Below are 568,224 nucleotides of genomic sequence, written 5' to 3' on the forward strand. Positions count from 1 at the left end.
TAGGGTTGAAACAAAAAAAAAATTCACCCCCACTTTACGTGTAGGGGAGGTACCCTCAAAAAATATAATTTTTAGAATTTATTGTACGACTTTGTCGGCTTTATTGATTTATATATCCATGCCGAATTTCAGCTTTCTAGCACTAACGACCACGGAGCAAAGCCTCGGACAGACAGACAGACAGACAGACAGACATGGCGAAACTATAAGGGTTCCTAGTTGACTACGGAACCCTAACAAAGCCTCGGACAGACAGACAGACGGACATGGCGAAACTATAAGGGTTCCTAGTTGAATACGGAACCCTAAAAATGGCTATAAGTTTGCTTAAAAGAGTTGAAAAGTACCTTCAATTCCTCATAGAATCCATCATCAGAACTCAAGCTTGAATAAAATATGCCTTGAAAACCTAACTGCTTCACAAATATGCGATGAAAACAAATTGGCAAACGTGAACTATGCGGCGTTGAAGAGTTCCATTCTGTTCATCATCAGCAGTTCCGCTTCATCAAATGTCACTTCTACAAATTTAAATGCCTGATTTGATGATGAAAATACTAATATCACTATATGTATGCTCTTCACATTTGAAGAGTTCCCTCGATTCCTCATGGATCCCATCATCAGAACTGAGTTTGGACAAAACGACGGAGTTATGAAGTAACAAACATAAAATAAAAAAGTTATCAACCGAATTGATAACCTCCACCTTTTCAAATCTTGAAGTCGATTAAAAAACTAATGTGACGGCCAGATATGCAGGAGTCCGGCGAATATTCCTGATGGCGTCTCTTTCATTTTTCTTGGGTAGCGAGAGCGCCATCACGAATATTCGCCGAATCCCGATGAGTGGCTGCACCCTGATACATATACATATTTATGTCCTGTGTAATAATACGTTTAGACACTATTTTGACACATTAATATGACATTTTTCAATAAATAATTTCTAATAAATTATAATGTAAATAAGATTAGTGATGTAAATTGCTAAAATCTCTACATTTTCACAATCTTCATATTAATCTATTTACATCTAAACATGAATGGATCAAGTTATGGCAAGTTACCAATCCAAATTTCTAAAACATACCCTTCAAATTAAATAACTGATTAATTATGCATGTGTTTTGTATATTGTTTTTCTAGGCCTCAGGTGCCGTGTATCTTATTAGCCCAGTAAAAGTTGACCCGCGGCTTGTGAAATATCGGATTGGCACAGATATCGTAGAAAACTATCGCGTTCGAATCATGGACCCGATTAAGGTTTCTCCATATTCATATGAGGTTTCTTTTCCTTCAATTCAAAATTGTATAAAACAGGAACAATGATGTATGAATGAATGAATGAACAAGACAGCCTGTAATCGTGTAAGTCTCAGAAGTCTCAGAGAACAGAACGCTTGCGAAAATGTCATGTATGGAAAATCTCATAGTTATATGCTATGTTACGTACCTACAAGTCCATAGATTGTGATTTGTCTATTAGGACTTAAGAATGAGCTTAAGCACTAATTTAAAATAATGGAAATAATTCTAGTTCATAGAGGTACATTATATATTAGAAGTAGAGTCTTAGTAGAGTTCAGAAATTTTATTCTACGGACAATAAGTACAGGTAGGTAGGTAGACAATAATACGGACAAACTATTATTCATCCTAGATATCTTCTCATAACAAAGATTATTCTTAAAACAAACTAAGTATTGTTACCATGACGTATTTGAACACACCGCGAACTTATGCTACTTAGGAGCCGTATTTAGAGACTTGATTGCCTTGAAATCTATACAGCTGTAAGAAGTAAACCTAGCGACCTGAACTGATACGTAATATGCTTTGTACTTAGATCTTAGATAATCATCAACATTCCTAAGCATTTATGGAACAGGGTATGCGTTACTCAACGCCATTCAATGTAATGGCATAAAAAAAACTACTTAGGTTCGATGTTCAATTCAATAGGACATAGGCTACCTACATACTTTTTACAGTTCTAACAGCCTTTTCTTGCCTAGTATTAGAGTCAACCTGCTTGCGTCTTCTGGAAACACTGGGATGGTGTTCATACGGCATCCAGAGGCTTATTAGATAAATGTATACTAACACTATGGACATGGTCTAAACTAATTTATTGAAATGAATTGAAGAATGAATTCAATTCTATAAAAAAAAAAATACTAGCAGGAAAAGCCTACTTGCTAACCTATTCGTCATTCTTATTAATTTGTAGACCTATAACCTAATAAAAATTGTAAAGGTAACCAGTGGATGTAAAATAATCCTTTATACAATGTCGTGCCTTATCCCGTTAAACGTACCCCGTCCCCGATCCGTGTCTAATGCTTCGATTCAGACAGACATTTCGTGGGAGCGCTCTGTATCCTATTGTGTTGAGATTAATCACCGACCATTTGTTTGTGCCGCATCACTTAGAATGTGACAATGCATTTTGATAAGTAATTTGATTTTAGCGCACGGCCACCGGCGGGGGCGGCGCCCCGGCTGGCTCAACGCGAGTCGTCTAGTCGTTCAGACAGCGAAGGCCCGTGAGCACGTCGCTGCACTCGCCCGCGCTGTAAACGATAACGCGCCCTCTTTAAATTCACTCGAGTACAATCGACTCCATTCACATTACGGAAATTGCGGCGTTGCGTTTAAACGCAAACTCATCGAAGGTCCCGAAACCGGCTCCACGACCATATTATCTGAGGCTCTGAATTCGGATACAGGACGCAGTGGTTATGTGTAAATAAACAGTGGAAGTGTTTCTAGACTGTTAGTGAAACGATGACTGTGTGACGGAAGACTTTCTCGCGAAAGTGTCTTGTGATGTTTCAGTTGTTTGAAATGTGAATTGTTGAATTGTTAGCTGGTGTTTTTTAGGGCCATGGCGGGTGCTAATGGTGAGGATGTAGAGGAGGCGCCGGAGCGCAAGCGCGGGCTGAGCGGGTCCATGTCGCTGCGCACGCGCAAGTTGGGCCGGAGGCTCTCGCGCAGTATGTCCATAGTGGCCTTGAAATTGCCGGAGAAGGCGCAGAGCATAACGCGCTCCTCCTCCAAACTGATGCGTTCGGGCAGTCGAGACAAGAAGAACCGCTCCTTCGAACTCTCTATTATACTTCCTGATAAGACCCAGAAACAGGTAAGCCATTATGATACATAATACCTACCTTTATTTCTTGCTTGTTCTTTTTTATATGAAATGAGATTAAGGACTACCGGCAAGTAAAATAATCAGGTGGATATAACTACTGTTTACAGTTACCATCAGCTAAACACCTGTATGACCGTAATACCTATATTTATTTGTCTATTATAGAGCCAACAAAAAGTAGATGTAATTCTGTTGAATTAGCTGGAAATACAATTGCGCAAGCTGCACAATCATCTCCATTGAGTCTATTGACACTATCTATGGTTACGCCTCCCATTATATTGAATTATGTTGAGGCCCCGCTGTGTGGTAGCAAAAGTTTTCTTACACCACAAAAAATTCTTCAAGTTTTGCAGCTTAATAACTAGGTAGATACGGTTGACATGATTCTAGGATAAGGTCATCAAGATAGTGCAAAAAAACATTAATTAAATCGCGACTAAAAACCTAGTTCCCTTAATAATCAAAAACAACGTCTGAAAGCGTTGATTAACAAGCAATAACACGATTGTGGTAGTCAACTAGTCACAAATTGCCGAAGTTTTACATACAATTTAATACGCAGTGGAATCCACAGGAAAGATTTAGCTGAACGCTGAACGTGGCTAAACATACTATGAAAGGTGATTATGACTATAGGTAATGGTCGTTTCTGTTCTGACTCATGAAATGATTTCGAAAATGGCTGATGGTATCTTTTTAAGGTCGTTGTTGTAACCTTTACCGTATATTATGCAGCCAATCACGACTGATTCTTGAGATGTAAACCCGGATTATTAGTATAAGTCGGTAACTTAGTGTTGTTTCCTGTAAAATCTCGTTTTAGTCGAAAGGTATCACTGAATAAATAAGGTACTACTTATTAGCATAAAGCAGCAAGTAAAGTAGGATACGTCTTTAATGATAGTCGAGTTTGACACATATACCTTGGTATACCACAGGTACCTTGTGTTCGTGTGCATTTAATGTGGTATACTAGCTCATTGCAGTTCTGATCCCTGGGTGTTTCGCCACTGCACCACTGTACGTCGCCCACACTGCGGATTTCTCCATTGATAATATAATAATGAGTTGCAATTGGCTTCGTGTTCGAATCCGTCGTCGCGCATTGTTTGCGTTTGTCATTGAACCGGGGAATTGTGCGTTTTTTATAGCGCTGTTCGCTACCGGCGTATTGTTGTTATTCTAACCATACAGGTTTTACTAGCTTTTAATTTAGATCGTTGCGAGTACACCTCAATATTGTGGCACATGTCCACAATCCACATGTGTCTTTCCGCGTGACCTAAATGAAATGAAATCTCTTGCGGTTTGCGGTCGCCGCTCGTGTCGTCACGAAAGATCATGGTAACTAATTAATTAAACTTACTTTTTACCGCCTCCTTAACATTTCCTCGTCAAAGGACGGTATCGGTTCCGGTAAACGAATTAATTACTGTCGGTTAACACGAGCTAATTACTTGAAACTGCCGGAACAATACTTAAATGCTTTCCTAGCGTAAATAATACAAGGCTACGATCGTGAATCTGAATGTTACAAATACCTCCAACATAGTTGTTTAATTTTTTTGGCTATTGGCTTTATGTTTTTGTCTAAGTTTTTATTAGTTTGCTCGACTCATTTGTTAAGAGTGTTCAAATACTTAGAAGAACGTGTATCTTAAAGACCTTCACCTGCTTAAGGCTCTGTGTTATGTTCGGGTATTTATTGATTGCCAACAGAGATGCATGGGCTGAAACATTCGTCATACATGGACAATACAAAATACAGTTGTCTTTGTTGAACGAATGTGGCGCACTGCGCGAAACATGTGACATAACGGTTTTGCTCAACTTTCTCAATTAGATCCCGCTTGGTAATGACTGAATAATATTATATTATAATAAATAAATTACAGGTCTGCTCTTTTCAGTAGTGCGATAAACACTTGTAGCAGTAACAAAACCTAGTATACATTTACAATGAGGGGGTATGTAAATATTCAATCATTGAAATATTAAAGTGGCATTTTACATAATGGGACATAAAGACGCAGAAGTAAACCAAACAAAAGTTTCACTTCGTTAAAGAAACCGGTATTCTAATTAACTCCATTTTGGAGATAATCAATGATTTATTTTTTATCTGATAAGGCTCCGACGAGTGTGTACATTCGCCTTAGGGCCTGTTTACATATTGATTATGATTAGTGATTGGTATGAGTTTATACATTTGCTACTATACGCAAGTATAGGGACCTATTATCTCGGACGATCGATATTCGAAATGTCATTTATAAGTCATAGTTTTCAATTGTTTGGCGAATTTAAATATGATGTCCGTGGTACACAACGCTATTAATTATATTTTACGAAAAAAAAAAGGTACCTACTACTACTAAGGAAGTTTACGGAGTTTAAAAAACACCGTGTATGAAAACACTTTCAAAGAAGACAGGATGATTTTTGAGTGCATGTTTGTACATCGCTTACCATCAGGTGATCCGTCTGCTCGTTTGCCTCCTTAGGTCAAAAATATACTTTTTTTTTTGGCAGGCTTAGCAACAGGCTTTTTAGGCAGCTGAAACGACTCATCGGTCTTTGACAATTGAGGTGGATGACTTTACAGTTGAAAACGTGGCATGTGGCTTCCCTTTTTAATACTTATGTAATTCTAGTTAGCTTTATTCGCATTTCTTTTGACTTACCCACTTGTTTCGTTAACCTTAAAATACATAACTAAACTATTATTCAGCTTAATATATTTATCGGAATAACGTAGGCGTATCAGACGCCATACCAAATCAAGCGTCGCGGTTCAATGTTTTACGAAGCTATTCAATAAGCAATTGCCACCAACGTGCTATTTACGAGTTAAAGGCTAATGAGGAAGATGCCCACGCACTGCAGCTAATGCAGTGGTGCAGTCGGAGATCCAGGAAATGGCGCACATAAAGACGCTATATACAGCTCTGGACTCAATAAATGAAACTGATATGAGCAATCAGGTCAACAAAGCAGAAGAAATAGATAAACAGAATGCGAATGTGGGATGGAATCGGCCATGAGTACGTCGACCCAAAGCTCTGAGCTATCTTACAACATTAAAAAATAATATTCCCCACTATCTACACGTGTAAGAGAGGTATGATTTTTCTAAACGGAATATTCTATACTACATCAACTCAATTCAAAATAGTATTTTATTGTATAAATAGTTATATGTATGTGGTATATAATAGAGAGCTTTTCGAGTATCTTGCTTAGGCAACGAAGCTTGCTACTTACTAATTATGTTTTGCAGTTTCTCAATTAAAAATAAATAAACAAGCTCTTGTCTGCATGTTTAATATTAAATGCTACATTTTCGACAGTATGATAATAAATTGAAAGTTGGTTATCCTTCTGTATACATTCGTTATTTAATCCATTATTATGAGAGAGATCTAATATAAGCACCATGAAAGAAAGTATAGACCGCTAATGGCACTTGTCTTGACAATTTCCATTAAGTGCGTAAATGGGTACTTAGGCCTTAACCTTATAAAGGTATGTTTTTATGAGATTACTTATTAATATTGTGAAAAGTTCTACAAGCTCAAGATTTTTAAACCTAGGAATGTCGACTACATAACACTCGTAACCAGGATTATATAGAGTCAACTTTGAGATTACCGCTGTACGTCAAACCCTAACCCTACCCTAAGATGATTTTAATAGTTATTTGTACAACAAGAGAGCAAAGTTTGATATTTCTTCGAGTGCTTGTTTTGAGTCCCGTACAAGCGAAAGATTCTATAATATAATATAATATAATTTAGAATCTTGAGCGTAGTAAGGGACTCAAAAGCGCACGAGATGTAAATAACTTTGATCTCGTGTAGTACACAAAAAATTTCACGTCATGTTTTCTGAAGGTATTCTAAGAATTAACTTTAATTACCGCAATAAAACAAAACGAAAGAAATTTCAATAAAATAATACGAAAATTATGAATTAACGAACGTCAATTGACAGTTCAATCGACAACTTGAAAAAAAAAACTTTGTAAGATATGGTCCGAATTGCGGATACTGCTTTTGGTCAACAATAGTAGAGATCGTTAAAAGTAGTTAAGTAGAATTATTTACTGCGTTAAAATTGCGTAAATATGTATAAATTCATTGTTTTGATTGTGTAATAAAATACGTAAAATATGGCTTGTTTTTAAAATTTTAAACTTTTATTTCATTCATTCATTATTACGAATTAAGACTCGTAGGATATGTGGTATTTTGGAACGATGCGGTCTGACTTATTTCGGGGGTCTATTATAAACCTTTAATATACCGTTGAATTACGTATGCACTTCTTTTGTCTCTTTCTTTTTGCTAATGACGTGAAAGAGACAAAGACAATAGAATCCAAATACTTCAAACTTGTATTAGGCCCCGCACGTTGAAATGACATTCGAATATAAAGGTCACTTGAATGTTATTTTGTCTCAGTCAGTGAGCAAAATGCGATTTTGCTCACTGTTTTAAGCAGCAAATTACCCTTGTTCGAGCTGCTGACGTGAAAAATTAATTAAAGTCACTTTCATTTCTTTTGGTCTATGCCTTATCATTCATATTTCAAGATTAAAATGTTTGAAACAAAACATATTTTATTCTAACTGCTGTCAGTTTACTCTATCTAATTCTGAATATGATTGTGTAGTTAGCTTTAATTCCAACTAAGCGTTGCGAAAAGCTTATCTGTTATGAAACATAAAAATGTAAATAATATTTCAAATAATCTCCAGCCATATTACGGAAATGAGCTAGAGGTAATTATGTTGTGTGCGATTACAAGTAGGCACATTTCGGGTAAACCGACATTTATATCTGTAAATAATACATACGGGAGTAAAACGCAGTAATTTTAATCATTATATTCGTAACAACAATAATAATATATGTACGCTGAATAAAACCACTGTATGTATCGTAAAGAAAAACACGTTTGCAAAGTAAATAACCGAGCTTTTCTTTTAAAAAATGCCACTCTCATAAATTTCGTATTTTTTCATTCAGTTATTTCTAAGGTCCTGCGATCCTGACTAGAAATAACACAAAAGTGGCAAAAAAGGTCACGCAAAATAAGAAACGCACAACTAATAATTACCTCACATAATACATACACTGCTATAGCATACATCACACAAATGGCAAGCATTTTTAATTCGTCTAAGTCCGTAGGTGAAAGTGATGTCGCAAGCGACAAATTGTATAAGGTAGTCGTGGTAGCGTGTACGCGTGCGACTTGTACCGAACACTCAATTAGGAACATGCGCGAAGGTGGCTTCAAGTACCGGCACGGAATATCAAAAGTATATCGGTAGGATTGATCATTATCTGTCATGTCATGTATGAAAGGAAGGCACCCAATACAGGGTCAGAGTATCAGGGTATTTAAGTCTGGTTTGCAAAGCGGCTTTTATAATTAATATCTGACAGCTGGTTGATCGAACTTGGCTAACGAAGAAGACTCGTTTAGTCAATTATACCACACCACTACGTACATTATCTACATTTTGAAATTGTTGCCGCTTATTGAAATCTTGTCTTTCATAACGTACGAAACGTTATTAAACTCAACCATTTTTACATGGATTAAAACTTAATAGAAAATCGTACGAATACAGACACCTATCCTTTCTTGTAAGAAACGAGTTTTTGATATTTACGTAATTAGAGGAGATAACTATATAATAAAAATAATAATAAATAATATAGCCATAAGCTAGGTATATATCTAGGGTAGGGAACTGATACGGGACAATGGGGTAGTAATGACGTTCTATGGGCAGGGTTTGTGCAAAGACAATTTGCTTTGCTGTTATGTCCCTTTGTTTAGTTACATAAGTAAAAAAACTGGTTACACATTGTGACATTTCAGCGTATTTTGCAGCGGTATCAATACACGGGACAAATACGGGACGCGATCCTTCAATACGGTGACAGTCCCGTATATACGGAACGTATGGCAACCCTATATGTGACGTCCCACGGGTAAAGGTACCTTATGGCGGTAGGCGCTTACGACGCATAGCAGCGTGTTCGTATAGGAGCGTCGTGAATAACAGCGTAAGCGCCAGCCGCCATAAGGTACCTTTTCCCGTGGAACGTCACAATTATATATCCACTTAGATTTTAATGCGAGCTGAAAGATAAATATTTTACTACTTTTCTAATAATTATACAAGCAGGTCTTATATTATCATATCTACTTTCAATGTAGCCTAGGCAAAATAAAGTATCTGTATGGTTTATAGGATTAAAAATAATGGCACGTGTACTCCATCACGTTAATCTACGGCACATCTACGGTGGGTGCCAAACTATTCGAAACGATTCGTTTGATCGTTCTAGTCCGAATGGCATTCCATGAATTTCATGTTGCGAGGGGGAAAGATTTACGTAGGTGCTTTGTGACATTTTGTAGACTTTATTACAATGTAATACGGTTTAGTAATGCCTTTGATTATAGTTATTAGTAGGAATTTAGAGTGGGAATATGAGTAGAATGGACTACTTTTAGAGTTACTACTGTTTGTAAACACAGCCCTCATTGATATTGGAGTGATGCCATTTCGTTTCATCATTGTGCTATGTTATCAAACATCGTATAATTATTACGTTTGTTAATAATTATCACTAACTTATACCTACAAGAAATATTTTAATATAGGCATGTCACGTATGTGGTGTGACTGTATAATACTGGGTATGGATGTGAAGGATGGGAAGAGGAGAGGAAAAGGAAAGGTGTACCAAGGAAAAGGTGGATTGGAAGGAAGGGATGTTGAAGAGTGAATATTATGAAAAAAAAGAGCGCTCTCGGTCGTCATACGGAAAAAAACATGTTGATATTAGAGTTCCCTGTGTTCCTATAAAATAATACCAGACTGTCTACCGCAAAGTGAGCTTCCTGCATAAGCGAAAGAGAGGTAAATAGAAGGAAATGATTTACGGAAGGCTTCATGTAAGGACTTCATTGTAACTCGATTGTAAATGAAGCTCAAAATTAAGATCACAAGAATACTACAGTAGTGAAACGTTAACGGCTACTATTAGTTTTCTACTATAACAATATAATAATAATAATAATAATAATTCAGCCTATATACGTCCCACTGCTGGGCACAGGCCTCCTCTCATGCGCGAGAGGGCTCGGGCTATAGTCCCCACGCTAGCCCAATGCGGATTGGGGACTTCACATACATCTTTGAATTTCTTCGCAGATGTATGCAGGTTTCCTCACGATGTTTTCCTTCACCGAAAAGCTGGTGGTAAATATACATAACAACTATCATATGCTAACTAGCATATGTATCATATGCTGGTGGTAACAATATATATTAAATATTCTGATGCCTCATATCTAGTTTGATGAGTAATGCTGTATAGGGTTTCCCTAAGAGACTTTGGAGAATCAGGCATTTTGACATTTGCGTCGCAATACATTTATGAAAATTTATTATATGTGCAGAAAAACAAACACCAGTTTAAGAAATATTGCAACATACACAACAGAAATACTAGAAACAAAAACAAACTTGTACCTACTATAACTAGACTTCATAAAATAAGTAAATCATTCATCGGCCAATGTGTTCGTTTTTACAATAAAATTCCTTTAGATTTTCAAATTTTGCCATTAAATCAGTTTAAGTCAGTCATCAAACGGAAGTTGTGTAAAAAGGGATATTACAAAATCTCAGATTATGTAGAAGACCTTAACCCTTGGAGTTAATAAGTATGTGTATAGTGTAAATAGATAACTTAACTTATTTTTTTAGTAAATAGTTAAGTTATCTATTTTTTAGTAAATAGTTAAGTTAGTATTTGACGTCATAAAGTGATTGTAAAATCCTATTATGAAAATAAAATGATATATGATATATGTATCTTAAAACACCCATCGTTGCCTGTTTGTATATTTTTAATGCTGACCTTATAAAGGGCCTCCAATTACATAAATTAGAAAAGTATTAGTGTTGCCCAGACGTCACGATACAATTAAGAAAACGGGTTAAACATATTTTAATTATTGAAGTTGCACTAGCAATGTTTTTATTCTTAATGTAAATACACTTTGTAACTGTTTTCACTAAACGTGCGCGCTAGCAATTCCTTATTTATAATGTTGTTTACATCGCTACAGCTACAAAGCAATGCAAGTAGCATCGCTAAAAAACCAAACCGACCAAAAGCAAGCTCTAGCCTATGCGCCTGCGTCCTATAGCGAAGATCACTTTTCTGCAGATACGTATCGAGGGAACCGGTCCCCGGAGTCTACAAATGCGACTGGATATGTTGGTGTTGCTATGTATGTAGATTTATATACGTATGGTGAAATCTCTTGCCTAAATGGCAGGGAAAAAGCATCGACGAATTTGTGAATGATGGGCTTAACTTAGACTTGTTAGTTCACGTTTATGATTTATTACTTTAAATCTATAGTCTAAAGTAGCAATTGGGGATTGGGATCTTGGGATAGCTATAGGTATACATATATACCTTTTTTAAATTTAGTAGTAACTTTTCTTACATTTTTTCGTAGTATAAAGCCTGACTAGTAATATATGATCACGCGTCATATTGCGGAATTTCATTGGAACTAAATTTTTCATACTAAACTGAACTGTCACCATATACATAAGAATAAAAGCGCCCTCTTGACAATGATCATATATTTCTGGTCGGGCTTTACCTATGTATTTTTAATTTATCCATATGAATTAACATTAATATAATTTCTTAATATTTTTGTGCTTACTCAAAAAGTCGAAAGGTGGTACAAATTTGGTAATAAACTATGTAGTATGTAATATTAATTATAGTAATGAACAGTAGTACAGATACTTCTGTACCCCTAGTGTAAATAAATTCGATTTCGAAACGTGACGTACGCGTTTGCGTTTAGTCTCATTTTGTATTGGATTTAGAAAGAGCGCGCCAAGCGGGACGTTTTGGAAGCTCAAAATCCTAGGTATACAAAATTAGACTTAACGCAAACGCGTTCGTCACGTTATGATGTCGATCAAATTTACACTAGGGGTACAGAACTCGATAACCGACTTTAAGATTTCAAAAGAGGAGGTTATCAATTCGGTTGTTTTTTTAATGTTTGTTACTCCATAACTCCGTCATTTCTGAACCGATTTTGAAAATTTTTTTTTGTTTGAATTTATATATATACAGATTGGTCCTGTTTTTGTCAAAACTCAGTTTTGATGATGGGATCCATGAGGAATCGAGGGAACTCTTCAAATGTGAAAGGCATACATATAATGATTTTTGTATTTTCTGTAACAAATCAAGCATTTACATTTAAAAAAGTGACATTTGATGAAGTGGAACTGCTGATGATGATCAGAATGGAACTCTTCAACGACGCATAGTACACGTTTGACGATTTCTCCTCTTCGCTGTGTTTATTAAGTAAATTTTATTTAAACTTTATTGCACAATACATGAAGAGTAAAAATGGCGAACATAATGCCAGAAGGCATTAAATTAGATCTTCAAGACTAACTTTTGTCAAGTTTGAGTTCTGACGATGGGGTCCATGAGGAATCGAGTGAACTCTTCAAATATGAAAGGCATGCATATACTGATTTTTGTATTTTCTTTAACAAATCAAGCATTTACATTTAAAAAAGTGACATTTGATGAAGTGGAACTGCTGATGATGATCAGAATGGTACTCTTCAACGACGCATAGTACATGTTTGGCGATTTGTCTTCTTCGCTGTGTTTGTTAAGCAAATTAGATTTTCAAGACAAATTTTCTTCTATCCTATTTAGTTTTTTTAATAATTATCTGGTGCTTTATTTCATGCATGGTGTGAAATAATTTGTCTTAAATACAGTCGAATACCCTATTGCGGGTATCTTACCAGTCAACCATAGGGCAAATCTGAAATGTGTCAAGGTGGGTGCAGTGGCAAAAAAAAAACATGTTACTTCCTTTTCTACATAATTAGGCGTAGAACGCTGTCTTTTTAATTTCATTGTATGAAATCTTAAATCAACAATAATCGTTCTTTCACCGGTCTCCCTCATTGAAGTCGGTTTTTTTTCTTAAAAATTATTTTTCACGTCTTTGTACATGTTTATCGATTTTTTTAAAGCGGGATATGGCAATACAGGACAAGGCGCGTGCGCTCAGGACACGTTAAGGGCGTCGGTCACTGTGGTCCTATAAGTAGCTTTATCTGTTTTTTGTTTTAAAGATTTACAGCTGTCGTGTAAAGAGTTGTTTTAATTTAATAGGGAAACTGCAAAAAATTTACTTCCTCGTAACTTATTGCACGAAGCAGGTCTCGCTTAGCAACGTTGCAGGTTGCCGTCTTCATTATAAATATCAATATCATTAGATCATTACAGATGAGGTACAAATATAACTTAGTAGGTATGTACTTATTTTAAGCTGTGTATGTAACTTTTCATCCAAAGACTGCAAACAAACTGAAAATAATTTTATATAGGGAATTCAATTGTCTCGTTTTGGACACAAGCTGAATAATATTATGTAAACATGGGTCGATTATATTTAGGGTTGCCATACGTCCCGTATATACGGGACTGTCATCGTATTGAAGGGTCGCGTCCCGTATTTGTCCCGTATATCGATACCGCTCTATAATGTCTAGAGAAGTGGTCTCATTCATCTCTGTCTGTGACTAAAGAAAGGGACATAACAGAGCCAAGCTGTTTATGTATTTGCATTTGTCCCGTATCACTTCCGAATAATTATGGCAACCCTAGTTATATTGGTAATGTTCGCCGTTAACAAAAATCCCAGTAAATGTCATAAGAGATAGGGATACTCGACGAAATTTTACACCCTCTGTAAGTTATTTTCCGGAAAATAACCGACTTGTACGAAGACTACCTTTGTCAATCAAGACATATATTGAATCAGACTGTTTTCGTGTCCTACTTCCCAACCGTCCTTCTTACAGTTCTTACGTCACAATTCTGCGGAACTTGAGACGATTTTCGAAAATTAAAATTACAAGCAATAAAAGCTGTTGAATTTTTGAGAGGTTTGCTCTGATCTTATAAAATTATGTAAACAGTGAAAGGGCAGATTGTATTTTAATTGACGTAAGTAGGTAAGTACTTAATTTCTTGTTTCCAAGGGAAACCGTAGTACAGGCGTGTGGGCTTTATAGAGACTTGTCACCTTTGTGTCATGTAAAGGTATCATGAGAACCGGTGCGTCACAACACAATGACAGACCATCACACCCGCGCAACAATGTGAAAGATAACATAACTCGGTTTGTGGGCAAGAAAGGTTTTTTAAATACAATTTTTGCATCGCATTTTAAATGATTCAGATTCCACGTCGTTTGTTACATAAAAGGTCAAGGAATGTATGAAAGCTTGCTTGGGAGCAAACCGCTGGAGGTTACACAAACATATTTTCAGATCTAATTTCATATTGCACATTGAGTTTCTACAGCGTGAAAGTATAACTTATAAATACTAAATTTGAATAAAACTTAAAATAGCTTATATAATAGCCCGTTAGGGTATTACCCGTTTAGTAAGCATCAGTAATTTTGAATGACGTTTTTTACCGCCAACTAAAATTTTTATTTTCATTTTGTAGATTGTTGTCGACATGTTGTCGAGATCTCCACATGGTGTGTTTGTTTCGTGAATAGATCCCATAATTGGAAGTAGCGACGCTGTTGGTGCATTTTGTTCTAAATTTAGTTCAGCTTTCGACGAAGACAACATATTGCGTAACTAATGGATTTATTTATTTTATTAATAACTGTAAATTTATCTGATAGTTTTCAGGACGAAGTTACGATAAATTCCTTCATAATCGAGCTAACGTCGGTGATATTCTTTTGTTATGCAAAAATATTTTGATTTCGTACTTTTGGAAAGTTCTTGAAAAAAGGGTTACATAGGCACATACCTACTTTTAACGTTAAACAATTCATTTTAAATATTTCGAACAATTAAATTACACGTACCTATATGAAAACGTGCGTTAAATATGGTTTATAGGGGGTAAACAGTCAAGAGTAATTACGTTCTCGAACAAGTATTAAATAATTCAAGTCGTTGAAATGAACTCTGGCTTACGACTCTTCAAGTCATGTCATGTTACTTATTATTCATGGCTCAATGAGCTGTCTAGGCTGCGACATTATTTAGTGAAGATAAAGGTGTGATAATGTTGTGTTAGGTAGATAACGATGCGATATCATTTTAGGAAATATAGATAATTATGCTTAATTGGCGAGTAAGTATACTAAGTATTCATTTTATTGTATGTTTCCTTAACTACGTAGTTTTTATAGGCAGAAAACTATAACGCTCTGTTAAGATTCCATCATATAGGGTTTTTAAAATTTTACCTACCTTAATATTATATTAGTCTTTCCATGAATTAAGTAAATTACTTTCAACACGTCATGTTACAGGTACATATCAGTTATTATAATTGCACTGTATTTGCAAAACTTCAACTCGTAATCACCGAAAATTGAATTATCAAAACACCTACCTACCATTAACCATTTTCTTGAATACGAGTACACACTCACGTCAGCTTAATTGGTTAAATTACATTACGCGAAATCGCTTAATGTAATGTCACTTTACGGCCGGGAAAGTAAATATACCTATAAACATTACAGCTGAGTACAGATGTATGTATTAGGCCAATTTGAGTTTAGTTATTCGATCTGTTTCCGATATGATACTGATCTGTCAGTGTCAACAGTGTTTTTTTTTTAAACCAAACTAAAACTCGAATTGGCCTTATACAGTTTTGTCCTTTATTGCAATTGGATAAGTAGCAAATTTGTATATACCTACTTTGTACTCGGTGGAATTTGTGAAGCACGTGTGACATCAGCCATTTTGCAGACCGTCTTTACCGAATCGAAAGGTTTTAAGAATATTCACGAGACTCTTATAACGTTTTTGACAAGCGGAACCTACGAGCAACCAGTGTTCAACGTTACACTGAACTGATTTAATTTACCGGTCCATTATGTCACCTGCTGCCGCGACCCTTTAAATACGTAATGTAAGTATAACGAGCAGGGATCGGAAACCGGTATTTTTTGTATGGGAACGAAAACGGTATTTATTCGTTCTTTGTTAATTATTCCCTTTCTAATTGGGCAATCTAATAATACGAAGTCGGTATCTAAAAACACAACCGAGTCCTATATTTAGAGTATAAAATAAACCGAAATATATGTTTATTTCAAAGTTTTTCCAAAAAACCGGTTCCGATCCCTGATAACGAGGCATCTAATAATGATGTTACATAAAATTGATAGAGGCTCAGCCCGCGATACATGCCGTATGTATGCGTACAGTCAGCGTCACATTAAGTTGTAGCTTATTACGGAAATGTTAAAAAAATGTAATGTATTTTTACGTGTTAGGTACGCAGTGGAAGTTTATCATAATTACCTTTAAGTAAACAAAAAAATAATTACAAATATATACATATGTAGATGTTCCTGCCTATATAGCTGTGTGCGTTTCACTGACCAGAAAAAGTTAAAAAAGGGTCCCAGGCATAGTACGATTTATCGACTACATACGAGTCAATATGATTTCAACCTTAGCACTTCAATTTAAGGTTTAAATCTGATCACATTTTCCGCAAATGAGACCCGTTTTTAAATGAATCCCCAAATCTTAACAATATATTTGGATTTTTTGGGAAAACTTTACAGAAGGCTGCCTAATTACTACAGTTTTCTTTATACTAAACTCCATGAACCTAATGAAGATTAATCAAAAGTTGCACAAGTAATACACATTTACATGAATCTTAATTGGTCAAATCTCTTGAAATTGTCTGCACCGATTCGTTAGAGTAAAAATTTTGCATGCTTCTTCAAGTAAAATGTACGCAACGCATTCGCAATTACTGTCCACCTAAGTTCATCACTACATTTTTGTAGTCTTTATCTTTAAGTCAATTACGCTATCAAAACGCACGAAACAGCTACACATCACCAATATGTAGCTGTATGTGACGCTGTCTGTACCCCTAAACATAGGCTTCGACGTAATCGATCACCAAACCAATCGAGAGGAAACACTTTGTAGTCCAGCTGAGCGTGAAATCGACATTGCGGCGGTTTTCAGGGGCGCCCGTGTGGGCAACTTTATAATGCTCGACCTGCTAAATTCAGCGGGCCTTTGTTTGCTTTTTGCAGCCTATTAAATTAGCAAGGTCAACTGAACTTTGAAAAAGTTGCATATTTCACTAGCTAGAGTAATTTGAAAGATATCAATCTCCATTTTGTTGGAGTTTGTATGGCAAACATATTTAATTTAAATGTGACTGCAGATTATTAACACCGAAAAACACTAAAGTCGTATGTACACACATGTCACTCATACAGGCATAGAGTCAAACCAAGATAAGTTGGCAGCAATTTTGACAGCTCAGATAGTGCAAGTGTTATTTTAAACGTCAAACTTCTATGTAATTATGACGTGTATCTAACACTTGCCCAGGCTGGGCTATAAAAATCGGTGCCAACTTAGCTTGGTTTGACTCTATTTTCGCAGTGAGGTTAACCCGTTCTGCACAGCATCTGGTGTGGTTCGACCTTTAAACCATTTAGAGCTGCGTCGTGCAATTTTATTATCAGTTATCAGGTTTAAGTAAGCAGTTAGCTGTTATTAATGATTTTTTATCACTTCGCCCGAGACCAAAATTATCAAATATACCTTTTAATTTTATTTTTAATTTACGAAATTTCAATGTATCCGAATGTTTGAATTAATTTGCTATAATTATATGTAAATCTATAATAGGTTCTAATCTATCTAGATATAAGTTATATCTATAAGACTAAATATTTGTACATTTGGTAAATCACAGAGCACGGTATCAACTTACTGTTATCTGTATATAACCAGTGTTTCACAAATAAAATATTACTAACTTAGCCTATGAGCATCTACCGCTGAAATTAGACCGTAACGATATGAAAAAAAATATAAAAGAAATATTTTACGCGTATTTTAATATATTTTTTAGCATGCAGGCACTAACTCCTAAATTTAACCACCAACGGAATAAGAGCGTGTACATTCATAATATATCAGCGTCGTCAGCTAGTTAGACACGTACATAAATATTTTATATTTTACTTTAAAATTCTTCCTTTAAAAATATTTTTTTTAATTTTAAACTTCGTTTATTTTAACAAACTGTTGTTTACCATTACAAGTTTTAGCACGCATAAATAAATTTAATCCTACAATTCTTTGAAACAGAACAGGGTAATGCAAATAACAGCGTGCATTATCGGTAGGTACAGCATACATATTAGGTTTTTAGAATTTGGGTACATCGTTCATGATGAGTGCGTTCAAAATTGTCTGTTTAGTGTACGGCAACCAGAAGCCAATTCGATCTTTATGATGTTGTCATTAATGGTTACGGGTCATTTGGTCTGTCAGCTGTCAACAGTGATGTCAAATTGACTACCTACATATTTGAATACTACTTTACTGACAGCTGGGGCTTCTTGAATTTTATTATAATTTAACTGTTTAAGACAGTTTAATACAGTAACATACTATAAAAAAATTAATATCGTTATTTTATTTCTATCTGCGTTACAAACTCTCGGATTTTTAAGGCGTGCGTGGGGATATAGATTCAGCACGTAGAGGCCTTTGGAAAACTATGATGTCATGTAGATCGCCTGCTGGAACCCATTCACGGGTACATAAATAGATACCCGTAAACCGGTTTTAGCAGGCATTGGTTATATTATTATTATTTTGGCAACAAACTATCCATTACCAAATGGATAAAATATGATGTTACAAATTTTATCATTACACAGACGAACATCCGTGACGTCATCCCGCTAACAATGTATTTTACCAGCCGTCGACAACCTGTGTTGCTGATATAATTAAAAAAATATGCCACCCTGAAATAGACGCATGCCACGGAGAAAGCGGCACGTTGAGTCTGTTACACTCCTTTTGACGTAGACGAAATTCCCCTCGGCAGTTTTGGGTCACAAACATAGTTTCACACAGGGTTACATGATGACAGGATTTCGCCTGATGTTGTTGGAATTTTAATAATTTAGCGGAAAACTAGCACAGAACGTATAACTTTTCGGTAGTATAATAAAATTAAACGATGCACCTAAGATTGAAGATTGATGGTGGTAATACTTGGAAGGTTTTAGGGTTTGTATACGTAGACACGAAACCGCTGAAATACCGTTTTCAATGTGTATTGTTTTCGGTTTATTTCCGTTGGAAATATTTAATATTTTGATTTTATAACAACAGACAGGAAGTAAAAGTATTAGAGTTCAGGTATAGATAATTTACAACATTCTATATATATATTCTATATATATATATATATATATATAATTAGCATATATATTCATGGCGACTGTATCTGGCAACCCTTGCTCCACATGTTTACATACATAACAAAATTATACTGTTTTGTGTAAATCGCTGGGATATAGTAACATGTATCGGTGTTACATCTTATTTTTTGACATTGACATATTTTCTTGCTCTTTATTTTGTAGTGAGAAACATTTGAAACAATTAATAATGGCGTCCGATTTCATACGCTTTCTCTTTCCATTTTGCTCGCCTTTATGCAAGGTTAAGCAGGAGGAAATTCAACTTGTTTTAATGACTAGTCGTGACATGGCAAGATGGCAACCATGATCGTTGTATTTGTTAAACATGCATGGCGAAGTCAGTCAACTTTGCTGTTCGAGTAAACATGACAAATATCTATAAACAAAAACAAAGCCGTATTTATTTATTTATTTAATCTTTATTGTACAATACATGAAGGTACAAATGGCGGACTTAATGCCTTAAGGCATTCTGTACCAGTCAACCAATGGGTTAAACCAGAAAGATTAAGTAGGTGCAGTGTCTTTTAAAGTAAATGAATTTGTAACCGAGACTATATATGAATATAAACTATGTATTGATAAACTTACATACATACATATATATGTATTGTGACAATATTTCTGCTGTTTAAAACCCTTTAAAATATGATTAATATATTTCGTCAATCGAATTGATCCCATTATATTATTGAACCAGTACCGGTTTTAATATTATGTATTTTCAGAAAATTAGACTAGACCTAGACTTACTTAAAAACTATATGCCATTCGCGTTAAATTGTGTTAATTGCAGCAAATGTTAAGTGTCAAAAAATGGTACAGTTATGGAATTAGGAGAATAATGTCTTTCTTAGTATTCGGGTCGTTAACAACCATGCAATTTGCATAAGTAATGAATATCATAAAGATGGGCAAGGCTGCAAACACGAGCAATGCGGCCAGGGCTATATTCCTATCAGCACTAGAAATCCAGTATAAGATTGATATTTAATTACTACTAATTTTGCTGGTGTTCGTTCACCCATAGTCGTTATGAATATCTAGGTCTACATTATACTAGGTTGTCTGAGGCGATGGGTTATAGTTGATACGAGTATTAAGGTGCAGGGTTATGATCGTAAACATCCTTTGCTATTGCTACTGAGAAAGGTTTAATCATTTGTCGATGCTACTTCTGATTAGGTGAGGTAATACATTCTGAGCTCTTGTAAATAGAACGACACGATATGGGGCATGGGCTTTTTGACACGATTCTGTGGCGCCTTAGGATTATTTGTATATTGATTGAAGGACATGGATTGTGTTATATAGGTATGAAAAAAGAAATAAACAGGAACACACTTTACTATTCAGAAAAGTTTATACTTAGCACTTTTTGGTCTTTTTATCTTCTTCCTCGCGTTGTCCCGGCATTTTGCCACGGCTCATGGGAGCCTGGGGTCCGCTTGACAACTAATCCCAAGATTTGTCGTAGGCACTAATTTTTACGAAAGCGACTGCCATCTGCCCTTCCAACCCAGAGGGTAAACTAGGCCTTGTTGGGATTAGTCCGGTTTCCTCACGATGTTTTCCTTCACCGAAAAGCGACTGGTAAATATCAAATGATATTTCGTACATAAGTTCCGAAAAACTCATTGGTACGAGCCGGGGTTTGAACCCGCGACCTACGGATTGCAAGTCGCACGCTCTTACCGCTAGGCCACCAGCGCTTAACAGCGGACTTTTTGGTCTTTTTATATGATCAGGAATACACTGTTAAAATAATTCGGGTTCGTGAGCACGTTATATATATAGCTACGGAGTCGTGTTCAATAGTTGATAGTACTTGGCGAGCTCACTTTACTTTTTACTACAAATATGTTTGGAGCGAGGATTGATGGAAGCACTTAGACGACCATTTGAGTTACTGTTAGAAAGTGACTGAGAGGTTTGTATTTACCTAATCCGCTTAAAGTAAATACTTTTAATCACTTAATTCAAGCCACAATTTTACTGATGCTAATATTGAAAACCTCAAGTCACGTTGCTGACGTTGTCTATTGATTTGTTTTTAACCTCAAAAGGAGGAGAAGTTTTTTCAATTCGATCGATTGCTCTTTTTTTTGTATTTGTGTTATGTACCTTAGAACTCTGTCATGTGTGATCCGATTTAGAATATTATTTTTTGATCAAAAGTAAATAATTCCAAGTTGATCCCGTTTTTTTTTCAAATCCAGTTCTGATGATTAGGTCCGTGGTCCGTGAGAAATTGAGGGAACTGCTCAAAAATTCCAGTATTTTTAACTTATTACTATACCTCCTGAAAATACTGACGAGCTGACGGATGAAAAACAAGTGAATCTATTAAGGTTTTGTTTTTATGTTTAAATTTAAGCAAGAAACTTTAACTAAAATTTAAAATACCTATACGTCATGTTTGCTGTAATCATGTGTAATTTGAATAGCATTAGGAATATATGCGGCTCAAGAGTGACAAAAAAAAATCAACTAGGATGTAATTTCAGTAGTTAATGCCAGTCGACACCTCCTTCGCTGACGCATCTAATATTACGAGTAAAATATGTTTGTGTCAGGACTCTCGAGATCATGCGCTCTAGATTCTAGAATGTATGAACTAGGGCCGCTTTTGCAATGACTGGAATATAACTTGAGTTAGTTGGTTTAATCTTGAATAGGAATGTGACGTGAGGTCGTTATACGATGACGTAATATGATGTAATACATATATAGACTAATGACTAACTCGGTAATAAAATTAATAAAGGCGTTATTAATAAACATCTGTCAAATCTAATAAACCATTGATAATCGTTTGTCTCTATTATCAGTTATTTTGACATTTACGTTTGTTAGAAAGAGACAAATTTAACAGGGGGTTATATTAGCTTGAAAGAAAAATTGTACGCCGTTAAACGAGCCATATTTGAATAAGCTTATAAAAGAAATTGTGCGCGCTGGGACCCCATGTACCTAGAGTTTCAACCTCTATTTTGTCACTTAATTTTTCAGATATACCTAGTACATTCACCAGTAGTATCTTCCGTCGGGTAGCAGTCGCACAATACATATTTAAATACATGTTTGGAATTGTTTTTAGTTGCAGTTGGTTTTGCTAGTCTTAGTTATAAAAAAAAAAATTACTGCAGACATTACTATCATTCAAAATTATCTTAAATCTAAGAATCTAATTTAATTTTAGTATCTGCAGCGGACCGCCATCGCCCTCCTTTCCCTCTCTTTGTCGCTGTCGTCTTTCAAATCCTCAGTAATCACATGGCCGAGGTATTTGAACTCTTTAACCCTTATAAGCTGGATACCACCCGGTGCGGTCGCCCTGATAATTAGCCAGTTAATTGAGTATCTGCTTACGTATGTTTTTGATGCTAATAATGGCTAATGTCATGACCTCTCATCGATGCTATCATAACTTTTGCAACCCATTATGATGAGTCAGTGATGCAAGCTATTGTCTTTCTTTATCTTTAGGTACGACCTACGTCAAAGATATGTTTACATTTTTGCACCCTTTTACGTCTTACGTCGTTATAAAGAGAAAAAAAGTATCTATCTACACATATTTTAGGTATCGATCGAGCATCATTATGCAAGGATCCAAGGCTATATAAGTTATCATTTGACATATAAATCATAGTCCTCGATTAGCATTTCCTATTTATGTTTTTTTTTAGAATTCTACATTACCCGCATGTTGCATATAATATAATACGCACGCATGTGACTGTACATATAAATAGTCGAATCTTATTAATATGATATGATCATTTAGCAAGCATTATTGCGCTAATTACTGTGCTAGTAACTTTCCATGGAATTCCGCAAAGAAACGTGTTAAAAATAGTGTTTATGTTTTCTTAAACGGTACTACATTTCATAATGAATTCATTAGAAACAATTTTTTTGTTGTATTGTTTTATTCCTAAGTGCTGGCACAAGTACTAATGTAATGAGTCTAAGTATGTTCATATGGATGGGTTTCACTGCCATTTCTTGTACCTAAATAAACATGTTTGTAGTTCAACCAGCCAAATCCAAGTTCAAGCGTCCTTAATATGTAGTTCGCTGTCCCAATATATCTTATCAATAAAAATCCTAATACCTAGTTTTATTACCTACTTATATGTATAGTGCATTGATTTACTAAGTTGGCATCGGGCCCTGTCTGTGTCTTGGAATAGGTACTAACACTAACAGCAATATTTATTTGAATGACCATAGATAGACCGTATCTCGTTACAATAAGGTTTTCAAATGGTCAAACTGCAATGTCGGTTATTGCGAATTTAATTTATCTCGTCAACGGATGTTGGCGAGTCGCAATGTGATAGCATTCTATTAAAGTTATTTTATCGACTGTTGGTTAAGGTGAAGTAGGTTCAGACTTCAGGGTAGGGTTTGGAAATATTAAATTCATTATACGACTCTTATTTTGTATTTTTCTTCCTGAAAACTTAAATAATTTCATTTTTAATTTATTACTATAGGTTGGTCCACCTACTCGTAAGCAGGTACCGTAGTGTATAGACATTTACATCTAGTTTATAAAATACAATAGATTATAAATAGCAGAACAATCCAATTAAATCTAAATATTTATTATTATTTAATGTTATATATTCATTTATGTATCCTTTTACTCCTCTTTATATGGGCTCAGATTAGTTATGAAAAAAAAAACTCGGGATGTAGGCGCGGATAAATCCCCACCACTCCATATATTTTTACAATCTAAGCAGTTGTCGCCTTAAATAACTGGTTTATCAAAGAGTCAAAAACTACTAACACAACGACGTGGTGGAACAAAAGGCTAGAAAACCTCCGTAGGTCTACACGTCGCATATTCAATCACTCGACCACACCGAATGAGTGGGGAAGGTATGGTAGAGCGTTGACTGAATATAATAAACAAATCAGGAAGGCAAAAAGAAGGTCATGGAGAAGGTTCTGCGAAGAGATTGCCCAAACTCACAAAGGAGCGAGAATTCACAAAATACTCTCCAAGACACCAACCAACTATCTCGGTCTCCTCAAAAGACCAGATGGCACATTTACGAACACAGAAGAGGAAACTCTGGACTTGCTCAGAGGCACCCACTTTCCCGGTTTATATTCAACCAGTAATACACAACGTTGCGCCCAAAGGAATCCTCAAATCCACAGGGCAAGCAATATCGACTGGAATTTGGCAACTAACATCTTTAGACCAAACAAAATTAAATGGGCATTGGAAAATTTTAAACCATTTAAATCAGCGGGAGAAGATGGAGTGTTTTCGGCGCTTTTACAGCAAGGACAGGAGCTCCTCCTCCCGCATCTGGCCAGAATATTCCGAGCAAGTTACGCGTGGGGAATTATACCAGATAAATGGACTCGGGTCAAGGTACGATTTATACCGAAAGCAGGGAAAAAGGACTACTCACAGCCTAAATCCTTCAGACCTATCAGTCTAACATCGTTCCTACTAAAAACGATGGAAAGAATAGTCGATCAGCACATTAGAGGCAAATACCTGGTGGAAAGACCACTAAGCGTAAACCAACATGCTTACCAAAAGGGAAAATCTACGGAGACTGCCCTACTCGACCTGGTTGACAAGGTGCAGAAAACCCTAGAGGACAAGCAAACCGCTCTATGTGCGTTCCTTGATGTAGAGGGTGCTTTCGACAAGACGCCCACAAGAGACCATACTCAATGGTGTGAAATCAAAGGGAGTTGACGAAACCACCACCAGATGGGTACATAACATGCTCTCGAACAGAGTAGCCACTCTGACCCTCAATACTATAGAGCATGAATTTTATACCACAAAAGGGTGCCCACAAGGAGGCGTTCTTTCCCCTCTATTATGGACCCTAGCAGTGGACCAACTTCTTGCGATTATGTCAGGCCAAGACTATGACACACAAGGATATGCCGACGACCTTGTAGTCATTATCAAAGGCCCTTGCCTCCACACGATATCCAACCTAATGCAAGGAGCTCTAAACACAATATTCAAATGGTGTAAAGAAAATGACTTGTCCATTAATCCGAGCAAGACTGTGATAGTACCATTCACAAGGAAACGAAAGCTCGGAAAACTCACAGAACCAAAACTTAATGGACAAATAATACCGTTCTCAGACGAGGTCAAGTACCTAGGGGTCACTTTTGACCAAAAGTTAACTTGGAACCCTCACCTGAGAAATATTATACAAAAAGCAAAAATGGCCATGTGGTCATGCTGTCGAATGGCAGGACCAAGATGGGGCATAAGACCCAAAATTGCTATGTGGTTAAACACAGCGGTAGTGAGGCCCATTATTACCTACGCCTCCGCAGTCTGGTGTAACAAAACCAGCCAAAAGACGGCAATAGAAACTCTAAACAGCCTGCAACGCACGGCTTGTTTAACAGCAACAGGTGCCTTCTCCTCGACACCGGGGGCGGCCCTAGACGCACTGCTAGACATTATACCACTCCACTTGCAAATGCAAAAGGAGGCCAAACAGTGCGTCTATAGAATATGCACGCTAAACAGGCCGAAATGGCGCTCTCAAGCATTAACCAAACTAAAGGCCTGGGTTTTTGCAAATAGAACCCTTAGCATGCCCACGGATGACACGCACACAGAATGTCATTTTACTAAACTGTACACAGTAGAAATTCTTCCTAGAGACAAATGGATTAACGACCAAATGTACGTCGAAGAGGGAAGCCATATTTGGTACACTGATGGTTCCAAGAAAGGCAGTGATGTAGGATGTGGGATCTATGGTGAGAGACCTAAGTTCAGTGCTAGCGTCAGCATGGGCACACAGGCCTCAATCTTCCAGGCAGAAGTCTACGCCATCAACAAATGTGCGGAGATTAATCTGGATAGAAACCTAAGACACCAACATATCTACATCAACTTAGACAGCCAAGCTGCTCTTCTGGCACTAGAATCCCTGGAGTCAAACTCGAAACTAGTCCAGAACTGTAAAACAAACCTAAATGCACTGGCTAACTCCAACAAAGTCATACTTAGATGGGTACCAAGGCACTCCGACATTAACGGAAACGAAGAAGCGGACGAACTTGCTAGAAAGGGCGCAGACACACCCCTGGTCGGCCCAGAACCGTTCTGTGGAATCACAAAACGGGATGCATATTCTCTGCTCAGCAACTTAGAAAAAACAAGAGCAATCGATTGGTGGAAATTCGTCAAAGGACAAGAACACTCGAAAGCTCTAATCAAAGGGTTCAACAACAAATTTGCTAAGGAGCTCTTAGAGCTCAAAAGACATAAAACCTGCGCGGTGACCAGAATATTGACTGGACACTGTACGTTGAACAAACACATGTTTCAAATTGGGAAGAAACAAGACGCGACATGCAGGTTCTGCCATGAGTCAGAGGAGACTGCAATGCACATTCTCTGCTCCTGTGGACCACTAATGTCAAAAAGAAGTACCCACTTAGGGCGGCACGTATTGCAACCCTATGAGGTACAGAACATTACGGCCCAAAGAATCTGGAATTTCCTGGATTCAACGGGCATCAGTAATGAACTTTAAAGGGCTGTCACAATAGATCACTACCTGGTCGACGTGGCACTCAAAGGCCCGAAACCCCAATAATAATAATAAACTGGTTTATATTTTGAGCGCATAACTATCAATTGTACTAATATAATATCTGGTATTATGCTACTTTTGCAAAAACTTTATTTGTGACCGCAGCCCACAAAACGTCCCACTTTGTCGTTTGCCGTAAGGACGAGATTTGCTTGAATCTTTATACGAATAACCTGACAAGTCGACTCTATGGCAGGCGACAAAGTGGGACGTTTTGCCGGCTGCGGTCATATTTTAAGAAACTTTTGGGTGAAGTTATGACAAAAACATAGAAGATTTCCTCAAGCGTTAAAACAAAACGAAATGAAATAAAATTTAAGGAGTAAGCTGAAAAATAAAAATCTGTATAATACAAGAGGTACCCGTGGTAATTGCTGGTGGTAAGCTAAGCTGGGAATAACCGAGCCAATTGATACGATGTATGGCATTTGTAACAGAGGATCTACCGAAAATTTTGTAATCTGCTCCGCGCTCGAATAGGTATGCAAGGGTTATAATAAGGCATATAACGGAATCTCAAACCTCTGAGGCCCTTCCGCGCAATTCGCAAATTACGGGGATCTTTCTCTTTTAGTCTTACTAAGACGTAATTAGAGTGACAGAGAAAAATTCCCGCTATTGACGAACGCTATTGGCGGTTATAGCCCAGGACTCAGGAGTGTAAGTCAAAATATTCTTAACTTACATTTTGCAAAGTGATCACAGTATTTTTATGACATCGGAAAACTACTACATAGTTCGAGTAACTCCAATATTTTTGAGGAAGATAACGCACGTTCCTTGTAACTTTACGTGAGCTATCTTTATTTTGTACTGTGTGTCATATTTAACGTTAAAAAATATAAGTTCAATTGAGTTAGTTATCTTGATTACCCAGGTAACATATATAAGTAGTATAGTTATATGTATAAATAATAATATATAAATTCGTTAACTAATATAGAGATCTATCTCGAAAATACTTAATTTATGATTTTGAAAGTTTCGAGTAATAATGGTATGAAAGTCTAGAATAGTTATCATTTTACTCTTAATTTCTATCATTATCCGCCCGTTATAGTAAACTACTTTATATAAACCTCTTTTACTTGTATATTACACTATTAAGAACGATCTTAATAATTAGGCCACATATCGCTATAAAATCGATCGCTATAAAACAAACTAATACATAAACGTAAATAGGACATGGTCGTAGCACTGCTGTTAATAATAAACACTAAATCCTCACTCACATAAATAAAATGTAAACACTTTCTCGATTATCTGTTACTTGCCACTTCTTAATTACTCTCAATCGGGACTAATGAATGCCATTAAAGTCTCGTAGATATATGTAGCTGTGTAAAGGTATGTAATTATTAATTAAATATCATTAATTATATACCAGATGTGATTTAGTTACCTATTCATATCCTAAAACCAAATTAAATCGAATTTACCTCGGACATAATATTTTCAAATAACTAATAGATAATTTCATTCAGTTCATGGCTACACACAGATATATACTAGGTACCAATTTTTAATCTCCGACGCAAAAAGAGGGGTGTCATAATGTTTGACGCGAATTATGTCTGCCTGTCTGTGGCATCGTAGGCCTCAAACGGATGGACCGATTTTTTTTGTGAAAGCGAATTTCTTGCGGACTTTCTTAGCCACGTTTGATAAAAATCGATCCAGCAGTTTGAATAGTATCAGCAGTTTTCCTAAATGATTTTATAGTGTAGGGGTTTTTCTTAATTTCATTGTTATACAAAAAAAAATTGCCTTTGTAAAAGAGTTAAAACTATTCATCCTGTGAGGTGACCCTGTCGGGTGTAATAGTCAAATAATACTCACACATCCAGGATTTGGTCAGCACCTGCCCTCTAGAGCCCCATAAACCGCTGTTTAATTGTCATTTTATATGCAGTTGAAATGATTTATGGTTTTCCCTCTGGTGCCAAATGTGCTTCAGATCACCGCTTGAAATAGAGCCGAGACGTCGCTCATTGTTTTGAATCATTAAACAATTTCACAAATAATCATTTAGGTAATATAAGTTATGGGTATGTAGTGCCTGGTATGAAATCTCAAAAGGAAGCAGTAAATATGGGGACCCTAACTACAGATGCCAATTCGATTACAAATATTATGCCACTATACAGCCGAACTTTTTTCAAGTACACAGGATAATATTAATTGGAATGTTAAATAGATTATGAGTTTAAATCTAATTGCAGACGACAATGATTCGTTAATAATGCAATAGTTAGTACAGTGCTAATTAAAGCCAATTACCATTTGCCCGACAAAGTCGTTTTACTTACGAGTACGACAGCGCGTGTTAACACCAGGTGAAACTGTCGCAAAGGTTGTATTAACATGTCTAATGTAACCCAATTTACATAACTCTAACAAAGGCGTGTTGTATACATTCTAGATTCTCAGTGTTATGTTAACTTCACTTTCATTGAGTTTTACGTGGGAACGCTCGTGCGAATGTTTAATTCAATAATACGAGTATGACGTGATTCAGCCGGAAATCGTACCTTACAATGCAAGACAACAGATTTTGGGCGCTATATTGTCCAAAAAAAAAACTTAAACGGAGTATGCACTATTTAAAAAATTATAGCACAAAATAGACTTACAAACCATACAGAAATTAATTATTACAAGTTTTTTATTAACTTGCAATGTACCTATGTATGTACGGGTCTAATCTTGCAAGTTAAATTTGATCAACTTCCCGGTTTCCGATGAAGCTGAAAATTTGCATACATATGTAAGTCTGGTGACAATGCAATATTATGGTACCATCGAGCTAATCTGATGATGGAGACAGGAGGTGGACATAGGAAATTTGTGATAAAACAATGCAAACTAATTGTGTTTGGGGTTTTTAGAACTGGCGAAAGAAAAGTAGTCAGCGATAAAAGCTTGTACCAAAAATTATTTTTTTCGCCAAAATCTTATTATCTCTATGATAAATGTATACCTAAGAAAATTTTATTACATACATCGTCAATGTCGACTTTTTTGCGGAGTGCATATTTCATTGTTAATGATTTGCAAATACCTGGAGTTTGATTGTGGCTCGCAATATCAATTAGGTTCATTAGACAATTAAGTAGATACAGCATCGGCATAATAACGCAATAATTTGTAAATAAAAAGTCTATTTGACTGATGTATTTGCTAAATCTCAACCTTTCACACATCCTAATGATTATGACCAAGTTGAGTATTGTTTCGCAGTTCCCACATGTGCCGGTAAACGTCATCTCGGTAGGTAGTAGATTGCTAAATTACAGCATTGTTTGGACGTTTTTTAGCAAGTTTCATAGTTGGGCATCAGTCACAATGACATGGTACGTTACATGCTCGTTGCGACGTGAACAATGGTGCCAGTGGTGCCAAATGCTTGGCGAAACGTTGCCACAACAACAAGCAAGCCAAAATTGAAGTATGTATTTGTATTGCTTTGTCAACATTCAGTTATCAAATCAAACGATTCGCATGAGAATCTAGATAACGATGACTTCGAACTTCGAATGTAATGCGTTTATCCATTAGCAAGGATGAACGAAAACAAGATTAATAGCAGATATTGATTAGTGACCCCTAATTTTACAGTTTAATACTAATTACAATCATTTAGAATAATCTATTAATTAAATGAGTAACAGTATATGACGGAAAGAAACACAATGGACGGTCAAAACAACAGGTAGAGTTAGGTATTTAATCGCAAAGTATAATGATGAAACTTATATAATATTGTCTTTGATTACCGCGATTACTCATAAAATATAACTATGCCAACGTTTGAACCCTTTACATCCTCTGAGACTGCAGAGAGTGAATATTATTTTTCGTCATCAGTCTTCGTTAACCATTAACAACGAATCATGCAATTGCAGACATTAGATCTGTACCCCTAGTGTTAATTTGATCGACATCATAACGTGACGAACGCGTTTGCGTTAAGTCATTTTGTATTGGATTTAGAAAGAGCGCGCCAAGCGGGACGTTTTGGAAACTCAAAATCCTATACAAAATGAGACTTAACGCAAACGCGTTCGTCACGTTATGATGTCGATCAAATTTACACTAGGGGTACTGATAACAAAAAATAATGCTATACATTCTGAGTGTCAATAGGTATATAGGGATTGAGTGAAAGCAAGGCCGGTTCGGAAATGTGTTGAATAAGGAAGCTACGGTGCACGCGACACGCTGCACGGCGGTCATCGACTAAAATAGACGCACGGATTTGCATTTCTACTATTTGACCGAAACAGTTTTGGCAAAATTAAAATTAATTTGCTCGTCTTAAACACGCCGTCAATACTTATTTATAAATTTAACGGCACAATATGTCAACATATAAAAAATGTTTGAGGATACAGGTGTCGGAAATTCGCGGTTTTCGCATTGTGAACTTGTTTACACAACCTTTGCAGCACTTGCTATTTTATGTTTCTCTGGCTTGTAAACATTTACTAGCCACGGCTAACATTAGTATGCTGATTCATAACAAACATAAACGTACCCGCATGTCGGTTGACCTAGTGAAATGCAAACGTAACGAATACCAATGGTATTAAAGAGAACAATTTTATTCATAATTATTAGTCATTGTTTAAAATAAAAAGGCGTATCTATTGTCTACCCTGGTAATGTAATAAAATCTACTTTGCTACTTATATATGTGATATTTTACATAATTAAGTCTTATTATTTTTATCATCAATAACGCGGCAATGCTACTATGAAAAGTTGTTCAACAAACCAGTTATTAGGAATTTTCTAGTTAACATTTTAGCTTACTTTTATTCCGACCAATATGGATTTAAAATTTTAAATCAGGAAACTGGTTTCACGTTTTGCGTAGCCGATATTCTTGGTTCACGGCCGTCGAGCCTGCATTATGATAATCAAATCTCACGTGATGAAAGAATTTGAGTGCCAGTTAATATAAATTTACGATAACGGTGACTCGTATATTGAAAATACGTTTTTTAATCAAGCTGTCACTCTTGTGACATTAGAAATGAGTTCGTGTCACAAGAAATTCCATCTATTTAAAAGTTTTCGATAAAAATTTCACATACTACCCGCATGAATACATAATAGAAGAATGACGTATTGCGTTATCTATTGGAGTGCATAAATCCTGAAATCAAGTCGTAAGGAAGCATACCCTTATCTTATATTCAATAATTATTTACAAAAATGATAACACATTTCAAGATAAGGTAAATTATTTCGCTCATGCAGGCACAATAAATAAAAAGTGAATAAACAATGTATAAAGTTATTTTAATTATTATTAGTCCCAGACTTTCATAACTCAGCATAATTTAAGCTCTAACTATAGATAAGATAAGAAATAATGTTAGTGTAATAGGATTAAGCTACAATTTATTACTTGCAGATAGTGGAACAACGAGTAAAATTATTTCTACAAATAATATTATAAGTAACTAGGTATAGGTACCTATTATAAATGTAAAAGTTGTTATCCGTGGAATTTGGCAAGCTGGCAATCCTGGCCACCTATAATCATGTATGATACCTTTTATTCTTGTAATCATAACATACCTGATATTAATAAGAGCTGTACGTGAGCTTCTGAGGGGCGAGTGTATCGGTTCATTGACTGCCGCGCGAACAAAGTCGCAGGCCGCGCATAGTAAATAAAAGCTTATTTTGATGAAAGGATCGAGCACTGGCTTGAATCATCGATTACAAAACTCACACGAGTATCTCAACATTCTGAACCTTTTCGTCGCGCTCCACATTTCACAATCGGGGTCAATACCGGTTTCAGCGATTCATAAAGTGTATATTTGTGTACAAATGCATATTAATTAGGCGATAATTTAGTGACGTGCAACATGTAATACTGATATAGGAGCTATTGCTATAGGTATAATTTTGCGTCTGATTCGAAGTACGTAGTATGTGATAATATGCACAAATATCTTTCTTTATCTAATGTTTAAAATAATAAATATTCTGCCATGATAACTTCGCTAAAATTAGTAATTTTAAGGAATATTTTATTATTATTATTAATTAGGTAAGTACACTAGAAACAAAAAACCGGCCAAAGGCGTGTTTAATGACAAAAGGTATTTTTTTACTATCAATCACCAGGCCTAACAAATACAATATAACGTCTTTAGGACTTAAAAGTGTACTATATTACGAATCTTCAGTCAATATCAATATTATATCTTAGTGCGGATGTAAGTGTTAAATTCAAATGTCAGTTACTTACATTTTGTATTGTGTCTTACTCCCACGTGCGACTTGTTGGTCACCTCAATGCAAATGTCTAGATTCCTTTTATGTCTTTCTTCTTTTAGTCTGCCACAGAAAACAGCCTGCGAAAGTGGGTCTTGACGAATTTAAGGAATTACCACTGTTTTGTGCATTTCGTAGGCGGTAATTAATTAAATTTCGAATTTGCTTCTAAAAGGGAATAGAAAGCAGGGAAAAATATATCAAACACATCCTAATCCTACCTAGGCTAACTTAATAAGGAATCAGTCTTTTATCCATTAACATCTATGAATTATGTAATAATTAGAACGAAAGTTCTAATAAGCAGGACTTCCTAAAAACTCGGAAAAATAATAAACAGGGATCATGACGGAGTAAACAGATATGTTGCGCCAATCCTGCGGTATAGTATAATATCATACCGGAAGCCATATAATTCAGGGGCATATATTTTTTTAACTAATAAATGTAAGATTACTGTAAGTATTGTAGGTCAACTGAACGTAAGAACATTCATTTTTTATTATATTTTAATACGAAAGATGATAATGAATGAAAATTTTACAATTATATTTGTGCGTAAACCGCAAGTTTTCTAATATACTCCAAAGACATAATCTTCATAAACCGCACGCAATTACTTTCACTTGAGAAGAAAATACTTATATTAGTGTAATAAAATTCAGCAATTACTTTATAAAAGACCGTTTAATCTAGTAATTTTCTTTTATCAGGATGATTACGTATTAGTTTCATTTTACAATGGTTGGTGTTTCATTAAGCTTTAATTCAACCGTCTGGATTCTTTGTGTTCTTTAATTTCCAAAGCTTGGTTTTGAATGCGAGTAGGCAGCAGACATTCGGTGATTCTTGTAAATTATTAATAAAGTGCACTTTGCGTTTATTGAATAAACGTTGTTTCAGACGAGTTTAAGTGTCGTCAGTAAAATAATAAGAGAATTTAAATAGATTTTCTTTCCAATATTTTCAAAGCGAATTGTCTTTCCACAGTTAACTGCCTTTTCGTTTGTTTAGGTAGTTATATAAAGCTGGTATGTATATGAAATGGATGAAAAGATTAAATTAAATTTATCAAAAATATGGTTTAAGATCGCTTCTATATTCTGGACAAATTGACTTGAACCAAATGCGTGTAAGGTAAGATGAACGGCTAACAAATCCTTGTGATTGTTTATCATAGAAATACAAGGAATTATAATTATTTATTATAGAATTGATTCATAATCAATCATATGTTGTTATTACACTGACATAGGTTATTCAAATTTAAATGACTACTATATCTATGATCATATTTCTCATAATCATCATAATCATTCTTTATTGCAACCATGGTACAGTATAGATGGTATACATAATATACAATGTCTCACATGGACCCTGCAAGGGCTCAGCATATAATATCTTACTCATAACTCATAACATATTATCATATTATTATCAAAATTATCAACTTATTTAAGAAAGTCATGAAGCACTTCTTATATTACACATGAGATCACTAATAAATGTCAAACAAACTATGACAGTCTAACTGTGGCCCTAGACATTTATACTTAACTAGGTTGGTGGAAAAACGAGAAATGTCGTATTTTGTAATGAGATTACCGAGCAGACATAAAACAAAGTCGAATTTACATCTCAGGTTCTGTGAGATCATTGTCCGACGCAATTGGATCATTGCGCGGATCATGACTGTCGATACGTTCTCGTTCAGCCCACGTAATGTTACCGTTGTTTTAAACGGCTAGGCTGATTGGTAATAAAAACAGTCGCGACAAGGTGCAGCGACTTCGTACTGTCAGATGTTAGTATAGGTTGATTATAGAGCGCCTGAAAAATGACGATTTATATGCAAAAATTAATTTTATATTTCTTATTTTAAATCATTTGTTTGTTTTCTCACTTAACAATTAAAAAAGTCTGTTTTTCAAAAATCCTTTAAAACACGAATAAGCATTCTAATTCATAGCGAATCTTATGGCAAAACCCGGATTATCTGACATTGACAGAGAGACAATTGCGTTTCGTTTCGTTTTCTGCAAATGATTGTCAGCTTGCAGCAACTTCGCCCTGTACCAAAATTTTTAAAATAAACGGTGTTACTCTTGTCTGGATGCCTCTGACCGTACATCGTATTTATGGCGCTGCATGCCCAACAAACTCAAGTGAGTTCATGACCTTGTTTTATGGTCTCTTGAATAACTACCAAATGCAGTGTATAAATAGTAAGTCTAAAACTAGGTGCAGATTCTCAGTTTTTAAAATTGTGTGGCTAAAATCGTTACTGTATTAGGTAATACTAAACTGCAAAGCCAGCTATTAAATAAATAATGATTGATTTATAGAGATTAAAGTTAACGCCTGACCCCTTATTTCCTACATGCTTGTGTTTTTCATATAAATTATATTTGTATTTGTAAAAAACATAATAATGAAATTTCAGCAGACAATGCGTCGGAGAAAAACGATTTTGGAATAAATGTAGATTACTGGTTCTGAAATTTTGATTTATGAATCATTAAATAAATAGAAATAAATGCTGGATATATGGGAATATCGACTACAAACAATTATTGCTCATAAATCAAATAAACTGACTACTGTTTGTTGTAAGTACAAGTGTTTATAAATATTATATTTGTTTTCATTGTCGCTAGATTCACAAATGTAAACGATGCCAAAGTACTTTATTCATGAGATGCATGGAGCTAGCATTGCCTAGACGTTTTATTTCACGAAAGCCAATATATTTCCCGAAATTAGACTTTAATATGCTAATAATAAGAACCATGGTAACGGTAATCATGCGATAAAACATTTATACACGAGGCCGTGGCACGCTCCTCCTGGCTGTCTTTATATCAGTAGTTTGGCACGCGTTGACGAGTCAAGTTCTTTGGTGAACCAGCGTAATGTGGTACGAGGGCCGATTGAAAAGTTTGCAGCCTTAGTATTTTTTTTTATTACTTTATGTAGCGGAATTCTAAGGCCATTACACCACTTATGAAGAAGCTTTCCTCTAAGCCTTCAAAATAGATGGCCAGCTCGCGTAGCCAACCTGCTAATCGTTAACGCTCCGTAGCTAACGAAACGTAACTCTTACTGTGGCAGTAAAATGTAAGAGTAATCGAGAGAGATGACTACGCTACGCTACGGAGCGTTAACAATTGGCATGATGGCTACGCGGCCAGGCCATCCACCTCAGTTTGGACCTCGACGTCACGTAAAAAATTGTATTGACATCTGTAACTAATATATGTAAGTGCAAATCGCACTCATTGGTCGCCCTAAGCACTTGACTCGCTTACGGATGGCAAGCGGTTGGACCGACATGCTGCGTAAAGGTGTTAACAGTATGTATTGCTGTCACAGGCGTCTCTGTTAACACACTTATCTACTTAAACAATCATACGCTACACGGGTCCCCTGTCAAGTGCAAGACAACAAGTAAATATTGACTAAAATAAATGATAAGTTATAATTGTTATGGATTCCCATGTAGCGTAAACAATAACAACAATAACGAGAGCTTTGAATTATTGACGGAACACACAACGCTAGTTAAGGTTAATTATATTTTCACTTCATTTGTTTCAGAACGCTTTTATTAATAATTAAATTCTATTTATTAAATTTATGAAAGGATAATTATCATCCTTTAATAAATAGTGCGCAAGACAAGACACAAATTTATTCTTTAGGGAGGGTGACAAAATAACTCAACGTGCATCTTTATTTTTCCGCGCTAGCTAGTATAATTAAAGTTTTAACTAGAATGAAAAACAAAATTGGATTTGAAATGGGATTTGAAATGTCTCGTAGTTTTGTAGTATCGACATATTTTTTGATCATAAGCGTATTTTGTTTATCTCATGTGTTTTAACATGTGCCTCGTGATGTTCAAGATTTATTTTATTGAGCGGCAAATAACGGTCATTCACAATCGGAAAAACTGGCGTTTTTACTGAGGATATTATGAAAGTTAACGATTTAGGTAAATACTTTTAAGACTGTTGTAGAATGTTTTAACGCCGATAAGAATAAAGTCTATTTATTGACTTTGACGACCAGCTGTCTAGCGTAGTGGGTAGTGACCCTGCCTATGAAGCCGATGGCCCGGGTTCAAATCCGGGTAAGGGCATTTATTTGTGTAATGATCACGGATATTGTGTTCTATGTATTTATAAATTAATTATTATATATATATATATTGTTCTCTAAGTACCTGACTGTGGAACTTAAGCAATTTGACTTAATGCCCATGGCAGTCACATCAACCTTTACTCATATTAAAAAGTTTTTGACCTATAACAACTTTGCACCTTTGCTTAGGGAACATTCGAATATGTATATCAAATCAAATCAAAAATAATTTATTTTCAGGCAACAAACACCCATACCATACAGATGTTAGTCTACTAACACATAAATTTCATAAAACTAAACACTATTTTTGCGACAGAATGTTCAACGTGTACATATAACTAATTAAAGAAATACTAATAGTAGAAAAAAAAAATAACTCTTTGATATCGAGACCTAATTCGTTCCTTTAATTGATGTATTACTAATATTTCGAGCCCTGCGAATAATAGCAATGAAGTAGTATTGCTTACCAAAAGTACGAGTAATATATTATTCCAATGAATTAACTATTTCATAAAGACATGCCGGCCAAAATACGACACGTGTCGCTGTTATCCTCAAATATCTTTTGTTTCTCAACAATAATAAATTATTCGAGAGACCAACCGTAAAATTCCATACAATAAACAATGTTATTTCCAGAGTAAAATAGAAGTATAGAAAGAATGTTCGAGAATTTATTAGTGTCTTGAGATATGCAATCTCATTTGCTTATGTTGATTTTTTGCCCTAAAACCGGCTAGATTACGTATTTCAATTTGCAACTTCGCGACGAGGGATGGGCAGCCTGTCACGAATGATGTATAGTCGATCTTCTATATTAAGTAATATTGAGATGACTTGTACTGAATTAATTTAGTAAGCATAAGCAACTTAGAACGTAACCGATGTGTAACTTATTCGTAGGACCACCGAACTTCTTGAAAAAAATGTTTTAGAATGAAAATGTTGCAACCCCGGTACGCTTTACCACAACACAAAAGAAACTATTGTCGCTCAGACTGTTTTTAAGAGGGGGTTAACTCAAAATTGTAGTTTTCTTTATTGAATTTTTACACGTCTTAATCACGGAAAAATCTCAAGGAAACTAGATATATTTGCAACGAATCTACTTAAAATAGCTTAGTGCTATAATATATTGGTAGAGATTTGATGAGCAAAATTTTGAACACAAGTATATTTATAGAATAATTAAGGTAATAGGGAAAAACCCGAAAAGTTTTCCGCCGCAAGTTTAGCGCGGCGGCGCGCCACATCTTTTATTTCCTATTCCTATTTTATTTGTAAAGGAATAGGAAATTTTGGCCTTTTGCGAAACCTGTCTATACAATTGTTATTTATAATTGCTTCTTGCTTATGTGTAGACTGACTTAAAAGACGATATATACAAATAGTTTAGTAAAAATATTTCGTCACACAGGGCATTGTGCAATGCGGAAACAGGTTAGTTAGTGAATTGACCGATGCTTTCGTGATTGGAGTGATGCCTTAATTTTCATCACGCGATCGACCGTGAATTACCGTAATATCTGACCGTTGCATGTGAAGATGCGAATCGATCCATACACGCGAGTTTTGTGTTGGAAATACGTGGTAATTAGTATTTTAACATATTACAGTAATTAGAGCAAGGGGAATAAGAAATGAAGTCGAATGCCGGACGAGGTGTTGTTTGTTACCTTCATACATACGTACTTGTAACTGTTTGAATACAGCACCGCCATCATTAACCAACATACATATGTCGGCGGCCGATCGTAACAGGCAGATCGTGAAATTCCTAGGCATATCGTGAAACGTGAAAATCTTTCTCTCGTGTGCTAGGGGGGGGGGGGGCTCCTATTTCTGAACAGTTTTCCCATCGGGCATCTGAAGCAACCTAAGGAACCCTTTCTACCTATCTTTTGTTTAAATGTAATTACCGTCAAAACATTACACAGGAAAAATACGATCTGCCTGGTCTTACGATCGGCCGCCGACACCATAGTCCTACTGCTGGGCATACCATGGCTCTTCTTACGGACTAGGAACATTGAGCTATGGTCCCCACGCTAGCTCAAAGGCACAAAAGGCGGGTGGACCTTTACACTTTACGCTATTTAAGTTAGTGTGACGATCTATACATATTCCATAGGAGCGCCATAGATGACGTAGCGCACATGGCATAAAAAGTTAGCACAGTCGAGCTCTATTTATTATTTTCATATATATTTTCACTTCAAATAAACTGCGACTGATTGATTTGCACGGTGATTCCTTGGATCGAACTGGATAGGCAATTTTAAAGAAGCACTAAAAACCCATTTCAAAACAGTTACTTTGGCTCAAAAGCTTGACCGGTTTCCGAGTTAATGCAAAACACCCATGTCCTGACGGTTAAACTGAAGACCAGGTAATATGAAAGACAGTCAATCACCGTACAATATTGTGTTTCGTGTCCGTTTTCTTAAACAATATGACTTACTACGGCGCCACTTAGCGAGGTATCTATAACTGTTTACTTATGTGTGTGTTTTCGCGAATATATGTTACTGTGTTATGGATATCTTTTATATATTTATATTATATTTATCTAGGCTTCCTAACCTACTTGGTAGTGCTTGCTTTTTCTTCTTCTTCTTTTTTTCATCCTGTTACCCCATGCTGGGGTGTCGAACCATTTTCTTCCACTGACTCCGGTCCTGGGCAGCTTGGGTAACCTCCTCCCACCCCATCCCCAATACATCCAACTCTTGCTCCATGGAACGGCGCCAAGTAGCTTTAGGGCGACCATGTTTCCATTTTCCGGGCATCTTCCAGGTCAGAGCCACCTTGGATAGGTGGGTGTCAGGCTTCCTGAGGATATGCCCAATCCAATGCCATTTGCGCGTTTGGATCTCCTTATGTACGGGTGCTTGTCCGGTTATTCTCCATAAGCGAGCGTTTGTGATCCAGTTAGGCCAAAAGATGCGCAGAATTTGCCTTAAGCATTTGTTCACAAACACTTGGAGTTTTGTCATTAATGCTTGCTTACGAAGCATGAAGTCTCGGCGGGTTATATTGCTGATGTCTTCTATTTATTTGTACCAATCTATTATATTAAATATCGTCGTCCAGTATCCACAATACAAGCCTTATTATTGAGATTATTATGGGGCTATGTTTAAAATTGATCCATTATGCTTATTTTTATTATTTATAACGCTCAACTATAATCTATACATGTACATATATCACTATTTATAGTACTCGGTCTCAAGCATAGGACAAAGCAAGTTGTAAAATACATATATGAAACAGAGATCTTAACGACGCGGCATAAAAGCGCATATAGGTAACAGCTTTCTACTGACGTCAGTCTTTATTACACTTGTCTCTGATTGAATGTAGTCTGCGTGTTACTCAACTTTGGCCGGTTTGGAGCCAAGGTAAGATGTGCTTTGCATTTATAAGGCAATCGAGCAATGTCACGTCGCCAAAACGTTTGTGACAAAGACTTTCGCTCTGGGGTGTCATTCTAATAACAAGTCCGGGCGAAGTTGAAGTCTCAGGGTCGCCAATATAAGTGGGGTCTTTGACTACGAATTGTTTTCACGTATTTGGAGTTCATGGTGTACAGGTTAGCCCAAAAGTGGACTCGCCTGGGCCAGCGCAACCGGTGGTCTACATGGCCGTTATGGCAGACAATAGAAATCAATTGAAATAATTCAACGTTTTATTGGTCGTCACATTCATAATTAATGTTTACATTTCGTTCTGATTATTTTACAGAAACGTGTATCTGTTCTATTGACATGAGTATAACGTGTACATACGGCTTATAGCTGAAACATTTTTGAAGGATTATAGTATGGGATACGTTAAAAGTGACTTCTTAAGGAATCGCTTACAATTAGGCCGAGTGGAGTGTACACCTGTTTGCCACCGACGGGCTATAAAATTATTAGCTATAATAGGATAAGTACTAAAGGTTTAAAAAGTTTTAAGTAAAGGCTCTTTTTCCCATAGCTTCCCAAACGCTATTGCTTCTTCATTCAAATAAGGGTGACCTAGTCATCTATAGTAACTATGACATGTGTAATCGGATATAATACTAACACTAAATAAAATTGCTGCAAGTAACTAAGTCTTACGACAGGTTCACTTCGATCGGAGCGTTGCGCAAGCGACGACCTATATTTAAATTAAAGCGATAGGAGAAATATGGCTTGTACGTTCCATTACTTCCATTGGAGTCCCATCGAAGACAAAGTAGATAAACACAAACCATCTATTTCAATACACATTCAAAGCAGTGTTAATTACGTAGGTATATCTACTTATCTAATTGTTTGTAAATAACATTAAGAGTCTCTGAGTCATTGAGAGAATCTCAAGGTTGTCTGGAAGAGATCGCTGTTTAGCGATAATTCCGCCTGTTGTTACCTACCAATGTATATATTTTCTCAAATTATGTATCTGTTTTTTATGTAGTGTGCAATAAAGAATTTTATTATTATTATCTCCTTTATTTATCTTTTTCTCTCAGATTAGGCTTTTTACAATATGTATATAAAAGTAAAATATAAAAACACTTACAAAACAATACAAAAGATATAAACACATTATAAAAAACCTAACCTAGGGTGCCGCCAGCAGCGGGGCAAGGCCCAAGCTGCCGGTGGTCAGGGCCGCAGGGAGAGGAACCGCCGGACTATCCGCGCCGTGCTCAAGATCACCGCCTTCTGCATCTGACCCTTGATCCAACCACCTAGCGAGAGTCTCTCAAGGTGTTGTTCGAGACTCTTCGCTATGAGACCGTTCGCTGAAACGACTATCGGGACAATGATCGTCGAATCAACATCCCACATGGCGGTTATCTCGTGAGCCAAGTCTAGGTACTTACTGGATTTGTCCTTCTCGGCTTTCACGAGATTCTCGTCATGGGGGATGGTGATGTCGACGAGCACGGCCCGGCGTTGCGATCGATCTATTATCACGATGTCAGGCTTATTGGCTACAATAGTCCTGTCAGTGATAATAGATCGATCCCAATAGAGCGTGGTACGACCATTTTCGAGAACTGGCGCAGGTGAGTACTTGTAGTACGGTACTTCGCGGTCCACAAGGCCGTATAGAAGAGCAAGTTGCTGGTGAATAATCCTGGCTACGAGATTATGTCCGTGCAAGTACTCGCCGTTAGCAAGATGAGAACAACCGGAAATGATATGCCTGAGTGACTCACCGGGACGGCGGCATGCCCGACAAATGTCGACCGTACCGTCCTTCAGGATATATTTCCGATAGTTGTTCGTCATCATAACTTCGTCCGCAATTGCACAGGCAAAACCCTCGGTTTCTCCGAAGAGGTCCCCGAATCGTAACCAGTTCACCGACGCGAGCAGGTCCACGTCGGATCCCGTGAGGGCCTTGTAGAACCGCCCGTGTAGCACCTTACTCTCCCATGCCGCCCTGCGATCCGCAGTACTTAGTACCACAGGTTTGCGCCAGTTCTCGTTTGCCAAGGAGAGCGGCGTGAGGTTCCTGTCTACTGCCACCACATCACGATGCATCCCACACTCGTTGTTAAGGAAATAATTCCTGAGATTGCACACCTCGCGGTTGTGGAGATCTTTGGCGTTTAGGAAGCCTCGATCTCCACACTTCCGTGGGATGTACAATCTCATAACTGACGAGCGTGGGTGCAGCATACGGTGTGTGGTGAGCAGTAGTCGGACCCTCCGGTCCAGGGCGTCCAGTTCGGTCTGAGTCCACCTTAGTATGCCAAAGGAGTATGTGAGTAAGGGCATTACCCAGGCGTTGAAGGAGCGCACTTTGTTGCCTCCTGACAAAAGATTATTATTATTATTAGATTATTATTAAGAATAAGTTGAGGGTGAAATTTTTAGTCTTTAATGTTTATTTTTCTTTGATCCCATGATGGAGCATCATAGTGGTTACCATAAGTAGTGGACTAATTGTAGCTCATTATATGTGATTCATAACTCTATCCATTCAGTACAGTATCACCTCAACAATGCTGTTTACATTTTAAAATTACTGCAGCATGAAGCATGGATTACACTTGCATTAAAGGAACGGCCACATTAATAAAGTCAAACTTTACTAAGCTGCACAGTTATGTATCTTGTTTGAAAGAGATCTACCACAGCTATTACAATAACTGACAAAGAAAGACCTATAGTTAAAAATTACCGCGCATTCTAACAGATAGATATTACTAACGATAAATTCAGTACAATTTTGTAACGTTTAAACTGTTGCTATCTTTTCAGACATTTCCCTGGGTAAATACTTAAATAGTGAGTCAACGGTATGGCCGATCCTTTAGAGTTCAACATACTGTCTTCGTCAATTCGCGTTGCTTATAACGTGTATCATAGAATCGGTGCAAACAAACATACGTATACTTGAAATATGGTTATCGAGGTCCATATGAACATTACATTATTCAATTAATCGTGACGTTTTTGAGTAGGGTTTGCAATTCGGATCATAAATGTATGACATTATCCACGGATCTTCCCATACATTTCAGATCTGTCGTGCAAACCCTAGTCAGGAGCTATTATGGCAAACGGTAATGTGATACAAAATCGATTTCAATGAATGTGTAGGATATACTGGACATCTGTTTTAAAGAAAGCAACCACGAAATCACAAAAAATGGCTTTCTTATGGAAAACATTGACATCTGTAATGATGAAATGTATGAAACAGTCATTTTTGGGGCATATTTAACCTATAAGTTCAACTCGCAGAATATGCCTAAGGGTAGGAAACAGCCTGTATCTTATATTATTTTCAAGACACCAGCACGTAAAAGCTCTCTATATTCTATAAAAGTTGCATTTATTCACAAGAGTGGCATAGTAATTTGATGCAGCAGAGTATTGTTTTCGAGCTCCCGATATATGGACGCAGATGGGTGAACGAGACGCATGTAACTGCGTCAAAATATCGGGAGCTCGAAAACAATATAAAAGGTAATCACGGTCCATATCCAGGACGATTTAAGTATAAGGAAACCTGAAGGAAACAATTTTTGCATCAAATTACTGCTGCCCGCCTGATGGTAAGCAGTTTGCAACTCCAGAGAAGTTACATGCGCATTGCCGACCCTAACCCCCCCCCCCCCCCCCTCTCGTTGAGCTCTGGCAACCTTACTCACCGGCAGGAACACGACACTATGAGTAGGGTCTAGTGTTATTTGACTGCGGTTTTCTGTAAGGTGGAGGTATATACCCAGTTGGGCTCTGCTTTAGATCTAATCTCAACACACACAAAGCGAGATGACATTCACAATGCCCATACCTCACTTTTGGCCGTAGTTTTTAAGGACATACCCGGGTCCAAAATGTTGGTGGAATTGACTTCATTTAATAGTTAATTTGAGATGTTTTACAGGTAATATTTCCCTGGCGTTGGTGTGCTTTCGGTAGAACGCGGCACGGGAGTATAATTTCTTTCGTATTAATCTCTTTACAAGGCGGTATAGCATGTGATGTGGATTCAGCGGATTCACGTTTCACAGAAGCCTTAAAAGCTTAGAGCGAGAAAGGATGAGGATAAAAATAGATTGATACTGTCGGCGTAGTCTGACATGGGTTTAATTACGTAGGAAGATTTGTTATTATTTAATCTAGGGTATTGTAATTATCGCAGTCTCACATTTCTAAAATGAAAGCTTTTAAAACTTTGCCACAACAATTTTTTTTTATATTTTTAAGTAGGGACCTAACTATCAGTAGACGGAAATGATTTCTCACTACTTCTGTTAAAATATCTACTACTTATTCACAATATATAGTACTAATTGCACCGGTTATAAACATTTTCTTGACTGACACAATATATAGTACTCAAATTATGTCGGGCAGGAATTTAACAGATGTATAGAACGAACTACGAGTAAATTGGGGAAAACCATGAAAAAACAGGTCTATGAATAGCATTTCTTTTTAATTACGCAGGTCTCGCTGCCTCTTCAGTTTAGTTGAGGGGGGCAAAACTACCGCTTAAGCATGCCACCCTTTATCACAGCTTCAGCGAGTGTTGCCAAGCTGTGTAACAATTCCATGTCAAGCAGAGGCGAGCGTTCGGCTTTCGTTCTCGATGCTTATCGTTGATACTTATCATTGTCATAGGACGTCTTTCAACATGAACTACTTATACTCTGTATCTTTAGGTATTTAATTAAAGTAAGTTAAAGTTAAATACCTAAAAATACAGAGTATAGGGCCAAATTCATGAACGCTTGTAACTTGTACCAATAAAAAAAATACATTTATGCTTATATAAAAATATTACATTACAAAATCTTTGAATATCCAAAATCGCTATGCAAAAATGTTACAAAAAGGACGATGTGATTTTCAGGTTGGCTTCATGGTATTGAAAAGTATACGAATTATGGTATGGTATGCTTTGTCCGATGAATATTAATAAACAAAATAAAGGAAAAATTGTTATTGTTTTAATTAAAAAAAAAAAATTAATGCTACTCTCGTCTAATATACTTTTTCCTCGCTTAATTCCTCTAAGTATCACTAAGGCAAAATTCTAGAATCAGACCAAGACAAGTGTGCTATCAAAATAGTACACGTAAATGCAAGTGTTATTTTAAACGTCAAACTTCTATGACATAAATATATTAATAACATATATATGCGTATGCTATCAAAATGGTTGCAGACTTGCCATGGTCTGACTCTACGACCCTTCCCCAACGGGTTCGCCTCAGTCGACGCCATGTTCGAATAACAGCCAAGTGTGCTCTAGTGCTCTCTAGTCTCAGCTTGGCAAGGTTTACCGGCGCCCTAATGAGGGGGCACGTTGCAAAACCGCAGCCTCGAGAGCATTATTTGTTATTCAAAAGAACGGAAAATAAATTTCCTAACTCTGTGTGGCTGCCCATTGACTGAAAGGCATTGAGCTTTGTTGGTGGTACTTAATAGTTAATGTTTACGTTACGTGGTTTAGATTGCAATAAGGAGATGATTTAATACAGGTGTCTACATACTTTGGAAAAAAGAGGACAGAAGACTTTAGACGGACGAGGGATAATAAAGTCTTTTATATAAAGATTAATGCAGTGATCAAAATTATCCATTAATATGCTTGATAAACCTTGAAGAGGAGCTACAGTAGCATAGATTATTTATTTTGGATTTGGCGTTATTTTTCCCCATATCAATAAAAAACAACGGTGACTAGGTCAAGTTTGTCGATAAGTCAAGACAATATAAAGCTCGGAAGAAAATGATATTTGCGTGGCTATCGGCTAGCTGATGACTTTGATAACAATAACAATGCTTGGCCGAGGCCGGTCGTTACCGCGTTACAGCATAGACAAATACTATAAAAAGACTGTTGTATACTTATTATAGCCCACAAAATATGGCCATAAAAGTTTATAACAAATTATCTAATAATATAAAAGACATCGAACGGATTTATTTGGTAAAGATGCATTGAGTTTGTACGACGGATCTGAAATGTGTGGGAATATACGGGTATCCGAATCCGAATAATCCCGATAATATCATACATTTCGGATCCGGATTGCAAACCCTAAAATTACTGCATTTAACGGTGTACAATTAGATAGATTATATATCATAAATATGTACATAGCTGTAACAGCTAGCCCATTTCAGGAAATTATTGCTTGTATCGCCAGTCTTAGAAAGTTTCAGTGCAACATTTGGTTGGATGGACTACACATAGGTACACAATACAATAAATTGACAACATGTTGTAACTTAGTTTATAGGATTGAAAAAGAATCTCAAAATGTCTACCCCACCTATTTGTTATTTTATGCAGTTTTAGAAAAACTCCTTAAAGTCCTCCCGGGTAGGTTCCTATTAAATTCCTATGATATATATATATATGTACATATAAGCTGACTGTTAGATGTATCAAATGCAAATAAAAAAGTATTAAATTCTCAGAGATTGGATAAAGCACACGTTACCTACTTAGTACATTGTTCTTGGTTTAAAAATAGCCTTTATAAGAAAATTGAGTTTGTATTAATGAAGGCAGTAATTCTATTGGTAAATGTTATATTGTGACATATACAGCGTATCAAGGCCCTCAAAGTCCGTTCCACTCGGATGAGTCAGCCTCGCCCAGGTTTCGATTTCCTAGTATTATATGTCTAACGTTTATTCAATGCAAAACTCATGTTAATTTTGATTTTAAGTAATACAGTGAGTAATTGACCGCTTTGTACTATAAATATATTTGTGGGAATAAGAATAGTTTAAAAAATAATGAGGAAAACGATTTTGTAAGAAACCTCAAGTGGAGTTTGGTAGAAATTGCAAATAATGTAAACAAATAAGACAGATTTTGTTAGCATTTAACATATAACCTAAAATTCTTACGAAGGTTGTTTTCATCGAAATACTTATAATCAACATATATTGATATTAATAAAATATTTAAGTGTATAAATTTTGATAAGGTCATGCTTGTCTTTAAAAAGTGCGAGATTACGAAGTATGAAGGTAAATTTGTTTGTTTATTTGCAATTTGTATTGAAGTTCACTTTACAGTCAGTATGGAAATAATATGACCAGCTAATAGGCTCTCGGTAATGCGGCACCTGTCCAACAATCAGAAAACTTAGCTGTCCTACTTTATAATCCGGCAGGGGCGACAGGTTTACATTTCCCGATATTCAGAAGATAGTAGAAGAAAGCTTACTTTTCAGGTTTTATCAATCTGGCTCAGATACTCGGGTGCCTTATCATTATCACGGTAAATAGGTAGTTACTATGTAATATGGCATATAAAATAAACGGTTTACCTATACAATATATTAATCAGGTGTATCGCGATTAAATTGATTAATCTATACATATTTCCAACACTTTGTCACGGATTCCATCGTCACATAACCGTCCGACTCCGACGACGACGTCGGTAAGACCGTCTGACTCTGACTATTGCAGTAAGTTAGGTACTCATATTAAAATAGCGATCTAATTTAATTTTGACTTTGGGTCTTTCTGAATAGTCTGCAACAATTTCCGATAAGGGTTATATAATATTTTCGATTACGTTACAATTACCGACACTTCAAAAAATTGAGTCCTACTTAAAACCAGTAATGCAAAAAGATCAACTGGTTTTATTTAAACCTATTTTATCCACTGTTGATTGGCTCCTTAACTCCACAGCAAAGCAACCGCAAGAAGCCAAGGTTTACTTCGTCATTAATGATTTAATGTATCATCAGTGTACCTACAAATGTAAATGCACACACTTGGATTAAGAAATTATTATGATTGAAGGTGTATAAATAAAATAAAATAATTTTTATGTAAGTAATACAACTGTTTATGCTTATTAACATAAGACATAACATATTTGCATGAAAAATTGTTTTTTTACAAAAACAATCCGTTGTTTTTGTGCGTGTCTAATGAAGTCCATATTTTTTTAATGGTAATCACCATCAAATTCGTCCTACAGCGGCAAAGGTGATTTTATAAATAAATAATGTGAAGGATTCGCACGCGACGGCTTTAGATTTTTTGCTTCGAGTCGAGTAGATTTTGAGCATATTTTTCTGTGAACCACATACCTTCCATTCATTTGAATATACCTTTGCATTAAAACATCGACTCTATTAAGACATGTTTCATAAACATGAAGTAATCCCGGAAAGCAACGCACTTATTCAACGCAAGAACAAGTTACACTACGCAACAGTGTCACGTCACGCACTTCAATAAATTTTTCTAACATCAAGTAAAAACCATAAAACGATAGCTGTGTCGAAAAACAACAATGTTACAAAATTGTACAAGTACGTGCCGGTGGTTAAGGAACCAGAAAACGAAATCGCAGCAATGAGAGCGAAACCTATTTAGCGGAGCAACATTTGGCTGCACGAGCGAAGGTACGGAAACACGAGAAAGTGCCCCGCGGTTGACAAAGGTCGGAAGTTCTATCTAACGACCCCTGACGGCGACCAAAACCGAAACAGAGGAGACGAATTCGCAATGAACGATTTCTAATTTCCACAACGATGTTACGAACAATGATGTATTAAATAAAACAATAGCATCAGAAGTGATTTCGAAGCTCGGGGAGTGCAACGGTCCTCGACGATTTTATTTCTTTCGGTTGCCTACTTATGTCTCGTGATTTATTGGATAGGTAGTCAGTACTCATATTGTATCGGCAAACTATTGGTTAATATTTTCCCGTGTTCCGATTTTACTTATGAGTCTTATGACTTGCAACCTACTTACCATATTGGCAATAGGTCGAGTATAAAATACTACATTCGCTTTAAATTTGTTCTAGGTGACAAAGTTAATTTATTTACTTGATTTACGAAATGATTGGTATTGTCCGTTGTTCTTTTATGTCTGATTGTGGTGGCCAATCTTAATATCCCTTTATGCCTAAAGGGCTCAGCTGCCCTCAAGGGACCTCAAGTTCCCTTGATTGATCGAGCCCGACCACCAAGTAAGGAACCACCGGCACCATCAGCTATCTTATTCTGACCCAATGTTGCAAAAATTGGAACTAGGACCTAAAAATTACACTTTTTGCACTAGTTTTATTTACCATCATAATCAGAATACAGTTTGTATTTGGAACAAAAATAAGTGGTTAGGCACAAAATTCTTAAAAATCTAAAATGTGTGTAGGTATGGTAAAAATGTCGGCCAACGCTGTAGGTGCCAATGACAAGTCTAACCTAACCCGGACCTGTATCGGCAGCATTTGTGTCAAAGTGTCACGTTGTAATTAAATGACGCTAAATAACGATCGAAATGTAGTATTAAAATCTTAAGACGACTTCTAAAGTAAACACAATCCGTTATGAAGTATAATAAATGATGCCGGTTCTTGTGAAAGACAGTATATTAATTAGCTAGTTAAACCTCTTGCTTGAGCCATGATTATGGGAATTTCTCATTTTCATATAGTCGATGAGTTCTGTGTCGAATTTAATTAGTACAAACAAAACTAACTACTTACTTTGACTTTAAATACAAACAGAAGTCACAGTGTTACGATTAAAACAAGTTGAGGAGCAAGTGTCGAAAATTTTCCAACTGATAGCGAAAGTTATTAAAAACACAATTTCGGTAAGAGTAGCATAACATTAACACCGTACGATAATCATTGTTCCCTTTCCCCATAATATGTGTGTCACAGCAAATAAAAAGTGAAAAGAAATGCAAATATTAGTCGTTAACGAGTATCACCGGCTGGGATGTAATTCACTACACCTGCCAGGCGTATCTATTTTCATGGACCACTCTAAGTGTTATATCAAGACCCTTAACACCATTACGTAAACGAAGGTCACGCTTATAATGGGTTATTGAGTTAATTAACTCGCTGAGCGATGAAAAAATTGGGCGCGGGCTGCGGCCACGCACCCATATGTTCTCGTATTGATAAAAATGTAATTATTTATAACATCGCGCTAGAAAAAGTGTGTCAGTTGGCGTCTGGCGACATTCGTTTGTGCGTGAGTTACTAAGTTTTTTTTGCTAAGGTGTTATTTGATAAGATTACATTCTTCCTTTTTTATTTAATTTATAGGCGCCTTTTCGTTATCAGTCAAATAGGTGCATGCCACCACACAGTCCAAAAAATACAACAAGCGTAGATTAAGCGTAGCGTATAAAAATTAGCTAAATCTCTCCCCAACTTTTAAAAATCAGCAAAAACTATACTTTTTATTTCTGCCGTAAGTTACCATTTTAGATATTGTATATATGTAAGTATAAATATATTATATATATATACTTTTATAATTTGTAGAGTCGTTGGTATGAGTCAATCGGTCCTCGCTAGAATTACGATTGAATATTTATTTATGTATTAGGTATTGTTTTAATACTTATATAAGTAGTATTTAGTATTGAATACTCTACATATTTAGCACTTCCTTGCGTTACCTGTTGACTTTTGTATGAGTTCTACATTTCCTGCTACCTAAAGGTTGTCTGGAAGAGATCGATTTTTAGGGATAAGACCGCCTGTTGTTACCTGGTTTTATTTTTCTTTAAAATTTATTTGGAGTCTTGTATGTATGTAAAATGTATAATTGTTGGTGCAATAAAGAATATTTACTTACTTTTACTTATAAGCGTAGTTACTTTATGTATGTATGTATGTATGTATATACTTTATTGTACATAGAAATAAAAACACGAAAAACACAGTTACAGAGTAAATTAAATACAACAAAGGCGAACTTATCCCTGTATGGGTACTTTATTATTTAATAGGGCAGACACTTTAACGGAGATTCCAAATGAAGTTCATTTAAAGCTCTATCAGACTTTACGATCTTTAGATTTCTGAAATTTTTTAAATATTATATTTATAACTAAAATTTAGCCTATCAGATATTGAAAGTCATTCCATCGTTAATTATCGCATACATAATAGTACATTACGATACAAGTGCGAAAAATAGGAAATTCGAAACGAGTGGCGATAAATTAAAACACGACCGAAGGGAGTGTTTTAAATCGACACGAGTTGCGAATTACCTATTCGCACATGTATCGTACAACGTTTTACAGTACATATGGCCCTTTAAATGTTCGACACAGTAACATAATATGCTACTTCTCGCACTAGTGCTATAAAGTAGCCCCATATGTACTGTAAATATTATTGCCGCAGAAAAGGTCTTTAGGTACCATTTGCCAGTAAGAAGCGTAATCAGGATCAATCAGGCACCTATCGATATTGGATCACACACGGACTCGTGCACATGCGGATGTGATCGTGTCCCGCGGAAGGCCGGGCCCATTCCCAGCATTACCAATATTACCATCGCTATGAGCGTCGCAAGCATTCCACTCAGCTAAACCAATGTCCCATAATATCATTGAAATTCTGGTCTGATTATAACTAGGCCTAATGCCAGTAGGTACCACAGAATAAATAATAGTACTACCGTACTGAAATGACACTTCCTACAAAACTGAAGTTTGACATCGATTCAGGGACAAATCGTGCGATCTATTTCTGATGCATACATTACTACATTAATATTAATACATGGTTGTCAAAATTCAAGTCATTATCTTGTATCTGTGGTTATGCACGCAAAGAGACGTCAAGTTGTGCCAACCCTATAAAACTGCTCGGAATGGAGCAGAGAATGTCCGAACGCTCGTGTCTCCCCACTGTCAGTAGATAAAATTTGTTAAATAAATATGTATAATTTAGGAAGTTATCCAGGCCTAGACTTAAAAAAATGACTATAATTTTACCCCAGGTAACTAAAAGATAAATAAATAAAATGTTAATTAACGAAAAACACAGGCACACACAAATTAATGTACCTATCAGCTACATTCTACGTCACTCATGTTCATGAGTCATTTTAGGTCTTATCCACTGGTTGAAGTGAGACACACACTCTCCAGCAGTCGGTATTCGGTACCCAATAACAGCCAATGGCCTGAGCCACTATGATAGTGTACTTTCTACGCCAGACACCTATTAGGTATGCTTTTATTTATTACCTGCTCATATGAGGAAGCTGGTCGCGTTGCAGGTTTTCAAATTGAAAGTCCAATTTTGCTTTACTATTAAATACCTAGTTGAGTCGTGATTAAAAATGTCAATATCTATTAATCAATGTAAAATGGATTCGTCTCATAAGTCAACCATGCCCAAATTTAGAAACTTACTCGTAGGCCCCTAGGTACTTGGAATGGTGCTTAGAATTTAGGGGAAGGGTGAGGGGGCTTCTCCATCTCAAAACCATTCATTTTTTTTTTTCATTTCATTTCGTTTATTTATAAACACAACATATTTACACGTCAAACAGTTCAATTAATCGCTTTTCATTATACATGTAACACTTTATCTTAAGATAATTAATTACATTAGTAGAAATACACTTAGGTTAAGTTATTTTTAAAATAAGCCCACCAAAAAATAGGAGGTTGTTAATAATAAATAACTATCCACCTAAGCACATTTAGTTTTATTAATGATTAGAGTTACATTATACATTTATATATATTCTTATTAATTATTTATTTTTGGTATTTGATGTGTTAGGGTCAACGGGTTGGTCATTTGCATAAACTCTGAGACAGTGTAACACGCCAGGTCCATTAACATTGTCTTCAGTTTTTTAGAGAATATTGCGTTGCTTTTTGCCTCTTTTATGTTTAGGGGGACATGGTTATATATGCTCGTTCCGACAACGCTGAGCGCTGCGCGGGCCTTCGCCAGCCGTCGGTGCGGGGCTATTAGCAACGGTTGCCTACGCGAGGTCCTATTTAGCGTTTTGTAGTTCTGTAGGTTCTCGCGTATGTAGTTACAAGCTGTCAGTATATATATACTTGGCAAGGTTAAGATCTTATGATTTTTAAATATTTCTTTGGCAGGATGATCGAGTGGTTTCCGATCGATGATGCGCAAGGCTCGTTTTTGTAATTTAAAGAGTCTTTCCCAGGTGGCCGATGTGGCCCATAAATCAATTCCTTGAATTAAGACAGAGTGAAAATATCCAAAGTAGGCTTTACGCAGATTATCGGCAGACAGGGTGGGCGCGAGTCTGGACAGAGCGTAGCACGCCGAGGACAGCTTGTCGCACATGTGGTCAACGGCGTGCGCGGCCCACGTCAGCCCGGAGTCGATCATGTACCCCAAGTACCTAGTGGTGTCCACTTGGGGAACGGTGATATCGTTTACTTTTATACTTATTGGGGTGTGTTTTTTTTTTAATTGAAAATGAATTATATTTGTTTTATCAACATTTAGTAACATACCATTTGCCGAAAACCACTCGGCCATTTGATGCATTACGTGTGTAAGTTTAAATATTAAGTTATCGAAATTATCGGCGTTGACTATGATGCAGGTGTCATCGGCGAACATCACATATTCAGGGTAGGGACAAGCGGCTGTGATATCGTTTACTAAAATCAGAAACAAGTTATTGCCCATCACAGATCCTTGAGGAACAGCCGAGCATCCAATCGCCTCCAGGTTAGACTTCGTATTGAGCACGTATGTCGATTGTCTGCGATTCCTTAGAAACGAGGCGATTGCGTCATGAAAACTTCCGCCGAAGCCATAGCGGGAGAGTTTGGCTAGTAAGAGTGAGTGGTCGACCATCTCGAAGGCGCGCGACAGATCGCAGAACACCGCATTGCTAGATTCTTCAAAATCAATCTGACCCTGATGTCAACGACAAAAACATTAACCATCTACCAGAAATTTAGAGCGTAGAAAAATATGAAAAAAGTTATACTTCATAAGTTTATTGAGACCTAACCTACCTTGTTAGGTCTCAATATGACACGTCTAACAAGTGTGAAATACCTAGTAATCGTGTTTTTTTTATTTGCTTAGCAATGACTAAATGGCCGAACATTTATAAATGCATCCATTGACACGTCTTGGCATTGAGTAGCAAGGGTTTCCTGTCGGCTTGTAGTCTGTCGCATGATAAACTGCAATTGCAACTATTGCGATGCGTTTAGCATTTGCTAACAGACCTTTCGTGTCGTGTGACCAAAGAGCCGGTGTTTCAAACAGTATTTAGCAGAGCTTAATATAACTGCGATATGCTTGCGTGGCGATGGACGGCTGTGTGTAGTGAAGGTCTGAGGTTTTGTGAGAGAATGGATGATAGTTGTTCAACTGTAATAATTTAGTCTTGTAAATGTATAATAATACTGTTAATGTACTTAAGTTTCATGGCGTATTAGTTACAAACTGTAATGTCATGTAAACGTGTTTTCGATAAATAAATAAATAACTGTTATAAACAAATAATGTTAATATGCGATCATTACTTTAGGAACCTATTAGAATAAGGGGTTTTAGACGAAGCTATATAATTTAATTTGTTCATTTATCTCATTATTTGTTGGCTCATCCGATTTTGTCATAGCCCTAAGTAGGCGCCTAGTCATTAACTTGCATGTTAGCTTGTCCTGTAATTTGTAGTCATTAATATTTTAATAAGTTATGTAAGTTACTAACACATATATGGGTTACACGTGTATTATACCTGAAATAACTGATAATTTGAATTTAATTTATATTAAGAGGGGGTTAACGCAAAAATGCAGTTTTGACATTTAATTTGAAGTTTTAATCCCGGGTTAAGTGACCGGGTTAAGTGACATGAAAAAAAACACTCGGAACTAAACAAAAACAACCGTAAAAGGTTGAAGTTGTCTCGATAGAAAAAGTCACAAATATATGCCTAATTTTCATTTCATTTCAATTATATATCGTTACCCTGCATACTATACAGATGTAAAATCGACAGACTGTTTTGTACAGAAAATTACAGTCAAGGCGTCTCCAGTCGTTAAATACTCCAAGAAATTTGGGGGGGGGGGGGGGGGGGTGTAAATGAAAGTAAAAAAAAAGTTTTGCAAACTATATCGTGGCCAAATGTGGTTACTTTGAGTATTTATATTTTTTATAATTTTAAGATAGTAATAAATAATAGTTACAAATTATTTAAGAAAGTAGGCAAAAAATAACCATTGTCAAAATGGCATCATTCCTATTTGACCTATTAACACAGCTTTGCCCCTTCGTTTGATTTTTTTCGATATTTTTCTTTATCATAAGAATTACGAATTTTTAAAATTTTGTATGGAAATTGTTGTTCTCTCCTACAACTCTTAAAAGTCAAACAGATGAGCATACCTAACTATAGTTAATATAGATCAAATTGTGTAAACATATTTTCTATAATGTCAATATTCAGAGAAGAAAATGGGTACTACGTTTGTTTGGATGGGAATGGTAGGGATAAGCGCTCGTCCTCTATCCTAAATTTTATTTATAGCGCCATCTATTAGATGATAGCGGCAACAAATGGTTATAGGCGCCTTTTCGTTATCAGTCAAATAGGTGCATGCCACCACACAGTCCAAAAAATACAACAAGCGTAGATTAAGCGTAGCGTATAAAAATTAGCTAAATCTCTCCCCAACTTTTAAAAATCAGCAAAAACTATACTTTTTATTTCTGCCGTAAGTTACCATTTTAGATATTGTATATATGTAAGTATAAATATATTATATATATATACTTTTATAATTTGTAGAGTCGTTGGTATGAGTCAATCGGTCCTCGCTAGAATTACGATTGAATATTTATTTATGTATTAGGTATTGTTTTAATACTTATATAAGTAGTATTTAGTATTGAATACTCTACATATTTAGCACTTCCTTGCGTTACCTGTTGACTTTTGTATGAGTTCTACATTTCCTGCTACCTAAAGGTTGTCTGGAAGAGATCGATTTTTAGGGATAAGACCGCCTGTTGTTACCTGGTTTTATTTTTCTTTAAAATTTATTTGGAGTCTTGTATGTATGTAAAATGTATAATTGTTGGTGCAATAAAGAATATTTACTTACTTTTACTTATAAGCGTAGTTACTTTATGTATGTATGTATGTATGTATATACTTTATTGTACATAGAAATAAAAACACGAAAAACACAGTTACAGAGTAAATTAAATACAACAAAGGCGAACTTATCCCTGTATGGGTACTTTATTATTTAATAGGGCAGACACTTTAACGGAGATTCCAAATGAAGTTAATTTAAAGCTCTATCAGACTTTACGATCTTTAGATTTCTGAAATTTTTTAAATATTATATTTATAACTAAAATTTAGCCTATCAGATATTGAAAGTCATTCCATCGTTAATTATCGCATACATAATAGTACATTACGATACAAGTGCGAAAAATAGGAAATTCGAAACGAGTGGCGATAAATTAAAACACGACCGAAGGGAGTGTTTTAAATCGACACGAGTTGCGAATTACCTATTCGCACATGTATCGTACAACGTTTTACAGTACATATGGCCCTTTAAATGTTCGACACAGTAACATAATATGCTACTTCTCGCACTAGTGCTATAAAGTAGCCCCATATGTACTGTAAATATTATTGCCGCAGAAAAGGTCTTTAGGTACCATTTGCCAGTAAGAAGCGTAATCAGGATCAATCAGGCACCTATCGATATTGGATCACACACGGACTCGTGCACATGCGGATGTGATCGTGTCCCGCGGAAGGCCGGGCCCATTCCCAGCATTACCAATATTACCATCGCTATGAGCGTCGCAAGCATTCCACTCAGCTAAACCAATGTCCCATAATATCATTGAAATTCTGGTCTGATTATAACTAGGCCTAATGCCAGTAGGTACCACAGAATAAATAATAGTACTACCGTACTGAAATGACACTTCCTACAAAACTGAAGTTTGACATCGATTCAGGGACAAATCGTGCGATCTATTTCTGATGCATACATTACTACATTAATATTAATACATGGTTGTCAAAATTCAAGTCATTATCTTGTATCTGTGGTTATGCACGCAAAGAGACGTCAAGTTGTGCCAACCCTATAAAACTGCTCGGAATGGAGCAGAGAATGTCCGAACGCTCGTGTCTCCCCACTGTCAGTAGATAAAATTTGTTAAATAAATATGTATAATTTAGGAAGTTATCCAGGCCTAGACTTAAAAAAATGACTATAATTTTACCCCAGGTAACTAAAAGATAAATAAATAAAATGTTAATTAACGAAAAACACAGGCACACACAAATTAATGTACCTATCAGCTACATTCTACGTCACTCATGTTCATGAGTCATTTTAGGTCTTATCCACTGGTTGAAGTGAGACACACACTCTCCAGCAGTCGGTATTCGGTACCCAATAACAGCCAATGGCCTGAGCCACTATGATAGTGTACTTTCTACGCCAGACACCTATTAGGTATGCTTTTATTTATTACCTGCTCATATGAGGAAGCTGGTCGCGTTGCAGGTTTTCAAATTGAAAGTCCAATTTTGCTTTACTATTAAATACCTAGTTGAGTCGTGATTAAAAATGTCAATATCTATTAATCAATGTAAAATGGATTCGTCTCATAAGTCAACCATGCCCAAATTTAGAAACTTACTCGTAGGCCCCTAGGTACTTGGAATGGTGCTTAGAATTTAGGGGAAGGGTGAGGGGGCTTCTCCATCTCAAAACCATTCATTTTTTTTTTTTCATTTCATTTCGTTTATTTATAAACACAACATATTTACACGTCAAACAGTTCAATTAATCGCTTTTCATTATACATGTAACACTTTATCTTAAGATAATTAATTACATTAGTAGAAATACACTTAGGTTAAGTTATTTTTAAAATAAGCCCACCAAAAAATAGGAGGTTGTTAATAATAAATAACTATCCACCTAAGCACATTTAGTTTTATTAATGATTAGAGTTACATTATACATTTATATATATTCTTATTAATTATTTATTTTTGGTATTTGATGTGTTAGGGTCAACGGGTTGGTCATTTGCATAAACTCTGAGACAGTGTAACACGCCAGGTCCATTAACATTGTCTTCAGTTTTTTAGAGAATATTGCGTTGCTTTTTGCCTCTTTTATGTTTAGGGGGACATGGTTATATATGCTCGTTCCGACAACGCTGAGCGCTGCGCGGGCCTTCGCCAGCCGTCGGTGCGGGGCTATTAGCAACGGTTGCCTACGCGAGGTCCTATTTAGCGTTTTGTAGTTCTGTAGGTTCTCGCGTATGTAGTTACAAGCTGTCAGTATATATATACTTGGCAAGGTTAAGATCTTATGATTTTTAAATATTTCTTTGGCAGGATGATCGAGTGGTTTCCGATCGATGATGCGCAAGGCTCGTTTTTGTAATTTAAAGAGTCTTTCCCAGGTGGCCGATGTGGCCCATAAATCAATTCCTTGAATTAAGACAGAGTGAAAATATCCAAAGTAGGCTTTACGCAGATTATCGGCAGACAGGGTGGGCGCGAGTCTGGACAGAGCGTAGCACGCCGAGGACAGCTTGTCGCACATGTGGTCAACGGCGTGCGCGGCCCACGTCAGCCCGGAGTCGATCATGTACCCCAAGTACCTAGTGGTGTCCACTTGGGGAACGGTGATATCGTTTACTTTTATACTTATTGGGGTGTGTTTTTTTTTTAATTGAAAATGAATTATATTTGTTTTATCAACATTTAGTAACATACCATTTGCCGAAAACCACTCGGCCATTTGATGCATTACGTGTGTAAGTTTAAATATTAAGTTATCGAAATTATCGGCGTTGACTATGATGCAGGTGTCATCGGCGAACATCACATATTCAGGGTAGGGACAAGCGGCTGTGATATCGTTTACTAAAATCAGAAACAAGTTATTGCCCATCACAGATCCTTGAGGAACAGCCGAGCATCCAATCGCCTCCAGGTTAGACTTCGTATTGAGCACGTATGTCGATTGTCTGCGATTCCTTAGAAACGAGGCGATTGCGTCATGAAAACTTCCGCCGAAGCCATAGCGGGAGAGTTTGGCTAGTAAGAGTGAGTGGTCGACCATCTCGAAGGCGCGCGACAGATCGCAGAACACCGCATTGCTAGATTCTTCAAAATCAATCTGACCCTGATGTCAACGACAAAAACATTAACCATCTACCAGAAATTTAGAGCGTAGAAAAATATGAAAAAAGTTATACTTCATAAGTTTATTGAGACCTAACCTACCTTGTTAGGTCTCAATATGACACGTCTAACAAGTGTGAAATACCTAGTAATCGTGTTTTTTTTATTTGCTTAGCAATGACTAAATGGCCGAACATTTATAAATGCATCCATTGACACGTCTTGGCATTGAGTAGCAAGGGTTTCCTGTCGGCTTGTAGTCTGTCGCATGATAAACTGCAATTGCAACTATTGCGATGCGTTTAGCATTTGCTAACAGACCTTTCGTGTCGTGTGACCAAAGAGCCGGTGTTTCAAACAGTATTTAGCAGAGCTTAATATAACTGCGATATGCTTGCGTGGCGATGGACGGCTGTGTGTAGTGAAGGTCTGAGGTTTTGTGAGAGAATGGATGATAGTTGTTCAACTGTAATAATTTAGTCTTGTAAATGTATAATAATACTGTTAATGTACTTAAGTTTCATGGCGTATTAGTTACAAACTGTAATGTCATGTAAACGTGTTTTCGATAAATAAATAAATAACTGTTATAAACAAATAATGTTAATATGCGATCATTACTTTAGGAACCTATTAGAATAAGGGGTTTTAGACGAAGCTATATAATTTAATTTGTTCATTTATCTCATTATTTGTTGGCTCATCCGATTTTGTCATAGCCCTAAGTAGGCGCCTAGTCATTAACTTGCATGTTAGCTTGTCCTGTAATTTGTAGTCATTAATATTTTAATAAGTTATGTAAGTTACTAACACATATATGGGTTACACGTGTATTATACCTGAAATAACTGATAATTTGAATTTAATTTATATTAAGAGGGGGTTAACGCAAAAATGCAGTTTTGACATTTAATTTGAAGTTTTAATCCCGGGTTAAGTGACCGGGTTAAGTGACATGAAAAAAAACACTCGGAACTAAACAAAAACAACCGTAAAAGGTTGAAGTTGTCTCGATAGAAAAAGTCACAAATATATGCCTAATTTTCATTTCATTTCAATTATATATCGTTACCCTGCATACTATACAGATGTAAAATCGACAGACTGTTTTGTACAGAAAATTACAGTCAAGGCGTCTCCAGTCGTTAAATACTCCAAGAAATTTGGGGGGGGGGGGGGGGGGGGGTGTAAATGAAAGTAAAAAAAAAGTTTTGCAAACTATATCGTGGCCAAATGTGGTTACTTAGAGTATTTATATTTTTTATAATTTTAAGATAGTAATAAATAATAGTTACAAATTATTTAAGAAAGTAGGCAAAAAATAACCATTGTCAAAATGGCATCATTCCTATTTGACCTATTAACACAGCTTTGCCCCTTCGTTTGATTTTTTTCGATATTTTTCTTTATCATAAGAATTACGAATTTTTAAAATTTTGTATGGAAATTGTTGTTCTCTCCTACAACTCTTAAAAGTCAAACAGATGAGCATACCTAACTATAGTTAATATAGATCAAATTGTGTAAACATATTTTCTATAATGTCAATATTCAGAGAAGAAAATGGGTACTACGTTTGTTTGGATGGGAATGGTAGGGATAAGCGCTCGTCCTCTATCCTAAATTTTATTTATAGCGCCATCTATTAGATGATAGCGGCAACAAATGGTAAAGCTCAAGACAACATTCAAGACTCGATGGCAACGTGTCTTCACTATGTAATAGCGCTCTGCAGTTATATGAACTTTCGCTAGGTGGCGCTGTAGTCAATAACTACAAAAAGTTGCGACAGATGTCGCCTGGAGCAAGTAGTAATAAATAACAGATACATAAAAGTTCTTTGATTTTAAATAACATTTTAAATCGTTGTCGTTTTACCAGACAAAGTGCTAATATAAAAGCCACACAAAAGGGCTGCAAAAACGCGCTTTTAATTGCTTATATAAATATACGGACTGTGGTTAAAAATGCATTAGGTATTCATTATATTAAACGAATGTTGTGTGTTTATTTATGTCGGACCATAAACAAGAGCCAAAAAGCTGTTTGTTTAATTTTTCATTGATATTTGTTAGTTTGAAAATTAATGGCGCCATACATCCTATAACTGGAGCAAAAAAACATAGTTTTAATTAGTTAATAATATTGAAACCAATTGCAGTAGATTTCATTCAATACATAGAAAACATAAAGGACGAATTGGACATTCAACTTTTAAAGCATAAAGCGGTAGAAATTTGGAGTGGAGTTACGCGCATGGACAGAATACGTAACGAATATGTCAGAGGATCTTTCAAAGTAGCGCTAGTAGCAGATAAACTGAGAGAAAGTAGACTACGCTGGTATGGTCACATTATGTGCAGAGATGATAGCTACTCCGTGAAAACTGTACTCAACATCAGTACACAATCTAGAGGAAGAGGCAGACCACCAGCCACCTGGTCAACTGTGCAGAAGTATTTAAAAGCCCGAAAACTTACACCAACGATAACACAGGATAGATTATCCTGGCGCCGATGCACAAGGAGGCCTGACCCCAGATAAACAGGGATGAGGGCAGGAAGAAGAAGAAGACTTAATAGTCAATATTTTTAATGAAATACCGACCGATAAGACCTCCGAACCTTCAAGAAAAGAGCACACTCCCATTTTAATTAGCGCACTTATATTATAACCCCTCTGGTGTTGCAGGTGTCTATGGGCGACTGTAATCGCTTACTATTCGGCGATTCGTCTGCTCGTTTGTCTCCTATATCATAAAACAAAATGTTGAAATAAAAAATAAACTTTGCTTATTCACATGTATGGGACATTTGGCAAGCAAACGGGAAATGTTTTACTGCACTCAACCCACAATTTTAACAATTACATTACATATAATTATCAAGTTGTGCAATGATATGAATGCACAACACTTGCTAACAGGAAAAAAATGTGTGTTCGTTTGTCATCAACTTGTTGTCTCATTGTATGGCTTAGGTTCCCCTACGGTGACGCTTTGAAAGAGGTAACATGTTTCAACCAGATGTCCCAAAACCTTATCCCTGCGAGTTTGTCACGTGCAAAAGGAATTGTTAAAAAAGGGGTCATTACCTTCAGTCTTCACAATTATACTTTATTTACTTGCTGAGGTTCATATTTCAAAACAATATTTGTGTCTCGTCCATAAAAACTGGTTAAGCCGTTTAAGCAATAAATAAACGTCGAGTTTTTAAACAGTATCGATGGCCATAACAACAAAAATATTGAGACAGGATGCTAGACATAATTGTGGTATTTTTAATAATCGTATATCCGAGGACCTTGTTGTCAATCACTCTGCAAAATCTAGGTATTGCATTTTTTCCTTGAACAAAATATTCTGCGGTAGTTATTCCTGGATTGATTACATTCCTACAGAATAATATTTCTGGTAATATTCACGCTCGACGATAAAAGACGGATGAAAATAAAATATAATCAACTTCCATCTTTCTGTCATACCAAACCGCGTCGGGCGTGTTAAATCGACTGCCCCTTGTTCGCTGGATCTTTTTTTCATTTTTTTCCTCGTTGAAGATGTATCAGGCGCATTATCCTGGAGGAGGCTTGTTTTGGGCGCGGCGGGGAGGCCGAGGAAGGAGGGAGGTGCGCGTGCACATAACTCGGGACTGACGTCACGGCCCTCGGTAAAAAAACTCCTTGAACCCGCTCAGCCAAGGCCTTCGAGCCTCCTGCATTTACATGTTATTATATTAATGCGTTTTGCCCGTCTCGTTATATTCTGCGGACGGACGCCATTGCATGTCTATTTCTCAAGAATCTAAAGATTCCAGCATCCATTTAAATTTTCGAGCGCTTATAGCGATTATAAATAAGAATGCCTAGACAATTTATAAGCTCCAGACGTACGAAATAATAAAACAGGTTTTAGTGGCAATAATGTAACGTCTTAATAGTAAATCCGTCGACAGTTGTGCAACTTAATCATAACCCAGTTAGCGGGCGTGAGCCGGCAACAACCACGTTAACATTTTTAACGGTAACAAGGTACCTTCAACGCGTCTGTGGGCTACCTGTTGGTTTAAGTTCCTTCTTAAAGCAATTTATAGCTTCCGTGACTTATCTTTAATAACTTCTATGTAAGTTTCCTGTTCTACACGTACATGTAGAACAGGAAACTTAAAACGATTTTCGGTACTCACTATTCACAACCCAGGGTACCTAGTAAAATTTACACCGAATATTTAAATAATTTGTCTAGGCCTCTAGGGTGAGTCTGAATGTTTCGCGTCGCACTTACACTCACGTCGGAAGAAAACGATAGGATATCAACATTAACGACTTACCTACGAGATTATTGAAATTTATAGACTTTGTATACCTACAGCGCGTATTTTTGATACGACCACATAATCAAAGGGCAGTTACTTTAGGCTGTAATTAACACACTTTCATAGGTTTTATAAAAAATGGACGACTTTTATTTTTTCATACAAAATAATTCAGAAAGCAATGTATCACTACTTTCTTTTAACTCAAAACGTCTCATCAATGACGCGTTGTCACAACTGTCCCAAGTGATCATGATGTAGTGAAGACTAAACTAAAAAAATCTTTCAGAATTGTTATATTATAAAGCACTAAAACCTACGTCTAGTTTAAGTTTGAGGTTATATCAAAAGTACGTAACTTATTATGTTCTAATTCTAACAAATATAGTTATACATATTGACGAGCTAGCAGGATTCATTGGTCTGAATTGATGAATCATTTTTCATTATTTTTCACCTGCCTCGTGCAAACTTTACTAATTTTCTTAAAACTTAAGTACTTAGTTCCTACATAACAGATAGCACCGAACAAACAAAATTAATAAAGCATTTTTCTTTGTTTTCAGACTGTAGTATGGGGTAACGCTACAGTTGCCGAAGTTGTCTGCGAGCCGTTACAAGAGACCGGCGCGGTAGTAGCAGGCCTACCATCTGGGCCCCTCTCGACGCCGGTATCGGTTACGCTTGGTGGGCCCCTGCCTTCCCCAGCCAGTTTACCCGCGCCGCCAGCCCCTCCAGCAGCCTTGCTGTTTCTAGGGGGATCCAAGGCGCCGGTAGACGCGAGGGCACCGGCGGCATCTCTGGAAGGGGAAGTGCTTGTGGTGGAGTATCAGCCCCCACAGTGGGATGGGAAGAATCTGGATACGTTTATCGCCTGGGAAAAGATTTATGGTAAGGCTATGTACATAACTGCATATTACTCATAAGAATATTTCTTAATAGATTAATAATGTTTAGTAACAAAATTTAAACACGATTTAACGAGCACAAAAAAACAAATAATAATGTTTACAATGGATGCTCCATCCAAAGGAACAAACACGCTCGAATAATTCGCGATAAGATTTCTTCAATGAAGCTATATGCTATTTGTACTTATACACAATTGGGCTGCAAGAACTTTTAACTTTCTTCAATTGAAGCCACCTAATGCCTCGTCAATCAGCTGCAAACGAAGCACGTTCAGTATTCCGACGGCGTCTGTTTGTAGAAAGCGGTTTGGCAATAAATGAGACGCGTACGCACGCTATTGTCCGGTAATCTTTCGCAGAAGTGCCTTGTATGCAAACCTATTGTAGCCGCCGTGACCATCATATCGATATCACAAATAAGGTTTTATCCGCGGCTTTGTCCGCTGCGCTGTGTCTGCTGCAAACAAATTCTTATGGCCGCCCGACACCTAATACGCGAACTATATATGTAAAATCTTATCGCGAACGGAGGTTACGTGGAATGTGAATCCGTTTCATCATAGTTTACTATGAAAAAAATAAACACCTTTGAGTGAGAAAAATATGGACTTTTTCATTATTTATTCGCTAGGTACTAAGTGTGGAGCGCCCATTAAACTTTCCCGTCACTTAGGACATTCTATTTTTGTACTCATGATTTTAACGTCTCAATATGAATTAAATAAATTGCTAAAGCACATCGAAAATCAATTATAAGCTCCATAATTAATAACTAATTGACCCATCAGAAACGTGAAGTTGTTTGATCATTGTGTTAACTAACAATGCTGTTATGTAAACCGTTTATTTGATTAGCATTAAATGTTTCCCAATCAACTCAGATCCATACGTGAGGAGTTCAAGGAGTTTAAAAGGTCTGGGTTATTTATTATCGACCTATGATTAAGCGGAGATGTTCAATGCAAGGTGAATAAGTTATATGGCAATTATATTTGGCGTGGCGTTTGATCTGACCTTTCCGACGCCCACAAATCTTTCAGTGACTTGGTATTGGTAGATCAAATGATATGCTATGCATATACGATTAGCTGTTCCGTTCGACTTTAAGTAAGGTTACATTACATAATATGTATGACACCCGCTTTCTCTTTTATTTCAGCTGCGACTTTATTCTCAGCGGTGGAGCTTTATGGCAAGCCTCTATTACGCGCTGCCGTCATCACGAAAGAGGAATACCATTTGTTGTTCTACTACCTGGAGTCCGTATCGGAAGCCAGCGAAGCTCTCACGGAGCGCATGAGGAAATACATAGACTCCGGCTTGCTTATTAACGAAGGCAAAAAACAGGACGACACTATTTCAGTATCATCAAAAAAGACAGAGAATGAACCGGAACAAAAGAGCATTCTAAAAGAATTGCTCCAAGAAGGAGTTTTGTCTCAAAGAGATATTGACGTTTCTTCGGAAATAACGACTTCAGATTTCCATGAGCAATCAACTGAAAGTCGTAAATTCGATGATAATGAATCTCTTGTTTCCTCGGCCAATACTAGTCTTCGTAAAGTTATCGTTGATATTCCCATAGATTGCAACGAATCCGTGGCCGACAGCTCTATTATAGAAACCAGTGACAACGTGACCACTGTGACCATCAGAAGTGGCGGTCAATGCTGCGCTGATCATAGGATCTCCGCTGATGCTAGTGAAAATGTTTGGGCAAACGTGAGATGGGATTTTCTCAATCCTACAGATTTTGGTTACGACCAAGTGAGAAGTGTGCAAAGAAGCCGATCAGATTCTGCTCTCACGCCCTTAAGCAGGCGACGAAATGAAGAGATCTATGAAAGATTACGAGACGAAGGTGAATCTTGCGGAAGCATTACTCCTTACGAATCTATTGAAGATTTATATGACTGCATTAAGAACGCCCAGTATACGAGCGCGGCTGCCGAAGAGTCCTCGCCTTCGACCGAGAGTCAGTCTGAACCGCAATTTCCCGACTTCTTTGAAAAAACCAGCACTATCCGTCAGAGCTCTGCGAGTAGTGAAAAAAGCGGGGACTCTTCCGTATTTCCGTTTTCGAAATGCGGTTCGAGTGATTCCGCGGGCGCTATGACGTCTTGCGAGTCCACCAGTGGCATAAGTACTTTTGCTTCGAAAAGTATGCCCGAGTCGTTGAAGTGTAGAGAGCTGCCACCGCCGCCGGCGGAGGGCGATGCTACTGAGAGTGCGATCCTGCTGAAGCAGCTTTTCACTGGAGAACTGATGGATGCGTACAACGAGTTTCTGTCGGCATATCCTCACGCCCGCGCCCTGTTGCGGAGAAAAGCGCGGCGCGATGAACACTTCACCGCCCTCGCCGACATCAGACGAGGCGCTGCAAAGTACACCATTGGTGACTATCTCCAACTTCCGGTAAGTTATTTTGCATTCCTTTTAACCTTTGTAGGCGTTGGCGTTTCTGAAAGTGTTCAATCACATGTCACATACTTGCAAGTGCATGTGTTACGAAAGCAAGTGCCGCATTATTCTTTGCTCTTGACCTTAGTTCGGCTCGATAGATGTTCGTGGCGTGTAATGAACGTGTCAAATATGGTGATTACGTGTAATCGACGGGAGAACGAGAACAATGCGTCGGAGAGCGCCGACCGAGCTGGATTGATTTAGATTGAGCGTCGGTTTAATCGCGCCGCGCGACAATGATCCGCTGCGCCGGAATAAGACCAAGAAAATGAATTGTATACCGGCTATGGACACATCCTGAAGTCGAACGAAACGTTAAGTATCTAGTACATAATTCAAATAATCGGTAGGTACGACAGACTTATCGCTGAGCACCATCATAGGCCTTGTAGTAGATAATGATTGACATGAGTAAATTGGTGATTTTCCAGTTTTTGAAATTATTTTACTTGTAAATTTTTAACCCTTACAATGGTAAACTGCTTCTACTTAGGTCATACCGAAAGTTTCTATACCTAATCTCAAAATCTATAGTATATATAAAGAACATTGTTTTTCTTAACTTTTTTTTGACAATGCGTAGAAATTTTCTTTACGATAGTCCATCAAGTGGTTATATTCTCTTTTTATACATCTTGAAAAGTACAGAGTCCATTTTTTCTCAAGCACTTTTTGTATGAAAGTTGGGCCCTCAGTGGTTTTGTATGGCGTTTGTAGGGTGTCTATTTAGAGTCATGTTTTCTAACGTATACGTCATACGCATGTAGGATTTTAATTACTTGCCTATATAGGATTTTTGTATCTTATCAGGAGTGTTACTGTTGATCAACGTCCTTATCGTTATATTATATTAATATGAAAGCGACTTAATTATAAAACTTACCACAAACAGTTGCATAAAAAATATTGTCTATAAGATAATACTCAAAGCAAAGGTATACATAAATATGTTGTCGACGTAGAAAGTCGATACATTAAAAATGATTAAAATTTTAAAAACGATCGGCGAACAATTTTTCAAACTATCAGCATTCCTAAAATGTCAAATCACACCCAAATCATTTGTAGGTACTTAAAAAAATAGGGACAGTTAGATTTTAGACAAAGAACAAAAACTTTTTCTTACACTGCGTGATCTCGAAGTGCCTTATTATACAGTAGAAACTTTCAGTATCTGCACAAATACCCAGCACCTAAAAACAGTGTTTATTACTTTGAACTAGTAGAATATTAATTAAAGTAATTCCGCTATACTGCAAACAAAGGCTTAGTTTAGTGTGTAAACTAACTTTTTTGTATGAGACGAATGTTTGGCCGAATTTAAAATTGTTTTTCTCTCTCTCATTCTATAATAGGTTTGATAGATTACATAAAATGCATCATTGTATATTTTATATATTGACAAACTTTTAACCGAGTAATTTTTCAATGGCACTGTACAAAACTGAATATAGATACGTCCGGTACGGGGTTGTGATCTTGCGCAGCCGTGATCCAGCGCGGCATGAAGACATGCGCTCGCGCATTCAATGCTAATCGGCCGGAAGAGTGTGATGGCGCTTTGTCTCCCTGAACATCGCGTTTCAGATTACACCACAAACGTACCTAATCGAGGTTTAACTCTGGTGGTAGCACCCAACTTCTAAATTACGCGGAGTATTTTAAACCCTTCGACATACTCTGCGAAGTGAATATGTAGGTATGTAGGTACTAGGTAGGTACTTCAACTTTGTATGCATTTTGTACGTATGTACTTAAGTCGGTTAAGTCTGATCGGTAGTCAAGCTGTCATTCCAATACATTTATTCGGTTGGCGTTTGTCTATAAATATATGTACGATTAACGTTTTTGCTGCGGCCCCAGGTGGCTGTGTAAACTGCGCGTCACTATCTAAGTGTCTTAAATAAAATTAAAGAGAAATATATTTTTGTTGTAGATGAGGTCTGTATTATTCCATTTATTAATTGGGACAATTGTTGTTTTAACTGACTGATAAATGCACAAAAAGTTACAAAAATGTTTTATACATATAGGCGCATTATCAGTAAGGCATGTTACCTTAAAGATGGTTCAATAAGGGAGGTAAAGGTAATCAAAAACCTATCAAAAGGTTGTACGTTGTTTCATAGACTACATTTTCGGAGAATATTGGTTCATAGAAAATGTTTCTCATATTTTCATTTCATAGAATGATCATTTTTCAGAGCTGTTACATTATAGAGTCTCGTTTTGTATATGTTTTATTGTTCAGATAAGTAGTTTTTAGAATTTCAGTTCATAACGTTTTAAATCAAATATTATTAATCCGTATAGTAATTAGTTTGGATAACACTTGTTTCAAAGCCTGCATATTCGTAGAATGTTGTTTCTCATTTTATCAATCTTAATATTTTCGTTTCATAGAAGACTCAGTATCTCAATACTTATTGTAACATACATTACATCCTATATGTTTTTATTCAAAGAGAATTAAACTGTAGAATCTTCATATTATCATCTAATTACAATATATTCTAATTGTATTATTCTAAACAACAATTTGTTTCCGTGGGGGTCGCACTTCTAACCTAACCTAACCTACTTTTCTGGCAACCGTTTGTTTCCGTGGGGGTCGCAGTTCTAACCTAACCAACTTTTCTGGCAACAGTTTGTTTCCGTGAGAGTCGCAGTTCTAACCTAATCTAACCAAATTTTCTGGCAACAGTTTGTTTCCATGGGGGTCGCAGTTCTAACCTAACCAAACCTACTTTTCTGGCAACAGTTTGTTTCCGTCCTTTTTTGCATTGAGTAAAATTCATTTAAATGAAGTGCAAAAGTTCTGAAATAATAATATTAGAAAAGAAAATACTTGAACTAAATATTCTATGAAACAATTCCTGTGAATCAACAATCAATAAAATCTGTAGCTTCTGTTTAATAAATTTAAATGTAGTGTAAAAGTTCCGAAATAATAATATTTCAAAAGAAATTACTCGAACTAAATATTATATGAAACAGTTTCTATGAAACAACAATCTATGAAATCAATGTTTAAGAAATAAAAATACCTGAAACATAATTGTACTGTTTGATAAGTTTATGAATTAAAAATTTTGAAAAATAATATACTTTGAACTGGATGTCTATAAAATATTTTTCAACGAACTAAATATTCTATGAAGCAATAATATTGGAACTGAAAATGTATGAACAAAATAATATTCGAAACAATTTCTGAGAAACGAAAATCTATGAAACTTCTGTCTATAAAACAGGGTGCCACCCTATCAAAAACATGAATGTGAAATGAGTGCGAAGTGCAATATTAAATATGTATATGCATCGTTGTTGACTTCGCCGGCAAAAGAATTGAGATCTATATTGGTGCCAAGTTCTAGTTCACTTGGGATGTAATCAAAGTTCAAGTATTGACTTACCTTTTGATGGGATATCATTACTTTTTGTACAGAAATTATAAGTATGCATCCTGATTGATTTCGAAACTGAAATTCATTTGCTATTATAAATTCGATCGCGCTTAATGTGTAAATAAAACAGCTTTTTGGAAAATATTACTTATCGTAAAAACATCACTGTTTCCTTATCTTAGGTTCGTAACCACACAATGCCCAGCTGGATGCCAAACTTCAACTTGCTAGGACAACTGGACGTGTTAGTCAGTCAGTTAGTGAGAAAAATCCCGATTTTTAGATGTTTATATCGGTTTGTAAGCAAGATTCAGGAAATTTGGGGTTACAGTCAGCCTTAAGAGTCTTAATAAATAAACTTAATTTCATGTGTTTATATTTAATAGATTTTGAGTTACTTAGGGGTCAAAAGTGGCTCCAAGTAGTTCGTGTAATGTAACACACAGCCGCTGCGTCGCCAGTTCTCTTCTTGGCTTGACACGCTGCCGCGTGTCTAAATAAATAAACGTGTGTCTATGTCTGACTATACTTTTTTGTGTAATAGGTGGCATGATTTCGATTACCAGCGGTCGAGCAAAGGTCCATTTTAATATTATGTTTTGATCTAATCCATCTTTTCTAAACTTTAAAATCTTTTTTAGGTGGGGTAAGAGAAACTAAGGAATAAGACTAACACTTGTAGGGAAAGCAGTTACTTAATAAAACAGTTAGTAAATTTAGTTTTTAATATCTTAAAGTATCTGTATACTTTAAGATATTAAAAACTAAATTTAATGATAAATTGATACTACTTAAATAATAGTAAATGCATAAATATAATTAACTTTACAGTATATATGGTCCTACTTTTGCGCACTACTGCATAAATTAGCACATTATGTAACTATGTCGAAAATTTAAAGGGTCATATATGTACTGTAAAACGTTGTACGATATACGACGAAATAGGAAAGTGCGAAAAATAGGAAATTCGTAACGAGTGGCGATAAATTAAAACACTACCAAAGGGAGTGTTTTAAATCGACACGAGTTGCGAATTACCTATTCGCACATGTATCGTACAACGTTTTACAGTACATATGGCCCTTTAAATGTTCGACACAGTAACGTAATATGCTAATTTTCGCACTAGTGCGGTAAAGTAGCACCATATGTACTGTAAATAACTATTAAATAGAAGAAATTTCTCGTAGAAGGAATTTCTTCATACGGTTTATCTTGCCACGAAAAAACAAAGTATGTTTCTCTTACCCCACCTGACCCCTACTATACTTAATTGGATTTGACAATATTGAATATAAAATACCATAAATACAAGAACGCTTTAAGAGCTTGTAAGACTCATGTTCCTCTCTTTGTTCTCAATGTACGAACAGAACATTCGTGATTCCTATTCTATCAACGGGATTCCACATTCAATGATACCTTAGTTATAAAACGCTAAGCATAAGCATAGGGTTGCACATGAGTTCAATATTAATAATATAATAATGCAGTGACATTGCGACGGTCGTCGCTCGCGTCTAACCTTACGCTAGCTTAGAAGCTAGGGCCTTGCCAACAGTCGATGCTGCGCACGCGGTCGGTGCAAAATATCGCCGATTTTAGAAGCAATTTTCATATTTGTAGTGTATGTGCAAAATTTGTTACAATTTTTGAAAGTGCTTTTTAGACCTATGTTCGTGATTTTTTTCTATAGAGCGAAAGTTAAAAAAAACCTCAGGATTTGAATCGATTAAACCCTTCGAGAAAAGCATCATGATTGCTAAAATTAAATTTATGGCAGCTATATTGTGATCCGAAAAAGCGCTACGACTTTTTAATAACTCCGTTTTCTGACCTTAAATTTACCGAATGAGTTAGCCGTACAAGAACGGAACTATTGTTGACATTTCAAATATTGTTAACGATATTCTGATATTTTGAGAAACGGACAAAGACCCTTGCAAGAGTCATCGCTTCCGATCGTTACCCGTCCGACAACGGCAGGATGTATGTAATAAGTTAATTAATTTTCATTTGTTGTTAAAAGGCTGTCAAGATTATAAAAAGCATATACTGTGGCAAGCTGTTTCATATAAGCTGATGAGGTTATTATGATTCACCGATGTTAACGTACCATGCTTCAGAATTTGAGCATTATTTCCAAAACTAACCATGTCGTCCACGTCTTTCACTTCGTCGAAGTCTTGATTTGTATTTAATATAAAATAAATTCGCTGTAGACCCGGTTATAAATGTAATTTAATCGAAAATAAACGGTTCAATCCACTGCAGAATTAAATAGGTAAACTAAAGGCGAATGCATTTTATTTAATATTGGAAGTTACATCAAAGTCAATTCAAAAATTGTGTTATGTCTCGCACGGAAAGATGATTTGTATATAAGAGTTCTCTAAATTGAGAAAATAAAAAGGTCAATGAGAGAGTTATTTGAAAGGACTTTTTGATCAACCAAAAGGGTAAAATAAGTTTTTACCATTCAGTCATTTGTTTAGTTGTGCTGAAGGTCACGAGAATCATAACCAACCATCATACTTCCACAAATATGACAAAACGTATGGCCTAGCATAGTAGAAACTATCAAGCCGCATGTCAAGGAAATAAACTTAGAAACGTTGAAGCGAAGTGTATGGCAATCCGGCCGCAGCGCGCACCTGCCACTTTGCACCATCTGACACTTGTCGTATAAACTATAAGTAACTAGTAAATACTCCAAAAAAGTGGAAAAAATATTGAGGTAAGCGTTTGACAGCCCTGAGGTGGCGCGTTTGATGGCGCGATTTGCCCCTCGCAGCGCTAAACCGATCTGATAGTGCGCCGCTAATGCTCTGTCGCCTTTGCACTTCATAGCCCGTGTTCATAGTGAGAAGCATGGTGTAATATTGTAACTCGGACGTTTCCTTGGTTTTTCTTAAGTATGTTTTACTTTACTCATATTTTGCAACAACTTATTAAGCAGACCTATCTTCTTAGTCTTAGTCGGTTACTTACCAATTTGTGTTACTACATAACTTACTCGCCATGGAGCGGTATTCAGATTTTTAAATTTGTTAGGTTTTGTCATGAATATGATTCTTCAATCATAAATATCACTATTGATAGCTGACAGATCATATCCATTACATTCGATAACAAAAACATACTATCTGAATAGACTTCCTGGTCATGTAGAACTTGGAGACGCCTTGTATGTAATTTTCTGTACAAAACAGTCTGCCTATTTTTACGGAGGAGGGGCATGTCAAATGAATGGCTATTTGTACGTAACGTACAAATACCATGTCAGATAAACGTCAGGCCATACAATACATATGGCCATTGGACGAGGTTTTCGACAGGGGTCATTTAGACCCTCTCCCTCTATGTTATTTGACCAAAATATCTGCGGATACAGGAATACAATACTCTACTAAAATAGGCAACAACGTAATAGGTACTCTTGTACATACGATTTGGTACTGTGTTTGTTTATAAAAAATATAACATGATTTTGGACAATATACCTATACAATATCTGAAATTGAAGACAAAATTATGCATTCATTAGTTTTGAGTGTATAAGGCTAGAATCAAAGTACTATAGGTATAATTCAGTTTTGACTCTTTAAGTGGCATATGTCGGTTTTGAGTTGTTTAAATTTTGTTTTTATTTCAATTGATCAAATTTGAAATTTAAATGCATAATCGATCGGGAACCGACAGCCTACCACTCCAAGGGATAAGATATAGATCGTGTCATTCACGAAGACGTGTGCCTTGACTCGTATTGTCATCTTATTAAAGGTTAGATTTGACAATTCTGCGCGTCAACGTGGATGACACGAACTTTAGCCCTAAAATAATATACAAAGTATCATGTTAAAATAGCTGTAAGCTATAAATTCATAATTTCTCATGTATTCTGATGAGCACACCTTTGCATCGCACAGCGAATGCTCGGGCGTATACAAATCGAGCCACTTTACGCAAACCAATATGCATATTGAAACGTGTGATAAATGTCGCACTGAACATTTTAAATTGCCACTAAATGCCTACACAATATCTTATCCTTAGCGATATCATTTGTAAAGAGTCTGTTGCGGAAGAATTTTTTGTAGGCTTTAATTTGATAGGCCAGCATATATTAACATTTACGGGTCCCTTCGTAGCTGTCGGTCAATCACAATTTGACGGATTAAACTTGAAACGACGTAAGTGAATAGATATGATGTGATTATCGATTTTTTTCTCTATTATTATTAAAACTTATGAAACATCTGTACAGCCGGCAGGTACAATAATATCCATAAAAACTGTAGATGCGTAGGTAAGTAAAAAACTATATTTATATTATAAAGTAAGTACCTTTTCAATTTAAGTGTTCTACCTACTGTGATTTCACTAAGAATATAACTCATCTTTATTATTATTTTTATTTCCAGACGGAACAATAACTTATGAAGAGTAATTTCTTATTTATTATCTTTAATAGTATTACATTTACAGCTAACTAGTTATATTAGTGTTTACAGTACTACCTAGTAAAAAAGTAACTGGTCCAGCTTTATAATTTGCGCTTCAGTATGTCCGTCGCGTCTTCGAAAAACCTAACCGTCCAGTTCTCACATACCTACTTAATACGACTTAATAAAAGCTCATTGCAGCGTAAAACATGATTATTCAACATTTCCGTCAGAGGTCATAGTGCCGGTCCGTACTATCACTACGTGTATGCATCATGTCAGTGTCGCAACGTTTCCATTTCAACTCTACAAGTTCTATAAATTGTGCAATCGTTTCGGAGATTCCACTCGTTTGAGTTTTCCACCGACTGGCAACATTAATAACAGAACCAGAAGTAACTGTTACCTCGTATCAAAATCGTAAAAGTTAAACGTACGCCGATTATTTTAAGAGCTTTATCCAAAATAGAATTGAGTAGCCAACTTAGACTGAAGTGTAAGCATATACACAGTTTTAAGGTTGCGATATATAGAGATTTACAGGGTTTAAATTGATAAAAATGTTTCTGATTACGTAATGTAGACACTTGCAGTTAAAAGATAAGCGTTATCAGTTTAAATCGGTTCCGTTATCTGTATCTATAACTGAGTTTTAATGTAACTTCCGAATTCGGTCAACACTCCAACACTGATATTACTTAATATTTTGACAAGGAATGTTCTGATAACGTTTTTTGGTTGGGTCAATATACCGTAATTTTTAACAAACGATCGATTCTGATGTAATGTCTAAATTGCGGTTATGTATGTTCCTTATCATGGCTAGGGTTTTGTTTGTTCTATGCGTAAAGCATTACATCTGGCAAATAAAACGTCCGTAATAAGCAAACAGCGGCAAAAGTGAAACCGCCTTTACATAAACGGCAAGAAGTTGCTCTATTTGTACAACATAAAAAAATCCAAAAAGCAAAATAATCCGAACTCGGCGGCACATCTCGGTAAGTGTGAATAGTTATCATTGCGCGTGCGCGCGGATGGAATGCTAAACGCCGTGGCTAGATGCCGCCTGAAGAGACATTCCTCATTGTCTATGTGCGACTCCGCGGCTATTAGTAGGATAAGTGAGGTTTACACGGTCGAAATGCCAGGCTGTTCACGGCATTGTTGAACTATTTATAGTTGGGGCTTGGTTAAAATGACTCGGGGGAGTTTTTAATAATGCCCTGGTTACGATATTGAAACTAGAATTATTATTAGTACCGAGTACGGACCAGCTTGATATCTTATCATTTACGAATTTTACGATACAATATATATTTTCATACTCTTTTCGTTTTAAGACTAACTTTAATTAGGTGTCAGAATATTCAAACGATTTCAAAGAAATTAACTATGCACCTACCTACTTTGTCATCTATGTTAGTATTTGATTTTACTATACTCCAACGAAAAAAAAATCATTATTCCAAATGATATTTGGGAATGGGAATAGCTTCTGCTCGTGACTTCGTTTGCGACTAAAACTACCCTATATTCTTCCCTGAGCCCTGAACTATCTCCATACCAAATTCCATCTAAATCAGCTCAGTGATTTTATCGTGAAAATGTAAAAGACAAATAGACAGAATTACTATGTATTTATAATATAAGTATGAGTACCTAGGGATCTTTGTCGTGTAGTAACGACAAAATAGGATTAGGTACAGTCGGCACACACATAAAAAATTCAAATACCTATAGATATTGGATCAAGCAAATTACCTTTAGCTTTGCCTTGAAAACTCACCGCACTGAGGACATTGCATCAGAATGAACACGACGCGATGCTATTCTGGGCACCTATAAATAGGGGTTATAGGGTTGTTGTTCCGCAAGCTTTTACGCAGCGGCTTACGTGAGCGAATAACTCGCGATGCAACGCGGCGCGGCGCGGCGGCCCAACGGCATTCGCGCTCACAACGAAATCGCCCACGTATGACGCTTCTATAGGTATCAAAGGATTGATTTGAATTCACCCGCGCCGTGCCGCGCCGCTTCGCGTTCGCGAGTTATTCGCTCATGTAAGCCGCTGCGTTACGAGAGCATCGTCGTAGTTTAGGTGCTTGCATACTGTAATCAAAGAGAATTTGAAATAGAGGTAGATTGTCAAAGATAATTTTGTAGTCACAGTATATTTACTGCCATCTTTCGACACATGATTAGAACTTTTAGAACGCCATTTGACTTTAAGCCTTATTCTTTCACTGATATGTGATAAAATTTGTTAAATATCAAAAAGTGGCGTACTATTGTATTTTGGCGGCAACAAGTATTTTATCTTAAAATGATGTGTAAATTTTAACACAGTAACAGAATAAATAATAGTACTACCGTACAGAAATGACACTTCCTATCCTACATAACCGAAATTTGACAGCGATTCAGGGACAAATCATGCTGTCTCTTTCTAATGTATGGGACTATCGCTTTCGGCTATTTGTCTGTGGTTGTGTACGTAAAGGGACGTCAAGTTGTGCCAACCCTAATAATTGCTCTGAGCAATGCAGTGCCGAACGAAGCCGAGAATGCCCGAAAGCTCTAGTGTCTCGCCACTGCTCATGTATAGTTGTTACGATCACAAGTTGATACTTGTACTGGTATTGCTCGAGGCAATGCTCTCGGTAACACTAGGAATTCAGGCCTAGGTATCGTTTAATCGCGTTTAACTCGTTTTGACGGCTGTTCTGCACCATAAAGTTAATAAAATGATATCGCAATGAAAGACGACAATGATGTTGATATCTGCATTTAACTTTACTTTATATTATCAAAATGGAATAAACATGATTATCGTCGGCGTCTGTTCATGTGGATGGATCCATTAGAGCTTATTTTATGATGTTGATTCTTGTATTAACGTATTTACAGTATGGTAAAGCGCATTGTAGTCGTTATGACCCTGTAATTAATCAAGCAGTCAGTACCTACATTGCTGGCCCTCGGCAATCGTAATTGCAAAAAATGCAACTGAGAAAATGTTGTGAAAGATGAGCCTATAAGTACGTGTAATTGATCCATTGCGGGTGTTCTAAACTAGCTTGTTTCTTTTTGTTTTCATTTTTCACGTAATTTTAGACGTAGAAAAACGAATATCTAACGCAACTTTTCCCAGAAAAACTTTAATTTAAGCCAATGACGAATAGTGCAGGGTGCGTAGCCAACGTGCCAATCGTTAACTCGCACGTCGTCACTGTCACACTAATATGGAAGAGTGATATAGAGAGAAGATTATGCTACGCTACGGACCATTAACGATTGGCACGTTGTCTAAGCACCCAGATCTGATATAACTCGCAGTGCTCTCACCACATCCGACCGGACGTTCCTGGCATTGTCCAATGAGAAACAGATAGTAAATTGCCGTAAAGTATAGCCTCGTAGTATTTATTCGAAACAAGCCAATTTATTCCTTAATTAAATGTGTGTACGTTTAATAGTTTTATGGTAGCAAGTGCTTATTAGTAACAAGTTCGTCCTTTTTGATAAAATCAGGAGCAAAAAAAAATACTTCATTTATAGATTACCTTTTTTACGGGTGTAGTTTCAAATGGTCTAAACTCCCACAGAAGGGTATTGATAATAAATAATATAATAAAATAAACACCGTGTAAACGCACTGGCTAACAATCTAATAAAGTATTACGAGTGTCATTATAAACTCTAGAAACGTGAAGTTACGATCTGGTGTCCACTGGAGACTACGAAGTTACGGGTATAAATAGTAAATGATGAAACAGAAGCGTACCGCCGCCGCGTGCTCGTTCAAAATCCTCTAATACAATGCATTTATCACACAGTTTTATTGGACCGCGCTCATAGCGTCGTCATAAACTCATTTGTGTTTTGATATAAATTTTCTTGTTATTTCAAAAGCATTTCTGTAAGATAATGTGGATTTTTTTAATTTAAGTAAAATCACGCCGCTGTATACGTAAGTAGATAGTACTGGGTTTTAAAAGAAGAGAATTTTAGTAACTCTGAGAGTATACAATATACATAAGTATTTTTAACAAATGCACATGAAATGTGTACACGGTTGTATACTTAGTTTAACTAAATAAAATTTGCTCTATCTAAACCTAAACTTTAAATAAAGATCCTGCACGTAAAAGTTACCAAAAAAAGGAATACATATAGATTATACTTACAGATATGTACATATTACTTAAACTCATACAGTTCGACATTATGGCGGCATCTTAGCTCTAATTAGGAACCTAAGAATTTAAAGCTGCGATACTCATTAAGTTTAATTAACCCATCTTAACTTTGTATCTTTCTTACCTAACATCATTTACCAGAGAATTTCCATATTTATCTCCATCAGGTTTTTGATGTAGGGCATCAAATGTTTTTATTCGCATTCCCGAGCTCTTATTATCATCACGTTCTGACCGCAGGCAAGCGATCGTCGGAGGCGAACTAGTGTGAATTTGAAACCCTGTAGCGTACATTTGTTACGGATCGCTAGCTCAGACTTACGCTAGTTTATTTGAATCGAGGTCTAAGTGTGTGTTGGTAATTGATAATACAGGGCCCGGTCGGTGAGATGTGCGTGCGTGTGCGTCGCGTTTCCTTTTGCGGCTAGATTTGCGATGTGATATGCCAAACCTAACTAAAAATAAACGAAACTTAACCGGCCTGATAGGGCTCAAGCATGCTGACTATTTCATTACCAGTATTAGCTTATCGTGTGCTACCTTACGTAATAATTAAGCTAAGAATTAGTAGCATATTAAAACAAACATTCCTTACATGTAATTGCCTAATAGTATTATTAAATAAACTTGAAAAATAAAGCTTTCTAAATTGGCTGAAAGTTCATCAATTTTTTTTGGTTAATTACAATAATTACTTATACTCCCGTTGCATGACAGTTCATGATTATTATCAATCCCACAAGAAGTTAAGAACCGCATAAAATTTTATTAGATCGCTTTTGGTGAACTCGCGCTATTACGCTTTTCGTCACGCGCATTACGAAATCTCACATCTTAATTCTGTGGCCCTAGTGAAAAAGGGTACAAGTCTCTGGCAGTTTAGGTGTATAAGGGAATAAGTGTTACGTGGAACTTACACCCCTTTACACCTGCGCTGCCAGAGACTTGTACCCTTTTTCACTAGGGCCACAGAATTGTTATTTGCCTGAAAAAAAAAAATATCGAGGCAAACATTTTTTCTTGTAACAGCTTCAGCAATAAATATTCTCGTTTTGTTTTGTTATTTATGCGGTTTGCTGATATATTTGATGACGCACTACTACAAGTATTTTTGGATCCTCCTTTATATTTTTATATTCAAGTTTGCCACAATAGGTACGTTGAAATTGATATTTTAGGTGTAGTTATAACACAGGATTCTATAGTCCAAAATGCACGTTAAGTTAATGCGTAATGTTTTATAGTCCCATGAAAATCACATAAACTTGATAGAAAGGAATCGACTGAGAATAGATTTATTTTATGAGCTTCGGAATGGCTATGTAAAAGTACGCAAGCTGGCTAGCCCAATTCGACTTGTGTTTAGAACGTGCTGTATCCATAAACACGGTACATGGACACATGGACAGGTACATACAATAAAGTTTCTAGAATATATAACGGAATATACAATTTAGTTTCCTTACTACGTATACGTTAATTAAAGTAAGGAAACAAAATTCGAAAGTTATATATAAAATATTTATTATTTAAGTATAAAAGCGGTTTTATAATGTTAATTACGAAGATAATTCGGGGTTATCAAAGGGCGCGTTATTAGAAACGTCGCTTACGTTTGTATCGTTGTTAAGCCGGTCGGTACCGGAGCCCTAATGGCGAACTTCGAAACGCCTAACGGTCCAGCCAGCAACACTTGTTGATAAACTTTTCATCGAGGAGGCAATAAACGCCTTTACGAGCGCCCCCTTTACGGCCGACGACTGGGTTGTGGTCGGCATTAAATAGCTGGCGGGTTGGAAATGCGACATCTGAAATGTCTCTGGCCTAGACACGAGTGTGAGGGCTCTGCCAATTATTGCTGTAATCTTTAGTACTTCCTTAACACTTTATTATTATAGAGATCGTTATTAAGTCGATGATATTTGTTGTCATTATAGGCAAACATTTTGAAAAACTAACTTTCAAAGTAGTAATTTAAGCAAAACAGCTGAGTGTCGTTATTTTAGACAACATAAATCTTACTATACACGGTGCCCATGAGCATTGCGAGAAATTTTAACAGTATATTCCTGATCATATTTAAACACTGAAATGTCCTATAAACTTTTTTGGAATTCGCCTAATTTCAGAGTTAAGCCACTAACAAAAAAAAACATCTTATTGTTACTTAGTGCACAACGCCTTTTTGATGGCAATGTTGCCACTATGGGACCTATTTCAAATATTCTTATTGATAGATGTCAAAAAGAGAAGTAACACTATGCAAAAAATAGGTTTAACAAAAAAAAAAAAATTCTTTTTGAGTTACAGTTTTATTTACAAATAACGTCTACATTTTATGTACGTACAAAAAATCAAACAAAAACAGAAATGCGTGGTTAAAATCTCTCGGGATCCTCGTGGGCACCTTGTATGTAATATACATACACTATGTAATACCAACATGCTTTCAAGATGTACAACTGTAAAAGATCATTTGTTTTTTTAAAATTACCTATGATAAAAAAGTGGCGGTGACATAATCGGACAGACAGACGGACATGACGAATCTATAAGGGTTGCGTTTTTTTCCATTTGGCTACGGAACCCTAAAAACTAGTTCTAACGTCAATAGGATTTGGAAGCCTAACCACTTTTAGAAAATAATATAAGAGTAGTTGATGATGTTTTGCTACGATAAAGTACTTAGATAGAAATAAACCTATAATTTATTTTTGTACGTGTTTTACTCGCACGTAAATATTGAGAGATAATTTAGTTACACACTAGTACTCAGAAGATCCGCATTAACTTGTTTCTTCGTTTCCTTATTACTCAGAACGGGACCATTTCGGATGTGTGCCATGCTAATGCAGCAGCTTTTACTTGCTGCAACGGAGTCCTAGAAGTGCGACTCGTCAAGCGTGGTATTAGCAATTAGTGTGATCGCCAATATAGCTGGCACCGGTGCGTGTGCTGCGCTGCCCCTCCCAGTTCTGCTTTCTACACGCGCGATTTCACTGGCACCGGCGCCGAGCTGCTTTTTGTACCACACGCGATTTTTCACAAATACCTGCCTCTGCTAGGCACCTGTTACGTAGCTGACAAATCCGTATGAGTCTTACGAAATACTTGCGATATTATTGCGGATAATATACATAGACGTAGCAGACAATAGTAGTGCCCGGTAGTTTTATTGTAAGATAAGATTATAAATAGTGGTGCGGGGCTTACAATAGAATTCTTTGCGCCCTGCACGCGCCAGCTTTATCGGCCCTTGCTCAGGCTTTCTTGACCGGCGCCCGCCGGTGACTCACTACTGACTAACGTATTGCGTATTCATGCTTGTCTCTCAAATTTCAGGGCTATCAAATTTATTTTTTAATGTTCTATCTAACACGTACAATTTTTGTCGCGAGTTTCGACATTGTGAAATATTACAATGCTCGGGCGAGGCGAAACACATTCCCATAGAAGCGTGAATGCTATTTCGAAGGTCTCGGAGTTGGTTGTGGAAGCAATCAGTCACGTCATGAGGACGTCGTCAAATCGCGCCGTTCTATCGAGCAAAGGCGAGGAAGTAATAACAATGTATGCGCGTCATACAATGTTACTCCCTTTCTCTTTTGGATGACGATGATAGTGGTGGGAGGGGACTTGATGAACGCGATGCATTTATAATACCCGGATCGTAGTAACATAGAACTTGAAATTTATTCAATCTTGTTTATCTTCTGATTAGCATAAGCTATCTCGTGCTCAAGTTCGTCGCATTTAAATCGGCCAAAGGTTTCCCTTCTATTCTGTCGATAGCCATCGAAATCAACAACCGTAATTTATCAGAAATGTCTAAATCGGTGATATATGCATGCATTTTATTTGTAAAATTGTTTTCAACGCTAGTGACATAAATTAATAGCTGTTTATATGCTTTTTGTGTACTTTGAATTCATCATTAAAATAGATTTGAGAAGAATGTCGATTGTGTATTTTTTACAATCTAACGCTGTTTGAGTGAAGTTTCATGTCCAAGGATGTCTACATTCTTTGACAAAACCATTTTTTCTTCCTCTTTTTTAACCCGTCTATTTTTCATAACTTTAGACATGTATACTGTACAGGTTTAATATATAAACAAAACTTCATGTTTATGTGGATTGTTTAACTTAAATACAAATTAAAATAATAAATAAATATTATAAGGACATTCTTCCACACAAATTGACTAAGTCCCACGGACATACTTAGATACATAGAAAACATCCATAACTCAGGAACAAATATTCGTTATGAACACACAAATAAATGCTCTGACTCGGATTCGGACCCAGGACCTCTTGCTTCATAGGCAGGGTCACTAGAGTCACTACACTCACTCACTAGTCACTACCCACTAGGCTACTTAAGAGGCCATTGATAATAAAAGCCGTGACAGAATGAGGGACTATCTTGTGTTTTAATAGCATTTGGCCTGATATTTTTTCTGACGATGTGCCACGTCAATAACACGTCATTAGTAAGTACTATACAAAATATCAGTATTCGTTTGTTTTTGTTTCTGAAAAAAAAAGAAGAGATTTTTCATGATTTTTTTCGTTTCAATGGAACGAATTCTTTCTCGCTTTACACGTGTGGTATATTTAGTTGAGATGAGAACCGCGATGTCATTATAAACAGGTTAACACTCCATATAAAAAGAGAAAATACATGAGTCAATATTAAAAAATATGTATAAAATATCTAAAACTGAGACACCTCCAATATTTTCAGAAATAATACCCATTTTAATGAGCATATATTTAATTCAAGCTTTTTTGAAAAGTATTGATACATTATTTGTCTTTTTTTATATGAGGTGTAACGTGTAAAGCAAGAAAAAAATATTCCATTGAAACTGAAATATTTTGAAAACGATTTTTTTTTTATTCAAAAATTCAAATATAAGATGCGAATGCTGAAATTTACTGTAACACTTACTAAAGACATGGCACATCGTCACAATAAAGAAATCAGACCGAAGATGGTCCCTTATCCTGCCATGGCCTTTAATGATAAATCCGGTTAACTTGCAAATATGCCACGCTCTAATGGAAAGTTTGGATAACAATGCAATGTAAATAATATTTTACGTACCCTTTGTTGTGCCGCAAAGTAGAGTAGAGTAAAGAAGAGGTTCAAGAGATTAAGTATATTTAGTCCTTTGCCTGTTTTTATCTAGTTTAGGTAGTTGAATAGCAATAATTGCTATTCAACTATTGTACGCCATATAGTGAAATGTTAATAAAATTAAAAGTACCTAGGTATGGATTTTTGATATGTTGAGGCTATTCATGTTTTTACTTAAGACCGGCAAAATGCTATTATTTAAAAAATACATACATACACAGTACAGACATTTTTATACACATCTACTTTTCCTAAAAAGGCGGTTAGGTAGGTATGAGGTATGTTATTTAAATGTAGGTAGTTAAATGTTTTGCTACGAGTATAAGATACGGTTAAGTTTGGGTAATGATTGACCTATAAAAAAAGACGATAGAACCTGTTATGATGTTAGTCAATTTGTGTAATAATGTCTTACAATATTTATTTTTATTATTATTTTTATTATGACGATGAATGTATTGATTGTAACTATAAAGTAGAGTACAGGCACCATCAGCTCAGATATAGCGGACCGGCCAAAGTGCTCATAAATATCTGAACATGCACTTTAACGTGTTGATACCTTATATAGTTGTTCAGATATTTTTGAACACGTAGGCCGCTCCGATACATCTAATGGCAAATGTACATGGAGAGCCGGCTTAGCTGGATAAAATGCACACAATTTCACTTGAAGAAAAGGATTAAGGTGTTTATTCAATTACATTGTAGAAACCGATTTTGACTACTTTTATTCCTGAGCTACTCTCTCCTATTTTGACTAATAAAAAAATACACATTATACGATCGTATTGATTTTAAATATAATGTGACTCAGCTCGAACAATTTCCCTACAAATAAATGCAAAAGTAACTCTGTCTGTCTGTCCTGTTCTTCACGCATAAACTGCTGAACCCATTAAGATGGTTACGGAGATTGTTTGAGGTCCGGGGAAGGACATACAATAGTTTTTATCAATCATCATTATCATTCCACGCAGATGAAGTTGGGAGCAAAAGCTAGTACAATATAAAATCGAAGCTTTTTTGCTGAGCCGAGTTATATGATTGAACCAGTGGTCCGGCCGGTACAGTTCCCAAGTGCTCATTATGATGTAGACTAAACACGCAGCGGAAGTTCACTTGTTCTGATTGTGCTGTTCTGTGCTCACGCAACGTCCGCTTCATTGTGCTCGGTTCGCTCAGCGCGAGCGCGGAGCCTTTATGATGAGTTGGCAAAAAATATTAATCCGCGGATTAGGGTACTTGGCTAACGCTAACGCAGACGAAAACGCGGCAATGAAACGTAGGTCTCATCTAGGGTTATTGGCTTTTTAATAGATTCACATAGTTGCTTTTCTTGGTTCCGTAATTAATAGGAGCACGGCTTATTTAATGAGGTAGGCATATTAAAACTGATTAAACTTCTCAGTTTGGTAAATGACATGAAGTTATGACCAGGGATTTAATTCTCTAGGTTAATACTAGTATTGCTAGTGTTTAGTAGTTATGTAGCCCAGTACCTACCGCTTTTTTATTGCTGAATGAACAATTCGTTTCAGAAATAACATCATAATCATATCTGATGTATTGGTAATTAGAATAAGTAAGCGAAATTAGAGATCACTACGAGATAAGCTAAAGTTAGTAGGTGAATAGTGTGGGATTAATTGCCCTCCCTTTCGTTATTTTTACTCTCTAGGCATCAGTTTTAATGGCGATTACGATTTTCCACTTCATAACGAAAGGACGAGCATACGTCACTTTTTTCATCGATCGACCATAAGAGATGGACGTTTTATTTCCTATCATTGTCGTGCGATAAGCGTGACCTATAAGACGTCTGCAGAATGTACACTCAATTCGTTCTCCTCGAGTCTCGATACATCTGAACGTGAATCAAATGATCAACATTTGAAAATACTGCGTTTTTATTTTGTAAGCGAAATGTTGAAAGCGGAATCTTCAAAGCTAATGAAACATTTCCGAATAAACACGAAACGAAAGGTAAGCAAAGCTTGTCTCATGTCCGCAAACATTTTTGGGATGTTTTTGTTTGCACTAAACTAATGGCTCAATATTGTCGGTAGTGTAGAAACTTTTTACAGGCGAGCTTATTGTTTGGTCCTTCACGAAATTCATAAATTCAAATTAGGACTCGTTTGGAGCTTGAAGGCCGTTTTTTGATCAGCGTAGCGTAGGCGGAGGATACGTCAATGACCTGCAAAACTTGCGGACCCGCATTCTACAGGATTTAGCTTTAATAATTCAATCTGTGACTCTTCACAACGCCATTATCAGCGTGGATACGGTAATTTGGTACCTAATAATAGTCTGGAAGCAAAGCTATTCAGGCGCGGAATGTAGGCCCGCGTCCTCCGTAGGCAGGCTCCAGTACTTACAACTGGATTTATAATTCGAGCAGAGCTGTGTTCCTCGCTGGAAGGCTTGTCATTTACAACTAGTTCCGTGACCTCGCTAACGCATTCCCGCGCCTGCACCTAACTGTACTTTCCCGTTGACTTAATACCGACTTTGGACAAAACCTGATCTTAGGCAAGTGCACGTTATAGCGTGGCGATCAACTGTTGCAATTTAATTATATTTGGTTGAGTATGCGAAGCGGGTGCGTAGATCGGAATGAGGCAGGCGATGCCGCAGCCGCAGGGCTCCGAAGCGGCCGCGGCAGCCGCGGCTGGCTGCGGCGCGGCGCCGGGGCCGCGCATTCCTCCCGAAGGCCCCCGAGCCGGCCCGAGCGCGCCCGAGTGCAGGCGCCCGCGGCCCACTTCACACCGGTGCTTGCGCGAGCGCGGCGATCACGTCTCGTCTGTACCTACGCTATCCGCGCGCTGTCAACAAACTTCTCTCCAACGAAAATAGTTGACGGCTCAACTTTCGAGTGATCCTTTCAATATTGACTGGTTTGTTGTGTTGTGTTTGACCTCTGCAAGAACTCGTATCAGTTCAACATTGACTGTGTGAAGGAACCGTGTTATTTTTTGTTTTCGATCGCGTGCGCTCAAAGCGAGTTGTGGACGTGTGTGACTGTTTCTTACATGGAAAGTGCTTGACTCAGTGGTTCCCGCCTGGTCTTCTGGACCTGGATTTCCTCTTCACGGTAAATAGGCATCCATTCGGGGCCCGGTCTCGTGCCTCGAGCGTCTTGTGGTTGCTCAGCGGGTGGTGACTCTATGGCCTCAATTGTCCACGTTTTGCGTGTGCCGTTAACTTTTAATTCCTTCTAAATTGTTTTTTTTTGCAAGTGGTTCATGATTAGTTCAAATACCAAATAGTCTCTCTCGTTTTGTGTTGAGGTGTTTTCGTGTTATTATTGTTTTGACATGTGATCATAGAGCTCCTAGCTCAACATCCGAATTGGCTGTATTTAAATTCTAAATTTTATACTCAAAACAAAATGGTCAAAACAACAACTGTGTAGTATAAAATCAACCCCATTTACGCGTGCTCAGGTGCGAACGAATCAGGATGCGTTGATGTCTATTAGACCCCAAACGCTACGCTGAGCTGAGTTGGCTCTCAAAAATCAATTTTCATCGAGAACAATAAAGTATGTTAATAGTATCTCATTCTACTTACGTGTTGGCATCGTAATCAGTACAAATCATCCGGTTAATTACTGGTTTTGTTCTGTATTATGACGTCACAAGGAAACTAACTATGCTAACTTTTGTTGAATAATAGTATGTAGTTATGAAAGATTCAGTCATTTAACCAGTAATATTCCATAGCATTCTATTATATCTTACTACTGTTAATATATTAAATCGTGTGGTAGTATAAAAATGGTCCTTCGAGCCTGATTTCTAAGATTTTCAAATGTACAAGTTCTTAGAATTTACTTACGGGAACAAGATTCATTCTTTCAATATCCGTACTATTTGCATATGCCGTGCGAGTCTTGTTTACGGCATTTAAAAGAGCAAATCTTGTGTCCATTTAAATCCAATAAGGCATTCCGAACAATCTTGAACGCCCGGCCTGTATATTTGTGGTCTTGCTCAAATATTTATACCTGTGAGTCAGCGCAATCAACACGGGTCCGAAAAAGGTCGCCATAATTATGCCCACAACTTGGCCGGACTCTAATGATATCCTTGCAGCAACCTTTGTTCAACGCGTCATTTTGCTTACATGCAGCCCCTGATGCAGAAAATCATGTGTTTAAATCCTGCGTAAAAATCAAAAAAATCGAGGTTTCGTACTCGACTGTTTCCTCCTTCAAAACTTTACCAATGTAACGAAGTTTTGAAATCTAATTGGAGATGAAGTTATCTGTATCGGACTGTTTAGCTTTTTGGGCTAATTGGTATCGGTCTTAAATAAGTACCATGCTTTTCTTTACGGTCTAGTCAATTAGGCCGTTTTGCGATGTCAGAAGTGCTCTAGCGCTTAAAAAAAAAATAAAGCAAAACAGTCCGATACAGTTATTGATAATCTTAATCTGTGTTGAAAAAATCATTGCTATACGCTAGGGTCAAAAACCGCGGAGGAAACAATCGAGTACGTTTGTATGGAGAAATGACCATCACTGGTCTTGCCTATTTACGTGATTCTAATTATTTCCACGCTGTAACTAGAACCTTAAAGCTGAGAAAATTGTCTCGGGAAATTCTTATCCCCCAGTGGCGAAATTCTGGGGTGAGTCTTTTCCCCATTGGGAATAAGAAAAGTATCAATCTGAATGAACAATAAATAAGAAAGTGATGAGCAAAACAGTTAGATTGATTATAAAAAAACTGTATGGATTTGAATCAAACTACAGTCACATGAGACAGATGATACATTACAGGGACGACAAAGTGTCAAACATATGTATACACCTTAATATATGGGCAATAAGGTCGCGTATACATATTATTGGGACTTTGATCGTATCGATACTTTTAGACGTGACTGTACCTACTACTGGACGGCTTGTTATATATATTGGCTTTAATTAATTTGATTTGCATAAAGCCTTGTTGCCCTGCTATTACGTGGTTGTTGAGGCAGTCAGCGCTTCAATTAAATGTGGAGGCATGCCAGTTTTAATTGGGGCAGGAAATCATTGGGTTTGTACACAAATTATAACTGGCTTATACATGTTGACTTCGTAAGGAGACATGATTACTATGATGACCTATTTTATCTTATTAACTATGGATGAAATATCTTATGATGAGGTAGGCTATAATAAAGGCTATAATCAGTCTCAAAATTATCTAAACAAACACCTTAAAATAAAATAGAGTAACTTGAAAATGCTATAATGTTTGATGCAATACGTTGCGTTTAACTTTGGTACTAGCTCTTAAACCACTAAAAAAGGGAATATTATCACTACAATTGTTAGATATCCGAACAGTCTAAATATTTCCTTAATATCAAACATTATGTAATGAATGAATGAATGAAATTAATTTAATCCAGAAAATTATTTACATATACATTATACGTTTACACATCATACAATTACATTACATAATAAAATAAAATAAAATAAAATAAAATAGCATCCTAAAATTTAAATAACAACGTAATGACACTAACAATTGTTATTTAACTAGATATAATCGTATTAAAGCAAACCTGCATGACATTTGGCAAAAATGAACGTGTCTATAGATCGTGTCATTCAAGATGACGCACAAATTTGTCAAATCTAACCTTTAATGGCATGACAATACGAACCAAGGCACGAGTCCTCGTGAATGACACGATCTATCAGCGAAGATATAAATATTAGCATAGAAAAATCCACAAATTCCAACATCTTAACGCCAAAAATTTGTTTAAGTTTGTAGGATTCTTCTTCTTCCAAACAACTTTGTGCTATTATAATAAAACTTATAATCGTTAGGCAAGGAATCATAAAAACAGCCTAAAAATGGTTGCTGCTTGTATAATAATAACCAGAAGGCAATATACCATTATTTTATCTTGTATAGCGTCATGGGACCAAACATAAGGTCAGGTGCAAACAGGTTTACCCAACCGTCAAAATAAAACGTGATTATTATAATAGGTTTTATTTCAAACTCTACTATCTAAGGGAATAGTCATAGGCGCGTATTCATTTTAAATTCATGCTTAATTTGATGATATTTTGTGTGAATTGCAATGATTTTTTTCTTCTCCATAAACTTCTTTCGTCTTTGTCCATAAACTTATACACGGTGTAACATGAGGAAACCGAAAGATTTTAACAGTGTAATCCTGATCACATTTAGAGACTAAAATGTCATATAAACTTTTCTGGATTTCGCCTAGTTTCAGAGTTAATAGCAATAAAAAAAACATATTTTTATTGTCAATTAGTGCAAAACGACTTTTTGATGGCGATGATGGCATTATGGGGCGTAGTCTAAAAATCCTTCTTGGTAGATGTCAAAAAGTGACAAATAACCTTTGCAAAAACTAGGTTTTACAAAAATAAATTAAAAATTCATTTTCAGTGCCAGTTTTACCATTAACTTTTTATGTACATGTACAAATACATTCATAAATTTGGGGAGGTATAAGGACCTCACGTGTATTTTTCTACAGTGAACGAATCTAAGAAAAAATGTAGATACTTTTACTCGATTTCGTTAAACATAAATCTTCACATCACACTTCAAAATAGTGAGTATTTTTTACGAAATGTTTGAGCGCGTATAATACATCACGTTCATAACGAAAATATGAACATAAGATTTACTATGTACAATACTGTTAATCTCAAAATTAGGACGAATAAAAAAAAACAAAAAAAAAATGCACGTGAGGTTATGTGGGGGCCCAAGAACCTCACCAAGGGGGAGGGGGGAGTCAAAAAGTAGCCGATAAAACCACGCGTGATTTGTGCACAAGCCCAAACTTATATAACATTTTCCTTCTTTTGGCCTCAGAAGTGCGTGGTTAAAATCTTTCAGTTTCCTCATGTTACACCGTGTATACTTAGACTGAAACAAAATTTAAAGCTTTGCTTTTTGCACAAAAAATTTGACACGATATTATACACCCATAATAACTCTTTCAATTTTGAGACTATAAAGTATAAAATTTAAATATTTTTCAACTGTAAATACGGCAGATATGTTTTTTCGAGTCAAAATACTATAAGTTAGGTATATGCTTTAATCAGGCTGGGACACTTTCGCAATACATTAGTATGGATGGGCAAAACATCCACAGAATTCCGCTCCCACCACATTCAACCGGCACCAACATAAAGGTAAAAGGTTAATTGCAAATACCAATATTTCGACACCGTGGCATCCGGTGCAGGATGCGGTCGCCTGCGTGTAAATGTGTTGACTTAGTTATCATCTAGACACTAAATTACTTCGTGTCCTGTATAGTAACTGTAGGGCATATGTACATATTCCATTGATTTTTCAGTCCAAATACGCACGAATATAAGTGTTTTTGAAGTTCATATTAAGTTAAAATGTTGCCTTTCTTTTTGTAAAAGTTAAAATATTAAATTAGAGATTTATTTTCATCATATGTAGACAAAATATAAGTACCTATATCAGATGATAATCGGTTTACACTTATACTTACCCTGGCACTTAGATAATGTTTTGTTTGTCATGTACCTACGTTGGAACTCGCGGTTCAGATCGTATTTCCTTAGGTATATTAATATCTGTATCCTTAGGTATTATAAATATCTGTGAGCTATCTACATTGTAAGTTATATCTTGCAATTCCGTACAGGTTCATTCGAATATGCAACTAATAATGACGTCCGCGCAGCCGACGCCCGACTCCATGGGAGCGTGCGAATTATGCATTCAGTACCAATTTACGATAGGGACATTAAATGTTCGTATAATGATGCGTTCCATTCTGGGATGCTATATGAAAAATGATCGGCTGTTCGTCCTATGCTTCCTTTTATCTTATTGTGTGTATCCAATTATTTCATCTTCGAGTAGTAAAAAACTTTTGCTAAAAGTCAAACTAATCACATCTAGTTTTACTTTACTAGACGCCAGCGGTCATGTAATTATCGACATGTTGCTATTTAAAATGCATGGAAAGCCTTCATTTTTACCATGTATGAAATGGGTAGGTACAAAATTGTCCCTCTGTATTCTTGAATACTGTTGGTCGTGTAATCGCGGTTTCCTTTCTAGGAACGAGTAAGTATTGGATAGGAGATGTTGTTAGTGTTAATAGCCGGGTAGCGAACAGTGGTTGGGTTTGATTTCTATCCTCCATAACATCCGCGCTGACCGTAAAGCGGCAGTCACAGTGGATTGGACGCTCAGGAACAATGTTTGCTGTGGCTCTAGTTGAAGTCCCGGGACTTATATCCATTTCCACTAGAGCTACAGTTTGTATCTTTTAGACAGTAGATTCGTGTAACAGAGAGGCGGATTCAAAGTACAAGCAAGCATATTCTAGAGAACAGTTATACGTATGTTTAGCGCATCCCAAGCATTCTTAATATGTATGGACAATCTGAATGGTCAACTGTAAAACCAAGATGCAATGACAAAATAAATGAATGAGTTGCAAGACGGGACAGGAACACGACGTTCTATCAATACATAATTTTATAGTGCCTAACAAAAAAAAAATAGAACAATTTTATACAAATCAACGACGACAACGATGCTATAAATATCGACATAGAATACATCAATAACCCTTAAACAAATGTCTACTCTAATCATACAAATTATACATTAGATGTATCAGGCTCCCTTCAAATCCCGGCTTCCAGTCTTAAGCGGCCGATAAGCAAAGTAACGCGATTTGCAAAAAGAGATCAAACTTTAGTGCTCCTTAGCCGGCCAGCTCCACCGTAGCCTGTTTGACCGCAGCTTTAACGGGCGCGGCTCAGGCGCAGCTTTCTAGCGCTCCCGGACCAGTCGGATCCGGCGCCGGAAGATCTAATTATAACCTCATTACCGCCCCGACACTTGTGCATACAGCTTTCCGTTTCTCTTTCGTTAGACAGTCCGAACGTGCCATATTTGTTTGCCTTTGTTACACTATGAGATACTTTTACCTTCATTTTTACTATCATTAGGGTATTATCTTAACACGGATTGTTGGCAGACTTAGATTTTACTTACCATATGTGTCTTAGTAGATGTGTATCTTCGTAAGCTCCGAATCATTGTTTTGCTGCATTAACCTATTCTCTCATGGCTTTAACATTTTATATCTCATTTTACTTTTACTTTATGACTCAGATTTAACGATATTAGCTTCAAGTGGGACTCCAGTCTCTAATTTAGACATTTACTACTATATAAATATGACCATGACCTCATAGACCACTCCTATAGACCCGTATCGGTGTTATGTTATAATTCTTCAATACATATATAATTTAGTGTCAAGAAATGAATTAAAACTTGCTTAACCTAAAAAGGCTTGATTTGTGACTTAGTTTGATTCGATTTTGATAGATGTGAAATAAATTACCAGTAGTAGAGCCCTAAAAGTGTAAACTATACGAGTATTTCTGCATTAACAAGTGACAGAACGCCTTAAAAAATCCGTTGAATGCAGTGAATGAAAAGATGCGAATATAGAACATGGCTGGCTCTCGGCACTGGTCTAGTAAACAGGGTTAGTGTATAGGGCTTCACGGCACACGTGGACCTGACGTCGATGCACTCGTCATGCTCGGGTTTACTCACGCGTAACGTAATCGACGTGGCGTAGTTTTTAATCATCTTCCCTTTGTAGATAGCATCTTACGTCACAAAGGGCCTGGCCGGATTGTCATAGTAAAATTGTCCCTGGCTGAAATTCAAATATTCTTATGCCCGTTTGTTTGGATTATTATAAGATATTTTTACTGAATTTTATGCCCTAAATGCTGCCTAATGCTAAAATAATGTACTTTAAAAATGTCTTTAATTATTTTTAAGGCCCTTAATTATTTTTAATGTATAAATGTACCTTAAATACATAGCATAAAATATTCGAAGAAAAAAACTGACTATTATTTTTTATTTCTTTCGCAAACAGTAAGCATTAGGGCATAATATTCAATAAAATTATATGTAATAACAATACAAATAAATGTGCATAAGAATATTGGATTTTCAGCCAGGGGCGATTTTTCTATGGTATTCGGGCCTGCCTTTTAGATCCCTGAATACTGTTTTTATTGGACGATATTATTTTATATAAATCTATGCAAATGTGTAAGCATATTTATGTCTTGTGTACAATCTTAACGTCGAAACTGCCGAGCCGAATTTGGGAAATAAGTTGCCAAGCGATTCGTTTTCATAAGGTGTATAACATAGGTTACACTTTAAATCGATTTTGAAATAAAGTCTTTTTTTAAGAGATCAGTAGTCGGTCGAGCCCGAGTTATTCTATTATACATTGTGCTTGTTTATAGGTACTTGGAAAACATAATAAAATCTATTAGCAGATGACTTTTGGCAATGCGTGTGTCTATATTATCTAGTCAGATAAACATGTTATAAAGAATCAATCAAAATCTTTCATGATATATGTATTTGAAGAAAATATCTATAGGTACTTTTTTTATGTTCGAGCTGTGTTTGAAGCACAATAAGGCATAAAATCATGTTACAGAATTATGAAACGGTGACATGATGTTATTCACATACAAAAAGGTACGTATCAGAGACCGTCGTTAACAACCAGTTTTATATTCATCAGCACCTATAATCATTCAATTATATTGACATCATACAGTTTTTAGTAGTTCTTAACTTTCTCTGCTTTCATTGTTGTCTTTTGATAATTTTATTAGACCATGACCAAAACTATCGATGTGTGAAGGACAAATGTCGAGGCGAAATTCCATTAACCAAAACAATGGCTACCGCAAGCTTGCTTCATCATACAATAATGGTTTAAAACTAATCAGACCAGTCTCGTTTTTGTCCCATCGATCTCAGTCAAGACTCATTGAGTATTTAGTTCTCGGCTCGTCATTGACCTAAAGTGTTTTCTCGGGTTAGCCTAGAGGTTATTTAGATTAATTACCCACGAAAAATTTCAGGTCCTATGTTATATTTAATTCGTTGTATTACTTAATTAGGTCATAATTTCTGTCACAAAGGTTTTGCCTGATAAAATGTAATATAAAGCTTTAAATACAAAAAAAAGTGCCATGATTTGAAAGCTTGTTTAATACTGATCATAACGTAATATACATAATTACTTTGTGATTGTCGTTAGACGCGAATACGCGGCTGGATTGAGAAAAAATTTACTTTATAAAAATCAGTTTTACATTGATAAAGTAGGTACCTACAATTGTTTATTTGTTATAACCTACTTTATTAGAACGTGATTTTATCATCAGCATTTAGATCTCCGACAAGTCTGTACTTCGGCCAATACCCTCCAAACTTAGTATCCAATGAGTAGGTTTGGTAAAGCACGTACAGTTGCAATTTTGGCAATACCAATACACATGAATTATTGTATATTTTTAGAAATATAAAAGATCCAGCTTTTGTTTTATGTTAGATTCAACCATGTAAAAATAACTTGAACAGGTCGCATATATTTTGCATGTTTCATTATAACATTTTTTCCGAATACTACATAGAATTATGCAAAACTGAGACAGCAAATCACCTTAAATTATATTGTAAGTAATTCAGCATTAAATAAGCTTTCAACACATATATATGAATAATAAATAAGGAATCTGTATCCATAGTTTTTTTTATCAGTCAAAACCATTTTAACAGAACTTATGACCTGACTTCTAGTCTTCTAATCTTGAGTGATATTTTTGCACTCACTATGAAATGATGTTAGTCTTTATTTAAACATGGCAGCTCAATAAGTAAACACTCCGCAGAATTGAGAGCGCCCTAAATTGATTTTAAATGGTCATCGGTACAAAATTGGTTAATTACTATTCTTGTTTACCGATAAGCCTTCAAGCTGTCGCTCAATACGCATTAGAGTAATTACTCAAATGATGTTATTGTAAAGAAACCTAAAAAGTTGAGCACAATTTTGGTGGAACAAACGTCCATTGATCACTTACGCGTACCTAACGGGTTACATAACACAACCTAAACTGTAGATTTACTAAATGATGCGCTTAATAACTGCCGAAGTTTCCAAATTATTGATTATTTCGGTCACAGTCGAGGGTTTTCAAGTTTTTTTCTTGCGACATTAATCAAAATATCTGTTAGTACCTATGTTGCTCCGAATAGAAACAAGTCCGTTTCACAGGCTGTGTCGTTTAACACATGACCCAAATTTTATGTTTGGTGTCTGAGAGTGGGCGGAGTTAAAATAGTGTTAGATAAGATAAGTGGTTAATTATCAAATTTCATGCGTCTCTGGTAATTTATCTGGGAGTAAATAAAAATTGGGACGTTATCGTTTACGACACACCGTTTCATAGCCCTCTCGTACATACGCTACGTGTGAACCGTGGGTAGACTAACTAAACATTAAGTTTGTTAAATATCGACGTTTAGAAAAGCTTTGAATATGTTTATTACCTTCCGTTGAGTTCAAACGGATTAAACAACTCATGATAGACTCCACTGCATTACAATGTAGATAAAAGCAGCTAGAAGGAATTTTTATTGATCTCAAAAAGGGAGCATAAAATTTTATTATTTTAGAAAAGAAAGGCGAGGCAGTTAACTGCCACTGGGATGTAAACATGGGATTTTCTCGAAAAAGAAAAGAACTGCTCTAATTTATTACCAGTCAACACAAGACAAATATTTGTTTCTGTGGTTCTGGTATTTGAAATTATGTTTCTTCCCTATTACGATTCAAAATACAAAAAGTGGATATCATTAATCGTGAAATATTGTAGTTGCAGGTCGAAACGATTCTGGAATTATGATCTTGTGAAATTAAAGTAGCATTCCTGTTCCATAGTGATTCAGTATTTGGTCTTATAGAAACTAGACTAGAATGTAGGTAGTATTTTCCGCGAAATGTTCTGAATCTAAACTAATCGCCGAAGATTTGGATCACAATTTCTGACCCTTTTATGGTTATTGGTCAATTTAATCTAGAAGTATATAGCTAAGTTTCATTGACCTACAAATAACGTTGTCCTTCCGCTACTGCCTTATCGGGTGACTCGGAGAAAGTTTTACACTATAGATCTAACTGATTTGATATTAATTCAGGCACATTCACTTTTTGTCTTTGAGTTATCTGATAAAAACTAGTAATGTAAATCACGTTTTCTAAAACAAAACAATAGAAATGTTAATTATTATTATTACTAGATATTTGGATAGTAAAAAAGTAAAAATGAACATATAATCATCGTTAAATACGACGTTGAATGCTTAAGTGTTTAAAGCAGCGACTGGGTTAAACGCTCCTGGTAATATAGGGAACAGTTAGAAACATTTAAATAACATCGTCACGCGGCGGCTAATAGATATACAAGTAACAGCTAACGGGTCCGCGCCCTTCATACCACTCTCAAGGTACGAAGGTAGTCCACTCCATTCCGTGCCTTTTGACAGCCCATAATCGGCACCAATGTTTACACAAACTGAAGTGGCGGAGCATAAACAAGCCTCGCGACCGTGTTGACGCAACCAGTATTCAGACCAAACGTGGTTCACGTTCACGCCCCAAATCTAAATTGAGAACTTGGTAGAGACCCTGGCGAGAACTTGCCTTTCAGTTCGCAACATGATGAATTTAATGACATGTGACATTACCATTGTTTTACACAAATTTTGTGCCTCTGCAATAGAATATTAGAACAATGTGAAGCGAATTTAACAGAATAATCTAAAGCTACTTTTGCCTCATTAAAAATCTATAGGCAACACGGAAGAACTCGCGGAAGTTTTTAATTTGTGAATTTATTTTGTGAACACTAAAATAAATTGGTCGTAATCCCCGATCTTTAGAGATTATTTATTTACTTTTGCTATGGAGCATTTTTCATGTGGGCGCGGGTGAAACGTATTGTGAACGGTTTAATCTCGAATATTTAAATATAAAGAAATCGTAAATAAACGAAAAGGGCTTTCACTCGCGTCTCGTGACTCAACTGCGTATTTAAGTAAACGATTCAATGTTCTTTCTAGAGATCACGTAAAGAGGTTAAGTTCAAAAGAAAATGCTTCTCTAGGTGTTTCAGCGTAACACTTCACGATACTTAGTCAGGTTTGCCGTACAAAACGTGAGCAGGCAATTTAATGCATAACTATTGTACTTTTAAAATAGTAATGCAAGGTTTATGGGCTTAAAATGTAATTTCAGACTGTTTAGTCATTTTTAGTGACTATATAATATACAAAAGCAATCAATCAAGTGTGTGAATCAGTATATATCCGTGTTCCGCGATAGTGTTGTACTAGATGTCAAATAATGAAAGTGATACTACGGTTACGATGGTATTTAAAATTAATAATACCAAGTTTTATTGTAAAAATTATATATTACATAATTCCCTAAACAAATTCAAAATAAAGGAAGGCGTGAATAATGTAGCCTACCATGCCGGGTGCATCTATTATTTGTTAGCTATTCGTGTAATTGCAACGGTTGATAGAGCGCATCGTGACACGGCAGGTCAGCAGCGCCGGCCGGCGCGCGTCGAACGGCGCGGCTCGGCGCGCGCGCAGGCGGGCTGGAGCGTGACGTCTGCCACCCGATAGCCCATCTCACGACCGACCCACTTACATCTCAAGGTCACCGCCTGACCTCCTACTAACTTCCGTAACCTACCCACTTAAACACGGATCGGCCGCCATTTCTGCAAATAAACCCCAAAACATCCCAACAAAGAACGTTGACCTGACAATTTATTCCCTGCCATGTTCGGCACCAACATAAACGTCCAAACAAAACTGGCATCTCTTGACGTAAAAAATAAGTTCATATGGGAATGAGAATGATTTATTATTCCGAATGCTTCATCGATCATCTACAACACAGTTGAATTGGTCCGTATCGGGAGGACGTGCGAGGCTTTTTATTCACTATGCTCACCGCACCGTATTGGGTTCCGAATATTCCTTCCATATCGGAATTAATCAGCTTGACAGATCGCCATGGGGAAGTTATTCAATAAATGTAGGAATCTTGCGCAAACGTCTTCTTAAGATTTTGGTCATCATTAATTGAAAATATTGTTTAAAGTAAAAGAGTTCAATTAAAATAAATTACCATTTCGTCGTGCTCGGAGACAAAATTGAGTTAAACGGTGGGTTACATTACGTAGTAGTTAAATACGGTCGGTCGTGCGGCGGCGTTGCTGCGGGACAGATCTGCAGATAGGACGCCAATCAGAGCGTGCGGCGGTATCACACGGGCTTTCTGATACGTATACACGAACACAACACACTTTCTAATCTGTGCCTTTGTCATTGCACTCGTCTATTAGCTAACTTGTCACCATAACAGACTTTCGCCAATTGTTTTCACGCTACATTAGATTCTTTCACGGTCTTCCTACTTATATTCAATTTGAACACACGTCACGCTATTTTGGGCCGTGTTGCATCAGTATAGATTCGCGAAACTTTTATGGGACAGAATAGTTAACCATTGACGGAGATCCGGTGACTCTTGTGGGGTTGTTATTATTGAAGATTGTTTGATCTAAAGTGTGGTTAGTCAACCGCTGCACAGATATTATATTGCCAGTTTATCCAGTACTCGGTCTCGATACGAACCCGATACGGGTTGTTTCCTCGAGTGGGCCGTGAAATAGAAGAGCGGGCTGACAAGAAGCTTAGCCGCAATCGTCCTCTTGATAAGGTGATGTGGATGCGTGTGTTTTAGAAGTGCGGAGATGTGGTAGGCACGGGGCGGGGGCCCGACCGGTCCGCGTACCGGTTTGCGTCGCCGGCTTAGGACTATCCGTTTTATGAGCACAGCCATGCTCCACAAACGATGACCACCGCTACCGACCCGGGCTGTCGGCCACCATCCCTCCGGCACCAACATTGTTTATAACAAACGCCATCGACAAATCAGTAATAACTTGAACGTTATGAGCAACCTACGGGAGAGACAATAGTAATTTACAACCCATAAAGTATGCATGCTGAATTTTAATGAGCTCGTAATTGTAAATCAGAATTTCCTATAGGTACCTCCTATAAATTATCACTTTAGAAAGCACTTAACATATGTTCAACGTCTTGCGGCGGCGGTGTTTCATCATATTACTAGCAGAGGTTTAAATAATTTTCTTGCATCGCGTTTGTTTTAGTTTATGTAAACAGTTCTCGCTCTTGACACAGGTGGAGCGTCAAGATGTAAGAGGTAATGGGCCCGGTCACATAAGCTTAACGCGATTATTTATTTGCAAAAACCAAAATCATACTTATGTAGAGCCCTTTGAGCTGAATAATTTTCGACGGCGATTAGCCACGACAAGTATCATTAGCGGTTATGGTATTAACCCAGATCGCGTCGGAGACAGTCACCGTGCAACATTTTATTTGAAAGTTTAAATTAGACGTTTGCGCTCGGTAACGATAAGTATGCGTGGCACGAGCGAGTTGCAAAATCGTAGCATTGTGTTGAATGAATACTGGCACTTATAGTATCAATCCATATCTCTGGTGACACGTTATTGTCTAAATTGCTCAGGGGAGTCGAATGTGGGGCGACGCGTGGTGGTGTCGACTGAAGTGTCACGCAGCGGTTTATTCACGACGAACACATATATCTAGCGGCCGATAACCATCTCAAGAACATAAAATGTTAACGCAAATATAAATCAAAATATCTAATGAAAAATTTGACCATGCTTCATGTCTGAAGTCATCGCAGTTTTGACATTGGGCTGATTAAGATAATTTTTAAGTTATTTATCGTATGGCTTCGTTACATGTCACTGGATATAAAGTGGTAGAGAGTATAAATTATAGTAAGTAACAACTTAAAATTTAAAATTTCGCCCTACTCAGGTAAGCCACCGCTTCTTCAGCCAGGATATTGAAGTCGTTCACATGGCCCATGTGTTTTCTGAGGGGACATTCCATTACTATGTGTTCGATGGTCTGGTCTGGATGCCCAGACTCGCAGGCAGGAGAGGCGCTCCAGCCCCATTTATGCCAGTGGTGTGCGCAGTTAAATTCAATTTTTAAGTTAATATGCAGCTTTCGCGTAAGTATAATACGTACCTGGCTTCACCTTGAATATTTTTTTCTCACACCTTGTACCTAATATTTAATTAATAATATTATTGCCATCAAGTCTATTTGAGTAATAATATCAAGAACTTACTCAAAACTTGATATATTTTTTTACATATATTTGCTATAAATACATACAACTTAAAAATTATATGCAAATACGTACGAATACCTACATGTGACTATATGTATTATTTACCATGGGCAAAAATGATATGTTACATTTCAATTTATTGAGTTTAACTAATATCTGGCCTAATAACTATAATAGTAAACGCTATTATTTAAAAATTAACAAAGTAGTCACAATTGCAACTGTCTTCGTGGCAAGATGAAAAACGACCAGAATTTTCACAGATCGTTTCTATTTTGGCTGTCAGTAGTGGCCTTGTGCACTTCTATTTCGAAGGCGCGTGGCAGTGGCAGCTTGCCACGGCAATGTTTTGGATACTCGAGACGTGTTCGACGGCACACTTTCAAAGCTTCTGCCGCCGCCGCGCCGAGCCCTCCGCGACGGAAAACGAAACGCGCCCGCAACTTAATTACTACTATATTAACTCGGTAACTAGGTTAACGAACCTAAAGTATACTCACCATTACGTGTGAAAAAACATCTGACATCTTTCAAAACCTTATTGTCTTAATTAACTTACTTTGCGCCAAATAATACTGCGAACAACTCTGTTTATGGACCACGCCAGTTCTGTTCAATCGCGTTTTGCCATTTCCGGAATTGCGTACGGGTCGTCACGGTGTGCACCTAATGTGAATGAAACCAAACAAAGCCAAATCGAGTGCCAGTGATCGTTTCAGTCCAGTGACATTACCAGCGCAAATCGTTCGACGAACCAAATCTGTGCACGCGTGGAGTTATGATCACACGTCAAGCGAGGCCGTAGGGTTCACCGCTGGGATCATATTGGATATACCTACGAGAAGATTCGTCATAGTGAATGTTTGGTTGTAGGATTTCGATGAGGGATAACCCAACACGATGGGTCGATCGTACGCGGTGAGCGGCGGCTCGTTGAGCAGTGGTTAGCAACGATGTTCGAGTCACTGGTGTCGCGGTTGACGTCGCCGCCGGTGTCGCGGCGGCGACACACGGTCCACGCGGCGCGCGAGGTGTGCAGTGAGCCCGAAGAGGATGAAGCGCCTGTGCAGCGCCGCTCGCGCACCGCCAAGCAGCTCCTCGACAAGCGGCGCAAGGCGCGCCTGTCCTGCGCCGACCTCACCGCTGCCACCAATGCGGAGCCCGAGCGCACCTCGCGTATGGATGCGCTGAAAGCATTCTTGCCTCTTCGACAATCCAAATCCCTTGGCCGCCTCGATGGTCTTAAAGAGGTAAGCAACATTTTCTTGTATATGCAATCTTTAAAACTGCGACATTAGCAAGTCAAAAATGTCTAGTTTTCTCAAATCCAATCCTGCTTTCTACATTATTATTTGTCCACTCGAATCGAATCTGCAGTATACATGTATAATAAACGTAATGAAATTTCTGGGGCGACAAGCTTGCACAAGAGACACGTTAACATTTTACGGCTCCGTTGATTTATAAATGTGTTCTTATGATGTAAGAAGCTGTGACATTACACACCTGCGTCGGAAGAAAATGAGAAATCGCGTGTTCACTTCAAGTGCTTAATCGGACTTTCCGATAGTTACGGCTTGCTTTCTACTGTTTAACTATAAAATTATGATAAGGGGTTGAGTTAATAGACTTAAAATACTTAGATACAACTGCACCAAAGAGACAGATTAGCATAGTAAACACTAGAGCTAAGCGCACTGACCTTTCTTAAATCTAAATGCATAAAGAGGCTAACTATTTAGATGTATACAGAAAACCTTAAGTCTTCGCGTTGCAACTATGAAGTTCATTTCAATGAAGTTAGAAGCATATTACTTGTTAAAGTTCATCTTTGACGAACATAAAAGGAGGTCATGCTTAGCTAAACCGACATAATCTTGATGGGGTTAAACGATAGTGGTGTCTAGGCGCACATAGAGTAGAGCGAGCGGCCTTCACTGCGCCATGCGCTCTCGTCGGCCGGCCTCGCGCACCTGTCGGCCCTCCGCCCCCCGACCCGTCCCTCCACCTCTTGCACAATCAATTACACCTCACCATTACAACTCTAATAAATGCCTAATATAAAATTAGCACGAAAAACAAGTTTAACGTCCATTCCGATATCCCGTCGAGTTGCGAAATGTTTGAGGCGTTCGTTACTTCTATGAACTATGACAGGTCTGCTTTGGAATAAGACAATACCAAATAATACAAGGGAATCGACATTTAACCGCGTGACTCGACGGAACACTGACATGTACCGTGATGCAATATGAATTAAGGTGCATGGTCTCGGCTTTACGGATTATGAGATAAGTATCAAACTAAAGATAGGCCTCTAAACTACGCCACTTTACATGTTTAGGTATTTGTTAGCGTTAAGCGTATCATACCATAATATTTAAGTTATCAAAATATTTTATTATTTTTAAATTTAATCTTTCCTTATGTGATCCAGTTTCTTATAAACAGCTGCATGAAGTTTCGTACCTCGTGAAATTTACGATGGCACGATAGGTCCATCTACATCTCTTTGGGCAATTTAAAATTTGATCCGACTCACACTTACGTCTACCACCTCCGTAATAGAGCAGGTCTTGTGTAACACGTGAAGCTCCTAGTGTGAGCTTGCTCGAACAAACTCGTCTAACCTTTTATTTTTTAAATTTGTAGTTGATATATATGTTAGGCACAATGAAGCCTTCCTCGTAGTACGCCCGCGAGACATTTACCTATTCTGCATTTCACGTGTTTTGCTGAATAGAAAAGTAAAACGGAGTTGGAAACGGATATACGTGTAGCAATTTTAATTCGACTACACCGATCTTCATTTCCTTATTCAGTTTCGAGGTCAGCTGCTAAGGCTTTCAAGTAAAATTGAGGACAATATTTGTGACTTTTAATTTATTCTCATTTACCTCGATTCTGTAATTCTACGTCTATCTTACGTGGGTGTGTTTAGAATCTTCTAAATTTCTACAAAAATATGAAGGATTGACCTCTTAAATGAACTAAGAGTAATACTCTCAATATAGAGCTTTTGTTTTCGTTCTCATTAAATATATATTAGTATGTCATGCTCAATGTACTATGGGAATTCGGCGGTCTGTAGCGTTCATTGTTTAATATTAATAAGAATAAGTAGTTTAGACACAACAGTCTGTGTTATGTTGTGGTTGTTGTCAGACATTACCAAGTTAGTAACGTTGCTCTATCAACCAATTAATACTCGTATATAACCCGTTGAAGGTTTTACATTCATAATTACGTTGTCAATCAATGTTGGCTGTCAAAGATCGTTCTAGATCTGTTTGCGAGGACAAGACTGTCAGTAAAGTTCAGAGGGAGCGCATGCGCGCAGGAACCGTTACAACACATGGAAGGCTCGGATACTGTGCGGATAGAGCAAGAATGCGCGATTGGCAGGTAGGGGCAGGTCCGCCCTGCGCCCGCGTTGGTAGCAGGTACACTCACACACTCACGGGTGTATACGTGTTGTTTGCCTATGTGATTTACAGACAAATGCAATGTCGGTGCGCGCATCTGGGATGTTATTCCAAAAGCTGGTTCAACCCTCAGGCGAACCTGTATAAGTGCGCTCTTCAGTTACGCATTGCCGTTACTGATCTCGAAATCTCAGGTATACTGGTTCACGCATTTGGCTTGCCTACACTTATAGTAAACAATATAATACACGGCCTGTTCGCCGCTTTGTGAACGCATCTCTATAACGTTAACGCCTTTTGTCTGTCGCTCAGAATGGGAACATCTGCGCCGTTAAAAAAGCTCTTATTAAATTAGATGTACCTGGATCAAGTGGTAATTATTATAGCATACACGCTACGCTAGATGCTTTTGATTGCTTTGTTTATATTTTGATGAATATCAGTCGTTGCTTGAACATGTATACGGGTTTATTGTATTCAAGAACTTTTCTCACTAACCTAAATAACTCTCATGTCTATGAATTTATTTGAGGTTATTACCAAATAAGTACTCTTTATAAAGAAAACAATGCAGAAAATATATTATTTAAAAATAGAGATGACAACAGGTGAGTTCATCGCTGAAGCCCTAATTTAATTAGAAGAAATGTATAATAACATATATGATTTATATTTATATGATGCTATAAGACTTTATATATTAGATTTTACATCAATAATAAAATATGAGACATAAACATTAAAATTCATAGCAACATATCTGCATTAATAATGAGTTTAAAATTAAACTAAATGTCAATGTCAGAAATATAACATTGTCACTGCCACGTTTATCTTTTTTTCTCATGATGGTAACTATACATTAAATTTAATATACAACTCAAATGTTTTTTCAGTAACAATAGCAGTATGCACCAGCAGCACTTTGATATTTAATACATTATGTACATAGTAATGTGAAACTTGTAATATAACCAAGTAACGAGACAATTTAATTTGTTCTTTTACCTGTCATTCAAATGGATATTAAGATAAGAATAATCCGTCGACTTATAATAAAGTTACTTTTATGTGCATTCTGCCTCAGACGCTAATGGTATAATCTCAGGATCGATACAATCAGTTTTATTTCTTAATTAGTGTTATTCAGTTAAAGCATGTAGAAAAACCCACGTCAATCTTTGTTGTACGATTAATTACAAATGCGTCAAATGTCGATATTAGCCGATTGATTTTTTTTGCGATAACGACCTATTCAAGACTTGTTCCAGCGATGTTATCTCCTTCAACCGACGTCAGCCAGTTTCGCGTTCCAATCTATTATTTATAATTTGTTACACCGTCCTAAATATTTTTGAATTGTCACGGACTCAAGAATGTCCACCATTGCCAAATTTGTTTTGTTTCAGTATTGTATTGTCAAGTGGAATGTATATTGTAATGAAGCGTCTTTGATATTGTTGAGTTGTTTAAAGGTTTTTGTTCATCTGCCCGTGTCATAATTCAAAATAACAGAGGTGATTGCGGTGCTTAAATTTGTATATGCATCTATAGTATTATCTTTTTTTATATATGATTTATGTCAGTCTTTGATGGTAGCCAGGCAGCAGTTTAATGCATTAAGTTTATTGATCGTTTTAGTCTTATTCGTCCAAGTCCTTTACAAGTAAAGGATTCGCGGAATGCCTCAGAATGGCATCATCGTTAAATTTTGTTTTGGGTTTTTTGAGCGTGATTAGCTTTTTGTTGCAAATAGCTTAGCGAGTTCTTCGTAGAAGAGGGAGCAGAAACCATAAAATACAAAATATTTTATGGTTTCTGTCTGCAGTACCTACTAAATTCTAGAAACTTTTCTTTTTGAGTTTTGTCTTGTTATTATGTTCGCTTCTAAACCTGTTTCATTGGTAGGTTAAGATAGTTTTTATCAATCATTAGCATACATTTTTAGTCAGTTAAAAATGAGCAGTCAAACATTTTATGGTACTGTGATAAAAATACTAATATAAATCTGTATTAATATTATTCAAATACGATTATTTATATAAAAATGCAATTTTAACTTTTTGTTTTATTGCGTTATGCTGTAAAACAAATGGTTACTCAAGATTTGTAACTTTTAATTTCACGTTATATAACCCAGTTTGGCCGAATAGAATATCAATAGTATATTGGTAGATCTTTTCAGTTCAGACGTATCCGTGGCAGGTTAGCGCGACACCCGTCCTCCTTGGCTGAGGAATTCGCACTCTGGACACCCCACCATTATTCCCTCCCCACCACCCCCCGCCCCGCGCACGCGCGATGTGCATACCGAGGTTATTACACTCCACCCGCAATCCATCTCGGCGCGTACGCAGCGCGGCAGCACACACCTCATTGTGATGCATGCTGATAATCGGAAACTGATCGATGTTAAAGACTGTTAATTAAGACACAAACTTGCGTTGGTATGGGACTCAATGTTCATTGCGTCAATTTAGCAAAGTCTTAGATTACATGAAATAGGACCTAGTTTAAGTTTGCAGTCCTGTACATCGAGATCTTTAAGGCAAAAAAAATAAAGTTTCATTATCAGCGGACCCGGGTACGTCCTTAAACTTCGTCCACAGGAGAGGTATGCGCATTGTGAATGTCATCTCGCTTTGTGTGGTAGGGCACAGCACAGCGGATGTCATTCCAGATCTAGAGCAGAGCCCAACTGGAGAAGTACCTCCACCTTACAGAAAACCGCAGCCAAATAACACTAGACCCTACTCATAGTGTTGCGTTTCTTCCGTTGAGTAAGGTTGCCAGAGCTCAACGAGGGGATAGGGTTGTTAGGGTCGGCAACGTGCATGTAACTCCTCTGGAGTTTCAGGCGTACATAGGCTACGGAGACTGCTTACCATCAGGCGGGCCGTATGCTTGTTTGCCACCAACGTAGTATTAAAAAAAAAAGTTTGTTGAAGTGTCTTTACTTTGTCGCAAGCATTCTTGATCTAAACGAGGTTTACGTTAGAGTAATGTGATACGGGCATTTGTCACATTTTAAATGTAATTTTTGTTAAAATTTAATCTTAATCTAATCTTTCGAATATTGTTGTTAAGTAAAGTGCTTTATTCGAATATTACGATATTACGAATCTGTCCGATTAGCTATTTCTTAGGCGCGCCCTTCAGCTTAAACGCCATCGCTAAGTATCAGGCCAATTCGAGTTTTAGTTATTAGATCTGTTTTTTTAAGGGATGATTTTGAGTAACAAATATATCATATGTCATATCAGTCATTTGGATTTGATTTGTAATGTTTGCATTTTCCTCGCGTTGGTGTGGTGAAAAAAAATGTTTTACTCGGTAGCTTAGTTTGTTTAACCCTCGTGCCTTGAAACTCTCGCAACGCTCAAGATTCCACTTTTCGAACCACTCGCTACGCTCGTGGGTCAATTTTGGAGTCGCTTGCTCGGGTGTCAAAATTAGCATGTGGAGTTAAATAACAATATCGCCCCCTTGTGAAATAAATATCTACTAGGTAAATAGTTGGTGCAGTCGATTTCACTGATACATAATTTGTCGGAAGTAAAAGGTTTCCAGCTCATCAAGCTGCGACTTGCAATATTTACTTAACCAATAATTACTCCCTAATTTACAATACAATGTGTGTAATTTCTACCTTATCGTAATTGTAAATGCGGCCTTGTTGCGTCAGTACCATTGACTCCTAAGAGCTTTATCGAACTTCGTCCGATATGGTAAATTAATAACAATAATCAATTCACTTAAATGTAATTAAATAATAATGGACGTTGAAATAATGGATGTGCTGGGAATGGTGAGATAACTTGTAAGTGAACTGGTGACGCAACAATGGATGTCCGTGTCGACGCGGCCGTGCTTTACTCCAGTCATATGAGGTGGCCTGAACATTTTTCTGGCTATGTATTGAGGAACCGTAACCGTTTGACCAACTGATAATAAATCGGTAAATAATACCGATGGAAATAAGATAAAAATAGTATATTTTTCATGTAGGCATATTACAATGCGCTTATTAACGTCGAATTAAGCTACGCCGGCTCTAACCCTACACCTCTGATCCGAGTATATTTAAGTACCTCTTAAATTGTAGGAGGGTATCCAAATATGGGACCGGCAAGAAACTCGGCAGGACCATCTTTTCAAAACAATATGGAATAAAAAAAAACATAAAATAACATACAGAAGGTACTTTCTTATAGAAATTTGATACACTTAGATTGCTAGTGCAAGACGTTATCATTGCCCAACATCCATTGAGAGAGAAACCAAATAACCTTGAGAGAGTAAGGGTGTTGGTTTTCGGCAAAGTAATTTATCTTTACTGTAGGTAATATTTTGAAATGACACAGAATAAAAATATCGAGTAAATAAAATGGGAGCGATTTTGATAGCCCAGACCGTGCAAGTGTTCTTTTAAATGCCAAACTTCTATGAAATTATGGTGTTTAAATAACACTTGCACTGTCTGGGTTATCAAAATTGCTACCAGCTTCGCTTGGTCTAACTTTAGTGCCGATGTGTCTGTTTAAGATTTCAAGTTATTGAACCTAGGCAAATACAAATCGCATTAAAGTGTGGTGTCAAAAATGACAATTTCTGACTTGATCTGGGTCTCAAAATGGACTTATAAGCAGCGGGCATTAATCTTCTTTGATTGGAGTAAAGGTGCAATGCAACACGGTCTGCGAGTCTGTGCGACCCGCCTCACGACAGGTGCGGCCAATCGTGTGTCATTACGTCCACGGCTCCCTCTTACCGTCGCAACACCAGTGACTAGTAGTTTAATACATCCGAGTTACGACACTGGATGTACAGAATACCCTCTTTTGTATCAATGATCAAACGATTATTAAACACTGATTTTGGTTGTACCGTCTCATAAAAACAACATGTGTGTTAAGAGTCCTTATTCCTACAGACGAGCGTATTTTGTAAAATGCTTCCTTTTTCATTCAAGATTACGACGTAACTATTAGTATTTATTCAAAAACTGGTAACGTACTTAAATAATCGTTTCCTAAACTAGCGGCTCCAACAGTTCAAATTTTCATTTTCTCTTTTAAACCTCTTTTTTAATGAGTTTTTTTGGGAGTCTTTTCCAAATTTTGCAGTGAGATGTGGCGTTTCGGTTCTCAATTTTGCTGTAAACAAGAATCATTTGGTACATGAATGACTACAATTTGATTCAACATATCTCGTACGAGGGGCTGGAATGATTAACAATCGAAGATTCATTTGAAAAAACTGATAAAATACCTTCCGAGTTTTCTTCATTTTTTTGGCGAAAACAGGGTTTTATTATATTTTTTTTCCGCAAATGGTACGCATATTTTGCTTTAAAAATAATATTATAGCAAACTGTAACTTTATGTTAACCTATAAAAAAAAAATCATAACTATGGGACCTACATTGCCGTAAATTTATATTTTTTTAAAACACGTATAAATCACGCAGCAGCGACGCCCCGCTCTCAGTCCGCGCGGAGCGCGCTTAGAGGATGGACCTGTGCTCGATTGTCAGGCATTCGTTGCGATCGTAATCAGCTACGGAGTTCCGAGAAGTGCTATATACTGCGATTAGAAAATCTTAATAAAAGTTCATTTTTTACACTATGCATAACAGACTCTCGCTTATTGATGGATTTTCAGTGGTCCTTTTTTTTATACTACGTCGGTGGCAAACAAGCTTACGGCCCGCCTGATGGTAAGCAGTATCCGTAGCCTATGTACGCCTGCAACTCCAGAGGAGTTACATGCGCGTTGCCGACTCTAACCCCCTCCCGCCCCTCGTTGAGCTCTGGCAACCTTACTCACCGGCAGGAACACAACACTATGAGTAGGGTCTAGTGTTATTTGGCTGCGATTTTCTGAAAAACGCATTTTTACTTGAAATTACGTTAGGGTTTGCATTTGCATTATTATTTTTGACCCGGATGAAGTCCAAGTTCTCATGATGGAGTCAGGAGTTGGTCACCAGAACTCCTAATCTACTCATTATAATCCCATCGTGTTTGGGCTCAAAAGATTTGCCCTGACGAACACCATCGATCTAGATGAGGTCCAGGGTCTCATGATGGAGTCAGGAGTTGGTCACCAGGACTCTTAATCTACTTATCATAACGCCATCGTGTTTGGGCTCAATAGATTTGCCCTGACGAGCACCATCAATCTAGATAAAGTCCAGGGTCTCATGATGGAGTCAGGAGTTGGTCACTAGAACTCCTAATCTACTCATTATAATTCCATCGTGTTTTGGCTCAAAAGATTTGCCCTGACGAGCACCATAGATCTAGATGAGGCCCAGGGTCTCATGATGGAGTCAGGAGTTGGTCACCAGAACTCCTAATCTACTCATCATAACTCCATCGTGTTTGGGCTCAATAGATTTGCCCTGACGAACACCATCGACCTAGATGAGGTCCAGGGTCTCATGATGGAGTCAGGAGTTGGTCACCAGAACTCCTAATCTACTGATCATAACTCCATCGTGTTTGGGCTCAATAGATTTGCCCTGATGAACACCATCGATCTAGATGAGGTCCAGGGTCTCATGATGGAGTCAGGAGTTGGTCACCAGAACTCCTAAACTACTCATCATAACCTCATCGTGTTTGGGCTCAATAGATTTGCCCTGACGAGCATCATCAATCTAAATAAAGTCCAGGGTCTCATGATGGAGTCAGGAGTTGGTCACTAGAACTCCTAATCTACTCATTATAATTCCAACGTGTTTGGGCTCATGAGATTTGCCATGACGAGCACCATCGACCTAGATGAGGTCCAGGGTCTCATGATGGAGTCAGGAGTTGGTCACCAGACCTCCTAATCTACTCATCATAACTCCATCGTGTTTGGGCTCAATAGAGTTGCCCTGACGAGCACCATCAATCAAGATCAGGTCCAGGGTCTCATGATGGACTCAGGAGTTGGTCACCAGAACTCCTAGTCTATTCATCATAACTACATCGTGTTTGGGCTCAAAAGATTTGCCCTGACGAGTACCATCGATCTAGATTAAGTCGAGGGTCTCATGATGGACTCAGGAGTTGGTCACTAGAACTCCTAATCTATTCATCATAATGGTAATTTGATGGTGCTTGTCGGGGTAAATCTATTGAGCCCAAACACGATGGAGTTATGATAAATAGATTACGAGTTCTGGTGACCAACTCCTGACTCCATCATGAGACCCTGGACTTCATCTAGATCGATGGTACTCGTCAGGGCAAATCTTTTGAGCCCAAACACGATGGAATTATAATGAGTAGATTAGGAGTTCTAGTGACCAACTCATGACTCCATCATGAGACCCTGAACATCATCTAGATTGATGGTGCTCGTGAGGGCAAATCTATTGAGCCCAAACACGATGGAGTTATGATGAGTAGATTAGGAATTATGGTGACCAACTCCTGACTCCATCATGAGACCCTGGACTTCATCTAGATCGATGGTACTCATCAGGGTAAATCTTTTGAGCCCAAACACGATGGAATTATAATGAGTAGATTAGGAGTTCTAGTGACCTACTCCTGACTCCATCATGAGACCCTGGACTTCATCTAGATTGATGGTGCTCATCAGGGTAAATCTATTGAGCCCAAACTCGATGGAGTTATGATGAGTAGATTAGGAGTTCTGGGGAGTTCTGGTGACCAACTCCTGACTCCGTCATGAGACCCTGGACCTCATCTAGATCGATGGTGTTCGTCAGGGCAAATCTTTTGAGCCCAAGCACGATGGAATTATAATGAGTAGATTAGGAGTTCTGGTGACCAACTCCTGACTCCATCATAAGAACCTGGATGGACTTCATTCGGGTCATAAATAATAATACAAACCCTAACGTGATTTCAAATAACACTGAAACTCTATAGCACTAATGTGCGCAAACGATTGGCATCTTGACTAGGCAGCATGGGTGCGTAGCCACCATGCCAATCGATACGACAACGAAACACTATCTGTCTCTCTCTCGTACTAATATGCACAAACGTTTGGCATCTTGGCTGGGCAGCATGGGTGCGTAGCCAACATGCCAAACGTTTACGATACGACAAGGAAACACTATCTGTCTCTCTATCGCACTAATATGCGCAATCGATTGGCTTCTTGGCTAGGTATCATGGGTGCGTAGCCAACATGCCAATCGTTTACGATACGACAACGAAACACTACTGTCTCTCTATCGCACTAATATACGCAAACGATTGGTATTTTGGCTAGGCACCAAGCAAGTGTGTGGCCAACATGCCAATCGTTTACGATACGACAACGAAACACTATATGTCTCTCTATCGCACTAATATACTTTATTTATACCTGCAGTCATTTACTAACTTCTTCATTTTCCATTGGTGTGAAAGAGACAGAATAAAGAGCAAGGGTTATAGTACACTCTGTAGTCTGTACACTTAGTAGTAGTGTACATAAAAAAAAACTACTGTGCATATAAAATAAAATAAAGAGTGCCCATATGATATCATATAACACTAAAATTAATGTTGCTTGAAATTATATTGAAAACTATCAAGATTATTCTAGTCTGCATTGAAACGCGCGTCGCGTTGCCGGCGCTCGCGTACCGAGCGCCAACGCCATCTATCGAGCGTTATTTCGTGAAATCGGAGAACGCTCCAAGGATTAAGGGCTCTTAACTGTAAAATATTGTTCAACTTTGAAATATAAGGCATCGGAAGGTTATTATACAGTAAAAAACTCTATAAGATTGATAATCGCCTACCTATTAATTTGTTATTATATATTCGTACAAATGTAACTATTTTATTTTATTGCATTCAATTTAAAATGTTTTATTATTTCTTTAAATATATCGCACAAAATGTTTTAGGATTGATAGTTATTGGTACATAAAAAATATATTCCTTAGATCAATCCGTCCCAATGAAAGATTCGTTTTTAACTACTTCAAAACTCCACGTTTGTTCAAACTGTTTGTAAAGTGGAGTTCAATAAAAATCCAATAATGTAAATGGTTCGTATATATTTCTTTAGGTTAGTTCTTTTGATAGCATTACAGAATTTATGTAATCCGGTCGAAATTTCATGGTTTTAAATAAATTATATTGTCAGTACCAGAGAAGAGATGTCAAGAAACAAAAAATCTAATGAGTCGATAGTAAGATCCACAACGCAGGCTTCATCAATATATATACGACTATACTCGTACGTAAACAAGCAAAAAACATCCACAACACGCTTAACATTAACCAATTTACCATTTAAGGACCACCATGATAAATATAAATGCTTAGTTAAAATAAAAATAAAGCGGCCGAAAAGCTTAAAGTAGCTTAAAGCTAGTAGGGGTCTCGGCCCCGAATACATTTTCAATGCCTTTTGGGATTGAGACGATTGGCCCGTGGGGCGGGGTCCTAATGCTCTATCACTTTTTAAAGAGTTATCTAAAAGGTTGGTCGACTTCACAGGTGACCGAAGAGCTGGCAGCTTTCTTGCACAACGTATTAGCATCGCAACACTGCGGAGAAATGCTGCCAGCACCATCGGCACCATGCCACTCGCTCAGGCTATTATATTAATATATGTTTATTTAGTACTAATATTTCAATTATCGCAACATTTCTAAAAATGTTTGTTACCTATATATCAAATCCTTACAAAATCTGTCATGTATGTTAGTTTAGAGTGTTTTTTTTTTAAATTTCTATTGAACTCTAGTTTAACAGCAAGTGACGGATTATTCTAATTGCCATATTAATGGCGTCGTTTATGGATCTCGTTAGTGACGTTATGAATAATTACTTAAGTCATTTGGAGTTGTTAGCGCATTTCAGTAATACAATTACTGATTTGTAATAGACCGGCAATCATCCAAATAATCGGTTTAGAGTTCTCGGTATAGAAGCCTTAATTGGGTGATTTGCACAAACTCGAACGGCATGATTCGCGTAATTATCAATAAAGATTACGATCATAACATCATAGTAAACGGTAAGTTCCTGGCACAGCTCTACAGCAGCCTTAAAGTTGTATGGTTACATCGGCATCTCAACGGAAGCACGTACGCGACTTGATTAATGTCTTTTCCCGTGAATCATACTAACTGTTTTTCTCGTGATATTTAGTTAAACGATTTTGTTTATTAATGTTTAACTTCTGAGAACTTTATCGGTATACTCTCCTCTTGGGTAAGGCATTTATTTCCTCTTTGCGCAACCTCAATTCAGCAAAAAGAAATTGTATTGACATTGGGCACTTGCCCTACAGATTTTAATAGAATAATCTTGCCTTTTTAGTTCTAATATCTTTAATCAACACTTGTGCTATATTCGGCCTCGTTTGTGAAATAGATAATATCTATTTTGGCTTATAGATTTTCCCGTAATAATACGGAAAAAATTAACAAATTATTTATTCAGGAAAATAAAATTATAAGGTTTTTTTCTTCTGCAAAACCGCAGGAAAGCCATTTATTTGCGATGTCGACACTCGAAATTGCTACGAGTAAGTATCTAAAACTGCAGTTTAGATTTAGATACACAATTCAAATCTATCAAGCGGTAGCGGTGAGTCACACTTCATATTCAATTGAAGGGTTATTCACTGATTAACTATTATGCCATTCTCCGCGTAACGGGGTTTGTTATGTTTTACTACGGAAATAACGCTGAGACCTCATGAAAGATGCAAAAACAGCCTCGGACGTGTGTTCCCATTGCACGTCGGTTGCATGCCCTGTTGTTTCTAGTTTTTGACTGAAGATCCGTAATAACTATGTTTATTGAAGAGTAAACGTATACTGGTTTAGCTCAATCCTTCAATTTACCAATGCTCGGTAAATCGTCGAATGGCGCAAAAGTACGTGAGACCGCAGTACTTTTTCCGGCGGTTTTGTCTCCGCGAACGTGGGTTTTGTGTTTTGTCAAACAGCCTACCTTGCATCATTCACAGAAGGTTCTATGCAAATGTCAAGCAATTTCCATATTACGTAAATTGCCTCTCGGTCGGATGCATTATGGCTATTATGAGTGTCTCGGTGTTTTTCCGTTTTCATCAAAACAATAGGGCTGTGTGCTACACTGTAGCATGGTACAAAATTGCACATCCTCTATTACTGCTTATTGAACATGATTTCAAGGAATTAGTGAGAATTTTAAATTGATTAATGAGCAGATTTACCTTATGTATACAATGAGTTGTAGTAGATGAATCTTTGATACTTATTTGATTTGATATTTGTTCTGGCCGAAGAGTATCGTGTTTCGGAGGTTCCGGGTCAAACTGCCGAATCCGATAAAGACCAGACGATTCAACGGAGCCACGCTGTTTTGTCGCCAAAATAGTATTTAAGTAGTTTTTGAAATTTAAATGTATGTCAGTTTGTAAGGTATGTATGTATGGGCCTTTGTAGCCTGATAATAAACGATTTTTTATGAGGCTTTATTAATGTAGCTATTTGAGATTTACAGAAGTAAAATTGATCATTATAAAGTTTATTTATTCATTAAAACGATCCTTACCAGGGCGCTTGTGTGATTTGGATCCATTCCAAAAAAAAAATGTTTAGGTACCCAGTAATATTTGTAACAGATATCTATTTTAAGACGATGAGCTAGTTGAGAAAATATTTCACTTTGTGCATTCGCTACAATTTGGCTAATACTGAGGCACCTAGTCATTAGAATCACGTGCCGTTAGCGACAACCCTACTGTGAAGGAAATGTAAAAAACCGTATGTTATTATGAAATACGTTTGGAGATACGACTTTTTATTTTAGCACGGTAGGTACCGCGTGGGCAGCACACGTGCGCGCTCGCTGCGTTGCGACACTCGGAAGTGGACTGTGTAAACAAGAGATAGGCTAGGCCTCCACCCACCGTCCGCCGCAACCAACTAAAAGGGCGCGAACACACTTCATACTAAAACCTACATAAGCCCTTTTTAACTGAACATCGTTTGCTACCCTATACGTTACGTAACATATTAGCGCTAGTTAGGACTTACCTAACTTTCTATTGATACTGGTGATTTGGTATCGCTTGGACGTTATTTGTTGACCGGAGGCTAAGTCATTGAGCTGCGCACGCCTACGTTCGGTTACGTCTTTTATTGTTAGCGTTTACGTTATTGCAAAATTTTCACCTAAAATTTTATGCTAATTGATTTGACCGTTTCAGACGCTATTCAATTAAACTAAGCAAGCGTACTATTAAATAAACATCATGCTGGTTTGAGTTTGTTTACTTTTGTACGAGGTACAGTTACACTACATCCATTAAGTATTCCGTTGTAATATCTGCCACTGACATTGGCACACTCGACGACGCGTTGTAGTTTTAACTGTTTATCAAAGTTATTTTTTCTATAATTTATTGGTGTTATTCTTTAGAATTTTAGTATAAAGCGTTGAGATATGTTATGATACTATGTACCTACATACCTATACATCTTTATGTAGTTTGTCCTGATAACATTGTCTGATAAGTACTACTAGATCTCGTTCAAACCAATTTTCGGTGGAAGTTTGCATGGTAATGTATATAATTTTTTTTTTAGATTTTTCTTTCTGTTATTTTAGAAGTTACGGGGGGGGGGGGGGGGGGGGGCACACATTTTACCACTTTGGAAGTGTCTCTCACGCAAACTATTCACTTTAGAAAAAAATGATATTAGAAACTTCAATATCATTTTTAAAGACCTATCCATAGATACCCCACACGTATGGATTTGATGAAAAAAGATTTTTTTGAGTTTCAGTTCTAAGTATGGGGAACCCCCAAAATTTATTGTTTTTTTTCTATTTTTGTGTAAAAATCCTAATGAGGTTCATAGAACCAAGAAGTTACCAAGTTTGAACAGTATAGCTCTTATAGTTTCGGAAAAAAGTGGCGGTGACATAATCGGACAGACAGACGGACATGACGAATCTATAAGGGTTCAGTTTTTTGCCATTTGGCTACGGAACCCTAAAAACAGGTGTTGCCTCCATATATACTAACGCGTTTAATTCTACTTCTCTCAAAGTGCCTAACTGCGGTTTTACGGTACCTCTAGTGTAAATTTATTCGATAGCGAAACGTGACGTACGCGTTTGTGTTAAGTCTCAATTTGTATGGGATTTTGAGTTTCCAAAACGTCCCGCTTGGCGCGCTGTTTCTAAATCCCATACAAAATGAGACTTAACGCAAACGCAGACGTCACGTTTCGCTATCGAATATCACTAGGTGCTCTGTACTATAGTTTTTTAAAGAAAGTCGTAATGTTACTTAAAAACTCATCCTATAGGTATTTTAAAACTGTTCCTAAGTGAACAAATGTTTTATTATGGTAAAATGTTGTTTTTTTTTAATACCACGCTGGTGGCGAACGAGTATACGACCTGCCTGATGGTATGTATCACCGTAGCCTATGGACGCATGGAACATCAGATGTTACATGCGCGTTACCGACCCTTTAAAAACCTGTACACTCCTTTTTCAAAGAACCCCATACTGTAGTCTCTCGGGAAAACCTCGGCAGAGAGTGCTTAGAATAGCCATACCATTAAATATAAATAAACTTGCGTAGTACATGCGTTTTTGCGTCTAAACATGATAATTTATTCCAAGATACAATTACAGCTACAACATTGCGTATTCCATAAATACTAAATACATACAAATAGTATATTGCAGTTCGCCGTGTCTCTTGTAGTAGTTTGCTTCGTGTCAGGGCGACACTACTACAATAAGTATGCTTCTTTAACAATGTCGACAATCATACGCGTATGTAAATGGTTGTATAAGTACAATGTATTCGTGTTAGAGCTAGATGCAGTCACATGACCATTTTACGAAGAATGTGCATAATCAGTCGTGCATCTTAATCATTTGTTACATGGCTGTATCTTAGTATTCTAGAGGCTGACGGGAGGATGAATCAGGCATGTAAAATGTAGATGTTGCCGTCGCATTAGCTGATTACGAAGCAGATAACTGCGTGAGTGATTTTACTTGGCCTTCCTGCTTTGCGCTATTTTGGTATCGATTACTTACGATTTTCAACCATATTTAGTTTGTTGGAATTTTCCGCAAGCCTAGTTTACCTCTTGGATATAGTAAATTATTCTGGACGGGAAATGTTGCAAACGGATATTCAATGTAGAAAGTTATAAATGACGTTGCGTTATGGGTCGCGGAGTATAATTTGAATGCGATTCTTTTAATTATTTAGGCACAGCTTTTATTTAATCAATGGATGTCATTTATGAGTCAGTTATTGCTATATTCCAAATAAAATGTTATTTATCACTGCATAGTGTTTAGCTGAGTACTTCCATGGGGAACTTGAAGACTGTTGGATTCGCCGGTTTACATGATAACTGTGCGCACGTAAGGAGCGCACGCGCAATCCGTGGGAAACCAATCACTGCGGATCAATGGGGGCGCCGATCACACCGCCAATATTCCCGCCGTACAGTTATTGAATTATCTATCCATTATTTACCAGTTTCCGTTATAAAATTTCAATTTACATAATGTTCAGGTTAATCTGAAAATTGAATTTTTTATTTTTTACTAACTGCATGCGCAATGCGCTGTACCCGGTTTATGGGGGAAACGAAGGAAGAACGTTTGAGTCTTATTGTCTTTGTGAAAATGTCTTTTTACGTAGTTAAGAATGTACATATCAATACATATAATGATTTTATACTGTTATTATCGTTTTGAGGGATTAAACCCGACCAGACTGCTATTATATCGATTCGGTCACTTAACGAGTAAAAATAGAAATTACATGTAAGATTATAAAAATATGTGGTAGTTGAAATTTGTCTACTTTAAAGATATTAAAATGTTTAACTAACATAAACGGTAGTAACTTTCCATTCGAACACATCGTGCCAAAAGCAACGAAACCTGTTGGTGGCGGTCGGTCTACTACTAAGTTAGAGTCTTAAGTATGAACAAGGTATAAACTGTCGGTTGTGAAAATTTCCCATCGGTTACACTTTTCCTGTGCCACGTAACTGCGCATTTTTTCCGCCGTGCCTTACTTTCTAATGATCGACTCGTTAGGGCTCGCCCGCTAGTTAGCCACTGTCGCCTTATTAGTACTTACTGAAGGCAGTTACGCAGTGAAAGTGTTTTTAAAAAGGCTCTTATCTCACGTCCATCGTAACGAATGTTACATCTATATCTACCCATATGTCTGATAATAAACAACTGCTAATGACCGACCATAAAAATAAACAACCCATATTTAAACGTAGGCATTATCGCATCTTACTATTATAGTCCGTTTTTAGGGTTCCGTAGCCAAATGGCATAAAACGGAACCCTTATAGTTTCGCCATGTCCGTCTGTCTGTCTGTCTGTCTGTCTGTCTGTCTGTCTGTCTGTCTGTCTGTCTGTCTGTCTGTCCGAGGCTTTGCTCCGTGGTCGTTAGTGCTAGAAAGCTGAAATTAGGCATGGATATATAAATCAATAAAGCCGACAAAGTCGTACAATAAAATCTAAAAATTTAATTTTTTTTAGGGTACCTCCCTTACACGTAAAGTGGGGGTGAATTTTTTTTTTTCGCTTCAACCCTAGAGTGTGGGGTATCGTTGGAAAGGTCTTTCAAAACTAATAGGGGTTTTCAAGAAACATTTTTTGATAAAGTGAATATATTCGGAGTAAATCGCTCCGAAAGAAAAAAAAAATGTGTCCCCCCCCCTCTAACTTTTGAACCATAGGTCCAAAAAATATGAAAAAAATCGTGGAAGTAGAGCTTAAGAAAGACATTAAATGAAAACTATAGCGGACATGATCACTTTAGCTGTTTTTGAGTTATAGCAAAAAGTTTTCCCTTCATAGTAAAAAGACTTACTTTAATTAGGTACTGATTATGCAAATTTGCCTATTTGTTTAACTCGGGTGAAAGGTACCGTGTCATCCCTTGGTTAACAATTTACTATACTTTAAGCTCCAGTTTAGCTTATTGTGACGGAAGAGTAACTACGGAACCCTACACTGAGCGTGGCCCGACATGCTCTTGGCCGGTTATTTAGCATTAGAAAGAAGGTAAACGTTTTGGATTTTCGTGTGTTTTTTTATAAAAAAATACTGAAAAATAAAACACGGCAAATATGTAACAATTATAAATCATGTACGATCGTTTATATTCTTTTGCTTTCATAAGTAGTAGTTACTGAATTTGAAAACCGTTTTTCAATAGGGAATATTATGCAAAATTCTGCGTAGGGGGCGCCACTATCACAATCCGAGGGTCTACCGCCAAACATGATAATCAAAATTTCGTTATCTAACCTTCCTAAGCCTTCTTGCATATTCGACCGATGAAGAGGCAGATAACGGAATTTCGATTTTCACGTTTCCCGGTAAGCCCTTTGTAAACAAAACGCCTTGATGCATCAATTTCATATTTCGATATCTGTGAAAACTTGTCAAACACAGTTTAAGGCACAGTATGTATAAGTTACTCTATGGTTTATGAAAGGTGCTAGTGCTGTACTCTGGCGGCAGAACATTGCAGTAATACTCCCTATTATTATTTTTTATAATTGTTTACCTTTTTTCTAATGCTAAAAAACGAACTATCGACACGAATACATTGTAAGGCGTTTAAGACTGAACGGGGCGTAACATAAACTCAGAAATTTATTTTTATATAAAATTTGTTAATATGTCTTAGAAAACAGTAACTAGTCTTACAACCTGGTCTAATGTATCTAACTGACACATGTTGATAAATTTACTTTCAGGCGCATACATTTAAAATATATAATCCAAGAAATAGAAGTAATTAGAATAATACAGTATATTATTACGTCCATTAAGTTATTACAATGATAAGATGTTTTCATTAAATAAGCTTTTAACACCCCCAGTTTAATAAGAGTTGAACATAATATGGGTAATTTTCTCCCCAGGAAATCTAAGTTCAATTAGGGAATAAACATTTGCTAAAAGAATTATTTATACAGAGGCTTATACCCCCAGGAATAGAATTCGTTACACCGAGAGAAGTCTTCAGATTATCCAACTAGTCATGTTTCCTTGATGACTTCGGCGAAATGTAATATCAGTTTATCCCCGCAATCGGCTCAGGACCAAAGGATATTATTATATATGGAACCCCGCAGGGTACCGCACAATTACTGACGTTTTCCTAGATCGGAGCTATGATCGCAGCACATTCAATTTACTATTAAGCATTAATAGAATGCTTCGCATACTGACGTTTAATGCTGTAACAGTATCGCAGGGTTAATATGAGTTACTTAGTTGCTGTCGGTAATCCCGGTAATCCCGGAGATTGCGGGGCGGTGGGCGTGCGCGCGTTGCTTCCGCGACAACGGCACTCGCATACCGCGCTGTGTCATCACTACAAAATAAACATTATGACGGTATTCGCGGAGATCGAATATTAATATAATATAATTTAGTTTGTGCAAAAATCCATTTATCAGGAAGTTAATTGATATTAGCTGATATGAATTATGAACTCGCCATTAAATAAAAATAATGACACTCCTGAGATTTAAACAAATTACACTAGTTTTTGTGAAAGCGACATCTCTTAAATTAACAAAGAGAGAAAACCGATTTACCTATGATTCAGCTACAAATATTACTCGTAGGTATTCATGTTTGTGCATACATCAGGAACTACGATATGGTATAAATAAGAATAGGACCGCATTCGCGGTGAACCTCGAGCGGTGATTTCACGTTCACGGTCACGCGATTTTCTACCGTTACCAACGCTAACGCTATCGAACCCCGTATCATATAGTACGAGTAATAGAATTGTTCTATAATACTTTTCCAAAATTAATTTATGCCACACGCGTATTATTATCATGCATTCGCTTGCTACGGTTGTATACACACAATAAATACAATTTTGAGGGTCACGGCATGAGGTGCATGCTTCAAAAGAAATGTATATATTCATAAGGAGATATATTTCTTTTTTTACACTACGTTACTGTGATTTTTATGTCGGATTGCTTAGAAATGGTAAACATCACAGATCTTATCGCTATAGTTTTTATGGTTGGTATTCCGATATTTCCTACAGACCAAAAACTTATCTCGCTGTCTCGACATGCACTCTGTGACGCGACAAATTGACAAGGACCTGTCTAGCCTAAGATCCCATCACATCAACCAAACACCATGTCTAATTCTACCATATTTCACTCTTCCACCATTTTAGCCCACACCATGATTAATGGACGCGTGCCTCGAACGCTTTTTCAGTGTTTATTTGAACTTTTGTTATCGTGAATTACTGTCTTTTTTCCATGCAGCGAGTATCTTCGCATTGCATTTACATGTTTACGAGTCGCCCCGGTAGGTGGTCCGGTGCGATTTGTCCGGTGAAATGGTAACCATTTGCCAGCCAGTTAACCGAACACCATTAACTAAAAGAGGCTTGGCTGCCATTAATACTCATGCCGATTCCCATGCCGAACGTATTTTATCATCGATTTATCCTGAACAGCTCGCCAATGAGTTATCTTTCCTCTATCAGAATGCTATGAAACATAATAAGGCTGCATACTTTATAGCCGTTAGGATATTGTTAATGCCGGTTATGAAATAGTTCTATGAAAAAAGAAATCCTGGATTTTCTACGTTTAAATTTACCATACGCCTAGTAGTGTGATTTCGCATCATATTCCTAAACATATGCGGTAATCAGCCCGGAACTGACAGCGGCCGGACTTATTGTTTGCATTTTTTGTTCGTTGCTGAAAGAAAAGCCGATGAAAAATCGGTCGTGTGGGTTTTAAAAAACCTTTCAAATTATAAAATTAATATTCACGTGTTTAGTTTTAACGGACTGTAAAGCTTATTAGTATGCAAAGTAGCAACTTTAGTAATGAATAATTATTTACATACACATTTAGAATTTGCGCACCTGCGCGGTGTAGCGTCCAGGATCTTCGATTGGCAATACTAGCAAAGGGCAAAAAGCAACAATAAGTCTATTAAAGATAGTGCTGGTGTTGCGTGGTGGCGAGGTGAGGTCGCAGGTCGCGTTGCATCAACACTGCACTTTCGATGCGCGAGTGAAAGGCGCATCCCTACTAGGGCGCGGCAGGTGCCTGGGATCTAGACCAAATATTGCGATGGAAACTTGGATTTTGTTATCAACTTCTTTGATCGCTAGAGTTGGACTGCGATAAGTTTTCATGCCAAATGCTACGTCAAGTATGAAGCATATATGTAATAAATGTATGCAATATTTACCTACTGCCAAAGTGCAAAGTTAGCGTGGTCAGATTTTACCTACGGTCGACACAAATACGTGAAATAAACAAAAAAAATCTAGTAAACCGAAAGTATTTGAATGATTCATTATTTACTACTCCTTATTTAACTTATCCTTATCTTCTTTTGTTTGTAGTGTCCACATCTATGAGGTCCCGTGACCAAGTGCGCTTGTCCACCAGACATAACAAACCTTTCTAAAGCAGTTAATTAATGCTATTACAAACGATTTTTGACGTCTTTTTGCAGTGTTCTTAAATCGCATTTAATACTCTCGTTCGTTACCACTTAGGTAGGTAGGTACCGTAGGTACTTATATATTTTCAGTACCCCTTGCCTTTTAATGTCAGCTACGTTCACTGTACGTCAAAACCTTACTGTAGTTTTCTGAATAACCACATAATTAAAGGTCATTATCTTTAGTTTTGCTTTCGAAGCAATACGTACGACAAAAAAAGACTCGCTACGAGTAAGAGCTGTAAGAAGCTTAGCATCAATCGAAGCGTCACGCGCCGCAATCAACTACTACACGAGTCCTTCCCATTACGCATTCCAACAAAGATGCATTTACATAAATCTGTTTACATGTAGAAACACTATCGTGTTTTATGATCAACAGGTTTCCATACCTACTGCAGTCTATTATGTCTTACCCAACGTTGTGGTTTAGCCTCCACAGCTCAATTGCGTCGGTTACCGTGTTCCAAGTTCGTGCGCCTTACCTCTCATTATAAGGAGCTTATTATTTCCCGAGGCAGTTTCATTAGTGACATTCTGTGATTACGAGGCGTTCCTGAGGTGCAACATGGAAAATTGTCGCGTACCGCGGCAGCAATAACGGGAAACGCTCTGAGGAAATTACAATGCTCGCATTGATGCCTGCTACTTTCAGCTAACAGAACTCCAAGTTAAAGTCGACTACCTCTCTCTTGTCTTATTATTTTCTCAATTATAAATATTATAATTTATAAAAAGTAGTTTATTTGATCTTTCTCAGGTTTGAAGCTAAATATATATATGATTCATATATATATCGGGCGAGATTCGCTCTGGCGTGGACGCCACATCCATCTGATAACATGTGCTCATCTGCTAGACACAAAGAAACTACTGTGAGAAGGGCAGCAACGTTAGAACTGAAAGTTCATGTTACATGAATAGCTTTAAACTCAAAATGATTTAATCGATCAAGACATAAAGTTGCTTTTGGTCCATTCAGTTGTTACGGAATTTAGGGATGACTACCTGCACACAAAATGTGTTGTGTTTTGTAAGATGATCCTAATCATTACAGATCTTTCTAGTAAAATCATTATTATAAACAGCTAGGGGTACTCATCAACGTAACTTAAGTAGGCATTCATGCTATGCTGGAGCTCTACAAAAAATATCTGACTGGACTCATTCAAAGCCGACATGTTATTATGGACTTGATTATGCTTAAACGATTACGTCTAACTGAACAGGTTGTAGTAAAAAAAGCTTGGTATATTTCTTGTAGTACATATGTGATAAACTTGTTGATTTTAGCATACTTAAAAGACAATTAAATATTGCGCATGTGCAATTTTCTATGAAAATACCCATTTACCAATAAGCATCAGCTCTAAATGGGTGAGTCCAATGTCGCCAGAGTGAGTGCTATTATTATACCAAGCGGGCTAGAAAGCGATCAAGTCACAACTGAATATCACGTTAAGCGCGAAGGATAAGTACACGTGTCATGTAATCGTGTGATCAGTCCGCTTTCACGTATCAAAACACTGCTCGTGGAAGTGGAACCCACATACTTAGGGTTGACGGATAGTCGAGGAAAGTTGCTACGATTGTCAGGTCTCCGGCAAACACTGTAATTGTAACCGCCCGGCCACGACGGCTTGATCGCCCTGTCGTGTGATAGGATTATTATCCGCTATTTGTAAAGGAACTGATCTGATATTTTAATCCGCGACACCAGTCATCATGTCCGAACCGATCATCTTTGGATAGAGAAATTTCCCCGTTAAGATCTACCTTGCGATTACAAAAACAAATCTCTAGAATCAAATCGGTCAGTGACCAATGAGTTTCCATTGTTGGTATTCGAAGACGAAAGCGACAAAAGTGAAAATTATTACGGATTGCGTAATATGATGCCGTCGGAGTTTTCAATATCACGCTTACTTGCAGCGTCGCGTGTGTGGCGTCACAATGCTAAGAAATCTTCGTGTCATCTGACATCAATCCATTTGTCATCTTTGTCTATCGTTCGTTTTATTTTTACCATGCTAGGGCGGCGCTATTTTCAACGAGATCCAGGAAGTTACTTTTAACCAGAAAGGAAATTTATGTTTACAAAATATCTAAACAATCTGCTGGGGTTGATTGGTTGCATTACTATATGTCGTTAACGATACCGATCGAAGGATATATTTGAGTCATATTTTAAAGGAAGCCTTTTATACAGAGGGCAGTAATTAGTGGTAATCGATCTCTCAGTTTACGCCCGTTCGTATATGGTATGGGCGGGGCTGTGCGGGCACAGAGAGTGCATTCACTCGCGTACTCCTGCGCGGCTAATTTCTCTATCTTTAGCCCGCGGTAACTGACCGCCACCGCCAGCTCTGCTACCGACCAAAGAGAAACTGCATTAGATGCGTCCGGTTTATGTGCACACGTCAAGTGGGCAAGCGAATTACTTCCCGCTTGATATCGATCCGGCTCCAACTCAAACGCGAAGTGGAAAGGGTCACATCAACTGATTACATTATACCTACCTATTGTTTATAAAAGGATGGTATAAGATACAATTATTCTGTGTACATGCTCAAATAATATATAATTGAAATATCCTACTCGTACTTTTTGTAAACGTCCTTTCACATCCATACTGATGCTGCATAGAAATACGTATAGTTAAACGGGATATTTTGGTCATATTGGTTTAGTGGTATGGTATATCATAGTTATATTAATGTTTCTGACTGAATAACGATATGGAAAAAATTTACAACTGTATATAACAGCAATAATCTCACATAACACCATGTTCCGCAATTTAGTGCATTGCAACGGTTCCAAGTAAGTACAATGCAGGTAATGTAGTAATGTTGGCTTCGGCTATTTTCTAACTAGTGCATTTACTTAGCTCCTTCGTTCAGCGGCTGAGCCTTGCACGCACGCTTCACTCAGTTAATAACGTATATAATTCCCGTTTCATATGTTGCATAGAAATTATTAAACAACAAAATATTTACACCAGTCAGTTTACTTTCGCTCGTCTAAGCGAGAGTAAACTCCCAGTGCGTATTAAACTCTATAATAGGAAAGTGGCTTGTTTTCCTGTTAAACGTGTAAAATTATGTACTCGTATGTACCTAACCAGAAATCCAGGCAATGCTTGCACCAAGATAATAAATCTTCTAGTTTCACTTTATGAGTTTCCATACGTGACAGGTGCTCACATTTCCTCGTAGGCACTATATTTGGTGTTTCAATCAGATAATAGGCTGGTATTAACGTCTCGAAGGCTTTTACGTAATCGCGGTATGCTTCTCATTCATCATCTTATCTGCCCTGAAGTATTCCATTAGCGTTTAGTGGAAGCATTTACAGAATGCGGTTTCAAAACTGGCTTAGGATTTATTTGTTTATGATAGACTTTTATCAATTATGGAATTAATTGTGAACATGATTTATGGATATTGTTGATAGACCTTTAGCTTTAGGTAACAAATCAAACAACAATTAGCTTCCTGGATTAAACAGATTCCTCGAAGCAAAATTAGGAAAGATTATTTTTAATGACCTGCGAGTTACGACCTGCTTCCAGTTTCTGTTTGTTGAAAATTCAGTTCAAACACGTAAAAGTTTATTACATCACATAACTTTCTCTAATGTTAGTTAGACGATAAATTTACTAAAATAACTATTGCGCTATATCCTTCAAGATCGTATCGTGAGCTCAAAGAATAATATTTGGTTTTCATGTAGAATCAAGCATAATATTGTAATAGAAAAAGTTTTGGGCACAATTTTAATTTTTGGTACAAGGTTTTATTCGCTGACAGTTCTTTTCTCTCCACAAGCAACTAATACTCATCGGGACAATTCTAACAACCCCAAACACGTTTGCGTTGTTTTAGTACAGAGTTCCCATCACCTCCTGTCTCCATCATCAGATCAGCTCCATGTCATCATATTGTATTGTCATCCGATTTACATAGGTATACAAAATTTCAGCTCAATCGGAAATCAGGAATTGGGTCATAGCTTCCAAAATTTAACCCACACTAAAGGGGCCCACTGATTACCCAGTTCGCCGGACTGGTAATCAGTGAGCCCCTCGTCATATGTATTACATACTAACAGGGCAAGTTAAAAAAAAGCTTGTAATAAAAAAAACCAATGTCTTTTTGGTTTACTTTGAGTTCAACACGCACAGATGAAAATCGTTATATTATCCTAGAATTATATAGATAAGTTAATACCACCACTAAATATTATTAATTTAATATTTTTCAACAATTGATTTTCATGCGAACGACGTTCACAAATTAATATTTCTGTGGGTATCAGGCAGTTAGGTATTACAGCTCTATAAATTTTCTAACAGAAGCAGTAAATGAAGATGTGACATTATTTATTTAAATTATCACCGGAGGAATTCAATTATCATGATGACTAAAAGTCAAATCGCAATAAAATGAAAAATCAAGTTGAAAAGTTTTGTCAGTGCACCGCGTCTGGGCGGTTGCAAAATGTTATCTGCGCGGTGTTATAATAAAAGTTACGCAGCATGCTCATTGAAGCAAAGTAGAACATGCAATTTTATGGCATAGTGTAGTGTAGTGAGTATAAAGCATACATTATACACAATTATATACATTATATAGGTAGATTCATATTATTTTTGAAGTTATATTTGTAAAGCATATATTCTCAGAGTTGCAATGAAATGTTGACATGACTTACTTGATTACTTCAAATTAGGTCCGGAAATACTACGTATCCGGTGCGATGAGTGAAGATAACATGTAAAGGAATTTCATATGACCTTATACACCTAGGCCTGTAAAGCAACCTTCTTTTGTTTTTAAACGTCAAATTGTGACACAACGTCTTGTCATTTAACCATCAAACTAGTAAATTCGTAATTTGCTTTAAGCTGTGTAAGCCTTCGATTAAAATAAAAATACTATTTTTATTTATTTCGAGAGACTGCAACCCTTCGTTTCCCGGCTTCTATAGTGATGTACTATAGATCAATAACAATAGTCCAAATAGTCGTCCTAACGGATATCCTTGGCTTTGTTAGTCTATAAAATATCAGCGTTTACATCGGTCACTTAAAAATTACGACAAGTTTCAAAATATATATTGTAAATATAAAATCAATAATACACCCAAGCTATCTTTATAATTTTACATGCATTTAAATATTTGAAATGGCTAACCTGTATCATATCTAAAAGGAGCTAAAAGTTAGCCTAAGCCAGGTTACCTTATGCAATTTGCACGTGTGTATTCAAAGCTTGCTAATATTATTGAAATATACTCGTAATTATGCACGTGAGTTATATTAAAATAGTAGGAATATATATTCCGTCACGTGGCTACAATATTCTCACATGGGATTTCCTACTGTAATTCATAACACCAAGGTAGTAAACGTTTACTGGTCTAACAGCGGATGTTGCGTGCTATGTTAGCTTACTTGCGAAAGTGAAGTCTTACTTACACACGGTGATTTATACTTCCCATACATTTTATGAATTGCCTCGTTGACTTGGAGCTTTTGATGGCGCCCAATAGAGCTTGAGGTATTTAAGTAAAGACGCGGAACGTGTGGCCATAAACGTTCCTAGCTTGCGTATGCGCTTTAGGATGCCCATCTTACTACATATTTTATAAATGTAAAACGCTTACTTATGCTTGCAATGTCAAAAGCTTATTGACACAACTGCATGATTGTAAGGGGTAACATTTTGGCACACAAGATGTGACTAAATATTATGGGTCCCAGAATGTTAGAGTATAGATCGTCTCATTCATGAAGGGACGTGCCTTCACTCGTATTGTCATATTATTAAAGGTTAGGTTTGACAAATCTGCGCGTCATCGTGGATGACATGAACTATACTTTTTAAAGCGGAAACTAATCCAAGGAGGAAGTTCGTATGAATGTGCCTTAACGTGTGCCTCGTGGACGAAGTTGCGGGCCGTCACTAGTTTGCCAATAAAAGAGAAATAACAAGATGCAGTTCAGACTTTCACATTCTAATTAAAATAACGCTTAGTATTTAATGCTTGAAATATTTTAATTACTTGTGTAATTAACGTTTAATGTTTTTGATTACAGGTAAGCATCGTAATATGATGATATAAGATTATGCGACGACGGTAAGTTTAGTTTAAGGAACTTAGGAGTTAAAGAAGCAATAAAGTGGTGTTCAGAATAAGGAAACATAGGTCAGAACGGTACGAGTATGACGGTCTGCAACTTAACTATCTAGTTGTATTTACTGAGCATAATTTATTACGGCAATGGTATTACGTCGGAACCGCATCAAGAAGCCTTAACGTAGTTCTCCCGAGGTTTTCTATTGGGAATTGCATTCCATAGGTATTGCGTTATAGCAACAATAGTAAATCGTTATTGAAAGTTGTCGGACTAATCAAAGGTGTATCAACATTAATTGTTTTATCACAGGAGGAGCACAACAGTATATCGACAGTGTAGCGGTTGTGATAATGCTCCATTTGTAAAACAACAATTGTTTAGATTGCTAATAGTGTACGAAACTAGAGACAACAGTGACGGGCCGACAGGGCGTCAAACATACCAAGAACTGCAGTAGACCTATGTACTTCTATATTAACTTAATGTACGATTCCTACCGACCGGCTGGAGTCGGGCCGCGCCGGAGCGCATTTTCAATGTGCCTATACATTATGTATGGCAGAAGCATTGCAGTGTGTCTCTGTCCGGACTCCGGACTCCGGAGCCATCCGCGTCCACGAGCAGCCGACCGACCGGTACAGTCGCCATCAGAGATATCGGAGCGGCCGAGGCACGCACTCTAACGCCTTGGCAATAGAGGTGTGTTCAGATATTTATGAGCACCTTTACCGCTCCGATATATATCATGACGACTGTATAAATGTGAAATTCATATCATATCATATCATATCATTTATTACATTGAATCATGTTCATTTGTACATTTTGGTCTTAAATATAGTCAAGCAGGTACATGATACCCTGCTAGGGTGTACAATTTAGGACTTAAAATTATAAATTATAATTTACATTAATTCGATCTGACTCCGCCCATTCGGTGGGAATCGTCCTTAATATCAATAATAGCGTAGGTACCAGGACTCCGTCTAAGCTAACTTGGCACCGATTTATATTGCACAAACTGCAGTTGCCATACTTTATCTTTGCTAATGCCATGCAGATATGATCATACTATTACTTATTCTGTAATGCAGAGTTAGCTTGGTCCGACTCCAAAAACGGAATACCTTAAGTCCCATTCCGCCATTAAATTACGCGCAGAAGAAATAGTACCATAATGACTATGGTAAAATATTTTTTTGGATAAAGGTGACTTCTGAATCTTTAAAATGTGAGATTCATTTGTCATACACATATTTCTTTCATTTAAATGTCTTAGTCTCATTTAAACGTGATATTTGATACTGACATTAAGGGACTAATGAGTGAGAGAACACGGAAGCTAAAAGCAAATTTTTTTGGCTGTATTTTTGTTTTTGTGTTAGACCGCCCATAGCCCCCCCATACCCTCTGATCCTGTTTTTTGTTCCATCCAAGATGGTTTATAACTTAGTCGTTTTTAATCAAGCTTCCCTTTCTAAGAATATTAATGACCCGGAACGTATTACGTATATTATTGATTTGGTTACTTTAACGCTCCTCAAAAGACTTGGGCAACTAAAATTAAATTGATTTGGAAACAAATGTAGCATGATGGCACTAACGACTGGTTCTCATCTGCCTGAGATAATGCCCATCACCGTCTCATTACGACACATAAGAATATTTAGATACGGCGAACGGAACGGTGCTATTTATCTCCGTGTTAGAAAGTTCTAGGACGTAATTAATATGGAGATGAAAGGTTATTATTTCGATAGAGACTGTACCCGACGGAGGTCGAAAGTAAACATATCTAAACGACAGTATAAGAGAGTGTATAGATATTATTGATGTTATGTAACGGTTACTTGAGATAGCGGGATTTCACGGTCCTCGTTCCAGCATTATCAGAGAAAGTTCGTTAAGGAATGCGTAGTGGAAAGGAATTTGTTGGGGACATTCGGGAATGAGGCATCATGCGCGTGGTCGTGAGCGGCCGTAATGTCCGATAAGTGTCCGTTTTTGTGCGTGCGCGCACGAATCGATTGACATACGGCCGTAAATCTGAAACGATCATAAATCAGGTGGAAATTGCTGACGAGAAATCATGACGTTTAGTCGTTCTTTAACCCACTGCTATTGAGATTTAAGTTATTTTAATTAAAACAAGCGAGTTTAAGAGAAAGTTTGGTATGGATAATTGACAAGGGATGGCGACAAATATCTGAAAAAATATTGTTTATTTATCTTGTACAAGTCATTTCAATTCACTTGGGGTCTATTTGACTAGTTAGAGTCATGACATGACTAATCATCAATAACTTAGCTATTTAAAAAAACCGGCCAAGAGCATGTCGGGCCATGCTCAGAGTAGGGTTCCATAGTTACTCTTCCGTCACAATAAGCTAAACTGGAGCTTAAAGGTAGATTGTTAACCAAGGGATGAACTGTGGGTGTACGTCTTTTTACTATGAAGGGGAAACTTTTTGCGATAACTCAAAATCAGTTAAACTGATCATATCCGCTATAGTTTTCATTTAATGTCTTTCTTAAGCTCTACTTACAAGATTTTTTTCATATTTTTTGGACCTATGGTTCAAAAGTTACAGGAGGGGGACACATTTTTTTTCTTTCGGAGCAATTATCTCCGAATATATTCACTTTATCAATAAATATTAATTTGTTGAAGACCCCTATTAGTTTTGAAAGACCTTTCCAACGATATGCCACATAGTACGGTTGAAGCAAAAAAAAAATTTTACCCCCACTTTACGTGTAGGGGAGGTACCATAAAAAAAAAAAATATTTTTTTAGATTTTATTGTACGACATTGTTGGCTTTATTGATTTATATATCCATGCCAAATTTGAGCTTTCTAGCCCTAACGACCACGGAGCAAAGCCTCGGACAGACAGACAGACGGACATGGCGAAACTATAAGGGTTCCTAGTTGACTACGGAACCCTAAAAAGGCCATGTACTTATAGTTACCACCACATATAAGTTAAAAGGGAGACGTGGTGGTATTATCAATAGGGCTTGTCATTCTAAGGAGCCCTAATCCTTCTAAATACATTTATTTTGATGCCATGAAGGTAAACCAATACACATAAACGTCATGGTATAATGGTTTCTGTTCTGTTCTGTTTGTATATAAACACGTACCTACCAACATCATTTTATATTCAGTTTAGTCAAGTGCTCTTTCCCATGTCTCTTACACAATAAATTCAATATTGTACCGCGTTTAAAAAAAAAACCTTTTCATCATACGGGCATTTAGCTCGGATAAACGTGCAGTAATTACAAACGGAGTCAGGAAATTACTGGAAATGCGTGCGTAGTTTTTGCGCTGCCATGAGTGCGCGCCGAACATGTCACAGAAACAGTGAAGTTCTTGTTCAGTAGCGTAACTCGTTTTATTTTCGACGAACTTAAAAAAACGAGGTTCTTAATTCAAAAATTGCTCTTTTAAGTAATAATTAACTGCATTTATCTTCTAACAATCCATGGAAAGTCGGTCTTCGTGTACTCATTTTTTTATGTTTCTTATTCCAAAATAGTACATTACGATACAAGTGCGAAAAATAGGAAATTCGAAACGAGTGGCGATAAATTAAAGCACGACCGAAGGGAGTGTTTTAAATCGACACGAGTTGCGAATTACCTATTCGCACATGTATCGTACAACGTTTTACAGTACATATGGCTTTTTAAATGTTCGACACAGTAACGTAATATGCTAATTTTGGCACTAGTGCGGTAAAGTAGCACCATATGTACTGTAAAATATGATTTAGATGCCATTGCTAAATTGGCAGTGCGTCTCGAAAATAAATCTCAATCGAAAAAAAAGGAAGATGTAATTGCAAGGTGTCAATGTGCTGTCCGTGATACACTTCTTGTGCCGCGTATGTGTCTTAACGCAAGCACGCTGTTAATTACGAATAATCAGCCAACTGTCTCCTCCAGTGATGAAATGTGATGAAAAACAGACATTGCGTAACGCGCCATTAAAACCATTTCTTTACTTACGTTACGCCTCATTTCCCGAAGTCAACTAAAGAGATAATAAGCCACGTAACAATCGTCATAGCGAGTGAACTGGTTAGAGATCAATTAGGAACTAAGAGCGAGAGTTCGGTATCGAGTGATCTATCGTAATAGTTAACAAATATGTGTGTCACTGTCGTCAGTACACGCACGACAAAGCAGAAATGAAATAGTACCTATCATGGTTTTTTGTTGGCCAAGCGGGAGTCGGACCCCCGCAAAGAGGGCATTGTAATTGTAACACGTTTGTGTAAAGGATCGTAGTGCTAATTGGACGATATTTTTTCGTATTTTTTCAATGACGAAATTTACATTGTACGTAGTTTAGCTGTTCATTTCGCTATTAAATAATTTCAACCTTTATGATCGCGAAGAAAGAAACGTTTCATAGCCGCTAAGTTTAACAAACAAATAGGTATCCGAAAAAGTTGACTAATTTAATAATAGGTGAGGGATCAGTTGGCAAACTTTAATTTAATTTGACAAGAAACATGAAATTATCCTTAAAAAAAAGTGCAGCCATTGTCAACAGCAAATCAACGACACTAATTGAAGGTTTTCTTCCGAGTACGGAATTTCAAAAATTAAACATCTCATGAGATTATATTAGTGATATTATGTATTATCCATTACCGGCATTACATAACGGCTATGATGTTCACGAAGCCCCGCGGGTGTACTTACGGCTGTGCTTGATCGTAATATTGTTGTGGTAAACTATTAGTTGCAGCCAAGTGATATAGCTGATTAGTGATTATTATCGGATCAACAATCACGCAGGCATGACGGTATAAAGATCCCTTAGAAGTAACATAGATCAAAGACTAATAATTCAGCACATTTACTATTTGGTATTAGTTAACGGGCTAAGTACTTCGAGCACCACAGGGAAGGGAGACGGCATACATACTATTTCCCCTCTGCCAAAGCATTGGCACAACTGTGCCTATGGCGGTACATGTTGTGACTCGTCCGTACACAAAAAGAGATCGAGGTGTGCAAGATTTGTCTTTGACGTGTGTCATTTTCTATGTATTTGTGTCGTCATTACAGATTGGATTTTGTATGTAGTGAGTGAGAAGTGTGACTGTGTGCACGTTTCCTCCTGCAAAAAATGGCAGAAAGATTTGTACGGTGACATATCACTTAGGCTCCTCCCTTCCGACGTGTCGGAAGCCGGTGTTGCTCGAAGGCTAAGTATTTAGTAATACTAAATTTCATTTAATATAAACATTTCATTTTTGGAACAAAGTTTTGTCACTGACTGTACTTTTCTTACCACAGCCAATTAATACTCATCGAGACAATTCTAAAAACCCCAAACACAAATGCGTTGTTTCATCAGTCATCCATCACATAGTTCCTATGGCCACTTCCTGTCTCCATCATCAGATCAACTCGACGGTACCATAATATTGCATTGTCAGCCGATTATTATGTATGCGAATTTTCAGCTCCGTCGAAAATCAGGTAGTTGGTCAAATTTAACTTGCATGATTTAATCCACACTAACAAACATACATACTAACAGGGCAAGTTAAATAAAAGCTTGTAAAAATTGGTTATTATTAACTTATTATCAAACTAATCAATTTAAGGTCTTCGCACACTATATCAATTCTACACCAACTCAACTCACTTTTGGTTCAGCTTAGTGGACGACGCGTAGACCACCCGACAGTTACCTAAATTTTTACATTGTACTGTAGGACATACAAGATAAGGCTTTAATTTCAATATTTAATTTTGAGTCGAGTGGCTGTTGAGTTGCAATAGTGTGCTAAGACCTTTAATCAAACGAAATTTATAGGTATCTGATTGCATTAACGTGATATATAATTATTATTATCTATATTTGGGACTACATAGTAAAATTTTAAACTAAGTACCGTTATTTACTATTCTTTGAAAAAGTTTATTATTTGACTTTCTGTTAGGCCTTAAAGTGGGTAGAGTCTGTGCAAAAAGAAAAGAGTCGTGGAATGTATGGGGCCTTGGGGCTTGGGGACCAATACATTCCACGACTCTTCTTTTTCCGAACAGACTAACCTATTTGTGATCGAAATGAACGACGATTTAATAGTACTTATTTATTATTATTATGTGTATCTCCTTGGATTTCACGGGCCTATAAATCCCGGTCTTTTGATAGGCTTGCGTGGGGATATAGATCCAACACGGTCTATGGATTGAAGTTTGGGAGGACAATGAGGCTGGGTTATTGCAAAGACGTCCGGACACCTGCCATAACAATGTTTTCACTAGTTATCGAGGCAGGCGGTGACTCGCCGCCCACTAGATGGGCCCCTGAAAATGCCGTCGTGAAGACGACCAGGAGCAACACCGGTGTGAGCGGCTCAGGGGTGTCGAGAGGTGTACGCCGCTTTCTACCCAGTGGCTGATAACAGCCACTGTGCCAACTCGCGTCCTATGCAAGTTTTCACTTCCACCCCTGGAGCATTTAGCTCTAACGACTCCTCTCTGGACGGCCAATGAAGGCAAACCAGAGCTGAGAGTCCTGCGGGTCCCCTTGGGGTCCACTCCGACCGATGAAGACACGCCGGAGACGGAGACTCTGACCGACTCTCGGGAGTACTCGGGTCCGTGGGGTCGTTACTCCCCAACAGCTCGCCACAGGCTGCCCTGCGGTTTTATTTATTATTATTCTTTTTATCTTTTTGTTACTGCTATGCACGGGCCGAAGCCAAGTGCATCTCAGGTAACTCTATGTTACACCTTCATTTGTTTGTTGTGTAGCTGGTTGTGCAGACGTAGGGATATTTGAGGTTTCATGTGTCGGTATATTAAAGTACATCCACTGTATATATTTTTATGTTATACATATATTTGTGCTGTTTTTTTTCCTCTGTTCAGGTTCTCCATTTATATTTGCTACCCTTATACATATTTCTTCCTTACGGTAATTTCTACTACCTGAAGGTTGTCTGGAAGAGATCGCTTTTTAGCGATAAGACGGCCTGTTGTTGCTTAGTTTTTAAATGTTAACTACTGTTTTCGTTGTGCACAATAAAGAATATTATTATTATTATCCACATCATACATATTATAACTTACACTAAAAACATTTTAAAATAAATATTGATATATACAACAATTATGGAGTACCTATAACATTGACTACATATATTGCATCACAGTGAGATTACCTAAACTTAGCCTAAAACTAATCTTATACTAATCTAAAATTATACTAATTCAATTATAACTACAAAAACTAAGTACCTACAATACTTCACGGAATTTTTGTTATTAAAATTTATAAAAAGCTACAAAATATAATTTAATTGAATAATTTATTTGTTTTGTTTATTTTCTGCCCATTATTTTATTTTTGTACTTTTCACTTTTTGTACTTACATTGTTAACCAAGGGATAAAAGGCACCCATTTATGCCTTTCACCCGAGTTAAACACTCTACTTGTCATTTTAAAATTTAAATACGAGCAGAGTAAAATACATGTGCATAAAAAAACACAGGTAAGTATAAACTTCAGTAGTATTTCTTTAGGGTACTTTATATTAACAATTTAGGTAAGAATATAGTTAAATATTTATGGAATGGTGAGGTAATTATCAGTATGGAAAATGTACATCAAATTAAAAACCGAAATTTTAATTTCTTGACGTAAAAAAGGGAAAAAAACGTACTTAGAAAGTACAGTGCTCTAGAGCAGAAACATATCATTTTCTGCACCCTTTTTAAAACAACACTGACCCGCTTTCAGAGTATAAGAATTGAAAAATCACTTACATAACAAAAACTTAATTAAAAGGAACGTACTATAAATCATCGTGCTGTTGTTATCGATCTCACGGAGTATTCCTCGAATTCCGAGATTTTTATCATGTAAGCAATTATACCGAATACTGTAATATTCGATTACATAAAAACAAGAGTCTGCATAATTTTCTCTGGTCTCGCTTGGCTGCGATAAATTTCAGGTTCAGACGCCACTGGGTGCTATTGAATGTAACAAGAATTCCTGTTCCTTTAATTTATTCGCGTTAATAAATTCTCCTGTATTATGATGCCTTGCCTAAGCCGTACTAACAAAGGTTTTATTCGACAATAGTTTATAGCTAAAGTTTATACAATGTGGCCCTAGTAACCCGACAGACTTTAACCACGTATTCCAGTGTTACGAAAGCAAAGCTTCAGTGCAACGATAATATATGAACAATGTTTCTTTTATGGGCCTTATTAGTCAATCAGTATTATAATTCAGAACTCAGGAACGCGTGTGATATTCGTTTGATTATGATGATTTTATGACTTGGAATGTTAGGAATATCAATACATCTCGTAAACTAAGCATTTGTCTCCTAAGGGCGTTTTCAGAAAAAAAATACCCAGTACTTTCTTTTTAAAACACAACAAATTTTAGGTACTTCTACTCAGAATCATGAGTACTATCGGTTTAAGCAATCAGTTTTGTAACGCAGTTAACCATACAAGTTCTATGGACCGTTACAAAACTGACTAATACATTTTGTAGGGATAATTAAGATAAAACGGGTACATATTTTTCTGTAAACCTCCCTAAACGCTGTGCCTAAACGTCACTGTAACTTTTTTCATACTAACTGACATCTTAAGTGCATCACATGTTACGGTGGTTGATTAACGTATATTGGATCATTAAGGCCCACTGTGTATAAAGTAAAGTAGTCTAACTAAAGACTTCTGATAGTGAATGTTGAACCGATCCAGGGCCGGTTCTTTTGTTTGTTTCCAATCTCGATTTCGTCTCGTTACTTATTAAAAAGTGAAAGTGATCCCTTTGACCGAAGCAAGATTTATGTCGCTCGTTAACCGAAGTGAATTATCAATATCATTCATTTGAGAGATAGGTCGAAACAATGACGTCAGAGATGGAGTTATCTGGCATAGCTGCCTAATTTGTAATGACGCAATTCTCTTTGAATCATATTACGACATGGGAATTAATCAATCTCACGAGAATAGTGCTGCGATCAGTACATTATTGTCTTGTCACTATGTTAGCTCGGTATGCGTAATTAGATACATTACAAACTAGGCTGATTTGAACATTATTAAGTTAGGTATAAACCTAAATGAGATGTTGCTCTGAAACAATACGTAGCTTGGCATCATTAGTATCATAAAGGATCATGAAATTAAGGGCCATTGAATATTTGTATTTAACAGAATAATACTTAAAATAATTAAATAATTAGTCCAGATATAACTAATAGGCGTTTTAAGATGCTCAAGTGTTACTTACGAGCTTTTCCTACCATTCGGGCATCTCATTGACATATATCTAAGGACGGGCCTTACGGGCATTTAGAATGGGGCCAATACAGCGGTGTCACGCACACGAATTCGCCAATCGTGCATCTAACACCACAACGCGATTGGTTGATGAGTTCACGCGCGCGATTGGTTGCAACTAGTTGCATTCGACTACACGATTGGCTCGAATTCGTGAGTGACACCACTGACCTAGCACCATTCTTAGTGCCCGTCAAGTCTGTCCTTGGATATTTGTTAATGCTATGAGTTCATTTTTATGTGGAGTAGCTGTTTGTAAAATTTTTGAAAGTTTAACATATTAGTTTATTTTGAAATGTATCATTCAGGTAGGAATAAATATACATATGGAATCATTTAGGTACGGTAAAAACATATATTTCAATTATTTTTTAAATTAAGCCCAATCAAAATAGACTTAGGAACTGACATAGGAATCATCATTCGACCGGAAAGGTATAAATACCTATTAGATATTCACATGCTTGATGCTTGAGGAAATCTACCTGCATTTTCTTTTCTTTTCCATGATACAAAAGCAAATTGTTTTTGATTTAGTTTGGATGATTTGCTTAGCTTTATCTCTTATCTGCCACAAGACACGTCATTGATTTTGTGACGTCATACTTTTACCTTTTTGTCATTTTAAGTTATCTGTGTTGACCATTTAAATATATAGGTACCTAAAGTTTGAACTTTGAACTCTTGTTTCTCCCACACTCGCATCTTAAATTTAATATAGGTACTACGGATAGTACGGATGCTTTATATTTGTCATGAACGCGGGCATGTTAACAAGAATAAAACCGTTGAATTTGATAGTTAAATTGATACTGATATCATTAGTTAATAATATTAATTTTCTAACTACGTACTTAATAACGTATTTTGTAAATTCTTTCACCGGAAAACGGCGTTTTATAATAGACATCAAACAGTCCGTATAAGGCGTTCGTGGAATAAAGATGATCCACCATTAGTATCTTATCCACATACCACCAGAGACAAAAAAATTATACAGACAATATATCCCCAATAAAAAGTCGCATGCCTATTAATATCGTTCCAAAACCGTTATATTATTTCGTTCTTTAAAAACCGGTTAATTCATAGAACGCGAACTTAAACATTACGTTACTCTACTACCGGGTTACCGTAAGAAGAGGGAACGTAATTTTAGGGTTAGCGCGGAACGATATAATACGGGTTACTCTCGACTTTCGGAAACTCTCGGTTAAGAGGCTGTCAATACCTAAAGCGCGCACACTGTCTATTTCTATAGGAGTAAATGAGATAGCACTGTCGCATGTTACTGGGCCTGGGCAAGGGAATAATAAGAAAAATATTTATATAAAAAAGTGGATTATTAGTGTAATATATTACTCAACAGCGGTTTAGATATAAATGTTTCGAAATTGTGATTTTAATTGCAGACCCATAAGTCAAAACAATAAAGACATAAAACCGTTTAATTGTGATTTTAAGACCAATCTTTGCAATTATTTTCTATCGAGCCGATTTCGTTCAATCATGTATCGAATACAACCACGGTCTTTGAAATATAATTAATATGAACATATATTTTTCTTACTTGACTAAAACAAATAGTCTTTCTTAAAAAACTGTTTAAGTAACATCAATTTCAAGGACATTGGGTGTTGACAGCCTCTTAAATTAAACTCGTTGTCATGCGTGAAAGAGACAGCGATACTTGTTCTATCTCACTTAGATATTTTTAATTTAACTGGTCAATTTCGTTCCACAAAAATGGAAGGTGAATGAATATGGCATACACCGGTATCTTAATAGAACAGTTCTTTAACCGGTAACCGGAAACGGAAACGAAATCCGAGCCCTGGTGTGTTAATGGCAGCAGGGTAGCATTTAGAGAGGCCTTATTTGTTTTCCCGTGATTTTCCCTTTGCTTTTCATTGCTCTATAGATTTCCTTGTGCTAAGGGCTTCTAGGTCTGAGACTTCTGATACTTCTTAAGGTGACAACAATCTACAACAACGATGACCCGCGTGATTTTGTATGAAAGCCGTCAGTTTTGATTATTTACTAGTCTCGGATCAGTGAGTGTATATCTTATTAGCATAATATGATATTAATATTCCATTAAAGTCCGTCAGGAGAACCTGTACGGGTGTAAATATAATAGGTATGCAATTCATTCTCTCCTACGTATGAAAGACAATACGTTGCCTGTAATATTGTCAAGTAAATTGTACTTATTTCTCAGTTCAATGATAACTTTTATTTTTAAGTTTATGGCTTGATCTATTTTTTCACTGACTGCCATGACAACGTCCCATTATTATTTGGCATATCAGTAAAATGTCACAACATATTTAAATGGCATTCTCTACCAATCCCAAAGGCAGAAAATTGGCTGAAATATGGATGGCTGAATTTATCACATTTTATCGCAAAAATAGAGGATTCAGCGATAACTTAATACAAATATAATTAAGATTCAACTATCGGTGCACATGCATGGTTTCTTGCAAATTTGGCTCCGTGTGATACAATTCGATTAGCTTATCATACATAACATCCATTAAGTATCATTGTTTATCCAATGTGCTTACAGTGGAGATGTCGTAGACATTAATCAGAGAAGTGTGTATACATATGTATATCCAATTTGTGTACCTAGGTGGATAGGGGAGACCGACGTGAGTTAAAATAGGTAAGTTGAAACAACGTCAATTTAGAGACATACATCATTGTTATCGAACTGGAAAAACGATGTTTGGACTCGTCATTCAAGCCGATTATAAATACTGCAAAATTCCTCCTCCGTCTCCCCTACGAAAGTGATACAATTATTTATAAAACATTTGATCCTAATAAAAGATCAGTTATGTTAACTACGGTTCCGGCACACCATCAGTGTCACAGACATCGCTCATAGTTCCCTGTATACTGTTATGCATTCGCCCGCGGCGGCCACATTAGCTAAAACATTCGCCAATTAGACGAGATGGACAGGATAACGGCGGCATCCACTAATAACTATTACAGTCTTATCTCCCTTTAACATCAACTTGAAATATGAACTTTAAAATATACCGTTAAGGTCCCTTTCAAACTGTCAATGAAGTTATTTAAGAACTAAATCAGTTGGTATCTAGAAAGCCATCAACTAATGGCCCTAACGGACGCGGTCGTGACGCGTCATTTCATTGAGAGGTTAATTCGGTTATTAAAACATTATTAGCTTAGTTCCCTTAGGTTAAGTGGCGATCAGATTACGTCATGGAGCTTTGACTGCACAGCATTACCAGACGACGATGCAATCACAAGTTATGTAGCGAGGTTTATTTTTGCAGGTTATCTATTTCATGTCAGTTTCAATAAATATAAAAGCTATCGTGCCCCCTTGAAAGAACATCATTAATAGGTTACCTATGTGAATTTTTCAATGAATACCTTGACCAAAGATCTTGATCAAAGGTTTAATATAATTCTTATTTTAATGTATGACGATTTTATTTTGAAAACGACTACGACACATTCACATAAAACAATGATCAAGGCGATATCAATTCCTTGGCTTGGCGTATAAAGAGCACTGTGATTAACCATGCTTACCTACTCCCTAGAAGTAGGCACCCGTGTTATTTCCCATAGCATCTCATGTCCATAACATTGTCTCCGGTCATTGACCCTAATCACTTTGTAAATACATAATGTCTATGTCGGTATTTATTGATTACGACTACATGAAAATAAATGTTACCCTGACCCACCCAATCGCAGTCTCTGACGGCCGGATGACTAGACGTGCACGCTGCATGCATAATCATATTAACCCGCTGTCGGATAACAAACACCTACATAAACTTATGAATTATCTGAATACTAACCTTGTTTCATCTTCAACCGGTTTTACCCACGGCTAGAATCAATAAGTGCCACAAGTGCCACATTCAGTTAAGTTTGCGCTGTAATTGATATGACTAACGTGTATAATATAATCACATGTATAGGAATTAGTCTAGTCCTCTCTGTCATCCATGTTATAATCTTCACGTTGATAGATTTATCAATAACATTTCATCTACGCGAAAACTCGATGACTTCTACTAAGCTATTATTACAAGCCTAACCTGGCCCAGCTTAATCTAGCTTATCAAGATCTAAACACTGGGAGACTGGCAATGATCTTATCGTTCTAAGTATGTCTACCACATTATTAATGTTGTGGTCTACAAGCAAAGTGATCTTAAATTTCTTCATTGCAGTGATCCTTCTTTGCTAAACCATGAGCAATTACGTAAAGCCACCATTGCAATAATTTCATAATCTTAAATATGATTTTGCCAAGAAAAGAAATGTTTTGTTTGCCAATATTGTAGATGCCTATCGAGTTGCATTTGTTAAGAATTAATAGAAAAAACCACCAGGGGTAACAATGCGATTGTACTATAATACAAATACAAAGTAAGTACATACAATGGTTATCGATGATATTACCAATAATATTAACGAAGAATCCTGTTGGTACGTGTACGTCTTTTATAGTCATTTATTTTCCACTTGTTACTTTATAGTAGGTACTCATCACAAATTTAAATTAAACAGCACCGTGCCTAGCCGCATTCCAATGTTCAAGAACACAATAGATATTTAGTAATAATAATTTCGTCAGCTAGATACCTACTTATTCGCCTTTTGTGTATTCATGAGCTAATTAATCTATACAAAGTTATTCTATCGTCATAACCATCGGTCAACGGCGATATCCCCTTCTAAAGTAGCGTGCTACAGTGCGTACGGTCGTGACTGAACTCCTGAAATGGGCATATCGATGTCAGTTTGTGTGGCCGCGAGCGTGCTCGTCCTGTTCATCGTAGTAAAGCTTTATTTCTTAAGTAATAGAACACAGTTTCTCACGTCTCTTGACCTTGACGGTGATGTGTACGAGTGTAAACAATCGATGGTAGTTGCGCCGGCGACGACCTACCGCGCATGGCTAATGCGCGCGCACCATATGGCATAGCGATGAGGGATGTTATTGCTGAACTATAGCCTTACCGACTAGAAAGCTATGAAAAATTGGTTCCTGTGGTTGGTTTATTACATCATTATAATTTGTTTATAACGTCAAAGTTATTAAATTTTCTTAACTGATATATTGTTTATTTTCGTTTTAGACTGTTCAATATTCAATAATGTAGAATCATTACCTTCAACAGTACTTATTACCATCGGCAACTAGCTCTTTATTATTTTATTTTACGAATATAAAATTATGGAATCCTAAAACAGAATCTTTTGAAAGTAGGTAATTATTTGTAAACGGATTACAAATTTAAGGATGCCGCTGAAATAATGTTGTGTTTTCCCCATAATCTAAGCTTCTTTTAATGTTTTCCAAAAGTCACGTTTTTCTTTAAAGGACCAAGTACAATTGTTCCCGAATGACGCCAATTATGTCAAATTAGAAATTCACTTAAACCAGCGCACAGGTAACTGCTCCATAAACTAAAACATATTTTGTTTAACTATCTCAGTCCTTTACAAACCAAGAAGAGTGGTGAAAAGAGATTATCATGCTCGTTAAAGTGAGGGCGAATTACTTAGTGAAACAAAGCGCGCCTTGAGGACTGTGGGACGACGAACGGTACCTTTGCATAAACAAAAACTAACAATAGAGATCAACAATCTCCGAAAGTAGTAGGTATCGCAATGGCACGCCCCGCCCATTGTGACCCTATCAGAAAACTCTTCCTTTCATGAAAGTAGCATGGCATTGATTAAAATCTTGTGCTTAATATCAGAAATCAATCTTCGTTTAAACAAACAAAAGGATCCCTGGAATCATACATCATATCGAGGTTAATAGAACGTACTGCATATCCTCAAATGAACGGGCTATTATTAATGATTATCATTATATTAAAGATCATGACGAGGCTAATATCACTTAAGATTGTCTGCAATATATCTGTAACAGTAGTATTCTCTTAATAAATATTATTATGAGTGCGGTGCGATGTAACAAAAGATCTTACTCGGTGCACGGGGTATCGCGTGCGGTGGCCGCCGGAGTGCCAGTCACGCACAATAGGTATGTCTTCTGCGTTGGAGCTATTCATGTAATGGACGTGGAATAGAAAATTTGATAATATCGTAAATAGCTCGAAACCATTTTAGACCATATCAGAGCGACCTATTTCTAAACTCCTGATCACACCTATTACTAGACCTTTATCTACTTACTTGCTGCTAAACGTGAAAATTGGAAACTCTCTTGAAACTTCTCGTGCTAAAGTTTCTTAACCGTCGTGACGACGGCGGTATTTCACAGGCGGTATTCCATTATGTTTTACAACTATTTAACCATTTTGAAACTTCAATACTAAGTGGCACTTGCTAAATTCTTGCTTTTCAGGGTGACTTAAGAGCTTGAGAGTTGAGACTTGTTTAAGAAAATGGAACCATTTTCGATATTTTTTTTACATCCAAACAAACTGCAGGCCACTTCACGCGAAATTATATTGTATCAGCATCAGTAATATATGCCACGTAGATACAGTTATTAGACCATCCGTAAATCTTATCGTCATGAAATAAGATCTTTGGTAGACCTTGTTTAGTTACGTGTACTTTTAGGAGAAGAAAACTTACAATTTCTAAATATTGAAATAAACATTAGAAGCGAAGTTCATTATCTATATTACTTTTCCTACAGCGTATCATGTCACAAACGACACGTGCCAAGAAGTGAGTTGCATTACCGTGACCTGAAAAGTTAAAATCATACGACAAATTGGTCAGCAATTTATACCATCCATGTTTCTATAACATTATACTGAAGTATCAAAATACTACTATTGCAAATTTGCATTAAAAAGCAATTGTCAATTCAGCACGTAGCGAGTATTTCACTTGACGGGTTTGGATATGACACATGTTTGAGTACTCGTACAGTGAATAATGAACGTGAACAGAATTTGAACCAGTAAAGCAGGCAAAAAACATCCGCGACGAATTTCGCGGGGTTTAACCGTAACAAGCTTTTAAGGTTGACTGATCATAATATCATAACTGTATTTAATTCATAACAAATTCATTTTAGATATGTACCTATTCTGTAGATAACCTCAATCTTTTCATTCATTCCTCATTAAATATCCTTAATCAATTCAATTTACTTACGAGTTTTAAGTTTGTAGGGTTTTATTAACAGAACACCATCGGAAAGGAACAGACGCAATAACCTTTAAAAGACCAATAAAATTTTAACTGAAATGGTTTCGTAATTGGAGTCGAGAGGAGCTTTAAGAATAAAATGTTTTGTTCGTAGTGTTCCCCGGTGCCGGGTAATCGAATTAACGATGGCAGACGGCCACTGATACAATTTAACTGCTTAAATTCAATAAGACAGTTGGGGTCAATGAATCCAGGTTATTCTGTCAAAGTTACAACCATATTTCATTCTCTCTCATTATTATCGGGGTCAACACACCTACCAGAGTTAGAATCAAGTTTTAAATTTACTTGTAATGGTTTTTATCAATGTCAAAATGGATAACGTTGACAGAAATACGATAGCGAAACTAGAGATAAAAAGTCATATCAGGTTAATTAATTTACTAAAAGATTGTATCTGTTACCTAATAAGAAGTTATTCAATCTAAGCAGTAAAGTTGCCAAGTAAGCACAGTATAGGTGAGTTTTCGAAGTGTGTCACAACTCTGACGACGTTTCGACACCGCGGTATTAGTATAGACCAGTTCAAATCATAATGATCACCCGTGTTATGCAAATTAACGCGGTTATTTAAATTGGCTAAAGGCGAGTCCAGACGAGATGATCAAATCGACCGATTTGATCAGGAAAAAAATAGCGTCCTACTCATGTAGCGTCCACTTGTAGTTACACAATTTAATCACCAATTTTAGGTTTATGGTGATTGGTGAGATTGGAGCGCAAACTAGCGTCGAAAATAGGCATTCTTTCCGCATTTTCATTTGATCAGTCAAAATCTTTGAAATTGAGTCAAGTGAGATCGGCGAGCCAACTTTATTTTTGCGTCCACACCACCTGATTTGATCAGGCAATTTAATCAGATTGGGCAGAAATTCTCCCCGTCTAGACTGGCCTTAAGCAAGCCTTATTATCTTCCTGATGATTACATTTATGATAATTATAACAAAATAAACAATTCTTTGAACCTCTCCATATTTTATTTTCTTTGCAGTAATATTATTCTTATTCAATGATTGTCATTTTTATGATGATTTAACAGGATATACATGATGATACTCAGCCCGTACTCTTTAAGGCGCTTCGTTGTTTCTGATAGCTAAGGGCTTGTACACAAATTACGCGAGGTTCGATAGGGGGGGGGAGGGGGATCAACGAAAAATCACGACAGATCACGTTGAGGGAGGGGGTGTATAAGGAGACCTCACGTGTACTTTTCTATAGTGAATGAAAGTAAGAAAAAGACAAGAACCTCACCAAATAATCACCAAGGGGGAGAGGTGGTCAAATAGTAGCCTCGCGTGATTTGTGCACAAGCCCCAAGACACTTATTTAGTCACTACACATAATGACATGCTATGGTGCTATTTACACATATAATAGTCGGTCAGCTGCAGAAATAACTGTGCCCCGCCCGCCCCCCTTACAAACAAATTTATATGCTTTGGGGGTAAGTTATCTCTGCAGTTGTCTGTACATACCTAGCCCAAATGAAAAAAAGTTAAAACCTAACTAATTTAAGTTAACCCATGAGTATGCGCGTTATATGTTACGACAATGATTTTAGAGCGTGTAATCTTGTTTAAAAATATATCAAGTGACCCGTAAAACTTTGTCGAGTAGTTGGCCAACGCGGTGTAGTAATCTAGAGGAACAAATCTAGTCGGTCGTGGCGTGAGGTCTCGTGTTATGAACGCTATCTGCGATTGACCAGTTGATACATGTGACATACTCCACTTCGCGCCGCTGGCAGATTTGCTTCATGTGTACATATAAGTAATATTTCTTAGTCTATCACTGAGTGCTGAAGCCCTACCCACCCGACTGCCGTCCCAATAAACTCAACCGTTTACTTTATTATGTTCCCCTCTCATTTGTTATTGCATTGATATGTTACACAAATGATTTATATGCCTTTTGTCATTCGCAAAGAACGATGACCTACTATTACCCACAGATTGTGTTTCATATTGTTTTCAACTGGCAGCTAGACGAGTTTTTGTTTGGCTGGTTTATTTTCATAGGATGACCATTTGTTTGATATTAGTGAAAGATATTTGCTACTGCAATACTTTGTGCTGTCACACATAAATAATTGAGTCATTGTTGGTAAAAACTGAAGAGTACTTTTACTCTTTGCTTTGGTTTATTTATATAATATCGCAGGGTGTTAGCGACCTATATCAAATACACACGAGTCGTTTATAATATATAATAATTACATGCATTGTTGTGTGAATGGCGCCCACATAGTAATAGTAGTAGTAGTAGTAAAACTATTTATTGTACAAAAATGAAAACAAAACACGAAAAAAATCTCTGACCATTAGTACAAGGGCGAACTTATTCCGCAATTATAGATACTAGACAGGTAGTTAATTTTTGATGTAGTTTTTATGATGCGACTGGTACATCTCTTATAATCATACAATCATCTCGGGCCGGTTGTTGGTCATGTTCATGTAGTATCCAGAAATTACCTAATTAGTAGGTAGATATTTTTCTTAAACTACATTCAAGAACAATTAATAAATGTGTGTGCCCACAGCCTTATAATGAGCTGCTACGTCCCAAATCATTATTTTTAGTGTAACGATTGTGATGCACAAGTGAGTCTTCGTTATTTTAAGATTAAACTCGCTTAAAAATCCTGTTTCCCTTTCCATATATGACAACTGCATTTTAACAGTATTAGCAGACGAGTTTCAAATATGAAGGACACTGTAACCAGTCAGACAGTAAAAAAACTTCCAATTATGGAATACCTAGATACAAAATTAGCCGACGCAGGAGGCCTATGCAGCCGGCTAGATGTGTCACGTGGTACCGGCTGCGCGGGCGCTCGACGCAGCGCGCGCTTTGCCCGGTGCAGTTTATACGGAGTTGTGCGGCAGGTCGCACGTCCGTGACGGTGTCAACGTAAACAAGGGTCAACGTGACCCGCCCTAGTGATGTTCTCGTGCTAGTGACATTTCCATTGCTGCTACATACACTAAGGACTTATGATGCATGTAAGTATCATAATCAAGTTGAGTTTTTTTTTCGTGGGTTCTAATCAATAATTGATAAGGTAATTAAAATTTAAATTATAATAAAAATATTAATTAGATTAACCACAGGTTTACAATAATGACGAATAATTAATACAATTTGAATTCAATCAAATTTTCAAGGCAAGGTTGCCTACAATTGATTTAATTCGCTGTTAACTAGTTCTTTTCGATTGAATAATGTTGACATTGCTTTACGTCCTGTCATTGCAAGAGTTAACACAATTACCTATTCATTTTGGTTTCAATACAATGTTAACTTAATGTCTGTTTCTTATCTTTTTATTAACTCCTTTAATGGTCATTAAAGTACCCACCTATCATATTATTGAATTATTTATTTATTTAATTTATTTATTATTGAATGAATACTACTATGTATATTTATATTATATCATGCTTATAACTAACGTTTACAAGTTGATACATGTAGCATATTTTAACAATAAATTTGAAGGTAGCTTCCTATTTAGGTATACTTCGACTAGTTTAATCTTATTTATTACCGTATGAAGTGTTATACCAATGTATAAATTGCATATAAATGTTTGTTTTTGGATATCTCAACTCACAATAACAATATCTTAACAATGAATTAAGTCTCGTTCTTTTTTAAATTTCTTTGAGTACCTATATTGGTAAACTGCTTTTCATTATTCTCAAACACTTTTTACTGGGTATCGCTTTTTACGATTGTCTCGGATTTCATTCATCTTTCCAACAGCAATTCATACAAACTATGAAGTTGTGATAATCTCCTGACTTTCATTTAAACACCTTAAAAAGACAAACGGTCTTTACCTGGACTGGACCTCATAAAAATACAACATAATTTCTTAATGAATAGGCTAACATCAAGCCGAGGTAAATTGGCCTGCTTCGAGTACTACGGTTTGTTTAAGCCTTACCGCACCTTACATAAGTTATTAGGCAGGCCCCGATTCCGAGGCAGGTGAGTCGTGCATTAGCGGCTCGCATCATCTAACTCCATTTAAAAAATATAACCTAGCGATTGCAATATACCTAATGCTCATAGTTGATATTGATAAAGCATGTCATGTTTTCTTGAATCAGAAACAAAAAAACTTGGGTATCCCTGTAGTAACTGTAAAAAAAGGATACGGAGATTATTGTAAGTGCCGCCCCGTTGAAAGCCCTGTTGAATTATTGACGCGTTTATAAAAGTCCATGCTCCAGCCCAGTCGGTTGAGAGTGTTGAGACGAAGTCCGACAGCTATCAGCTGCACTGACTCCAATTTAAAGCCTAAATACCACACAATGGACATTTATTTGCGGTTGGCCTTAATGCCCCGAGATTATGTGAGTATCGACGAATTTATCCATACAAATGTAGGACAGAATTTTGTGCACGAAATGAGTAAGCCGCTCATGCTTATTAAGGGCCCGCCCAACTAATATCTATCAATCAGTACCTAGAGGGCATGAATTATTCATTGTCATTGTGCTTCTCATTATAACTTCTAATTTGGAATCGAAAGCGTTTCTAATCCCTCTCTCGTAAAAGTCGAAGGAAGTTATGTTAATGCAATAATAAAGGCTATCCTAAAGCTATGTATTATTAAACTGAAAAAATAGTCAAATCGGATAGTTAACGCGCCACTACTGTCAAGTTTGTTTATTTCCAACTAATATAGGGCCATTAATACTCTGATTTATTTGCAGAAGCGTGTTTGAGCTAAACTTTAAAATTCCACACGATATATTACGGTCATTAGTTTGAAACTAAAGACATAAAAGTATCTGCGTCTCAGAACGGCACTGACATCAAAAAATGGGCTGACACTAACATTATGGCGTACGCCTCTAAATTATCGTTTCAAAACACGTGTTAATTTATTTAATCGCTTCTTTTGAAAATGATGAGACTAATGAAACACGAGGCGGTTGTAAAGATGCCTCTCCAGAACATGTCATTAGCAAGTACGAACAAAAAGCGAGCAACGCGCACTCGCGCAGCGCTGCCATCGGCTCCGCACGCTCCGCTTATTAAAGAAACGATAATTAACTTCGATACAGCATGTGTCATCTGAAAGGACGACAGGATCTCCTAAATATGGCCATCGCATCGGGACTTCATCTGTCACAAATAGCGCACCATTCCTACCATTACTGTCATTATCGTGCTCCAAGGTTATAATTTCGTATAAAAATGCAACCCAACTCGATTACAATGTTGAATCGAAAACTTGCTCTATATAAAATGCAAGTACTGTAGGTATTAGGCATTAAATTTCAAATATCATATGCCATTATAGAAATAATGAGCGTTGGTGTACATACTCGAGACATGTATGTACAAAAGTGCGTTGCATCATGCATGGTAATAAGAAGACATTACAAAATTACCCACCATTGTTCTGTGTTCGCGGAACAGTGTTTCTTGGCGCGCCTGAGCCGATCGAGGGTCTAATAGGACTCAGATCATTGTGCATCTCCGCCGGTTCCCACCACACATCACGCAAAATCTCAAAACATCGCGTAGGAAGTGTTTAGCACCCTGCGAAATTCTATGAAACAATGTTCGACGTATTGGAGCGTTCCACTAATATGATTTTGCTTAAGACACCCATAGTCACGTAATTGTGAATACTACAGACGTTGCTTTATATTTTACGTGATGACTTACAAAATGAGCGTGGAAAAGATTATTTTCAAGAAAAACCAACATTATTTTCATGGCTCTACGATTCTCATAAAACTAAACTTCTATTGACAAACAATGAATGTTCGCCAAAAGGTGACTTGTATGACATGGAAGGATGTTAAATGGTAGCAGTTCGTGTCCGAACAGTAAGTTGAGTGACCTCCTGACGTAAGCGCACGTAATGGCGCAGTCATTAGTTGACGTCCTGCGGTGACAAAACGATTCTTCCTCCCAAATAGTTTTGTAATGAGCAAAGGACACCAGAATGTCAGCCGAAATACAAAAAGCATCAAAAAGTTTACACTGATGACAAAGTCCAATACGTGAGGGATCCATGGAATCGACCTGTCGAGTGAAGAATGTTTATGCTGGCGTTAGATTGAAAAGTCGTCATCACCTAAAGAATAGACGCATTGTTAATGGGCTTGTCCATTGGCACCTCCTGCGAAAAAAGTGCCGCTAGTTTTCGCACTTGTTTCATTGTTGTTATCCTGCTGGGGAAGAGACGTGCCTATCTGAATGGCGCGTGGTCTGATATTCGGGGAGGGTGGCACGTCCGAAACCCGTTCGGCCCTACGTGACCATGGTCGGGAAACATGCCATGAACTTACCTCACACCGAGTCGACTAAAAAATGATTTACATTTCAATGATAACATACGCAGAACGCTACGCTACGAACAGCACTTTTTTCTATATTAATTCTTTGTCATAACTCTACATTAGTATAATTTGGTACCTCCGCCGTAGGGATGCAGGCTAATTGTAGCTGTTCACGGTCCGTGCGCAGCTTTTGAACCGGGTATTCCGGGAAACGCGGCTTTGTGCGCGGGCGCGGGGTGCCCCCGGGAGGAAGTAATAATACCCACTATTACTGTATTACTACACTTTGCAACAGCTCCAGGCGTGACTCGTGTTGCCGTTTACTTTCCGCCATTTTGCAGTAGGAAGTCATTTGCGGGTTGCGGGCCCTTTAACAAATTAGTCAGACGATGACAAACACGTTGACAGCAAACATGGTCTCGTCGCTACGTCGTACTTACCAAATATTACACAGTCTTATTTTAAAATATTTATATAATAAACTTTATTAAAATATGTATTCCTATTTGTACTCTTATCTTATTCCTTAAACGCACAGTTTATACAAGTATGGACGTGGGACAGTTAAAATTATATTCTATTCGAATCATCATCTTGACAGCTTTGCGCAATCAGCACTTCTGTGAAATTGTTTCGATTGAAAAATACAATTTTATACAATGAAACTAAGGATTATTGGCATCTCTAGAGGACAATGTGTATTAAAAATTTAAAAAGTAAGTGCAATTTAACCATCAAAAGATTTACTAGGTATAGACAGATAATTGTTTCGAAAGAGAAACATCTTGACCGTTTTTGATTCATCGACACGTAACACCTAGCTGACATAGTCATTTATCAACGCGCCGACTAATCTGAATTTAGTTGTTACTGCTTGATAAGATGCCTTACATAATAATCTCTTATGTCTAATGAAAAGTAGGGCGCCATCGACAAATTTGATGACCTGTCGGCATGCCATACTGGGCTACGAGCACAACACTGATTTGGTGAGCTTCACGATGAGTAGCTTCTTGTTTTTCCTGTGAATTTGGACTTCTTTTTATTATTATATTAGAGCGATTTTGTAAAAGGGTATGTCTATTAGACCGGCCTTAGTAACCGACCATATTCTAAAAAGATCCATCTCGGTGTTCACACGCACATCTGGTGCAACCCTTTAAAAAAGTCAACACTACAGTATAATATTTGTTTTATGTTTTGCTCGTTATTTGTTTGCACTTAGTAATCAAGTAATAATTGAATACATAAATCATGTTTAAAACAGTGAGCTGCTGCTGTGTGTATAATTGAATTAACATTGCGCAAGGAGAAAGCAGGAAACTTGCAAGTAACCAGAAGTTCAATATTTTACAGCGATATTAAAGTTTCTTGTTGTACAGTACATTATCTTCCTAAGGGTTTCGAAATTCAATGAATGAACGAAAAGTATCTCCTCATCTATGCAATTTATGTGCTTTGATTAAAGTAGGTACATTCATCTAAGTAAGCCCTTTCATCAAAAATTAGACCACCAGCGAGTTCTAAGTAGCTCAGTGTGATAGTGTAAGATTATGCGCCTGTCATCTTTTAAATTGGACATTTAAAGCAAGTAAACCGCTTGCCTGATTCCCGGATCTATGTAGCCCCTATAAATGCATCATAAGTTGACACAAAGCGGATCAAATATTTAATGCTTGTACTTTTTATAACCAAAACCTTCCCTAAAAAGAATATATAAGTAGCAATTCGTCTAAAAATGTATATACTTTTAATACGATTATAAAACGTGACAACAAGCCTTTTCCAGCGTACTGTGAACTTTAAAGTACGGTTTGAAAGGCCAAGAAATCTTCCAATGAACGAACGGTTGAAAATCATTTTGTAATTTTCTAGGGCATACAAATATTTAATGTCTCTTGTAATCAATCCAAAAATGGGTTGCACAACCCAAATGTCATGTTCAGACTATGTCACAAGCCGTACATTGACCGCTGGGGTGACTTGAGCTGTCTCCAACTCGCTTTAATTAGCACCTATACACTTTAAAGGCTATGGTCACTGGCTGTTTAAATTTTGCTTTTGCGTCCAAGCTTTAAAAGCTACGGTGGCACCACGACCTTTTCTGATGTTGTAACACTACTCACATAAATAGTGTTGATAAGTGCACCTATGAAATAATTGTGAGTGTCAATTATCCAGTGGGTCTCAATTTCGATGACCTCAGGATAGATTAGAAGTAGTTGCGTGACGGAATGGGGGCGGAGGGCCGAGCACGGGGACGCCTCCCGCGCCTGGCTCCACATTCTCCCTTGGACTTATTTCAAATCGTCTCCAACATGATTGAAGCACTCTATTGTTAACACGATCGTTACGTAACCTGATTTGGAGTGCCGTCACTCAAACTAACATTTTCAAAAGAGATGGTTTTGTTAATGTGTAATGATGCGTATTCTTCGTGCTTGCCATTTAATTGTTAAGCAATAGATATGTCCCTTTAACCTATGGACCAATGAAATGTGAGTTAAATTATGAGTATATTATTGCGATAATGTCTTGCAACTTTATTTAGTAAACATTATCAAATCACAGCTCAATAAACTTCATCAGAGTTTACTTGTTCAGTTTTGTCGATAGAACACCATAGCAATTCTCATGTTAATGACTTTCTACAATCATCACGATTTTATCTTTAATAATAACCTAGAGGTTTAATTTCTTGCTTGTCCATCTTTACAACAAAACTATCACACATTAAATAAGGCCAACGCTCTGATTTGATCACTCATAGGTACATGGAATGACCGACAATCGAGAACAAGGCGAGAACCCGAGATGCATCTTATTTCATTATCTATAGGTAGCTAACTTGCTTCGAGCCGCCCTGTTGGAAATTGGATGTGTAGAAAGCATCGTTAGTTTAAGTACTTGCCCATAAGCGTTGTATCCCATCATACTCGAGTAAAGACGAGCGTTGAGATATTGAAACTTTATAGCCCATCAACATCATCCTCCAAAGTATCTGTCAACATCTCGCTTTAACAACCAATTTCAAGCTCCGTCGCTTACTCATATTTATTTTATTTTCAAAAGGCATTTTTGAGAGCGCTATATGGAACGAGCAATTTTTATGCGTTCCATTTATACAGAATTTTAATATATTGCTGCTGGCAGTTCATTTGAGAGATTGTTAAATTTCGTGAGGTCATTTTTTCACATTCTTTCGTTTGAAATGTGGAAGAGAAGAGGCAGCGTATCGAAGTAAGAAGGCCGATGACCGCGATCTCCTGCGTGGTTCGGCCCAGAATGCATTATTCCGAATCACCGTGGTCCTACATCATTCCCAATCGGAAATTCCACGTTCGATGTCTTCTTTCGCAGCTTTCTTTTTGATTTATGATATGATTGATCTGCCTTCAGTGCATGGCAACCCTTGCTTCAACTTTTGACACGGTCGTTCTTGCTGAACTGTATCTACTGAGCACTTCGCACAATGGAGTACGGGTATTCTCTAACCTGTAGTCGATAATTGAACAAATTAACCAAAGTTAGTACCTAAATGAATAAGCGCTTTGTACAATGCTTGGTTTTATTACTAGTTCACTGTTCTTATATCCATTGCAAAATAGGTTTTAGAAACTAAATCATACGCGAAGCGCGTTTTATAATTTCTTAATAGTAGAATGTACCTTTTCTTTGCGTCATTACAATGGACGTAAGTATATATTTAATTCATAAGATTCATACTTATATTCAAATCGCAAATGATTCATTCGCATAAAATGTAGCTTTCTTTGACCTTTCAAGACGTAAACAAAAATCATCCTTTAATAAGATTATTATGATACAAAAGTGAAATGTATCTATCACTGAGCAATATCAACGAGGTTTGTTTTCACTGAAGATGACTCGGCATTTTATTTGGTATAGTATTTGGTATCACTTTTCAACAATGAGGCGAGGCAAAGTATGTCGTCGACATCACGCTGGGCCACGACCTTTATGTGTGATCAAAATGCTGATAGGAAATTTAAAATAACACATTAATGTTGATTATTTTTTATACCGTTAGCATTAGAAATTGTTCCGATTTTTGTATAAGTAGATTAAAGATTTGCGACGTCCAGCATTGGCCAGGTACTTATTGGACCTTTTCGGATTAAACCTTGCTCTATTTATCGCGTTCTGCGAATTTCTGTATGTTCTCTTCACCACATTATTATGTACCGTTAACAATTGCGAGGCAATTTTACTTGAATGCCAGTGTCAGATAATATTTATTAACGGCGCCTTGAAAGTTTATTATAAGTGAAATGCATTCGTTTCTTAATTATCCAGCCCGCGCTTTATGGCCGTATTGATTATGATTCAGATGTATGCATTATTTAGTCCTTTGATTTAGTACTCCAGAGTATTTTGCTGTTGCCTATTTTCGACCATACATTAAACATAATAACGGAGTCATATATTTAGTAGCATTTATTGACATTTTCCTTCACTCTAAAAACTAAGCATATATAGTAAACCTATGAGGGGCTGGCACCAGTAATGGGATGGTATAGACAAATCCTATAAAACAAGTATTTGCCATCAGTCTTTAAACGCTGGCAACATTTTACCATAAACAAGAGAGAGAACAAGATGATATTTGTTCGTTTGAAAATTAATGGCCCCATGGATCAAAAAACCATAATTCTAATTTGTTAATAATATTGAAACCAATCGCAGCAACTTTCATTAAATACATAAAGGACAAATAGTATATTCAAATTTTAACGCATAAAGCAGTAAAAAATTTCAGGTGTCTGAAAATATCAAAAATACTCCAAATTTTCTCTTAAATGTCCCATGATTGGTGTCGTTAACATAGGTATATGTAGAATGATTTGAATCTTATTTTATCCTTAGAAACTCAGTTGAAATACGAAACTTCTACCTGTTGCCGGATTTTTTATAGAACTGGACTTATAAACAGAACCCTTTTAGAATTGATCTGCTAGTGTGATAAGTAAATTTTATATTCCCCGCTAAAAGGAGATCCACAAAAATGCGTATCCAATTGCAATAGTACATTTCGATGCTAGTGCGGAAAGTATGTTATTACTTCACGAGTAACGAGAGACTCGGGACGAGTGAAGAATGACATTTCCGTACGTGTATCGAACGCCGTTTTTTAATACAGTTGCGAAAAAATAAGAAAAACAACAAGTACTTTTTTTATGCATGTTCTATAAGACATAAACAATCGTAAATATAAAATAGTATACTATTATTACCTAAGTATCGTTATTTACGATTATTTGTGTATCGTATATTTAAATTGTATGAAAACAATATCGAATGTTGCCTTTGGAAACTTAAAACTTTCTTGCAGTAAGAAAAAACGCCTCTGCTTTGACAGGCGTTTCGGCAGCTATTCCGTTCCATTCAGAAAACTTATTAAGAACAGTTTTTCAATATTCAATATATAAACGTGTTATAATGATGAAGAGGTAAGTAATAAAATATGAAATATGCTTATATTTATTATTTTTACATTTACAGTAGGTGTTTATGTTCATTACGACTTTTAAAGGAAACTAACGTTAACACTGATCAATAAGTAGTCATGAATTGGAAAAGGTGGAAAAGTAAAAAGCACTATTTCGCGAGATGCAACTTTCCGCACGCTAAACAGCTACGTAAAGTAGCACTTTTAGAGCAACTGTATTAAAAACAACATTACCACATCATGTATATATCGTAGCGATTATATATTTTTATTTTTAACGCAGGCATGTTTACACGCGAATAGCACAAAATCATTAAGGCCAATTCCTGTTCTTGCAGGCAGATATTGCGATAATTTTGCACCTCTGTAACTATGCAAATTGATTGGTATCGCAACATGTGCTTAATCTACATACTCATTAGGCTAACTAATCAATGGAGCATGCAGCATTATGTCGCTATTATTCATAACTATGTTTTTTGCATGAGAACTGGTCAAGAATCAGCCTTTACGCTTTAGTTAAGCTCCTTGTACTAAACTAAACGGTTAGCTAGCATAGTTAATACTGTAATAGATAACGTATCGGTTTACGTAAACCATAAACGTATCATTACGTTAAGTATCAAGTCTTACACTCGGTCAATTATATCAGTAACGGGCGTAGAATTAGACCAAGCTAAGTTGCGATGTTGATATGTCAGACTGAGCAAGTGTTATTTTAAACATCAAACTTCTATAAAATTATGACGTTTAAGTAACCCTTGCACGGGCTATCAAAATCGCTGCCAACTTAGTTTGGTCTAACTCTAAGCAATATTCCGCTTTAATTTTACAATACGCTGCGCTTTTCGAGTTTTTATACCGAGGCTATATCATAACAAATAACAATGTCATGGACAATTATCGGCAAATTATCGGCAGACTAGTGTTGTCTGTGGTCATCATTTATCTTTTACTAACTATTAAATTATCCCTATAAAAGAAATAGAAGGAGGACACTGACTTACCGTAAACAGTCATAACAAGTATCAACATTAACTAGCATATTTACTCAAATTTAATGGTAAACATGAAGAGGAAGGCGTGCCCACTAACAGCGGAACCATGGTTGAAGATAAAGATAATTTTGTAAAAAGCGTAGACGGCGTAAAAAGCACGAGCATCGCACGCGCGCCGCGTTATCTAAGTTTTTGGACAGTTCACTTCTTATCTTAAAACTTCTATACGTCCCCACTTACTCTAAAGTAAACATTTGAGTTAGAAAGTGCAGTTCCGTGTAACATGTCCACGGATAACATTTACTCGTACTTGGCCGATGGTGATGCTCCGATTTCTTAGTACTTACACAGAAATAAGGTGAAATGTGTGCTTCACACACAACATGATTGGAGAGCAAACATATCATACGTACTCTAAGCGCCTACTTAGCCTGCGGCCCAATTTTATATCACGTCGGGAATTTCGAAATTATTTTCTTGTATATTATTACTACGGATCACTAAACATATTGTTGGGCACTTATTTTGTTCAACTCGCACTGCATTAATTCGCAATAGTGGATTTACTTAAATTCCCCACGTTCATATTGTTAATAATTTGGCAAGGTATGTTTCTAAGAAACCCTACATTCGTAGTTTAAACCTATGTTTATAGTTAAGTAGCGTAGGTACCCGAGTGTTCAGTGTCGTTATTACTCGTGTCGTGTGTAATCGCGATCGTGTAACGGTGCCTTGTCAGCTCATTGAAACGAAAAACTCCGTGAACTGACGGTTATAATCACCAGGCACATAATGACAGACTCTCGCTGCACCTAACAGCTCATAATAGATCGATACCGCTGACAGAGTAAGAATTGAATCACTAGTCCTAATTTAATGGCCTTAATACAACAGTCCAGCCAAGCCACAGCACTGTATAACATATATTTCTAAGCTGAATAACTGATTGTTAGCGTCCATCCGTGCGTAGCGTAGTTCAATTTTATTAAGAGGATGTCTCATGTAATAAAATAAAGGTATTATAAAATATCACAATGATAAGCAAAGCTCGCTGCGACTTCTGAGAACATAATGGAGTCAGATAGCACGTAACTCGAAGTGTAATGTTGCCCGTGAGTCAAACGCATAATTTTACGATCCACTGAACACGACTCCATTCGAATCAAAGTCACTTGAGACCCTGCCTTAATTAGATTCTTATAATCAACAGTAATGCAGCGCTGTATTTGCCATTTAACACAGCACTTGCGAATAATCGCATACCTTAACTATTGCACTACCTACTTTTATTCAAATGTCATTGATTGGTCATCATGGTGTGATTCCTAAAATTATAACGGACTTGAATAGGCGTTGTGCTTTGTTATTGAATAGGTAAATAGTAACAATGACTGCTAAGAGTCTCACGGTCCTTTATCCTGTTATAATAAGGTAGCATTGTCGTGGACACGGTCGAAAGCCCTCCGTGAGTCGGGAAGTCACCCTCAGGACCTCGCTGCTCATACGATGCGATGAGAATTTAGATTACAATTGTTACGTTTCAATAGGCAACATGGGTAATGAATGATAATGCTTGACGGATATGAGATTACACCATCATTTTCTTTTCTTTTTTTCTTTTGACTCGCAGATACCAATCATCGTAGATAACTTACATGACTTTTTAATATGAACTGTTGGGAGGCGCATTTGTTTCGTAATGTTTTAAGTTTATACATGCTATTGTTTCTTGCCGAGAGTTGATGAAACGCTGTTTATTTTTAACTTGTACTGTACTCAATATAAATACCTTATCATTTGTACGCCCTTAACCTGAATGTAACTACGTATAAAGGACACATATATATTTAGATCCATTTCTGCCCATGAGAAAAAACGCTCCGAGTGAATTCGTTTTACGCAAACCCTCTGCATCACCACCTAGCGGATTCGTTTATATCATGAAAATATACTGTATACCTACCTGTATACTGTGTACCTATTAGGGTAGTGGCACTACAAGACGAACAATTAAGCGACTACCCCAATTTTAGGATTTGTTTTCTATTTGTTAGAACGCGTTTCCAGTAACTTTTTTTATATGATTCAACATATACTCAAGTTGAGATTAAACGACTCCGAAGTATCTTATCATTATTCAGTATTTTAATAAAAATAAATAAGTGCCACAATAGGCCAATTTTCCCAGAAGATGAAAAACGTGCCCTAATTATGAACAATTTTGTCCTATAGCTGAACCAATATAAATGATATCCTCCAGTATAGAAATGTAATGTAATGTAATTTAAGTAAAAACGTTCATCTTATGAATTACTTCCTACAACGTGCGTTCAACTTTTGGTCATGATTTGGGGAATGATGAACTGAATTTTTGAGTGTACGTTTTTTAGGAAAGGCTAAAAGTTGAACTAGTAATTTTCCTCGTTTAAGTATTAGACATAGATAGAAGTAGATGATCCAACTCAAACAAACCTTAAAATAACCGCGTTAGACATAAAAAAGTTACGTTCCACTTTTGGTTAAAAATCAACTATCAGCAGATTCATTTGAGTCATGAACATGTTATCTACCTTTTTTTTCGAGAATTAATGACGGCATTTGTAAAAACTAGATACTGCTATCTATAGGTTTATACGCACTATATTGGGTCCATTACTTTAACATTAAATTTCTCTTATTTTATTTTATTTATAATATATAAAAGAAAATAGTAAATAACGAAAACTGTAGAAAAAAATATCTAGAATGTATACGAAGCAAAAGGATATCAATTGTGTATTATTCTATTTAATACGCAACTAAAAGTTTATGTTTTGAATCGACCATTTTAATAAAATTTCCATACAGACGAAGCGCGAGTGAAGCGAATTTTTGGCGCGAAGCATGTACGCGGGGACCGCTCACGATCGCATACAAGTACTCTTTATAAAGAAAACAGTACAAGAATACAGAAAATCAGGAAGAGGGAAATAACAGGCGGTCTTATCGCAAAAAGCGATTTCTTCAGAACATTCATACTTAGATTTATTTTCTTCGGGAAAGAGTTACAGTTTTAGTAAAAATTTCTACTAAGCGTCTAAAGTACGTCAGGATTGGATAATTTCGATTTAAAGCCAAACGTTTTTCTTCTGGGGGTCGGTCATTTTTTGGTGCCACTAGCATATACCTTTACAGAGAAAGCAGCTGCATCCGCATTTAACACCAACAACGCGTCTTTGTTGTTATGATGCTATGAACGTACACTATTTTGATAATACAAAATCTGTAGCAAAAATTTAAATGTAACTTTGCTTGTTTCAGATCGAGCGGTTGGCCCAGTACGAGCGATTGGCGGGCGGCGGTTGCGCTAGACGCCGTGCCGCGCGCCTGTCGGACCTGGAGCGCGTGCAGGACCTCTTCCCGCACGACTACCTCGCGCTGCACGACGCGGACGCACCGGCGGCGCTCGCCTCACACCATGCTCAGGTAATCTCCATATTCATCTACTGAATTACGACTAAAATAGCGCTTTTCTAAAACAAATTACTTCTTTACAACATATAATCTCTTTGGATTTCACGGGCCTAGAAATTCTGGTCTTGTGCTGGGCTTACGTGGGGATATAGTTCCAACACGTAGAGCCCCTTGGAGAGCTTTAATGTCATGTATAACGCATGCTGGAACCCGTTCACAGGCGCAACAATAGGTAGACGCCGATGAACCGGTTGCAGCAGGCATTGAGACTATCGTAGAAAAAGTGATCTATATTTTTATGATTAAACTTTCTCGCTATTATTAGTTATATTTAGCCCCAGCACCATCGATAAGGCTAGATTAGCTTGCCCAATCGCTTTGTTTTAAACTATAAGTTGTAAACTATCACCCGTTTAATCATTTCATATAATTAAAAAGAGGACGGCAGGTTTTATTCGAGTACAAAGTGTCTCGCATTTAATAAATTATACATGCACAGCTACTATTCCTTTTTTTAAATTTAATTCACCTAAAGAAAGAAAGAAAGAAAAAAGAAAGAGAACAAAGTAATCGGTTACACGTTACGGGAGCAAAGTAGTAAATAATAATAAATATTATAGGATATCATTACACAAATTGACTAAGTCCCACAGTAAGCTCAATAAGGCTTGTGTTGAGGGTATTTAGACAACGATATATATAATATATAATTATTTATAAATACTTAAATACATAGAAAACACCCATGACTCAGGAACAAATATCCGTGCTTATCACACTAATAAATGCCCTTACCAGGATTTGAACCCGGGACCATTGGTCACGGAATCACTACCCACTAGGCCAGACCGGTCGTCAGGTTATATAATCATCACTAAACACGGGAGGTCGTCAGTTCAAACCACCAAACCTCATCACCGCTCAATGATTCCGATAAAAAAATATAACAGGGTCTATAGTTATGTCCAGTGTTTTGGACGTTGTCAAATTAAGGGAGATATATTAAAATTGGAAAACAATAATATCAATAATCACGTTTTATTTAGGTCTCACTTTGATAAAAAAAATATAACTGCAGGGTCTAAAGTTTGTTAAAAAAAATATAACAGCAGGGTCTAAAGTTATGTCCAGTGTTTTGGACGTTGTTAAATTAAGGGATATTCATTAACATTTGAAAAACAATAATATCAATAATCATGTTTTATTTAGGTCTCATTATAGCTCGCAATCAATATCTCATATGAGGTTATTTATTATTTTCAGAAATCGAAAAGCCTTCGCAAGAGGCCAAGTTTGGACATCGGTGGAACAGTCAGCGCGAGCACCACCTCACTTTCACCTCGCACCTTCATTATGGAGGCACCTGTTCAGCTGGGCCCCTTGGGAAACGCGTCCCCACCGCTAGATCGTCATCTTTTCCTGTTCAGCGACTTGTTGATAGTCGGCAAGTCGCGAGGAAGCAACTGCTTTAAACTAAAGGAATGCGTCAGATTAGCCGAGATGTGGATATCGCTGCCAGACGGCGACGACACCGGCTTCCTGATCGGATGGCCGACGCTCACTGGCGTCGCCAACTATCTTGCCACGTACCCCACACAAGCTACTAGAGATACCTGGTACAGGTATGACTAGTTACATTTTTATTATTGACATCAATATCCTTAATTGAAACAGGACAATAACTTACCTTACTTACTTACTTTTTACAGGAAAGTTCAAAATGCTTTAACTGCTCAGCTGTCGACGGAACCAAAGTCAACTAACATCCAGATCTTTTACAAAGATTTAACGTCTTCAATTGAATTCGTAAGTACAATTTTATATAAATATTTGGAAGAGTAACAGACATTCTGTTGACAAATGATTTTAACATTCTATTATTAAATTCTAGTGCAAAACTGTATCCGTGGGTCCGGAGATGAGCGCTCGCTGTGTCGTCCGTCAAGCCTTACATGTATTGCAAAATGGCGGAACAGAGGGAGATGGAGATGCTGAAGCTGAAGGCGAGAATGAAGGAGATGGAAGATGGGGAGCAGCGAGTGAATTTGCGCTTTGCGTGCGAATTTCAAGAGATGCTCCACCAACTCCTCTGCAGGGTATCGAGAGACCACATGCCATACAGGTAGGAAATCTGAAAAACGAATCCTTTTTGTATAGTATCTCAAACAGCGCGAGGACATTGCTCATGTGCGTAATATTTATCTTTAAAACTTTGTACAGTACCGAGATATTAAAACATATTGCATTATCAAAGTATTTAGCTCACTGAGTATGTTTTGTTTGCCCACTTTATCACTTCACAATAATTTAACATTTTGGATTGCAATCCATTTCGCAGATTTGTTCTTATTAATAAAAATCATTGTTTTTATTTTATTTCCAGATGTCTAGAATAAGACAGACTTTATCAAATGAAGACGGTTTCGACTTGGAACATGTAAATGCCAAGAACAACCCGTGTGGTTTGGTTTTCGAGTTAAGAAAAAAGAATCAGGGATTAAAAAAGTGAGTATTTCTTATTTAATTTTTATAACGTATGTTTACGGCGCTTGTGATGTTTTGTAGACAAAAGGCTTATGGAACGCTAATTCTCAGCAATTTATAAGATATGAACTGTCGTAAAATCGAAGACGCCAGGCTGATGCGTCATAAGTAAGAGATACCTTACTTATGACTCATTCATATGTAAAGACACAAAAACCTTCCTCTTTATGTGGTCAAACATCGTTATGTTTGATAGCATCTAAAATCTACCCACGTATAAAAATTTGTGACCTACGATCACTATGACTCCCATGAATCGTCGCAAACAGTATTTCATCATGTCAAATTAGAATGCTCATTGGGTGCTATTAAAGAACATAGGTCAGTTTAAATTAGGTCAACCATCAGGTATTCTTAGTTTAACTTCTTAATTTCTATGTTTAGTATAGGGGAGAGAGTCGGCTATATCGTACTGCCGGTTAAATCGTACGTACACCTCTTCAACTTCTTCAACATTTATTCAGCAAATAGGCCACAAGGGCACTTTTTACACGTCAACATGGAATTTACATACAAGCAAAAACAAGCATATCAACAATTATAAAATACTACTCATTGAAAATATTAATGCAAACTACTTAAAAGTATTATTGTTTAAAGAAAAAGTAAGTGAATTATTATTATTACTTAGAGATGTATAAAGTCTCTAAATGTCGAATTACAAAGAGTAACAAAAATAATAATAATAAGATTGTCTCATAGCGAAGAGTCTCGACCAATACCTAGAGAGACTCTCCTTAGGTGGTAGGATCAAGGGTCAGATGCAGAAGGAGGTGATCTTGGACACGGCGCGGATAGTGCGGCGGTTCCTCTCTCTGCGGCGCTGACCACCGGCAGCTTGGGCCCTGCCCCGCTGCTGGCGGCACCCTAGGTTAGGTTTTTTATAATATGTTTATATGTATTTGTATTGTTTTTATATTCATATTGTAAAAAGCCTAACATATGAAGATGAATAAATAAAGGAAATAATAATAAAAAACAAACAGACTGTACCACCTATGACTGTAAAACATTTGTTAAAAATAAATAATTTTGAATTTTTGAATAATTTTGAACAGATACAAAAAAAAAATCTAAAATTATTTAGAGGTGTAAATATCTCTAAATGTCAGAACTAAATGACTTTTATCAAATTATTCTTAGAGATGTATAGAGTCTCTAAGAGTCAAAATTCCGTATAATTAAAACATTCATTAGGATAAAACAAACGTACGAGAACCGAATGAGGTGTCTCACTGTAATTATACTCAAAAATAAAGTTAGCTTAAACAGACCAGTCTCCACAAACAGCACCCGTTCACGAGTATGACGCGTATCTCAGCCATCGCCTCCCTCAACCTTCATTCGGGAAAGTGGCACTAGTTTTCCATTGAACAACCTAGTTTATTTACACGTAACCACCAACAGTGATCTAATGGAAATAAACCCAATAATCTAATCAGAAATGGCGAACGGCTGCAAACAAACGAAATAGAAAGAAATGATGTTCATCGGACTTGACCTAACTTTTAATGTGTGTTTGTACCTAATAGTGGTACGATATAACTAATTCGTAGGCTAAATCGTACCAGTTCTTCCGAAAAAATGCATTTTTACTACGTTAATTAAATCCCAGAATGCTCATCTTTATAATGAATGTACCCTAGATACTGAACTTTTATATATACAGTCAATCACATTTGTAAATACTTCCCGAAACAAAATAGTTACTTTAAGTAAAAACTGGTACGATATAACCGACTGTCCCTAAAGTAAAAAATCATGTCCCTTCCTAACGCATGGCACATTCACTTTTTCGTTCTAGACCATGCCTCATTTGCTCAGAGCAGCCGAGCGCACCCGGACAATTGAGTTATATGAACCACTTTTTTATAATATGAACAACCTGTAGCATAAAACAATGCTTGTCAATAGCGGCAGTATCACGCCGGGGCGAGGGTTGCGCTTGCTGCGGCGCGGCGGGCGGCTGTTCGGCGTGCCCCTCACGCGGCTCTGCAACGGCACCCCGCCGCCGGCGCTCCTGCACGCGCTGAAGAGGCTGCGCGCGGTGGCACCGCTCACACATGGGGTCTTCCGGCGGAGCGCTAACGCGAAGGCCTTGAGACTGCTCAGGGATAAGGTATTTTGCGCTTTTAGTTGGAATTTTTAATTGACCATTTAAGAATAGAGTTTATCGCAGAACAACAGTAGAGATCGAGCTCGTTAAATCTCGTCTAGTTTACAGCTGCCTCTGTCCTAGTTATCCCACGATATTGATACTTAACTCCTCTTTGGTGTCTAGAGACTTCATCTACATCACCTTTCCTTTTTATTAGCTTTCCTTCTCAGATTTTATTACCTATTAAAAGCGAAATGTTAAGATATACTTTTCTCTATTTTATGATACCTCGGCAAATGTATATTTATTTAAAATTAAAATTTTGTTAAGTACTGACATAAAATATGTTTTTTCCAGCTGGATACCCTTGGCCCTTGGGCGGAAGGCTCCGCAGAACTAGACCGAGCACCTGTTCTACTATTGGCTGCTTTAGTGAAGGAATTCTTCCGTGCCCTGCCCCAACCGCTTCTATCTGCTGATCTGTACCCATCCTGGCTACAACTACTCGGTGAGTCGATCTTAAAAACCAGTATCAAAGAGAACTTGAAATAGAGGTGGATTGTCAAAGAAAACTTTGTAGCTACAGTAAATTTACTGCCATATTTCAACACATGATTAAAACTCCACCACCAACGCCATTTGACTTATTGATTCACTGATATGTATTAAATTTCTTAAATATCAAAAAGTGGTGCCAGCTAATAGATCGAAGGCCAAAGGTATGGAACCATTGTTTCGAGCGATGGCGCCATAACCTATGGGTTATGCCCGGTAAGATGGTGTCACTTTTTGATATTTAACAAATTTAACACATATCAATGAAAGAATAAAGATCAAAATCAAATGGCGTTCTAAAAGTTTTAATCATGTGTCGAATCCACCTCTATTTCAAATTCTCTTTGCCAATATACATAATTATTATTTCGATGGATGTTTATATCGTGTCCGAGACCTTGGCATTACATTACAACTAGTGCAATAAATAAGTATACCTCAAGGCGATCAAGAGTTCTATTACAAGACAACACATTAATACGCAATATTTTAAGGGCGCTGAAGAATGTCACTTGATGTAAAAACAGTGCAATAACTTAGCATATTTATTGTTACAGGTTTGCCTCAGGCGGAAAAAGTCAATGCCGTACGCTCGTTATTATTGAAGCTGCCGAAATCGCACTACAACATGTTGACTTACTTCGTGTGCCTGCTTCAAGCCATCGCCAAGAAGTCAAACATTAACCTCATGTGCCCCATGAACCTCGGCGTGTGCGTTGGCCCGAGCCTTCTGTGGCCAAACACTCCCTGTGACAAAGCTCCCAAAGCAGTGCCAATGGTCGTAGAACTTTTAATAGTGAAAGCTGAAGCTCTTTTTGGCCCACAAATATCTGGTCTTCTGGGAAGCGGCAGCCCGGAATCTTCAAATGCATTGCTCGACTCCGGCGCAGAAGAAAGCGATAGTCTTCATTCGGTTGGAATTTCACTTGACTCAATGGAACTATCTTCACCTCGCAAGGAGAAGTTATCCTTAAGCCGAGATTCCGGGCTGACACTGTCAGAAGACGATTCAAACAGCAACGGAGGAAACAGTCCAGCGCCACGCAATATACTGCACAGCCTATCGGCCCCAACGTGTAATCTACAACAGGAGAACAAAATGGTATCACGATACTCTGCAGAAACCCACAATGTCAACGGGCTCCCTCAGATGTCCCACAGGCAAAATCTATATTCGAACAAATCAGAATTATATAACACAGTCAATGACGAGCTTTACACGACACCCTACATTGGTGAACGTTATGTTCACAACTCGATTAATATTGGAATCTCAAATAATATTGACGAAAGAAATTACGTTGCCAAAACTGCTGTCAAACGACCGACTGCAAACATTTATAGTCAAAGTCCCGCGAAGTATATTACAGGTCTTGAACCACAAAAGCCACCGAGAAGCAACGTTTCTAAGGCTGCTCGTACTTCAAAGGTCTATAGTATGTTCTCCGAAACCCAGGATTTAGATAAAACCATAACTAATAAGAATTTTAACAGAGCTAAGAGTTCCGATAATCTTTTAGAAGTCAAACAGGAACCGATGGATAATAAGCGCGATCTGGTTTCTAGTCAAGAAAATATTTTGTACAGCAATTTGCACGACCTCGCCATGTTTACTGAGAGCATACAGCGACAGACCCAGTATCAGGCGCATGCTGATATACTAGCTAATACAAATTATTCACGAGTATATACTGGGTGGGAAAAGAAAAGTGCAAACTACAATAGCAAGCCAGAAAACATATACGGACAAATGGCAAAGAAGCCTGGAGAATCGTCTCAAAATAACGATGGTAGTGTAACACCGGCAGCCACCATTTTTACAAGAAATGACTGGTCTCGTCAAGCAGCGAGGACGAAAAGTTTAGAAGTTAGTGAAGACGGGCAATCTAACAGCAGCTCTGAAAAAGTTCGAAACGGCAACTACGACGTTATAAACAACGCGAATAACTGCCGCAAACGACGCTTCGATCCCGCCCATATGTGCAACAAAAGTTGTACGGCGTCACCAGTAGCTGACAACAGAGCACGAGAAAAACTTATAAACCCTTTACAGAAGGTATATTCCTACGTGGATAACATCCATAATTCGGATGAAAGCAAAAAATCCAGACATCGCAACTATAACAACAACAAGTTGAATGCCTCAAAATCGCTAGCAAACATTATTCTGCACAGCGATTCCAGCAGTAGCGACACGCTGTACCAGCCGCAGAACTCATTTAACAGTCGATCGACAGAGTCCCCCGCCAGTGAGAGCTCGTTCGAGAACTGCTACACGACCCAATATATCGAGCCCCTTTACACTTCCGTTTACAACCGTAGGCGGGACATCTTCCACGAAGAGAAGTCGAGCAACATGTTTGCGTCAGACATCTACAAAGCTACACCGACGGCGGTGAATCCGGAGTACCACACGTCCGAACAAGAACAAAACAACAACAAGAAGCCGCCGCACATGCCGCCGCCGGTGCCGCCGAGGAAGATGGTGTATCAGAGAGTACTGAAGAAGTTCCCACCGGTTCACGTAAACAAAGACGACAAGGCATCGAGGTCCAAGTCCGTACCGCCGCTGTACAGGGACCCGCCCAATGGTGCTGACAAAACTGACCAAAACGTTTTAGCTTTGGACTGCTCCGAGTCTGACACCGAGTCGGAGTCCTACGTTTAAATGCTGCTTGAAGCACAAGAAGGTACCTATTCTAAATGAATGTTTGAATCGCACCGAGTCAAACCTTGGTGAGTTATCGAGCTGTCATCAGAAATATTACAATGTTGTAAAATGAATATTGATATTAACACAGAAATGTTGAAATAACTTACTTCTGGAAGTAAGAAAATGTACGGGAAATTAGAGTTTCCTAGATATATGTATCTCTAATTGCGGTTTAGTGAAAAATCACAATAATCAAATTACTATTACTTATTGGGCTACTTAACTGACATTGAAGGATATTATTCAACAAGATATAATAATATAAGTATGTTGTCTTTTATATAGAAATCTTTAATAGTTCATGTCATTTTAATATACATATAGCGATGTTATATTTTAGCAGTATCTTGTGAATCCCGCCTGAAGTATCTTTTGTGACCATAACCCGAGTAGTTTTGGTGATGTATTTCCAAAGACGTAAGATTAGTTTGCAAAGCTAATATAGTAAATCGATGTTTCTTGTGTGAATGTACCTCCCAATTTGTAGGGACTATTGCCGCGGGTTACAATTTTATAGATTTTACTTGTCGTATCTTCAAAAAATACGTAAACCTATGATTTTTATGTGTCATGTATATCGTAAGAGAAATATTGAATATATTTTATTGACTTAAAGGTAGGTAACCCTGTGTATATAATGTAAGTATGATTGTACCTATTATAATTTACTAAAATACATTAAACAATTTTAATGATATTGAACTCTTAATGAATGTTTTTCCCCACATTTATTACCCAGCACGTGTTCGTATAGAGTATAAATATATACGTACTCATAGAAGGGCGCATCAAAGAAGTTGCGAGTTATCGCACTAGCAACTTTTATTTAATATAATTACAAATAAAGTAAATAAACTCACTCGTATGCGGGGTCACAATCATGTAAAAGCCAAGTGTACCAAAAATTGTTTTAATAACACGGCTTATTATAAATATATCATATCTGAAATCATGTTGCGTACTCGCGTTGTTTTGATATCGTTATGGCCTGTTTACATATTTTATAATCTCACAATTAAAACTAATCAATGTAAAAATAGGCCATAAAGATCATCAGAAGATCGTCATTTCTTCTTCGTAGGCTTAAAACAATGCCGTATTTTTTTATCCTGGTTGTTTCTACCTATTAACTCGACATGGCTGCGTTAAACTTACCGAGTAGGTGGTACCTAAAAAAAGGCTTCTGTTTGGTATATCGGTTTACTGATCGTGGTTATTTAATAAATAAATATTCCATTTATTTTTACCTAATATCTGATGTGGGCCAGCCCAGCAAGCTCGCCCGAATTTCACCTTCCCATACAAACGAAGTTTCATTCTCATTATAAAAATACGTGTTGGATTGTAATGAAATTTTGCACATACAATGACATGGGGGTATATCTAGTCCTGTAATTAAATTATATAGCTCCAGTTTATAAAACAAACAAAATAGAGCAAAAACAAGTGTAGCATGAAAAACTTACTGTATTTTTTTAAACTATGGTATCTACAGTATAAACTCATCATTTGTAAATATAAAGATTCAGAGCAATCTAACTAGTCCTTTCAAAATGAAAGCGTACTTAACTACGTTTGCATAGAGAACCGAGCTTGCTGGGGACTCTTAGTAAAAAACCAAAACAAAATTATAGTCAATAATATTTATTATAAAAATAATTTACATTTAAGTGCAAGCTTAATTCATCACAGTCGTATTAATATTTCCACAATCATAAAATCATAATTTAACATAAAATGCCAGCTTACCAGCTTACATTAGTAGGTATGCTTGAGCCACATAACTCAGACCAAAGCAGCTAGCTCATCATTAGGGTTCCGTAGTCAACTTGGAACCCTCATAGTTTCCCCAGGTCCGTCTGTCTGTCAGTCCGACTTTGTTCAGAGCTCCATGACTGTTATTGCTATATATATAGCTGCAGCTTGGCGTGGAAAGTGGAAAAACAAAAACAAGAACAAATTTTTGGGGTACCTTCCCTATTGATAAGTAAATATTTGCGAAAATAATCGCTAAGACAGAAAAAAACGTCTCCCCCACCTCTAACTTTTGAACCATGGGTCTAACAAATTTGAGCAAAATCGTGAAATAAACACTGTAAACTATAGTAAACATGATCGGTTAAGCCATTTTGAGCTATCGTAAAAAGTCTCCTTTCTTAGAAAAAATTACAATATATTTTTTATTCTATATCATCTATTTACAGACATTAAAGTAAACATTTGCTGGGGCCTCTCTTTAGGCGTACAAGGCCTGTGTTGAGAAATACTTAAGTACACAGCGTAAGTAGTCCCTTTTGCTTGTAATTTACCTACATGATAGTTACTAACAGCCCCTGTTCAAGGCAGCTTATTATGAAGGACGGGTAACTTAACTACGGAACCCAACACTGCTTGACATGCTGTTTATTTAATAGAAGTCGTCTTACCCACCGTATATAGGTATAAAATTAACAAAGTCTAATAGTTCTCTTAAAAAAATAAGTTTAGTTAAGTACTTAATTATCTATTTGCTTACGCATTAGCATAAATATTCTCAACATGTAAACGAAGCCAATGATATATTCTAAAATCATCCCCATATTATCTCAAATTTTCTCCTTTCAGAATCGAATTTTCACAATCTTGTTCTTAACTGTTTTTAATGAGACCTGACAACAAAAAAATTACAGTACCAGTACCTATCTAGTCAAATAAACTAAGCAGATACCTCTGTCACATAATTATTAGATTCAACATATCGCTCCAGTTAAATGTATGTATACTTACAATTATCTGAGACAAGTATTTTTGTTCGACAAGTTCTTTACGTTTCCAAGTTAATAATAGGAGCTCGAACGAAATATAACTACCTAGTATCAATAAGTACTTTCGTTGACACACAGCGAAAGCTCTTGTAAATTAAACTAAGTTTAACATGCAGCTCAGAGGCGGTAGTACAAAATACATACTCTTTTGCTGTCCCCTAGAGTATCCTCAGATTATATAATTTTTTGTCATCTGCTCTGTAGACAGTAACAGTTACAGACATATTCTCCTTACGAATACATTACATCACTTTGAAAGTCATTACTTATTCTTAACTATAATCTACGATTTAACAGGGATCGTAACGGTGGTGTCAGTTGAATTCGCGCTCGGCCTTTTATCTCTCTCGACCTCTTCAACTACAGGCACATAATTCCATTCCTGCGTTTCTCCCGTTCCAAACAAGATGAAGTAAAGTGCCGAAGCGATGTAAAGCGATGCTCCGGTCATGAACACCGGTCGCCATTCCGAGAAGCCATTCTGTAATTGGGTATACAATTAGAATTAGCTAGCCATTGATCGATTATACAAACAAATAATTAACGATGAGAAGAGATTAGGTTTGTGTAGGTTCTATTAACTTAATCGAAGAAATATAATATCTCTATATATATATATATTGCACGCCGAGTAAGGTAATTCTAACACCGCCTTGTCCAGGGGTATGATATGTAATAAGGGTAAAATTATTATTTATTGGCACACAAAACAGGTAAGGGTAAGGAAACACTTGTATGAAATTCTCATAGGTAGGTACATACTGTGCTTTTTACCCAGAGCAAAATAAAATGTTCCTCTTACCTGACCACACCCTTTTTTTAGGATGTAGGTATAATTATGAGACAACAAGTAGGATAATGTCTGTGTAGTTAAGTAATTAATAACTTATTTACGAGCTCTAGTGCAACAACCATGTCCAAGCATTCTCGTACAACTAATTCATTTCAGTCATTTAGACATAAGAGCCTCAGTAGAGAGTGCAGTTTCGTACCATTTAGCGTTGAAACTCTAGGTCTACGGTGGTGCACAATTTTTTTGCATAAATTGCGGAGCGTCTGGTTGACGTATCTAATTGGTAACCGAAGAGCTGGCGGTTTCCTCGCACAATACCTATATCAGCATTGCGATACAATGAGGAGATGCCGCCGACATCTTTGGTAGAATGCCTCAAGGGTCTTTTTTTAGATTTAAGCTAGTTACAGTCACACAACTGTATAATATCCATTATGTATAGTGTAACGTTGTTGTAAAAAAATAAAGGCGTGACTTCTCGCGATTTCGTCAATGAAGCACTCGTTAAGGCACTTTCATACGAACTTCCTCCCTAGATTAATTTCCGTTTGAAAAAGTACTGTTTTTTTTATTTACTACGTACTGGCAAACAAGCATATGGCCCGCCTGATGGTAAGCAGTATCCGTAGCCTATGTACGGTTGCAACTCCAGAGCATTTGTCGCCGCCCCACATAACCGCCGTCTTACACGCGGCAGGTACAGATGGATTGCATCGATTCCTTGTGCCCGACAAAAGGGAATACGCCGTCTCCGTTAGAATGCCAATGGGCCCAATGGTAACTCTTATTCAGGTCAGGTCATGTCTCATATATTAGTATATTAGTCATCAGAGTACACTACACGTAGAAAAAAACTGGTGAATTTTGTTGCATAACCTTACCCCGCTCTTAGTGAAATGCGCTGTGACGAGTGGCGTTACGAATCCAGCCGTATTTCCGATTCCGTTCGCAATTCCATACAACGTTCCTGCAAAATTCGGAGCCAAGTCCTGGTGGTTCACCAGGTTTGTGAGTGTTGCTGCCCCGTTCGAGCCCATGGAGAAGGTGATGAGTGCGACAGAGAGGACGGGCGCACAGCCAGTGTAGCCAAGGCCGATGAGTAGGAGCCCTGGCAGCACATGGGAAAACAGGCAGAAGAACTTCCTCATAAACGTTGTGGATACTACGTTCTGTTTCACGATTCTGTAAAGGAATTAATATGATAACCTTCAGTGCAACTAACGCTACTTGCCAACGCGTACATTATACCATATATGGAATTCCTGATTAAGGTACTAGTTGAACATAGAGCAAATGCATTTATTATTATATAATTACTAAATTACAATGTGACATGTTATTGAACCTTCGCTAAAGGTCTCCGTTTTGACTCGGGCAAACTACTTTCGTATTTCCGGATATTCTCATCTACTGATCGCAATTCTCAACTGATTCTCGCGAAATGAGGTAGAATTTAAATAGAATTTTGCTGTTGTTTAGTTTTTAGGAAATGTAAAAAAAATGGTGGAAATTGGCATAAAGGACTTAAGTGCCATTAGCATCTATGGCACTTGAGACTATTGCGAGCATTTACTTTCTAAGCGCCTTTTGTGCTTTTATTGTTTGACGATTATCAATGAAAATGTGATTTACCGTAAAATTTTCATTCTGGTATTTAACTAACGATCACATAAATAACGATCCTTTTGCCTAAATTGTGAATTGAAAGTACCCGCAAGAAATACTATACGTGTATACTATATGCTTAGTGATGTTTTGTAAAACACACATGTGTTTTACTTTTCTTATGATTTTAAAATACATTTTTATTGGTTCAAGTAGACAAAACCGTAAGCAGTTATGTATTAGTCATATGACTATAGCAAGCCAGACAAAAGCAGCGATTTACAGCTGTGCATATAAGTAGGCACACTTATATGTTATGCATAATACTGAAGTGTTGAAATACAGTGCAATTGCTAACATTTGAGACTGTTATGAAGTAAAATCTTAGGAATAATGAAGTCGAATAATTTTAGCAGTCAGGCGATTGCAACCAGTTCTAGTTGGTATTTTCAAATATAATGTTTCGTAATTTTTCTTAAATGTTATTAAAAAAATGATTGGTACACACTTGATAATGCACAATTTCAAAACATAATTGCATAATGTAATGTAATTATTGTAGTCATTTGTTCACCTGTCACCGATAGCTCCAAAAACCAATGAGAAGATCATTCTAGCGAGATATGGCAGCGACGCTAATGTGCCAGTGGACGTCAGGTTGAAGCCCAGCGCGCTCGACACAAACTTGGGTGCCGCGGTCATTACGAAGTAGAGGCCCCAGTTGCTCCCGTAGTGGAGAACAACCATCGCCAGGAACGGGAATGAGGTGAGAATGCTCTTGAATGGGGGCACGACCTGTAGCAAAATGAATAATTTAAGAAACCAAATGTACATACATAGGTATATATCCAAATTATATATTTTATAATTGAGTAAAAGGACCTAAACTATAATGAAACCGGTATCAACAAAACCTTTTAAGGCATCTATGTATGTAAGTACCTACATGGAAAAAGCTATACCTACATCAAATGTTCGACCAAAGTTCAATGTAAACCAACCATTATTAAAAAATTTCAACCCCTGGAATACCTTGAAATATGTATTAGACTCCATTTCACAGTGAATCTCGTCAGTTAAATATGAGTTCACAAACCACGAAGTACCTACATTTCCTAGTTTTACAACATTTGCATTTTACAACAGTAATGCACTTTACGTGCTTTGTTTTCAGTAGAAACATGATAACACTGCCTTAGTTAACACTATAAAACAAAGCTGACAGATAAACTGATGTTAATGCGCGTTAGGAACTACTGGTTGATAATAAAATCCCGCTACCGTAAACAACGTTTCCTTTATTACATATATTATACGTGACAGATAAACTAGTTATTACCTAACTTATTTATTGTACTACAAACCCAAACAAAAATAAGGATTATATGTATTAGCTTCCAACATTCAATTGCCCGAATTGAATAGGGCCCAGCAAGTGGATAAGTAAATATATTAATTGCCTGAAAACACCAAGTATTGTAAATAAATTCATATAGACGTAAGTAACAAATGTCATGCCCTTCTTTTGCAAGTAGGTATAACACGTCGACTCGGAGTTATCACAATGATTGTCGTTGTAAAATATTAGGCCGCCCTTGTCGAAAATCAGTCGGTTGAAGTGGTAGGCTCACCATAACATTTTCCGTCATGATCATGATGCAGTTCGTCGCTTATCAGATAAACGCTGTTTTACCTTGTTTCTTATCCTATTTTCGTTGCTGATGGGCTGGCTTCTAGTGTGTATTTTTATTTCTAGACAGATGCTGCCTGTATATAGGCGCCCACGGCATCACACACTAGACTAGAGTCAGACCAATATAAGTTGGCAGCGGGTTTTGATAGCCCAGGTGGGGGAAGTATTATTTTAAACGAATTAAACGTCAAACTTCTATGAAATTATAACGTTTATTTAACACTTTTACCGTCTGGCCTATCAATTCAAAACCGCTGCCAACCTTGGTCTGACTCTAATTCAATCGTGCTTTACCGTGCCTTAGGATATTTGTGTTTATATGTAGATTCGATTATATGTTTACTTTTATTCCTTGGCGGACGCTGCACAGGCGAATCACGTCACTCAACAGACTAATTCTTTAATACCTTACCTTATTATGTGATTTTTGCTGCACTTTGTCGCCGATGGCTTCAAGTATGTACTTCTTTTCCTTGTCGGATATGCGGGGGTGCTGGACGGGCGAGTCATACACTAGCGCCCACCACGCCACACACCAAACGAAAGCAATGGCTCCTGCAAGCAATGTAAAATTATTTGTTTATGTTTAAAGCCATTGCCTTGGATACTTGACACATAACACTGGATTGGACTAAGGTAGCGTAAACGGAGTATCTACAATATAGATACCAACTGAAGATTTATCCGTGTAATCGGACCAGAGTTCTAAATTAAAAGATAGTAGTTCTAAGATCTAAGTTTTAATATACGTATGTATGACCACTAGATAGTTTCCAAAAAATGCTATTTTTGATAAACACTTTTCTATATACTACCTACTCCCTTATATAGGTAAGCCATCGAATTATAGTCAAATAATTAGGCACAGCGATTGAGCTGGAGAGAATGGAGATTTAAGGTAACTAATTAAACTACATTAACTACATAATCTTACATATACGTTTTCATATACTACGTCATATTTAAGTTTAATGAAATTAAGACCTTTCAAATCGAATAATAAAATAAAATACATAATCCTCTCTTCTTCGTCTTCGTTGAATGTCTAAACTGTTGACGCGCTTTTTTTTTTATGGAGGATAGGCAGGCGTTTGACCACGATCACACCTGATGGTAAGTGATGATGCGGTCTACGGTGGAACACGCTTACCTATGAGATACCTATTTACTCTAGCCTTGAAGAGATTCAGATACAACAAATACATAGATTTAAATACAGTAAATATTGTTGTCGTAGGTTCAATTAAAACAGAGCCATAAAGTACTACGAGGAAAATTACTGTATTTACCTGGAATATAAAAAGCGTAATCCCAGCCGAAATTCTCGATAAGAGGTCCAGTGAGCGACCAAGTGACCACTGTGCCAATCGCGCCGCCCAGCAGCGCGCTCACAAACTTGCCCTTCTCCGCAGGCGGCGCCCAGTGCGCCACTAGGGCGTGGAGGGCGGGAAACAGGAAACCCTAAACAAAAAAAACAACTAGGGATTATTTCATTATATTTATTCTCGTATTCCGTGCAGCAATTAATTATTTACTAATTGAACACTACGGGCCTCAACAAAAAAAAACATTTAAAAACTACCAAACTGCAATCGTCTATGTAAAGCAAAAACTGGGCAGCAAAAAGAAACGAAATGGGATGGCTTAAACGTAGTGACGTGATTTGCACATTCACGCGCACCTTTAAATTACTTTGCAACAGTACGTGGAATAACACATTGTGTTTTCCTTAACGGTAACCTTCAAATTATACTCTTTTAGGAGCTTTAGCTCCGTCACAAATCAGTGTTAAAACATTAGTTAAATTGGCACACCATCTTAACATGTTAATCAAAATGTGGGCTAACTCTTTTGATAGGACTTTTGGAAATTATTTCTACGTCTCGAATTTACACATCTTACTAACTGAAACGGTAAATTCCATGGACTTCCAGACGCCTAGCCATATACTTAAAAAAACTATTACCTCAATAAAATAAACGAGTAAATGTTTTCTAATTTGCATAATCATTGATTACGCAGCACGGTTAGTAAACACGATGTACGCAATACTTTGACAAAATACTTACTGCGGCTAGTCCCATGACGAATCTAGTTGCAACCAGCACCAGGTAGTGCAGTCTTGCAGCTTGAGGGGTCAGCGTAGTCAGGAGGGCGCTGAGTAGCATTGTGAGGAACACCACTTTCCTGGGGCCCCATAGCTCTGCCGCAGTCCCTCCCACCAAACAAGTAATGGCGTATCCCCAAAAGTAGCCCGATAATACATAAGCCTGTTGCTGCGCCGTCCAATCAAATGTTATCACGCCGTCTGGCTGTTGATGAAATAACGAATGTCAAGTTTTTTACACGGAACTGCTAATTCGTTTTTTAACATTGAAACTTGAGCAAATCGATAAGGTCTTCTCGCTTTAAGTACCTAATAAAGTAAAAGCAACTCGGTGCGTAGCCAACGGAACGAAAAAAAAAATTTGCTCTCCCATAGAAAATGTCGAAGTCAGACAGCCAAAATGTATCAAACAGTCAATTTTTTTTCGCGATTTCAGGATTGGTCCCATAGTAAAAGTTGCTCAGTATGACTTATATATTCACCCCGTAAATTATTGCAGGTGACTAAATAAACAACCTGTATACTACATACTTACTCAGTTCGTAATCACAAAACAAAATCATTGCGCTAGCTATATTATTATGGTTATTAGTGTTATTCCATGAAGATTTTAAATAAGCTCTATTAGCTTCTCCTGGTGTAAGAATAGAAGATAACGTAAAGTAAATCAACAGTAAAGATAAAATCTTAATTACACTAATAATCTGCACATGATGACCCTTAGCGCGGTGTTATTTATCGGCCGCGTTAACATTCACGTGTCTTTTTGCAATTTATACGTTATAGACAATCTTGTCAAACACAAGCTAGATAACACATACATACATACATTAACATTAATATTACAGTACCCATAAATTAATTTGGGTGGTCATAATAAATATCCAATTATTTAGTAGAGCAACTGCCGTTGCAAAGTAGTAGTAGTAGTAGTAGTAAAACACTTTATTGTACAAAAAGAAACATAAAACAGGAAAGAACACATATCATTTTTACAAAGGCGAACTTATCCCTTTCAGGGATCTCTTTGAAATTGGGTAAATTGCGTACAATATCTAAGTATGTCACAATAACTACACTTGAAACTACAGTATTGTTTTGTATTTAAAATTACAATTTAAGGTTACGACAAAACAAAAATTAGTGGTTTTTTTTCTTTTTTAGGGTTCCGTACCCAAAGGGTCTAACGGGACCCTATTACTGAGATTTCGCTGTCCGTCCGTCCGTCCGTCCGTCCGTCTGTCACCAGGCTGTATCTCCTGAACCGTGATAGCTAGACAGTTGAAATTTTCACAGATGATGTATTTCTGTTGCCGCTATAACAACAAATACTAAAAACAGAATAAAATAAAAATTTGAGGGGGGGCTCCCATACAACAAACATATTTTTTTTGCCGTTTTTATAAATAATGGTGCGGAGCCCTTCGTGCGCGAGTCCGACTCGCACTTGCCCGGTTTTTTAATTATCTCCCATAAGCATGCAAATTCGCTTTTCAGAAAGTAGCGGATCAAACAAGTTTGTCAGTAAAAACAGGCGGGAATTTCAATTTTTTTTGAGACGATAACCCTTGGCACCTACATTTTTTTTAATTTGCTGCTTTTTTTCTACTGACGGAACTGGCTTGACAGACTATAAGCTTAGTCTTTAGTGCATAGTATAGAGATATTTAAGATGTAAAAAATGAGCACTATCACGCCAACAAACCTCAATCGCAGTTGGGCGAGAAATATAGTCGTAAAGTACGAGTAACACAATTGTAGTTAATAATAAATAAATTTAAAAATATGTAGTTATATATTATAGTCAAATTAAATTGGCGTGACTAAGTATACATCTTCGTTTCAGGTGTTTATTTTTAGGTCATTGTCAGTAAAAAGAAGAACGATCTAATTATGCAAATTTTAAATTAAACAATGCTCAATTTATAAACGGTCTTCACCGCGGTGAGAAACAGTGTCTAATTAATGATTCCGTAGAAGTAAAATAAACGTTTTAGTGTCGACATGCTAATGACACTCTGTGACTTAATTTTAAAGATGATGTGTACCAGGACAGTGGATGAGCACTCGGAAATTTGTAAGTTAGACATTACAAAATTTGAAGGCTAAGTTGATCAGTGTAAGGTTTCCAAATTTATTTTTATCTTACAATTGCGACCAAATGTGTTACCGGTTTTGTTGTTAGTCGCCACAATTCAATACTGATCGTATGGTTTAATTAGAAAATATTAATATTGCAATAATTTAGTATTTATACATATAAAACTGGTATATTCATATTTCATATTCCTTTATTCATAAAATTTAAAAAAATTACATGTCAAAAGGGTAATTCATATAATTAGGCCGATGTCTATTGAATTACAATACATACAGTCATACACCTACATCTCCTGCCTCCAAAGATCATGTGCTATAAAAGTACATGTTATCAATTTTTAAAGTTGAACATTAGTTCTAAACAGCCCATATAGACATGAAGGCAACAAACAAGTCCAGTATTCCCATCATATACATAGCACTCGCCTCATGAGCGTATATTATTATGATCTCTGAACACGTACTACTACTACTACTACTAGTACTAGTTTGCATAAGGCGATGATAATAAGAACCCCGCCGTTACGAGCGAATGGTCAGGTATTGTCACGTCGAAATTAGCTGGTGGGTACAATGATTGTATTGTAGAAGGTTACAATGATGCTCGACCGCTTACCTGGCGGAGCTGCCGCTTGGTGATCATTGTTGAACTCATATTGTCCAGCAGCGCGCTGTCGTCCGTCACTATGGCTTCGCATTCTGACTTCACTCTGAAAAATACAGAGAAATTAGTGAGAGATCGCTACCGTTTATTTTTATGGCACCTTGGTTAAAACTGCATATTTGTGACCGCTGGCTGCAAAACGTCCCACTTTGTCGCTTGCCATAAGGACGCCTTGACAGATTATTCGTATAAAGATACAAGCAAATCGCGTTCTTATTGCAAGCGACAAAGTTTTGCCGGCCGCGATCACATTTATTCTTTTTATTAATTTCAATACAGACATGAGGAAATAACAAAAAACGGTACTAGACTGATTGCGATTGCGGTACAATCTAATCTTGGAAAAGTTTAGGTATAGACCAAATTTTTTAGGATCTAAATCGTATCATGTTTAACTCATTAGATTCTCTCTCCGTCTGACCTTTAGAGGTAAACCGAAGGAAACCTTACATACACTTTAAAGGTACATATGTAGTTCATAACTAAAAATTACAGTACTCGTAAGGAAAGCTTAGGTAATAAGATTTCATAGACACCAAATTAAAAATGCAAAAGAAATGAAAGAAGAAAAAAAATGTATCTACAGATTAGTCTCAGAGTCTCAATGCGCGCGGATTGGAAATGGAATTATTGCTTATCAGAACATATATAATCGTTCAACACGTGAACTACTTTCGTAAATATTAAATGAAAAACCTATTCAAACGTGTTAATGAACAGAGGTAATACATACCTACCTAACATAGAAATGGTACTAAGAAGTGTACTCGCATAAAAAACTTTATTTTTTCCTGTTCCTATTAATATATGACAACAGTGTTAAGACAGGGTCGGGACTACATGGAGGCTAACGGCCCGATTCGAAGAATGATTAAGACACGTTTAAGATATTGGAAAGATCTTTAAAAGATCGATAACTAAACGACATGTCAAAATTGACGTTTATTTCGATTCCGCTGTGATCTCAATAAGATCTATCTACGATATTTCTAACGTCAACGTGACATTGGTTGCCCGAATCGAGCTGCTTCTGTCAATTATACGACATACAAACGATATCTAAATGAGAACTGCGTTAGCGAGACGCACGGTAACTAAATGACTGATGATGATGATTCACATATTCTGAGGTCAGTGTACATTAGAATTGGCCTCATAAATTTTGTCAGTTGCGCGTGCATTTCGCTCGTAGGTACCGTCACGTCTGAAAATATCGATACGAAAAAGTTCCACAAATATGTATACACTACCTTAATATATGGGCAATTTGTGTATACATATCTTTGGCACTTTTTTCGTATCGATATTTTCAGACGTCACCGTACTTATATGTAGGTTGTATAGGCGCGAGGAAAATGAACAGGTGACTGACATCATTTTGATGTTTGATGATCGTTTTGATGTCACAATGGAAGTTTGCCTCATTTTATATACAAATACAGAATCGGAACCGGGAACTCCCGGTTCTTGCCATACAGACTCAGTACCGGAAGCATTCTCTATTCATTAAGCCTTACTCGGAAATCAAAAAGTAGCCCGCTTAGGATCGATAAGTATGGACAATGTAAATTTGAAGTAATTACAAAAGGACTTAAAATGGCATGCTCTTAGCTCACAAACGGAGTTTTCATTTCGGAGTAAATGTTTTTACTACCTTCATTCATTAAATATGAGCACATAGATATATTTACAAATTAATCAAACTAGGTACACATATTAAATAGGTAAGCATGATTATCTTTTCTATATATTTGCTTGGGCATCATCGGACAACTGAAAAAATCTATAAAGCGCAAATTTTGTTTTACATTATGACGCAGCATAACGTCCAATATCTACCTAGATATTGGACGTACCTAGGTATCCCCATTTCATTTACCATGGCCGGATTCCACTTGAGACGGTCATTAGGCGTAAACAATGCGAGTAGCGACAACAAAAGATACCCGGCAAACTTATTTTGCGGCGTAAGAACATGTAACTGTCCAGTCTTGATGTTTACGCCTATTATTTGACCACACGCTGGCTTTGAAGAGCAGAGCTCGTAAAACAATTGTTAATCAACATTATGGTTATCGTTGTGCATTTGCAAGTGAAATCCCACCATGATAAATGAAATGGGGTATGTATGCTTCTTACAGTACATTAGTGGAAATGAATTTTATTCACAAGGAAAAAAACCTTGTGAAAATGTACTTTACAGCTTCCGTAAATGCTATCTTTTTCCTTTGGAACTGTTCCAGTGATAACTGATTTACCTTCAAGCGATACTTTTACTGAATACGTTAAAAATCGTCACGTGCATGGCCACGGTCGAGCCCATATCTCATTGTGAGTCGAGGCCTTTGTCAATTGCTATGATTGCACTGCTGTACAAAGTTAAATGTGGGTACCACTATCATTTCCATCCATCGATTTAAAGACCCGGGTATTTTAAATCGATGAGAGCAACATTTATATACATACAGTACTATAAAATGACACTTACGCTTACATTGTTGATCTGTTTATTCATGACAAATTTGAAATCACAACTATCATATTCTGCAGCAAGCTCGGCCGAATTTCACGTTCCCATACAAACGGAGTTTCCTTCTCATTTTAAAACAACATATTGGATTGTAATGAAACTTTGCACATACAATGACATGAGGTATATCTATGGCTAAAATCAGTTTATACAGCTCCAGCTTATGAAACAAACAAAACTTAAATTCGATCTATTTTATGGTATCTGAAGCTACATAAATAATTACAGGCATAAATATAGGTACTTTATCATATTTTAAGTACAAAGTTTAAGAGCAATCTAGCTAGTCGTTTTAAAATGAGAGCGTAACTACGTTTGTATGGAGAATCGAGCTTCCTGCGGACTCATGACACTATCCGTGTGATCTGGTTATACCTATGGAGATTAATAATACAGAAGATATAAATAAAATAAATAAATACATATTTTAGGACATTATTACACAAATTGACTAAGTCCCACAGTAAGCTCAATAAGGCTTGTATTCTAGGTACTTAGACAACGATATATATATAATATAATATATACATATTTATAAATACTTAAATACATAGAAAACACCCATGGACTCAGGAACCAATATCCGTGCTCATCACAACGAATAAATGCCCTTACCAGGATTTGAACCCGGGACCATCAGCTTCATAGGCAGGGTCACTACCCACTAGGCCAGACAGGTCGTCATAACTATATATAAATAATATATGGGTGCATGTTTACTCACGATGTAGAGTTTTTGTCATCAGGCACCATGGCGATGATGTTGACGCTCATGTTGACACGCATCATGTAGTTGACCCAGCACGCGAAGAACATCATCATGGCGATGTTGAATCGCGCTGGCACGAAATCTAGGACAAAGAATAATCGTCATTCAACTATCTATCGTGTGCTATTGTTTTTGCAAAGGTTAAAAGAATAATAACTTAGTTTTTACTTACTACTTAGTTGTTTGCTATAGTGTAGTCGCGCGATTATTGCCTCGTATTAACATTATTATATTAAAACGCGTTTTGTAAGTTTTGTGTATCAACTATCGTTAACATGGTTCGAAATGTTTTGAATCCTAGTCAAGCCTGTTAAGGTGTTAATATATTAATATCTGTTGTCCTCGGAAAACATGTAAAAACTCTTATGGGTTTTAATGCGCCCGAGATAAGATATAGCTAGATCGATTTTTCGCCCCCGAAAACCGCCACATAGCAAAATTCATTGAAATCGTTAGAGCCGATTTCGATATCCAAATTCTAATACATATTAACATAACTCTAACCCTGCATTTAGTTTCTGACTAACAGCGAGTAAAGGATAATATAGCAAGGGTTCATCTGCCAGCGTTGTAGTAAATACACTGCAACATTAAGTATGCTGAGGCAAGCTCCTATTTAACACACATGAATATTAAATTTCTCCCTTATATTTGCAACTCAATTTCTTGGTTTTTAAGTCTAAATTCAGTGCTTATTGGTATTTAATGTCACTTCGTCTGTTAACTGTGCCATTTCATGTGATGTTGAATAAAAAATTTCTATGTCTATATACCCGAAATATATAAATATATAAGAATTGCTCGTTTAAAGTTAAATATATTAAATTTACGATGTATAACTTCCAAACCCACAGGAGTTCTCTCTTAAGTAGGGACTAAAATTTTTACGATTAGAGCTGGCACTCGGTAGAGTTAGTGACAGTACTTATGTGTCTTATCATTTACAGTACAATACAAAACTATAACTCACCTCACACCTCAATACAGAAACAATACAACGAATACAGCGCATTAAGAAGAGGTAAACAACAGCTGGTCTTATCGCTAAAAAGCGATCTCTTCCAGACAACACACACATTTACACATTAACATTGACATTTAGTTTAGTGTTATAAGATTAATGAAAAAAATAATATTACCCAGAGCGAATTATGCATTAATATGTATATTGCTTTTTACTCGAAACATACTTCACTACCTGCTCATAAAAAACATGTATGGACTACATTTTGACGACCCGTTTGGCCTAGTGGGTAGTGACCCTGCCTACGAAGCTGATGGTCCCGGGTTCAAATCCTGGTAAGGGCATTTATTCGTGTGATGAGCATGGATATTTGTTCCTGAGTCATGGGTGTTTTCTATTTATTTAAGTATTTATAAATATTTATATATTATATATATCGTTGTCTAAGTACCCTCAACACAAGCCTTATTGAGCTTACTGTGGGACTTAGTCAATTTGTGTAATAATGTCCTATAATATTTATTATTATTTATTATATAAAATATTAAGTACTTATTGAATCAAAGTAAGGATCCTATATTATTCTATCACAGATAGAATCCTCCTAAATAGGCAGATCCCTTTAAGAATAATTATTTTAACATTTGTTGATAATTTTGATGTTTCTGCTGTGTCGACGGTGCTGGTACAAATTACTAACTTAAGAGGAAAGGGGACGGTCGCTTCTTAAAACAAACATCCCCATTTTCCTCCATAAAATATTTTTATATAAATTGATGCATATTAACCATAGCTGCACCCTACGTTTGATTTTTTTCGTTTTTTTTAACTTATTATTAAAATTAGGTGCGAAAAACCGATGTGATACAATTTTTTAAACGCTCCTAACACTTATGATAATTAATAATTCGAAAAAATCGTAGGGGCATAGCTGTGGTTGATATAAAACAAATAGTGTCAAATATTTTCAATAATGTTGATAACCAGAGAGGAAAATGAGGACAATGTTTGTATGAAAAGGTGATTTCGCGCTGGTCCTCCGCTTTCGTGTTAAGTAGACACGTGCACATGCAGTATCGAAAAACGTTGGTTACAAATATTTTGTGTGAATGTGTGTAAATAAACCCATCAATATTTTTATGTACATAGAACATTACTGAAGTGGGACTGGGCAGGCCATATACGACGTATGCACCCACAGAGGTGGGCTAAACTAGCCACAGAGTGGGTGCCACAACGTAAACGCCGGCATGGTCGGCCTAAGAGGAGATGGCGGGATGACCTGGACGCATTTCTCAGCAACTGGACGGATGCTGCAGTTCATCGGGAAGATTGGAAGTCTAGGGGGAAGGCCTTTGGCCAGCAGTGGGACACTTTATAGGCTCGTTAAAAACAATAAAAACATTACTGTAAAAATTTGATTGATTATTATGTTATGACTATGATATATTGCACAGACAAAGTAATTAATATAACGGTATAACGCTGGTGCCTTGGACGGCCACTAGTCTGGGACGCCACATGCGTAGACATCGCGCCGTCCGTCCCACCTTCCGGGCACCTACATGGATGCTGGTCCTGCGTCCGCGGCGGAAGAGCTCAAACGCTGCAAATACGCCACCCTCGGCAGTGGTTAAATTTTTGAGGCGTTTGGGGACTTTGGGATCGAAACGTTGGGGCCGTGGGGGCTAAGCGCGCGTCGTCTATACACGGGTAGTAAGTAGATCGTAAGTAGCTGACACACCCACAGGCCGAATACACCACCGCCCTGCTGGACAGAATGTAACACATGAACTAGGGGAATAAACAATTTCTATTGTATTCTATTATATGTATACACGGGTCGATTCTATACATGGGCAGCAATTTGGCGGACAACTTTTATTTATAACATTATTTTAAGTTTATTTTAATTTATTTAATATTAAGTTTATTTACATGAATTTGTTGTTCTTGAATAAAATACTTTAAATTAATATAATTCATTAATATGATTTCATATAACATAAACAATGATTTTATATCCCTCTGACATAATTTTGAATAAGCATAGGCGTGTTTTATTAGTTTTAACATAATGAATCACTAAGTAAATATTTAGTTTCGCTCCTAAGACTTTACCGCTAATGTTCTGAATCGTTATACATAGACAGTGTATGAATAATACATTCCAAAGTAAATTGTAGAGAAAGCATGTAAGTAATTAAGAAAACACAAGCCCCTGTTGAGTTTGAAGCCCTCTGTTGTCTTATTTGTTTTATTCGTCATTTATGAGCTGAAATGCACGATTTACTTAACCACACAATCGTAAAGTATGTCCTCTTGAAGGTTGTTTCCTCATTGAGTCGTTTTTACTTTGCGATATGATGCAACTTGCTCCAAACATAATAAATAAATATCTTCACATAAATTATTGAACTTCCTTTTTTGGACATTCTAATAAGTTACTGAGGTCAGTGGGCCTACATCGAACACCGAAGTTTGCAAATCGTGAGCATCTTTTTGTTTTACTCCAATTAAAGCGTAATTAGAGTGACAGAGAAAGATGCCCGCAATTTGCGAACGGTGTTCGCGGTAGGCCTTCAGTTCATGTTAACATCACAATATGGCTTCGTGTATGCGGAAAAGTACGTATTTGGTTTTAGCAAATAGTTGGCGGTCAAATTGAAATAAGTAGGCGACCTCGTAGAACCTGAAAGTAGTACCGCGTCAACACTTATGCAGATGATAACTTTCAATTTGAATGTCAATATTAAATAAATATCGCCTTAGTGCGATGTACTCACATTATGTGAGTACATACCTATACTTACATATTAGTATTTATGTTGAAACCTGTTATTGAAAATGCTAAGAAAAAACGTAAAACCGTCTCAAGTTTTATTTCAATTACAAATAACGCGTTATTATTTGGGTTATTTCCTTTAGTGAATCTCATACTACAACTATATTTTAGCATTAGAAAGAAGGTAAGCTATCTTGACGTGTCTTTTTTGAAAAACAATTTGTAAAATAAGTCACTGAAAATGTAACAATTATATAGCAAGCACATTTATTTGCATTATTGTGGTTTATTATCTGCCTCCCTTTTGCTTAAAATGCAAGAGTGATGAAGATGCAGATAACCAAATTTCGATTTTTGCGGTAAGCTCTCTGATATGATCTCAACCAGATCTCAACTATGTATATCTACTCGCAAGTGGTAGTTTTCAGAAAATAGTGTACCCAATTAGTGTGGGTCTTAAGACAAGTGAATTTTTTTTATTGACAAGAACAATATACATAATGGATATATACAGATGATTACTATAACTAGCTTATATCTAAAATAGGCCCTTGAGGCATTGTACCAAGGATGCTGGCGGCATTTCCTCGTTGTATCGCAATACTGATACGTTGTGCGAGGAAGCCGCCAGCTCTTCGGTCACCAGTTACGTCAACCCTAGGTCCATGGGGTCCCAGCGCGCACAAGTTTATTGGAGAAATCGCGAAACGTCTGGTAGACAAGTTAACTCTCTTTTGTGATGATAATTAAGCATTAAATTTCAATAAAAACTTTGTTTTGGTGTTCATTTAACTATAAGTGATATTACAATGTAAAACAAAAAGTAAGTAGATTCCCATCAAGGTTTCATGCTTATCTAATTGTCGTCACAAAACTGACAGCGATTAGATTTTCTTAACTACTCACGCTAATTGGGTAGGTACACTATTTTCTGCTAACTCCCAAATACGAGTATTGTCTTGTTTGCTCGCTTCGGAGGACCTACCGCGAGACATGTAAATCGAAGTTTCATTATCTGCTCGTCTATCGTTTGAATAAGCAAGAGTGATAGACAGGCAGATAACGAGATTTCCATTTTCGTGTTTGACGGTAGGCGTTCAGCGGTGGCAGCATGGTTCCATTTGTCACCATGCCTGTCACTTTCAAACAAGTATGTCAGCGCGAAAGTGACCGGCATAGTGACAAGTGATAAAAATGGAACCATGATGATGATGATGAGATCCCTAATTACTAGCGAAAGGATTTCATTAGTGTCAATGATTATTATCAACATTTTGCAGGTGGCCAGTATCATACCATACTATGCATAAGTACAAACAAATCGAGTCGAAGCGAAAGCGAAAGCCGGTTATTGAAAATATCGCTTGAACTAGATGTTTACCATCTACTAATTGTCATAGGAAAGGTACCGAGTGAAACTAATCAATTAATTTTGCACTTATAAAAAATGTACGATGTGACCACTGATCTGACCATGGAATACTAAAAAATAACTAAGTCACGCTATGTAAATGACTATTAACTAGGGTTTAGTTTTTTTGATAAATAATACATTTAATGAACTCAAAGCAAATAATCAACTCTCTATGGTGTAAAATTTAAGACGAAAGTGGAGGACCCGTTCGAAATCGTCTTTTCATACAAACGAAGTCCTCATTTTCCTCTGTGGATATTAACATTATTGAAAGTATTTTGAAACAATTGTTTGTATATCAAACACAGCTATGCCCCTACGTCTGATTTTTAATTATTAGAAGAGTTAGGAGAGATGAAATCTGTTTTCCCACCAAATTTTTAGAATAATCATAAAATCGATAACAGTCAAAAGTAGGGGCATAGATATGGTTAATATACATCTAATTATGTAAAAATATTTTCCATAATTTCAATATCCAGAGAGGAAGATCGGGACTACGTTTGTATGGAAAAGCGGCCATCCCGTTTCCTCTAAATATAAGTAGGTACCACTAATTTAACTTCATTGCGTACGTAGGACTTGTTGTTACAAAAGATGTGCCAGATTTCTGCATATACATATTATTTATTATATAATACACATGAAAAACTCAAGATAAGTTATAAAAACAAACAGCTGATGATCTACTTTGATCTGTATCCTCTGATAATACCTACTTGAACAAGATAACGTTGACATCAATTCGAGAACCTTTTATATTTTGTAGTACGGATAAAAATGTATATTTGTAATTTCTTGGTATACCTAAACAATGTGTTGTTGTTATTGAATAGTGGATTGCAGTAAACTAGATAAAAATAAAAATTAGTTCCTACTCCTTTTAGCTTCTCGCGGGTCACTATTAAAGTCGAATCTTAGGAACTCGGGAAATCGAAATCGCTCGAATATGGAAGAGCGATAGAGAGGCAAATAATGATGTTCGATTTCCCAATGTTGGCTTTAGGCCCTGAGTATTGTCAAAGGGTAGGTACCTAACAAAATGAACACTAGTTGATACTCTGCATTACGCAATCTGCATTTGTAATCGGTCATGGCTTATTTTAGATTGTCGTGCTGAATTTTGATGGTTCATTGGATGTCTCTTTGCAAGGCAAATTTATTAATATATCTGTTCTGATTATTATGTCAGTATGGTAATATTTTATGAGATAAAGAAAATATCTTATTTCATTGAATTTCATGAATGTAGTGAGTGATTACGAGTACGTATTGTAGGAAATTGAACTCACATTGAACTAACTACTCAGTGAACTCTTTCTAAAATAGACTAGATACACATTTTAGAACATTAAAAAGTGCTAAATAAACACACGTGCTGCGATATACACGCATCAGCTCCAAGAGCTGCTAGTGCATCAAATAAAATAATAAGGATTGTTAAAAAAATCATACGCATTGTCCCCATATTTTCCTATGTGAGTGTGTTTCAGAACGGTTATATCTTCCTAATACCTACCGTAAAGTAGGTTATTACCAGTTGCAGCAAAATTTAACAGGATCAGATTCATTTTGGTTAAACCAATCAACTGCCAACTCAGAAGTTCCTTCTGTCGTGAATATTTATTTATACTGTGAATATATCGGAATGGGAAATATTCTTCGGTAGTTCGAAGCAACCGTAACAATATTTAGCATAAGCGTTTTGTGCAACTGCTCATTTAACTATATTATAGCTGACATTAGTTAATTCCCAGTTGTCTATCTGAGTACATCTCCGACAAAGGATTCAACTGATTGAGGCCCCATTGTCATGGCCATGATTACAACTCTGTAAGCAAGAAGGTAATTCGTACGTTCTAATATATTGCAATTGTTTAGAGATCCAGTTACGAGGCAAGAATGAGATTCTTCGTACCATCTTGTACCATCGTTTGCATCTTTAGCGAGTCGTAAAACAAGTTTCTCGACAAGGTAAATTTGTTATGGGTGACATCGGGGTATTGACCGAAGAACAGTGAATGCAAAAAACTAAAAAAATAGGGCAAGAATTCAATGCATCATGTATTGTGTCAGTTGTTTTTTTATTGTTAATATGAAAGACCTTGCCGATAATCATTAAGTAGTTCATTACAAATATATCGTCTATTGATGGTCTTTAGTAGGTACACGTATGCGTTGTAACTTAACTACGTTATGATTATGATACCAATTTTAAATTCAATGAGTTTCCTGTAGGCAATTAAATTCAATAAAAATATTAATTCAATAGTCTCGTAGAACTTATTACGGCTTCTTTGCTAGGAAGTTCACTCTAATTGTAATAACAGGTTTTGAATTTGATCTGGGTTTGTTATAAATATGATCAACACACAACAACAACAACAAAATCTCACTGTCAGCTTTCAACAGTGACATTTCTTCAACCGGAAACGTCACTGTTAACAGCTGACTAATCATATCAAAATCTTTTCTAGGCTGTTATTACAATCAGAATAAGCATGCAGGCTCCTTCCTAATAAAATTTTCCGGTTCCTTTTAACAGGAAAAAACTATAGATGCGTAGTCATCAATTAGCTAAGCAGATTGCTAGGTGTATGACATCTGAATCCATTTATAAAAGGTCTAAAGGTATAAGAACAACGTTGGTCAGCAATGAGCAACTATAATCTGATTTTTATGGAAGAACTTAACCGCAGGTACTTCTGTTATCGATAGTGATGAGACACATTAATTAATAATATGTTTATTTAATTTAATTTTAATAATTTGGCAGTGCATTTGGATCAACTTTTTCTACATTTGCGTATGTCAAGGGTATATAAACCGGTCTGCGGTTTTCATCCTCTCAGCTCAGCCAAACATACGGCAAGACTTTGCATATTCAAATGCTGCAGTCACGTAGCTAAACAGAATCAGTCATTCGCGGCATGGTGTCTAATTGAATGAGTTGATTTGCGTAACGGTGCGGTGGTGGGTCTGGAAGGCTCGAGCTCGGCGTCGGCGTCGCGCCGGCGGTGAAAGTGCAGGAATGTGCGCCCCGGCGCCACACGCGCATCTTCCTGTTCACCTAATTGATTGGCCGCAGCGCCAGGTCATTAAGTTAGAAACAAGGAATACTTGTTATACCCCCATGTTCTGCACCACTTTTGTTCAATCGGCTATTTCATGGTAACAGAAGCAAAACACTGATTTTATCTGAATGCATTGTTAACCAATATGTTTTAATTGCATTTCGTAGTGTTACAAAATAGCCTTTGATTTATTGGCAACAACAAGAAAGCTAATGTATTATTTATTATTTTGCTGGCTGCAAAACTAACAAGTTTCTGTTCTCTTGGTTGGCACCCATTGAACTGTGTTTATCAAAATCTATTTAATTAAAATGTATGACAAACGTGCCTAACATCAAGATATTAACTATCTTTACATCCTCTGGAATTTATTTATTTCACTTATATCAAAAAATCCTGTCCTTGAATTTGTGGTACAAAAGACATCAACGGGACTTACGAACTTGAATATTGCAATAGTTGAAAACTGACACGTCAAAACTAAACAAAACACGGAAACCTACACGACAAAACAAAATATAACGCTTTAAATATAATACTAGTAAATACGTAAAATGGCAACCTTTTATTAAGGTAACTTATTAAAATATCAAGAATAGATATTGGGCAGTGCAAATATCAAAGTAAACTAATTCAAATACGTATTGAGAATGTTGCATTTGATGACTCATGTTTATGAATGTGAGCGCTATAAAAAAAACACCGGAGGATAAAAACCTTATTGCGCTTCTGCCCCACTATGACACTTACGCTACAGTGCCCAGCACATGTGACAGATATCGGATCAGACACTTGAACTTTCAAATAACTAATTACGCTTAACGGTGCAACCTACTTACCTTACACTTCTTGTTTGTTTTATGGTTTGCGAAGATATGTTGGTGACAACATAAGTAATTAACCAGGCAGCTAATTTAGGGTAGCTTAAAAAATAAATACTTAAATATAAAAAATAATAAGTTGGCATATCAAAATCGGAGTTTTATAATATCTCAATATCAGATGTATTCTAATGTACTTGCAGCTAATATTTAACTCAAAGGTCTAGAATAACGCTTGCGCTTAGGCAGGAACCCAAAAATTATTATGATAAATGAAATACTATTATATTTTAAAATATTAATTGACAGCTAAGTAACATTATTATATGCCTAATAAATGCTGCTATTTCAAATTTTAGATGGCCAAAAAATAATAAGCCGTAATTTAAGTACTTACCTAAAATGTTTTTCGTAAAATGTTACAAAAAGTTAGGTTTCCAATTAACTAAGTTTATATTGTAAAGAAACAAGTTACTTACATAAAAGTAGGTAGCTTATTAAAATTGGGTTATATGTAGATATACATTTAGCGTATGATTGGCGATTACTTTACAATAACCGCCCGCGCCCCTAGGTCCCTTCTTCAGTCACTTCTACAAGTCCCTTCAGCACACGAGCCGAATTTTAAGAGTTCAGAACTAAGATAAGAATGAGATATTGTTCAAACGAAGTCTGTAAGTGGTACAATTTTAGAAACAAATAAAACTGTTTGATCTAATATACTTTTATCTGGGGTGGTTTTTTTTTATCCGGGAGTATCAAAGTGAACGTCCACTTGCTAACATTGATAAGCGGATAAGATTTTGTATCTAATAGATAAATAAATTACGTAATAATATTAAGAAAACAAGTAATACAGTCGCCATGAGATATATCGGAGCGGCCGAGGTGCTCAAAAATATCTGAACACGCACTCTAACAACTTGACAATAGAAGCATGTTCAGATATTTTTGAGCACCTTGGCCGCACCCATATATCTGATAGCGAGTGTACAAAGTAAACTCCCTTCTTGTTTATACGAGGAGGCGTATATTTACAACCAAGGTGATAAATGTGTATACATCACCGTAAAAAACCGGTTTTAGTGAAAACGCGTTTTCCCTAGTTAAAAGGCCTCAATGAAAACTAGTTTTAACTGGGATTATTCATTCAGAATTAGTTTACGCGAAGTCCCTGAATAAAAATTAGTTTTCATAATTATTCAATATTAATTTTAGTTAAAACTATTTTTCATCGTGGCCGAAAAAAGCGAATTTCATTGAGATACTGAGGCACCAACCACAGTTATTAGACTGATCAACGTCCTGCAGCAGAGATCTATGAAACATCTATGAAACTTTGGTGAACGCTTTAACCCTAAATCTACACCTACAACCTTAGTCACTATTATCAAAGAGAATATGAAATAGAGGTGGATTGTCAAAGAAAACTTTGTAGCCACAGTCAATTTACTGATGATTAAAACTTTTAGAACGCCATTTGACCTTGATCCTTATTTTTTCACTGATATGGGTCAAATTTGTTAAAGATCAAAAAGTGGTGCCATCTTACCTGGAATCGACTAAAGGTTGTAGCGCCATCGCTCGAAACGATGCCGCCATACCTTTGGCCTTTGATATATTAGATGGCGCCACTTTTTGATATGTATCAAATTTAACACATATCAGTGAAAGAATAAGGATCAAAGTCAAATGTCTTTCTATAAGTTTTAATCATGTGTCGAAAGATGGCAGGAAATATACTGTGACTACAAAGTTTTCTTTGAATATCCACCTCTATTTCAAATTCTCTTTACTATAGTGAAAATAATAATAATATAAGGTTTTTCATATTCATATGTTATATTCAGTACAAAGTGGCACAAAATTCCAATTGACATTAAATTTACATAAAAGCAATCGATTAGATGGTTGTTTGTGCTACAAGAGGGCAAAGTTAGTTTTTGATACGAGTGGTAATTTTGAGTCCCGAGGAAGCGAATGATAACTAAATAATTGAATTTTGGGCGTTACAACGGATTCGAAAGCTAGAGGTGCAAAAAAAGCTTGGGCTCGTGTGGCACATACAACTTTTCACCGCAGCAGTAACCCATTCACGCATAAACACACCGAACGAAACACCCAAGGCTGAACCCTTACACTTATACCCACAACCATACTAATTGATATTAATTACACATCGCAATTTAAAATCTAAAACCAAATGCTCACTGTTTTTAAGCATCAAAGCGACCTTGTTCGAGCTGCTGAGGTGTAAAAAAACTTTTTAATACAGAAGTACACAAGTAAGTACTTGGCTAAAACCTAAGCAGCACCTGATTAAAACTGGTTGCTTTAATACTTAAGCCTGATTAGGAAATGTTGTTGATAGTAATGCTAGTACATGGGCTGGCATTTACATGTAGCTAATGTTAAATGATAACTAAAATTAAATTATGTGAAGTAAAGTGCTAAAGTATTCAATCCCAAAATCACCCCGTAAGCCTTAAAGGTGAAAAGGGGATGGACGAGGCCGTTAGGGGGAAAAGGGGGTCGAAGTTTGTATATAAATTCTACAAAGATACCCCCAGATACGTATTTCAAGATTTCCAGTAAATCACCCCCAGCCCTTTAAATTAGGGAATTGTCATAAGCAACTAACAAAAAAGTGAAATCCTACCAAAAACATTTTCATGTAAAATTTTGCCAAGACGAAAACATAAGGCTCGCACTGTGAAAAAATCTCTTGTAGAGCCCAGCTTCTAACACTACAAGCCCTAACTACACAAACTCTACAAGTCTACATCTTAGTCAAAATATGTTGCTTGGCAGTTACGTTATTACAAGAACTATTCTATAATAAAAATCGGGCAGTTCGTTTTACTCGCGCACCGAGCGTTCCGTACAGAATTATCTTCGTATAACAATAAAGGCGAAAGACTATTGATCAGAAGTACCTATACTAAGTATAATTGTGTACAGCGCCATCTATCGGCAAATTGTCTAACTAATTTGCGCGATGTGCACGTATGTTGGTTTTTCGAGGATAATTCTCTATTATGCGAACTGATTTCAAAAATTGTTCTTTTATTTGAAAACGGGTGTCTTTAATGTAATGTGATAGAAATTTCAAGTGTAATATACATGTAAAGTTGGTTAAATTGCAAACAGAATTCAGAAATGTTTTTTGTTAATTAAATAAAAAGTTACCAAGATCAAGAGGTCTGATTATATTTTTCCTGTAAATTTAATAGTAATTTGTGTAAAAATATATAAATAAGGTCGTATTTTTTTCAATTTCCTCCATAAATCTTTTTTTTTTTTTTAATTGTAAAAAATGTTTTGGAATGTACAATTTTAATTCTTTTAAAATGATACCCCACTTGACCTAGTCACTAGACTCTGAAATTTTGCCCCCTCTTCATATTGGGCATTTTCCATAGTTAATAAAATATAATACTTTCAATGTGTCTGGGTTAGCGTTGTTCACAACAATTCCAAATTTCAAATAGATAGCTTAAGTGATTCTCGAGATATTTAGCGTTGTGACAGACGGACGGTCGGACAGAGTTGCACCATAAGGGTTCCTTTTGTACCTTTTTGTTACGAAACCCTAAAAATAAAGAATAGTGAGTAAATTTTTCACATTGCGCCCATGTGACAGTAGCGAAACGGCCAAGATCCATATTTTGACTAAGGTGTAGAGTTTGTAAAGTTAGGGCTTGTAGAGTTAAAAGCTTGGCTCTACAAGGGATCTGACAACTTTTTGACAGTGCGAGCCTTATGGTTTCGTCTTGGCAACATTTGACATGAATTTTTTTTTGGTGGGTTATTATTGTTCTGTCTTGTACAGACAGTATCCTAAACTGAGGAACGTCGTTTCAAAACCGGACATGCGTCAAGCTAACAAAAACAAACTGCGGTGTTTGTTTTTTGTTCGAACTTTTTCATCGAGCAAAATGACTCGGTCTCATCTTTGCAAAATGAGTTAAACGTTTAGGTACTCCCTGCCGATTGACCTCTTCAAGGTAACAGTAGCTTATTAATTATTTTTATTTAAAAATCTTAATCTTGTTCGTGGAAGCTATGCTGTTAACTTACCTTGCTTTAAACGTCAAATAAATAATACCGAGTTAAGGTCAATGTTTCGACATTGTACATAAGTAAGCGTCTTATTATGAAGCCTTTATAGCTTTAGAGACTGACTATAATTATATCTAATTATATATAAGTATAGGGTTTCTAAATTAAGACAGTGCTGAATTTGCAACAAGATCATTCATTACAAGTAGATGCTGAATTAAAAACCATGCGTTACATTCGTATACCTATAAATCTTGCAATAGTATCTATTATATTTTTTTAGACACCAAACAGTCATATAAACATATCAAAAATGCAATACAAAAGATGTACCGCAACAAAAAGATTATATGTACCTACAACAAAAAGACCTGGAGGTTCATTTCATAATTATAAATTATGTTAAGTGAAATAAGTAAAGTTATAGCTAATGCATATTTATATATGTAGGTAAAACATATTTTTATTTAGTATCAGCTTTCAAATTTACTCTAAATGCTTTAGATTTCTATTATTGTTCTTGTGTTTTTATTTAAGGTGGGCACATTCTATGTAAACACACTCATTTTATGGGCATTACGTCAGCGAGAGGCTCGGCATATGAATTGGGCGGGGATTCGTGACGGAACTATGCATTTAGTGATTTTACAGTTCAGTCAAGGGCAGCAGCGATATCTAGCATTACGAGTAGAGTGAGCTCAATAAAGAATTTTTGAAACTGTTAGATTTTTGTTATATCTATGTTATATTCAACCAGCATTTGTGACATTCTTAACCAATGGTAAGCACCTACGATAAGTATTACTTTATTTGTTCTTAAGTCCTCTCTCTCTCTCACACACACACACACACACGTACACGGTGTAACACGAGGAACCCAAAGATTTGAACAGTGTAATCCTGATCACAGTTAAAGACTAAAATGTTTTTTTCTGGAATTCGCCTAGTTTCAAACCAATTTTAAAAAACATCGTCTTATGACGACCGGTTTGGCCTAGTGGGTAGTGACACTAGTGACCCTGCCTACGAAGCTGATGGTCCCGGGTGCATATCCTGGTAAGGGCATTTATTCGTGTGATGAGCATGGATATTTGTTCCTGAGTCATGGGTGTTTTCTATGTATTTAAGTATTTATAAATATTTATATATTATATATATCGTTGTCTAAGTACCCTCAACACAAGCCTTATTGAGCTTACTGTGGGACTTAGTCAATTTGTGTAATAATGTCCTATATTTATTTTAATATTTATCTTTGTATTGTTACTTAGTGCAAAACGCCTTTTTGATGGCGATGATGCAATTATGGGGCGTAATCTAAATAACCTTATTGATAGACGACAAATAGTGACAAGCAAACTTTGCAAAAACTAGGTTTTACGAAAAAAAATGAAAAATTAATTTTATGACCCAGATTTACCAGTAACATTTACTTTTTTTTTGGCGAAATTTACATAGTCACATTTTTTTCCTTCTTTTGGCCTACAAAATGCGTGGTTAAAATCTTTCGGGCTCCTCGTGTTACACCGTGTAACTGTGTGTTTGATATAAATATTCCCTCAACTCAACAAAAAATTAGACAGATACTTAATATATCTCCAAAATATCGAAGCTTTCTTAAAAATATCTAGAGTCCTATTTCTATTTAGGTACCTACAATCGGTGTAGAGCTGGCGTTATAGTAAAGCAATTTTTTTTTATATTAGGTCTGGTTATATCTAGAAGGTAAAATCTATAGAAAGAAAACAAGAAACTATCAATAAGATTTGCTATTTTCATAACAACCATATTCGAAACACACTATATAAATAAATGAAAATCAACTTTTGCACACTACATTTTCCCATTTAAAATGTTACAATACGAGTAGCTTACAATAGGTAATATCTCAACCTGTTCTTTCATTCTTGACATACATGACACCTTGTCAATATGAAACCAGATTCATTAAAATCATTAATAATTTTCATATAAATTGGTCTATACTTGATACCTGGCTATGAGTTATCAAATGTCTAAATTAAATGAATTAGACTCGGCTTTACGAGTGTATTAGGTAGGTATGCTGTCTTAAGTGCGCTTTATCTGCGCCCATTTAATGACGCTATTAAGTAAAACGGTCGTGTTTTAAGCTACATTTGACTGGTCATTAGCGCAAGTTTGTCGCGTTTCCGCCGCTCGCAATTATTCGCTGCAGCTCATTCGACAATAGTCTAATTTAAGGCTCAATTACGGTAAACACGTTAAACTCATTAAAGAAGATGATACCTGCAGGTTATTTATATCTGTGTGTAGGTTAGAAATTCTCGCGAGTAACACCAATTAGGTAGCTAACATGTTCTCGCGAATACCTCTATCCCTTGCCATAGTTAGTATTAGCAATAATAGTATTATATAATTATATATGTATTACGATTTTGACATTTCAAGTATCTTATTTTTTCAGACAATACCATAAAAACAAAAGTAGGTACGTATATAAAATCCGACCTGCGCAAAAATACCAGGCTAATTCACCTTGTTTTTATACTCCAGATACAATTAATATGTATGAAAGTACGATTGGTCCAATTTGTTCAACTTATCCGTCATTTTAATTCATAATTGTTACAAAAGCAGGATTATTGGGAATTAATGCCGTAGTAACTATTTATTAATCTGTGTTAATCCTCCAAGTCCAAACGTCACTGATAATCGCATGCGCAATTTTCAATACATTGCGGTATTTGATCGATCGATTGAATTCATTCATCCTACTTAGCCAGCAATTATCTAAAATAACATGCAAGGTCTATTAAATTGGGCAAACAAAATTTTAGTTTCAGTATCTGCAATATACAGATAGAGTAAAAAAGGAATCAACAAACAATGGGCTAGGAAATCGGACAAGCTAAATACGATGTTTTCAGTGTTTTTCAGTAAGTACAATGGAATAAAAAAATTACGCAATTGTCAGCCTTTAGTTTACAATTACATTGAAAATCGTTAACTTAAGTCCAATTAAAAACCCATTCATTGAAGGATTCACCACTAATTATCTGAGAATCATCATTATCTGTATAATTTGCGACAAATCCTAGACCTAGTTGAGGTTGAACATTAAATAATGATCATAGTTATGTGTCTACATACCAAATACTTTGATGTGGAACTTCATTTTGTAGAAAGGTATGCACTTTGCGGAGGTAACAAATGCCGCACTGAACGAAGGTTGTATTTGAAAGCACGCACGACGCCGACGCAAAACTCGTGGCGAGCTGCGCGTACGCTCGTCGGTCCGCTACTGCGGCTGTGGCACCAGCCTGCGCACCACCCAGCCCTCACCTCGCGTGCCACTTCAAACATCCGATGCTAAGTTATCTTACTGCGATTTCCCAAGTTATATAAACAAACATCATTGATTATCTAGTTAACAAATATCTCAATAGATTTAAATGTTGTAGATTTCTTATCTCATTTACATGTTATAACGTTATGATACTTATGAAGAATGAAAATTATTCATCGAACAGCTGTAGGTAAACACCGTTATGTTAATATGGATGTCATGTTGTGCATATTGTTTCAGTGTAAATAAGAATGGTAGGAATGAATGAACAATTATGTACTCGTACGATAACTGCGGCAGGTAGGTTTTCTAAAACTTACATAGTTGTTTACGAATAGGTAGATATATTAAAAGCATTAATTTAAATCTTTTTTATTATGTATAAACGCCAATTTAGTTTTGTTAATTAGGGGTTTCTGTATGATATGTACTTCTATACGTATGTAGTAGGTGAGGCCTAACATTTATTTTTTAATTTTCTTTTCACTTCGCGTCAAAACACCTAAAGATAATATAATGAGTAGAGGGTTTCGGATAAAGTATTCAGAACCTAAATATTACAGGTTTACGGCAGATGCCTAGAAATATATTTTACCTTATTATTTTATGTGCTGTATGTTTCCCAAATAATAAAATAAATATACAAATAGGTATTTATGAACTGAACGTAAAGAAAAGGAAAATTGCAAGGTTAAGATACTCTAAAGGCAGGCAGGTACCTAAGCCAATTTGCATGAACTGATACCAATTCCGAGTAAAATTAGTGGCTCAGTGTGCTGTAGATGTCGCGATAAGCTTCATCATCTTCCTCGCGTTGTCCCGGTATTTTGCCACGGTTCATGGAAGCCTGGGGTCCGCTTGATATCTAATCCCCAGAATTGGCGTAGACACTAGTTTTACGAAAGCGACTGCCATCTGACCTTCCAACTCAGAGGGTAAACTAGGCCTTATTGGGATTAGTCCGGTTTCCTCACGATGTTTTCCGTCACCGAAAAGCGACTGGTAAATATCAATCGATATTTCGTACATAAGTTCCGAAAAACTCATTGGTACGAGCCGGGGTTTGAACTCGCGACCTCGGCTTGAAAGACAGTACACGCTTCTTACCGCTAGGCCACCAGCGCTTCAAAAAATACTTACCATAAACTCACAATGGTCTTAAACGCCATATATTATTTTCGCTATTTTGAATATTTTCCAAAAAGAAACGTCAAAAGAATCGTTTAGTTTCAAAAAACCGGCCAAGTGCCAGTCGGACTCGCGCACCAAGGATTCCGTACAAACCTGTAGGTATATAACATTGACATATATCTAAGGACCAGCCTTACGGGCACTAAGAATGGCGCTAGTTCAGTGGTGTCACTCTCGAATTCGAGCCAATCGTGCAGTCTAATGCAACTAGTTGCGACCAATCGCACGCGTGATGCGAACTCATCAACCAATGCACGATTGGCTCGAATTCGTGTGCGTGACACCGCTGTACTGGCCCCATTCTTATTGTCCGTAAGGCCCGTGTCAATGGTATATAAGTAAAAGTTCACCCATCACGACAATCGAGTCATATCAATTATTAAAAATATTTTATTATATGATGTAACTAAAAATTTACGTTTTTCGCAATTTTTCCTTTATCTGTGCTATAATATAAGACGTTGCTTCGTACCAAATTTCAAGATTCTGAGTTCACGGGAAGTACCCTGTAGGTTTTTATTCCCTTGCGAGTGTCGAAAATGTTCGGCATTAACGGCTGTATCTTTTAATTGCGTTGGCTTAAAAGTTTGATTTTCTCACAGCTCCAAAAGACTGTAGACTTGAGTATTGGATATAAATTCTAGCTTGATACCTCCACGCGTTCCTGAGAAAAAGATTCTTGACAGACAGACAGACAGACGGATGGACAGCAAAGTGATCCTATAAGGGTTCCGTTTTTTCCTTTCGAGGTAGGGAACCCTAAAAACGAATACTCATAGTTTAGGAACGAATATTGCGACGTTCTCTATCATAGGTTAGTACCGAGAAAATTGAAATTTCGATACCTGCCTCTCTATCCCTCCAATATACAAGACTGGTGCAATATACAAAAAACCGTTTCATGGTAGGCCCTGAGATTTATTAGCTCAAGAGCGAAGTAATTAATTCTGTTAAACTCTACTTAAATCTAAGTCCTTAGGTATATGGAAGCCAATATACCTAACCAGGTACTCTACTTAGCATATTAGTCATATTACTCTAATACCTATACGGCCACTACCAGTTTTGACAATCACATACGCTCACGTCCACGTATGGGTATATGCATCTCGTTCGTACTGGTACTGGCATATTAGTGCAAGCGAGATGTACAGAAAGTAAGTTACGTGGAGCTGATCGAATGTCAATATCGTAACTGGTGATAGCCGTACTACAACCAAGCAAACAAAAAGCTAACGCATTGTAATTCCACATCAATTCCTAGTTACAGATATAAATGGATCCTTCTTAGCAGAATCCAGTTTTTCCAAGTTATAAATAAATGCAACTATGTAGCTAGCCTAACTTTTTCCAAGTTAAAAATAAACGCAAGTGTGTAAGACGAAGATTAATAATAATATATCTTGTGTTTATTCGTATATTGATCATTTTCGATTCATTAGTCGAGTCCGCGCTTGCTGCCATCGTTTACGATGAACCAGCGAGGATTTGAAGATGATAAATATAGCTTATTTTGATTTGCCTGAACTTATATGTTCAATAAGCCAAGCTCGGTTATATGTATTCGAGTCCAGGCAGTATTTAGGCCCAATATCTCTATTTATATATACATATTACAACATCGAACGTGTAAGTTAAGACCAGAAATAGTACATTGTGCGACGAGGGAGGTAAGTTAAATTTTGCAAACGAGGTCTTTCGATGCACAACAGCCGCAGGCTTTAGTGCATTACAGACTCGAGTTTGCAATATTCTTACCCCCAGTGTTACACAAAATTATTTTTTAGTGAAATAATGAATTAGTGACACAATTTCAAAAAATGCTATGGCTCCCTCGGGAGTAATACCTTTTTTTTCACAATCCATAACTCCCACGGGTACAATTAGTTAGTCTTTCAGTATACATACCTTGATGAAATATGATCTTTTTCGAGCAAGTGTGATGAAAAAAAATGAAGACTGCGATCTGCGATATTCCTGTAAATGACGCCACTTCTTATTTTGTAAAGTACTTTGACCTCTGTCTACACCGTGTCAGTACTAACTGCCTTTCCATACAAAAACAGTATCAGAATAGGAAATTCCGGGATCTCGACATACAGAATTAGTGCTAGTTCCATAACTACCCCCGGCACCGTTGTCAAAGTTCAGTTCAGTTCAAATTTAGTTTATTCATGTAGGCCTAGCAACACGCACTTATGAATAAGTAGTAAGAAGTATTATACAAGTAAATAGTGTAAAACACGGTTTACCCAAGGTTTAAGGTTTCATTCAGAATTTTAAATTTTGACCTCCTTAATGTACCTACTTATTACACATTTTGGTAAAAAAAATACCAGTCTTAACTGTTTATTTGTCTCTGGTACAAGTGTAATGACTGATGCCGACACGTATTTCTCGGGAAAAGAACTCAATCACATAATTCTTACTCGAAGGCGCCTGGCAGTCGTCTTTTTATTTGTTCGTCGATGTGAGTCATTTTATCACAAGTAGGTATATACCGTCGCCACCAGAAATATCGGAGCGGACAGCAAGGAAGTCAAGACAACCCTCCTCCCCTGAGCCCCGGCTGGGTCTAGGACATCAGTGGCAATAAAGTGGCCACTTTTTGATATTTAGCAAATTTAACACATATCAGTGAAAGAATACGGATCCAAGTCAAATGGCGTTCTAAAAGTTTTAATCGTGTGTCGAAAGATGGCAGTAAATATAATGTGGCTACAATTTTTTTTTGACACTCGACCTATATTTCAAATTCTCTTTGATTAAGTATAGACTAGCTGGCAACACTATACATAAGCGACCGGACCCTTTATAGCGTATGTTCGTGAAAATCCTCATTAGGGCTTGCAATGTACAAATAAATAAATGAAATAAGTAACTTAATAGTTTATTGTTAAAAGAGCAATTAAAAAATAAATTTCTAACTTCCATTTTTATAAATAATACAGTACACTTTCAAAAAGGTACATCAAAAATACTCAGATACATAGATATGTAAATTAAATCATCAAGAATTCATGCTATTTATTTCAGGAATTAAATATGTAATACCTAGTTGGTTACTAAGTTTTTTATATCCGTTAAAACAAATGCTACCGAAAAAATAAAAAATTACATAATGTGGTGGATTTGTGAGCTATAATTATATACCACACATAACGCTTATCTCGTCGTATCTATAATGAATTGGGGCCTAAAAGAGAATCGTATCGCAGTAATTGCGTTGCACAAATGTAGGCACCCGCCAAACATGATTTTGAAGTTGCTTGAAAACCTAAAAATCAACAAACAATTTGTTTATCGCACAATTAATAGATACAATAGTACTCAGAGCTTCGATGACCGCAAGAGGTCTGGAAGACCACGCACCGTTCGGACCCCAGCTCTAATAAAGGCAGTGAAGGCGAGAATTGCAAGAAACCCCGTCCGGAAGCAAAAGCTGTTGGCAATACAGATGTCTGTGAAGAGAAGCTCCCTAAAAAAAGTTATCAATGAAGACTTTGGACTACACGCTTACCGCAGACAAAAAGGTCATTTGCTTATTGGACGATTAAAGACTATGAGGCTAGAGAGAAGTCGCGTGCTATTGAAGCGGTACGTACAAAATGGCCAACGAAAAATATTATTTACAGATGAAAAAAAATTTACCATTGAAGAATGGTGTTACCGCCAGAATGACAGACAGTGTATGCAAAAAAACAGTCAAGAGGCGATTGCGGCTGTTCCGAGAGTGCAACGAGGCCATCATCCCTCTTATGTGATGATTTGGCTGGGTGTGCCATACTCAGGGCTAACACAGGTTGATTTCTGTGAAAAAGGTGTGAAAACTGGTGCCAAAGTTTACCAGGAAACCGTTCTCGAACCAATAGTGAAGCCCTTAAGCCACACCCTATTTCAAAACCAGCCATGGGTCTTTCAACAGGACTCAGCTCCTGCACATAAGGCAAAAACAACTCAAGCCTGGTTTCGAAGGAACAAAATTGACTTTATTGCCCACGAAGACTGGCCGTCCTCCAGCCCGGACCTTAACCCCCTGGATTATGCCATATGGCAGGTTATTGAGGAGAAAACCTGTGCTAAACCCCACACAAATCTTGACTCCCTCAAGCGGGCCATAGTTAAGACAGTGACGGAATTAGACATGACAATCGTGCGTGCCGCTATTGATGACTGGCCTCGTCGTTTGAGGGCCTGTGTCAAGGCCAGAGGATGCCATTTTGTATGATATTGTCATATGTAATTCCTGATTTTGTGTTCTTCATTTTAATATATAGTTTATTAAACTTTCGTTCGTATATTTTATGTAGATAAAGATTATAGCAGTAATAGAATTTAGTAACCAACTAGGTACAATTGCGACCAAATGTATTACCGGTTTTGTTGTTAGTCGCCACAATTCAATACTAATCGTATGGTTTAATTAGAAAATATTAATATTGCAATAATTTAGTATTTATACATATAAAACTGGTATATTCATATCCATATTTCATATTCCTTTATTAAAAAAAAATTACATGTCAAAAGGGTAATTCATATAATTACGCCGATGTCTATTGAATTACAATACATACAGTCCTACACCTACATCTCCTGCCTCCAAAGATCAAGTGCTATAAAAAGTACATGTTATAAATTTTTAAAGTTGAACATTAGTTCTAAACAGCCCATATAGACGTGAACGCAATAAACAAGTCCAGTATTCCCATCATATACATAGCACTCGCCTCATGAGCGTATATTAATAGGATGACGCGAACAATATAGGTATACTATACTCCTACCGCGCATTATCATTTTCAGTTAGGTATTGCTAACAAAAAGACTTTTGTACGCAAGACTTGCTTAAACATTCATGCGGCGTTTTCAAGCAAAAGACAGACACTGTTTGCTTGAAAACTTGTTGTCGATAAATGTATTCTTAACTACCGCATTATTGACTGAAAACAGCACAAATGATTTGGCTATGTTCTAACCTTTCCACCAGGGGTAGACTGGAATATATGTTATTTTATAAAACTGCTTGTGATATTGGGTTATTCCGGCTAGTTACCACCAAGTTGTTAGCAGTGGTAACTACTGGGAATTTTTTCCCCACCTTTTACCACTGGTAACTGGGAAAAAAAAATCCCACTAGTTACCACTGGTAAAAGGTGGGATTTTTTTTTCGCAGTAATTACCACCAAAATTTGATTAGCATTCAATAGTAATAAAAACAGTTTAAATAGAGAGTGCTTTGATCAATAATTAATTAAAAGTTATTTAATTATTAGTTTAATTATAAGTCGATTAGTGTTTCAGTAACCTGCCTTAAAATCGATAAAAAAAACCGTCTTTGACTGATTTGTTTGTTCGTTCATAATTGTAACGTTATTTATTGAAAGGGACTTATTGTCGATGGCGCTTACGCCATTATCAACGATGCTCCTATATAAATACAACGCTCCGCTACGCAGTGTAGCGTAAGCGCCCTTGACAAAATATCCAGGTTTCATAGATGACGTCACAATTCATTCAATTTACAATTAATAACATAAATGCTCTCATGCTCTCGAGGTTGATAGCAAAAAGGAAAAAAAAACATATAATCTAATGATTAATATAATGTAATAAATAATTCCAAATAAAACAAAATAAAATATATATTATACGTAAAAATAAATATAAATATATTTTTTTAACAAACAACATTGATTGAATTGCTATCGGCGCGTAGCGATTAAAAGTTAACACGTAATATAACTCCATGCATGTTGTAGGACTGTTATCGCCAACTGCTGGGCGAGCTCGGCGGACGTGTTGACCGCTCAGACCAACCAGTATAAACGCGTATCTCTGGCGCGCTCTCTTTATCAATGTCTCGGTCACGTTATGCTGGTCTGCGCGACAGCCCGGTCCGCCCGCGCTCGCGCGATGACAATTTCACTGTACTACTCGTATACTTAGCTGACCAGTTGCCAATTCACACAGTACATATCCACTTTTTTCTTACAGAAATAAATAGGTATTAGTACATTACGATACAAGTGCGAAAAATAGGAAATTCGAAACAAGTGGCGATACATTAAAACACGACCGAAGGGAGTGTTTTAAATCGACACGAGTTGCGAATTACCTATTCGCACATGTATCGTACAACATTTTACAGTACATATGGCCCTTTAAATGTTCGGCACAGTAACGTAATATGCTAATTTTCGCACTAGTGCGATAAAGTAGCACCATATGTACTGTAAAATATATTTATTGCTATTCGTGCACTATGTAAATAATGTATATTATGATTGCTTGTATATCTGTATTTCTATGTAAGTGAACTGTAATATACATACTTTTGGAGAAATAAATTCTAATTTAAATTATAATTTTATCCAAACGTTAATTTCTCTCTTAATAATTTGTTTTTTTGTTTTTTTTTTGCACTTGCACCGGGTTTAATATTTTTGATCACTCTTAAGGCAGTTTCCTGAAAGACTAATCGACTTATAATTAATTAACTTATAATTAATTGTACTTTTAATTAATTATTGATTAAAGCACTCTCTATTTATACAATTTTTTTTTAATATTGAACGCTAACCAAATTTTGGTGGTAACTAGTGGGAATAACCCGTGATATTCGCTATGTAACTGTGTGTACCTAATGATTTGCTTTTATTACATTTTATTTTAGCACGTTTAATAACATTAGTATAAGGAAAAAATAATTAAACTTATTAATTATGACTAGTTAGACATAATTAAATCGATATCGGACGTATATTATTGTAACTTTTATGAAAATTAATATTTATGAAGCATTTGTATGTTGAGCAACTATAGATCTTCATTCAGGCCACTTGAACTTGCATCCGTTAACACTTGCATTAGTTAACCGTTAACACAGGGTTTAATTGTACTAGTAACTCTGGGTTTAACCGGTTAACCCCTAAATGACGCAAGTGGCCCTTAAGAGTATTACCGCATTTGTAAACGCCGAATCGGCTATGCCACACTGCACACGAGCTGTATCAGCTATTTCGTGACTAATAAATTCTAAATTTCTTATTATTTTTTTATACATAAAAGCGGGTACCATAGACAATATGCGATTTTTTTTTACTGTGACTTAGAGATTCTGGTACGGAATTATGATAATTTCAGCTCGTGCCTGGTGTGCCTAAGTCAATTAGTCTGAAGTATAAGATGAAGAAGAAATTTAGTATAAGACATCATCTGCTTGTGCTGATGCGACATCGATAAATGCGTCAACATCCAAGTACAATCCGTGAAGTACTAGTAAATGGCGAAGGTAGTTTACACTAAACATTATTACACCACAAAACACTATTTAAGTACAAAGAACAAACAGATTTACATTGAAGGTGGGAATTAAACTAGAAACAACAACATTTTCTATAGTAACTACATTATACTCTCATTGACTTACTATTATCATCCGCTTGGCACAAATCACTCCAACTAATTGTGAATACTGCAGCAATAGCTCTTCAAAGTTACTTTTCTTACTTTTCCTCTTATAAGTCTTATATGGCATTACAACACCTTTGGCTAACACGGGTACATAATTAATATCGTCAGCTTTCGGATGGTTGTCATCAACACTATCAATATCCGGGTCTAGTCTAGAATATGGCGTTACTTCGAGCTTAGGAATACAGTCCTTCAATGGGAACCATTTATAAGTCTCAGGGCACGCTAGATCGGAAGGATAGAAGTTGCCCTTGTACCGCATCTTCTTACAGGAGTGGATGTAGTAGCCCATGTAGTAATACTTTAGCGCGGGGCTGACTGACTGCAGCTGTCTAGTGAAAGCTATCTCCCTGGAAAATAAAAATACAATTGGTTATCTTGGTATCTTCATAATCCAGAAAATAATGGGGTGCTAAATCCAGAAAATAATAATTACATTTCAGCACACAAGATGTTGTCGTAATACAATGATAGGACAAATTAATGTATGTAGTCACATGAAAGGCAATTCAATCTGGACTATTTTAAAGGTGGGAACTCTTCTTTGGTACTAGGGGTTGCAAACTAATCCATGCATTAGTTAAATTTTTTTTTGACCCTCTGTTTTTCTATTTGGAGTTATTTTAATTTAAGGATCATTTCCTTTTTATTTAACACATATTAAAATTATGACATAAATTGACTAAGTATATAACAGTAAGCTCAATAAGGCTTGTGTAGTGAGTACTTAGATTACAATATATATAATACATAAATACTTATGTACATCGGAAACAACCATGACTCAGGAACAAATATCAGTGTTCATCACACAAATAAATGACCTTACCAGAATTTGAACCAGGGACCATCGGCCTCATAGGCAGGGTCACTACCGACTAGGCCAGACAAATAAATAAATAAATAAAATTAAATTTCTGCATTGTTACCTTAAAGCTCCATAAGTGCCCAGTGTAAGATGTGTATATGCTGGGTCATAGAAGAAATAAACTGATGAAACACACTTGGGTAATATGTCTATAACGCCAACCGCTATGAGCTTTCCGTCAAGCCAATATTGTTGATGGAAAGAGCCATAGCCAAATGGGGGCGCAGATTCACTATGTTCTTCCTAAAATAATAAGAAAACGTTAACGGACAGTACACACTAAGTCCTTAATGAAACTATGCTTTGTACTGTAAGTACAAGATAACAATACATGTACTTAAAAAAAACAGCTGGGTAATTCTTATTCTTATGTGTTACCTGTAAGAATAACATATATTTTTAAGAAAATAAGTAAACTCACCACCGCACGTGATAATATAAATATAAACATGCGGTACTCGGTAGAAAATTATCGTTACGGCTGGTAGCCTTTTTATGTTTTTTTTTAACAGCAACACTGTTGCAACAAAGGAGAAGTTTTTTCGAAAATTATCTCTTTGTGTTATTTTGAAAAAATAGACTTAGAAGTCAATACTAGTTTCACGTTTTTTTTTGTGACCAAGATATACCTCATACATTCGAGATTAAGCTAATTATTTAACATTTGCAAGCACAAAGGTAAATTTTAGATAATGCCGAACATGTTCCAAATTGTCACGACCGTGGCTTCAAAATTCTGTCACCGCCACGAACTTAGAGTCCACGTTCGTGACATATAGACACGTGGTCGTGACATTCTTAATTAGTGTGATTACTTTAAAGGCATATGCACTCTTTAGAAATTGATTTTAATTAGCTGATTATTTTTTGTTATTGCCCGACTGCCAAAGCAGAAAAATGGTTTTCGCGTGTATGGATGTATGATGTGACGGATTTCAACGTATGAGCTGTGATTAGATTTGTCGTAGTCATGGGAGTGACTAAGGCTCTGTTAAAATCATTATATAAATCAAAACAGTTGAGTTGGCCGCCAAAATGTCACGACTGAGGGACACTTTGTCACAACCGCGATTATGTACTCATTTTATTTACCTTCCCTGAGGGTATTAAGCTTGACAGTATGCATCAAAAATTTGCTTTTTGTATGTACTTTTGATATACGTAACAATATACGAAAAATAAAAAAAAACTTTTATGAAAAAAAATCGGGACTCAGTTTAAGGAATCACCCAGCCAAGTACGTCAGATGTTGACTTGTAACAATGTTTTTTTACACACATCCCAAAAAAATAATCTTGATAGACAGACAGGTGGACAAGGAGGCAAACCTAATTTTATGGTTCCTTCATGCTCAAATAAAACAAACCTTGTGGCCTTACTAAGATTAAACCTAAAACTGCTATTACCCTATTAGTATAAATTAGGAAGTCGCTACTACATAATAGACCAACCACGTAATTGTTCACGCAGCTTAATTTAATTTAGGTCGCTTAGGGTGAGTATAATACTTACCAGCAATGGGCTCTGCACTAAAAAGCTAAGAAACTTTGTTGGTGTACATTTTTCAGGTTTGTCATTATGTATGATTGTCTGATACTTGGCATAAACTTCACAAGTCTCTTTCATAGTTGCCTCCCATTCAGGGCTTGGAGGTGCAGTTCTTACTAATTTTATCTGAAAAATAATTATTAATAAAATATCATTTATTTTTCCTTCTACATTATATGGCTAGTTGGATATTCCCTCAATCAATGCTTTTATGTTAATTATATAATAAAATTGAATTATGATACCTCTAGTTTGTGTTTGACATCATTGGGTAATTCATTTATAAAGTCCTCTACTTCTTTTTCCTTATTTTTATTTATATTGGACAAAGAGTTAATATCAATCCCTTTTTCCTTAAGTTTCTCCATTTTCCTCTCCAATCTTAATTGCTTTGCTTTTTTATTTGGAGCTTTAGCTGGGTCATACCCTTCACCTAAATAAAAGTACAGGCGATTAATAATATATATTTTTAATATGGAACATAAACATAACCCATGTAGAAAATTGAATTTCATACCTTTTTTCATTTCTTTAGGCTTACTCTTATCTAATGGATTGCTTACTGCCGTGGAAGCAGATGCTATTTTTACTTTTGGTTCATCTGAAACATTTGAAATGTAAAACTTAATAACATGTCTATTAGTATCAGCTGAACTGATACCTAGGTCTCTCTGCAACTTGTTATTATAAAACATTAAATGTTTTCCTCTTATTAAGAAACTTACTTCTCTAATTAACTTTTTTAGGATTAGTATGAACATGGTGCAAGAAAGCATGAACAAGGTAATCGCTTTTGACGACCAGTTTGGCCTAGTGGGTAGTGACCCTGCCTACGAAGCCGATGGTCCCGGGTTCAAATCCTGGTAAGGGCATTTATTCGTGTGATGAGCATGGATATTTGTTCCTGAGTCATGGGTGTTTTCTATGTATTTAAGTATTGATAAATATTTATATATTATATGTATCGTTGTCTAAGTACCCTCAACACAAGCCTTATTGAGCTTACTGTGAGACTTAGTCAATTTGTGTAATAATGTCCTATAATATTTATTATTTATTTATTTTATTTATTTATTTATTTATCGCTCCTTAGGCAGCCCAGTTCTTAAGATACCTACTTTAAAAATTTCATACTCATACTCATTTGTCAATAGGCGGGTCCACACAGAGCGAGCATACGTGCGAGTCAATTTCCTTGCATACAACCGGCCAGTGTAGACATGCCTCAGCCGAGGTGGCACGCTCAGGCGAGCAAAACGCGCGCGCCGCCTCGATCGAGGCACAGAGCGCTTTGTGCACCCGCCTAATGAATTCAAACTGTTGTTCAAACTTTTGTTGGAAAACCCTCTGTACTCAGTAAATGAGTTCATGGAATTGACATTTTGATTCAGAAATTGTTTTATTCTTATTGTTTTTATTTATTGACATTGTTTTCTTTATCATACAGATGATCCTTATTGGGAGATACCATTTCATTGTTTTTTTATATTGTTGTGTGTTGACGATTCTTATTGGGAGATATTATTTGTGTTCTTTTATTAATTTATCGTTTTTATTTTTATTGTTCTCGTATATTCGTAAGTTTTGACATTGTAAATTTATATTTTGGATTTTGTAAGTATTTACCTACTTACTGTAATTCTAATTGTATTGACAATCCTTATTGGAGCTATAATTTTCTTTCATTAGTACTGTTATTATTTTCATTTTTATTTTATTTTGACGATCATGATAGAAATTCTTATATTTTTGACATCAATGCAAATTTATTATGTAATTGTCTTTCATGAAATAAATCATCTAATCTAATCTAATCTAAACTGCATCTATATTCGCTAGTACCTTAGACAAAACTGTAAATTCATGTTAAAAATAATGATGGGCCGTCTTGGACACCAGTAACTCACTGCATAAAGTGCCCAACAATACTCTTCATGCTTTTATTAAGTCCTTTTGATCCTAAAACTCAAGATTTTTCTTGCTCAATTTAGCTACCAACTAAATTGAGTTATTTTGTTTGTCTAATAATATATTCAGATTCTTAAATGTCATACCTTTAGAATGGTCTTGGTCTTTAGCATCTTCCAAACCCTCTTCGTCATCTGCCTTTACAATGTTGCTAATGTTAATTTTCTGTGGCACATTTGTACTCTCCAGGAATTGTTCCACCCCCTCTGCCATGTCAGCCTCACTACTGCAAGTAGACATCTTCCGATTGCCATCCCCGGTGGGCTCAGATCTCTCATTTGTATCTTGTCCCACTACATATTTATTGAAACGCTTCAATACTTTCTTCTGAGACTTTGTAGCTTTAAATTCTAATGCTCTACACCTGCAAAATAAAATACATGGTAATATCTAACACGCTACTACGATTAAATTCAGTAGAGAAGAGTTTTACCTTATAGTATACATAGGGCAGCAAGTAACATCCATAGTTGGCTTGTAACAATATTTTCCACATCTTCGCCAGCCTCTATCAATGAGATCTTGATAGTCGCTAACAGTCATGGAATGTGCCCACATACCTACGAAACCAATTGTTTTTAGAAGTGTCACACATTTATTTCACGAATGCAAATTTCTTATACATGGTGCAATAAACGAATATTATGATTACATGACAGACCATTACTCACCATGGCTGAAATGCGTATTGGAACTTTTGCAGTAGCCACATCTATCCTGGCTATCAGCATAATATTCTACAATGCTATGAAACATCAAGATATCTTTTACAAGGACGAAATTAAAAACCTACAAATAAAATATAGTTTCCTGCGGCGAAGACAAGGCAACTCTAAAGACGTTTTTTTTTCTTTAACTACTTTTACAAAGTAATATTAAGATATTCTTTGGCTTCTCTACTTCCCTAATAAAGTATCTTATTTTAGTCTAAGTGGAGTTTAAACGAACTTATTATTATTTTTCTTGCGAAATGGTCTCCGATATTTATTAGTTATATCAAAAACGCGAGTGTCAAAAGTTATACCAAAACTGTCTCAAAACAAAATTGTCAATGTCACCCATGGCATGGCATGTGTCAATTTTTTTTTTAATGAGAACTAGAGCGAGTGAATTCATTTTAAATTGGCCGCTTGGGTGGCTGTTGATTAAGTAATAAATAAATAATTAATAAATATTAAGGAACATCTTACACAGATCAACCTAGCCCCAAACTAAGCAAAGCTTGTACTATGGGTTCTAGGCGACGATATACATATACATATTTATAAAGATAAATACATACTTAGGTACATAGAAAACACGCATGACTTAGGAACAAATATCTGTGTTCATCACACAAATAAATGCCCTTACCGGGATTTGAACCCAGGACCATTGGCTTCATAGGCAGGGTCACCACCCACTAGTCCAGACCGATCGCCAAATTAGTCTTGGTGTTGATGTAGCGAAAGGTCAGCAGCCTCAGCAGGAAAGTTTCTACTTATATAAATTTTAACCCTTTACGTACAGGTGGCGAACGGAGTCGCCATAAAGTACGTTTCCCAGCGAACTGGCCGAGTCGGAGCGCGTTTGTAAGGCCGCAGGCCGGTCGGCTCCTTGCGGATGCGGAGGGTTCTCTGGGCGGACTTCATCGCTTCTCCCATACAAAATGTATAGGCACATTGAAAATGCGCTTCGGCGCGGCCCGAGGCCAACTGGTCAGTGGGAATCGTAAGTGCAAGCTAAGAATGCTAAGATCACATGGTATAGTTAATAGTAGGGAAATGTACCACGTCGAAGGTAAACAAGCTATTTACGTCGGAATTGAAGCTGATGGTCCCGGGTTCAAATCCTGGTAAGGGCATTTATTCGTGGGATGAGCATGGATATTTTGTTCCTGAGTCATGGGTGTTTTCTATGTATTTAAGTATTTATAAATATTTACATATTATATATATCGTTGTCTAAATACCTTCAACACAAGCCTCATTGAGCTTACTGTGGGACTTAGTCAATTTGTGTAATAATGTCCTATAATATTTATTATTATTTATTATATTTAATTGCAGATGATATTATTTGGTCACATGTCCATTGCCGACTCTTCAAAAACCTGTACCTATAGCTAGCAATAGTTATTTACCCTTTTTTGAAGAACCACAAGTTAACTGAAATTCCTAGTATAAGTATCTAATATATATAGTACCTACTCCTTGTGAGTATTGTATTTTTTGACCTAGAGTCAGGCCTTGAGATAAGTTGACAGCGAGTTTGAGAGTCTAACTAGACAGTACAGGTGTTATTTTAAACGTAAGAATTCTATGAAATTATGACGTTTACTTCTTGCACAGGCTGGGCTATCAAAATCGCTGATGCCAACTTCAGCTTGGTCGGACTATACCTACTTAATCCATTGTAATAGCATTTATTTATAAAGTACCTATTCTTTATTACTTTTAGACTATTTATAATTTGTTACACTTTGTCTGCAGAAAAAACGCGAAATTCAAAATCGCAACATACCGTCTCCTTTTCTACTGAAAAATTGGTTTTCAAGTTAACTGATAATGTAATAAAACGATTTATTTCGATCTTAGTACATGATTTATTGTATTGTTGGCAATCTCACTTCTTTTGCTTGTATTTTGTGACCACCAAAGAAACTGGTATTTTTGTGTTGAAGTGAGGGTCTATTTCTGAAAAAAAAAAAATATACTAATGCAGGACAGCTTGTGGCGAGCTGTTGGGGATTAGCGACTCCACGTAGCCGAGTGCTCCTGGGGAGTTCTGTCACTCGAAGGTGGGTGGGTGGGACAGGATTCTCTGTCTCTGGCTTGCCTTAGCCGGCTATCCAGAGTGGAGTTGCGAGAGGTTATTAAATAAGTATGATAAAGTTATTACCTACATGCCCACAAGCTATTAATTAATGTCCACAGGAGAGAAAACTTGTGTGTTCGTCAGAGCTGTATCGTTTCCATTTATTGCCCTTAACTTTAGTATGTCTATAGGAGGAAAAACGTGAACACAGTTTTGTGTTTGACCCATACATCTATTATCGCTTTTCACTCTCTCAAGGCATGATTTTCGGGATAAAAACTATCTTATGTCCTTCCCCGAGACTCAAACTATCTCTATATCAAATTTCAACTAAATCGGTTCAGCGGTTTAAGCGTGAAGAGGTAACATAAGAGACAGACAGGCAGACAGACACACATTTGAATTTATAATATTAGTAGAGTCATTTTAATGGACACCAACCTTCCTCCACTATTGTGAAAAGAAATATCGTATTACAGGAGCCTTGCGCGTTAAGGTGCGTACACACCAAACCAACGAACGCCAACGAAAGTTTTTCAGTGTTGGCTGTCACATGTTCGTTGGTTCTCGTTCAGATGCGTACACACCAGGTCAACGAACGCCAACGAATGGGTTCCGCTGGCCTTCGTTGGATGTGTCTGAGCGGAAAGCGGATTGACAAACGCCAACGATCGTTAGTTGGCGATCCGCAGCGAGGCGGCAACATCAAAGGATTTGAAGCAATTGACCCAACGCGGTGTGGACTGGATGCTGAAGGCCAACAAACGAAAGCTCAGTTGAATCTATTGAAGTGGCAGAGTGTAGTGATTATATATTAACCTAAAAAATATTAAATTAAAACTAAAATACATAAACAATGAAGAAAAACAAAGAGTGGAGTAACAATGACATGTTTTTGTTAATTTTTAGTAGCGTTGGCTACCGCACATCGTTCTCTAAACGCATCTTCAAGAACCAACGAACGTTCGGGAACGTGCGGTTGCCAAAGCCGAATATCTTTCGTTGGCGTTCGTTGGTCTCATGTGTACCCAGGCAAATGATACCACCATGCAGCGGATTGCCGGCACACGCTAACGAACGATTATGGAACGGTCGTTGGCGTTTGTTTAGTCGTCCAGACAGGGCCAACGAAGGCAGGCGAAATCCATTCGTTGGCGTTCGTTCGCTTGGTATGTACGCACCTTTACCTAAATGGAAAACATAAAGTTGAAATTTACACTACACCTTCATGTGTGCTTTGATGTGCATTGTATGGTCTGCAATCTTGTTGCCTAAATCGAAAACTTAACCCTGATATATATATGTATATGCTTTTCGCTCCAATAAACATGAGGCTCCTGTCCTTTGTGTCCTTACAGTACCTACCTACCCGCACTCTTCCTAGGTCAAGCGATCACGAGTCAGGCAGCGTAGCCAACATGCAAATCGCTTACCTTCCATAGCAATCGAAATTCAACTGTCACTCGCTCTAATATGGAAGAGTGATAGACAGACACAAAGCCAGAGCCGAACCTAGGGTAGAGCGAGTAGAGCAGCCGCTCTAAGCGCCAAATGGTAGGGGGGCGCCAAAATGGCAAATGTGAAAAATATCTATAGATTTGTAGAAAAAGGAGGAAATAAATTCTTACGAAGTATCATCTTCATCCACTTCAACAATGTTTGACATTATGGACGCTGTTGGTTTTACGCGATTGACAGGTCTACGAGTACTGGAACAAAGTTTACTTTGTTACTTTATTTGCGTCTGGAGCGTGTGGAGCTGGGATGGCTTATTAGTCGGCTAGTCAGCCAAATCCATAAGTGACCACCCTGCAAAAAAATCTATAGATACATATAAATTTTTGTAGAACCTTAACATTTAGGTTACATTCGGATGGTCAGCGCAGCAGCTTTGTCTAAGTACGGATGCATTTAAAAACAATCGTTTTACTTCTTGTGTCACACTAGTCATCATAATAACTAAAAGATACTGGAAATAGCCACTTTTGTCAGGAACAACCTTTATTTATTTAAATTTTATAATAGCGTACGTCGGAATGATAAACTCATCCCTCAACTGATACTAAATATCTACAAAAAAGGCCCATATTACAGCTCAATATTAATATATAACTAAATACCAATAAATATACGAAATATCACAACTAATAACTTATTTACTACAAAATTAAAAACGCTATTAATTCAGAAAGCCTACTATTCTGTTGCAGAGTTCCTGGAGGATAAGTACCTAATGGAAGAATTGTTATTACCCCATTGCATTTGTTTTAAGAACTAGCTTTAAGAATTATTTTTACTTAATATACTTGCTATACCCTGTCAGGGTCCCTGTGATACTTTAATCTTTGTGACAACATATGTACCATGGTTTGCAATAAAGGAAATAAGGAATAAGGAAATAAGATTTTCTCTGCCGATTCAAATATTTAAGCGAATGGTCGTGTGAAGTCCCAATTCAACTATTTTCTATGATCTTTACCAGATAAGCAGCATATTATCTTGTTGGGGGTCTCCCCAGGTTTTTTCCCGTGCGTAACCAGTCAAGAGCCAATCCCCAGCGGTCATCGGATGCACGGGCAATGTGATTATGTACACATAGCATAGTAATAATTCGCCTGCGGATTATCTCATTCTTAATTAGTTCTCGCAGGGAAACTACTTTAGTCCGGCTCATTTTCCCATAAAATACAATCCCACCCAGAAGAAAGCCTGAAACTTTACTTGCACGTAGTTTATGTAAGCATGAAGATGACCTTATATGCTTTGGTTAAAAAAAGCGTAGCGCCCTCAAAAATATGGGCGCTGTGAATGCACACTAGTCCCATGTTTAAAAAAGCGGCCAAGTGCGAGTCGGACTCGCGCATGAAGGGTTCCGTACAATTTAAGACGTATTAAAAAAAAATCTTCTTACTAGATCTTGTTCAACATTTTACCACTTTGGACACACATTTTACCACTTTGGAAGTGTCTCTCGCGCAAACTATTCAGTTTAGAAAAAAATGATATTAGGAACCTAACTATCATTTTTGAAGACCTATCCATAGATACCTTACACGTATATGTTTGACGAAAAAAATTTTTTTAAAATTTTATGACGTATTAAAAAAAAACTACTCACTAGATCTCGTTCAAAACAATTTTCGGTGGAAGTTTGCATGGTAATGTATATCATATATTTTTTTTAGATTTTTCATTCTGTTATTTTAGAAGTTACAGGGGGGGGGGACACACTTTTTTTCACTTTGGAAGGTTCTCTCGCGCAAACTATTCAGTTTAGAAAAAAATGATATTAGAAACATTAATATCATTTTTGAAGACCTATCCATAGATACCCCACACGTACGGGTATGATGAAAAAATTTTTTTTATTTTTATTTCATGACGTATTAAAAAAAACTACTTACTAGATCTCGTTCAAACCAATTTTCGGTGGAAGTTTACATGGCAATGTATATTATATATATTTTTTAGATTTTTCATTCTGTTATTTTAGAAGTTACAGGGGGGGGGACACACTTTTTTTCACTTTGGAAGGTTCTCTCGCGCAAACTATTCAGTTTAGAAAAAAATGATATTAGAAACATTAATATCATTTTTGAAGACCTATCCATAGATACCCCACACGTATGGGTATGATGAAAAATTTTTTTTTATTTTTATTTCATGACGTATTAAAAAAAAACTACTTACTAGATCTCGTTCAAACCAATTTTCGGTGGAAGTTTACATGGCAATGTATATCATATATTTTTTTTAGATTTTTCATTCTGTTATTTTAGAAGTTACGGGGGGGGGGACACACATTTTACCACTTTGGAAGTGTCTCTCGCGCAAACTATTAATTTTTAAGGTCCGACCGAGAACGCTTTTTTTGTCTCGGCCGAGACCGAGACCGAGACCGAGATTCAATGGGGTTCTCGGCCGAGACCGAGACCGAGACCGAGAATCCATAAAATAGAAAAAAAAGACGAATTTTGCACTAAAAATGTTTTTATAATCAAAATTCGACGATTTGTCAGAAAAAAGTTATCATAATCAATTCGCTATTAAATAGTATTTTTAGGGTTCCGTAGTCAAAATGGCAAAAATGGAACCCTTATTGTTTCGTTATGTTCTTATGTCTGTCGGTCTGTACGTATGTCACAGCCATTTTACTCATAAACTATACGATATATTTTATAACCAAATTTGGAACGTAGGTGTAGATGTATTATGTAAGTCGATTCTTAGTTTATGTAACTAAAATAAATAAAAAAAATGCGGCTCACCAGTAGTAAGGTCTTTAAAAATACATAAAGGTTTCTAAAAAGGCTTTTTTGATTAAGTAAATAATTTTGGGACTATACGATATATTTTATAACCAAATTTGGAACGTAGGTGTAGTTGTATTATGTAAGTCTCTTCTTATTTTAAATGTTACTAAAATAAATAAAAAATATGTGGCTCACCAGTAGATAGGTCTTTAAAAATGGTAAATTTAAAGGTTTCTAAAAAGACTTTTTTGATTAAGTAAATACTTTTGGAAATAATCGCTCCAAAAAAATTGTTTGATCCCCTCTAACTTTTGAACCGGGAGAGCAAAACCATTTAAAAATATCTAAATAATAAATCTTAGCCAACAATTATTCAGGAAAATTATTTTGAATTTGGTCGGTTAAGCCATTTAAGAGTTATAAAACAAAACTGATCTTATTAAAACGACGAAAGTGCCACTAACATACGCTCTTTTGCTTGTACGGCTTTGTTGGATTGTGTGAAGGTACGGAACCTTCCATTATGCGTGGTCCGACACGCACTTGGCCGGTTTTTTTTCAGTAAGGATGTGCACAAAAAGAGGTACAAAAACAATAATCAAAATAAAGAGTTCTATATTGTAACCAAAAATCCGCCACAGGTGTCGTTTTGTACTTTCCTACTGCTTTGCTTTTTCCCGTTAACACAAATATATTTAGTATCAAAATATCCAGTGTCATCTTCCACTAACAACAAGTCAATCTAAGCTACATCCCGATAACAATATACACTCATTTATGCATCAATAACAATAACCACAAAACGAAAAGACCCAAATGAACAAGTCATTACTTGCAACCGCGCCTATCCGATCCCAACACTTAGTATTTGATAAGTAATTGACGTAAAATGTGGGTACGAAACCAATCAAAATCACAATAAACGTCACAACCAATGGGTGGCTTAGACCCAGGCGCTCGTGCGCGGAAAATTCAAATTCACCAATGATAACTCTTTGCCTAGTCTCGGTCTCGGCAAGAATCTCGGCCCATTTTGGCCGAGAGCCGAGACCGAGATCTCGGCTCGATTTTTGGCCGAGAATGCCGAGACCGAGACCGAGACCGAGATCTCGGTCGGACCTTATTAATTTTAGAGAAAAATGATATAAGAAACCTCAATATCATTTTTGAAGACCTATCCATAGATACCCCACACGTATGGGTTTGATGAAAAAAGATTTTTTGAGTTTTAGTTCTAAGTATGGGGAACCCCTAAAATTTATTGTTTTTTTTCTATTTTTGTGTAAACATCCTAATGCGGTTCATAGAATACATCTACTTACCAAGTTTGAACAGTACAGCTCTTATAGTTTCGGAAAAAAGTGGCTCTGACAGAATCGGACAGACAGACGGACATGACGAATCTATAAGGGTTCCGTTTTTTGCCATTTGGCTACGGAACCCTAAAAATACAGACCGAAACATGTCATATAGTCGAAGCCAAACCTATGTTTATACTTTTCCACTTTACTCCTTTCTGATACGGCGAAAAATGTAATCATATCTTTGGCGTCGACAGTACATAGTGACTAAAAACTCGTAAAAAAACATAAATTTAATAAAATATACATTATTTTGTGCTTACCTGTTTACAGCGTTCCAAGGCTGAACGTGGGTCTCGCCCCATATCAGAAACACCATCCCAGACACAAATAGCACCGTAGCATGAAAACACCACATGTTCTTCCATACGTATGCATAGTTCTAAAATAACGACGAAGCAAAATACAATTATTTTAATTTTTTCGAAGCTCCTAAACTAAACTAACCTTGTTGAGCTTTTTCAAGGCTGCATTGCATAGCCAAAGTCATAGACGCAGTGGCAGGTAGATTATATAGATGATAAATGCTACGGGCTACGCGTAGCACTCGTAGAACATGCGTATTGAATGGATTAGGGAGCGTATTCAAACTTTATAATCTGGAGCCAGATTCTGTTTTAATAATTTGATAAGGTTTTCATGTTGTTTCACATATAATTAGCTGGGTGCATATAGGTTATATACTCTACATACGAGTATTTTGGCTAATACTTATTTCCACTAGTAACAAAAACCGGGTCAATATATATATTATAACATGGTAACCTTATATTTTGTAACCACATGACCAACTAGATACGAAACCATTATTCCTGGAGTGTTTCCGATTATTTTGATCACCGTATGCAGGGAGTTAACAAATGTTGGCGACAGTTCCTGTAAAATAAAATAGGATACTAGCAAGTGTTATTATTATTTTAAGTTCCGTAGTCAACTAGGAACCCTTATAGTTTCGCCAGGTTCGTCTGTCAGTCTGTCCGTTCGCGGCTTTGTTCCGTGATCGTTAGTAGTGCTAGAAAGCTTAAATTCGGCATGCATATATACAGCCTGCAGTTACTCTGACGAAGTCGTAAAATAAAAACTAGAAAACAAAATTGTTTTAGGGTGGCTCCGCTATACGAAAAATGGAGATGAATTATTTTCGCTTCAACCCTGTAGTGTGGTGGTGGTCGTTGGATAGGGATTTAAAAAATGAATATGGGTCTTCAAGAACCATTTTTTGATGAACATATAATATTCGTAAATAATCGCTCTGAAAGAAAAAAAATTGTGTCCCTCTAACTTTTGATTCATCGGTCTAAAAAAATGTGAAAGTAAAGCTGCCGTTGTGGAGTTTTTGCAAAAAGTCTATTTTGACGGACTGATAACTACGGAACCCTACACTGAGGATGGCCCGAAATAATCTTGGCCGGTTTTTGCTATGACATTTCCGTATGCAGAAATAGTTTTGACAGGAGAAAACATTTAATACGTTTTTAAAATTATTAGAATTGCAAGTTTATTTATTTAATAAAACATTAAATAAATGAAATGTTAAAAACTGTAAGCCAATTTTAATTTGTATAGAGCCACCTCTTTGACGTTTGCACGTTTGTTGATGAGATCCTGTCGTTTTATGTTTCGTCTTAAACTAATATAAAATGCTAGCTGCTAGGATGATCTGAGCAGGCATCCCAAAATCTATGCTAACTGCCAAGCATAAGCAAGTTCATCCATCGTTCAAATTATAGTCACCTACTTTATATTTATCTTTATTTTATAATGGTGTTATTCATAAACGTCTGTCACCTCTAACAAGCCGTTGATAATAACAAATAATAATTCGTCCCTAGCTGTCAATTTCATGTTTGCATTTGTTAGAAAGAGATAAAATTTAACAAGGTTTGCTAAGATTTATGAGCAAGGGGTAAAACAGCGGAACTCTTACGTAGCAAAGATCGAAGGTGAGATCAGTACCCGCAGCAGTGAGAGCCACTGCCGTTGTGAGCAAAATGGGCCCGGGGATCTGCACCACGAACCACGTGCACATTATCAGCAGCCCCGGGATCACGTGAGCTTCAACAGAAATGTGAACACATTTGCTACGATACTACTCTAACTTTCCTAAATACAAAAAGCAAAATGCTTAAAAAATCTAAGGTAATAATAACGTTGTATCCATAATAAAATAATAAAACAAACCATTCTCCTATTAAGGCCAGTCCAGACGGGCTGATCAAATCGACCGATTCGATCAGAAAATAACGTTTTTCAGTTTAACTCACATATTTGATTCTTAAGAGGGAAGTATAGCAATCGATGGTCCATACAAAAAGAGAAAACATTTATCCACTTCTAAACATGTTTTTATATTTTTTAGTATGTTATTGACACAATGCATAACATGCATGCATGTTGTTATAGCATGTATAATAATTATAATATCATTACTTATAAGCGCCTTGGTTTATTAGACTGTAAGCTTATTTGTGAATAAAATCGAAAATAAATAAATGTTAAACTAAGTTTATAGGTTTTCCTTTTTTTTTTTCAAAATTTTGTATAACATTTTTTTAAGCGAAACATATAAAGCTAGAATATATTACGCTGAAGCAATAGACATCATTTTATTTAGTGGAAAACGTTTTCTCCCGAAATGGAATTTCATAAAAAAGTACCGTTATTTCGTTAGATTCAAAAAGCTATTCTTCCCTCTTAACTTACATCTATATTCACTCGCGTTATAAATGTTTACATACTATGTACAAAGACTGCTAAAATCGTGAACCCTTCCATAGCTACGTTTAGACGGGTAACATACAAAAGGATAATTGTAATCAAATTAATCACATTTTTCAGGCCTGCTAACTACTCGTACTATTTGATTGGATATGTGTGATGTGCGTGGTACAGGAACTAAAAGTGACGTCAACGCACGGTATGAAACAAAATAAATATAATCAATAAGCTACTTACACACAACGATAAAATATTTCCTTATGTGCCTTATACGTCTTATACTAGAGTTGTATTTGTACCAGTGAAAAGCATGTATGATGAGGGCTCCAAGCACCAAACGTAGGAAAAATGGCAGGCCTGTCAGCGCTGATGCCTGATAAACAATATAATTGGATTTAAGTTACGGTTTCCTGTAAATATTTAACAACCTCACCCAATATTTTTTTACCATTGATACTCTACTTTGCCTCTAGCATATCTACACCTCTATTCTACAACAAGGTGAAGGGTTAAGGCAGATTACGTGACCGAATAGCGAAAATAGCCCACGCGTAACCTGTAACAACTCTACCTTTACCTCTAGATATTTTAGGGAAAGGAACTTACTTCCACCTGAACTAGGTTTGTTTTTAGGGTTCCGTAGTCAGCTAGGAACCCTTATAGTTTCGCCATGTCCGTCAGTCTGTCCGTCCGTGGCTTTGCTCTGTGATCGTTAGTGCTAGAAAGCTGCAATTTGGCATGAATACCTAAATAAATCAAGCACGGTAAAATAAAAACTACAATTTTTTTTTTTCGTTTTAACCCAATGGTGGGGGTATCGTTGGATTGGTCTTTCAAAACGAATATGGGTCTCCAAAGACTATTTATTGGTAAAGTGAATATTTTCGGAAATAATCGCCCCGAAAGAAAAAATATGTGCCGCTCCCCTCTAACTTTTGAACCATGGGTCCAATATACTTATATGAAAATGAACGTAAAACCAGAGCTTAATAGATACTTTCAATGAAGACTAATAGCGAAAATGATCGGTCCAGCCGCTTTTGAGCTACTGCAAAGTCTTTTTTCTGCAAAGTCGTTTAGCTTATTCCGATATAATGGTAACTACGGAACCCTTCACTGAGCATGGCCCAACATGCTCTTGGCCGTTTTTTTCTTTTTTAAATCGTAATATCAATGTACTTACGCTGTATATGTCATATTCAATAACTTCAGAGTAATATATCGTTCCGTGTAGGCACAAAGATATAATCATCCAGGCGTAGCCAAAGTTAAGGCAACATAAAGACCAGAAACTTTTCGATTTTAATATCAGATTCCAGGGAGTTCGTGCATTTGTAGTCTAAAAAAAATAGGTACTTTACACGTATCATCAAGGCTCGAACCGCTTTTTTCTTCATACAAAAATACCGGTATTAATACGTTCTTTTTTGTTGTTTGGTTTATTATTTAATTTTTAATGGGACAATTTAAAAATACAAAATACAAAAGCAATATTTTAATATTGGGCTACCTCGGTGTTTAAAAAAAGACGGTTCCGAGCCCTGCTTATAATACAGCAGACCCCAAAAACTATTACTAGCATTGGTGCCCCCTATGCCTAGGTATTCAGGAATTAGCAAATTAGTGTTTAGATATATTAAGTACTACCTATAACCTATAATATAACATTAGATGTCATCATCATTACAGCTATTTGACGCCATTAGTCCAATAGGTATTTCCAGATACCATTAAATATGTATTTGAATCGTTCATTTTGCCACCGGAAGTTTTAGATGGATATGATGGTTGGATTTTTTTATAGCAGCCAATTTAAATCGTAAAGTATTTTCACTTAGCATGATTTGATGTCAGTTTGTCTCAATTTTAAATTCTTTTAGGTGTTACAGAAAACACACTGCGAGGACAATTATTTACTTACACCGTGTTTTTATTGAATTCTGTTAACTTCAAGGTATGGCTAAGTACGTTTAAGGAAACTAATAAATGTTGCATATGCGTTGTTGTAACACGGAGTTAATTAGAATACCGGTGTATTTGAGAAAGTTAATTAAAGCTCAGGAACGCACCCTTGAAATTAACGGAATTAAAAAAAACACGGTGTATATTCCACATTACTTCATCAATCACACCTCAAATTTTTGCACTTAGCTACCAAACATCCTGTATATTATAAATACAGTATCTGCGTCGAGGAAAGTGTTTTTACAAACGTACCTTTATAGTAAATATAGTTCCTATAGTGTTAGTCAAATATGTGAGCTCCTCCACTGAAATAAAAGTATGTCTGCTAGGGTTGTCCGTAACGGTGAAGACCCAGGCGATTGACCACAAGATTTGCAAAGCTCCAAACGTGTAGAATCCAGTCGGCCATGTCGAATAATAGTGAATAGCGGCACACGCCAAGAACGTGAAACATGTGCCCATTGTAATCCCTAGAATTTCATTTCATTTCATTCTTTATAGCACCATGATAATTACAAGATGTTAAAACATTAAAAAGTATCTCATATACCCGGAACGGGTATGGCGATTACTTAAAACTAGGAGAAACGCTATTAAATATTAAATTAATAAAACATAAAATATAAATATTTAACATAGTAACATTAGTTAGTGCAAACATCGATATCATTTTAAAAATCGTCTACCGTATAATAGCTTTTATTCATAAGAAATGTAAGAAAACTTTTTTGCAACGTTTTGTCCCTCTCTTCTGACCTAATGTAATTTGGTATATTGTTGTAATATATTGCAGCGGCATATAGGGGGCTGTTCCCGGGGTAACGATGCTGCGGACGAGCTTGCCAGGCAAGGATCGGGTGCGGGGGCGATTGGTCCGGAACCGATTCTTCCGATACCGTTTAGCAAGGTACGCTCAATGCTGCTGGCACGTACAGGGAAACTACACACAGAACACTGGCTGAATCAGACTGGATGCAGACAGGCAAAAGAAGCCATGCCTGGCATCAACGGAAAGCTCACAAGGGCGCTCCTTCAACTAGGGAAGGTCCGACTGAGTATGGTAACCAGTGTCATAACAGGTTATGGACTATTTAACAAACATCTTTTCATAACAGGTGTCACAGACAGTCCCTTATGCCGAGGATGCATGGTGACAGAAGAAACAGCCTCTCACGTGGTGCTGGAATGCAGCGGAGTGGCCCCATACAGGGCAAAACATCTCGGATCCCCGAGAGACCTCCCTGAGGTCCTACTCGACATCAAAGGTTTGATAGGATTCCTCGAGGAGTTGGGCTGGCAAGAGTAGCCAACCCTCCACCCCCCCTTGTCACGCAAAATAGGCGCCAGTCGTCGAGTTGCGGAAAATCGCCCGAACTACAATACAATACAATAGGGGGCTGTTTCGGAATAATTCTAATTTTGGTGCAGGTAGTTGAAGTTTGTTTTTAACTTTTGAATTGGTTGCGTTTGGAACAGGTGCATATTTATCCTCACAAATAAGGCCTTGCATTACCATGCAATAATATTTTTGAGAAAAGGTTGGCATCTTTCTCTGTTATATTTTATCAAAAATATGCGTATACACCTTTCTGCATTACAAATAAGTCGTGTGCATCAGTACTATTACCCCACATCACGATACCGTAGCGCAACCAGGAATGGGCATAGGCATTCAGACAGTGCTGCAGCGAAGTTTATATTTTTACGGAGTGTAAATAGTGCATATTGAAATTGGGATAATTTTATTTATTATTTAAAACGTGAGCTTTCCAATTCAAAAAATTATGTAGGGTTGTATGGGATCAAGGTACATAATGTCTACTAGAGGACTGGAAAATATTCACGGTTCATTCATTTAGAAACAGGAAAAGGCGGCACTTGAAAGAGAATTCGATACGATAAATAAGCCATGACTACGTATCTGAATATCACTGAATATCATCTTGGCAAAGGCCTTACCCTTTTTATTGATGGAAAGTATTGAATCGCATAATGCTTGTCAGTTACTACCCTCCTTGCAAATTGATTATTTTAAAATAATTCAGTGTGATCAATCGTTTTACATATTGACTTACCACAGTAAGCCCACATGAAGTAATTTCGCTCAATCGGCGGCACCCAATGCCTTAACACCTGCACCATGCTTGGCTGCATAGCACCCTGTCTTCAAAATGTAGGTAATACATTCGTTAATTATGCAGTCATTAAAAGTTTTAATTAAATACTAATAATAAGAAATTTACCTTAGTGGTAAGCAAATTAACTAACCGCACAAAATCCTGTTATTATCCTTACGACATACAAAGACCAGTAGTTGTAATAAGATGAAGCTGGCGTGAGGCAGTTCAGGACCCCGGAGATAAACCCCGCGATGCCAACTATCCACGTAGGGCCCAACCTGAGTACACGAATAAATCTAAAATCAGGATTATTTCTCAATTTCATATCTTATATTCAAGCACACATTGAGCTTCGCGCGTAGAACCGATAACTATTAGGACAGAAAGATTTTTCGTACGACGAGATTCCGGTAGTGGCGATGTGGGAAGACTTCGGACAAGGAGATCTGCTCAAGATAACAGAAAACCTTCTGGAACATCGCACAACCAATCTTGGTCAAAATTAGGAATGTTCTTATCTAATATTTACTCTTTTGCAAGTAAGTCGTGAAACGTGGAAACTAATAGAATCAAGCAAAAGGTTGTCAACTTATCACCTGTCTCCAATAGTATGGAAAATTGGAAAGCAGATACAATAGCCGATATGGTAAGCTGAGAAAAGTTGCGCCAACATCATGTCGTCCCAATGCATTGTGTCCATGAAATTCTAAAAATGTGACAGAAACAAAGTCAAGAAAACAAAACACAGTCTAAGAATTTCCTAAACGCTATGAAAGATTACGGTTCTGAGCTTTTGAGGTTTTGTTTCACTCTTTCTGAATATAAAGTCTGAGTATAAAGTTTTGGCAAGTAGGTGAAGAGCGCTTACACTAAATGCGTGTAGTTAAATATTAAAAGGCAAGTAAACATATATTTACGGGTTGGGTGACATCATTTAGAGAAAATGATATGAATAATCAATCAAAAAGAAAAGTCATTCATTTAAATGACATATTTTAGAGGATGGATTCTTTTTGTTAAATTACGTCCGTGTAATACTCCTACCCTAGCTCTACCTGATTTTGCACTTACATGATGGACACATTGCCTCTCATGATATATTTTTTTTCTTTATTTATTTTCCTTCTTAGGTTAGGATTTTTACAATATGCATATATAAAAGTAAAATATAAAAACACGCAAATAACAATAAGTACAATATACATATAAACACGTTATAAAAAATACAAACCTAGGGTGCGGGGCAGGGCCCAAGCTGCCGGTGGTCAGGCTCGCAGAATGAGGAACCAACGTAGGTACTATACGCGTCATATCCAAGATTACCGCCTTCTGCATCTGACCCTTGATCCAGCCACCCAGCGAGAGTTTCCCTATGTGTTGGCCCTTCGCTATGAGACCGTTCTCCTGACACGACTATCGGAACAATGATCGATTGACAATCAGTAAACATCCCACATGGCGGTTATCTCGTCACCAAGTCTAGGTACTTGTTGGACTTGTCCTTCTCGGCTTTCACGATATTCTCATCAAGAGGGATTTTGACGTCGACGAACACGGTCCGGTCGTGGTGTGTCAGCTGCGGTCGGTCTATCATATTATTTTAATGTCTTTAAATTTTTAAGTACCTACAGACATTAATGATTCGAGAATAAGTCGTTACCAACTTATTGTTAAACATATGAAGTTTTTGGACCAAGAGCATAGATAGTTAGTAACTTACAATTTTTCGGACGCTGCCAAATCTAGTAAAGCTTATAGTTGTATCATTTTCTAGTTTCAATTTGATTAGTCTTGTCTTCAATTTAGTCATATCCACAATATGGACACAAATATTATATCGTACAATGTAAAGTAGAAAATATCCTAGAAATATCATGATTCCCACCTGTAGACAAATAAATTAAAATTACATTTTAGATATTTTATGATTATTAGTTAGGTAAACTAGCCTATTAGTCAATAGGCATACCGAAAACTGAATTATCATTATTCATTATTTCAATTATATTTGGTAGTCGGCAACGTCATTAATGAGATTATCGCAATGTCAAGCCAAGAGACATGTACATGAAACATTTACTTATCAGTGCATGAATGAACACTACAATCAACTTAATAATTTAGAAAGTATCGTCTCCTTGAACACGTAAATCTATCATACAACTTACTAGAGCACGGATTTTAAAATTAAACATTGCCAAAGGACTATCAAAATATTCAAATAAACATGTTGAAATTGCTGAATTCACTCAGGCATGGCCACGTAGATGAGACACACGTGCTTGTTATTGGACAAAGTAGGTTTTTTTTTTACATAATACAGGGTGAACGCGAACAACCAAAAACACTTTTATCTTCCTTAAGTCCATCAAGTGGAATCTATAACATACTCGTACCTTCACGCCACTTGGGTTTTACTATTATTAAAAAAATTGTGAGTGATTTGAGGATAGGTTGTTTATGAAATTAAATCCTATATACATGTCATATCGAGTTTATTCAAATTTAAATTTTCATCAATAGAGATAAAACAGATAAGAAAGCTTATTAATACCGATCATATTTCCGCATGTATTTAATTAAGTAAATATTTTAAATAGGTTACGTCATATTATTTTGTCACACTAAATTTTGACTAAAATGGGTCACGAGCGGTCAACACAGCAGACGTTAACGTCACATAACGTAATATCTTAGGTAACATCCGCAACAACGGAATATTAATACATAAACGTGCCGATGACATACACATGTCTTGAATTCAACAGTAAATCGTCCACTTACATTGATAATGTATGTGCACTCGCATGTGTATCAGCTTTAACAATAACTTAAATACCTCATGCTGTAAAAATGTCGTATTAATAAATAGCATTGGACCAATTACATAAAATCGGAACGAATAATACTGGGTGATATTTTTATAGGTGATGCAAGATTTGTACTAATTTTTATAATAAAATTTTACAATAGTAGTAACTCTAAGATCACATTAAAAACATGCTAGCGAATAATAACATATCTAAATGTAGTTTATCAGGGACAAAAGTTGATGACACGAACATTACCAAATTTCTAGGATTGCATGTAGACAATAAACCAACATGCATTATATAATTTAAGAAAAAGCTTACCGCTTACCATGCCTTTGTAACGTCAACTTTTAAGGTACGGTATAATATTTTTGGGCAACTCTACAGACCGAGAAATGGCATTTATAGCTCAGAAAAAGTGTGTTAGTTCTTTGTGTGGTATTAGCGTTTAAGATTCCTGTAAGCCTTATTATCCAAATCTTAAGATTCTAACCCTTCCAAGTCTATATATTTATGAAATGTATGTTTCTGTGAAATATAGCTCCCATTTATTCTTAGCTTAGAGCATTTAACCGACCGGAGTCGCCTTTAGGAGCTTACCCCTCTGTCGAAAACCTCGGCCAAAGGTCATACTCACGTCATACTTATTGTATGGAGTGACGTTTATCTGACATGGCTATTTGAACGTTACCATACATTTGACGTTCCCCTTCCCCGCAAAAATCAGGATACTATTTTATACAGAAAATTACAGACAAGGCGTCTCCGGTTGGTAAATGCTCTAAGATTCTATTGTACCCAAGACAATGCTATTCCGAAAAAATGTGATCGTAATGGCTCTAAGAATATTTAATAAATACCACAAGACATACAATTACTACAGTTCAATCAGTTTAAAAAAGCCTTGAAACTGTTTTTAGATCGAACGAGTTATTACTCAATAAAACATTTTTTTAGATGATAAGGATTCGTAAATAATATATCTATGTAAATATCTATTATATTTTGACATACATGCTCTCAAAATTTCTATGCCCTATAACCTATGCTGGGCAAATTAATAATACTTATAGTATTTTGTAAAAAAAACTTATGATTGAAGCTGTAATAGTTAGTATAAAACACGATGTTTTTTGGAGATTTTAGGGTTGCTCTTATAACATAATATGCTGAGATTAATGCGTACAATCGCCTCCATAAATCTTGTATCACCTATAACATTAAACCGTTTGTAGTCTAAAAATACGATAACAGAGGAATGTCAAGCTCTTACATAAATTTGTTTAATATAAACGATCACCCAAAAGATAAAAAATATAGTAGGATATACATTCGAGTTTCGATGGCAGCCACATTTTTTTATATTCGCTGGGTTGCTTACAATAATCTAGCCAGGGACTTAATTCTCAGCATCTGCACCAATGATATATTTATCAACATCAATCTTACATTGATTAAAACGTGTGTGGTTGAGATTTTTCAACAATGTTACATCACACCCACAGAGAGAATAATCTCTACTTACCAGTGTGACAAAAGTAAAATAATACAGTTTTTTTTTTCTATTGTCGATTACGTATTTGAGCGTAAGCGAAGCGTTGATAATATCGCAGTTGCCTAAAATTTGTATGAATCTCAAAGTGTTGAGATTTTAGTCCTCTCAAGCCACGGGAATGAGCAATCGGTACTAAATAAATCTAAAACTACATCACAATCCATTTGGTCACGATTTGGTAAAATATTAAATAAATGTAATCACAGTCTGTTAAATTTTATACTCGTATATGAATAAATTATTATTTTGTCAGTTAAATATTATCTACATTAAACATCATTTATACATTCAATCTTTCTAAACTTTCTGGTAAGCACCTAAATAAAATATAATTATAAATCTACAGTACAGATATAGGCTACAATAAATATGCATAATTTGTATTTTACTTCTTTATAAATGCCTATTAATAGTATATTGATGCTAATCATCTTAGACTGAGTACACTGTTACTGTTATCGACACAAATAAAAAATAATAATACTATTTTTAGAAAAATAAATACAAGAGTGGGTTTAGCTACTTTAGAAGGAATAAATCGACAGTGTTTTCCAAGGCTATCCACTTTTTGTGAAAACAGGTCAAATGGCAAGTAATGGCTGAACTTCTTTATGATTCAAAGGTATCATAAATGAAACATACCTACTAAATGATACCTAGCCTTATGATTAAAGTCGATTCATGAAATCGGTTTATACTCCGATACCGTTATCATATTTAAAAGTCCTATAAATAAATCTAAATTAGATAAACATTTTTTCTAAATATTACTAGGAACTAATTACACTAAGTGGAGTCTCTTTCGCATCTTTGAGATCGATCTTCTTTGATTTGCTATCTGACTCCTCGTCCTTCTCTTTAGGAAAGTTCCAGTCTTGAGTCTCTCCAGTTCCAAAGAATATGAAGAAAACGGCTGCTACTATGTACACCGAGGCTCCGATGAAAAATACCGGTCGCCACTGCTCAAAGCCATTCTGAAATAAGACAAAACGGGAATCAAATAACGAGATATTTACAAAATGTATCTGCTGCGTATTTTAATTGTGGTCAACAAAATAGCCAAACAGCTACAGACTAAATCGCTCTTAAATACGGAAAACAAAACTATTATTGCGTAAACTTGTTCAGAGGTGCACTAATACCTTTTTAGGGTTCCGTAGCCAAATGGCATAAAACGGAACCCTTATAGTTTCGCCATGTCCGTCTGTCTGTCTGTCTGTCTGTCTGTCTGTCCGAGGCTTTGCTCCGTGGTCGTTAGTGCTAGAAAGCTGAAATTTGGCATGAATATATAAATCAATAAAGCCGACAAAGTCGTACAATAAAATCTAAAAAAATAATTTTTTTTAGGGTACCTCCCTTACACGTAAAGTGGGGGTGAATTTTTTTTTTCGCTTCAACCCTAGAGTGTGGGGTATCGTTGGAAAGGTCTTTTAAAACTAATAGGGGTTTTCAAGAAACATTTTTTGATAATGTGAATATGTTCGGAGATAATCGCTCCGAAAGAAAAAAAATATGTGTCCCCCCCCCTCTAACTTTTGAACCATAGGTCCAAAAAATATGAAAAAAATCGTGGAAGTAGAGCTTAAGAAAGACATTAAATGAAAACTATAGCGGACATGATCAGTTTAGCTGTTTTTGAGTTATCGCAAAAAGTTTTACCTTCATAGTAAAAAGACTTACTTTAATTAGGTACTGATTATGCAAATTTGCCTATTTGTTTAACTCGGGTGAAAGGTACCATTTACTACACTTTAAGCTCCAGTTTAGCTTATTGTGACGTAAGAGTAACTACGGAACCCTACACTGAGCGTGGCCCGACATGCTCTTGGCCGGTTTTTTTATAATTAATTTTCATATATTATAGTTTGATTTATCGTCATTTTGAATAACGTAATAAAAGGCATACTACTATACTTGTATATGTATATTATCGAATCAACGACATACAGAATGTTATTCTTGGTATAGTGGTTATAGGATAGGGTATATACAATATGTCTTTATACCAGTTAAAAATATATGCAGATATAGGCATTATATCAATTACGGTTTAGATTTAATCATAACATAAAGTTGGCTAAGAGTGTAAACCTGCCAAATCCAATTTAAAATTGATAAATTTGTACTTTTTTTATAGACATTAAAGTTAAAAATGATCAAAATAACAAAAATTGATTTAAATGGATGGATGGATTGATTAGGAGATTTTGGATGGATTTAAGGTCTACACTCTTAATCGACGATAGCAAAATCAACGTATAGTAATAAATACATTATAACAAGCAATAATATATGAAATGGATTTTTTTAAAACATTACGCACTCCGGTTCAGATATCAATTAATTTTACAAAAAAACAAAATGTAAGAATATTTAATATAGACAAGAAACATTGGATGGGATAGTTAACTCACCCCACTCCTTGTAAAGTAAGCTGTAATCATCGGGGTGAAGAACCCAGCAGTGCTTCCAATAGCATTGGCAATGCCATACAAGCTCCCGGCGTAATTCGGTGCGAGGTCCTGGTGGTTCTGCAGGTTGGTGAGTGTCGCCGCGCCATTGGCCCCCATCGACAGAGTGATCAAGGCAACGGACAATGCCGTCGAGCACCCCGCGTACACCAGCAATATTAAAAACACCCCAGGGATTATGTGCGAGAACAAACAAAAGAATTTCCTAATCTGTGTCGTCGTCATAAGATTTCTCGCCAAAATGCAGTCCCCGAGCACTCCAAATATCGCTGATAGGAATAATCTGGCCAAATACGGTAGAGCTGATATGACACCGGCGGCAGAGAGCTGGAAGCCTAGCACGCTTGACACGAACTTTGGCCCCACGGTCATTATAAAGTACAAGCCCCAGAGATTTCCGTAGTGCAATATAACCATGGCCAGGAAAGGAAGCGATGTCACAATACTCTTGAACGGCGGGAGGCCCTGAAATCGAAATTTATTAGTTAATATTACAACACATTTTGGAACATCTCCAAAAAAGATGTCTCACGTAAGATAATAAAACTTCTTAAATGGCCTCGATTTATACTGCAATTTCTTTTACTTGTACATTTCCTTGAAGGTTCGATAATAAAAGTAGGTCAATGCAACACGTCACATAAAATGTGGATTTAAAGTGCGCGATCATAAATGGCAGTTTTTTTTTGCCCTTAAACTTGCTTAGTTAGAAATAAGATCTTGAATTTAATCGATATACTAAACCACTCCGACGAATTTATCTGTACCAAAACTACCAAAGTAACAAGATTATTATGCATCTACATTATCAGTTATTTTCTGTTTTATTCCGTAGTTACAGTATACATTGGTCACCTTTGATTTCTTGACTTTGTCTCCCAGAGCATCCTGAATGTACTTCCTCTCTTTATCACTGATTCTCGGATGTTCTGCCGGTGAATCGGCCACAATATACCACCACACTGCACACCAGATCAGAGTCAACACGCCTGGAACGTAGAAAGCTGAGGCCCATCCGAATTTCTCCACTAAAGGACCAGTGACAGACCAAGTCATCACAGTACCCATGGTTCCTCCCATCATTGCGCTGACGAATTTTCCCTTTTCTGTCGGTGGCGCCCATCGTGCGATTAAAGCGTGGAGCGCCGGGTAGATGAAACCCTGTAATAGCAAAATGTTAGATAGTTTAATGCAATGAAGAATTATGACTTCTTAATATGACCGCAAAAAGAAGAAAAGTACCTACTTCTCCTATAACTACAGCGGTGCAAACATTTTCTTGCAATTTTTCGTATTTCAATATGGGATAGGCCGCCATCTAGTGCGGTTTTTCTTTAAACTGTACAGTGTTATCTCCTGTCTAACAGGACGTATTAAATAGATTAGAAGAAATAATTATGACCCCTATGTTGTCTTACGCAACTACAGACACGGGATAAGGAAGTACTTACGCCAGCAATCCCGAGTATAAACCGTACGACGACAATAGCGACATAATGCAGACGTGCCGCAGCGGGACTCAGAATGGTCAACAGTCCGCTCAGCAGTGACGTTATTAGCACGACGTAGCGCGGGCCCCAGCGCTCCGCCGCCATGCCGCCCACTAATGACGTCACGGGGTAGCACCAGAAGTACGAGCCGAGGATCATGGCTTGTTGCTCAGGGCTCCAGTCGAAAGACCCGGCGCCAGGTATCTACAATATTAAATAAGTTATGAAAACTCGAGGAAAACCAGAGAGACACATTATATATAGGTAGAAATATACTTTGGTAAGTACATAACTAACTGGTATCTTCATCACGCCTCTTATTATAAATTCGTCATTTAAAACTATTATAATTCACCTTGTTAATGGGCTAATTAGGCTTGTTACGATAAAAATCAAACAAAATTGACGAGCAAATTAGGTACATCATCATCATCATCATATTCCATAGCTTGACAATAAAGCTATATTTTCAATATAACAATAACAACAAAATGACGGATTAACAACGTAATCTCATTCAACTGGAGCATTCTAGAATAAATATAATCAATCTTACAAAAAAATATTCAATTTAAAAAGTATGCGGATTCGATAAGCCGATCATGGAAACCCGTTTTATTAGTCTTTAAATTAAATTCCAACACCATCAATGTTTATTACCTTTGGGAAAAATATTTTGAGTCATCAATGTTTACGTGAACATTTTACTTACTGAAAGTGTGACTAAAGTATTGTTCTTTTAACAAAACAAACCGCAAGTGGGTAATATGGGTTACCGGCCTTAACACTTGGTAATCTCCATTATTTAAGTGACACAATATTGTAAGTGCTGCACCGATAACCCTTTGAAAAAATACATACAGGTAATATTACTTATTATTACCTAATGTAACAAGATTATGGTAACATTATCACCTAATTAACGTAACACAATTAAGTATAATGGTTCCTTATTTTCCACCCATTTACCTTCTTAGCGATGTATTGTTACTATTTATTTACTGCATTAGATACTTTAGTACCTAAGTATATCGTACCGATGAGTTGCTGAATTTTAAAATCAGAGCTATACCTGTTGATGCAATTGCACATATTTGTATCTCGTCGTGTTTATTGAGTTGAGTAATAAATAGAGTATCGAGTAATAAAGTAGTAGACATAAAAATAGAAATTAGTATGTATCTATGTTTATTTTCAACAGAACATTTATTTTTCACGCCACACGAGACTTACAGGCCAAGTCTATCGCGAGAACCACGGTAAGGGCATTAATTTGTGCGATGAGCACGGATATTTCTGTGGCCCTAGTGAAAAAGGGTACAAGTCTCTGGCAGTTTAGGTGTATAAGGGCATAAGTGTTACGTGGAACTTACACCCCTTTACACCTGCGCTGCCAGAGACTTGTACCCTTTTTCACTAGGGCCACAGATTTGTTCCTGATTCATGAGTGTTTTCTATTTGTACATTATATTTATCGTTGTCTGAGTACCCACAACACAAGCCTTCTTGAGCTTACTGTGGGGCTTAATCAATTTGTGTAAAAATGTCCAAAATTTCTTTATAAAAAAAAACTATAACTACTTAAACGAAGTATTTTTTTTAAGTGGACCGTTTTTATTCGTTTTTTTTATGTGATAGCGACGATAACGACGAAGACGAGCCGCCTGAAGGGAAGCGGCCATTGTCGCCCATGGACACGAGCATCATCACAGGAGCCACTTAATGCGTTGCCGACCGTTCAGAACCCAAAATATCCGCTTCTTGAAGAATACCATGTCGTAGCGCAATGGGAATACCTCAACAGGCAACTCATTCCACAATCCCACATTCTGCACGTTCTTAAAAAAACTCGTATCAAAAACCTTAAAATATCTTTAATGACATGACATCATTGTAAAAAAACTTAATTTATTTTGAGCACATAACAAGCCTTGCAAAAAGGACTAAAAGACGAGTTGAAAAATCGAATGACAAATTCTAAAGTAAAAGGTAGAATTAGCTCACGGTATTTTACCTGTCTCGGAGCCTGTCTGACGTCCGCGATGTCAGCGTGCCTTAAAGTTTCGTTCCTTATTGGATCATCTTTAGCGTTACACTGAGAATGTGACCTGGAAATGATATAAAAATCCATTAATAAAAATTTCAAGTAGAAATAAACATTGTAACTTAATCTAGCCTAAATACATTCCGCTGCTCTCAAGCATTGGTAAGGGGGATTGTGATTCAAAAATTCTCAAACACCTTTGAATTACTTCGAGGATGTATGCAGGTTTCCCCACGATGTCTCCTCTTAGTCCTCTTTATCGAAAAACTAGTGGTAAAAATCAAATGATATACCGTACATAAGTTGCAACAGACTGATTGGTGCAGTCGAGCTATTAAATATCGATAGGGACAATGTGCCAAAAATTGTATACATATTTAATACCTTACAAGACAGGATTCGAACCCCCTACGTACTGGCCTGAATTAGCTATGAATCTTTTGTCTTTATCTGTCATTTTCAATTCAATTCAATACGTTTATTTTAGACACAACTGTCCATATACACAAAACGTAAAAGTAAAATTTAAAATAAAATATATAAAAACTAATCTAACACTCAAAATACAAACACATCCAAGTCGAATAAATTGAGGTAACATTTAAAAATATAAATAAAATAGAAATATACATTCAAAATTCAAAAATATATTGATTAATATACACCGTGTTTTTATTGAATTCCGTTAACTCCGGAGTATGCTCGGGGTATTGGTAAGTACGTTTAAGGAAACTAAATGTTATAGTTATTTAAAAAAAATATATAATATTTTATTTTATTTTATAAAAAGTAATTCAATGTTACATGAAGCGTTGTTGTAACATGGGCATTACATTCATTTCAACCAAGCAATTGAAAACTGTGACATATCAATGTAATTTCGAACATCGATCGTCCGAGATAGTACTTATTTTTGGTTGCAAATGTACACACTCGTACTAAACACTAATCAATATGTAAACAGGCCATAAGGCAAGTGTATACGCTCGTAAGGGCCGTATAAGATAAAAATAATTTATTGATTATCTCCAAAATAAAGTTAATTAGATTACCGGTGTCTTTGAGAAAGTTACTTAATTTAAGTTCAGTAATGCACCCTTGAAATCAACGGAAATCAAAATAGTGAGAAAAATGAAAATTAGTATTAAAATTAAAAATATTATTATATAATTATTTTGACTTACTTATTTGTAAGAAAGGGATAAAACATAATCAAAATCAAAATCAACATGTTTATTCTGTTAATAGGCTTAAGCTAGCACTTTATATGTCATCTTATAACTATATAATATATATTATATTTTAACATAAATACATCCTTATCTTCTAAGAATTCCTTGACAGTATAATAAGCTTTTTGTAAAAGTCGTCGTTTCACAATTGACTTGAATTTGTTCATTGACAATTTCGTTAAATTAGATGGTAACTTATTATGAAAGCGCACACTGTTCCCCATAAATGACATATTATTTACTCCATTTAAACGGAATCGCCAATTTATTTTTATTCCTAGTATTAAAATTGTGTATGTCACTATTCAATTTATACATGTCAATATTTCTTCTTACATACATTATATTTTCGTAAATATATTGGGAAGCAACAGTGAGAATATGATTTCTTTAAGTTTCTCTTTAAGAGGCACTATACTTTAACTAAATCCCGCCCGTAAAGTTTTATGAATAAGGGGGGTTTTACGATATCATATCATATTATTTATTTTATCAGTAATATCATACATTGTCATAAAGTCGCGTCAGCTGTGAACTGTGACAGTGCAGTGCACAAGTCAATGTCACAGTTCACAGCTGACGCGACTGTATGATAATAGTATAGATTTAAAATAAAATTAATTGCAGTCATAATAACGTGTTTATTACCTATGTAACAGCATAAATCATGACATCTAATATAATATTTTATTTTTACACTTTGACTTCGACTTCGATAAAAATATTATAACATAATGGGGACTCCGTGGATTTTAGAACCACGTCGAGCATCCAAAAGTCCCAAGCCTAATTATTACGTAGGAAGGCATTATGTATCATACATCTCGCCTAGAGTTCGATATGGTCGAATGTGAAAAAAGTTTTCCGGGGAGCCAAAATAAAATTGGCATTGTTTTATTTGCCATTATTTTTTGAAAAATGTGGGCTAGAAAGACCATTCTTTTTTCATAGAGCAAGACCTTTTTACCTTCTATTCCGGGTATATGAAAACGTTTTAGTACTTTTATACTATTTATTAAAAAGGCGGTATTTATGCAAAATTTATCGGAACCAACTTTTTGATTTCTCCCAATTGAACAGTACAAAAGAGACAAAGTTGTATTTAGACTTCCTTACACTCAACATTTTGAATATTGTTGTAGGCATAAGGTCTCAAGTTCAAATCCAAAAAGTAGTTTTGTAACTACAGTTATAGGCAAAACGTCATATCTACTGATAAATACCTACTCGTATCTCACAATGTGTCTGCATTTTAGATGCATAAAGTCTCAAGTCACTTACCGCCATGTACAAAATCGAAACGTTTGAGAAGAAAACTATGGAAAAAGACGGATTTGAAAATAATGCTTTATGTCTCACGGAAATATGTAAAATTTACAAATCTGACCTTATGTACTTTCTGAGATGGAAACTAAAAATGATAGAAATGCATGAGTCACCTTATTAGAAAGAGAATGCGCTATTTATTACCTTTATGTTAAATTGTCACTTTGGTCGGATGTTCACATCCGACGTTATGGAATTCGTGTCGAGACATATACGGGCAAGTGAACATGATGATTTATACAAATTGCTAATTGTTCATCCATACGGGTGTAGGCAATTACACTACACTTTGTAGCTTCAACTAAATACCAGTAATTATGAAAAATATTTACCTAGAGGTTTTTCATGCGAGTAAGAACATTATCCCACAGGTATGAAATATTACGAATTATTCCGCGTAGGTAACTTACGTGGAAATTATTCCGCAGTATAATTATTTTTGAGTTTATTTACATGGGGTCAGGTAACGAAATGATGTCCAGTCGCCATCAGATATTTCAAAGCAGCCAAGGTGTCTAAATATTTCTGAGCAAGACTAAATTACAATAAATTCTGCACACTGCAAATGCCATTTATATCATAACTATTGCAATGGCAAAAAAATATAAGCACGGTTTTTTCAATAATTTCTTTGCACACGTCCAGTCGAAAATATCTGATCGCACAAAATGTCAAACGTATCTAAGCAATTAGGGCGCTCAAAAAGATCTGCGCATTAAAGCAAAATATACCTTTAGCTTTTGCATTAAGGTTAAATAAGATAAGGCAGCCTGAACAAACTATAAAGTGAATTTCGTATTTTAAATTTAGACAATTCACGAGAAGAGTAACGTTTACGCTTCTTGCGTGTCAGCCGTTGATTTTAATAATGTGAGAATAATAAGTATCAGCTATTTGGAATGCTTGGTTTTTGTCACCGTAAATTAAGGTTCGAATGACTAGGATTGTATAAGTTATTACGAGGTAGTGAGTGTTTCCGATTTATCCAAGACATAAAGTATGCATTATAAGTTTAATAGTAATACTAGGCTATCATAGCATATTAAAAGGTATGAAGAAGTTTATACAAGCACGAGCATTTGAGTCACTATTTTGATGGCTATTTTCCACATAGTTGCATTTATAAGAAATGCAAAAACACGTATAAGTGTAAGAACATAAAGTACAATAATATAGGTGCTTAAATAATAAAAACATTTCCTTCAAGTAACGATAAGTAGAGTATTTGTACGGGTACTAGAAAGACATAAGTGGTTGAGAGTTAATGTTACCTAGTTAGGGTTCCGTAGCCAAATGGCAAAAAACGGAACCCTTATAGATTCGTCATGTCCGTCTGTCTGTCCGTTTATCTTATCTTTACTCGTAACCAAAAATATGTATACATAACTTTATTGCCCATAATCCCATATATTAAGTTAGTGTATACATATTTTTGGCACATTTTCCATATCGATATTTTCAGACGTGACTGTAGCACACTATTAGCTAACCAATTATACGACGAATAGTAAACACATACAGTATAATGCAAATGAGCAGATTTTTGTGAAAGCCCTTAATGCTTAGATATGTTTGACATTTTGTGCGATCAGATATTTTCGACTGGACGTGTGCAAAGAAATTATTGAAAAAAACCGTGCTCAGATTTTTTTGCCATTGCAATAGTTATGATATAAATGGCATTTGCAGTGTGCAGAATTTATTGAAATTTAGTCTTGCTCAGAAATATTTGGACACCTTGGCTGCTTCGAAATATCTGATGGCGACTGTCCAAAGCAAAGTGACTAGCACATGAGAGCAGGCCTGTGCCCAGCAGATGGGACGTATTGTATAAGTTGAATTATCCAGTAACCAACAACACAAGCTTATTGAGCTTACTCGAGGCCTAGGTCGATCTGTGTAAAATTGTCTTATAATATTTATTATTGTCACTTTCAATTCTAATTTTTACAGATTATTGTATGCAACTATTGTATTGTTAATTAATAAAAAATAAATGTACAAAATGTTTTCTTAACCACCTGAGTAAATATTTATAGTCGACGTATTGTTTAAAATATTATTAGACATGTCTACGAGCCACGTTAAATAGCGGCGTACCAACCAGTGACGAGGCGTTCATAGAATTCGAACTGTGACAAAGAGCCTCTACAAACCTCCCCTATAATTGCATGCATTTGCGTCTCATTGCAGCATTTGATTGATCGATTGAATTCATTGCAGATTGTACACACTCAGGCGATTATTTAAAATCGCATGCGGCTTATAGCGAAGTCTGTAGAGGCTTACATTTTCAGAACCTGCAGGCTTTACTGATTTTAACTTACGTGGTATTGCTCTCGACTTGCGGCACCATTGCGATGATGTTGAGGCTCATGTTGACTCTCAGCATGTAAGCCACCCAGCAGCTCGTGAACAGCATTACCCATACGTTAAACCGCACGGGCACCACCCCTGTCAAACGAACAGCCCTTTAGACACTAAAATAATAAAATAACGCTTTGTAGCTAAGCTACAAAGCTACAAAGACTCCAAAGGCTCGCATGCGCGGCCACCACTGGCTGCACGAGGTCCACTCCAACTGCAGCCATGGAGGTCATGTTAAACCTTCCACCGCTGCACCTACACATACAGCAAGAGGCCAGTCTCTCAGCGGTAAGGTTGCGAACCCTTAATATATGGTCTAACAGCATAGGAGCTCTCCACACAACATGCCTGGAAAAGGTATATGACGAATTTCCAGTGCTTAGGTCGGGCACGGATCGGATTCACAAACAAGCTATCTTTGACAAAAGGTACAAAATACAGTTATATGAGGACGACAACCACGAAGGACTCAATCTCCGGGAGCTGAGAATCTTCACTGATGGGTCCAAAACAGACAGCGGGTCGGGCTCCGGAACCTTCTCAGAAGACCTGAACATGTCAATCGCCACACCGCTAGGAGCCCATAACTCGGTATTCCAAGCTGAGTGCATGGGCATCTTAAACGCGGCGGCTGCCATCATTGCAAGGAAGGTAGTAGGATCCTCCATCCGCATACTCTCCGACAGTAGAGCAGTCTTAATGGCTCTAAATAGCCATATAATTACATCCAAACTTATACACGAATGCCACGAACGACTAATGGAGGTATGTCATAATAATAATAAGATCACTTTACAATGGATCAAGGGACACAGTGGATCCCGGGGTAACGATGCTGCGGACGAGCTTGCCAGGCAAGGATCGGGTGCGGGGGCGATTGGTCCGGAACCGATTCTTCCGATACCGTTTAGCAAGGTACGCTCAATGCTGCTGGCACGTACAGGGAAACTACACACAGAACACTGGCTGAATCAGACTGGATGCAGACAGGCAAAAGAAGCCATGCCTGGCATCAACGGAAAGCTCACAAGGGCGCTCCTTCAACTAGGGAAGGTCCGACTGAGTATGGTAACCAGTGTCATAACAGGTCATGGACTATTTAACAAACATCTTTTCATAACAGGTGTCACAGACAGTCCCTTATGCCGAGGATGCATGGAGACAGAAGAAACAGCCTCTCACGTGGTGCTGGAATGCAGCGGAGTGGCCCCATACAGGGCAAAACATCTCGGATCCCCGAGAGACCTCCCTGAGGTCCTACTCAACATCAAAGGTTTGATAGGATTCCTCGAGGAGTTGGGCTGGCAAGAGTAGCTAACCCTCCACCCCCCCTTGTCACGCAAAATAGGCGCCAGTCGTCGAGTTGCGGAAAATCGCCCGAACTACAATACAATACAATACAAAATAACGCTTTTGCTTGAAAAGCTGAGAGGTTAGTAAATCTAGCAGGAAAATAAGTTACAAAACTTACAAAAAAATTAATACAATGGGGAAAATATGCGAATGGTTAGAAATGCTTTCGGGCAAGGAATCTATTGAGAAAAAAATAAGTGGTAAAAATTGCAAATAACTGAAATCGCAACTTGGGAAAAACGATTTCCAGAAATACAGTAGGTAGAAGCTCAAAGATGACACACAAGTTATAACCCCTTACTGCATGTAACAAAAAATATTTGTTGAAATTTGAACTTTAATAGCTGCCAATAGAGTTGAATATCATATCCGCCATATATAGCTTCGTATGTGGTAAGGGGATGAAATTGACATTTATTTTATTCTACAAAAACATGCCTAAGCACAGTAAAACTTAATATATACGAGTATCTGTTGTCGGTAGGCCGAGCTTATTCATAAGTTATTTGCTTATTTGAAAATTGATCAATTCAAGAACATAACAGCTATTGACACTTTGTGTCTTATACGATAGGATCCTACTTAGATTATCTATTATATATAGGTACCTAAATTTTAAATCTACCTACCTACGGAAAACGAAAAACCAAGAACCTGATTTTTTGTGAGTCAGTAATTATATCTTCAAAGAATGTAGGTACTTTAACAATTCAATTATCATGTTGAACTTAGTGGATTCTGCTTCACCTACTGCGGAAAAACCTGCCGTAGAAAAACGCAGATACTTAATTTTTTACACGTCATCGTCATGCATATGTAAAATGTTAAAGAGGATTATTTATTACATTAAATGAATGATATATTTATATATTTTGATAGATTTTGATATACCTTTATACATTTCGTAAATCATAAGCCCTATTACCTACGTTGGGTATTAAACTTACCAATAACAAATAATGTTGCTTTCTTATTATTCACTTCAACAGACTTCATAAAATTCATTTTGTAAGAGTCGATATATTAAAGTAAAAGTAATACAAAACTAATCCAGTACTTGTAAATATAAATGTGTCATATTTAATGACATTTGATTGTAATTTGACACTGGATCAACTTTAGATTCATTTCAAAAAAGGTTTTAGGTGTAGTTTAGGTTAAAAACATTGATTTCTGCCTGAGCATATTTGTGTACCAGAGGGTCGAACAGCAATCACGTCAAAGCATGTATATTTTTGTTATCAGTTATGTCAAAAAAAACGTGAAAACGACACAGTAACATTTTAGGTAACCAACTGAGAGTGCCGAAAGGGAGTGTTATCTTTTTATGCTTACTTACCTACACCTGATTAATGAACAGGACAAAGAAGTAAGATCCACCTTGAGAATTATGTGACATGACATTATGTCGATCACCCAACCGTACCTAATGGTGTGCAGCATCATGTCTCTGGCTTGGATTTGCAATTATTATAATGCCTGTCTACTGGAAACTTAGCAGGTAGATCATTTTCACAACACGCAATATCTTCTCAGTATTTTCTGTGTGACCTTTATATTTAGACTAAAAAGCTATCTTGATCCGATAAATTCCAAAATATTGATGATCTAATGTACACTACAAAGATATTTTTTCGAATCTTCGTCAGGCTAGCTAGACTTTGCTGAGTCAAATGCAAATAAGCGTCCGATTTTGACTTTCACCAGATGGTGAAAATCAACCACACCACTACCACCGCCAGGCACCGTCCTCTTGACACACACTTATCAGCGTAGATAAGCCCCCCTTTTTGGAATTCATAATATTTCCGACCATTATTTTTTCTTTAACTTTAGTTATTAGCCACTTGTACCTGTGGTATCTTTTGTTTTATAAAAAGTCGATTAGTTACAACCACCGTGATGGGTAAGCTCGCCGCATGGGTATCAATTATCGTGTCCGGGGAAAACCATAAGAACATGTAAAAACGCCAAAGTAGTTTTTTGTCCCCGGAAGTTTGTCTTGACTACTCGGTTTTTATAGATAGGAACCCTTTAATTACAGTCTCAGTACGTTCCGTTTGCACTCATCATTCTCATCACTCAATATCGGCATGAAGAGGACGCACCGAAATTGGCAACCAAACTGAATTGTTGGCGCCGGGCAACGCGGGTAAATAAGTACTTACCTAGATGTTTTATTTCAGTGACTTATTATCAATCCAGCCAGCAGGCCAATCAAACTGTGCATAAAGTACAAAACTAATAAAGGCTTCTGTTTTATAAACATATTTACAAAACAGCAGCATGCAAGCATAACATTTCTATTTATTAATTATTTATTATTTGTACAGTCCCAGACTTAATTGTTGAGCTATTCAGGGTAAAATTTACATTGGATATTTCATACCGTTAGTATTGACACTATTGACAACCAAATTAGATTGAAGCCTTATATCAGCAATTCAAATCTGTGACGACTGTGAGTACCTAACAGGAGTAACAGGCCAATAGGGAACGTGCATGAACTGTAGGAGGCAGCACAGGAGCCGTCAGATTTATGGCGCGAGGCGTAAATGTGATGTTTATTGTTCCGATGTAGGCCACAAGATGGCAAACCTACTATGCACAAGAAAACTCGTGACGTGTAAATGTACACGTTTATGGTTCCGATTCAAGCCACAAGATGGCAGACCCTCCAACGCGCACGGTCCCTATACGAGTTTTAGTTATAAGGTCCGATTCCAATATGATACTGATCTGTCAGTGTCAAAAGTCACGTTTTTGGTTGAAGAAATGCTTGTAAGTACGTTAAATTCAGTCTCCTATACTTAGAAACAATATGAATATCGAATATCCAAGTTAACACAAGCACAATGTTGTACAATTTTGACTCATAAAAATGTAAATCTTATATTATTAGCTGCAATTGGAACCGTGTCGTTTTAAATCGCAAACTCTGCAGCATTTAATGTCACCGAGTATCATATATGAGAATTAAGAAGACAAGACAATAATGTGCCTTATATATGTTGCCTTACGTCTTGCCAAAACGACCCAACTGGCGTTTTCGGTTTTACCGTTGCGTGAACGAGGTTACACTCTTTTATGTTTCCATTTGTTACAGTTACAGCTTTTACAAATATAAAGACGTTATATTTTTGAACCAAAAATATCTTGGAAACGTGAGCTAACGTGCGTGAAACCATGATAATGGTCGCAATGGTATGCGTAAATAATTTGCGTAACATAATCAAATTCCTGCCATATACTATCCTTTGTGCAGTTGTAATTTTTCTGTCTCGGGAAATTTTAAGAATAACGTATCGCATGTCTTCAATACAGAATGTCAAGAGCTATGCACAATTGCGCAGTGGCACAGTTATGCCTGCAGTATTAGTAATTAGAATAAGGTATAGATAGGTCAATTCCAGAGATAATTGACCACCCCTGCATAGAATTCTGTATGCAGGGGACAACAGCGGACTTACCTAAAATAACGATTAACGCCTGGTATAAATCATAAACTTATTTTAATTGCTTAATACCTATACTTCTCTATTCAAGGTTTTAATTTTTCTGAATTGAAAAAGTACTTACCCACAACTGAATTTAATAAAATACTTAACTACAGTTGCGATCAGTCCGGGTTCCTCACAATATTTTCGTTAGCCGTCGAGCAAAGGATAAATCTCAAATATTGGGTGCATGTGCAATTGTGCATACCTATGTCGTAGATGGGTTACCAGAAACTCAATTGTACAAGATGGCGCTTGAATCTTGGACCAACGGTCGAAAGCAACCAGCAAGCTCGGTTCTCCATACAAACGTGGTTACGCTCTCATTTTAAAACGACTCGCTAGATTACTCTGAAACTTTGTACTTACAATAGGATAAGCTATAGCTAGTCCTTTAATTAGTTTATGTAGCGGAAGCTAAAAAAATACAAAAAAATATTATTTTTCATACAAATCCTGTTTTTTCGCTATTTCGTTTGTTTTATAAACTAGAGCTATTTAAACTAATTGAGGACTTGATATACCGTACGCCATTATATGTACAAAGTTTCATTACAATCCGACTCGTAGTTTTAAAATGAGAACGAATCTCCGTTTGTATGGGAAGGTGAGATTCGCAGGAAATTCGGCCGAGCTTGCCGGGGACTCTTAAAGTCACATGATGTTGTTGATAAATAAATTACTAAGCAGTCAAAGTAGATTTTTTGTGTTGGTAACCTGTTATTTTTTATTTTTTGCTTACATGACTTGTCTCCTTAGAAATTAAAAATAAAGCTGTTAAACAAGTTTAAATGCAGATCAACAGGTTTATATTTCTACTTATAACACGCAACCTCATTCACAAAACATTTTGCCTCAAGTGTGAGCTTGTTCGTCCCTAGTATAGTTTGACTCTTAGATTTAACAAATTGTGACACACATTTTTATTGCTGACTGTATTTTTTCATTTGCATCTATCATGTACTTCTCGAGGCCTTTCTATTGAGCTTTAACTTGTATTTGGGTTTTTCCATGGAGGAGTTAGTTTGGTTACCTTCCAACTGCATTATCAGTTCAGCTTCATTTTAACATATTATTGCACTGTCCTCGGAATTACGGATGTAATGTAATCCAAATTCAAACTGAAGCAGACATCGGAAAGTGGTTTAAATTTTCCTGATGTGAATGAATCACAACATTTGAAGCTATATACAATTTTTTTAAATGATAATACGAAATCAGAGATCAGGCTTATACAAGAGCTTCAAATGATGCGATCGGAATGCTATTGGAATAACACACCATCGCACTGCCACTGCTCGTCTCTTTTGCGATCAAGTTCAAGAGCAAACCTGCTTTTGATCTAGAAAACGGAAACGCAAAAGTGGGCTTGTGTAATCAAGTGACTTTCCTCTTCTTCTTTTGTCCAGCTAAAGGTATTTCGATGTTTCGATCTCAGCTGTTTGCAATTGTTGTAACAATGACATGGCATCTACAAACGTCGCCGATTATCGAATGCGATTTCCGTAACATTGCGGTATTTAATCGATTGAATTGCTTTAGAAAGAAATATAATATTTGGTTTTATTTTGCTTTATTGCGTTTATTGCATGTTTATTGGTGTATTAATCGAAGGATTAGTAAACCAGGCTTACACTGATTAGGAATTTTTTTATCAAGTCTTATGAATCAAACGCCTAACAAACATTTTAAAAACCTTGGTTCCAGAATCGAGATCAAACCTTCTCTCTCTTTTTTTTGTATTCTCACACTCTCTCTTTTTAGTATAAGTAGTGTATTTTCTATTATTAACAGAGAAAGTCCCTTGAGGTCTACCCCTTGCAGCTCCCTCTTCTACTTCTCCATTTTACACTCTCTTTCTTCTTTTTTCCCTCATTCCTTCCACGTGTCCAAACCATCTCCACATACCTTTCTCAATTTTTGTCACCTAAATAATAATATTAAAACCAACATTTCCCACCTAACTGATAAATTGTCTTCATTGTTTCAGCTTTGTTTAAGGAAGTGCGTCATATTTTGCAAATACATATAACTTCATTCTAAAAATATGTTAATTACGTGAAACCTTGTTACCACGCCTAATTAATTTTAATATACGTTTATTTTCCTATTATATTTTAGGAGCTAAAATAAAGAACTGATTTTGTACTTATAGTAATAGGCAATAAATTATAATTATGATGAAAATTAATTATATTAGGTAGTGAAATTAAGCGGAAAATTAATTCGTCAAGAAAGTAAATACAAACCAATTAGTAGGTACCTAGAATAAAACATATCGTCCGTAACTCCAATATTGCAAAATCGGCTGTTTAATTACCACCCTCGCTTCCAAAAAGAACACGGAAATATTTTTACATAATAATGTGGTATAGACGATGCTAAAAATAACTTTAATTTAAATTGATTGAAATAATGATTTCTCTCATAGTCACGTGTGCAAAATAAACTTAATTTACAAGACATTTATCATTTATTGTGACAGCTCGTCACGTGGAAACCCACTGGACTGTCAAATTCACAATATACGCTCTAGGTAGGTACATTATGTAGTTGAGAGGGCGCGTAAACCCAGGAAATTAGAAAGGAATAAAAAACCGGCCAAGAGCATGTCGGGCCACGCTCAGTGTAGGGTTCCGTAGTTACTCTTCCGTCACAATAAGCTAAACTGGAGCTTAAAGTATAGTAAATTGTTAACCAAGGGATGAAACGGAACCTTTCACGCGAGTTAAACAAATAGGCAAATTTGCATAATCAGTACCTAATTAAAGTAAGTCTTTTTACTATGAAGGGGAAACTTTTTGCGATAACTCAAAAACAACTAAACTGATCATGTCCGCTATAGTTTTCATTTAATATCTTTCTTAAGCTCTACTTCCACGATTTTTTTCATATTTTTTGGACCTATGGTTCAAAAGTTAGAGGGGGGGACACAATTTTTTTTCTTTCTGAGCGATTATCTCCGAATAGATTCACTTTATCAAAAAATGTTTGTTGAAGACCCCTATTAGTTTTGAAAGACCTTTCCAACGATATCCCACATTGTAGGGTTGAAGCAAAAAAAAAATTCACCCCCACTACGTGTAGGGGAGGTACCCTCAAAAAAATTAAATTTTTAGATTTTATTGTACGACTTTGTCGGCTTTATTAATTTATATATTCATGCCGAATTTCAGCTTTCTAGCAATAACGACCACGGAGCAACGCCTCGGACAGACAGACAGACAGACGGACATGGCGAAACTATAAGGGTTCCTAGTTGACTACGACTACGGAACCCTAAAAATGGCATCAAATCCGTCGGCTATATCACTAGCAATTTCTTACTGAAATTATACTGCAATGGAATGCAGGATAAAAATGTACAATTGAAAATAAAGGAAAATTAGACATGTTTTCGTTATTTTCCATCACACTTGCTCGAAAAAGATCTTATTTCATGCAGGTGTACTGACAAAGGCCTATATTGTTCCCGCGGGAGCTACGGATTGTGAAAAAACCTATAACTCCCTAGGGAGTTATAGTTTTTTTATTATGTCACTTATTCATACAAACAAGAGTAGCATTAATGAATTTTTCTTTTAAAATACTGACATTTATAATTTAATATTTTTGTTTATGTTTATAATAATTTAAGTTGATTAATTTAATAGCCGCTTAATAGTACATTACGATACAAGTGCGAAAAATAGGAAATTCGAAACGAGTGGCGATAAATTAAAACACGACCGAAGGGAGTGTTTTAAATCGACACGAGTTGCGAATTACCTATTCGCACATGTATCGTACAACGTTTTACAGTACATATGGGCCTTTAAATGTTCGACACAGTAACATAATATGCTACTTCTCGCACTAGTGCTATAAAGTAGCCCCATATGTACTGTAAAATATTTTTAGATAATTTTCAGTCGTGGCTGAATACCGAATAGGTCTGTGCCTTCGATGCCTAACCTGTCAAGAAATTACAAAATGGCGGACGAATGTTTCATATGCCACCGTCTTTAAAAATTATCTCGCTTAAAATTTAGTTTTTTCTTCGCAAGTGTGATGAAAAACATTCTGTGTAACTCCGGGGGTAAAAATATTGCAAACTCGGGTCTTTAATTCCCTCCAGCCTCCAGAATTACCACCCTCGTATCCAAAATTTCACTCACCCCCCTCGTTGCACAATGTACTATTTTTCTATCAAGACAACTCTAACCTTTTAAGGTTTTTCTTGGAGTGCGCCCTCGGAGATATACTTGATCTAGTTTTCGTATGATTTTTTTCACTGCATTTTTTCTTCATTAAAACGTGTAAAAATTCAAAATATAAACTGCAAGTTTGCGGGAGCCAGCTAGTGGACACAAAATATAAGCCTCTTGAACGTCATGGCCATGATGAAACTACAAGTTTGTCCGGTCACGCACATAGCTGTTCAACACCCCTGGGGAGTTAAACCACTATGTGTGGTATGTCCACACACACAGCGGCACCCTTCGTCCTTCGTCTTTTTGCGTCGGGGGTTAAAAAACGAGGTTCAGTCAAAACTGATCGTAACGTTTATGAAATTCAAGTCGGTAAAAAATTTAAAACCACAAGACACCTTGACTTTACGCAAAACCACAAAAGTCTAACTTTCTAACAAGTACCTACATAGGCAAACGTGACGACGTTACCAAACGTATTGTCTAACCTAACTACGAATATAGTTAGTAACGGCACCAATCATAGAGTATTTGTGATTTTTAACATTTCACTGATACATACTTGTAAAATGTTTACCGATTTGCGCGTTGAAAGTTGAATGTCCTTTTCATATTTTATTTTTTCGCCGTGTTAAATGAAAGATACTGCAATTGGTTTCATTCAACATAATTAACACAAAACTATGTTTTGTTTTCTCCAATCATGTACAGTAGATATTTACATCTAGGGAAGAAACCAAATTACAATACAATACAATACAAATATACTTTATTGCACACCTCAATACAGAAACAGTACAAATAATACAACACATAAAGAAGAGGTAAACAACAGGCGGTCTTATCGCTAAAAAGCGATCTCTTCCAGACAACCTTTAGGTAGCGGAATTAAAAAAAAAATGTTATTAATAAGTTTTTATTTGTTTCATTTTCAAGTAATCATTAGTAGTCTACATAAATAAATAGTAGTAGTCTCCAAAAATAAATTATAAACTGAAATAAATGTTATATAATTAATATACTAATAACTTGGTAACTTTTTCTTTAGTAAGTATATGACATCAATTTCAGTTTATGGCGACCAAACCGAAATTAATGAAACGTCAAACTTAGACAGCTGATGTATGACTCTGGTTTAAATTTATATGTAGTAAAATGTTGCCAATGTTTAAAAAGTGGTGTTTACTTATTTTACAGGATTTCTAATTTATGTTTCATTCAATGGTTTCATTATTGGTGGCACGGACGAAAAATGCCACCATCTTTGATTTGTTGCGTTTGTGTCAGTTTATTTTTAGTATATTACGTACAATACGTAAAGTGTTTAGGTTTGACAAGTCAATTGCACATATATAATAACACATTATGAGATACACGATGATCTTATCGACAAATATGATACCTACCTATATGTCAATCACTAGCTTTTGTCCGCGTCTTTATTTGCGCGAGATGATGATGATAATGAAGATTGATAAAAACTACTATATCCTTAAAATTATCTACATACCAAATTTCGTATCAATCGGTTCAACGGTTTAAGGGTAAAGAGGTAACACACAAAGTTACTCGCATTTATAATATGTGACCGCGGCCGGCAAAACGTCCCTCTTTCTCACTTGCCATAAGGACGCCTTGTCAGGTTATTCGTATACTCGTACAAGCAAATCTCGGGTCGTCGGAATTGGGTATTTGACACATGTTGAATATTATAACAAAAATTAGCTAAATGGATAGAAAATGAGCCACCTATTATAAAAAAAGTGGAATTTATAAAGACATATTGAGATTTAAAAAAATACAAGGCTTAAAGTCTCAAAAAACAATTTTTACTTTCAAAAAGAATAAAGAGAAATGGTACCATTCGATTCCTTACATTTTATTAAACAATAAATTGTATGATAAATTGTACAAAAATTCAATATTTCAGGGTCAAATAAGCAATTTTCTTGATCTTGTATACATTGAATAGGACAGACTAAATGTGACGTCACATTACAATATCATTTTGTTAGAGGCGTTTCAATCGTCAAGTGCGAGCGTCAGACTTTAACTCTCATTTCCGACCTTTGTGTTGCTTAAATGCCATGAGAGAAAATCAAGATCGATTGACATTATTTACAAAAAATTGACAAGTTATAGCCAATTGATTGTCGTGAATTTTTTTGAGCAGGTTCAATAATTATGTGGAATTTTGTGCAGATTCAGTTTTTGGCTTTTTTTTTTACAACATAGCGGTGCATGATTGACTTTGTATTTTTTCAAATTGCTCTCATATAATTTATCTTTATTACAATAATTAACAAGGTACGAGTACGTTTTGAATAATATACTTAGCAACTAACCTAACCTAACCAGCACAAAATTTTAATTTTGTTACGATTTGTATTCCATATGTTATGTATATATACATAAGTACCTGTCGAGTATTATTTTAGTCCGGTTTTCATTTTCATAGATAACTACCATTGTAATGAATCAATCATGGAGTCCTCATTTTTAACAATGTATAATGTATGTATAATTATCGTTTTAGTAAATTATTTCTTAATTTTAAACGCAAACATATGATAGGCTAATCAAACAAAGCATTATTTCCAATAGTGAATTCATTCTTTTGTTCATATCGTGCACGTGTCAAGCACATTATTAAAATAATAATAAAAAAACTTTTTCACCACACCAACTGATAAAGGCCCTCTTGATTGTTCAAAAACTTTTGTGTGATGAGCATGGATATTTGTTCCTGAGTCATGGGCGTTTTCTATGTATTTAAGTATTTATAAATATTGATATATTATATAATATATATCGTTGTCTAAGTACCCTCAACACAAGCCTTATTCAGCTTACAGTGGGACTTACTAGGAAAGGTACCCAACTGTCCGGTTCCGATTTGATTTATATTTATATATGTTATAGAGTAGTCTAAAATAACGGACACGTATTTTTTTTTAGCTGCCCAAACTCAACCTATTGCCCGCAGATTTGCTCGTAGCTCAACTGCCGTAAAGTTAACATTATTCAGAGCATTTTGTACCTCATTTTATACGAGTAGCCTGTGGGTTAACTACACGCAGAAACAGTACAGCGCGTTGCGAGTGCAATACAACAATGCTTTTAGGGTGCTGATGGGGTTGCCTCGCTACTGCAGCGCATCGTTAATGTTTGCGGAGGCGCGCGTGGACAGCTTCTCTGCCATCATGCGCAAACGCGCCGCCTCGCTGATCAGCAGGGTGAGGGCCAGCACCAACAGCATCCTAGCAATGTTTGCAAGCAGGTTGGATGGTGCGTATCTGAACCACTGCAGTGCGCTCCATGTATTCGACAATATGTAATAATAATATTGTATACTAACACTAGACGTAAGATAAGTAGGTACTAACATGGTTATGTAATTTTGGCAATTTTTTATATCTAATTTTAATGTAATCAGAATACTGTTGTTGAATTTTATTAATTAACTTATTTATTTATTTATTTTTTTGTAATGTAGTGTGTTTGTTGTATGATCCCAGATGGTCGAAATAAATGATAATTTATTTATTTATTTATTGGGAGAAATTGTCCTCCAAAGTACTAAAAAGTTACTAACTTCTATAGAAAGTGATGCTCAAGCAACTTGCTAGTTAATGGCTGGTTTGAGTATATGTTTAAAAGCAGCAAAAAATAGTGAGTACGTGTTTTGTTATATCGGCTAAAACTCATTTTTTTAAGCAGATATAACAAAACACGTGTACATTATTTTTTCCTGTTCTCAAACATATACTATATTTATTTATTTATACTATTCATTATTTTTTATTATACATTACTTCTTGTAGTAACGAAACAGCCAAGCCACATATTTTGACTACGGAGCAGAGTTTGTGAAGTTAGAGCTTATAGAGTTACAAGCTTGGCGCTACAAGACATCTGACAACTTTTAGATAGTGCGAGGCTTATGGTCTCGTCTTGGTTAAATTTTACATGAAAATGTTTTTGATGGGATTTCACCTCTTTGTAAGTCGCTTATGACAATCTTCCATCCCCTAATTTAAAGGGTTGGGGGGGGGGGGAAATCCTGATACATTCTCCATATAAACTTCAACCCCTTTTTCCCCCTAACGCCCTTTTTCACTCCCTTTTCACCCTTACGGGGATTTGATTGATGTTGGGATTGAAAAATATTCTATATCCTTCCCCACTACAAAAACTATCTAAATGCCAAATTTCAACTAAATTGGTTCAGTGGTTATTGATTCCCCATACAAAATTCCACCCCCCTTCTCACCCTCTTAGGGGCAAAAAATCTCAAGTGTTTGAATTTTTTTGTTGTTTGTGTACTAATACTATTCTACATACCAAATTTCAGCTTCCTAGGACATCAGGAAGTATCCCAAAGGTTTTGATGATCATCAGTGAATGAGTGAATCAGTGACGAAATCAGAGTTTTTTAGATATGAATAAAATCGAAAGTATGAGAGCTATCCAAATGAATTTTCTTATGCTTAGTAAGTCCACTATTGAGCTATTTAGATTATATTCCGAGAATTTTGTTTATCCGGTATAATCCAAACCCAGGTTATGAGAATTCAAAAAAGCGGCCAAGTGCGAGTCGGACTCGCCCATGAAGGGTTCCGTACCATTTATGACGTATTAAAAAAACTACTTACTAGATCTGGTTCAAACCAATTTTCGTTGGAAGTTTGCATGGTAATGTATATCATATATTTTTTTTAGATTTTTCATTCCGTTATTTTAGAAGTTACAGGGGGGGGACACACTTTTTTTCACTTTGGAAGTGTCTCTCGCGCAAACTATTCAGTTTAGAAAAAAATGATATTAGAAACCTCAATATCATTTTTAAAGACCTATCCATAGATACCCCACACGTATGGGTTTGACGAAAAAAGATTTTTTGAGTTTCAGTTCTAAGTATGGGGAACCCCCAAAATTTATTGTTTTTTTTCTATTTTTGTGTAAACATCATAATGCGGTTCATAGAATACATCTACTTACCAAGTTTGAACAGTATAGCTTTTATAGTTTCGGAAAAAAGTGGCTGTGACAGAATCGGACAGACAGACGGACATGAGTGACATGACGAATCTATAAGGGTTCCGTTTTTTGCCATTTGGCTACGGAACCCTAAAAACGACGAAGCGCTTCGAGAAAAGGTAGGTAGTGCCCTTGCCCACTACCGTGCCCTCAGCTTATCTGTAGCTTATAGCTTTATTCTTGGGTACTTAATTTTACAGCGCATTGGCGCCGCTTAGCTGTAATGCTGTAAAATTGTATCTCAATAAATATCTCAAAATATGTAATAGTACATTACTATAGAGGACGGGAAACGAAGGGTTGCAGGCCAAGTATATAGACGGCCGAGCGTAGCGAGGTCGGCTAGGGATACGCGGCCGGCAACCCCGTTTCTCGCCGAGATTTGTATAGTGCTTTTCTCAAACTTGCAATGAAATAATTAAAAAAAATAGGATGATGATGATGATGATTGTTATTATTACTTTCGGGTTAATAAAGGGGGAACGAAAATTTGATTATTTTTACGCTACGACACACGGTTTAGGAGATACAGCCCTATAAAGATTTCTGCATGTCTGGATAAAAGTAGTGAAATTTTTGTTCCCCTTAGAATCCTTAAAATAATATTTAACAAACACAAAAAAAAAAAGAAAAAAAAAACATAATGGCAGAATTTTGCTTATAGGTTTTTTATGGTTGAATGCCAAGACGTGCCATAATTTGACGTTTAAAAACTAAAGAAGGTTGCCTCACAGGCCTAGGTGTGTAAGGCTGTATGAAATTCCTTTACATAGGTATCATCTTCACTCATCGCATCTGATATGTAGTATTTCCGGACCTAATTTTTTGGGGCTTTGTCAAAGAGGCTTGTGGATGCGACTGGGGACCGTAGGGTTGGCAGCTTCCTCGCACAGCGCATTAGTATTGCAATCCAGCGGGGTTATGCTGCCAGCATCTACGGCACCTTGCCGAGGGGTGAATTTTTATTTTAGTTTAGGTTTTACTAAAAAAATGTATTATGTTGTATTGTATATTGTAATTACATAAATAAATATATTTATAATGAATGACATAATTGACGTAATGTAAATGTATTGTTAACTATTGTAATCCTTGACATGTAATTTTCAAATTTGAAGTAAGTCATGTCAACATTTCATTACAAGTTTAAGAAAATTATAATACTTAGCTCATGAAGATAGAGAGTTTTTATTACAGAAAAAAACGTATGGTTATTCATAACTGTACCCCTACTGTAAATTTATTCGATGGCGTAACGTGACGTACGCGTTTGCGTTAAGTCTCATTTTGTATGGGATTATGAGTTTCCAAATCCCAAACTAAATGAGACTTAACGGAAACGCGTACGTCACGTTTCGAAATCGAATAAATGTACACTAGGGCCTCTGATTTATTATGTAAACTTTTGTATAAAAAACAGTTGATGTTGTTCTAATTTATTGTTAATAATATAGGTAGGTGTTATGATACGTCATAATTTGATAAGCTGGATAGGACTGAAATTCATTTCGAAACCACTAGCCAATTTTTACTTTGTGAAACATACTTATTGAAGAGAAGTTTCAGAACCCCTAGTGTAAATTAATTCGATAACGTGCCGTGACGTACGCGTTTGCGTTAAGTCTCATTTTGTATGGAATTTAGAAACAGCGCGCCAAGCGGTACGTTTTGGAAACTCAAAATCCCATACAAAATGAGACTTAACACAAATGCGTACGTCACATCCTCACGTCACGCTATCGAATAAATTTACACTAGGGGTACCTACAGATCAAATAAAACATCATTATTCCGTTTTCATTGATAGTGTACCTACATATGGCTATAACGTGTGATTCCGTTACGTTACCTAGAAGCATTCAGTGTAACAAATCGCACCAGTTCAATGTCACGGGTATTGTGTGACCTCTGTCGTAAAAATATACCTACTCTTTTGATTGTGTACATACATAATACACCTCACAAATATACCACTCTGACTCATTTGGAAGTATTTTACTATGTAACTTAGCCGCGTTTTTTGTGAAATTAACGTCAATGTTTATATCACAAAAAAACTTTAATCTTACATATTTACCATCTATACTTTTTAGCAGTTAACAAAAAAATCGGACATAGTATCATCACACAAAATCTGAGATACCTTACCGGATTTGAAACTTGTTTGAAACTAGATCCAGGGCGTCCTAGACATGGTCACTTCTCTACCAATACCGTTTAAATACTTTAAATGGGCAGACCATACGTCGTTAAATATTAGTGTCGCTTCCAAGAAAACAGTCCCACTTTTTGGCAGGACGCTTTAACAGGTTATTCGTATAAGATAGTAGATCTCGCTAGTATACAGGATGATTCAGGAGACGTGAGCGGGATCAAGCCTGCATATTCGGTAAATTATCAGCAACTTTTTCGTACCAGTATTTGTGAGATTAACGTTAATTTAATTTTTACTGTTCAAAAAAAAGAGTTTTATTTTATTTACGATATTTATGGTCACCCTCTTTGTTTTATCCATAATAAGTGACAAATTGAATGTCATCGGAGTGTGGTTACTTTTATAAAATCGTATCTCACTCAAGTGTGACATTTTATTTTCTTCATAATCAAAGTGCTGTCATAACGGTTAAAGAGGTTTTATCTTTGTTAATTAATTGTTGTAGGGTGTCCATGATTGTAGATAATCAAATTCGTCCTTAAGAAAAAGTTAAATAACAGATAAAAAGCGTGATTGTTTTACTTAAATATGATGGTGAACGATTCATTAACATTTACTGATTGTGTAGTCTTAGTCCAGCTCACGTCTCATGAATCACCCTGTATAGTTTGTCCTTGAAAATAGAGAGAGAGTATAGTGTCCGTGTAAATTTTGTTATGACATTTTCCATTGATTAAAACGTGTTAATAATTCAATACAAAACTATTTGCGTTAGCCCCTACTTAAGAGGGAACTATACCACGTAGTGATCATCCATATAATAAGAGAAAACGTTTTTCCACTACATGGATGAATGAATACAGATTCACTCAAGTTACTGATAACCAGGGGTCGGACAAAAAGTGCGAATGACGTCAAACCACTTATAGGATGATTTCAAATAGTATTTTTGATTTTCATAAACAATTATCACGTATCATTTATCAATCTCTTTATTGACATCTTTATTAAACGATATCGCCACTTGAAATGAGTAAGTATGTTTTTGACTGACACATAGTCAATCAGATGAACAGTCAGCGTCAAATACTTCGTAGCAGTCAAAGTGGCCAAATAGTTCGGTACACCATACTAAATATATGGTGTACCGAACTATTTGGCTACTTTGACTGCTACGAAGTATTTGACGCTGACTGAACAATAAATTGACTTCGTTATTGTTTAGCTATTGTATCCTCACGATTATATTTAGCTAAAATTTATATTTACTAATATATAAGAAAACGCTCTAAAATGTCATCTTTACTCGAATATTGTGGCAATTTTCCGTTTTTGGAGGTACGTGACAAACACGTATACTGCTAATCTTACCTACTGGTCCCACTTTTGACTATTAAACCTATTTATCTGAGGATCCCACAGACTTGTTCTAACTAATTTCAAATAATTATACCTTATGGTAACAAGTTTCGTGAAATTTATTTTATTCACTACATCACCCTACCACCTGTATTAATAATTCCATGGATTTATTTACGATTATTTTGTTACTTCATTAATACTACTTTGTTACTACATGTCACACGGAAGTTTAAATACAAACTCAAACATCATCCTGTGTGCAAGATTAAGTACGTCATTTTTACGTCATCCGCACTTTTTGTCCGACCCCTGCTGATAACTTTATTGTTACTAACTGATAACTGTGTTTTCCGCTTACTGCTCCTAGACTAGCTACTTCTTATTATTAAGGTAGGGCACTCAAGGTCTATTAACACATTACTTATGTTTACATTATTTTTTGTACAAGACTGTTTGTTGCCTAAATAAATTAAAAAAAAAAAATCGCATGAGAGGGCCTACCGAAAACACCGAAGTTCACAAATTGCGAAAAATCGGGCGGGTATCTTTCTCTTTTACTCCAAGGCGTACTTAATTATAGTGACAGAGATAGGCTCTCTGATTATCGGTTGTGGAGATTTACGAATTTTCTGTACACAGTATGCATAGATTGAATGCTACATTAAAATTGTTATTAATGCGAGTTGCAACTGTTACAAAGTAAACTACAAGAACTGTGAGTACATCTCTCAAATAAACTCAAACAAATAATAGCTATATGTGGAAGACCAATAAGAAATTAGTAAGTATCATTTGTATTGTCAGCGGAAATATTTATTAGTAAATAGCTATGTACTTATATACTTATTGTAATCCTATTCGAGCATAACTACTTGGTAGTACCTACTATTACATACGTTCTTAAAGCGTATCGATGTTAGCCATACATAACAGTACCCCTAGTGTAAATATTTTCGACAGCGAAACGTTACGTACGCGTTTGCGTTAAGTGTCATTTTGTATGAGATTTTTGACTTTCCAAAACGTCCCGCTTGGCGCGCTGTTTAAAAACCCATACAAAATGAGACTTAACGCAAACGCGTACGTCACGTTTCCCTATCGACTAAATTTACACTAGCGGCACAGAACTATCGTATCGAAGCGGATAAGAATCCAATAAAATCACGTTCGCTATTCGAGGGAATTTCTTTTATCGTCAGCGGTTCTTACAAGCGTCAACATTGGCCAGTATTTGATAACATGAGAGAGCACAGCGGCAAAACTGTTGACGTTCAAGCACCGGCTTAGTTCTACTCGAAACTCACAACACCATTCATTGAATGTTATGTTATGATATATCCGGACATCGTTATGTGAAAAATTACGAACGTTTAGTGGGTCATTTTCAAATTATATGACTGCTGCGGTCAGACTCAACTCAGTCAAACTTTTCATACATTTAGTATGGTTTGAAGGAGTTTAGACGCAGGCACAAATCTGAAGAATGACCCTAGTAAAAATTATTAACGAGGGAAAATTATTTGAATTAAAACTACTTAAGATTGGTATTCCGTCTGTCCAATATTTTGGTCTAATGTGTATTTGCGTCACACATTTTGAGAACTTATCAGAAGTCGACCGGTACATATCTCCGCATATTTTGCCGTGAAAAAGACCTGGAAAAATAGAAACCACTGAAGAAATCCGCCAAGTCGTCCAGCTCCTGGAAGAGGGGCGTAGTCAACGTTCAGTAGCTGCCGCGCTGAATTTAAGCCAATCTACAGTTTGCAGAGTTTACCAGAGGTTCCAGTGGACTGGATCCTTTACTTCAAGACCAAGAAGCGGCCGCAGAAAGTGTACATCAGAGAGGGACGACCACTTCATTGTCACACCATCTCTCCGAAATCCATACCAGACAAGAGTTGCCATCCAGCAGCGTCTGCATGAGGTACGAGGAGTGGCGGTCAGTGAGTGGACAATAAAAAGAAGACTTAAGAAAGCGAACTTGACGGCCTGCAACGGGGCTCAGATTGCTGGCGCGACACCGTACAGTCGGAAGAGAGTTTGCTGAAAATCATATGGACTGGACCATTGAGCAATGGACTCCAGTTCTCTTCTCGAATGAGTGCAGAATGTGCTTGATTGGATGTGACCGAAGAGGAAGAGTCTACAGAAGGCTAGAAGAACAGTTTGCTCAATGTTGGTTCTCCGAAAGGGTCGCCTATGGTGGTGGATCTGTAATGTTCTGGGGCGGCATTTCCTGCGACGGGCAGAGACGGCTGGTTTTCGTGCCTGGCGGGGGCCATGGTGGTGGATCGACCGCTGCCAAGGACATCACTGATATCCTGGAGGAACATGTTGTTCCTTATGCCGGTATTTTTGATGAGGGGTTCATTCTAATGCAGGATAATGCCCCGTGTCATACCGCTAGGGCCACTGCAGCCTACCTTATCGAAGTGGGTATAGACACCAGCGATGAGCCCAGACCTCAACCCCATTGAACACGTGTGGGATTACCTGAAAAGGATAGTTCGGAAGCGGAATCCTGCCCCGGCCAATGTTGAGAAGCTGAAGGGAGCCTTGCTGGAGGAGTGGGACGCTATTCCTCAAGATCACATAAAAAAAATAATTAGGTCTATGAAAAACCGCTTGATTTGTGTGAGGAGGGCTAGGGAGGCAACACCAAGTATTAATTTAGTAAAAATAATTTATTTTTGTACTAATAAAATAACTTTTATTCTTAACTTTCCTGATTTATTTTTGGCACATTATGGGACTACTTTCAGTTTTGTGATTTTGTTTAGTCTCCAGAATCGAAATTTCATTGAATCTATTTTCTAATGCGTTACATTATAATTGATACCTAAATTTTCAGATTCGGGTATAGAATTACAAAGATATTGGGTGCGGAAGAAAAAATGCAAAATGATGCAATACTTTTGCACGCGAGTGTATATCTTAGTTTAACAAAATACTCAGCAGCAGAAGTAACTAAACGGGTGAGATGGTCAAAATGATCTAAACACGCTCTTATTCCCTTTAATCATAAAGTTGTGCTCAGATCAATTAGAAGAATGCAAAACACCTCGCCCGCCGTTCCAACCCGGAAATTATGATTTTCGAATTTCAAAACCAAATAGGCCTAAGAAATAGAAACATAATATGAAGTGCATCATCGACATATCATGAACCTCCCATTTCTAAGACATAAGTCGTACCTACTACCAAAACACTAATTAGTTTGAACAAACGATGTATCGACATCGGTCATCGACGTAATAGATTGTTCGTCAAGTTTTAACAACGTGCATTGTAAAAGATATGCGCAAAATGACATTGTGGTAATTCTTTGTTATATTCCAAATTTTATAATAGGTACGAGTATCTACATATTTCATTTAATTTTAAATCGCTACATTGTCAATAGTCTTTCCATTACTTAAAAGTTATGTGATTGTTACCGATTGTGTCTCGTCCACCATTAGGTCTGACAAATTACCATTTAGTAATTCCAACTTTTGCATAAAAGTAATCGGAAAACAATTATAAAAAAGTACTTAATTAATTTGAAAACCTAACCCTTTTTAATGGCTGTTAATTATTCAGAAGATTTACCTAAGTTAAAAAAAACAATAATCCCACACAGGCAAATGCTTGTTTTCTTAAATGGAGTCAGAGCATACTAGGTAACTAAATCACTTAACAGGTGCTATATTAGGAAGACCCATAAATATCTAGGTATCTACAATGCCATTGTCGCTATAATTTCAAGAGCTAGATATATTTATTTCAATTTACACGGTTGATAGTGCCAGGTACGGCTACGTACTAATAGGTTTGTATCGGGTGTGCGGTTTGCTACTCGGGTATAGTATAGCGCAATATTTACGTAAGCCTGCGCTTGAACTTGGCTCTGGAATATTCCGCATAAAATATTGCCGAAGTGAAAGCCAGAGCAAACCAAGCGAACTGCTTCCAGAATAAATTTCCAATGGCATAACACTACAACCTTCCCTACAATATCTGTACAATAGATGATGATAACTAGGTAAGTAAGATGATGTCATGTGCCGGTATATACGATGTTTACTCTGTTTTTTGATGACCTTAAATATACTTGCCAATTGACAGTTTTAATTCTTATTATTTGCAGTTACTATGAGGTAACACGCGGTTTTATTAAATACCAAGTCGGTGGCACACAAGCATACGGCCCGCCTGATGGTAAGCAATCACCGTAGCTTATGGACGCCTGCACATGCGCATTGCCGACGCCGAACCTGTTTACACCTTTTTTGAAGAACCCCATAAGTAGCCCCGAGGTATCTACTAACTATACTTAAATGAACAATTCCGAATACTGATTAAATAAAACCTTATTTACTTACTTTCAATTCACCAAAACAAATAACTGATAATCCGTGTTAACCGAATTTATGTAGGTAATATGTTTATCATTAACATTCGTTTACCGTAATTTATCTGTTTGGAGAGAGTGGTCAGGCATTCTCAGAAATTTTGCTCGCATGTTACCTCATTATCATTAAGGAAATTGACCGGATTTATCCATATTTCTCTTTAGTATTAACAAAGGCTGTATGCGAGTGCTGATTCTAAAAATAACGATGTGTAGAACTCGTTACATGCAAACCCGTTCGTTAAAAGCAGTTACGGCGAGCAGGGCAGCGACATCGGGTTACTAATTCCTATGTCGACCTAAGAGCACTTCTACATTAAGACGAAACGAAAGTGGAGGAAGGACCCACGCGAATTTACTTTTTCATACAAACTTAGTCCTCGTCTTCCTCTCTGGATATTAACATTATTGAATATATTTTGACACAATTTGTGTGTGTAATATATCCCCCTATGATACGTATGGTTTTTTTTTCTAATTTTTGGTTATTAAATTAAATTAAAATCTTTATTTCAGGCAACTAGTGGCCCATAAATAAATACCTTAATACTGACATACATATTATAACAATATATCTTAACACTACAAATCACATTATTATAAAATTTAGGAGCATTTAAAGTTATTTGTATGAAAACAATTTTGACAATAATCAAAAAATCGAAAAAAGTCAAACGTCAAACATAGCTATGGTTAACATACATCAAATTATATAAAAATATTTTCCATAATGTTAATATTCAGAGAGGAAAATGGGGACTACGTTTGTATGGAGAAACGGCCGTCCCCTTTCCTCTTAAGAGAAAATAGATGCATATTAACGATACTTTTTACTATGTTTTACTTTTTTCGATTGTAAAAGTTAGAAGCGAGAATCAGATTTCATATTTTTTTTAATGCTCCTAACCCTTAAGATAATCAAAAATTCGAAAATAATCAAACGCAACGTAGGAGCATAGCTTTGGTTGATATACTTGATATACAACGAATTGTCAAAAAACTTTCAATAATGTTAATAATATCCAGAGAGGAACATGAGGACTACATTAGTATGAAAAGGGGATTTCGCTCGGGTCCTCCACTTTCGCCTTAAGAGTCACACGAACCTAACTGCCGCCATATAATCGGAGTTACGGTATCTTAAAAAGACATATCGAGGGCTTCATGCTAAAGGGGCGTATAAGCAAGAACCCTACTTTTCAGGAGAGACAAAAAACTGAATAACTTTTGTTACAATGTACCGATTGTTCTACAATTTTGCATAGAGTATTTAAATTACTGTCTGTTTCATGTGTCATGCTTAGTTTCGTTCTACGTATTCTAAAAAGCAGTAATTATGTAGTTACGCCTCTTTACCACGACAGTAATTTCCGACATATAGGTTGAAATTTTTTGAAAAATACTTGAGATTTATGGTCGTATAATTCATTTTTTTTTTCTATTCGATAATTTAATCATGAAAGGTGGAAATACTGTTAATAATGCGAAATACTTTAATTTTACAGTAATTTAGTCATCATTGTGTAGTTTCTTCTATTTTTTCTGATTTTTATACGCCCGTCTGGGCTGACGAATCTATCGTGTAAGTATCCTTTATTTGTGGCCGTATAATAGGGCGCCAAATTATATTTTGACTAAATATTCATAAATTCATCTAGATTTTACCATTAAAATGATTCCTGATGGTTTTGATAGTGTCACAACTGTCCACGAGATTAAGCAATGTCGACTCGAGCTGGTTACCGATTGGGTAAGTAACTATTTTGAATTGCCACTTTGAGCATATCAGTGTTTCAATAGCCTCCGTGGTCTAATGGTTAGAACGGTTGTCTCTCGAATCGGAGGTTCCGGGTTCGAATCCCGGTGGGGACACTGTCAAGCAAAAGTCGCTTTGTGACTTTGTGAGACTATTCCCGGTTTGGCTAGGACATTGCAGGCTGAATCACCTGATTGTCCGAAAAGTAAGATGATTCTGTGCTTCGGAAGGCACGGTGTAAAGTCGTTGGTCCCGGCTGCTATCTATCCGGTGGTGCTCGTCATGAGAGCCATGTCACAGGCCTTTGGCGACTCAATAACTCTAACACCAGGGTTTTTAAGGTACATCAATCTTACAACTCACACGATAAGAAGAAGTGTTTCAAAAGACAATCACGTCGCTTATTCTGATTTTTGCCTATAATAGCAGTCGTTTAGCACTTCGCTGGGAGCTAGAGTTAAGACGTGTGGGCTTACTTAAGAAAACTGACTTAACTGAATTCCAATAAGATCATTTTTACTATTTGTGATAGTAGGTAAATGGTAGTCGCTCAAAAGTCGAGTAGTACAAAACGATTTAATAGAAAAGAATAAAATTGAAATTGGTAGTAAAGGATGCATGGAAATTGCTAAGACAACACAATGACTGCTTTACTAAAAAAGCAGTCAAGAAACAATCAAACGATTAAATTTAGAGTGCATTAACTAAAACAAAAGGTTAAAGTTAAAACGTATCAAAACTTGTATTCAGACAATAAACATTACTCCTTCTTTAATGGTACCACTGGTAACAAAATTATAACTACATATCTTAAACAATAAAATATTAATCAAAACTTCTAAACAAATAAATACGACATCATTCGATGACGATTCATTTCATAAAAAGAAACAATATTAAATCTTCTGTACTAATAAACCTAAAAGTACTTTAGCTAACAACTTAACTCATGTACGTCTCCATCAAATTATAACAGAGGAATGTTACACTTAAGAATTACTACCACCCCGACGGAGGACGAGTGGCTACAGACATATGAGGTAATCAGCCCGCAGCGCACGCAGTGGACCTTAAACAGCTTTGACTCCTTCAAATCTCCAGGAATGGATGGGATCTTCCCTGCGCTTCTTAAATGGGGCGGGAAGCATCTCACTCTGAAGCTGACCATCGTTCTGCGCGCCTGTCTGGCTCACCGGTACGTGCCGAAGCAATGGAGGGAGGTCAAGGTTATCTTAATACCGAAACCAGGTAAAAACGACTACTCGGACCCCAAATCCTTCAGGCCCATCAGCCTGACCTCTTTCATGTTGAAAACATTAGAGAGGTTGTGTAGAGAGAGGGTGCAAATTCATGTGCCCTTGCATCCAAACCAATATGCCTACAGCCCTGGCAAATCTACAGAATCGGCACTTCACGCAGTAGTAAGTAAAATTGAGGTGGCGGTCAAAAACAGATCCATGTGCTTAGGAACCTTCATAGATATAGAAAGGGCTTTCGATAGGACCAGGTTCAGTAGCATTACAGCAGCGCTGGTAAGACATGGCGCGAATGCAGTTATGACAGAATGGATAAACAACATGTTGAGCCAACGAACCATCAAACTCGGGACGGGCGAAACACAGCAGGCATTAATGGCAAAAGGATGCCCCCAAGGAGGAGTCCTATCGCCACTACTATGGAACCTTGTGGTGAATGACCTGATCACCACACTAAACAATAATCACTATTACACAATCGGCTATGCTGACGACATAGTGATACTGACGAGCGGCAATCATGCAGGTACGGTATGCGATGTTACCCGCTCTGCACTAGCCATCGTGGAACGCTGTTGTTTTAACAATGAACTCTCAGACAATCCCAACAAAACTGAGCTGGTTATGTTCACCAACACTTCCGCCTGTTCGACACTGAACTCCAACTATCTGCGGAAGTAAAGTATTTAGGGGTAATACTTGACAGCAAATTAAATTAGAGCAATCACCTAAACTGCAAAATTGACAAAGCCACAGTCGTAATCTGGCAATGTCGTAGGATAGTGGGTAGAACCTGGGGGCTAACCCCAAAGATAACTCTATGGCTTTACCAGGCAGCCATGCGACCAATAATAAGCTACAGTGCGATAGTTTGGTGGCCACGCACCACACTATCCGTAGTTGAAGCTGAACTACAACGAATCCAGAGGTTGGCCTGTATGGCGACCACGGGCTGCATGAGGACAATACCAACCGCGGCCCTGGAAGCCTTACTGAGCCTGCCGCCGCTGCACCTCTTTATACAACAGGAAGCGCTAGCTACGGCGGTACGTCTCAAAAAATCTAATCTCTGGAGACCACCTAGGGTACCACACACCGAGATCCTCTACGAGGCGATAGGTAAGGAACCGCTAATAGAAGCGGTGACTGACAGGATACCCAGACAATTCGTCTTCGACAAGAAATTAAGATACAGTTACACGAAGAACCTCGTGAAGGACTCAACCCATGAGAGCTGAGAATCTTCACGGATGGATCAAAGACAAGGTCAGGTGGTGGCGCTGGAGTATTCTCAGAGGGCCTAAACATACATATCTCAACACCACTAGGACTTGACTAGGTGCCCACAACACAGTCTTCCAGGCAGAATTGGCATCATAATGGCAGCACACGCAATCGCCTCAAGGAAAGTATTGGACTACTCCATCCGCATACTCTCTGATAGTTGGTCAGTACTACAAGCTCTGCAAAGTTATACTTTGACCTCAGGGCTAATCTACAAATGCCACAAAGCTCTGTCAGAGGTAAGCACCACCACCAGCTTAACTCTGCAGTGGATCAAGGGACACACAGCAACTCGCGAGGGAACGATGCGGCCGACATATTGGCGAGAGGATGTTCGGAACTGAGGGTGGCAGGACCGGAGCCAATTATACCTCTGCCTTATGCCTGGCTCCGGAACATGCTGCGACACAACACCAAGGTAAAACACCAACCGTACTGGTCTAACCTAGGCACGTGCAGGCAGGCGAAGGAAGCCCTCCCGACAATCGACCCCGGTTTGTCGAGGAGGCTGAGACAGCTGAAGAGGCCACAGGTCCGGCTTTTGACTGGGGCCATAACCGGCCACGCCCCACTAAACAAACACCTACTAACACTACGTGTTACAGAAAGCCCCCTCTGCAGAGAGTACTTGGAGGCAGAGGAGACAGCCGACGTCATTCTTGAATGCCCAGGGCAGAGCCATCAGCATCAGAGCGCTCCACTTTATTGTTATTATTCGCACGAGATGCACACCATACTGTAACGCACTAGACACTGACTGAGAGACAGGAGGCCCTAGTGCGCTTACCCGCTTGACAGAAAGGGATAGCAATATGCGGCAATCAAGGACGCTGTCTCCGCGCCCCTTTGGCCCGGCATTATTTGAAGGCCAACGTAATTTTTGTACGGTCGTATGTTCATACGCCTCTTTGCCGCGACGCACTTTGAGGATAGTTGGTAAAAGTTTATGGTCGTATGTATGTACGCCTATATAGCGTGACACTATTTGGTGGTTCGCACTGTCACATGAGAGAAGTATGTACGTACGCCTTTATACTCCGATGAATATCGGGGACTGAATGAAAATATCACTTATACGCCTTCAGTACGGCTTTTTGGAACGACATAAAATTATGACTGTCTGTTATACGCCAAATGATTTTTTAATTATTTACTTAACTAATTGTTATGATAAAATTATGAAAAAAATTGTGCTTACGTATTGTTACAAGACGAATACGATGCCGTTAAAAACGAAAAATGGCATTTTTGCGTATACGCCCCTTTGGCCTGAAGCCCTCGATATGAAATAACATCTTCGGGTATAGAAGCGGTTTCTTTCTTTCGGCTTCTGTCTTTTTTCGTGTGACTCTTAAACGAAACTGGAGGTCCCTCACGAAATCGTCTTTTCATACAAACTTAATACTTACTCATTTTCCTCTCTGCATATTAACATTATTGAAAATATTTTGACACAATTGGTTGTATATCAATCCCAGCAACGTAGGGGACGTTTGATTTTTATCGAATTTTTAAATATTATACGTATCCGATAAGATAGCGGCATTAACTCCGCTCTATCGGGGCTCGTAAAGTAATGCACTTTTAATCTACCTAGGTTGCCCTATAACGGCCTATAATACAAGTTTTCGATCAGTTGTCAGACGGCAATATTTGTGTGCTATCATAAATACTCGTTAAGATAATAAGCCAACACTATCTGAAGCACGTAAAAATGATAACTATATGTGACTTTGGGTCTCAACTCCCGATATAGTGTTGGATAATGTGAAAAGGCCCTTAGACCTAAATGTGAAAGCTATGGTTTATAAGTTATATAACTATCGGATCAATGACTTATGGCAACGACAAGTGCTTACAAGAAAAACTATGTATATCTATATCTATCCAACTAGGAACCGTTTAAGACAAGGAATTTACTAACTACCTAGTTTTTATCTTATTTACGACCGCTTTGTTTCTAGGTAGGTGCCATAACAAGGTTAATAAATCATTTGAAATGCAATACTTTGTATGAGATTTTAATTTCTTATGTGACCAGTTTTTTTTTTTAATTTATGTTTTGCTTCAAAGAAAATAACATAAATATAATTCATATAATTAGTGAATTTAACAAGATGTTCTAAACGAACGTCCTATTCATTTTGTGTATTTTCATTCATCAGTCATTAGCTCATAACATAAAATAATGAAACAACAGTATAGTTGCAAATTATTTCTGATTTATGATTACTCGATTCTTATTTCTAAACACTAACATAAACAACACTTCGTTAGTGTAGGTAAACAAATTACGTATACATACATATACCTGCATATAAAATAATGCCCTGTGCCCCGATCGGCGAAAGATGGGTCCGGTGACACCTGTGACACTTCGAATGACGTTTCAAAAATCTATTTTTGATATAACCTTGTAACGACGTCTTGTTACACCGATATTTGTACGTGCCTAAAACAAATGTCACTAATAGGGGTCCCGATGGTCACCTTTCAGAGCCTACCAAGCACTTCCGGAAAAAAACTGACGTGACTTCACTTTTCTGTGTCTACCAGTAAATTTGTAACTGCTGCCATAACTATTATTTCGGTATCAGATGGGTTTAATCGGCCCCCCTTTTTCGAAACGAAAGTGGCCTTCTTTTTTGTACTTCGGCAAATTCCGCCGTGACAGACTATCAAATTCGGACTTAACATCATTTGTATGGGGAAACCATTGTGCATCGCGAATCAACTATCAAGTCACTACGAAATTTTGCAGTCGGCTCTTCTACCTTCTATTGAGGTTCAATATTACCTCCAATGAAACTTGAATCATAATTAAATGTCACAAAGTTGCTTTTGTTTTGTTTCGTTCGATTTTAAAACAAAACAAATTCAACTCTTTTCATATACCATTAATTCTGAGATTTCTGAGTATTCTGACTACCAATTTTCCTTGTATGGTGGGTCGCACAGGCGGTTACGAATGTGCGTGAAATGAGGGTTGCAAGTTTATATGAAAATTATATACATATTTGGAATTCTTATATATAATTGAAAATACTGTTTACATTCTTATGTAAAATAGCAACTTAGGACATCATCACCCCCGCCATAAATTTGTTTATTGTGTAGCTGGTAAACATAAACATATTTAGTTCGATTTTCTAATAGAACTATTTATTATTATTTGGACAGTAAAACATCGGCGCTTAGATTACTGGTCCAAAATGTGGCCTATAAACAAACGAAACCGTATATGTACCCCTAGTGTAAATTTAATCGACATCATAACGTGACGAACGCGTTTGCGTTAAGTCTCATTTTGTATAGGATTTTGAGTTTCCAAAACGTCCCGCTTGGCGCGCTCTTTCTAAATCCAATACAAAATGAGACTAAACGTAAACGCGTACGTCACGTTTCGAAATCGAATTTATTTACACTAGGGGTACTGTACTGGCTGGGTGCCTACCTAAAACAGTGTAAAAACTCTTAAAAAATATTTTTATTATTAAACGGGTATTAAAAATATACCCGTAATATACCCGGGGCTGGCTCGGTCACCTAGAGAGGATGGGAGAGGATCGTGCCGTGAGAAGAGCGTATGTGGGGCACCCGGGTGGAAAACGTCCGTCTGGGCGTCCCAGATACCGCTGGAGTGACGAAGTCCTAAAAGACCTGTTCGCCCTCGGAATACCCAACTGGCGTGAAGTGGCGCAGGATAGGGCAGAGTGGCGCTCTCTTGTGTCAGAGGCCAAGATCCTGTTTGGGTCACTGAGCCAGTGAAGAGAGAGAAGAGAGAGATTAAACGGGTATTGAAAATAATTAAATTTTACATTGAATTGTGACAGCGACACGGAAATAAGAAAAAGCTGATTATAGTATATGTATAGGTATAGGCTTCGCGATAAGTTGCCACAGATCTATCGTCCCACAGAAAATTTGAATTTCGCTTTTTACTGCCAAGGTTGTTTGACCGTATACTTACACATTGAAACATTGAAATATGCAATTAGAATTCTATACAAAAATTAAATTATTGATAGGCAGTAATAGTATTTTTCACCACGCCAAGTGGTAACGGCTCGCAACGCTCAAGATTCCACTTTTCGAACAAATCGCTATGCTCATGGTTAAATTTTGGAATCTTTCGCTTGCTCCGGTTATCAATATTAGCACGAACGGTTAAACAATAGTTTTGCCCGCTTGTAAAACAAATAACTATAAACTATAAGTCGTCGACTTATATTATACGTGTCTGCGTGTAATTATGATGATGATTGATAAAAACTACCCCATATCCTCTCCAGGGCCTCAAACTATCTCAATACCAAATTTTATCTACCTAAATCGGTTCAGCGGATGAATTGTGTAGAGTTAACAAACAGACCGAGTTACTTTCCTATTTATAATATTATAAGGGATTACGTATTACGGCGAACGCACACATTGCTCAGAAGTTAAATTTTATACATATCATATTTTTTTATAATCACAACACAAAGGAATTCAAATAAAAAAAACGGCCCAGTGCGAGTCAGATTCGCGACCAATGGTTCCGTAATCAACTAAAAAGAAACGATCCACGGTTGACCTTTCTTATAGATTTTCCTGCTATGGGTTATGATAAATTTTCTGCCTTATTTCAAATTTTCAGGCCTAGTAGTTTCGCATAATAATAATTGATATTTCACACGATATAGTATGCACATTTTTGTTTTATTTTCTAGCCCCTCAAAAACACGTCTTTGGGTCACCAACTTACATATTTTTCTTATATGTAGGTACTAAATTTCAACTCAATCGGTCCAGTAATTTTAGACCAAATTGCCTGTGACCGACGCGCTGGCAGACAGACACACAAAAAAAATGTTTAATAAATGTACCGTTATTTTATTATTTTTTTTTTCATTTTAATTACGGAACCCTAATATTTACAAAATTATCTTTTTGATTTCGAGTATTATACTCGTACATTGCCGAAGGAAAACTGATGGCGGAAATTTACAAGTTTGTTACATATGCCTACATATATAGGTATATATCCCGAGCGAGTTTTGTATTGTAGGTATTAAGACAGATAACCTGTTTATTAATTTTAGTGCTTCTAGAACCTCAAAAATAATCAAGTTTTTTTCATTATAGGGTAAACCGTCTATAACTGACCACCTTATACTAAAATGGCCAAAATATGAATTCTATTAATTTATTCACACTATTCAAGTTTATAAACCAAATAAATCAGAATACATTATTCTTTATTGTACCCATGGTACACAATGTCTCTTCTCACATGGGCCGGGTAAGGGCACAGCATAACTCAAACTCACTTAAATTACTCATAACTCAAAACATATTACCATATTATTAGGAAAATTATAAATTTGACTAAAAACATCAAGATCATGGAACATATATGAACATTAGAGCTGAAAATGTACTTGGATTGTGTGAATATTAAAGGGTTTATGCTATTTTGTTCACTTTATGTATTGTCTCACTTTCAGTTCTATAGGAACGGTTGAATAAACTTTTATTCAGCTTTGCCCGTTCATAAAGTGCAGCAAATCTTACAAATCCATTTTCACGCATTTTTAGAAATGCAATTGGTTTTTAACGGCACATTAAAACAACGACGATAATATAATACATACATAAAAATAATTGCCTAAAGGATTCTTGGAACCTAACTACTTTTATACACTGACTTTTTAAAGGATTTTTAACTAATGTGTGAAGTACAAAAGTTTACAAAAGTTTCGAAACACTTAATTAGAGTCCCGCAAATAGGTTAAAATAAAAATAAATTAAAACTGTTAACTTTTTGAAGCCTTACTTGACATATAAACTAGGGCATGTATTTAGAGCTAAACAAAAATACCGGTAATGTAAAAAGTATGGGATTAGACAACAAATACAGTTAAAAAAAAACGAATAAGTATTTAAGACTCACCTGTAAACTTTTCAAAAGTTAAAATAGCCATTTCGTTGTCAAATAACTATCAAAGTTCAATTTGATAATTCACAATTTATTTTCACAATACCACGCTCATTTCACGATTTGTTAAGCAGTTTGTAGGTAGGCGCCGGCGCGGAGTTAGCGATAGAATGCGAGCGCTCAAAGAGTCTGCGCAAACGCAACAGTGATGCTTAGCTTGGCGACAACCACCGCGAGGTGCGCCTGCGGGGGCTGATTCAAACCGCTTACAGAGCGCAACAGATCGACCACTAATTTGTGATCTACGATTACACATACCTGTAGTGGGCCTTGATGTCAAGTTATAATTATAAAACAAGTTTGCAGTCAACACAATCTTTGTAAATATGTTTGGAGGTGTGTCAGTGAAGAGGTTTAGTAATAAAAAGACGTATGTTAACTAATAATTTTACTAAACGCATCTTTTTTGTTCAGAGTTTGTTGACGTCATGTTGTCACGACGTTTCCGCTTTAAAACCAAAACTCAATAAGATTTGTTGAATAATTACCAAGAACCAAATTTTTGCAATTACTTATGGAGACCGGTACGCACTTCCGTGTTTGTAGATTATGTGTACCTAATGTTTATTTATCATCCAAATGATGGTGAAGTTTAAGTTCACTGACAATTGCGAAGGGATTTATTTATAGGTAAGTTAGTATTAGGTATTAATAGTAGTGTATTTGAATGAGTAGGTACTTTTGAGTATTACTCAGTGCTGAATCGGTTTATATATCAGTAGAGATCTCTGAATAGAATAAAAGAGAATAGGAATAGAAATGTAGCATCGTCCACTGTATATAAATAGGCACAAGGTTATTGGTTTTAATCCTATCCTATAAGATTTAGTAACGAACGACCCTAGTCGATACTTAACCCACGAATCAGGAGGTCCCGATCCCGAGTTCGAATCCTAGTTGAGGTATTTATTTGTGTTTATTACAAACATTTATTTTTGAGTTATGCATGTTTTGCACGTTAATATGTATATAATTATATATTATATACACGGTGTAACATGAGGAAACCAACAGATTTATAACAGTATATTCCTGATCACATTTAGAGACTAAAAAGTCATATAAACTTTTCTGGATTTCGTTTAGTTTCAGAGTTACAACAAATGAAAAAAACTTCTTGTTGTAACTTAAATACAGTCGAATAGCAGTAGTGCAAAACGCCTTTTTGATGGCGACGGTGCCCTTATGGTACCTTTGCATAAACTAGGTTTTACAAAAAAAACGTTTAAATTCATTTTCAGTGCCAGTTTTATGCCATAACATTAACTTATGTACAAATATATTCAAAAATGTTTTTAGCGAGATTTACTTAAACTCATATAAACTTTTTTCCTTCTTTTAGTCTCAGAAGTGCGTGGTTCAAATCTTTCGGGCTCCTCGTGTTAGACCGTGTATATCGTCATCTAGTAGCAACAACACAAGCATTATTTAGCCTACTGTGGGACTGGTTCCATCTGTATAAATTTTTGTAATATTTATTTTATTTATTTCTTTTTAATTTTATTAACTCTATATTCCGGTAACTAAATCGAAAGTCGCGCGCATTGGTCATGGGCATGGGCATTGAGCATGGCACGACATGCTCTTGGCCAATTTTTTTAACCGACTTCAATTTCATAGAAGGAGGAGGTTCTGTATTCGGTTGTGGCGGTTTTCGGTTCGGTTCGGTTTTTTTTTATGTACATTCACCGATTACTCCGAGACCCGTGGTCCGATTTGAGTAATTATTTTTTTGTTTGAAAGAAGTCACCTCCAAGGTGGTCCCATATTCATTTGGTTCTGATCTGATGATGGGATCCATGAGGAATTGAGAGAACTCCTCATTTTTTAAAGGCACGTATATGGTGATTTGGGTGTTTTCTTCAGCAACTCGAGCATTTTCTCTCAAAACCATTAATTTGATGAATTGGATCTGATGATGATGATTTTTCTTGATGATTCATGATGATGATTTTTTTTACGTACCTACGTTCACCGGTTACTCCGACACCCGTGGTCCGATTTGAGTAATTATTTTTTTGTTTGAAAGGAGTTACCTCCAAGATGGTCCCATATTAATTTGATTATGATCTGATGATGGGATCCATGAGGAATTAAGGGAATTCCTCATTTTTAGGGTTCCGTAGCCAAATGGCAAAAAACGGAACCCTTATAGATTCATGTCCGTCTGTCTGTCCGATTATGTCACAGCCACTTTTTTCCGAAACTATAAGAGCTATACTGTTCAAACTTGGTAAGTAGATGTATTCTATGAACCGCATTAAGATTTTTATACAAAAATAGAAAAAAAAAACAATAAATTTTGGGGGTTCCCCATACTTAGAACTGAAACTCAAAAAATCTTTTTTCATCAAACCCATATGTGTAGGGTATCTATGGATAGGTCTTTAAAAATGATATTGAGGTTTCGAATATATTTTTTTTCTAAACTGAATAGTTTGCGCGAGAGACACTTCCAAAGTGGTAAAATGTGTTCCCCCCCCCCGTAACTTCTAAAATAACAGAATGAAAAATAAAAAAAAAATGTATGATATACATTGCCATGCAAACTTCCACCGAAAATTAGTTTGAACGAGATCTAGTAAGTAGTTTTTTTAATACGTCATAAAATTAAAAAAAAAATATCGAACCCATACGTGTGGGATAGATACCCCACACGTATGGGTTCGATATTTTTTTTTTGACACCCGTGACACCCGTGGTCCGATTTGAGTAATTATTTTTTTGTTTGAAAGGAGTTACCTCCAAGATGGTCCCATATTAATTTGATTATGATCTGATGATGTGATCCATGAGGAATTAAGGGAATTCCTCATTTTTAGGGTTCCGTAGCCAAATGGCAAAAAACGGAACCCTTATAGATTCATGTCCGTCTGTCTGTCCGATTATGTCACAGCCACTTTTTTCCGAAACTATAAGAGCTATACTGTTCAAACTTGGTAAGTAGATGTATTCTATGAACCGCATTAAGATTTTTATACAAAAATAGAAAAAAAAAAACAATAAATTTTGGGGGTTCCCCATACTTAGAACTGAAACTCAAAAAATCTTTTTTCATCAAACCCATATGTGTAGGGTATCTATGGATAGGTCTTCAAAAATGATATTTAGGTTTCTAATATCATTTTTTTCTACACTGAATAGTTTGCGCGAGAGACACTTCCGAAGTGAAAAAATGTGTCGGCCCCCCCCCCCCCCTGTAACTTCTAAAATAACAGAATGAAAAATCTAAAAAATATATATATGATATACATTACTATGCAAACTTCCACCGAAAATTGGTTTGAACGAGATCTAGTAAGTAGTTTTTTAATACGTCATAAATGGTACGGAACCCTTCATGGGCGAGTCCGACTCGCACTTGGCCGCTTTTTTAATGAAAAGTCACATTTTTGTCCTCACATTATAAAATACAAATAAAACCAGCCAAGTGCGGTCAAAGCAAAGGGCCAAAAATCTCGTAAATGTGACGTTTGTGACCATCTGGCGACACTGGATCATTCGTTCTATACTTACCTGAAACGAATGAACACCTTCGCGCAATTCATACCATATTCGATTAGTTTGATAGTATGGAAGAAACAAACTGAAAACATAGCCGCGTTCGTATTAACGCTTCCAAATTTGGCTTGGCACCGACTTCAAACATATCAGTTGTTAACGCATATAGATAAGATAATGATTTATTTTATCCTTTTTGAAGTCGGTTTATCTTTTTTTAAAGTTTTTATTTATTACATTATCTTAAATTTTGTTATGCTGCAGTTAAGGTTTATTATTGCGTTGCGCAGTGAAATTCGTTAATAAACCACGAAATCAACTTCCCTACAAAGTACAAGAGCCACAATCACGCCCGTGGGGTTTACTCTACGAAGAGCCACGCAAGTTGAAGTTGACCTATAAGTTATTTTCTTATTTCCCTTTATTGACTATTTGCATCGTCCGCACTTCAATGGGTCAGGGTCTCAGGGTAAACTGGTCATTCCCATCTACTTACTACGTGGCCTTCATAAAACAGCAATATAAGTAATTAATTATTTGTTTATCCGGATTTTATGAGTAAGTGGTTGGGTATTATTTATTAATTTGAAGTATAGCCTCACTGGAGCGAAGCCCGCGGCAGCAGCAATAGTCCCCAATCCTTTTCTTACCGTGCCACTCCTGGCACTTTCGCTTAGCCTTGATAGATTTTTTTAATCGACCTTCTTATATAAAATTATAATGGCCTTGTCCATTATCTAATGACTTTCCACGGCTTTTTACGTTTAGTCTTTTGTTTTAATGATTAAGGTTACGCATACAATTATAAAAAGGAAATGAGCATGACTCATGGATAATAAGATCGTCATATTCTAATAGAAGATTCGTGCTCTATATTTCTGCTCTCTTCTGTTATAAGAATTTAACAAAGTTCGATTATATTATTGATTTTTTTTTCATTTCTTCATTTCCTACTCATGCTAAAAATAGCTTTAAAGAGGTTGTCACACTAAAGTAGTTTCCGCATACGACACCCTCGTGTGATAATCGCCTAAACCTTGTTTTTACGCCTGTCATTGGCATTTGTGCAAATACGCGAACCCGCATGTAGGAATGATTATGCTGTTTTAGGGTTCCATAGGCAAACTGGCTATTCTTTTTAGACAGTTTTGCTAAAACGGATAGCCAGTTTGGCTATAGTTTAACCCTTATAGTTTCGTCATATTCGTCTATCCATCCGTCCCGTCTGTCTGTCTGTCAGTATGTCACAGGCATTTTGGTTGAAAATTATAAGGTACACATGTATAGGTAGGTACATATATGTTACTTAATGAAATTCGGAGACTGGAAGTAGCCCGACTTGTTAACTGCTACTTGTTTAGCATACCGCACCACAGCGACAGCCGAAAACAAAAACATGTTCTTCTCTGCCGTGGTTACTTAGATATTCATGCATTTCTCAGTGGATACGCCGAGTTGCTAAGGAGCTGCTGACACGAAGCGTTTTACACGTGAGTCCATCGACTCAATCAGAAGGGGCAGGACGCCCGCTTCAAGTCGTTCCGGGTGCAAAGTCTGCCCATGGTAACCCAGCCAGGAAATGCTACAAGCATGGGCACGAGCACGACTGCACAACATGTTCGCAACGGGAAGGGAATAGTAGGGAACGGTTTGTTTATATTTTGAGTTATAGTTTTCACTTGCAATTTTATTTTCAATTTGTATATAATTTGTCTAAATACATTATTAATCAAATTATTGTAGATATGATATTTTTAGAGAGGCGGCACTCCATACGTGTGGGTAACTAAAAGTGAAAAAAAGTAAATCATAGTAACACACAATAACTACAGGGATTTGGTTGTTCCGCAAATTACGTACCTTATTTGTCACCAGCACTTAGACCACAAAACGAAAATGCCACAGTTTTGGCATTTTCAAAATTCGCATAATTAACGCAATTACCTAGCTTATTTGTTTTACAAGGAGGCAAAATGTTTGTTGAACTCCTCTTGCTACTATTGATAGCTGAGTAAGCGAGTGATTAAAAAAACGATACAAGTGCGAGTCGGACTCGCCCACGGAGGGTTCCTTACAAATCTAACTTATTTTTTTATATTACATGTTTATAATTTCAGATTTTTTCCAATATTACTTGCCAAATTTCATAGTTCTTTTTCAACGGAAATTATCCTATTAATTTTGATTCCCATGAGACAGTCGCAATAACGTTTTTTGCGGCATAAACAGCCGAATCATTTTTTCACCGCTTTAAGAGACTGTTGACCTGAAAATATGGTTTTAATTTCAACTGGTTACCTCCGCGCGTTCCTATGAAAAGGGTCTTGACAGGCATACAGATACAGACAGACGGACGAACAACAAAGTGATCATATAAGCGTTCCGTTTTTCCTTTTGAGATACGGAACCCCTAAAAAACATAGTACCTACAGAATCAGAATCAGAATCAGAATCAGAATGCTTTATTTGTAAAACATAGGTATAAATAGGTCTTAGGTATACATTTTGAACACTATGTTTCGCCGGTCGGCATACAAATGTCAGAAGAAACGAAAATCTAATTAAAAATTGCACAATGTTGTAGCTTATAAAATAAAACAATTAAAATGAGTATTACATTACAATTAAATTAAAATACAATTAAAATACAGTTCAAAATTCAAATACAATTAAAATACAGTTCAAAATTCAATAAAATTAAAATATATCATTAGTCATGGTTATAAATGTTATAATTACTATTTATGTCATAATCATCTAGATATTCTTTTATGGAGTAATATGCTTTATTTACTAGGAATTTGAAAACTTCTTTTTTGAATGTATGGATGTCCTGTAGTTTCCGTATGCTTTCGGGTAAATTATTATAAATTCGGGGTTCCATTCCAAATATACTTTTAGAGAGAAGAGCTGTTTTATATAGTTTATTTTTTATGTTGTCAATTTTACGTGCACTGTTAAATTTTGTATATTGACTTATATTGCTTTTCACATACAATGCTGTTTCATATATATAAAGCGATGGAAGAGTTAATATTCTGAATTCAGTAAATAAAGCTTTACATGAGTCAGTTATGTTTAAACCACATACGGATCGTATACATTTTTTTTGGCTTTTAAATACTAAATCTCTGTCTGTTGAGTTTCCCCAGAAAATTAGCCCGTATCTTAAAGTTGAGGTGACGTAAGCGTGATAGGAAGTTATGACAGCAGATTTGTTAACTACTTTCCTAAGATGATGGAGGGCATATGAAAATGTACTAAGTTTCTTACATATATGGTCAATTTGATATTTCCATGTTAATTTATTATCTAAGCTTAATCCTAAAAATTTTGTAACGTCAGTTTCATTAATTGTATGTCCATTATATGATACATTTACACCCGTCACTTTGTCTATTCTTTGCTTAAAGTGCATTATTTTGGTTTTCTCTAAGTTTATGCGAAGGTTGTTACTGTTCAGCCATTCAATAAGCGATTTTAAGGAATTGTTTATTTTTGTCTCGTAAGTCTGTAAGTCTTCTCCTGTGAATATGACGGTGCTATCATCAGCAAAGAGAATCATGGGTTCCTCGATAGCTAATGGGAAATCATTTATATAAATGAGAAATAAGAGTGGTCCTAAAACGCTGCCTTGCGGGACGCCTGTTTTTATTTCTCTGAGATCGGATAAGGCCTTTACTTGATTTTTGGTCTTGACGCATATATGGTCCAGTTGAGTGTATTGCTTTCTCCCGGTTAAGTAGGATTCAATTAAACTAAAAACATTTCCCCGGATTCCATACCTGTATAGCTTAGTCAATAGTATTTTATGATCAACAAAATCGAAAGCTTTGGTCATATCCATATAAAGAGCGCTTACGGGTACCTTATTATCTATGTTAGTCATAATAGTATTAAGTAGGTCATAAATTGCCATATTGATTGATTTTTGTTTACGGAAACCCTTTTGTTCCTGTGAAAATAAATTATTGTTCTCAAAATAGTTGTTGAGATTATTATATATAAATTTTTCGATCACTTTTGAAAAAACCGGTAATAGAGTTATTGGTCTGTAATTAGTAATCGACGATTTTTCGCCCTTTTTATATAGTGGTCGCAGAATAGCTACCTTAAGTTTATCGGGAAACCTGCCATGTTCTATACACAGATTTACTATGTGGCTTATTGGCGATGAAATTATATTCGCAACTTGTTTTATTATTATTGTGCTGATGCCGTCATAACCGGTACTATTTGAGTTTTTTAAAGAGTTTATTATTATTCGGATATCATCAGGAGTAGACGGTTTCATAAACATAGAATTGGATGAGTTATATGTCATAGTTGTCCTAGGATTACTTAAATTAGCATTCGAATTATTATAATTATTAATGGAATTACTGTATGTCTTATTTGATTGGTCTAGTTCGCAGATATCGGTGAAGTAGTCATTAAATACATATATTAAGTCCATATTATGTTTATGTGAGGATGCGTTTTTTGAGGGCCTACCGCGAAAAACTAAAATCGACTTTACATTATTTGTCTCTCTATCGCACGAATGCGGAAGAGCGACAGAGAAGCAGATAATGATGTCAAAATTTTTATTTTTCGAGTAAGGCCCTCTGTATTAGGGTTATCAACTTATCATTCACTTCACATATCCTACTCTGTTATCTTCCTTAATTCAGAATCCTACATCGTAACGGTGTAATCGCGTTTAAGAGCTTGTTGCACCGTTTTAGGGTTCCGTAGTCAACTAGGAATCCTTATACTTTCTGCATGTCTGTCGGTCCGAGGCTTTGCTCCGTGATCTTTAGTGCTAGAAGGCTAGAACGCTGCAATTTGGAATCGATATACTTACTCGTACTTACTTATAAATCAATAAATGCAACAAAGTGGTAAAAAAAACTAGAAAAATGTTTATACGATCACCGATTTCTACGAAAACGGCACGGCCTAGCAGCTTCATTGATGTAGATATCAAGATAAAGGGGCTTAACTAAATAAACTTTCAATAGCGGATTTCTCAAAAACTATACAAGTTATCGAAAAACTTGACTAAATAAAACTTGTAACAAATTTAATCAACTTTATTTTTGTATATTTGAGCATTCGTTGCCTGGCCTAAATTAGAGACAATTATTAAAGATATTCTGCTATTTCGTGAAACGGAAAACAACTCTAGCTCGTCTCGACGTCGGGCCCGTTGTAACGTGTGGATTTAATGGGCCATTTAGGATGCCAGTTAGCACGACTGAATTAAGTAAGGTGTGTGACGTATTTAAAATTTTCCGTCTCATTCTACTGACGTAATGCGATCCAAAATATATAACGAAAATTGAAATTTCGTTATCTGTCTCTCTATCGCTCGATTATGTAAGAACGATAGAGAGGTAGATAACGAAATTTCGATTTTCGTTTTTTGCGGTAGGACCTCAGCTGCTGTCAAAGTGACAGATATGATAACACCGACAACTGAACTAACTGAACCGAAAACAGTGATAAGCAAAATATACGCGCTTAGTAAATTCTAAAGTTCAGTTTTGATTAAATTCGTAGCATGATAAATGATAATGTTGTGATAACAAATAATACTAATCTATACCTACGCAGAGTTTATTAGTTGTCTGATACGCCGAACGAGTTGTAAACCATATCGCTAGCGCTGTCAAAAGTAAGTTTGTTATGACATGATTAAACTGTGATAATATACCTTTGCACTGTTATTCAGTCTCAGTGTCGTTTGGGAATAAATAATATATCGTGTGTTTTTTGTACCGCTTCTTGGAATTTTTATTTTCTAGAAACATGTTTTTAGGTCGTCTAGCACAAGTTACTTTAAGAAAATCGATTCAAGTTTCGCCAAAGTTAAACAGAAGTATGGTGACCGACGGGAATACTATATTAGCCGAAAGTTTAAAGAAACAGGTAAGATACAATGATTTTTTTTATAATTAATGTCTAATTTTACTAAGCTATGACTAAATAAAGGTTAATTTTGTCTTAACAATGAACTTTGTCCATAATCATAAAAAAAGTCGTGTTGTTTATTACTAAGTAGTCATGCTTGTTATCAAGAAGTGTTATATATGTAGATATAATAAGAAACTGTTTTTTAAATTACAAAACATGAAATGCTTTTAAATTTAAATTATTTTTTGATGTAAGTACCTACACTATACTTTGTAAGTTATTATGAACAAATCTAGTGTACTAGGTAGTATTCCATCATCTATAAGCATAATCAGTTCCTTTGAAAGCATTACTGGTGAATGAGACAAATAACTGCATTTAAAGCTACTTCTGAGGAAACCTGCAGCAATTTGTTTTAATTCCACTCCAAAGACTAAGAACTAGTGTAAAAACTACACAGGAAGCAATTAATGTTGTGCCTATGTAATTTCAGGGTGTAGAATATGTATTTGGTATTGTGGGTATACCCGTAATAGAGACCGCAATGGCATTCCAAATGGCGGGGCTCAAGTATATTGGAATGCGCAATGAACAGGCTGCTGCTTACGCTGCACAGGCTATTGGATATCTAACAGGTACAAGATTTTCTTGGAATATGATTTCTAATATTTTTACAAGCTTTTATATTCTCTCACCTGTCCCGTTGTCTGTAATCAAATCTTGCAAGCTAAATTTGATCCACTTTCCGGTTCCTGGTGAAGCTGAAAATTTGCATACATATGTAAATTGAGTGACAATGCAATATTATGGTACCATCGAACTGATCTGATGATGGAGACAGGAGGTGGCCATAGGAACTCTGTGATACAACAGCCGAACCTAATTTTGTTGGGAGTTCTTAGAAGTGTCTCATTGAGTATCAGTTGTCTGTGGAAAGAAAAGTACAGTCAGCGATAAAAGCTTGTACAAAAAATATTTTTTTTAAAAACACTTATTTTAACCTTATCTAGGAAAGAATTACCCTTTTTTAATCATGATTAATTGATTATTCATGATAATTAAGGATTGCCACTGACTGATTTAAACTGTAAAATGTTAATTAGGTTCTTACTACTCTTAAGATAAGATAAGATAATACTTGGCACAGATCAGTGTTACTTTAAGATGTATTTGAATATTTCCGTAAAGTTCAGAATGTCAGGTAATTCCAAAAACGGACTCTACTATGAAAGAATTATGGGTGAGTTTTGGAATTAAACAACATTAAGAATTGGTCAGAATTACTCAAATACACCTTACTACAATAGGCATGGCATGGTTCAGGTCATTTATTATCTCATATTGATGTTGAGAGGAGACGACTTTCGTGTGATATGGAGGCAATCAGTTGAGAAGGAGGCTGGCTCAACTGAACTCTGCTGGAAAGAGCTGGAAGTAGCCACTTAGGATTGTGACAGATGGAAAATCTTCTGCGAGCCCTATGTCCCTAATGAGGGATACCAGGATTACATCATCATCTTTGCTATAGAACTACATATTTACATTTTATAATATCCAAAGGATGCCTTACTGAATGACTAGTATACTTGTTGAAACTGTAGACAATTTTAATTGAACACTTAATTATTTAAATATGAATTACCCTGCTGCTCTACAGGAAAGCCAGGAGTATGTCTGGCAGTATCCGGTCCAGGATTGTTGCACTGTGTTGGTGGCATGGCTAATGCACAGGTGAATGCGTGGCCGTTGCTGGTCATTGCTGGCTCCTGTGCTGAGGACCATGAAGGCATTGGAGGGTTCCAGGAGTGGCCACAGGTATAAAAATGTGGGAATAACTGTATTGAAAAGAAAAAATATACAAATTACCCAGTTTCTTCTTCCATTTTTACAGAATTACCAGTATATTAGGAAGACCTGTTATTGGCTTCATAATTGTATTCTAGTTATAAGTCTATACTGTTTCTTAAAGCTGTTGGTCTTTTAATAATATAAAATAAATTGTCTATCCACCCATCAATATTTCACATAGTTTTACCTATGTGAGTGTGGTACCTATCAGTATGCATATCAAGTTTAATTGATGACCTTTAAATATAATGCTAATCTTGCCTTTAGGTGGTAACCAGAAGGACAGATATGATAAAGTATCTTAAGCTATAGTTATTGATTTAGATTAGTGTTATCTAATGGAGATATTATACAATGAATGTAAAAATAAGCAATGTTGGGAATATGTTTTTTGTTTTAAATTGCAAGATATACTTTTAGGCATGCAACTGATAATCGAACTAAAATAACAATCCTAAACCTTTATGGTTAAATCTTATATTAATGCCAGAAAGATTTAGACAATAAAGGACTTTTCTTACATATAAGTGCGTGTAAGTGAAGTCTGCAATAAAATATATATTTAGCATCACCACCACATTTCATTGCAGATTCAAAAGTCACACGCACTTAGCCGCTGCCTAACAATCAAAGTTACACTCTCATTTTAAAGCGACATGCTAAAATAAATATAAATAATAAACTTGGCAATCTTAAATTAACACATACCTATTATATATTTGATATTCGTTTATGTTGCAAAAAATTGCGAGTACAAATTTTACTTATGTTCTGTAACTTACACTCTCTCTATTTTCCTTTTATTACAATTTCTGCTATTGCATCTATAGGTAGTCAAAAACAACTTGTCAGTCAGTAAGAACAAAGAAACCTCATCCCTTCCTTTTGCTTTCTTGTGCCCAGCGTAAGACAAATTAATCATTATGTTTATCTTTGAAATGAGATAGTCCTGGCCCAAAATATACTAAACTTTTTTTTACTTAATTCCTCAGGTGGACTCGTCGCGCCTGTACTGCAAGTACGTAGCGCGGCCGCCGTCGGCGCGGCTGATCCCGCTGCACGTGGAGAAGGCCGTGCGCCTCGCGTGCGCCGGCCGGCCCGGCGCCACCTACCTCGACATGCCCGGCACGCTGCTGCTGGTGAGTGTACATGTGTCAGGTGGGCTCGTCTGTACAGCGAGTACGTAGCGCGCGAACAGGCGTTTTCAGCTTAACGCCATGAACACTAGACCACGGAAACGGTCTGGACGTTGGCCGCATAATCTGAAAACGCTGGTTCAATTCCGGCCTCGGCGACTTGGTCACCTTTTCTTTAGTATATGACAACTATTTCAGTTTATAACTAAGGTATATAATAAAAGATTTAATACTTAAAACACATCGCCGCCGCGCATCGGACGGGCCGTATGCTTGTTTGACACCGACATAGTATTAAAAAAATACATATCGAAAAATATTTAATAATAGTTATTTACGATACAAGTGCAGAAAATAGGAACCGACCGAAGGGAGTGTTTTAAATCCACACGAGTTGCGAATTACCTATTCGCACGTGTATCGTACAGCGTTTAACAGTACATATGGCTCTTTAAAGTTTCGACGTATGCGCTGTCAGCTCATTCCCGCACGCGAAAGCCCGGGAAAGTGGCACCATATCATATGTACTGTAAAATAAATTGATTTGTTTTACAACCTTTCCTAGTTCAAGATGAAAGTTCCCATGCGTCAAACGTCAAACGCCCGGATGATTAGAAGTAATGGAACCATCACGATAAAAAAAATAAGATTGTAGAAATCGCAAATAGCCAACCATGGACTGCATGGGCTGCATTACTCCTTTAGCATTTCTTTATTAAAATAATAAGTCATATTTTTTCATAATCCCTTTTACTTTCAGAGTGAAGTCGAAGAAGAAAAAGTGCCCGAACTCTACAACGCAGAAACCGTCAAGCTAGCCCACCCCGACCCAGCGTTAGTAGCTCGCGCGGCCGAGCTACTGGCCACAGCGGAGCGGCCTCTAGTCATCGTAGGCAAGGGGGCTGCCTACGCCCGAGCCGAGAACGCGCTGCGGAAACTTATTGCCGACACTGGGCTACCCTTCCTGCCTACTCCCATGGGTAAGTCACTAGTGAAATTAGCTGGGACATTAGTTACTTGCTAATTAGGGTTTCTGGTTTCTCCACCATTTTTAGGAACCCTAACACTATATGATGTTACTATAAATGTTGTATTGACTTTAAAAAGAGCCCTTGAAGCCTGCTTGCAGAATAAATTTTGAATTTTGAATCAGTTGCAGAAAAAGGTGATTTGACCTGCATAGAAATTTATATGCAAAGGTGCTAAGTTAATTGCAACTGCAAGACAAAAGAAGTGTGTTTATGTCAGATTATAACGCCATATTAACTTGCTACCCAGGTAAAGGCGTAGTGCCAGACACTTCCGCGCAATGCGTGTCCACCGCTCGCACACAAGCGCTTCTTAAAGCTGACGTCATACTGCTGCTCGGCGCGCGGCTCAACTGGATGCTGCACTTCGGCCAGACGCCGCGGTTCGACCCCAAAGTCAAGATCATCCAGGTAAATACTTCAGTGTCTTCTGAAAGCGCGTGTGATAAATGAGTCCACTGATCTTTAACTGCGTCATCATCGTCCTAATGTTGTCCCGGCTTTGCTGCGTTATCAACTTTGCCAAGGCTCATGGGTGCCCGGCTTACGCTTGGCAACTAATTTCTGGAATTGGCGTAAGCACTAGTTTTTACGAAAGCATCCGCCATCTAACTTTCGAAACTAGAGGAGAAACTAGGCCATATTGGGATTAGTCCGGTTTCCTCGATCACGATGTTTCCCATTTTGTATAATTAGTTGACCTATTTTTCTTTACTTTTCTCATAAATTCATATAGGTAGATAAGCGTAAAATAATGTATAATGTTATTTAATATTATGATATAAATCTAAATCATCAATTATTCATGACACCAATGCTTCACAGCTAAAGACGTGCAAGTTACGGAGAATTTCCAAATAGGTTGGAAAAGTTATCTAACATTACACAAGAAATAGAGAAAGTTTCCATTTTTCAAAGAAATATTTCACTCCCCATACAAAATGATGAAAAGCTACTGAAATTATTCTTAGGTTTTAAGTTTCACAGCTAATTGACCCATATACTTTTAGGTGGACATTAGCCCTGAAGAGTTCCACAACAGCGTCAAATCAGAAGTAGCAGTGCACTCTGACATCCAGCCGTTCGTTGAAGCGCTGTCGACTAAACTGGACGAGAAGAAGTTCTCGCTGTCTCCCTCGCACGCCTGGTGGCAGGCTCTTGCTCAGAAGCAAAAGGCCAACACTGAGTTCGTCGCGGTAAGGATTTAAACTATTCAGAATGTCATTTTAGGACGTTGCGATATTAGGGCGATATACTTACCCCCTTATTCATAAACGCCTACTAAAGTAAACAAGCCGCTAATAATCGTTTATCCCTTTCCGACGTATTGGTAAGATGGAAAGGGACGAACGATTAATAGCGGCTTGTTAACTTTAGTAGAGGTTTGTGAATAAGGGGGTTATTATATAGTATTTCATACAATCGTGATATAATAGAGAACGTTTCAGTCGAGTACAGTGTTTAGGCAACGAAGCTGGCTGGCTATCACTATTGTATACAATACTTTTTCTATGAGTCATCTAATATAATTTTTTTTTACTATAAAACCTAAATAATTCATGAAAATTTGTAAGTATCTCAGTAGACAAAATTATTAATAACTTTAATAAGATTAGAATTGCTAATTCGAATTGTTATTGTGGTGCGACTCTGTCCATCCGTCCGTCTGTCACATCGTTAAATATCCCGTAAACTGCATATTTTATTCTATTATTACTGACATAAATGGTTTAACAGACTATATTCTTTTATATATATAATTATTATAGCGTTACCATAGATCCTAAAACAAAGATATGCTACGAAGTCTCAAGCCTACCATGCTCACAACAGTCACAGCACAAGTCTTCGGCCTACCGTGAACATCGAATGGTCGGTATCTGCCTCTCTCGCTCTTCCGTATTCGCGCGGCAAGCAGATACCGTAATCTCGATGTTCGCGGTAGGCCCGCTTATCGTGATTACTGTGTGCGATTGTCCCATTAGGGTATTAAAATATAACAAATAACAGTACTTAATAAAAATATATTGAATTGATTTGTATAATTATAAGTAAGCTATTTATAATCAGTCACAGACAAAAAGGGAACAAAATATGCACCTAGGACTTGTGGCTTCCTGAATTTCCAACCTCTGCAGTCGCCTTATCCTTTTCCAAGATTTCTTTTTCCTCCGAAGTCGGTTCTACGTGTTCCGCAAATGACGAATGATTTTTCTCCACCCACTCTACAAACTCCTTAGCCAATTTTACAGCAATTCGTATCATCAGTTGACAGTCTATATCGCCTTTATGTGCGTCTTCTGGCTTACATTTCAGTACTCTTTCGTAAATGTTCGTCAATTTGTAGCTTTTTGCAGGTCTATTTTCCTTTTTAGCCCAAGGGTATCCGTTATTTTTCTTTACTCTATCAGCATTTGCCTGTCTTAGGTCATCCAAGCGTTTCTTACTTCCTTCTGGTGAATCATCTAAATTGGAATTAGCAAGTTGGACTGTGGTATTTTCTATAGCCACTTCAATATCTACAGATTGTTTTTCTAATATGTCATAAAAACCATAATAGGTATCCGCACACATAACATCTTTTGAAAATGTCTTGCCCTTTAGATGTCTTTTTAATATCGGGAAATCAAAGTTGAACCCATTGTGTGCGACCAAATATACTGGCTCAGTTAAAATGCCAAGAAAGTTGTCTATTACATCGAAACAGTCATCAAAATATTTTTCTGGTTTCAATTCGGCGATTTTGAAGCCTCCATTCAGCAGCTCTTCTAGGCCTGGGTTGAAGCAGAGCGTAAGTTTGAGTTGGACTCTTGGAACAGGAGGTGTATTTTGATGCCCAATAAGATCGCAGTCTTCGTCCGAAAACTCGTAAAATTGTCCGGAGTCTATGAGGTTGTCTCTTCTGACCGCCGCCATGCTCAATTCCGTTATATATTTGACATTTTTGTCTTTGGGATCATTTACTGTCCCTAAGTCCAAAAACACGTACGTACCGTTTGATGCCATTGTTTAAACTGTTTACAATTTTCGCTGCGCCCAGACTTGCAATGTTGATAGACCATATAAACTAACAATCTTATGTATCTGAAAAAGATGTATTTGTTCGAAATTGAGACCTAGCTCATAGTATTAGGGTTTAGAGTCGCATAGAGCTGGTATTGAGATATGGCCTTTTAGCTAAAAAATATTGCAAATGAGGTCATCGTGCTATGCGTCATTCCCGTGAGAGGGATCGGGGCAGTCAAGTACATCTGATAAGATTTGAGTTTTTGACCTTATGTCTGGGAAGCAGAGTTCAATATTGTACATATTTTTAAAACATGACAAGGAGGATAATGATTGCAAAACAATGTGAAAATATTGTAAAGCAACTACGAAAGAAAGTACTACAAAACTGAATAAAATGAATAAATATTCTGAAAATAATACCTTCCGTAGTTGCTTTACAATATTTTCACATGATTATGCAATCATTATCCTTCTTATCAAGTTAAGTAAATATATATATATAAGCTTAGTTCATATAGAATTGGCACATAATTAGTAATGTTTAAAAAATAATAATTCCATGGCGGGAAAAAAATTGACAATTACAGTTCAATCACCAACCTTCACAGTATTAATGGTGAAAATATTATTTTTCTAGCTTTATGCATTTTAAAGCTTTCGACCATGAAAATTGAGAACAGGAGATTGATCGTGCACAAATACTTAGAAAATTCTTATCGATCCCGGTCAAAGACAGCTAAGTCGCTTAAGATGCTAAAACCTAGTATTTGTAGGGTCATAAAACGTTACAAGGAGACTCTATCAGCCGACAGGAAAATACAAACTAATCGGAGGTCTGGGACAAATAACAAGATTTTCGGAAAAAATGTCCCAAGGTCACTCAAACAAAATTCAGGACGGTCTAATTACGATTTATCCCAAAAATTCAAAGAAACTTCTAGAATGATAAAGATGATTCACCTCAGAGGTGGCTATAAGAGCTATCGAGCAATAAAACAGCCAAATCGGACTGTTAAACAGATCCGACAAGCTAAAACACTAGTTCGACTATTGTACGACCCAGTATTGACAGAATTCGAAGGTTGCTTGTTGTTGGACGACAAGACGTATGTAAAACTCGATTTTAATCAACTACTCGGTTCGGAATTTAATTTACCCGAAAAATATAAGTTCGTGAAACTTGACAAGTTCGCATAAAAACATATGATATGGCAAGGAATTTATAATTGTGGCTGTAAGAAGTCGGACCTTTATATTAAAGAGTCCTTAGAGAAATGAGTATTGCCATTTATTAGAACCCATAACGGTCCTGTGAAATGTTGGCCAGATTTAGCCAGCTGCCACTACTCAAAAAAAGTTTTGGCATGGTATGCTAATAATCAGGCCAATTACATACCCCGCGAGGTGAATCCTGCGAATTGTCCCCAATTTCAATCTATCAAAAACTACTGGGCAATTATGAAAAAAAATAAACAAGACTAGTCAAATTGTCCAGGGTATCAATTCATTGCGATCTACAAGAAATCAACACGCCAAAAATGGATTTGTTAGCCGTTCGCCTGTCGACAAAAGTGTTGTGCAGTAAATGACGGGAGTCCATTATGAAAACACATTAAATGTATAAATACTTGAAAGCTAAATACATTACTATTTAAAATTCACCATTCATAACTTTGTTATTTTATTAACTTAAAAAAATAACAATCTTCTAGTGCTTACCAATTCTATATGAACTATGCTTTATATATATGTGTATATATATATATATATATGCGCAATATTGAACCCTGTGCCTATGATATTGTTTATTTATTTATAAGAACAGCTTTGACACCAATTACACTTGTACAAACTTGTTATGGTCGGTATAGTACCGACCATAACATCGCATTATCAGCATGGTTCCAACATGAGCTCAACGAGGGGGGAGGGTTTAGGGTCGGCAACGCGCATGTAACTCCTCTGGAGTTGCAGGCGTACATAGGCTACGGAGACTGCTTACCATCAGGCGGGCCGTATGCTTGTTTGCCACCGACGTAGTATTAAAAAAAAACTGTAACGTGTTACTCTCCGCTTGCTTTTTGATTATTACATATTAGATTAATTCAAAATAAATATATGATTCAAATTTGAAATATATTGATAAAAAATTAAACTAGTCAAAGCTTAAAAAAATGTAAAAACAAAAAACATTTTGTTGAGTCGTTATCACAGCGTACTCACAATGGTCTTAAGTGCCATATACCCTAGTGGCACTTAACCCCTTTATGCCAATTTCCACCATTCTGAACATTTCCAAAAAATTCTACTTACCTACTGAACTTACTCACAAAATTTCACCAGAAACGGTTGAGAATTACGACCTGTACTTAGAGGAGAATATCCAATCATACGAAAGCAGTTTGCCCCAGTCAAAACGGAGACCTTGGCTTACTCTTCGGTCAACAAGTCTTCATAAACCAGAAAATGAATTTTTAATTTTATTCACGTCATAGGTTCCTAATATCTTTCTATGATACGCCTGCTGTTGCAGTATCCGAGTAAAACAGCTTAAACTTATCAATTTATTTCCCAGGCTCAAGCCAACGACGTGTCAACTCCACTGAACTACTTCGCGGTATTCAAGGCAATACAAGAAGCCATTCCCAAGGACTCCATCATCGTGAGCGAGGGCGCCAACACGATGGACATCGGGCGCGGCCTGCTGCTCAACGACTTGCCGCGGCATCGCCTCGACGCCGGCACCTTCGGCACCATGGGGGTACTGTGAACAACACACTACACTGGTTCAATGTTTACTTGACAATTAATCAATTATTACGTGAATACGATGGACATCGGGCGCGGCCTGCTGAACAACGACTTACCGCGGTATAGTATTGATGCCGGCAGTTTTGGCACCGTGGGGTTATAGTTAACCATTGATTTACTGATTTACCTATCCAAAGGTTTCAGTTTATGCAGTAATTCCTCTTAAAAGTTGTGAACAATACTCTGCCTCTTGTTGCATAAGTGTTGTCACCAATGTCACCATACATTTTCCAGCAACCGTTTTTTTTTTAACGGAGTAGGCACAAATGTATAGGGAGCGTGCGTGAGCTGTCGGCAAAAAATTTTAGACTTCAGAAAATCTGTTCAATATTCAAAGCCTTAAATCGGTTGCACATAAACATATATGTAATGATCCAAATTACAATATCGATATTTAATTCCTTTTTGCCCTCTTGGATATACCCATGCCCATTTTAGCATTGTGATGAGGCGCTGTTTTGATAACAGGTTGTTTAGATCAATATACTTACTTTACTGTTTAGATGTTGTCTTTAAAGCAATAGACATTTTTAATGCCTTACATTGACATTCCAAGTAAGCAATAAGTTCAGAATATTTAGGAATATCCGAACCAGTCAAACTTAATATAAACAACTATTCATCAGGTTTAAATTTCAAGGCACACGAACCCATTTTTAGGGTTCCGTAATCAACTAGGAACCCTTATAGTTTCGCCATGTCCGTCTGTCTGTCTGTCCGAGGCTTTGCTCCGTGGTCGTTAGTGCTAGAAAGCTGAAATTCGGCATGGATATATAAATCAATAAAGCCGACAAAGTCGTACAATAAAATCAAAAAATTTAATTTTTTTGATGGTACCTCCCCTACACGTAAAGTGGGGGTGATTTTTTTTTTTTTGCTTCAACACTACAGTGTGGGGTATCGTTGGAAAGGTCTTTCAAAACTAATAGGGGTCTTCAACAATCATTTTTTGATAAAGTGTATATATTCGGAGATAATCGCTCCGAAAGAAAAAAAAAATGTGTCCCCCCCCCCTCTAATTTTTGAACCATAGGTCCAAAAAATATGAAAAAAATCGTGGAAGTAAAGCTTAAGAAAGACATTAAATGAAAACTATAGCGGACATGATCAGTTTAGCTGTTTTTGAGCTATCGCAAAAAGTTTCCCTTTCATAGTAAAAAGACTTAATTAGGTACTGATTATGCAAATTTGCCGATTTGTTTAACTCGCGTGAAAGGTACCGTTTCATCCCTTGGTTAACAATTTACTATACTTTAAGCTCCAGTTTAGCTTATTGTGGCGTAAGAGTAACTACGGAACCCTACACTGAGCGTGGCCCGACATGCTCTTGGCCGGTTTTTATTATTGATGCGGAGAGAAATGTCATGTTTGCAGTTTAGGTTACAGTGGCAAGCCCTCCTACCCGCACGGATATATAGCGGGTCCAGGTCCCGAAATATAGCGATATTGTCTTGTATGTAAGGTATTTTGTACGGTGTACAGGTGGGCCCCGGGTTCGCGGTGGCGGCGGCGCAGTGGTGCCGCGACCGCGCGCCCGCCACGCGCGTCGTGTGCGTCGAGGGCGACTCCGCCTTCGGCTTCTCGGGTGAGGCGCGACCCGCACGCAACTAGATACTAACCGAGACAAGAACACAGACGAGTACTGTCGACAAATATCTGAACACGCCTCTATTGTCAAGGCCTTAGTGCTTGTTCAGATATTTGGGAACACCTTGGCTGCTCCGATATATCTGATGGTGACTGTACATTGAAATTGTTATATGATTAAACTATGTGTGAGCAAGCAGCAGATTTTTTGAAAATTCCAATATTTGTTTTGCGAGTAGGACTTAAGGACTGTCTCACCCTTGGTCCCTTGAACCTTTTTTTAAGGCAGTAGTGGCGACTTTCCTGCATACATAAAATAGGATCCGACGCCAATAGTTTGATTAAAAGGCCAATCATGGGGTAACTTGCGCATCCAATTATTTTTGTAGGTGTAACATACTCGAGGGAGCTAAGGCTACTTCAGGTATTATACTGGGTCTTACAGATTTATTTATCATTGTGCAGGAATGGAAATCGAGACGATGTTCCGCTACAAGCTGCCCGTGATCATCATCATCGTGAACAACAACGGCATCTACAGCGGCTTCGACAAAGAGGTCATGGCCGACATCCAGTCCGGCGGCGACCCCGCGCAGTGGTAAGTTCCTACCAACGAACTATAATAATTATAGCAGCCTTACTAGTGCTCAAAAATGAGCCCACGTGTGTTGTACCGCGAGCGACTCAACTGTACTTGCACGCAGTTCAACAACGCCAAATATTGTAATGCCGCGCAAGAGGTTGAACATATAGAACTTGATTTTAGCTAATCATAACTTTTACTAACAAAAAAACAAATTACAACAAATTATGTAACAAATCATGTAATTGTTAAGTAGTATTGTAAGCTGGGGGCGAGGTATATTTATAAATAAGGGATAACGGGGAAAGGGGGAGATGGGCGAATGTGTGCCAGGCGTGTCTGAGGTTCTGTGAGATGATGGATGATAGGCTTTCCAGCACTTGCATGTGATTATTAATGAATATCTGTTTTTTATTTTATATATGTTTTGTATTTGTATAGTCTAATTATTCGGTGTATTGGCATATGCTGTAATGCCGCGTAAATATTTGAAAAAAAAAAAAAAAAAAAAAAAAAAAAATAACTGTCAATACATCTCGTAAATATCGGCAGAGTTGAGGTCGCGCACACAACATGACAATAACAACGGAAATGTACAATTGGTGTTCTTTTTCGTGAGTGGAACTACATATGTGGCCGCGGCCGGCAAAACGTCCCACTTTGTCGCTTGCCATAAGGATGCCTTGACAGATTATTCGTATAAAGATACAAGCAAATCTCGTCCTTATGGCAAGCGACAAAGTACCGGTCGCGGTCACATGTAATAATTTTATGGTGCTACTCAAATTACTATGCGCGACATGATAAAAACATGGTCACAATCCTTGATTTAATGACATTTTAAACCATCTTTTAGAAATGGCTGTTTTATAAAAGTGTTATTATAAATACGATGAAACATCCGCCATCGGGTTATTCGCTATGTGCACGACTGTCACGCAATCTAGCGTCCGCAAGTCTAGGGGAAAACATCTTCTTCTTCTTTGTCCTCGCCTTTGTCCCGCTACACGGGGTCGGCTTTCTTAACCATGCCACGCCATTTGTTGCGGTCATATACGTCATTGCATTCTAATGAGAGAATTTTCATGTCCCTTTGGACAGTCGTTAGCCATGTGGCTAGCGGTCTACCACTTCCCCTTTTGCATGTTGCGATGGAAAGGCACTTCTTCACGACATAATCATCTGACCTACGCATCACATGGCCATACCACCTGAGTCTGGTCTCTGCGAGTTTATCAGCAATCGGAGCCACAATTCACTATATCTTATAAAACTACTCCAAAACTGGACGGATTTTCATACGACTTTAATCTATCGATAGAATGATTCTTGAGGAAGGTTTAGGTATATAACTTGTTAAGGTTTTGTGTAAATTGGTTGAAATATAACGATGTTTTCGGAAAAAAACACGCTGGCTGGAGGTTTAATCGAAAACGCTGCCTAATCCGTTTGAGCTATAACAACACAATGTATGGTGGGGTTGTCTCTCTTTCATGGGTCTACAATAAAGTCCGCGATGTTGAATGTCTATCGTTTTTACTATACCCATTCATAACTTCTAGAAAAAGATCACATTATATGTGGCATTTGCAAAGCTGTTGCATTTACACGGAAGCAGTATTAATAATTATCAAATTAAATACGTTAGTTATATTAAGCATTTCATACAGGTCACAATGGTCCCTTACACCATACAATTTAAATGAATATTTCAGGAATAATCGCAAATAAAAGTTTCATATCATGTCATATAACTTGTACGAAATGTTAAAGACGCTATCCGCAGTTAGTTCTAGTTTTTACCACCTTATGCGCTGGGATCGCTTTACTTACCCCCACCATGCACTTCGCACGTATCCAATAGATTTTCAAGTGAGTGATCTGTCGATACCCCCCGTCAGGGGGGTATGAGGGGCCGCTACCGCCTCACGGCTGCGGCGGCTGTCGCGGGTCGCTTCCCCACCGACTGGTGGGGTGGTCATATGGCCGTCGTTTTGGGGACGGTGTGGGTAGCTGGTGTAGATTTTCAAACACTTTATCTACTTGTTATTCCAGCACGCCGCCCACCGCGCTGAGCGTGCAAGTCCGCTACGAGAAGATGATGGAGATGTTCGGAGAGACAGGCCACCTGTGCCGCTCCGTGGCCGACGTCCAGCAGGCCATCCGCGCCGCCGTGGCCGTCACCGACCGCCCCAGCATCATCAACATCCTCATCAACCCCGCCAGCAGCAGGAAGCCGCAGGCCTTCAACTGGCTTACCGAATCTAAGCTGTAAACTTACCGAATCTAAGCTGTAAACTTGGCAGACTGATTTCTAACCTACCAGATAATACCAGGTAATAGATACAAAAACTATATGTAACGACTAAGAAAAAATCGTGCCCACCGAGTTTCTCTATTATATCTAGTACAATCGCCATGAGATATATCGGAGCGGCCAAGGTGCTCACAAATATCTGAACACGCCACTATTGTCAAGGCGTTTAAGTGCGTGTGGTGACATTAATGGCACATTAATGAATCTTTGATAGCTATTTAATACCCGGGTCCACATTGAGCGAGTAAACGCGCACGTCTACACTGGCTGTACTATGCGTGAGGAAATTGCCTCGCCCGTATGCTCGCTCTGTGTGGACCCGACTATTCGCAATCATATTGTAAACGTTACCTGGTCCAATTTTTAACCTACATGTTTCAATGCACGATTTATGGATTATCTGGGTCGGATATTAGAATTAAATATTGAAATCAGAAATTTATTTTACTATTGTACTTTAGAATCGCAGGCTGAGATGAGATGTTTTGATACATTTTTTACTGTACAGTGCAATTTATGTCACAATTAGAGTTAACACTTTTAAAAGGTGGTTGTAAATTATGTATATCTTTAAAGATAAGAACAATGGTGCAATGTATATTTAATTATGTTAAGGATAACCAGACATACATTTATTTATGTTGTTATGGAATTTTAGTCAAATACCGTATTTATAACGTTACTAAACAGTCTCATAATTTTATAAAAAATTAACACAACTAAATGGAAGACTCCATTTTGAAAATGTTGTTCTATTATATTTTTATCAGTGGTTTATTTGTATAATATTCATGACGTAATAAATCATATTACAGGTGTAATTCAAAACCTTTTATTTCATAAAACATGATCTGTATATATAATGAAGTAAATAGATACATTATTTATTTATGTTACAAACTAAATCCCTGTATTTCTTCATTCAACTGTTAAAGCAAATGAATTGTGTGGATATTCCAACTTAATTTGGTCTGGTCCATCTTCACATTTTGCTTAGACAACCAATTAAAAAGTTTTCTATCACAGTTTGTGCTGAAACAAAGGAAAATATATTGTTAGATTGGCTAGAGTATTCCAAAAAAAAAAACTATTCACTACAATATACCGTTTTTTAATTCTGATGATGAGAGATTATGTACCTAACAACCTTTACTTTGGGACTAACCACAAGCAGATGTTTGCCGATGTCTTTCAATGCAGAGAAATACTGGTGCAACCATTAGGTGGGTCCACACAGAATGAGACGCCTCGCGAGGAAATTGCTGCCTGAAGCAGCTCGGTCTGTGAAGACGTGCCTCGGCCGCATCTCCTCAGGCGAGGCACATCACTAACCGAGCTGCTTCACGCGGCAATTTCCTCGCGAGGCGGCTCTTTCTGTGTGAACGCGCCTATTGCCAAAAATCTATACAAGTCACAGTAGAACAAAAGTCCATTGTCTGACTACAACCTCGAAGACCTCTACAAACTTGGGCTTTTCTTAAGGCGAAAGTGGAACAGTGCGAAATCACCTTTTCATGCAAAAGTAGTCCTCATTTTCCTCTCTGAATATTCACATTATTGAAAATATATAAACACAATTTGTTGTATATCAACCACAGCTACGTTTGATTTTTTCGAATTTTTAATTATTAAAAGAGGAGCATGAAATATATATTAACAACACTTGTATGAAATCTGTTTTTCGCTTTTTTACAATAACCAAAAAATCTAAAAAATATAACAGCTGTCTTATTATACATCAAATTATGTAAAAATATTTTCCATGATGTCAATATCCAGAGAGGAAAATGGGGACTATGTTTGTATGGAGAAGCGGCTGTCCCCTTTCGTCTTAACGTGGCGACTTTAAGGCAAATTGAAAAGTCGCTATCAATAGTATCAATTAGAGATCTGAGGCCGCAATGTACAGAACGTCGTACAATAAAATAAATAGGACCGCAAAATTTTACAGGGTCCACAAAAAAGGGAAAAAGTCACCTAAAAGTTGAAGTAACTTACCCAGTTTACTATTGTTAGTAGTGCTGAGGGTATATGCATCTTGGTCATAATCGTTAGTGAGAGTAAGGTCGGCCCCGCGGATCAGGAGCTCGTTGCAGGTGTAGGGGAAGTCTGCCGCTGCGGCGTACATCAGAGCAGTGCTGCCAGACTGAAAAATAACAGGAGCTTGATTAGAGAACAATTGTAACGATTTTGAATCTGAACTGATAAAAATTAAACCTTTATTTATTATTTTAATAAAATAATAACAACACTCTTAACCCAAGGAATCTCTTAACTGACCAGGTGACCACTGAGAACCCTTAAATCTATGGAATAAGGTGTACAAGTTAAAGAGTCCCCAGCAAGCTCGGTTCTCCATACAAACGTAGTTACGCTTTTATCTTAAAACGACTAGCTAGATTGTTCTGAAACTGAACCTGTAATAGGATGAGGTATATCTAGTCCAGTGATTAGTTTGTGTAGTCTGAGATACCATAGTTTAAATAAAAAATACAGTGAATTTTGTTTTTCATACAAAAATTACTTTTGCTCTATTTCGTTTGTTATTTAAACTGGAGCTATAAAAACTAATTATAAGACTAGATATAACTTATGTCAATGTTAGTGTGGTTTTAGCACAAAATGTGAACCAGTTTAAAAATAAATTAGACAAGCATATTATATCTACTACTCGTTCATGATAACTATCTTTATGAATACTGGATACAGGCAGGCAGTTTGACAACTGATGCCAAACTGCCTGCCTGCTTATTAAATAATAATAATAAAGTTAAATTACAACCCAACGCGTAGTTTTAAAATGAGAACGAAACTCCGTTTGTATGGGAAGGTGAAATTCGGTTGAGCTTGCTGAGGACTTAACTGAGTAGAAAATGTTATAAAAAAGTATTTAAAACTAGTTTAACAACTAAATTCAGAGGGTAAACTAGTGTCTATACTTATGTATATGTCAATAGAAAGTGTAATGTCCTAGGGGCCCAAATATTATTTTACTCTGAGCTGTACAGAGCTCCATTTGCGACTAGCAGTTTCAAAATAAAGCATTGTCAAGATTTTGTTACTGACTAATAACCTTGCAATTATAAATTACAGTCAGAATTAACTCTGGGATGTATAGGGGACAAGGCATATTAATAAGGAAAATATAGATAGATGATAATTACCATTTCAAACAAAAGATAAATAAATTGCAAATGACTTTTTTGAACCATCTGCTAGAGTAATTGGATTATTAACTACTTACATCATCTTGGACATCAGCATCTGCTCCCTCATTCAACAGAAATTTAGCAATGTCATGGTGTCCACCAGCGGCAGCCAAATGTAGTGCTGTCTCCCCTTCGGGCCCACGCACGTTGACATTGGCCCCGCTCCTGCAATATTTATTTTATTTAATTTATTTAAAAACTTTATTGCACAAAAGAAAAACTTAATGTACAAAAGGCGAACTTAATGCCATGAGGCATTCTCTACCAGTCAACCTTAGGGCAAAGCAGAAAAGATTGTAGGCGTACAATACATTTTAGTAAATAAATAGTTTGAGTTGGTCATTCTCGCTAAGTATGCATATGAGTTATCCATTCAATTTAATTATTTGCACTGATCATGTGAGGTGTAATTATGAAATTCAATGATTTAATTGTGTTATAATGATGAATAGGTAAGTAATAAAATATGAAATATGTATATTTTTATTATTCTTACAGTTACAGTAGGTTTTTACATCCATTACGACTTTTAAAGGAAACTAACATTAACACTCACTCATATAAGTAGTCATGAAATGGAACAAGTATAAATTAAAAAAAAATTGAAAGTGCACTTGTGCGCGAAAACCAACTTTTCGCACGCTAAACAGCTACGTAAAGTAGCACTTTTTGAGCAATTGTATTAAAAATATTTTGTATTATTTTACTATGTTTTTGTACAGTCAACATCAAAAGTAGCAGATGAAACAACGCGCCAAAAGTATCTGACATTCCAGATTTTTTTTCGATATATAGATAAATTTCTAAAATTCGCGCTCAAAAGTATATCTTTTACAGTCTTAGTTATTCTATATTAAAGACATCACTTTTTGTTAAGCTGTTACCAATTAAATAAACTTAAATAACTACACGGTTTACACTTTAGACCACATTCATACTGTTAAGCAAATTGTCGAAAAATTGTATATTGCATTCATAGCCTACAACAAAGCCTTTGACAGCTTAATCCATGATCGAATTTGGGATAGTCTACAGCAAAAAGGAATACCTCAGGTCTATATAAATGTTCTAAGAAAGATATATTGCAACAGCAGTGCCAGAATACAGCTAGAATCAGTGGGGAAAGAATTTCCAGTACAGAAAGGAGTCCGGTAAGGCGACCCTATTTCACCTAAGATCTTCTCTGCTGTGTTATAAAGCATTTTTCGAAACTTGAAATGGGAAAGCAAAGCCATTAATATAGATGGAAAACGGCGCAGTCACCTTAGATTCGCCAATGACTTAGTGTTGATGGAAGAATCACCTAGAATACTAGAATAGATGGTAAGAGAATTATGTCAAGAAAGCAATAATTTCGGCCTTATAATGAATAGTAATAAACCAAAGCTCTTAACTAACAATGTTACTAAACTAACTCTAACAACTAAGGTATTCAACACCTGCATACTTCCATGTATAACAATGGGATGGTTTGCTTGACGTGCTGGGAAACCATTTGAACATTCATGATGCTCAGTTTGGCTTTAGGCCGGGCTTATCTACTGAAAGCGCAGTGTTGTGTCTCAAGCAGACTGTCCATTACTACACCACTCGTAAGACGCCAGTCTTCGCCTGCTTCTTGGATCTGTCAAAAGCTTTTGACATGGTGGCATATGACTAGCTATGGCATAAGTTACGCGAACGTACCAGCGTACCTCGTGAGGTCACAGCTTTATTTAAATAATGGTACGGCCACCAGTCGAATACTGTAAAATGGGCCGGCGTGCACTCTGACGTGTATAGGATGAACTGCGGGGTTAGGCAAGGGGGGTTGAGCTCACCTAAGCTGTTCAATCTATACATGAACGAGCTAATCGAGGAGCTCAGCAGTACCTATGTCGGATGTCACGTAGACGGGGTGTGTGTTAATAACCTCAGCTACGCGGATGATATGGTGCTGCTGAGCCCCTCGGTTGGTGCACTGCAGAGATTGGTGAAGACATGTGAATCATATGCAGTTGCCCATGGGTTGAGGTACAATACCTCGAAAAGCGAGGTAATGCAATTTAAAGCCGGACCAAAATCATACAAAATGACACCTGTTACCCTTTGTGGTACCGCTTTAAAAGTTGTACAGAAGTTTAAGTACCTTGGCCACTGGGTAACAGAAAACATGTCAGATAATGATGACATGGAGAGGGAGCGCAGGGCGTTGTGTGTTCGTAGTAACATGCTGGCCCGCAGATTTGCTCGTTGTAGTACTGAAGTGAAGTTAACGCTTTTTAAAGCATACTGCCAAACATTCTACACGTGCAATCTGTGGGTCAATTTCACGCAGCGGACATACAACGCACTGCGCGTGCAATACAATAACGCGTTTAGAGTGCTGTTTGGGCTGCCGCGTTACTGCAGTGCGTCAACTATGTTTGCTGAGGCGCACACTGATAGTTTTGACGCAATAGTTAGAAAGCGGTGTGCGTCATTACTAAACCGTCTTCGCAGTAGCCCAAACAGTATTCTAAGCGTGCTGGCGCAGCGCTGGGACTCGCCTTTGTTCGCGCGCTGGGTACGGCTGCACGCGCCGCCGCTCGCCGCACCGCGCCGCTTTTAATTAATGTTTATTATTATTTTTATTTTTGTTTGTTGTTATAGGTGTCACTAACATAGATTTATAAGTTTTACTGTGCTATGTACTAACACTAATATGGATTGTATTATTCGAATTAAAATATTGAATTGAATTGAATTGAATAACATATGGATGCGAGACATGGCCTCTCACAAAAGCACACAGAGCGAAACTTGCGTCATGTCAGCATGGAATGGAGAGGAGCGTTTTAGGACTAAGGAGAAGAGACAGAGTAAGAAATATTGACATAAGAGAAAAGACCAAATTTACAGATATTTTACACAGAATAGACCAATTAAAATGGAAATGGACGGGACATATGATGTGCTCTAAAGAAGGAAAGTGGAGCAAAGAAATAACAAACTGGTACCCTAGAGGAAATAGTCGCAAGAAAGGCCCACAGTTCTGCAGGTGGGAAGACGAAATAACTCTAACAGCGGGACCGTTTTGGAGAAGAGCGGCTATGGACAGGAACCACTGGGGAGATTTAGAGGAGGTCTTTGTCAGGAGGCAAACTGAGTTGCGAGATATAATATAATGTAAAAAAAAAAACTACCCTATCTCAGAATAAAGGCTATTTTATTAACTACACGGTGACAACTTAGTGATGTAAAATTGTATTTTATGTAAAACTCATTCAAAATTTCTGGTTAAAGACATTTATTTACTCAAAAGAAATTTACATTTCACTTAATGAGTAGGTTGTTTACAATATTAGACAAAAAACAAATTTAAATATGTCAACTTTTCAATAACCTGCTATAAACTTTATTTGTTTGAAAAGAACTGTTTGTATATTAAATTTAATCATATGTTATTGAGTCTTATGTATAATTATCATCTCCTACACAATTTCTCCATTTGCCAAAAAAATTGATATGACCTAAAGAAAGTTAATTAAGTCAAATGAAAACAAACAAAGGAAGTGTAGACAAAGACTTACCAAACTAGGTCTTGACAGCTGTTGAGCTGGCCGTAGCTCGCGGCCCAGTGCAGCGCCGTGAGCCCGTGCTCGTCCGTGATGTCCACGTACGGCTCCAGCTTCACGTCCTCGCGCGTGATTTCGCCGCGCCCGGCCTTCGCGTGGAAGCTGCTGTCCGGTTGGGGCAGCTCTGTCACCCGCGCCTGCGTATTGCCTGCCCGTACCACGTAAACATTAGAAACTTCCAGAAAAACAAGACAAGACAAGACAAGACAAAGCATTTATTGCAATCATATTAAGTACACAAAAATTACATAATATGTACCCTGCAAGGGCGCAGCAGTCTTATAACTAAATAACAATCTAGTACAAAGATTTAGAGACAATTATTTGAGATCACAGGCAGTACTTAAGAGCTAAGTTACCTACTCATAGCATAGGTATTAATTTAACGTTCCATTATCAAAAAACTCCTGCAGCGTATAGAAAGATTTGTCTTTTAGATGTGTGTTAAGTGCTTTATTGAATAATTTTGAATTTTCTATTTCTTTTATTGACTGCGGAAGTTTATTAAAGATTTTTATGCACATCATGTGTGGTCCGGAGTGAAATATTTTTAAGGTAGAAGTGGGCAAGGAAAGGAAGTTATTTTGGCGGAGATTTAATGGTTTTGCATGACGGTCTTTTGCTTGTAGGAAGAAAGAGCTGTGTAATTTGACAAAAGTGCAAACTTCAAAAATATATAAGGAGGTAAGTGTTAATATTTTCAGGTTTTTAAAATGTGGCCGACAACTTTCCCTTGGTTTTATGTTCGCTAAAATTCGGATGCATTTTTTTTGTAGAATAAATAAGTTATTGGCATTCGTACTATTACCCCAAAGGAGTATGCCATAGCGGAGTATGGAATGGGCGTAGGCATAATAGGCGGAAGTGGCAGTTTTTAAGTCTGTTGTTTTTTTTAATTCTAATAAGGCATATGAAAATCTGGATAGTTTATTGCTTACTTTCTGTATGTGGTCTTTCCAATTAATGTTTGTGTCGATGGTTAATCCTAACAAGGGAAATGTATCAGTTTGTTCCAGTTTAATGTTGTTGTATGAGAAATCTATATTTAACGGTTGTCTTTGGTGTGGTCTGAATTGCATTAATTTTGTTTTGCTGAAATTCAATTGTAGGTTATGTTCGGTTAGCCAAGAATCTATTTCAGTCAGGATATGGGTGAGACTAGAATTAAGATTATTATTATTTATGCACGGAAATACTACTGAGATATCATCTGCAAATAAAATACTAGGTGTATTGATGGAGTAGGGCAAATCGTTGATGTATATAAGGAACAGTAAGCAACCTAATACACTACCTTGTGGAATGGACTGAGTAACATTTACTCTATTTGAATGTATGCGTGAAATTATTCCTGTGTGGTTGTTATGGTGCTCTATTTCTACAAATTGCACTCGATTTTTGAGGTAAGAGTCAAACCATTTATGTACAAACCCTCTTACCCCAATACCGTACAATTTCTTCAACAGAACATCATATGATACCCTATCGTAGGCCTTGCTCATATCCAATAATACGCCTATAGCATATTGTTTATTATTTATTATGTTTAATATTTTATTGATATAATTATAAACTGCCAAAGTTGTGGAATGGTTTTTTCTAAATCCGTTTTGGTTTTCGTTAAATATGGAGTATTTTTCACAAAATGTGTAGAGTCGTTTTGACATAGCGGTTTCTATGATTTTGGAAAAGGTTGGTAAAAGAGCTATGGGGCGGTAGTTATTACAGTCAGTTTGTTTGCCTTTTTTGTGAATAGGTTTTATGATGGATAGTTTAAGCGAGTCTGGAACTATGCCTTCGAAGAAAGATTGATTTATTAGGAAGGCTAAGGGTGCGGACAGTTCGTCTGCACACTTTTTTATAAGGACAGGCGGGAGTTCATCATGTCCAAAGCTACTCTTATTTTTCAGGTTTCGTATAATATGACGAATTTCTATTTCAGTGACTGGTTGTAGGTAGAACGAATTTGGAGTGGGGTTGAGCACAGGGCGTCCGGCTGCGTTACGCACGCAGGGTCCATCACCTGCTCCTACCGATACGAAAAAATTGTTAAAGTAGTTTGCTATGATACTGGGGTCATCTGTTATACTGTTGTTAATGTTTAGTTTAATATTTATTCTGTTCTTTTTCGGAAGTTTATTAGTCCGTTTCTTTATCATATGCCACATGGTTTTGGTGATGTTATTAGAGTTCTTAATTTTATTAATATAATCCAGCTTTTTAGATTTTTTTACAGTATTTTTCAGCAGTTTTTCATAATGTTTGTAGTGTTCATGTAAAATAGGATTATTTGTTTTGGTGATCAGTATTTTTAAGAGACGTTTGTGTTTACAGGAAGTTTTTATACCTGTAGTTAACCAGGACTTTTTATTCAATTGTTTTTTTATTTTAACTTGCGTTTTAGGGATACAAGTATCTAGATTTTTTTGTATAGTAGCTGTGAAGGAGTAAAAGTTTTCATTGATGTTATTATTGCTGTCAATAATAGTACTCCAGTTAATTTTAGATAAATAAGACTTGAAAGCACTAATATTGTTCTCTGTAAATTTCCTTTTATTAGTAAACCAAACTTTGCGATCTTGGTTATTGGTGTTGTTAGGTATGGTATATATAACGCCTTTATGGTCTGAGAAACCGTATTCGTAGACAGAAACAACATTATTTTTATTATGAAAATTGGTAAAAAGTAAGTCTATACATGTTGAGCTTGTATCTGTAATTCGTGTGGGCTCGTTTACTAATTGCTGGAAGTTATAACTAATCAAGAGGTTGATTAGTGAGATTGAAAGAGCAGATTTTTCTAAAACGTTCACATTGAAGTCACCACCTATGACAACGTTTTTGGTAACGTCTTTTGTAACTATAATCTGCAAGAGGTTTTCGAGTTTTTTATAAAATATGTTTGGATTTCTTTGGCTGTTTGGCCAATATATAACTACAATTAACATATTTAAGTGTAGAATTTCAGTGGCACAAACTTCGAAAACAAATTCTATGGATAAGTCGCTTATGTCTTTACGTTCGATAAAAGGTATGTTATTTTTAAGGAACACACACACACCGCCACCTCCGTGGATGCTCCTATTAAACTTGGAAGTTACTTGGTACTCTTCTAGCTGTAATAAATCTAGTTTTGCTGCTGTAATCCAGGTTTCTGAAAGGCAGATGGCTTGTATATGTTTATCTTCTTGAGTAACTGATTCTATTAAGTGGCGTTTATTGTTCAAACTGCGAATATTTTGAAAAATAATCTTAAACTCACTTAAATTTACGAAAATTATGATTATGAGGACGAGTTCGGAGATTGTGAGAGTGTTTTCGCTGGTCTTGTGAATGTGTAGTATTCTGTTCAATTGTGTTATTCTGCTCATTATTTTCATTATTCTGTTCGGTTACGTTTCCGTTATGGTTGTTAGTCGATTCTTGTGATGGGTTTCTTAATGCTACTGTGGTTTTGTTGTTGGAGTGTCCTTCATGTATCTTACCATCTATTAACAGGATGTTATCTTTAAATATAGCATGATGTCCGTTTCTCCGTGCATCAAGAAGTACTTCTCTAATTCTTCTTTTTTCTTGCAAGGATTTATCATCTAAAAATTCCGATATTCCTAAGCCAGTGTTTTTGAAAAAGTGGCCATTTTGAATCAGGTGTTTTGCCATCTTTTTGCTCAACAGTTCAACTACTATTGGTCTTTTTGGTCCTTTTCTGCCAATTCGTTTTAAGTCTTCTATATAACCGGCGATATTGACATTTAAAATGTCTTGAAAGATGTGGATAACGCGGTCATACAGGTTGTGCTCAGTTTCCCAATAGTGCTCAATCAAACCAAAGATAATAATTTTTTTGCAATTTTCAGTAGAGGCCATAGTTTGCAAGTGTTCTGTCTGTTTCCATTCATTGGGATATTTAATTTTTTCCTGAACTTCTTTTAGTTCTTTTTGTATCTGCTGATTTTGCGCATTCAAGTTACATATCTGGTTATTCATTCTATCTATCTCATCTTTCAGGTTTTTTTGTTCTGTGGAAAAGATATTACTGTTTTGTGTTATATCTAATTTCATTTGGGATATTTCAGTGGTAATTTCCGACATTATTGCCATTTTTATTTCCGAAACCAGTGCAATTTTATAATGGTCCAGTTTTCTATCAAGAAGTTTCTCAAATTGTTCTATACATATCACATTATTTCCTGGAGAGAGCATTCCTTGTGGAACAGTACCGCTAAGATTTAGCGATTCGTCCGGTAAAGTATCACCTAATACACTTACTTCGGAGGTATATGACTCATCAAGTTTTGTATTGCACTCGTTCTTCTTATTAGGGCCAAGTGCGGCATTGACAGGATGATTCTTTGTATGTATATATGTAGATAGCTTTTTCAAGCAATCAGGACATTTCCAGTTAGATCGACGCTTTTGATCTGGCGCGTAGAATGATTTGTATCTCTCGAATGACATATTGATACAATTTAGGTCGTATTCTTCGTAACATTTACAACAACGCAAATGTAGTTTTTTAAGCAGTGGCTTTTTGCAGTGCGCACACTTCACTGAGGATCCCGGCGACATTTTTTTTAAAAGGGCTTGTAATTTATAGTAATAGAAAGCAAAGTTCACCAGAGTTCACGTCACGGGCTACGGCGATTCCTGGAAATCGCGCACGGTTATAGCAAGGAATCCGCGCGCATCTTCGCGGTCGGAAGGGCCTAAGTGCGGCAATTTTTGAAGCCGCTTACGCGTTTTCTTGTGGTAGGTATATGAATTTGCAATCCGTTCGAATCTTTTGGCTATTTTTGTTATTTATAGTTTTTCACTGCTTTTTATCAAACTCACTATTACTAAAACTAAATCACTGTGTTATATGGAACATATTGATACCAGTTTCAATTTACAAAGCTCACTTTTAACTGTTGTAATTAATAAATTAAGACGGAGCGTTTAAAAAATGCTGTTTACGCGCTGTCCGCTTGCGCGACCTTAGAAACTTAGTAAACTTACAGATATAAAGGAAATAACGTTACCTCGTTGCAAATTAGTCAACGCGGTGCATTGAACGGATTTGTACGGCGTAAATGCACTTTTTCTGATTCCATTCAAATTAGGTGCCCATCGCTGGTATCCCCCGCTACCACTCTTGCTACTGTCTTGGCTTCCGGAATCGAATTCGTATTTGTAACTGTCGGCATTGTCTTGTTTTTCTTGTTTGATATCAATATTTTTCCCATCGTATTTTAGATAAACAGCTTCATCCATTTTTGTGTTGCTAATAATAGATGACAATGACGTATAATGATTGACAGCTGACAGTTTGATTTTTCTTGGTGGGTTTTAGACATATTTATAAACGATGGTTGAAAATTTTTTATTGACAAGAACAATATACATAATGGATATATACAGATGATTACTATAACTAACTTATATCTAAAATAGGCCCTTGAGGCATTGTACCAAGGATGCTGGCGGCATTTCCTCGATCACGATGGTTTACACTATGTAAAAATACTCATAGACGGACGTACCGGACCACGACGTTGATATCTGAGGGCCTACCGCGAAAACCGTAATTCGCAAATTGCGGGGATCTCTCTTTTACTCCCAGGGTTATGACCGCAAAAATCGAAGTTCGTCAATTGCGGGCATTTTTCTCTGTCACTCTAATTACGTCTTAATGAGAGTAAAAGAGAAAGATCCTCGGTATTTGCGAATTTCAGTTTTCGCGGTAGGCCCCCTGTTTTTCACTCTCACTCATAGTTGCATCCTTAACGAAATTGATCAGAGGGCCTACCGCGAACCACGTTCGACGTGTTGCCTCCCTATCACACTTACGCACGAATTTGCAAGTGCGACAGAGTGGCAACACGTCGAACGTAGTTCGCGGTAGGTCCTCAGACTTCAAACCACTTCAAACAGTATCAAGACAGGTCGCCGTCAGGTACGTCCGTCTATTGTTGCTTAAAGTGCCAATTACATCCACACTTTATCAGGCCTGATATCACCCGATTTCAGGCCATTTCGCCGATTTCTACCATGAGAGATTTCACTCCTTTTAATTTAATTCCACACTACATAATCTTGCTCTATAGGTAGAACATCAAAATGTCAAAGTTAAAACTTCAAATTCAAAACAAACGATTTCTATGTATTGTAAGTAATATGTAAATGTGAATTATTATATCGTTGGTTTACTGTTATTTTATTTATGTAAACAATCGTTTATCTGATTATTGATTCAATAAAATTAAACCAAATCAGTCCTCACGATGTCAATAAAGTCAGCTGATGCACTAACAAATAAGTTGCAGCAAGATCTGCTGAATGAGTTGGTAACAACAAATCATCTTCTGCAATTAATGTAAGTCGCTGTCTATATATTATTAGTTAAGTTTATTCTTTCATCGTGCAACGAAAATATTATTTTCTCTGTGTTTGAATTCTACTGTCAATACTGATGCTCTCTCCAGTGCTTTCAGTGAACCAATTTTATTTATTATTTAAGTAACTTACCGCTAAGGCATAAGTCGGCATAATATCATGTTCATTATGATGTATTTTCTAGCTCGCAAGAATTACAAGAGATCAAACAATTAACAAGACCTGGTGGAGAACTAGAATTAAATGTCGCCAAAGTAAGTACTAGTCATAAATAATTGCTTTATTTAAGGCTTATTATATTATACTACACTTGAAACAGTATGTATGGTGATAAAACTTACATAAACACATTGAATTGAACTCACAAACTGCCTGGGCATCAAATATTGGATGAAGCATTAACTTATATATTCATAAAGAATGGCCTTACAGGCAATGAGGCCAGCACACTGGTGAGCACACAAATACGAGCCAATGGTGGAGTCCAATGTAACTAGTTGCGACCAATTATGTGTAATGCGAACTTATCAACCAATCGTGTTGTGCCATAACACTAGTGCATGAAATAAGAATGTTCAGTCGGAATTATAATTATGAACAGGCCTAGTACTTCAAAAATAAGTGAATCATAGAATGGAAATCCTCATATGATAGTCATGGCAAATTTCAATCTCTAACATTATTGAGAGTTTAATAGGTATCTATTTCGTAGCACTAGTACTATCTCAGTTATTTAATAAATCTTAACACCTGAGTGTCCTCTGATTCAGATAATTATTTTGTATGAAATAATTACTAAAGATACTGACTAACACTCAGCCTTTTTGGTTAATTATGGACAGATACTTATAGAATGTGGGCCTATTAGAATATTTTTTTAAATAATATATTAATTATGCCTTCTGGCCAAAATAGCTGTAAATATATATATGAAACAGTTATGTTACTGTTGAAGTGTTTGATTTAGGAAAACGTTGTAAAGTTTCACTGAGAAAAGATTCAGCCCCTAAATGATTGAAAATGTTTTATGCTTTTGAAGTTAGGTGGAGGGTAATACGAGTATGCTGTCCTCAAAACTAAAAGGTAGCTATATTCTTCCAGAGTAGACTTTAACATCTTTTAGTTTGAGGAGAGCAGTAATTATATTATCACAGAATAGTTCAGGGGCTCCCAATCTTTTTCAGTCCACAGTGTACTTACTAGTTTAAAATTTAAACTCAGCGCCCTGACCAGCCTAACCTAGCTAGGCTATAGAACATGGTGAGTAGGAATGCTTCACGGCTCCCCCCTTTACTGTCTATGGTGCACAGGTTGGGAACCCATGGATTGGTTAATACAAAATACAAATTACTCTGCTGCATTTCTTAGCATCTAGTGCTTGCCTTTCAGAACACCACCCTAACAAAACTACTGGCCGATATGCATCATATTGATTTAGACAAACTACCACCAGTTGCCCGAATGCAAATAGACTTGAACCATCCATCAAATCAGAACCAGTCTTACGAGGAACATGACACATTTAGGAATAACTCCACTATGGAAGAAGATAAATAAAGACAACTCTTTGAAAATAACTAAGCATAATTATAGGATAAGCAACAAATAAATGACCCAATAATACTTAATAAGTTTTATTCAAACAACCTTAGCACATAATTCATATACATCACTTTCAACCATCAATAAGTAAGTTAAGTATAAAAAATCTTCTATGCTAGTGTAAACATACAAGGCAACATGCAGACACGTGCCACATTATAAATATACTTTTCATCAAAACATTTATAATATATTTATTTACTACAGAACATTAACTTAATTAGGCATTGACACTTATTAATTTTTCTGCAGTTCTTAATACATAAATAATTTAACACTAACTATAAATTGACCATTACAATCAATTTGTATGTAAATAGTAAAGTTACATAAACCTTGAAAAAGCAACAGAAGAGTAGGTACAATAGAATCTAAAATTCATCTAAACAAGACTTAGTAAATAGTTAGTAGATCTTCGAAGTTATAAGCCATGGTAACAGCTTACGGACTAGACATTCTCAGTAATTTGGTGTTTTGTTAGTGTTGGAATAAGGCCGCTTTTTCCTTGAATTTGAGTCTCCGGGCGGCTTTTTCCTCTGCCTCCCGTCGCTTTTCTTCCTGTTCTTGGATGATTTCGTCGTGGAACTTATTGGTCTTGGCGAGCTCCTCGATCTTGGCTTCGAAGAAGTTCTTGGCGCCGTTTACGCCGACCTGGTCGACGTCGATCTCGGTGAGCCGCGCGAGCGCCTCCAGCCCGGAGTTGTTCTCCAGCTCGCCCGCTCGCGCTTTCCTGAAACACCACACTAATATTAAATCTTTGATTAACTATAAGATCTAAACGTGTTACTAACGTCACCTACAAAGTATCGTAATCTTATTAGTGGGGTCGTTATAGGACAATACCAATATTTTTTTCATTAAAGCATGAGACTTGGCACACTTGTTACTAAGGTGGACCAGAGTCGAAAACGCCCGGGAGGCAGCGGGAGACACCCCTCTAGGGGGGAGGGGGAGGGGGTGAAGTTTTCCTACGCCGCGCGCACTGTTGGTCGTTATAACTACTAAACTATAGCTACTAGGGCAAGTGTGGTATCATTTTCGGATAAATTAAAGATGGTCAATCATTTTCTAAAACAAAACAAACACCTTTACATAGAAATAATTGAAATACGGCCCAAAATCTAAAATCTTTTGAGTAAAAAAAATCTTTCAAGGTCAATAAATTTTTAATGATTACCGATATCGGATTAAAAAAAATATATTTAAAAAGGCGCATTAATACAGATTCCAAAAATATAAGTAACATTGCAAATATTTAAGAAAAAAATTGTTTAAAAAAAAATAGAACACCGCGCGGCAGAGTCGTAAAAAATTCTTAGCCAATTATGAACATCAAAAAGTGTCCTGTAAGCTGTAACTAATAAGGATGGAGTTTTCATTAGATATAGTATATCATCATATCAGCTCATATATGTCCCCACCGAGGGGCTCGAGCCTACCCTGCATTAGGGTGATCGGGCCTTAGTCGATCACGCGAGCCCAGTGCGGGTTGGTCGACTTCACACACAAGCTTCGAGTTTCCTCGCAGCCGTGTGCAGGTTTCCTCACGATGTTTTCCTTCACCGTAAGAGCGTCGAATAAACGTACATATGAAATCGAGATTCGAAAACACATTGGTATGCGGCCAGGATTCGAACCACGACCTCCCGCACAGGAAGTAGCGGTCTTAAGCATTACGCCACCGACGCTCTCTATATATAGTATATAGCTCAATTTTAATAATTATTTGATAGAAGACATTTTTTATCGTGTGTATAAGCATATTTAAACTTATGGCTCAGCTGGGCACGATTTCAAGTGACCCAAAATCTATAAAGAAATTAAACAAACAGTATAGAATTTTACTTAAAAATGTTTATTATTTACATTGTCCCCCACAATCGCAAAGCTCCGTGCACTTAAGTTGCCGCTGAAAGCACCGGCACCTCGAGCCGCCGCACCTCTTTTTGCATCTGCACCGGATCATTTCCAGGCATGCATCTGCAGCTACGGGCAAGTCTGTCCAAGTAGGTTGCCAGCTTTCACTGACTTTTCTCCATCCCCAGTTAGATGGACAGGGAAGATTTTGATTCGGTGACATCTGCCCCATACATGGACTGCTTGGAACACTGCCCGCAGGAAATGCTGGTATAGAGCAGCTTTCGTCGGAGGTATATTCTCCAATTGGCGGTCTTTTTTCGAGAATAGGTGCTTTCGGGCGGTCGGGAGGTCGTGGTTCGAATCCTGGCCGCATACCAATGTGTTTTCGAATCTCGATTTCATATGTACGTTTATTCGACGCTCTTACGGTGAAGGAAAACATCGTGAGGAAACCTGCACACGGCTGCGAGGAAACTCGAAGCTTGTGTGTGAAGTCGACCAACCCGCACTGGGCTCGCGTGATCGACTAAGGCCCGATCACCCTAATGCAGGGTAGGCTCGAGCCCCTCGGTGGGGACATATATGAGCTGATATGATGATATACTATATCTAATGAAAACTCCATCCTTATTAGTTACAGCTTACAGGACACTTTTTGATGTTCATAATTGGCTAAGAATTTTTTACGACTCTGCCGCGCGGTGTTCTATTTTTTTTTAAACAATTTTTTTCTTAAATATTTGCAATGTTACTTATATTTTTGGAATCTGTATTAATGCGCCTTTTTAAATATATTTTTTTTAATCCGATATCGGTAATCATTAAAAATTTATTGACCTTGAAAGATTTTTTTTACTCAAAAGATTTTAGATTTTGGGCCGTATTTCAATTTTTTTCTATGTAAAGGTATTTTTTTTGTTTTAGAAAATGATTGGCCATCTTTTATTTATCCGAAAATGATACCACACTTGCCCTAGTAGCTGTAGTTTAGTAGTTATGACGACCAACAGTGCGGGCGGTGTAGGAAAACTTCACCCCCTCCCCCTCCCCACTAGAGGGGTGTCTCCCTCTGCCTCCCGGGCGTTTTCGACTCTGGTCCACCTTAGTAACAAGTGTGCCAAGTCTCATGCTTTAATGAGAAAAATATTGGTTCCCATACATTGAGTGCACCTAAAAACCCCACTATATAGACGATGCTTTATCTAATGTACATACAGTACGCGTAAAGAACTAATGGCTAATGGTAGGTACATGCGAAGACTATATTCATTTATTCACTTAAATACAATGCAAGTTTACAGTATGTCATTACACCAAAGCACTTACACGCTAAATTATTGATTATACATAAAGAGAAAATATGTCAGTGAGAGAAATAGTCAAATAAGAAATTACAATTGTTTATCGTTCACAAAAAATAATAATAATACTAAATAAAGATAAATAAAAAAAATACTAATAAAACAAATCATAATTCATTCAAATTATTTAGGAACTGTTTGGCAATACAACATAATTGGGCAAATTTTCCGGCAAACATGTCAGCCTCCTCGTACTGAGTGAGCATTAAGTGCAGTAAAGATATTGCGCGCGCGGTAGGAGCGTGTCGAGCGTGGCACGTGCGAGCGGACACGCGCTGCAACAGGCCCGGCCGGCGGCGCGGCGCCACCGCCACGCAGTTCATATCCTGGGGGACTCTCACCGGAACCACCAATCTGATCCTCTCTAGCACAGCTGGGCAGTCCACTCTGTGGTGTACGATAGAAAGATAGTGGACTAACAACAACAACTTCCTCCTCATCCGAAGCGTGTCTAGCCCAACCATCCCGGAGACAAACAATGAAGGGTACAGGTATGGATAATACCCGTAGGCTTTGCGATACAACCAGCGGGCGAATTTACGCTGTACTCTTTCCGCCATCAAGGAGTATTTAGCCTCGTAGGGATCCCAAATAACAGCCCCATATTCCAACCTACTACGGACATAGGCACTGTATAGAACAACAGCGACTCCGACATGGAACTGCTTCGACGCCCTCATGACGAAACCTAGGGTTTTACTAGCCTGCTTACAAATACCAGTTACGTATTTATGGAAATCCAGTTTAGTATCTAAGACTAAACCTAGGTCCCTAATTTCCTCCTAATTATATATAAACTTTAATTTCAATATTTTGTCTTGCAAAGTCGTATCAATAAATTTGGCATGAGATAAGATGGGTAATTCTCTAAAAGAACTGTCCAAGTTCAAATATAGTCGGTAAGTAATCATTAATATTAGCCTTTTTAGCATCATATAAAGAAGTTGCAGTACTAGATTGGTCTAGTAACTACATTAGTTTGGTCAGCCACCATCACGGAAATGGGTACTTTCTAGGCGCTATTATTCATTCGATACAAGTTTCCCTGTCAATGTCAAGTATATAAGTAAGTGATAGCGCTCGAATGACAGCCAGCGTGTAGCACGCATACTAAAGCTAAATGTACAAATGTGGTCCAATCCTTGACCGTTACGTGAGCGATATGTTATCTGTGACCTGCTTAACGTAACATCTTGAGGTCTTATTCAGGTTTACTAAGAAACTCTGAATTATGGCAAACCGTGTGCAGTAAGCTGCAGAGAAAACTGAGCCCGCAAACAAAATTGCCATTTATATAACAATCATAATAAATTCATGTTAAAGTTAAATAAACTATAGCTGGAATTTTGCGTAAAACAAAGCACAAAAGATTTTAGGTATATGTTTTAGTCGTAAAAGTCTATCTGCTTCGGCGTCGCTGTTGTATAGCTGCTCGAATGTCTAACAAAGTTGCAGGTACCTGTAGATAAGCATGAACTCCCGGAAGCTGATCCTGCTGTCCTGGTCCTCGTCGACCTCGGCGATCATGGCCTTGAGCCCGAGGTGCGTCTGCGGCGCGCCGAGCCGCTCCATCATGCGCTTCACCTCTGTCAGGTCCAGGAAACCGTCGTGGCCTTCATCGAACCTGTAAACCAAAACAGCTGCTTAGAAATGTTTGGTTTATGATGGCATATCTGATGTTTAAAGCGGTGAATGGTCATGTCAATACAGTACAAACACAAAAATAATCAGTGTCTGTCTGATAACTGCCGATTTCTAATATATATATATGTAGATATTTATGTAAGTATATTATACGTTTAAGTTTATGATTTCATTATATTATATGTTTAAGTTTATGATTTCATTATATTATATTAATTAGTAGGTATTTAATTTGTAAAAAGTAGGTAGTGATATCTTATTCTCAAGTAGGTACAGTCAGCGTCAAATACTTTGTAGCAACCAAAGTAGCCAAATAGTTCGGTACACCATATATTTAGTATGGTGTACCGAACTATTTGGCCACATTGACTGCTACAAAGTATTTGACGCTGACTGTACAAAGCCTGCACCTAACAAAAGTATCTTTTTGACCCAGTGGTGGGCTGGTAGAGAATGCCTTAAGGCATTAAGTCCACCATTTGTACTGAATATTTTATGTGCAATAAAGTATAAATAAATAAATATTTTTTTTATAATCAGTTTACCTATGTATTAAAGTACAAAATCAGAAACTACCTCCGGTCCTATATCTTACGTGAATACCTTCTTTTGTCCTTTTAAACATTTTAAGAAAATGTAAACAAACAAAAGCACGTGACTCAGTTATACAGCCACTGATTTAAACATACATACCTACATTAAATAAATTCCCAAAATAACAGACTACCGTTACTTCTAATAGGATTGCCTTTTACGTATACATTGTAGAGTAACATATAATATCAGTGAAAGTAATAATTTCGTACCTATCCTTATAAAATACAAAACTACGCCTAAAAATACCCTCGGGTCGTGATTCCATATTTTGTATTATTAAGATAATAGCTATTAACATCACGACGCCGACAATAGTGCCGTTAATAATATAACGAAAAACCGTTACCGTAAAATGCTGCAACTTTGCCATTTAAGCTCAATTTTGCCTATTTCATTTCAATTACGATCTCTCGAATTTGCTTAGTTTTTTCTTGTTTTTTACCATTTGGTAGTAATTTTCATTATTCTGGCAACACATATTTCATTTTTTTACAATGGTAACTCCATTGTTGCTCCGCCAGTTACGTATCATAAGTCGGCGTGAGAGGCAGCATTTTTTTAGTGTCTCGCAACTTTTGAATTTTTATCTACGAAAAAGGTGTTCTTTGAGAAGTGGTAACGTCCCAGGGTAAGCAAAGACTGTCTATTTCCCGTAAGTTTAATATTTTCAAGAAAAGGACATGATTTCAGCATAATAACGTACTAGGCAATATTGGGCAGTGTTTTGGAAACTTGAATGACACAATTTTGCCTGGGTCTAGGGCTGTCACTGTCAGCTGAATTTTATAAATGTACAGAAAAGAGTAAAAATAAGCTTGTCTAAACTGCTTAAATGAGTTTATTTATTACAAGCTTTTTATTAACTTGCAATGTTTATTTAAGTCAAATCTTGCAAGTCGATTTTCACCGACTTTCAGTGTGGGTACCTTTGTAGATCTGCTGACAATGCAATAATAAACTAACGTTAACAAAAAAAGCTTATATTAAAATGAAAATTATAAAAAAAAACTTATTGCAATCTGTTATTATATTTTTATTGTAGTTACTTGCAATTGTATTAGTTTGTATTATAATTATGTTGTATGTTTACTTGTAATTGTCTTTTTGTTCAAAATTTGCAATCTAATTTTCAACCACTTATTAGCGACCAATTGAGGTGTTTGACATACTTATGTAACTTGGGTGACAATGCAATGTGTATGGTACCATCGAGATGGTCTGATGATGGAGACCGAAAATAGCAACTTCTAAACTACACATAATAAACCCACTGTGTTTAGGCTCATTTGATTTGTCTTGCGGTTATCTTTCTTATCGAAATCTGGGTTGTCAGGTGTCAGGTCGATTACAATTGGAGTTCAAAGGTGATGGGTGACTAGAACTTTACAATGAAATAGAACTTTACACTATAATAATGTATTGAAAATTAGCAAAATAGTGTATCTGCAATGTACTTGTAATAAAAAAAATAAAATAAGTTCAAATTATTAAATACTAAAAGAAAAAGAAATCAAACAACATTATATTACATTTGTTTGTTGATTATTTTGTAACTAACAATATAAATAGATTTTTTAAATAATAATAATTTTTTGGCACAACCCTACAGTTAACGATATTTTTGTATAGAAAGTTTGTGGAACCTGCTACAACTTTACCTATTGCATGTGAAAAAAAAAGTATTAAGCTTATGGCAATAATTTGACTGTCAGGGACAAGCATAATGTCTCATGCACAAGAGTAAATATTATTGCAAATAGCAACACCTTATTTATGGAGATATCCGTCTAGGCAAAGTTACGTCTTAGGCCTACAACTTTGCCTGCCACTTTGATTGCTTGTAAATCGGAAATACAGTATGATTAGGTAATGAGATTTGAGTCTTATCTGGTAAGGCATAGGGTATGTTTTCCGACTAATACTCATGAAACCCATAATGAAAAATAGGTTCACAGATATATGAAAAAAACGTCAAAATCCAGGCAAAGTTGCAGCGTTTTACGGTACGTAATTATCTAATAAGAGCGTCATTGTAGAAAGCGCCTTTGTCCCGTGAATACTAATTTTCTATAATGCAGTTTGTGTACGCGGCTAATAACGTCACACTTTCGCCCACTTCCCACGGTTCATCACGATCCACGTGAATCTGACATCTAGACTTGTCTTTGAACTGTTCAAGTTAATATTCAACATCATAAAAGTTCACTACTTAGCTTACACTTACATTCTTAAAATGAAAATACTGTAGCTGTAATAACTTCTGGCTAACAAAAGCGTTACTTTTTGTGGGTATGAATAAATCAATTACCTACAGTTGTGTACAATTGCAAATATAATTTCTATAAAAACGTAAAACCCTACGAAAAAAATATAATTGTAATTTAGAATCTTTCCTATTATTTCCAATCAAAGCTTTACATCTAAACCCAAGTCATCCAGAAAAAAATAAACTTTTAAGACGATCTTCGTCGCAGAGTGTACTGCTATTATATTGCACACAACTGTATCTATCCATCCACCTTTATATTTTGTCTATATATTTAAAAAAAAAACATTAAGAGGATATAAGGCCACGGCCGCGCCGATTCTCCATACAAACGTAGTCCCCATTTTCTTCTCTGGATATTGATATTATGGAAAATGTTTTTACATATTTTGATGTATATTAACCATAGCCCCAAATGTTTAACACTTAGTTTTTTGTGTAAAAATTAAGAGCGAAAAACTCTACAACAGATCACATACATTTTTTTTAATACTCCAACTTTTACAGTAACAGTAACAAAAAAGTCACAACATAATGGCATAGCTGTGGTTGATATACAACAAACTGTCAAAATATTTTTAATAATGTTAATATCCAGAGAGGGAAATGAGGAATACGTTTGTATGAAAAGGTGGTTTCTGGGCGGCCGTGGCCTATCCTCTTAAGATTGATATGTAGGTAAGTATTTATGTTTAGATTGACAAATTTTATTGAACAGCTGCCTACATTTCTAACTAACGAGTCGAATTTATATTTGAACTAGCGACCCGCCCCGGCTTCGCATAGGATACACAAATCCTTAACAAATTATGCAACCTAAACCTTCCTCAAGAATCACTCTAATGATATGTGAAAATTAGTGAAATCCGTGCAGTAGTTTCTGTGTTTAACGCGAACATACATACAGACAGACAGAATCGGCGGCGGACTTTGTTTTATGGTGTAGTGACAGTGACATAAAATAAATTTCATTCCAGGGATTTTCCCTTACGTAAATTGTTCATGGTTTTTAATATAATATATATCCTGCATTATTTATATATTATTACTTTAGTAGTAGTAGTTTTAGTAAAAGTACTAAACTTAAGTACAAGTACAATTATGCCATGTTTACGTATTTTGTCATAAAGTCCCTATAGACGATAACAACACCCCGTCATTTCAATAATTAGGGTTGGGTCCAATTAACAAAATGTCTTGGTTGCACTGACGCGACAACCTAGAATTTTCGGCCAACCCATATTTAAAAGTTTTGTGTTTCAAGTACCGTAACAATTGGGTATAGTTGGCTGGCGCTTGCTCATAAATATGCGAAACACGGAGTTTTGGTTCGTTTTGTATCCATTCGGCCGGTAATATGAATGCTGAGTTTTTCCAACCGAAGCAAAATTAGTTCCACCTTCTGCCAAAATTAAAGTTAGCAAAACAATACGCTTCAACATTCAGTTTAAGTATGTTTATAATATCTAAACTGTACATATACGTGTATTCATACTTATTCAAGAAATATAAATAAAATTTCTCACACATGTGTACCTATTTATAGATAAATCGAATAATTTTGTGTGCGGTATGACCCGAGAGTACGTATGAAAAAGGTCACTGCGCTGGTCCCCTATTTCCTTTGCAATAAACAACGAACATTGTATCTCCTGTGAATGCGCGAATAATTCATTTTAAACTCGTGTCATATTGACCCTGAGACTGAATTATTGATGTAACATTGCGCCAAATTCAAAAGAAAAACCTCTCACCTCATCTGAAACTAGTACGAGATAATCGCCAACTAGGTGTGTGGCTCACTGTTACATAATAACCGGAATGAGGATGAATTTAGAATATATATTTACTAACACAGACATATGCGCTTTTTTCTTAGATCTGTTAGCGTTCTAGAATATAGGTAGTTCGTTTTTAGGGTTCCGTAGTCAACTAGGAACCCTTATAGTTTCTCCATGTCCGTCTGTCTGTCCGAGGCTTTTGCTCCGTGGTCGTTAGTGCTAGAAAACTGAAATTTGGCATGGATATATAAATCAATAAAGCCGACAAAGTCGTTCAATAAAATCTAAAAATTTGTTTTTTAGGGTACCTCCCCTACACGTTAAGTGGGGGTAAAATTTTTTTTTCTTCATCCCTACATTGTGAGATATTGTTGGAAAGGTCTTTCAAAACTAATAGGGGTCTTCACCAACCATTTTTTGATATTGTGAATATATTCGGAGATAATTGCTTCGAAAGAAAAAAAATTGTGTCCCCCCCCCTCTAACTTTTGAACCATAGGTCAAAAAAATATAAAGAAAAAATCGTGGATTTAGAGCTTAAGAAAGACATTAAATGAAAACTATAGCGGACATGATCAGTTTAGCTGTTTTTGAGTTATCGCAAAAACTTTCCCCTTCATAGTAAAAAGACGTACATCCACAGTTTATCCCCTGGTTAACAGTCTACTATACTTTAAGCTCCAGTTTATCTTATTGTGACAGAAGAGTAACTACGTGTCCGTCTGTCTGTCCGAGGCTTTTGCTCCGTGGTCGTTAGTGCTAGAAAGCTGAAATTTGGCATGGATATATAAATCAATAAAGCCGACAAAGTCGTTCAATAAAATCTAAAAATTTGTTTTTTAGGGTACCTCCCCTACACGTAAAGTGGGGGTAATTTTTTTTTCTTCATCCCTACATTGTGAGATATTGTTGGAAAGGTCTTTCAAAACTAATAGGGGTCTTCACCAAACATTTTTTGATAATGTGAATATATTCGGAGATAATTGCTTCGAAAGAAAAAAAATTGTGTCCCCCCCCCCTCTAACTTTTGAACCATAGGTCAAAAAAATATAAAGAAAAAATCGTGGATTTAGAGCTTAAGAAAGACATTAAATGAAAACTATAGCGGACATGAACAGTTTAGCTGTTTTTGAGTTATCGCAAAAACTTTCCCCTTCATAGTAAAAAGACGTAAATCCACAGTTTATCCCCTGGTTAACAGTCTACTATACTTTAAGCTCCAGTTTATCTTATTGTGACGGAAGAGTAACTACGGAACCCTACTCTGAGCATGGCCCGACATGCTCTTGGCCGATTTATTTTTTATTTATTTTTAGCATTAGAAAAAAGGTAAACAATCTTGACATGTCTTTTTATTGAAAAAAGCTTTTTAAAAATCAGTAACTTACTTATGAAAGCAAAAGAATGTAAATAATCATATATGATTTATAGTATAATTGTAACATACTCGTATTTGCCGGGTCTTATATTTCAATAAAAAGACACGCTAAAATCGCTTACCTTCTTTCTAATGCTAAAACAACGAAGTGAGTTATAAGAGAACATACAAGTTTCTTTAACTTCCGGCTTTGACAGTAACACCGCAATTTTCCGCCCTTGACCTCGACCTTTAAGCTTTCTCGCAGGGGCGTGGGTTGCGGGAGCGCTTTAGAACAAACAGTTACCTCCAGCTTTACACTAGAGTCAGACCAAGCTAAGTTGGCATCGATTTTGATAGCCTAGCTATCATAATTTCATAGAAGTTTGACGTTTAAAATAACACTTGCACTTTCTGGGCTGTCCAAATTGGTCTGACTATAATGATGCGGTGAGCGAAATTTGATGGCGGGTAAATTAGTCTTCAGAATAATGTTAAAGCAAAATTAAAACAACTTGAGTGTCTACGTTCTACCTGAATTAACTATGTAGATTTCAAGATGTTATCATGTTTTTAATCTGTGTCCCAACACAGCTACAACTTAATACAATTTTAATTTATATTAGGTAACATAGCTATACTTGACGCGGCCAATGATGTTCCGTATGACAGTTCCACCAATTCGCTTTTGGATAGACTTAATTTAATAAATAATTGTTCATCAATTAGGTTTTTATTTACAGTATTTTTATTACTTAATTGTTACATTTCTGAATAACGTGTTATAATACCATAAAAGTTCAAACACATTTGACATGGACAGTTACTCCATAAAAATTAACAGTGATAGAGGGATTATCATTGGCCGCGTCAAGTATAATTATGTAACAAAACTACAGGTGGCTTTACTAATAAAAATGCAAACACGTTTCTAGTATGTAGGACAGCGTGTTCTAAGACAATGAAAACCTAATAAAAATATAGATAACATAGCTACATTGTTACAAATATTTTTGAAAGAACTGTATATTTGACTTTTATAGTAGTCGCATAGGTGTTAATTACCGTAACTAAAAGTGCAACTCGACACATGTTAATGTAGGTAACATTAGCATGTGTGTCGTGTCGGGTCAAAGTTGCAGTTTGTCTCACGACCCAAGGTGAGACCAAGGCGAACCAGTTTTGCCGGTGTTGCCGCTTACATTAGATGTTATGCCTTAGGTTATGTATCATACAGTTATCCTGATATCCCTGACAAACTCGCGATTCGAGATACGCCAAGCCGGCATGACATGCAGTTTTTTAAACCAATTGCGTCTTTGAATTTTTTTTGGATTATTTCTTATTTGTAATGTTACTTTATTTTGTTTACAAATTGCGTTGCGAACGAAACTGTATGTACAGTCAGCTGCAGAGATAACTGACCCCGCTGCATATAAATTTGTCTGCAGCTGACTGTACACTTGATCCGACCGTTTGATAAGGTGTTATTAATATAGACGTAAAAGTCTTGACGGTATCTAAGTATGGAATTAATTGCTGTTTTAGAATAAGCGCCTTACATCACTTACACAATTATATATTTACAATTAAGAAAAATTTTGTGAGCTGACGTTACAGTCTTCACTAATCTAATGGTTCAAGGGATTTTAGGCAATTATTTATCGCAAAGTTATCGGTTTAATCCGATACCAATATCTGCATTAACCGATAAGTGCGCAAACACGAAATCAATGGTTTTGACATAAATGGATTAGAATGCCGATCGATGAGTCGTACCTACGTCTTCACCATTATTATATAATTGCCTTTGTTCTACATAACCTAGGTCAAACTACACACAGAAGGTTAAACAACTAGGTCTAGTGGTAACATTAAAATTTTAGGAATGCTTGGAGCACGAACGAAGTTCAACCGTGTAACATACTTTAATCAATCAATCGATCGTACAATTATTTTTATTAAAAGTAAAATGAGGTAAGGCTAGTCGCGGTAGTACATAATATATGTTATACATAGGGATATTATTATTTACAGTACATATGGTGCTACTTTACCGCACTAGTGCGAAAATTAGCATATTACGTTACTGTGTCGAACATTTAAAGGGCCATATGTATATGTACTGTAAAACGTTGTACGTTACATGTGCGAATAGGTAATTCGCAACTCGTGTCGATTTAAAACACTCCCTTCGGTCGTGTTTTAATTTATCGCCACTCGTTTCGCACTTGTATCGTAATGTACTATTAGCTGTTAGTTTTATTAAATATCTAGCTTTCCTGTTGACGATAATCAAGGAAAATTGAGAAGCATCAGATAACCCCCATTTATACAGGACACAAATATAGACACTTACATATAGGGTTACTGACATGTCAGGAATTTTGGCCGTTTGTCAGGAATGCGGCCGGAATACGAAAATGTCAGGAATTTGAATAAAACAATATACTTTTTTTAAATGTACCATTTTACTTACTTACATTAATCAAAAACAAATAATTATCAAAAACAAACAAACAATTAAACAATATGAAAAAATAACAAATGACAAAACTTAATCAATAACTTAGTTGATATTAAATAACATATCTTAACTCATCCCCCCTCACCAGGAAAAATATTAGGAATCAGGTATTTTGTCAGGTCATACGGGTCATACAAACCTTGAATGATGTATCTGGTAACCCTACCTACATAAGCTATCTAACTTAAGAGAAACAGAATTTAAATAAAATTTTCAATTATTTTCTGGGTTAGAAGAGAAAATCTCTTTGGTGACCCAAAAGTACCTAATTAATTCCCGTAAATTATTAGTACCGACATTGCAAATACAAACCATTATATAATTTTAAAATCAATTTTACATATAAATTAAAACTAACCAAACGTCTCGGCGACAAATAGCATGAAATCATATTTCATATCTTTGGTGTTTAGATTCATTGTACCATTATCTAGATAGCTAATCAACACAATTACTTAACAAACACATTCATTCCGGGTGGATTGTTTAAAATACTACCACTTTTGTTTATACTGTACGCTGTTTCCAGACAAAGCCTACCTATTTGTTTTAGGCAGAAGTTATTTTACTTTTAAATAAACAGCCACATACGCAATGTGTTGCGAGACATCTACCTTCCTGGTTTTCAATTTCACCTGTCACAAACGGAGTCTGGTTTTTATTATGTTCTCTGACGATTTATTATCTTGGATTTTTAACTGTTACGAGGATAGGAGATGACCGCTGCTTCATACAAACATAGTCCCCATTTTCGGGTTATTCCCACTAGTTACCACCAAGTAATGAAATTTATTGTATTAACTGTAAATTGAATTATTTATACAAACGAACAAACAAATCGGTCAAAACTGACAGAACTAATTTCGTTCTTTTATTACAGCTACTTCATTAAGTACTTATAAGTTATAAAACATACACAAAAAATCCCAGTAGTTACCACTGGTAACAACTTGGTGGTAACTAGTGAAAACAACCCCTATTTTCCTGTCTAGCTATTGATTAACGTTTGTATGGAGGAGCAGTCGTTCCCTTTCGTCTCAAGTAAAGAACAAGATCAACTAGGTACAGTTATTAGTATGTAACAGAGTATGTTAAAATGAGTACCAACATTGAAGATAGTCAACAGTCAATAGTGATGAGATGGTACCTATTAGGCTGCGAGTATATGATGCTTAAATAATTTATAGCATAGATTAAATGAGGTCATAATGACACGTTTCTAACTTCGTGTAAATTATTATGAAAATCAACACAACATGTAAATTACTAGGGAAAGTGCATTGCATCGTGATGGATACGTTAAATCTAACAACATTATCATTAAATGCTAACGGCCCTACTAGTAGAAACTATTTAATCTTTCTGTACGTAAGTATACCTACTTAAATCTTAATGGAATGTATATTATCATCATTATATATTTTTTACATTTTTCTGCGTTGGCTGTGTTGAGAGCTGTGGTTTAAATAAAACAGTTTATTTATATAGATACCTCTAGCGCAGTTCCTCAAAGAGAATAAAATGTTTATAAATATAGCGAAGGCATTCGCTGCGGGAGATATTTTTGTTTACGCATTAGCGCGTGTTACTACTTCGGTTTGTATGCGGTTAGTATTATTTAGACATTCAGTTTGTCAATATAAACGATTCAATATATTTCACGTGTAATCTTTCTTAAACCTTGCGTAAATAAGTACCAGAGTTAATCGTTTTAATGGCTCACGTAGTCACGATGTGTTAAAAGTTTTAGGTGATCGTGTTATGTTGTAGATAGTGTGTGTTTAATGCGCCTTAGCTTTCATCTAGACTCGTATGTTGCGAGGGATTGACCATTTATTGTTACTATCATGCCCTGCAAACTCGACAGAAAGCTAGTTAAATTGTACAAGCTTTCTATTATTGTAACTGAGTACCTGCAGTTGAAATAGGTAGGCATAGAGCATAGAGATATTATATCACTTTCAATACGCACTCACCTCCTAAATAATACCTACATGAAAATAATTAGTGATTGAAATGATACTATTAAGTTCAAGTAATATTAAGTAATAGCTGACTTTTATCTTCGCTGTAATATGAATACAATATATTAACAAAGGGTAGGAGTTAAAACAACCTAACCCCAATTCAGTGAAACCTAAGTTCGGGCGGGTTTGCCTTTAATCAGAAATCCGATCTCAAACCAAATAAGGTTATTTTTAACAGTTCTGTTCGACGGCTATTTCAGATTCAAGTTCCCGGTAACCTGCATTGTAACACTTGTAACGTAATTCTTGGATGTTATTTATTGTCAATTTTAACATCTATAGCACTATGTTGCAGAATATAGCGATGAGTTTTGTCGCATTGCGCTGCATCAGACAGCAAGCAATTTCAACTTATGTTAGTGCCCGTACAAACATTGGCGACTGGCGACTATGTAAATAATATTATGCCGAATTGATTAAATAATTTTGTTTAAGGTAAATTTTGTGATGAAGATAGCTGCTGCAAGGTATAGGATAATATTTTAGGGGACCCTAGTTAACTAGGAACCCTTATAGTGTTTAACCGTGTCTACTTAAACGAAAGGATGACAGAAGATTGTAACTTGACCCTCTTAGTTTTAATTAGTAATTATTATTAACCATACAAATATGAAAAATTATTCTAATAAATTTTCATTTATTTCTTATAATTCTCAGATAGATGATTCATCTGCGTAATTTAAAATGGTAATTTTATGATTCTATTAAACTTGCTAAGGTGTTAACCGGTGAATCAGTTCCTACTTGCAAGACACATTCACATATTCGCGTCATATTTCTTGACTAACGGCGAGTATGGCTAAACCGACTATGTATTATATAAACATATTGATATTCTAATATGATCATAATAGAAAGAAAAACCATACTGTACAAAAAACCTTTCACAATCTCAATTTTCCAAGCTTAAATTCTGATACAATAGATTTTTAACATTCTTCAGTCCTCATTAATGCAATTACAAATAACGTAATCTGTTCTTAACTTAAATCGACTTACGACTTACATCTTGCCGTAGGGAAGAAGCTTGTAAGTCAGGGCATATCTCCAGCGATCTCACATGTCGTGCGAGATTCCAATTCCAACTTTATTGAAACCATCGACAGACGAATACGCGTCATAATATTGGCAGTCATCTGTTAACGAATCGGGTCAGTGGCAGTAACCGGCATCGACACGCCCGACCATCGCCTCCGTCGTCGTTAATCCAATTCGCCTGCTGGTGGCAAATCAGGTCATGTTTGAAGAAACGGCCGGGTCTACTAGCATTGGCTTTGCTGTTTGTGATGCCGAATTCGCACTAAATTGCCCCTCAACTGGCGTCCACGCGAGTTTAGTTTTACTTAATTGTGACAGTTAAAATAAATAAATAAAATATACTTAAAATAAATTATTATTATAGGGACATTCTTACACACATTTACTAAGTCCCACGGTAAGCTCAAGGCTTGTGTTGTGGGTACTCAGACAACGATATATTAATATATATCCAAATACTTAAATACATAGAAAACGTCCGCGACTCGGGAACAAATATTAGTGTTCATCACGCCCTTACCGGGATTCGAACCCAGAACCATCGGTTTCATAGGCAGGGTCACTACCCACTAGGCCAGACCGGTCGTCAAAAGTCAAATAAAGCTAAACATTTTAGGTTTACGCTGAGCTGCCTGCTTCTTATATTTTTTTTAAAATACTACGTCGGTGGCAAACAAGCATATGGGCCGCCTGATGGTAAGCAGTCTCCGTAGCCTATGTACGCCTGCAACTCCAGAGGAGCTACATGCGCGTTACCGACCCTAAAGCCCCCCCCCCCCCCTCGTTGAGCTCTGGCAACCTTACTCACCGGCATAATATTGTTAATTCAACTTAATGGTGGGCTGTCCACTAAGAACATAATTAACAATATAAATAATCTTATAGTTAGTAGTTAAGTACCATCTTCTTAATACTTTTTGTTCTATTCTCTACTATCGTATAATATTTGCTATCCTGATTTGCCAGACGTTTGATATTCAGGATAAATATAGTACTCGTAGCAATCTCGGCAACCTTGTCAACCTGTTAGAGGTAATAGTTCGTGTCATTCATGATAACGCGCAGATTTAACCTTTAATATTATGACAATATGAGTCGAGGCACACGTCTTCGTGTATGACACTATCTATAGACCGGAATTCATAAAACTCATCATTATCCAGGTTCATCTCGCACGGTCAGCTTAACACGCTAATCGCAATATTAACGTATTAACTAAACGTTTTAGTGTAGGTGCAATAATACATTTACCATACCATACCATAGTTTACTTTTTTGTACATAGTGTTTGTTTGTCTTTATGTTTTACTTTTGACTCTCAATTGCTCAAAGGTTGACTGGAAGAGATCCCTTATAGGGATAAGTTCGCCTTTGTATATTGCAACCATTATTATTTTTCATTTTATTGTATCTTTCCCTGTCCCTTACGTACAATAAAGTGTTTACATACATACATTTTGACTAAGTATACCTATATATCGCGTTCTGGAATCGAAACGTATATATCAATATGTTTTCACAACATATAATTTCCGTCGGCTATTTACTTATCCTCACACTACAAACCTACTCGCAACACCACAAGCATTTTTGCACCTTATTACTATATATTGAATAAATCAAAAACGGAAATGCTGTTCAATATTAAAGAGGCTTATTTATTACCAATGTTTGTTTACTGTCCTGCTAGTTAAATTAATGTGATGCGCTAAATTTATTCGAGTTTACATCATTATATAAACACCATGTGCTTCAACATGTTTCTTCACAGCGCGTAGCGATCTATTAAAATCAGAGTTTTACTAAAATATTCATAAAATAAGGTAAGTGAAATTAGATAATGTTATCTAATAAATGTTTGAATATTCAAATTCAATATTATTCTGTACAATTTTATTATAATTTAGGTTTTAAGTAGGTCGCATAAATTGCGGAGCTATACGAAAAGGTCATAGAGTTATAACGACAAATTAGAAACCCAAACGAACAAAGCTCGTTCGTTATTATAACTTTATTAACTTTATTTTATATTCTGTACCCGTAGGAAAACCTTTTAAGATTTCGTAGTCAACTATATAATCCTTATAGTTTCGCCATGTTCGTCTGTCGGTCCGTCCGCGGCTTAGCTCCGTGATCGTTAGTTAGTGCTAGAAAGCTGCAATTGGGCATCTACACACAAATCATGCATGTTAACAGAACGGTAAAATAAAAAGTACAAACATTTTTATTTTTGGGTTTTTGAATTATTTTTTTCGCTTTAACCAATGGTGTGGGGTATCTTTGGATATCCACTCGTAGGTCTTTCCAGACGAATAATAGGGTCTCCAACAACCATTTTTATAAAGTATTATATTTTCGGAAATTATCGCACCGAAAGAAAAAAAATATGTTCCCGTCCTGTAACTTTTGAACCATGGATACAAAAAATATGAAAACAAAGCCGCTGACGAAAACTTCATAAATACTTTCAATGAAAACTATAGCGAACGCAAGATCGGTCCAACCTTTTTGAGTTATTGCAAAAAATCGTCTCTTCTTAGTAAAAATCCGTAAAAAGCGCTGCAAAGATAGTCCCTTGTATTGTAATGTACATTATACTTACTAATAGCCCCCGTTTAGCCTATTCCGACAAAATGGTAAATACGAAACCCTACACTGAGAATGGCCCGACATGCTCTTGGCCGATTATTGTTATTAGTCCAGTTTTATCAGGGAGCAACTGACCGGCCGGCGGCGGCGGGGAGATACGATATGACGTCTACATCCTACCCGGTAGCACATAGATACCGATTACTAATGTGTGTGTATAGTCAATTTTTCAGTCTTAAACTATAACTGCGGGCTAAGCACGGTTGCATTTTTATCGCCTGTCACCATGCCTGTCACGTTCTAACAGGTATGTAAGTGCGAATGTGACAGGCATAGTGACAAATGATAAAAATGCAACCATGCTGCCACCGCTGGTAGTTATATGTTAACGGCACCAATCATGAAACACTTAGATAAGAGAAAATTTGGAGCGTTTTTGATATTTCACCGACAACTGTAAAATTTCTACCGCTTTACGCTTTAAACGTTAAATGTCCAATTCTTCCTTTATGTTTTCTATGTATTTAATGAAAGCTACTGCAATTGGTTTCTATAGTAATAAACCAATTAAAACTGTTTTTTTTTGCTCCAGTCATGGAATGTATGGCGCCATTAATTTTCAAAATAACAAATATCAATGAAAAATTAAACTTAAGCAGCTCTTTGGCTCTTGTTTATGGTAAAATGTTGCCAGCGATTAAAAACTGATGGTAAATACTTGTTTTACAGCATTTGTCTATACCATTCCATTACTGGTGCCTGTTTCATTATAGGGGTGTTTACTATAGTGGCGGTAATAAGATACTTATTCTATTTATTTTCATTTTTCATGCTCTGAAGGTGGTTTATTGTTTAATTATGAAGCGGGTTGAATTTCAAATTAAATTAATATGTTTCTACTTTAAGGAGGTTTAATTTCTAACTGCTGCATTTTTTAGGGTTTCGTAGTTACCTAGAATCTCATAAAGTTTCGCCATATCCGCCTGTCCGTCCGCGGCTTTGCTCCGTAGTCGTTAGTGCAATTTGGCATGAATTACATCAATCAATAATCATGCAAGGCGACAGAACAATAAAACAAAAGTACATTTTTTTAACCCCATACCTCCCATACAAATTGGTATTTTTTTATGCATTGACCCAATAGTGTGGGGTATCGTTGGATAGGTCTTTCGAAACAATAAGGGTCTCCATACTCTCCACTTCGTTCCTTATGCTTGTAATGTACGGATATTCGGCTCCTTGGTGTAAGTCAAAATTGTCGAAATTTTCTGTAAACCGATCTGTCACAAAAATACACAAATTTAAAACTTATTTTTGTGAAATTTAAACTAAAATGTTGTTTTCTTTGATTATATATTAATGGCCGAGTGGATATGACGTCCGACTTCCCGGACTCCGACTTCGCGAGTTCTAATCCTGGCTCAAATTTCGGAACTCATGTACGAAATATCATTTGATATTTACCACTAGCTTTTCGATGAAGGAAAACATCGTGAGGAAGCCTGCATACATCTGCGACGAAATTCAGAGGTGTATGTGAAGTCTCCAAACCGCATTGGGCTAGCGTGGGGACTATAGCCCAAGCCCTCTCGCGCATGAGAGGCGGCCAGTGGGACGTATACTTATAGGCTGAATTATTATTATTATATATGTATAAGCTTATTTTACAAGCAATCTTTGGGGTACTGTCTTTTTGATAGACGTACGGTATTATTTTCAACGATACTATAATTTGGACACTCAAATAACGATAAATCATACACTGAGCATGGCCCGACCTTCCATTCAAATAGCTAACTCCCGATTCTATAAATACCTAACAATCCTTTTATCGCAATTAAGTATTTAAGCTACCTAATACTGCAACTCTGTACTTACTAATATTTAACTTTCCTCGTATTCGAAATGAAAAGTAGTGTTTAACTCGGGTGAAAACACCCGTTTCTGACTCAAACTCCTCTTCCTCGCGTTGTCCTGGCATTTTGCCACGGCTCATGGGAGCCTGGGGTCCGATTGACAACTAATCCCAAGATTTGGCGTAGGCACTAGTTTTTACGAAAGCGACTGCCATCTGACCTTCCAACCCAGAGGGTAAACTAGGCCTTATTGGGATTAGTCCGGTTTTCCCACGTTTTCCTTCACCGAAAAGTGACTGGTAAATATCAAATGATATTTCGTACATAAGTTCCTAAAAACTCATTGGTATATACGGATTGCAAGTCGCACGCTAGGCTACTAGCGCTCTGACTCAAACCATTTCTGACTCAAACTCTAACTATACATCGTCGGGAATTGGCGCCTTTGATCCCTTGGTTAACTATTCTTTATTTACTATTACCTTAATTACCTACACTACTTATAGTGCTTATTATTGTTGCCCATAGGAGAACTCAGTAGTCACTATACAAACATATACGTTTCATTTCACACCCTTAGTTTGTGAATTGTGAAATAAAAGTAGGTATCATATATGTTAATCCAGATGATTGACTTGTGTGGCACATAGAAGTATTTTGGCAAATATCATGAGTCATAGCTAAGTCATTATTGTTTACATTCTTACCGGGAACAGACGTGAACATTATGATTCTTAAGTGAAGAATAAGATATACATTTACAATGCATTATATATAACAGAGCCTACCAATAGTCTATACAATATTTATACATACATTATATCGCGTAGTCGGTTCCTATATATATATATATTTATTTATTTATTGGAAACACGTTTACATGACATTACAGTGTGCCATGAAAGTAGTTACATTGAAATTACATTATGATACATGTCTTATATGAATGTCTATGATTCGAGGTCGTCTTTCTTAAATGAACGTATATCTTGATATGCTGCTGATAGTGAGTTTTATGTAATAAATACCAAAAAAAAGTGAATCTTTGAACAACTTTTACGACTAAGTATGTTTCGCTATTACCTATGAAAAATTAGCTTCACATTCACATTTTATGTAACTTGGCCATTTCGTTATCACTACGTAAAAGAAAGTAAGTACCGAAGTTAATATCTTATGGGTGGGGGGTCATTTATACCCGTTAACCTTTAATGCAGAAAGACTTGTCGAGCTATCAAGCACAGTTGTATGGAATTGTATTGCAGTGTAAGGCCTACTTGGCAGTGTAAGTCGAATAAATACATACATATAGTGTCATGTATATTCTCTGTCGCATATTGGATTCCGCGGGTTCCTAGTGTTACGTTACGTGGCTGCATAATCCCATTGCGCAGCAAGCAGCGATATTTGTAACAAACTAGTGTATTTTTGACCCCAAGATCCGTTACGCCTGCGCGGAATCTAAGAGTATACTTATATACAGTTTTTATTTTTGATATAACAAACATAAACTAGACTTAGGTTTTAGAACTATAAAAGAATACTAATAGACTGTTTAATTTAGTCTTAACTATCAGAGCATAATTAATTTTTGAAAATATTTCGTGCGGCAAAGTATTTTGTATTTACATCGTGGTCACTTGTGACAGTTGTGACGTCGCGTCATTAACCCTTTACCTCATCAGCCGGGCTAGCACATGATTGGCGCCACAGTATCTCGCGGCGAGATAGACTACCCGTCCCTCTTAAATTAACATAGTTGGCAGACCATATATGGTTGCAGTAGGCCTAGCACACGATGGGCGCGACAGTATCTCGAGGCGAGATAGACTACCCGTCTTTTTCTAAGTATGTTAATTCAACGTCACATCACATATAACATTCAACTTTATTGACAGCTATTAAAGTTCAAATTTAAACAAAATATTTTTATGACATACGTTAAGGTGATGCGACGTTTTGAGTTAAAACAAAGTAGTGATACATTACGGCCTTTGATTATGCGGTCGTATCAAAAATACACGCTGTATAATAGGTCGCTTAAAAGTTCAATTAACATGGCTTAGTAAGCGTTTGGATAACGCCCTGGAAAGTGTTAACGCGTGTAGCTGTTTATTTCTATTGCTTTTCGAGAAATCATCTCAACGAACTAATATAAGTGTGAACCCCGATCACACATTTTCACATAATTATTGTAATGTAATGGATCTCAAGGTCTCTACTAGTTAAGGTGACTTGCGACTGCTCGAGTGCGCAGAGTCTGTGGGAATAACAATCCGGTGCAATATTGCCGCTGCATTTTGCAACACTGACACAATACGTCTGCGAATGCCTGCGAAACGGAGCGCTTTCCCAACCAACATGCTTATTGTTTCCTATTTAAAAACCTTTTTTACAAACTTGGAAACTATGAAATGGCGGCTAGATTTAATTAGCTATCAAATTGTTTTTCGATTCCGGCCACTGTAACAATGACCGCAACTGTATTACTCAATTTTGAGGAAGTTCAGAATAAATTTATTGTTATAACAGGAAATAATGGATCATTGTGGCGTGTAAAGTCCTGGGTTTGGTGCTTAATAGATGTTAATTTTATGTTCGAGGCAGTGTGCAAAACATGTTTGTATTTGATGATGATGATACCTACACGACTCCCTGACACTCAGGTCTAGATGAAAGCGAAAAACGTTACAAATTCCCAAGACCCTTAAACTGGAACTCATCAAACGTGAAAGCTGATCCCATAATAACTAATAACTAAGGGATTTTGGTTTTCACATAACGTATCAAATAGCTAGTGAAATTAACATCACATAAAGTTGCAAATTGACTTTTATAGTTATACGGCAAAATGTATGTACCTACTACCTAATACAGTCGCCGTCAAAGATCTGTTTATACTTTTGCACCTTCCCCGTTTGTAATACGGCGGCGCAAAATGTAGACATTTCTTTGACGTCGAAATTGAATCAAAAGTAACAAATAATGTCTACATTTAGCTATATGCTTTAATAAATTAAATTAAAATGTACTCGTACTTGTCTGAAATCCTGAAAATTGTGTACCATGGTTACTGTCAATGACGCGGTTTCATGAATGACATTTCTTGTTTACCCGGTATACAGTGTGATACGAGGCGGCTAATCTTATCGGATACGAAGCCGTTAGTTACGTAGCTGCGTAGCTTCGGCCATTGCATTGACGAGTTCTGCGTACCTGTCGTTTATCGCTACTTGTAAATATGACATATTTTCACTGTTAAAATGACACATTAATGGTAATATTATTGTAATCGAACGCAGGATATTTCAAAATAAAGTGATATAAGTATTAAAATACACGCTGAGTCACCGAGTCGATGGAGATGTCAACTATTGGGTCGCTTCCGCCCCGTAGTGGAATTCGAAGATTACAAATTGATCTTAATTTGACATCACTCGCAGTGCATCTCGCTCGTACTCAATATTGATGCAAGTGTAGTGCGCTGAGCTGAGGGTCACATCAAAATAAGATCAATTTGTAAAGTCCGAATGCCGGACCTGTGTATGTTCACAATTTGAGAGGAATTGATAATTTACCCACAAACAAATGGAGCGTTTCGATCAATTTAACGCCGACCGCATATGGATGATTGAATGATTGTGGCTATAAGCGAAGTGCGAAAGTAAGGTCCGGAGGCATTGTGTCTAGACTTTAGCCAATTTAATACGTGGCCTTTATTCGTATTTGTGCTCTACATTGTAATGTAATGTAGTTGTAAAGTACCTATACTCCCAGCCAGCACAAACCTTCTGAGTAAGTTTTTTATAATAGCAGTCACAGAAACGAATTGCTGAATAAGACTACCGTAATTAGCTGATTTGGCGCTTACTCAGACGTTACTCAAGCAATTTGGGCACAAAATTATACCGCTAATAGCTGAGTAATAGCAATATAACACATGGATAAGTTTTGAATAATTGTACGACAAGCTGAGTATCTTCTGCATAAAAGCATTTTGTTCTTTTATGCAAGTATTACAGCTCTGTTATCCAGAAGATGAATGAATGATGAATGAACTATATGCTTAGTTCTTCAAAGCTCAGATATTCAGATGATACACAGCTTTAAGCTTATTTCAGAACATTTTATCAAGAATTTATTCAAATTAAATTTGAAGTTGACATAATCGAACACAAAAATAAATTAAAAGTGCACGCGTTGTTTGGTGAGTGACAGCTAGCATCAGAAAATAAATGGCCAAATTTTAATGTCCTAGCGGTAAGTAAATAATTTTATACGCTATTTGTGCTTGAAATAATAAATTCTAGGTGCGCATGCAACTTTACCGTGTATTCATATATACATTTCGTGCAAAATTTTTACGCGCTACCTGATTAGCCAGGTTTTTGAGAAATAAACAACATTTCGTCGTTGGTTTGTTTTTACGAGTGAAATATTTTTTATGTTCTTATACCATTTGAGGGTTCAAAAGTAACCTTGTAATACTTTTTACAAGAATATTATACCGATTTTGTTATCATAATTGAGTTTTCGAGTATAAAATTTCTCATCATTTAATAGGTTATGTTATTCATTATGGCGACGCTCATTCTGAATAAAGTCTGCTTGCACAGCGGCTCCTCTTCTAATGTCTGCTTAACAGACCTTATGTGTCCACTTATTCAGATGTTCTCTGGTTAAAAGTGTTCTGCCCACAACATATTTTCGATAACTGTTCTATAATCATACACACTCGTAATATAAATCAAACAATTAGGATTCAGTCATAAAATAAATAAAAACCCACAGTATAGACCTAGGTCTATATCTTTGTTAAGTATTTGTTTTTTTTTAGCTCTAATCATATTCAGATTTATTATTAGTTAATACTTATTCAATATAAAAAGTGTTACGACACTAAAAATTACAACTAACGTAATTAATGTAGTACAGAATAAATAAGTAAGTATAGTAGGTTTTAACTACTTACTACACCTCTGTAGTGTTTAGGTACTCTCCTCGGTTCGGTCGGTGCGGGCGCGCGGCATAGGTGTGTTAACCCCCCCGCCTCCCCACTCGCTCCGCCGTAAAACACAGTATAGTCAATCAGTCTGCCATCAGAGTGCATGCGTACGGCCGTTTGTGGAATATCCTACCCCTAACCTACCCCTACCCTACCCCTACCAAAACCCTAAAAAGTTTTTGCATGACGTCTGTTATGTAGGTAACAAGTTTAGTCATCATTTACCTTTTATAAATGCTCTAGCCGGAGAGTCACAGATGAAGCACCTTATTCTTACATTGACTATAATATTTTCTTTGCCATCCCTAACTATAGGAATTCCATTTTCAAGAAGACTTTGAGTTTCTGCGACAAAATCTTCTAAATACTGACTAAGGTTCTTTGGTTTTCCTGATCCATAATAAATTCCAACTACAAGAGGCTCTATTTCTGGTTTTTCGCAGATATTGCAAAGAATTGGCCAAAATTCTTTTTTCGAACTGTTGAAAATAGGTAAGCCATCAAAATTCAAATTTAATTGTATAGATTCAGGGATTTCCATCCATACAAAATTTATTATTTCTTTTAAAGGTTCAATTAGTCCTTTGTGCCAGTATTCTCCACCGTCAATTTTTTTTATTACGACATTTCTCTTAGTCTGTAATAATGTTCTCGGGTCTACTGGCAAAACTCCTGGCAATCTGTGATTGACGACAGCTAATAATTCCCTTAAGGCTTCTAGAGAAATGTTTTTATTTATGGCCCATTGTTTTAAGTTATTAAGAAATATTAAATTTTTTTCATATACCGTTTCACTTTTTTCAAAATTATTGGAACTCGCATCACTATCTTCAGACCTCTGAATTGATTCATAATCTTCACACAATGTAGATTCATAATTATTTATTACGGAACCCGTTTCTATGGATTGTGGTCGCACTTGATTTGTACTTGGATCAGATGAACTGGAAGAACTTCCTTCAGTCGTTTGTGGATTAGCACAAATAGATTTTTTTATGTTTTCATACTCGCGCAAGCACTTTCTTCGTATGCCTCCTGTTCTTTTTCTATTTTTCCATGAATTGGAGATGTTTTTAGCATTTTTTTTGATAGGCGGCATATTTATTTACACAACACATTTAACGCGCACGAAATCGAAATGTCAAACTACTAGCCGCATAAATGCTGACAAATATTACAAAATAGTTCTGCTAGCTTAAAATATGTCTACTTTTCGTGAATACTCAGCCAACTTCTGCATAAGAATCTGTTACTTTTGCTTTTACCCCAGTTAGCTGCACATGACAGTAATTTCGTACTTAAAGCGGCATAAAGTAGTTATAACAGCTACCTTAAATTCTGTTAACTAACTACATGCTTCATAACAGGAACCACACCCTACTTTATACAGTAGCTGTGTAACTGTCAAGATGTGGTGTGTAATACAGCTAAAAGAGAACAGAACCTCAATTATTCAGTACTTTGCTGGATAATAGAATCTTATACCAGTGTTATACAAAAGGTTACACAAACTCTTGAGTAACAGGTCTATTTATGATGACTATTCAGTTTTAAGAAATAAAATCGGCAAATTACAGAACTAACTCAGCTAATAGCATTATCATAACAAAAAACAACTTTAATACAGAACTTGGCAATACACACAGCTTCTATACATATATAATAAAGCTTAACCCTGCATAAGGTTAAATTGTTGGCCAGTTATATGACTTGTGTGCTGCCTGGGCTGTTCTTTAGTTATTAAAACGTGTATTAAACAGTTTACTTTAAAACAGTTAATATTTATTTATGAAATCATACACCCACTTAGTGTAGTGTATCGTGAAATTCAGTTATATCCTTGTAACAAAAACTGGAGGCAAAATATTTTTTTAGATCTATAAGTACGTATTAAAAACAAGATGGTTTAATAAAGTCTCTTCGCTTGAGGTCACAACATTGCAAGTAACCACTTTTGTTACTTAGTACAAAAAGGAAAAGTTGTATTGTTAAGTCAAAGTCAAATAATTTATTTGCCATAGGTATGCGAGTATAAATGTACAAATAAATCGTATTTACATTTGAATAAAATTTACATTAAATTATTATTTACAAAAAATACATTATGTTATTAAATACATCCGCACTTGACCAGTCAAAGATTAATTAATAAATTAAATTAAATTATCCTTTTTAAACAAAAAGTAACAAATGAACAATACAAAATGAAATAAATAAAAGATGTCAATTACTAAATGTCAATTTATAATTTAAAAATAATTCTAATCTAGTGCAAACAAAATATTCATCAATTGTATAATAATAGTCTGCTTTAAAAAATGTTTCAGATTTCTGTCAAATGTGTTTATATCGCTACAGTGTTTAATGTCATTTTTTATTTTGTTGTATAGCATAATGGCTTAATTAGGTATTTATTAGTGAGTAGTTTGTTTTACGATGACGGTCAAAAAATTCTAAATCTCAATTACCTGGTCTACTTTTTTCCCATAGATCTTTTTACCTGCATGCATTAATTCATTATCACAGTACGAATGAAAATTGCATGGCGATACTAAGTAATAGTACATTGTGCAACGAGGGGGGTTAGCGAGATTTTGGATACGAAGGTGGTAACCCGAGTTTGCTATATTCTTACCCTCGGAGTTACACACTTGCGACGAAAAAACTAATTTTTAAGCGAAAACCGAAATAATTCTTAGATAAGGTGAAATATCAAACATTGGTCCGCCATTTTGTAATTTCTTGACAGGTTAGGCATCGACAGCACAGACCTATTCGGCATTCAGCCACGATTGAAAATTATGTAAAAATATTTTAAACGGCTCTTAAATTAAATAATTTTAAACATAAACAAAAATATTAAATTATAAACGGTCGTATTTTAAAAGTAAAACTCTATTAAGCTACTTGGTTTGTATGAATAAGTGACATAATGTAAAGAAAGCTTTAACTCCCAGGGAGTTACAGCTTTTTTCCACAATCCATAACTCCCGCGGGAACTATATATATGTATATATATAGGCCTATATATATAGGCCTTTGTCCTTCAGTACACCTGCATAAAATATGATCTTTTGTGCAAGTGTGATGAAAAGTCAAATAACTAATCAGGTATCATTGTATTCGCCTAACGACGCTATAATAAATAGTGCATAATAGACGATATACATTTTGTAAGGTGATACAAAAACTATTTGTTATTTATTGGTGTTCGTAAAATAATAGATAACGAAATGTGCAAGTTGACCGATAGCAGTGAATCATTGTTGAGTCTCACTCGACGCACTTTACCGCAAACAGAACGTACGTCTATAGAACATTTGTTATGATTAAGTTGAGTGACTAATTTCCGAGTTGTTGTAAATGTCATTAAGGCGGTGATACATACACAGAGTTAATGACGTCAGGAAGTAGGCATAACATAATTTAACAGTACTCCCCCTTAGGAAGCAATAAACTTGTCCGTCTGTATTTTCCGCTGGAAATGAAAAGGTGAATGGCGAACGTTTCTGATTTCTGAAGTGGTACGTATTCAGAGTTAGGGCATTATCCGTTAAATAACTTATGTATAAATAAATAAAGAAAGTATAATTATGAAAATACTTAAATTAAATCATACAAAGTTTAAGCCCATCAACGTGCTCACTAGCGCCACTGGAAAATAATTGTGATTGTTTAAATTTAGCGATAGATATTTATAAAAGAGGGCCGCTACGTACTGTATTTTATATTTAAGTACTTTTTGAATACATCAAAATAGTTTTTATGTTGCTGGATTTGTCGATCTACGAACTCAAAACAAAAACGGCCGTTTTAACTTTGGGCGCCTAGATTGACGAATCCAGCAACGTATAAACTATAATGATGTATTCAAAAGGTACTTAAATACAAAATACAGCACGTAGCGGCCCCCTTTTTTAAATATCTATCGTTAAATTTAAATAATCACAATTATTTAGCAGTGGCGCTAGTAAGCACGTTGATGGGCTCTTAAGGTCCAGGTCCAGAGGGCCTACCGCGACGTTCGACGTGTTGCCTCTCTGTCGCACTTGTACATTTGTACGTAAGTGTGGTTCGCGGTAGGCCCTCTGATACACTTCCTACGCGTTGAATATACGCCTCCAAACAATATTTAATGCAATTATTTAATTATTGTTGACAGCGGTGTAAATATAGTAATGGCAAAACGGGCCATTAGCCCCCATTCGGTAAACAAATAGAAACATCCCAATAAGTAATATGTTGTGACAATATTCGAGTGATCGCTTATTTATGATAATTATAATCAAAGCTCGAATTTAAATACATACTTATAACATAACTCACGCGTATGGTGTCGATATGGTGGCGGAAGTATTTGGGATTTGAATTACGTCATACTTCCGTTTTAAATACTTATAAATCTGACTAAACGTGACAGCAGGCTAAATTCTAAATTTAAAAACAATAATTGCCTCTTGTCACTCGCGGTTTGTATGTTGTACCGTTTGTATATTAGATAATGAAAGTTACTTTTATTTACATACTTAGCTTTTTTTTATTTTACGTAAAATATGCCTGAATATGAAAGTCAAGGAGGCAACTCATAAGGCAAGTATAATGAGCATAAGTAAATAGATGATCACGAATCACGAATGCTTATTATTTTTTTAAGAGGAAAGAGGACGGCTGATTCTCCATACAAAAGTAGAACCCATTTTCCTATCTGGATATTGACATTTTGAGAAATATTTTTAAATAATTTGATGTAAATTAACCACAGCTATGCCCCTACGATCGACTTTTTTCGATTTATGTATTTTTTTTAAAGTAGGAGCGAATAAAGTATTTCATACAAAATTTTAGATGCTTCTAACTACTATAATAATTAAATATTTTAAAAAATCACACGCGCTTTATATACAACAAATTATGTCAACATATTTTTAATAATGTTAATATCCAGAGAGGAAAATAAGGACTACGTTTGTATGAAAAGGTGATTTCGCGCTGGTCCTCTACTTTCGTCTTAATATCCAAAGGAATTGAAGGAAGGTTAATGTTACATTGTGGTGATAGTAGGATAAGATAAATGTGATTATGAACACTAATGTTACAATTATATGTTTTGAAACAATGCAATACTTTCATACCTATAGGTACAGGTACCTAGAATGTGAAAGATAAACTAAAATGCCGACTACTTCATGCAATGCCGAGCCCCGTAGAGGCCAATTCCGTGAAAGGATTTGCAGTGAAGTTTATTGCAGTGACCGTGAGAATCCTGGATGGTAATAAGTTGGCTAATGAAAGCCAGTCAATTATTTATTCTCAGCTCATCTCGTAAACAAAACATGCGGCATGAGTGAGTATGCTATTCATTCATTTGTCTCCCACGATGAGCTACATTTTGACTTACGCTGGTAGGTATTAAAATAAAATTACTGGCTAGAAATATAAAGGCTGATTGGATTTAACAGTAACGCCGTACCTATATTTAGCCGCGTCCTAAGATTGGCCTATGTTGGCTCAATATGTATATAATAGCTAAGTAGGTATAAGACGCTGACTGCACTAACTAGGAATTATTTTTTTAGGATACTAGTTAGGATGCTAGTTAAGACGACTGAATAAAGTAAGCTACGTGAAGTGCTTTAGCCATAATCTTCGTGGATTACGTGGGTCATGTCATACTGAACAACGGTTACTTTACTACACGGGAGCAACCACAAAATCACGAAAAACATAATCTACCACGTCATGTGTCACTCATGTGTATTGGAAGTCCCATAGAAATATGGATATATGATCAAGAAATGTATGAAACCCACCGCCAAATTATTTTTTAAGTTTGTTGGCTTGATTCCATACTAAAACTTTCAAAGAAGGTACTCATGGGAATAAGGCCCTTTCACCTAGCAGATTGGGTAAGGGTTAAAAAACATCCTATAGTTGTTAGATGATAATACTTATTTATATTATTGTAATATTATAGGTTTCTAATTATCTTCTATTGAGTGAATAAAATTACTCAACCTAACCTAAATCCAAATTTAAATTTCAGTTAAAAAAGTAGGTTGCAGATATTGGGGATTCTAATAGACGATAATTGTACATTAAGTCGCGGATACGTCACAGTCTTAAAAATCTTAAATGTTAGGTAAGTATGTATTATTTTACAAACCTACAAATCTATACAGATTTATCATCTTGAATGAAAAACATCTCTAAGCAAGGGTATACAGCTGTACTAGGCCTTGCGCACAAAATAAAAAAAATAATGATAAGTTAGCAATTATTTTAAGGACTCCGGCGGGTTTTTGCGGTTCTTCATAGGCTTACCCACGTTTAACTAACGATCGTATCTTCCTCGGTACCTCCTTATCGTTCATAAGCATGCAATAGCATCATGGTAAACTAACTAAAGATACTGCTTTGTTTCTCAGACTTATGCTATACAGTAACCGACTAACGAGAAATGTTTTATCGAGAAGTAACATAAACCCGAATAAAAATCTTGAAATTACGGAGTTGCGAAAATTATTACTTAGACACGCAAATTAGAAATTTTTAAAGATTTTAGGTATTAAGTACCTATATGTATGATCAATTGATCATTGAAATAAAGTATATTGATTAAATAAGTAAAAAACTAAATTGTAAACAGGTAAGATATTAAAAAACGACATACACTGAACTTAAAATCTCTTCCATTTTGGGAGCTCAGTATCTGTATTGTAGCTAATTTAAATTCCTCAGTACCTACAGTACTTAGCTAAAAAATAAAACTGTAAGAGAACTAAGAAAAATGCAAATCGAGCCGGGCAGGACAACAAAACACTTACTTGTTGAAGGTCAACTCGTATTGTTTTATTTCTTTCCTGGAGAACTCGTGAAATTCCGTGTAGACATTGACGAATCTGTATTTGGGTTTGATTTCGAGTCCTTCCTCGAGTTTTTCGTTTATTTCTTGTCTCCGGGAGAGGATACCGCTGAGTTCATCGGTTGCCGCCATCGCGTGATACCGTGTGTTTGTCGCGGGGTCGTGAGGCTGCGCTCTCTTGGGAGGCCGTGCTAGTACTGGGCCGGCTGTGGCGTAGTCAGTGCTCGCGACTGCCCTCCGCGGCCGCGGGGGACGCTTCGCGCCACTCGAGCCCTAGATTTTAGCAACTACTTACGTCATACGGTGGGCTGAAAATTGAATTTAATATATCAATACACTTTCCTATAATATATTTTACTAGATATTATTAAATCACAAAATGATACCTAGTTTTTTGGTTAAGGAAATATGTGTATTTTTTTATGTAAGTATGGAGTATAATGAGCATATAGGGAAAATCAGGTTCTCTCTGAAAAAAAAGTCAAAAGTGATGAAGAGCTGAAAAGAAAAACGGTAACCTAAATCCCACAAAATCTTTTTGGGAATAATCCACATTAAAATATTTCCATATGAAATATTTTAATAGACTTTTTAATTGTATTTTTAATATTAAAAAAGAATCGAATAGGTAGGTACTTACTTTATTGTTAAAATAATTTTGTATTGTTTTTTATTACTTACAGAAAAAAACAATTAATTAGTTTTATTTATTATTTAAGTAGATTAATTTAACATTTAATTTTATTTTATATACGTTAAGTTGCCTCATTATAATATATCTTTTTACTTAATTTTGAGCTTGGTATCCTCTTGGTTATGAAAAAAAGATTTTTTTTTGCCAAACTAATGGTTCCATTTCCTTTTTTCACATACCTTACCTACATAATATATCTACGCTGGAAAGGAGAAATGGGATAAGCGACACGCAGCTAACTTTACAGGGGAGCCATAAAACAGCAATAATTTCTAAATAAAAATATATAAATATTCGTAATGAAGACGAATTTCTTCAATGTAATTTTTTTATGGTTATAGTGATATGTTCTATATCATCTCATAATTATTTTACCTTTAATTGGGTTATCTTAGAATTTAGTGTCGCAGCAAAATGATCGTAAACATAAATTTAGATAAAATTATCTTACCGACATGTTTAACAAGAAATAAGTCAGGTAAAAAAGTCCAAGCTAAATTTGTCATAAGGATTAATAGAGCAAAAAATATCTTATTGCAAAATATGCTTATTTTATAGTCAAGTAAAACAACATATATGTAAAAATCGACATGAAACCAATCAAGATAAATTATCTAATCACTTTTCAAGAACAATTTCAAACTCGAAAAAACTGCTTATGATACAATAGACATATTCAACCTAAATAGGGTGCATCCTATGAATTTTATTGTTATCATATCAACCACAAGGAAATGATTATCATAATAAAAAAAAGGCTAAGAAATTCGTTAGTGTAGCTTTATTTCTAATTAGTAATAGTAGTAAGTAAAGTCTTAAGATCACATTAAATAAGTGACCCTTTTCTATTTAAGATCAAAATTGCTTACTAACTGTCAAGTAATTTATATTTATTGAATACATACTACATTAAAATAACTCTCCTAGCTTTTTTTACGGTTCTTCCGACCCGAAAAATGTCAAGCTAATTATAACATACCTATAAGAATGGGATATTTCATATTTGAAATAGTTATAATCAGCCGGCTATGCAGCCTAAGGCCAATATTGGGGTAGGTTATGTCGTCGAGGGAGAGCGTTGGTGATATGCTTCTCGTCGCTTCCGTGTCGGTTTTCGTAAAATCTTTTATCATGCAAGGTCGATATCATCCCACGATGTAGTTTGCTCGTCGATTCGACAGGTTGGTTCTTCTTCGTCTGATTCGCTGTCGGTTTCGTCCAGTTGACATATTTCTCTTGCTGCTTTGATGAACTCGCCTTTATCGTCTGCCATGTTGAGCCACTCAGAGGGGTGCCTGGTGTAATACTCCATGTCCCGTGTTAGTGAGTTTACCCATGTGTAGATTGGTCTGCCGACTTTTAGTTTACTGGCTTTATAGCTATATGCGGCTTCTAAGAGGTGCGGTTTTGGGCGTCTAAGGATGTGTCCTAGGTAGCACATTCAGTTAGATAATTTGTTAATCTGACAACAATAAATAAATTCTCAAAAGGCTGAAATCACTCGTATTGTTGTCAAATATGCTGTCTTTCTAGTCAGTTTCATATCCCACACTAAAAAAAAATCGCTTTTGATACATAACTTTCAACCCCTTTTCATCGCCTTAAGGGATGATTTTTTAAGAACGCTGAAATTAATTGTTATATTTCTAAGAAGTTACAAATTATTTGTATAATATACAAACTTTCAAACCCCTTTTTAACCCCCGTAGGGAATGAATTTTCAAACACGTGAAATTACTTTTCTTATATTCTAATATTAAATTAAACATAATTCGTTAATTGACATATTATGTTAAAAATAATTAATTACTAAATACTGACTGACCCCATGCGACATTCCCATGGGATCTTTAAAAAATGGTTACATTACCGGGGGCGAATAAGTAATTAAGTAATAACTTGAAAGGTAAAACAAAATTAACAGGGTCTCTATTGGTTCCCATAAATTTTTAGTTCCGATTTTCTCAGTCCATAACGTTTTCTACCATAATTTTTATTAGTCATATTGTTAATAGTCATAAAATTAAACGACATAAATTGTAGATCCGATTTTTGCAGGTCATCATTATTGTTAGTCATAATATTTGTCGGTCATAATATTCAAAGCTCAGATTCTATATCATTACATAATGTAGAAGGTAATAAACTTGTTTATAATAATTGTCGTAAGGTCTATTTTCGCAAGGTATAATTATTTTCGCTCTGAGGGACACAAGGTAACTAACGAACCTACCTGGGGAAACATGATTTTTTGTTTGGCTTACTGACTTTACCTCCGTTTCCTATATTTCATGTAACTTATTAATCCATTTCGTGCCGCCAACGAGTCGACGGAGCCCCGCTTCGCGGGACTCCTATTTTCGCTCTGAGGGACACAAGGTAACTAACGAACCTACCTGGGGAAACATGATTTTTTGTTTGGCTTACTGACTTTACCTCCGTTTCCTATATTTCATGTAACTTATTAATACATTTCGTGCCGCCAACGAGTCGACGGAGCCCCGCTTCGCGGGACTCCTATTTTCGCTCTGAGGGACACAAGGTAACTAACGAACCTACCTGGGGAAACATGATTTTTTGTTTGATGATTTTTTGTTTAGTAATTAAAACTATATGAATAATAACCATTAGTCCGTTAAAATGTATGCCTTAAAATATTTCTGAATAATAATGCATAGGCCTTAGAATGTTATACTAATCAATTTTATAACTTTTGCGATTATAGTATTTAATATTATAGAATGATAATGTTCGAACTATTAAACGTTATGCTTAGCAAAAATTATGACTATTGATCTTTATGTTCTTTAATTATATGGATATCAATTTCTGACTATCGAAATTCGGAACAATAAGAATATGGGAAAGAAAGGGATCCCAAATTAACAATAATGATATTATTTACGATTGAGTAGGTATAAGTACGATACAACTTTGATCCTACCTACATATCTTAATTTGTACAATATACACTACCATGATGTCTATGTCTACATACGCAGCTTTGCCTGGCTTGAAAAACTGTGTCAGTTCTAGCAGAAACTTCCACTTTTGTCTAATGAGCTGTACAAGCGGTAGAGACTTGAGATAAACCGCCAACAAAATAGAATGAGCTGACAATTTTGTTTTAATTTCTCATGCTCTGAAAGTGGGTCGTTGTTGATCTAAAAAGTATGCAGAAAATGATACGTTTTTGCTCTGGAGCACTGTAATTTCTAAGTACGTTTTTTTTTCTTTTTTAAACGATAATCAATTAAAATTTTGGCTTCAAATGGATTTGTTCCATAAATAACGATATTTTTACCTAAATTGTTAATTGAAAGTACCCTCAAGAAAATATTACTTAAGTTTATACTTAGCCGTGTTTTTATACTGCACATGTATTTTTCTTTCCTTGTATTTGAAATAAAAAGTAGTGTTTTACTCGGGTGAAAGGCACCATTTCATCCCTTGGTTAACAATCCACTATTTCGCTTCAACTCAATTGAAAACCCAGATTCATTGCATTCATTGCGTATCTCTTACCTCTTACTCATTCAAAAATTATTGAACTTTTGATCAGTGAGTAAAATTATGGAATAGTACATTACGATACAAGTGCGAAAAATAGGAAATTCGAAATGAGTGGCAATAAATTAAAAAATTAAAACACAACCGAAGGGAGTGTTTTAAATCGACACGAGTTGCGAATTACCTATTCGCACATGTATCGTACAACGTTTTACAGTACATATGGCCCTTTAAATGTTCGACACAGTAACGTAATATGCTAATTTTCGCACTAGTGCGGTAAAGTAGCACCATATGTACTGTAAAAAATATTTCTTTCCATTTATTCATTTCAGAACCATGATTACATTAAGGTGTGAACATGTGTGCATGCATGGCTAACCTTTCAGTAACGTAAAGTAACAGATATCCAGATGCAAGTGAAAAAATTGCAAGTGTTAATCATATAAAAGTTTTACATGTATATACATATATATGACTGTACCTGAAAAAACTTCTTAGCCTCTAAATTATTTCGTACTAATTTTGTACCATTTCGTACTTTGTCACAGTGACAATAGTATGAAGTCCTAGGCGACTTTCAATATGAAATGACATATTCATATTTAGGATGGTTGACCCAGTCCCAAACCAGTTAAGGACAAATTTTGACTTTAAATCGTTGTTATTTAAAACTATTTGGACGTTTACTTTTAGTTTATTTTTTATATTGTATATTGTCTAATTAAAAGTCGAGATAAGAAAAAAAAACACAGAATTACGTTCAGGTTTTTTTTATAATATTTTTAAAATTCCAAAAACGGGAATGTACCTAAGTTTGACCAGCAGGCCCCAGTAGTTGTTAAGTTTTGTACCCAAAGTTGACCAATTTCAAAACAAGGCAAAAATAGCAAAAAATAATAAAAAGTAGCTTGTTTTTTATGATCAACTTTATTTAAATTAGAAGCAATATCTTTTTTTTAATTTAGATCAACAAGTTTTCATATTCAGTCTTAGCAATCACATTGAATGGGGGATTTTATATTTGCGGCATGTTTCTCTATTTTTTTTCCCAGAATGTATTTCTTTTACTGCTTCGTAAACGTCGTCCTCACTATATTGAAAGAATTTCTTTTTTGGTGGCATTTTTTAATCTAAAACAAGCAAAGCAAAGAATAATGTTTTATAAGGCTTGGTCAACCATAGGAGCTTTTTTTTTGTACGTGGTACCAAAGTCAAACCACTGGTCAACTTAAGGAACCACCACGATTTGGACCTTAAAATCGTGAGAGGTGGTATTAAATATGCCAAAGCTATGAAAATCCAGTTAAAAAAAGAAAATAAAAAATAAAAACCATATAGCCAGTCGTTGACCATCTGGTCAACTATAGGAAAACCAAGAAAAACATGCACCAGAAGTTAACCAGTTTAAAAAAGTCATGAAATAGGGTAGTTATATTTAAAACTACGTTGAAGGCGAGAAGATAAACATTTAAACTTTACAAAAAACAATCATTACAATAAGGTTCATTCAAAAACAATGCCAATTAACAATAAAATAGGCTTACCTGTCAGAACACGTGCCTAACTGTAATGGCGGCAGATCGGCAACTAACGGCGACGAGCGGAAGTAAAATGATAGTGTAGGCTACATTTTTTGTCTCATGTCATCGGGAATGTGATTGGTTTGTCAGTTAAAGTTGAAATAACATGTAGGCAACTTAAAAAATACCAGATAGTGGCGGGAATTCTTAATATTGACATTTGAAGTCGCAAATGGTCAACTACCGGTGCGTGGTCAACTACTGGGTCAACCATCCTAATAATTTTGTATTTCAATATGAGTGACATTCGATATGAAAGTTGCTATATTATTTGGTTTATTTCGACCTTATATATATTGTTTTTAATTTTATACTTATACATACAAATGGAGCTTGGAAGCCGAGGTGGGGTAGACCTTTCTCTGATCAAATCGGGAAAATCCTGAAGAAAAGCCAGGTCAAGAGCACCCTAAACTGGCGAGCGTGTATGAGGAATGTTATGGAAGTGAAGGAAGCGAAAGAGGTATGTTAGGATCGTAGTAAGTGAAAGACCGTGGTCTTTGCCTACCCCTCCAGGAAATAGGCGTGATTATATGTATGTACGTATATATTTATTCAATAAAGAAAATAGAAAACGTCGTCATTCATAGAAAAGTCCATATTATAAGTACAATCAAAGAATTTAATTTCTGTACTATTTAGTACCTTCTCAAGTTGTCACAGTGACAATCAATATGAAAATCGCTAGGGACCTAATACTATAGTGTCTGTGACAAGGTAAGAAATGGTACTGAAATTAAATTCCTTGTGTCTACGTAAGCTTTATAGGCTAAGAAGTTCTTCAGACTATTCTTGTAGACGTAGAATTTTATATCTATGAGATCTTATTAGTTATTATATGTGTGAGCACATCTATGGTCTGGCCCGACATTCTACATTTTTATGAGTTTTATTTTATGAGAGATAAAGATATTTAATATAGTTATAATGAGTATTGTAATCATTATACCATCGTAATAAAATCTTACAATGGTTTCGTACATAATAACCGTACCGATTCGTAACTTTCAATGTATATGTATAAATTCGGCGATAGGTATATGCATTTTTTTTCTTTTTCTCTTCTCAACAGTTAAAGTTTTGGCAGGAACCTATTTTTATGTCAATCTTAGCACTAATTATAATTATACTTAAGTGTAATTTTTGATACTTATCCACTGTTGTTAGTTTTTAAGCATCAATCACAACTTTGTCGCAAGTGGAGTTTGCCTTTAAGTAATTATTACACTACTCAATTATCGCAAGTGGAGTATGCCTTTAAGTAATTATTACACTACTCAATTAGGATATATGCATTTACATGCAAAAATTAAATTACTTTAAGTTTGCATAGGTAGTAAGCATTGGTGTAAATAATTGTTGGTAAACCTTAATAAATAAATAAAAGGAGGCGGAAGGGCCAAGTTATTATGGCGACGCCGGCGCGCACTTTTTGTATATTCGGAAATCTCGATGTGATTTCTTACAAATTGATAATTTCAAGGATGTCTTTATGTATAGACATCTTTGAAATCATATTGACATGTTTCAAGGTTAGCATATAATATACTTCTTTAATGAAATATTCCAACCATCAGGCGCATATATTAACAATAAGACGGAGGCATTTTTTGCCCCACAATATAATACCATGACGCAGGCAGGCGTATGCATATGCAATTATTATGCATATGCGCTATGCGCAATATACAGAGGGCCTACCGCGAAAAGCGAAATTTCATTATCTGCCTGTCTATCGCTCTAATGGATATGCGAGCGTTAGAGAGGCAGATTAAAAAAAATTCGATTTTCTCTTTTCGCGGTAGGCCCTCTGATAGTAGTGATAGTGCGCATTCGCTGTAAGTATTTTTGTTAAGTAAACATCCCTAAGGCGTATATCTAAGAAGTCTTTCTTTGTTTCTTCTATATGGTGTCGATTAATACTCCTAATAAATTAAACTCGCTAACTTCTTCTGTACCAATTTCAGATGATAAAGCTGATCGATCAAGAGCATCTGTGTGGCATAACTGAAATTTGTTTTTTTTTTCATGGTATTGAATTCCAGGGAGTGCTCGACATGCTCGCGGCCAGGTTTTTTGCGTCAAAAAGAGGCATTAGAGTAGCTGCTTTTTCTAACTCTTTTGTTTCAAATGAAGACAGTAAAAAAATGCAACTAGTTATGAGTAGTTGGGTGATGGGTGAGACAACAATTTTCGCGACTAACGCTAAATGGCATGTTTAAATAATTCCATGAAAACGTTTCAATTTTCTAATTGTACGTAATTCCTTCGGGACCTGTAATGATGAAATTCAACGCCAACTACGCCCATCGCGACACAGCCATTGGGTAGTTGCATTTCGACAATATGAAGAGACACACGAGGTATGTTTTGTAACATATTAATTAATAGTGGTTTAGATTAGCAAAATGTTGGGGTGTCTAAATAAATAAAATAGTTTGGGATTAAACGTGTCGATGATTAAAGAAAACGGGCCGTAAGACTTAATAAGATATATAGGAATTAACAGCTGATCATAATTAAGTTCATGGTTTACCGGCAAAAATGTATTTAGCCGTCGATCTTTTTTATATTTATGAATTAACCTCAGTATAACTACATAACTTTATAAAAAAACCAGTATTCCCAACAATTAAAGAAAGAAGCGACACGACAAAATTCGGGAGTGTTATCGAATATTGGTGGGTCAATAGGTGAGGATTAATTTAATGTATTTTTTTTAGAACTGGAAGCGTTGGAGAAGCTCTGCCTCCTGATTTAGAGAGCAATAAAAAACTTGAATCTCCGAAGAAAAAACCAAAACGAGGGAGAAATAATATTATAAAAGACTACCTTATAGACTACACATCTAATTCAAATCTACATGGCCTCAAGTACATCGGTGAGAAGGAAAGAACTTTTGTGGAAAAGTAAGTGACTGTGTAGACATTCAATGCCTACTATGACTAGTCAACCTTTAACAGTTATGTTTTTGTTTGATATCAGATACCTATAGTTGAATATTTCTGATATGATCCACTTCCACTGGCCCCGGCTTGGAAAAATCCATCTACAAGTGCGTGTTAATAAGTCCGCCTATTTTATAGTTTAAGGTGCAATAGACCTGAGAACGGAGTTTTTGAAATGTTGTACTTACCGGTTTCTTAGATCCCAATATGGTTGCTAAAAATTTTATCAGCAATCTTGAGGCCTTTCTTCTAGGGCGTTCGGTGATTCGAATCCTGAGTATAGACTTTCGCTCTAGGTATAGAAAAAAATCACGGATATAGGTCTAAATTGCACTTTACAAAAATTTAATAAATTTCGCACAAAAACTAAAATTATAAAAATAGTTGCTAAAAATAAACAATATTATGTTTGATGGAACTCAGTGATTACTTTTTGTATTATTAAAACACACAAAAAATAATCAAATACATGATATCCGCGGTGCCGAGCACGCACATCCATCTCGCTCACGCTTACGCTCAGTAAGAGTGAGAGAAGAACACGAATCTACCCACACTATTAACTGACAAAAATAATATTAAGCTCCACCAACGGTCAGTTAAGTAGGAGTAAAGGAGACAGACTTGAATCACTGCCTATTACCATTTTAGGGTGTTCTGGATATTCATGTTCACGTGCTGCGTGGTGCTGTGCGCGGGCCTCATACAGAAGGTGTACATCAAGTGGAATGAGAGCCCTGTCATCGTGAGCTTTGCAGAGAATCCGATGCCTGTTTGGAAGGTAAAGCAATCAAAGGCTACGTACATGTAAGTTATTAGTAGATCACTTTTGTCCAAAAGGGGTTTCTCAAATATTTTATTTCTTAAATACTTATGTATTTTGTTGTCCAATCCAGATTAATCGGGAAAAAAAATATTTCTGTATAAGTATTGCCTTTCTGCTGCTACACTTTGCAAGAAGTAGAATTAAAAGGCAACATGCTTGGACAAAACCTAATTCAACCATTTTTTTTATCCCGCTAGTGGGAGGAAAAGAAATTAAAGACACAGATAATCTATTACTGCAATTAACACTCAAAATATTTCTTTTATAAATAGATTCCCTTTCCGGCTGTGACGGTGTGCTTCGAAACAAAAGCCCAGCAGTCAAAATATAATTTTACAGAAATCTATCACTTGTACCTCAACCATACAGGCACTAACAGCACGGGAAACACCACAGAACTCACCGATGAAGAGTAAGTAAATCTAATTAGGTAGGTATAAATTTACCACTTGTGTGTGCGTGAATTTGCAATAAAATATTGATCATTGAGTATTGAATTTGTAAAATAACGCATGATTTTAAATGATTATCATGAAAACTATTTATTTTTAACACAAATTAACTCAAATAAGAGATTACATTTCTTCCTTTTCAGGACACATTCTGGTAAGAAATCTTTCTGTGAGATACGTATTTTTGTTTCCTTAACCCTAAGAGGGACAGCAAGATAGCAGAAAGTGTACGGCGACAGGATAGATATAATGAAATCTAATACTCCTTGAAATAGTGTCATAATGTGTTCAAGTAGATGTCAACCTGCAAAACAAGGGGCTGATTATTAAAGTTCGATCGCTCTATTTCGAATTCTACTAATAGAATTGAAAACGAGTGATCAATATCACTAGATTCCTAATTTCTATCGCTCGTATTTCTAAAATAAAGTTTTGACGAATTCGAGTGCTCGAAATTCAAAGATCGGCCCACAGTTCTTTTTTTACCTATACGAAACTATTTTCAAATAAATAAATATAAGAGGACATTAATGTTCAAATAAATAACGATTTTATAATTTATATTTCGTATTTTAGAAAATTTGTCTTTGAATACGTCTCTATGGTCTGCGATTCACATCTATCGCCCGCAACTGGAAGAAAATATGGCAGTGGCGCAGACGCAGTCGATAAACTTAAAGAGGTAAATTTTCGTAGGTCGGTATGCGATTAATAAAATTGTTAAATTTATGAAACATACTGCAGGTAGCGCTGGTGGTGCTAAACTTGGTTTTTAATACAGATCTCGTATTTTTATCTAAAAAAGTGACAATTTTTAGGGTTCCGTAGCCAAATGGCAAAAAACGGAACCCTTATAGATTCGTCATGTCCGTCTGTCTGTCCGATTATGTCACCGCCACTTTTTTCCGAAACTATAAGAGCTATATACTGTTCAAACTTGGTAAGTAGATGTATTCTATGAACCGCATTAGGATTTTTACACAAAAATAGAAAAAAAAACAATAAATTTTGGGGGTTCCCCATACTTAGAACTGAAAGTCAAAAAATCTTTTTTCATCAAAAATGCGTGTCCCCCCCCCCCCTGTAACTTATAAAATAACAGTAGTAAGTAGTTTTTTTTTAATACGTCATAAATGTACGGAACCCTTCATGGGCGAGTCCGACTCGCACTTGGCCGCTTTTTTAAGTTAAGGTGTAGTATGTTCAGGCAGCAGAGTTTTGGAAAAATCGTAGCGCATTTAGATTATAACACGGTTGACAAAAAAATATGATATTACTCTTGTAACTTTATTGATTTGAAACCTGATTTCTTGACTTTGGCTCGATAGAAAAAAAATCACTGACTGCCTAATGTCTAAAACCCACCTTAAAAATATATGCACTAAAGTTAAAAATATGAAAAATGCGCATTTTTATGCACGGTCAGCAGTCTCGCTCACGCTTAGATACCCTCAGTGAGAGTGAGAGAAGAACCTGAACCCGTGGATAAACCCCTTAAATACACGCACTCCGCGTAGCTCTAAAGTTTCACTTCGATGGTCTCAGATAACGTTGCAATTTTCAAATAATTAGCATTGATACTAAAATACAGCAGACGGCTTACCGCCAACATCGGAAAATTGAAAATCGTTATCTACCTCCCTATCGATAGAATAATCAAGAGCGATAAAGAGACAAATACCACTTTTCGGCGTTTCGATGTTGGCTGTTAGGCCCTATCTTTCCATTACTTACTGAAATCAGTCAACTTTTTGTCCAGGTGTGCCCCAACATTACCGAATCCTTCTTTGGATGCAAATGGGAAAATATAAACAGAGATTATTGTTCAGATCTGTTCTCGCCTATTTTGACTGAGGAAGGAATATGTTACACATTTAATACACTGGGAGCCGAGGAAATGTTACGATTGGATAAGTACGTATGACATATTTTCCGAGGTGTATATAAAGGTCATAACGTCATAAGCTACTTTTACTATGGGACCAAAGTTACCAGGCTCGAAATCGCGAAAACATCGTGCGCTTATGAAGCATACCGTACGTTACACTTGTTGTTGTTACGGTTCTGAAATCGCAGTTCGTTCTAAGCCTAAGTTAAGTAAGACTACTTCATGATATTTTTGTCGCATTTCGAAGTTAACAACTCCTATATATAATTACAATTAGACGGAAACGAACACCTACACCCTACACATATACACTTCGTGTGCTTTAAACAACATTAATTATCCCCTAATTATTTCTGTGTAATAATTCTATATCTACAAACCCATGTACTTTCAAGTTTACATCACGACTACGAATATCTACAAGAGGGAAACCCAAATCATACAACGACTTGGAGTTTGGATAACGGATACCCCGATGACACGCCGATAGTTACTTATCCTCATAGAGGCTCTGTAAGTATATACCTACGACCACGAGTAACATTATATCATAGTTACACTCATAATAAGTGATACATACTATCCGCCACTACCTCCGATACATAAACATAAATGTTAACGGAATGTTTATCTACAAAAAAGATATTTATGGTACAAAACTGTTCATTATTTTCAAATTTTAGGGATATGGAGCCAAAGCCGGATTGACATTTATAATAAAGGCTTCAGAAGTAGACCTCGACTACCTTTGCAGAGGTCCAGTACAAGGATTTAAGGTTTGTATTCTGTATAGGTGATAACGATAAGGCGATGCGTAATGCGATGTTTAGGGTTGGCTTAAAGTAATGAGAATTTTTTTTTTCGAAAACCAGAGAATGAAAAAAATAGCTCTAGTTTTATATCCAGCATTAAAAGCAAATACTACAATATAACAAAATGCTCCCTTTCTTTAACTTCGCGTAACTTGCTTCTGACTGTTTGCATTACGCTGTGGAGAACTTTCAAGTCGAATCTCTATTACTTTTAGATTTCCATTGTTAATTTTATTTTATTTCGAAATAACTTGCCACCGATCGCTATACCTACACATATAAATGTACTTAAAATTGCCCAAAAACCTTCGAGTAGTATTCGGAAGTGTGGAATCATTTAGTAATTTTGCCACAAAGCGCCTAAAATTAGTCAAAAACGCCATCACATATATTTTTACCAAAACATGCAACTCTCCGAACGTTTCTAAAGCGCCATCAATCGCAGATCTGTGGGCAATTTTCAGTGGAATAATATTGTGAAGGATGGTCTTTAATGGACGACCACCTTATATGCAGAAATAAATAAAAATAATGGTAAACAAACACAGTTGTGAATATTGACCAAAACGTACATGTAATGTACAAAGCGCAAGTAATGCGGACGGTCAGAAAACACTACAAAAAATCTAAGATGAACTTTATTTTAGGTAGGTAGGTATTGTTGTGTTTGCTTATAATGTCGAATATGCTCCAGTTCGTCATTATATAATCCAAAAACTAATAGCTTATGGTTTTTTTGTGTATTCTAAAATAAAACTTTTCAATTTTTTAAGCCAACCCGTTACTTATATTTTTCTGACCTCGTAACCGCCTCTTGCTGAACCGGTGTATGCAGGTACCCTCACTTATAAACTTGATTATTCGCTTGTATGTTAGAGTTGTCACTCGACTGACACGCAACGCTCACAAAATGAGATTTTAGTTTCTGAAACATTTAGGCATATACAAAAAAGTCAATAAATGTAAATGTAGGTACGTATAACTTTATAAGTCTCGTAACGTAAATTAATGTGCGAAACTGTTAAAAGTTTAAATCAATATATACTCTTAAATACACTTCACGACAATTCCTATAACATTAAATATGTGGAGGCAATTATTGCATATCAACGTGCCATCCCATTGTTCAGTAGCTTATTACATTCTCTATGAGCAATACAAATGCTCGGGAAGATTCCAACCCCATTCTGTACGATGGTATTACGCGAGGTCATAGGAATCTTACCTAGCAATTTTAATAGTTATGCAGTATAAAGAGCGTCTCTTACTTTCAGTATGCCTCTCGTATGTTGTGTCATTTGATCATTGTTGCAAATGTTGCATTACAGTTCGGTCAGTTCGATATGGGGACGGTAGTTCGTTACGATTTACGATTTACTTAAGTATACAACGTGTATTTTTGATATGACCGCATAATCAAAGGATAGTTAGTTTTGGCTTTAACGCACTTTCATATATTTTATAAAAAAATGGAGGGCTTTTATTTTTCCTTACAAAATAATTCAGCCAGCAATGTATCAATGTAACTACTTTGTTTTAACTCAAAATGTAGCATTTAATGACGCGACGTCAGAACACTCAGAACTGTCACAAGTGACCATGATGTACATACGTAATACATTTACCACTCGAAAAAAAAAAACAAAAAATATTATGTTCTGGTAGTTCATACTAAATTAAAAAAAAAAACTTTCAGAATTGTTTTATAGCACTAAATCCTATGTCTAGTTTAAGTTTGCGGTTATATTAAAAATACCTACTGTATACAGCTCCTTTAACAAATGTTGTTAATCTGGCAGTGGGGGGACCTGCATTTGTACGTACCTCAAAATTAACTTGTAAATACGGAAAATTTTTGCGTTTTAGATTCTTCTGCATAATCCTGCAGAGCTGCCGAGGTTGTCGGTGCAGTACTTCAGAGCCCCGTTGTCTCAGGAGGTCGTGGTATCGGTGAAACCTAAAATGATGACTACTTCCGATGGCTTATTGCCTTACAGTCCTAACATGCAAGTATTTAAGAACTAACTCAGTATGTATGCCTACCTACCTACTTAATTGTCTATATGTATATTGCGATTGTGTGAACTGTCAGCGCCCCACGTGAGTTGGGACATTTGGAAATGATACTTACCTTTTTTTAATTACTTAACTTCCCCTTTGTGCCTACCCTGGATAGATGAGAAGTTTCATTATCTTGACCTCAGCCAAGTCTTCAACCACAACTTAGTCAACCATATCAACTTTACTCCATCGTCTATTTATATGGATATGTATATTTTTCCAGCCGAAAATGCTATTTCCCGAGCGAGCGTTACCTGCGGTACTTCCGCGTGTACACGCAAGCCAACTGCGAGATGGAGTGTCTCAGCAACTTCACCTACGCGCGCTGCGGCTGCGTACACTTCGGCATGGTTTGTGAGTACAGTATTGAATTCGTTTTTTTTAATATGGATTTAATTTTATAAAGCCTAGGTATATGAAGACACACAGGCGCTTTTTTATTGGTAACTTACTAATTTTGTCTACCAACCACACCACCACTAACACATTCTAATCTCCGATCTTATGCTATTTATGACTACGCCTAGAATTCTACGGTTGTTCCTCTGACGTGCGTTGCTACACTTCCTACGTAAATCTCGTTTCTTTAAAACCTTAAATTATACTTATCATAACTGTACGTACTAAGTAAACTTTATTTCTAGACGGTGAGAACATGACAGTCTGCAGTGCTGGAAGCATCCAGTGTGTGCAAAATGCTCAAAGTAAGTGCATACATACATATAGATAGGTCGAATTCGCGAGTTATTAGCAGTGATTATAATGATCATCTCACAATTTCACAAACTCATCCATAAAACGTCGATAGCTGAGCGTTCACAGCGGATCGTACCAATAAGTTCCTTATGAACTACGAAATATCATTAAATATTTATCATTTGGTTTCTGATAAAAAAAAACCTAGTGAGGAAACATGCATAGGTACCTACATAAATCAGTCGCACGCAGCGAAATCTTCAATTACGTCGTAGTCAATAGTAGCATCTTCTCATCAACCGTGAGTAAAATGATGCATCAACTGGAATTTATTTTGTCTATAACACTTGCGGGAAAAACAAAGAAAATATCTACCTCATAGTTTATAGAAGATAATTATGGAAATTATCCTCAATAAACTATAACATAGGTAGGTATATTTCAGTTTAACTATTCTGGTTCTACTTCAGTATCTGTTGTTTACAGAGGAACTGGTAACTGTAGCAGCCATGAGTAGCCTGGAGAGAGATTCGGCAGACAACAGCAGCACCGTGATAGACGAAAATGCACGCGACATCGCCATGCGCTGCATGTGCATGCCCGCGTGCACCTCCATCGAGTACGAGGCAGAAACCTCGCAGGCAGACTTTGACTGGAGGGCTATATTTACTAGCTTCAAGTCGGAGATACCGCCAGAACTAGATGAGTACGTTTTATGTAAAGATAATCGTAGAGCCCGCCTCTAATCTACATAAATCTATTCTGAGTCGTAGCCGTATATATAGGTCTTATACCGTCAACACAGGTCATCCTGGAAGCCTTAATTAACGTATCTAACATCACCATCACGAAATCACATTGTGCGAAAACAACACTACGAACATACTCCTAAGCAAGTAGTTATTGGATCCGTACTGAAATTTTTGATAATTGATAATCTCCCCTGTCAGATTTCAGAGAGACGACTAATACATACACCAACTACGACATACTACTCGTACAACGACTAATACAATGCTGTAGGCACTACAGTGGGTTACAGGCTTACAATTTAATAATTCCCTACGCTTTGTGTATTAATTACATTATTAAAACCGATACTCAACATTTCGTCACATATTTTAAAGCAAGCAACAACATTACCCTCTACATAAACAAGCTATTCCTAAAATAAATAATATTGTTATATTCTTACAGCACATACATGACGCGTATCTTCATCTTCTTCAAAGAGGCGCAGTTTATCACGTCCCGCCGCTCCGAGCTGTACGGTCCCACGGACTTCCTCGCCAACTGTGGCGGCTTGCTCGGGCTATTCATGGGCTTCTCTATCCTTAGCGTTGTTGAGATACTCTACTTCCTCAGTTTACGGTACTAAAGTCGTAAAATTAAGTACAGTACAGTACAGTGGTGTCACGCACACGAATTCGACCCAATCGTGTAGTCTAACGCCACGACGTGATTGGTTGATAAGTTCGCATCATGCGCGGGATCGGTCGCAACTAGTTTCGTTAGATTGGCTCGATTTCGTGAGTGACACCACTGAACTAGCGCCATTCTTAGTGCCCGTAAGGCCCATCATTAGATATATGGCAATGTTGCATCCTCATTCAATAATACTGTTTTCTTTTTCAGGATAATCTGCCTGTTTTGGAAAAGGCGAGCTCACAAGCGCGTGGCGGATAAGTCCATGACCAAACTGGAGCATCCTTATATTGACTAGAACTTATTGTAGAACTACACTGAATTCAAGTTGAAATATTATATCTAATCTTATTGTTCTTTCGCCACCAACCCGCTTTGCCAACACGGCAATCGTTAACGCTACATAGCGTAGCGTAGTCATCTGTCTCTATCACTCTTACGTATTAGTGCGACAGTGTAAGTCGCATATTGTTCACTACGGAGCGTTAACGATTGGCATGTTGACTACGGGACAGCCACAGCGTACAGCTACCGCGACGGGTTGCAATCAATTGTTTTCTTGCGCTTTTATATCTCGTATGACTAATGAGATGATTTAATCGTTAAACGTTGACTGTTCAAACTGCCGGCTAGGAGTTCTAAAAAGAAGACTAAGTCACAAACAAAAAACTCTATCTCTACCCACTTCTCTAAAATAATCCGCGGGTCGGACAGCTGCATACAATTGACAAACCTCACTTATCTAATCATCCTCAGGAAGGAAAAAGGTAATACGAACTATTATAATATTGGTATAAGGAAAATGACATCCACTAATTCCACTATCCTCCCCCAATATTTTTGTATATTGGTACCGAGCTGAATATCAGCACATCGGTTACCGTATTTGAAATGGTCCATATGCAAAAATATCATTATCAAACATTGAGCATATTTGGAAATTAGAGACAGTGTATTTTTTTTATGCCAAATATTATAAATAGATGTGCTGATACAAAGAGCATAATAATTATGTGCTGGTATTTGGTGAAACGTTAACGAACTTAACGATGTGCTGATATTCCGCGAAACGGAAAACGATTATCAGTATCAGGTTCGACAGCGAGACTGACTTCTGGCCCGATATTGGGAAGTGTCGATGTAATTTGCCGTTAAAGCCGCAGGATGAATTTACTAAGCCCTTATATATATATATTGGGACCGTGCGAAGTGCGTGGTGGGGGTAAGTAAAGCGATCTCAGCGCATAAGGTGGTAAAAATTTGAACTAACTGCGGATAGCGTCTTTAACATTTCGTACAATTATATGGCTCGAAATGAAACTTTGATTTACGATTACTCCTGAAATATTCATTTAACTTGTATGGTGTAAGGGACCATTGTAATCTGTATGAAATGCTTAATATAACTAACGTATTTATTTGGATAATTGTTAATAATGTATCCATGTAAATAGCTTTGCAAATGCCACATATTACGTGATCTTTTTCTAGAAGTTAAGAATGGATATAGTAAGTTATCCTTAAAAGATAGACATTTCACATCACGGACTTTTTTGTAGACCTATGAATGAGAAACAACCCCACCATACATTGTGTTGTTATAGCTCAAACGGATTAGGCAGCGTTTTCGATTAAAGCTCCTAGCCAGCGTGATTTTTTCCGACAACATCGTTATATTTCAAACAATTTACACAAAACCTTAACAAGTTATGTACTTAAGCCTTCCTCAAGAAACACTCTATTGATAGATGAAAGTCGTATGAAAATCCGTTCAGTAGTTTTTAGTTTTGGAGTAGTTTTATAAGATGTAGTGAATTGACGTTTTTCCCTAGAATTGCGGACACTAGGTTGCGTGACAGTCGTGCACGCTCCCAATATATATATAACTTTGATGTTCCATAAGTATGTGTTCGTATCTTTTGCGTAGCATAGGTATTAATAAATAAAACATTACAATTAATTAAACATTATTTTATTTATTTTAAACCGTGCTGACACCCCGAGATTTCTTCTTCGGCGCGTAGCCGATTCTATTATGGATTTCCTCCTGAGTCTTGGTGCCCGGACAAAGAGGTTTTGTCGTGTCCTCCTGCATTTCTGCTGTTGAAGAGTTACTGCTGCCCTGATCTCGTCGCATCGTTTCATATTCTTGTAAATCGTCAAGTTTTAAAGTAATTTCCGTCAACGGTCGTCGAATCATGTTTAACTGATATCTAAAAAACAAACAAATACAAAAAGTTCAATAATGTTTATGCTGTGGGTACTAGACGATAATATAGAATAGATAAATACTTAAATACATGTACAACTTAGAAGTAAATTAAATAAATGCTCTACATATAAGAAAATGCCGTCAGCGGGATTATTGAAACCTATGACGCCGAGGCGAAATAAAAAAAAAAGACTATCAATATATGTTTCCGCCATTTTTTAGAGTTCCGTACCCAAAGGGTCAAACGGGACACTATTACTGCCAGTTGAAATTTCTACAGATTATGTATTTCTGTTGCCGCTATTACAACAAATACTAAAAACAGAATGGGAATAAGGCGCGAAGGCGTGAACAATCTGCGAAATCGACGCAAGGGCCCTCCACACTCGCGTTCGCGGCTTCGCGCCTCGATTTGCGCACGAGTGTGGAAGGCCCTTAACAAATGTGATTATTAGATAGAGGCAGACAGCGAACTTGTAGCTTTTTAAAAATAAAACTGTCCGGTAGTGTAGACACGGCTTAAGTTTAAAATATATTTATGAATAGCAACACTAATAGTTTAATTATGTTGGTAGCATTGTTTAATGCCGTCGATAGTCACGTTCACAAACACTAGTGAAGTGCTCAAGTACTTATTTAAAGTCTAGTATGTCGATACCGATATATTAATTATTACACAGAAATCATTTATTTAAGGCCCGTTAGAGACTAAGAGTAATATCCTCTACCATCCTCACATTCCAAAAAGTATGTAAGAGTTAATGTAACACATGACCAACATTTTAAGAATAAAAGTTCCTAAGAAGCTGGCGGCTTCCTCGCACAACGTATCAGTATTGCGATACAACGAGGAAATGCCGCCAGCATCCTTGGTACAATGCCTCAAGGGCCTATTTTAGATATAAGCTAGTTATAGTAATCATCTGTATATATCCATTATGTATATTGTTATTGTCAAGAATAAAAGTTCAAACATCATATCGGTATATAATGTCCAGACAATCTTGTGATCATTACGCGTTTGTAAGTTGATATCTTACTATGTATTAAGTACGACATTAATACAGGAATAAAGTACTACACAGGTAGACTTATTTAAGACAGAAATGATTACTAATTAATGGAAACTATTACAACAAAAATATAGTGAATCAAATCTACGATAGATATAGATGGTTGCACCAACAACACGTTATAATAATTAATAAAATTAAGAAACGGGTTCTTTAGTAATTCGGCAATGGAGTCGACACTTCACTTCCCCACACTGGCCACACTATTCTCTCCAAAAGCGTAATGAGTCGCCATATTGAATGACGAACTCGGTGACGTCGTTGTAGTTACACGTCAAACGTGCACATATTTCTTTTAATCACGGTTATAACAAGTTTAAAATATAAGAAAACTTACCTAGAGTGTTGTTTAATTAATTAAATCTTTACAAATCCCACCAAAATGCTGTATTTAGAAGATTATTTGGAAAGTAAGTTACCTTTGTTCTTTACTCCCTAAAATGACAGCTTTTCCATTGGTTGGTAGCACTGTTGAGAAAAAAAATATGGATCTGGCGCGCAAGACAAAGTTGTTTTAAGTTATTGTTTAATTATTTTTATTTAGCTTACCTATTAACATAAGTAACGTAAGCTTAGTCTGTACGTTAAATACTTAATTATGGTCTACAATAGTCTATTATTTTATATTTTGAAAATACTTTGGTAACACTAATAAATTTCATAATACATACGTTTGCATTTAATTATTTTATAATGTTACAGTGATTGAACATCTTCCTCAAGAATTGAGAGATAGATTTACAGAAATGCGTGAAATGGATTTATCCGTCCAAAGTAAGTACATAAATACTTTATGAAGACATAAATGATTGCCCGAGTCAAATTTTACCACAATTTAAGAGTATGATTTTTACATGTCACATTTAATTATAGATAGTATGGATACTCTGGAAAAACGGGTTCGGACTTTATTTGGTGGTTGCCGCAGAGGGGAGGTAGACACTGAACAGGCCAACACAGAGTTCTCGGATATAAAGCGAGGTTATAACAAGACTCTTGAAGAAGCTGATGAAAAAGTTGCATTAGCTAACCAGATGTCTGAACTAGTGGACCGCTATTTAAGACGACTAGGTGAGTGTACTATAAATCCTATACTATTTAATATGTAAATTTTAGGTCTCTTTAAAATGGTTAGAAATCCAAATTTGACTTACTTGCAGTTTGTTAAATATGCTATAATTTTGATCAACAGACACCGAACTGCATAAATTCAAGTGTGAGCTGGAGGCAGATAACAAGGGGATCACAGAACTATTGGAGAAGAGGTCACTGGAGCTTGACGTCAACACCAACCACACCAGCACATCCAACAACAACCATTACAAGGATAGCAGGTGACTATAAATAAAAGATAACTACTGAAGTCATTCCGGCCAAGTGTAGAGTGTTCTTTCCCAATAGCAGAAGGCTTGCATTATGGTACTGAGCCCTAAGACAGGTCAAAAAATGGCCTGTCGCTTGTAGTTCATGAGATACAGAGAGGACTTCTCATATTTTTCAGGATGGGTATGTTGCTATGCGATTTCTTTTTTCCACAGTTGTAACACAACAGTATTAACTAATCAGTTTCCACTTTATCCTATACTATTGATTTCTATTCATGCTATGCTTCTGTGGTGTTAAAATAATTTTATTATTGGAATGTATTTTAAGGTTTGGCAAGGAAAGGTTCTACTTTCTGTTATCAGTAATTTCTTTCGTAAATAATATCTATAGCCTGGTAGTCCTATTTGTTAGTAGAAAAGGGGATTGATTGAACCTTCATGCTTGGCAAATTGGCTTGTCAGCCTATATTTGTGTTGATCACAGTACGTAATGTACCTGGCAGGTACCGGTTCCGCGAGAAGCGCCGCGACAGCTGGGGCGCGCGCGCCGCGGCCGGCAACTCGCTTTCCCGGACCGACACCGCCATACAGGTATAATCACAATCATTTCTACTAGCGCCCATTGGGTAAATACTCCTAGCGATTGCTCAAGGTTAACATATAAATAGTTAATGTACATTATTATTATTGCATTATTTTTATCTCAGGTAACATAGGCATGGTAGTGCTCCCGCAAAGATGAGCAAAGCGATGCGCAATGGCACTAGCTATTTTTTCTCGAAGCACTCCGTCGTTTTTAGGGTTCCGTACCCAAAGGGTCAAACGGGACCCTATTACTGAGACTCCGCTGTCCGTCCGTCCGTCTGTCACCAGGCTGTATCTTATGAACTGTGATAGTTAGCCAGTTGAAATTTCTACAGATTATGTATTTCTGTTGCCACTATAACAACAAATACTAAAAACAGAATAAAATAAATATTTCTTTCCAATCTCGAGGTTCTTATCCAATCACTAAAGTTAAGCAACGTACTTGGATGGGTGACCGTTTTAATAGATAATGGTACGGAACGCTTCCTGTGCGAGTCCGACTCGCACTTGGCCAATTTTTTTGAACTCGCACTTGGGCTTGGATTATACCAGATAAACAAAACTCTCGGGATATAATTTGTAGTAATAGTGGACTTTTTAAGCATAACAAAAAAAATATTTGCATAGCTCTTATACTTTACACTACAGATATTATACACAAAGACCGATAGTCGCCATGCGGCTAATCAGCCATAAGTGAAGCCGAAACACGATCGACGTGTGCGTGCGACGCTCGTGTCTTACGCTCAGGAACACACACAAGTATACAAAAATGTGTTGTCAGTATTTATTTATTCCCGTCAGAGTAGGGGTATTTTAACAACATTCTTGTACTTGGTTATCAATAATTTGGAAGTGTGTAGATTTTTAATTTTGTAACAAAAAGCTTTTTAGGATTCCATTATTAGTATTATTACATTGAACTTGAACCTTCGAAATTTGAGTGTGATTGCAATACTGCTGCGGTCGACTGCATTACTGCAAAACTAGATTACAAGATGTTACATAAATATTTTGGTGTCATTATGTCGCGCCTATTGGCATACAAATTCAATAAAAATAGCGACGCGAGGAAATCGCAGTGAGTGCCACGCCTGTTTTTTGGCAATAAGGTTTAAATAAATAAGCTTTTACTATTTTATTTTACAAATATGCAAAAAATACTTTATTTGAATACATTTTTATACTTATTTACAAACAATGAGGTACCTCACAAGCCGACTCTGTTCAGTATTGGCGCTATAGTGTCGGATTTTTAAAACGAACATTACATAAAATAAAAATTAAACTGAAATATTATAAAAAAAACATACTTTGATATAAAATAATGAAAAATATAATTTTCTTTAATAATACAAGGAACTTAAAGAAAGCGTAGCGCAAGCAAGCAATGGCGGCTGATGAAGGTTTGGATTTTTGAATTCGCAATTACGTAAAAATATCATATTAAACTCGATGCTTACGAGTGGAATGTAATATCAGGTGATTTGTTTTTATCTAGTGATGAATTGTGACACCCATTCATCGCACAAACAGCCATCTTTCCTGTATTTTTTAATGTACAACCGGGAGGTCTACACAAACCAGTAAAAAGCAGATTGTATGAAATATGCCCGCCCCAGATACTATACAAGTATTTCAGGATTTTTAATAGTAAATCACCCCCAACCCTTTACATTATGGGATGGAAGATTGTCTTAAGCAACTTACAAAAAGAAGTAAAATAGCGAAACGGCCAAGCCATATATTTTGACTAAGGTAGAGTTTGTGAAGTTAGGGTTTGTAGAGTTAGAAGCTTGGCTCTACAAGAGATCTGATAACTTTTGACAGTGCGAGCCTTATGGTTTCGTGTTGGCAATATTTTACGTGAAAATGTTTTTGATGGAATATTAATTTCTTAATGGTTTTTGTTTTCGAACTAGTTGGTAATTTCATCGTAAATTCCACCTACCTTTTATAATATTAGAAGCTATTCCTAATGTTCTAATGTTATTTATTTATAAGCATAATCTAATAAATCTTGTAAGTATAACTTATGTAATGTGTGACCTTTCCTTTATTTATTATATTGTTAAAGTTTTCAATCAGTAACAATACAAAATATTGTGTTATAGGCTGCATTGGGTCGCGATTCGTATTCCTTGGGTCAAGCCACAAACGCCATAGCTGCAGCGGCCAGCCAGGCTATCGCAGCCACGCAACAGGTATAATATTATTGGTTATTTACAACAAAAGATGTTGTTAGAAGTGGTCCATTTTTACAAGATTGTATCTAAGCTTGGTTAGCTAGTATTTGTGGGTCAAGTTTCGGAAGCAACTTTATGTTGATATCAAGCTGATACGATGGAAAACCAAACGTCACAGGAACTAACTGATCAGACAGTAAACTAATTGACTTTTTTTTGTAAGAATGGTTTCGATAGTAGGAGCTTGTTAAAAAAAGTATGCAGCAGCGGCGACGCTCATCTTGCTGCCCGCCAGCGTCAAGTCCGCGGTTTTAAGATGTGTACCTTAAGTCGAGACAGATTAGATTTGACGTAGATGTCGCCATACGGACTCATAAATTATGTGGTAACACCAACTGTAAAAAGCTGAGTTTGACAATCCAGCGAATACAAGACATAATATATGGCAGATGCAGCAAGGGCGGCGCACGGCGGCCATGAAGAGCACGTACGAGGCGGTGGCCGGCGAGCTGCACGCGCACGCTGCGCACGCGCTGCACGACCACCACTCGCTGCACGCCGGTAGGTTGCTGTACTGTATATAGTATAGATACTGCAGTAGTAGCAGAGACTGCATGAAGAGCACGTACGAGGCGGTGGCCGGCGAGCTGCACGCGCACGCGCTGCACGACCACCACTCGCTGCACGCCGGTAGGTTGCTGTACTGTATATAGTATAGATACTGCAGTAGTAGCAGAGACTGCATGAAGAGCACGTACGAGGCGGTGGCCGGCGAGCTGCACGCGCACGCTGCGCACGCGCTGCACGACCACCACTCGCTGCACGCCGGTAGGTTGCTGTACTGTATATAGTATAGATACTGCAGTAGTAGCAGAGACTGCATGAAGAGCACGTACGAGGCGGTGGCCGGCGAGCTGCACGCGCACGCTGCGCACGCGCTGCACGACCACCACTCGCTGCACGCCGGTAGGTTGCTGTACTGTATATAGTATAGATACTGCAGTAGTAGCAGAGACTGCATGAAGAGCACGTACGAGGCGGTGGCCGGCGAGCTGCACGCGCACGCTGCGCACGCGCTGCACGACCACCACTCGCTGCACGCCGGTAGGTTGCTGTACTGTATATAGTATAGATACTGCAGTAGTAGCAGAGACTGCATGAAGAGCACGTACGAGGCGGTGGCCGGCGAGCTGCACGCGCACGCTGCGCACGCGCTGCACGACCACCACTCGCTGCACGCCGGTAGGTTGCTGTACTGTATATAGTATAGATACTGCAGTAGTAGCAGAGACTGCATGAAGAGCACGTACGAGGCGGTGGCCGGCGAGCTGCACGCGCACGCTGCGCACGCGCTGCACGACCACCACTCGCTGCACGCCGGTAGGTTGCTGTACTGTATATAGTATAGATACTGCAGTAGTAGCAGAGACTGCATGAAGAGCACGTACGAGGCGGTGGCCGGCGAGCTGCACGCGCACGCTGCGCACGCGCTGCACGACCACCACTCGCTGCACGCCGGTAGGTTGCTGTACTGTATATAGTATAGATACTGCAGTAGTAGCAGAGACTGCATGAAGAGCACGTACGAGGCGGTGGCCGGCGAGCTGCACGCGCACGCTGCGCACGCGCTGCACGACCACCACTCGCTGCACGCCGGTAGGTTGCTGTACTGTATATAGTATAGATACTGCAGTAGTAGCAGAGACTGCATGAAGAGCACGTACGAGGCGGTGGCCGGCGAGCTGCACGCGCACGCTGCGCACGCGCTGCACGACCACCACTCGCTGCACGCCGGTAGGTTGCTGTACTGTATATAGTATAGATACTGCAGTAGTAGCAGAGACTGCATGAAGAGCACGTACGAGGCGGTGGCCGGCGAGCTGCACGCGCACGCGCTGCACGACCACCACTCGCTGCACGCCGGTAGGTTGCTGTACTGTATATAGTATAGATACTGCAGTAGTAGCAGAGACTGCATGAAGAGCACGTACGAGGCGGTGGCCGGCGAGCTGCACGCGCACGCTGCGCACGCGCTGCACGACCACCACTCGCTGCACGCCGGTAGGTTGCTGTACTGTATATAGTATAGATACTGCAGTAGTAGCAGAGACTGCATGAAGAGCACGTACGAGGCGGTGGCCGGCGAGCTGCACGCGCACGCTGCGCACGCGCTGCACGACCACCACTCGCTGCACGCCGGTAGGTTGCTGTACTGTATATAGTATAGATACTGCAGTAGTAGCAGAGACTGCATGAAGAGCACGTACGAGGCGGTGGCCGGCGAGCTGCACGCGCACGCTGCGCACGCGCTGCACGACCACCACTCGCTGCACGCCGGTAGGTTGCTGTACTGTATATAGTATAGATACTGCAGTAGTAGCAGAGACTGCATGAAGAGCACGTACGAGGCGGTGGCCGGCGAGCTGCACGCGCACGCTGCGCACGCGCTGCACGACCACCACTCGCTGCACGCCGGTAGGTTGCTGTACTGTATATAGTATAGATACTGCAGTAGTAGCAGAGACTGCATGAAGAGCACGTACGAGGCGGTGGCCGGCGAGCTGCACGCGCACGCTGCGCACGCGCTGCACGACCACCACTCGCTGCACGCCGGTAGGTTGCTGTACTGTATATAGTATAGATACTGCAGTAGTAGCAGAGACTGCATGAAGAGCACGTACGAGGCGGTGGCCGGCGAGCTGCACGCGCACGCTGCGCACGCGCTGCACGACCACCACTCGCTGCACGCCGGTAGGTTGCTGTACTGTATATAGTATAGATACTGCAGTAGTAGCAGAGACTGCATGAAGAGCACGTACGAGGCGGTGGCCGGCGAGCTGCACGCGCACGCGCTGCACGACCACCACTCGCTGCACGCCGGTAGGTTGCTGTACTGTATATAGTATAGATACTGCAGTAGTAGCAGAGACTGCATGAAGAGCACGTACGAGGCGGTGGCCGGCGAGCTGCACGCGCACGCTGCGCACGCGCTGCACGACCACCACTCGCTGCACGCCGGTAGGTTGCTGTACTGTATATAGTATAGATACTGCAGTAGTAGCAGAGACTGCATGAAGAGCACGTACGAGGCGGTGGCCGGCGAGCTGCACGCGCACGCTGCGCACGCGCTGCACGACCACCACTCGCTGCACGCCGGTAGGTTGCTGTACTGTATATAGTATAGATACTGCAGTAGTAGCAGAGACTGCATGAAGAGCACGTACGAGGCGGTGGCCGGCGAGCTGCACGCGCACGCTGCGCACGCGCTGCACGACCACCACTCGCTGCACGCCGGTAGGTTGCTGTACTGTATATAGTATAGATACTGCAGTAGTAGCAGAGACTGCATGAAGAGCACGTACGAGGCGGTGGCCGGCGAGCTGCACGCGCACGCTGCGCACGCGCTGCACGACCACCACTCGCTGCACGCCGGTAGGTTGCTGTACTGTATATAGTATAGATACTGCAGTAGTAGCAGAGACTGCATGAAGAGCACGTACGAGGCGGTGGCCGGCGAGCTGCACGCGCACGCTGCGCACGCGCTGCACGACCACCACTCGCTGCACGCCGGTAGGTTGCTGTACTGTATATAGTATAGATACTGCAGTAGTAGCAGAGACTGCATGAAGAGCACGTACGAGGCGGTGGCCGGCGAGCTGCACGCGCACGCTGCGCACGCGCTGCACGACCACCACTCGCTGCACGCCGGTAGGTTGCTGTACTGTATATAGTATAGATACTGCAGTAGTAGCAGAGACTGCATGAAGAGCACGTACGAGGCGGTGGCCGGCGAGCTGCACGCGCACGCGCTGCACGACCACCACTCGCTGCACGCCGGTAGGTTGCTGTACTGTATATAGTATAGATACTGCAGTAGTAGCAGAGACTGCATGAAGAGCACGTACGAGGCGGTGGCCGGCGAGCTGCACGCGCACGCTGCGCACGCGCTGCACGACCACCACTCGCTGCACGCCGGTAGGTTGCTGTACTGTATATAGTATAGATACTGCAGTAGTAGCAGAGACTGCATGAAGAGCACGTACGAGGCGGTGGCCGGCGAGCTGCACGCGCACGCTGCGCACGCGCTGCACGACCACCACTCGCTGCACGCCGGTAGGTTGCTGTACTGTATATAGTATAGATACTGCAGTAGTAGCAGAGACTGCATGAAGAGCACGTACGAGGCGGTGGCCGGCGAGCTGCACGCGCACGCTGCGCACGCGCTGCACGACCACCACTCGCTGCACGCCGGTAGGTTGCTGTACTGTATATAGTATAGATACTGCAGTAGTAGCAGAGACTGCATGAAGAGCACGTACGAGGCGGTGGCCGGCGAGCTGCACGCGCACGCTGCGCACGCGCTGCACGACCACCACTCGCTGCACGCCGGTAGGTTGCTGTACTGTATATAGTATAGATACTGCAGTAGTAGCAGAGACTGCATGAAGAGCACGTACGAGGCGGTGGCCGGCGAGCTGCACGCGCACGCTGCGCACGCGCTGCACGACCACCACTCGCTGCACGCCGGTAGGTTGCTGTACTGTATATAGTATAGATACTGCAGTAGTAGCAGAGACTGCATGAAGAGCACGTACGAGGCGGTGGCCGGCGAGCTGCACGCGCACGCTGCGCACGCGCTGCACGACCACCACTCGCTGCACGCCGGTAGGTTGCTGTACTGTATATAGTATAGATACTGCAGTAGTAGCAGAGACTGCATGAAGAGCACGTACGAGGCGGTGGCCGGCGAGCTGCACGCGCACGCTGCGCACGCGCTGCACGACCACCACTCGCTGCACGCCGGTAGGTTGCTGTACTGTATATAGTATAGATACTGCAGTAGTAGCAGAGACTGCATGAAGAGCACGTACGAGGCGGTGGCCGGCGAGCTGCACGCGCACGCTGCGCACGCGCTGCACGACCACCACTCGCTGCACGCCGGTAGGTTGCTGTACTGTATATAGTATAGATACTGCAGTAGTAGCAGAGACTGCATGAAGAGCACGTACGAGGCGGTGGCCGGCGAGCTGCACGCGCACGCTGCGCACGCGCTGCACGACCACCACTCGCTGCACGCCGGTAGGTTGCTGTACTGTATATAGTATAGATACTGCAGTAGTAGCAGAGACTGCATGAAGAGCACGTACGAGGCGGTGGCCGGCGAGCTGCACGCGCACGCTGCGCACGCGCTGCACGACCACCACTCGCTGCACGCCGGTAGGTTGCTGTACTGTATATAGTATAGATACTGCAGTAGTAGCAGAGACTGCATGAAGAGCACGTACGAGGCGGTGGCCGGCGAGCTGCACGCGCACGCTGCGCACGCGCTGCACGACCACCACTCGCTGCACGCCGGTAGGTTGCTGTACTGTATATAGTATAGATACTGCAGTAGTAGCAGAGACTGCATGAAGAGCACGTACGAGGCGGTGGCCGGCGAGCTGCACGCGCACGCTGCGCACGCGCTGCACGACCACCACTCGCTGCACGCCGGTAGGTTGCTGTACTGTATATAGTATAGATACTGCAGTAGTAGCAGAGACTGCATGAAGAGCACGTACGAGGCGGTGGCCGGCGAGCTGCACGCGCACGCTGCGCACGCGCTGCACGACCACCACTCGCTGCACGCCGGTAGGTTGCTGTACTGTATATAGTATAGATACTGCAGTAGTAGCAGAGACTGCATGAAGAGCACGTACGAGGCGGTGGCCGGCGAGCTGCACGCGCACGCTGCGCACGCGCTGCACGACCACCACTCGCTGCACGCCGGTAGGTTGCTGTACTGTATATAGTATAGATACTGCAGTAGTAGCAGAGACTGCATGAAGAGCACGTACGAGGCGGTGGCCGGCGAGCTGCACGCGCACGCGCTGCACGACCACCACTCGCTGCACGCCGGTAGGTTGCTGTACTGTATATAGTATAGATACTGCAGTAGTAGCAGAGACTGCATGAAGAGCACGTACGAGGCGGTGGCCGGCGAGCTGCACGCGCACGCTGCGCACGCGCTGCACGACCACCACTCGCTGCACGCCGGTAGGTTGCTGTACTGTATATAGTATAGATACTGCAGTAGTAGCAGAGACTGCATGAAGAGCACGTACGAGGCGGTGGCCGGCGAGCTGCACGCGCACGCGCTGCACGACCACCACTCGCTGCACGCCGGTAGGTTGCTGTACTGTATATAGTATAGATACTGCAGTAGTAGCAGAGACTGCATGAAGAGCACGTACGAGGCGGTGGCCGGCGAGCTGCACGCGCACGCTGCGCACGCGCTGCACGACCACCACTCGCTGCACGCCGGTAGGTTGCTGTACTGTATATAGTATAGATACTGCAGTAGTAGCAGAGACTGCATGAAGAGCACGTACGAGGCGGTGGCCGGCGAGCTGCACGCGCACGCGCTGCACGACCACCACTCGCTGCACGCCGGTAGGTTACTGATGCTTCTACCCTCATCATCATATCAGCCTTTCATTATCCGTTCCATTAAACTCATCTTTATCGTCGCCCTAGCGTTGTGACAGGCTTGCTAATACCAAATTTTAACATCAATAATTACTGGATGCACTTCTTGGCCTTCGATACAATGTGACGCCAGCATGTCCGATGCGATGTTAAAGTACCTATACCTATACGATTACTGTTTACAAATCAATACATTTTAATAAACAAATTGATTTTTCTTTTTTTTTCTGTCGGTCGCACCACTCGCACTGTACGTGTGTTTTTCATTGTGATAGACATCTTCTGTACATACAATTCTTCTTCTTCTTTTCGTGTCGAGGTTCCTTTTTTTATACGATGGAAGCCCAATAGGCAGCGGTGTTGACAGCCCTGGCTGTCGCGTCCCTCAGATCCAGCTCCGACGCATGCGGGGCACGCCAGTAGATGTGCCATGGTTTGCGTTGCTGTGTCGCAGGTACATTGAGTCGAGGGGCTACGGACCAATTCCCATCTGGCCTTTTTTTCTTACAGCGACCAACTTGGGACCTGAGCCTTTTTAAGGACTTCCAAATTGACCAAGGTTCTTTATGGCCAGGCGGTAGTTGCTCCAAAGCCTGCACGTACACGTCTGGGGAGGGCACCGGGTCCGCCACAGCAAGCGGCGCACATCGGGCGGCTCACCCTGCAGGGGGCTGGTGCTCCGCATGAAACTCCTGCGACTTTTAAGACGAGCAGGTGGCGGGATATGTCCATGCAAGGGGTGCCGCTGGTCAGTCTCCTGTTTGTGCTTACAATTTATATCTATACGATTGTTGCAGGTCACAGCGCGGCGGCGCACGGCGCGCACGCGCACGCCGGCGCCAGCTCTTCCAACAAACGGCACAAGCAAAAGTGAGTACCTACTAACTAATTGTTAATTTAGCCTACAATTTTGGTAAGATGAAGATACATTAGTAGCTTAATTTTGTTTTGTTATTTCACGACGGTTCCTTACAGGAAGATAATGAAAAAGGACTGTAAAATTGAATTAGCTCGACGACCGAGACGACCAATTAACCAAATTAAAATGTTGAGATATATATCGGGAATTGAATTCGAATTAAATGAACAAACTGTCACCATTTTTATACCTATAGCCCCGATAACTGATGATAGTTATAAGTGACCTCTAACTAAATTGCTATAATAGTAGTGTATGTGACTGCTACGTAACAAAAGACATTAAAATACTTTAAGAAACGAACGATGTGAGTTTCTTAAAACGATCACACCACTGTTTTAATGCCTAATTATGTACAGTTACATACACTATTTTATCTACACACATATTATAAACTTTCTATGATATATTCACGAACCCAAATAACAGCCAACGTTGGGGCATCGGGGCATCGTTGTTCTCTTGGCGGAACTCGCGGATATGTGGTGGCGTCAATGAAATATTTTTATCGCTCATTTTACACGAAACTTTTGCTATAGTTACTTTAAAAACAACATGTTCATTTTCTACTTAAAACTAATTAAAAGATAAACTGTATGTCAAATGGCGGTAAATGAAAACTTTTTTCACGCATCCGTAGTTTTTTTTTTTAATTCCGAGACAAACTAGAGTCGGGGGGCTATTTCCGTATCATTCGATACAAACTAACATGCGAGGTATGTCAAAATTGTATACAATTGACATTTCATTAAGAAGAAAAAGCCATCTCGACTGAAATTAGAATAGAGGTCAAATCGAATTGCTTTTTTCTCAGAGATGTTCCAAATTTGAATGTCATAACCAAATCGATTTTGATGTAAAGTCTGACCAGTAATATAATAAGATCACGCGCCATATTGCGGAATTTCATTGGAACTAAGTTTTTCGTACTAAACTGAACTGTCACCCTATACATGAGAATAACAGCGCCCTCTTGACAATGATCATATATTTCTGGTCAGGCTTTAGTTATGAAGCAATTACAACATTATCACAGATAAGAAATATGTTGTAACAACACAGTTTATCGTAATTTTGGCCATTATTTACGGATTTTGAAGTCATCATAGAGGGTTTATGATATCCCAACAAGCAAAAAAGTCTCAGATTGCGCACTTTATAAGAGTGGTGAGCTTATAGCGCTCTTATTATTGTTTTGGAATAACAATCGCTCTTATATGAGTCTTAGACAAGCTAGGACAGACTTTAGTAAGGTCAGTCTTATTACCTAGTCTTATATATGTTTATAAGAGCATTTTATAATACTATTATAAGCCTCTTGCTCCTACAACAACATTTACAAAGTCTCATTGATCTTGAGAGTACCTGGTCTTATATCCCCATTCTCTAAGTTCATTTGATTTTATATTAGACTTTCTAAATGCCATTGTAAGAATGCAAGACTAATATCAGCATAGCATAATACTATTATAAGCCTCTTGCTCCTACAATAACATTAACGAAGTCTCATTGATCTTGAGAGTACCTGGTCTTATATCCTCATTCTCTAAGTTCATTTGATTTTATATTAGACTTTCTAAATGCTATTGTAAGAATGTAAGGCTAATATCAGCATAGCATAAGGACACTGTAAGTACGTACTTTTTTGATCTTATTTAAAGCTATAATAAGATCAACAGCGGCACTTTAGTAAGATATTGGAGTGATATAGGATCAGGATACTAAATCACACAAGACAAGTTTAATATAAGATGGTTTGATCTTAAATCGATTTTGGGAATCCATAAATTTAACCATTTCGCATCAACAACCTTGTCACTTAAATAAAAAGACATTTAGTTTATTAGTATGTGTCTAGTAATCAAGTAAGGATAAACAAATATATTAAGGGTTTTACTAAGTAAAGCAAGAAACCCTAATTAATTCAACATGGCCATATCATTTGTATTCAGAATGCCAAAGTTAGTGTAAATAATCTTAAAATACTCTAATAGTGCGCTTGAAAAATACACCTACAGCAATGGCTCACTATCAATACAAATAAATAAATAAAATAATTATAAGAGGATACAAATACCCATATTTGATCAGGCGCATGAATTTTGAAGCGTAAAACAGGGTTTACTTTACAGTAAATAATATTTTCCCACGTGAATACTTACCGTAAAACATGAACACACACGATGATAACGAGCACGTTATTATATTTAAACATAATTCATAAACAGTTTGATAAATATTTACACTTTTTTTTGTCACGCTGCAGTTAATTTTATTCGTACACTTATACTTTACAAATAGAATGTTTCAACTCTGTGTGATCTTCCAAAAAATCAAAATAAGTTTATTTAGGCTTACAAGATACTTATGTAAAAGCGATATTAGCCTGAGGTAGCTTAAATTAGTTTTGGGAAGATTACTGTAAACGCAAACAGCATTCAATTAGACTGATATTAGAACGATATTAAAATAAATACGCTTATAATTTGTGCCCAAATCCGGGCTTATACGATGATATAAAATCAATATAAGAGCGAAAAAATTGTAGTCTTGAGACTGTTGTAAGCGTGTTTTTGCTAGTTGGGATGTGTGTGGATAAAATATCAAATTTAGTGCAAAGTAAATAATCTCGCTAGGTAGGTAGTGACATGAGTTACCGTTACAGGAAGAGCTACAGCACGATGGCGTCGGCGGCGGCGTCGCTGTCGGCGCCGCTCGCGCTGGCGCCGCCCGCCAGCCGCTCCGCCTCGCCCACCGCGTACGTACACTTGCAGCACTAGCACCGACACTCTTAACTATGGAAGGTAGAGACAAGGAACAGAATCTCCGTAGGCAGAACTGTTGCAAAAGTGTCCAGCTGTCAGCTATAAATAATAGTTCCAAATCTCTGCAGAGTAGCGCTAGAGTAGCTAAGAACCTAGGCGTTATTGACGGAGTGAAGTGCGCTGTCTTTTTTTCTCAAGTATTCTAGGTATTGTAACGCCACCTATATATGGTTTTTTGTCGGACACTTTTTGGCATATGGAGATTCTGTTCCTTGCCTCTACCTTCCATACTTTTAACCTTTTCGACGTCGTGTCAAACAAAAGCTGTCACTTGGTCGCCACGCCCCCGAAGTGTCTAAACTGAAATTGAATTTTATGCACGAAGTCTTATGTTGCTTTGTGGTTTGTGACGGATTAATTCGTCTTCGGCGTTGGACCTCAAGTGCGGATATGCGGGTTTATATACTTCCCACTTGCGTTTAGTACCAAATGTATGAACTCGCCCTAAACATTAATCAATGTGTAAGCGGGGCTTAACTATCGGTGGTCATACTCATACATGTACTCGTTCTCGGTGTGTACAGTTCCTACGCTATGGCATTACTTTCATTAGTGAAACAGCACATAATGGAAAGCGCAGATACATGAGTCTCCAATGCGCGCGTAGCACACGCCGCAGTGACCTGTCGCATTTATTATGGTCCATAATACATGAAACATTTGGATTTAACACAATCACTGCCAGACAAAAAACGCCACACTACCCCAGAAACCGGTGGTCTATAGCTGCGTACAAAACAACCCGCCCAGCGGGTTGTCCGGCATCTGAACAAAGTTCACGAGCACCCACCAGGTGGGTTCCCGGCAGTGAATGTGTTAAAATCAATCGCGTAGGAAGTAAACATTCCCGTGTTTTAAAACCGAATGAAATAAAACAAATATAACTTTGCTTCAAATGTCTGTACAAGCTAAGACTTTTTTAAATTGACCTTATGACTTGTTTCAGAATGCACAATGTTGTGAACAATGTAGCGATCGAGGAGCCAATGGAGGAGGAGTGGACCTACGACCCCAACGAGCCGCGCTACTGCATCTGCAACCAGGTCTCCTACGGCGACATGGTTGCCTGCGATAATCAAGACGTAAGCCTACAACATTTCTACTTTACAGTCAACTTGAAATCCTAAACCCATTGCTTTAACATATTCACTGAAAATGTTAACCGACTGCAAAAGTGGGAGGATCTCAGTTGCTTGGAGTCTTATACTTGGCAGATAGTCCCAATGTCTCTAAGTTTTGAAGAGAATACCGCTGTTATCTAAGACAGAAAAGCAATAATTTTACGTCAATACAAGTTAACTTTTCTGGAACTACACATTTTCCAACGTATGTATGTTATAGAAAATCTATAAGACCGAAAAGAAATACTCACATATGTAATATCAAGTAATATACAGTAAAATTTGTAATAACATTCTTAAGGGACCACGCATAAATTCCTCTTAAGCGAAAAATCGTATTAAGCGTTTTCAGTTAGTTGGGAAGAACAAAGGCGTTAGACATTTCTGTGGGTGATCGACCTTTCTCGCGAGTATATTTTTACCATATTTTCTACCAGCGATTGATAATAAACATAGATGACGAACTAGCTCTGCAAAATGACCCCACACACATTGTGCCGAAGCAGGCCGTCAACTTTGTGCCGCGGAGCTATTTAGTTCGCAAATGGCGGCCCGTTGTCACAGTCATAGTAAGAAGTATTAAAATTATATCTTTAACCGAAGAAAAAATATGCCTTATTGTGCGGATAAATGATGTGCTAGGCGTTCCAACAAACACTGGAAAAAATATGGAATTACTTTTCACGTATAGTTTAGCTAGGATAATATTATTTTGATTTCTCTTAATCAAAACAGGCTTTATATGGGGATGATGTTATGCATTTTAAACAACCATTGATATTAAGAAACTTTCATAATTTGTTCAGGTTGTTGTTTTAATAATTTAAATTTGTGATAATAATACGAATCGCCGTTGTAGGTGGAGGTCTTTTATGTGTACTTTCTTACTAAATCCTGGTATCTCGCTGCTATTTATAACTTTTCGTTAAGTTCACGGACGGCTGGACCGATTTGGCTAATTTTAGTATTGGAATATTTCTAGGTCCAGGGACGGTTTAAACGGTGAAAAAATATGGAGAGAATACGAGGAAAATAGTAAAAACTATAATGATATTTTCCCATACAAACTGTTCCTATGACGTCGTGTTCAATACGAATTTCTGCATGTTTGCTCTGATCAAGATGAAAATCGATATCTGAGGTTCCTAGAGGATCTTTATAATGAATATGAGGTCAAAAATGAAACAAACGCCCGCCATATTGGATTTCTGCATTTTTTTCCCTGATCATAACGAAAATCGATATCTAAGGATCGAGCGGTCCAATATTATGATTCTGAGGTCAAATTGGGTGAAAACGCCCGACATATTGAATGTCTCCATTTTTGCTCTTATCATGATCATCATTCATCATATGCAAATACTGAGAAATTTAAGATGTTGGGCGTTTTTGCCAAATTTGACCTCAGAATCATAATGAAGGGTCGCTCGGATCCTTAGATATCGATTTTAATCTCGTTCAGAGCCAAAATGCAGACATCCAAGTGGCGGGCGTTTTTTTTTTTCATTTTTTTCCTCAGATTCATTATATAAACGTCCTCTAGGATCCTCACATAACGATTTTCATCTTGGTCAGAGCAGAAATGGAAAAATTCAAAATTGAGGGCGCTTTTACCAAATATGACGTCAGGATCATAATGAAGGGCCGCTCGGATTCTCAGATATCGATTTTCATCTTGACCGGATGAACAATTCTAAAATTCAAACATTCGGCATTTTTTTTTTTGATCTTAAATTCATAATAAAAGGCCTCTCGGATCCTCAGATATCGGTTTTCATCTTGATCGGAGTAAAATCCGAAATCCCAAATGCCAGCTGTATTTTTTCAATTTTGACCTATCAAATTTACATTAATTTACATCTGACATATTTCTGTGCCACCTAACTAAACGTCGCAGGTGCCCTATAAGATGAACAACACAATGTATTAATTGGTTCGAAGGCTTAATTGCCTTTAAACACGTGCGTTAAACGAAAAAATAATAAGCCTTTCAAATAAAATAATATATTATCTTACAAAAATATTGCATTTAAAACATGTTCTATATTGCATGAAACCGTCTACCTAGAGTTGGTTTCCATTGTCATGTATTTTCAAGTGACAACGCTACAGCCAATCACAGTGCCTCATTTTATAATAGACCAATCGTAGTTCGGGTGGTTTAAATTGACTAATCATGGTCAAATGAAGTTTCGTCGAAGAAAACAAGACCTGAACTTGACGAGTTGCAATTGGTCCGTTATTAGTATTGCGTGTTTTAATAGTGGGGCCACTTTTACCCTGATATTTTGTTAGACGTTAGTCTTCTATGTTTTTTTCGTTCGCTGTTTTCTACTGACAAATAGATTTGCCAGACTATAATATTAGTTAGACATCGCAATTTATTCCAATAGCCATTAATACATTTTTTTTGTTTTAGTGTCCCTATGAATGGTTCCACTACCCGTGTGTGGGCATCACGGCCCCGCCGAAGGGCAAATGGTACTGCCCGCAATGCCAAACCAATATGCGACGCAACAGAGCACACCGCAAGAACTAAATAAACATTATACAAATATTCCATGCTTTGATCGTATTCGTGTCTGTAATCATGGTTACATCCAATAAATGTACACTATTAATTATTTCATTTTTTATTTATTTATCATGTTTATCATATTATTGAATTTTATCATATTAGTACCACTCGAGGTGGTGGGTAAAATAAGAATTTATGATATATATGGACTGGTTAAAGATTTGTGGCGCAATTTTGATGTACTCACGCACACGTAAGCTTTATTTGTAGGAAAGAGACAAAGTAATCATAATCATGTATTCGTTGCAAACCATGGTATTTACACATGTTCCTAAAATTAGATAAAAATAACGTAAACTATTATTTTTTGGTTTTATGGATAAGGGGGTTTTTTGCGTGCCATTTATTTGTTTTTGTTTGATAAAATAATTGTGTAAACCAGATTTAGTGGTAAACTTAGCTTAACCACCAGACAATGTCTTCACCAGCTGCCCGAGTTAAGTAAGAGTTGGTAAATAAACTATTTTTATTTTTTATTTATTTATAAGTGGTAGGTAGACCCAAACTAGATTAAATAGATTCACTTATAATTTATAGATGTGACTGCTACAAATATTATCATTTTAATCGACATTTCCCACTGGGTGCATGGAATTCTCTTACTCTGTTTGGGTTGCCGTGGCATTTGACTTTTTGTTGTTATATATACCATCCAATACTTGAAGGCTCGTGTCTTTGACGCCTGAGACATATTTAAACGGGGCCTCTGTTAACCTGACCCTAACATTCTTGCTTTTAAAAAACTGTAAGGAAATAAAATGCATTAATAATTATGTCTATTTCTGACTCACGTTAGTTAGGTATCAGTTTAGTTATTAACAACTTCATACTTACTTTTCTGACAAAATAGTAATCTTTTTTTTGGAGCAGAAGGATCCTATACAGAATGTGACCATTCTAAATAATATGGGTAGCCATGCCAAATCAGAATATTTTCAGCACTTAGTTTTCCATGTACAAATTTCGATCTGTAAAAGCATTTCAGAGCCGCTACTATTGTATTGTAAATATCTTCACAAAGATCTGCACAATAGCTAGCCAATTCCTGAGCAGGTTCTTTGGTGTATTCCCCGCCATGCTTAGATGGGAATAGGCGCTAAATACAAATCATTCCCATCTGTGGCCACCTCTTGTATGGTGGTGGTCACGTTGGGCGGGGACAGATGGGGATACACCGGTTTTTTGTGCTTGATCCAACCATGTTTATAATTAAAATATTATTGTGGCAACACACAGGGTAAGGAACGGCATGCATCAAATGAAATCTTTAAATTCTCATATGTTCATATTCTCTCTTAGTTCACTTATAAATAAATAAATATTCATCACTGCTCAATTTATATATTTTGACAGCATTATATAAAAAATCACAAAAAGAATCTGGCCATCTGAAATCTGGAAATTACAATAGAGCTTCTACCTTTCCCAATCACATCATGATGGTCCTAAGGAATGCTCATCTATTAGCTTCTCCGAGAGAAGAGTTATATACTTGTCCAATTTGTATTAAGGGGAGGGTCATTTTCTTTCCTCTTCCTCGTTTGAAACCATTTTTCTATAGGTAGAATTTCTGTGTACAGTACAGTACCCCTAGTGTAAATTTAATCGACATCATAACGTGACGAACGCGTTTGCGTTAAGTCTCATTTTGTATAGGATTTTGAGGTTCCAAAACGTCCCGCTTGGCGCGCTCTTTCTAAATTCAATACAAAATGAGACTAAACGCAAACGCGTACGTCAAGTTTCGAAATCGAATTTATTTACACTAGGGGTACAGGTATCCAAGACTGGCTCAAAAAAACATAAATATGAAATATAGAAATAAGTCAGTTTTCTCGTGCACCTATTTTACAATAATTATACATAGAGGTTTTTCGTGTTGCAAAAGTTTTACAATATGAGGTGATCCTGATATGAGTCCTAAATCATTCAAATTGGTATCTTAAATTAACCTATATTTTCAGAAAATAAAATAATAAAAACCGGCCAAGAGCATGTCGGGCCACGCTCAGTGTAGGGTTCAGTAGTTACTCTTCCGTCACAATAAGCTAAACTGGAGCTTAAAGTATAGTAAATTGTTAACCAAGGGATGAAACAGAACCTTTCACATAGGCAAATTTGCATAATCAGTACCTAATTAAAGTAAGTCTTTTTACTATGACGGGGGAAACTTTTTGCGATAACTCAAAAACAGCTAAACTGATCATGTCCGCTATAGTTTTCATTTAATGTATTTCTTAAGCTTCCAAGATTTTTTTCATATTTTTTGGACCTATGGTTCAAAAGTTAGAGGGGGGGACACATTTATTTTTTCTTTCGGAGCGATTATCTCCGAATTTATTCACTTTATCAAAAAATGTTTGTTGAAGACCCCTATTAGTTTTGAAAGACCTTTCCAACGATACCCTACACTGTAGGGAAGTAAGCTTTCTAGCACTAACGACCACGGAGCAAAGCCTCGGACAGACAGACAGACAGACGGACATGGCGAAACTATAAGGGTTCCTAGTTGACTACGGAACCCTAAAAATGGGGGTCTCAAAAAAATGAACAATCCTAATCTAACTAATCTAAACTCGACTAACTTGTTTCATACGCAGTAGTTGGCACCACTACATTACTGTCATGTCTTAAGGGTGTAGACCCTGGGTCTTAAGGGTGTACACGATTGGAAACGAGATTTCGATTTAGGCCCGTCCAGATGATATGATAAAATTTACAACGTAAAAAAAATTGGCGTCAATCTATAAGTGACGCAGCTGTAAAAGAGAGCGAGAGAGAGTTATGCTGACCGGACCAAGGTCGCGGTCCGGTAGTTCCGGTACGCCCGTTTATAAAAGCTTTTAACAGACGTACAGCGGATTAAGTATAAAGAGTCCTCCACACTCGTGCGCAAATCGAGGCGCGAAGCCGCGAACGCGAGTGTGGATGGCCCTCGCGTCGATTTTGCAGATTGTTCACGCCTTCTCGCCTTATTCTCCGTTTTTTGTCAGTATTTGGCCCGCGTCAAAGGAGACGCGAAGCGCGAACTTGCAAGACCACACTCGCAATCGCTTCGCGCCGCGATTCGCTCACGAGTCGGTTAATCTGAACTGTCATAACCTTCTATGGCGGCTACTTGGTTATATTGAGTGCGAACTTGATCAACCAAAAATCAATTTGACATTCCCAGTTTGAATCAGTGCCGTGCCGCAAACTAAATCCGATCAGCTGACGCTTCGGCGCCATCTTGCCGCGAACCAAACTGCGAAATCGCCGTGAAGTGGTGCGAGTGTGGAGTCTACGTCAACGTCGCGGTATGTTCGCTCCGCCAAGTCGCGCTGCGATTCACACGCATAGTCTGGAGGGGACTTAATAATATATATGTATGTAGCGGCGGACCACTTTCCACTCGATCAAATAGGTACCAAGTTCGCGGTCCGGTACGCCCATTTGTAAGTGCTATAAAGCCCTTAATTTAATATTTTCCTCATGTTTCAAGTTTCAATATTTTTTAATACAAGTAACAAAACTTGTACTCCAAATTCGTTCATATTCTTATTGCAATATGGTTGAAATTGTTAATGTATAAAACTTATATTTCTTCGCTTTGAAGTCTATTATGACATTTACATTTCATTGAGTTTTTGGGTTACGAACAGACGGCATTCTTTCTAGCAATTTCGTGCTAGTGCGAGATATTTCAATTTTTAAGAAGCATAATTATATTGATTACAATAAACTGCACTAAGGATCTGTCTTGGTAACTAAAATTTTTTTTGAGAGAACGTTTAGTGAGAAAATTGTAGGTCATCATTCCAGTATGTCAGCGAAAATAATCGAGGTAAGCACATGTTTTCTTATAAACAAACATTTATCTTCATTGTTTCTACTATTGAAATAACAAAACAAAAAATCGTTATAAAGAATATGATAGATTTAAAGACTATCAATCTCAAAATAAACTGACTGTAAATAGTTTCATTGTTTTACTGTAGTTAAAGAGCGACATCGAAGAGCTAAATGATTTGCTGAAGCTAGCAAAACGCAAAAAAGTACAAGATGTACTGTCGCTCGAGATACGAAAACTGGAAACTGAGTTGATCAACTTGAAAGATAAAGAAGAGAGCCAGAAGGCCGCTGCGTCAGCTGCCGAATCTGCTGCTCCGACCACCTCTAACGCACCGGCTGGTTCACAAAAACGTTATCAAATCAAATTAAATGGATATGGTAAGTAAATAATTCTAGTTTGTAGTTAGTAATAATTCATTACTAAAAGAGGTATTGTATAATACAAAATAATGAATAAGTAGTGAATAAATTTTTCACCTTACGCCTATGTGACGGTGGCGAAACCGCCAAGCCATATATTTTGACTAAGGTGTAGAGTTCGTTAAGTTAGGGCTTGTAGAGATAGAGGCTTGGCTCTCCAAGAGATCTGATAAGTTTTTGACAATGCGAGTCTTATGGTTTCATCTTGGCAACATTTTACTTAAGATGTTTTTGGATTACAATTAATACTTACCTTAATTGTATTTTTGAATTCCAGGTTGGGACCAGTCCGAAAAGTATGTCAAAGTATTTGTGACCTTGAAAAATGTCCAGAATGTCCCGAAAGAGCAGGTGTACTGCAAACTGACAGAGCACTCCATGGAGCTGCATGTGGACAACCTGGAGAACAAGGACTATGTGCTGGTGATCAACAAGCTGCTGGAGCCTATTGTAGTGGAAGACAGCCATTGGAAACAGAAAACAGGTTTGTAATTGATTCATTTAAATTGGACCATTGAATTGAGGGGCTAGCCCTAGTCTTATCTATACATCTTATAAAACAAAGTCCACCACCACATTCTTCTGTCTGCATGTTCCCAAAAAACTCAAGCTACTGAGTGGATGTAGTTTTCACCTATCAATAGAGGTATTCCTGAAGAAGGTTTAGGTGTATCATTTTATAAGATTTACCCTTGCGAAGCTGGAGCAGGTTGTTAGTTTAAGAAAAATGTGAATGTTCTACTATCATGATTCTTGAAGACCCCAGTTACTGGATAATGTACAGAGACATACAGGGTGATCTACATTAGTTATCAAGTTTGAAGTGAGAACTAATTTGTACTATTTAGTACCTCCTTCCTTTAAAAAATTGTACCTCACGGTACTTAAAGTTATCACCAAAAAACAGTACACCCGCCATTCTGACTGTCAGAATGGCGGGTGTACTTTATTATGCCATGTTCCCGTGGTTACTGATAAATTCTATAAAAGCCAAATTTTTGTACCTTCATATCTTATACCTTTAAACAAGCAATTCTTGGATATACATATTTCTGTGATCTCGGAAACGGCTCTAACGATTTCGCTGAAATTTGGTATATGGGGGTTTTTGGGGGTATACAATCTATCTAGATTAGTCTTATGTTTGGGAAAACGCGTGTTTTCGAGTTTTCATGCGTTTTTCTTTCGACGCAGAATATGGTCGCTAATTTCGTGTTGCCGCCCACTGTCCGTCTGGTCCAGCGGGTTAAGACGCGGACTGCTAAACGAGTGTTACGGGTTCGAATCTCGCCCGGTGACTAACTTTTGTTTTTTTTTATATGTTCAAGTTTATATATAATTTTTTAATTTTTATTGTTTTAGACAAGTTTTATTTAGTAAAAAAATGACCTATGTAATAAGAGAAACTGACAATAGATGGCGTTACTCTGTGACAAGTGCTGTAAGGTTAAAATCGATTGTAAATAATAATAATTGTCAGTTCACATTTTACTTTTTAAGTTTATGTAGATTATCACCTATAGACCACCATTACAATAAATATTTATAACCGAGCTTTCGCCCAGGTACTATTCGATTGTAATACAAGTCATTTTATTTGTGGTTTCCAAGTTTTACTCATTTTATATTTTGCTTGCTGTTACAGTTTTGCAGGCGTTATCATTTTTCAAGCAGGCTATTACTATTGTCGGCTATACTATTGAAGCAGGGAATTGAATACACGGAATGTAACGATATTACAGCGATGTCAGTAGAATATTTATTCGAAATATGTAGTGTAGAAATTAGTAAATTAAATCTAATATTGATCAACTTGTACTGGCCGGATAGCAAAAGATTGCCTGACCTATTTTTTGAACTGTTAACTAAACTAATGCAATACATACAGCATAGATATAGCAAAAAAGATGTTATCATCGGTGGAGATTTTAATGTAAACATCTTACAAGAAACGAAATGCTCACTAACACTACTAAATTTAATGAAAACTTTCCACTTTCACCAAAACGTTAGAGAACCCACCAGAGTAACTAATACTAGCTCTACATGTATAGATCTTATTTTTAAAAATTTTCATCGCGAAAATTGCTATATTCAAGTACGCGATTATGGGCTATCAGATCACAAAGGTATATTAATTAACCTCCCGTCGGTTGCTTTCGACACAAATAGTACTTGGAATATTATGAAAAGGTTGTATAACGACAAAAATTGCTTAAATTTTAAAACAGAACTAATTAAAGTTAATTTTCAAAACATTATATCCCCAGCACAAACGGTAAATGATAACTATAATCAATTCTACAACGTTATCAAAAAAATATTGAACCTATGTATACCTAAAATCAAAATTAAAATCAAAACAAAATCTAAAAAGGCATGGTTGACAAAAGGTATTAGACAATCGTGCAAACATAAAAGATTACTTAAAGTATTTATATCTCAAGCCAATAATGAAAACCTAAACAAACACTATAAGCAATATGAGAAAACATTAAAAAAAGCTGTGATAACCTCAAAAAGGCTGCACAATATAGAAATGATTAAAAAATCTGATAATATAATAAAAACAATGTGGTATGTAGTAAAAAGTGAAACCAATAAATTAAATAAAAAAAATCGAATTAATATCAAATTAAAAACTCTAAACACAATCATAGATGAGCCAAAAGCAATCGCTAACACGTTCAATAGCTTTTTCTTGTCAGTCGGAAATCAAACGTTACCCTCGACGAGTAGACCAGTAATATCAACAACTAAAAACTCAATGTACTTACGACCAGTATCAGAACTCGAAGTTAAAAATATAATAAAAAACTTAAAAAACAAACGAAGCTATGGATACGATGAAATGCCACCTTATTTAATTAGACAATGCGCAGATATACTGTCAGGACCCTTAGCGCTACTAATTAATCAATCCTTCGCGGAAGGTATTTTTCCTGACGCATTAAAAATATCAGTAATAAAACCCATCCACAAAAAGGGTAATAAAAGCGACTGCGATAATTATCGACCAATAGCGCTCTTATCGACCTTTTCAAAAATATTTGAAACCGCGATGTCGAGGCGACTCTACTCATTTTGCGAAAAATTTGGCATCTTTAACGATGCCCAATACGGCTTCCGAGAGAAGAGATCCACAACCCTAGCAGTGTACAAGTTTGTTCGGGAGGTACTAAACATAATTAATGAAAGGAAATACGCTATAGGCGTTTTACTAGATATGAGCAAGGCTTACGACCGAGTTAGGTATAATATACTATTAAAAAAACTAAAAGATATAGGTATAAGAGGAAATGCTCATGACTGGTTTTGTTCATACCTCACAAACCGCGTCCAGTATGTCGAAATAGAACATCACAATTACAACACTGATACAATACAAAATGTCCAATCACAAATAACAAAAGTAAACCAATCGATACCCCAGGGAAGTGTCCTTGGATGTATTTTATTTCTTATCTACATAAATGATTTACCCAATATAATAAATAGCCCATGTACCTTGTTTGCTGACGATATTTCTTTTGTTATATCGTGCGAAAACGAACAAACCCTGAACAGCGATTTAAACTCTACATTAGAAGAAGTTGTAACATGGCTTAGTGACCACAACTTACAAGTAAACTTCGAAAAAACGAAAATTATACAATTTAAACCTTTTCAAAAGCGAACATTAAACATCAATTACTCTTACAACAATAATAAAATAGAATCAATAAGTTCAACTGTATTTTTGGGTATTAACATTGACTCAGCCCTTAACTGGAAAGATCACATAAATAAAATAAGTGGCAAATTAAGTAGCTTCATTTATGCACTATATCATCTAAAAAAGTGTACTGACATAAAAATAGCCACAAATGCATACTACGCCTATGCTCACTCTTGGTTACAATACGGAATTATACTGTGGGGAAATAGTCCAAGTGTGAACAATCTTTTTATATTACAAAAACACTGTATTAGAATCCTTGTAAATATTCATCCACTGGAAAGCTGCAAACCATACTTCGTAAAACTAAGAATCCTGACCCTAATCTCCATGTATATACTGGAAGTGTGTCTATTCGTAAAGAATAATGGAAATCTCTTTCCTCAATACTCGCGAGCGGCCCACCTACGACCTAAAACTAGACTAGCCACACCAAACTCTACGCTACAGATGATCCACAAAGGCCCTTTTGGCATGGCCATAAAAATATATAATAAAATCCCAAATGAAATTAAAGAAATAAATAATTTTAGTAACTTTAAAAATTCATTAAAAACTTATCTAGTAAAAAAAACGTACTACACATTAAATGATTTTTTTAACGATAATATGGACGAATAACGTCACCGGCACAAATAAGACATACAAATATATATAATATATCATACACCAGCCCTTTCTAATTGGCTTATGCCCATGATGCATGTTATTTCATAAGTTAGTTTTAAGAATATTGCTATACCCTTCCAGGGTTCATGTGGAACTGTATTAAATAGTTTTAAAGAACTGTACACTAACATGAGTGCAATAAACAATTCTGATTCTGATTCTGATTCTGATTCAAGTTATCGATTTCATTTTTAAGAAAAAACGCTAAGGTACAATTATTTTTATTATGCCAGGATTTATTACCTTTAATGTTTAATCTGTTAAGTTCAATTAACTCGGTAAATCATGTCTTAAAAAAGGCTAGGCGTCAATTCAAAGAAATCTTCCTAAGGAAAATCATTTTTAAGACATGATTTTCTGAGTTATTTGAACTTAACAGATTAAACATTAAAGGTACCAAATCCTGGCGTAATAAAAATAATTGTACCTTAGCGTTAAAAAAGGCTAGGCGCCAATTCAAAGAAATCTTCCTAAGAAAAATCCTTTTTAAAGACATGATTTTCTGAGGTATTTGAACTTAACAGATTAAACATTAAAGGTACTAAATCCTGGCGTAATAAAAATAATTGTACCTTAGCGTTTTTTCTTAAAAATTAAATCGATAACTTGAAAAATTATAACGCCTGCAAAATAGTAATAGCAAGCAAAATATAAAATGAGTAAAACTTGGAAAGCACAAATAAAATAATTACTCGTATTATAATTGAATATGAAGGTACAAAAATTTGGCTTTTATAGAATTTATCAATAACCACGGGAACATAGCGTAATAAAGTACACCCGCCATTCTGACTGTCGGGATGGCAGGTGTACTGTTTTTTGATGATAACTTTACGTATTTTTTTTTAAATAGAGGTACTAAATAGTACAAATTAGGTACAAAATTATGGTATGCTTTTCAATTATTTTTATTTAGGTACACCCGCCATTCTGACTTTCACAGTTAGAAACACAAATTCGTCTTACATTTTCTCCATCTATTACAATCAATTACTTTTGCTATCTTAATACTGAAATTGTAAGTAGAAATTAAAAATATCAGCAACTGATCTGAAGTAATAAATATGTGTCGCAACTTTTAAACCAAAGGTTCCAAAAGGTTGCGGGTTTGAACCCTGGCTGATACCTAGTACCAATGAGTTTTCAATTCAATTTCAGTTTGCTAATAGTTTACGATGGCAAACTCTTGGGATTAGTTAGATTGCTGAACGGTGTTCAGATTTTCTAAGTATGCTGTCGCAAAAGGTAGGTATTAAGATGATGATGATAGTCTAAACACTCTAAACTAATAACTAATGAATGTTCTATTTTATTTTAGACATGGTGGTGATCTTCCTTGCAAAGGCTCAACCAAACGTAAAATGGTCACACATGACCAGCCTGGAGAAGAAAGCTGACGACCAACACAAGAACCGCTTCAAGACTGATGACATGATGGACAAGAAGGATCCCCAGGAATCTATCATGAGTCTAATGAAAAACATGTAAGTTCATCTGATGCTCTTATAATGATACTTTTCATCACACTTGCTCTTAAAAGGTAGTACACACACCACAGACCCCCTAGACGCCGCAAACATGCTCAATAGTATGGGGACCAAGCGTGTCAATTTTTTGATGCCTACTATGACGTCACGCAAGCGATTTTGTGATGTGCAACGCTATATAATAATAAATCGACGTTTTTATGATTGATTTATATCGATTCTTTTATCGAATATAAATCGAGTTAATGGACAAAAAATTCAAAGCGATACCAGTACATTCGGTGCTCCAGATTTGAGTAATATAGTACAATATGAAGAATAACAATATTATATTATCTCTCACTTCATACTGAAGCTTAAACTTCATAAAGATCTTCGTAACACGAAACCGTTACAAAAATCGATTATAAATTGAATTGCACAGCGATACTGCATGAAACATCGCAGTGTACTACACTAGTGGCTTAAAATCGACTGAATATGACAAAATCCCTTCTACCATGTAACTAAACGATGTACGAAAGTATCGTTTGTTTGCTGTATATTGCGACCTACAAATAAAATGCCTTTAGTGATGCATCATATATAAGCCGTAATGGATGGCGTACTTCGTAAAGACACTATCTTGGTACAAACGTCACGACATCATTACAAATTGAAAATAAATGATTTTAAATTAAATAAGGCGATTATTTAATACCAAAATTACTTATGAAAAGAAATGTCACCTTTTACATGACTAACCGCTCTCGTCGTATTCGCACAGTTAATTATGCTACAATGAGGCATTTTGTTGCGTGGCAATAAACGTCTGACACTTGGGATGCCATGAGGTCATGACCACCACTGAGCGAGAAGTAGTGCACTTTACTACTTAAAAACACGCGCAAGTCTTGTACTGGCGGTATCTAGTTAATCCTAAATCTGTGGCACACATGTAGGCGATGCGGTCCGTAAATCCTAAATTTCGACCTAAGGCTGTAATGTATGTCAGAAATTAGGCAGAAGTTTATTTTTTATCCTCACAAGTGTGATGAAAAACATTGTTGTGCAACGGTACAGGAATTAAGAAGTCATGTTAATTAAGCCCTGCTTAGTGCTTAGGGCTTCGATTCACACGTGTCTACTTCCCACACCTATATTTTATGAATAAATATTTAGTTGATTGATTGCAAAGGGCCTCGCAGATGTCTAGACTAGATTAGTTCACGCTACGCCACTGCCTTTACCTGCTTTGCAATTCATGACTTATTTATTATTTCAGGTACGAAACTGGCGATGATGAAATGAAGAGAATGATTTCCAAAGCTTGGTATGAAGGACAACAGAAGAAAAAGACGGGTATAGATTCAATGGAACTGTAGATCTCCAACCAATACGATTCTTTTTAATTTCGATTTAGTTTTAAGGTTAATGAATAAAATCAATAATTAATAATTTCTAGGTAATCTTGCCGTTTTGTTTGAGATTATTACCAGCACAAGCCTTACATTCTTTACCAGTCAAGGAATACCTAAATAAAAAAAAAGATTATTTAATAACGGACAATATATTATATTTTCTCTACATAATATGTTTGCATACATCAATTCACAACTATCTTGTCTCTAAGAACTACAGAACTACGTACATTTAGCCATAGTATCCTCTACTACTACTTAAATATTATATTCTTGACGTGTTATTCAATCCACTTTGATGAGACGCTGAGGCGTCGGCCACCAAGATACCCTGAAATCATCCACGTATTATTTTCCGCTTCTTCATACAAGCGTATGGAAATTGTTTTTCGATTCTAACTTTTATAATAGGGTCAAAGTTCTTTTCTTTGTCTTGTTTCTGACCACTCTGTCACGCTCTTATTTTTGTCTTTTATCAAATAAATATATAAGGTTGAGTGTTGTGTAGATTATAATTCCGTCACATGTTTTGGGGACAAAAAAAGACGAGAAAAAGAATTTTGACCCAATAAAAAAAAATCGGAAAATATCAAATGAAACCATACCACAGTTATGATCCTTGACTAGCTATAGCTAATAATATACAATAAATAGCCGGATCCACACAGAGCGAGGATACGCACAAGGCAATTTCCTCACGCACAATACGGCCGAGGCACGTCTACACTGGACTAATCGCGTAAAAATATTTTCCATTATTTCAATTTCCAGGGAGTTCAATGGGGACTACTTTTGTATGGAGAAGCCATCGTCCCCTATCGTCTTAAGAGAGTTCGATTTGGAATTACACTTTAATTTTAGTTTCAATCGTTACCGTTAGGGATGCATTGAAAGTCGACCGCGATTTTATATTATCAAAATTTTACTGTTTGAAATTTACGTTTTCTTACCTGGTTTTCTTTTCGACGCTCCCTTTGTTAAATTGAATCAGCAGCCCGCAAATGTAAAGTCCTTGCAGTGTGTAGAAGATGTACTGCCAGTTCATCGTGGTTGTCCCATTCTCGGTTTGGGCGGGGTTCCTGAACATGCCTTGGAATTCTCGCTTTTTGGCAAAGTCTGTGTCGAAGCTATTTCGCGATTTAGCTTCCATGTGTCGTCTTCCAAAGTTGTCCCTATCATGGTTCCTTTGAGTGTCCCTCCGTGTATCTCGCTGAAAGGTGAAACTGCGCCGGCTATCAAGCGAGTCACGTTTGTCGAGACGTTCAATCACGCCATCAGATCCACGCATCGTTTCTTCTGATCGGCGATCCAACGTGATCGTTTTGGAATCTCGGTTCAAACGGCTTTGCAAAGACCTCTCACGTCTCATTGATCGAATATCTCTTTCTAGGCTACGAGTAGCTCTTCGGTTATTAGCTCGTTCATCTTCAGCTCGAGATACAATATTTCGAACCGTGCGGCGGCTTCCAAATGTTCTTTCTTGGATGCGAGCATCCCTGTTATTACTTTGACTTTCCCGACGGGAATTAGGGACACGGTCCAGTGAACGAGATTGCCTTTCAATGCCTTGAGTGTATCGCCGATAAGTACCGCTTTCAATAGCTCGAACATCTTCAATATTTTGACCATATTTATGACTTTTATCACTTCGTTCAGTTTTAAATGCAAGGACTCTATTACTTCGAGCATCTGCTTCATCAGCGTGTTCAGATCTGAATGCTCGTATTCCAACCTCATGAGCATTTCGCCGGCTTTCATCCGTGCGCTCAGACCTGAATGATCGTGCTCCAACAATGCGCGCATCACGTCGGCTTCCGTCAGTGCGTTCTGTCCTGAATGCTCGCTGCAGTTCAAAATTGCTAGCATGTCGAAGGTTTTCGTCAGTTCGTTCGTCTCTGAATAGTTGAGAATTAACATTTCGAGCATCTCGTCGGCTTTGCTCAGACCTTTCAGTCTTGAATGATCGGACTCCAATGCTGCGCGCTTCTCTCCGACTTTCTTCAGCGCGTTCTCTTCGTAAAGATGGGACTTCAATAGTGCGATCATCACGTCGACTTTCGTCAGTGCGCTCACTCCTAAATTTAGAGCGTTCAATTCTGGATGATCGTGTTCCAAAAGAGCGAGAATCTCGCTGCCTTCTAACAGCGCGCTCATTTCCAAATGCTCTGACCTCAATATTTCGAGCGTCCCGCCCGCTTTCGTCAGATCGCTCAGTTCTAAAAGCGCGGATTCCAATGTTACGAGTTTCTTGTCGTTCTTCGTCAATGCGTTCAGTTCTGATAGTTTGGGGTCGAACATCGCGAGTAAGCCATCGATTTTCCTGTGATCGCTCCCTTGTCATCATTCGAGCCATTCGGTGTTCACTCGACGGTTCTCGGTCGTAAACACAGGTTTCTACAGTGCGTTTGGCATTTAACTCAATTGCACGGAAATCCTTTTCGGCATTTTGGATGGCCTTCCGTGTTTCCGCTGCACGAATATTATTTATACTTTGTCGAGCTTCTGTTTCAATATTATGGTTGTCATTTCGGTTTTCTAAAACTTGCTTTGAAAACTCCCTTCTGGAGTCCTTTCTATATTCTGCGCTTCGTTCTAGTGATGCTGCCATGCTTCGAGCATTCCTTCGGTTTTCTGCAGTAATTTCACGCTTAAATATCCTGGACCCACTAAGATCCTTTTGGAATCGGTGATCATCTACTGATCGTACTGCTCTCGCCAGTCTAGCTTCGTTTTCGGTATCTCGGATTTCTCTTCGGGTGTCAACAGATTGGGCTCGTTGAGCGTTTCTGCGATTTTCAGAAATACGATCATCTAGAACTCTGCGGTTGGCAGAATTTAGGATATGTCTTCGTTCAAATGTTAGTTGGATTCGAGAATCACTTTGCCTTTGTTCGACAACGAATCGCTGAGTACTGCTAGTCTGACGATCATTTCGGCCAAGGGACGTAGTATCTTGTGTAGTCAAATGCGAGCCCTCATTGGCACTCGCTCGATTTACCCTATCACCTGTGGTTGACGAGCTTCTTATTTCCCCGCTGGAACGTCGGTTAAGAATTTCTCGTTCCGCATTACGGTCATGTTGAATTCTGTACACAGAACGCCGCGTGTCCATCTCTTGAGCAGCCTCTCTCGTAACACGACGTTCATTCAAAGTCCTTGCTCCATTATCTCTCGCTCGGTTAAAACGTACTTCCCGATGTTCTCGAATTCGTTGCGTGTCTGCATTAATTCCATTTTCTCCGGTATCTCGTCTAGATTCCACTGAAACTCTTTCATTGAAGCGCTTGTTATCGATGCTTTGAGAACGGTTTTCAGACAATCTGCTGTTTTCTCGGCGGTCAGAGAAGCGAGCTTGATGGGATTGCTGTGCTGTTGATATGCGCTCACGTTGGATTTCTTGCTTCCGTTCGTCGCGGTGACTGGAAACGGGGCGTGTTTTGCGAATTTCGCGGTGGAGGACGGCGTCGTTGCCGATGCGATCGTTAGAAAGCCTTGTCAACGTAATCCTCTCTCTTTCCACGGTATCAGCAAGCCGCCTGTCTGAAGATAAAGCGATGCGAAGAGTATCTTCCTTCACTTCATTACGGCGGAGCTTACGAATATCGGCCCTCTGGTTTAGGCGGCGATCTTCCACGGCAGGTTTGTTAAAGCGGTAAGTTTCATGAAAGTTGAGTTCCGAGTCCCGCACCGATGTCCGATAGTCACAGCGTTCCTGCCTTCCATTAACGAGGCCGCGCTCAGTGTACGAAGCAATCGGCTGAAATACCGCGACAAAGGCAAGAAGCAGTAGACACCCGTTATGCATAGTCACAGTAGCCCTTTTTGTATGGATTTCTTCCTTCGTGATGTAGTAGAAGTGCTCCTTTGACGGTCGTCTTCTAACTGAATGTGGTAGAGCTGCTACCTCCTTTTATATTGCTGAAAAGCAGTCGCAAGTGTGAATTTCGATTAAGCGCTACAGTGCATTCAATTTTCATGAGCCGCCCACAGGATACAACAGCGCTAAAACGCGTGGTTCAAACAATCTTGCTCCTCTTATAGCTAGAATCCTATACTCATTCATGAATCCTTTTGGTCAGTACATATAAAGTTAAGTTTAAATCCAAGTTGTTTTCGAATCTCCGCCTAACAAAACACGTTTTAGAATTACCGCTTGTCGAAACAATATTTCTATAGTATAGGTATGTAAGTAGGCAGGTTTAAACGGAATATAAGTACTTATATATATCCTGACTTTTACCTTTGGATGTCACGCGGGTGGCTGTAGGTAGGTAGTACTACTCCTCGGTTGGAGGGAATCGTTGACTACCTACTAATCTATGCGGATGCCACGTTCGTTGACGCGACAGCCTCCAACATCCATACAAACTACATACATGAGTTTTTAAATTCTTAAATAGCTACGTGAGGAAACCGGAGCCCACAAGCATATACCGTATCACATAATTTACGTGCGTAGTAACGCATACTTTTGCATAGTTATTTCTAAACAAAAAAGGTGTAACATATCGCAACATTTGTGGATATAAAATTCAACCTCGTATAAAAAGGATGGATATACATTTTTTTTCTGCATGCACCTGAAGTATGTAATTAGTTAAATTAACACAAATCGACTTGAGCCTACAGTACGCTCAATAAGACTTATATTGTGGGTACTAGACGCCGACAATATACACAGTGCACATCGCCATAAAAAATCGGGGTTTTTTTATCGGTATTGACTCTGAAATTAGACGAATTCCAGAAAAGTTTTGGTCTTTAAATATGACCAGGAATACACTGTTAAAATCTTTCGGGCTCCTCGTGAACGCCGTGTATAAACCCTGTACTTTTTTTTGAGCCTAACTAATTTTCCAGCTCCACGAGTACTATCGATTTAACCAATAAAAAAAGTAACCCACTTTTAATTGTCGAGTTTTGTAACGCGGTTAACATGTTGTATGGACCGTTACAAAACTATCAGTCAATTCTGTACGGGAATTTCAGGATAATTAAGGTAAAACGGGTACATTTTTTTCTGAAAACCCCCGTATATAATAGATAGATATAATTACTTAAATTCATAGAAAACATCCATAACTCAGGATATATTATGTTCCTATGTGGACGCAGTAATAAACGCCCTTACCAGTACCCCCTGCTTCGTCGGCATAGCAGCAGTATCGTAAACTTCGTTAAATTTGAAAACATAAGCAAGTATCAAGAATACACGAGCCACGCTACAGTCCCTTGCATGTTATCGTCGGCCACAGCTGCGCGGGAAAATTTGTCGCCGGGCGTAAAATAATTATCTGATTGAACCCTCTCAAGCAATAAATGGAACTCTATATATTGAAATCCTATGACGTCAATGCGGCCATATTGCGACATATTTACTACTAAGTATGTTTTGAAAGTGCAAAATAAATAATAAATCTCTTCTCTAGTAATAATAAAAGTACTACGCGACGTAAGCGCCGATCGCCATAAGGTTCCTTTTGATGTGGACTGTCACATATTAGTATTTTCCTTGCGTTGGTGTGGTGGAAAAATTGGTCGGGAGCGAAGTTGTTAAACAAACTTGAAATACCTCGTTAAGAAAGCAAAAAGCCTTATCTACCTCATAAGAAAGCTTTTGGGAATCTGACGCCGTATACATGATGCTCAAAATTCACAAACCTATGTTAGGCCTATATTGGAGTATGCATTTCAAGTGTGGAGCCCTTATTTTATCAAGGATATTGAGATGTTGGAGAATGTTTAACGTAGTTCCACCAAGATACCGAAGAAAGTCAAAAATATACCCTATGAAGAACGATAATGATACGCTGAAACTGAGTCGTGTTATAACCCAGATTTCAAAGTAGTTCCGTGCCAACGGTATGTTAAATGTGGAGAAAACCAGTTTGATTCATTTCCAACTTCGAAAGTCACATACAGAATTACCCAAGTTGATCAAACAAAATATTTAGGCTTTATTATGGATTCTGGTCTAACATGGTTAACTCACATTAGTCGGTTCCCTTAGCGGAAAAAAGGTGCTTTGATGAAACCAGCACCATATTTTAGTATGTTAGTTATTAAAGCAATTTTACGGCATATTTAAAGTTACGCCATAATCAGAAGTCTACTTGACTACGGTTCATACTTACTGGAACCTGCTAAGGAGTCTGCATTGCAAAGTCTCAACCGCATTCAATCAAAAGCTCTTCGTATAGTCACAGGAACGATGAGATCTAGTCCCATCAATGCCCTACAAGTGGAATGTGTCTCGACCTTCGTCGCCAGTTCCTTTCTGACCGCTATCTTTTCCGCACTTTCCAATTTTCGATGCACCCTATTTCCCCGAAAATAACACTCCTTAATGAATCCTACAATCGCTCTCGTTATTGGGCTAAACAATCTCCTCCATGTTTAGTAATCAGCTTTAGAAGGTTTAAGTCCATAAAAGACCCAATGTTTCACTCCCCCAACCTTCCCATGTTCGATCACTCATACCCCGTGACCATATACAACCCCGCGTCCTCCTAAACTTTGGCTCTGCAAAAGGTGATATATGCGCAAAAAATCATCAGTTTACCCATGGAGAAAACTGAAAAGGTTGGCACACTTTGTTTTCTGATGCTTTCTGAACCTACCACTCGCAATATGGAATAGTACAGAACAGAAGGCGAAGTGTCCTCCTGAAAGCTCGGTTTTCGCTGGAGAATGCATGGGTATTCTAAAACGCCTGGAATACTGTCGAGTGGCCCGCCTTAAGCGGTCTCTAATTTATTCGGACTCGAAAAGTGCTCTACAATCTTTTCTTTCGGATCCATTTTTATAAAAACTACATACCCCATTAATATTCTTAATCAAAGAGGAGATTCCGATATCCTACCGTCGGGATTGTGAAATCGTGCTCGCCTGGTATTCAGGTATTCCGGGAAATGAAATTGCGGACCATACAGCTAAAGAGGCCGTAGCATGTGGGGACCAAATTCCTTCCAAAAATTGAGCTTTCGACCTGCTTTCTCTTCCTAAAAAAATTCTTAATAAATCCTGGAACGCCCGTTGGCGTGTATCGAGTATGACTAAGGCTAAAAATTATGGGTCGTTGCAGCCGGACATAGGGCAAAAACCCTGGTTTTATAAGCTTTTCTTGAGCAAAAGGGCGACTTCAACTATTATCCGAATGAGACTAAATCACTGCCTCTCCCTAGTTCACCTATCTAAGATGCATTATCGGGACACATCCTTAAGTGAGTGTGGCTTGGATGATGGAACCCTAAACCATATTTTCCTGAATTGCCCCCGTCTTAATCATTCTCATTTGTACTCTGGTCTCATTTCTCTTCAAAAAATTCCTCTTCCGACGCATATGCCCTCACTTGTAACTCCTAATCCCTCTGTATTTCGAATCCTTTCAAATTTTATCAAAATTAACAATTTAAAATTGTAACTATTCCCTGCTCCTTAATCTGACCTTTCGTGTTAAATTCCCAATCCCGTTTTATGGGAAAAAATTATACTATATTGACGTGATGCTGGCAAATGCCTCCGTGGCGATAGCCAATAAAAAAAAAGTTACGTGTCGGTAGATATCGTGAAAATGGAGAAATTAGAGCAGCGTGCTGTGATTAAATACCTGCATAAAAAAGGATTGACACCGAAGCAAATTTATGATGATATGCAAAGTACATTAGGGCAATCTTGTCCATCATATACGATGGTGAAGAAATGGGCAGCTGAATTCAAGCGTGGACGAGATAGTATCGCAGATGACCCTCGTCCCGGGAGGCCAACAACGGTGACTAACACGGACAATGTGGCAATTAAAAGAAGAAAGACCGGCGATTAAAGGTGCGGGGAAATAGACATCTCATCGTAGGCATCTCTTATGAAAGAACTCAAAATATTATATTATAGTCAACGAATTAGGTTTTTCCAAGGCGTCGGCGAGATGGGTCCCGAGGCTTCTTTCAGTGGAACAAAAAATCGCTCGCCGTACTAATTCACGTGAATGTCTAGACCTGTATGAAGCCGATACTCAAAACTTTTTGGACAGATTTGTAACTATGGACGAGACGTGGGTCCACTACTATACACCAGAGACCAAACAGCAATCGAAGCAGTGGGTTCGTCCTGGATCTCCGCCTCCCAAAAAAGCCAAAGCAATTTTGTCGGCTAATAAAGTCATGGCATCGTTTTCTGGGATGCAAAGGGAATAATAATGGTTGACAATCTCCAGAAAGGTAAAACTATAAATAGGGATTGCAAACCGGATTGATTTTCAATCCGGCCGGATTTTGGCCATGATCCGGCCGGATCCGGATTGGTATAGGGATATTAAAGTTACTTAAATGACATATTTTTCTAGTTTTTTTGCGTAATACGTATTCCTAAATCTATAATTTGAAGTTAATAAATAACTTCTTAACAATAAAATAGAACTTAGTAGTAAAAAGTGTTACAATGTCAATATCACTTTAAAAACAAAATATGAAATCGGTTTTTTATTAAATTTAACCATTCACAAGTACTCAAATTTTCGATTATAAATTATGAATTTGATTAGCCTGATGATGGGATGTGGGGTGGGGAATGGAACTCCTTGAAAGGACAAGTTTTCGTAACTATTCTTTGATTGAATTCTTTGTAACGTTGACATCCATTCTAGTAACAAAAGAAGATATTTTACTTTTAACCAAAATGATATTAAATGCGCTCCAATATTATCTTGCTCTCATTTTTTTTTGTGCGAGAAAATAGTAGAATGTATGATTAAAAAAAAAGATATTTAGGGATAGAAGGGCAAATTATAGGGAACGAAACACGACACGGCGATCTCGTGCAAAAATAATAGAGTGTAGGATTAAAACCAATGCGGCAAGGGACTCCCTAAGAAAAGTTACATGGATCAAATAAATAATTGGCTAGACGTAGAGTAGCACGTACGTACGAAGATGAAGGAAATTGCATAAAATTGGATGAAATTGTGAAGACAAAAGATTCTCTCTTAAATTTGAAAAGAAAAGAATACATATATAATCGGAGTAAACTAAAGATTATCAATATTATCATATATTTATTCACACATATTGATGAGCTCAACTCAAGTCGGTTGAGTACCGGCGATTTAATCCTGTTCATTTGTTTAGTTTTAATCTCCTGTCACAACATTATGACATAACATTAACCTTCTCTCTAGCATAAATTACAAATACCTTCCATGGCATCTCCAACCTTTAATTTTTCCTTCTATTACAGTATTTATGTAATCGTCATATCATGCCAGCAACATGAAAGAAGAAGAAATTCTCTCCTGTTCCCAGTTATCATCATAATAAATATATTTTTATCTCACTAAATTCAAACTTCTTCATTCATTTTTTGTTCTATTCAACTTCATACTTCTCATCCGTCGCTTTTTCTTCATCTAAAATGCACAGCGCGTGCTGTATTTAGGCGTTTTTTTATTTTACCGGATCCGGCAGTTCCTGAAAAGTGCCGGATCCGGCCGGATTACCGGATCCGCCGGACCGGATTGCAATCCCTAACTATAAATTCCGACTATTATTGCGAGTTATTACGCAGATTACGCGAGGCTCTGAAGATAAAAAGACCTGGAATGTTGACAAAGAAAGTTATCTTCCACCAGGACAATGCACGTGTTCACACGTCACTAAAATTTTCAAGCAACGCCGAGGTCCAAGCTGAGCTGGATGCCTATTTTGAAGGTCTCGAGGAAAGATTCTTCAAAAGTGGTGTAGTGGTGTAATACATATGGAACAAGTGCATTCAACTCGACGGGGACTATGTAGAAAAATAAAAATAAAATAAAAATAAATTAAAAATCCTGTTTTGTTTTTAATATTCAGGCCGCGAATTTTTCAATCCACCCTCGTACCTTAGCGTTTTTTCTTAAAAATTGAAATCGATAACTTGAAAAATTATAACGCCTGCAAAATTGTAATAGCAAGCAAAATACCGTGAGGTACAAATTTTTTAGGAGGTACTAAATAGTACAAATTAGGTACAAAAATATGGTATGGTTTTGATTTAATTTTATTTAGGTACACCCGCCATTCTGACTCTCACAGAATTAAGTCACCAACTAGGAAGGGCCAGTCCAAAGAGCATATAATCATGGGCCAGTCCAGGCGGGAATAATTTCTCGCCAATCTGATTAAGAGGCTGTCAACACCCCATAACACAAACAGTTTTTTAAGAAAGACTATTTGTTTTATTCAAGTAAGAAAAATATATGTTCATATTAATTATATTTCAAAGACCGTGGTTGTACTCGATACATGATTGAACGAAATCGGCTCGATAGAAAATAATTGCAAAGATTGGTCTTAAAATCACAATTAAACGGTTCTATGTCTTTATTGTTTTGACTTATGGGTCTGCAATTAAAATCACAATTTCAAAAAATTTATATCTAAACCGCTGTTGAGTTATAATATGTATAACATTAAATATTACAGTAATAATCCATTTTTTTTATTTAAATATTTTTCTTATTATTCCCTTGCCCAGTAACATGCGACAGTGCTATCTCATTTACTCCGATACAAATAGACAGTGTGCGCGCTTTAGGTAGGTATTGACAGCCTCTTAAATCGGGCCATACGGACGCAACGCCAATTTGGCTCGCATATTTTGACATCCGATTATGACCGATAGTGCCGATAAAAAGGAGGTGCGGACTTAAAAATGCCAATGGAGGCATTTTTTTATTTAGAGCGCTCAAATAACACCATACCATAAATCTGAAACTGGTGATTAAATTGGAAATTTATGCCAATTTCTTATGTGCTCAAAGCGGCCTTTACTTACTGCATTCAGCCATCTAGTTAGTTTATTAAGACCTCAATTAAGACGTTTAATAATATATTATTTACGGAAGGTGGAGTTAAGGAAATAAATTTCCATGTACCAAAAAGTGTCATCAAAAAACCTTAAATAGGTGGCGCTACAATACCTAGAGTACTTGAACAAAAAAATCAAATCATAGACAGCGCACTTCACTCCGTCAATAGCGCCTAGGTTCTTAGCTACTCTAGCGCTACTCTGGATAGATTTGGAACTATTATTTATAGCTGACAGCTGGACACTTTTGCAACAGTTCTACCATAAGAGATGTCACTCCTCTTAATTCCACACTCCATAATATTATTCTTGTTTTTATCAATTTATTGAATAGTGTAGGTACAGTCAGCGTCAAATACTTTGTAGCAACCAAAGTAGCCATATAGTTCGGTACACCATATATTTAGTCTGGTGTACCGAACTATTTGGCCACTTTGACTGCTACAAATTATTTGACGCTGACTGTACCTACCTACGTAAATAAAATGACAATCATAATAAGTCCCGGCATTGTTTATATATTTTATCATTACAATAAATAACACTACTTATTGTTGTGGGAACAAAACCGCATGCGATGAGTATCACCTGGCAGGCTGGCACTTGTATTCCCCAACAGAAAAACGTATAGCATAGCAATGTTATATTCGAATTAAATACACAACTACTCTCAATACTTACTCAAACCCAGAACTCACTTCCAGTCAAGGGTGTAGCCAGTCAGTGAACTAGACTAGGGGGGGGGGGCACGTTGATATCGCCACGCAGCATTGGTGCATACATTATTAAATTTGTAAAATTTGAGCTCTACCCGTACATGCCTACGCTCAGTACATCCACCGATGAACAGCTCTCAGTCGCCTGGATCCAGTAATAAGAATTGTATGTAGCACAGCAAACTGTCAAGTTTTGTTGCTACAATTTTCTGTTGTTTTTTATTTTCAGTCTATTTTAATTTAATCCTGTTAGGTACGGCGGATCACTTGGCCTGATCTACTGTTAACGTTGCTGTTGGGTGGAGTAGTCCGCGCGAACACTAATATGGTCAAAATTGTAATCAGCCGCTATCGTGAATTTCTCCCGTTTTGGTCTCATCGTGGTCGTACTGGTGAAAGTAATGTCTGAGGATCAGTAAGGCCCCGTGAATCCGTGTTATTAAAAAACGGTCCGTTCTTTTTTTTCGTGAACTAATTGTAGAAGAACGGCCCTAATCTTGAATTTTCACATATTTTGTTAAAAAAAGTGTTCAAATTCGCTAAGGAGCATTTGCACCATGGGGTTAAACCGTTAACCCAGTGTCAAATTGTACTGGTACCTCCAGGTTTAACTGGTTAACCCGAGGTTAGTGATTGGTGCAAGTGGCCCTAAAGGCTGGCGTCCACTAGGCTCACCCGAGGCGAATCGAATCGCAATAATTCGCCTTCCATACATTTACTATGAATGGTAAATTCGATTTGACGCGCCACGGCTCTTCGTCAATAGACGTATTTTCAAAGTCAATGTAAGAAGGCGAATTATTGCGATTCGCCTCGGCGAGCCTAGTGGACGCCAGCCTTGAGAGTGAGTCAACCATCTGGGATTTATGCATTTCAGAGTATTAGGAATCAAAGAGTAGGAAAACTGTATCCCTTTGAACACCACGCCTATCGTGTGCGGCGCTTCATCATAAACCTTGTCGCGATATACGAAAGTTGATATTGGGCTGCAGCCGCGCGTCAGTTGATGTCATTGGCGGTCAAAGGGTTAAACGCTTCCCACACCTTTACTAGGATACTAAAAAAAAATATCGCATTTAGGGCAGTCAGTGTAATGCGCTGGAGTAATTTAGTTTAAATTCTGAGTCAGCCTATGATATTTTTTCTTGGGGTAGTAAAAACCCTTAAACCCTTGAGCGAGAGTCCTATTCACACTTGACCAATTTATTGAATGAAATAAAATGACAGTTTGGGCAACCAAAGGTTTATTTTGTAAAATTGTCTTAATCCTAATTGTATCCATAGGATTGGATGACTGCCGTGAAAGGCGCTGTCGCCTTCGCGACCTTCGCGCCGGCGTCCTTGGTGATTTTCTGGAAAAACACAATGTTTATTAGTCTAACAATTTAATGGGGCATTAACTATTAACTTAATAATGAGATATCAGAATAAGAGTCTTTTCATAACACATCAAATAATGTAGGTAAGTAAATAATCATCATTGACAAAGTTGCACATGTATGTGCACATATATAGTTATTTGTAATAAACTTTAAAATGAATAGGCAACAACATTACAGTTTATTTTCCACTAACAAGTTCTTAAACAATTATAAATTTCACTTAAAAATTGCAATGAATTTTTTGGACAGAATTTGGTCCAAAAATTCTAACACACAATGCTATTCGCTCAGCAATTCTCGGCGTTGAAAGGGTCAAAGGCAATCATGTTCAGACATAATCTGAGCTCTAGTAACCTAATTCGACTATTTCTACAGGCAAATTAACAAATAGCAGGATACACACCTTCAGCTTCCTTTCGTAGGCGACCTTGTGGACAGCCTTGAACTTTCTCTTGTCCTCAAGTTTGCGGACAACCTCGCGGTACTTCCAGCCCACCTCGTGTGAGAGGCGTCCAACGTGACAGTACTGGAAATGGGGAAAAAGTGTCAAAATGATTTACAACTAGTTAATATTTTTTAAATGTGTTACGGAAGTCTCAGTATACTTAAAAGTTGACAACATAAGTATTACTTTCAGTCGCAAATTACCCAAGTAAAAACATCATTGATATTGGTGACTACAGTTCGTTTTTTAAGAATTAGAAAGAAGGTAAGCGATCTTGAAGTGTATTTTTATTAAAAATCACTTATTTAAAAAAAGTAGTAGACGATATTTTACATCTTTTTGCTTTCATAAGTAATATAAACTGATTTTTTTAAAGCGTTTTTTAACCATCTTCAATAAAAATACACGTCAAGATTGTTTGCCTTTTTTTCTAATGCTAAAAAAAAACGAACTATAAAGAACTTACCACGACCAATTTTGTATATTGACCCGCTTTTTCCTATCTCTATCGCACGCGCGTAATTATATTGGTGTACGAACAGGCGGGACAGTACGAAATTTCTTATAAGTGTATTTTCTTTAGCTTCCACATTTTCAGGTCCTTTGCAATAAACATTTCGACTTGAAAAAGGTTTGTATTTGTTAATTTTAAATACTGTTCATAAGCATAGAGCCAACCTGACAGACATTTATTTTTATAAAAAACTAATATATTTAATTTTAATGTATGTTTAAGCTTGCTAAGCTTATGTCAGTGTTGGTGCAGTCTAAACTGCCGTTTAAATGTTTAGGCAAGAGTATACTTTCGATTACAAACTGAAATCCGGCCAAAACTTAGTCCCTTCAAATCCAAACATAGACAAAAAATAGTGGAGGAACACTACTAACTAACAAGGGAGCCTCTGTCCTGGATGTGGCTAAAATTTAGGCTCATCTACTGGTATGTTTTGACGTGCCAAGAAGAGAAACAATTTAAAGTAAGGCTGCACCCGACGCCAACCATCTCGCGCGTGTGGGCGGAGCCCTCACGGCACCACCCGCTGCAAAAGATCGAACCCTACGATAGCTCTGCGTTCGAAATACAATTTCACTTGCTCGCGCACGCAATGCAGCACTGGTCCGTCTAGCAACACGACTTGCCCTGCACTGACTCGTGGTGAGCAAAGTACGGCCCGCGAAAGAATTTTATCCGGCCCGTCGAAGGTCCTTTGAAATAACTAGTACATGTACATGGCCCGTGAAATAATAAAAATGCATTATTGGTGGAATTCTGGCCCTCTGAATTTTCTTAAACTTTCTGGCTTCCCATGCAGAAAGTATATCTGTTTTTTGAGGAATTAATTCAGTTCCATTACATAAACCCACCCGTACAACCTTCAAACTGAGCTTCAACCGGTATAGATATAGAATGGCAGTTGTTTACCTTGCGGCCAGGCTTCAGGCAGAAGACGCGGAGAGCAGCGGGCACGACCACGCGGCGGCGGTTGTCGTAGGGCGGCGGGCAGCCGTCGTACGAGCGCAGCCTCCTGAGCGCGTCCTTCCCGCGCTCCGTCTTGTGGGGGATCATTCCTAAACAATTGTCACTAGTTAGTCTATGCACAGACACTGGGCATTGCTATAGGATTATGTAGGGCTTCATATGTTGAGTATTATCATTGACTGAATCAAATAATGTAGGTATGAAAGTGAATAATCATTAAGAAACTGCAGCTGTCTCAGTCTTTACTTTTTGTTCTTCATTTTTTGAGGAGGAGGAATATGAGTCGCCACAGTTTACAGATACAGTTGGTCAAGGGTGATCCATAAATAGATTCTTGACTGTCAAGTTAAATTAAGTCAGTAGGAATGAGTAATTTCCAATTATCATTAGAAATACATGTTGAGTTTCCCAGTTTTAGTATGGAACTAGGTCTGATGCCATCATCAACCATAAACCAAGTTGCCAATGTCAGGCATAGTTAAAACGTCATAATATGATATTGCAACTTATACAGACAACTAGGAGGAATTAATTTTTAACAAGCAGAAACATCTGCGAACATGCTATTAGAATAAATTTAAAAGTGAAAAAATTACTGCCTTGGGTTAGACTTCAACTCATGGAGCCAAGGCAGTAATTTTTCCGCTTTTAAACTTGGAGAAATTATATTTAATACATAAATTAAGTTGTTCTTTGGTGTTCTCCCCTAAAAAAATTTTTCATATTTGTACAATTCCCATGAATGTTCTCCATTTTGTATGGGAAACCTTGCTCGAGAATATTTCCCATAATAAATAGGCGGGTCCACACAGAGCGAGCATACGCGCGAGGCAATTTACTCGCGCACAAACCGGCCAGAGTTGTACAAGAGTTTATAACGAGCAAGAGAGAGAGAGTTCAGGCGAGGAAAAAACGCGCACCACCTCGGCTAAGGCACGTCTACACTGGCCATTTTGTGCGGGAGGAAGTTGCCTTGCACGTATGCTCGCTCTGTGTGGACCCACCTAATAGCATGTTTCCAAGAATGGCACAACTCTATTCATACTACATACTAACAACTATGAAAAATCCAGATCTAATGTACATAGGACAAGAACAAGATTTCTAGTTTCTGCCTTAGCCTTAACCACATGTTCATTTGTGTAACTAACAAAATGTGCCATATAAATTGGACTAATTAAAATGAAAATATTACTTTGCTAATCCGCAAAATAATAACATGATAGTCAATCAGTGACCTGTTATCCTTGTGTGTTTTTAGGGTTCCATAGCCAAATGGCAAAAAACGGAACCCTTATAGATTCGTCATGTCCGTCTGTCTGTCCGATTCTGTCACAGCCACTTTTTTCCGAAACTATAAAAGCTACACTGTTCAAACTTGGTAAGTAGATATATTCTATGAACCGCATTATGATGTTATCACAAAAATAGAAAAAAAACAATAAATTTTGGGGGGTCCCCATACTTAGAACTGAAACTCAAAAAATCTTTTTTCATCAAACCCATACGTGTGGGGTATCTATGGATAGGTCTTTAAAAATGATATTGAGGTTTCTGATATCATTTTTTTCTAAACTGAATAGTTTGCGCGAGAGACACTTCCAAAGTGGTAAAAAGTATGTCCCCCCCCCCCCCCCCCCCGTAACTTCTAAAATACCAGAATGAAAAATCTAAAAAAAATATATGATATACATTTCCATGCAAACTTCCACCGAAAATTGGTTTGAACGAGATCTAGTAAGTAGTTTTTTTTTAATACGTCATAAAAATTAAAAAAAATAATTTTTTTTTTCATCAAACCCATACGTGTGGGGTACGAAAACTAGGATAGGTCTTCAAAAATGATATTTAGGTTTCTAATATCATTTTTTTCTAAACTGAATAGTTTGCGCGAGAGACACTTCCAAAGTGAAAAAATGTGTGTCCCCCCCCTGTAACTTCTAAAATAACAGAATGAAAAATCTAAAAAAATATATGATATACATTACCATGCAAACTTCCACCGAAAATTGGTTTGAACCAGATCTAGTAAGTAGTTTTTTTTAATACGTCATAAATGGTACGGAACCCTTCATGGGCGAGTCCGACTCGCACTTGGCCGCTTTTTTTCATCTTTCCCACCTTCCCACCACGAAAGTAAATATAATTCGACCACCACCATAAGAAAAAAACTCGGCACGTGTTTCATCTTTATAAACTTGTAATAATGTATTTTAAAACCATAAAATTTGTTGGCTATAGTTGGTTTACTTTAGTATTAATAAATTACTCTCTATGTAACGAAAACTCTATAGCATCAAAAAAGTCTGGTCCCTTTTGAAATTTGCTATATAGTTTACACTGTGGGTGTAGATGGTTCATTTGTTTCGAAATGTGATCAACAAAACCTTTTACGGTTCACAGCTGGTTTAGAACTGAAATTGTTTCTAATTGGTTCTTTCAATTCACTATAGATCAGTAGTAATCATATCTCTAGAACAGTGGTGGTCGCGGGCCAGCTCTGGCCTGCAAAAGGATTATATCCAGCCCGCTGCCGGTCCTATAAATTATGGCATTGGCCCACAATAATAGCAAATTCAAATGCATTTTTGCTGCTGTCCTGGCTCTTTTTTTAAATTTCTTAAACTTTTGGGCCCCTCATGAAGAAAGTTTGCCTACCACTGTTCTAGAAATTTGGACAATTCTGATGAAATATCAATTGAAACATGCTTATTACCTCTGACAGTCTTCCATAGGATTTTGGAGGGAGCTCTGAAGTGGAATGGCCCACGAGCGGGGTTAACATTGCACCGCTTGCGCAGGAATGACATGAACTTCAACTTGTTCCTGTAAAATAATATAAAACTTAGCATAGGCTTAAAAAAATTAAGAATTTATAAAGTAAATTGACAATTATCAGATCATTTAATTTAACAACATGTGTTTTGGTAAACATTCAGTCGCAAATTACCCAAAAGAATAACATCATTAGTTTAAAGCAACTCATAATACAAATTTTGATTCATTGAGTAAAGACGCAAGTTAATAGTAAATGCCTGGAACAATTACCCTCTGAAGTTGTGAACTCTTGTAGTGTGAATCAATTTAAAAACTATCTTGACAGACTATCTAAGCAGTGAAATCGTGCTAAGTGAACTCTGATTTAGACGTACCAGCATCAGCTGCCTGTCTAAAACTAAATAATAATATTAAGTTTTAGATCAAATGTGAGTCAAATCACATGTGCCAAGAGAAGAGTCGTGGTATGTATTGGTCCCATACACAAACTCTAACTATGCAGCTGATCAAACGAACGAAATTAATAAAAGAACACGTTATAAACTTTTCATTAAAAAAGTAGACTGTGTACACAAGCTTACCTGAAGAAGTTCCCAGAGATGTTAAGTTGTTCGCAACGAACAACGACGACTTTGTTGCCCTCCAAGAGGACCTTGGCGATGACGGCGGCCAGGCGGCCGAGCAGATGGCCACGGCCATCGATCACAATGGCCTGGAACACCAAAACTAAGGTTATACCGCTGACGTCCTATAACCTCAAAATTTTGGTTACCAAAATATTACCACACTTTTACTACTTTATTCCGTGTTTACACTTAAGCAGTTTCTAAAAATAAAATAAATATGCGGATATTGAGATTTTAAATACAATATAAATTCGAGACACTACAAGTAAATGCCAAAAGCTCGCACGTGTATTCAAGTGTGGGAATTTAACGTCTGAATTTTCACCCTTGAGCACTCCAAACCACTAATATAACAAGCGAAACTGAATAACACGGCAAAATAATTGGACATTTTGTGATTTTAAACATAATACACCATTACTTTTTTAATTTTCGGGTCCTCACCTTATTGCTAAAGCCCGTCATTTTCACGAACACAACGGAAAAGAATATTTTTTTTAAACAATATGGCCACCGGATCTTCACGAAACCATAGACACGAATCAAAGTGGGTGGATGTATTTATCAGTCATATAGATATTGACGCGTTTTTATTGATATCTCGAAGAGCAATTTTGACGTAAGCTGAATCTTGACATTTTCGGCGAGAATATAAATAAATACTTCCCGTGAAAATTACGTGTAATACTGAGAGTGGTTTAGAATTTTATTAAATGGTATGATCAGATTTCGAACTGATTTACATCGGTAAAGATGGAGATTCCTTACAGGAAAATATTTATATATATATTAACCTTCGCTGCCTATGCATACACGGGTATAGGCTCGAGCATGTTACGGAATTTAAAAGATGCAGTATTGTCCGCTGAATCAGTTTTCGGAGACTTGTTTCGCAATACTATCACGGTCGCTGAAAAGTTCAAATCATTGCACGAAATATTTGATGCAGCTGTGGAAGAGGAATGTATATTCTCATGTCCTGAAGGTAACCTATCAATTTTTCTTCCAGTATCTTTTTTTTATTAACTTTGTCATGATTATCTTAATTAACGCCCTTATTTCACTATTTTCAGGCCAAAAACCAGTCAGGAATAGAAATCATATACCAAAGTCTGATGGCTGTGGTTCCCTTGGGTTCGAAATTTCGTCAGAATATTTGCCCCTGGAGCAGATGACCAGTTGCTGCAACACACACGACATCTGCTACGACACATGCAACAGTGGCAAAGAAGTGTGTGATCTAGAATTCAAGAAATGTTTATACAATTACTGTGATTCTTATAAATCTGTAAATGTAGCTGGTGAAACAATAACTAAAGGTAATTTATTAATGATAATAATATTTAGTCTATTATAGTGAAGCATTAATATATCTATATTATGTATAGTTTCTTAAATACCAGAACATTGTATTTAAATTAGGTGCGCTTACTGACATACATCTTATTATGTATTTACTTGGCATATATCCAAAATGACATTACACAAGTTTTTGCAATTGAACCAATGATTTCATCAGGAATTTCATTGTTGTGAATGAATTATTGCACATAATGTATGTGCATTAATTTAATTCTTAAGAATTTTCTCCAATTTGAATGAGCAGTAGTGTTATGCAAGATTATTCTACATATTATAAAGTTTTCTTGTTACAGGTTGTAAAGCTGCAGCTAAATTGCTCTTTACAGGCACATTGACCCTCGGCTGTAAATCATATCTGGATGCACAGAAAAATGCTTGCTACTGCCCACCTCCAAAGAACAAGTATAGAAAATATACAACAGGAGATGGAGACCTTTAGGTTATGGTGTAGATAGAGATTAGTTATATACATAATAATTTTATCTTGAGCTAGGTAGCCTTATTTCCAAAAGTGTTGTATTTTAGTCAGCTTAGCACCAATGTCAATATAGTTTTATTCTAGTAGCATTTAATTTCTGCTGTTTTTTTTTTATTTTACCTTGCCAGTGTTGTTCTTATTTCTTATATTCATTATTTCTTAAGTTGATATGAGGCAGTAAATAATAAATATAATGTAACAATTAGGTTGTGTGGCTGCCAAATATTATTTAGGAGATATTTCTCATTAATGAAAATATTATGAAATACAATATTGCCAGAAAATTGTAACAGGCAAGCTAAACTAAGACAAATCATAACATAGCAGTAGGCCTGTAGCATTTTTATTTGTTTTTGTGATAATGTTGTAGTGATTATTCTTTTGGTTGGATCAATAATATTAGTTAATTTTGTTGTTCCTGTTACTATATATAAGTTTTAATTTGTTATGATACTTGGGGAAAATAATCATGCATGATGGAAATGTTTGGGAATGAAATATTTTTGTACAGTTAATAAAAATATTCTTACATTATAGCAGTTTATTGTTATACCATTAAAAAATTACATCTTACTTTTTATCCTTGTGGAATATATCTTAATATTAAATAATTTATTTTTAAATTTAGAGAACAGGCCTTCCCTACTGTATCTAACCAATACTAACTGGACGCACAATTAAAACATATGTATGTTATACCAACATATGCTGAGCTTATAAAAATAATTCATGCAATCTAAATAAATGCATTTAAAAATAGTTCATATTATGGAGTTACTTCATTGTTCAACTGGAACTAGTGATAATATCTTAGTTTCCTATATTTGTGTGAGTTACACAGAGATACTTCGTGATCTAGATCCTATGTTAGCAATTCCTTAATCTCATCCTTTTCAGCAGCTTCTATGTATGGGGTTCCATCTGGGGTTTTTCCATCCTTTGAAGCACCCTGTAATGAAAACGGGAACTATTATTCCATGTTGTATAATATGATGCCGTTACACTGCTACAATTTTATATCCAGTGAAAAAGTGTGCCTTGACTAATATTGTCATGTTATTAATGGTTAGATTTGACAAATCTATGCATCATCGTGGGTGATATGAACTATACACTGCTGCATTAAAACACTGCATCACTAAGCTTAATGTACACATATCGTAGGAGCGTGTGCACACTCCTGCTCTGTGTGTATTAAGCTTATAGAGGTTTCTTTAAAAGTAGAGCAACCATTAATTATAAGATGTAGGGTATTTGACTTTGATAAATTTATTAGATATGAGCATGATTTACATGATAATGCTTTCCAGTGCAAGTCGTTATAGTAATTTAAAATGTATTACAATTCCCCATGAATAACAATAGGAGGGTTTAGGGTTAAAGTTGTAAAGTTGTTACATAACAACACTAAAAATCATAAAGAAAAAGTTTTGCTACAAAGTCAAGTTCTCTTATGTTATTGTTGTTGCCATCCTATGGTACCCCATTGGTACAGAGCGCCTTCGCCACCATCGCCGAAGAGATGTCGCCATCTGTTCCTGTCCTGTGCCATGAGTGTGTGTTTTGAGTGTTGGTAAATAAAATCACACCTTAAACTACCAGTAGGTTTGTGTTAAAATTTTAAACTTACATGTTTCAGCAATGTCTTTACACAATCAGTGTGACCTTCCCATATGGCTGCCAATATCACAGATATACCATGTTTGTCAACCATCTGAAATGAGGTTTTCTCATTTATCTGCACATGTTTATAATTACAAGGGCAAAATAAATAAATAAATAAAGTAGTTATAAATTTGCCAGGACAAATGCAATATTGATTTGAAAAAAATAAAGATTGAAAATAGAATGGAACGGAAGACCTTTTTTTAAAGGTGGCTATTTATAAGGCAGCTAGAGAATAAGTAAATTTTTGACATACATTGGGATCTGCCCCCTTATCCAGCAAGTAGTTCAGTACAGCTGTCTGTCCATAATCAGCCGCATAGTGCAGCGGTACACGCCCGTCCAACAGTGCATTCACGTCTATTTTCTGAAATTTATATATAATATAGTATTAATTCTTCAAAATAAATAAATTATTTTTGATGGGTCTACATAAAATATTATTGATTGAAACAGTAAATGTAAGACGTAGTAAATCTGTAAACAAAGATAAATATTAAAGACAATTTGAATAACAACAAATTAGTCAACACTTGTTTAAAAAAATTGTCTCTAGCATCAATTAGATACCATATAAGTAATACTTGATATTCGAGGGTGCTATGAACTATATACGAAGAAATGCTTTCTCTTGCCATCACGTCTGACTGTGCAGATTCCAATAATCACAAGCAAAAACAAAGATTGCTTTCGTACAAAGATAGATTCTCACCTTGTTTTCTATAATGTCTTTCACTTGATCTATATCGCCGTTTTTGATGCCCCAAACTAATTCACTCATCTTGGCGTACTTCTATTGCAATAGTTTGGTAAATAAATTCTAATCAAACTTCAAAATTCCGGAACGCAATGGCGAATTGACGATGGTTCACGTCAAGTGACATCTGTCAGCAAAGAAAAGCCAGCGAATTTTATTTAACCAACTTGTCTGAGAAAATGTTTTTAACGCGTTTTATCTGTACCAAGTGAATCAACTCCAAAGAATATAATACTCATCAACTCCAATGGCAAAGGCCTCATAGACCTTACCACAAAACGCCTGCGATTTTACGTTTTGACATTTGATTGATTATTCGATTGAACTGTAATAAACCATGGAGATATAAAGTGGAGCACACTCTAACATTTTTTGTCATTGTAAGTTGAACCAAATCACTAAAAGAAGTAATGTTTTAAATCTCATAGAATCTTATCTCAAAAATCGCCTACAATATACCGAAATATCTAGAGTCTGCAAAATGAGTAAATTTGAAAAAAAAAATGGCTCTAAAGAATTAAATATACAATGTGGTGTCCCTCAAGGCAGCGTACTTGGCCCATTCCTTTTCTTAGTGTACATAAACGACTTCCCGAGTAAAGTTCATCATCCAATGATCATGTTTGCTGATGATAGTACCTCGATTGTTAGTTTTAATGAAAATATTAACTATGAACACGATATAAACTCAGTTTTAAATGAAATGATAACATGGCTCAATAACAATAATTTAATTATTAATTTAAACAAAACCCAGATCATGCACTTTCACCAACGGAAAACGGTACTTAATATGAATATTAAATATGATGATAAGACAATAGAGAGAGTAGCTGTAACAAAATTTTTAGGACTTATGATTGATGATCAACTTACATGGAAAAGCCATATAGAATATGTCTGTAAAAAAATAAACAAATCCGCATTCGCATTACAAAAACTTGCTAAGGTAGTAGATAATAATGCACTAATAACCGCATGTCATGGCCTTGTAGCCTCTATATTAAGATATGGCGTTATTTTTTGGGGAAACTCAGTCCATAGAGATGCTGTCTTCAAAGCCCAAAAAAGATGCGTCCGTGCCATTTGTGGAATAAACATGAGGGAAAGCTGTGTTCCATTCTTTAGATCATTAAAAATCTTAACATTTCCAGCACTATATATATATGAATTAGCAATCTTTATAAAATTCAATCCACAACTATTCAAATTGATATCTCAACAAAGCAAGCTTCCCGTACGTGTACAATATCTTAATAACATCTGTAATAGTCAACACAACACTGCTTTCTTGGGTAAGAGTATGCTGGGTATGGCTCCAAAAATTTTCAATAATATCCCAAATGATATAAACTGCCTGCAACCTGACCAGTTTAAAATACGACTAAAATCATACTTAATAAACAAATGCTATTACTCAGTAAATGATTTTTTTGAAGATACCTGAAATAGTTATAACTTGTCCATTTTATATAGATACTAGTTTAACATGTAAGTACTTCATCATTATATTCTAGATTTGTGAAATATTGCTATTTTTTTCTATTATAAATATTTTTATTGCTGTAATATTACTGATAATCCCAATTTAGGTAATTGATTTGTAATAATTTTATTATTAACATATGTATGTGACTTTTTTAAATATTTGTATGCCAATAGGCAAAACACAGAGTTCTATTTATTACTTTATATATAAGACCCTAAATGTAACACCTGTGTTCCACAAATAAAATTTACTTTACTTTACTTTACTTTACTTACTAAAACAGAAAGGTGTTCTTACCAGACTAAAGAAAACGGTCCAATAGGGTTGTTTCCATCTACAAATCTTAGGGCAGAATTGTATCTTAATAAATTCTTTTGGATTATAAGAACATGTTAAACTACTTTTAGGGGACCTGTAATAACCATATTTTTGTAAATATTGAATTTAAAATATCTTTTGGCACACGTCACGTGACCAAACTCGAAACGTCTTTGAAGATTCTGATGACGTCACAACTCTCGGATTGACACCGTTGACAGTTAGGCGATAAACAACAAATGACAAATGTCAGTTGACAGTTCGTATCTTCTACGTGTGTATGTACTTATGTGTCAAACCGTAAACTGTGAAGTCACACAATTTTCATAGAGCGTTTTGGGCGCGAATGCATCTGTCAAAATATATTTTGTTTATTTAACATATTTAAAGCCGTTTTTATTAGTATAAAAGTTGAATATTAGGGCAACTTTTAGTTAATATAGAACGTAATACAAGCGTTTTAAAAAATTGGAAACAACCCTATTAGAAACAGATGCGGCCGGCCCTCCTTGACTTCTCATCCGGATCCTTCAACTTAATAACATTTTGGTAAAAATCGTATCGTCTGTATTAGTTTTGACATTTCTGTGCTGGCAACTCAAAATAACCGATTGTCATTTTTAAAATTTCTGTAAGTTAATAGGTTTTGTAAGTTGCTTTATAGTAAGTTATTATACAAAATGGATCTAAATTTAGATTTTCTGCACATCCCACGGGATCCACCGAATGCTTCAAAGTTTATTGTGGTATGATTACTAAAAAATGTGATTGTTCATTATCATAATGACTTACTGAAACTAATTTAGATTCAATTTTTAGGATTTGTTATTTAACAAGATATATCCATTAATAATTAGAATACGAACTCGCTTACAAGCTGATATAGAACAAGACGAGGAAGGCACACATATTCTGAATGTGTTTACTTTGTGCTGCAGTCAGATCAAGAAATGTGTACTCAACTTGTTTGATATCTTCAAACTCGAAAATCAAGAAGGAATACTGCTACAGGTTTGTGTTTGAAATTTGTGTTGTTGTACTTGTTTTACTTATGTTTTGTTTCACGATACTGATTACAGGAAGATGAATAAATAATATTTGTTTTAGGAAAGTCGACAATGCACCATAGAGAGGTTATCTTGGTGTGTCAACAGACTTGTAGTGGTTGAAGACAAATTAAAAGACTTGGCGCAGAATACTCAAAATGACTTAAGTTGTGAAGACTCTCCATTCACAACTCCCATTTACTTTGTCAACTGGATGGATCATACTTTTGAAACTCTTTCTAAGCTGGCTGAAATTATTTACAAAACTGATTACAAAGACAGTGTTGAACTTTATTTTGAATGGAAAATTGAAGTAAGTATATCTAATTATTAATGTGTTTAATTATTTGTTACATTCCAAATAAAAGAAAATAAAACAAGGCACTGTTTGATTATTTTTGGATCATGGTTGGTTTATCAAAATTTATTATGATTTGATTTTGATGACCTGTCTGGCCTAGTGGGGACTGATCCTGCTTATGAAGCTGGGTTCAAATCCTGGTAAGAACTGAGCACAGATATTTGTTTCTGAGTCGTGGCTGTTTTATAGAAAACAGACATACACAGAATATATGAATATTTATAAATACTTAAATACCAAAGGGTATTAAAGTATTTATATATCATATATATTATTGTCTAAGCACCCACAACACAAGCCTTATTGAGCTTACTGTGGGACTTAGTCAATTTGTGTAGCAATGTCCTTTAATATTTATTTATTTATTATACCTATTTACCGGTTGCATTATGGTAAATTATAACATTGTGAAGAAACTGGACTAATCTCAAAAAGACTTAGTTTCCCCTCTGTGTTGAAAGGTCAGATGGCAGTTACTTGTGTAAAAACTAGTGCCTGTGCAATCTCTTGGGGTTAGTCACCAAGTGGACACCAGGCTCCCATGAGCAACACAAGAAAGATGATGGGTTGGTAGGATAAGTAAAGATTTAACACATTCACTGCCAAGAACCTGCCATGAACCCATTTTGTATAAGAAATGGGGTGTTTGCCTATGAGAGTGATAAAATTGGATTATATTCAATAGATAGCTCTCAGATGATATTAGTCTATGTAAGTATTATGATTTAATTACAGTTATTAGACTGCATGCGACAGTTACACTCTGCTCTGGATGAGCTGCTGCTGTCTGCCATGACATTGTGCAAGTATTGCCTGCCGTCAGACCAAATAATAGTGAAAACTCGGTGTCAAGTGGTAAGTGGCCAATGTGACAAAGGTTCAAAGTACCATAGAACATGTGTAAGCTTTGACAATGAACAGATGTCTAATTATTAATCAACAACCGGTCTGGCCTAATGGGTAGTGACCCTTCCTATGAAGCCAATGGTCCTGGGTTCAAATCCCGGTAAGGGCATTTGTGTGATGAGGACAGATATTTGTTCCTGAGTCATGGATGTTTTCTATGTATTTAAGTATTTGTATATTATATATTGTTTTCTGAGTACCCACAACACAAGCCTTCTTGGCTTATCTTGACTTAGTCAATTTGTATAAGAATGTCTCTATAACAATTATTTATTTATTTATTTATACAAATATAATGAATGTAACTCTTATTTGTTATCTTTTTACTGAACCCTTAAATTGGCAAAAATATTTAAGATCATGAGTTCAAGTCAAGCCCCCTTGAAGGTCATTAGTGCTAATTATTCTGGTTAACAAAAAAAGCAAAAAAAAGTAAAAGGTAATGTGGATCCTGCATTCTGTTGGCAATTTAAGGGTTTACCAGTAAACCACTAGATGTCAACCTTAAGTATGTTACTTGCAGGTCCTAAGAGAAGCTAAAGTTTTAATAAATGAAGTCATTGAAGGAGATACAGATGGAAAATTCAATGCCACAGTAAACTCACTGAAATTACCAATCATGCCAACCAATGTAAATGTCACAATTGATGTCCTAAAGGATGTCCTTTACGTTTTGGAGACAAACACAAACACTGCTTTGCTAGCACTAGTTGTTCACTGCTTCAGTAACACTGTCTCTCCTGTTGACATACTGAAAGGACATTTTGAGAACACAGAAGGGTGTCCATGTCATGATACTAGTGAGGACAATATTGTAGAAGATTGTGAATATGTTAAAGACTTTGATCTCTACAGTGAGAGGCTTCTGCAGATTGGATCTTTCGCTGTATCTTGTTCTTCAGATCAGGAAAGTAAGTTAAATCTATGATGCTATTTAAGTATTTACTCTGAGTGAAGGGTTATTGGTTGTAATATAAGTAGTAAATGAAGTCTATGAAAAATCTGTGCCCCCAAGTTTGTCAGTGAAGTAGATGGTGCTTTACGGGTATGTTTAGGCAAGAAAAGTTACCACATAAGGGTGTTACAACACCAATTGATCGATGGTAGAATGGAAAAGTCGACGTCGATCGATAGTGGCTACTGGACCACACCAATCGATCAATGTCGATCGATGGCATCACCCTATTGTATGAAGCCCTACAGCGCCGTCTACATAGTAAATTCGCAACACGAATCATAAATGTGCTTAGATTTTGCTTGTCTTTTTCCTTTTTTACTCTTGTACCCTATTTATCCCCAACTTTGCATGCTTTGCATTGGCTGCGTCGCTCAGGGTACACGTAGGGAAATTCTGAATGGCAGTAGTATTTTGTCATACAATTAACAGAAAAAGCTTTGCAGTTTATCACACAGATGGGGTTGCGCACGTCGCTCCGCTGTGTATCCAAGACACTGCGTGCAGAATGCATCAGTGAACTGCGATAGTTCCGATCGATACGAATCCAATGTGGAGACAGCTTATAGCCAGTTCATTATATTTCAGGAATTGTATCTCTAAGAAGCGGCCTTGCAAGTTTGGAAGCGCTGGACCCTCATCTGGTGCCGGCATTGATGGTTTCTCCCGGTAGTTGTCACGCTGGATTCCTCTCTGACTCCTGGCGTAAGGAAGTACAGGATATAAAGGACAGTGTTTTCCTGATTGTGGACCCGGCTGCATTCGCAGAGGTAAAATTTAATTTTTTGATGGCTGCTGAATTGCTAATACAATGAGTAAAAATGTAACAAAGCGGAAACCACCACAAAAAATTACATATAGTGGATGTAGCGTAATACCGCAATGGGTAAACACCTTCATTATTTGACATACCAATGACTTGCCTCCTGATTGAGGCAGGTCTTTTAAGGTGGCCAGATCGTCTAGCATAAGTAACGTTCTCGCGCGCGACTGCATACATTTTGCGCGACTTCAAGTATGGACTCGCGCGTGAGAACGCAACTCATGCTAGATAGTCTGAAGGGGGTCTAGGAAGAACTAGGTTTTTGGTTGTATGAAAATATCGATAACTAACTACTATACACTGGCGCAAATATTGTTCAAAGAAAACTAACCCCATATTTTTATTTCTATGTCATATTTTCTTTCAGAAATCAAAACAAATGATGCACCAGACCCTGCTGCAACTCTTCAACACGAAGAAGTACGAAAGTAGCGTTGTGTGCAGTGTGATCAACCTGGGCGGCGTGGTTCGTGACTTTTTCGATGTCTACATAGAACATGAGCCTGACGCGCTGTCTTGCCAAGAAGCTTTGTTGCTGTTACTGGCTGACTTGAACAAAGGTAAGTGGACTTATATTGACAATTTTAATGACTAGATAAGTTTAATTTTGCGTTCCTTTAGTTGTGTTAACACTTTCTGCTCAATTGCACTTTTTGTAGTTTTCTTTTTCTTTTTCTATTCGCTTCGCATGACGAGAAACACCTACATACGAGTAGCTAATCTAATAATTCTTATTACCATTACCAATCCTATAATAATAAAGAAAGAAAAAAAAGAAAAAAGGACAGCAAAAGTTACGATGCTTGTTTACATAGCTCAGTAGTACCAATAAACGGTTTAAAGAAAATCCATTAAGACAATTCTTAAAACGAACCTACATTAATTTTAACATTCTATGTATGTTTGTGCAATATGTTCCACCGTATCGCCGAAACTACTAATCTAATTTTGATGAATGAAGTATCAATTATAATATAATACATTTGGTTATGGGTCTGAGTGACATGTACACTACATTTCTAACATCTACACCGTGTTTTTTTTATTTCTGTTAATTTCAAGAATGTACTTGAGCTTAAATTAAGTAACTTTCTCAAAGACACCGGTATTCTAATTAACTCCATTTTGGAGATAATCAATCATTTATTTTTATCTTATAAGGCCCTCACGAGCGTATACACTTGCCTTAGGGCCTGTTTACATATTGATTAGTGTTTAGTACGAGTGTGTACATTTGTTACTAAACGTAAATACTATCTCGGACGATTGATGGTCGAAATGACATTGAAATGTCATGGCATAGTTTTCAATTGTTTGGTTGAATTAAATGTAATGCCCGTGTTACAACAATGCTATAAGTATGCAACATTCAATAATTTTTTGCAAAAAAAAATATATAAAAAAAATATTTCTTTTTTGAAAATTAACTTTAGTTTTCTTAAACGTACCTACTCATACCCCGGAGGGATCGGAGTTAACGCAATTCAATAAAAACACGGTGTATATTAACCATTTGTAAACAAGAGGGTATTTACCTACTTCCTAAAAAAAGTTAACTTTATTTTTTTTTACTTGCACTTTCATCATTTTGCCTATAAACCATTTGAGTTATTAATCTAGCAATAAATACCAATATGATACACAATGTTCCTTTTTTGTTAATATTTACCAGCTTAAAAATCTCTTTAATTAATAACAGGTTCAATTTATATAAATCCGAAATTATTATGAGTCAAATAATTTTCATAATACACATTTAATTAGCGAAGTTAAAATGATTTTGTCTAGTGCCTTCAATCTACTTATTAAAGGTCGCTATAATAAGCAGCTTTGCATAGCTTATTAAGAGTGGCCCGAGGCTTATAGCAAGTTATTCAGTATATATAAGAATTCATTAAATTCATCCTCATTTCAATAGGCAGGTACTTCGGAAGTAGGCACAACACCAATATGATAAATACGAAAATTCACAACTGACCCTGTGTGTGGATCTTATCTCGTTACAATAAGGCCCTGTTTCACCATGACCAAGTATTGGACAGCTAATTAACAAAAAATAAATTGCCAAATAAAACTACCTTAAGTTGTATCGGTATTTATCTACCAGATAAGCTTATTTGAAGATTGCGAAACGCCAACGATGACTCTATTCGTCGGGTAAGTAAGCAAGTAGCTTATTCGGGACTTTACTTAGACATTGTGAAACGTGCCCTAAGGTTCACACATAGTCACTTAACGCATTCACTGCCAGGGGGCGTGGCCTAGGAACAAACTTGTATGACGGTGAACGCATATATGCGTCGGTGGCAGTGAATGCGTTAACGCCAAGAACACCTAAAGGCCAAGAACCTCGTTACTAGTCGTGCCCACAGCGCCAAGGACATAGGTGTTATGGTCGACGCTGTCAAAGTAACCCTCACACTTTCGAGTAAGGTTTATATTAGCTCCCTTGCGTCCAGGAGCTTGGCGTTTGATTGATGTTTATGGTTATGATATAAAGCGTTCAAAGGGTCCTAGGTCAGCTATGGTGATAGGTGTTATATTACATTGTAATCAAAACCGAATTAACTAAAAACACTTTTACTATTTTATTATTATACAGTTTACATTATACGGTAAGAACGATGTTTTCGACTTTTCGTCTATTTGCGGCTACACTAAGCAAATCTGTCAAAAAAAAAAAAAAATATAATTGAAAACTGTTTTTAAAATAAATATCTAAAAAGCGTAAAAAAAATAATGTACTCAAAATAATATTAATAAATTATAATTTCATTTCGGTAACCCATAATTAACTACTGCTTAAAAGTCGCTTTTAACAGATAAAAAAGATACACTCGTATGTTCCTATTACTAAACAAACCAATTAAATCTAAACCTTACGTTAAGACCATAGGGTTGATTCCTAGTTTTATTCTTATCTTTTAATCATTAATCTTATTCTCAATGCAACTGTTTTTAAAAATAAAGTATTTTTTGTTTCAGTACATATTTTATTATTAAACATTGTCATAAGTGCTTGTAAGTTGTCTTGTAAGTGAAATTTTTATAATTTCTTAGACAATAAAGTTTCTTTAAACTGAGTTCAGTTCAGTTACGTAGCCAGGTAATTAAGTTAGTAAGTAAATATTATATCCATCACACTTGCTCGAAAAAGATCTTATTTCATGCAGGTGTGCTGAAGGACAAAGGCCTATTTTGTTCCGTAGGGAGTTATAGCTTTTTTATAATTATGTCACTTATTCATACAAACCAAGTAGCATAAATGAGTTTTACTTTTAAAATACTGACGTTTATGATTTAATATTTTTGTTTATGTTCAAAATGATTTAATTTGATTAATTTAACAGCCGTTTAAAATATTTTTACATAATTTTCAATCGTGGCTGAATGCCGAATGGGTCTCTGCCTTCGATGCCTCACCTGGCAAAAATTACAAAATGGCGGACGAATGTTTGATATGTCACCGTATTTAAGAATTATTTCGCTTAGTTTTTTCTTCGCAAGTGTGATGAAAAACATTGTGTGTATCTCTGGGGGTAAGAATATTGCAAACTCGGGTCTTTAATTCTATTTAATTACCACCCTCGTTTCCAAAATTTCACTTCCCACACCCCCCTCGTTACAACGTAGTAGGTACATTGTACACAATGTACTATTATTGTGCACCATACAGTTAGAAATAGACAAGAAATGAAAACACATTTAGAAGCTAGGTAACAACAGTTAGCCGGCTACGTAATTAATGAAACTATTAACTGTAGCAGTACATAATATCTGTGTGATTTCAATTTACACTTAATTGTCTGCCTATTCTAATAGCTGTGTCGCATTCTGTACTCACGTATTTTTTCTTAGCTCTTCAGGAGTGCAAGGTGGTCAGCAACCTTCTCTGCTCAAAGGACGATTATTCGTATGACATAAAAAAACCCACGCACAAAAAAGAGGTCTCTCTGGAGCAGCTTTTTAAACGTCTGAAACTATTGTACACACTGGTTAATAGAATAAACCAGTTGCTTCATCCCGACGATAATGATGACCAGTTCTTTAAATCGGAGATAGCAGAAGAACAGCCGACCATTCAAAATGCCACGTATACAATGAACCCTGTAATTGGCAACACTTATGTTAGCTCCCCAAAAAATATACCCAGTATGACACGCAGTGTACTTGCAAAAACTGCCAATATAAGAACACCAGCGATGAGATTTCCGTTGAAGAAATTAATCCATCAAATTAAAGCTCAAAAATGTAACGAGTTAAATTTCTCCGTACAGCTCGACGCGATGTTTAACCTGTCTGAATTTGAAAATGATAAAAAAGAAAAAGCCGAAGTTCACAAAAGCTCGATTTTGTACAATTTCTCCCCCAAAAAGAACAGGTCGTCGCTAAGGAAAATGGTTTTAAACAAATGCTATAACTTGTGTTCTGAGAAACAGTTGGAAAATAAAGGCCTAAAGAGCGAAGTGCTCTTCAAAGAGAGTCTCATGGACGACACAACAAGTTTACAGATTTCAGGTGAGTTATTTATACTTATTTATTGTAACAAGCGTAATAAACAAAGGTATTAATTGGGTAAGATTTATATACAAATCTGTGTAAACAAAAGTCTTATTGAGTCGTGAAAAACTTATCTAAGACTTTGCCATTATTACAGGGACTTACAAGAGTTGAGTAGAGATTGACTGATATCAATGAAATAGTTTCGTTATCAAGCATTGTTTAGTATAAACAGAAATAAGAATAAGTATTTTTGTCAAATCGTAGGAGTTACCATTACAACACACTAATTAATATTCTAATACCATTCGAGAAATGGGCCCCTGATAACAGAGGGTCTAGCGAGTTATATATTTATTGGATTTTGTTTTTTATTTTCCAGAAATCCTTGAACAGATGCACGACATGACGAAACTTCTCTCCAAAACGAATTCGCGAGTCAATCGCACATGGTCCATTTCAACAAGGAACACCAATCGGAATACATCACTATCGAAATACTTGTGCAACATACCGCCTAATGACAGTACCCTGGAAGTAGAAGTGCGTTTGGACGACACTGAGGCGAATGCTACTAATGCAACGGTGCCATCCGATGTGTCAACGTTAGAGAGACTGAAGGATTTGAATCGTATTGAGAACAAATTGACTAATCTGAAGCTATTGCATAGGGAAACTCGTTTGTAATTAAGGGTATCGCTTACAACATCGAAGTAGAGTAGTTTGATGTTTGAGTATGATCGCGCCTCGCATTTTCAGTTTGGATTCATATCTCACGGAAAATTCGTCGAGCGGTTCCAATTTCGGGATAATTACATGCAAGTTAAATCCGGATATTGACGCCTAAGGCAGGTGCGCTGAAAGTTCGTTAGAAGGAGAGTAGCCGAAAGCTGATGACATAGAACCGCCTGTCGTTTCCGTTTTGGGGAGAAAGAAACATTTAAATCCAATTTAGAACAAATTGGCTAACCTGAAGGTATGGGAATAGATTATTTTCATATAAAATCGAGGAAGAAACTGCTTATAACATGATTTTATATTTATTGTTATTACATAAACAGAATCGTCTAAAAATAGTATGTATCGAATTTAGTATATTGAGACTAGGTATAATGTACAAGTTTACTTTTAATAAATCATTATTTATAAGATACACAAAAATTTATTCACGACAATTCGTTGCAAGTAACTTAAATGCACAACTGTGATATTAGGTACCTAATTCAAAAAGTGAAAAATAACACTCAGTAACTCAACTCAGCTATAAGTATTATTGTAACGGATTACTACAAACTTATAAAACGAAATATGGCAGCAACAGCCGCAAATCATTCGCTACTTTTAAAGAAATAAGATGCAACGCTTATATTTGTCAAGCAGTTCGTAGTGAAGTGGCAGCCTCCGGGCCAGCTTTTGCCGTGTTGTTCGAGAGAGCGATCGTGCATAAACATAAAGAAAGGTCAGCCACGTTTCTACCGCGATGTTTTTACATTGTCGCGAACGAGTAAGACTCTGAAAAGTGAACTTTGTATCTTCATTTGGTTTATATCTTGTCATTTAATTTAGTCCATTGTATTATATAAAATAGTTTTAAAGGATTTAAAGTATTAAGTAAGAAAATGAATTCCGTCCGTATCGTGTGGTATAGTTATATATGTATATTTAATTTTATTGAATGTTTTTTTACAATTAATTACTAAATAAATATTGTGGCCGTATAACTTTTAGTGGTTTCAATTAATATTTCTCAACATACGAACAGGTCCATTATGATATGAGGGGTTATTCCTAGGTGTTACCACCAAATTGCAAGTACTGGTAACAGCTGGGATTTTTTCTTATCTGTTACCTTTGTGAACAACTGGAACAACAATATCATCCCACCAGCATAGCAGTCCAGTAGTGCCACTAAGGTAAATTAGACTGAAAAATATAATCTTCGCGTAGATCTACGCATCTACGACTAATTACGCGGCGTTACAACGGTAAATCCTTTTTTAAACAACATTTTTCATGTTTGTTACAACTAGAGTAAGGAAGAGCAACAAGTGTACCACTGCTATTTTATTTTAACCCTTCACATCAGATTAGACGTTGTTCATGAAATATTATTCCTTTTGTTACATGTAATGTAACAGAACTTTATGAGTACCTACATACGACAACAACACTAGTAATCTACTTCCAAGTAATTTTGATGTGATTATTTTGGACATCTATGTCGTTTGAAAAGTTAACGTTAAAACGTGAAATATATAGTAGATGGTAAGTGATCAGTAAGAAGATCCTTAAGCCCCAAAGGCGTCGTAAGGAGTCCCACAGCGGCCAATTTACTTGATTTGGAGCCGTGAGCCTCTGCGGCGGGTCGGCTGACGATGACGTCAAAGGTCACTGCGGAATATCCGTTGCAAATGGTAAAGGAATACATATATGTAATTGGAAATAGTTATTTGTTTTACAAGGGGGCAAAGTTGTTGTTTAGCCGCTCGTGCTAATATTGATACTCGAGCAAGCGAAAGATTCCAATATTGAACCACGAGCGTAGCGAGTAGTTCGAGAAGTGGAATCTTGAGCGTTGCGAGGGTTTCAATGCACGAGGGTTAAACAAACTTTGCCTCCGAGTGAAACACAAAATTTTTCACCACACCAACACGAGGAAACTACTAACTATGAAATACAAAAAAATTCAAATGAAATCAAATCCGAATGAACGTAATAAAAAAATAATCATTCAAAATCATCATTTAAAAGTCAATTCTACTCCAACATAAGGAAACAACTCAAAATTTGCATCTGATTACTTTGCCCCACATGTGGATAAAATGCAACTTTCTCATTCGTTTTTGAACAATCAAGAGGGCCTTTACCAGTTGGTGTGGTGAAAACATTTATAAAACCATACGTTCAAAATCATAGACCAGAAATGGACCAGAAAAAGGGAGCAGATCTTATTAATGAATATATGAAAGACTAGCAAAGAGTTTTGACTATTTAAATTTTTTGTTTAAATAAAATGGACTGATTAATAATAGGTATGTACGCAAAAAAGACAATATATATCACAGAATTTTCGTACTTGACCTTCCCACTTCATAAGAGTTTTAATATGGGCTCTGCCAATTTTATCGCCCTATTTTCTAAGTGATTTTGTGGCGTCTTGAATATTTAGTTTTAATATTATTTTATCGCCTCTTCATATGAATCCAGTAACATTCGATTAAGTTCCAAGAAAGTTGGATGGGCTTGTCTCTATAGGCAGGTATTAATATTAACATTATGATTCAAAGATAAATGGGTAACTATTTTTTCATAATGGCAGGTAGCTAAAACACAGATGCGTTAAACTATTTTATGTATATTTAGCATTTATAGTTCTCGTTGATGATGTTGATGTACTACTCGCTTTTTAATCCAAACGCACAGATAGCTTGCCAAATGATGTATTTTTGTGGATATTTACTGGCTGAATTGTGTTTATATTTTTCTTTAATACCTACCCACATCAATATTTATTTGTACTTATAGTTTTGAAAGAATATAAAAAAATTGACACTTAATGTTATAAGTAGATAAAAAAGTACTCGTCAATATAATTAATTCTTCGTATATGTTTACTCATGTAAGTAAATTGTAATATTCTTATGAGTAATAAAGATTCTTTAAACCTAATATAGTCACTACAAACAACCAAAATATTCTTGCCCAGGAATTTGATTAAAATCAGGAACCATATGTGTTTCACCTTCCATTAATTACGCAGCAGTGAAATTTCGTATTAAAGTTGGTGTAGGTATAATTTCCTGACCCGTGTCTTGGCACTTATTTTTTTCGGGATTCCGGTCTACTTTTTAGGGTTCCGTAGCCAAATGGCAAAAAACGGAACCCTTATAGATTTGTCATGTCCGTCTGTCTGTCCGATTATGTCACAGCCACTTTTTTCCGAAACTATAAGAGCTATACTGTTCAAACTTGGTAAGTAGATGTATTCTATGAACCGTATTAAGATTTTTACACAAAAATAGAAAAAAAAAAACAATAAATTTTGGGGGTTCCCCATACTTAGAACTGAAACTCAAAAAATCTTTTTTCATCAAACCCATACGTGTGGGGTATCTATGGATAGGTCTTTAAAAATGATATTGAGGTTTCTAATATCATTTTTTTCTAAACTAAATAGTTTGCGCGAGAGACACTTCCAAAGTGGTAAAATTTGTCCCCCCCCCCCCGTAACTTCTAAAATAACAGAATGAAAACCTAAAAAAAAATATTTGATATACATTGCCATGCAAACTTCCACCGAAAATTGGTTTGAACGAGATCTAGTAAGTAGTTTTTTTTATACGTCATATATGGTACGGAACCCTTCATGGGCGAGTCCGACTCGCACTTGGCCACTTTTTGGATTTTGTATCAGCCCAGCTGACTCCGTACCCCAGTGGACCTTAAGACTTGCTGCATGAGGGCTAATTTTCGTTTAGACTAGTTCTGTATGCAGCCTTGATCTTATTTCCCAGTTTTTGTATCCTGAAATCCTTAATTGCGACTTTTTGAGTATTACCTATTTAAATGTTCGCTATCTGTTGCCTCTTCACGCTTAAACCGCTCAACCAATTTAGATGAAATTTTTGTATGGAGACAGTTTGTGGCCCGGGGAAAGACATGGCAGTTTTTATCCATCATAATCATCATTTCACGCAGATCAAGTCGCGGACAGAAGCTAGTTACGATATATAATTCATAATGGTCGGCAATGCGCATGTAACATCTCAGGAGTTCCAGGCGTCGATAGGCTACGGTGACTGCTTACCTGATGGTCTGGATGGGTCTGATTGCCATCGACGTAGTATAAAAAAAATGGATACCGTAACATAACTTCTAGAATTCCGATATGACCGATGTCAAACAGTCAATTATTTTTTTATAAGCTTTTATTTAACTTGCACTGTATAGTATGTATGTATGTTAGTGTGGTACAAATCTTGGAAGCTAAAATTTACCCACTTCCCGATTTCCGATTGAGCTGAAAGTTTGCATACATATGTAAGTCGGGTGACAACGCAAAGTTATGGCACCATCAAGCTGATCTGATGATGGAGAAAGCTGGTGGCCATAGGAACTTTGTGATGAAACAATGGATCCTAATAGTGTTTGGGGCTTTTAAGTACAGTCGGCGATAAAAGCTTGTACATACCAAAAATTAAATTTTTGCCTCAACTCATTGAAATGAACAACAGATTCAGCTACTTTTTTCTGTACCACTCTTTACTTACACCTACAGTGAGAAAGAAAAAATACTTAACACCTTACCTGGAACAATCCTATTTATAGGTATCAAGTAAGTGTCCTATTTTACGCTTCTAAATACGACGCCTATAAGCCGCTTAGACTTTACGGATGTCATTGTCAACAACATATATATTAGAAGTACCTACGTACCATGCTATAATATCAAAGCTCTGCTAAGTTCTTGGCAATGTTGAGTAAGTCGACATATCCCATTAGGTAATAGGCAATAAGGTCGTGTATACATATTTTTGACACTTTGTCCGTATCGATATTTAATACCTTGACTGTACTTCATTATAAGTAAATGTCATCTTAAATCAATTTTACATAAACTATAATGTTAAACAGTTATTATAATTTTAATTCCATGTATTCATGGAATTAAAATTATAGTACATTATAGTTTATGTAAAATTGATTTAAGATGACATTTGTTCTAGAATATTATTATTACTGCTCTTAGTTTTAATGACGATCATTATGTGATATCTACTGAATATTTAGTTTGACATGTATCCATTATTTCTTTTTAGTTTCCTGTTTCCTTTGTTTCGTAGTTTTTAATTTGACGGTAATTTCGAATTTGTTTTTTTTTTTGATAATTATTATTGACGTTTTATAATTATATGTTTGCATGCCAAATCATTGACGATCATAATGTAAATTCATATAGATTAACATAAGAATAATTTATACTGTAATTTATCGTTATGAAAATAAATAAATCTAAATCTAAAATCTAAATCTAAGATACAAGGAAACATATTATGTGAACATGAACCCTGGCAGGATACAGCAATTAGTTTTAATCCTATATACTAAAGTTTTAACATAGTAAATGCTTGTAGTTTATATAAATAACATAGCAATGGATATAATTTACATTACATACCTAAGCCAACAATAACTCTAATTAGATCTTAAATGAATTCGTAAGACAAATTAATATTCCTCAAAAAAATCGGCTATTAACGAATATACCTAATGTTATTTTCTTCTGATTTAATTTATCTGCGAATGCTATTGCTATTATATATCTGGATAGACCTGTAATGGGTACGAATATTTTTTTACATCTTGTATCTTCTCTCTAGACAAATCTTCCGGTAAGTATTGAATTCAATATCTTCGTTTAGGTAAGATTTTTTATTCATACTAAACTACGTAGGTATTGAACTTGCGGACACTAGTTGTAGTACTATAGTAGTAAGTTTTGGACTAGTTGGGTGTTTTACAGTACTTACCTTAAGTTAGGTACTACTTGATGTCATAGAGGCGAAACGCGACATGAAATAAAGCCAGCTTACAAAGTGACGGACTGACAGAGAGACGAACAGCGGAGGCTTAGTTGTCAAGCGGACCCCAGGCTCCCATGAGCCGTGGCAAATGCCGGGACAACGCGAGGAAGAAGAGATATAGAGGGTGTCATTTTTAATCTAGTTGATGCATTTGGGAATTTTGAGACCTAAGCATATCTTAAAATTAAATGTTAAGACTTGTGAGTGAAGTTGACACTTGCTTAAAATTACCTACTAATTTTTACATAGCTTGGGTACGGTGACAGCTGTCATCTCAATACTTAGATAAATAACATCTCAATACGTATTTTGCGTTTTAAGATTATTGTATGGAGATGACTGATATTATACATGTGAAAATTACGTCACTATTAATAGTGTAAAGTAAAAGTAAACATTTGTGGAACAGGTGCTACCTACAGTTAAGGTCTTATATGGTAAATGCGTATGAAAATAACGGCTTTGAAAAACCAAAATTTAACTTTTGAGTAGTGTGTCTAAGAATAAAAATAATATAATTAAATCTAGATAATAAAGGGAAATAAAGGAAGTAATAATAGTAGTTTATGCGACTGCTACATAACGAAAGCTTAATTGTGTACAGTTACATAAACTGCGTTATCTACACGCATATACTAAGCTTTCTATGATGTGTTCAGGACCCGCATGTTCCGTCGCGGATATCAACTAGCGTCTCATTATATACCTACTGATCACTGATTGATCGAGCGATAATTGATCGCTCATTTTACACAAAAGTGGTGTGTAAGTTAGTTTCTACACAACAAAACGGACTAATTTTTACGACAAGATAGGTACACGAAAGTTAAATGACGGTAAATTAAAACTTTTTTCACGGATGTTACGCAACCGTAGTTTTTTTTTAAATTCAGGGACAAACTAGACCCATAGAGGGTTAATGATATTTGTAGACAAAATTGCATAAGTTCTATGGCTAAGCTCTACGAAAATTAATAGAAAATATTTTGAACATGATAGTTTGAGCAACTGAGTTTCTTTAATTTATTAAATGAAGTGCCTGGAGATATTTTCTTCTGATTCTACAGACGTATCTTTTTTTATATTACGCCGGTACATGACGGAACCCTCCATTATGTGCGGTGCGGTCCGACACTCGGCCGTTTTTTATCATTATTCGGTCCTAAAGGTTACTTTGAAAATATCCTTTATTAATGATAGTAGCCGTTACTTAGCCTTATTTATTCTATCGTACCTAATTAATTCTTGCCGTGATTTTGCTATTGAGAGCCATAAACAGTATTTGTATCGCAAAGTCGATAACAACAACAACCCCATGACATATTAGGTGCTAAGCTTTAATTCCGCCGAAAGCAATATCGCTTTATAACCGTAAACCGCTTAGGTGGCGATGACGGCTATTTTCGACACAATTCCACTGTCTGGTTGCGCGTGGTAGTGGATAAATATTTTGCTGAATCATAGAAAATATTTGTTGCTATTTGGTGTTTTTACTTAGAGCCCAGACGTATAAGTAAGGATAGATGTTTTGAATATACTTAGCTTCCGTTTTATGGTTTTGAATTGTAAATGCTGAACGGATTTGGTTGTATAAAACGTTTTGTAGAAAGGCAGTAAAATAAACGTTATTGTTTAGGCTGCCGGTGAAAGTGATATTGATAGGTAATAACATAACATACATAGGTACCTAAAGAGTAGTTCTACCAAGCTTTAGAAAAGTATCATTTAGGACTACATTCCAAAAAATAAGTGGATAGTGGTTTACCGGTTTGCAATGGACCATAAGATTCTAGTAAACGGAGAAAAACCCGGTAAACCAGATAACAACCGGTAATTTTCAGTTTTATTATACTGAGAGCCTTACGTCTAGAGTTAGCAAATATTTATTGCAAGATTATATATTACCTTCGCCTTTTTCCCTTTAAGTGTTATGTTTTAAATAAGTTACGTTTACGAGTAAAAAATATATTTAATTAGAAAAACTTTGACGGCAGTTTTTTGTGTACATATGTATTTCTTTACTGTTTAGATATATATATATATTATCAAGTAGGCATGTACGTGACTGCTCCGGCATCATTCGCTCACATTATAACTGATTTTCCTGCATCTGAAATAACTATTTGACCTTAAAAACCCATCAATTAGCAGTGCATAGGTTGTAGCTCCTCCTCCGAGCAAAGCGCGTGCGCGAGTGACTTACTCTGGTATAAAAGCTTTGGCGCTTCCAACTCGCCACCATTCCCGGTGTCCTTATCTGCTGCGCCTGAAAACGGGCGGGAAACACAACATAACTTTCCAGAAGTTTTACAAAGTGCAGTGGCGGAGGATTTGAGTTTTTTAATGTGAGTATTAAATTTATTTATTAGCAAAAGCGGTTTCTTTGGAGTAAACTCGTGAATAAGTTAGTTTGTAAGTGCAATTTAAATTTTTTAATGTCAAAACAACACACGTTAAAATGCTGTGCTCATAAAAAAATAAAAAATAAACTTTGAAGACATCTTACACAGATCGGCCCAGCCCCAAACTAAACAGAGCTTGTACTATGGGCACGAGGCCACGATATACATACTTATATAGATAAAACATACATACTTTGTACTTAGTTTGATAGTTAGTCATATAATAAAAAATCTTATGTATAATTTAGCTTTAATAATAATATATTCTGTTAAAATAAGAACCGCACCATTTCGATACTTCTTTGAGATTCCCACGTTACAGGCTGAGCCTAGTGTGGGGATCAATGTATTGCTTCTCTTTTAATGCCAAATTTTTCAAATAAATATATTCTTTATTCTTTAAATACATAGAAAACACCCATGACTCAGGAGAAAATATTCGTGCTCATCACACAAATAAATGGCCTTAATTAAAAGTTAATTTAACTATATATGTATTGGAATTTACTCTTATTCCTATATATTTAAATTTAGACTTCAGTTGACTACTATTGTTTTGAAAAACACCTATTAATCATTGGTGGTGTTGCATAATGTGTTCAATCACATAGAAACCATCTTTCTAAAATAGTTTGTACTTACACAAGTAATAACGAACGTAAATTACTTTATTAAATTATCTACTATTATTTTTTAAAATAATTAATACTAATTATAGATCGATAGGCACTACATACTCGTATTTCCTTGGCCGCTTCGAAATGCATAATTAGAATAACTCAAATTTTGTATAGGTCTATTGGGTTACCTACCCCAAATGACCCTCAATCAGACAGTGGGAACTGTACACGTTTAATTTTCAAGATTCGAAACAATGTACAAACAATGAAATAGTACCTGTAATTGAATTAAATCATGCTAAAATATAAAATACGTAATATTAATTTATTATTTCAGGCCACTTAACTACTTATAGTATGTAAAAACTTAATTTATGTGGGTTAACCATGTATGTGTGTGTTCAAATTTTAAACAGATTTTGAACTTTTGAACTGGGTTAGCTGTGGATGCACAATTGCATATTTTCACAATTGCAAATATTTAATCAGAAGCACACTATCTATCTACACCTACTTAACTGGTCTTCCCCTTTGGTACAGTAGGCATTAAATAAAATTAGTTGGCACCCTCAACAACTTGTATTTGTACGTTCAACGTAAATTCATGAACGATGTGAATACTCATGTTGGAGTTCTACCTAAATAACGCAGAAACATAAAGTTATGCTAATTCGCTTTATTTTGACTACCAATCAAAATTAAACCATGTATATGCTCTTCATTATTTGTACAAAAACACCATAATTAAGTCTTAATAATTAATAGGAATCTTATTCATTCTTGTGTACAAATTGGTAGTACCATTAATATAAATAAAACCATATAAATACGCATGATGGCAATTTTTAGGCAATTTATAAAATTACGTAAGAAAGTAAACATTTTATTGCACGAGAAAAATAAATATTGATTACATCAGATAGAAAATAATTGTGTAGTACAAAGGCGAACTTATCCCTAAGAGGGATCGCTTCCAGTTAACCTATACCTAAAATAATAATTAAAAACTATACCTAAAGTAATTACGAATATATTATTACATACCATAAACTATATATAAATAAATATCTTAGTATTATTACATAGCCTAAACACACTAGGGCCGTGGGGTCCACTCCACGCGTCCATATTTTATTTAAGAAATTAAATAAAAAGCTCATCGATTCTACCGGTGGCCATCTTTGGCACAATGCCGCGGGGACCTTATTTAGATATATTTTAATTTAGATTAGTTTTTAATTGTATTATTAGTAGCTACTTTATATGATTGTATATACCATTAATTTTACTTTAAAAATAAATATTACACTATAAACTATATATAAATAAATATCTTTATATACGAGGGGGGTGGGGTTAGGGTCGGCAACGCGCATGTAACTCCTCTGGAGTTGCAGGTGTACATAGGCTACGGAGACTGCTTACCATCAGGCAGGCCGTATGCTTGTTTGCCACCGACGTAGTATAAAAAAAAAAAAAAATATATACACGAATAAATATAAATATATATTATGACCGCACATATCTTCCTACCGGTCAGTAGATTCTTCGTCTGAGAGGCAATGTCTTTTTAGTTTAATTACATTAATTGTTAAATTACATACCATTGATATTCTAATCTTCACTAATATTTATCTATGCACCGTCATTCGGACACCTAACTTGGAACTGAAATCTTTTTTATCTTCAACTTAACAGGCATACCCTAAATCCTAAAAGGTTCAAGTGATTAGTCGGTATAATTGCCGCTGGATTTTAAAGACTGCCAGATAAGACACAGAGGTTTCGTTACACAGACAAATGTAAAACAGGCTTTAACTTCCGGAAGGAAAATAGGTACTTTGTGATACTATACATTATACAAATACAAATTTCTTACCTTAACTTTGACTTTAAAATTCAAGCATGAAAACTGTGGTTTGATATTCATTTTTACATTAGTACACGGGCTGCTCGCAGTTTTTCTATTATGTGCAGTGTCTAATTACTTAATCTCGTTGGGTTCAAACAAATTATATATCTGAATAGTCTATTTTGAAAACCATCATCGGAAACTACTTAATAGACATTTATTATTGTTTATTTCGTGACACGTGGCTACGTGTCTATGTCAATGTAGTGAATGTAGAAATTAACATTGCCATGTTTTACCAACATTTACTGTAGGTATTACTTGTATAATTATTATTACGATCGATTCTGACCTAGTGATTTAATTCAAGAGCGAAGTTTTAAATGACAGTAGGCGACTGGTCCAAACTTCTAAGTCGAGAAGAACTGAAGTTAGCGAGCTTTAATTATGTTCTTGATGTAAACAAAAAGGGAGCTCTATTATTGTGCGGCTAAAATCAAAGTAACATTTATTAAGCCTACTACCAAAAATATGTTACCTTACTGTATAGGCAAAAAAAAAGGTCGTGTATACATACTTTTGGGACTTTGTTCGTATCGATATTTTCAGACGTCAGTTCGACGCTCTTGTTCTAGCTGGCCCAAATCCGTAAGTAACCAGGATGCAGATTTACATGCCTTTTAATATGAAATAGTCAAACCCCTGCCCGCGCCGCCCGGTCGACCCGCGCTTCCGCCTCTTGTTGACAATATAATCGTCGAATTATCGGTTGGTCATCATAAGAAACACGTCATTAGTGCGGTGTATATTCCACCGCAACAGCCTTCCTTAACGTATGAAATACATTTCGAACAGTTACAAGAGCTCCTTTCAGATACTGAAATAAGTAGTTACTGGATTGTTGGAGATTATAATTACTCCTCGCTCGCTTGGCAAAATCAAGGAAACCATTTAAACATAATATCGAACGTAAATATATCCCTTCGAGAAAAGTACCTTATTGACTTTATTGAGCTATTTAATCTTACTCAGTATAACATATTTCACAACGCAGGGGGAAAGATTTTAGATTTATTCCTCACCGACAATTCTAACTGTACCTGCTTTCGAGCTCCCATTACTCTTGTACCACCTGATGACCATCACCCTCCGTTTTACCTTTTAGTACCACTTAAGAATCAAAATAAAACCATTTCCCCGCCGCTAAAATATAAACATTGTTTTGATAAAACTGACTACACAGTTATTAATAAAGAACTTGAGTCAACTCCATGGGCCGACCTCTTCAACAACTTATCAGCTGAATGTGCGGTAACCTTATTTTACGAACGTATTTACACATTAGTAAAAAAATACATTCCACTTAAAAAACCTTTTTCCGGTAAGTTTCCCCGTTGGTTTTCCCCTGCGTTAATACATATATACAAAAATAAAAAGCAAGCGTGGGTAAAATGGAAAAAAATACAATAATTTGGTCGATTATGAGACCTTTTCTAAACTAAGGACTCGATTTAAAGCAGAATCAATAAAATGTTATAATAAATACTTAAATCGAGTAGAAAATAGCATACAAGGTAATGTAAAATACTTCTGGACTTACATTTCAAATCGTAACCATTCCTCAGAGATACCTAACACTATGTCATATCAAAATGTACAATCCAGTGACTTAGTAGAAATTTGCAATATGTTCTCGGCCTTCTTTCTCTCCGTCTTCGAACCTTCGACAGTAACTGATGATTTCGACATCACCGACAATAATCCGACTTCTCATATAAACATACATAATATACATATATCTACAAGTAATGTTACCCATGAACTAAACCAGCTCGACGTATCAAAAGGTAAAGGTCCCGACAATATCCCTCCTATATTTCTAAAAAAAGTTGCAAAAACATTAAGTGTACCGCTAACAATTTTATACAACAAATGTATAAATGAAGGAGTTTTTCCTATTATTTGGAAAACAGCTAACATTGTGCCAGTACATAAGGGAGGTTCCAAACACCTGATTGAGAATTACAGACCAATATCTATTTTGTCCACTCTGTCAAAGGTTTTTGAAAAACTAGTCCATAAAAAAATTTACCCGAATATACATAATCAACTAATTTCTAATCAGCATGGTTTCGTTCAACGTCGTTCAACAACTACGAATCTTCTTGTCTATACAACGTACTTATTCGAAAGCTTAGACAGTAACACACAAGTAGACAGTGTGTACACTGACTTCACGAAAGCCTTTGACAGGGTGGACCACCAACTGCTTTTAGAAAAGATAGCTTTCAATGGGATACGTGGTAACTTATGGCGTTGGTTCAAATCTTATATTACAAACCGCACGCAAAAAATTACCATAAAAGGATATGAGTCACATGCTACGACAATTACTTCCGGAGTCCCACAGGGATCCATTCTGGGTCCACTGCTGTTCGCAATATTTATAAATGACATAAGTTCCTGCTTTAACTATTGTAATACCTTACTCTATGCAGATGACCTCAAAATATATCATACTGTTAGTAATAGCAATGATTGTGAGAAATTTCAGCAGGACTTGGATCGCTTTTCGGACTATTGTTATGACAATAAACTTAAACTCAATATGGATAAATGTAAACTCATCAAATTTACAAAAAAAAGATTAACCCTAGATGACTCATATTACTTATGTAACACTAAACTAGCCATAGTCCATTCAATAAGAGATCTTGGAATCACATTTGATTCTAAGTTACACCTTGATCAACATGTAAATACAATAATAAATAAAGCGTTCAAGATGTATGGTTTTGTGATGCGCTCCAGTACCGAATTTCGTCATCCGAGCACATATCTGCACCTATTCAAATCACTAATTCGCTCTCAACTAGAACATAATGTATCTATTTGGAACCCTTATTACAATAAATATAACGAGGCCCTCGAGACCGTTCAGAAAAAATTTCTTAATACAATGTATTTTCGTTGTCATCGCAGTAGATTATCTTATCCAGAGTTATTAAAGAAATATTGTATGTTAGATCTTAGCTCTAGGCGCTCATTACTTGAAGCATTAGTATTACACGGCATTTGTAATAATCAGTTTGACTGTATTGCTCTTAACAATAAACTTAGTTATAAAGTACCCAGCCGCAGTAGACAGCGAGAGGCGCGCCCGCACCAACTGTTCGTCACCGGCCGCTGCCGCACGCACGCTGGTGAGCGCGCTCCTCTGCGCAGACTTGTCAGCACTTACAATAAAAAATTTAATCACGTAGATATTTTTGGTTGCAGTTTGAATGTTTATAAAAAACGTATTATTGATGTTTTAACACACCCTATAAACTAAGTACTTCTTCTAGTTTCTTGTACCGTATTTCATGTACTTATCAAATACATAACCAACCATTCTATGTTGTTGTTGACACCAAGAGTCCTTAAGACTGTCGGTGTTTAGCTTTCGCTCTGAATTAATATAATTTATATCAATCAGTGGTAATCGCTGTGGGCCACACATATTGTAAACAATATAGTAATTATTTTTGTAAGTATTACTTGTAGTGGCTGTTTGTTTACCCTAATAAAGAGAAAAAAAAAAAAAAAAAAAAAAAAAAAAAAAAACAGCAGTAAGAAAATGAAGCCCTTTTTAAGAAAATTTGTTTATGCCCAAAGTATAATCAAGGTAACCTGAATAAATATAACCGAAATGGATAGGCCTGAGTAAACCTGGTAACCGCTTGATCCCGAGTTCAATTAAATATTATTTAGACAGCCGCTGAAGTGCCTGCAATTTTTACGTAATTTCAAGATTATTCGCCTCTCAACTTGGGTGTGAACAAATATCTGTATTTATTTAATATTTTTACCCGAGCGAAGAAGAAGGAAGACAAAGGGAATATTTTACACACTTTCTTTATATAATATTTATATGTATGTGTGCTTCAAATCTTGTAACTTAAATATAAACCACTTTTTGGTACCTAATTCAATTGAAGGATAACTTCCTTAATTCCGATGACAATGCAAGAATATTCCAACATGGAGTAAGCTTTATAGTCCTTAATATTGGGCATTTCTACAGAAAAGAGGTAGATTTTAAGTGCAAATAATACAAGAAAATGTTTTTTACAAAATTTTATTTAAGTAACTGGCGATATTCCTATTTTACTACGATAGATGGCTTTAAAATTTTCAAACCAATTTTGACTACTTATTGGTTTCGGATTGGGCTAAAATTTGACATACTAATGAAAGATCGACGACAACTCTTTATTATGATTTATGACATCGAAGTGATCTGATGATGGGAACCGGAGATGGCTATAACTCTGTGACAAAATGACACAATCTCATTGAGTGTGGGTTTTGAAAGAAAAGTACAGTCGGCAATAAATATCGTATCGAAGAATTTTTTGTTTCTTCAAAATATGTACTATAGAGGTCTGTCTACTTGCACCATATCTCTCAAGAACCGATCTCGAATAAGGGGGTACTCATTGTTAACCTGTATGTGTACTTACATGGAACAAGCTGATAACTAATGTCATCAAAGCAGACAAATTTTGTTTTAAAATGATCTGTGTATGATCAGATTGATCAGTAAATGAGGTTTAAATCAATATAGAAGGTATTATTCAACGATATTCACTATTGACCTATAGTGTATAGTAAGCATGACAGACCACTGCGTGTTCTGCGCCCTCTATCTTAAAAACGGTTAATCATCATCATCTCAGCCGAAATGTCTACTGCTAGACAAAGGCCTTCCCCAAAGATATCAACGAACGGTCATTCGCTAACCTCAACCAACGGTTTCCCGCGACTAACCAGATCGTCGGTCTATTTAGTCTGGGGCCTTCCCATGCTGCGTCTACCGGTGCGGTCCGGTGCCGCCGGTAGAAAGCTGCCCCATTGGCCATCGGTTCTGCGAGCAATCTGGCCCGTCCACTGCCACTTAAGCATTGTTATTGTTTGGAGCATAAGTTGTAGTAAATTTTATGCTGTACAATTCTTACCTAGATGTAAAATACAATGGAGTTATAGAAACTTTGATATCCACGAAAAATCGATTTTTATGACATTTGATCTTGAATAACTTCGACGCGCACACGATTTATGCGTCGATTTTTAAGAAAACTTTTAGAACACCATATGAATGTGTATACGAGTTTCCAGCTTAAGTAATCTCTTATTCCGAGGTGAAACCCTTATTTTTCTGAAAAATATACCTGGCATAGGTATCTAAGAACAAAGCCAGTAAAAATAGTAAAATAAAAATAACACATAAAAGTTTGTTTATAATTTCATACAGTACTACCTGCTAGGCAATATTATACCTAGGTAGGTATACAAAATAGAAAAAAACCATTCATTAGAATTCTCGCGGGTTCAAATCCTGGCTCGTACCAATGAGTTTATCGGAACTTATGTACAAAATATCATTTGATATTTACCGTTAGCTTTTCGGTGACGGAAAACATCGTGAGGAATCCTGCATACATCTGCGAAGAAATTCACAGGTGTATGTGAAGTCCCCAATCCGCATTGGGCTAGCGTGGGGACTATAGCCCGAGCCCTCTCGCGCATAAGAGGCCTGTGCCCAGCAGTGGGACGTATATAGGCTGAATTATTATTTATTATTATTACATGCTTTTATCGCTGACTGTACTTTTCTTTCATCAGGCAACTAATAATTCTTACCAAACACAACTAGGTTGAGTTGTCTCTATAATTAGATCAGCTCGATGGTACCATAATATTGCATTGTCACACAACTTATATATGTGAAGTTTTAGCTTAATCGAATAATGGGAATTGGGTCTAATTTAGCTCGCAAGAACCGAACAAACATATTACAAACATTGCAAGTAAATGCTTGTAAAAACAACCAAGTTCGCCGTGGCTATTTCTGATGGCATTATTTTTAACATCATTTTTAGGTACTTAATGATTCATTTTACAACTAATCACATAATTGTACGTTGTATCGTCTCAACAAATCACAAAAACTTGTAACTAGGCGGGTCCACACAGAGCGAGCATACGCGCGAGGCAATTTCCTCACGCACAAACCGGCCAGTGTAGACGTGTCTAGGTCGAGGCGGCGCGCGCGTTTTCCTCGCCGGAGCACTACACGCCGCCTCGGCCTAGGCACGTCTACACTGGCCGGTTTGTGCGTGAGGAAATTGCCTCGTGCGTATGCTCGCTCTGTATTTGTTGTATATCAACCATAGCTATGCCCCTACGTTTGACGTTTTTCGAATTTTTAATTATTACAAGAGTCAGCCCATTTAAAAATTTGTATGAAATCTGTTTTTAGCGCATCGATTTAATATACTTGTTTTCGCTCCTAATTTTTACAATAATCAAAAAATCTAAAAACTTCAAACGTATAACGTATATCTGTTAATATACATCAAATTATATAAAAATATTTTCCATAATGTCAATATCCAAAGAAGAAAATAGGGACTACGTTTATATAGAGAAACGGCTGTACCCTTTTCTCTTAACGTTTAAAAGCGCCTTACACGATGAGTTTCTGGACTTAAGTATAAAGTACCTTCCTTATTTTTAAAAGCGCTACCATTAATGACCTAATTAACTTGGTGCGCTGATGCGTAGGGTAGTTTTAATCAATCATCATTCCACGCAGACGAAGTACGAAATAACGATTAGTTACATCTCAACTGTTAAAGTAAGCAAACAATCTACGATCTGATAACGTTAAATCTCATAGTACAGATATGTTAAACACACACACGCAATTTTGAATGAATAACGATTGGTGGACAGGTTGGTGGTATAACCTTAAGTACTTAGCCGTCGGTAAAAATTGTGAAATACCTAAGGTATATTGTATCCTTAATCATATACCTAATCGTGCAGAAAAACAGAAGAAGTTTTTCAGCTTGCGAGTCGGCTTACAGCTGGCGTAATTGAATATCTCCGTTTTCTACGCTTTGACAGGTTATTATCCCCCGTGCGACCATAATGCTTTATTATTTACTCCTCGCTAGGATTTCTACGAATTCAATAAACGTCGGAGAGGACTGTATTCCTATATTTATATTATATTCCTAGATTCCTATTCAATCTAACCTTAATAACCTTAATACCTAATCCTAATAAATATTAAGCGTATGATTTACAAAGGAGTCATATAACACTTATCATCAGATCATGTGGTTTAAATATGGAGAAATTAATATATTCAAGCTAGGGATGGTTTTAGAATTTGATAGTTTTCAATCTAAAATTAAACTTAAGAATACCAAACGATACAAGACACGATGTTATGTAACTATGTTGGTATACAGTTCGAAACGTGCTAAGTAATGTAATGTGCCTAATATATAAAAAATACAAGTAATGAATTACCTCGTTTTAATTTATTTGTGTTTTTTGTAACTGCAATCAGATGAGGGAATTTCGTGGGATGAGTACAGCAAGACATCGCGGTTGCCTATTACTGGTTGCCGCGGTGGTTTTGGCCTTCTCTTCTTACATTGAACAGGTAAGATTTGAAATGATTGTGATTGTTGCGACTGCAACTTAATATTATATAAAAATCAATGCAGTAGCTAAACGAAGCCGCCGGGCTCGGCTAGTATTCGGAGGCTTTTTAAAAGCACCAATAGGAGCGCTCCACATAATCTGTATCGCGGCCAATTGGGAGCATTTAAATCTAAACCTTTTGTACTGATCAAGTAAAATATGGCAAATCACTCTTTCATCATCCTCCATACTATAAACACCTACTTTCTACATTGAACCGTTTTGGCAAGAACCCTTGTAAACCAGTACCTTTGGGATGATTATACTTCACTTCATTATAAATCGAAGTTTTATTTAAGTCGTCGAGATCCTGACCTGCACGGCGGCTACAGTGATCATTACATGAACTACAAGTTACTTAAATGTTACATGTTTAATTTGATAGGTGGTGGGCATGCCCGCTTTGCCAGCTCCAAATCAGTGGCCCACATTTCCCAGAAGAAATATAGCCGCTCTAGCTAGAGCGGGTTATTTGAGAGGAAGCTCCGCGGGTACGTTTAAAAGAAGCATTTCGACTTTAGCGAAAAATGGAATGCTTCCAACTTTTAGAGCACCGTATGATGAAGCTGACAAACAAGATGATGACGATGGAGAGTCTCATGAGAAACGAAACTTAGCTTCAATAGCCCGACTGCGCAGCTACTCAGCCATGAAACGGAACATCCAGGCGCTGGCGAGAGATGGTGGTTATCGCGGAAGCGGGAGAGCTCAGTACGGCCAACAAGCCGATAAGCGTAATGTAGCCGCCTTGGCTCGCAATGGGATGATACACCTGCACAAAAAAGAGATGCCTGGTGGCGATGAATATTACTTCCCCTTTTATCAGAACCCTGTAGAGCCACCCTCCGACATTGACGCTAATGAAATATACGACTGGCAACAATTCGTAAACCCGGACATGCTCCCTCCCCTGTCACAAGTTTACAAGCGGGGTGGTCCCATGCCTCAAAGTGAATTTGAAAATCCCGATGAGAATGGCTACGCTGGGTATGGAAATCCTTCTGAAATGGATGACAATTGGTATTTAAAACGAGGGTCCGTTGGCTTGCCGGTTTTGGGAATGTATAGACCCACCATTGGAGACCAAAGTTCCAGAACTAAAAGATACATTCTTTCTCTCCCTGATGTCATTGATGGGAATGATATTCATGACTCCGAGGACACTGAAAATGAAGATAAACGATCCGTAGGTAAGTGTGTATTAGATGAAGTATACAAAATAATCTTTGTATTTATAGAGAGGTAATTTTGTGTGCCTTCATTACGTCTGTTACAGATGATGACGATGTGCGTGATAATTTTGCAAAGCGGCACATTGGGTCACTGGCCCGGTTAGGCTTACTACCGTCATTTAGGTTTTCAGGAGGACGCTATAGTAGGTCTGGCCGTGCTAGGCTGCTATTGCCTAGTCAGGAGTTGTACAGGTCTTGTGGAGTTCGGATCTAATAATAGCCGTCGATGTTACTAGTGTGTGTCATTGTCAATTTAATTCAGTAGTTATTTAAGACAGTTTTATCGCTTTAACGCTTTAAATAGGATTGGCGCTTAGTTTTAAGGATGATGATAGAGGCATGATAAATGTGTAATGAGTACTGAAACCATTTTTTTTATGGCAGTTCGCGACGACTCGGGCAGTATAATATTTTATTACCAGCTTGTAATATCTCCAAAAGCGAAAAGACGTGGTCAAACATCGTTCATTGCGTATTGCTGTTTTGGGCTACCTAATTTACTTAAACTAATTGATAGGCATACACAATTTAATAAAAGTTTAATGTTTTGTTAACTCTAATTTCATTTTAATACCTATTGGGTATAATACTAACTTGACATATCTACTGACCACACAACAACTGAATATGGAAAATCATGTTATGGTGGCCACGTCACAATATTTTCCGAAGTCTCGAACTGCCCAAAATATTGTGAAATAGCGTACATGTTTACATGTTTAGGAAAATTATGTTTATAAGAAATGAGTGAGTTAGATTTTGGCAAATAGGTAAATAGTGTTAGCTCAGCGAGATAGTGAAGTTAAATGAATGTCGCATGATTGTTGACGTCATTAGAGCGTCGCGTCGGCTGCTACTGTCGCTAATTAGTGACATTTATAGCGGGAGATGCAAAACTAGATTGGCATGGTGGCAGGAAACTGTTCTACACAGAGATTTTACCGGTCGATTTACTAAAGCTGACATGAACGGGTTTATATTGACATTATTGACTTTTCGAATAAATTCACCGATACCGTCCTTTTATCGAAAATATATCATATATAGGTACTTAGCTACTACATATACACCGTGTTTTTTTGATTTCCGTTAATTTCACGGGTGCATCCCTGAGCTTATATTGAGTAACTTTCTCAAAGACACCGGTATTCTAATTAACTCCATTTCGGAGATAATCAATATTTAATTTTTATCTTATAAGGCCCTTCCGAACGTGTACATTTGCCTCAGGGCCTGTTTACATATTGATTAGTGTTTAGTATGAGATAACACATTTGCTACTAAACGTAAATACTATTTCGGACGATTGATGTTCGAAATGACAGTGATATGTCACAGTTTTCAATTGTTTGGTTGATTTAAATGTTATGCCCGTGATACAACAACGCTATATGCAACATTTGATTACTTTTTATAAAAATAATAATATTTAAAAAATAAAATAATAAGTTTTTTTTTTTTTTTAATGAACTATGCCATTTAGTTTCCCTTAACGTTCTTACTGATACTCCGAAATTAACGGAATTCAATAAAAACCTGTATATTCACCGTTTCAGTAAGAAAAAGATAAAAGAAAAATGTAATTAATTCAAACTACCTATGACAAAAGAAGTAGTTATCAACCGGACCTATTAATTTTTCAAATTTAAATGGTTGTATCGATTGAATGTAGTGTACTATTTTTTGTTAGGGTTCCGTAGTTAACCTAATAGTTTACCATGTCCGTCTGTTTGTCAGCCCGCGGCTTGGCTCCATGATCGTTAGAGCTAGAAAGCTGGAATTAGGCATGGATATATAAATCATGCATGTCGTTGGGGCGGTAAAATAAAAACTTAATAAAAAAACCTTTTTTCGCTTTAACCCAATGGTGTGATTGGTGTGGGATATCGTTGGGTAGGTCTTTCAAAACGAATAAGGGTTTCCAACCATTTTTTGATAATATGAATATTTTCGGAAATAATCGCTCCGTAAGAAAAAAATCTGCCCCCCCTCTAACTTTTGAACCGTGGATCCAGCTTAATAAATACTTTCAATGAAAACTATAGCAAACATGATCGGTCCAGTTGTTTTTGCGTTATAGCAAAAAGTCTTTTCTTAGTAAAAGACGGACAAAGTGCTGCTAAGGTAGTCCCTTATGTTTGTAATGTACATGATATTTACTAATAGCCCCCGTTTAGCCTATGCTGACAGAATGGTAACTACTTCCTACACTTAGCGGGGCCCGACATGCTCTTGTCCGATTTTTTTATATGTAGAAAGTACCTACAAATTAATATAATTATATACTTAGCCTTAATTATAGTTAACAATAACTTAATTCAATTCGTGCCAGCTTTCGTAAATTTACCTGTAGGTACGAGCGTTACAGTGTTTAGTAGGTGACTACAAATTTGTGTCGTTTTCAATCAAAGCGTACCTTATTGTCGGTTAACATTAAGGTGCTACTGCCATAAATATGCAATTTGAGATCGCCCTTTCCGGCAACCGACATTTTGGTACTTTTTACTTGAATACGTCATATATATTTTACTGTTGATTGTTTTACTAAGTCATGATACGAGTATGATTACTTAACCAATATTATTTTTCAGGAAGCATTCCCTTGACGAGAATTTCGGAATTAGGTATGTTATTAAACTGTTAAGATTATTTAACATAAGAAACTGTTAGGATTATTTAACATTATTTTATCAATGCATCATTATCAAAAGCGACACTGGTTGCGGAACTGCGATATTGGTTCACGAAAAGTTTAAAAACATAATCTAAGTACCTATCTATAAACCAGTTTGTTGCGAAGATTGACTATTTATATTACCCAGATATTTATTTCTTACTGAATGGCTATTTAGTGACCTTTTCGTATAGAAATATATTATTAAGCCATAAACTGGATTGCGAGCAGATTTTTGACAAGTCTATGTTTGTGTTTCACAAACATTGCCGCTTTAAATCTGTAAGTTCCATTTGCCAATATTCTTTATTTATTTGTAAATTTTAGCATATAATAGGGTGGATGTAACAGATAATTAAGTAAATTATGTATTTACAGGCAATATATCCCTAGTGCCGAAGCTGAGCCAGTCGATACAGACGACGCCGACGTACCGCCGCCGCCAGTACTTGCTCACACGCACCCGACCGGCCGCCTCCTCCACCGACCACTAGACAACGATGTGCCCAGTTCCAGCCCTTTGCCATCGCCCCCTAACTCCCTAGAATCCTTCGCTAAAAACCGGTGGCAAATCAACACCAAAGAAGTCCCCAAGTTCTATTACTTTAGGTCGCTCAAACTTCCCTACCACAACTCAGGCAAGCGATACCTGTTGCTGCCGGCCGTCGATAATATTCTCCTGAGGAAGAACTACCCCAACAGCAGTCTACCGGGTCGACGCAAGAATCAGTAGCCATGTAACTGTCGGCTGCGCGGCGGTGGCGCGCGATAACTCGTTTAAAGCCTGACTGAACTGCGGACATATATCTAAATAGGTGTAGCATGTACATTCAAAGGTAAAGAAGTACGACTACGACTTCTTGTTTTCGTGTCGAGGTTCCTTTTTTCATACGATGGGTGCCCATTAGGCAGCTTATTGATAGCCCTGGCCGGCGCGTCCCTCAGGTCCAGCTCCGAGCAGACTACGACTAAAATAAGTACACACGACCTTAAGGTTGAGTGTACATATTTTTGGTCCATTGGTCGCATCGATATTTTGACCCTTAATTGTAACGCATATGTAATTTAAGCGTGCCAGTAACTGAGTGAAGTATGCCGTCTAATGGGTTTTTGAATGGCTGGAAAAGACATGTTTACGATTCATATATTTGAAACTGATGTAATTAATGCGCTGATGTGATTCATCTTAGGTTGGGAAATAATAGAATTGCATTGTACCATTTTTAATGTACCTGTCTACTGAATGAAGCATGTTCTATAGCCGAATTATAATGTTAGGTACGTTTGGGTGTCTATTCAGATATATGTTTGAGGATTTCACCATCTGCACAATACTACCTCATGTTACAATCAAATTCATACTGGTAATCTTTCCGTTGTGTAGTGTAGATGGTTGAAAATATCCGTTATGGCAGACGCGCCTCATGCTCAAGCCGGAAAACCTAAAACGACTAAGGGTACTTTTCCATCAAATATTGTACCAATGAACTCAATTAATTAATGGGAACCAGTTAGATCAATTATATTATACTAGATGATGAATAAATTACTTTTTCTCCTGTAAGTTTTCTTAGCGGAATTTAACTTTTTTGTTTATAAATGAAATGTCGGGTTTCTAACTCTTTTATAAATTATTCCAGATTTGTTTGTATTATTATTACCACTGCTTCATAGTTTTTATACATCGCAGGAATAAAGGATACCGGATATAGTATAGACAATAAATTTAATCTAAATGATACACTATAACGTATTGATGTTAAATGTTGTTGTGACAATGAACTAATTAAGCATGAATATAAGTTTTAAATAGGCTAGTGGTACCTAGGATATATCGGACATTTTTACAAAACGACTTCGGCCAGTTTAACCTGTGACAGATATAGTTTAGCTAATCAATAAGTTTATGTTGTCAATCACAATACAAGAATTGATAAAAAACGTAAAAAAAACATGATAGTCTTGACAATATAACGAATGCGTAGTTTCTTAAATAAAAATCATAGCTCTAAGGTACTATTTACAGTCGGTTATATAATAACAATGTTAATGAAAGAGCTTTTTGATCTCTTTCTGCTAATTAATACCAAGATTGTAAAACGATTTAAAACCAACATATCCTTGGTAGTTTAAGTCTTATTTTTGTTAGTGAGACTACTAGTCTAGCTGTGTTTGACAAATAAATATAGAACAAATTTTGCTTTTCATAATTTAATAAATTATAAGAGATGTGAAATTAAATGGAAATATTCTATTAATAAAGATGAAATATACGTTGTTATTTAGACAAATGATTTAAATAAGGAATTAATATTTATATACGACGTATATTTTCTTTATTAGTAAAAATGGAGCCTGTGATAAGAAATATTTTTTCTTCATGCGTGATTTCAGTACTTACCGAAAATCTTCAATACTATTAACTATTAGCATTTACATTTTCTTGTAACGTTTCATGGCAAAAAAAATTGACAATAATATAAACGAAGGTGACCATAAGAACGATAATAACTTTTAAAATCACAATATTTTTACTGTAGCGTAGTAGTTTCTCATTTCATTTTTAAAATGGATTTATAATAAGTATTCAATTTTACTGTCGTGTTTATTGTAAATAAATATAGACAACCGTGCCAAGATGTTGTATTATTTCATACTAAAGTTAAACCTGATGTACCTACCTTGGAAAAGTAATAAAATTGAAAGTCAAGTAGGTAATTATTTCGCCAATTTATTACGATAACTCACTATCCTGAAGACCTGATCACCCTTAGCGACGAGGCCATCAAGTGGCTGACTGCCCTGAATCTACATCTATAGCTGTCTGTATTCTGTTTAAAATATATGCCATACGATTAAATAAATAACTATTCTTCTTTAAATTTTCATCGATTGTGAAGACGAATACATGTTTCTGGAAAAAGAAAAAACGTGTATATCAATTTCTATCGTTCTTCCTTTCTTCAACAGTTTTGTGTTAAGCTTTAATTCATATTAAAACGGACGACTCATGTATTTTTAAGTCGAATATTGCTCGACATGGTTCGCTTTATAACCAGGAGCTTGAAGCTCCTCGACTTAAAAATACGTGAGTGACCCGTCTTAAGATTTTAATATGTTTGATATGTCTGTGTCTCACGAAATTTTTGTTAAGTTTTCATTAGAGTACAATTAAATGGATTATATTTTGTAACAAACAAAGTTATACACATGGGTAACTTTCGTTACGTGCACCGTACTAAATTTAACAAAATTGTAGTTAAACAAAATACTTTAGTAACACAATTTTTTTTCGATATGATGGTAATTTGCCACAGCGACATGACACACAAAGCTAAAGTTCAGACAAGGTTCTTAATTTATACACGTTTTCACATTAATCAATGACATAGGGATGGCAACGACAAAAAAGTGGCTACATATTTATGAACTTGACTACTTCTATAGTTTGTTTTTTTTAGCATTAGAAAAAGGTACACAATCTTGACGTGTCTTATATTGAAAATTATTGAAAAACGCTTTAAACAAATTCATTTATATTACTTATGAAATCAAAATAATGTAAATAATCGTAGGTATATGATTTATAATTGTTACATATTTGCTGTGTCTTATTATTCAAAACCTTTCTAATGCTAATAAAACGAACTGTAGTCACCATTAGATACATATCGGAGCGACCAAGGTGCTCAAAAATATGTGAACATGCAATTAATGTCTTGGTAATATAGGCTTTGTCCAGATATGTGTGAACGTTGTTCAGAACACCTATAGGAATGTGAAATAGGTACCGTACCTCGTTTAACCAGTAGAGTTGGTACAAAGTTCTCCAGGGAAGAAAGAGCACCGGCCGAGATTGCAGTAGGGAAAGAAGCCGCGGCAGGCCTGAAGACGGCCGACGTTGGCGGAGCCGCAGGTCAACGCGGTGGTGCAGCTGGTGCAGCTGGCGCCGCCCTGCTTGGGGAAAACTTCAACTTAAAAAAGTGGTAAATGTGAGAATCGTTTTTAAGGTGAAAAATTTAATAAAGAATAAAGAATGTATTTGTAAGAAAGGAACAAAACATAATTTAACTAAATCAGGCCCTTAAAGTTTTATGAATAAGGGGGTAAGACTCTTAAGGAGATTTCAATTAGCGAGACTATTAGGCTCCTGCCTCACGTTATAATTGACAAGTCCCGACAAATGTAGCCCTCAATTTCCTCTCTGGATATTAACATTATTGAAAATATTTTAATAGGATTTGTTGTATATCAGCTATGCCCCTACGTTTGATTTTTTTTTAAATTTTTAATTCTTGTAGGAGTTAGAATTTTTTTATAAAATCTGTTTTTCGCTCCTAATTTTTATAATAATACAAAAATCGAAATTTATAATAATACAAACCTAGGGGCATAGCTATGGTTAATATACTTACATCAAATTATCTAAAAATATTTTCCATAATGTCAATATCCAGAGAGGAAAATGGGGACTACGTTTGTATGGCGACGCGGCCGACTCCTTTTGTCTTAAGGTGGCTATACGAACCAATACGGGACTGGCATATAACATACATATATATACCATATAGGTATCTAGAGTCAGGCTGAGCTAAGTTGGCAGCGATTTTGATGGACAAGAAGGTGCAGGTGTTAAGTAAACGTCATAATTTCATAGAAGTTTGACGTTTTAAAATAACACTTACTCCGACGAGGCTATCAAAATCGCTGCAAACTTAGCTTGGCCTGACTCTAATTTTTTTGTACCGATCAGTAATTCTACCCGGCGGGTAAAGTAAAAGCGGTTTATGCTTTTCCTAACGTGTGATTCTTCTACGTTTCGTCTAAATATTAATGAGTTATATAACTTGCCTGCGTGGTATAGTTACAAGATACTAATGTTGAAGCCGGGCGGAAAAGGTGGAAGAAAAATCTGTCCTGATGATCTTCTTCATGTTGTTCTGAGGAAGCTTGGTCAGCAGATGAATCAGCAGCTTCTTGTTCTCTGATACCTGGGAATTGGAACGAGGGTATTGGGAAATGTGGAATAGGTATGCCGAAGAAACTATGCTGGCCACTGGAGCTGGAATCGTTTTCACTCTGTGCTAGGGAAAGGTTGAGGGTCGCCTGAAAATATTACACAATAAATAATTTTATAAATAATAATGTTTACTACCCTATAGGTGTTAGGATGATTCAAACTAGTAAGTACTGAAATAGTTATTTGTACAACAAGAGAGCAAAGTTTGATATTTCTTCGACTGCTTGTTTTGAGTCCCGTGCAAGCGAAAGATTCTATAATACTCGCTACACTCGTCAATCTAATTTAGAATCTTGAGCGTAGTAAGGGACTCAAAAGCGCACGAGATGTAAATAACTTTGATCTCGTGTAGTATACAAATTTTTTCACGTCAGTCAGCCATTAAAAAATGCAACCTGCAATTTTTTTTATCTGTCTTCATCACTATTTCACTCATGTTTTCTGAAGGTATTCTAACAATGAACTATATTTACCGCAATAAAACAAAACGAAAGAAATTTCAATAAAATAATACGAAAATAATGAATTAACGAACATTAATTGATAGTTCAATCGACAACTTTTTTTTGTAAAATAAAATTTTTGTAAGATACGGTCCGAATTGCGGATACTACTATTTGTCAACAATGGTAGAGATCGTTAAAAGTAGCTAAGTAGAATTATTTACTGCGTAACAATTGCGTAAATTTTTATAAGTTCATTGTTTTGATTGTATAATAAAATACGTAAAATATGGTGTTTTTATTAAATTTTAAACTTTTGTTTCATTAATAATTATTACTAATGAAGACTCGGGTGTTTTGGAACGATGCGGTCTAACTTATTTCGGGGGTCAGTTATAAACCGTCAATATACCGTTGAATTACGTATGCACTTTTTTTGTCTCTTTCTTTTTGCTAATGACTTGAAAGGGACAAAGACAATAGAATCCAAATACTTCGAACTTGTATTAGGCCCCGCACGTTGAAATGACATTCGATTATAAAGGTCACTTGAATGTTATTTTGTCTCACTCAGTGAGCAAAATACTGTTTTAAGCAGCAAATTACCCTTGTTCGAGCTGCTGACGTGAAAAAACATTTACTCTCACCGTTTACAAAACACTATAGATTTTTGATTATTTTTAAACTGATATTTAGGGTTCGCTACCGATATTTGAAAATTTGTGAAGTTAAACAAAGGCGATATTAACGTAAATGACGCTTTTTATTATGTAGCAGTCACATAAACTACTATAATAGGCAAATATTGTCTTGGCACATACTAAAAGCAAACTATTTCACACATCACAGTAAGAAAGCATTTTTGTTATAGTTGGCAGGTGATACTGGCTGTAGCGACCACTAAATGTTAATCAAAAACTGTCCAAAAGAATTACTTATTATTATTTTAGTAGGTAGGATGAAATTATGGGGTGAGAGTTAAAAATATTAAAACTTTGATTTTTGAATTACCCTTTGAATAGGTGTGTATTCATATCATAGAAATTAACCTCATCTTTATTGGTGTACTTTACCTACAGGTACTACAAGATCTTTTAATCTGGGAAGAATAGGCGATTCCTAAATTTCGATAGAGTCAGACCAAGATAAGTTGGCAGCGATTTTGATAGACCAGCCTGTGGAAGTGTTAAGCAAACGTCATAATTATATAGAAATTCGACGTTTAAAATAACATTTGCACTGTCTAGGTTGCTAAAATCGCTGCCAACTTATCTGGGAGCACGGTAGTGCCCCCGCCAAGACGAGCGAAGCGCAAGTGCACTATCCACCTTTTTTCGAAGCGTTTCGTCGTTTTTTTGAACCCTCATAACTTGGGTTTGGATTATACCAGATAAATAAAATTCTCGGGATATAATGTCAATAGTGGACTTATTAAGCATAAAAAAATTCAATTGCAAAGCTCTCATACTTTAGATTTTATTCATATCTAAAAAACCCCGATTTCGTCACTGACTCGCTCACTCACTGATGATCATCAAAACCCCTAAGGAGATGGAAAGGGGGGTGGAAATTTGTATGGAGAATTAAAATTTGGTATGTAAATAGTTTTTGTTATGGGAAAGGATATAGAATATATTCTACTCCTAATATCACCCCGTAAGGGTGAAAAGGGGGAGGTAAAGGGCGTTAGGGGGAAAAAAGGGGTTAAATTTTGTATGGGGAATCAGTAAAAAAGCAGATTGTATAAAAGATCTATATGTACGTATCTCAGGGTCGAGATACGTAAATCACCCCCGACCCTTCCAAACTCTACTCCTTAGTCAAAATATGTAGCTTGGCTGTTTCGTTACTACAAGTATTGTATAGTAAAAAATAATGAATAGTTAATAAATTTTTCACCTTACGCCTAAGTGACGGTAGCGAAACGGCCAAGCCATATATTTTTGATAAAGAGTAGCGTTTGTGAAATTTGGCTTGTAGAGTTGGAAGCTTGGCTCTACAAGAGATCTGATAACTTTTTGACAGTGCGAGCCTTATGATCTCGTCTTGGCTACATTTTACATGAAAATGTTTTTGATGGGATCTTGGTTTGACTCTAAGATTCCTTATTATTCAAACGAAACTCACCACAATCGTGACCAGTACAAATAGTGGAATTTTCAACATGATTTTCCGTTTGGTGCTTTTTGGGCTGTTACAGATATTCCTTGCCAATTACTCCACTGTGGCTGATTTTCAGCGGTTCTACGTTATATACGATTTTCATATAAAGGAGTTATGCTAATTAATCTGTAGGGATGTCGGTCTAGCGTGGGATTAAAATTAATGGAGTTTTCTCTTTAATTACTTACCATTTCATTCTTCATATTTTACGCAGTTTACGCTAACGAGAAAATTTATAATTTCGGATTTGCAAATAAAAGGACTTTCTGGACGCTCGGTTAGTACAAATAACAGAAAAGGTTACGGCCATAATTTACACCAGGCATATTTCCAATCAAAATTATCGTTAGAGCAAACAGACCAGTGGTGTCAGTTATACATTCCAGTAGGTACAATATTTGTTTTCAACATTCACTTATTGATTTACTCAGCGAATTGTTTTCAGATTGGAAATTGGTTAGGTACTTTCATTGAATAATCATTGAATTCGGATGTAAGTAGATAGTTATTATAGTACGTAGTTATAATTCAGCGTTGTGGTGTTCAAATACTAGGCTAAAATTTACACCAATTCATAGAATTTCTGGTCTCCTTTCGGGATAACTGGTGAACTGAAACAATTGGAACGAACACAATAAGTAAACTGTTGTACATATTATGATTCGCCTATGCTTAATCTTATATTAAATATGTAGTTAAGTTTTATAGATACTGATAGGCCATATCATTGAAGTTGTAGGTACTTATATATATATCCCATCAAAAACAATACTTGTCAAAAAAACCAAGTCTCGCAACTCAGTTGTTCTGCGGTAAAAAGTTGTGAGATCCATGTAATACCAAGTCGGTTATTAATTTATTCAGTCTCTACTTAAGCGACTTTCTGTCTTAATACGTCCAGTCTCTAAGACCACGATCGTGGTCCATAACAATTGAAAATCAATTGTGTCTGGAATCTCCGTACTCGAAGCATTAAGTTGTTACGTAATAATTAACAGCATCTTATAGTGACGCATATCAATATTAAAATTCTTTAATGTTTTATATAAATATATTGAGACTTGGCCATCGCCTGAAAACACGTGTAAATTCAATCGCCTGAAAACACATGTAAATTCAATTATTTAGTGCGATCGTGGTCTTAGAGACTGGACGTATTAAGACAGAAAGTCGCTTAAGTAGAGACTGAATAAATTAATAACCGACTTGGTATTCCATGGATCTCACAACTTTTTACCGCAGAACAACTGAGTTGCGAGACTTGGTTTTTTTGACAAGTATTGTTTTTGATGGGATCTCATTTCTTTTTGTATTTTGTAGACAGTTCTACTTTTTTTCTTTTCGGTACCTTCTACTTATTGTATATATGTATATCTACCAGCAACGATCTCTCTGACTTATGAACTATTTACAACCTTACGCACTCGTAATAAGTACGAATACGCACGTAGGTACGTTTTTCGCATTAAATAATTTAATTTAGACGTGTTTTCATGACGGGAATACCCATTTTTTGCTCGATTTGGCAGGGGCACTACCATGCGCCTATATTTATATGGGACTAGCTTAAACCCGCGGCTTCGCACGCAATAATAATAACTGCCGTAAAACATAATAAAACTGAAGACTTGGCTGTATGGGCTTAATTTTCTTTGCGGTCTTTTCTAGATTTTTTAGTTTTTCCTTGATTCATACACCAAACACTACTTATATTCCAAATTTGAAGCTTCTAGGTCTGCTAGAAGTGCCTTAGAATTTTGATGATCGGTGAGTCAGTGAGTGACAAAATTAAGAAATTTGACCCGTTATAATTCTTAAAATACTGGTTCAAATTGAATGAAATTTGAAATATACCGTGTCTTTACAATGCCTGCATGGTTACTGAAAATTTCAGTCTTCTGGTTTTATCCACAACGAAGTTACAGGGGGTCGAAAATGGTCTGAATTGCTTCGAGAAAAGGATGGTACGGCCGTGACTTTTTTGCTATATATATAGGAATTTAAATGCCGGGGTAAATTAAAAGAAAGGCTGGGGCCGCGAGCGGGCTACCTATTTAACCCAAAACTTAGTAAAGTAAATGGTAAGTAGGTACACTTTTTCTGGAAAGGCCCTTTATTGTGTTGTAAAATTTGATAGCCCACCCTGTGCAAGTGTTAAGTAAACGTCATAATTTCATAGAAGATTGACGTTTAAAACAACACTTTGCACTATCTGGGCTGCCTAAATCTGTGCCAACTTATCTTGGTCTGACTCAATGTATTTTCTTTTTTCTTCTTCTTTCTTAATAGTTTCCATTTATAAAAACTTTAATTTTAGTATAAAAAAAATATAAAAAGATTCAATATTTTAAATAACAAAAACATCGTGTTGCGTGTGTGCCTGTTCAGTAAGCATAGAATTATCTCGTTTAAATATTAAGTCATTTGCGGTGACTGTCAGCCCTATGCGGACATGAGCCCAGAGCAAACAGTGCTATACTCTGCTTCCTGTAAACAAGTTAGTACAGAAATGCTTTCATTTTGCGTATTATGTCGCTCGAATACCTTCCTCCGAACAATGATAACATACGAATCGTGAGTCGTGTTTGCTGACAATGGAATCTTAACAATTAGAAACAGGCGAGGCAGTCTTAGAATTAAATGACGTTATCAATTCTTTAAATGCAAGGAAAGATGCGAGACGAGTCGTAAAATACTTATTGGAAAAATCCTGCGTAAAACAATGTTATTATTGAGTTATGGTTGAGGTTTTGACGATCTGTCTGGCCTAGTGGGTAGTGACCCTGCCTATGAAGCCGATGGTCCCCGGTTCAAATCCTGATAAGGGCATTTATTTGTGTGATGAGCACGGATATTTGTTCCTCAGTTATGGGTGTTTTCTATGTATTTAAGTTTTTATCAATATTTATATATGATATATTATCGTTGTCTAAGTATCCACAACACAAGCCTTATTGAGCTTACTGTGAGACTTAGTCAATTTATGTAATAATGTCCTATAATATTTATTTATTTAAGCTTTTATCTCCAGTATCTTACGTTGTTGTTGATTCAGGTGTCCAAAATATTATCCAATATACCTAGTTTGTTTTCACAATTACTAAACTCAAACAAGTGAATGAATGGAATGTTTGTTATCCGTTGTTAATTTAATCTTAGCTATTAAACTAAATTAATTTGTTTCTATTAGATTAGTAAAACAATGTTTGGCACATCGCATTGATGTACCAAAGTCGGATATTTATAACATTTATTTATTAGCTACTCATAATATATTTTTTTATTCCCTTAATAATTGGTAATTAATAATATTTACCTATAGTTACTAAAAACCGTCCAAGCGCGAATCGTTTTTCAGGGTTCCGTAGTCAACTAGGAATCTTTATAGTTTCGCCCTGTACGTCTGTCTGTCTGTTGGCGACTTTGCCCCGTGATCGTTATTGCTAGAAAACTGCAAGTTGGTATAAATATATAAATCAATTGTGCCAACAAAGTGGTACACCTAAAAATAAAAATAAAAGTTTTTTTTACGGTACCTCTCCTGAACGTAAAGTGGAGATGAGTTTTTTTTTCAAACCTACGTAGGGTGTGGTTGGATAGGTATTTGAAAACAAATAGGGGTCTCCAATATTTTCTAAAATAATCGCTCCGATAAAAAAAAAATTGTGCCCTACCCCCATCACCTCCTTTTGAATCATGGATCACAAAAATATGAAAAAGTTGTGAAAATAGAGCTTAATATAGACATTCCATGAAAACTATAGCGAACATGATCAATTAAGCTAAAAAAAGACGTACAAAAGGGCTGTCAAGGTACTCCCTTTTGCTTGTTATGTGCTTACATGATACTTACTGACATCTGTTAAATATTTATTGTGACAGACGGGTAACTACACTGAGCATGCTCGGACATGGTCTTGGCCGGTTTTCTTTAAATTAAAGAGCGACTAACCTGGACCAGTTTTCATTATTATATTTTGTCAATTGCATAAAAAATACGTTCCTTATACCTACCTCATGGATTCGGTTCTATTTCACCTACCGAAACTTTTAATTTAATTGAATTTCTATTACCTATCATAATTTTTAATAATTATTTTTTTATAATTTCAGTTATTTTGCGACATATCCGATTGCCTCGGATGTGACAAGAGAATAATTCCACCAGCATTCCTCTGCTCAAATTAACCCACAGAGTCATCACTTTAAAAAACACCATGAGTCATCCACTTATGCCTGATAGGTTTGTGTCAAATCAAACAGATATCCGGCTTCAGTAGCCTCTCGTAAGATCATTGTCATCTGTTAATATACAACCGTTTGCTATGAATAGTGATTCACTCCGAAACTCTCGTATGATGTATGTTCTTTTAGATAATTTAGATCGCTTTTCAGATTGACAGCATTTGGTATCAGTTGATAAAAGAAGATATAGATTTGTCTCATTCAATATATAAGCTAGTTTCGTATCAAGTGACTTAAAGTCAACAAGTCTTACAAGGGTGGTGTAATAAGGATTGATCATGGCCGCTCTCATCAAACTTAGTCTTTTTGTGGTAAGTTAAATTTGGTTAAATAATACGTGGTTTTTGACACGACCTATTTAAATTTAGTTCGTTCATTTAAATTCCGTTTGCAGTTATTGTTTTGAAAATATTTTCTTATTATTTCAATAAACGTCATAAGATTGTAAATATTTACCTACTAATGTTTAAATAATTAAAATATAAAGCAGTGTCTCTTGCGTATTACGTATCTTATTTATCTATAATATACTAACTAATATTTTAAGAGGATACGGGAGCTGAGATTTATATATTTTAGGTGAATATATTCGTCTCGCTCACGGAAACGGCTCCTAAAACTAGTACGATAAGGACAACGCCAGATTTGGCGAAAAATCCTGTGGAAAAATCTCAAAAAACGATGTTTCGTACTCGACTGTTTCCTCCTTTAAAGCTTAACCAAATGTAACGAAATTGTGAGGTCTAAATGAGAATAAAATTATCTATGTTGGACCGTTTTGCTTTTTAGGCTAAATGATATCAGTTTGGAATACCATGCTTCTCTTTGCGGCCTTGTAATTAGGCCGTTTTTGCGAATATTTGAAGTGCACTAGCGCCTTCAGAAACAAAAAAAACCGGGCTAGTGCGAGTCGGACTCGCACAGAAAGGGTTCCGTGCCGTTATCTATAAAAACGGTCACCCATCCAAGTACTGACCCCGCCCGATGTTGCTTAACTTCGGTGATTGGATGAGAGCCTCGAGATTGGAAAGAAATATTTATTTTATTGTTTTTAGTATTTGTTGTTATAGTGGCAACAGAAATACATAATCTGTAGAAATTTCAACTGGCTAACTATCACGGTTCATGAGATACAACCTAGTGACAAACGGACGGACGGATGGACAGCGAAGTCTCAATAATTAATAGGGTCCCTTTTGACCCTTTGGGTACGGAACCCTAAAAATCGAAAAAAGTAAAACAGTCCGACACCGATATTAATAATAATAATTTGTGTCGAAAAAATAATTGCTCTAGCTTCAAAAACCACGGAGGAAACAGTCGTGTACGTTTGTATGGAGAAATGACCACTCCTGTTGGCTCTTATAAATTTAAGATTGGATTGTATTGTAATATCAGGATATTAATTAGAATTGGATGTGTTATGGATATGTCACAGTGTCAAAGGTGACTTTTCTTCAACCAAAAATTCATAACCTCTTATTACAATAAGAATACCCATCTTGAAATCAGTCTTTATACAGTGACACGTTATGCCGGAATATCATGTTTTATTTTATAATTTTAGATTGCCACAATCGCGATGGTTAACTCGCAGCGCGTCGTCGATGTTCCCCTGAATATGCCTCCAAATTTGCCGTGGATCCCACAGTGGGTTGAGTGCGAATTCGAGTTCGAAACGTTTAAAAATGGTCCCACATGTAACGACTGCTACAGCACCTACTACTGCACGCCTAAAGGGGGCATCCTGAGGAACTGCTTCGGATGGACACCTTACTGTGTTGACGGGAAATGTGTTAAAGAACCCAGTGTGGACTGCGCAGAGGTTGAGACAGTCACCGAAGTTTATTAGGGTCTGATAGTTTGATTGTATACGAGAATATGTACCTATAATCAAATAATGTAAATATATTAAAATAAATCCTTATATAAATGTCTCTTGTTTTAAAATTTGTTATCTGATACACTCCGCATGTTTTTTCGGGGCCTCTCTCTTTTATCATAGTGTTTATATTTTGCTTCGAAGCTCCCTGGTCTATTCCAAAGCAATATATTTGTAAAATTTTATATCGTGCAATAAAACTTAAATTAATAAATAAATAAATCCACCGAGAAAATAAAAATCACGATATTTGTATGAGCCCCGGAGTAGGTACGATTGATATTATAAATCTATAACTCAATGACAGACTTCAACCCCTTTTGCCTCCTAATCCCCTTTTCCTCCCCCTTTTCACCCTTACGGGGTGATTTTGGGGTTAAAATCTATATCTTTCCCATAACAACAACTATCTAAGTGAGTAAGGTTGCCAGAGCTCAACGACGGGGGTGGGGTTAGGGTCGGCAACGCGCATGTAACTCCTCTGGAGTTGCAGATGTACATAGGCTACGGAGATTTGCTTACCATCAGGCAGGCCGTATGCTTGTTTGCCACCGACGTAGTATAAAAAATCTACATACCAAATTTCAACAAAATAGGTTCTGCGGTTATTGATTCCCCATACAAAATTCCACCCCGCCCTTTCACTTAAGGGCAAAAATTTCAAGTTTTTGAATTTTGTTGTTGTTTATGTTTTAATACTATCCTACGTACCAAATTTCAGCTTCCTAGGATTTCAGGAAGTACCCTAAGGGTTTTGATGATCATTAGTGAGTGAGTGAGTCAGTGACGAAATCGTGTTTTTTTAGATATGAATAATAAAATCTAAAGTATGAGAGCTATGCAATTGAAATTTTTTATGCTTAATAAGTCTGCTATTGACATTATATTTCGAGAATTTTGTTTATCTGGTATAATCCAAACACAAGTTATGAGGGTTCAAAAAAACGACGAAGCGCTTCGAGAAAAGGTAGGTAGTGCTCTTGCGCTTCGTTTTGCTCGTCTTGGCGGGGGCACTAACGTGCCCCCAGATATCTATTGATATTATTATCTATTGAGATATTTTACACTCATATTCAATATAAGGTAATGTGTAATATATATTATGCCACAAGATGAGATAAATCATAACGTTATCGATAATATTTCAAGGTTACAAATTCAAAATATCGAGCTATCAACAATCATCTCGTATGTCATCACAAACCGTAAAAAGTATATTAGTATGATAAATAATCACGAGGACTGAAAATTAGTTATAGGTCCACTTATTGATCCTTTCCGTATCTGCCAGTCAACCGAAGGCCACCCTGCGGGCATCTTTCAAATACTTTAGGGCAAGAGACACTTAGAGCGCATAACATCCTCGTCCTGTCTGACACGGGTGTAGCTGTCAGCGCCGCGTACAATGCCGGAGAAGAATTCCTATTACTGCGCAATATCTGACTCTTGCAAATGTAACAACGGCCTTAATTGGATTCTTTCCACTGTCGTTTCAGTGTTTCATGTGAGGAAAATAATACTCGTTGATGTTGAAAATAATACGATAAGTACGGTTTATACGATTTTAATATACTCTTATCAGTATAACACACAGTAAACAACAATTTATTTATATTACCCTCTTCTTCGTTTAGTCTTAATTTCGATCTTCTGAAAACCAGTGCTGTTGCTTGCTGGGATACATTGTTGTGTGGGGATCTTATTTGACGTCTTTGTGTTGTTTTATTTTCAATATTTATTACTCGTTTAGTACGTCTCATGTAAAATTAAGTACTCGTACTACTTAGTGTGACTTTGAAGTGTCTTTATTATTTCATCTTTATTAACTACAGAAAATTTATCAAGTTAATTTGTCATGAGTTTCCAATATTTTAGCACTGCTGCAAACACGAGAGAGAATTGTAGAGAATATAATTACAAACGAAGAGTAGAATTTTTATGGTGAATATTGAGTAATTATTAATTAACTGTCAGTGATTTTGAAACTAATATTACCTATCTAAAATAGCCTTTTTTAAAAATGGTTAATATTACATAAACCAATGAAATAACTTAATCTATTATGAATTACTCTGAAGTAATTTTAAAATATAATATACAAAGTAAAAAAAAAAATAGTCGAAAATTAGAGGAAATTAGTCGGTTCATAACTTTTGTCACAAAGGTTTTTGCTGATAAAAAGGTATAGGTACAATATCTTTAATATTCACATATATGGTTTAAAAGCTTATTTAATGGAAAATTATTTACAATATAATTTTAGGTTATTTAGTGTCTCAGTGTTGCATAAGTTTATATGATATTCGAAAAAATGCATAAAAATCACCCCAAAAACACGCGCCTTGTTCACGCCGCGCGTGTTTTGATCCCCTTTTATTTATTTTTCTGTATTAACATGGTTGCATCTCACATAGAACGAAAACTGGGTCTTTTTACCTTTTTTTTATTACATATTCATGTGTATTTTAGTGCCAAAATTGCTACTGTACATGTTTACAAAATCTACTCGTTGTAAGGCAGTAAAAAATAAGCGTGTTACTAAAAAGTGCCTTAAGCCTGAAATTAGCTGAAGAGCAGATTTGTCGGAGTAGTTAATGTTGGATGTCAAATAATGTTCTAATAAAATAGGTTCACACAAATAAACAATTGTAAATATTTTATTAATTTTTATTCCCCTTTTGTGATGTATAATTTTTCACAATCCAGCCGCGTGTTAGCGTCCAACGGCAGTCGCAATGTAACCAAGGATTAAATTCAATTAAATTAATTATATTACGTTTTGATGAGTTAAACACACTTTCAAATCATAGCTACATTAAATAAATAAATAATAAATATTATAGGACATTATTACACAAATTGACTAAGTCCCACAGTAAGCTCAATAAGGCTTGTGTTGAGGGTACTTAGACAATGATATATATAATATATAAATATTTATAAATACTTAAATACATAGAAAACACCCATGACTCAGGAACAAATATCCATGCTCATCACACGAATAAATGCCCTTACCAGGATTTGAACCCGGGACCATCGGCTTCATAGGCCATTACATACATTATTTTATAAAAAGGTTAAATGTTATCAGCCAAAACCTTTGCGACAGAACTTATGGACCGACTGAGTACTTAAGCTGTCCAACTAATTTATCAGTAGCGGATTAGCTAAGATACTCAGTTTCTTTGTGCTTATAGTTAGTGCAAGCGTTATAAATGAAATAATAATGAGTGAAGGCCTTAATTTTTTTCAATAAATTATTTGTTTGTTTAGTAGATATTTATTTGTAGTATAATTGTCTCACAGTAAAACATGCAGCCGGTTAGCAAGACAAAATATTCGTAAGTATATAACTGTTAAGAGAGTTGTTTGCAGATTATGCCTATACTTTAACAGATTCACTGCCGGGAACTTTGTTCAGATGCTGGACAACCCGCTGGGCGGGTTGTTTTATAAGCAGCTACAGACTACCGGTTTCTGGGGTAGTGCGCCGTTTTTTGTCTGGCAGTGAATGTGTTAAATGTAGGTACTTCTGCTTTGGATGGCTCCAATGGACACTGCACTCGGTATAAATTTATCAATGAATGTCTCGAGCTCTAATTAGCGTTAGAAACATTACAACCACAATTTAAGCACAGCCTGCGCTAGGAATAGCAGAACAACGGCCATTATTGCAATAGGGCCTGTTCACACTGGGACAAGCTAATACTTTTCCACCAATCGGTAGACAGATTAGACGAGTGTTGCAGTCTTGGCAAGAATATTTCGGCGTCGTAGTTTGATCGCAGGTAGTCCAGCTCACAACCCCTGAGTCTTCGTCGTCATATTGTTCGGCCTGTCTCTTAACCCGGCCCTGATCTTCGTGTGCGCCTCTTTGAGATTCATGAGAACCCCCTTGAGATTCGTGAGGACCGCCCTGAGATACTTGAGGTCCTCCTTGAGCAGTTTGACCCAGTACTATGCTCAGAACGGCCAACTGAAAGAGTCATCGATATTATTAGGTATATTGTTTTTTTCAGTGTACCGTGTACCGAAAAAAATAATTTGATGAAGTCATCATTTACTATTTAAAAAAAAACTAAATTTAAATAATAAATAATATTTTTTTTATCAACATCCTAAAACAGATTTGTTGTTACAAACCGACCTGTTGGCCCGTGTAAAACATAATTCGCAAGTCCCGATTTTCGTTTAAATAATAACAAATATTTTGTTACTGTTTTAAAAAAAATCTTTCTGTGATATCATCGCCATTGGGCTACCTTTAAAAAAATGTTTTAATATAGGGTATATTATAAGGGTCACGAAATACCAATAAAATAAGTCAAATTAGATTCCAAACTCCGCGTACAGAACAAATAAACGTTGATTACTTAGATTTTATTTATACCAATGAATGAAAACAATATTACGTTAATAAACCGAATTAATTATTTAAGAAAATAATTTACCAGCACTAGCAGACACGTAGCGTGTTTCAATATCGCCATGTTTACGTTTTATAGAGTACTTAGTTGTATTCGATGCAACTGAGGGCTGGCCATCGCTTTTATACTTCATATCTACTCGTTATCAGGACTCGATACCTAGGCAACCTTGGATTTTCCTTAGAGAAAAGTCAACAGTTTAGCGTGTCTAGTTTTCCGTTGGGGAAATTCTGTTATTGTTATGAAAACCTACTTTCTCATCAGTTTAAATAAACAGCAAGATGGGATCAGAATTTCTAGTGCATTTTTATTAAAATACTTATTTATGAGGTTTTCAACAATTTTATTTCGAAAGTACCTAAAAACAACAAGGTTATTTACACCGCAACAGTTTCGATGAAGGAAACCGAGCTAATTCCCAATAAGGCCTAGTTTACCCTCTGGGTTGGAAGGTTAGATGACACTCGCTTTCGTAGAAACTAGTGTCTACGCCAATTCTTGGGATTAATTTCCAAGCGGACCCCTGGCTCCTATGAGCCGTGGAAAAGTGCTGGGACAACGCGAGGTAGATAATGATGGTGTGGTGAAAAAAATGTGTTTCACTAGGTGGTATCATTGGTTTATCCTCTAACTCGAAACCCTCGCAACGCTTAAGGTTCAACTTTTCAATTTTGGAATGTTACGCGTGTTTCAATATTAGCACGAGCTAATAACTTTGCCCCCTTGTAAAACAAATAACTATTTATCAGTATATAATAATTGAATTTAGGTACACATATAATTTTTAAGGTATTTATTTCGTTTATAGATTTTGCCACAACAATTACCTCTGCGTGTTGATATATATAACTATACTTGAGTGAAATACCCGCGACTTTGTTGTTAAACTACCAAACACCTGGCACGTAGTAGATACAGTCAGCATCAATAATAGCGTATGAAACAACGCTCCAAAAATATCTGCAACGCTTTATTTGTTCAATATATAGCCATATCTCTTTTTTAGCCAATCATGCCATTTCACGTCCTTGGAAGAAGAATACTGGGAAAAACAGTATGCCGTATTTTTAAACTTAGGGTTAGGGGTAACAACAAATCACGTCCACATTTTTAACATTAGCAGAATTGGTTTTGTATCAGCAGGTACTTACTTAACCCAATAATGATTTAAGTTCTAGGATACCTATTAAATCCCATAATAACTCTTTCTAGAAGTGTCTGATAACACCGTGCTAATAGAAAACAATAGGTGCCTATATTCTATTGACTTTCCACTAGGAAAACCCGCAGTTACCTCCGACCTGATAACGGCCAGATAGGAAGTATAAAAGCTATGCACAACATTCAGATGCATTCAACTCAGTACTTGGAAACATGTCGATTCTAAATAACACTATTTGCCTCGTGGCTCTGGTAAGTACCTACTTAAGGTTTTAGAATTCACAAAAAGATTAACTCATATCGTATTTGTAAACTACGAAACCTTGCGAAAATATGTGTGATTTTCAGGGTGTATAGCCAACGTGCCAATCGTTAACTCTCCGTAGCGTAGCGTAGTAATCTCTCTCTATCACTCTTCCATATTAGCGCGAAAGTAAATGTTATTGCGTTTCGTTCGCTACGGAGCGTAAACGCTTGGCATTTTGGCTACGCACTCAGTTAAGCTTCTAAATTGTAGACTTTTTTTTATATACAGAGTACTACAGTTGTATCCACATATTTTTGTAGCTTTTTCGGTGAGAATAGAATAGAGATTAATACTGTTCCCTTTAAACAGAGCATTAATTTTATGTTGCTTCAAAACAGAGCATTAATGATAGGTGCTTATAACTCATAATTAAGTATATTTTATGCCTTCTAGTTTGCTTTCCTGAGTGTGGCTCTTGGGCAGTCAGCTCAAGGCGGACCTCACACATCTCAAGGAGGACCGCACCAAAACCAAGGCAGAGCCAAGCGCCAAGCTGACCAAGTGGAGGCCCTAGCCATTGTTAACTGGACCACTTGCGATCCCGCCGTCACGCCAAAGTACACATGCCAAGATTGCAACACTCGTCTCATCTGCTTGCCTATTGGCGGAAAAACTATTAGCTGCCCAAAAGTTTTCGCACCTTACTGTAATGAGGGATATTGTTCACCGGTACCTAGTGCCGATTGCCAATAATTGGTCCCAGGGAATTCCATTAAATTCTTATTAGTATTTCTTGCATTTCGGCATCCTAAAATTTGTTTATTAAAGGCATCTTTCATATTTTGCCAAAATTGCTTCGTGATTCATTATTTTGATTAACATTTAAAAATGTTCACGTACTTTTTGTTTATGTTTATTTTCAATAAAAAATGTCAGCAAACATTACTGGTTTGAATTTTATATAAAGGGCACTGAAGCGTCAGTGGAATTAATCCAATTAAGTTTGATGGGCGAAAGTTTTGTGCAAAAGACAGCATGCAATATTGAGTGGTAATTAAAATATTCCTAATAAAGAATGTTCTATTTTACATTACACAAAACTATGGTTTGACACATGATACACATACATTATGCTGACCATCAGGCGGGTCGTATATAAAAAAAACATGCAAGGGGCCGGTTGCATTAAACCGCCTGTCGACGTCATCGTAGTTCGTGCAAAGCTTGTATATTCGCGATTGTCAGCTTTTGCGAATAACTGACAGGCCGATAACGTTCGGCGAACTGGTAATCAGTGCACCCCCTAACAAGTTTGACTATTCTTGATTGGGTAATAGGCGTAATAGCTGCCGTTGCCGCATATTTATCGTAGATCAGTTTGTTGGTTTTGACTGCTGCAACTCACCCTTGAGTGACAAATTGTGTTGCAAAAAGTTCTTCACACTAATGTTAAAACGTATGAAAGGCGAGCGAACATTAAAACGGCAACGGTATGGAAGGTATAATAACTATAACAGATACCTAGCTATACCTTTACCTGAATTACCACAAATTTAATTTATTTAAGTGATCCGAAGTACTTACAATAGGTATCAAACCCTACTCCAAAGTCCAAACTTAATTATGAAATTAATTAAAGAGTGCGATATCGGCTTGCAGCTGTATATTATTCAGAACTTTTTCCATTTTTCAAGTTTAAAGTTCTAACTCTTCTAAAGCTTGGAATCTAAGCTCGCTTGGCTATGTCGTGGCCGATAGAATGATTTTGACGGTATGCTTCAACAATGCATCTATATGTATTTACTTCACTTTAATTTCAATAACTTAGCCAAAAGTTAGTTGGCTTTGTGGCTACCATCAGTTCGGCACTAACATAAACGCTATCGAGAATGCATAGAAAGTAAGTTACGTTCCCGATAGCGTATATGTCAGTTTTGACACTGTCTGCGACTCATGGTACGAGTATAGTCAGTTGTAAAAGAAAACTTTACGTCTTTCCATTGTCGCTATTAGCAACAAATAGTAAAATCAAATTTCAATTGAAAAATAGCGCAACTTCCGACAAAAACGTATTTTTTTTGGTGTTTTTGAGTTCTGTCGATATGCGAGATCTATCCTCATGACCTGTGACTCCCGTGAACACCGTGAGAGTTAGAAATTGTGTAAGGAAAATACTACAATAAAAAATTACATGTTTTGTTTATAACGGTGAACCATATGCCATCCTCAAACTCTGTATGTAAATAAAAAATAACGCTTACAACAAATAAAGGTAGGTTTACGCAAACAATGATGTAACTACACTAGATACGATTTTACGGGAAATCTATAAAACGAAACATAATACTACTTATTAGAGATAAATATTCATAGATATTTTAAATATGTGTCCAAAGTTCAGAAATATTTTTATTATTATACATAACAAAGATTCTTATTTTTGGGAAAAAATAGTAGTTTGTTCAATTACGTTCTTTTTGTAAAATTCTGTTAAGTAAACCACACAAATATTTTTTATTAAGGCGAACTAAATCAAGAAGTAATCGCGTGGTAAACTTAATTGCCTGTAACTTGTAAGTGCTTGGCTGAACGCCGTAGCCTATTCGTAGCAGAAACATTTCAAACACATGTGTTCAGCCCACTATATGTTTCCTACAACAGGCGTCCATAGACTATTACAACAATAATGTCTTAATTACAATGCAGGATATTTTACTGGATCGAGCTGCATATTGTGAAAATAAATTGCCTTGCAAGTAGATACTTTTGCATTCTATTTCCTGCAGCCAAAACGGGCGATATTAAAATACGGATTCACATGTCTCATATAAGCAATGACCACATTACCGAATCTATAATGAGATTAATGAGTCTAAATACAAATATTATTTTCTTACTTTATAAGTTTAATAGGTAATGTTTAGTATTCATTCTTTTATAATTATGGCTTCAGTCCAGTGGGATGGGACTATTTCGCCAGTATCAGGGTATTAGGAGCTTTAAATACTAAAATTGTACAGTTAGTACAAGACAGTGTACGGTGATTTTATTTGCTCTTGTAAAGCGCTAGCTGGACTTAACAAGTAGCACGTAGACTAACGACCGTTGACTCCAAAATGGTGGTTAAACGCGTGTCAACATTAATTCTGCAGTCACTGCACACTACCACATTAGTTGACTGTATTATAAGCTATCGATATTATACTTTAAATAATATTAATGAGCAAAAAACAAAGTAATTAATCACGAGGCTTACTATTTACTATCAAGATAGTGCTCGAACCGGAAGTCTAATGTTTAGTATCGCTACGTACCGTTATGTTCGCTCACGTCTAAGATGTAAACTTATTTTATGCATCTCGCTCGTACTCGCATATAGACGTGAGAGATTATGTCAGTGTCAAAACTGGTGGTAGCCTGGTAGCTGTAGATGTCCTTAACAGGCAATTGAGCTAATCTACATTACGTATCGAAAAATACCAATGTAAATGTAATAATAATAATTAATGTACCTAAATACTAGCTTCTGCCCGAGATTCTGTCTGTGTGGAATGATGACGTTGGTTGATAAAATCTATTTTATAATCTTTTCCTCGGACCTCAAACTATCTCATCAATACATATTAGACAAATTTACTTTTATAATATTAGTAGGGATGTATACTTAACATGGTTGGAATTTATATTAACATCTCACCTTAGCAATAAACCTACTACCTGTAATAATAGCCTACCTGTGTAATAATGACGCAGTAGGCTGAGTAAATGGGAACAAAGTCCTTGTTTACTAGTTAATCGTTGCTGTTATCAACATGAAGAGCGTAATTAGGTAAGGTAACCTTACGCCAAATTTTAAAGAGATCTTTTTGAAATTAATAAAATAAAATAAACACAGAAATTGAAAAGTGAGCTTTATTAAATAATACAAAAAGGAACGCGTTACAACATTTTAAATGTTTAAAATGTAGTTCAGTTTAATCTGTTTGAGTATACTTAGTTTACACATCAGTCGCAATACTCCTGGGGTTGGATTCGTGACAGTTGTTTACTGGTGTTTAATATTAGACTGTGGCAGGCACTGCGGAGGCCGGGGCGCACTCAGCGGAAGGCGTGGCCGTGCAGTTTCCGAGGTTGCAGTAAGGCAGGGTAGGGTCGGTGCAGGCACGCTGGATAGCACCAATCTTCGTGCATACAACCTTGGTTTTACAGTCTAGGCAGCTGCTTCCGACGGTAGCGCAAGGGGTGAAGACGGGGAACCAGGGCGCGGAAGCGATCCACGGAGGAATGAAGGGGTTGGCTGCGGGGGCCCAACCGCCGGCGCCCCAACCAGGGGCTGCAGGCGCACCCCATCCGCCGGCCGCTGGCCAGCCTCCAGGGCCTCCAGCCGCTGGCACGGCTGATGCAACTGCCACCTTTAAAAAAATGTTAATTTAATGTATCAAAAAGAAGCGAGAGATTTAATCACTTCGCGGTAAATATTGCTGTAGCGCTACTTAATAGGTAGGTACTTAAGTTCATTTCGGTTTTGCTTCCGTACTTGGCTGTTACTACTTGAATCATGTGACAGTGATACCATTTTAAACGAAGAAAAGATTTAAAAAGAATTTCATGCGATTGCGTAATCCATCTTATAAGATTATGATATGATTATATCTTGGCCTTCAAAATAAATTTTGTTTCAACAATACACTTACCAAAACACACAGGGCTAGTACAATTTTAGAAACCATATTGATGATTTTTGTTCTTCGTGATGTGATCGTTCGTTCGTACTTTTGATACAACTAGTTGTGATGTCGGTAGTCAGTGCTCCTTGTCTTTTATACAGTCTACTATTTAATGAAAGGCTTAGCGCTAAACAACCCAATTAGATAGGAACATAGGAGGTTTTACCAATGGAAATGAATAATGTTCAACATAGATAACATCACTCTTTAGGTACCGATAGCAGCAGCGTTAAAATAAATTTATCAATTATAACCTAACCTAACCTAACTATATTCAAAATAATGCTTAGGTAAATGTGAGACTAGGCATTATAAATTTTACTACTGTGCTAGGTATCGACGGGGGATTTAGCGTACTTATATTCAAGTGGTCAAAATAATTTAGGTCATTAGGACAATCATGAGTTATGTGTTGCAAAGCTTTGAAACTTAGAAAATCACACACTTTAGATACAGGTAGATGCAGAGAGAGGTGACCCCCCCTGCATACAATCAGTCTATGCAGGGGGGGTCACCTCTCTCTGCAGTTGACTACATAAAAAAAATACTTGTGATAAATTCACATTCACAGTTATTCTCCTTTTTCATTTAAATACTGATGCAATAATAAATTTGCAGACGCTACACTTGGCAGGCTTGTTTTTGCACTATTTTGTAGACATACCTATAGTCAGGGAAATTTGAAGCAAACTGTTTGTGCTGGGATTACTAACCAGTGTGTGAACAATTACGGGGGGCCTCGACGCTATTTCATGAAACTTACCTAAATTGTTGCTATGCTATTTTTCCCGAACAAAATGACAGAAATCGTTCCATAAATTTAATATTTTTGGTATAGTCGCCATAACGGAGCGTCCGAGGTGCTCTAAAATATCTGAACCCGCACTTTGCACCTTGGCCGCCCCGAAGGTTTTGAACAATATATTTCACAATAAGCAATTTCCAGTAGTCCAGTTTCCTTAAGTTTTGTATGTAATGGGGGCGGAAGTTTGTAAATTGAGATTTACCCTAGCTTTAGTTAGGAGGTGAGTATTTAAAAATGTTACGCAACTACAGTCCGAAAAGACATTGTATTGAGGGCGCCACTGAGCATCAACTGGCTACACATGCTGCAAAAATCCATACATCCATCTCATTCTGCCGCATAAGCAGGTCCTGCACCTTCATTTGCGGTTTGCCGTTGACAAATATAACGGATATTTTCAAGTTACGTAACGGGTGTAGTAATTTTTAGTTCCATTTTATTCAATTTAATTTTTGTAGGACTGTGAGTACCACTGGTGTTACAAATTTAATATCCCATTTGTTTAGGGTTCCTTGACCAAAATGCGCTTACCTCTATGTTTTTAATGTCCGTCTGTCCGTATGGCACAGCCTTTTATTTATAAAGTATAAGTAAGATGTATATCGGTACATACTTATATTGATAAAATATAAAACATATTTGCCAATGTATTTCGTGAGCTGCCATTTTAGTTAGTTAAAATCCTAATTAATATTACATATAAGAGCTCAATTGTCATTAAGTAAAAAGTTCCAATTGAGGGGGGATTTAAATCTTCTCGGGTCAGAGGTGTAGGTTTAGAGCCGGTGTAGCTTTATTTGACGTTCATAAGCGCATTGTAATATGCCTACTTGAATAATAAACTATCTTTATCTTTATCTTATTTTTATGAAAGGTCTCTAAATGTCATTTTTGGGATTTAAAGCCCGACCAATTCAAAATTACCCATCGTGTAAATCATGGAAACATTAGTTTAGAATATTAGTTACACTCGTTATACAGAATTTTATATTTATGTGGAAACAGTAGTTAGTGTTCTTTTCGTTAAGCCGGTTAAGGTATTTTCCAGACATGGATAACGTGATGTTATTCGTTTTCTTATAATTAATATAATAATATATTCCTACATACATTTTACTCACATTAGATATAATAATGTCTGTTGGCCGGAAAATATTAATGCCATTACAATAAATATTGTATCATTTGTACCCAAATATCCATACATACAATACATGCTATCTATTTCGTTGAATGAAAGTGGGTCTAAAGTAGACGTGTAAAGAGGGATAAGCTTCAGGTTTGCCCGATTTGTTAAACACGGAAGGATCCTTTATGCTTATGGTATTTTTCATATAGCTTGGGTAGAGTGACAGCTGTCATCTCCATACAATGATTAAAACGCAAAATAAGCATGGATTGAGATGATAGTTTAGCTTCTTCTTCTTCCTCGCGTTGTACCGGCATTTTTGCCACGGCTCATGGGAGCCTGGGGTCCGCTTGGCAACTAATCCCGAGAATTGGCGTAGGCTCTAGTTTTTACGAAAGCGACTGCCATCTGACCTTCCAACCCAGAGGCTAAACTAGGGCTTATTGGGGCCTAGATGATAGCTTAGCTATGTGAAAAATATTATAGGCTATGAAGTTTTTTGTATAGTCAAGCACAAAATATTTTGTGTTCTCCAGAAAATAAAATCAAGGTGCTAAGTCCCCAATGGCTTGCTTAAGACATGTCCTGTATTTAACTCACTACTAGATAGGTATATGTTGTGCTTGAAGTTTATAAAATAGGTATGAAATAAAGACGGTATAAATTTAAAGAGAACTTCTAAGTTTAATACTGAAGTGACTAAGAGTTTCCTTTAAATATAGTTTGAGGGAGTTAATTATTAGCTACTTGCATCTTATCATACTTAGGTGTTTCCTACTATATGGGGTACATGGATAAGTAGATATCTTGCAAGCTTATTTTCATCTGTTTTGAATGACTATATTTATTAATGAAAATTTAACTAAATAAAAACGAAGCAAATAATTTATTGAAAAAAAACCAATTTGTTTATTTTTTATCTCGTAACAGACTTAATAGAGCAATTAATCCTTTTGGCACGATACCAGATCGTAAAGGCTCTCTGTTTATTCTTCAAAAACTAATGAGAAAGTTGCATTTTATCCAAAATAGGGACACAGTTAATAGATGCAAATTGTGAGTTATTTCCTCATGTCCACAGGTTAATTTTTTTAAACAATTATCATGTTAATTTTGACCTAATTTGTAATGTTTGAATAATTTGTAATATTTCTCGCGTCGTTGCGGTGAAAATGTGTGTGTTTTACTCGGTAACAAGGTTTGTTTAACCCTCGTTCTTTGAAAACTTCGCAACGCTCAAGATTCCACTTTTCTAACTACTCATGGTTCAATTTTGAATCTTTCGCTTGGTTCCTATATTAGCATTAGGAGTTAAAGTTTGCCCCCTCGTAAAACAAATAATTAACATTGCAGATAGGCAGTTTACTTAATGTGTTATAAACTATGTAGGTAGATTATTTTTCCTAATTCTGTAAAGTGCCTATGAGTACTCTAACTTTGTAAGTAGTTCATACCTATTGAACTGTAATTTTGTCGCAGATCAGCAGAAATTCAATTCTTAACCCCAACAAGTAATACTATTTACTAGTAGTAATCAGGTTAGCGTTCCAAGCTCCTTTTTAAGTTATTACATCCAATACTTGACACGACATTCTCAGATTAGGGAGTACGAGTAGGTATCCTGGTTAAGCCTAGCTAAGCTGCCTGCTCGCTGGACTGGATATTAGATTCTGTCTGTGTGTCTGTTTGTGTAAAAAATAATTAGATATTGGCCCAAATTTCTGGGATGTCCACAATTTACAGAATTATATATTTTACCTGCGTCCTCTTTAACCTAGTTGGTACCTACTGTTGATAGCAACCCTGCCCGATAAAAAAGATATATTTATCTGATATTTACAACAACTGATATGAACAACAAAAAATAACAATCGTCCTCCAATTTATATAAATGAGAAACATGAACACATAGTACCATAAAGGTTTCTTTATTAAAGTGTTGTAAACTATGCAGGTAGATTATTTTTCCTAATTAACTTTCACTTTCCTTACCACAAAGTCACCGCATCTTTATGATGACGATTGATTAGTGATAACAAAATCATTAAATAAATAAATATTATAGGACATTATTATACAAATTGACTAAGCCCCGCAGTAAGCTCAAGAAGGCTTGCGTTGTGGGTGCTAAGCCAATATTTATAATGTATAACTACATTGAAAACACCCAAAATCTAGGAATAAATATCACATGCATCAATTCAATGCCCTTACCGGGATGTTAACCGAGAACCATCGTCAGGATCACTACCCACTAGGCCAGACAGAACAGTCATCAAAATGAAAGTAGATTAAAAATCATTAAAATGAAGATCTTTTTACCATCTCATCCTGAAACAATTTTCAATATTTTGATACAACGTATTCATGTCAGGTTCCAGACATTACGAGTATTTAATATTCGGCCTTCACTACACCCTTATTCTTTCATTTTTCAATTAACTGTGGCAAGCTCTTAACTCTATTAGTTTTCATTTCCAAATTGAACTTTGTTTTCTCTGTAAGTAGTTCTCTGTAGTTTTATTTTCATATGTGTTACTGGATGTACAGAATCAATTTCCACTCTGCAAATTTTATTGCTTCCTTCCTCCGTTGACGTGAAATAGGTTTTGATATTAGACTTATAATATAACGCTTTCGAGAAGACATGATTTCTAAAGGCTTCCTGTGCAGAATCTGACTGTAGTAGGAATATAATATAATAATAAACAGAAATATTATTGGCTCTTGCATTTTCCTGATACTAATAATGCCTTTGTCTATTTGTATAATGTCTACGTCGTTTATTGAAAATTTTCAGATTATGAAAATATTTAGTTTATTTGTTATTGTGTGTTTATTGGCGCCCATTGGAGAATGACGCAATTAGAGTAACATCATATCAATTTACTTATCTTTTATGTTAAGTTTAGGTTATTTTATTTTGTTCATTTTAGGGATAACAAACAACTATACAATATAATGTTACATTAAAAACAGTAGTATAATCAAAATTTACATAATGCATATTAGCCAACGACATTATGAGTATCCACAAATTACTACAAAATTATGCAATGGTTGGCATAAAAAAAAATAACAAAAATATTTTATTTCATTATATTTTTATTTTATTTGATTTATTTTATTTCTTAGGAAAACTTACAGTTAGAGTAACAAAATAGGTTGCGAATTATAAACAGTAAATCAATTACAAGTTTCCACAGGCAGAAACGGCGTAAAGTACATGACGTATTATATATAACTGCAGTGGCGGGGTAAGACAAAAATTTGGTGTAGGCAAGGTATATTTAGCGGGCCTCGCCCTCGGCCTCGCTCTGGTGGCAAAAAAAAATAACTTTTACATTTATACGTTGCATCTGAGTTATACGTATTTGCCGCGCCGGCCCGAGCACTTGATCACAGAGTCTCAGAGGCCCTACCGCGAACAGCGAAGTTCGCTATATAAGTGCGGGCATCTTTCTCTGTCACTCTAATTACGGCTTAATTGGAATAAAAGAGAAAAATGTCCGTAATTCCGTGTTCGCGGCAGGGCCTCAGGGAAGAGTGAGATCGAGTTTTGGCGCCTTTGGTTGATTTTTTTTTAGCCAAATTGCAGTTAACTAAAAACCGGCCAAGAGCATGTCCGGCCATGCTCAGCTTAGGGTTCCTTAGTATATCCATCCACATTCACAATAGGCTACCATAAAAAGGGGCTATGAGGGCATTAACATCATGCACATAACATTCCAAAGGGAGCAGCTCTGCACGACTTGTACGTCGTTATACTAAGAAGGGAAGTTTTTTGCAAAAATTCAAAAACGGACTAAACCATCATGTTCCTTCACCATAGTTTTAAATAAATGAAAGATTATTGTTTATTTTTCAAACCCATGGTTCAGTGGTAAGGTAAGAGGTAGGGAAAACAGATTTTTGTTTGGATGAAGACAGAGGTTGGAATATAGAACCAAATACCAAGTGTAAGAATCTCTGAAGGTTGATCTCTTCATCGGGTTGAATGCTTAAAGCTTTCCAGCAGGGCGAGTTCATGGGAGGCCTAAAGACAAAGCTTCGGTAGAGCTGAGATCAGACAAGAAGCAATCGCTGTTTAAAAAACTATATAGCAGGTGGCCCGGAACGTCGGATCGGAGTTTCCAGTCGAGGCCCAAGGCCGGGCTTACGAGAGAGGAAAACAAAGTGCATCAATGCCACGTTGAAGTGAGACCGAAGGCCGAGCTTTGCATAAAACCAAAGGTTCAAGTCGTCCGATTCCATGTAAAACTGAAAACAGAGCTGCATGAGTGTTCTCCTGAGCTCTGTTGAGCTTGGAATTGATTTTATAGGGTCAATGTGATTTCAGCTTTTCTGCTGCTCGATCTTGTGTGCACTAGCTGGCATACTTCGGTCTTCAAGGCGCCTCGACTCGACTTTCCATTTTTATAACTCTTATAAAATTAGGATTAGCATTTAGTAGGATCTCGGCTCTGCAGTAACTCGGCCTTCGGTCTCGATATGTACATTTCGGGATTATGGTCCTGCGTGGAACATGCCCTTCCTCACCTTCATCACGCTTGCGCTCTTTTTGCTCACACAAAAGCGTTAGATTTAGCGAGCAAGAGCTTTATAAGGAACTTTTACCTTTTGCGTAGACAAAAATCTTGCCATCGGATCTTTGCCCCATCGGATTGACACTTAGCTTGCGTCGTGTTCGAATTTAATCTTCGTGCAGCTCGGACTTCGGCTTCGCAATCCCCGTGATGGCGCCCCAGCAACAGCACACAATTTTTACATTTTGTACATGGCGGCGTTGTGGTGAAACGTTCCATTTCGCCTTTTACACAAATGAGCATTAATTTGTCCGAACTCGCAACTCTTGCAGGTCAATTCTGCGCCACACGCGCTCTTTTTTACAAATCTCTTTCACTACTATTTAGGCGCCCCCCTACCATTTGGCGCCCAGAGCGACCGCTCCACTCGCTCTACCCTAGGACCGGCCGCCCTGCGAATTTGAGGCGCGAGGCCCCTCGGGCTGCGAGGCCGTAGGCGGTGGCCCATGTCGCCCACGCTTAGCGCCGCTTCTGTATAACTGTTTATTTTTTAAACGTAGTACTTACGCATTATATACAAATCAATACATAAAATTATTGAGTAGAACCAAATTGCTCTCTTCGGATTTTTCCGCGAAACCCTACTATGGACGTCTATTTAAAAAGGCTTTCTCGTTACAAAAATCACCTGTATTTATAGTTGCCAAACAAATATGGGCATAATTCAACGACTCGTGTAAAAACGTTTTCGTGGAATATTTTTCAATGCCTCGCACGTGGAAAGCCTACTTTGAAAAGAAAACGCCGCATTAATATATTGTTTCTCAACACATAATGCTATGTAAACTATGCATTATGTGTTGAGTTTTTTTTTACTTTTCATAAACTACACATACCTACATATCAAGGGAGCCAAGTTATCCACGTGCTAATTCAGTTCAGACCCGAGGAAATCGTAAATTAAAATATAAAAGTGGAATTTTGTGATTCAATTTTACAATGATTATAAAAACAAGTAATATGTACATATTTACGTTCAGTTTTGGATAGTTTAAGTAGTATACCTACCCTATAAGAGTAAGTATAGTAATAAGAGTTACTTCTGCACCGATTTTGTCGTGTCAAAGTGTGAGGTGCCATAATAAACGTCATATTTTATAGTTATAATATTGACGTTTATGCGAATATGTCCACACTTTGTCATTTATATATTAGGTATTTTGCGTATTCTGCAGCGGTATTGATATACGGAACAAAAACGGGACGGACTGAAATAAGAGAATTTGAAATAGAGGTGGGTTGTCAAAGAAAACTTCGTAGTCACAATAAATTTACTGCCAGCTTTCGACACATTATTAAAACTTTTAGAACGCCATTTGACTTTGATCCTTATTTTTCACCGATATGTGATAAATTTATTAAACATCTAAAAGTGGCGCCATCTAATAGATCAAAGGCCAAAGGTATGGCGGCATCGTTTCGAGCGATGGTGCCACTTTTTGATATTTAACAAATATTAGTGAAAGAATAAGGATCAAAGTCAAATGCGCGTTCTAAAATTTTTAATCATGTGTCGAAAGATGGCAGTAAATTTACTGGGGCTACAATTTTTTTTTGACAAATCACCTCTAATTCAAATTCTCTTTGCTTAAATACGGTGACACTCCGATATATACGGGACGTATGGCAACCCTAGTTATCGCCTGACTGCGAAGGTTGCAGTGTATTTAGTTAAATATTTGCTGACAAATTCTTTAAGCCACCATCGTAACGCTCAGACGCGATAATCCAGTATGACCTGAGGTAGCACCTACTGTAAACTAAGAACCAAAGTACGTAACTACATATTTATGTTGTTGCTTGTATTGCTAGGGACGAACTTTGTATCTCGAGCTTATAATGTGTGAGTTTGCGCTTCCCCAAGTCTACTTGAATTTTATGAAAAGCCTTGCTAGAAGGAAAATTCTGTGGCCCTAGTGAAAAAGGGTACAAGTCTCTGGCAGTTTAGGTGTATAAGGGCATAAGTGTTACGTGGAACTTACACCCCTTTACACCTGCGCTGCCAGAGACTTGTACCCTTTTTCACTAGGGCCACAGAATTATACTTTAGTTAAACATAATTATAATTAAATTGGTAAACTGTCCCCTACTCCGACGAAAAGTAATTTTACATTATTATTATTTTATTTAATACTATGTGTGGGGATTCCGGGATAAAAAATGTATCCTATGTCCTTTTCCAGATTATTTACTAAGTGATTTCATTCAAGCCCGTTCAGTTATTTTTCAAATTTTACGTTTTTTAAATCACAGATACAATATCTTAGAATAGAATAGAATAGATTTTATTTGTATTAATTGTATATCGTCATATTACCTAAAACTACTTTTTACACATTACAGTGAGCAAAACAATAATAAATTTCTATGGAAGTCAATACATGTCTATACATGTATACATGTGTATAAGGTGCTAACACATTAGATACCGATATTTTTACAGCTGATAGTACTCGGCTTCTGGAGTATATTTAAGTATTGTTTTCTTTGTGGTGCAATAAAGAATATTGACTTACTTACTTATGAAAAAAACAACTACATACGTAAAAACATCCTTTTAATGAGACAATTAAACGAGACATCATCGTACAGATTTTAGAACATCTTTTACCTTCACGTTGATAAATCAAATGACACGTTGATAATGACATTTAAGACACCGTCGGGTACGTTCTTAAACTACGTCCAAAAGAGAGGTATGGGCATTGTGAATTTCATCTCGCTTTGTGTGGTAGGGCACAGCCAGTGGATGTCATTCCAGATCTAGAGCAGAGCCCAACTGGGGAAGTACCTCCACCTTACAGAAAACCGCAGCCAAATAACACTAGACCCTACTCATAGTGTTGTGTTCCTGCCGGTGAGTAAGGTTGCCAGAGCTCAACGAGGGGGGGAGCAGGTTTAGGGTCGGCAACGCGCATGTAACTCCTCTGGAGTTGCAGGCGTACATAGGCTACGGAGACTGCTTACCATCAGGCCGTATGCTTGTTTGCCACCGACGTAGTATAAAAAAAAAGACAAACAATTGAGGCGTTTTAAACCAAACGGGTACTGATTGTCGGTTCTTCATTAATAAGACGTTATTTTCATAAAGCTTCAAGATTAAATCGACCTAATCGATAACTGACTGTGTGGTAACTTTTAGTTGAAAACGTCACAATTGTTAACATGAATGTGTGCATCATGATTATTTTTAGATAGAATTATAATTTATTTATTTTGAAAATAATGTTTTAGTTTAAAGTACCTTCTCTTAAAATATTTGTAACTAATTTGTAAGCGCATTATAACGGGTTGGTTAAAGTAATGAGACAATTTATTTTTAGAAAACCAGAGTAACAATACAACAAATAGCTATAGTTTTCTAGATTGTATAATGGCAAACTTGAATATATCGAGCATTAAGAGCAAATGCTATAAAATAACAAAATGCTCCCTTTCTTTAACTTTTTGTAACTTTGCTTGACCGTTTGCATTACACTTTGGACAACTTCAAGTCGAATCTCTTTAATTACTTTTGGATTTTCATTGCTAATTTTATTTTATTATAGAATTTACTTGCCACCCATCGCTATACACATATAAAGGTACTTAAAATTACCCAAAAACCTTCGAGTAGTCGAGCCTTAAGGACATTCGGCAGTGTGGAATCATTTAGTACTTTTGCCACAAGCGCCTAAAATTAGTCAAAAACACCATCACATACATTTTTACCAAAACATGTAACTCGCCGAACGTTCCTAAAGCGCCATCAATTGCAGATCTGTGGGTAATTTTCAGTGGAATAATATCGTAATATTGTGAAGGATGGCCTTTAATTTTAATGGACGAGAAGCTAATAAGCCGAAATAATTAAAATTAATGGTAAAATACAGTTGCGAATATTGACCAATACGTTGTCTAAAGCATTATGCGGACTGTCAGAAAACACTACAAAAAATCTAAGGTGGACTTTATGTTATAGGTATTATTGTGTTTGCTTATAATGTCGTATATGCTCCAGTTCGTCATTATATAATCCAAAAACTAATAGCTTATGGTCTTTTTTTGAGTATTATAAAATAAAACTTCTCAATACTTTAAGCCAACCCGTTATAAGTAGCGGAACTATTTTGCTTTCGGCAGACTTTAAAAGTTTTATTTTAAATATATACTTATGAGGTGTATATCCTACATATCTTGTATCATTCTGTAATTTGGCAATAAGTAACAAGCCAATTCGAACGTACACTGACATCAGAATGATATTTGAATCATGCTATGTCCATTGCTGGATAGGTACATGAGAAGGCCTCCAATAATTATTACAATTATCAGCTTTATACTTTGCTACCCTCAACCCCTTAATTCTCTCAACCTACATCAGAGGGTCTACCGCGAAAATAGAAAATATTGAAAATGACAAATTTTCGTTATCTGCCCCTCTATCGCTCGAATGTGCAAGAGAGATAGAGAGTCATGTTTTAGATTTTCGCGGTAGAATCTGTTTGGAAAGAGAAGAGTCGTGTAATGTATTGGGCCCCATACATTTGACGACTCTTCTCTTCCCACACAGACTCTAGGCCCTCAGATCATATGGAAGACCTGCCCTTGTTGCTCGCTTAGCGGTTCTATGGATAAATTCGTTCTACTCTACTTCGAATGACCACGAAAGATGCTCCGACTTTCGTTACATTTTAACACCAGTTTTCAATTCAAATTAACCACCATTACTAATTTCAATTTTTCCTAGTTCAATGTTGTTGCCAAGCAAATAACAAAGAATTATCATTTAAACAGCCACAAATGTGCGGTATGTTAATACACCGTTTCCTCTAACCGTTAATGAACCATTAAGAGAATATGCAAACAGTGTAATCTTAGAGATAAGTTTTGTTGGATACACGTGACTTACTTACGTAATGTTTGTGACCTTGTCGTTTGGATAAAATAAGTAATAGTTTATATGCTTAAAGGGTAGGGGTTTAGCTTTGATCCTAGCTTTAATAAGGGTCTGGGTTCTCCTCAATTTGCTTATATTTCTGACATGACGTGAGGTTTCAAACTAGAAGTATGTACGTGTTGTTTATCCCTTACCCTAAATTTACAGCAAAGTATTAAGGTCGTATGGTCTGAAAATAAACTTCATATAATATTAAGTTTTATTTATGATGCATATTTTAATTGCTTTTGAAAAATAGGTCAAGTGGTAGATTCAGATCAAGATAAGTTGGCATCAATTTTGATAGCCCAGATGGCGCAAGTGTCAAGTACTCGTAAACGTCATAATTTCATAGAAGTTTGACGTTTAAAATAACTCATGCACCGTCTGCGTCATCAAAATCGCTGCTAACTTATCTTGGTTTGACTCTAAGTGCTATTTTTTGATGAATATTGTTAAACTCCCACCACACTTAATGCACTGATTTGGCATTGACTTGCCAACCTATCCTATAGGAATGTCATACAAATTTTGCGAGGAAGATCTTTACAGTAGGTACATAGCTATGCTACCGCCTTTTATATGTGACTGGAATACCCTTACATAGAGAGTATAAATATCATTGGAATTAAGTATTCTCTGCGTTATTTGGTGCAAATATTTACAACTGCGGAATGGGAAACCCTCTAGCGTCATTAAACGCAGTGCAAATAAAACAGCGCTACTTTAGTAAATACGCAAATATTAGTTGTCTTTAATTAAAAATATATTGCTAATGAGCAAATTATTAACAATTCAAGCAAATTAAAAATACCATTCCCCCCTCCGAAGTTTACCGAAGAAATTTGACAGGAAAAATATGATCAAACCTTTATCTTTGTAACTTTTTTTTAATTATCAAAAAACCTTTCCGAATGCAGTTTGCAATTTAACCAACTTTACATGTTTATTAAATTTTTATGAGATTTTTATTATTGAAATTTTTATGAGATTATTAAAGACAACTTTTTTTCAAATTAAAGAACAATTTTTGAAATCGGTTCACATGATAAAGAATTATTCTCGAAAAACCAACATACGTTAATTATAGTACATCGTGCAAATTAGTTAGACAATTTGCCGGTACGGCGCCACGTACACGGGCTGCCTGATGGGAAGCGATCATGATCACACATGGGTATATGGCCAACATATACCCATATAAGATAAGTAATATTAAAAGGAGCGGCGGCTGAGTACGCTTGTTCGGTTATGCATTGGGTACGGGAAGCCTTGGTCACTTTTTCTTAGTATATGCCATTTATTTCGGTTTATAATATTAAAAGTGCCACTTATGCGTTGCCGACCTTTGGGAACCTTGCATACTCGCTTTTTGAAAACCTCCACGTCACAACACCAAGGAAATACCTCAGAAGGTAGCGCATTCCACACGTATTCTACACGTTTTAGGGAGAAACGAGTGAAATACCTGCCTTATCCTGGTGAGCCATGTATCAAAGAAGTAGTGATGAGTTTTGATCCTTTGGTGGGAGGTGCGGTGGTATGGTGGTAAATACGAGACGATGACATAAATTTAAAAAAGTTCTTTATATAATTTTTACAGGTGTACACTGTACAGACATATAAAGTGAGAATAGGAGAGTGAAATTTATTAAAAGACCGTAAAGTACAAGCAATTAAACAAATATTACAAGCGATAAACCTTAGTTTAGGTATGTCAAGCTTTCGTGTTGTTAATAAACTTAGGTTGCTATTATTTAGTACTACTCAATGAAAAGTCCAGAGCGGTTTTAGTCAAGTTAATAACAAACAAGTTTTTTTAAAAATAATAGTTACCATTTTACTGTGTGTATTTTATATACCTATTACAGACAGATGTGCCTAGTGCCGGCGGTAAAAGCTTGGTGGTGATGATTACTGAGAAATATCTTTTGATATACTTATGGAATGGCAGAGCGTCACAAGAAAGAAGTAATAAATTGTTATGATTGTCCTAAAATAGGCATAAAAGTAACAGTCGACTTTTATGAATCAGTTCAGTTGAGTTTCTTTATTGGTAAAAAATAATTTACAGGTCACTCAGGTACATTTAAAATATGCTATTTGAATATGAATGCCTTGCTTGATACCTTTATCTACATAATTATTTTTTCATATATCAGTCTAATCCCTCAACTTCCTGTAGCAAAAACATCTTACGGAAATGTGCAAATATCCGGTTGTTTGCACAATCCAATTAGCGCTTTCTACCATTCATCTGCATTATTACACGCGATAAACATACGTGTAGGTATCATGTTTGTTTTGAGTCAGGCGTCGCAGAACGTTAGTTTGAGTAAGGCTTCATTCGACTGGACTTATCTCGAACCAGACTTTATCTCTCCTTATCTTCGCTAATTGCTAGACGAAGTATAAAAGCATGCATCTATTATTTTGGAACAATTCTTACGAACGATCTCATATGAGACACAAGTATACTTAATTGTTAATATAACGAACGATATTTCGCATTGAATGAAGTAAAACATCCAAGATGAGGATCATATATTTACTACTAATCGTAAGTTGAATTTAATTCTTGTATTTTTTTGGCAACAAGTACCTTTATTTTGATCTTATAACTTATATTAAAATAAATTCATTTGTGTTAGATAACTAAGATTAAGATACACATTTTGGTAAAATAATATAAAGGAAATCTAATTTACTTAATATTGAATTATTCGATGCTGATGCGTGATTACTGTATTAAGGCGCTGTCATTATTCTTGCTCCCTTACCCAAAGATTACAAAAAATTTAAATAGGTACTTTCATATCAGTTCTTATTATATACAGGTAAATAGGTATTGCAATAAAATTATTTTTATACTATGTCGTCTCTTGGAGCCCCGTCACGTATTTGTATAGAGTTTAATCAGATACTTATAGAGCTATGACAGTATGATAACTTTCCTCGTTCATGTATTTGCAGGTAGCCGTCTGTGCAGTGAGTGCGAAATACTTACCTTACGAAACGAATCCACTTTCAAGGTCTCTATTATCCACATCTGACGATGAGTCTTCATCGTCCTCAGAGACTAAAGAAGATAATGAGAGCGAAGTGGATTCTAGGGAAAACAAGATCCAGGAAGAAAACCTGAAGAGACTAGAAAAAATTGAGAAGGAAAGGAGAAAACAACATGAGAAGCAAGTTGAATTCGAACGTAAACAGCAAGAAAGACAAGCTGAACAGCAGCGTAAACAAGCTGAATACGAACGTAAACAACAAGAAAAACAGGCTGAACGTGAACGCAAGGAGCAAGAACGTTTAGAAAAAGAAAAACGCAGACAAGAGGAACGAGCTCGCAAAGAAGAAGAAAAAGTCCTGAAGGCCGAAAATAAACGTGCGGAAGAAGAACGTAAACGTCAGGAAAAGATTCAGAAACAATTAGACAAATTAGAAAAGGAAGCTCTTGAAAGAGAACAGAACTTCCAGGAAGCCATCGAATCGGCTGAACAAGATGTCGACCTCGATGACATCTGGAAGATCTACGTTTACGAAAAGTATGGCTTAACAGGACTTAGCACCGGTCTTGAAAGGAAAGCTGCGCTCAGCCGATTCTTCACGGAAGAGCTGGGCCTGAATACAAACAGCACTAAGAGCGAGAGGCGCCAAGCTATCACAAACTTTGTTCAGACCAAGATCTATGAAGATGTTGCCACGCTTACTGCCTGGAGGAACAATTTGGAATTATACTTGAACGCGATAACCGTCCAAGCTGTACGAGCGGAGCTAGAAGAGAAAGTTGAAAAACTCGAGAACAAGACGGCTTTATTGCAAACCGTAGCTGCACCCTGGACAGCAGCAGCACAACAGGAAATCGATGAAAAGAAAACTTTACTCCAGTCTGTTGCTCAGCTGTTATCAAATCTTCTTCCAAACTGGGTGCCTACTGATTCGTCCGCAAATGGCGTAGCTGGTGGTGGTGTTGCTTCTGGACCAGCTGTTGCGACTAGTGCTGCCAACACTGCCAACGCTGCTTCTGGTGCGGCTGGCGCTGTCAACTCTGCCAACGCAGCCTCTGGAGCGGCTGGTGCTACCAACTCTGCTGATGCTGCCTCTGGTGTGGCTGGTGCTCCCAACTCTGCTGATGCTGCATCCGGTGTGGTGGGTGATGCCAACTCTGCCGACGTTGCCTCTAGTGTAGCAAGTGCAGCCAACTCTGCTGACGCTGCGTCAGGTGCGATTGGTGCTACCAACTCTGCTGACGCTGCCTCTGGAGCAGCGGGAGCTGCGAACTCTGCCTCTGGAGTGGTTGGAGCTGCCAACTCCGGTGATAATGGGGCTGGCGCCGCTGCTCCTGCTGGCACTGACGCTACTCGGCTTGCTAACGCCGCTGCTCCCACTGGCGCTGAGGCTGACGCTGCCACTCCTGCTGGCCCCGCTGGTGCTGACGCCACTGCCCCTACTGGCCCCTCTAGCGTGTACGCCACTGTTCCAGCTGGCCCTGCTAGTGGTGCATCTGGCCCCACTGGTGTTGCCGCTGCTGGCCCTGCTGGCTCCGCTGGTGCTGACGCTGCTGTCCCTGCTGGTCCCTCTGGCGCGGACGCCGCTGGCCCAGCTGACCCTGCTGGCACTGCTCCGTCTGGCCCCGCTGGTGCTAATGTTGCTGCCCCCGCGGGCACCACTGGTGCTGACGCCGCTGCATCCTCTAGCCCCGCTGGTGCTGGTGCCGTTGGCCTCGTTGGTGCTGATGCTGCTATTTCTGCTGGCTCTGATGGCGCTGGCGCCGCTGCCCCTGCTGGCCCCGCAGGCGCTGTCGCGGCTGCCCCTGTTGGCAATGCTGGTACTGACGCCACTGTCCCCGCTAGCGCTGACGCCGCTGCCTCTGCTGGCACCACCGGTGTTGACGCTGCTGTCCCTGCTGGCCCCACCGGTTCTGACGCCATTGCCTCTGCTAGCCCCACCGGTGCTGACTCCGCTGCCCCTGTTAGCCCCGCAGGTGCAGACGGCGCTGCCTCTGCTGGCCCCGCCAGTGCAGACGCCGCTGCGCCTGTTGGTGTCGCTGGCGCTGACGCCGCTGCCCCTGCTGGTTCCACTAGTGCTGACGGCGCTGCGTCTGCTAGCCCCGCCGGCGCTGACTCCGCTGCCTCTGCTGGTCCCGCCGGGGCTGATGGCACTGCTTCTGTAGGCCCCGCTGGCGCTGACGCTGCTGCCCTTGCAGGCCCCACCGGTGCTGACGCTGCAGCACCTGTTGGCCCCTCTGGCGCTGACGCCGCTGCCCCTGCTGGCCCCGTCGGTGCTGACTCCGCTGTCTCTGCTGGTCCCACCAGTGCTGACTCCGCTGTCCCTACTGGCCCCGCCAGTGCTGTCTCCGCTGCCCCTGCTGGCCCTGCTGGTGCTGTCACCGCTGCCTCTGCGGACCCCACTGGTGCTGACGCAGCTGCCTCTGCTGGTACCGCTGGTGCTGACGCCACTGCCCCTACTGATTCCGCTGGCGATGACGCTGTTGCCCCTGCTGGACCCGCCGGTGCTGAAGCTGCTACACCTGTTGGCCCCGCTGGCGCTGATGCCGCTACCCCTGCTGGCCCCGCCGGTGCTGACTCCGCAGTTTCTGCAGGTCCCACCGGTGTTAACTCCGCTGCCCCTGCTGGCCCCGCCGGTGCTGACGGTGCTGCACCTGTTGGCCCCGCTGGCGCTGACGCCCCTGCCCCTGCTGGTCCCGCCGGTGCTGTCTCCGCTGCCCCTGCTGGCCCTGCTGGTGATGTCGCCGCTGCCTCTCCTGACCCTACTGGTGCTGACGCCGCTGCCTCTGCTGGTACCGCTGGTGCTGACGCCACTGCCCCTACTGATTCCGCTGGCGATGACGCTGCTGCCCCTGCTGGCCCCGCCGGTGCTGAAGCTGCTACACCTGTTGGCCCCGCTGGCGCTGATGCCGCTACCCCTGCTGGCCCCGCCGGTGCTGACTCCGCAGTTTCTGCAGGTCCCACCGGTGTTAACTCCGCTGCCCCTGCTGGCCCCGCCGGTGCTGACGGTGCTGCACCTGTTGGCCCCGCTGGCGCTGACGCCCCTGCCCCTGCTGGTCCCGCCGGTGCTGTCTCCGCTGCCCCTGCTGGCCCTGCTGGTGATGTCGCCGCTGCCTCTCCTGACCCTACTGGTGCTGACGCCGCTGCCTCTGCTGGTACCGCTGGTGCTGACGCCACTGCCCCTGCTGGTTCCGCTGGCGGTGACGCCGCTGCCCCCGTTGGCGCCGACGCTGCTCAGTCCGCTAACGCTTCTGGTACTGATTCTACTGCCACCGCTGAAACTGACGGCTCTACCACTGCTAGCGTTGCCCCCGCCTCTACCGCTGCTGGCGTCGCCTCTGCTGGTGCCGACAATGCTCAGTCCGCGAACGCTGTTTCCCCTGTTGGCACTGAATCACCTGCCCCCGCTGACGCCGCTGCTCCCGCTGGTGCTGACGCCGCTGCTCCCGCTGGTGCTGACGCCGCTGCTCCCGCTGGTGCTGACGCCGCTGCTCCCGCTGGTGCTGACGCCGCTGCTCCCGCTGGTGCTGACGCCGCTGCTCCCGCTGGCGCTGACGCTGCTGCTCCCGCCGACGCCGCTGCTCCCGCTGGCGCTGATGCAACTGCTCCCCCTAACGTCGTTATTCCCGCCGACGCCGCGGCCCCCGCTGAAGCTGTTGCTCCCGCTGACGCGGCTGCTCCCGCTGACACCGCTGTTCCCACTGACGCCGCTGCTCCCGCTGTCGCCGCTGCTCCAGCTGACGCAGTTGCTCCCGCTGACTCCGCTACGCCCACTGACACTGTTGCTCTCGCTGACGCTGCTGCCACCACTGGCGCTGACGTTGCCGCTCCCGTCGACGCCGCTATTCCCGCTGACGCCGCTGCCCCCGCTGACACTGCTGCTCCCTCTGACGCTGCTGCCACCACTGGCGCTGACGTTGCCGCTCCCGTCGACGCCGCTATTCCCGCTGACGCCGCTGCCCCCGCTGACACTGCTGCTCCCTCTGACGCTGCTGCCACCACTGGCGCTGACGTTGCCGCTCCCGTCGACGCCGCTATTCCCGCTGCCTCCGCTGGCGTTGACGCCGTTGCCCCCGCAGAAGCCGCAGCCCCCGCTGACACTGCTGCTCCCGCTGACGCTGCTGCTCCCGCTGACACCGCTGCTGCTGCTAACACTGACGCCACCGCTCCCGCTGACGCCGCTGCTTCTGCTGATGCCGCAGCTCCTGCTGACGTTGCAACCGCTGTCACTGACGGCTCCACTCCTGCTGGCGTTGACACGGCAATCCCGGCTGACGCCGCGACTTCTGACGCAGCTGCATCTGAACCCACTGCCACCACTGAAAATATTGTTGCTGGCGCTGATACCACTTTGGCACCTGACGTTGCCGCTACAAATGACGCTGCCATCGAAGCTTCACCATCTGAAGGGTCCGGTGCTGAACCCGCACCTAGCGCAGGTTTTGAAAATGCTGGCAGTGTAACCACCGAAGGCCCAGTGGAAATCCAAACTGAAGCCGTTACGTCTCAGCCAGCTGTTGAAGTGACGGAAGGACCTGTTGATGTAGTAACGGGTGCGCCTGTGGAGCAAAACACGAATGAGGTTGTCACTTCTGAATCTCCGGTCACTTTGTTAGACATTCTTTCTGGACCAGTGACTGAGGCTATTGAGGCTGCGTCAGAGACGGCTGCGCCTGTTGAGATTGAAAAAACGATTGACGTTGTTCCCGTTCCTGTCGAAGTGGGCGCGACTGTTGTGGAAATTACGCCACAGTGAAATTGAGCGTTTTACAACATTGGCTCCGATTGTAAGATACATTGTTAATTTATTTAATAAATTAGAATGGTAGATTAGATGCAATTATTTATTCAGTTTTTATTTAGCATTTCATTTCTTCAACCTTTCCACGTAAAATAATAAACAATTTTAACAGTGGTTACAGTATTTAAACTAGCCAGTTAATGACATATTCAAAAACCACACTTTAATCCACTGTGGTTACCCAATATGATCAAATAATTTAACGAGTCCATTTAGTTCATGACAAATTTGCTTGTAATAACTTTGGGTGGCGATCGGTCTCGCCTAGTGACCCTGCCTATGAAGGCGATGGTTCGGGGTTCAAATCCCGGTAAGGGCATTTATTTGTGTGATGAGCACAAAATATATATTTGTTCCTGAGTCGTGGATGTTTTTTTATGTATGTATAATATGTATCGTTGTCCAAGTAGGTACCCACAACACAAGCCTTCTTGAGTTTACCGTGGGACTTAGTCAATTTGTGTTAGAATGTACCTATATTATTATTATTATTACATTTAAAAGAAAAACATTCATCATTCGGTGGCCAAAGTAACGCTACATGCGCTCACAAGTTACCTACTTTTAATGACACAGCCACTGCATTGCAGGTGTTTGGTAAATGAAAGGAAAAATAATACGTTGCGTCTCTTTAAGTTTTTTTGTATTTTAAATAGGTATTCGAATGTATTTTTTTCCATTAAAAAAACAAATTTGAATGAATAGGTAGGTATAGGTTTTCTTACCTACGATATTTTTTTTTTATATTGATTGTAATAATTAAGCAGTCTGGCTGAAAATATTAATAGCTGTTTTTTTTATGTACCTATTTAAATAAACTATGCAATATAACTAAAATAAGTTAACCTCAATTCTCATCTCAACTGAATATCATAATATAAAATTAATGTAAGTAATAAAATAAGCGAAATTAATGAATACAGGTTCAGTAAAAAGAAATTAAAGGCTGTATTTATATTCCATACACGTACCCAATTTTTATAAACTACCGAAAGTAGATAGGTACTACTTTTGTTTTCATCAAAAGTCATCTTAAACATATTATTTGTCGAATTTATCCTACTAAATTAGTTATGTCAAGAACTTGTTTGTGAAAATACTGATTATTATCATTAGGTAAATATTTCAAGAACTTGTGACTGGTAGGAAATTCCCGCGAGACGTCACATGACAGTTTGTAATATAGGAACAATTGCGTAGTTATTATGTTGTAGGTACTCGAATTTATTTTACCTATTGAGATTTTCCATACCTAAGTTCCATTTGGTGGTTTCCATAGTGTGCTATCAGCCTTTCATAATAGTTTTAAGCCTAAAGGACGCACTTATGTCGTAAAGTGAGATGAATGGGCATTGGCTTAAAGTAACTTTATTTATAGAAGTTTTAGACAGATCTCTTACACCATTAGGGTTTCTTATTCAGGCTGAGGATTAAAATGAGAATGCTAATTAAGTAATATGACTTCTAAATCGTGTTTATTGTATAGGGTGTTGGACTGTAATCGAAATACGTATCTAGTCAATTAACCACTAAAGTATACGTATCTATAAATACACAGAAAAATCCTTTTAAATCTCCAAATTTAATATATATTACATAGACCCGGTATTATTAAGGCCGCCTGTTGTTTACCTCTATCTTCATGTAGTATATGTGTTGCCTTGTACATTTATTCTGAGGTTGCGCAATAAAGAGGATTTGTATTGTATTATATTGAATTGTATTATTAATATTAATAGAAAGTATACGTCTCTATTAATGTAATATTTACCTAGATATTGGCTGTTGTATTTATACTCGTATATGTTGCTACGTATTCTTCATGTCACTATATGAAATCATACACTAGCAGTTACACTGGCCCTTGAGGCCTACTTGCAGAATAAATTTTTCGAAGTTTGATTTTGTACCAAATTAAAGTATGTAATTAAATAACTTGTTAACTAGTAATATTGATGGCAGCGCCAGCGCACCTAAGTTGAGTCGTACAGGAGGTAAGAGCACATGATTTTCTAACTCAGAGCTGGTAGCCCATGGCCTTTAAGGTGACATTATAAGTGATCCGAGTGGCCTAGTGGTTAAGGCGTCTGCTGCGGATGCAGATGACTCCGGTTTGCACCCAGCCCTGGGCACAGGATGCCCTTATCAATGTTTCTTTCGTATATGTTATCTGTATCAGTTTATAGCCACGTAAACATTTCAAGCACACTTTTAGCTGATTGTATACTCGCAATAGGCTACTTAGTATCTACTAACGTCGATTTGAGTATTTAAAAGCAGAATAAAAGACAAAATATAATTATTTTTTTAATATTGACTTGATTATTTAACTATTTACAAATGTTTGGTATTAGGATAATTTACTAAATTAGGAATGCACAATAGAGGTAAATTCTCACAATTGATTTATACCTAAACTTAAATAACATTTACACATAAATTAAATAAAAATATCAATCTAGCTTTATAAATGCTTAAAATACTTTGTCAAATCCAATACTTGTTAGCTGCATTGGTAGGGTTGGAGTAGTTGTGCTGGGTGAGAGGATCAGGGATGTTCGGGAAGGCGTACGGCTCGTTCATGTACTTGTACTCGCCGGACAACCCCGCCAGGCTCATGTTCAAGGAGTTGTGTGACGGACTCCAATTAGAAGCCGGCGCGCCCTCCGGCACCTTCGAATAATCAGCAGGTACTTTGTAGTCGCTCGGCGGCAACGCTTTGCTATACTCCTCAGTTGGTTTGACGAAGCCATCTTCTCTAGGCTCGATTATTTCATCACTAGCTATTTTATCATCATCGTCTTTGGGTAAATAATTAACAGGCTTATTGTACACGTCGTATCTTGCGTAGTCATTTCTTGGTACTCCTGGATCTAGTATTTGACTATGCGGTGATCCGTTAGTGCCGCCCACTAAGTGGCTAAACGTGGCCCCAGAAGTGCTAGGAAATGCGGCACTTTGGAATGCTTGGTTCAAATGTTGGGATTGCGCCATTAGTTGGTTATAGTTCGCATATTTTTGGTGATGCCAGGCGTCGGGATGTTGAGGGTGGTGCTGCGAGAGGCTGGGTATGTCGCCGGCAGGGTATGGGCAGGGGATCTGCGGCATGGGTAGCGTCGAGTAGCCGGTTAAACTTGGAGCAGTGTTGGAGCCGGTGTGCTTCCGTAGTCGTGCTCGTCGGTTTGAGAACCATACCTGAAAGTAAAATAAATAGTACTTTACTTTCTTTGCACAGATTTGTTCGTGTGTACCTATTCCCCATAGTTATGAAGTAACCCGATATTGAATACACTTGCCAGGCGTGCGGTTGTTGTATCGCCAAATTGCCATGCGTAATATGTTTATTGTAAGTACATACAGTCATGAAAGATGTTGTCGCCTCTCTTTCGTTTTCAAAATACTTATGAGTACACATAAAAAGTACATATATGGAATGAAGTAGGGTAGGTACTACATATCTCAGGAATTAAATATTAATTTTCTAAAGTATTTTAGGGATACCTACCTACATAAATCCTACAAGATTGTTCATTCCGTTAATTTCTCGTTTAAAATATATTCAATATGTATACTGGATAAAAAATAAAATGTAGTGGTAATTACTTGAAAAAAGCAATCCCGAAACCGCCTGTCCATACGAACGTAGTCCACATTTTCCTCTCTGGATATTATTGAGAATATTTGGACACAATTTGATATCAGTATATCAACCACATCAGCGACCCCTTCATTTGATTTTTTCGAATTTTCAATTATTATAACCATGACTTTAATGGCACGTGGGCAAAATTGTACGGAATTTGTTTTTCGCTTCTAAACGCTTATAGCAATACACCAAATCGAAATAAGTCAAACAAAGGGCTAGCTATGGTCAATATACATCAAATTGTGTAATCATATTTTTTTATTGTTAATATCTAAAGAGGAAAATGGGTACTACGTTTGTATGGAGAAGTAGTCGTCCTCTTTCCTCTTAAAAGCGTCCAGTTAGGTTGTATACGTCCGTTGTTTTCATGGACAAAGGACCATGTTACGTGATTTGAAAAGTTTAAAAAATGAAAATTCCAGGATTTGGTTTGCCGAGTTGCTTACAAACTTAATTCAGTCGAATTTAGAGAGTAGGTATTGTCAATATTACTTCTAATTCTAAAGTACTTAATCACTTATAGGGTGGTTAAACTGTGTAAATGTCCAAGAATCCAATCAACACACGGGTTTTAAAACATTTGTTTTTTTTTTCTGACGCCACTGAATCACTTAAAATAAAATTTCTTAGAAAATAAATGCCTGAATAGAAAACATTGGCAAAGTATCTTACTGTATGGTTATGGCACTCGAGGAATTATCGTGGGACGTGCAGGCGTACATATTTAAGTGTGTAGTGGCTGTAACCGCACACTGCGTGTTATCAATATCATATTTCGTCAACAAATTATGTATTTGGTATCGCTTAAAATTTGTTTACTTTGAACTCTGCCAGCTAGAAAATTTGAAGTGCTTGTCATGCTTAAGTAGACATCAATCAAAGTAGTGATGCGGCAAATAAATTAAGCATTATGCCACGTTTATAATTATTTAATTACAGTTTACAACAGCAGCCTTTTCAAAGTGGAAAGTTAAGATAAATTTCTTGCGTTGTGTAATTTGTTGTACAAACGATAAAAACTAGTAGAATGGAATACACTACATTCCATTCTACTAGTAAAGTATATACCCATGAAAGCTGGCGCGGCTTTTATGTCTATTCTGACCGATCCGTATAAATATCGCACCAGCTCCTTATACATACACCCAGCTACATCTATCTCTTAACCAAATTCTTGGTTCAACTTAACAAACCCTCTTCTAGCTCAGTGAGTCCCGTATGCTGAGCCAGCTCCTGTCTCGCATACACGACCGTCGTGTACGCGTGTGATGGAAGGCTCGTTTTAAGGCGCCGTTTTTGGCGAAAATCTGTTACTTTCTAGCTCTGTTACTTTCTAGAGGCAATTTCTTCTAAATGAGTCAACAAAAAATTATGGAAAAAATATATATGAATGTTCATTATATGATTAACAATCGCAACAATTGACTTTTTTCCTAAAATGTATAGTTTCACCGTAAAAATAATAATACGACAGGCAATTTTGCGGCTAACTTTGCTTATTTCTACTAAACGGCTTAATCGAATAAAATTACTTTTAAACAAAAAAAAAATGTTTTAACAGGTTCTACAAATATAACATAGCTTTTGTTAGTCAGTAAATAATTTTATAAGAAATCAATCATTTTTTCACATTTCTTGCGTATGCAGCTCGAAAAAGACGTGGCCGTCAGTCGTGTGCCAGCTTCGAGACGAGGAGGACTCATCGCTCCGGTCCTTCCTTGCACTATGAATGCTTGTGTATAGCCCAAGTGCTATAATATCGGAGTAATTCTACTACGCCAAAGAATAAACAACTGCAGAGCGCTGATTTGGTTGTGACGCGCTTTAGCTCGCGCAACATGGTGTTTTGCCGTCTATTAGTGTAATAAATAATAAATAAATAAATATTATAGGACATTATTACACAAATTGACTAAGTCCCACAGTAAGCTCAATAAGGCTTGTGTTGAGGGTACTTGGACAACGATATATATATAATATATAAATATTTATAAATACTTAAATACATAGAAAACACCCATGACTCAGGAACAAATATCCATGCTCATCACACGAATAAATGCCCTTACCAGGATTTGAACCCGGGACCATCGGCTTCGTAGGCAGGGTCACTACCCTCTAGGCTAAACTGGTCGTCGACCTGTGTAATGTAATGCGTCCTGCTGTTCGCCGGTTAGTGTCGTCTAAGAGTACCATTGCTTCTTCAACGTGAATTCTTAGTCTGACTTAAAGTCTAAGGAAGAAACGAACCTGTATTCTAACCTCAGTGAGCCCTGTCTGCTGAGTTAGCTCCTCCCGCGTGTACACATCCGGGTTCTGCGTGCGATGGAAAGCTCGTTCTAAAGGCGTCCAGCTGCTCGCCCGTGAATATCGTTAAAGAACATCGCTGCTTCTTCAACGTGAACTGTTAGTCGGACTAAGTGTAAGGAAGAAACTAACCTGTATTCTAGCCTCAGTGAGCCCTGTCTGCTGAGCTAGCTCCTCCCGCGTGTACACATCCGGGTACTGCGTGCGATGGAAAGCTCGTTCTAAAGCGTCCAGCTGCTCGCCCGTGAACGTCGTCCGAGAGCGTCGTTGCTTCCGCTTCAGCGTCAGTCCTGGCTCTGATTCAATGTCTGATGAATCGGAGCCGCGACCTGCCAGAGAAAAATTTGGGTGAATTAAAAATTGAAATTAAAGGAGGAAGTTATTTACAATTTAGATGCCTTGCCCACGGCCCTATTAAGTATTAGTATGAATTAACTTTAAAAATCTTTGCTGGTCTCAGGTGTTGTTAAGGTGATAAATAATAGTAGACTATACAATTAAGCTGGTTTACTTTCAAAATGTCGAGAAATACAAAAGTGGCAAAGTGTATAATCGTTGGTAATCGAGATAACAACGATAAGTTTTTGAAAGCTCTATGAACTGTAAAAGTTTAAAATACAACATTGCCATAGTTAAATTTATACGTAAAAACAATGTAATTTATACATTTCATGGAATATTTTAATTAAAAAATAAGCAATTTGCATGAAATTAACTATAAAAATGTTTAGATACATGAAACTAAAACATATATAAAATTATGAAAAAGAGTCCATTGTTGAGCGATTCGTAACAAACTTCAATAAAATATAAATAATTTCTAAGTGTAACAGCAGAATTAAATTATTTATTTTTATTACGTTCGATTTTTAAACAAATTAAAACCTATTTACTTTTGTTTTTACCATTTTGTTTTATTATGTGCTGTATGTTTCCCATTAAATGTAATTTATATTCTAAAATAAAAGATGGTCGATTTACTAGCACTATTAAATATATCGATTCCTATGCTTAAAAAACTAAGTATTTTTCGCAATGGCTCGCTAGAGTTTAGAAGTCCATTATAACTTCAGTACCCCTAGTGTAAATAAATTCGATTTCGAAACGTGACGTACGCGTTTGCGTTTAGTCTCATTTTGTATTGGATTTAGAAAGAGCGCGCCAAGCGGGACTTTTTGGAAACTCAAAATCCTATACAAAATGAGACTTAACGCAAACGCGTTCGTCACGTTATGATGTCGATCAAATTTACACTAATAAAGTTTACTTTAGTCAGAAATGGTTTAAGTTTCTATATTATAAGTATTAGAAATAATATATAGGACCAATAAATTAAAAGGACCTAATCTAAACCCGGCAATAAATTAGCTCGCGGCAATTTGTCTTCATCTGTTTTTTTTAAACACGCGTTGGTTATTAATAAAGTGTTTTTTGTGAAAACCCACATCAGTTTTTAAATCGCCCAAATCAAGAACCGTCAGCTCGCGGGTCGGCCGATCTCATTTTATAAATCGGTAGCGGTATCCTACGGAAACAGATTAAAAAACATATGCAACAATACGCGGCTTTGCCCCAAAAACTGATTTTAAAGAATGCGGCTTATATTAAATAGCCTTTTGAAAGAAGTCAAAATTGAATGAGATGGAAAAAATAGAGGCTCAGTGTGGCATAAGGAACACCCAGAGCGGCGGCCGCTTTGTCGGCGCCTTTGCGTTTGGTGACATTTTGGCACCATTCAATATTTTGGTGTTGCGATTTGAATTTACGAGCAGCAAAACGAAAACGCGAGTTTTAATGTGACGCGGTCGGATTTAGGGTTAGCGATGATTGCTCTAAGGTTGTTTATGTTGTACGTTTTTACCATAAAATCTGTTGTTTTGAACGATTAATCTTATACTGTTTTCTGTTGTTTAATGTTGTTGTATCGACTACAACATGTGATTTAAAATTACATTATTGGTTGTAGCTTGAAATGCAAAGAAATACAACCATTAATTATACCTTTGTTTCTCTTTTGACGATTATAATAGGAAATATTGTCACATGAACATGACATATTACTAAATAATTGTGCATTGCATTATCTTAGTAGTTTTAATAGCTGAAATTTCTTTAATTTAAATCTGTGTGAGTGACTGAGAAGTTATTAGTCATGATATATACCGTAATATTAATTATTGTAAGTTCGTAGTAAGCATACTTGTGCTTATCTATCTACCTTTTTACGAGGCAAAAAATCGAAGCCATGACTGCAGTGAATTCAAGTCTAGGTTTCCTAGTGAACATTATATATCACATATAAGCTTATATTATTTCTTTATGTGACCATTTGTTTGGTTGAAGATACTGTTGGAAAGATAATCGTGAGAGCAATAGAACTGAAAATACATAAATCAACGGTCCATCATAACGCGACGGAAATACACTATTAACGTCGTAGGTGTCGGAAGAGTCATTAAAGCACGAGGCAATATCTAACCACAAAAGCTGCGACACCGAATAAAAAACAACGCATTGTAATATAATGATTTACATTGCTCAAATTCTTCGCTGGCCCGCGAGACAGGGACAGATTTATTTGGAGTCTTTTTTGTTCCGAGTCCTGATCATAACGTATGAGATTAAAATGACTCTACTACGTATCGAAAACAAGAAATCGTTCACATCCATTAACGACTTTAAATCTCGGTTTTAAAGATCTTTATTGCTCAACGAAAAAGCGCGTAGGAATATATGAGGGATTTTAATGTTCAAAGAAAGGCGAGAGGTTTATGGGAGCCCTGAATGTGGGAGAGGGCAGGATAAACTTTAGCGATTGCCGAAATATGACCCCGTGAAGACCGCCGGCTTGGCTCAAAGTCATAATTTGAGAGTTGAAAGAGCAGCGGCGGCGGTTTAACACCTTCATAATCTGGGTTCATTAAAGGGCCGGGCTGGCCTTTGTTTCAGCGGGTTGTTCAGAGAGTAACAGATGGTCGGATTAGCAACCACACTCGGGCCGCGCCGCGGCATGGTGGGCGTTTTTGGGTTTTATTGATATTTTTATGTGGTTTCTTAATTAGTAACCATTAGTTATTCGTACGGCGTAGCGAAAAGGGAATGTTTGAATTTGGGACGAGTTATTTTTACTTAGTATTATATGTATTATAGGATTTAAAGGGAAAAAAGCGCTGGTGGCCTAGCGGTAAGAGCGTGCGACTTGCAATCCGGAGGTCGCGGGTTCAAACCCTGGCTCGTACCAATGAGTTTTTCGGAACTTACGTACGAAATATCATTTGATATTTACCAGTCGCTTTTCGGTGAAGGAAAACATCGTGAGGAAACCGGACTAATCCCAACAAGGCGTAGTTTACCCCTCTGGGTTGGAAGGTCAGATGGCAGTCGCTTTCGTAAAAACTAGTGCCTACGCCAAATCTTGGGATTAGTTGTCAAGCGGACCCCAGGCTCCCATGAGCCGTGGCAAAATGCCGGGACAACGCGAGGAAGAAGAAGAAGGATTTAAAGGTACATAGTACATAAATACACCTGTGGGGCTAAGATGGTCAGCTCTTCATCATTTGTCACCATGCCTGTCACGTTCTAACAAGTATGCAAGCGCGAAAGTGACGGGCATAGTAACAAGTGATAAAAATGGAACCATGCTGCCACCGCTGATTTACACAAGTTTAATATTTGGCCATAAATCGATTTGAGCGGATCATCTTGAATATGTCAAGATGGTACGATCTTTCAAGGAAAACTAAAAGACATTTGTACTCTTATTTGCTTGATTGTCGAGGGTTGTTAAGCCGGTCTTCTTTGTAGTCCGTCGTGTACTTCCGGAAAGGCTCGCGGCACTCTGGGAGGGCCCAATGAGTGATGCGATGAGACGAAATGTGAATACAATCCGGCGTTATAAATGTCAGTCAAAAAGATGTCACACTCACACTTTAGTTATGTGGTTAGTGTTACACGAGTGGTTAGGACCAGAATTGTCTATTTGTGTACTTTTTTTTTTACTTTTGGTAGTTTTGTACGTTATTCTTGAATGTGTCAAGGTTTTACACTAGTTAATTCATATCTTGTATACACGGTTGTGGAACGGGAACTATAAATGTGAGGATTTTTTTTTAGCAAACTTGAAATATTATTTATAGATAGAAAAATATAAAATATTAATAAAGAGCGAGGTGATTCTCATTTTAAAATTTTACTCTTATACTTATACTCAACAAATTCACTTTACATGTGTTCGGGAGGTAGCCTAAAAATGCAAAACATACCCATGCCGCATTGCAGCTTTGTAATGCCTGCCAATGATCACTGAGCTAACCCACAGATGGACATGGCGATTTCAAGTGTTCCCTGTTGATTATGAAACCCTAAGAAAACCAAGTGTAAGTATTTAATTTGGAAAACTCGCCGTAAATGATGGTGCCTAATTTAGGCACAAATGTTATACTCATTAAATAGGTACTTAATGTCAAAAATTGCGAGTGTAACATAAACTTTTTAATTGGTTGATTTTGTATTTGAACAACAGCAACAGCAAAATGGGAGTTTGAGGATAATTACGACTTTAGTTTACTTACTTTTGCTAAGGATAATACACACAACTATACAGATTAACACTCACCGGGAGGTCAAGTACCTACCTAGTTATTGTTCTAAATGGGTCCTCGATTTAGCTGCAACGTAACAGGTGAACAAAAAGGCGTCTAACCTGTCTAAATGGGAATACATAAAGGCGTCATGGAGGTCCCACGATAATGGTCCGTCGCGGCCACCGCCTCGGCGACATTAGCCCCTAACGACCGCTGTTATTAAACAAATGCGAGATTTTATCTGACACTCTTTTGTTTCCCGTGAAAGTTACTTATATCTTTAGAACTTTAGATTACGACGACTTAGCGAGATAATAGCTAGCGAATGCGAAAGATTGTCATCAAATTTTGATGGACGTATTTGTTTGGACTACACAAACACATTTGACTTAATGTTGAGTGAAAGACTCAATGCGAAAAGATATTCCGACAAAATTAGCATTATAAAGTTTTAAGATGACATTCTACGTTTATAAAAAAACGAATATTGGAGAGTTGTTAAGTGCAATCAAAGTTAAATATCCGTTCGCTATCATTTTCTTTCTAGCAAGGCATTTAGAATTTATAATTGGATTTATATTGGAAACTGACAAGCACTCAGACGATGCAGCAGATGCGCAAGACAAATTGACTGTCACGCCACTTTGAATAAACAAATGCTACTAAGAGACATGCGGAGTATATAATAAATTGGATAACCTGAATGTGGAAGAAAATCAATTTCGGAACAATACAATTTATTAACTCAATGACAAGAAGAGAGATGAATGGTTTCATATCATATGTATTATATCAATCTATTTACAGGGTTTGAACCTACTGTTCAAATATTACGCAACCTTTAATGTCAGTCAATAAAGTGCCGCAATTTCGCCTGTATTAAAAACGCCGACCTGTTTGAAGCGGCGCATAAAACGCCGACAGGGAAACCTCCACGCGACAGGTACGCCGGCAACTCAAAGGACAATCAAACTTGGTGACAAAATGAGCACAGAATAGCAACAATTGTAACAAACCAAAACATGTTATCTGGATTGTTGCGATTTCAGCACTATCGAGTGCGCTGCGGGCGAGCGCGGCGAGCTTTGTCGGCCCGTTGGTCGGCCCGCGCCAAACGAGACGCCTTTAGATGCCTCGAGAACAAACTCCAATATTTCAAACGCCAACAATGACGATGTGAGATTTGTGTGCGGAAATTGATTTTTTGACTTCGTGTGAAAGCTTTGACAAGTTGTAGCTATTAACGTGCAGAATACTGTTTTTCTACATGGGAAGTTATTGTGCAACGGTTAGGGCGGTTGAGGTATAAGATTGGTTTTGTACGGAAGTTCACGTTAATATTTTTGGTAAACATTTGCAGATCACAAGCATAGCGTAGAAAAACAAATTTATAAACCTATATAAATAAATATCCCTCGGGGTTGCTACTGCACGACAGGTCGTTTGCAGCGAACTGCATTTGCTCATAAATTCTGTTTCTTACTGGTTTCTTGACATTTAATTTCAGTGAAAACCGTCAACATATCGCCTCGACTCCTTTTTTACGAGTAGTGATCACTAAGTTTATAGTGTTGTGAAATGTTGTATGTATATCTCTTTACCCATAAAAAAAGATGTATTGGATCAATATTATCACTGATAGATACAACGATGTTAGATGTAGGTATATGCTTTAAGAACACACCAGTGAATTTACAATAATAGACGAACCTATTTATTTTATTAGGTTATGACGTCATTGACATCAGCTACGAAAGCTGAATACATTGGTTCAAACCCAACATCTATTTTTAATCTACAGTGAAATCTATACAGCATCAAAGTTTTTTTACATAAGAATATTAAATTCGAAACAACAATGTTGCAAAAGTTCGTCGTAAGAACAAATCGTATTTTCTAAATAAGTGAAAAATATATACTAGGTGTAACAAAAATAGTGGGGATTCGTTTAAGGGCATATCATGCATACCATATCTGTTTTGATTAGGAAAAAGTAGAAGAAACATTTTTTCACGCGAAAAAATTTTGACCTTTGTATGAGGAATTGCCAAATTTAGATGACCTGCTCCACAGAAAAAAAATTGCTTCTACTTTTTCATAATCAGAACACGATACCGATGCCCTTAAACATAAAAAAATAAATTATATTCATTTGGGACTCGGTTTTGTCATGTGATAAAAAAAAGGATTAACTGACCTCCAAGGATACCGTCGATGCTGTAGTCCTTCTTGCCGTCGGGGTCGCGCGCGCCACCGCGCAGCAGCCGCGAGATGGACGAGATGCTGGGCGGGTCGGACACGCCTTCCTGCAACCCATGACTTTGCTTTTATAAGGCGAAGTTGGTAATCCTAATTAGTAATTGATTGGCATTTTTCAGATTTGTCGTAAGTGATAAACTTGCTAACTATTTGATGATAAGACAAAATACATAGTACTTATTTACATCCCAAATCATAAAGCTCAGAAATTTACTGATAGATTAATTCGATTAATTTTAATTAAGAATAGGATTTACATTATTTATTGATTGATTTAACCTTTATTGTACAAATTAAAATACAATGTACAAAATAAGGTATTCTCTACCAGTCAACCTTCGGACGAAGATAAGTAGTCATTAAGACCTTAATCCTATATTAATGTTTTAGAACATTTTTTCATCTACTCACGCCAAAAACACTTAAGTAGAAAACACGTAAGTAGAACACAATTTTTTCAAGATTTAAAGTTATAGCTAGAGTACGGGCTCTTTCTACAGGACGAGGTTCAGTGTGCCTATTTTGTGTGAACAGGGGAAGCTCTACTTGCAACACAGCTCCACTACAAATTGCGGCAATACTTACTTATATACTAATCAATAAAAAAATAAAAAAATCTTATGAGTTACACAGATATTATTTCAATTTACTACAAACCGCCTTCAGATAGGCATACAATATGGAAATTTAATTTTAAATTAGGTTATGCATAATAACTTGTTATATTCACCCGTATTACAAAATTGTATATTATAATAATTATTAGGTCATTAATCTATTAAAAATCTCAGAGATACTCGAGCAACATTTCTTGCCTAAGAAATAGTATTCCTTTCAATTTCATTATTCACTAGGCATCAGTTTTTTATCAAGGTTGATTGGTAATTTGTTTTGTATTTTGGACACAATCATTCGTTATGAGCAAAAAGCTGAGGTGAACCTGGGATATTTGTATTTTTTTTATGATAGAGGAGGTAAACGAACAGACTGATCACCTGATGTTAAGCGATAACCGCCCCCCATGGACACCTGTAACATCAGAGGCGTTGTAAGTGCGTTGCCGGCATTTAAGATTTGAAGGTTTGAAGGTCGTATCGGTCCGGAAATACCGCAGGCGATAGTTCATAGTCATAGACTGTATATAAACATGTTCTAAGATTTTTATCCTGTATTTCTAATAAAATATGCATAGTTGTTTCCTGCGCCTACATTCAGATGCACGTAGTCGATTTCTCATCAGCTGTGAGACAAGTGCCTTGGATAGGTACGTTTCCCGCGGTGTAAATATCTCGCTGTTGTCGTTTTTGTCTGTTGCTCAAATTAGCCGGCAAGTGGTAGACCGCCCACGGACTTACTGATTGTTTAAAAAAGTGCTATTCTAATTTTAAACTATTTCGCGACTGTTTTGTCTTTCGACAAAAACAATTGCCGCACTTTTTATTTCTGTAATCGTTGAAAAATCTCCTTTCGAAAGAATTATACAATCAAATCAAATCTCTTAATGACGTATACATACTCGTATATGAGTTCTCATTATGACACAATAAAACGAGTTCACGCTAGATTAATTTTTAAAATTTTGTGAAAGTAAAGCATGCCAGTATGTTTGTTTTCTGAAGTCAAACAAATCCCGCGCAAGTTATCTAAAACTGTTATTTAATTACGCTTCATTTTAATTTCTGGAAGAACTGATGGGTAAATTTAGACCTCAGTAACGCTTAATTTTCTCGGGTTATGAGACGGAATACCTCGTTGAAATAAAAATAAATGTTCTGTTAGAGTTGTAGTCATCTATTCGTATTCTACCAAAGTTAAAATTTAATTTAATTTCTAAGGAATCTCTCTCGCTTTTGCTCACGATAAAGGTATGTGTCAGAGCGGGATGTAAGTTATAAATCCAATGCATATTTGAGATTTTGTTCTTGTGGAATAAAGACCCCTACAACGCTCGCAAGTTTTTAAATCTAATTACAAAGAGGTAGGTAAACCTTTTTGCTTTGCCTTAATTTATTCTGGATGAATGTTGTTCTAGATTAAGTAAGCAGGGATGTTTTAATTTAAAGGATTATAGCATACTCGACATTAAAGGGATACCTAAATAAACATGTAACTAAGCAGGATAAGGGGGAGCACAAAGGCGACTGAAGCTTTGAAGTTATAAAAGTATGTAAATATGTTCCATGGGATTATGATACAAATTTCCTATACATATAATCTGTATAGAATACAATAATGTCTACCATGTTAGTAATATTTGTACGTGAATATCATAGCAATATATACATTATTTTACAGTCTCTTGAGCATACAATACAGTACAAAATAAAAGTATGGAGTTTTAATTACCATTACATGCCCTTAAATAATAATACTTTCAATCTCGACTGTTTGTAAAATTAGGTAAATATAGAATTTTCTTATACAGTTTTCAGTTTTTGGGAAAATGTATAAATTAGACCAAGTGCAGTCGCGCTTTTAATGTGTATCTGTTTATAGACTTCCTTAAGAATAAGTGTATACAGCTTCCTTAAGAAGCTTCCTAAGGGTGCTGTATACACTACTTTCAAAAATACAGCGAATAGTTCCTATTATAAGTAAAGTTCTTACGTAACTAATAATCCAATACAAATGTACCTATGTAAATATTTAAATTTGATCAATACGTACCTTTATCAATTTCTCCCGGATCTCCCAGGAGAATATCCCCGGATTCTGTCGCTTGAGCTCCTCGATCCTCGCCTCTACCTCAGGAGTGGCGACGCGCGGTTTGGAGCCTCCAATCACGCCAGGCCTTATGGACCCGGTCTCCTAGACGAGACGCAAGTTCAGTTAGTTTTTTAATCGATAAATAACAATTTTAAGGCCTAGATTAATTAAGACGAACTGGAATTCAGTATCAGTCAAGCCAAGTCACTATATAGATCGTGTCATTCACGAAGATGCGTGCATTGACTCGTAATGTCACGTTATTAAAGGTTAGATTTGACAAAACTGCGCGTCATTGTGGATGACATGAACTATATAGTAACCATATGCCCTATACAGAACACGTAGGAGATGAAGTCAAAGCAAAGTAAATTAATTACAAAACAAATAAAAATAGGTAAATTAAGAGTCAAAGATTGATGATTGATGGCTTCAGGGCTCTATTACTCTCTTATTTTTATTTTTCGAACAGCAAATGGTGCCGAAATGTTTCAGAAATTTTCTTTCACATTAACGGTTTCACTTTTCAGCGAAATAATATTTTTGGAATAGGTCACGGTTCATTCTACGATATTAATTATAGAGGTACAAGTACAACACACCATGTACGCGGAACTACATTAAATTTACTGGTAACTTTTACCTACCAAGACACTTTGGGCCTGTCTAAGAGTTGACAGACATAGGTATAGTGTTCCATGTTTTTGGATTTTTTTGCACTATAAAATTTATTGCACAAGGGTGAGCGTTAAAATGCTCACAAATATAAAGCCTTATTTATAAATAGGGGTAGGTACCTACATATATTGTACTAGTCTGCGTATTTATCTGAAAATCTCCATGCTAGTGCTATCATTAATTTTAACGCAAAAAACATCGTAATTTTCTGGCTGGTTTGCGTGCGTTTAGAGTTCTACATACATATTAATGAACGAGGTAGTTACCAAAAGCAAATTTTCTCACAATAGTGGTAATAAACAGGCACTATCAAAGGTCGCAGCTTATACTCGTGGAGCGTGGCTAAACGCTTCCTGGGCGAAACAATCGCCATTATTGTGGTTTTGTGTTCCCCGTGGCAGCGTGGTGATGGTGAAACCTTCGGGGATCAATGGCGATTGTGTGACGGTTGACCAGCCGTGGAAATGCAAGGATTGAATCAAAAGTTAAATCATTAGATGTGTTTGTGTTACCTAGTCAAATAAATTCATGTTTTTCGCTTATCACAGGTTTTATTTTGATATCCAAAACTTTTATCGTCTTAGCGCTTTTCTGGTTGAAAGCAAAGGAAGTTGGGGCTAGTTTGAAAAGGCGAGTCTAAACATTTGGCATAGGTACTTAGCCTATACTTAAGATGATAGTGGACGAACGCTTCTCCATACAAACGTAGTCCCTATTTTCCTACTGAATATTGATATTATGGAAAAGATTTTTACACTATTTATTGTGTATTGAAAATAGATACGCCCCTTCGTTTGACGTTTTTACATATTTGATTCTTTCTTTCTTCTTTTCTTTTTCTTTTTTTATAGGACATTATTACACAAATTGACTAAGTCCCACAGTAAGCTCAATAAAGCTTGTGTTGAGGGTACTTAGACAAGGATATATGTATATAATATATAAATATTTGTAAATACTTAAATACATAGAAAACACCCATGACCCAGGAACAAATATCCATGCTCAGAAATAATTTCTCAAGAAACTAAGATTTCCTATAAGTAGTTTCAGTTTCCAAGATTACTGATTAATTAAATTACGTAATGATTAAACATGAGATAAATACTCCGATTTCGTTTAATCTATTCTGAGCTGGTAGCTTTTCTTAATAACTTTGCTAGAATTTTAATTCTTTCATACGTCTGAATATTTTTACTATTGTTTTCAGCAAGTAATAGAAAAAAGAATATTATGTGTCATCTAGCGTCTCTAGACCAGTGGACTACGTAACCAAAACTGATTCGTCAGTCCACCTGTTTTGAGATCTGTTGACACTGCTGCGGTACGTGGTCTCCATTCTAGAACTTTTGCCTCGTTGATTCATTTACATAAGTAAATATGTTGCAAGTAGATAAATCTCCAAAGCAAAGGAACCGAATCTAGAACGTATCGTAGTTTATAGGCAAACTAGTAAACTTGTAACATAATGTTAGAGGCGTTTATGATAACTTTTATGCTTTAAGACGGAATGAGTATACCACGTGATTTTATATACAAAAGGAGAAAATGTTTTTCCACTTTTAAACATTTTCCATTATCTATGATTTTTTAGTATGTTATTGACACAATGTAAAAATTGGTTTTTCAAAATTTGCAAAACAAAAAAAGAATGTTTTTTTTTAAAGCGAAACCTATAAACCTAGAATATATTCTGTTGAAGCGATTGACATCAAAATCAAAGTGATTTCTTAATATTTATTTAGTGCAAAACGTTATATCTCAAAATAGAATTTCATAGAAAATTACCGTTACTTCGTTAGATTCAAAAAGCTATTCTTCCCTCTTAATTAACGAGGCAGAAGTCGAGAAAACTTTCACTTTTTCACTTTTTTTTCACACTGATAGTATAGGTACTTAGGTATAACCTGGAATCAACTCATCTCGGATATCCAGGTCACTCCACAAGAAAATAAGTTAGAGGTTTGGAAGTGACGGGTCATCATTGAGATCTTGCTTAATATGGCATTCGGATGACAACGGCAACAACATTACTGTTGCAACGTTACTGCTGCAGCTTTGACGCTGGCGTGGCGATGTCACTTCCATATCAAAGAATTTCCTTGACAAAACGAGTTTTGAACGTTAGTGTTGCTGCAGGAAAGTAGCAACGACATCAACGCAATTTATCGAGGAAATTGGCAGTGGCAGCCCAGTCACCACTGTAGCAGTAACGGTGCAATAGTAATGCTACTGCAGTTGCCATTCGAATAGCACCTTTACTTGCGACATTCAAAATATCTGGCTTTCACATAGTTTTTACATTACTAAGGCCCACTTGCACTATCCCACTAACCCGGGGTTAAGCGGTTAAACCGTTAACCCAGTGTAAAATTGTACAGGTAACCAAGGTAACTCCAGGTTTAACCGGTTAACCGCGGGTTAGTGTAATGGTGCAGGTGGCCGTAAGGACCACTTACGCCATCCAGGGTTAGCGTCTGGGTTAACCGGATAAACCCGGAGTTACCAGTACAATTTTAACCCTGTCTTCTAGTTAGTGGCTAACCCTATATTGGTGCAAGTGGCCCTAAGTATGTAATAAAATTTTACGTTTTCACAATTTAAAGGTCTCGCCGTAGAGTCAACTTAATGAAAGTTTACTAAAAAAATATGTACATACGTATATTTATATTTTTTACCCACATATTAAACGCGTTCCAGCTTACGTCCTATTTTATCAGGAATTCAACCAGCAAGCAACTGGCCTGCGTCACACATTGGCCGAATAAACGTTCCTAAAATTTTAGTAAAAAAAAAAGCAACTATTTTTTTTTGTGAAATGTGGATATAACCTAATGTGGAATAACCGTTTGCTCGAAATTCTGCCCAAGTACGTTTATTTTTATATTCTTAAATTCAAATAGCAGCTTCCTAGCACTAACGATCACAGAGCAAAGTCGCGGACGGACGGACAGACGGACATAGCGAATCTATAAGGGTAAGGGTGACTGCGAAACCCTAAAAAGGAAGTAAAGCTGACGCACTAATGAACAATTAGTGAAGATCTCTCTGGCAAAATGACGTCGAATAAAGCTTCTGGATATTAGGTATATGAAATTGTCCTTTTTATCAATACCAGCATATCAGCAAAGGGTAAACTCGTTATGTAGGGATGCCTAAATTCGAACGTTAAGAATGCTGAACAATTCTAATAAAGTATTATTAGAATATAGGTTATATTTTGTATATCCTAACCTAACAATATTGGAGAAATTTTCTTATACATGAAGGCTGTATCAGGCTTTAATATTCTTATGTATAAAGGTTGACTTATTGCTAAAGTTCTTTTAGAAAGACAGGCAGTTTCTGGGGAGGGCTTTTACTTCATATACTTAGTGGAAAATATGTAACGCACTTTTCTATTTTACCTTTAAGAGGATAAGCCACACTCGTCCCGAAAGCGACTTTTCATACAAACGTAGTCCTCATTTTCCTCACTAAATATTATTAAAAATATTTTGACACAGTTTGTTGTATATCAACCACAGCTATGCCCCTATTTTAGTTTTTTTTTTCGATCTTTAATTATTATACAAGTTAGGAGCATTTAAAAACTAAATCTGCAAAATATATAAATATTTTCCATTATGTCAATATATAGAGAGGAAAATGGGGACTACTCTTGTATGGAGAAGCGGCCATGGCTTATCCTCTTAATATGAGAATATAGCACTTGCCCGGTATAGTAATCGTGCGTTTTCGTTAAAATATGATAATAAACTCAAATTCGTAATTAAAGAGTTAGCAAATAAAATAACTATTTGGGTATAGTTCTTGCATAAAATTACATGCTTAATCATTTAAGGAAAACAATTCTAGGAAACAAGCCTAATCACTCCTACAACAGATATTAAAAAAATGTGGGGGTGGGGCCCAGTGAGTACCTTTTGAGGAGCCGAGTCAGCCGTGCGAAACGCGCGACGTGAGATCGAAAACAATTCTGTGGCCCTAGTGAAAAAGGGTACAAGTCTCTGGCAGTTTAGGTGTATAAGGGCATAAGTGTTATGTGGAACTTACACCCCTTTACACCTGCGCTGCCAGAGACTTGTACCCTTTTTCACTAGGGCCACAGAATTAAAAACCAACATTTAGTGACTGAATTACGCAGATGCTCCGATGAAAAGAGGTCTAGAAATTTCAAAACAAATATGCTTGCAATTATGCTTTTATGCACGCGTCGAATGATGGTTCCTATGACAGTTCGTTTTTATATGAAGTAGCTGTCACGAGAAATGTTTTTTGGAAATTTAGCACATTTTTTATTTAGAAATGTAACATTTAATTAATAAAAATTTGGTAAAAGCATATTTGTTCAATTACTTTTTAAATTAACGGCCCAATTAGAAGACTGCTTAAGACACGTTTAAGATCTTGGAAAGATCGATAACTAAACGACATGTCAAAATTGACGTTTATTTCGATTCTGCTGTAATCCCAATAAGATCTATCTACGATATTTCTAACGTCGAAGTGACATTGGTTGCCCGAATCGAGCTGCTTCTGTCAATTATAGGACATACAAACGATATCTAAATGAAAACTTATCTTAACCAGAACTTATCGTTATCGTATCTCATTCTTCGGATCGAGCCGTAAGCCTAACCGTAGGATCATCACATTAACACTAAATCGTTTTCTTGTTCTTATTTACTCGTACAGTGCTCATGGTTAGCTCAGGTGTAAATAATTATGTTAAGAGGGATGTATACCATACAATCGTCCACATAAAAAGGGAAAACGTTTTTCCACTTCTAAATATTTTCCATTCTCCGTGATTTTTAGTATGTTATTAAAAGCTAGGTTTTCCGTTTTTTTTTAATTTGCAATACAAAATATATTTTTTTAAAGCGAAAACTATACCCCTAGAATATATTATGCTGAAGTGATCGACATCAAAATCAAAGTGATTTGTTAAGATTTAGATTAAGATTAGAATTTCATAAAAAAAGTACCGTTAATTCGCTGGATCGCAAAGCTCCCTTTTAATCAATCGAAGTGATCTGAAGTGAATATTGAATTGAATTTTCATATCGAATTCGACCTTTATAATCCATGTTCGACCTATGTGTCCTGTCCGACAGTTTCAATGCACCTACAACTATATGTTATATTTTACGGACAATTGAATTGTGTAGGAGGGTTTTCTGCCTCGTCGTCGTCCCACATGACGATATTACCTACTTTACCGAATTTCCCGTTTATGAGATACTTGCATTTGTTTTATACTAAGCAGTACATAATAAATGAGAGTCTTCTTTCAGTACCAAAAGCGAAGAGGTAAGAAAAGCGTCGAGGTTGAAATAACTTAAGGAAAAGTTTATTTGCAAAAATACCATTGCATATTGAAGCGTCTAGCCTAAACAGTAAGATCTATATTTGAACGCATAGTTATGTTTAAGAGTTTAGCGCAATCATATTTTACACGTTGCTCCACATTTTCTATATATTTGAGCAGGTGGAAGGATTTTGATAAGTGTTGGCATAAATAATGTATAATAAGCTACAAGATATCTCTTGTATTCGATCAAAGATACAATGTTTTAACAGAATTACTTAGTCTTCGGTGAACCTACGTTCTACGTTTTGCCAGATCACAATTTCTACGTTGCTCCACCTGGAAGGGTATCAAGCTACAAGTTTTTTTTTTATACTACGTCGGTGGGAAACAAGTTTACGGCCCGCCTGATGGTAAGCAGTCTCGGTATTCCTTGGCTTCGGTTTTCCATAAGGTGGAGGTATGTACTTTTCCAGTTGGGCTCTGCTCTAGATCTGGATGACATCCGCTATGCTGTGCCCTATCATACAACTTGGTTTTCCGTCATACTAAGTTGATGCTCACCTGATACCTATTGAGGATTTTGGAGACGCATCCGTGCGAGACGCGCAGCTGCCGCGAGATGACGCAGGGCCTCACGCCCGCCGCGGCCATCTCCACGATCTTCAGCCGGATGTGGTTGGGTAGCGGCCGGCCGTTGATGAACAGGCCTCCGAGCTGATTGACGCGTCCTTGCCCTGTGGGGATTGGTGGAAATGTAGCTAAAGTTCAAAATGTATGATAATAAAAAGGTGCAATCAAATTATAATTATAATAATATCGTATTGCACGTGCATTGCGTTGGGTTAAGAGCGCAGTAACATGTGTTTGAGCGTGACCCATTGATGTTAATAATTATGTTGGCATCGTATTTTATAATCCTGAATTCACCCTTAGTTACTTGTTTTTTTTTGTTTGGTTGATTGTGAATAAGGGCAATTTAATGAACCTTTGTACCGAAACCACGTTTTTGGCAACAGTGAAATAGTTCCGTCTGAAAATGTTATCTACATAGAATGCCAGTTTTATTAATTGGACAGAAAAACCATTAATTAAGAATATTTTTATATGTATGTAGGCTACTGATGAGTTAATCAGTAGGTACGTACTGAGAAAACCATTAAGCACATAAAGCAAAAATAACTTTTGAAATAACTTTATATAGTTAGTGGAACTGCTACGGTAAAACATAGGTACTATAGCAGTTTTGCGGTATGAATAGAAGTCGTGATTGTCATAAACATAACAACTTAGACACTAAAAATGTCAATCAAAGTCTTTACGACTAAGTACTGTTTACAAGTGTTGATGTAAGAAGGAAGGCTAAACTATATCTATGTAATATACCTAATCCCTTGCACTTTATTTTACAGAAACATTAAAATTTAACTATAAAGAAAAACTAAGGTATAAATAATATGCACACATGAAAAGAGATTTTAACGTCCCGTAAAACGTTTTGGGCTACATTACACCAATTACCTTTTAATAAGCAAGGCTTCTCATTGCTTTAAATAGAATTTATATATTGCGTCGGACCATTAAGAAGGTCGCTTCTCCATACAAATTTTGTTCGCATTTTTGTCTCTGAATATTAACATTATAGAAAATATTTTTATGGAATTTGATGTATATTAACCATAGATATGCCACTTCGTTTGATTTTTTCGATTTTTTGATTATTATAAAAGTTAAGAGAGAAAAACAAATTCCATGAAATTTTTTAATGCTCCTAATTCTTATAATAATTAAAAATTCCAACAAATTAAATAAGGAGGGGAATAGCTGTATTTCATATACCGAGCGCGCCGCCTCGACTGAGGCACGTCTACACTGGCCGTATTGTGCGTTAAGTAATTGCCTCGCGCGTATGCTCGCTCAGTGTGGACCCGGTAATAAGGTATCCAGAGACGAAAATGCGGACTACATTTGTATGGGAAGGCGGTTTCGGGCACAGGTCCACTTTCGCCTAAAATGGCATGAAATGAAAACCCACGCAAACCTAAACATTAATATAAAATTCCATTGCAAATAATTACCTACCTAATAGCTATTTTTGACTCAAGGTATAAAACATATGTTAACTTAAAAAGTACTTAAAGCTCAAAATAATATAATTTGTGTTATTTTTATTAACTAATTATGTACTTAATTTTATGTCCAAGTAATATATGTTATATTATAAAAAAGATAAAGAGGAAAACAATAACAGGTACTGAAGTATTGTAACGTACAGTCAGCAAAATTTAAGCCTAGCAAATATACTATAATTTAATTTTATTGCTATGCTGACTGTACATACATAGTCAAAATCAATGAAAACGGTTACAGGCGTTTATATTACAAAATACAAATTCCTTTTTTTTCTCTATATCTATAGGTAATTGTTAGTAGGTACTTACACATTAAACTATAAAAGTAAATGTTAGTAAGTACCTAAATGCTAACCGAATTAAAACAATCCGCCCGATTCGAAGAATGAAATACGATAACGATAAGTTCTGGTTTAGATAAGTTCTCATTTAGATATCGTTTATATGTCGTATAATTAACAGAAGCAGCTCGATTCGGGCAACCAATGTCACTTTGACGTTAGAAATATCGTATAAAGATCATATTGGGATCACAGCGGAATCAAAATAAACGTCAATATTGTCATGTCGTTTAGTTATCGATCTTTTAAAGATCTTTCCAAGATCTTAAACATGTCTTAATCATTTTTCGAATCGCGCCGAGTTTCATGTTTACTCTAATATAATTCTCTAATAATAATAATAAATAAAGTGCTGTTTACACCTATTTCAGGCAAACTTTACCACTTCTACCTTAGAAATAATCGACCAAGCTGTACCTTTGGCTGAATTCATAACTAGTCAACGTTAATTAAGCCAAGAAAAAAGTTTTTCTATCAGTGAAGGGTAATTATATCTAAAGTTATTAATACATACTAAAATATACCCTTACCTACCCACACATCCATACCATTTTGGTGGCGTTCCATAATGGTATGTCAGAGTCAGATCAGTTCCATAGGCGATGAATCAGGCACTAACCGTGTTCTAGTTCAGGCACTACCCACACAGAGCCGGCACTCGCGGGGCATCGTTCAGATCAACATCCAACCGCAGCACAATTAGCTTTTAACAAAAAATACCAAAGCTCCGTACTATGAAAACATTAGCACCGTAAAAACGTCACAAATTGATAAATATCTGTTTACATTAAATTAACCGAACGAGATCGAAACACATAATTCAAATTGATTATCGTCCATTTGTATTTACATAATTAAAACGACATGTTTAATTAATTACGCTGTCATAAATATTGTGATCGAAATAAATAGTAGGTATTCGAGTCAGTGGACGCGTTCGTTTGTAGACGTCTGTCTTATTCGACTATTAGCCATGAAGCCTATCAGACGGAGTTTTTTTGGTTTGAAAAAAAAAAGATCGATAGATCGCGTTATCTTTTTTTCTGCGCGTGAGTGCAGTAGAGGAGGTTGTGTTGGACTGAGAGTGCCGCTGTGTTAGTACGGTCGGGGTATAGTGCGATGGTGTGCGTGAGCTTCGCCTCAGAGGCTCTAGTCGGTGTTTCGGTGCACACTGTTCGAGTATAGAGGGGTCTTTACTGTGTGAGTGAGTGCACGATACACTCCCACTTGTACAAATGTCAAGTGTGTAGTAAACCCATGTGCCGAGAAATTTGAGACACCATAGCCGTCATGTCTGCCGGTGTTTTCGTTTCCATAATATTTGTTACGAATAAGTAGTTATAATATTATTTTTAACGGCAAGATAAAGCAACAATAAGTGAATTAGCAGCATACGTACGATTTGCTTTAAAATATCTTATTAGCAAGAATCATAGTTGTTATTTAATAATAAGAATGAATCTAGATTTTTCCACCATCCTAATTACTCATTACATACCATCTAACATTACAAATCTAAAACAGCAAAAACCGAAAATAATATTTTCAGTAGGTACTGATACAATGTCAAATATTTGTCACCCGAGTATCGTACCAAAACAGACTCTTGCGCCGCTGGAGGGGCGAGTTCTGCCCACTCATCGAGCGCGCAACTAAAGAAATAGCTGCGTCTCCCTCTAGCTGGTATGGTTTTAAAAACGCCGGTCGCTTTGTCTTGGTTTTCCCAACATCATAAACATTTAGGGTTAAGTTAAATGTGATCAATTTAAGATGCTTTACTGACGGTGTACTTGTCGTTATTTTACAGTTTAACAAAAAACAACATTGCAAAAAACACACGTACGAGAAGTATTTATTTTTCTTTGCATTACCTAATTAACATGATACAGTATTTTCTGTTTCTTTTTTTTTATACGTTTTGTTTTTAAAAATGTAGCTACTAGACAGTCACAAGCATCATAACCAATCGAATGACAGCTAATTCATCAAAATTCGCTCATAAATTTCTTCACCGTTGTAGCTTTATCAAGATAATATCTTCTAAAAATTACTAAAAAATTAAACAGAATAGCACAACGTTGCGAGTTAACACATACCTTTACAGAGAAACAAAAGCCCTAACGCATAGAGACAGAGAGCCTTTCATTCTTGTCTCCGTTTCTTCGAGCATCATAAAAAAGCTTACATAACTAATAAAAAGTAAGTTGATTTTTTTTTTCAAACGGTGTAGAGCCTATAAATGGAATAAAGAAATCAGGTCCAATACAAGAGGTATATTTAGATAGTAATTTTTTCTTATTAGTTTTTATACAGATGTTTATTTAGTCACCTGCAATAATTTACGGGGTGTATATATGTACATATATGTCATACTGAGCAACTTTTACTATGGGACCAACCCCGAAATTGCGAAATAAAAATGTCTGTTTCATACATTTGGGCTGTCTGGTCTGACGTTGGCATTTTGTATGGGATAGTAAATTTATTTTTCGCGTTTTTGGGATTTGTTCCATAATAAATGTTGCTCAGTAAGACCTATAAATTCACCCCGTAAATTATTACAGGTGACTAAATAAACACCCTGTATTATTAGCAATATCCAATTCCGAATCTATTGTACATAAATCTTTCTTCATAAAACCAGTACTGCGAAACAATTTTAAATGATTTTTCTTATTTACGGCCCGATTCGAAGAATGAGATATGATAAAGATAAGATAACGATAAGTTCTGGTTTAGATAATTTCTCATTTAGATATCATTTGTATGTCGTATAATTGACAGAAGCAGCTCGATTCGGGCAACCAATCACTTTGACGTTAGAAATATCATAGATAGATCTTATTGGGATCACAGCTGAATTGAAATAAACGTCATTTTTGATATGTCGTTTAGTTATCGATTTTTTAATTCATTGCGTGCTTAATTATTTTATAAAAAATAGGTAACTACAAAAAACAATTAAAAAACCCCCTCCGCTATATGCCAACAAAATCCATTTTATCTCAGAAATGCCTTACGTCATTTTGGAAAAGAGCTGATAGTCTTCAAATGGCTGAATCGATTTCTATAAAACATAGCACGTAAGGGAATTCGCTTTCACGTAAAAATCTCATCAGTTGGAGAGCTACGATGCCACAGAAAGACAGACACACAGACAGACATTGGCGTCAAACATATAACACCCCTCTTTTTGCGTCGGGGGTTAAAATTGCATGCCGTCAATTTATTATGACCCTTTTAAAAAGTAGTCGTATCAAAAGTACATGCTATAAATAATTATATATTCATGGCTCTGTAACTCAGATCGTTTCAGTGAAATATAAGAACAGATAGAATGGAGCAACGCACGCACTCTAGAAAAACAGGTATGTAGTAAGTGAGGGTATATGAACCGTATCAGTGCATGTTCCTTAGTTGCGAAGGCAAATATAGTGACTTCATAGTACTATGTTATTAATAACTTATATATATACAATATATTTATTTTACATATGCGGAGTGATGACCTAAGGAGAGCTTATTTTCAATTTCTTCATGGATTCAAGATATGTAATAGTTTGATCCAGTCACGACTTAATTCTATGGAAAAACATACTTTAATTAGTAAGTTGGCAGATATAATAACTATAATAAGAATATCAAAGCTTTCTCGAGAACAATAAGTTCTAAGAATAACGTTTGCCGCTCGCAGACAATAACGGGCTGCCGCGCACAAATCGTAATTTGGACGGTGGCGTTGGCCACTGACGATGGAAAATCGTCTTTAATCTACCTTAATTAATTTATTCCAAATAAATTCGGCCTCCCAAAGAGTCGTCAAAGCATTCAATTTTGCATTGACTTGGCAATTTACACGGCACAATAATTTGTAACAGTACTATTTCGGTTTACTGTTTTTTGCCCTCGGACTATTACGTACCTATTACTAGTTAGGATGAGATCGTTTTCTCACGGTTGGGAAAGCAAATAATCCAGTTCGATTTTAAATTCAGGAAATTAACTGTCGAATTAATAATTTCGAATGAAGTTTACTTGTAACGGGACATTTATAGCCATAGGCAGATTTTCCTAGAAAGGGAAATCTTTTATGACAAAAGTTTTTGTGAGTATTCTAAGGAAATGGAAAATAATAATGACTATGACGAGTGCATATGTTTTGAGTTCAAGCTTGAATTTAATAAACTTTCATTTTTCTTATCACTGACAGAAAATTCGGGCGTAATTGAATTTCTCAACGGTCGTGAGATAGACTTCTTGTAACACTGGTAGCATCGGACTTATCAATGGATTCCACGGAATGAAATGCTATTGTAAGCGATCTATCATTCTGAAATGATCTAATAGATGCACTTGAGGCAATAAAAGTTGAATACTTGAGTCCTATTATTAAGAACGAAGTTTCTTTGGCAGGTAAGGAATGTGGTTTTTATGCAGTTGGGCCTACGTCCGAGGCTATCAATGAAGTTCACCATAGTATTTGTGTTAAGTCATCGCATTTTAATGAACCGTCGATGACATGCTGTACGAGTAATAGACTCGGAGTTATTCTTTTTAGCGCCGAATTTTTTCTTCTATCCTGCACTATGCTTGGGATGTGGCGGGGATCTGTAGTAAAAACAGTCTGTCCAGTTTTTACAATTTATTTTTTAGCGTGCATTCTAGCGGGTATCCTGTTGCTTTTCAGCTTCCTCTTTTAATTTACCCCTCAATGTGGTCAGTCTTTGATACGTGAAGCTTTGGTAAATTAGTTCTAGGAGCGGGAAAGGATTGCTCACATTCCGTTTGGCTAACCATTATTATATATCGGCTTTATGACGATAGTTAGAAACTATGTATCTTATGGGCTCCATAACAAATTAAATTCCATGTGTTCAGTGGTAGAACCGCAGTATTTTGTTGATTAAGTTTCCAAAGTCAGGTATTTAGAGTATCTAGGCTACGAACTTACTTCTAAACAATTTCAACCTTAGAAATAATTTTAATTTTTTTTAATCAACTTACCTGTGGACTTCGTAAAATAAACGGTAATTTAAGCGAAATGTTATTATTTGTCCATACACGTTTATTAAAATCTTCTGCTTCGTTTATGCAAATCGTTAACTTTTGTAATATCCACAGAAAACACGACCGTTTTTTCGAACGTATTTGACACATATGTATTTATTGTTAAATTGAGGTAAATCAGGTATTTTCTCATTGTGCATTAATAATATAGGTACCAAGTATAATATAGAGTATTGTTACAGCTCGTTTATATTATTAAATTTAAAATATGTTTCGCTTTCCTACACCCAGTGTAATTTTATTTTATTTTAAAATAAAAATGCATAATTTTGTTCGTACCTAATTTTTAAAGTGTTCTTCGTCTACAACAATTCTGCAAAGATTAAACGTTTTATTGGCTAACTACGGATGTAGAGTACAGTCTTCACAGGAGAGGAAAATACACATTATACACCTCGCCGAATGCACTCTGTCGAATGTCCTTTTGTATGGTGCATTTTTCCGACCTGCTTGTGAAGCCACTTCGCCCCAGAGTCGGGGCCGGAAGCCGAGGTCACTCGAGCGACAAGCTCGTTACCCCTCCCACTCCCGACTCATTTCCTCACTTTTTTCCACGAATTTTAAATCTCATTTACTATCAATGTTGTTTCTCACAGAATCGAACCAATAAAAAAAGTTTGGTTCGGCTACCGAATTGCGGCAGGATGACTTGCTTTTCTAACATATTTCAAAATTTGATCGACTTTGAGGGAAACAAGTGTTTCATTTGAGCTGCTTATTAAATTTTTTGGCAAAACGACGTGATTTAAAATAAAGGGGTATAAAGAAATCAGTTTTTACGTCAAAATACCTAGCAGGTATCTACCTAAATACACCTTTAAGATCTAAGTAAGGTTTCTTTATCAAAATTGACGTGTTAGAGCACAAAAGTTCTCGATATTTTGGCAAAAGTACGTAAATATAATTAAGATGTATGTCGTAAAACTTTTAATGATAAAGGATATGACACAAGGTCACGCTTGGGTTGGGACGGTATTTATCACAAAAACTTGGGTGTGTTTTTATGTCATCTTCTCAGACTCTGGAATTTCTAATTTCCGGTTAAATGTTCTGTGTTTAGAAGAAGGTCACTGGGCAGTTTATTTAAGCCATCTACTTGTACTTTCATTTTGTGATTCATATACTATATGTCCATAGACAGATTTTATGTTCATTCGCACAAACCTTATTCTTATTATACACCTAGGAGCTCTGTGAGACGTATAGTTGCGAGCATAATTTTAAACTGAATAAATTTATAACACCACCATTTTGAAGAATTTAAAAAACCTGAATCGACAAAAAAATCGTCGTCGACAAAAATATAGTCATCGAATATTTAGTCATCGAACCTGAACATTAGGGGCATAGGTTGGTAATTGCGACCTGTAGACGACAAGTGACAACATACTAAGCATTTTTGCCGAAGCTGAAACGGACACCTTCGCTAACGCTCGGGCAACTATAATTACATGACTCGTGTTTACGTTACGTTGGTGTTAATTTATGAATTACGCACGTTCGTTCGCATTCTTCATGGTGAAACTTTTAATGACAAATTATGGGTGGCTGAACTTTAAGAGAACATTGAACACAATTACAAAGTTTTAGAGGTTTTCTCTATATCCTTGACAACACTGGAAAAAAATAATGAATGAAACATAGCGAGATTGATTTCTGCCTGGTAGCTGTAGCTGGTAGGAAATAAAAATAAACATACAAATAGGTCTTAAACTAATTTTATGGTTTACATTACACTCACGTGATTTTCGCCGCGTGACATGTTTCGGAGAGCCTAGGTCTCCTTTCTCAAGCATAACAGTGCGAGTAGCATTCACGACGGCCATGCTTCACGTACATGTACTCATACATGTCGCGCAAGTTACTAACATCACGTGAGTGTAAATCGTAAAATTAGTTTAATGTTAGTATGTCGCACGACAGTTTAAATCGAATACAAATAGGTACTGGTAACTTATCCTTGGGATAAGACACAAAAAGTTTAGGTGATTTATAAACCTGAATGATTCTCATTAAAAACTTAATCACAACTAGAATAAACTAAATCCAACGACGTGGGTCAGATCTCTAAAGCGGCGATCAGAGTATCGGGACAAGAACAATCACGGATACGTCTACAGCACGTAATGAGTTTGTATGCTCATAAAAAGTGTTCTATCGGTCGGTTGGTCCTTTGTTAAATAAATTAGTTTCGGTGTCTACCAAATTACGCCGCGGACCTATCTATATGTACATCACATTCGATCTTGGCAGGAAAATATGCTCTACCTATTATATTACTTTGAATACATTAACATACTTTAAGATCGCTTAACAAAACGGAGTTGAAACAATAGCACATCATACATCTTTGTAAGAAGCTTTTGGGAATACTAGTAGCCGAATACTATTTGTTTTCATTGATTTATTCATGGTCAAGCCGGAGATACAAGGCGCCGACAAACACAGTCCTTTTGAAACAACGCCTCGTCCGAATTGGTAATGAGTATGTGAAACGCAACTAAATAACAAGTCACGTACTTTTACCTAAAGTGAAACTGAACAATTGTTCAGAAAATGAAAATTTTGGAATGGCTGGATTGTCGTCAAATAGCTGTTAACGGTTTCATCATGGTTTAGGTGTTCTTGCTTCATAGTTACAGATTCAGCTTCTATCATAAAAATATAGTGCATTTCGTGATAAGGGCTTGTGATAAATTGGCTGTTTCATATGGCGTTCATTAGAAGCGTGCAAAATGCGGTCCGTTGCGCGCGATAACTTGACCGATAACACTTTTATAGCTTTAAATATTACCTATTTGCGAATCCCTGCCTGCCTTTTACTATACAAACGAAGAAATAAAAAGAAATGAACGTATTATCGTCAATATTTATTGCCAATTCAAATTCTTAATTATGAATCAGGCCAAATCTGGCACAAAAATAATAAATAAATCATTCCAAATGTAGAAAGAATGTTCTACAACATAGAATATATATAGAATACTAAAGTGGAGTATTTATCTTGTTGCCCACCGCATAATTTAGGGCTTATATACAGGATGGTTACTTAACCATTTTAAATGTGTCAATAAAACTTTATAAGGTCCCATACCTACTTAGATATTCCTATGAACATAATGAGTGTTTTTTTTATGTCACACTATTAAATATCAACGTCGGTCATATATTTGGACTCGAGTTCTTCAAACCTATTTTGGTTTGAAGATAGGTAATGCGGTTCGATACAATTATTAGCACTAGGTCCATGGGGTCCCAGCGCGCACAATTTTTTTGGAGAAATCGCGAAACGTCATAACTTAACTGGTGACCGAAGTACTGGCGGCCTCCTCGCACAACGTATCAGTATTGCAATATTGTAATACAACGAGGAAATGCCACCAGCATCCTTGGTACAATGCCTCAAGGGCCTATTTTAGATATAATAAGCTAGTTATAGTAATCCTCTGTATATTTCCATTATGTATATTGTTATTGTAAATAAATAATTTTCAATTAGCACCTTAAGTAATAATTTATACTGAATTAGGTAATAATTGGGTAACTTCAAATTCAGACAAATATGTTTGACCGAACACAATAAAAAATCATGTTTTAAAATACATTAGAAGGTATCTCATATTTTATTTTGAAGAAACGTCAATAAAGTAGAAGGCACTGAGTGTAGTCACTTTAATCTGATTAATTGAAACAAGAACACAAATCTTTACAGAAAATTAAATTCATCCTGTTTATATTTTGAATAATCTGATCTACATCGAACCGTCTAGTGCAGAATTGCTTATCTACTTAAGAGTAATATTTACGCATTTTACATTTTTATACAGGTGGTTAAACATAATTTAACATTATTTTTCAGTTAGGTAGGTACCTAATAATCAACAATCAATGTAGGTACACCTAACCATAATTATATTTTGGTATACCTACTTCGTTTTTTTTTTGCACTAGGTAGAAGACCACAGAACTAAGCGTGCAGTTTTTATGAGGCTCTTTAATTGTTCACTGCTATTCGACTAACTTATAATTAACTTAAAACTTATAATTTACTTAATTTTTTTACCGTAAAAATTGCCCGATTTAGAACCACAAGCTTATTCCTGCGAAGTTCTTTCTAGTGCTAAACGAAGTAGTAATGTTCCTTACGTCAATAATTATTTTGCTGTCTTTTTTTATTTAACGACTTGTCTGGCCTAGTGGGTAGTGAACTAGTGACTCTGCCTATGAAGCCGATGGTCCGGGGTTCGAATCCCGGTAAGGGCATTAATTTGTGTGATGAGCACGGATATTCGTTCCTGAGTCATGGGGGTTTTCTGTGTATCTAAGTATGTAATTATCTATTTATGTATAATATCGTCGCCTTGTACCAATAGTACAAGTTTGCTTAGTTTGGGGCTAGATAAATATCTGTGTGAGATTGTCCCCAAATATTTATTTAAGTATTATTTGTTTTATTCAGGAATTTATGGCATAAAACAATAAAAAATGGATGAATTCAAGCCGGAGGTTGCGGGTTCGATCCCCGCCTCGTACGAATGGAATTCTTGGAACTTACGTATTCTACGAAATTTAATTCGATATTTATCAGTTGCTCTTCGGTAAAGGAAAACATCTTGAGGCAACTACAACCCCAATATGTGTAGTTTCTCCTCTGGATTGGAAGTTCAGAAGGCAAGTTATTTACTATCGTAAATACCAGTGCCTGTGCCAATTATTTGGATCGGTTATAGAAAGCGGACCCGGGCTCTTTTAAGATGTAGCCAAAAAAGCGAAATCGAGAAAAGGTAAAGTCTTAATACAGAATATTAACATTTTCAAAGTTATGAATATTTTGTGTTTTACAACATTTTAAATTCTAACATTTTGTAATATTAGACATAATTTTTTGAAACAGAGATTATTTTATCGAAAGAGGTTGTACCAGCTCTATATAGAATCTGTCGAAGATTGCAGCTGACTTGCATTGCCGCGTTATTCACTTCTTTAATTAACTATCAAACCAGAGGCACTCTCGATTAAAGCCCGGCTACCCGACTTTGTGCCCATGCGGCGAGTACCTGTCGCATTCGATTACATTATGATTGTTCAAAATTTACCACAAACCAAAACCAACCTTATCTCTTTGTAAACAAAGCCTAACCAAGATATTTGTAAAAACCTTATGCATTTTATAAGGGAATAAAAGTGACCTTATGGCCATATAAATTAGGAAGTGTGGAGATTGCAGGCGACTGGCTGTCTCGACTTTGTATGTTTTTATGTACGTGTTCGTAATGAGTTCGAATTTGAGAGAGTCCCGATTTATACAAAAAAATCTTCATAACTATGTCACTTAGTTACTCATGAAAGTAATGTTGGCATGAATTCTATTAGTTGTCGCAATTTTCACATTGAGAGATCACATCTGTACAAAGTGTGACTGTAGATATTGTGCTATTTTAATTTATGTAAAATAGTATATTGTTCATTTAATTTACACCTGTAGTTATACATAAGTATTACGAAGATAGTTTTTTTATTAGGTCCTAAGTGAACACAATAAACCGGTAGTAAATACTTGCCTACACAACACAACATATTTGTGAATAATATTTTTAAGTATTTATATTTTATAACGCATGAGTGCGATTCTTTAGATTGCAAAACTGAAAACTACAATTGACTATAATTTCATCTTCCTTTACCCGTTTTGAATTAACGATAGTTTGCATAGAATGATCGCAAATTATAATTTGTAAGGACTTTATATAGTTTTCTAGTATAAGAATATCTATAATTAAGGTACCGGTCCCATGTAACAAAAATACCTACCTTACAAAAATAAAACTACAAATTTTAAGTGGAAAACGACAAAATTTATTTAATGACTTATTAAATTACTGACGTATTAATAGTAGCTTTGGCTTCAAAAACAATGTTTAATAATAACTGAAACTGGTTTTATAAAAAATATCTAATATTTAAAAAGTGGGCTTTGTTAGGCACTGGGCCTCACATATAATGAATAATGCACCATCAGCATTGCCTCTTTTAGTAATATTTTAAAATAAAATTATAAATTAGAAAAGCGGTATTTTCATACTTCTGACTAAAAAGTTTTGTAGGATTGAAAATACACTCGCTGATTTATCCCAAAATTCAAAGTACACGCTTATGGTGAAATATGCTAATAAATGTCGGCATTTCGTCGCACACACGTTAATTAAACTCGAGTCAAAATGCCCTCCAGTTGATTACCCGTCCTATTTGAGAGTTGAGTCTTCTATTAAGTACTTTGGTGGAGGTTACAGCGGATGGAAATTAATTACATAATTATTATATTTGAATGAGGTTAATTTTATGGAAATAAAATGAGTCAAAATATTGTTTCATGTAATATTGCCTTCAAATTTTGTCACTGTGATAAGAATTTAACAAAATGATCTTAACTGATGACTGATCTATTTTAATATTTGATGCCTAAGTTTATCTTTGAAAATTACCCTGTAGATCCCATAGCGGTGTATTATTTTAGACACAATCAAATTAGAATAGGTACTTACCTATGTGGGTATGTGAACTTAAGGTCTGTGGGTACCTAATACCTTAAATACGGTTATTATTTATTTAATCGCGTGAAATGATATGTATAATTTTAAATATATGAAAATTAATGTATTTATTTCATATTTTTATGTAAAGAAGTGCTATAAATAGTTTAAATTCAGTGTCTTCTTGATGGTTTATTTCATATTTTACAGCAAAACGAAGTCTAAGTACCTACTTGAATTAAATTTAGACTTGCCATCACAAAAATTGATGTCTCGAATGTAATCAAGTCAACCATCAATAATAATGTACTCCACATGTAATAGCATTCAGATCGTACATCAAGCGACAAATCAAAATAAACAAGACGCATTCTACTGAACAGGTGCAAGAAAGAAAATCAAGGCGAGGCTCGCACTCGTAGACTAATGCGATATCTCGGTACTATGGAAGGAGTTTCTTTTATATGACCTTAGGGGATATATATGTTATGGACAAAGTGCTGAGATCTGGCTAAATATGTACTGCCTGGGTGATATATCTAGAAGATATGCTACTGGTAAAACTTGTCAAATAAATAAAGCACATACTTCTCATTTTATTTTATTTACAAACGATATACAAAACAATTTCTTGGTATAGGTACTTCATCTTTAACGTCTTTGATAAAATGAATGGGGTACATAATTACTATTGAATAAATAGTGTTGTATCCATAGAGAGTTGGGCCATATACATGGTATAGTTTGCTTAACTCGTTCGCGTCTTTCCTGTAGACATCAGAAAGGTTAGGGCAGCGAAAGTTTTTAAATTATTTCAGTATCTACTTAAGACACAAATATGAAAAACGGGATATATATACCAGAGTCGTTAACTTTGATTGTATTTGTCCACAGAAGTGACCTTTTTCTGAAAATGTTCAATCTACTTTTTACTTGTTACATATTTTTATTACATAGGTGTAGACATTATACTTAAACATAATAAAAAGTGTAGTTAGCTGCGAGATTTATATTTGAGAAACTCTTTAAACAGTACATATAAGTACGAGTAGTTATAATAAGGAGTCTCAAATAAAATTTTCGAAACTAACCGTACTCATGATGCATCTATTCAACACTATCGCAACAACATCGCATAACTAAGTATTAAATAAGCTCACCGAGATACGGCATCCAGGTGAAAAACAGTGCAAAAACCGAACGCAGTCGCCATTATAGCTTATAACTCAATCAGACGCCGGCCGCGGCACGACAGGAATTTTACACTTTTTCTTCCTGCTGCCGCAACAAACATATCACCCCGCAAGTAATACAGCCAGCCATCAACTAGCAACGAAACTGATGAAGAAAATTCCTCACATTTCTTAACCATTATTGTCAGTAAAAGACGGTAATCTCAAGTCCTGCTACGTCACATTATTTGCTAATAAAAATGCTAAGAATTTTAAAAACAAGTCTAGTGAGAATTAGACTCGCACTCCGAGGGTTCCTTCTTCATTTCATCACATATTTTTTACGTTTATGATATTAAATTGTAATTGTAATGAAAAAAATATGTCTTTTATTTGCACATACCTATAAGCAGTAGTGCCAGGGAAATCATTACGGAGGATAAAAATCGCTTTCTGGGCTATCAGGCTTGGGATATTTTGCTTAATACTACAAGGATTCAATAATCCAGACGTTACCAAATAAAGAAAGAAGGGTATGTATGTAGGTATAATTACACATAGCATTACCTAAGTTAAGAGTAATTTCCTTAGGTCTAAGTATAAGTCCATGGGCGTGTGCGCGCATACATGAGGTGATTAATCACACCTGCTACTGTTCTCCTGATGACCATTGTTCCATCTAATGAAGGCATGAGATGAGTTTGGTATCTGATTCAATTTAAAACTTGTAAGCTTTCTTTTTCTATTTTCATATTACACTTTACTGTAAGTTAAATTACTATTGAAAGAAATAAAAAATCGTTGTATATTATTTTTACAAATTTCACATAAACTAAAAGTAAATTGAATGTGCTTTACAGCTATAATATTTTTTGATGTTTCATTAAATTCGTCATTCTCGGGATTGAACATATGCCTCTCATCTGATTGAACAGGAAAATATTGCCAGAATACATTTTTAATCAAGTTTTTTTTTTATTAATAACGTCAATTTGATGACTTGGGTTCTATAATAAATGTCAAACAAATTTTAGCTACCTTCATTTAATACTAAATTGGGAATATTGGGGTTGTTTGTTTTTTTTTTTCATGGATAGGGTCAATACAGTGATATTTTTTACAGACTTCAAAATATCCTCAATTCATCAGTGCGAAAACAAGATTGCGCAAAAACGTCGATGCATACAGGCGGGGCCAGTCTTACGGATATAAGTACTTGCGTCGAAGCAGTTTTGACAGTGGGATGAAATGACAGTCATTACAATGTCGTCGACATCATTTTGTCCATCTACGAATCGTGTGCCGCGAGGCCGCGACCGCAGAGCAAACAGCGTTGACTGTACTGTGGTTGGCTTCTGCGCATGTTTTATTAATTGAAAGGTGAGTGTTTACTCTGTAAATAAATATAAAAATGTAGGTTGGATGGCTTTAATTTAACTTCGATGGTAAGTTTCTGTCATTCTGGAGTCTAACTCTATAGAAAATTGTACGAGTCGGCACTGTCAAGAGTAGTAACTGAGAAGAAAGATTTACTCAAAATAATCTGCACAGGCCTTATTGTATATAGCAGGTAGACCAGCAGGAAATGAGGACCCGTCGTAAAATGCTCCTTTTCCATGGCGTCACCGAAGCCAAAGATGAGAACACATCGGAACGGGTGCTTGAACTACTCAGGAAGCACTTGAAGTCCGACCTGGCTCTGAAGGATATTGCCCGCAGTCATCGCATGGGCCGGCCGCGAGGCAATCAATCTCGGTGCATTCTTGTGAAGTTTCGTGACCTCTCTGATCGTGACACTGTGTGGTATGCCAAAACAGCACTGAAGGGAACGGGCATTACGCTATCAGAATTCCTAACGAAGCCCCGGCATGATGTGTTTATGGCGGCCCGAGATCGTTTTGGAGTGCGTGGCTGCTTCACTCGTGATGGAAGTGTTTTTGTTATCGGTGCGAACAACGAACGCCGCTGCGTAGCATCTCTCGAGGACGTTAATAAAATCCAAGTGGACGCTGATGCTAATAAGGTTGAGCCCGGGACTTCTTCAAACCAGTCGGACAAAGAGGCTAAAAGGCTCCGAAGGCAAGCGGCGAAGTTGCGCACTTAGTACTTATTATAGAATCATATTACTTTCTTTTTTTTGATATTTTTAAATCCGGACAAAGCTTCTATTGATTAATTTTAGTGTGACTTTCATCCATAGTCGTATAATGTAGTTGTTTTCGTACCCACTTTTCTCTATAATGTAATTACTTGCGTATTACTCATTTCATGTTGTTATTGTTAAATTAAGGTATTTTATGGCTCGAATTTGGCACTTGGCAGTGACAGTACTGACCTTTCTTTTTAAGTTTTATAATGTTGCCAGGGTTTAAAGTAACGTTACGTTACAAATAACGTTATCTAGATCGTTTTTCTGTAATTTTATTTTTTGTGTTGAAATGTTTTAACATTATGAATTGTATTACTGCTGGCGGGTAGTAGAATGAAATTTAGTCTTATTTTTATTTTTGTACGTAGTCATTTTATATTTTAATCATATTCATATTTTTATACATATATATAACTATATAATTTAATTTTTATGACACAACCTAGTTTAGCTTGCGACAGTGATAGTGGTGATGAGTTTATTTCTTTGTCGTCTGGTGAAGGTGACGACAGTTTCCACAGCCTTCCGCCCTCCCTTCATGACATACTTAACAGACAACTAATCGACTTGCCTAAAAACTTTAATGTTGTACATATCAACGCCCAGAGTATTCCCGCCCACTATAATGACCTTTTATTAACCTTTGATTTAAATAACATACATGCCATTCTTGTTTCTGAATCATGGTTCAAACCTTGTTTGCCGTCCACTTCATATTCCCTGCCAGGATTCCAGTTGGTGCGGAATGACCGCTCTGGTAGAGGCGGTGGTGGGGTTGCCATCTATCTTCGATCTCACATTCCCTTTTCTATTATTAGTATGTCACCCGCTTGTTCCAACGAAGCAGAGTATCTATTTCTTGACGTTTCCTTGTCCCATTCAAAGGTTCTTCTTGGTGTTTTTTATTCTCCTTCTATGCATATGAATTATTTTTCTTCACTTGAAAAACTCCTCGAAGACCTTATGCCTTCATTCAATCATCATATTATTATGGGTGATTTTAATACATGTTTATTAAAAAATGATTTCCGAGCCAAATCATTAAAATCCTTAGCTAGCGCTTGCGACTTAGCTATTCTCCCTTCTGGTCCTACTCACCATTTTCCCAATTGTTCTCCATCTTTACTGGATCTTACTCTTGTTTCCTCTTCAAGTCATGTTACTAAATACGAGCAATACCCGGCAGTAGAATTCTCTTATCATGATTTGCTTCTCTTATCTTATAAAATTCGACCGCATAAATCTAAACCTAGAATCCTATTACAGCGCAGTTTTGGTAGAATGAGCATTGAGCAGTTGTGTGATGATGCTCTTCAGATTGATTGGAGCGTCATATCTGAGGCTAGTGATGTCAATGACAAACTTCTTTTATTTAACTCTCTCCTATCACAGCTTTATTATACTCATGCTCCAATCCGCCCAGTTAAAATTAAGCACCTTCCGGCTCCCTGGCTGACCGATAGCATACGATCTTTGATTGCTAAGAGAAACGTAGCAAAAGTAAAATACAGGATAAATCCATCAGACAGAAATAAGGAAAAATACCATACGTTGCGTAACAGATGTAACACTGTTTGCCGTGATGCCCAGAGACGCCACATCCACTCTTCCATTGAAAATGGCGATCCTACTAAGACCTGGAAATTCCTTAAGACATTAGGAGTAGGTAGATCTCAGCAATCCCCTGTAAATAACGATGTAGATCTTGATTTACTCAACCAGCATTTCTCCGCTTCTGCTACTTTTAGTGGACCAGCCAAAACTCAGACTCTCAACAATCTCTCTAATTTCACAACTTCTGCCTATTCTCATTTTTCTTTCTCAAAATTTTCCGAATGTGACGTTAAGAAGAACATACTATCGGTATCCTCTAACGCTGTTGGCGTAGACAATGTAAGCCGTAATATGATCCTTCCGCTCCTTGATCTCCTTGTTCCTATCATTACCCACATCCTTAATAGCTCCATTTCGTCCGGTGTTTTCCCAACGCTTTGGAAAGAAGCTCACATAATCCCTTTACCTAAAAAGTCTAAACCTTCTTCTTTTTCTGACTACCGTCCTATTTCCATTCTTCCCTTTCTTTCCAAGGTTCTAGAGCGTTTAGTCCATCAACAACTAACCTCTTATTTAAATAGATATAGCCTCATGAACCCTTTCCAATCCGGTTTCCGTTCCGGTCATAGCACGGTTACATCGCTTATTAAAATCACTGATGACATCCGAGCGGGAATGGATAAAAGGATGGTAACGGTATTAACGTTGTTGGATTTTAGTAACGCATTTAATACCGTAGATTTTGACATTCTCATTGCAGTATTATGTTCCCTTAATCTATCACCTCCGGTTCTTCAATGGTTTAGAAGTTACCTTGTTGGCCGTCGGCAGAGAATTAAGGTGGAAGATTCTCATTCCTCTTGGTGCAACACTCTTGCCGGCGTTCCGCAGGGTGGCGTTCTATCACCACTTCTCTTCTCGGTTTTTATTAATTCAATCACTAGTAACATTGTCTCTTCTTATCACTTGTATGCTGATGATTTACAAATTTATTCTCAGGGTGTGCTTGATGATCTACCATCCGTTATTAATACTACAAATAATGATTTGGAAAATATTTTAGACTGGAGTCATCGCCATGGTCTCATTGTCAATCCGTCTAAATCGCAAACAATCATTATAGGTAGTTCAAAATTAATCTCCCGAATAGATTTTTCCAACTTACCTACGATTTTATTTAACGGCACACAGATCCCTTATTCTTTTCAAGTTAAAAATTTAGGCATCATTATGGACCTTACTCTATCTTGGGTTCCACAGATCAATGAGGTTAGTAGGAAAATGTTTGCTGCAATAGGATCGCTACGGCGGCTTCGTAACTTTTTACCGCTCGCTACCAAAGCTGCGCTTGCTCATGCTCTGCTTCTCCCCATTTTAGATTATGCGGATATCAGTTATCCCGATCTTACTGAAGAACAACTAAATAAACTCGAACGTCTTCAAAATCTATGCATCCGGTTCATTTATGGCTTGCGAAAATATGATCATGTCTCCTATTACCGTTCGCAGCTCAAGTGGCTTCCCATACGTTTGCGACGCAATTCGCATATTCTTGCTCACCTGTACGGTATTTTATTCAACCCCTCTACCCCACTCTACTTGAAGGAGCGCTTCAAATACCTCTCTTCTTTGAGATGCTCCCAAAATTATATGCTTGCCCAAATTTCTTCTTCTTCAAAATTCTATAACGATTCTTTTACCTTCAAAGCGATTCGGTTATGGAATGCCCTGCCGTCTGAGATAAGACATGCTAAATCGCTCCCCATTTTTAAGGCTCAACTCAAAATACACTATCTGTCCCTTCCTCAAACTCGTTAATCATTCGATTCAGTCTCTTTGATTCTGTGTTGTGTGAAATATGTATGTATATGTTTATATATATATATATATCATATTTATGTATATATTTATATGTTATACATATATTTGTGCTGTTTTATTTTTTTCCTCTGTTCTGGTTCTCCATTTATATTTGCTACCCTTATACATATTTCTTCCTTACAGTAATTTCTACTACCTGAAGGTTGTCTGGAAGAGATCGCTTTTTAGCGATAAGACCGCCTGTTGTTGCTTAGTTTTTTATGTTAATTACTGTATTTAATCATGTTTTCGTTGTGCACAATAAAGAATATTATTATTATTATTATTATTATTATATACATATAATTGGAGAAGTTTGTTGGCTTGTTACCACTTGGACTTTGAAATACCCGACCCGCATCTTCGTAATACAGGAGTTGTAGTATTTTATCCAGTTGAAAACTATTACACAAAATAAGACTATGATATCTCGAGCATTAACGAAATAATTAAAAATGGGTCGCCTCGAACTTTAAAAAACAAACCGGTAGACTGGGTCACTTTTTCTTTAGTGTATGATCTACATATTTCTGTTTATAATAAATAAATAAAAACAAGTTTAACGTTTTTAAATAATAATGTTGCAATATTGGTGATGGGATCAGTTAATCAGTAGTAGGCGAGTACAAGCCAGATCAGTTACCGGCTTGCTGCATCATGGCTGTTCTAATCATGTATCAGCCGAGATTAAAACAGGCCGGCGGATCGCTTCAAAGGCGGTATCACACTGTTATTTTGACTGATTGATCTCCAACAAAAAATCTTGCATCGCTACCGAGATCGACAGTAGCCGAGAAAAAACAAATTAGTTGGCTAAACCTTTTCATCCAACATTGTTATTATCATCACCTACCCCGTCTGACAATTCGGCAATGATTTTGTTAAAAAATGAAGCATATCGCTTGTATTACAAACGCATAAGGTTCGATTTAAACTTAACCTGTGAGCGAGTAGGTAATCGCGTTTGACGAAAGGCGAAAATCATCGTGCGTATGCGACCTTGGTTTCTTTACAAAAAACGCGATTTATTTTTTGGTGAAATGTTCCCTGGTGTCAGATGTAGCGGCGCGAGCTTTTGACTGTCGAGATTCTCATATTTAGTTTTAATTGGTGGCTTTATCGAGTTTACATTTTACGGTCGAAGCCGATGAGAGGTTAATAAGCGGCACGTTTGAGAGGTATCTTCGTTTTTTAGAGTTCGGCGTTAGTCGTAGAAAACTATTAGGTATTGATGTCTCGGGCATTGTGATTCTGATTTTATTAGGGTTACGTCGTGCATAATCGCGCGCTTTGTTTATTGGACACGCGGTTTAAAATATATTTTTTAATGAACACGCTGATAATCTTTATCTCAAATTATATTTCTTTATTATGTAGGTATTCATAATTCGCTTGGGTACGTTTAATTACAAAAGCTTTATTAACCTGATTTCTAGTTATGTATATTAATAAATATTGGCATTACACATGAATAATTCTATCCAAAAACTGAAAATTCTAGTATAAGTGCTCACTTCCTTAGATAAGATTTAAAGAATTATATTTAATATTGTCGTATTTTCACCTATCTGAATACCTATATATATATCTTGAATTTTACATATATACCTATAGGTAAACTACATATCTAGTTTTATAAACGTTTTATCGGGCTACCTTCATTCCAAATTTAAATCCAAATATGTACTTCACTCTCTGATCTCTGATACTTTTATAGTTGGTACCTACAGACAAACTCAGCCATTGATTTTCCCACACGTTACGGCCGGATAACTTCATCCATAAACACACTAAAGCTTACGGAACCGTGCACAGAATATAAATGTAATGTACTAAATGTCTGCTGTGCCCAATTTTTTATTGTTGAGGCAATAGCTGATATTGATTTCGGGTCTTTGATTCCATCATATTATTGCTTGTTTTATTGGTACCTGGGAACATAGTAATTAACCATATCGAACCTTTTTTCTCATCTTTCTGGATCCTTTCGTGTCTATGGTCTATAATAACTCGACTCACCTTGAAAGGCGTATGCGCCGAATATTGGTCTCATATTATTCATTGACGACGTAGTTCCTGTTGTGTAATCCATTTTGATGATTTGTGAATAGGTTTTAATGATCCATCACTTCACAATATTCACTTGAACAATGATTCACCACCAACAACAGCGCGCATTTTTATCGGTACTTGTATAACAGGTGTGTTACGTTTAGTTACTGAACATTATCATTTTAAGTTTTTAGAAAACTTTTAGTTATACACGTCACACAAAACTGTCTCTAAACCAATGTCCACGATATAAGTGGAATCAATTACTGCATCGCTGGCAGCAACTAGGGTCGGCGATAATACCCTACTCATATCCCGTATTACAATAGTATTCGCTCCACCTCTTTGCTCCCCTACCACTTTTTATTTACTGCTAATAATACTAAATCACCAACGTTTACGTATGTGAAAAAGTTACAGGGACCCTTCCCCTGTCAAAAGGGATATAAACAGAAAGTATGAATTCGCAGCCAAGATATTTCTTATAATATAATTCAATATCAGGTAAAATTTACTTTACCACCCCTCTAATGGGACTGACACCAGTAATGGGGTGATAAAGACAAATTCTGTAAAAAAGTATTGATCATCAGTTTTTAAACTCTAGACATTTTACCATAAACAAGAGCCCTTGAGATGCTTAAGTTTTATTTGTCATTAATTTTTATAACTGGAGCAAAAATACATAGTTTGAATTTTTTAATAATATTGAAACCATTTGCAGTATCTACAATACAAAGAACATAAAGAACAAATAGGACATTCAACTTTTAACACAAAGAGCGGTAATAATTTTGCAGGTGTCGGTGAAATATCAAAAATACTTCAAATGTTCTCTTAAATGTCCCATGATTGGTGCCGTTAACATATATTTTAAAATATAAGTACCTGCTAGCTGGGTTAAAATAAACACATTTTTTAACATAAGTCCCAGTCACAATTGAGGAAAATTTAGTAATTTGTAAAGAACGGTTCATTAGTTATGCTTTGTCTTAATCCTACATTAATTACTTTCCTATGCTGCCTACAAGAGAACTTAATATAATATCTACAACCGAAAAACTTAACCAAATTTACCAAATTCTATTTTCAATTTTGCAATTGTAAATATATCACCAGTCTCATCCGAAACCTTCACATTCCTTATACGGTAAATGATTTAAAGTAGGTATAATATTAAGTGTTTGGACGTACGGCCAAATTAGAACAATGCTTATAAGATGTCACAGCGATACGCTACCGATCTGTCAGTGTCAAAAGTGACATTTTTTCAACCAAAAACGTGAATTTTTAAATTGAAAGATCGGTATCATATCGCTGTGAAATCTTATAAGCATTGTTCAAATTTGGCCAATAGTAACTGAACAATAACTAGATACCAATGGTACTGGTGTTTTCACGCTATAGTCTGTAATCATAAAAATGAGAACATCGACCTAAATGATTCACGTATACTTAAATTTTATATCAACTCATCAGCTCTGTCACTTTCGTCCCCCGCCGGTTCTGCAGCTGCTGACGATAATGCCATCAAAAAAAACCGTCATGCAAATTATCGACTATTGTATCGATGTATTGCGTTCATACGTACACGCATCCCGGTGCCGCGATTCGCTCCGCGTCCAACTTTTGGGGATTGTAAATTCTCCGACAGTCAGCTGTTTGTAAAATATTCTAATCAATTTTAGATCTAAAAAGCTATTTTCACTATACTACTACCTATTCATAATCGAATCGATATTATTAACGAATCAGGGAAAAGGGTCGAACCTTTCACATGTTTATTATAGCTAATTACAAACCTCTTGCTAATTGAAAAGATCATACTGAAGAATATCATTTGTCTCTTACAAGATATCTTACTAGCCCAAAACTAAATAAAAAGTGAGTAACAAGCTAACTTGTGACTTATAACTAAAATAAACTATTAAATCTCAAGGGACGCATAATATAATTATATTCGTTACCCTTTTTCGTTTAACCATTACTGCCAATTACTCCATTTCGGAAAACAGCTCACTCTAACCACAGTGCGGTGGCGGACTATTTGCGACATATAAATTCAATAATGGTCCTCCATTTAATTTCCTTAAAAGCTTGTACATTAAAGATCCATTTTATGTGGCACGGCTTTTAAGTTTGGTGCCGAGAGTAACTCTCTGGGTTGTATAAACAGCCCTTGGTTTTATTAGTTTTCGTGCCGTTGCTAGAAAGTGATTGGCGCGAAGAGTCACTTGACGTAATATTGCACACTACCAGTTGCTGCTTCTAGACAAATGGAAGTGTGAAAATATTCGAAGCGAAGACACTGTTACCTACATAATGACACATTTCCAGAATAAATTTCCGAAGGTCATTTCATTATATTATCTGAGTTTACCTATATTCGGAAATGGATTCATTGTCCTCATTGCTAAAGCATATCAGAGGAGGGATAATGTCACCGGAATATCATTTTTGACCCGAGGATTTGTTACTTAGTTCGCTTGAAAGTTTACTATTCTTGGAAAGGGTTAGATACAAAAAAAAGTTGTAATGCATACGATGTTTACTCTTTTTTATACCTTACGTTATCGTTAAAACACATTTAAGGTCGGCGCAACTTAAGATCATCACATATTTGACAGTCATGAATCTTCTCTATGTATGACTTTAAGCCTATCAGTAAACGGTGGGTCTTAGTACTCTTACTTTGATATAATAATAAGGGTCAATTTCCACTAATAAATACCTAACATAAGATTTTGAATCATAGACCCTATCATGCAATATATAATATCTGATGTTGAATGATCAATGTTAATTTGGTGATTCTTTCTCTGTTTATTCCATTATCAATAATGGAGTTTTGTTAGAAATGTTACGATGAATGTTTAACTCAAACTCTCCGGCTAAAATGAACGCGTCAAATAGTCCAACTTTCCCCACATATTTGAATTAGCCTGTTGGAGCGGAAAATTTCCCTCTAGTCGGGCTACTCGTGGGACTAGTATTGTAAGGAGGTACTTGTGCGGAAAAATCTTTGCACGAACTTGATATTTATATCAAACAGTTTGTTTATTTATTAATTTAATTTCAAGAGTTTTCAATGTAATATAAAGATGTTGTTTATTATTATTTAACGTATTTCTGATCGCAGTATTATTACCGAGCTAATTCAGCAATTCTGCATGCCATTTGCAATAGCAAGGTGTGACAATGTCATCGATGTCAAATTTTCTATGAACTTAACACGTTTATAATGACATTGCCTCACTTAGTTCTATTCAAATCGGTTCAAAATTAACTTAGACGGACTTAAATAGACACTAGTAGATTAAATTAAACCTCTATAAGTAGATACCTTATGAATTGTTCAAAGAACTCTACAAATTTAAAAACGTTACCTTTTTACGCTCACTACATCCCATCAGAAATCATTCGTGAAATCCTGACTCATGTTTAGTTATTGTGACTTTCATTCACGTATCGACAAAAAACTCATTCAACCCTCTTCGATTGAGTTTTTGTTAAAAGGATGTTCATGTCCAGTGGCAGTAATACAAGGCACGGATAGTTTGGCGTGTGTCAAAACAAAATCGAGTGGTATCTTGGGAGTTGAGGCCGCGGGCTATAGCTGGAAAGACTCCTACTGGGTTTGAAAAAGAATAAAACTTGAGGTGAAGTGGCATTTGATAGGTGTTTTGTGCTAGGTATGTTTGACAGATTTGGAGGCGTATTGTGTTTGAAGATGTTTGGAATGTATGTTGATTGAGTGCATGTTATTTATTAAACCTTACATTTCGCATGCTGTTGTTGTTGCTTAGACTTTAAAAAGTTTATGCCGATCTGTTTTTTTTTGCAGAATTTATTTATCTGCTATTTGACAGTAAAACTTTTCGTCTGTACTAAAGATTGATATTTGGGAAAGCAAAACTGATTCAAAACCAATCGAATCATAATTATGCAAATATTTCAGAAACAGGGACAAATATCCAGGGTCTTCAAAGGTTGTGTGGATTATAAGATTTATTAGGCTCGCCAAAAAATGAATAATTGAAAATTTTCCTTACTGATTATTTTTTGCAACTCATTTATCGAGGATTATTTAATGAGCCGTCCATTAATAGTAAAGAGGCAAAATCATATCAGGATAAGTACTAGTAAGCTCTATAGCCACTATACTTCTTGCAGTATTTATGTGCCCGCAGTTAGCTCGGTGCTTTAGTTAGGTATCTCGAAGAGCCCTCCTCATTGTTCCTCGCACGTCGAAGCTACTCGAAAGTGACCACTTTCACCGGCTTGCACAAATCGGCTTACATGTGCACTCTCCTCTTGCATTATTCTACTGTAACAGCCATCTTATGAAATTATTACCAACTCTTTCTACTCTTCTATAGGTAGGTATATCGTTTTAAACTACGTCTTAAAAAGCGTTTACAGTACATATGGTGCTACTTTAGCGCACTAGTGCGAAAATTAGCATATTACGTTATTGTGTTGAACATTTAAAGGGCCATATGCACTGTAAAACGTTGTACGATACACGTGCGAATAGGTAATTCGCAACTCGTGTCGATATAAAACACTCCCTTCGGTCGTGTTTTAATTTATCGCCACTCGTTTCGAATTTCCTATTTTTCGCACTTGTATCGTAATGTACTATTTACTGTGTAATACTGTCCTTGGTTAGATGTAGGTTCCCATATATATACGTATATATAGTTTCAATTTGATTTACCTACGTGTTTGGAACAAGGTCTAGTAAAGTTGTTTAGAAGTTAGAATGATGCAATATGCAGGTTAGCTGATTTATTTTGCATATTAAACTTTAAAAATACAAATTTTGCAAAAGTTTGTACCTACTTACCTATTTAATTACTTGTAAGGTAAACGCAGCTATTAACGACCCATCAAAAATCTGCAGGTATTACCGATCTATTAAAGTAATTAGATATATTTTGGTGGCCAGAACCATTTTAGAGATAGGTTGATAATCTTCCACAAGCGTTTGTTTCTTGAGTATCGGGACTTTTACGTTAGTTTTAGTGGTATTTCGAAAAAAGATTAAAATCGCCAATCAAGGCGCGGAGGGCGTGTACGCAGTTCATTCTCATACTTGCGCTTGTACTTTCAAGTAAGTACATGACTTGTCTGTTTAGGGCATTTATTTTAATAATTGATTACTAGACTTTACTTTTCATTACTAAATGTATTGATTCAATTGTAAGTTTATGATTTTGTACCCCATATTATTAAAAAATAGTCATTCACAATCATGGAATTAATATAGGACGGTGAAAAGAAGATTCTAGGCCTCAGTGAACTATTAAATTTACTATTCTGTACCCCTAGTGTACATTTATTCGATGGCGTAACGTGACGTACGCGTTTGCGTTAAGTCTCATTTTGTATGGGATTTTGAGTTTCCAAAACGTTCTGCTTGGCGCGTTGTTTCTAAACGTACGTCACGTCACGAAATCGAATAAATTTACACTAGGGGCTCTGAGCGTGAAGTTAGCTCGCATTAAAATTAAATACTACGCTCCAAAACTGGAACAACTGATGTAGCTGAAACTGCCGCTAAGCTCAAATGGGACTGGGCAGGGCACGTCTGCCGTATGCCGGATGACCTGTGGGCCAAAACAGCCACACGTAAGGTCCCACAGGTTGTAAGGCGTCACAGTAGACCTCAATTAAAACATGAAATTAATATAGGACGGTGATAGCTTCATTACGTTTAGTTGTAGCACCTATCAACGACCCGTAAGTCGGTAATGACCACAACGTAATGTTTAGTTTTTCTTTATTTTATATTATCATATCATGATACCACAAGTATTTTTGTGGGCAAATAAAATAATTAGGTATAAGTGAATACCCGTGTTAACCTAATTGTTGTGAAGCGTTGAAATTGAAATAGTCTTATATATTTAATAGTCAATACTGACAAAAAACGTAAATAACATGACTAACAAGCATTGTTTCGCGCGCAACGCATATCTGTAACGAATAATTTACAGGTGTCAAAACAACGTTCGACCGCGACCTTTCTCACTCCGTTGACTAAACGTCAGCCGAAGAAATTAATAACAGACGAGAGCGCTAATTAAAGTCATTAGTTCAAGAGTCGAGTCGAGAAGATGCCGACAGAAAAAAGTGGAAAAAAAGTGTGTGATCGCGCCGACACACGCCCCCGCCGCAAGTCAACCACGCGAGTTTGTGGAAACAAGTCAAATGTGTTAAATATGGAGCGTCGCTGAAATGCCGACCGGTGACTAGAAGAGACTGCAAGTTTGATTCAATAAATAAGGAATGTTAATTATTATCATTTCTCCTGGAGTTCGAGATAGTACGAGTAAGTATTATATTTCGAGCTCAAACTTCTGAGCGTTCAATTAAATAACTCTTCTGCTATACGTGACCGGACGCGCCGCATTCTGTAAATATGATCCAGTCCCAGTCTAAGAGAAAGGCTTGTCCCTAGTTCCGAAGTCGAGGGGTCAATACAAATATCCGGGCTTTGATTACTGATGTGGATTGTGTTTTGGTTTAATGAAAAGGGACCTATGGATATGGTGAAAATAATGTTACATTTTGTTGCAGTTTAATCAAGTTTCTCCCAGTTTCGTGTTCAGTTTCTCCCAATATCGTATTAACTTTTCTATATCGCGCAAAATGGTTTCACGTTTATCAAAACGATGGAGTTATCCAATGTCTCTTCAAGAAGTTTAGCGCGTTCTGTTTCCGTGTGCTGCCCATTAAGTTATTCAATTCACAGCGAACGGCATTTTCCTTAGGTAGGCGCTATAATGGACCTTAATCCGTCGTCACACATGTCTTCAGGGGCGGTCCGCGAATGGTCCAATTGTTAAGATACAGACTATTCAATTTAAGGTGCAGCAGGTTCAGAAAACGGAGTTTTTAAAAAGGCGTAGCGCTTTTTTGGATCACAATACGGCTGCCATAAATTTAATTAGCAATCTTGAGGTTTCGAGGGATTGTATCGATTCGTATCCTGAGATTTTGACTTTAGATCGATATAAAAAAGTACGAACATAGGTCTAAAATGCACTTTAAATATTTGTAACTAATTATGCAGAAAAGCTAAAAATATGAAAGCTGCTTCTAAAAATCGGCAATATTATGTTAGAGGGGACGAATTGTACTAACGTTATATCTATTTTATTTATTTAAACATAAAAAATTAAAATTATGAAACAGGATATCCGCGCTCCTGATGGTCACGCACTTCCAACTCGCCGACGCTTTCCCTCAGTGAGAGTGAAAGACTAACACAAACTTACTGGGCCTTAAGTCTCGCCTCGAGTTCCATATATGGTCTGATGTGAAAAAAGACAACTTTTCAGGAGAGCCAAAACAAAATCGAAACATTTGAGAGGCGATAGTATGGAAAAGACGGATGTTATAATCAAACCTGGGATAACTCGGGGCACTTATACTAAAGTGACGTAACAAAATATTTTATCGACAATTAAATATATCGATGTTACTGTCAACACCTAGATGTCCTATTTATACAAAATCGCTTTGTATACTGCTACTCTTAAATTCTTTAAAGGTGATTTTTCAAATAATTCATTTTACTTTTAAACCTGGTCAGTATTTCCACATTGGCACTACTTAAATATTTTATTCTAATCATTTTCTATCGTTACTCATTATTTCTTAAATAGTCATAGTCATAGACATATTTTATTATTAAAATTATAAATATTACATGTCAGGTTATTAATCAAGGCATTATTCAGTAACAATAATAATATTACTCCATCTTCATGTATTGCTAAAAGTATATAAAAAGTGAAATTTACCTTAAGTCATAAAAATACCATTACATAAACCATTTCGAAAGCTTGAAAACTGTATTTTTTTTGTTACTATTTTGATGAGTATCGGAGTTGACGTGACGCGTGACATTATATTTTTTTCGGGTGAAAACTGATGTTGCATTTAGAGCAAAATAACTTTGACTCACGTAGTTGTACATATCAGGATATTCACTAACCCATGAGATAATAGAATATTCACTTGGGCGTGAGTTTTTCTTCGGCGGCATGATTATTTTGGACTATGTCACAATCGTAGCGGAATATTACCTCATATATTATTCTTTATTTTATTTTATTTTATTATTAAAGTACATCCACATCATACATAGTATAACTTACACTAAAAACATTTATGAGGTAATAAATACTGATATATACAACAATTATTGAGTATCTAACATTGACTACTTATATGTATACATCACAGTGAGATTACCTAAACAGCCTAAAACGAATCTTATACTAATCTGAAATTATACTAATTTAATTATAACTACAATACTTCACGGAAATTTTGCTATTAAAATTTATAAAAAGCTACAAAATAATTTATTTATTTTATTTTATGCCCATTATTTTATTTTTGAAAGCAGGTAAACGATCATGAAAAATATCGATGTAATCTCCGTCCTTTATAAAGGCTTTATTCTCACTCTAGCGTATCAATGGCACTGACAGTAAATTGTAATTTTATTTGAAATACATACCGCATATATTTATTATGTTAAGAGGCTTGATGTCAGGTGTGATATCGAACCTTTTTTTATAGTAATCGAGAATTTTCAATGAGCACCTGTATTATTATATATCGACAACATCTTTTTTATCGATATCAAATCCCTAGAATGTGCCCCGAGTTATCGCTGGTTTGGTGATAATAATGCTTTATGCTTCATGAAATTAAAGAAAATCATTAAATCCGACCTCATGCATTTTCTGTATCTCGAAAACTATAATAAAAATGGTAGAAATACCAGAGTCAGTTTGTTAGAAAGATAATTATCTATGTATATAACCGTTATGTTAAAATCTCATTTTGGCAGGATGTTCATATCCGACGTTACGGAAGTCGTGTCGAAAAGTATGCATGAAAAAATAAATATCGAAGAACAGTTGATTCTTTCAACCTCAACAAATATTTGATTAATTTCAAATTTAGTTCTTAAATATATCTTAACAAATACATATAACGTCTAAAGCTAATAACTGTAAAATAACACATCTACTGCTATTCCGATAGTAAGTAGTTAATACGTTGTAAGTTATTAATACGATCTTTCAGCTGCCTCAACAATGACATTTCTTCAATCAGAAATAGATGACAAATTAACCACTCAAACCAGAACTTGTTGAATGGTTGATAGCAGAACTATCAGATCGTATCCGTTTCATAACAAGAATCTTCCTCCCAATCTCCATTAATTCGAAATAGATAGTGTTATTATAATCACTGTGTATGTAAAACTAAAGGAGAAATAATAAAAATAATAATTATGTAAAGGATACACCAAACCATTGTAATATTTGTCATGGTTTTGAAAGAAATAAACAATTTTTTTTTTAAACTCGCCTCTTAAAACTTGCACCAATTCGTAATGTAGCTCTTGCATGAGCCACATTATATTTCTCGTAACGGATCATTACAATATCTCATAGTGACATAGAAAATTTTTACATGTCATTTGGACATATTTGTAGCAGTGTTTGTTTTTCATAGGGCGGGTGTGCCGCACGCCGCGTTAGGCGCTCGTTAGACAAATGTTTCAGTTCATTTACTACGTCAACGATTACGATCTTTTGTTTGAAAAGTTCTGAATGTACTGAATTTTTCATTTGTACGTTGGTAAATTACGTTGTACGGTACGTTGGTACGTTAGGACTGGCCGGTCGTAGCTCAAAACCGGGATGAGTGGAAGAAGAGGGGGGAGGCCTTTGCCCAGCAGTGGGACATAATGGGCTCGTTATAATATAATAACGTTGGTAAATGCAAAATAGTACATGTAGCATTCATATAAAGTTTGTATTTAACTTTTGTTTACTTGAACTTTGAATTTTCATATTGTTATTTTTGTGTTTTGGGTTGTTGTTGTTGTGTTTGTTTCGTGTTGTTGTTGTTTCGTATTATTGTTTAAAAAAATAATTTAATTTGTTTCTAATAGTTTCGTTTTGTTGTGCTTGTGAATTCACTCACTTGATGACGTAAAACATCATAATGAATATATAAGACGTACATGAGGTATTAGTAGCATCCACTACTGTCCATTTAGTAACTAGAAAGTGGTTTAGCCGAGTTATGAGACATTTGTAATTGCTATATGCACCGGCTGGCAAAGAGAAACGATACGAGGGCAACTCTAAAGGATAACTAACCGTTGATATGATTACCGTCACTAATTTTCCTACTTCATGCAATTGGCATATATCATAGATTACTGATACCATGTGCGACCATAACGATTCGTATATTTTAGAACAAGATACAAGTCTATCTTATACGTTTCCGTGTGAAGTAGGGCCTCTCTTACCTAGGTGTTGTTTCTAACAACCTATCTCAGATTGGTAGGTAGGGAATGGCCTTAGGGATCATTTAGATTGATTAGTGTTTAGTGCGATTTCATACATTTGCTACACTTGCGTTTAGTCACAATTTGTCACGAAACACTAGTCAGTGTGTAAACTGGACCTTACTTAAATTTTAGTTTAGCTTATAATCCATTTGTCAAGCGTCTTTACAGGATAATTTGTTTTCCTTAGACCAAGTTTCGGTGTTTCTGTTTGGCTCTATGGTTGACTGATACGCCATTTGGCATTAAGTCCACACATTTGTATATAATTTTATATTTCTGTGCATAATGTTTAAATAAATAAATTAACTAGTAATATCATTATGATATTAATAATGTTTACTTATTCAATATTCATTCGATTTATTTTGCTTGAAATTTTTATCAACCGAATGAAGGTCATATTTCCCATTGAGTTCACTTTTCATGTTTTTATGTTAAATTTTTGTTAGAATATTATATTATAATAATATATATAGGTAATACTGAAGAACTCTTTGAGTGTTACCTATATTACATTACATATATGTAATGTTGATGAAATGGGACGGAACGTAGTTCAAGTACCTAAATTCACTTTTTAAATCGAGTATCAGAAGGATTGACCCGAAATGTTTGTATTTAAATATATATGTCTCACGAGGTTCTATTCAGGGCGAACTAATAGGTTTACCTACTTAAAATGTGATGGTATTGATGGTGAAAATAAATAAAATAACGAATATGGTCTTCCTTTATTTGGCCAGTCTAAGCGTGATGGTCGATTTTAGGTTATATTACGAATCTATAAGTTAATATATACTAGGGTACTTACAAAAATGAAACCAATATGATGGATATTTTAATACCTACGCCACTTCCAATATGATTTCGATCCGCCTAATGAAATGTTAATTCAAAGAAGCCTTTCATACGTAATCGCCCCGGAACTGATTAAAGCATAGCAAATAGGACTAATTACTGACGGAACCGCCGGCGCGGGCGACATGTGGCTTGAATTATAGCAACACCAGGGAAAGCTGACCATCGTCACTCACTGTCAAACTCGCGGCGAAAGAGAAGGCGCGCATGTTTACTAAAGCGGGGCGCATTTTTTGAATATCATAACAGTGGCAAATAAGCGTACGAACAGACAGAGTAAAGCAGTTCTTACACCGATTGCCCGTACTCCTCCGCGCCTCTCTCAGGGGGAATCTTTCTCTTTTACTCTCACTAAGACGCAATTAGAGTGACAGAGAAAAATACCCGCAATTGACGAACATAAATTTTCCCGGTTCCCAGGCCCTGGTGCCTGGTCAGCGCAAACCCTTACGCAAAACTTCGTCCTTAGGTCGTAATTCAGTGTTTATTTACTCACCTGCAGGCTGTTTTATACATTCTGGCTGCCTAACCTTGACATTTTCTGTGGGAGAGTAAATTTTTTTTTCGTAATTTCTGGGTTGGTCTCATAATAAAAGTTGCTCAGTATGACCTATATATTCAGCTCGTAAATTATTGCAGGTGACCAATTAATATCCTGTATGTTTGATTCAGTGTATTACCAGTTTCACATGCAATCTTGTTTAGATATTTCGGCTAAAAAATATAATTAGAACATGTAACAGCCTTTTCTGGACACAAACAATAAGAGTACAGTCAGCATCAAAAGTACCTAACGGATTAGACAACGCGTCAAAAGTATCTTCTAATGCTTAACAAAAAGATGTAAGTTCCTGTGTTTACCAGAACAATATGTATGTAATAGACTGTTCAAGAAACTTTGAAACGCAAACTGTAGACTGTAGAGATATATTTATCTCTACTTGGAAAAGTAATCGAGGGTGGCAGATACTTTTGGCGCGTTGTTTTATTTGCTACTTTTGGTGCTGACTGTAACTGCAATGAAATCGTTGTCAATTTCCAATACCCTGATTGAAGGGTGTCGGTTCAGGATTACATATCATCTTCCTGATGCCAACATTGTGATATGGCTATGAAGTCTTAAACTTGATTTTGGTTCACATTGCCACTGCCACGGTTTTTATTAAATGCCACCTGGTTCTTACGTCAAATGCTGTCATTAGAACAACTCGAATTGAGCCCCAGTTATTTCCATATAAGATTAATGTTCCTAGTCAGATGTTTCGACCGAGTTAACTAGCCATTAAGTTCGTGTCAAAGGGTTGGAAAACGGAAATTGGATTGTACAACATAATACTCCGTCATTTGTGTGATTACTTGTTTTTAATAAATATATCATTTGACCTTTTCCCCTACGTAAGTCCAGCGAAACTTTATTTGAACTAATTAAATAAAAAACCGGCCAACAGCATGTCGGGCCATGCTCAGTGTAGGGTTCCTTAGTTACCCTTCCGTCACAATAAGCTAGACTGGAGCTATTAGTATAGTAGATTGTTAACCAAGGGATGAATTGGTACCTTTCACCAGAGTTAAACAAATAGGCAAATTTGCATAATCAGTACCTAATTAAAGACGTATGGCCATGATTTTTTCTTTTGGACTTGCAATCGGCGACTTTGCATGTCTAAAGATAAATATCCCATAGCGAAAAACATTTATATTGCTATATAGATGAAAAAATATATATTTTAACAATCTGCAGTAATTTTTAAAATAATTTTGTTCAATAAAACATGAAAAAGTCAAGTAAGTATAGCAATAAGTCCTAGACATAATGCATCGTATAGATCAGTGCAATAAAAATAATACGGCATTACTCATACAGCCAATGAAACTGTTTTAGAGAAATAAAAAATTAAATAAAAATAGAATGATTAAAATAAGCAAATTAAGCTTAAATTTTAGTTTATTTACATGAATAATGCCAAATAACTTAAGAACCCATTTAATGTCGTAATAACGTTTAACTGTGGGTGTACGTCTTTTTATTATAAAGGGGAGACCTTTTGCGATAACTCAAAAACAGCTAAACTGATAATGTCCGCTATAGTTTTCATTTAATGTCTTTCTTAAGCTCTATTTCTACGTTTTTTTTTTGGTTATGGTTCAAAAGTTAGAGGGACACAATTTTTTTTTCTTTCGGAGCGATTATCTCCAAATATATTCACATTATCAAAAAATGTTTGTCGTAGGTCCCTATTCATTTTGAAAGACCTTTCCAACAATACCCCATACTATAGGGCTGAAGCAAAAATTACCCCACTTTACGTGTAGGGAGGTACCCTTAAAATTTTTTATTTTATTTTATCGTACGAATTTATCGGCTTTATTGATTTATATATCCTCTCTTCACTCACTTCACGTCACTTATCTCTGCAGCCTACTGTACATACATAACATAAACGTAAAATGTAGTACTTACCTAGTTTGCGATCAAGCTTCTCATTGCAAGATGATAGAAATTGGCCATAATCTCTCAGAGAGGGATATTAATCCCAGAGGCATTGTTGAGCCCACCTCTCTCGGGACCTATTGTGTCGATTTTCTAAAGCAAATTCCCGCCATAATTAGTTTTATAAATCTTTTTGAATTTATAAAATATTGCAAATATTAATTTCTATAAAGAAGTTATTCTATAAATAAATGGTGATGAGGCTGACATTGGCTGAAAATTTTGACTGGATCAAGTAAGCAGGGGTATTTAGTTACTGGGCATCCTAGGACATTTTAGCAGGCTGATGGTCCGATCTGAATGTCCACATTTGCAAACTAGAGATACCTCCTCCCCATTTGTGCCAGTGGTATATAGGCACAGTAACCAACAACGGATTTTAGTCGAATACCATACCATAGACCGGCTGGGATAGATCATCCGCGAGGCGCCATGATTCTGACGGAGTGTTTGGTAGCCGTGAGCTTCCCATACTTCGTTACATAACTTTTTCATGCTCCAACACGTTTGGTGAGTCAGCTTTCTGAATACGGAGGTGTTGTCACATATTTTTCACTACCTAGCTTAGTACAGCCAGCTGCACACAACCAACCAAACAAACAACCAGCATACAAACAGTCTATGCAGGAGGGGTCAACTATCTCTGAAGCTGACTGGACCTACCTTGCTTAGCTATGTAGAGACAAAGTTTAGTAGTCATTACCTATAATTGTGACGTTATCTATGAAAAGGGACCTTATTGTGGATGGTGCTTCCGCCGTTATAAACGATGCTCCGATACAAATACAACGCTGCGCGACGCAGTGTGGCGTAAGTGCCATCGACAATAAGGTCCCTTTTCATAGATAATGCTACATATGAATGTAATAAAGAATAATCCTCAGTTTAGTGAAAATGTTGTTAGAAAATAGTTTTTTTTCGCAATGTTAATATTTGTCGCTAGTAAATAATCAGGACTTTACGATAGTGGTGTAAGTAATATATTATTTTACAGCCAACATTTTGTAATAATTAGGAGTTTAAGCACACATAACTTGTTCATATGAAGTAATATGAATAAAATAGCAAAATTGACAATTTGTAACTTTTTGTCTCAGGGGGATGTGGCTTTTCGTTTTCCATACATTATTTACATCTTTATGGCGTATTTGATACATATTTTTCTGTTATCATTATCTCATTGATAGGTTAGTTAGTTTGTGCGCGAATATTTTTTTAATTTCAAACCAAACGCATAATGCACATGTTTTTCTATTCACGCAAATGAATGTCCATGATTGACCAAATATCACTTTATGAACAAGTTTGTTAAATACTTCATAATAATAATAAAAACTAGTAAGAGTCAGACCAAGACAACTGTTATTTTAAACGTCAAACTTCTATGAATGTATGACTGCACTGTGTGTGCAATCAAAATCATTGCAGACTTATATTGGTTTAACTCTAGATGCGTTTGGATTTGTATGTAGGTACTTACACTAAGTATAAAATACCTACATCAAAAAAACATTAAAAAGTATTTATTCCTAATCATTTCCATTTGCATGACACATTTCAAATTGTATGTAAGAGTAAAGTTCATAATATTCTGTATGCCATGATACGTCATAAAATATAATACGATTATTATGCGTAGTCAATTAGCAATACCAATCAAGGTATCGATATCGATATCAAGTCAACGCATCCGCGTTCAGTTATTGTAGGCACGCCCGCTCATTAGCGGACAAAAAATGGCGTTTTATTTAGCGATATGACTCACTGCTCGTTTATACGCCGTGATACCCGGTTAAACTAAACAATAAGCGTTTTTGTAGTGGTACGTTTGCACTTTTTTTCTACTTGCGTTGGATTTACTTGCAAGAGTTTGATGACTGAGACTTGTTCTAGTTTAAAATGACTACTTACTTAACCCTTTAACGCATACAAAACTATATATGGCGGATATGGTGTTCAACTGTATTGATTGCTATTAAAGTTCAATTGTCAAGAATATTTTTTTTTTTTTATGGAGGGTAGGCAGGCGTTTGACCACGATCACACCTGATGGTAAGTGATGATGCGGTCTACGGTGGAGCACGCTTACCTATGAGATACCTGAGATGATATTTTTTTATTACATGCGGTAAGGGGGTTATAAATACGTAAATTCTACTTTTGAGTGGTTTTAAATACATTTTTTTACCTTTTTTATTTTTTTAGTTTTCATCCATTTCTAGCGGTCTCGGAGAATTTAAAACCTAAACTCCATGTTTGGTCAGTTTATATTATAGGAATTAGTCCTATAATATATAGGATCTATATCAACAACACAGGAGCAATCAAACATACACGATGTACAGATTTGATTTAGTCGAATCTAAAATAATTCAAATACAATATCAAACTCATAAGGCATTGATGTTCAAAAAGGTCGTTGTTGATGATGGACCAACAAAAGTATGATTCACAATTATACCAACCGAGCAATCAAAATGCCTAATACTAATTGCCCAAGTTCTCATGTTAATTTGTAAATGTTTTGCTTACTATTATCTAATAGGACGAGTTTGTGGAGTTGCGTGAGTATGAATCGTTTATAGATGTGTAATTATACAGAGGTTTGGTGTCAGAGCTCCTTAGAGCATATCTGCCGATAACATTTTCATTATTGAATTGGGGACTTCACATACACCTTTGAATTTCTTCTCAGATGTATGCAGGTTTCCTTACGATGTTTTGAGTTTTCCTTCACCGAAAAGCTAGTGGTAAATATCAAATGATATTTCGTACATAAGTTCCGAAAAACTCATTGGTACGAGCCAGGATTTGAACCCGCGACCTCCGGATTGAAAGTCGGACGTCATATCCACTCGGCCACCACCGCTTTTTTTTGCTTGTGTAGCAATATATTTACTTTAACTTGGGAATACATTGAAATTAGGTATATTTTGTGGTAATATCATAGTTCTTAAATTTTCATTTGTTAATTTTGTTTCGCGTTCAGAAATTTAAAAAAATCCATATCATGTTTTTTTGTCACTGTTAACAAAGTCGCAGACAAAAATTGAACAAGTGATACATGCTGTCCAACGTCGTGTGCGGTATGTCATCGCGAACGCCGCTTCAGCGGTGTCTTTGCGGTGTAATCATCCCTGAAGCGCATACGCAGCGATTTCAGCGCGTATTTCACGCCTTTTTTGTCAACTGCGCTTGAGGAGCGTCGCTCGTATGAAGCTCCTAAATAGCGCGTGAAGTGACAACTAATTGCCAGCGAAAGCAAAGGGCCCTTTTTGCTCGGGAGAGGAATAATTGGAAGATAATCTTCAAGGGACATTGTTATTTTAGGATCATCCGTAAAGGTCGCGATGTGGGTCTGCTATTTTGTTTGAGCTCTACTTTGACTGATATAAAGAATACTTAAGTAATTAACGTAGGTATAGGAACCTGTAGTTTAATTTTAAATGTTTTTACCTTTATTCTCTTCCTTGTTTACTCGTGACAAGGTGCGTCATTGCCTTACTCAAATATATTGTTACACATAATATGTATAACTTTTATTTTTCTTGAATTTTTCTATTCTGGATAAAAAGGATATTAAGCTATGCAATAATTTTTGAGAAAAAATAACATTGTGCTTTACTAGTCTAATAATATAAGAGATTATATAATGTTTGTGTCGTCTGCATCTAGACTATTAATCACTCACCTTTGTTTTATTTGGTTATAACAAAACGTGTAGTATTTTCATGTCCTGTGTGGACGATGGTATATGTTCGTGTTGTCCTTCTCTGTTCTCAGGTGCATATATCAAATACTTGACATTGGCAAATGTATGCTAACTTATTCGGCTAGACCGCCATTAAAAGAGAAGAAGAAGCTATGCTAATGTCGATACTTCACCAATACAGGGCATTATTAACCTTATTTATAAATTAGTGTGTCGATTCTGCTATGAAATAGGTGCCAGTGACTGATACTTTTCAATGCAAATAATTGGAGATACTATAGTTCATTTTTTAGTATTAGAAAAAAGGTGAACAATATTGACGTGTCTTTTTATTGAAAATTATTGAAAAATGCTTTATAAAAGTTATATTATGCCATCAAGATAATGTTTATAATCGTAATATAATTTAACTTAATATTTATTTTATTTTATCGTTTTTAAGGGATAACAAACAACTATACAAATACAATCTACAAATTAAATTATGACTACTTATAAAATAATAATAATAATAATTAATAATTCAGCCTATATACGTCCCACTGCTGGGCACAGGCCTCCTCTCATGCGAGAGGGCTCGGGCTATAGTCCCCACGCTAGCCCAATGCGGATTGGGGACTTCACACACACCTTTGAATTTCTTCGCAGATGTATGCAGGTTTCCTCACGATGTAAAACGACTAAAACGACGACTTATAAAATAAAACGACTAAAACTAAACCTACCTAGAAAAAATAAAGAAACCTAAAACAGACCCTGGCCTCTTGGCAGGGTGCCCATCACGCAGGCAGCATTCCCGCGCTGTATCGCGACGGCAAGCCTTTGCGCGAGAAAACTGCCTGCGCGAGGGTCTCCCGTTGCCTCCCTCAATCGCTTTCCAAGCTCCCTGTGGAGCCCACGCGCACCCTTGCCCCACGGACCAAGTGTCTCGACACCAAAAGCTACGAATTCGTAGTTGGTGCCGAGACAGCTATATTTATTAGTTTTAAAACGCTCTCGGGCGTCAGCCGCCGCCCTGGCGTTTCTGCTGGTCGCTGGCAAGTAGGAAGCTGCCAGCGTATCGGCGCAAGTAGCGTCCCACACCAGCGCACGGCCCATCCTCCAGGGGATCAACGACATCCCGTCGGGGCGCTTACCATCGTCCCGCACGATCTGGGGCTCCAGAGCTGCGGGGACGTTGGCGCTGACGAGCGCCCTTCTCAGGATGTCGTTGAGTGCCGCATGACGGGATAGGCGCCCGGCGCCCGAAGAGCAAGCAAGTCCGTGGTGCCCCAGACGATCTACGGTTGCCCCACAAGAAGCGCAGCTGTGGTCCACACATACATCAGTCCCCACTCTGAGACCGATGGCTATTCGAAGTGTCTCCGGATCAATAAATGTGCCTGTGTTTGGTGATGGGTATGCGTGTAGCCAGTGTCCAGACTCTGGTCGGGAAACCGCAAGGAGCCTTGCGCGGTCCTTACCCGAGGATGTATGGATCAGGGATTTTAGGACGACGTCGGAGGCTATGTTGTCCCAAGCTCTTTGCCCCTTAGGTCTAGGTGGTAAATTTAAGTGCAGTCCAGCTATCCAGGCACTCTTGGCTTCCTCCAAGCACGCGATCTCGCAGTTTGTTGCCGGTAAGGCTTTAAGGATTTTACCTGCGAGATCAGACGTGCTATGGATTGAAGACAAGAATGCCGGCAGAGCAACACTCGATATTTTACGAGTTCCTAAACCGCCAAACCTAATAGGCAAAGATGCTTGGGTCCATGCCTGTTCATTAAATCGGACATTCAAAATCGATTCCAGTTGTGACTTGAGGAGGCTATCGATAGGTTGAACTAAACTAGCGAATTTCCAGATAGGGCAGCAACGGAGCAAGTAGGTAAATTTGGGAACCATCAAACAAAATTTTAAAATAAATAAAGCCGAATGGCTACTAATTTTAATTAAATGATCTGAATTCATGCGGAATTTAGATATCGTAATATGATTTATAATTGTTACATATTTGTTGTGACTGATTAAAAAAAAATGTTTTTTAATAAACAGACACGTCAAGATCGTCCACGATCGTTCTAATGCTAAAAAAACGAACTATAGTACATATTTGTTATTTATAATGGAATTTGTAATTTATAAATTACTTTCTAGAATTTGTAATGACATATATGGTACTTATATACTTCACAATAGTAAATAAAACGAGTTTTCACAATAGTAAATAACTACTAACAGATTTCACAATAGTAAATAAAACGAGTTAAAGCTTAAACATGAGTTAGGTACCTACCTACTTATTTACAAAGAAACAATCAACACGGCAAATTAAGGGTTTTGTAAGAGCGATGAAGCGTTCGCCGAATCGTAATTAAAATCTTACTGAGACATCTCAAGGCTTGTGTAAATGACTCAATTTTTATTCGATTCAATATCGTATTGTTTTCCGTAGGTACCGTTTATGATGTAAGAAGTACACCACACTTCTCTTTGGGCCAAATCTGTACTTTCAAACACTTCCCAACATATGCTATATGGGGGTTTTCGGGGACGAAAAATCAATCTAGTTAGGACTTATCTCTGGAAAAAAACGCGCATTTCTGAGTTTTTATGTTTTCAGAGCAAAGCTCGGTCTCCCAGACATTGGTCTGAATATGACAGCTAGCTTTCTTGTCTGCTTGCCATGTTGGTTTTTTAAATATATATGTATGTCGTGCCCAGATCTAAGAATTGATCATTTCATGATATGGCAATCATTTCATGAAATGACCATCATGAAAAAGTCAAACCTAATCTAACCATATCACGTGATCAATTCTAAAATGAAATTTCAGGAAATTATCAAATTCTATTATTATCAGGCCAAGAAACAACATCAGTTTAATATGTTTTTTTATAGGCTTGGGTGCCTAGCCAAGATGCCAATCGTTTACGCTCCGTTTACGCTCGTAAATGAAACGCCAATGTCTGTGTCGCACTAATATGAAGAGTGATAGAGAGAGATCATCGTATCGTTTGCTACGGCGCGCACGATTGGCATCTTGGCTAGGCACCCTGATTTGTCGGTAAATCATTAATTATACATTATTCCTAAATATTAATGTATTATGCAGCATAATATTATGAACTAAATTATTAATGCAAAACGTTTGGTTATTTATCTAGTCACCTAGTGGTTTAAGTTTTTGGCTGTTTTTGATAAATGTTTCTATTATACGTACTTAACTGTAATCTGCTGACATATATAGGTAAGGTGCCTGCATGAAATATTGTCTTCTCGTGAATTAAGTAACCCCAAAATCCAAATTAATGTTTTATACAAGTTGGGAGCCGGATAATGTTCGTCGGAAAAAAATGACGCAACTGCAATTTCAGCTCAACGGAGCATTATGCTTGAGAAACATGGCCTTCGACGTTCTCCCCATTCTGAAATAAAACAATCTTGCAAAAACAATAGATATTTCCGTCATTACCATTAGAGTTAATGAAGAAACACGGTATCTTCGACAGAGCACAAAAGTTTTTTCTTCTATTTTTGCATCTTCTAATATTTTTTTACATAATGATCTTTAATTAATTATGATTGCCCTAAAATCGTATGGTCAATTTCTTTATCTAATGTATCCTAATATTATGTATCTACCAATAATTTATTATTACTTTATGTCCTTATATGTTATACCCCGACAGCAACTCGTCATAAAGATCATTTGTCCTAATTTTCATATGTGTTACCTTGACTTATTGTGATCTTTATTTTCCGTCGTTTCGATGGGGACGCAGTTCTAACCTAACCTTACCCTCTTTTCTAGCAACAGTTCATATCCGTGGCAGAGTAGCATTAGGACGAAATGTCTATGCCGTCTATGGCAAGTGATTTTAGGTGAACAATTTTGATGAAATGGCTTATTAAAATTGGGATTATTGATACTTATGGAGAGAACGGTTAGGACAAATGAGTTTTAGGACAATCTTTAGATAATGGCAAATAAGTGTTATGACTACTGTGCATTTTATTACCCATTCGGTCAAGAGATTTTAGGGCAAAAGTTATAAGGGGTTGCGGGAGAGACCCTACGGATACCTACACTTCTATGGAATTCATCCAATTTTTAAAGGGCTCCAATATTACCTGCTTAATAATTGTCACCTGGCAATGATGATTCGCCGTACATGGCAGGGTTAAACAGCAGCAATATATTCCTTGGCGAACAGTCACTTATCAATCCAGATTTGTATGACAAATTGTATGTAAGAGTGTAATTAAACTACTTAAATAATGTATGTTTCCGTGGTGTAAACCTTACAATACAACAGTAGAGGAGTTTATTTTAAATTTAGAAACAAACTTTTCATTTGTTACTTAATTATTCTATTATAAATGTAGAATTGACGTGTATTCTCTTTCAACTGGGGTCTCCCCGTTAGTACGCCGTAATCTTTAGATTAGATGGTTTGTTTCTCACCATTTAACAAACTAAGGAAAGGTGCCAGACCGTCCGGCTACGATTTTATTTAAAAAAAATTGACTTTCAAAACTTTCAAGGGTCATTTTTTACGAAAATATGAGTTTGAGTCGATATAACGAAACATGTGTTACCGTAAAATGGGCCTAATTTGCTCATCTGTAGGTAATTGTAATTATGCCCTAATTAAAAAAATACTTAACGTCTAATATGTTTGAGTATCATATTTATGTTATTGGATATATACTCAGATGAACGAACATTAATTTATATTTTGAATTGCTACGTTGGTCATAAACTAATCTTTTTTTTGGCGCGCGTCTATTTGGTACACAATGGGGTAACAATGCGCCTCTAACTAAACTGTAGGTAGGGGCAAAGATATTTACCCCAAACAATGGATATCTTTGATCCTAATTCATTGCTTTAAAAAGATAAAACTATGATAGATAAAATGTTCTGTTTAGGGTTCGGTAGTCAAATGCCAAAAAACGGAACCCTTATAGATTCGTCATATCCGTCTGTCTGTCCGATTATGTCACAGCCACTTTTTTCCGAAACTATAAGAACTATACTGTTCAAACTTGGTAATTAGATGTATTCTATGAACCGCATTAAGATTTTTACACAAAAATAGAAAAAAAAAAACAGTAAATTTAGGGGGTTCCGCATACTTAGAACTCAAACTAAAAAAAAAAATTTTCTTCCACCATACGTGTGGGGTCTATGGATAGGTCTTTAAAAATGATATTGAGGTTTTTAATATCATTTTTTCCTAAACTGAATAGTTTGCGCGAGAGACACTTCCAAAGTGGTAAAATGTCCCCCCCCCCCTGTAACTTCTAAAATAAGAGAAAAATAAACCTAAAAAAAATATATGATGTACATTACCATGCAAACTTCCACCGAAAATTGGTTTGAACGAGATCTAGTAAGTAGTTTTTTTTAATACGTCATAAATGGTACGGAACCATTCATGCGCGAGTCCGACTCGCACTTGACCGCTTTTTTTTTCCATTTCTATTCATCTGAGTAATTAATAACATTGATTAAAAGAAGATCCAACCTATATGTAACAACACTTTTACAAAAATCAATATATATTAATTTAATTTTTTTTCGATGAATAATAAAAAAAAAACGGACAAGTACGAGTCGGACGCGCCCCGGTGGGCGGGTTCCGTACTTTTTAGTATTTGTTGTTATAGCGGCAACAGAAATACATCATCTGTGAAAATTTCAACTGTCTAGCTATCACGGTTCATGAGATACAGCCTGGTGACAGACGGACGGACGGATGGACAGCGGAGTCTTAGTAATAGGGTCCCGTTTTACCGTTTGGGTACGGAACCCTAAAAATATGTTATATGTATTAGCAAAGTAGGACCATTTTACGGTAATTATTTTTCCATGTTTCCAAACATAATTATAATCAAACCAGTGATGAACTAGTTATTTGCTGGAACAATACTCAAAACAGAAGTTATAGGGATTAGTCATTTTTCAGTACTTTGGAAGGCAATTTCTCCCAATAGGTTGGGATTGGGCAACAAAAAAATATGTCTGTTATTTTAGACTACTCTCTAACACATCAAAAAATCAACTCGTAGCCGGACAGTTCGTTACCCTTCCTTGTAAGTAATTAAATCGTATCTATATAGCTGCTATCAAAATTAGGACGTTATAGTACTCGTACATTGTGCAACGAAGGGGGTAAGTGAAATTCGGGCAAGACTCGGGACGAGTGAAGAATGACATTTCCGCACGTGTATCGAACGACGTTTTTTAATACAGTTGCGAAAAAATAAGAAAAACAACAAGTACTTTTTTTATGCATGTTCTATAAGACAGAAACAATTGTAAATATAAAATATTATACTATTATTACCTAAGTATCATTATTTAAGATTATTTGTGTATCGTTTATTTAAATTGTATAAAAACAATATCGAATGTTGCCTTTGGAAACTTAAAATATTCTTGCAGTAAGAAAAACGTCTCTGCTTTGACAGGCGTTTCGGCAGCTATTCCGTTCCATTCAGACAACTTATTAAGAACGGTTTTTCAATATTCAATATTCAAAAATAAACGTGTTATAATGATGAAGAGGTAAGTAATAAAATATGAAATATGCTCATATTTATTATTTTTACATTAACAGTAGGTTTTTATGTTGATTACGACTTTTAAATGAAACTAACGTTAACACTCATCAATACGTAGTCATGAATTGGAACAAGTGGAAAAGTAAAAAGCACTAGGTCGCGAAATCCAACTTTCCG

At 36.7% G+C, this 568,224-nt stretch overlaps 23 protein-coding genes and 5 long non-coding RNA genes across 45 annotated transcripts; 12 read left to right on the forward strand and 16 right to left on the reverse strand.

Moving 5' to 3' along the window:
• Positions 1-2,521: 2,521 nt before the first annotated feature.
• Positions 2,522-172,655, forward strand: LOC133526075 (uncharacterized). Its single transcript, XM_061862520.1, has 11 exons — positions 2,522-3,145; positions 65,001-65,325; positions 66,505-67,760; positions 163,896-164,060; positions 165,312-165,670; positions 165,758-165,854; positions 165,940-166,170; positions 166,432-166,553; positions 168,507-168,711; positions 169,048-169,198; positions 169,803-172,655. The coding sequence occupies exons 1-11, from the start codon at positions 2,891-2,893 to the stop codon at positions 171,911-171,913; spliced, it is 5,277 nt and encodes a 1,758-aa protein (XP_061718504.1). The 5' UTR covers positions 2,522-2,890; the 3' UTR covers positions 171,914-172,655.
• Positions 172,656-173,586: 931 nt separating this feature from the next.
• LOC133526080 (uncharacterized transporter slc-17.2-like) lies at positions 173,587-203,441 on the reverse strand. The gene is made up of 9 exons (XM_061862532.1): positions 203,276-203,441; positions 186,979-187,105; positions 183,677-183,770; positions 180,923-181,165; positions 180,143-180,314; positions 179,266-179,408; positions 177,735-177,955; positions 176,437-176,737; positions 173,587-175,243 (listed from the first exon to the last, which is right to left on the reverse strand). Exons 1-9 carry the CDS (start codon positions 203,298-203,300, stop codon positions 175,046-175,048), a joined length of 1,524 nt encoding a protein of 507 aa, XP_061718516.1. The 5' UTR covers positions 203,301-203,441; the 3' UTR covers positions 173,587-175,045.
• Positions 203,442-207,536: 4,095 nt separating this feature from the next.
• LOC133526081 (arginyl-tRNA--protein transferase 1) lies at positions 207,537-217,539 on the reverse strand. Its single transcript, XM_061862534.1, has 8 exons — positions 217,194-217,539; positions 216,956-217,082; positions 216,609-216,886; positions 215,072-215,155; positions 214,800-214,987; positions 214,519-214,680; positions 213,068-213,249; positions 207,537-212,488 (listed from the first exon to the last, which is right to left on the reverse strand). The coding sequence occupies exons 1-8, from the start codon at positions 217,276-217,278 to the stop codon at positions 212,083-212,085; spliced, it is 1,512 nt and encodes a 503-aa protein (XP_061718518.1). The 5' UTR covers positions 217,279-217,539; the 3' UTR covers positions 207,537-212,082.
• Positions 217,540-219,082: 1,543 nt separating this feature from the next.
• LOC133526078 (sialin-like) lies at positions 219,083-234,069 on the reverse strand. Of its 9 annotated transcripts, none has more exons than XR_009800687.1 (13): positions 233,904-234,069; positions 233,456-233,620; positions 232,332-232,441; positions 231,884-232,013; positions 231,691-231,775; positions 229,868-230,085; positions 228,834-228,989; positions 227,888-228,023; positions 226,860-226,987; positions 225,698-225,808; positions 225,196-225,314; positions 220,947-221,127; positions 219,083-219,197 (listed from the first exon to the last, which is right to left on the reverse strand). XR_009800687.1 is itself a non-coding variant. In XM_061862526.1 (13 exons), the coding sequence occupies exons 1-13, from the start codon at positions 233,928-233,930 to the stop codon at positions 219,107-219,109; spliced, it is 1,518 nt and encodes a 505-aa protein (XP_061718510.1). In that variant the 5' UTR covers positions 233,931-234,069; the 3' UTR covers positions 219,083-219,106. The 9 variants fall into 9 exon arrangements, 6 of the variants coding, with proteins under 6 accessions (XP_061718510.1, XP_061718507.1, XP_061718509.1 ...); XR_009800685.1 differs by having other exon boundaries at positions 220,947-221,139; XM_061862526.1 differs by having other exon boundaries at positions 220,947-221,027; positions 225,737-225,808.
• A 144-nt stretch (positions 234,070-234,213) lies between these two features.
• Positions 234,214-279,457, reverse strand: LOC133526079 (putative inorganic phosphate cotransporter). Of its 2 annotated transcripts, none has more exons than XM_061862531.1 (7): positions 279,258-279,457; positions 246,994-247,120; positions 242,079-242,172; positions 240,026-240,268; positions 239,430-239,735; positions 238,518-239,039; positions 234,214-237,077 (listed from the first exon to the last, which is right to left on the reverse strand). In XM_061862531.1, the coding sequence occupies exons 1-7, from the start codon at positions 279,286-279,288 to the stop codon at positions 236,874-236,876; spliced, it is 1,527 nt and encodes a 508-aa protein (XP_061718515.1). In that variant the 5' UTR covers positions 279,289-279,457; the 3' UTR covers positions 234,214-236,873. The 2 variants fall into 2 exon arrangements, with proteins under 2 accessions (XP_061718515.1, XP_061718514.1); XM_061862530.1 differs by lacking the exon at positions 279,258-279,457 and adding an exon at positions 249,334-249,426.
• On the forward strand, positions 236,309-239,138 carry LOC133526085 (uncharacterized). The gene is made up of 2 exons (XR_009800688.1): positions 236,309-236,412; positions 236,966-239,138. It is a non-coding gene; the product is annotated as an uncharacterized LOC133526085 (long non-coding RNA).
• Positions 279,458-288,232: 8,775 nt separating the features above from the next.
• Positions 288,233-303,841, forward strand: LOC133526077 (2-hydroxyacyl-CoA lyase 1). 3 transcript variants are annotated; one of them, XM_061862522.1, is made up of 12 exons: positions 288,233-288,462; positions 288,607-288,716; positions 289,195-289,336; positions 290,359-290,516; positions 291,542-291,688; positions 292,446-292,665; positions 292,964-293,124; positions 293,724-293,909; positions 298,298-298,483; positions 300,016-300,118; positions 300,586-300,718; positions 302,759-303,841. In XM_061862522.1, exons 2-12 carry the CDS (start codon positions 288,669-288,671, stop codon positions 302,976-302,978), a joined length of 1,704 nt encoding a protein of 567 aa, XP_061718506.1. In that variant the 5' UTR covers positions 288,233-288,462; positions 288,607-288,668; the 3' UTR covers positions 302,979-303,841. The 3 variants fall into 3 exon arrangements, 2 of the variants coding, with proteins under 2 accessions (XP_061718506.1, XP_061718505.1); XR_009800684.1 differs by lacking the exon at positions 288,233-288,462 and having other exon boundaries at positions 288,487-288,716; positions 302,759-303,199; positions 303,235-303,841; XM_061862521.1 differs by lacking the exon at positions 288,233-288,462 and having other exon boundaries at positions 288,487-288,716.
• LOC133526493 (three prime repair exonuclease 2-like) lies at positions 294,718-295,773 on the reverse strand. The gene has a single exon (XM_061863148.1). The coding sequence runs from the start codon at positions 295,717-295,719 to the stop codon at positions 294,814-294,816; it is 906 nt and encodes a 301-aa protein (XP_061719132.1). The 5' UTR covers positions 295,720-295,773; the 3' UTR covers positions 294,718-294,813.
• LOC133526082 (DNA-binding protein RFXANK-like) lies at positions 303,837-315,117 on the reverse strand. Its single transcript, XM_061862535.1, has 5 exons — positions 314,847-315,117; positions 309,781-309,973; positions 306,265-306,394; positions 305,019-305,166; positions 303,837-304,052 (listed from the first exon to the last, which is right to left on the reverse strand). Exons 1-5 carry the CDS (start codon positions 315,076-315,078, stop codon positions 304,003-304,005), a joined length of 753 nt encoding a protein of 250 aa, XP_061718519.1. The 5' UTR covers positions 315,079-315,117; the 3' UTR covers positions 303,837-304,002.
• An 813-nt stretch (positions 315,118-315,930) lies between these two features.
• LOC133526084 (uncharacterized) lies at positions 315,931-317,823 on the forward strand. Its single transcript, XM_061862537.1, has 3 exons — positions 315,931-316,180; positions 316,385-316,454; positions 317,590-317,823. The coding sequence occupies exons 1-3, from the start codon at positions 316,089-316,091 to the stop codon at positions 317,755-317,757; spliced, it is 330 nt and encodes a 109-aa protein (XP_061718521.1). The 5' UTR covers positions 315,931-316,088; the 3' UTR covers positions 317,758-317,823.
• Positions 317,819-350,795, reverse strand: LOC133526083 (EF-hand domain-containing protein D2 homolog). The gene is made up of 3 exons (XM_061862536.1): positions 350,535-350,795; positions 322,483-322,647; positions 317,819-318,532 (listed from the first exon to the last, which is right to left on the reverse strand). The coding sequence occupies exons 1-3, from the start codon at positions 350,702-350,704 to the stop codon at positions 318,280-318,282; spliced, it is 588 nt and encodes a 195-aa protein (XP_061718520.1). The 5' UTR covers positions 350,705-350,795; the 3' UTR covers positions 317,819-318,279.
• A 6,921-nt stretch (positions 350,796-357,716) lies between these two features.
• On the forward strand, positions 357,717-369,326 carry LOC133526086 (pickpocket protein 28). Its single transcript, XM_061862538.1, has 14 exons — positions 357,717-358,722; positions 359,083-359,268; positions 359,959-360,088; positions 360,406-360,545; positions 361,162-361,267; positions 362,345-362,499; positions 362,869-362,986; positions 363,157-363,249; positions 365,152-365,291; positions 365,570-365,700; positions 365,991-366,050; positions 366,529-366,748; positions 367,240-367,413; positions 367,678-369,326. Exons 1-14 carry the CDS (start codon positions 358,706-358,708, stop codon positions 367,763-367,765), a joined length of 1,758 nt encoding a protein of 585 aa, XP_061718522.1. The 5' UTR covers positions 357,717-358,705; the 3' UTR covers positions 367,766-369,326.
• A 97-nt stretch (positions 369,327-369,423) lies between these two features.
• On the reverse strand, positions 369,424-371,216 carry LOC133526089 (uncharacterized). The gene is made up of 2 exons (XR_009800689.1): positions 371,090-371,216; positions 369,424-369,680 (listed from the first exon to the last, which is right to left on the reverse strand). It is a non-coding gene; the product is annotated as an uncharacterized LOC133526089 (long non-coding RNA).
• On the forward strand, positions 371,025-388,808 carry LOC133526087 (inhibitor of growth protein 3-like). The gene is made up of 11 exons (XM_061862539.1): positions 371,025-371,162; positions 371,455-371,526; positions 371,626-371,823; positions 371,945-372,086; positions 372,581-372,668; positions 374,780-374,869; positions 375,301-375,412; positions 382,117-382,189; positions 384,904-384,996; positions 386,010-386,145; positions 388,604-388,808. The coding sequence occupies exons 1-11, from the start codon at positions 371,135-371,137 to the stop codon at positions 388,721-388,723; spliced, it is 1,152 nt and encodes a 383-aa protein (XP_061718523.1). The 5' UTR covers positions 371,025-371,134; the 3' UTR covers positions 388,724-388,808.
• Positions 388,809-392,367: 3,559 nt separating this feature from the next.
• Positions 392,368-400,335, forward strand: LOC133526167 (calcyclin-binding protein). Its single transcript, XM_061862654.1, has 5 exons — positions 392,368-392,585; positions 392,740-392,971; positions 393,291-393,497; positions 398,719-398,884; positions 400,152-400,335. Exons 1-5 carry the CDS (start codon positions 392,565-392,567, stop codon positions 400,249-400,251), a joined length of 726 nt encoding a protein of 241 aa, XP_061718638.1. The 5' UTR covers positions 392,368-392,564; the 3' UTR covers positions 400,252-400,335.
• Positions 400,336-400,417: 82 nt separating this feature from the next.
• Positions 400,418-404,443, reverse strand: LOC133526166 (zinc finger CCCH domain-containing protein 13-like). Its single transcript, XM_061862652.1, has 2 exons — positions 401,238-404,443; positions 400,418-400,618 (listed from the first exon to the last, which is right to left on the reverse strand). The coding sequence occupies exons 1-2, from the start codon at positions 404,090-404,092 to the stop codon at positions 400,573-400,575; spliced, it is 2,901 nt and encodes a 966-aa protein (XP_061718636.1). The 5' UTR covers positions 404,093-404,443; the 3' UTR covers positions 400,418-400,572.
• Positions 404,444-413,069: 8,626 nt separating this feature from the next.
• Positions 413,070-419,109, reverse strand: LOC133526091 (large ribosomal subunit protein uL13). The gene is made up of 6 exons (XM_061862541.1): positions 418,998-419,109; positions 418,509-418,639; positions 417,866-417,975; positions 415,093-415,238; positions 413,628-413,750; positions 413,070-413,194 (listed from the first exon to the last, which is right to left on the reverse strand). Exons 1-6 carry the CDS (start codon positions 419,016-419,018, stop codon positions 413,111-413,113), a joined length of 615 nt encoding a protein of 204 aa, XP_061718525.1. The 5' UTR covers positions 419,019-419,109; the 3' UTR covers positions 413,070-413,110.
• A 75-nt stretch (positions 419,110-419,184) lies between these two features.
• Positions 419,185-420,927, forward strand: LOC133526090 (group XIIA secretory phospholipase A2). The gene is made up of 3 exons (XM_061862540.1): positions 419,185-419,538; positions 419,627-419,872; positions 420,209-420,927. The coding sequence occupies exons 1-3, from the start codon at positions 419,307-419,309 to the stop codon at positions 420,352-420,354; spliced, it is 624 nt and encodes a 207-aa protein (XP_061718524.1). The 5' UTR covers positions 419,185-419,306; the 3' UTR covers positions 420,355-420,927.
• On the reverse strand, positions 420,917-423,014 carry LOC133526092 (myotrophin-like). Its single transcript, XM_061862543.1, has 4 exons — positions 422,771-423,014; positions 422,315-422,425; positions 422,024-422,107; positions 420,917-421,342 (listed from the first exon to the last, which is right to left on the reverse strand). The coding sequence occupies exons 1-4, from the start codon at positions 422,837-422,839 to the stop codon at positions 421,256-421,258; spliced, it is 351 nt and encodes a 116-aa protein (XP_061718527.1). The 5' UTR covers positions 422,840-423,014; the 3' UTR covers positions 420,917-421,255.
• A 1,636-nt stretch (positions 423,015-424,650) lies between these two features.
• Positions 424,651-434,934, forward strand: LOC133526289 (serendipity locus protein alpha). The gene is made up of 9 exons (XM_061862840.1): positions 424,651-425,368; positions 425,442-425,633; positions 425,730-425,981; positions 426,765-426,884; positions 427,459-427,846; positions 428,479-428,660; positions 429,081-429,273; positions 432,572-433,231; positions 433,596-434,934. The coding sequence occupies exons 1-9, from the start codon at positions 425,303-425,305 to the stop codon at positions 433,898-433,900; spliced, it is 2,358 nt and encodes a 785-aa protein (XP_061718824.1). The 5' UTR covers positions 424,651-425,302; the 3' UTR covers positions 433,901-434,934.
• A 6,812-nt stretch (positions 434,935-441,746) lies between these two features.
• LOC133526072 (uncharacterized) lies at positions 441,747-442,139 on the reverse strand. Its single transcript, XR_009800680.1, has 2 exons — positions 442,001-442,139; positions 441,747-441,916 (listed from the first exon to the last, which is right to left on the reverse strand). It is a non-coding gene; the product is annotated as an uncharacterized LOC133526072 (long non-coding RNA).
• Positions 442,043-458,290, forward strand: LOC133526069 (neuropeptide-like precursor 1). Of its 2 annotated transcripts, XM_061862515.1 has the most exons (6): positions 442,043-442,142; positions 452,077-452,172; positions 452,599-453,403; positions 453,490-453,637; positions 456,037-456,069; positions 456,498-458,290. In XM_061862515.1, exons 2-6 carry the CDS (start codon positions 452,077-452,079, stop codon positions 456,850-456,852), a joined length of 1,437 nt encoding a protein of 478 aa, XP_061718499.1. In that variant the 5' UTR covers positions 442,043-442,142; the 3' UTR covers positions 456,853-458,290. The 2 variants fall into 2 exon arrangements, with proteins under 2 accessions (XP_061718499.1, XP_061718502.1); XM_061862518.1 differs by lacking the exon at positions 453,490-453,637 and having other exon boundaries at positions 456,498-456,757.
• Positions 458,291-458,834: 544 nt separating this feature from the next.
• Positions 458,835-463,852, reverse strand: LOC133526070 (uncharacterized). Its single transcript, XM_061862519.1, has 4 exons — positions 463,710-463,852; positions 460,971-461,225; positions 459,916-460,073; positions 458,835-459,033 (listed from the first exon to the last, which is right to left on the reverse strand). Exons 1-3 carry the CDS (start codon positions 463,746-463,748, stop codon positions 459,921-459,923), a joined length of 447 nt encoding a protein of 148 aa, XP_061718503.1. The 5' UTR covers positions 463,749-463,852; the 3' UTR covers positions 458,835-459,033; positions 459,916-459,920.
• A 2,245-nt stretch (positions 463,853-466,097) lies between these two features.
• LOC133526071 (uncharacterized) lies at positions 466,098-469,923 on the forward strand. Of its 4 annotated transcripts, none has more exons than XR_009800677.1 (4): positions 466,098-466,319; positions 467,859-467,988; positions 468,141-468,301; positions 469,558-469,923. It is a non-coding gene; the product is annotated as an uncharacterized LOC133526071 (long non-coding RNA). The 4 variants fall into 4 exon arrangements; XR_009800679.1 differs by lacking the exon at positions 466,098-466,319 and adding an exon at positions 466,387-466,469; XR_009800678.1 differs by lacking the exon at positions 466,098-466,319 and adding an exon at positions 466,904-467,558.
• A 1,497-nt stretch (positions 469,924-471,420) lies between these two features.
• On the reverse strand, positions 471,421-474,517 carry LOC133526189 (uncharacterized). The gene is made up of 2 exons (XR_009800699.1): positions 474,327-474,517; positions 471,421-473,851 (listed from the first exon to the last, which is right to left on the reverse strand). It is a non-coding gene; the product is annotated as an uncharacterized LOC133526189 (long non-coding RNA).
• Positions 474,518-479,604: 5,087 nt separating this feature from the next.
• LOC133526486 (uncharacterized) lies at positions 479,605-480,544 on the reverse strand. Its single transcript, XM_061863139.1, has 2 exons — positions 480,405-480,544; positions 479,605-480,122 (listed from the first exon to the last, which is right to left on the reverse strand). Exons 1-2 carry the CDS (start codon positions 480,438-480,440, stop codon positions 479,772-479,774), a joined length of 387 nt encoding a protein of 128 aa, XP_061719123.1. The 5' UTR covers positions 480,441-480,544; the 3' UTR covers positions 479,605-479,771.
• A 13,739-nt stretch (positions 480,545-494,283) lies between these two features.
• On the forward strand, positions 494,284-499,741 carry LOC133526514 (mucin-19-like). Its single transcript, XM_061863184.1, has 2 exons — positions 494,284-494,435; positions 494,849-499,741. Exons 1-2 carry the CDS (start codon positions 494,409-494,411, stop codon positions 499,637-499,639), a joined length of 4,818 nt encoding a protein of 1,605 aa, XP_061719168.1. The 5' UTR covers positions 494,284-494,408; the 3' UTR covers positions 499,640-499,741.
• Positions 499,742-501,978: 2,237 nt separating this feature from the next.
• LOC133526515 (protein gooseberry-neuro-like) lies at positions 501,979-525,447 on the reverse strand. Of its 3 annotated transcripts, none has more exons than XM_061863188.1 (6): positions 524,185-525,447; positions 521,742-521,914; positions 515,147-515,287; positions 512,418-512,526; positions 505,770-505,966; positions 501,979-502,879 (listed from the first exon to the last, which is right to left on the reverse strand). In XM_061863188.1, exons 2-6 carry the CDS (start codon positions 521,829-521,831, stop codon positions 502,172-502,174), a joined length of 1,245 nt encoding a protein of 414 aa, XP_061719172.1. In that variant the 5' UTR covers positions 521,832-521,914; positions 524,185-525,447; the 3' UTR covers positions 501,979-502,171. The 3 variants fall into 3 exon arrangements, with proteins under 3 accessions (XP_061719172.1, XP_061719171.1, XP_061719170.1); XM_061863187.1 differs by having other exon boundaries at positions 515,147-515,284; positions 524,181-525,447; XM_061863186.1 differs by having other exon boundaries at positions 524,181-525,447.
• Between the last annotated feature and the right edge of the window lie 42,777 nt (positions 525,448-568,224).

Source organism: Cydia pomonella, chromosome 16 (assembly GCF_033807575.1).
Source record: "Cydia pomonella isolate Wapato2018A chromosome 16, ilCydPomo1, whole genome shotgun sequence".
Lineage (NCBI taxonomy): Eukaryota > Metazoa > Arthropoda > Insecta > Lepidoptera > Tortricidae > Cydia > Cydia pomonella.

Excerpts from the sequence above, each read along its gene's own strand:
- LOC133526075 (XM_061862520.1), top strand. The coding sequence starts at position 2,891 with ATGGCGGGTGCTAATGGTGAGGATGTAGAGGAGGCGCCGGAGCGCAAG. Across the intron at positions 67,761-163,895 it reads GTGACTATCTCCAACTTCCG|ATCGAGCGGTTGGCCCAGTA; the intron begins GTAAGTTATTTT and ends TGCTTGTTTCAG. Across the intron at positions 166,554-168,506 it reads AAGAATCAGGGATTAAAAAA|CGGCAGTATCACGCCGGGGC; the intron begins GTGAGTATTTCT and ends GCTTGTCAATAG.
- LOC133526080 (XM_061862532.1), bottom strand. The coding sequence starts at position 203,300 with ATGAAGTTCCACATCAAAGTATTTG. Across the intron at positions 187,106-203,275 it reads GTTCCACATCAAAGTATTTG|ATTTCGTGCCAGCGCGATTC; the intron begins GTATGTAGACAC and ends TCTTTGTCCTAG. Across the intron at positions 175,244-176,436 it reads CGCATTTCACTAAGAGCGGG|AATGGCTTCTCGGAATGGCG; the intron begins GTAAGGTTATGC and ends ACCCAATTACAG.
- LOC133526081 (XM_061862534.1), bottom strand. The coding sequence starts at position 217,278 with ATGTTTCATAGCATTGTAGAATATTATGCTGATAGCCAGGATAGATGT. Across the intron at positions 213,250-214,518 it reads TAGTGCAGAGCCCATTGCTG|GAAGAACATAGTGAATCTGC; the intron begins GTAAGTATTATA and ends TTATTATTTTAG. Across the intron at positions 212,489-213,067 it reads GGCACTTATGGAGCTTTAAG|GGAGATAGCTTTCACTAGAC; the intron begins GTAACAATGCAG and ends TTTATTTTCCAG.
- LOC133526078 (XM_061862523.1), bottom strand. The coding sequence starts at position 233,930 with ATGTTTAATTTTAAAATCCGTGCTCTA. Across the intron at positions 231,776-231,883 it reads TAATAACAGGATTTTGTGCG|GGTGCTATGCAGCCAAGCAT; the intron begins GTTAGTTAATTT and ends TTTTGAAGACAG. Across the intron at positions 225,809-226,859 it reads TCACCTTCGATCTTTGCTAC|GAACTGTCGCCAACATTTGT; the intron begins GTAAGAGTTCCG and ends TTTATTTTACAG.
- LOC133526079 (XM_061862530.1), bottom strand. The coding sequence starts at position 249,391 with ATGAATTTTATGAAGTCTGTTGAAGTGAATAATAAGAAAGCAACATTA. Across the intron at positions 239,736-240,025 it reads TTATACTCGGGATTGCTGGC|GGTTTCATCTACCCGGCGCT; the intron begins GTAAGTACTTCC and ends TTGCTATTACAG. Across the intron at positions 239,040-239,429 it reads ACAAAGTCAAGAAATCAAAG|GGCCTCCCGCCGTTCAAGAG; the intron begins GTGACCAATGTA and ends TTTCGATTTCAG.
- LOC133526077 (XM_061862521.1), top strand. The coding sequence starts at position 288,597 with ATGTTTTTAGGTCGTCTAGCACAAGTTACTTTAAGAAAATCGATTCAA. Across the intron at positions 293,910-298,297 it reads CCAACACTGAGTTCGTCGCG|GCTCAAGCCAACGACGTGTC; the intron begins GTAAGGATTTAA and ends TTTATTTCCCAG. Across the intron at positions 300,119-300,585 it reads CTCCGCCTTCGGCTTCTCGG|GAATGGAAATCGAGACGATG; the intron begins GTGAGGCGCGAC and ends ATCATTGTGCAG.
- LOC133526493 (XM_061863148.1), bottom strand. The coding sequence starts at position 295,719 with ATGGCATCAAACGGTACGTACGTGTTTTTGGACTTAGGGACAGTAAAT.
- LOC133526082 (XM_061862535.1), bottom strand. The coding sequence starts at position 315,078 with ATGGATGAAGCTGTTTATCTAAAATACGATGGGAAAAATATTGATATC. Across the intron at positions 306,395-309,780 it reads AGCTGTCAAGACCTAGTTTG|GAGCGGGGCCAATGTCAACG; the intron begins GTAAGTCTTTGT and ends TAAATATTGCAG. Across the intron at positions 305,167-306,264 it reads ATGCTGATGTCCAAGATGAT|TCTGGCAGCACTGCTCTGAT; the intron begins GTAAGTAGTTAA and ends GTTATTTTTCAG.
- LOC133526084 (XM_061862537.1), top strand. The coding sequence starts at position 316,089 with ATGTCAATAAAGTCAGCTGATGCACTAACAAATAAGTTGCAGCAAGAT. Across the intron at positions 316,181-316,384 it reads AATCATCTTCTGCAATTAAT|CTCGCAAGAATTACAAGAGA; the intron begins GTAAGTCGCTGT and ends TGTATTTTCTAG. Across the intron at positions 316,455-317,589 it reads TAGAATTAAATGTCGCCAAA|AACACCACCCTAACAAAACT; the intron begins GTAAGTACTAGT and ends CTTGCCTTTCAG.
- LOC133526083 (XM_061862536.1), bottom strand. The coding sequence starts at position 350,704 with ATGGCGGCAACCGATGAACTCAGCGGTATCCTCTCCCGGAGACAAGAA. Across the intron at positions 322,648-350,534 it reads TACGAGTTGACCTTCAACAA|GTTCGATGAAGGCCACGACG; the intron begins GTAAGTGTTTTG and ends TTTGGTTTACAG. Across the intron at positions 318,533-322,482 it reads GAGTTCATGCTTATCTACAG|GAAAGCGCGAGCGGGCGAGC; the intron begins GTACCTGCAACT and ends GTGGTGTTTCAG.
- LOC133526086 (XM_061862538.1), top strand. Across the intron at positions 359,269-359,958 it reads GAAAGAACTTTTGTGGAAAA|GGTGTTCTGGATATTCATGT; the intron begins GTAAGTGACTGT and ends TTACCATTTTAG. Across the intron at positions 361,268-362,344 it reads CAGTCGATAAACTTAAAGAG|GTGTGCCCCAACATTACCGA; the intron begins GTAAATTTTCGT and ends CTTTTTGTCCAG.
- LOC133526087 (XM_061862539.1), top strand. The coding sequence starts at position 371,135 with ATGCTGTATTTAGAAGATTATTTGGAAA. Across the intron at positions 371,527-371,625 it reads AATGGATTTATCCGTCCAAA|ATAGTATGGATACTCTGGAA; the intron begins GTAAGTACATAA and ends ATTTAATTATAG. Across the intron at positions 372,669-374,779 it reads GGACCGACACCGCCATACAG|GCTGCATTGGGTCGCGATTC; the intron begins GTATAATCACAA and ends ATTGTGTTATAG.
- LOC133526167 (XM_061862654.1), top strand. The coding sequence starts at position 392,565 with ATGTCAGCGAAAATAATCGAG. Across the intron at positions 392,586-392,739 it reads TGTCAGCGAAAATAATCGAG|TTAAAGAGCGACATCGAAGA; the intron begins GTAAGCACATGT and ends GTTTTACTGTAG. Across the intron at positions 398,885-400,151 it reads ATGAGTCTAATGAAAAACAT|GTACGAAACTGGCGATGATG; the intron begins GTAAGTTCATCT and ends TTATTATTTCAG.
- LOC133526166 (XM_061862652.1), bottom strand. The coding sequence starts at position 404,092 with ATGCATAACGGGTGTCTACTGCTTCTTGCCTTTGTCGCGGTATTTCAG. Across the intron at positions 400,619-401,237 it reads AGCGTCGAAAAGAAAACCAG|GGTATCTTGGTGGCCGACGC; the intron begins GTAAGAAAACGT and ends GGATGATTTCAG.
- LOC133526091 (XM_061862541.1), bottom strand. The coding sequence starts at position 419,018 with ATGACGGGCTTTAGCAATAAG. Across the intron at positions 417,976-418,508 it reads ATCTCTGGGAACTTCTTCAG|GAACAAGTTGAAGTTCATGT; the intron begins GTAAGCTTGTGT and ends ATTATTTTACAG. Across the intron at positions 413,195-413,627 it reads CCTACGAAAGGAAGCTGAAG|AAAATCACCAAGGACGCCGG; the intron begins GTGTGTATCCTG and ends GTGTTTTTCCAG.
- LOC133526090 (XM_061862540.1), top strand. The coding sequence starts at position 419,307 with ATGGAGATTCCTTACAGGAAAATATTTATATATATATTAACCTTCGCT. Across the intron at positions 419,539-419,626 it reads TATATTCTCATGTCCTGAAG|GCCAAAAACCAGTCAGGAAT; the intron begins GTAACCTATCAA and ends CACTATTTTCAG. Across the intron at positions 419,873-420,208 it reads TGGTGAAACAATAACTAAAG|GTTGTAAAGCTGCAGCTAAA; the intron begins GTAATTTATTAA and ends TTCTTGTTACAG.
- LOC133526092 (XM_061862543.1), bottom strand. The coding sequence starts at position 422,839 with ATGAGTGAATTAGTTTGGGGCATCAAAAACGGCGATATAGATCAAGTG. Across the intron at positions 422,426-422,770 it reads AAGACATTATAGAAAACAAG|AAAATAGACGTGAATGCACT; the intron begins GTGAGAATCTAT and ends TATAAATTTCAG. Across the intron at positions 422,108-422,314 it reads ATAAGGGGGCAGATCCCAAT|ATGGTTGACAAACATGGTAT; the intron begins GTATGTCAAAAA and ends ACCTCATTTCAG.
- LOC133526289 (XM_061862840.1), top strand. The coding sequence starts at position 425,303 with ATGGATCTAAATTTAGATTTTCTGCACATCCCACGGGATCCACCGAAT. Across the intron at positions 425,369-425,441 it reads ATGCTTCAAAGTTTATTGTG|GATTTGTTATTTAACAAGAT; the intron begins GTATGATTACTA and ends TTCAATTTTTAG. Across the intron at positions 425,634-425,729 it reads AAGAAGGAATACTGCTACAG|GAAAGTCGACAATGCACCAT; the intron begins GTTTGTGTTTGA and ends TATTTGTTTTAG.
- LOC133526069 (XM_061862515.1), top strand. The coding sequence starts at position 452,077 with ATGAGGGAATTTCGTGGGATGAGTACAGCAAGACATCGCGGTTGCCTA. Across the intron at positions 452,173-452,598 it reads TCTCTTCTTACATTGAACAG|GTGGTGGGCATGCCCGCTTT; the intron begins GTAAGATTTGAA and ends TTAATTTGATAG. Across the intron at positions 453,404-453,489 it reads TGAAGATAAACGATCCGTAG|ATGATGACGATGTGCGTGAT; the intron begins GTAAGTGTGTAT and ends CGTCTGTTACAG.
- LOC133526070 (XM_061862519.1), bottom strand. The coding sequence starts at position 463,748 with ATGTTGAAAATTCCACTATTTGTACTGGTCACGATTGTG. Across the intron at positions 461,226-463,709 it reads TTGTACTGGTCACGATTGTG|GCGACCCTCAACCTTTCCCT; the intron begins GTGAGTTTCGTT and ends TAATATTTTCAG. Across the intron at positions 460,074-460,970 it reads CTTGTAACTATACCACGCAG|GGCGGCGCCAGCTGCACCAG; the intron begins GCAAGTTATATA and ends TTCCCCAAGCAG.
- LOC133526486 (XM_061863139.1), bottom strand. The coding sequence starts at position 480,440 with ATGGTTTCTAAAATTGTACTAGCCCTGTGTGTTTTG. Across the intron at positions 480,123-480,404 it reads TACTAGCCCTGTGTGTTTTG|GTGGCAGTTGCATCAGCCGT; the intron begins GTAAGTGTATTG and ends ATTTTTTTAAAG.
- LOC133526514 (XM_061863184.1), top strand. The coding sequence starts at position 494,409 with ATGAGGATCATATATTTACTACTAATC. Across the intron at positions 494,436-494,848 it reads TCATATATTTACTACTAATC|GTAGCCGTCTGTGCAGTGAG; the intron begins GTAAGTTGAATT and ends ATGTATTTGCAG.
- LOC133526515 (XM_061863186.1), bottom strand. The coding sequence starts at position 524,217 with ATGGAACGCCACCAAAATGGTATGGATGTGTGGGTAG. Across the intron at positions 512,527-515,146 it reads TCCGGGAGAAATTGATAAAG|GAAGGCGTGTCCGACCCGCC; the intron begins GTACGTATTGAT and ends CATGGGTTGCAG. Across the intron at positions 505,967-512,417 it reads CATCGACGGTATCCTTGGAG|GTCGCGGCTCCGATTCATCA; the intron begins GTCAGTTAATCC and ends TTTCTCTGGCAG.